Source organism: Mercenaria mercenaria, chromosome 2 (assembly GCF_021730395.1).
Source record: "Mercenaria mercenaria strain notata chromosome 2, MADL_Memer_1, whole genome shotgun sequence".
Lineage (NCBI taxonomy): Eukaryota > Metazoa > Mollusca > Bivalvia > Venerida > Veneridae > Mercenaria > Mercenaria mercenaria.
The window spans coordinates 92404562-92981277 of NC_069362.1; the positions used below are offsets into that span (position 1 = coordinate 92404562).

Consider the following 576716-nt stretch of genomic DNA (forward strand, 5'->3'; position numbering starts at 1 on the left):
TGTTGTTAAGCAGTCTACACTTAATCTATTGATGTTTACTGTTATCTTAGCTTCCAGAATGTCGGACACATTTCAACAGTGTGAGGGAGTTTGTAGCAAAGTAAAATTTCACTTGTTTAGTTTTAATTTATGAAATAATTCAATTATTATATTTGTATGCACATGTCCTTACAGTCATCGTATCAGCACTCCGTATTCTGTTATATCGTGTCTTTCCGTCAAAGCTTCTTTTAGTTGCGGACCTACTTTGTGATGCATGGCTCTATGGTTGTGTTTGGGGTGCTCTGTGATTTCGTGAAATCTACCCTTACCTTTTATCTTTTGTAAGAGAGAATACGTTTTGATTGGTCAGCTATGCTAGTAGTTAGAAACATGATGGAGCGAGCTCAATCCGGCCCCCCTGACCCCTTGACCCTATTCTATAAGTGGACTTTAATCTTACCCTAAACTTAAAATACTAACTTAGTACCCTTTATACCGTGAAAATTTTTTAAATCTTTAGTTAAACCGAATGAAACCTTTGGTTTAACCAAAAAAAGATTTAGTTTTTGGTCCGGACTGACCCTTGCCCCTATTCTAAAAATTTCCAATGTTGAAAAATTTTTAAAATTCACGATTTTAAACCAACTAAAAAATTTTAAACATATATAATATAAATGAGTTTACAAATAAAATATATTGTTTGAAAGAAAGAAGATTTACTGATAATATAAACCCCATTATATTATAACAAAAATGGGAGAAAAAATGATAAGCTACCTTTTCGTCTTGCGGAAAAAAACGAAATCAAAATTCTTTTTAAAAGTACTATCAAAGCAGGTAATTTAGATATTCACAAAGCAATGTTCCTTTATTACCTAAGAAAGGTTTAACACTTCCAGGATATAACTATTGTGGACCAGGAAACCCTTTAGATAATGGACCCCTGTCAACGAACTGGATGCAGTATGTATGGACCATGATTTTTGCTATGACTCAAGACTAAGTAAAAGTGAATGTGACAAAAAATGTTTTCCCAATTAAATAAAACTAAATCAAAAACATTTGGAAAAAAGGGAATTGCAAAACATTTAGTTGTAAAACCAGCTATCAAAAACGAAATACAAACTTGGGTTGGGACAAAAATCAAAAAAACGGGAAAGGGGGTAGAGTATACCCCGGAATCACTGCAGACCCGGAAAACTCTGAGCTACCGATGGAGCGATGAATTAGCAGAAGAATTACACAAACCAATTAAAGAAAATTTAGGAAACGAAGAGTGATAGTTAATGATATTGATGATACTTGGTCAGCTGATTTAGTTGATATGCAAGCTTTTTCAAAATATAATAAAGGAGTAAAGTACTTGTTAACCGTTATTGATATATTTAGTAAATATGCTTGGGTTATTCCATTAAAGAATAAATGGAGAATCTGTTACTGAAGCATTTGAAAAAATAATTTTAAAAGGACGATTACCGTAAATTTATGGGTAGACGAAGGAAAAGAATTTTATAAAAAAAAGTTTGAATCTTTTTTAAATAAAAATAAGTTTAAATTATGTACCATACATTTAATAAAGGAAAAGGCTGTAGTATAAAAAAGATTTAATAGAAGTTTAAAAAGAAAAATGTGGAAATATTTTACAGCAAATAATTACTTATACTTATTTAAATAATTTGCAGGTATGGTTGATAAATATAACAAAACAAAAACATTCTAGTATAAAAATGACCCCAAACCCGAGCTAGTAAAAACTTAAAAAAAGGTATGTTTACTTTAATTTATATGGTGATTTAAAGATCCCAAAGGGGTTAAAGCAAATTTAAATTTGGTGATCGAGTTCGTTTAAGCAAAACTTAAAAGACATTTTGAAAAAGGATATACACCAAACTGGACAGAGGAAATTTTTATAATTTATAAAATTAATAATACAATCCCAGAACATACTCTATTAAAGATTTTAAATAATGAAATAATTCAAGGTTCATTTTACGGACAAGAACTTTTACCTACTACACAAGAAGTTTTTAGATTGAAAAGTTATTAGACGAGACTATAAGAAAAAACAAGCTTTAGTAAAATGGAAGGGTTATAGCGAAAAATTTTAAATAGTTGGGTTCCGTTTAGCGATCTTGAACAAATTTAATTTAGAATAAAAAGTTTTAATTTATATAAATGAGCAATAAAAATCTAATTTCTAATAATAATGGAATAGAAACAATAGATAAATTTTAAATTATTCACTTAACTAAAACTAGTGCTGCTTACAGAAAAAGTTATAAATTTTGTGGGAGAGTATGTATTGGTTATATATTACAGCAGGTGTTTTGGTTGCTCAGCTGCATTAGCACTTGTTCCAACTATTCTATATTTGTAGCAGTTGCTGGTGCTGTTCCATCAGTAATTACCATATTTACTAACAAAATAAAACTTGACGAAAAGAATTTTTTTTTAAAATCACATCACCAAAAAATAAAACAACTTATAACAAAGCACGGATTGAAAAGTAAATAAAGAAGAAGAGAAAAAGTTATTCAGGATATTTTTACAATACTATTAGAAATGCAGGAAAGAAAAAAAATTATTCAACACCCTTGAAATGCATATAAAGGAATTTTAAAACTTAACGGATATAAAAGTAAAAAAGAAAAGAGGCTGTTTTAAAATTTTACGTGTTTTTTTTAAAGATTTTTTCTTATAAGTATATTATATATAGATGGTTAATAGAAGGTAGATAGAATGATTATGCCAAAATTATCTTGACTTTAGGAGAATAAATGAACCGATAAAAATTTTCATATAAGAAAGTTCTTAAAAGAAGAATGTTATTAAATCAAAACTTGATCAATAGTTAGCGATGAATATAAAAATATGTCTTGATAAATTTACAAAATGTTAGATCCTTATCTTTTAAAAAATAATTTATTTGAATGGAACTGTGGTTGTCTATTAACTGAAGAAGAAAATGATGAAAGATTATGTGATTGTCCCAGACCAATAATTATCGAAACAATCCAAAAAAAGTTATTGTAACGACTGTGATACAAATGAAGAAAAATATATAGAGAAACTTACAAAAGCATCTAAAGAATTTGGTATTAATGCGGTTAATAAAAATGTGTTGTGAAGGGAAAAACCCGAGTTAAAATGTGGGAATATTCAAAAGTTAATGGAAAAAGATATAAGTTTAAATTTTTTTAATTCTTCTTAAAGATAATTTAAAACTTTTTATTTTATTTTTTTTTTTTAATTTTTTTTTTTAATTATTTTTTTAATCCTTTTTTGCTTGAGATTTTTTTTCTAAATATAATATATAGATGGAATCGAGAGTCTTCAAAAACAATATTATAAGAAATTTGAAATTAAAATTACATATAGACAAGATCCAAGAATCAATTATATTTAACTATAAACGACTTTGAAATACTTAAATCTGAACTTAAAACTTTAAAAGGTATAAAAATAAACTTTGGGTTTTAAAAATAACTTTTGAAAAAAATGGATAAAACTGATACAATATATAAATCAGCTTATTTTCAATCAAAGGCTTTAGAAATATTTAACACAAATAAAATAAAAAAAACTTTACATCAAGCTTTTGATGAATAATAAATAGAATTGGTAATTGGATTTCTGAAGGAAGGGGCTGGAGAATAGAGTCAGTTGATGCTCATTATATAAATAGATATAAATATAGTCCATTGGCTGCTTCAAAGTTATTTAGAATTACCAAAAACCATTACAAAATTCAATGAAAGGATTAATAAATATAAAGAACGATGATAATGAAGTTTTAGATGGTGTCATTTAGCTTATAAATTTCCTGTAACAAAAAAAAAATTTGAAAGAGTTTAAAAATTATAAAAAACAATAAACGATCTTGATTATACTGGAATTAAATTTCCTGTTACATTAAATTCAAATACCTAAATAAAAGTTTAAATGAATATCATTTAATATTTTGGTTATGAAGAAAATTAGTTTTTATCCATTGTACATATCAAAATATCATACGAAGAACACTGTGACATGTTGCTAATTACTAATGATAAAATAAATGATAAAATAACTGATGATGACTGTAAACCCCAAGAAACTGTAGTCCAACTTATGTTTGGATAAAAGACTTTAATAGATTAATGTTTAACAAAACAAAACATGCAAATAAAAAAAAACTTCTGTAAAAGCTGTCTGCAACATTTTTCTCAAGAAAGAATATTAAATGAACATTTTCCCAAAATTGTTTAGCTATTAATGGTATCCAAGGTTGTAAAAATGCCAAAAGAGGGAAGTAAAGTACAATTTTAAAAAATTATCATAAAGGTTTTAGCGTACCTTTTGTAATTTATGCGGGACTTTGAATAAATAAAAAATTTTTAATGCTTTACCATCAACTAAATCTTCATTTACTGAACCATATCAAAATCATATAGATTGTGGTTATGGCTATAAAGTTGTTTGTTGTTATGAGATAAATATACTAAACCAACCGATTTATAGGGCCCAATGCAGTTTATAAGTTTATTGAAAAAATGCTTGAGGAAGAGGAATATTGAAAAGGGAAATATTTAGTGTTAACTTTAACAAAGAACTAAGATGTTTTAAAAAAGATGAAAGTGAATTTAAAAAAAAAATTTTTGTCATATCTGTGAAAAAGAATATATAGAAGGTGAAGTGCCAGTACGTGATCACTGTCATTTTAACAGGAAAATTCAGAGGAAGTGCTCACTCAGAATGTAATATTAATTTTAAACTAACACATAAAATTCCTGTTATTTTTCATAATTTAAGAGTTATGACGGTCTTTTTATTATGCAACAAATAGGAAATTCAAAAAAGAAATTAATGTTATTCCTAAAATATGGAAAGATATATGGCATTTTGATTTCTGACTTGGTCTTTATTGATTCATCCAGTTTATGTCTCAATCATTGGATAACCTAGAAAAAAATATTCCAGATTTTAATACTTATCTCAAGAATTTGATTGTGAAAGCATTAATTTTTAAAGACAAAAGGTGTTTATCCATATGATTACATGGATTCATTTAAAAAATTCAAAGAAAACAAAATTACCTCCTAAGAAGATTTTTATTCAATTTTAAATAAAAACAACATATCTGATAATGAATACGAACATGCAAAAAATGTTTGGAATAAATTTAAAATTAAAACAATGGGAGAATATCATGTATATTTAAAACTGACGTATTACTTTAGCTGATGTATTCGAAAATTTTGGGAAACTATGTTTGGAGTACTACAAATTAGATCCTTGTCATTATTTTAGTACCCCTGGTTTAGCTTGGGGGATGCAATGTAAAAAAGGGCGGGAAATTTAAAGTTAGATTTAATAACTGATATTATATGTATTTTTTATTGAAAAGGGACTGAGGGGAAAGGAATAAGTTATATTTCAAAAGATACAGAAAAGCAAACAATAAATATATGAAGGATTATAATTCAAAAAAAAGAAAGCAAATACATTATGTTACCTCGACCCCAATAACTTTACGGTTGGGCTATGTGTCAACCTTTACCCTCTGGAAAACTTTAAATTTATATCCGAAAAACAATTTAAGAAATTAATTGCAAAAGGTAAAACTAACTTTATAGTTGAATGTGATCTTGAATATCCAAAAGATTACATAAAACCCAAAATGATTATCCTTTAGCTCCTGAAAAATTAAAATACCGATCAATGGCTTCTGATTATAGTAAAAATATTAAAAAGAATTTGAAATGGAAAAAAGTAATGTAAAAAAATTAGTTCCAACTTTAATGAAAAGACAAAATTATGTATTTTCATTATAAAAATCTTGAACTATATACACATTAGGGTTAAAAGTAACAAAAATACATAAAATATTAACTTTTGACGAAAGTCCTTGGTTAAAAAAGTATATTGATTTTAATATCAAAAAAGATCTAAAGCAAAAATTCATTTGAAAAGGACTTTTTTAAGTTAATAAACCCAACTCTGTATTCGGTAAGCGATGGAGAATTTACGTAAGAGGGTAATTTTAAATTAACACATGATGAAAATATTTTTTTAAAAAATACATAGCCAAAACCTTCATTTGTTAGTTCAACGAGTTTAACTCTAACCTTTTTGGAATTCATAGAATAAAGAAAGTTTGTTATTAAAACAGACCTTGTTATGTTGGAATGTGCATTCTAGATTTATCAAAATATTTAATGTATGATTTTCATTATAATTACATTAAGGAAAAAGTACGAGAGTAATTGTAAATTATTGTTTATGCCCACTGATTCATTATGTTATGAAATAAAAACCAAAGATGCATATAAAGACTTTTATAAGGACAAAGATTTATTTGATAATAGTGATTACGATAAAACTCAAAATTTTATTTCGATAATAATAAAAAAGTAATTGGAAAATTTAAAGATGAAGCTGCCGGCATTCCCATTGTTGAATTTGTCGGATTAAGAAGTAAAATGTATTCATATTTATTAGAAAACAAAGTTAATGTAAAAAATGTAAAGGAATTAAAAAAATTGTTGTTAAGAAAACATAGTTCATAAAATTACAAAGATACTTTGTTTAATTCAACCCAAAGTAATCACACCTTTAAAGTTATTCGTTCTAATAAACACAATCTTTCCAGTTATGTTATAAAAAAACATCTTTATCATGTTTATGATAAAAAGATATATTCTTGATAATGGTATTGATACATTAGCTTATTCTTAAATTAATTAAAGTTTTTATTAAAGTTTTATTAAATATAGAACCATAAAAATTGTTAACTGAATTTCAAAAACGTTTAAAGAATTTAAATATAAATAACATCATTTATTTTAATTCATTTGCATTATTAATAGAAATAGATTCATTTTTTCTGTTATTTTTTACATGATAACTTTGAAGAATTACATTTTCTTTATTTTTTAATTGAAATTTAGCTTCTCCCTTATCTAATTTAATTGCATCAACAAGAATAATTAAAATGCAATTAAAATTAATTGTTACATTATTACCTTTTGAACTAAACCAGGACTAGCATTTACAGTTTTCCATTGAAATAATCCACCATCAGTATCTTGGGTATAAACTTGTTAAAAACAATGGAGGTTTTCTTATTAATTGTCTTTTATTTTATTTACTTTTTCATTTATTTATTGAATATTCCCATTATATTAATTTTTCAGTTAAATAAATGTCCTTTTTTATTAAAATAATTTTAATAGTTTGTTCTTTTTACTCTTTGATTATGATTTTAGTATTTTATACAATAAATCATAAAACGGTACTTTTTTTGTAACATTTTAATGAAAAATAAACAATAATATCCGCAAAGCATACTTGTTTTGTTTTGATTTTGAACATTGTTGTATTTACATTTGGTATATAATTAATTACTTTTTTTTGGTGGAGGAAGTCCAAATGGGTCGAAGTATATTTTACCAATATAACAAACCCAAATGTGTTCCAGGACCAATAGAGTCGTCCAAATTTATAATTCCAATTCAACCTTTTCTTTTAATTTTGGTAAATTATTTTTACTAATACACCCTTAAAGTTTTTAATTTTTAATTGTTTTACCCATTGTTCAATTTCAAAGTTAGAATAGGTTTGTTTATAAATTTTATTTTTTTTTTACTTTTGGAATTCGTCTGTAAGGTCTCCGTTGAGAATCAATCTGTAATCCTTTCCCACTTAACAAAGATGTAATAAAAGGTATTCCTAGACTAGCAGCCAACATACCTAAAAACCACCGTTTTGGTTTTTGTTTTTGTGTTATTTAATCATCCAGATCTCTAATTGCTTTCTTTGATTAGGTGAAAAGATATGGTGATATCATTTTTCTCTTATCATTAGCTACTGAATTCATACCATTTCCAAGTATTTACTAACACCAGTACTGGCCAGTCCAGAAAGGGCCCCAATGCCTAGAGGGGCTAATATTTTTGGAGCTATTTTTGCTGCCATTGGAAGAATTGTTTTTCCTAACAAACCAGCTAAAGCTCCCAAAAATCCACCATTTTGACCTTGACTGGAAAATTTGTTTTTTTGAAATTGTAAATTTTTAATCCCTTATTATTTGCAAACAGCTTTTTAATTTGATTAATTTGTGTTTTTTTTAATAGTAAAGGGAAGTTTCCACGTAATTGTTCATGTTTTAATCTAAAATTATATGGAGTTTTTTTGTTGTAGGTCGGGCTAAATTTTCTTTTGTCCATCTGTAAGGTTAAAATTTATATTCAAATATAATTTGATGAAATTATATACTTTATATTTATTTTAATTTATATTTATTTTATTTAAACAATAACAAGTTCATTTCCAATGTATTTATTTCAATGTTTCCTCATATAATACAATTGCGTAAATACGATATTTTGAGCGGGGAAGTGTATTAATTTGCTGTTTAATTTTAATTGCTTAGGATCTCTGTGTTACTTCCTTTTTATATTCCCAAGTTAAAATTTAACAAATCCGAACAAACTTTTAAAGTTTGATCTATTTTGCAGACTTCAGTGTCTTTTTATTTTGTTTATAAAAATAATTTTAAATTTCATCATCATATATTCTTGATATACTGGGGTATTCTGTTTCTGGATAAAAAACACCTTACCAATTTCAGACGACAGAACTCAAGTCAAGCATCACCTGCTGCATTAATTTAATGTACTAATAAATTTTGGATTATTTCTTGTTATTACTTTTACAGGTCGTTGTAAATAAACAAAACATGTTGTTTGGGTTTGTTACCAGCTGTTATTCTAAAAATGTTTAATTGTTGTGTATCAGTTGATTGCATCCTATTCCGAAGGTATGGACCATTGCTTTTTTAAATCTTTCAGTAGTTAATAGATAAACCCATAGAATTAATTTTAATGGTTACAATTACTCTACCCGGATCAGCAGCATTGCTCTAAAAATTAATTTATCATCATCTGTCAGTGCAGTGTTATTTGGATTTGACTTGGGGTAAATATTAGTTCTAAAACCCTGAAAAAATGGATATTATTTAATGGAATTTTAGCATTTACCTCTTTTTTTCTTGATTAAAAATCCTTTCTAATAGCAAACCCAGAATTATTATCAGCCGCAGCAGTTAGCGTGTATCTAAATAGATAAAATTCATTTGTTCCAAGTTGATTTTACATAATCTTCAGATAGTTCAACCAAACTCTTTTTCATTTATTACTTTGTATAAATTATTACAATCATAAACAATTTTTCCATTTTGTTTAACCACTAACTGATCAATTAATGAAGCCTGCATTTTAATTAGAGCGATTTGGGCTCCATCATACTCAGCACCATCAGCAAGTTATTTACTTTAAAACTTACTTCAAAATAACCATTAAAAACCCAAACAAAATATGAACTTCTATCATTAATTGTAAAGTGATATCCGTTTTTTTGTTGCTTAACATTATTTCCCAAGACAGATATTAAAGCTGTATCTAATTGAAAAGGAGTTAGTTCGTATCTTTCGCAATATTCTTTTGTTCTAAAATGTATATATTATATATTATTTTATTTTTTTTTTTTAGTTTTTATTTTAGTTTTTATTTTAGTTTTTATTTTTTATAAATTAATCTGTTATATACGTTTTTGTTGAGCTGAAAGTTCCAGCACGAGCTAAAGTCCCAGATCCTGACAATATTCTATTTATTCTCATATGAATATCCTCCTCATTATTATTATTTTTATTATTATTTTTATTATTATTTTTATTATTTTTATTATTATTTTTATTATTATTTTTATTATTCTTTTCTTGTAATTCCTTAGCAATTAAATTACCAACTGCCGGAGCAGGTTTTTTTTTAAGTTTTTCAACAATTTTAGCTGCAGCTAATTTCCAACTTCTGTTCCAACCTTTTTTGTTCCACTTTCAAGTGCTGCTTTTCCCGCTGTTTCCAGAGCTTTTTTTCCAGCTGTGCTAATTTAGGATTGAATTAATTTCGTTAAAGTGTCAAAGATACCTGTCCCGTGTATGATTTCTTTCCTGTGTGAGCATTTAACATAAATAAATATTCCTTTATTTTTGTCATAAACTTTCTTGTACATTATATTTAAAAATAAATTTTAATAAAAGTTTTAAAACTTTTGTTTTAATTAATTTCTTTTAAATTAATGTAAAATTGTTTCAAAACCCCATTAAAATTAATTATTCTACCAAATACATCTGTAATATATATTCTAATTGGGAAATTTATAATATATTTTATTAATTTCAGAATATCCAAACCTTTGTGGTTCTTTTGTAAATGGATAAGCTCTTGTTAAATCTGCAGTACTTAAAGCATAAATAATATCACTGAAATTACCACAACAAGTGAATTATCAATAAGATCACAATGAATGTAAATTGTATCCAAGAGTTAGTTATATTTGGTGTTTTAGTTCCCCATTCAGTTTTGTCTAATTTTTTTTTCTCAAATCCCAAAACAATGTATGAAAATTTGATATTTTCCCAAAACCAACTTAAAAAATTTTCTGTAATTGAAATCAAAATCTTAAAACTACTTAAATCAAATTCCAAATTATTGGAGCAATTTCTGATTTATCAGATTCATAAAACACCCTTATTTTTTAATGTTTCTCTAATATAATTATTAAATCTGTTGAAAATGTAAGAACCATTTGTAAATATAATTATCTTTCCCAAACCTTACCATTATGATAACGAATTCTTTTATTGTCATATTCATCATAATATTATTTCCCAAGAGTAGGTCATAGTGTTAATACTATCCAAACAAACAACGTAAGTTTTATTTTTATCTAAAATTAAAGAACGACTAAATTGATTGTAAAATCACTTGGAGTATTTCTTATTATCTTTAACTGTTTCAGAACTTTAATACTATTTTTGTTCCCTTTATATTTAATTAAAAACTTTAATTAAAATTTAAATTCAGAAAAAATAATTTTATATAACTTTTCATGTTGTTCTGGTAAAAGAGAATCATTTTTAATAGTTCATCAATTATTCTAATACCTTCATTTTTTTAGTTCTTCATTATTATTTCCAGCATTAATTGAACCACAAATTAACTCTAAGTCATTAAAACCCAATTTTTTGTTGGATTACATGGACAAACGTCATAACCTTGTCCCTAATTACTTTTTTAAATTTTATAGATCTTTTATTGATAGGTAATCCTTGACTTTTCTGTTATTCTTTAAATATTTTTATTGAATGATTTGAATGCTTTTTCTTATTGTTATATCTTTTATTAATTAATCAATTAAATCATCATCACTTTAGTGTTAATGACTTCTTTTTCCCGTTATTCTATCCTTAGCAATTAATTTGTTTTGACCATAAAGTTTATTTAAGTTAATAATTAAATTACCATATTGCCCATTTGGTGAAACTTTATATGGGTTTTTGATATCTTATTCCTTGTCCTCTTGTCTAAATGTAGGAGTTAAATTAAAAGTACTTATCAACCGTTTTTTGTACTTTTTGAGTTCATTTCGATCATGTTTTAATTCTTTTACTTCTTTTTGTATATTTGGATCTTTTGAATTTGATTTGCCGTTATTGAACCATTTAATTTTTTAAAATCTACAGTAACATTATTTACTGTAGCTTTAATATCGTCTTTATCTATTTTATTTAGATTAGATTCATCTGTAATAAAAAAGTCAAACATTTCAGACGGTTTTGTAATATCATATTCTTCTAAAACATTATCATCCAGAACAGCATCTAAATCTACTGTAGGTATTTTCCCTTTTCTTTCGGCCTTGTCCCAACCCAAATTTTAGGAAATTCTTCTGGTTCTTCAGTTATTCCCTCTTTTCTTTTCCAATAATCTTCTATTTTTTTAAGTTCATCTTGAGGAACCATCCAGTGGTTCATCTCCCCCAAACTATTGGTGTATAGGGAAGCCCGGGTTTTGGTGGTAATAATCGTATTGGTTCTTTTGGTTCTTGGGAAAAGCTGTGGTACACCCCGGTATGTTTGTATGTCTTTCATTTCTACCTAGTAATGCTAATTGTTGTTTTATTCCAGGTAATGCTTTTAACTGACTTGATTTAAATTTTTCTTTTTGGCTTTCTATTTTTTCAGTAATTGGTTTAAATTTCAGTTTACATATCCCCATTTGTAGCTTTTCTTATTTTTTCTCTCATTATTTCTTCTCTAAGATCTCTCATCTTTTGCCCGACTAATTTTTTCTTATTATCATTTCATTAAGTTTTGATTGATTTATATAATAATGTAAGATAATGTAAAATAATGTAAAAATAATGTAAGATAATGTAAGATATTGTTAAAATTAATGTAAAATAATGTAATATTATATAAATGGAAATTCCAAATTATGATACAAAAATGATAAATCAATAACTTTAAACAATTTTTATCTTTTATGCCAGATTCAATGTTTTTGAATGTTAATATGTGGATCTTCTGGATCTGGAAAAACAAATACATTAAGGGATATATTCGAAAACCTCTTATTATATTATGATAAATTATACTTGTATGCTAAAAACTTAGAAAAATCTAAATATCAGGATTTAATTAACAATTTAAAAACCCCAAAATTGCAAAAAAATTAAAGGTAGATAAATGAAATACTTGAATATTCAGCTGATCCCAACCAATTGAACCTTGTGAAAATCTTGAAACAGAAAAACAAAAAGTAGTAATATTTGATGATTTTGTATGTGAAGATAAAAAAGTTCAAAAAGAAATAACAAAAAAACTTTATTCAAGGACGTCACAAAACTGTTGTGTTATTTATTTAAGTCAGTCTTACTATAAAACACCAAAAGATATTCGAATTAAATGTTCACATTATATTTTATTTAAATATCCAGATAAAATTGGAAATAAAAGGATTTGTAATGAACAAAATATAGTCGTGATTTATTTGCTAATTTCAACAGATCAAAAATATGATTTCTTATATATTGACAAACCCAAAGGGAAATTTTTAAGAAAAAACTTTACTGGTAATATTTTAATTTGGGGTTTTAATGATGTAAAACAAATAAGTGAACCTGACAGTATAAGTAAAGTTAAATTTGATATTGATTAAGTGATTATGCTACTAAAAAACAATTCAAAAAGCTTAAAAGGAAACGGAATCGTATCTTCACAGAATTAGGAACTTGATAACACAATGAACAGAGCATTAGATATGGGGGGGTAATGAAAAAATCAACCTAGGAAATCCAGATAAAACCCCACGATGCAAATTCCAAGACGGTTTGTGTATAAAAAAAATTCAAAGTGTAATAGATGACTATAAATTGAAGATGTCAAAAGTATAAAACAAACCCCTAGAAGTAGAAGTAAAAGTATATTGAAGAATTAACAAAAGATTTTAAAAAGAATTCATTATAATTAATCAATTACAAAAGGTTAAAATTGAAGAAGAAAAAGAAAGCTATGGTTGATTCTATTAAAGAACTTGAAGAGAAATCTGATTTGACAGATGACCAAAAATAAAGAAGTATTTCGAGTTAAATTTAAAAAATTTTATTTTACTCAAGTTCAAGAATTAAAAGATAGTATGATTAAACATGAAGAACTAAAAGACAAGATTATTGAAGCTGAGAAAAAAATTACAAAATATGTATCAGTTAGAAATCAGAACAGAAATAAATAAACTAAATACTGAAATGGCAAAAGGGAATCAAGATTTATCGATACATTTTCAAATAAAATTTTCAGAATATAAATCTGAATTGGAAAAAAGGGAGTTCACAAAAAAGGGGATGATCATGATACAGCATTAGATAACCTTAAAAAAGAAATTAATTCTAAAATAGATGACTTTAAAAAACAAATTCGAAATTGGATTAGTATGTTGACAACCGTCACAATTTAAAATATGCAGAATTAAGTAATATTACAAAAAAATTACAAGAAGATATTAAAGGGAAATTTAATGATCAAATTAAAAAAATAACAAATGATTTGGACTCTGTTGTTTAAATATCAGCTAAACAAGAAGAAGCAATTAAGATAATTAATGATCAAATTAAAAAAAAATAAATGATTTGGACTCTGTAGTTAAAATATCAGATAAACAAGGAGAATCAAAACACTGCTAAAACCCAAGTAATTAATGCTAATACTAAAGCAATTTAAACCCCTAATGTTGAAGAATTACCCCTAATGCTGAAGAAATTACAAAAGTAAAAATGTTTTTCTTTAAAAAAAAGAAACACAATTTAGCTAGAACAAAAGGTGTTGTTGACAATTTATCTGCTTCTGAAGTTTCTACAACAAAACGAGTTGGTGATTTAGCTGAAATAATTCTTTTAAAATTAAAAAGAAAGACAGGAAATAGAAAAAAGGGTAGAGGAGTGAGACATGAAGCGTTTCTCTTTGAATACTATTATAATCATACTTTTGTTACATTTCAAATGAAAAAGTATTTTGACCGTCGTGGTGCCTGGATACATTCAACATATAAAATATGGCCGATCTGAATATTTAAATATATTTTTAAAATAAGACCTGGAATTATCTTAGATTATAAATATTTTATAAGATAAACCAACAATATAAAATAGATGTACAGATTGCTTTTGAGTGGGTGTGTTTATAGTCGGAAAAACCGGAACTTATATAATAGATATTAAGTTTTTTTTAAAGGGTGCGAGCTCTCCGGGTGAACCGTTTAAAAAAACCGACCCAAAAGCCAGTATCACATTTTTTTTAGGTGGCGGAATGATAGGCCTCAGGATGATGTTTTATTTAATATATTTATAATGTAAATATAACAGCTGAGGCAGCTGAGGACTTTTACACTGATAAGTTAATATCTATGTATAGAAAAAAATTAAAATTTATCTAAAACAAGGAACAATGTTTGTATTCACCCGTTTTGAGGATTCAGCATCTACAGAATTAACATTTATGCTTTTGATAGGTTGTTACATTGATTTACATATCGGATGAACCTATATCCTCTGGTTTGAAGCAGACTTTTGGATTAAAAGCTTAATTAAAGTTTTAATTACTATGTGTACCCCGATAATATACTTACTAAATTTAAAATAAGATCAAATACCTTACATTTTATTTATTAAATATCTGCCAAAGTTCTGCCAAAGATCGGCCATAGATTCGGCCAAGTAAAGCAAATGACAGTTTGCTGCCTTCGTGGCAGAAAAATGGCAGGCTTTTGATTGGTTGAATTTGGGGGTTTCCCGCATTATCATTTTTTAAAATGCAATTTATTTACCTTTGACAAATTTATATTAAATCAGCTGTAAAACGCAAATCGATCACAAGGAAGTTTAAACGAATTTTACTGCAAATGTAAACATATCGGTTAACTTTATGAATGAAAGTAAATATCAATAGAACGACACGGTTGTCGCTTTACATTGAGCTTACAAAAGATATTGATTTATAACTTGTTAAAGAAAAATGACACCCGGTTTGTCGTTAGGGTTTTGAGGGTACCAAGTTGTACGAGTGCAACCGAAGATGTAGGTCTGACTAGGTCAAAGACCCTGAAGGTTTCGGCTTCGCGAGTTAGTATTATAAGTTTAGGGTTGGGTTAATTACTTGGTTTAAAACCTGTGGATTTTAAATTGTCCGGCATTGACCAGTCCTGACCAAGGGTTAAAAGGTCAGGGGGGTCAGATTGAGCTCGCTCCATCATGTTTCTAACTACTTATGCTTTCTGCACGAATAACAACTAACATTTGCACGGCCCTCTGAACATCATTCTTGAACATCGATTCATAGTGACCTAGCTATGTTATAGCATTTGCATTCTTAGAACAGTACAAACATTTGGACAACTTACTTTATATTTACTTACTTTATATACATTTGTGTACTATTTATAGACGCATATAGTAAGCTATTTTATTTGCAATTTTTCAATTAGTAATAACCGCGAGACTGATTTGTAAAATCTACGTATTTCCAAGTTTGCTATTGTTGTATGACAATTCGTATTGTTTATGTTCTTGATTTACTGTTTTATGTTTTAGAGGATTCACAGAGAGGAGGAAGTTCAAAAAGACAGCTTTTTTTTGTTTGAGCTACATACACTTTGTATCCTGGTTTAAACAGTATTGATTGACATAATTGCAATTGTCACAATATTACAATCATCAATATTGAAGGTTGAGTAAGATAGAAACTCTCTTCCTACATATTTTGTATGTTGAAACTGGTGACCTTGATGTTGTTGGTTCAAAAATTCTGTTGAGATTTTTCATCTGACTGAAACATGATGGTAGGAAATCATCGCTTGACAAATTTGTACTTCAACAATTAGAAGTAGAAGACTTGAATGTTTGACAGGTTGGGAAAACCAAAAATGGATACACTGAATGGTTCTGATATGTTACTACTGTGAATGGAATACCGAGTCGTGTTTATGGTTTAGATGTTTTGCAGAAAAGAACGCACAGACACAAACAAACATATGGAGAAGTTTGGGATACCACATGAGAAATATGTAAATGGTTATGATTTTCATAATTAGTATGTGGTAGAAACAGGTATGCACCTTGTACCCTACTGACACTCATCACAGCAAATGGTTTTCTGCTTCTAGATCTTGGAAAAACTGCTCCATGGCCTATCCCCACATAAAGCCTCAGGTCCTGATGAACTATCCCCACGCATCCTAAAAGAACTCCACCATGAGATTGCTCCTGTACTTGCCCATACATACAGGTTATCTCTCGAATCTGGCCTAGTACCCAGTGATTGGAAAAAAGCCACTGTAGCCCCCGTATTTAAAAAAGGTCTCAAGTCTAAACCTAGTAACTATCGCCCAATTTCCCTAACTTGCATTGCTTCTAAACTCCTTGAACACATTGTTGTTTCCAATCTTATGACCTATTTTGACAAGCATAAGCTACTTAGCCAGTTTCAGCATGGCTTTAGATCAGGTCACAGTTGTGAGACTCAGCTCATTAATTTCACTCAGGAACTTTACAATAACACTGAACAGGGTCAACAAACAGATGTCATTGTCATGGACTTCTCCAAGGCGTTAGACAAGGTCGGTCACATAAGACTAATTTATAAACTACAAAGCCTTGGTGTCAACCCACAAATTACCAATTGGGTCAAATCTTTCCTGTCCAACCGTTTCCCAGAAAGTCGCTGTTGATGTCATTTTTCCAGTGAACTTCTGTACTGTCTGGAGTTCCCAGGGTCTGTTCTTGGGCCATGTCTCTTCCTGGTATATATCAATGACTTACCAGACTCAGTCAAATGTAACGCAAGATGTTTGCAGATGACACCATAATATACCTTACCATCAACTCCATTTCAGATAGTGTATCTCTGCAACAAGACCGCATTACTTAGAAACCTGGGAGAGACATGGTCATGGAGTTCAACCCGGACAAGTGTGAAGTCCTTAGAATCTTTAGAAAGAAAAATCCCGTGGTCTACCCCTACAAACTTCACAATATAGAGTTAAAAACTTGTGAGGCAGCTAAATACCTAGGCATAACCATTTCCAAAGATCTAAACTGGTCCAAACATATTGACAATATCACTTCCAAAGCAACTGCCACTCTTCGCTTCATACAACGGAATGTGAAAACTGACAATAAAAAGGTCAAAATTGCTGCCTATAACACCTATGTCCGCCCTCAACTTGAGTACTGTTCAAGCGTCTGGCATCCTTGGCAAAAAACTCTCACTAGCAAAGTCGAAAACGTCCAAAGGTCAGCTGCTAGGTACGTCATGTACGACTACAGTTACACCAGTAGTGTTACACAAATGCTGAAAACTTTAGAATGGAATACACTCCAATATAGAAGGTTACACAACTCATTAGTAATGTTTTATAAAATAAGGACCCAGACAGTTGCAGTTGATCAATCTCATCTTATTCCAACTAGAAACCTAAATTACTTAATCCCCATGTCTCACACTCAGTACTTTTCTAACTCCTACTTCCCAAGGACCATCCGTCTCTGGAACTCCCTACCAACTTATGTTAAATCTAGCCCCAGTCTCGGTATCTTTAGAGAGAGGCTGGCGGTGGTCAGTATGTAATTCTATTGCCTCTGCCCCATTTTAACTGTAGCATACTGTCTTTTTTAGCTTTTATTATTTTAACATTGTAACATATCATTTCTTTAACAACTGTTTCTCTGACAGCTCCGCCCAGTGATAGTCGGAAATCGACGGTTGGGTGAAAGATGTAGATGTAGATGTTGAAATGTCTTTGGGTCGAAATACCTTGCTTGCAAAGGAATACTTCTTTGTATTTTATTTGTTTCTTTCGTTAAATTACAAAAATAAAAATAAAATAGATTTTGGCCATAAAATTAACATTATTCTAGCACCCGTACACGGATTTGGTACGTAGCTAAACGGAAGCAATGTTCTCGCTGGTTCCCTAACCTGGAGGTACTGTACAGTAAACAAACATGGCAGCGAAGTTCAGACAAGTGGCAAATTTTTGTGCCAAAAAAGGGTCGCCATTCCCTGTAATGTTAAGTTCTAATCCTGCAGGTCATCAAATAAGATGCCTTAGTCAGAACTGCACTACTATACCTGGACCAATTCCAGCAGAACCGTTAAGAAAGAAGTTCAGCATTCCAAAAGTTTTGTTGTGCATCAGTGCAGGGGTTTACGTGGGACAGTATATTGCTAAATCATTTGCAGCTTTCCTTGAAGAGACTGAAATGTTTGTGCCAGAAGATGATGATGATTAAAGAAGTAAATTTATGTAAGAATTGAAACAGATTGCAAAGTGTTGTGATAATATAATGGCAGTGGCTAGGTAGCCGGTTCTATATGTATCGTCGCACCACGTAATTTTACGCACACCTATTTCGACGCCATTTTTGTTTTGACCTCGTTTTCGATTAACTTGGAATTTCCGATGACGTAGTTACACGGTGCTTTCACTGAAAATCTCACGGTTCATTTCACCGGTAAACAATGTGGAAAGTTCGGGATTTGAAGGTATTTATCAACTTTATTTTATCATGTGCATGATTTTTGATGTTTTTACTAATGCAATTTTTAATCTGTTTTAAAAACGTTATTGTGGATGCTTAGATAAAAAAATGACGGAATTTTTGTTGTACGTCTGCAGTCCGCTTCCGGTGCTGTCAAAGTCACATGACTGTCATGTGACATATGTACGTCGTACTATATTATGCACTATTTTGGAAGGTGTACGCCTTATATACCAATGCATTACTCTTATGCACTTCAAAAAATGATTTACTTGCTGCAAGTTTGGTATCATCATCATACTCATTACAAGAAAACATACCATCAATAATGTTTTAGTAACTGATGAATTTGATAATTTTCACTCAAAAGGTAGCCTGGATTTTGCATCATTTATGATTACACCTAGCTTAATTATATGTCTTTTCAGAAACCTAAAGTCAGCTATAGGGTTTACTCCCCAACTTCAATGTCTACTGCCTTATCAGAGGTAAAAGAGACAGGAGAGGCAATAAGAAAGGTGGCAAAGAAGTATGGAATTCCAGAGTCATCACTGCGGCACAAGCTCAGTGGGCGTGTGAATCCAGAGGCAGTCAGGTCTGGTCCTCCAGCACTTTTCACGCAAGAAGAAGAGGCTCGGCTTGCAGATCACCTTAAATTCACAGCTTCTGTTGGATATGGTTATAGCAGGTATTTTTTGTTACATATTTATCTAAATAATGAAATAATGCATGCATGATTTGGAACCCAATTAATAATATAATAATATCTAATAAATGATAATAATAATAACAATAATCAATATGTATGTAGTATTAGTAATTATTATGGTAGCTAATAGTGGCATCTTTTCTTGTTAGCTTACAAACTTCCTACCTCAATTTCAGATCTGAAGTTCTTGATATCGCAACAGAGTACGCCATTGCTCTTGGTCACAGAGATAAGAGCAACCCACTTAGTTTCCGTTGGTATGAGGGGTTCAAGTCACGCTGGCCTGACCTTAACCTGATTAAGCCCAGAGGTCTTGAAATACAGCGAGCCAAGGCTACCACTGTTGACTGTGTGAGGAACTACTACACAGAGCTGGGCAGAATACTTACCAAGTATGATCTTAATGACAAGCCCGAACGCATCTACAATGTGGATGAAAAAGGTCTCTCAACAACCCATAAGCCACCACAAGTAATTGCTGGAAGTGGAACAAAGCCACCAAGCATCACATCCAATTCTCGGGTCACAGTGACAGTCCTTGGTTGTGGTAATGCGTTGGGATACCAGGTACCACCTTTCTTTGTATTTCCTGGCACACGAATGAGACAGGAGCTTCTTGAAGGCAAGATGCTGGTGCTAATGGTTACTGTCTCAGAGTCTGGCTGGAGCAATAGTGAGGTCTTCCAGCATACATGGAAACACACTTGATGAAATACTTACCTGAACGTAATAATGATCTTCCGGTTCTGTTGCTCTTTGACGGACACAGGTCACATGTGAATTTGAATCTGATTGAATGGGCTAGGAATCAGCATATTATATTATATGTACTACCCGCACACACTAGCCATGTGCTCCAGCCAATGGATGTAGGATGCTTTGGTCCATATGAGAGAATTTTCAATGAATTATCACATAGGTATATGCGTGAACATTGTGGACAGTCCATCACAAAGTACAATATATGTTCTATTGGATGTGCAGCTTACACAAGTGCTCTGTCTGTTGCTAATCTTCAGTCTGCTTTCCAAAAATCTGGTGTATATCCCTTTAATCCAGATGCTGTTGATTGTTCTAACTTTAAAGTAGCAGAAGTGCAGGAGCAAGAAAATCTAGAAGATGCACTTCCTGTCATCAAGAGGAGCTAAATGACATGCCATGTGATGATACATCAGCTGCATTCTTCAGGTGTAAAAGAAAAACCACTAAAGACCAAAAAAGACAAACAAAAAAGAGAAGACTTGTGTCTTATATTGTTAGTGGGCAAGCAATTACTGAGGAAGTTATAATAGATAAAATCATAGAACACCAACAGGCAGTAAACCCCCGCAAAAAATCAGCACAGGCCCCTCTGCCTGGCCCATCTGGACTGAATCATGCAAAACGACCAACAAGACCGCCTCTAAGAAAAGCAAAATCCTGTCTCCTGCTGCATCATTATCATCAGATGATGATGAGGATGACAAGTGCTGTGTCTGTAACAAATTCAGTCCAGATGAAGTCAGGAAGAGTACATCTCTTATATTTGTGAAGTGGGTAAAGTGTGACCAAGTAGGCTGCGAACACTGGGTACATCTTAAGTTTTGTACTAAAATAAAGTTGTTAGGCGGGGTGACAAATTCCTCTGCAAGCACTGCAGCCCAGAAGAATGAAAAAAACAAACTCAGACAATGTGTAATAAAAAGAAGCAGAATGATTGTTTATGTTCTTTACCACTTATGTTCAGAAAGGTTTTAATGTTTTCAGATTTATTTATCATTTGGCCTAAATATTGATTATCTACTTGTATCTACTGTTGTTTCAAGTTTTATTGCACCATTCAAGATAGTAATGGTGTAGCACATCACTTACAGTGATTGCACAAATATCTAAGCCAATCAAATGCGTTGTAACAAATATAATATTAGATGCGTTGAAATAGGTGTGTGAGAAAAAAAATGGCTGACCACACTAGCTGTTGTTTACTTTTGATTTCTGACAGTCAGTTGTTTAAAATAAGATATTGATGGTATGCTTCAATACATAAAAGGTAACTGCACATGCAGTATCATAGAGAGTCACGTATGTCACAGAATGAAAAAGCGCTGCCATGTTGCCTGTTAAGTGCGTCGAAACTGGTGAGTCTAGGATACATAACGTATATGTACATGTAAGGTTAAGGTAGCCGGTTTTGATAAACTGTATTATAAAGGATCGTTATATTAGTTAAATAAATTACATTTCTTGTGATTTATTATTTATATTTTGTGACTTACTTGTTTATTTAGCCGTATTTAGGCACTTATATCATATCTGTCGATACTTTGTTATGTTATCATGTCGTTTTTGTCACTGGCGTGTTTAAATGGCGCGTTTATAAATTCTTAAAATATCTTTTAATGATTTTTTGTAGTTTGTTATATATTGAAAAACATTTTTGATAGATGATGTCAACTGACGGCGATTCTTTAGCTTAGGTCATTTGTTATTATCTTTCGTATCTAGAATATTATGCTGCCTTAGATAAAGAGCTCATATGTTCAAAAAAAACAATTAGAACCAATCAAGTTATTGACTAATAAACAAATTGGCGGAGAAATTTTGTAGTAGTTAATTAATTAAAGACGCACAATCATAGAGGTGCGAAAGTGATGATCACCTACAATTATCACTTAAACGGGCGCAGGAAGGATCAAACGCCAGTATGTTCAGTTGAGCCTCATCATTTAATGTACATTGATGCTCTTTGTTTTGCCCTTTATTACTGTTTGTTTTGTTTTGTTTTAAGAATGAATCACAGTATCTCATATATGTATCGAGTACGTTTTAACAAAACAAATTGAAAATGTCGCCCGATATGATATGAGCGCGTAAATACGAAATATACCGGTTAAACACAAATAATAAATAATGAATTACAAGAAATGTAATTCATTAAACTAATATTATGATTCTTTATAATACAGTTTATTAAATCCGGCTACCTTGACTTACATGTTCATATACGATATCTATATATAGAGCCGGCGACCTAGACCTTTAGTCTAGGTAGCCGGAACCGGCTACTTAGACTAAAGGTCTAGGTAGCCGGAACCGGCTACCTAGCCACTGCCTAATATAATAGCTAGTCTTTTATAAACTATTTGGCTCACCATTCTCGATATCGACATTATGGATAAAATCCTGTTTTCCGGTATTAACCACTAATAAACGCCCGTTCCCGTTTTCACGGTGAGGGGGTATCGGCCATTACGCTACATGGCGGTAGTGTTTAGATTATCCTTTTTTGAAGTTTTAAACAAAGAAAATGAATAAAAAAAGTATTGCAGATTATCATTAAACATTGTTGTAATTAAGATATAGCAAAAATATCTTCAAAGTTTATTTAATTTTTGAAATTTTATCTTTTATTCTAAACTGCCGCTTCCGTGGCTCAATACCGAAGGTGTGAAATTATTAGCATTTTTCAAGATAAACAGATTATTTTTGCAAAAAAATTTTGCCGAAGTCGTAGAATAGTATTTTCATTGTGAGAAAGTAAGATCTTTCATAAATTCTTATCTTCTGGCAAAAATAATCGCTAATATTGTACACGGTCTTTATATCGGTTAATCTCGCCAACCCCCCTGACCCTATGTACGGAAATACTGGAAAACGGGATTTATCAATAATGTCGATATGGTCAATTGTCAGGTCTAGGAAAATGGTATATTTACAAATTAGGCTAAATGTCTAGTCTATGTTATACTGCTTAACAATCGTTATCGATTATAACTAGTAGGCGCTTTGTCAGGGATAGCTGTTAAATATAATAAGAATACAGAGATTATGTGCATCTCAAAGATAAAGTAAAAGAACTATTTTACAGGTCAGGTTAAAAAGTAAAAGCAGGAAGTTGAATTAGAACTGATAGAAGGGTGGTAGCTGCCCAACAAATACTTCCAAGTTGGAACTAGCTTGCAAATACACGGGGCGACTGTTCCACAGACTTATGCTTCTGGGGAAAAAAGGAGTTTGCATGATAATTTATGTGTCTTTGAATATGGTATCAAGTAGTTCAAGTTTCTGGTAGGTCTAAGGTGACTGTTGTCAACAAAAACAAGGTGTTGTTGGATCTTGTATAACATTGTAACTGAGCTGATTATACGGCGTTGTTCTAGGGTTTGCCAGTTTAGTTCATTTATCATTTTGGAGACACTACTGTTGTAATTATAGTCAATATAGACTTATCTTGCTGCAGATCTTTGAACTTGCTCAATTTTATGTGTTAGGTATTTTTGCCATGGATGCCATATGGTGGAACAGTACTCTAACTGGGGTCTAACATAGGTTTTATATGCAACCTCTTTGACTCTTTTATTTGGGGTTTTGACATTCTGTTCAGGGTTCTCGGAAACGCCGAAATCGGCGTCCCTGTACGCATAATTGGTCCCGGTATACGCGTGTTTATTGCAGCTTGGGAGTCCCCGGACGCACGTTTCTGCAGTAAGACGCAATGAAAATTAATTGATTACGTAAACCTGCGAATACACAAGGTTTGACTCGAAAACAAAATATGTGGGCGGAGTTACTCGCTTGTCACCGATAGCCGCGTATAGCCAATCAGCGTTGCCCGTTTCCACTACACCGCGAGATAGCATGTGTATGATCAACTCGAATATACATGTGATTGTCGGCATGATTGCATAGGTGACAATTTCTAATTGTTTACGACGGATTACGTAGTATTTGAAGTAACTTCGATTGTTTTCTCACGTACTAATTACCAAGCAGTTTTCAAGATGTTTTTTTTTTTTTTTTAGAAAATGTGATAATTACGCTTAATTATGAATGTCCAAGTAATTTTAAGATGCTGTCGATGTCGGTCTTAGTAACGTGATTATTTTTTTGCAAAATCGCTGATGTTACTGAAGTAGCATTTATCAATATGTTGATCATAGACATACTGTGCATTCTTAATGTATTTTAGACCGAATGTTTTCACGTTATGCTCTTAATAAGCATTAAAATATAAGAATAATTGTTCATATATTTTCTTTTCAGTGTATGTTTATATACGTTTCCATTCTGAAATAAAAAGGTTAAGAAAAAGTTATCATGAGGCATTTTGTCCAACTTGATATTTTCACAAGGGGGATTTTGTCCACCTTGATAATTTCACAGGAGGATTTCGTCCAGGAAGACCAAAAACAGCAGGGATGTGGGGGGTGGGGGAGGTTGTCCAACATTAATTTTTGACTACATTTTACTTATTTTACCTTTACCTTTTTATCTCATCTTAACAATATTTCGGTGAAGAATTGTGATTACAAAATGTCTGTCGGTCTACATTTAATCTGACAGTACAAATTAGAGGCCTGTGTTTTGACGAAAAGTCTAGTCAGTAGTTGGGACTGCAACTTTTTCAGCTTTGGGAGTCCCAGGACTGCAACTTGAAATTGCTAGTGAAAACCCTGTCTGTTTGAGGAATCTTAGGGAATTTTTTGCTTTTATGTTATATGATTGGTCCATGATAGGTCTTTACTAATGGTTACGCCTAAATATTTGGCAGAATCAGCCGATTTTAACTCGATGTCATGCAGCTTATAAGGGAATATTACAGGGTTTCTTTTGCGACTGATTCTTAGGACTTCGCCAGGGCTCTCGCGAGTGGGCGACTTGAGCGAAATAGGCGCTCTAGAACTTCAAACTTCGCTCAAATCTAACCTCAAAGCGAAATGCAAGTCGCCCGATTTTCTTTGATTTCCGCACTCACTAATTAGTGCTACCCGGACTGTTGACAATTTGCACGGTGTCATATCGAGTGCCGAATACACAAACACACACCGGGAGCATAATTTAAGCTCCGCCTACTTCAGGTACTTGCGAGATTTTCCCGAGAAGTGTGAAAGCGAATCAAATTATCCGATACACCTCGTTGATTGTGTTCAGCCAATTAGCGTCGCGTTTACATCTTTGACACTTCGTTCTTAATTGTCAACATGTTTGAGTGCAAAAAGCAAAGTTTTTTTAAAGAATCTGCTGATTAACCATGCGATTAATTGGAATTTGGTACACAATTATTTGTTATCTATGATAAAAGAACGACATGTAATGTATAAACTATGTTTAAATTGACTTCCATCGATGAATTTATTTGAATATGTATTTCTAGATTACACAGTTTACTTTCAGTTTTATTCGAGTGAGATACTGACATTCCTCGGTGAATGACTCGGGTGTTAATAATAAACACTTCATACAAGATATAACCAAATTTCGGCGGGTTACATTTACAGAATCGGCTTGAATTTTGAAAACGACTTTTTTCAGAATTTTTTAACGAAACAATAACCACTGTATGGGAAATGATCCAACTAAGAAAATGAATGGTCACATCAATACTTTTTACCAAGAACATTACAGCCACCTTTCAAATCACTCAACATCATTGCAGTAGGAAAAGTCTTCCCACTTCTCCCTAAAGTCTCCTCACTTCTCCCTAAATCAGCTTGAGGGAGAAGTGACTTCTCCCAAAAAAATGGACCTAGCTAGACCCCTGTTCGCACTTACCTGGATTGAATTCCATGGACCAATCAGACTCCCAGGTTTTGAGACTGAAAAGGTCTTGCTGTAGGGCTTGGGCATCACTGTTTGATTTGACCGTAACATAGACTATTGTATCATCTGCGAACAGCCTCACCTTGCCTTTAACACTTTCAGGCAGATCATTATGTACGAGAAGAAGAGGCAAGGTCTGAGGACCGACCAAGGACGGATAGATTGTCTGAATTGTGACCTTCGACGACAACCTGCTGAGTGCGACCCTGAAAGAAGGACTTGGCCCAAAAAAATGATCTGCGGATTGACACCTAGTCTTTGTAACTTGTTGACTAGTTTGTGAAGATCTACCTTATCGAAAGCTTTGCTAAGTCCATGACTATGATATCTGTTTGTTGACCTTGTTCTAAGCTGTCACTGACTTCTTGGGGAAAAACTTACTAGCTGGGTTTCACAGCTGTGTTTTGACCCAAGGTTTTTTTCCGGCCGTTTTTACAGCCGTTATTCGGCTATATTCCCAATGCCAAAAAGTATGTATTTTTCCCAAACTCAGTGCAAAAATTCCCAATCTACATTCTGAAAAAAATTTCATCAAAATTGCACAAACATTGACCAAATTATGGACAATTTTGTAATGGAAGTATGTTAAAAGAGGTTGTACAATGTGAAACAAGTGTATGAGAAAGTGCTTAAACACATCTTTACTATATCCTATGGGACTAAATATTTCCCAATTCGAAATATTTATATACGCGTAAAAATTCCCTTTTTTGGGGGGTATAGGCTATGTTCCCAAATTAGCTAGAAAAAACCCTGCGACCTGAAACCATGTTGGCAAGGACTGAGAATGTTAAACTGATCATAGAAAGACATGATATTGGAAACAAGAATGTGTTCCATTAACTTAGAGGCAATACATTTGAGGGATATGGGGCGATAATTAGAGGGTTTACACTTAGGGCCTTTTTATATGCAGGGGCAATGACTGCATGCTTCCAGTCAATGGGGACAATACCAGTGTTGAGGGAGATTTGAATATGTAAGCAAGTACATGGGCTATTTCTAAGTACAGTTCCTTCAATAACCTAGGTGGCAGTTCATCTGGGCCAGAGGCTTTACTTGGATCCAGGCTTTTAAGGAGCTTTTCTACACCTTCCTGGGATATGTTGACCTTGGGCATGACTGGTTTATTTACAGGGGTTAGCAGTTGTTTGCATGACTGGGCGAGGCTTAGGGGCTGAGGCCTTGAGAAAACTGACTCAAATTGCCGATTGAGTATGTTTGCTTTTGCTGTCGGATTGACAAATGTTTGACCTTCACTTTTAAGAGGAGCAACACCACTATTTTCTGTCTTATATGATTTGACAAATGAGTAAAACTTTGTTTTGACCTGGTTTGGAGTCGGCAGTGAAGATTATGGTGTCTAAATACTGCCAGTAGCTATTCCTAATATCTTTTTGTATTTTTCCTTTTAAGCATTTATATTCTTTGACCAGTTTTTCAGAGTGGGAGTGGGAATTTGACCTTTGTATTTTTAGGGACAGTAACTCTAGAACCCATGATGGAATCCAGCCATAATAAAACAGTTTAATTTGTTTTTCTTTCTTTCAGGTTCGTTCATTGAAGTGATCTGCTATTTTGAAATTATACACCGTCCTGACACTGCCGTTGACTTTCCCAGCAGACCACATCAAAATGAATGCTGATGTACTTAAAAGATCCAAGGATTTAGTGTAGAACTTTATACCTGCTTAGCTTAACCAGTCTCTCTGTTACAATGTTTTACAAGTATGAAGAAAACTGTGCGGTACATGTATATCAAAACAAATTTATCAGTGCAGTGTACTTAAAAGCAGTGTAATTGGTTAAATACATATTGAACAAAATCTCATACCGTATTTTGGTGTGTATAGGTCGCACTTTTTCTACCCATTTTGCTGCCTGAAAAAGTTCCTGCGACCTATACATTGCCAGCAGTTTTTTTTCGGGCCAATTTTCTGACCGTAGCTCTCACAAAATTACGTGCATCTGTTACGAACGAACAAAATGGATAAAAAACATCAATATCGGCGGCTTTTCAACGAATAGGGGTTACTTTCAATAAAATATATCGTAAATAACCCATACAGACTATTAAAATTACGAATGACTTTAATTCAAAGATGTTTTTGCAGTCTGAATTACATTTGTTTCTACTTTCGTGTTACTGGACGCCATTGACATGTACTCCGGGTTGGATAAAATCCGGACAGATCCGTCCTCCATTCCAAACATTGTTTATACTAATTCTTAGCGTATTAAAAAACTTGAAAGATAATTTTTTACTTTTGATATTTAAATAAAAGAAAAAATCCAAACAGAGATATTTTGTTAATCTTTTTACTCAGAATCAAAAGAACGCGGTTAATTACACGACACGGAAAGGTGTTATAATTGCTGTGCAAACAATTCACACTTAAACTTGCATGACAACAGAATGTAAACGCAAACCGTCTGCTGCCAATTAGTGTCAAAAAGCCGCTTTTCTTTGATGTAGTCTGTTACCGATACTACTGTTGGTACGAAACGGTTGGGAACAAAAATAACACTGTCCGATTTCCACCAATCAGGTTCTGATAATAATTTAGTCCGCGGCATCAATATGGCCGCCGCCATATTGATTTACATATTAAATATTGCTGGGGAAAAATCCGAAATTTAACTGCGACTAATACGCTAGAAGTTAAATTTTCCGACCATTTCCAGAGCAAAAATTAGATGCGGACTATACATTACCGCGACCTATACACACCAAAATACGGTAATCAGAAAATAGTTCTGATATAAACACTGGATATAAAGATGTTTTGTTTTTTATCTAATTATTGTATGTTATTTAAAATTGTACTTTGTTTGTTTAAAACTGAAGCCAGATTTATAGATTTGTTTGTAAATTTGACAAGCAAACGTAGAGTTTATCATATTGTTTTTTTTAGCTCATCTGATTTTTTGAAAAAAAATGATGAGTTATTGTCATCACTTGAGCGGTTGTCGGCGTCGGCATCGGCGTCGGCGTCTGCGTCGGCGTTGCCTGGTTAAGTTTTATGTTTAGGTCAGCTTTTCTCCTAAACTATCAAAGCTATTGCTTTGAAACTTGGAATACTTGTTCACCATCATAAGCTGACCCTGTATAGCAAGAAACATAACTCCATCTTGCTTTTTGCAAGATTTATGGCCCCTTTTGTACTTAGAAAATATCAGATTTCTTGGTTAAGTTTTATGTTTAGGTCAACTTTTCTCCTAAACTATCAAAGCTATTGCTTTGAAACTTGGAATACTTGTTCACCATCATAAGCAGACCCTGTACGTCAAGAATCATAACTCCATCTTGCTTTTTGCAAGATTTATTGCCCCTTTTGGACTTAGAAAATCAGTTTTCTTGGTTAAGTTTTATGTTTAGGTCAGCTTTTATCCTAAACTATCAAAGCTATTGCTTTAAAACTTGCAACACTTGTTTACCATCATAAGTTGACCCTGTATAGCAAGAAACATAACTCCGTCCTGCTTTTTGCAAGATTTATGGCCCCTTTTTGACTTAGAAAATATCAGATTTCTTGGTTAAGTTTTATGTTTAGGTCAACTTTTTCTCTTAAACTATCAAAGCTATTGCTTTGAAACTTGCAACACTTGTTCACCATCATAAGCTGACCCTGTACAGCAAGCAACATAACTCCATCCTGCTTTTTGCAATAATTATTGCCCCTTTTGGACTTAGAAAATCATTTTCTTGGTTGAGTATTATGTTTAAGTCAACTTTTCTCATAAACTATTAAAGCTATTGCTTTAAAACTTGCAACAGTTTTTTTTTCACCATCATAAGTGGACACTGTACATCAAGAAACATAACTCTATCCTGCTTTTTGCAAGAATGATGGCCCTTTTTAGACTTAGAAAATCATGGGTAGGACAATATTTCTATTACACAAAAAAAATCAGATGAGCGTCAGCACCCGCAAGGCGGTGCTCTTGTTACTACATATTTTGGTGGGGGTACAAGTTTCTGTTAAATTTTTAGATTTGAGAAGGTGAAAAGATTTCAAGTAGGATTTAGTTAACTCTCTGCCTACAGATCAATGTTGCAGTTTATCAAATTCATCGTAAAATAAGGAATATGGTCATACACTGTCTTAGCATTGATAACTGATATGAATGTACTCCTTGTCACTATTTTCTAAACCTTTTCCTATTTACAACTTATACTATTTACCTCGTATGATAATTTAGTAAATAATTACTTTCTTCCTACTACCATGAACAACTAGCAATTTGATCAACATACTATGTGCTGTTATTACATCCAGTTATAGATCTGTCATTGGTTGTAATCAAGAAAAAAATTTATAAAAGGGCATTTTAAATTGAATTGTATTTGAAAATTTGATTTGTAAGCTTTGCAAGTACATGTAGTTGCTCATTTCCTCTATTTATTGTTAAAATTAATATTTATTGCAAATTTTAACCCTACTTGTATTGCTTTCATTTCGATGCATTTTTCGGATATATTTATGTTTTATACTTAGTTTTATTTCATACTTGTTTAGAATACAGACCTCCTCCTAGAAGAGCATTCTTAGTCATTTTTTTACTGTAGTGAATAAAAATAGAAGTTTTGCATATAATTATCAGAAAAATTGTATGGCATAGGCTGAATTTAGCAAAACTATCCAACTATCATTAAATTTTGAAATATAACTTGACTGTTATGGTGGTTATCAGCCCATTTAAAATATTCATGGGGATCATATAGTTATCACTTTGTCTGTCTGAGCATCCTTTTTGTCATTCTTGTACTGTTGCTTAGAAGAGGTGCACATATTGTCAGCACATTCCATTCAGATCATTTGTTGGAAAGTTACCACCCGTGAATGGTTATTTTTTATTTAAGGACTACTTCTATACTGATACCGGTAGTTGGATTTGAATGAAACCTATTGTATATATATTAGTTTTTATGGCTGAATTATTCTTCACCGGGTTATAGCCCTTTGGTTTTTAAATAAGTCTACAGAGAGATAATTGTCCAGACTTTTATCTCTTAAAATTACCATCAGGGTTTCAGTGAAACTGCATGGATGCATCAATAGCTTAAGGACTGTACAACTATTTTGAAATGTATCAAAAAGTAGAGCCGTTGTTGTCACCTTTTTGTCAGCATCATCATATACATCACAAAAGTTTTCATGGAGTCACATGATTGTGGAGGTGATGGTAAAGACATATTATTATTATACCAGATTTATATAGCGCCCTTTTCATGATCAATTTCACGTTCAAAGGCGCTTTATATAGTGGACTAGATTCTGTGTTGGATGGACAGACGGACCAAATGATCAGATTAAATCGAGATTTGGATATAAAACTGTATAGGCTTCGGCCAGAAGCAGTTTGTCACGAACAAAGGTAGTCGACTAATTTTTCACATGTATAGAATTACATAACTAGAAATCTACAAGCACAATGTTACTAAATGTTTTTCAAACTGGTGTGGCCAGCATTAGAGGCACAGTACTAAATACTAATTTAATTTTGATTAGTATAATATCGTACATTAACATACATGTGATCTCCCGCGCGGGAGGGCCAAAATCCCGATTTTTTCACCTTGCCTCCCGTCTCCCGACCAAAACCATATTTCTCCCGCTTTTAAAAAAAAATCAATAAAAAAAATAAATATTATGACTGGGTTGATAATTACCGAGGAGTGCCAAACATGTTTACACAGTAAATCAAAGTGTCACCGACTGCTGTGTATTATGTTTGACACACATGTAGCTGGAGGAAAGAGTTGTTTTTCACAGGTGAATTATTAATTGTTTGTTTTGATAAGGGATTATAGACAAGCAGGGCCTTTTCCACCTGTCTCACTGGGCCGAATATCTGCCAATTCTCAGTGCCAATTAAGCTCCATTTTTTACCCATCTGAAGCAAAAAACTCGCAGTCATAAGAAAATAATTCCCAACTGAAATGAATTTTGATTATTCAAAGAAAAATTTTGCTCGGTAATAAAATCACATAAATAATTGTTGGAAAAACCAACCCATTACTATTTTTAGAACAGGAGTGTTGTTTCCCCTTATGGAGTTACGCCATTTTCTTCCAATGTTTACCAAATTATTTACTACTTTGATAACATCAATCTGCATTATCTTGGTAAGAGTAAATACATGTTGATGCATTTCTGTTTTCTATTTTTCATGTCAAAATCGTCAGTATTTTTATACGAAAGTGGGTGGGGTAAGGAATTTACTTAATCTATGAGTTGTGTTCAGACCAATTTAGAGCTTCGTGTTTTTTAAGTCCTCGAGTAGGATAATGTAAATGCATGTTCACCTTCATTTCAGACCTAAATTGAGACTTTGTTTCTACAAATTTAATCTGTTAAGAAAATTTTAAGTTAGAACAAGTGGGAGCTTCTGTAAGATAGCATGCTCGACTTATCTCAGTGATTGACTCTGAATTAAAGGTTTTGCCAGTAAAAGGGGCAATTAAAGCTTTGCCAGTAAAAGGGGCATAATAGTCAATAGCTTTGAATATAACAGAGATATTAGACATTATATAAAACTGTAACAAAAAAATGAAGTAAAAGAAGTGGCATAACTGTCAAAATTCAAATCAAGAGTTATGAGGATTGTTCCTTCTGGTGTAGACTTATATACATTATTGTGTGGACAAAAATGTTGGATTTTGCCTCAAAGTTACGTGTCCGCGCGCTTAGTTTATGTCGATAAAAAACCTCCAGTTTTGAGACCCCAACTCCAGCTGAAAAATGGCAAACCTCCAGTTTTGGGATTCTGAACTTATCACATGTATGACATTAATATTAAAAAGAATACCCATGTAAGTATTCTCAAAACAGACTTAAGACAATAATTTCATTATGTAACTGCTATAGGTAGAACCACATATTCCCTATAAGATGCCGTGAATGATGAGCCTGATTCAAATATCTCGATGCTAGGAAAAATGTGCTTCAGTTTATACAGTACCGGGCTGCAGTTTCTATGTGCTCGATAAATATTGTTGCCAATTACAATGATTTTGTGTGTCAACATTACTTGGGCAACTTTTAGGCTGTTGTGGCCATTATGATTTCTGTTGCCAGATGCTATCACTGACCTGATGCTAAAATAATTTGTATTATAGAAGTGAAAAGATATGCATTAAGATCTAAGGGGTATTCCAATAAATATAATATGGCAAAGTTTTTAATTAGTTAAGTCCAATATTATTTACTTAAGGTACTGAAATGAAGTCTGATAAGTTTTCCATAGTTTATTTCATGATTTTTCACATTACAATTATTGCCTTTTGGTGAGATTTAATAATGATAATAAATATTGCACAATGGAATGTTAACAGTATTGTTCAAAACATTTTCACATCTTTTCTTCTCTCTAATACAGAGTACACAAGTCATCCTACATTGTAAAATATAATTCTTTTGCAAGGGATTTTTTTTTTTTTGCTATACAGTGAAACAATGCAATATCAATTATTAACTCCAATAATTCATTGGTCCGTAGCCCTCTTTGGTATATTTTGCTATGTTTCAATCGCTCAACAAGAGGACCATGATGGTCCTGAATCGCTCACCTCTTCCCACATGACCCAGTTTTGAGTATGACGTCGTTTTTTCTATTATTAGACATAGTGACCTAGTTTTTGAGCTCATGTGACCCAGTTTTGAACTTGTAGATTTTATCAAGATAAAAATTCTGACCAATTTTCATGAAGATCCATTGAAAAATATGGTCTCTAGAGAGGTCACAAGGTTTTTCTATTAATTGACCTATTGACCTAGTTTTCGAAGGTACGTGACCCTGTTTTGAACCTTACATAGATATCATCAAGGTGAACATTCTCACTAATTTTCATGAAGATCTCATGAAAAATATGGCCTCTAGAGAGGTCACAAGGTTTTTCTATTTTTATACCTACTGGCCTAGTTTTTGACCGCACGTGACCCAGTTTCCAAACTGACCTAGATATCATCAAGGTGAATATTCAGATCAATTTTCATGAAGATCCATTGAAAAATATGGCCTCTAGAGAGGTCAAAAGATTTTAATAATTTTAGACCTACTGACCTAGTTTTTGATAGCAGTTGACCCAGTTTCAAACTTGACCTAGATATCATCAAGATGAACATTCAGACCAACTTTCATACAGATCCCATGAAAAGTATGGCCTCTAGAGAGGTCACAAGGTTTTTTTATTATTTGACCTACTGACCTAGTTTTTTAAGGCACATGACCCAGTTTCAAACCTGACCTAGATATCATCAAGGTGAACATTCTGACCAATTTTTATGGAGATCCATTCACAAGTATGGCCTCTAGAGAGGTCACAAGGTTTTTCTATTTTTAGACCTACTGACCTAGTTTTTGACCGCACATGACCCTGTTTCGAACTTGACCTAGATATCATCAAGATGAACATTCAGACCAATTTTCATACAGATCCCATGAAAAATATGGCCTTTAGAGAGGTCACAAGGTTTTTCTATTATTTGACCTACTGACCTAGTTTTTGAAGGCACGTGACCCACTTTCGAACTTGACCTAGATATCATCAAGATGAACATTCTGACCAACTTTCATACAGATACCATGAAAAATATGGCCTCTAGAGAGGTCACAAGGTTTTTCTATTATTTGACCTACTGACCTAGTTTTTTAAGGCACATGACCCAGTTTCAAACTTGACCTAGATATCATCAAGGTGAACATTCTGACCAATTTTTATGGAGATCCATTCACAAGTATGGCCTCTAGAGAGGTCACAAGGTTTTTCTATTTTTAGACCTACTGACCTAGTTTTTGACCGCACATGACCCTGTTTCGAACTTGACCTAGATATCATCAAGATGAACATTCAGACCAATTTTCATACAGATCCCATGAAAAATATGGCCTTTAGAGAGGTCACAAGGTTTTTCTATTATTTGACCTACTGACCTAGTTTTTGATGGCACGTGACCCACTTTCGAACTTGACCTAGATATCATCAAGATGAACATTCTGACCAACTTTCATACAGATCCCATGAAAAATATGGCCTCTAGAGAGGTCACAAGGTTTTTTTATTATTTGACCTACTGACCTAGTTTTTTAAGGCACATGACCCAGTTTCAAACTTGACCTAGATATCATCAAGGTGAACATTCTGACCAATTTTTATGGAGATCCATTCACAAGTATGGCCTCTAGAGAGGTCACAAGGTTTTTCTATTTTTAGACCTACTGACCTAGTTTTTGACCGCACATGACCCTGTTTCGAACTTGACCTAGATTCATCAAGATGAACATTCAGACCAATTTTCATACAGATCCCATGAAAAATATGGCCTTTAGAGAGGTCACAAGGTTTTTCTATTATTTGACCTACTGACCTAGTTTTTGATGGCACGTGACCCACTTTCGAACTTGACCTAGATATCATCAAGATGAACATTCTGACCAACTTTCATACAGATCCCATGAAAAATATGGCCTCTAGAGAGGTCACAAGGTTTTTCTATTATTTGACCTACTGACCTAGTTTTTGATGGCACGTGACCCACTTTCAAACTTGACCTAGATATCATCAAGGTGAACATTCTGACCAATTTTCATGAAGATCTCATGAAATATATGGCCTCTAGAGAGGTCACAAGGTTTTTCTATTTTTAGCCCTACTGACCTAGTTTTTGACCGCACGTGACCCAGTTTCGAACTTGACCTAGATATCATCAAGATGAACATTCTGACCAACTTTCATACAGATACCATGAAAAATATGGCCTTTAGAGAGGTCACAAGGTTTTTCTATTATTTGACCTACTGACCTAGTTTTTGATGGAACGTGACCCAGTTTCGAACTTGACCTAGATATCATCAAGGTGAACATTCTGACCAATTTTCATGAAGATCTTGTGAAATATATGGCCTCTAGAGAGGTCACAAGGTTTTTCTATTTTTAGACCTACTGACCTAGTTTTTGATGGAACGTGACCCAGTTTCGAACTTGACCTAGATATCATCAAGGTGAACATTCTGACCAATTTTCATGAAGATCTTGTGAAATATATGGCCTCTAGAGAGGTCACAAGGTTTTTCTATTTTTAGACCTACTGACCTAGTTTTTGATGGCACGTGACCCAGTTTCCAACTTGACCTAGATATCATCAAGATGAACATTCTGACCAACTTTCATAAAGATCCCATGAAAAATGTGACCTCTAGAGTGGTCACAAGCAAAAGTTTACGGACGGACGGACGACGGACACCGCACGATCACAAAAGCTCACCTTGTCACTTTGTGACAGGTGAGCTAAAAACCTGGATAACTCTGCATTTTACTCATTTCCTTACAATCTTGAGCAAGTAATGGTTGACTGAATTTATTCAAATAGATACATGTGAAAAGGCTATTAATGTTATAGTCTTTCATATTTCACAACCCAGCCTTACATCACAAAAAGTCTACCTAACAAAGTAATTCTAATTTTACAAACAGCAGATTGTAGTCACATGAAAATATCTGATTTTAACGTACAATAAACTTTGGTAAATGTCAATTCAGTGTAAAAATTCTTTTAATTTACAAATATATAATCTGTGGATATCTCGAACTCAAAAAGCCAGCTACAAATTCTTAAATGCTAATTATAAGGGTTTGAAATTTCTTTGTCCTGGGAAAAAAAGACCAACAATTAACCTAAAAATCCCTGTCCTGATATCTTTTGATTTTATTCTGCAAATTAAGGTAGGCCATATCACTTTACAGTACTTCACTCAGTTATAAATGAAAAATAAAAATATGCTGGGTTACAGTTTTAATCGCCATTCAGAATTTCCCTATTCTCAAAATTATATTGTATTTTCACCCTGAAAAGGGAAGATCTACTGAGAAAAAAAACCCAAATGCATATATGTGGACTAAGTTGAACTGTAATGCAAATACAGAAGGCCATTAACATGCTATTTTTCATGCATTTTAGAGCAGACAATGTGGTACAGTGGTAACACTGACTACAGAACCATAGGATGCGAGTTCTTACTCTTACAACTAAAATGACTAATAATGGGACGAGTTCTGCGCATGGCATGGCATGGACATTTATATCTGGCATGAAAGGACCAGGTATAAGGTCTTCCATTTCTGTCACTGTACATCCTCCAACTAAAAGTTATTATCAGTCTTCTGGAGGAGTCACCATATAGGCTACTGGTAGCGACTATAGATAAGCTTACATTCACACACATAATGCATTTTGCATGTTGGAAAGACCAAACATTGATTAATCCAAACATTGATTAATGTATCAAGAATAGGGTGTGAATTAGTAAGATAACATACCAGCAATCATGTTCATTGCATAACCAGAAATTAACATAATTGTGCCTACCGGTATTAGCCTGATAGTTTCCAGCATAAGTTAATGATCAGAAGCAATTTATAATAATCTAACACTTATAGTGTATCTGTAAGAATGTAGACATGAGTGTGAGATTGAAAATGCTAAGCATATAATTCAATTTAATAGCATGAATGCATTTTAAACAGAACTTGGATTTACTCTGTCTTCCAGAAAAAAATTGTGTTGCACATACCTCAATAAGTATTTAACCTAGAGTAATCAAATATTACTTGATTGTTAATCAACATGACATCGTGAAGTTTTACGCCTGTGATTTCTTTTAGGATTTCACTTAATAAGACCAGAGTCATGACCCTTGACTTAGTCAAAATATGCATAAGTTCCTACAAATTTGTGTTGCATGTATGTTGCATCTTAAATAGTGTATAACCTACAGTGACCTGCAACTTTATAGGAATTAATTTAGCTTGTGAAGTTGTGCACCTGGGATTTTGTTTGAGATTTCTCTCAGCAAGACCAGAGTTATGGCCTCTGACTTAGCAGTGCCTAAAATTTCATGTTGCATGTACCTTAGACCTTCTATTTCACTTTCTGTTTCTTGCACATTAAATTTTTTTCCACTGGTAATATCATCCTCTTGACATAACTTTTCCAGTTTTAATTTCTTTTAACAATGAAAATAATATAGTGAGAGTAGATGGGGCACATCTAGTTTTATCTAAAATTGGTTTTCTTTTACGTCGGTAACAGTCTTATACTATCACTTCCTTTAGTCTCATAAAACGTTTGTTGATCTCTACTAATCCTAGAAAATTTTGTTCAAAAACAGAACAAAAATATCTGAATGAGAGAGAAGAATATTCTCTAAAATTAACAAAAGACATTACACTGACAAATAAATCCTTGATAAACAAGTAATCATGGCACATAATTTAAGCAGCTGATTTTTTTTTTTTTGCTACAGAAAATGAGTATTTCAATAAAGTGGGTTGCACATCAAATTTCAAGGAAGTCCCATCAAAGTTTAAGCAATTATGCCCCTTTCATTAAAAGAAATGGCCTTTGAACAATCCTTATATTTTCTTCAACTCTATTTTTGTATGATACACTAAACTGTCTATGAATTTAAAAATATACCATTAAATAAAATATAAACAATATGTACAGCATCTTAAACACACAAAAAACACTGTTGGATCGCAATGCTAGGTATTTTGGTGCTTTGATGATGGTTTTGCAACTTTAGCAGTCAACATTCGTTCTCTTTCTTGTTCTCGCTCCTGCTGGACAGCTTTCCTCAATTCTTCTTTCTGTTTCTCTTGCTGTAACTTGACAGCTCGCCGCTACGTAATAGAAAATAGTTTTCAATCAAACTACATTAATTTAAAACTAGTTCTAAAGAAATCTTCTGACCAGGGATATGTCAAATTTTGTAACAGCTGTAACAGCTTTCTACACTTTTCCAGTAAATCCTTATTATACAGATTAAAAATCCTGTACTTTATTACCCTGTCTGCATGCTTAAAGGCTCACAAAGCCTTTGATTAGAAAATGCTGCACACATGATATATGCAAGTAAAAAAAATAACAAGAAACGCGGCAATGCCAGGAAACCAGGTTTTCAACACTTTTCATAAGAATAAACAAGAGTGCCAGAATGTCACAATATACGCCCGTCACAGCAAATTTCTTTACTCTAGCACCTGTATTTGCAGATGTAATTTTAATTTTGTGGTTGTTTAGTAATCATTGTAATTCTTTTGTTTTTCTAAGTCCACAAAAAAACTCCTTACCAGGTAGAGATACCTTAAAATACACCTAAAATTAGAAAGTAACAACTATGTTGTACCACAGAAAAGTGGTCTTGGTTTTTCCCTATGGTCAATTATAAAAAAAGTAACAATATAAGTTATTTATAGTAACAACTAAGGGAAGTTAATCTTAAAAAAAAAAAAAAAAATTTTTTAAGTCCACACAGAAATCCTTTCCAGGTAGAGATTGGTCAAAATACACCTAAAAATTGGATGTAACATGCATGTTGTACTACAGAAAAGTGGTCTCGATTTTTCCCTACGTCTAGTAATGAAAAAGTTACAATATAAGCTATTTATAGTAACAACAAAGGGAAGTAATTCTAAAGAAGGGAACTGCGCAAGACACTTCGTCTCATGATGGTGTATAATTGTGCCAAGTTACATCAAAATCCCTCTATGCATGAAGAAGATATGCTCCGGACAAAGTTTTCATTCTTGTATCCTTTGACCTCTAAGTGTGACCTTGACCTTAGACCTAGGGACCTGGTTCTTGCGCATGACATTCCGTCTCATGATGGTGAACAATTGTGCCAACTTTCATCAAAATCCCTCCATGCATGTAGAAGATATGCTAACCCTAACCCTAACCTAACCCTAACCCTATTTCTAGTAACAATGACCTTGACCTTGATTCCAGAAACCCTAAATTCAATCCCAAGCTACAACTTTATATAAGTTTTCTATACACCAAGTTTCATCATGATAGCTCATTCCTAAGTTAAGTTATTGACCGGAAACCCTTTTTCTATTTTAAGTAACAGTGACCTTGACCTTGACCCCAAAATCAATCCCAGCCTTTGTCTTGATATAAGCTACATACATACCAAGTTTTATTCAAATATCTTTACCGAAACAAAAGTTATTGACCGGAAACCCTTTTTCTATTTTAAGTAACAGTGACCTTGACCTTGACCCCAGAAACCCCAAAATCAATCCCAGCCTTTGTCTTGATATAAGCTACATACATACCAAGTTTTATTCAAATATCTTTACCGAAACAAAAGTTATTGACCGGAAACACCAGTTTGAGGCCACCGCCGCCGCCCACCCGCCCGACCGACATCTACCCCAATCTAATAACTCAGGTTTTCGTTGAAAACCTGGTTAAAAACATTCATGTCTGTCTTGTCTTTCGTACAATTTTGCTCACAATTTTGTAAATGAATTGATCATGAAAGTTAATATTTCTGATTACCTCCCTTAGACAGATATATATGAATAAAATAGTAATGCTGGGAATCAGACAAAATTGAGTATGAATTAACCAGTAATCAGTATAACAAATGCCTGATAATTAGTTCATCATGGTGAAAGTCAGATCTATTAGTATTGTGCAAAGTATGATGAAAAAGCTAAACTTTTCAATTTTAGGCTATTTGTAACAGTCATTTTTGTAATTTTCAACATAATAACCGGAAATTGTCAATTGTCATAATTCTGTCTAATCAGAAACTATTTTAAATGCACACTTATAGTTAAGAGTGAAAATTTTTAGATTTAGCTTATTTTAGGGGCATTATTAGAATGTCAACATTCATCAACAGTAAAAAATTTCATTGAGAATCATGTCATGGCCCAACATATTTACCTGTTCATATAACAATACCATTTATTATAATAAGTAAATGATATAATTAGTTTAACTTAACTTAAAAGCATTGATTTTATGTGTTATTACATCAGTTGTTATGCTTAAAGACAGCATTTCAGATAAAATTAAACTGGCTACATGTAGACATACCTACTATAAAATTTTAATTTACCTTCAGTTTGGTAGATTTATCCATGAGACTATTCATTTCCCTCTTCAAATTCACCAGTTTACCATGATATGCTTTTGCTTCCTGCATCTACAAAAAGTCATACATTAATAAATATGTAATTTTGTTTTTGAATGAATAAAGAATAATACTTACAAATATTTACATTCACTATATATTTTGTATGGAAAGGAAAAAGTATTTATTTTCGTATAAACAAGGATGCATGCAAAATCTGACGCCATATACAAATAGCATGTACAAAATGGTGTCATTCAAAAGATTCTTTCAAAATTTGGCGCCAAAATTTCAAAAAGAATGGTGAATTATAGCTGAAACAAATTTTTTCTGACCAAGATCAAAATTGAATCGACACAACTGTATGATTTTTCACTGGATTTTACAGTATTTTCAGTAAAAACCATGAACAGTATTGTTATTGGAAGGCGAATGTTTAAAAGATCGATATCCTGACATATATTTTGATTTTCTGGTACTCACTGAAAGCAACCCACTTATTTTTGTAGCAAGTTGATTTGCAAGAAGTCCCAATGTAGTTTATCCATATAAATGCACAAAAAATAGCATCTGATTCTTATTTGAATTGGTGGTACAATTTATTTCTAGTTTGGCTTATTTCAGAAATTTAAGTAATATAATTTTGTGCTTTCAGTTTGTAGTGAAGAAAAGATCAATTGTGTGTATATGTATAAAATAAACAATATGATACACAAGCATTACTATAATATATTAAAATCATGTTCCTTATCATAACCAAGTCATGTTTTATTCACCCTGAAATTAGCATGGTGTAGAAGTTACAGAAAACACAAAACATACACAACTGTATGCCATTTTAGTTTGATTGTCTGAAAGTATATTGTAATGTTTTAAATATTTTTTTATCAGTATTATGATCATGAGGAGAATTTATGCGCGGATTAATGTTCACACGACAACTCGCATTAACAAAGAAAATTTAACCCTGGCAAAATGTCTTCTTTTAGTTTTACAGTATCTTCTATTCAACACACACTGACTTAAGTAAATGGTAAATTAACTTTAAACTTACTGTTTCAATTAACTGTTTCATTGAAGCAGACTCGGTAAACTTGGAGTTCTCTTGTTGTACAGTCTCTATGAGTACTTCTTGGTTATGTCTGAAATTTAAACTAAATTTATTTTAACTCGCATATTATACAACTGCATAACAAGAACACGCACATACTTTATAAGTGAATAATTGTAAAGTGGGTTTGTTTGGTACCCACCCTACTGAAAGGGCCAGCCATGTTGGATGACCAGACACTTACATATGTTGAACAGCATAACTTCCCAATTCCTATTTTTTTATGTCAGGCACAGGCAGGTAGGCAATCAGTACCCATTATTTAACTAGCTGTCAGCTCACCAATTTGTCTCTCTTCAGTAGTAAGACCAGCCTGTGACAGGGCTAAAACCTTCGTCCTCCCAAATGTGGGGTAGGTGCATATCCATTAGGCCTTCGCAGCTCTTTAAATAATTCTGCCATGCAAAATGTTTGCAAGATCTTACTTTGTGAGCAGTTTTTTTTTCTCAAAATCTTCATGTTGAAAAAAATTACCGGTAGTAGTAATTAATTTGATAACTGAATAGCTGTTTAGCAAAAGACAACATGTGAATTTTGATGTCGGGCATTAATATTTTTTGTTGTTGCATTACAGGCATGCAACAGTTGCGAATTATCAACTGTTTCAACGGTGAAAAACTTATCATGATGATCTTCTAAGTTCTGTGTTTTTCCCATATAGGCCTACAAAAAAAAGACAGTTTTTGACATTAACTTATTTGCAAAATTTTCCCATTTTTGGATAAGCAAACATTTTTATGTTTTGAAATTAGGCATATAAAGAAGTATATATGAATGTGCTAAAAAAAATGCTGTTTTATGTATAGCTAATTTCACCTGTTCTTGATAACTGCTTGTGTCTGGAGTTACTGCCCTTATACAATTACAGTTAATACCTATCGGTACCATAATTATTACAACTGTTGTTCTTATAGTGTCAATGCTTCATGTTCACACTGTGCTCAATCTCTTTTCATGTTGAACTTTTCATTTTACAGATACAATAAATCTGGGTTATGAGAAACACATTTCCAAAGTCCTAATAAGTGTGCATAAGAACTTATGATCTAGACCCAAATCTACAGATCTACATAAATGCTTACAAGACTTCATTGAGCGAGCCTTTTGCTTTCTGTAGATTTGGCAGGAACATTTCTAACACCCCATGTGTAAGTTTCTCGATAACAGCTGGGTCCACCTCCACCTCATCTGATTGCTCAAGTTCATCTAAAAAGAAAATGTTTAGATTTTGTACGTGTTAAATTATCACGAATTAAACTTTGGTGCAGTGGTGTAAGAATGTAAGATTCTTTCACTGGTTGTAGGTGCAGATGGGAATTTCCGGTCTTGAGGCCAACTGTTTAGGTGGTTACGAGGCTCCATCCGAGTAACTGGTTAAACAGTTACCCGAGAGCCGGATATTCCCATCTGCACCTACAGCCAGTGATAGAATCTTTTTCTTGCATACCATATTAAACAAAGCAGAGTTAAAAATAAATTCAAACAAATGATTTTCTTATAGCACTTTTTTCTGATAGTAGCGTATTAACAAAGCACGGGAACTTTACGTCCGTAAACAGGAAGTACGTCATGACGTTACAGAGACGAAAACAACGTAAGAGTTTCGGTTTTATTTTATCATCTGCAATGAAACGTTATGTTATTTCCATAAAATAACGTTTTTTGAATCGAGAAATATGTTATAAGGAACAAATAGGAACTATCAAGGTATTTAGTTTTTATCCCATTTTACGAAAAACATTATTATTACTACACACATCTTCTGTACTGAATTCACCAGAAATCCCCGTCTGGTATGCAAGAATACAATACTGGTACTGATGATAAACCCGAACAGAAAATTAGGTTTTTTGCCTGTAAATTTTTTATTTTTGCAAATTGTAATCAATGGTCGGTATCAAAATAAAGCTTAACCTTTGCTGAAAAACTTTACACAATTCAAATTTATATTTAGTAAGCAAACTCACACGAAGTGAGGCCCTGAAAGGGGTATGTAAAAAGGAGACTGTATGAGCGTTGACAGATGATAAATTCGAACACTTTGTCATTTACAAAATTTTCTTGGTATTATTATAAATAAACTTTCCCCAAAAAGCTGCAACAGTCATTCCTGATCAAGTAATGAAAAGCTACCAAATGTCAGGCCTTCATGTTTCGACAGTGAGCATGCGCAAAAAACACCCTCTTCCCCAGTAATTTTGGATAAATATTTTTTATACAAATTTATGTAAGTCATTTATTTATACAGAATATTTATCAATTTTATTTTGGTTTACATCAGTTGGTGTTTAAGTGGAAACTATGAGATGGTGTGTTCAATTTTATTAATAACCGATTGCAGTCGAATATTTCCAAGGTGGTCGACTTTATCATCTGTCCGGGTTTACCATCAGTACCAGTATCAGACTTCTTAACCACAGATTGTTAGTTCAAATACTCAGAAGAATTTGACTGCAGTTTACACCATACCTCACTTAGGTGTGAACACTTGATTTAAGGCTGTGATCAAGGTAGGTTAATATAATTATGTTGTATTTGTTTGTTTGTTTTGGGTTTAATGCTGTTTTTCAACAGTATTTCAGTTATGTATATAAACGGCAGGCAGTTAACCTAACCAGTGTTCTTGGATTCTGTACCAGTAAGTAACTGCCAACTTCCTCACATAAATTAGAGGTTGAGGACAAATGATTTCAGACATGTCTTTTATCAAATTGTCACAGAAAACATACGCCTCTACCAGGGCTTGAACTGGAGACCCACAATCTGTAGATCTGCGCTCTCCCTACTGAGCTAAGTGGCGGGCTATAATTATGTTGTAACATCTGTTTTTTCTGAAACACTGTAAAACATATCCTGGTAATAAATTACAATTTATAGAATTAATATATAATACCTGCAGTTACTGTACTGTTTTTAAAACTTCCTCAAAAGTCATAATATGATAATACTGAAGTTGCAATTACCTACATTATTTTTGTATGTTTTGGGTCTTACTAAGGACCCCATTTAATGCCTAGATCATGTAGTTTGATAATAAGATGATTTCTATGTCAGCAAATTCATCTGCAAATACAAGTTACTCATTCTTGAGTTCAAATCAAATCAGCTCAGATTGTTATTTTAAGCAGTACCTGCACTGTCCGCCCCTTTGTCCAAGGATGTGTCTGGTTTTGATCCAGGTGTTGCACTTTTATTCTCTGTATTTTTAGATTCATTTTGGATTTCCTGCCCATCTTCTGACTTGCTGCTCCCATCAGGCTGCTCTGTAGATCCAGTGTCTTTTGACTGATCCTCCATCTGAGTTAAAAATAAATACTCAAAATAAATAGCTCATTTGAAAAAATAAAGTTCTCATTTACTTTTCACCTGTCACAAGCTGTTAGATGTTACAATATTGTAAGTATTTTTTTTTTAATAAATTGAGTTAAATCATAAACCAATAATATATAACTAAAAACACTTTTATTCAAACACTAAGTGGAACCAGTAATTGTATTTAAAGTCTGCTTTAAATACATGTAACTACTAAGTTAAATAATTGTATATTCAAAACTGAATGTATTTTCATAAAAGCAAGTATCACTGCATGCTAGCAATAAATGAAATGCCTAGTCACTTATTAAGTAAAGAGTAAAGAAAGCATCTTCAATGATAAAGACATCTCATTTAGTTATCATGTGATTTGGAATGAATTCACTATAATTTTCTGTAAGAAATTCAGATCTGTTTTATTAAGGTTTCGATGGAGGCCTTGAGAAACAAAAATCAAACAACACCAAATCATAGAAAGAAAGAGTTGTTTGACATGAAAATTGAACAGCATGTAAAACATGTATATTACTTTACGAAACAAGTGTCAGTATACTGATATAAACATTGAATTCCGGAAAAAGGCTGCCTAAAGGGGCTCCACTTCCGGACAGTTAAATGCCTTTAAAAACTCACCATTTTCAAAGATCTGTTACACATGTTTGTTTTGATGCATTTGCAATAGAGTGCGAGTGGTGAAATTTCACGTAACAAGGTGGAACATAGTTTTCAGCAATTGTTTATCTTTTTTTTCTTTACAAATGGCATTCATTTTCAAAGGGAGACAACTTTTTCTCAAAGATTATTTAAAATAATCGGAAAAAGTTGTTTCCCTTTGAAAATGAATGCCATTTGTACTTAAAATAATCGGGAACAGTTGTCTCCCTTTGAAAATGAATGCCATATGTAAAGAAATAAAGATAAACAATTGCTGAAAACTGTGTTCCACCTTGTTATGCGAAATTTCACCACTCGCACGCTATTGCAAATGCATCAAAACGAACATGTGTAACTGTTCTTTGAAAATGGTGAGTTTTTAAAGGCGTTTAACTGCCCGGAAGTGGAGCCCCTTTAGGCAGCCCTTTTCCGGAATTCAATGTTTATATCAGTATACTGACACTTGTTTCGTAAAGTAATATACATGTTTTACATGCTGTTCAATTTTCATGTCAAACAACTCTTTCTTTCTATGATTTGGTGTTGTTTGATTTTTGTTTCTCAAGGCCTCCATCGAAACCTTAAACAGATTTTTGTTCAGTGTTAAATGAAAAACAACAATATCGTATGTTCACAGATCAGACATGTACAGATGACAGGTGACTGGATGTTAAAGTTTGCAATAATAGGCATCTGGTTAAAAAAAATTAAAATGTGTGACCTCTTGATGTTCATGTCTAAAGTAGTGTCACATAAACAATTAGTACAAATACATGGCTCCAGATAATTTTTCATGCAATTAGTTTTTCAGTTCTTGATTTTTTTCACAATTAGTTTTTTTCACTACCAAGTTTTAAATTCAATTAGTTTTATTTTAAAATTTTCAATTAGTTTTTCATCACACAAGTTTAACCTTTTAGTTTTTTTGTCAGAGGGAGCATATTTATCATTCATTTAATAACGTGCGTTTAACCAATAGTTCAACTTCATGGGGTACTACATGTACATGTATTTTATAAAGCAACAGATAAGCATTCTAAGTCTTAGATACTGTTCACTATGTTTTATGGGCTTTTTACGACCAGAATCGATGACATTTGTTACGACATCTGTCACTATTCCACATATGATTTTCTCAGTAGATTTTTTTTCCGTTCTTGTCACAAAATTAATCGTAGAAGGAAATGCGCTGTTAGTTTGTTTTTTTGCTCGATCTCACTTTCTTACTGCCAACGCCATATTCACAATTTCCTAGGAGGGGAGATCACTCTTGCATGCTAATAACAGCATGGTGTTCAGATTTTATCGTAATTTAACACCCTGACAAAATTTATCAGTGTAAACATAATGATCGTTAGATGGCTTCTTGTCGTTTTCGGCGATTTTAAGCGTTTTCGAAACGACTGAAATTGAAAATCAATTCGTTTTTGAACGGCAGGTTTTGGAATTCAATTTGTTTTTGATGAAAATCATTTTGTTTTTAAACGACTGAACGATGCTTATCTGGAGCCCTGCAAATAGTTTAGGTTAACATCTTTACATTCTATATTTTATAATATGGAAAGGAAAAAGTGTTTATTTTCGTATAAACAACATTGACGTAACAATATCAAGGATACAGCTCTTTCCATGAGATTGCTTGCACAATCTGACATCATTTACAAAAAATGAACGAAATGGCGCGCCATTAAAAAAATTCTTTAAAAATTTTACGCTAAAATTTCAAGAAGAGCATTAAATGACACCAAAAACTTTTTCTGACAATAAAGATCATTTGACAAAGATCAACATGACCATATGATTCTTCTCTGGAATTAATGCTAGCGCAATTCGTAGATTTGCAAGGAGTCCCACTGTGATTTATACCTGTATTAAAACACACAAAAATTATAGCATTTAATTTCTAAATAAAACTAAAAAGTTTACATTAACAATCATAACTATGTATTACTCGGTATGTATATATAAGATATCACAAGAACTCTGCATACTGGGGCATAATACCCATGTCTGCAGGCAGAATGGAACAGGACAGTCAAAATAACAACAAATTATATAGGCCTATTTGAGTTGAAACTAAACTGAAACAGGGACATAAATAGATTGAAAGTAAAAAAAAAAACCTGGGACAGAGTTGAGAGGAGTGGGATGTGGATGAGGGATACTGAGATGAAGTATCAAAAAACAGTGGTGGAGTAGGGGAGGTGTATATGAGTGTGGTGTACAAGTGGAAAGGGATGTTGTGCAAGATGATAGATGTCAGAGTGCATCAATACGAAGATAGATCAAGAAAATGAACTAAAAGTAAAAAAATATGGGGGCTTTTACAAAATGTCCTTGAAAAACTAATATTCAGAACCGAGAATTCTAAATATGGAAGCTTCAAACCTAACAAATATGCAGAAAATAAAAGCTTATCACCTCGTGACAGTAAACAATCCGGATATGTGTTTGTCCGAATTATGGCACTATTGTTTACTGGCCATGTTCATGAAGAGCAAAACGATGTCTGCAAAGAGACGTGTATCTTTTTGAATTGGTATTTCATCAAGAATACATAAATGCATACAAATATAATTTTATTCACTCTAAGAACCATTAAATCATAATAAAATTATTTTTGTTACCTCCTTGCTTGATCAGAGTGCAACTGACGCTTGAAGTAATGACAGCTGTCAATTTAAGCGCCTGGTGATTTCTTGTGACAGGTAAATGGATTTTCTGCCTTTCTTAACTTGGCATTGTTGGCAAGAAGTTTAAATGGTTATTTATAGTACTAATGGTAACTTTTCTAATGCTCTTTACACTATTGGACATGTTGAAGTTCAGGTTTTACTATATCCATTTCAGCCAATTAATTAAGAACTGGAGTGGGAAAGTAGCTAGAGTTGTTCTTCCATCACCTGTCACCTAATCACATTCCAATTCTGTCTGTCCTTAAAATATTTATTATGATACAGCAGTTCCTTCTAACATTAAACTCCAAACTACCAATAATGACATTAATCTCTTCTTCATTTCTAGTAATTTCGGGACAATGTGGTAACTTTTATGTGTCACTGTCCTGTCACATCCAAACTTATTCTGCATATTTCTGCTAGCCTTTCCCCATTGAAATCCATTGGGAATGTTTTGTGGTGTATGTAGGATGTATTTGTTATGATTACGTTTCCATGATCTCTGATAGTAGATTTATGTTGACATTGAAGCATGAAATCGCCCCACTGACCTTTTTTGAATGTATCGTAATTAATACACTTTGTTTCTGCAATTTAGTGTCATCGACGGTCCTCTATGTATTGAATCCGTGGTCTGGGTAGATATCCCCTGAGGCTCTGCCCCTGTTCACAGATTTAAAGTCTTGTATTTAATATTATCACTCATTTGATGTTTCGACATGAATATTAATCTAATTTAATGGAGCAAGTAAGTCTGACCAGTATTTTATGAAATTTTTGGATTTTCTAACAGTAAAATGCAGATCATATCTATATGGGTAAGGCTTAGAGGGATGGCAACTATGAAATGTCAGATCATAAAATAAGTCATCCCGATAAGCCAAATGAGTGAGGCTAGCTAGAGAAGAGCTTTTATCAAGCAATAAATCTAATTGTGTAAAAGAAGCATGGAAATCTAGTGTGCATAAATAATGATGATGTCTTGACATTTCTAAATGAGTGTTCAAATTCAAAATATTATCTGTAAGGTTATGGTGTCTGTTTTTTTGTTTTGTAAAGTATGTTTTAGTGCACGGAGGTATATAATAAAAGGGTAATTACAACAGCAGCTTGATCTGAGATGTATAGCTCTGATAGATTTTACCAGACAGGAACTTGTGCACCTCAGATCTGGCAAAATTTATTCAAGCCAAAGATAATATCTCGCATTTATATTTAGGATTCTAGAATATACACGAACAGTTTACAACCAGAAAACAAATTTTATGTGTTCTTGCTGGTCACCATACACAGAGATCTGAGAGTCAACTGACTTGATACTGATGATAAATCAGTGGTTATAATTTTTATTTCAGACATAAAGAATGGTTCGTATTCTAAAAACAGGAGAAATTGTGAGTGACAATGATCCTCGAGCTCAGCAAGCAAATGCCAGACCTAGACAGGTATACAATTAATTATGTGTGAGCTAATGATCTAGTGGTAATATGCTAGACTGTCTATCCAGAGGGCTTGGGTTTGAATACTGCTAAGCTTATTTAAATAAAAAAAACATGTGACAGGTTAGTTCAGCAATGTGAGATCAGATTATTATGCACCCCATTGAAGAAGAGGTGGGTATATTGTTAGCTCAACTATACGAAGTTTATGGAGAGCTATCCTACTCACCCCAGCATCGGCATCTTTCCACGTCCCCATCTTGGTTAAAGTTTTTTTACACCTTCTCTTTTTATGCCCCCGGCATCTACTGATGCGGAAGGCAAATAGTGATTGTCCTGTCCATTTGTCCGTCCGTCCGTATACGGTTAACCAAATGGGACCGTTTTGTCTAGCATCAATACCCCTTACTAGAATGACTTGATACTAATGCAGATGTAACCTGTGACCATTCCTTATCTTCAGACATCACCTGACCTCAGTTTGACCTTGACCTTGACCTCATTTTGGACTTAGGTTGCTTTATATGGGCCATCTCTTGGTTAACCAAGTGGGACTGTTTCGTCTAGCATCAATACCGCTTACAAGAATGAATTGATACTAATACAGATGTAACCTGTGACCATTCCGCATCTTCAAACATCACCTGACCTCAGTTTGACCTTGACCTTGACCTCGTTTTGGACTTAGGTTGCTTTGTATCGACAAGGATGCCACCGGGGGCATCCAGCGTTTATTGAACGCAGCTCCTTGTTTCTCCTTATCTCAGTAATTACTTGATGGCTTTGCTTTAAACTTAAAATAATTATTCCTCATCATCACCCACATCATATGGCACAAGAGCCATAACTCTCACACCAATATTTCATGAATTATCCCTCCTTTTTACTTAGAATTTCACTCTATCTCAGTTATTCCTTAATAGATTTGATTCAAACTGGAAGTAGTTGTTCCACATCATTTCCCACATCATACGACACAAGGACCAAAGCTCTGGTACCAATATTTTAACGAATTATCCCCCTTTTACTTAGAATTTCAGGTAAAAGTTTTGATGCACTTTCACTATATCTCAGTTATTACTAAATGGATTTGATTCAAACTTAAAATAGCTGTTCAACATCATCACTCACATCATATGACACAAGGGCCATAACTCTTGCACCAATATTTCATGAATTATCCCCCCTTTTTACTTAAAATTTCAGGTTGAAGTTTTGATACACTGTCACTCCATCTCAGTTATTACTTTATGGACTTGATTCAAACTTGAAATAGTTTTTTCACCTTATCACCCACATCATACAAGGTGCATACCTCTGGCACAATTTTTCATGAATTTTGCCCCCTTTTACTTAGAATTTAAGGTTAATTTTGATGCATTTTCGCTATATCTTAGTTATTACGAAATGCATTTGGTTCAAACTTGAATTAGTTGTTACACATCATCACCCACATCATATGACACAAGGTGCAAAACTCTTGCACCAGCATTTTATGAATTATGCCCCCTTTTTGCTTAGAATTAAACTCATTTAGTGTTTTGATACACTTTATCCTTACCTCTTTTATTACTTAATATTTTTGACGCAGACTCAAGCTATTATGCAATATCTTCATCCACGATTGGAGTCATTAAATACTCCAGTGACAGCTCCAGTTTCCTCAAATGTGCCCAGTTTCACTATCCATCATCGAAGTAGTCGAGCGCGCTGTCTCCTGTGACATCTCTTGTTTTGTTCATTGTTGGTCTGACACTGTCTGTTAGTCATTCAGTCTGTCAGTCAGTAGACCATTTGGTTTCTGAACATTAGCTTGAGAAAACTTAGTTCTGCAATAACATGATTGTCTGTGGTCAGTAGATCTACAGACCATAGAGTCGTGAGTTCGATCCCTCAGCAAGGCATAATTATGTACTATGTTATGATTTGATAAAAGACATTATGTCTGCTATCATTTGCCCTTTATTTCGGATTAATGTGGGGAAGCTGGTAGTTTTTTGCAGAGAACAGGTTTGTACAGAATCCAACGTCAAGTTTGTAAGAAGGGAATCAGCCATCTAACTTATGGCATTTCAATGTTGTAGTAAATGTTATTTTAGGCTAGCTTTTCCTTTAAACATGAATAAAGGGCAATAGGTCTGTTAAATAAATCATATCTTTGTATGAGCTATCATGTAACTCTAGTTGTATTCAGACATACTGTACATGTAATTTCTCCTCTTTTGGTTTGTTGACATTTTCAAAATATACAGCTGTATACTTCCATGCACTGTAAATTGCATTCTTTCCATGGAAGTTTTATTTTTTGCTGATATACACGGATAACGCCACATCAAAATTTAAATTATTCCTGAATATTAATCTGAATCGTGTCCTAAAACCTAAATACTCGCGTTTTGCAATTTCTTAACACTACAAATAAGACTGCAAACCATGAAGTCGATAAATAAAGCTGTTGCAGAAATTACCCAGATCTACAGTACATTGAATTTTTTTCAGAATATTGGCAGAATACAGCATGATCCAGATGAGATGGCTCGGCAGTATGAGGGTGGAGGTGGAGAGGGTGGTGGGCAACAAGCATCAGTGTTTGATGGACTTAATCAGAGACTTGTTGATTATGGATTTCCCCGTTTTAACGTTGGATCTCACACTGTAGAGCCAATTGTCACTGTGGGTTTCATACTTGCAGGGCTATTGTTAGGATTACCAGGACTACTTTTGGCAGCTGTTTTATTTTTTGTCTCCAAAATGAGCACCACAGGTGGTGGACTTGCTTCATTCTTTGGTGGAGGAAGGAAGGTCAAGGTGAATCAAGGCCAAGGTCGCCTCAGGGTGAAGGAAATAGACTTGGCAGATCTTGATGTTGCAGTCTTATTTTGTGCAATTTTTAATCAGACATTTTTCCAGGGATATTCAAAGATGCAGGACATCTATGTGTTCAGCTTTCACAACTTAATTGCATTATTCCAAGATGCCCTCAAAAACAAAATAACTGATTATGGAAAGTTGTGGTATAGAATTGCACAGCCACATGTCAGTATGAGGGAGTGTGATAAGAACTACTTTTAGCGTTGTACATTAAATCTGCTGTTACATTAATGTAATCATATACATCACTGAATATTTAGATAAAACAGGGCATTTATCTCAATCTTGATTTATTTTCATTCATATTTTGAAATCCAGCATCCATTCAGTCAATTAAGCTAAAAAGGTCTAGATCTGAGATCAGCCTAAGTTATGTATGGTGTGTGTGTGTGGGGGGGGATTGTGTTCACTTTATATTTTTATATGCCCATTTTGAGAAAAACACAACACAATATGGAATTGTATTGTACGTCGGTCAACATTTTCTGTTTCCTGACATAGAACAGCTTTACAGGATCACTTGAAGATGACTGTTTTTGGTTTTAGGTCCAGTAGGTCAAAGGTCCAGGTCACAGTGACTAAGAGACTGAAAAAGGTTTTTAACTCAATCATAAAATATAACAGGTGCAACTTTCAAACTTTACATAATGACTAAGTACCACTAAAGGAAGATCCCTATTATTATGGGGGTCAAAACAAATTGTTTTTTTAAAACCTCATAGTACAGGTGGTCAATCACATTGAAGCAACATTTTTATAGCTTTTGTCTCTTTTCGTATATACTACTAAAGATAACTTATACCCAAGATTTATTTAAGGAACAAAATAAGTAATTACGTATAGTTTAGTTAGATCCCTATTAGAAATGAATATTTTTTGGTTTTTATAAAATTTCATAATTACGCCCCCCCCCCCCCCCACACACACACACTCTCCCACTCCTTTAATATGAAAGTATTTAAAAAGCTGATTATTTCTTTGCATTTCAATATACTTGTAAATTATAGTTTTACATTTCTGTTTGATAGACATCGAGATAATTCAACAATGTGAATCAAAAGGCAAGTTTTAAACTGTGCATAGCTTCAGAATTAACTTATTTTCAGTCTGTTTTGGTTCAGCAACCAAATTACACAAATGGAGGTAATAATTATTTCACAAACTTGCTTTTCTAATGAATTTTGGCTAAATATACACTTGTTAATGGAATTGTTTGACAAATCTTGTATACATATCATTCTGTAGGCTAAGAAAGTTTCTCTGTTTTGTTGGGCAACAAGGATAGGAAAATAAAATTTGAAAAATACCTGCAGTGAAAATCTTACATGAATTAGGCTCGCGGAGAACATCAATAAGTGTAGGTGATCAGATGATAAAGTTAGAAAATAAATACATTACTTGACCAAAATCTGGTTACCCACCTTTAAAGGTTTTTTATGAAAAAAAAGCACATCTAATAGAGATCTTTCTCAGTGTATTGGACCCTTTGTCTAATAGAATAGTCAGTGGTATTAAAGCAGCATGTTATAACATCCTTCGTTTTTAGCTTAACTATTCAAAGAATAGGTAGAGCTATTGGACTCACCCATGCGTTGGCGTCTGCATCTATGCTGGCGTTCAGTTTGGTTAAGTTTTTGTATGTAAGCTGGTATCTCAGTAACCACGAATGAGAATGGATTGAAACTTCACAAACTTATTCACTGTGATAAACTGACTTACAGTGCACAGGTTCCATAACTCTATTTTGCTCTTTACAAAATTATGCCCCTTTTTCGCCTTAGAAATTTTTGGTTAAAGTTTTATATGTAAGCTGGTATCTCAGTACCCACTGATGGGAATGAATTGAAGCTTCACATACTTGTTCACTGTGATGATCTGACATGCAGTGCACAGGTTCCATAGCTCTACTTTGCATTTTTACAAAATTATGCCCCTTTTTCAACTTAGCAGTTTTTGGTTAAGTTTTTGTATGTAAGCTGGTATCTCAGTACCCACTAATGGGAATGGATTGAAACTTCACACACTAGTTCACTGCAATGATCTGACATGCAGTGCACAGGTTCCATAACTCTACTTTGCAAAATTATGCCCCTTCTTTGACTTAGCAGTTTTTGGTTAAGTTCAACAATTGTCCATTGTTATGAGCTGATATGTGTTTTACAGGTTCCATAACCCTGTTTTGCAATTTTACAAAATTATGCCCCTTTTTCGACTTTAATATTCATTCTATTGACAAGGCTGTTGAATAGTCGAGCGTTGCTGTCCTCCGACAGCTCTTGTTATATTTACTGTCAGAAAGGCCAACTACATTATGCTGGATTGGTATCAAGATAATTATTGTATTACCTCCCTTTAGAGTGGAAACATTAAAAAGCAATTTATTTGTCTTCATTTCAATAGAATTTCTTGTTACATGTACACATTTTCATTTTATAACTATTGGTATGATAGTCTGATTTTAAAGAAAACTTTGAAAACTTAGAATAATTTATTAATTTTCTGTCAGTCCTGGTTGCACAACTGAGATAGAAACGACGGGATGTGGTGGTAATTTCATGAATTTTTATTTCTATTGAATTGTTGCTATGTGTAAAGTAATCAACGCAAATCATTTACAAATGTACTACTATAATGTTCCTGTCTCAGTTTACCACCAACACCATTATCATCCATAAGAGGTTCGTCAAAATCCCGAGACCAAATTTGTAGAAAGGTTCAGTACCAAGGCTAGTTTCACATATCTTACGTATTTTCCAGTTGATTGATTTTTGATGGAGTTTTGGCCCCCTAAAGGACATTTTTAGCTTGACTATTTAAAGAATAGTTTGAGCTATTCTACTCACCATGATGTTGGCGTCGGCATCACACCTTGGTTATAGTTGTGCATGCAAGAACATATTATAGCTATTATTTAAAGGCATATACTTTGAAACTTATTTTTTTTTCTTTTTCTACGTCTATAACCAACCTCACTGGATCAAGGCCCATAATTCTGACATGCACTTTGGCCAAATTATGCCCACTTTGGGACGTAGATCCTGATTAAAGTTTTACATGCAAGTTACTATCTCAAAAACTAATGCAAATATTGAATTGAAACTTCATGTTTCTTCGGGTTTATAAAACTAGGTCATAGCATCAAGTCCCATAACTCTGACATGTATTTTGCAAAATTATGTCCCCTTTTGAACTTAAAAACTTATGGTTAAAGTTTTGCATGCAAATTACTATCTTCAGATTGAATGCAGATACTGGATTGAAACTCTATAGATATTTTAACATTTTGGGTAATATTCCTGCTTCTGGGACAACAATTCGAATAGTTGAGCATTGGCTGTCTTACGGACAGCTCTTGTTTATAAAGTTTGTCTGGACTACCTCTGCACTACTGACTGAATTTGATGATTTTGGTGGAGTTATGGGAATAAAAAAGCTCTATTTCACTATGTTTGCACTCTAGCACCATCATCTTATCATCAATAAAATCTTAAAAGATTTATAATAGGTCAGATTGGAATAGCAAGTATGAGCCCTTGATTGATTAAAAAATAAAAATGTCTTATTTCACTTTGTTTATAATTGAACACCTTTATTTCTTACCTAATTATAGTTGTTTACACATATACAAATATATACTTATGAGATTTTTTTTCAAATTTGAATATGGGCAAATCAGATTATTAGGTTGAGAGTTATAATTTTATGCCCTTGAATTATTAAAAAAATGTTTAAAGTTTGGTCTATTTTGTATTCATTTTCAATTGAATTGATATCATGCTGACATTTATAAAGTCACTGTCATCTCCAAGTACTGGAGTGGTCATACTATTGATTGATAAAGTCACTGCCATCTCCAAGTACTGGAGTGGTCAGACCATTGATTGATAAAGTCACTGTCATCTCCGAGTACTTGAGTGGTCAGACTATTGATTGATAAAAGTCACTGTCATCTCCGAGTACTTGAGTGGTCAACTGATTAAGTCACTGTCATCTCCGAGTACTTGAGTGGTCATACTATTGATTGATAAAGTCACTGCCATCTCCAAGTACTGGAGTGGTCAGACCATTGATTGATAAAGTCACTGTCATCTCCAAGTACTGGAGTGGTCAGACTATTGATTGATAAAAGTCACTGTCATCTCCGAGTACTTGAGTGGTCAACTGATAAAGTCACTGTCATCTCTGAGTACTGGACTGGTCAGTTGATAAAGTCACTGTCATCTCTGAGTACTGGAGTGGTCAATTGATAAAGTCACTGTCATCTTTGAGTACTGGAGTGATCAGACTATTGATTGATAAAAGTCACTGTCATCTCCGAGTACTGGAGTGGTCAGACTATTGATTGATAAAAGTCACTGTCATCTCCGAGTACTGGAGTGGTCAGACTATTGATTGATAAAGTCACTGTCATCTCCGAGTACTGGAGTGGTCAGACTATTGATTGATAAAGTCACTGTCATCTCCGAGTACTGGAGTGGTCAGACTATTGATTGATAAAAGTCACTGTCATCTCCGAGTACTGGAGTGGTCAATTGATAAAGTCACTGTCATCTCTGAGTACTGGAGTGGTCAGACTATTGATTGATAAAAGTCACTGTCATCTCTAAGTACTGGAGTGGTCAGACTATTGATTGATAAAGTCACTGTCATCTCCGAGTACTGGAGTGGTCAACTGATAAAGTCACTGTCATCTCCGAGTACTGGAGTGGTCAATTGATAAAGTCACTGTCATCTCTGAGTAATGGAGTGGTCAGACTATTGATTGATAAAAGTCACTGTCATCTCCGAGTACTGGAGTGGTCAACTGATAAAGTCACTGTCATCTCTGAGTACTGGACTGGTCAACTGATAAAGTCACTGTCATCTCCGAGTCCTGGAGTGGTCAGACTATTGATTGATAAAAGTCACTGTCATCTCCGAGTACTGGAGTGGTCAACTGATAAAGTCACTGTCATCTCTGAGTACTGGACTGGTCAACTGATAAAGTCACTGTCATCTCCGAGTCCTGGAGTGGTCAGACTATTGATTGATAAAGTCACTGTCATCTCCGAGTACTGGAGTGGTCAGACCATTGATTGATGAGTTATGTTCTCTTGATTAAGTAAACATTTATAGGCAGTTTAGCTCTTGTATTACTGTACTTTTGTACCAAACTCTGTATGTGAGTTCATGTGCCAGTGTACATAGCTTGAGTTGAGAGAAACCGCAATAAAGGGCTGCATGCAGTCATCTTTCATTTTTGCTTTTATTGATAAGTTATGATTTCTTACAATTTCCTATTTACTTTTAACTATCTCCCTTTCTATTTTCCCCCGAGAATTAAAATGTATCACAAACATTAAACTGCTTAACATTTATGTTTGTCTTCACCGTCTTTAATTGTGTTATGCCCAGATACTGGATATCTTTAATTTAAATGAAGGGTTATGGGGAGACATGTGCTTTTTCAAATTTGTTTTGGATTTACATTTAATCATGACAAGGTCCGTGTACAACAGGATATGATTACAATTTACAAGAATTTTAGATGATTATTTTCACGTGTAAAGAGGTACACGTTTGTATGTATATAAATAAAATAATTCTTGGAAGGTAGTTCAGTATTTTTATAATTCTCAAATACAGACATTTTACCAATTCAGACAATATTGTTCAAAGAAAAATGTTGAATACTTACAAATTTTGATCTGGTTGTGAAATTGTTAAACCATATAGTTACATACAACATTTAGGCTTTACTGATTTGTTTTAATCTATTATCATGAATGTCAAAGTTAAGACAAATTATTTGTCAAAGCCAGCTGATTTCCCCAAAAACTCTTTGTCCCCATATGAGTACACATCATAAAAATCCTCATCCCAAACAAAATCACAATCAATGAATCCACTTTAGAGTTTGAAATTTGACAATAATTAAAACTGCTGTAGGCTAGGCATTATGTGTGTCACACACTGAGAGGTCTGATGGCAATGAAAACAATAAGTTATGTGGAGTTGGCGACATTTGCAAGGAAAGCAAAAAAGAACATGGTGTACATCTAGTCACAGATTTCTCCAGTTAATACTATTAAATCAGTTGATTTAAGACCGATCTCACCAGTTTCTGTGTTTGTTTTGATTACCATTGCTCATGGCAAGAAATACACTATTTATTCTAAATCATAAGCTTTTCTGTTCAGGATAAGGTTCTGTACAAGACTGCTCTCTGATAAGACTTCTCGTGTTTTTCGTTACGTATTTTCTGCTAAATTTTTAATGGATTCTGCTGTGAGTTTAAAACAAGATTTGATACTTCTATGCGGCATGCTCTGGTATGCTCTGGTAAGTTCAACCTGGCCGAGGGCATTTAATGCACATTTCTTTCACAGTTCTATTTACGTAGGTGAGTAATGAACTAACCTTCTGGTTTTTCCGAATTCTGTACTATAATTGTAGTACATTTACCATCCTGGTTCTTTATGATACATTATTACTTGAAAAGTTAGAATGCGCACATTGTATTATGTACACATATACATGTATGAGTTTGATGGATACTCTTTGCACTATCAAGTCTCTATGTGGCTTAAATAAACTGTTCATTTTTTCATCAAAATATGTTTCTTCCTTTTCGGCTAACTGAGCTATATTAGCATTGGTGGGTGCTCCAGTGAAAATTGTCAATGGCCACTGCCAGAAAACCTTGAAAATCACTTGAAGATGTTCTACAGACTTAGGTCAGAGGCATCTTTATATCTCAAATAGAAAAAGAATAACAGCTGTGTATAATGTTCAACAAAATATTCCAAAGCCAAAAAGCATATTAAACTCTGATGCACTTCAAACAGCAATTGCTAATTTATAGGCATCATGACTACTGAAATATTAAAAATTCATACATCAAAACTTTTAAAATAAGACAATACTCCTAGTTCACTTCTTTTTTGTGTTTATCTCTATATATTGCACACTACATGGCTCTTTTTATATCCAGTGTGTTCAACTGCAAAGTTAGGACCCCTGGATTAATCTACATTTCAAAATTTGACAGAATAAGCTTAAAACGTAAGTAATTTTAACAGGAACTTCACCAAAGACATGTTACTCATCATATGATCTCAATCAGGTTATATGTACATCCATTACTATGAATTTTTAACATTACCAGTAAATTTATTACTTCCCTTTAGTTTGCATACAAATATGTTTTGTTTCTGTATCTCAGTTATATATCTGTAAATGAAAATTACATCTCTGTCAATATTTTGAAATGTGATTCTTACTGCATGACGGATATACATTTTGACAATTGTGCACTCTTGTTTAAATAACTTTTAATTAGGTTAAAATTTGACAATATTTAGAAATTAACACCATTTTATTAGACTGGCTTCAATCCTCATGCTTGCTCCGTCATTTTCATCATTACCAATGGAAGTAACTCTAGCAGGTTGTTTCTATATTTGCATTTATATTGGCATTTGCTCCGAACGTAAGCCTAATAATTATGTCTGAGAAGAAAAATGGCATAATTATACAAAATTTGAATAATCTCGGGATTTATGTTGCGCACCATTTTCATGGCGAATATGCTTTCCTGAAACAGAAATAAGAATGTGTCCTTTTATCCTCTTTGTTATAACAATTAAAAGTTTGAAATTTCGGAGCTTAATTGTGTACGGCTCTTTAAGGGCAGGTCCCTTTCTTAAAAGAAGTTTGACTTACAAGATTGCATAAAAAATACCAATAGAATTTCAGGATAGCAGTCACATGATTAAACTTAATTTGAATATATTAAATAACCTACTTATTAAAATTCATGTGCCCAGACCACATCATAGGAAGCCAGCATCCGTTGCCGAAAGATCTTATCATTTATGAGCTAATAGGCATTTACCATGTCTCCTCTTTAGACTGCTTTAAGAGTCTGTAACTACCTAGAAGGAGTGGTATATTGTTTTGCTGATGTCAGTCTGTCGGTTTCTGGATGATAACTGAAGAATGCTTGGGCCTAGGATCATGAAAGTTAATAGGGAGATTGGTCATGACTAGCAGATGACCCCTATTGAATTCAAGATCAGTAGGTCAAAGGTCAAGGTCACAGTGACTCGTAAAAGTTAAACCGCTTCCAGGATAACTTGAGAACGCCTAGGCCTAGGATCACTCAACTTCATAGGGAGGTTGATCATGCCCAGCAAATTACCCCTGTTGATTTTGAGATCAGTAGGTCAAAGGTCAAGGTCACAGGAGCCTTATATAGGTAATCCGTTTCTGGATGATATCTCTAGTACCCTTGGGCCTATGATGTTTAAATTTATCATGGAGGTTGGTCATCATCAGCAGATGACTTCTAATGATTTTCAGGTCACTGGGCCAAAGGTCAAGGTCCAAGGGGCCTTATATATATAAGAAATCTGTTTCTGGGTGATATCTCTAGTACAGTTGGGCCTAGGATTTTCAAATTTTACATGGAGGTTGGTCATCACTGGCCAGTTGACCCATATTTATTTTTAGGTCACTGGGCTAAAGGTCAAGGTCATAGCCACCTTATGTACGAAATGTATTATTCTCAGAGCTATCATTTTTCACAGGGTGATTGGTCTTCTTAAGTAGATGACCCATATTTATTTTTGGGGTCACTTGGTCAGAGGTCAAGGTCACAAGGTCCCAGTTGGTTAAATCCATTTCTGATTATTATCTTGAGAACTATTTGACTTCGAGCCTTCATATTTTATTGGATGTTAAGTCTCCTAATAATTTTCGGGTCATGAAGTCAAAGGTCAAGGTCAGTTAGGGTCAAATCCATTTTAAAGCAATATCTTACGATCTGTTTGGCCTACATACTTCAAATTTCTTGGATTGATTGGTCTCCTTTAGTACATGATCTAGCAATTTCAGGTCACTGGGTCAAAGGTCAAGGTCACTTAGCATCAAATCCTTATATATCAACCCAGTCTCCTTCAGAAGATGACCCATAATACTTTCTGGGTCACGGGGTCAAAAGTCAAGCTCACTTTGGGTAAAATCCATTTTTAACTGACCTGAGCACGAAGTACTCAAAGGTGAGCTTTATGATCGCCCTGTGTCCGTCGTCTGTTTGACTTTTAACACTCTAGAGGTCACAATGTTGGCCCAATCTTAATGAAACTAGGTCAGAATGTTACTCTCAATAAAATCTTTGACGAGTTCGATATTGAGTCATCTGGGGTCAAAAACCAGGTCACCAGCTCAAATCAAAGGAAAAGCTTGTTAACACTCTAGAGGCCACATTTCTGAAAATATCTATATGAAACTTGGTCAGAATTTAAACCTTGATGATCTTTAGGTAAAGTTCGAATAGGTCACCAGCTCAAATCAAAGGAAAAGTTTGTTAACACTCTAGAGGCCACATTTATGATAATATCCCTATGAAACTTGTTCAGAATGTTTGTCTTGGTGATCTTAAGGTAAAGTTCAAATCTGGGTCAGGTGGGATTAAAAACTAGGTCAACAGGTCAAATCAAAGGAAACACTCTAAAGGCCACATTTATGACTGTATCTTTGTGAGCCCCATGTGGTTCTGGGACGATCTGTGTATGAAAAGAATTGGAACCATTGCCTCACCCTTACATGATCGTAAGAGGCGACTAATAGGGTCTTAACACTTGGTTTTGCAGTATCTCTGTGATTCCAGCAGGTATGCAAATTTTAATTCCATACCTCATGTTTTTATTTCGATGTAAATGAGATATAGAATCAAAATTTGTAGTCCTGTTTGGCGCCATATAACCTATACTGTGTTGGTGCGCCGTAAAACCCAAATAAATACATAAGAATCTTCATGAAACTTAGTCAGAATGTTAACCTTGATGATCTATAGGTCAAGTTCGAATCTTGGTCATGTAGGGTCAAAAACTAGGTCACCAGGTAAAATCAAAGAAAAAGCCAGTTAACACTAGACGCCGCATTTATGACCATACCTTAATGAAGCTTGGTCAGAATGTTAATCTTGAAGATCTTTAGGTCATGTTTCAATCTGGGTCAGGTGGGGTCAAAAACTAGGTCACCAGGTCAAATCAAAGGTAAAGCTTGTTAACACTCTACAGACCTAATTTTAAGTTTGAAACACGTGGGAATTGATCAAAATGTTTGTCTTGATGACCTCTAGGTTAGATTCGAATCTAGGTCATGTGGACTTAAAAACTAGGTCACCAGGTCAAATCAAAGGTAAAGCTGGTTAACAATCTTGAGGTCAAATTTATGACTGTATCTTCATGAAACTTGGTCAGAATGTTAATCTTGATCTTTAGGTCAAGTTCGAATCTGGGTAATGTGGGGTCAAAAATTTGGTCACAAGGTCAAATTAAAGGAAACACTAGTTAACACTCTAGAGGCCACATTTATGACCCTATCTTAATGAAACTTGGTCAGAATGTTAATCTTGATAATCTTTAGGTCAATAGGTCAGATGGGCGATGCAGGGCCTTCATGGCCCTCTTGTTTAAGATACAGCCTTGAAATTTGGATGACATGTACAGTTTAGTAAACCGATCTTAAAACTGAATTTCAGTGACCATAAATTTGACCTACAGACCTACTTTCTTGTTTTTAGCTCACCTGAGCAATGCTCAGGTGAGTTTTTGTGATCGCTCGATGTCCGGGGTCCGTCGTCTGTCTGTCTGTCGTCTGTCAACATTTAGCTGGTGTATGCGATAGAGGCTGTATTTTTCAATTGATCTTTATAAAATTTGGTCAGAATGATTAACTTGATAAAATCTAGGCCGAGTTCGAAAATGTGTCATCTGGGGTCAAAAATTAGGTCACTGGGTCAGATCAAAGAAAAACCTTGTGTATGCGATAGAGGCTGTATTTTTCAGTAAGTCTTCATGAATTTTAGTCAGAATGATAACCTTGATGAAATCTAGGCCGAGTTCGAAAATGGGTCATCTGGGGTCAAAAACTAGGTCACTAGGTCAAATCAAAGAAAAACCTTGTGTATGTGTTAGAGGGTGTATTTTTCAATTAATCTTCATGAGTTTTGGTCAGAATGAATGCCTTGATAAAATATAGGTCAAGATCGAATATGGGTCATCTGGGGTCAAAAAGTAGGTAACTAGGTTAAATCAAAGGAAAACCTTGTGCATGCGATAGAGGCTGTATTTTTCAATTGATATATATGAAATTAAGTCAGAATGATAACCTTGATGAAATCTAGGCCGAGTTTGAAAGTGGGTCATCTGAGGTCAAAAAGTAGGTCACTAGGTCAAATCAAAGAAAAACCTTGTGTATGAGATAGAGGCTGTATTTTTCAATTGATATTCATGAAGTTAAGTCAGTATGATTGCCTTGATGAAATCTAGATAGAATTGGAATATGGGTCATCTAGGGTCAAAAAGTAGGTCACTAGGTTAAATCAAAGAAAAACCTCGTGTATGCGATAGAGGCTGTATTTTTCAACTGATCTTCATGAAATTTTGTCAGAATGATAGCCTTGATGAAATCTAGATAAAATTCTAATATGGGTCATCTGGGTTCAAAAACTAGGTCACTAGGTCAAATCAAGGAAAAAGCTTGTGTATGCAATAGGGGCTGCATTTTGGTCAGATTAGTTGCCTTGATGAAATCTAAGTCAAGTTCGAATATGGGTAATCTGGGATCAAAAACTAGGTCACTAGGTCAAATCAAAGAAAAACCTTGTGTATGCGATAGAGGCTGTATTTTTCAATTGATCTTCATGAAATTTGGTAAGAATGAAAGCCTTGATGAAATCTAGGTCAAGTTCGAATATGGGTCATCTGGGGTCAAAAACTAGGTCACTAGGTCAAATCAAAGAAAATACTTGTTTATACTCAAGATTTTTGCTCCAATTTTAATGATAATTGGTCAGAATATTTATTTCCACGAAATCACTAGGTCAAACATGTTTACACTGTTATGGTGTGTTATGGTGTGTTTCTCAGGTTAGCGACCTAGGGCCATCTTGGCCCTCTTGTTTAAGATACAGACTTGAAATTTGGATGACATGTACAATTTAGCACATCAATCTTAAAACTGACTTTCAGTGAGCATGAATATTACCTACTGACCTACTTTCTTGTTTTTTAAGATACAGCCTTGAAATTACGAAGACATGTACAGTTTTGCATACTGATCTTAAAACTGACTTTCAGTGACCTACTGACCTACTTTCTTAATATTTTAGCATCAGTTTGACATTTGAAAACATGTAGCTCATATTACTCAGATGAGCGATCCAGGGTCATCATGACCCTCTTGTTGATCAATATCTTAAAGGTCTGTTTGACCTACATACTTCAAATTTTATAGGACGGTTGGTTTCCTTTTTGTAATTGACCTCTAGCACTCTTGAATCTGGATCAAAGGTCAAGGTCATTTGATATATATGGCTTATCTGGCTACCGACTAGAATATCTTTTTTTTTAGGAAAAATAATTCTGTTATATATTCTGACTTCATCAGTCTTGGCTCTGATTATCCTGCGTTTTGAGAAGAAAAGGGACATAATTATACAAAATTTGAATAGCCTCAGGAGTTACCCCAGTGAACAAAACAAAGGGTCTCAACAGAGACTTATCTATGGCTATCAGGGGCCGTGGCATATGTGTTTTTCAAAAAGCTCTTGTTTATCGTAAAGTTAAAATAAGAATCTCTTGATAGACCTTAACCCTATTTGTTTGTTGGCTTTAAGCTAACATCCATGCAAGAGGACAGGTATTATGATGCAAAAATGACAGTATAATAAAAATGTCATCTTCCCTAGATTTCTTTCTCACAATTTGAACATTTCCTAACTTTAAAAATTTCAAAATGAAAGTCAAAATGACAATACAGGATTGAAATTCTTACTGAACAATATTCATAAATAAGAAGTAGATCTATCTTTAAAAAGATACTTGGCCGCATTTAGCAAGTGCACTTTACGCTACGAAACATGCATGCACTCTGCACTTTTACATAAGATCGAGTATTTATAAAGCGGAACAAAATGCAGTAGTTTTTAAAGTAAAGTGTTCATGTTTTTAAGTAGAACACATATTTTACATCATAATTATATTAATCATAATCTAGGAAACTTTAACAAAAATAAGATTAAAAGGAGGAGCCGAAAAGTATAGTGTCTGAATACAGACTAATACATTGGTCTGGCAATATCTGACAAAAACACTACATTGATACAGGTAAATCTAGATATTTCTTGCATACCAGACGGGGATTTCCGGTATTTTTACCGGTGCTGGAAAAATCCATCTTACACCCCGGGGTGTAAGATGACTCCCGTGCTTTAAATGACGTATTACGAACTACATATATGAAGAAGATTTATGTAGTTATTTATATTTTATTTCGAAAAACGGAATAAAATCCAATACCTTGACAGTTCCTCTTTGTTCCTGATAGTATATTTCTCGATTCAAAACACGTTATTTTATCAAAAATTCATAACGTTACGCTGGAACTGATAAAATAAAACCGGAACTAAACATTGTTATTTGTCTTTGAAACGCCATGACGTCTTTCCTGTTTACGGACGTTGATTTCCCGCGCTTTGTTAAAATACGCTACTATAAGAAATAGTTCTAAAAAGAAAGCCGTTCGACTGAATTTATTTTTATTATTATATCTTGATATCGGTATGCAAGAAAAAGATTCTGTCACTGGTTATAGGTGCAGATGGGAATATCCGGCTCTCGGGTAACTGTTTAGGCGGTAACTCGGTAGGAACCTCGTTACCGCCTAAACAGTTACTCTCGAGGCCGGAAATTCCCATCTGCACCTATAACCAGTGAAAGAATCTTATAGGCATGCCCAAGTCCTAAAAATGGAATACAGGTTTAATATTAAAAGAATTCATGTGAAATGTCTGGTTGCAAGAAACTTAGATAACATCTGCTTGAGATAAATAATAGAGTGCTTTACAAGTGATATCTTTTTCTGTGAATTCAAGGATAAAATTTATAACTGTTTTTCTTTTTATTTATTTATATAGCTTTTTTTTCAGAGAAAAGTTATTAAACTATACTCCCACTCAATTATTTATTTTGACACAATGCCCTAGTTTTTGGATGAGATGAACCATTAGTAAATTTGTGAAAATCTTTTTATTAGATTATTTATTTATAGATTGAATAAATTGAACTAGCTGTCGATTTTTTTATTGGGTTTAGGGCCACCCGACACAATTAAGGCTATATGGCAAATTTTCCTCTTTTCATATGGAAGAGGAATACCTTAAGAGACATTCCAGGCATTGTTTCAGGAAAGGGCGGGTACCTTTTGTAGAAACACCGACTCTCCGTAAGCCAGCTTGATGGCTTCTCGAATGAGTAATTTTTCTCCCAAGTGAGGATTCAAACACACATCGGTGAGGGGCAAGTGATTCGAAGTATAAGCAACCTTAACCGCCCGGCCACAGAGACCCCGAAAGTGGCTGTCAAAGTGTGGCAATAGGTATGTACTAATTAAGAGTTAGTAAGTCCAAGTAATTACTAAGTCCTAGTCGGGAGAAAATGAATCCTATTTAGAAAACTAGAATGAACGTCATGTTACCATGATGTATTTAGAGCGCCATATGTTAAAAGAGTCTGGTCGGTCTTCTCTAAGACAGGCTACAAATGGACTTGTGCCTCCCAGTCAGAAGCGTAAACGAAAGGGGTTGTGCGCAATTAACCGGCTTAAGCTCTCCAAGGCATCGTCCAACTGTATTTCTTTATGTTTTGTCTATTAATTTTACTTAGTTTATGTATTTTTGTTTAAATGCCTCTCGTATACTGTTTTATTACTTTTTATTTTTTTTTTGTTTTATTACACACTACTGTTTAAGGGAGCTCGTGTTCTTTGTGTTGCCGCCAATTCGCTGTGGAATATTACTTTGACCCTAGGCCAAACATGGCTCTGAGATGCTGGGGAACCATCAAACATTATAGTTAAATGCTACCGATTACTAAAGAAATTCTTGGACAACTTAATGTCATGATCGACCAGAAAGTAAAAGAATTATAATTTGTTTTCTTTTATAAAACATTCAGCCATTTGTTTCTGTGGTATTACTATTACGTTAAAATAATTAAAAGACCTTTAGCTAACAACATTTTAATCTAAAAAGAAATATGATATCTAGCGTGAATTTTCATTCATATTGAAAGAAATTATTTCATATCTCCTATATTTATCAAAAGCCGTTTATTAAAATGACGAATCTTAAAGGTGCGGCATTGATACATCACATTTATTTTTTCCTTTAAATGAGAATAAGTTTTCATTGAAAACTCGACAATTAGATCATTTGTATGTGTGAGTGCGTGGATTGAGTGCGTGCGTATGATGTTGTTGTTCTTCTCTGAGTAATAAACTGACAGAATTCTCGGTCACATTTTGGAACAAAATATGTTGACACTGTTCTCTTTATTAATAATACAGGCTTACATATATTTATAGGCTTTATAATAGGCTCTGTCAAATTTTCAAATCGTCAGATTTCATTATTCAATTTAGGTTCGCCATCTAAACATGAGGGGCTAGTTAACAAGAAAACTTTTTAGAGGTAAAACAGTACAGAAAAATCTGTAGAAAATATCAACACGTACTGGTATACCACTTAAGATGATAAAATACTGTGATGATATCAGTGATGGAGAGTTATGTTCATTATGATAACATGTAAAAAAGAAAATATTTCATGTAAAAAAAGAGAGTTGCATGTCAGGATTGTCTGTATACCCAGTGTATACATAATAACCGTTTCAGTCGGTTGTCATTAAAGGCACTGACCTCCAGATTTTGGCTAAAATGACTTCTTTAATTGAAGTTGGTCATATTATGAACATTAGAACATGGGTTTTCGTTTCTTAAATATCTTAAAGATGCCAGTCAAGAAAAACAAACAAACAAACCCGGGTCGGGAATTAAACTTGGGCCGCCGTGGCAATAAACTTTTTCCTGCGGTCCAGAGGATTACGTAGTTACTAGTTTTTAAAGGTAGAACGCGACACTTCGTGAACTTTCGAGTAGCATCTTGTAATTTGGCATGTGTAAAGTTGACCATATTTCAATCAAGGTGCAGTTTTTTTTATATCAGTGGAGCCAACCAGTTTTTGTACATGAGACGTCAAAGGTGACCTGTATACTTCCAATTCTGATTGGAATAGATAAAACAAATAATTCTTATGTGCTTCCATAACATGTAATCTGTTGGTAATTAAGTTGTAAACTCACAGATATCTAAAGATTTTCTCTTTTTTCTTGTCGTACGATTTGTAACCTATGTTTTTGGGTTGGAACCTTGACCTTCCGGCCGACAACGCGAGGTCGCTAGTCTATCCCACATCTCGACCAATTCTAAAGTAAATGCAATCATCTGTCAATCATCCGAATAAATGGTTGGGAGCACGCGCTTCTCGTGCAGGTTGATCACGCATTATTTGCTTTAAAAAGATACTATATTGAAGTCCCATATAATACGGCCTAAAACATATTTGCAAAACATTTGGCGTTTCCTAGTCACTGTTTGAAAGTATTACTGTTTTTATGACCAGGATTTATGTGAAATGTCGGATAAGACAGCCGCTACCTTGGTATACAAGTACATTATATTTTTAAGTGATTAAATGTTATATCCGTGTTTTCGTTTAGTATTTCAGAGCCTTCTTTTCTTATCATGACATGGTACCAAAATGGATAGCTCTTTTTAAATGAAATTCTGTTGTGTATTTTTGCTTTCTTAAACTGAACTTAATTTTGTTATATCATATAAAATGTTTTTATCATAACCATACCAACTAGGCCGATTATATTACTAGAAATAATGTCACCTTAAACCTTTTTAAAACTAATTCCAACATAACATTTATTGAATTTTATAATCTTTAGTTACATATGCAATACAGGAAAAAGGTCCTAAAATCCAAGCCAAACTTAGGTGATATTTAAGGGTAGCTTCCTTTAGATTTAAATTAAACAAAGTATTGCAAATTTAACTAAGATAAATTTAACAAAATATCATTTCTTTATTCACAGGCATGTATTACATATAAAGCAGTTCAAGAAGCACTATATAAATAATTTCCGTAACTGTTTATGAATTTCAAGCAAATATTGATGTTATCAAATACCCCACCAATTTGCAGTTTAACACATTATGAATATATATTTTTTATGTTATGAATTTCCTGTTTCTGTTTGGCGTTCAGCCCCTTTAACTCCAATGCCGACAAATTTGTTTTAGATATATACATGTATGTATGTATGTATGTATGTATGTATGTATAAATTTGGTTCTGTTTTACACCTACCACACCGCGGCCGTAGCTTACCATTACGCTGCATAGTATACCAGGATTGGAATAATACAGCATATGGTCCACAGTTACAGTCACGTTACTTTAGAATCTCAAAAATGTGCCAGGCTTTTTTCTGTTTCGTTTCTTTACATACTACTTATTCCATACAAGAAAATTTATGTTGGGATTAGTTATGTTGACCACCCTGAACGCCACCTTTCCACAAGTTCTGGGTGAAACTATTCTGATTAAGGTCTCACATGTCAAAATGCATGAGTAGGTATTATATAATACACTTTGTCTCACCTAGCTAAGTATGAAGCCTAAACATGGTTTCTAGTGTTCCGTTCAATGAATGTTGACTATTACACATTGAATAATACTTACATCCGTTCAAAGTATGATAACAAAAACACAAACCTTTTAAGATTTTAGTAAAGTGTTATTCTGGATGTCTTCCTTATTCGCCTGCATCGTTTGTATTTTTAAATAAAATCAACAATAATGAACTCATTTTAATATACAGTAAACAAAAACAACAGTAAAGACAATGATACCTGCCCTTTGAAGAACTTACCTTCAGCCGATCCTGTATAGTTATTACACAAGTTCTTTTCCAAATTTCTTCAATTGTTATCCCCGATTCGACTGTAGACTATAAGTATCGCTATGCTAAGAGCTGATTGCCACAAACACCCTGAATGGAACTTACGCTTATATCATTTTTGAAAAACGAATGGATCAACATTTTACGAAAAATAAAAATACCGTTGTAATATTACACATCCAGCCCTAATTTATGTGGCCACTCCACATACCAGCCTTCTTGATTACCACTGCCGTCAGAAAGTATACTATCAAAATAGTTGCGTCTGCATTTTTGCAACTCTAACATTTTTTAAAGGAAATGTAGTGCTTCTGCAATAGTTACAATACAATTATTAGTAGTTTCTCAAAAGACTTTTCCGTAAAAGACTTTCGTGTGTTTAATTTCAAACCAGTTTATGCGTTTGATTTTACATTTAATATTTTGACGTTTCCTGAAAACAACATAATTTCAAGCAGTCCTGTCCCTCACCCCTCGCACATAGACATAAAAAGTAAGTTGGACACAGTTTACACCCCTATCCCCACCCCCACCCATCCCCAACTCTAGCTTGCATGTCAACACAATGCTTCTGCTGACATGTTTGCAGTACATGCTATCGCCTGGCAAATCCTTATTTATTCAGTGATATCTATCCTAGGTCGAAATTACCTGTTTTATTGGTATTTCCGAATGGTATGTATTACATAATATTTCTAATTTTCTTCCTGGTTCATATTGTTAGAACATATTCACCCAATATATTAAGTTTAGAAACAACTAAGATTCGTATGACACTATAGTTAGCCCACAATTTGTCATCGGAAGCTAGGATGGGCACATAAATATCGTACTTTCATATACTTTACTTTAGTATAGTGGTTTTTACTTTCCCTCAAAGCAAAATCCAGTACATACTTAGTGAAGGAGATATCCGCATTAAATTTCTTGTTCATCGGAACCTGGCAAAAGATGTTCCATTGTCCACCAACAATCGTAAACCTATGGCGTTGTTTATCAAATTTGTTTGTTTCATGAAGCTTTCTTAAATTTGTTTCAAAGTTCTGCTGGATCTGTGCTGCATCTAAGTGCTGCTAAAATAAAAACAAACTTCTTATGACATCTAACGCTATACCTTTTATGAACCTTCCAAAAGTTTGTACAAAGCTTTTGTAATGAACACTAGTTGCTGTACTGGAAACGACCGGTTTGACGGACGTTCATATATTTTAGCAAAGGTATCATTGTGTGAACTATGTGTTCAAGTGAGTTCAATGCGCTTTAATACACAGATGTCATACAATGCTCTGAGACCTTCTTCCGGTATCACTCGTCCATCGTCAACCCTTGCACCATACGGTTTCGCTTGACTGCAATGTGTGGCTGACTGTCTAACAATCAATTTGAATAAAGTTACTTGTTAATGAATAAAATTAAGTAGGAGATAAATAATATACCATAGTTTCACCAGACGTTCATTTTTATCATGGCAGATTTCCGTAGTTTTTAATCCGTAAGGTAAACATACGTATTATATCATTTTTTGAGTAAATCATGGCAACTTTTATGACGACGAAGAATAAGAACCTTATTTGTATTGCTCGTTAAGACATTTAACTCCAACATTAAGTGTCGTTTTTGAGTCGGCTAAACGCTGAAAGCGTTTTGACGAGTCCTTGCTGTTCAGCGATTCTCTAAATGGACCAAATAACACAGTGAAGGGATGTAGTTCCATTAGATTTCTCAAACTTCAAACAGCTCACTGCATAAGTTGTGTCAATTCCCTTTGCTATGACCAATATACGATGTAATCTGTCATATTTATGACTTGTAATTGTGCAATACTCGAATGTAACTCATTAAGCATAAATGTGCATTTTATGAATTGCGCAGGCTTACAAAGCTTGCGTAACATCCAGCGAAAGACAAAAAATAGTTCCACAGGGCTCCAGATAAGATGCGTATTAGCGTAAATTACGTATAGAAATAATGCAAATACGCATGTCTAATATTTTCTAAGCGTATAAAAACGTATATAAAATTACAGAAATGCACACAATGCTTTTTTAAAAACAAAATCTGAATCGTCTGGATGCGTTAGGTAAACTAGCCGATCAGCCTAAATTCTCCCACATTGAACGTATACACGCATCGTATGATTTCTATAAACTTTGCGTGGGTTGAATTTTGCAGTTGGTAAACGGATAAATTATCGGAAGAAGAAGCTCTTACTGGTTTGTTTAGTTACTACAGATATTAAAAATGATTTTAATTCTTATTTTTCGAGAAATAAACAAATCGGCGAAACATTAAATTGTATTTTCTTGTAGTTTTTGAAATCGAAAGTAGATCGTCTATGTTTGGCTGCTTTCACGAAACGAAACAACTTTTTTATGAAAAGATTTAAATAAGAGGTAATTTAACCGTAAACTTCAATGTCAGATACTACCAATTGCTGCTAAATGTCTTCGTATCATCACAATTTGTAAAATATATTGTTGAAACTGGAGAAAAGTGTAATCGTATCCTGATATAATATTTTGGGTAAATATCGAGATGTGTTATGAAATTTTAAGAAAAAAAACTAAAAACAAACTGAAACTGGTAGACTATACTGTCAGTACATCAATCATTAGCCGACTCAGGCCCTTCAGGCCTTTGATTTTTAATTGTATTTCATACAAAATTTTACTGGATTTAAAGGTCATTTGTAACAAACATTAACATACAAACAAGTATCTTAACTGTTTAAGTTGCAAATTTTATGATCGATGTATCCCGTTTCGTAAAAAACGAGTATTATTATAATAATATTATAATAATGCCAAAGGTATAAAGGAAGCAGGTTTTAGATATCCAGATTTTACAAGAAAATCGCAATGATTAATATAGTACCCAAAACAAATGAATGAAAAATGAAGTATTAAAGTTTTGAAAGAAACTTAGTCTTCTTTAGGCTCCTTCAAGCACTTATTATAGTCAGCATAGATCTACTTAATCTCTTCTCTGTGTAACCAGGAAGGTCTAATACGTATCAGTTGTTCCAGGTGTAACGCCGTTTGTGTGACGTGAAGTTTCTTCGGGGAATATTTGCTCAAATCCAGGTTTTCGGCTATTTATCTATTTGGTTCAAGTCCACTTATTTGAGGGAAATAGCAAAATCCAGATTCTGTTTCTTCTTTTATTCAGTTTTCAACCACAATATAATATGGATGTCCACATAACAACAACAATTTCTAAAAAAAACACAACTACATTAATTAAAACTTTGTAATTTTCTAGTCGGATATCTCGACAAGAAACACATAAGTATTATGTCCTTATTGCATAGGTAAAATTCTTCTCTTCTGCTGTTATCATTGACTTTTATGAAATTCATGACAACAATAAAATTAACAAATGATATTGCAGGAAACCTACATGTCACCTAGCAACAAATCTCGCATACTTTATTTCTTTATTACAAAAGGAAACAAAATTAATGTCTGAAGTTTTTCACAAAATACATTACTATACAAATCCCGTGTTCGTCTTACAATATACCAATGAAATGTATGCCCTAGTTGTGATACTGACCTACGTAGTCGAGAGTGTCCTAGATTGTTCATAATAGTAATTATTTCGGAAATCTTCTGATCTGTTTTTAACTTTGAGATATCATGTAGCAGAAAACAGTAGACTGACAATATGTCTTTCTTCAAAAATCAATATGTTTTTACATACAATATTTTGAAATAAAAGAATAAAACAAGGTAAACAAATCACAGTCTCAGAAAAAAAAACTAACACGGTAATAATTTTAGGCTCTAAACTCGTCCCTCCTTCCCGTAAATATCACATTCTTGAAGATCGAGATAGGTTCAGGACTAGAAAACCAAACGAATGACGCACATGTACAAAATTGCTACTAAAACATATAAATATAACAAGAGAAAGCAGCGTGTCACTGAACGACCTACCGGCGTAAGAACGACAAACCCGCCTCATTCGACACAGATACAGGCACTGATTCAAACAAGCTGCAAACTATCTTTAAAACGATCTAAAACATATTCGCCAATTTACAGCGACGATGATATGGTACCAAAGTACAACCGACTCGTACTGTGTCAGCCGTCAAACATGAAATTCCCCTTCAATGACAGAAACATATAACAAATATGTATGTCTATTCTTGTGAATGAAAATAGTCTTTTGTTTGTTTTGGGTTTAGAGCAGGTTTAGCATAGCAACAGTATTTCAGTTATGTAACGGCATGCAGTTATCAACCAGTTTTCCTGGATTCTGTACCAGTACAAACCTCTTCTCCGCAAGTAACTACCAACTTCACCACATAAATCAGAGGTGAAGAACGAATGATTTCAGGCACAATATCTTTTATATCAAATTGTCATGGAGAACATAGATCTACGCCTCGTCCGGGGATCGAACTCGCGATCCGTAGAGCTGTGCTTTACCTACTGAGCTAAGCGAGCGGACCAGTTCCCTTTTCGTTTCAAATGTTTGACATTTTCAGGCTTGTTTCATCGTTGTCCTGTGTTTCATGACTATTAATTAAACTTTCACATAATGGTGTCTGCATTCCTGCGTCATTTAGTACTTTATGTCTCGTACTTCCAGTAGTTGAATTATTGTTCACTTTGACTTGCGCTTTAGCTGGCATAGGTTTTACTAACCCTGTTTTAGCAGTATTCTGTACTGATTCTGTACTGCTGGGTGTGCTCGGAGTATCTGACCTTGAGAACAGAAGTCTTCCTTGATCTGAATATATAGCACAAATATTAACTGCCTTACTGTAGAAACACATTTTTTTCCGCGTCTGCAACGTTCATTTAAACTGAGAAGTATACTGAACCTTTCTATGATTGATCAGCCCATGCGCTGAACTTCAAACAGTATGAAAAAAGTAGTTAAGAATCCCTAATAAAGACACAGGACGACAAGATGTTGTTGATTACAGGTAAACAGACACGCATTAAATATCCCCTATTGAATGTACGCACGTATTGAGTGTACTATATACTGACTGAAGGTTAGGGTTAGGTTAAAGCGGGTGATAAGTGATATTTAATCTAGCAAACCTATGAAGGACAATGTCCTTTAGAAAGATATATATATTCTTATTAATTGCATGTATGGATAAAAAATGAAATTATCATGAATTAAGAACAGATAGCAAGAGTACAAAACCATAAAACAATATTGTAATTGTTAAATATATATCTGTACAAACCATCGCAAAGGGATTTTCCAATAAAATTTACCTTCCTAGTTATTCTTAGTGCATACTCATATTAAACTGGACTTCCATATTTAAAAACAATAGAATTCTGCATACCATTCAATAAATATGCCTGAATGAATTTATTTCGAACAAAACTTTGAAGTTGAAGTTTGTTTGTTTTCAATATCATAACGGGATCATCTATGAATTGGTTACTTACCACAAGTTGCATATGAGGGTGGTGCATTCTCTGTTTCTCTTAACTCTGGTCTAGGTCTCTGTCCACATTGAGAACATATTTCTCTATTATCTAATGTAATTTCTTGTAAAAGTTGTCCTTCATCGGGGTCATAATTTCGGCCCTTATTTAAACCTGTTCTGTAACCAACTGGATAATCATATCTTCTACTTTTTTCCTTCGCAAGTTTTTTACGATGAATATAATATGCAACAAATGCTAGGAGCACAACAACCAATAATGTGGTGGAGACAGCGCTGTAAGACATTATCAAGTGTAGTGACGCTAAATTATCGTTTCCTGAAAAAGATCAAAATGTATTACTTTCATTTTCATTTTTTATTCCTCCAAACATAAAATGCTTTGTTTTATCTGGAAAATATTCGTACTTACAATTTTTCAAAAACAAATGTCAAAAATAAAATGTGTTACCGAACTATTTTTGTTCTTGGTGTTTACCTTGTGAGGCGGACGGCTGGTGAGATTGCGCCAGTGTTGTAGATGTTGGTTTCGTAGTCGTAGACACTGAAATATACAAGATTACAAGATAAAATTTACTAATTTATGATGATAAATTTTGATATCTTTTATTCAACAAAGACATAGTATAAACATGTATCCAGTCACAATATACAGTTAGCCTACGTACCTATTGCCATATTATCTGTCAACATATTAGGTCCCCTTTTAACCTTGTTTTCTGTAGTTGATTACTTTACCTCTCTCTTAACATGCATGTTTCAACATAGTCTTCTTTTTAATTGATATTCACAGGTTAGGCATTCAGGGATCGGTCGGTACATGCCACAGTAACAAAAGATATCTTATTTAAAGGTTTGACTGGCATATTAATGAATATACAAAATAAAATGAACCTATTAACACATGATTAAAAGAAAAAACGTTTACCATATAGTAAATAATTTATACAAACAAATGAATTAAATTAATAAGATGAATCATTCATTAAGTGAATGAAATAAAGAAGTAACTAAGTAAGTTAATAAGGACGTATATAAAGATTCAATAGATTTAACAGAAATTAGATAAAATACAATAAAAATAAGAACGATTAAGTATGTACTTACATTCATTGTGTTTCATACAAATATATCGGCATGCCAAAGGAACGTTTGTTTGTCGACAAATGGCCCTAGAACACGGGCTACAGCGCCTTTCATATTTATCCGAATTACAAAACTGAGTAGGAAATGTACATACATCCACATAACAGGGATATTGAAACTCCGGTACTTCTTCACTTAATGTCCGGCTTAGTAACAATGTTAAAATTACAATTTGTCCAACCATATTCTCTACTGTATTCGTGGTTTTAATTTATTATTTCACGTGGGGAAACCATATTGCACGTGTTCATGAAAATACACTGGAAAACCATAATCTATTTTTAAGCATTACGATGAGTAACTTAGCTATTTATAGTTTTTATATTTCCATTACACAGGTATTTTAGGTAAAACACGATTGCCATTCTAAGTTGATGGCTTCCCAGACCTAATAGTCACAAGCTCACATTCCTATACAGAGAATACTATTAGTATCAGAGTTTCTGACAAGCTCGGCTAATAGTTACCTCTCATCGCAGGGTACAGTAAATTTGAAACCAAGGGATGACTAAAACTGTATTTCGATTTCGAGGGTACTTTTGATAATGGAATGGTCCGTTTTAGGCACAGGAGCCCGTCCAGTCTTGGTGTCTATATGGGTGCCGCACCCTCAAAAAAAAAAAAAAAAAAAAAGAAAAAAAAAGATAAAAACCAGTTTTAATCCTAAAACGAAAAAAAAAAATTGAAAAAAGTTTTTTTTCTATATATACTCTTACATGGAAGAGTATATATAGGGAATTTTTTTCATTTTGTTTTTGTTTTATTGTTTTAGGATTAAAACAGAGTTTTTTAACTTTTTTCTCTTTTTTTTTTGAGGAGGCGGCACCCATATGGGCACCAAGACTGGACGGGCACCTGTGGTTTTAGGTAGTGTTATTCAGTATGATAAGCGGTTCTTGCCTAGATAAGGTAAGGTAAATCATGCTGATTTCCATAATCGGCAGACTGAACTCTCAAATTTAAAGTATTCACCAGGATCTCACCCCAACCACTGATTTTCACTGAACTGTATTTTTTAGTGCTCTTTAAAAATCCCTTACCATCAAAACATATTTGTAATAGCTAGCATATTGTCAGTTTAATGCATAAATTTTGTTATCATGGCAATTAAAAAAAACAATGTAAAGTCATTTTATATATTTTCTCAGAATTAACTCATAGAGACCGCAACTTGAAAATAGTTCAAAATGAATGTGGCAATATGGAACGCCGCAGCTGACATATGTCGGGACATTTCATGTTATAAGGTTATATTTTGGTCTTAACTTGTCAAAAAGTGTCTTATTATGGTCTTATTATGTTAACTAGTCATGTTATCTTCTCAAGCTGTGGTGTTAACCTGTCTAAACAGTGTCTTATTATGTTTAAAAGCTATGAGATTATGTCAAAGTGAGATGTTAACTTGTCTAAATAGTGTCTTATTATGTCAAAAAGCTACAAGTATGTTAATTTGTCAAAATATTATAAGCATGTCTATAGAGCGTGTTATTATTTCAAACAAGAGTGCCAGAATGTCACAATATACGCCCGTCACAGCAAATTTCTTTACTCTAGCACCTGTATTTGCAAATGGAATTTTAATTTTGTGGTTGTTTAGTAATCATTGTAAGTCATTTGTTTTTCTAAGTCCAAAAAAAACTCCTTACCAGGTAGAGATACCTTAAAATACACCTAAAATTTGAAAGTAACATCTATGTTGTACCACAGAAAAGTGGTCTTGTTTTTTCCCTACGGTCAATTACAAAAAAGTTACAATATAAGTTATTTATAGTAACAACTAAGAGAAGATAATCTTAAAAAAAAAAATCCCCAAAAAAATTGTAAGTCCACACAAAAATCTTTACCAGGTAGAGATTGGTCAAAATACACCTCATAATTGGATGTAGCATGCATGTTGTACTACAGAAAAGTGGTCTCGATTTTTCCCTACGACTAGTAATGGAAAGGTTACAATATAAGCTATTTATAGTAACAACAAAGGGAAGTAATTCTAAAGAAGGGAACTGCGCATGACACTTCGTCTCATGATGGTGTATAATTGTGCAAAGTTACATCAAAATCCCTCCATGCATGAAGAAGAAATGCTTCGGACAAAGTCATTCTTGTATCTGACCTTTGGCCTCTAAATGTGACCTTGACCTTTGACCTAGGGACCTGGTTCTTGCGCATGACACTCCGCCTCGTGGTGGTGAACATTTGTGCAAAGTTATATCAAAATCCCTCTATGCATGAAGAAGAAATGCTCCGGACAAGGTTTTCATTTTTGTATCCTTTGACCTCTAAGTGTGACCTTGACCTTAGACCTTAGACCTAGGGACCTGGTTCTTGCGTATGACACTCCGCCTCGTGGTGGTGAACATTTGTGCCAAGTTATATCAAAATCCCTCCATGCATGAAGAAGATATGCTCCGGACAAAGTTTTCTTTCTTGTATCCTTTGACCTCTAAGTGTGACCTTGACCTTAGACCTAGGGACCTGGTTTTTGCGCATGACACTCTGTCTCATGATGATGAACAATTGTGCCAACTTTCATCAAAATCCCTCCATGCATGAAGAAGATATGCTCCGGACAGTCATTCTTGAATTTGACCTTTGACCTCTAAGTGTGACCTTGACCTTAGACCTAGGGACCTGGTTTTTGCGCATGACACTCCGTCTCATGATGGTGAACAACTGTGCCAAGTTTCATCAAAATCCCTTCATGCATGTAGAAGATATGCTCCGGACAAAGTCTGTGGATGCCGCCCGCCCGCCAGGGGCGTTCCCATAATACGTCCCGTTTTTCAAACGGGCGTATAAAAAGCTAGACAAATGATACTTTTAACAAGATAACATAGCTTTGTGACATATTAAGACACTGTTTCGACAAGGTAACATCACACTTTGACATGATAACATTACAGTTATCATAATAAGATACTATTTGGACAAGTTAACATCACTCTTTGACATGATGACATAGCATGTTAACATAACAAGACACAGATTTTACAATTAACACAACACTTTGACAAGATAACATAGCATTTTAACATAATTGCACGATCGGAAGACAAGATCACATGGTATTTTGACATAATACCATAGCATTTAACATAATAAGGCATTGTTTTGACAAGTTAACACAACAGTTTGACAAGATAACATAGCTTTCTAACATGATAGCATGCTCCGTGGGCAAAATCGCATGGTAATTTAACAAGATAACATAGATTTTTAACATATTAACACGCCCTGTAGACAAGATCACACGATACTTCAACAAGATAGCATCGCTTTTTAACACAATAACACACTCTGCAAACAAGATCATACTTGCTAGTTAACATAACAAGACACTATTTGGACAAGTTCACATCACAACTTGACATGATAACATGGCTTTTCAACATAATACAAGTTACCACCACGCATTGACAAGATAGCATGGCTAGTTAATATAATAAAACACTGTTTCGACAAGTTAACAGCACAATTTTACATAATAACAGAACTTTTCAACATAATAAGACACTGCTTTGACATGTTAACATCATCCTCTTACATGATAACATGAAATGTCCCGACATAAGACAGTTGCGGCGTTCCATACAATGCTGCATATCGTTATGCTCTTTAGCTGAAAAGAGTCAGAAGAGTAAATGCGATATCCATATTGCTATATAATTTAGATTACTGCATATCAATATAAAGTTTGTATAAGTGAAAACTATGCGTTTTATTCTAACACTTGTAACAGTGTATCGTTTAATAAGTGAACCAAAACAAGAGGGCCATCAAGGACCTAGATCGCTCGCTTTGGTTATACCGCTTTGCTCGAACAATGATTCATAGGATACTAAGAGATAATATCAAACAAGATGATCTTTAAAGTTTCCACTACATACATACACAGGAAAGTGGTCGAACTCCCTGGTGGCCATGTTTTTTTTAACGAAACAGAATAATTTGTATAATCTTTGTAAAGGGTCACATAAAAATCATTTTCAAGTTAAACTTATTTAAATTCGGGCCAGCAGTTTCTGACACATTTTAAAGTTTTCCCTATATAGATATAAGTGACTATCTGGCGGCTATGTTTTTTTCAGGAATCAAAATATTTTCAACAATCTTGGTAGATGGTCACACAAGAACCATTTGTATGAAATTATTTTACAGTAGGGTAAGCAGAGTTCCATACAAGAAGATTTTAAAGTTTCCATTGTATACATATAGGGAAAAGTGACCACGCACCCCTGGCGGCAGTGTTTTTTGATGAATCGGCATAATTTGAACAATTTGGTAGAGGGTTACATTACGATCATTTGAATGAAATTATTTCAAAATCGGAACAGCGTTTGAAGATTTTTTTTTATCTTTAGCTTCGACAGCCACTATGTGCAGTTTGAATAATTTTGGAAGAAGACCATCCAAGGAACATACAGACAACGTTTCATCAACTTCCACTACATACTTTTTGAGGAGATGTCGTTTGAAGAAAAGTGTGGACGGACGGACGCAGGACGGTGCACTTAAGCTAAAGTGAGCTAAAAGCTGACAAGGACATCAATATTACAGGATAAAAGAGCTGAAAAAAGGTGTATGACTTTTCTTTTTCCGTATTATACACAGTTTTGCTTTTGTTCCTATATATTCCCTTCCAAAGAAAAAGCAAGACAAAGATCCAATTCTAGGAACGCGCATTCCTCAAATCGAAACCGTATGGATGTATGCATTTTAATATACACAAATAAATATACAAAGTGAAACATATATGGAACGGTCTGTTTCAAAAACATCATTGTGGAATTCAATGACTCACCATGTTGTTACATTCCGCATGTACTAGATGACCTTGTAGAAAGCACAAAAAAAGGAAATATAAGAGAAACATCGTTACAGGGCAGAAGACACAATGTCAGATGAAAGCATTCAGACGAAGTGGGCTTTTTGAGCTGCTTATCCACCACATGTACTGTCAGACACAATCAAAACAGAAAAGGGTAGTAGCCTAACACCGAATATGCGACGTGTCTCGTGTCTGTCATATGCTCTTTTGACAGATTCTTTTATAAAAAAATACAATAGTAAAATTGCAATGACCTAGAATCTTAGGAAGTTTGTAAATAGCATCGTCATAGATGTCAGGTTGTGATATACCTTGTCACAGAACATATTACTATGAACTACAATAGTATTTAACATATAGAGGAGCCTCCGTGGCCAAGTGGTTAAGGTCGCTGACTTCAAATCACTTGCCCCTCACAGATGTGGGTGCGAGCCACACTCGGGGCGTTGAATTCTACATGTGAGGAAGCCATCCAGCTGGCTTATGGAAAGTCGGTGGGTTCTACCCAGGTACCCGCTCGTGCTAAAATAATGCACGGAGGGGCAACCGGGGTCTTCCACCACCATCAAAGCTGGAAAGTCGCTATATGACCTATAATTGTGTCGGTGTGACGTTAAACCCAACAAAAAAACTTAACATATAGAATTATGATTATTTATTGAAGATTTATTGAATAACAAATACATGCAACGATAAACAAAATACCTATCATCAAATTGTAATAAATAACATATATTTTTCTTTCAAAATTGTATTTCCACGATTGGAATTTCCAAAAATATTTAAACTACAGCTCGTATATCTTGTTCGTCTGTGTGTACGCCTTTAAAGCTGGTAGAAATTATCTTGCACGCACGTTATAGTACAGGCTTTGATTGTATTCTCCACTACCTATACATTGACCGTATGTGTAATTAGGCATATGTCGTTTCTTTAACGCTTTGAAGTGTCCTCAGTCTGTGGTGTCTTTTCCATATATGTTGTTGGTATATACGGGTCTGTCTCATTCTCCCGAACATCTGATACTGGCGTTATATTTTTAAGTTTTTCTTCGCAGTAACTACTCTGCATATCTGTGGAGGAAAATCAAATTCAAATTCATTAACGTTTAAGAAATAAGGACATATAGTAAAGTACGCACCCGCCCATACAGCATGGTACTAATTTAAGCCAATTTATATTCATGTAGATCGTCTCATTTTATTTCGAAATGCTATTTTAGCTAAACATACATACTATTGTTTGTATGTAAGCGCTGATGGTTAATTTCGTATAGTTCTTTCGGCATATCGTGATATCTGGTACATCTATTAGGAAAACCCAGTCGTGAGACATTGTCTCCGTAGAATGCGCATAAGGAAGATTTTGGACTAATGAAAACAGTACTTACCTCTGGTTGTGTTGTTACCGTTGTTCAGACTTGTATTGTCTATCAGTGGAGTAGATGTTTCATCCGGAATTCTTAAATAAAAACAAACAAAGCCACGGAATTATTTTGTAAAAGTTTTATTGTAAATATGTGAATAATGTATTCATAAATATCTCCTTGATTAAAAATGACTAATGGTGATCATAAATGTCCCTTTGAATGCAATTGGGAACTGTTCCAATGTTTAATGTCTTCATTGATTTAACGTTTCATAACAGCTTATATATACATGTATTTATCATAAAGTTAAGCAGGAATTCCCCCGTTAAAGGTAATTCTATTTACAGCAATCTATTCTAGATATAGCACACGTGGTTTTCACATATTGCTTCTATTTATAACATTCCATTAAATCAATAAATAATAAATTGATAAACACATTTCGTTCAGAAAATACTCACTTTTTCTTTTTTAAATCTCTATATTTCCAGAAAACAACAACAAGTACAAGAATCAAAGAGACACACAGTACCGTTAATCCAATAGACACAAAGAACCATGCTGGATTGGAAACTAAAACGAAGAGAAAAGGAAAAAACAAACGTTTTTAAGACAGACGCAAATTGTGTATCAGAAATAAAATGAATTATTTTCATTGCTAAATATTTCTAGAGCATAACCTCAGTGCACTAAATATAACCTCAGTGCACTAAACATAACCTTAGTGCCAGTGCAATAAACATAACCTCAGTGCAATAAACATAATCTCAGTGCAATATTAAAACAATTTTAGGTATTTCCCCGCATTTTGTTGCTCTACTATAGTGTTTGTACAATAAAAAGCAATCATACCTTGACTGAGAAATGACTTCCTATCTGAAAAAGAGACGAATAACACAAATATAGTTGTCATAGGCTTATCCTTTTTGTTTTAAATACAGTTCTGTCATAGACTTGAGAAGATATCTGCATAATTATATATTTGAATATAGAATATCTAAATGGTTGAAATTGGTCTTTATAACATACGGAGTTGCAGTAATATTATTATACTCAAAATAGAATGAGCAACAAAAACAATCATGAATATGAAGATATTTTCGACTAATGTGGCACAAATAGTATCTATCATTCTTTTTTTTTTTACTTTTAAAATTATAAACCTTACCTGTCGAAGAACAGTTGTAGATACAACTTTGTGGGACCGTATCCTCTTTGCAAAGACTTTTATGACAAGGGATACATCTCCGTTCATATTTCCGCGATGAGCAATACTCTAACGGAAATGTACAAACTGAATCAAAGCAAGGAAACTGAAACTTATCTACATAGCAATCCGAAAGACACAGATCAACAAAATAAATAAGCAAGGCAACACACTGAACGGCATAACGTTTTACTTTGAATTGAATCAAAGGTAGCATATCAATATTAACCATTGTCATGCTTAATTTAATGTAAAGGTAGTAAATGTAACGTACCCGCGATAGGTTTTTATATCAGGTAAATATGGGTTTTTATATCGGGTAAAAATGGGATTCCATTTTCGAAAATAGTCTATAAATATACTCTTATTTATTGCAATTACAACATTATATATTGTCAACGTGCCATATAATACTATATTTCGTTGGTCGTACGATTACTGATGAAATACATTATCCGTATTACAGTATCGTTTATACACATGTGTCCCTTGATTTGTACCTCCCCAGCCGGTCTCTCACGAAGGATTCTCTAGCAAGAGTACTCGTGAAAACGTCTCTAGACACAAAACTATGTACTTTTAGAGGTGAGAAGAAGTATGTGTGTGTTCGGGTTTAGGTGGTTTATCTAAATGAGTAGTCGGTTTATATGAGCCTGGTGAAGAGGAATCTCTAGTCGGTGGTACGTCTGTCAACCTACTTTTGGCACACGAATCTGAAAAAAAACAACAACAGGAAAATGATGCAATTACTAGCATAACACTTTCATTTCGACCGAAGTACTTACACGATTTTATTATGGTGCGTTTTAGTAAATATTTTTGGGATTCCAACAATGCAGTGTATTTATAATTACCATTTTCTTGCGATGGGACTTTATTCTCGTCATTTTTCTGTTTGACTGATACTTTCTTCTCCTGCTTGAGCGAAGTGATGAGATTTTGCATCTCTTCACCTTTCTTTTCTTTTTTCGTCATCCTAAATGAAATTAATTAACACTTTGGCGCATTTTATGATATATCAACGCTGGTAAATATTATATAATACATATTTATCACATGTTTAACGTGAAATAAAACCATGTCATAAACTTTTTCGAGGTAACATTTTGACATTGGTCGAAAGAAATTACAAATTTCAACGTTACAGCAGAAAAAGCTAATGTGATTATATTAAAAACAACTCACGCTTTCTTTAGTTTGAAGATTTTCGCAATAAGACATGCCACTAATATGGAGAAAGCCACGCATAGTCCAACGACGACAAGCACAAATATATATTTACCTGAAAAATTAACGAACCTAAATTATGTCAATTCGTAAACATAGGTTTGTTATATTATACAAGTGACATATTAACTAAAATAAATAACCATGATATAAGATATATTTACTGTCTCTTTATCGTTAGGATGATATATGATTTACATACAGATATGTTAAAATAGAACAACTTTCATTATACCAAGGTCCCTTAAAATCAAAAGATGTCCCGAGATTATACTACATGTTATTGATCATGCGATTTCTGAATTTAATGAGTTACTCTCATTATCAGAATATGAAAATAAATACCCGATTTCTCGTAGGCAATCTCTGCACATGTGGTGTTTTCTTTCTGTCCTGAAAGAAAAAAAAAAGCTAAGCTTAACCATTTAATCCAATGTATTTATAAATCCACGATTATTCCAAAGTAGTATTTTTGCAACTGAAACGTTTAAACTTCCATTAAGAAAACAATTGGTACTCACCAATTAAGGAACAATTATAGAGACATTGAAGAGGCGGAGACTGAAGACTGCAAACACTGCGTAAGCAAGGGATACATCTGTGTTCGTGTGCTTTAGATGAGCAGTACTGTTGCGGCCAAGTACATATGTCATTGTCGTAACACTGAAACTGAAATGGCTTGAGTGAAGCTGACTGACCAGTCTCGAAGTAAAACAAACTCAACGGTATGAGGAGAGTCAGATCTCTTGGTGAAATTGTTGAATGAATTGAAGAAATCATTTTGTTTCCAGGTTTATACGACCAACACTTGCGGTGACACTGGCTCAATATGTTTATCTGCTGAGTTTATATAGACACGTTTGATGTATCACTACAGGGTTCCCAATTATCATATGGTGACTGCACCCATTCATATGGTGACTGCACCCATATGTATAAATGTTCATTCCTGGTCCAGTCTTAATGCCGCAACTGTGTAAAGGTAATTTTTAGAAATCATTATACCGATGTCAATATAGACCGAAAAACATGGTTGATCCCCAGTTATTTACTTTCAAAGTATTATCAGAGTATTTATAATGAAGCAACAAAATTTTCATATTTTAATGACCTGTGACAAAAGTTCTTCACATATTTATTGGAGATTGGTAAATATCTGACTATAGTTAGACCGCATGTTATTTCAGATCTGACCGTTTTATTGATAGACATAAAAACATAATGCACCCCTAAGTTTTTTAATAGAAAATCCTTACTAACAACTCTCAGGTAAATGACCTTTTTGGGAAGATCAGTTTTGAAGTAAACACCAGACTGAATAATTTGACATAATTTAAGTGTATTCACAATTTAATTCATTACAATTTGCGCAATGATTATTAAAACTATCGACATAATATTATTATGTATTTCTTATTCCGGACCTTAATAGTGGCTTTAAATTATGTTCTTATTTTTATCTATAGGAAGTCTGTGAAATGATACAATGTAAATGATAAACAAGAAATGTCTTTAAAAAGACAAACGGCGTAGAGGTAATAATGTTTGGCGCATGAAAAATTCAGAATTAAACAGAATGTACAGACAGAAAATATTTGGATATGCATATACGAACACATTATTCATTTGCAAATATTCCAACTAATCAGCAAATTTAAATGATCAAGAGGTATCCTTTCAGAGATAGAAGGTCAAAATGATTTGGCGTCCTGGGCTGATTCTGAAATAATTTCGCGTTGGGTCAGAATCCCCCATAAGTAACCCACTAGCACAATATGTCGACCAGCGTACAATTAGTTGGACTGAAAACTTCCAGGCTAAAGCAGCTGACATGAAAATAAACCCCTAGCTTTTAAATCACTACTGACCCCCATAACTTTAATTACTTGATTAAGTTCTCGGTTTAAAAAGAACTTAAAGCAAAAAATCAAACATTTGCAGATTGGAATACCTTCAATAAATGTTGAAATCGTTTTTATTTTGGTAAAGTAATAGGTAAATACTTACATAATATATGATGGAATAGTGATTTAATTTGCACATTGTTGTTGTTTGCATAGTCATTATTTTCATGAAATTAAAAGAAATTCAGCTGACCTACTGGCCTCCATTGGTGTTGTTATTGTTTTTGTCTGCACTTGCCAGAGCGAGGCTCAAGAACCCTGGTGTCAAATTATGTAGGGAATAACTCAGTTTCGTGAAATAATAACCAAGAATTGTTAAATTTTCTGCTTTATTTTCACGAAGAGCATGAATTTGCCGTATGTGCGAAACCGCGTACAGTCCTACACCGGGTACAATGACTATACAGGTACAACCAGCCACCACTCATTCATCCAAAGGGGTCCGGCACATGAGTGGATTAAGTTTAATGGCTTATATTTGAGTCCTAGGGCCATAATTATGTAAAACTCATACTAATATAACTACTCCCTAGACAAGGGTTTTTACCCCGCAGAAGCTATGTTTTCAACTACTTTCTTTACATGGCCAGGAAAAAAATATTATCAGCTATTTTCCCATTCAAACATTGCATTCAGTTATTCAAATGAATCAACTTTTAAAATCACCTCAACATAGCTTCTGCGGGGTAAAAACCCTTGTCTATGGAGTAGTTATATTAGTATGATTTTTTCCATAATTATGACTCTAGGATTCAAAAATAAGTCATTACACTTAATTCACTCATGTGCCGGACCCCTTTGTACGCAACGGGGGAAGAAGTTTACTTTCGATTTCTCTAGCGGTGATAAATTACTAAAAACTTTAGAATATATCATTTCAGTTAAGGGTAACAAAACTACTAAATATGTTCCATTTAATATGTGCCTTCTGATAATCAAAGTCATTTAAGACTTAATAAATGGTTTATCTTCTCAGCGCGCACCTGTTCCATGTCCCGATTACAACAGAATCTAGGTCAAAACCCATGTTATTCAGCTAACGCCGAAAAAAAGAAGTATTAATATTAGAAGACATTTTCTGTTCAAGGTTGTGCTGTCTAGACTTGTATGCCTGCGCTATGACTACAAAGCCCACACTTGGCTTTTAGGGAATGGATCTAGTGTCCATTAGGAGGTGGGGTACATTTTCTACAAGAAGAGAAAGTGATGACAAAATGATCCAAAAATAACTTGATTAAGCCATAATGATCTATATTTTGAAACAAAGTGAGATTGACCAATTTAGCATGGCAGTCACCCAATCTACAGCATACCTCCAATAAACGGGGGAAAATATGGGGCGTCGTTATACTATTTTCTAGGCATTTTTGATATCAAAAATTCGATTTCTTGATATCAATAATTATTTTTTGATATCAAGAAATCGAATTTCTGATATCAAGAAATACTTTCTTGATATCAAAAAATGAATTTCTTGATATGAAAAAAACCCATTTTTTGATATCAGGAATTCACTCTTTTGATATCAAGAAATGCTGTCTATTTTTGATATAAAAAAATCGATCTTTTTTTATATCAGGTAATGATTTTTTATATAAAAAAATCGATTTCTTGATATCAGGAATTCGATTTTTTTTATATAAAAAAATCGATTTTTTTTTATATCAGGAAATGATTTTTTTTATATTAAAAAATCGATTTCTTGATATCAGGAATTCGATTTCTTGATGTCAGAAAAACATTTCTTGATATAAAAAATTAGTTATATTTTTTGAGATCAGGAAATCGAATTCTTGATATCAAGAAATCATTTCTTGATATCTAGAAATACGGACTATTTTTTGATATCAAGAATTCGATTTCTGGATATCAAGAATTCGATTTCTTGATATCAAAAATTCGATTTCTTGATATATAAAAAATGGCCAGAATTTCTTGATATCAAAAATTCTCGCCTTTTAAAAAATAGACGTGCAATTAGGGATAACCCCTAATTAATTTATTCAGTGCGGGTTATGGAACGCCTAGACTGTCTTGACATACTGATTATCAGTTTGCCATGTGCTTTTTCCAATATATTCGGTACAAATCATAATCTTTCTTGTAGATAAAGCAGTTTGTTATGTACATTTACTAGTTTGTCCGGTACATTTCTTAGTTTTATGTTGTGCATTCACTAGTTTGTGCTGTACAATTAATAGTTCGTCATGTGCATTTTCCAATATATTCGGTAGAAATTATAATTTGTCTTGTAGACAAAACTGTTTGTTATGTACATTTACTAGTTTGTCCGGTACATTTATTAGTTTGTGATGTCCATACATTAGTTTGTGCTGTCCAATTAATAGTTCGTTATGTGCTTTTCCCAATATGTTCGGTACAAATCATAATTTGTTATGTAGATAAAACAGTTTGTTATGTACATTTACTAGTATGTCCGGTACATTTCTTAATATGTGTTGTGCATTCGCCAGTTTGTGCTGTCCAATTGATTGCTTAAAAATGTCCGATCTCATGTGAAATTACACAACGTGTACCCTTACAATTTTTGTCTTTACAAGTGGATTCTCATACATACAACAAATAGACTACTTATGTTAAATAAATTCTTTTCGGCAATTATCTATTTTTGGAAACTTTTGAAAAGATAATTGATACATATCTGTTTATTAAAACATAATACACTGCTTTATCTACAATACAAGTTATGATCTGTACCGAAAATATTGGGAAAAGTAACGAACTATTAATTGGACAGCACAAACTAGTAAGTGCACGACACAAACTAAGAAATGTACCGGACAAACTAGTTAATGTACATAACAAACTGTTTTATCTACACAACAAATTATGATTAGTACCGAACAAATTAAGAAAAGCACATGACGAACTATCTGTTGGACAGCAAAAACTAGCGAATTCACAACACAAACTAAGAAACGTACCGGAAAAACTAGTAAATGTACATAACAAATTGTTTAATCTACAAGACAAATTATGATTTGTACAGAATATATTGGAAAATGCTCATGACGAACTATCAATTGTACAGCACAAACTGGGGAATGCACAACACAAACTAAGAAATATACCGGACAAACTAGTAAATGTACATAACAAACTGTTTTATCTACAAGAAAGATTATAATTTGTACCGAATATATTGGGAAATGCACATGATGAAGTAATAATCAGTTAGTAATAGTAATTATACAATTCTATTTGATCCTGTTCAATCCATCTATATTTAGATCGGGAAATTCCTAATTTTTGATATAAAAAATAGGCTTGATTTTTTGATATCAAAAAACTTGATTTCTTGATATCAAGAAGTCGATTTTTTGATATCAGAAAATAATTTCTTGATATCAAGAAATAACACATATTTTTTTTATCAAAACTTCATTTCCTGATATCAAAAATTCTTTTTAAAAATGGACAGCCTTTTTTGATATCAGAAAATGAATTCCTGATATCAAAAAATCGAATTTTTGATATCAGAAAAAATCGATTTCTTGATATCAGGAAATGAATTCTTGATATCAAGAAATCGATTTTCTGATATCAAAAAATGTGACTGATTTTTTGATATCATGAAATGGAATTCTTGATATCAAGAAATCGAATTTTTGATATCAAGAAATGAATTTTTGATATTAAAAAATGCCTATAAAATAGTAAAACGCCCCATAGGAAAACACTCATCAATTTCTTTTTCAAAAAAAAAAAAATAAAAGAATTTATATGTAGTAATATGAAATTTTCTCGTACTTACGATCATAATTTTATGTTCTACTGATCAACCAGGGAGCGAGCTATAAACCAAACGTCCGTCACAAGTGAAATTAATGCTCTTATTTGTGATTGTTTAAGGAAGTTTCGTTTTCCGGATAAGTTTGTCCTGGCGTTCATTGCGTTCATTGTATTTGGAGAAAGAGATATGTGAATATGAGTACGTATTCCTAAATGTATCCGATGATCAAATTATCAGTCCTATAGACATGTCAATGCTATAGCAAAACGTGCGTAGACTTGTACAATTTTATATGTTCGCTTTACAAGCAACATGAAGAAGAATACAGGTTCCTTTGAGCATTATGATGTGACTGTGCTGACATACTTAGATGCCCTAGCATCTTTATATAAGATTGAAATGCATTACATTACATAAACTGCAGAGGTCATTTTAGTAATAATTTTAAGAACACTGGAGGAAATGCTTGTGCCAAGTGCGTCTTCGGCAGAATTTGAACCCTAAACCTACTGTTCAGTTGTTTGACTAGTTACGCCTCCGTGATTGCTCCTCCATGTGTTAAGAAGAATATTAATTTGTGTCTTTCAACATTCAATTTATTAAATTCGTTGAATAAATTCAATATGAAAAGACACTCATGTAATATCCTCTATGTAAGAAACAACACTGGAAGAAATTCCAGTCTGATAATAAATAGATAGATAAATAAATAATTTTAACATCAGAAATTGTAAAATAGTGGGATCCCTATCATTACCCGTTTCACTTTTCATGCCATGCGTTATTTACCATACACTATATAACCTCTGATTATTACATCAAAAAGAGGTTTAATATATAGTTTGTAAATCTTTATCTAAAACTTGGCACCAACTTTCTACATTAAAAAATCATTAATGACACAATTTGACCATTTCAGTAGTCGATAGCCTACTCCCTAAAATGAAATAAGTTGTTTTATCAACGTCATTTCTCACTAGTGGAAAAGTAGAAAGAACAAGCTGTGTGTTTGAAATATGGAGGAAATGCGCCCTATTGCCTATAACTGGTTAAAATATAGATGAACATTAATTAATTGTCTGTAACTTTTTTTTGAAATATAGAGAAACATTGCCTGTAATGTTTAAAATATAGAGGTCAATTGCCTGTAACTGTCTGAAATATAGAGGAACATTGTAGCTGTTTAAAATGTAGAGGAACATTGCTTGTAACTGTTTAAAATATCCTTAGGATGACGGGCCTATTTTTATGCAATCTCGCCAGGCATATATATTTTTTATGTTTTTGCTAATGGGAGTCAATTTTCAGCATTTTCTAACGATCTGAAATTACCTGGGCTTTAGCACGACATGTCAGCTTTTCATCTACGGAAACATATTTGAGCTCGGGATAAACACAAATCTCACAGGGGTTCGTAACCGAACAAGTGTACATAGAGATTTTAAATCGCTCAAAAGGTCTTTTTCAAATTATGCGCATGACTTTATCCTTTGTACTTATGAAACCAATACTTAATTAACCGAACTGTCTATATTTCAATCTGATATTCTTAAATAAAAACAAGCAAATCCATGTCGCGGACTTAGTTTTAACGAAAATATGTACATAATGTATTCATATATATCTCCTTGATTAAAAATGACTACAGCAAGATGGTCAACTTAAAGAATTACGAACTATTCCAAAGTTAATGTCTTCTCGTAACTACGGAATCCTGTTTCCGCCATCGACTTTTCGCCTAGACAGAAACGCGAAAACTTGAAATTAAGCATCTAATTTATACTTTTCGTGCTATAAATTTACCGCGAAAAGTCGAAATCTTGAAGTTTTTGACCCGACAATTGTCGTGCAAACGTCAACTTTTCGACCTAGAATCAAGCGCGAAAAGTAGAAATTAAGAGAGCTAATTTCAACTTCTCGTGCTAAGATATTTCCTCGAAAAGTTGAAAAGTCGAAGTTTGTAACGCGACAATTGTCGTGCAAATTTCAACTTATCGACTGAATTTGTAGGGCGAAAAGTATAAATTAAAGTCTTAACTTCTACTTTTCGTGCCGGTTCTTTGGCCGATAATTTCGCGATATTATCGCTTAAATTTCGACTTTTCGTTGTAGGACTAATTTGAGTGAGCATAACCCTACACCGGTAAGAGGTGTCTTGGTAAAAAACTGTATACTAATCACCGTTTTTTGGAAATGTCGTTGGAAATGACATTCGGCATTATTTTATGCAGAATCATACATACAGGGAAATATTGTACTTTTACACCTGGAAAAGAATGTCAGTATCAGGTAAGCTTCATAATATGAAATTAGGCGCTGCCTACTGACGGAAAACCTAGTCATACGGATTCTTTCTTCTTCTGCATAAAGTGTTCCTTCTGATATTTTTCAGTTTTGACTGTAAGCCTAGTGGTTTTTGCTCTTGTTATATTACATAAATATATTTTAAACTGTTCAGTATACCCCCTTCGGTACATACCTACACTCGGTGCCATGCGCCCTTTAACGATCATGCCTTTGCTCTCAGTTTGTTTCTCTAATACAAATTTCTGAATCCAGGAATGCACAGTTTCTTTTCAGTTCATTTCTTACAAATAGTTTTTAAAAAAGACCAAAATAAAAACACAAAACCGCTAATCGCTCTCAAGCAATAAACATCACAAACTGTATGTTATCTTTACATTTCTTTGACTATCAAATACTATATGATAGACCCACAGTATATTTCTGCTTCAACATAATTAATGGTCTCTAAAATGTGACTTATTATTTATCACACGATTAAATGTCTGTAAGTTCTAGATGAAGTCAGCTGCTGAAAGGACAAATGTACTTTGATACGGTCGCCAGGAAGGAAAGCAGCATTTTAAATATGATACGACGCACAACAATGGCATCATATGGACTTGTAATAGCTTAAATGTAAAGGCAAGTCATCTACGAACATATCCATATATGGTATAGGTAGGTACCTGGGGTGTAGAGACTCGAAGAAGGGTCAAAATCTAACATAGTGTCATTGTCAACTGAAATTCCGTACAAATTACAATAATAATAATAATTATAATAAAAATAGGACAGGTATCAGAAAATGACGAAACTTGTTATATGCGGTAGGACTAAGACTAAGCTGCCCTGACCCATGGAGCTCTGAGAATTGCTCCAATGGTGTCATTGGACTGAGTAAAGGTAGTGCTTGGGCTTTCAGGACTTCATTGACTGCTCTAACAAGTCAATATTTTGAGAATTTTACCTGAATTTGACCTATGACCTTGACCCCTAGTTGACCGGATACGAACCGGACGTGGCCACTTTTCTCTAGGTATTGGCTTGCCCTTTGCAACAAGGTATCATGTATTAAATCAAGACATCAGGTTATGAAGATATAGCTCCTCAACAAGGACCACCCCTGTATTTAATATATGAAGAAGATTATATTTTCACGAAAAATGATACATTTTGAGACGGTCCTCCGACGAAACCGTCGGTGGTAAAATTATACAAGTTACGTATCCGTTTAGACAATGTTAAAATTATATTTATAAAAGTAATACCATTTAAATATCTTGTGTTTGGAACATTCTACAATTTTTTGAAGTTAATGAAAAAAACGGACATTTTACGTACGGAAATACAGCTTTTATCCTAAATTACGTACAGACGGATGAACAGATGATGTCTTTTTTGTCACAAACATTCAGATTTTGTCATTTTCTTTCAAAACAATTTTTTATTTGCAGTTATTTACCCAAAATAAATCTGTTATAAGCACTTTTTCCTTATTTTTACTGATAATGTTTAAGCCAAAAATGGCAAACCCGACAGCGTGCCCATCGGGAAGAACATTGGTTTTAATATTCGATTTGACAATACTACTTCTTAAAAGAAATTTCAGTTTGATACCTTACTTTTACCGCTTTTAATGATAAATTGAAATTGATGAATTGTTTAAAAAAATGCCACAAAGATTAGGCGTTTTTTTTAGTGAACACCACTATTTATTCCAGTGAACACCAGTTGACGCACGACAATGCGATACGACATCGCGACAATGTCGTTTGTCGTATCGCATTTTCGCGCGTCGTATCATATTGTTGTGATGTTGTATTGCATTGTCGTGTTTTGTATTGCGATGTCGCATCGTGCTATTGACGACAATGCGACACGACATCGCGACAATGTCGTTTGAGAATGTACGGAAACGTTTATGGGCCTCGCAATGTCGTGTAAGATAACGCAAATATCGACATATTGTCGCGAGAAATCAACATATTATCATAACAAGTCGTTATATTTTATTGACATATTGCATCCATTTTTTCAATGTTTAATCATTTTTTCTCGAGATCCGCGTAAGCTGTAATGCTATCTCGACATATTATGTCGATATAAACCATCCATTTCTTGATTTTCTAACGCAAGTTCTCGACTTAACCCGACTATATGTATACAAAGTCACTTCAATGACAGTGAGCAGGGATGTAGGAAAGGTGTGTTTGGTTATGATTCAGTATGTATGCGTGGATCAGGGGACTCGTCAAGCAGATTATACGAATACACAATGAACATAAACATAAAATAAAAACGTGTAGTATCTCTAGACAAAAATGTGGATTCACAGTATAGGCAGTTTACGAGTATTTAAACACCAAATTTTCACTCAGCGGATCATTTGCCTTTCTGTAAAGAGACTCGGCAGAGCTGCTTGTAATAGCAAGACTAAAAATTTATTTCTGGTTTACTGCAATTTGTAAGTGGCTTAATGCTACTCGTTGACAGATAGTATGAAGCAGAGAATAACTGCATACACCGTTTGGTTTGTCTGTGAACAAATAACATATCACTAGCACATAACACATTTTTATCAACCTTTTCTGAGTGCATGTTCTTTCAAAAACAGCAACAACCAACAAATTAAACAGATAAAGAGAATTAGAAAAAATAAGTCTCACAGTAAAATATCCACAGTTTTACTTTCACAACAGACGTCCGTCAGGTGTTGTGAAAGTGAGACAATTCTTTGATTTTTTTTCTATTTTTATGGATTTCATAAATGAACACCAAGCCACTTTTATATTAAATAACAAAAATGTTTTCATAAAGTAGATCTAGTTAAACATGGATTTCGTAAATAAAAAGTAAATATTCAAATTTAAAAAAAAATACAATGATTATGTTTCATGAATGTATTTTATTAAAGAACGTTCGAAAAAAACAACACTTTCTTAAACTAAAAATATAGACAAGTTTTAATATTTTTATGAGTACATCTAGAATACAGTCGGATTTCTTTAAAAAGATGATTAAGGAAATAAATAAATAAAATTTTGAGTTTTTATTAAGTAGATTAAAAACTGCTTGGGTTTCCTAAATATCTGTTCATTGCTTTGGCGGACCAATGTGTTTATAACACTATCTGCTATCTATGTCATCTCACATGGATTAGGAACTTACATACTATAAGTGTTCAGCTTGTAATAGTGTATACTTTCCATCGATAATTTCTACATGCTTTATTCATGACAGGAAAATGGAACTTGTTTCTTTTTTGTGTACATTCATATATCTTTTGTGTGTTGTCAGAATTCAAAGGAATTATGGTAACGTTACTGTTGTTTTTAGGAACCGCTTTTTTAACACATCCCGCTCCCAGAAATTGCGAACTAAGTGCTGATTTATAGTTGTAAAAGTACAGTCTAACCTGCCCTACGGTCACTTTATATTGGCGGTAAGCCAGGCTTCTAGGAACAGGGTCAGTGCAACAATTCCCGAAATAATTTCAAAAATTGCGTTTATTCTACTGATTGAACTTCGAGCTAGTTGATTTGTCTTACTAGCATGGTATTGGAAATGTCCACCTAATATGAAAATACTTCGTACGGGCCTGGTAACCCAAATTCCATATTTCTAAAGAGAGCAATTACTATATATTACGAGAACTCACTTTAGTAAATCAAGAAAGGGTCGTTTCATATCGTCATTATGTGTCGAAATATTTTTATAGTTTACGCTGATCACGAGAAAAAGTGAATGCAATATGTCAATAAAATATATCGACTTGTTGTGATAATATGTTGATTTCTCGCGTTTGCGTTATCTAAAGCGACATTGCAAGGTCCATAAACGTTTCCGTAAGAATGTCATGTGTCGTATCGCATTGTCGTGCGTCGCTAAAATGCAGGACACGATGCGCTACAATGCGATACGAAGCGCGACAATGCGATACGACGGACAACAACGTGACGCGGTACTGCGACATATCGTGCCAAAATTGCCAACTAAACGCACGACACTGCGAAGCGACATCGCGACATTTTGACGAATGTCATATTGCATTGTCTCGCGTCGTATCTCATTGTTGTGTGTTATATCGCATTGTCGTGATGTGGTATCGCAATGTCGTGCATCGCCTTTGAGGGGCGAGGGACGACATTTCACATGGCACTAACAGGATTCCGTAGCTAACTGATAACAAACAAGACTCACACACCAAGCTTAAAAGCCCACATGTCCACCAGTCGTGCATGCCATGATATTTAATTAGTTTTAAAAGATAAATGCTGTCGGGTGCAAACAATTCAACACCATTGAATTATTTGAATAAAATTGATATCGAATTCATGAAAACAGTAGTACAGTAGTAGATATGAGGAATGCATTTTTTATATTAAGAAATAGTAATGTTTTATAGATCTATCTACTAGTATATAAAAAAGAAGAAAAGAAAGAAAACAATGTGCACAAAGTAAATGTACATTGTTTCATTTCAGAGACGTATAGATCATATATTTATATGTCTGTGATTGTTTCAATACCTTCATGTATTTTACAGATTCATAACACATGATTTAAAACTGTGATAATATATATTCCGAACTTATTATTTCTTAATTTAAACTTTTATTATTTTAACGCTTAGATTAGAAATGTAACACAAATAATTATTTGAAAAATCCTCTTATTTTTGTGACATATACATGCACATAAAATTACAAGTTAGGGAACTTCATTAGAATATTTACTTGAGTAATAACCTCAAATAAGGTGTGAATTACATAATACCATGAAAAGTAAGTTTGATGAACCGGCAGTATAAATTAAGTTTTATTTAATGTATTACAGTCTTAGAAGTCTTGAGAAAATCTTCGTAGCCTTGGTTTGAGAAGAAGGAGAACTTTGGTTGTGCCCAGAGTTCAGGCAGCATTAAGTATATACTTTAATCTGTTTTCTGTGTTTTGTTTAAAAAGATGATCTTGACATGCTTGAAGGCTTTGAAACCTATATAGCTAATGGCTACTTGTTGACTCTGCTATTTTTGAGCCGCAGTGAAATTGCCAGCTATTAATTATCCAATATGTGAAAACATCAGATTCTGGTCTTATCCTTAGGTGTACTATTTGTCTAAACAAAAAATTGATAGCCATTTTTTATACCACTTGTACCAAAGTACCAAATGCATAATAGTAACTTTCAACAAAGGATGGTAACCATTATCACATACTAGTCAGACAAAATTCACAAGAAATAGTCATGTGATTGCTAAATAATTACTCACAAACTAGTTCAGAAACACTTTTAGAGAAATGTGTGCCTGATGGAAATACCTTATTTTACAATAAACACACATCACAGAAAATGGGCAATTTTGAGCCTTGTCCAAGATCTGTCTGAAGTTGTGAAAGCTGACCATACCCATATTATACATGTATTTCTTTTTGTTCTTTACTTTTTTTATTCAAAACCAATTTATATTTTTCTTGTCATTGCATAATAATCTCTGTACATGTACAGATATGGTAAATGGACAGATATATTTTAGCCACTTAATGACTCAACTTGTAAACAAACATATAAAATGGACGCTTGCAGTGGTTTGGTTGATTACTGGATCTGTGCCACATGAGACTGGCCAAATAAGCACTGCTGGCTTGATGCATACTTGTAGGTACTTGTCTATGATTCATTATGGAAGTGCATATCAAGACTGATAACTCAACAGCAATTAGGAATGAGTACTAAGCTAATAGGTAGACCTTTTGCCTTCCCAACAATGTTAATGTTTATCATGGAACTTTTTCAGTCATCAAGAATAATGTATGTTGACTGTTTTAAACCTACCAAGTTTGAAGCAAGGATAAGTGAATTTAAATTGTTTTTATAATTTCTAGACGGAATCGAGTCGTGGTGGAGGCTAATGCGGCAAATGGGAATAGGCTACTGGATTTACTATTTCAAAGATCTGGATGACAATGGGGTATTGTCCACTGAAAGTCCAGTTCATGTGTGAATATTTTCTCAACCATAGGATAATGCACAAAGTGTATAAATAATTATTGACAAATATGCAGGTAAGAAACCTCAACAAGAAGATGTACAGATATTTTCGCAAATATTGTTAAAAGTAACTTATTTAAGCTCTACTTAGATGCTAGTGTGTGGGAGTTACTTATATAATAATAGTGTGAAGAATTTCCAATGAAATCGGATTTTCTCATTGTTTCTTGATTTCAAGGGCAGATAACTCAAAAGCAAGGATGGCGACCTATATTTTTTATTTCATTTTCTCTCTGTGTGGGAAATTTTTTCACACTATTACATGTATTATATAAGGATCTCCCAGACTTTTTTGTGTGTGTTTTTTTTTATAAATTTTTGTGTACACGTGTGTACTTTGTGACGTTACTTGGCAACGCCACATTTTCATTATGTCTGCCGTAACGATTTTACATGAAACGGTTGTTAGACGAAATACATATTAAAACGCATTTGATGTTTTTTATCATTTTTAGCTCGACTATCTAAGAAAAGAAGCTATCCTACTCGCCCCGGCGTCGGCGTGAGCGTTAGTGTGAGCGTCACACAAAGTTAAAGTTTGCGTACCACCCCAAATATTTTCAAAGTCCATTGAGATATTGCTTTCATATTTTGCATACTTGTTTTCCATCATGACCACATCTGTAAACAGGAGCAGACAACTCTATCAAGTATTTTGACTGAATTATGGCCCCTTTTCGACTTAGAATATGCTTATTGTAATGTGAAGTTTTACCCATAGCTTATATTATACTATCAAGCACTGAGAATAGTCGAGCGCGCTGTCAACTGACAGCTCTTGTTTATATATATACACACACATGTTCATAAATTTTTGAACTGATTGTATAAAATTAATACAATTAATGGTGTTTTAGCTCACCTGTCCACACAGTGACAAGGTAAGCCTTTGTGATCACATTTTGTCGTTCCTCCGTCCGTGTGTGCGTCCGTGCGTCAACAATCGATGTCTGCGCTCTAGTGGCCACAATGCTTCTTCAATTTTCACCAAACCTGGTCAGAAGTTGTGTCTGGATGATATCTAGGTCAAGTTCGAATATGGGTCAGATGGGGTAAAAAAAACTAGGTCACACGGTCACGAAGTACATTGAAAATTAGCTTTATAATGCTGTAGCGGCTACAATTTTGATTAGATTTTCAACAAACCTGGTCAGAAGTTGCTTCTAGGTGTGTTCTAGGTCTTTGTTTAAATATTTGCCATGTCTTGTCAAAAACTAGGTCATGGAGTCACTTAATATATTAAAAAAAGCCTTTAAACACTCTAGCAGCTACAATTTTCATTGGAATTTCACCAAACCTGCTCATAAATTGCTTCTAGATGATCTCTAGGTAAAGTTCGAATATGGGTCATGTTGGGTCTAAAACTAGGTCACAGGTTTACTATGTACATTATAAAATAGCCTGTGAACGCTCTAGCGGCTACAATTTTCGGTGGATTTTCACCAAACTTGGTTAAATGCGACATCTAGGTGATACGTAGATCGATCAAGTGTCAAAAAATCGGACACATGGTTACTTAGTACATTGAAAAAATGAAACAGTCTACTTAAACAGGTGCGCGACCTTAAGATCATCTATGATGACCCTCTTGTTTTGTTACCCATTTTTTTCAGGGAGTGTCTGAGGTTTTGTTTTACGAAGTTGCTTCAGAAAGAACTTGATGAATTGAGAGAACAGTGGAACTTGCATCGTGTTAGAACTTCGTCAAGTTTTGCTGGAAAGCCAAACCTGCTTTATCACCACCCAGAACGTTTTGGTTAGTTGTTCAGTTCCTTCGTTCCTACATGAACAGAATGAAACATAAAGAAGCAGTACTGTACATACTTAATTATAATTTAATTTAGCAGATTATTTTTACCATATCTCAACTTCACTGTCCAATAATCATAGTAATTATTGCTTTATTTTTTTAAGATCTAATAGGACATAGTTCATTACTTTTAATATATCGCTAGTTAAGTTGTCTTAGGGATAAATTTAGCCTGGAATATACATGTCTGATGATGGTGGACAATTGAACCAAGTTATGTCATAATTTATGACAGTCTAGACAAGTTCTGTTTAATGCAAAATTGACCTATAACCTCTATATGTGCATTTGAAGTATGGACCTAGGACTTAAGCAAGACACATGGTCTCATTTCGGTGAGCATTTGTGCCAAGTAATTGCAAAGTCCTTAATTGCGTAAGAGATACAGTTTTTACAAAGTGATCTGGGCACACACTGTTAGCAAGCTTTGAAGGTCTTTATATTGTGTCACTGTGCAACAAGTATTGATGGCAATTTTGCCACTCATTCAAGGTTGTTTTTTTTTATTTTAAGGTGCAAGAGACTACAAATTTCCAGTAGAGTTTGAGGATATTGATGCTCTAGAAAGATTCACTGTTAGACACCACAGTATAGTTGTCTTGATGAGTATGTTGAAGAATTTCAAATCCTTCTTGAAAGGAATGGAAAGGAAATGTCAAAACTGTCATGAAGCTATAACCCTTTATTTATGGTTAATACAACAAATCTAAAATGTAATCTTTGTCCTGCAAGCATGGCTTGAGTTTGAGGAGGATATGTAGCAAAGATCAAGAGCTAAGTAAAGCAAACTTTATAGCTCATGAAAAGAGCAACAACATTGTCATACATTTTAGATACTAGTTGCATAAATATTGGAAATGTAATTGCTAGAAATATACCAGATCACTTTTTTTTCTTTGGAAAATCAATGTAAATGCGGATTGCATTCACAGGCTCACTGCATGCCATCGCAAAGTTATGACAATTCCAACTTCAGTAATATCCAGGAAATTTTCTGTCTGACCAAAGTATAGTTACACAGTTTAAATGACCTAATAGCTAAACTAGTAACTAGCCTGAGAATGCAGTCGGACATAGATATTGCATAAAACCAATGGTGTGATATTGTTAAGTCAGAAATGTATGAGAAAATACTTTTATAACCATTTATATGTAATAACATTTTATCTTGTTCCAAATATAGAACGTTTAAACCTGGTGGAATGATAAATCGTCTGATCTGTGGCGAAATGTTCATACAGCAGAAAGAAATTGGTTAAATTGTTCTTCCAAATCTTGAAAAATGATTTTAAGCATGTATAATGTTAATGTTAAAGAACGATTTGATAGAGAGGTAACAACGTTCTATAAGGTTTTATTGGTATAAAACACAAAATAATATTTTATCTGATCTACATTGTGATAGTAACCAGTTTTGGAAAACAATGGGCAAAACAGGTATTGCAAATGAAAAAGTAAGACTATACCAATGCAGGTAGCTGATATTGTAACTGACAATGTTTTAGATACTGATAGTGTTTTAGAAGTAAAGAAAGCAGAACAGCGTCTGGTTTTGATATGTTACCAGAGAGGTTTTAAAGAATGATACTTCAATTTTTATTTTGCATAGTCTTTTCAATATATGTTTTAAAAACTGGTCAGGTTCTAGCACTCTGGTCAAAAACTATTATAAACCCAATACCAAAGTCATCTTCTAATGATCCTAGAAACCCTATGTCATATAGAGGTATATCATTGGTCTGTTCTATTAGATATACATACCTTGGTTTAACCTTAACTGAACATCTTGATTAAACATTACAGCCAAAATGGTCGCTCAGAGTGCTGGCCGTGCCCTGGGACTACTCATTGCCAAGTACAAAAGCTTTGTTGGGTTACCTTATGATGTTTATACAAAATTGTATTATTCAAATGTGGTACCAATTATACGCTATGGAGCCGCTGTTTGGGGTGCAAAAAGATTTTCCTGTATCAATGCAATACACCACAGGCTATGAGATTTTTCCTAGGCACCGGCAAATATACACACAATGCTGCTATACAAGGTGACATGGGTTGGCAACCATTATTGTTGAGCAATGGAAAAAATATATGTTATCACTGGAACTATTGTTTACATTAACATGATTATAGAATTAACAGTAAGATTTTTCAATGGTGTTTAAGAAAAGGTAATCATAGTGTATTCTAAAAAGTCACAAAGGTAAATAACGACATAGAATTCTGGTAATATCTTTGATAAACTTGTCACTACTGTCTACATGATGATGCACTGTAAAATGTTGCATGTAAAGTAGTCACAAGGCTTAAAATGAACATATCTGACCATGTTTCGTGAAACTCTGATTAAAATGTGCCTTTAAAATGGTTGCAAGGTTTTCCTCAGATTTGACATAGTGACCTAATTTTTGACCCAGTTGACCCATATATAAACTGGATCTACATATCATCAGAGAAACATTATGACCAAGATTCATGAAAATCCACTGAAAATTATAGCCTAATCCTACAGACACAGATTCAAACTTGACCTAGGTATCATTAAGCTAAAACATTCTGACAAAGTTTCATGAAGATCCATTGAAAAAACATAGCCTCTAGATTGGTCACAGTGTTTCGTATTTGGTTACGTAGGTATTGACCCCACTTGACCTAGATTCAAACTCGACCTAGATATCGATATAAACATTTTGACCTAATTACCCTTGAAAAATGTGGCATTTGCAGTGAGTGATCACAAGCAAAAGTTATATGCATGCATGGCCAACGGATAATCACAAAAGCTCAACCTGCCACTTTGCAACAGGTGAGCTTATACTAGGTAAGTACATGTAGGTCATGGTAAAGATTATTCAAGGTAATTACTGAAAAAATCATGCAGGTGTTCCGGATCTGTGATCTTGTTAAAAAACAAGAGCTGTCTGATGACAGCGCGCTCGACTATTCGAAGAATAGATTGAAGAATGGGGTCAAAATGTTTCCACAGATATTCAGACAAAAGAAATAAATAGATTAGACAAACATTGTTCCTGTATTTCTTTGATTTCGATAAGTTTTGCACTAAATGTCAATGTATGAACCAATTTCAAAGTCCAAAAAGGGCCATAATTCAGTCAAAATAGTTATGTACTCTTACCTACTGATGGAAATCATAATGATAAACAAGTGTTCAAAGTTTAAAAACCATATGTCAAATAGTTTTGACAAAACGTGGACTTGTATAAAAACAGAACCAATTTCAAAGTCCAAATAATGCCATAATTCAGCCAAAATAGATGACAGAGTTATGTACTCTTTCCTACAGATATAGACTATTATACTGAACAAGTGATAAAAGTTTCAAAGCCATATGTCAAACACTTCACAAAAATATGAACTGGTACGGAAAAATTAACCAAGACTTCTAAGTCAAAAGGGGCCATAATTCAGCAAAAATCCTTGATGGAGTTATGTACTATTGCCTATACCTGGATATGGTGATGGTAAACAGGTGTTGAAAGTTTCAAAGCTTTATCTCAAAAGACTTTGTCAAAATACAAACTGGTACGAAAAACTAAACCAAGAATTCTAAGTTGAAAGGGGCCATAATTCAGCCAAAATCCTTGATGGAGTTATGTGCTCTTGCCTATACCTGGATATGGTGATGGTAAACAGGTGTTGAAAGTTTCAAAGCTTTATCTCAAAAGACTTTGTCAAAATACAAACTGGTACGAAAAAACTAAACCAAGAATTCTAAGTTGAAAGGGCCATAAATTCAGCCAAAATCCTTGATGGAGTTATGTGCTCTTGCCCTATAACTGGCCATGGTGATAGTAAACAAGTGTTGAAAGTTTCAAAGCTTTATCTCAAAAGACTTTCTCAAAATGTGGACTGGTACGAAAAACTTAACCAAGGTGTGTGTCGCCGACGCCGTGGTGAGTAGGATAGCTCTACTTATTCTTCGAATAGTCGAGCTAAAAAGTGGGTCAGTTACACAAGAGTAAGACTATTCACGATGATTAACCCTCCTTTTTCATACTATGGCTGATGGCATAATTGTAGCTTTTTCATAGGCGACGTCGCTTATCAAATATTCATGCTTTTCACCTTGTAGCTGGAGACAATTGCTCCAAAGTGTTAAAAACATTAAAAGAAACACTGTCTTTTTTAGTTTTATTGCAAAGGATATCCTTATCCTTAAATGAATCAAAATTTTATGTAACATACTAGTCAAAAGTTCAAACGCCCATATGTACATAAGTATCAATATTTCATTTAATATTATACCAAATACACTGAAATTTGACATGAGTATCACATAACTATCCTGTAACAGAATAAAAAACAAACACTTATTAAATACCACAGTAGTCTGCGATAAAATGCATTAATTAATTGAAGGGGGCATTTTTAAAGTTTGCAGGATAGGTCAGAGGCGCGTAACGGTAACATGAACGGTCAGCGATACCAAAAGGACATCTTGCGTGCTGTGGTGGTACCTTACATCAACGCACATCCGGCGTACAATCTCATTTTCCAACAGGACAACGCACGTCCGCACGTGGCTCGTATAAATATGGCATACCTGCAGCAGAACGGCGTCAACATTCTTGATTGGCCTGCGTTATCTTCCGACATGTCGCCAATTGAGCACTTGTGGGACGCGCTCGAAAAGGCGATCCGCCAGCGTCACAGACAGCCTAGAAACCTACAGGAACTAAACCAATGCGATTATCCAGGAGTGGCGTAACATTCCAATTAACTGTGTGCGTCGTTTGATCGCATCAACGCGAAGAAGATGTTTAGCTGTGGTGAATGCTGCTGGTGGCCACACCCGCTATTGACTGATCCTGCGAACTTTAAAAATGCACCATTCAATCAATTAATACATTTTATTGTTATGTACTATGTTTTTCTGTTAAGTTCTTGTTTTTCATTCTGTTACAGGATAGTTATGTGTTACTCATGTCAAATTTCATTGTATTTGGTTTAATATTAAATAAAATATCGAAAATTATGTACATATGGGCGTTGGAACTTTTGACCAGTATATAATTATACTCGCCCTTCAGAGAGCATCAAAATCAAGAGCAACATTTAGTATGAAAATTATTTTTCCAAAATAGGCCTACACAACATTTATACTGAAATAAATGAGTAACCGACAGCTTAAGTATGAAACACTTAGGGCTGTTCCAGGAAAAAAGGCATGGAGTGTGTGTGTGTGGGGGGGGGGGGGGGGGGGGGAATGCCATTTAACAAGGCCGCCAGCGGGGCAATTACACCCGAAGGGTTTGAGAAGGATGGGAGTAAAATTTAAAGAAACTAACTGTTGAAGCCAAAGGACAGGAAGAACAAAAAGAAGAAATTCAAAAAAAAAAAATTCTAAGTCAACAGCAAAACTATAAGTCCACAAAAATCCTTACCAGGTATAGAATATGTCAAAATACACCTAAAATTTGGAGATACCATCAGAAAAGTGGTCTCGGTTTCTCCCTATGACCAATAATAGAATAGTTACACAATAAGCTATTTATAGTAACATAAAAGGGAAGTAATTCAACAAAAGGGTCATGATGACCCTGAATTGCTCACCTGAGTAATATGAGCCACATGTTTCAAATGGCAAACTGACTCTAAAATATTATAAAGTAGGTCACATTCATGGTCACATGAAAGTCAGTTTTAAGATTGGTGTGCAAAACTGTACATGTCATCCAAATTTCATGGCTGTAATCTTAAAAACAAGAAAGAAGTCAAGTCACAGTCAAGTGACTCCTAATTGCTTAGCGTCATCAGGTAATTATAATTAAACAGTCTAGGAAATATAATCTGATAATATTCGAAGTTATTTATTCCTATATAACTCATAATAACAAATGAACCCCAGGGCGGGCCTCTTTCCATCCGGGTCATAATTTGAACAACATTGTCACAGATCCACTAGGCAATGCTACACACCAAATATCAAAGGCCTTGAACTTACTTTCAGACACGAAGATTTTTAATTTTTTTCCTATATAAGTCTATGTAAAAATTGGGACCCCCCGGGGCGGGGCCTCTTTTCACCCCAGGGCATAATTTAACAATCTTGGTAGAGGAGCACAAGGCAATGCTTGATATCAAATATCAAAGGCCTAGGTCTTGCGGTATCAGACAAGAAGATTTTCCTATACAAGTCTAGTAAAACTTGGGACCCCCCGGGCGGGCCTCTATTCACCCCAGGGGCACAATTTGAACAATTTTCATAGAGGACCATTAGATAAAGTCACATATCAAATATCAAGACTGTATGCCTACCCCGGTAAATTAGTCCTACAACGAAAAGTCGAAATTTAAGCGATAATATCGTGAAATTATCGGCCAAAGAACCGGCACGAAAAGTAGAAGTTAAGACTTCAATTTATACTTTTCGCCCTACAAATTAAGTCGATAAGTTGAAATTTGCACGACAATTGTCGCGTTACAAACTTCGACTTTTCAACTTTTCGAGGAAATATCTTAGCACGAGAAGTTGAAATTAGCTCTCTTAATTTCTACTTTTCGCGCTTGATTCTAGGTCGAAAAGTTGACGTTTGCACGACAATTGTCGGGTCAAAAACTTCAAGATTTCGACTTTTCGCGGTAAATTTATAGCACGAAAAGTATAAATTAGATGCTTAATTTCAAGTTTTCGCGTTTCTGTCTAGGCGAAAAGTCGATGGCGGAAACAGGATTCCGTACGTAACAGCATAAATGCATGTACATTATATTTATCAAGATTATTCTATTTATAGTATGCTATTCTAGCTATAGCAAAGGCGGTTTTCACAAATTACTTCTATTTATAACAAGTAAGGTTTCCATTAAATTCAAATATATTTCCACAAAACAAGATCAAAGAGACACACAATATACCGTTAATCCAATACACACAAAGAACCATGTTGGATTGGAAACTATATAAAACGAACAGAAAAAAAGAAGACAAACGTTTTTTAAGAAAGATGCAAACTGTGTATCAGAAATAAGATCAGCTATCGGCATTGCTAAATAATGCTACAGCAAAACCTCAGTGCAATAAACATAACATTGAAGTGCAAAAACAAATTTAAGTATTTTCCAGCAGTATATTGCCTAATTAGTGTTTATATACTAACAAGCAATCATACCTTGACTTCCAATTTAAAAAGAAAGAGACAAATGATACAGATATACTAAGTTGTCATAGACTTATATCCTTTTCAAACATAATGCTTTCAATTATCAATGACATAAGATTTGAGAAGATATCCGCATATATAAAAAATATTACGTTAATATAGAATATCTAAAATGGGTGATTTTGTTTCATAACATAGAAGTTGCATTTTCTATAATGTACTCATGAAGATGAAGGAAACTGTTTCGACCAATGAAGCACAACTGTCAGTATCTGACGTTCAAGTTTTTTTAACGTTTAATATTATAACTTATCTTACTGTAAATACAACTTTGAGAGACTGTATTCCTTTGCAAAGACTTTTGCGACAAGGGATACTTCTCCGTACATAGTCCCGCGAGCAATAAAATCTGTAAGAAGATTCTTTGGAAGCACAGAGTGCAACCAAGCAAAATAATTGATTTCTGTTCATGAGAGGTAATGGGAAGTGCAACACCCCTCACGCCCACTAGCACCGGCTTAAGCGGAACTCTATTACAAAGATATTGAATGGACTCCATGATCCCAAAGGACCAGAAAATATAACAACACTGAATCCAAGTACTCAAATGGAAAGGTACAAACTAACTAAATCTAAGCAAGTTAGTATAATATAAAAGTTATGTTTATAATATTTGTTTATTATTTGTCAAAGCAGGAAACTGAAACTTATCAACGTAGCAGTCTGCAAGACACTGATCAACCGTTAAGAAATTTTTAAAGCAAGACAACATAAAGAATAGCATAAACATTTACTTTGAATTGAACCAAAGGTGATTTAGTGACATTACTTCAAATGATATGATGTATATAACAACATGACAGATAGTGAAAAACTATTTTTCCTTATTAACAATTATCAGAACAAAGTTATAAAATTTCTAGTTAAAGTATATATGTTAAGAAGAAGTTTGCTTTATGATAAGTAAATAAGAGATGCAATTGCAATTATTTATACACCCGTGCACCCCCCCCCCCCCCCGTTGGCTAAGAAGTGACCTATACTCATCAAAGATTCACCCTAGTGACCGTACTACTAGTATTTTGGCAAAGGAATAAATATTTCTCAAAATTTAGCCCCAGAGACGCATCAGAGGTCACCATTTCATACCTGTATATCACACTTTTCCGGGGGAGAGCCCCCTGACCCCCTGTCCTCATAACCCATCTGTCGCCTCAAAATTTAGACCCAGAGACGCACCAAAGGCCACCATTTTATACCTATATTTCAAAAATTTACATCCATCTATAAATACACTAAAGGACAACATTTTATACATGTATTTAAAAAAATCAAGGGAATGACCCCTGATACCCCTAGACTTGTGCCCCCCAGTCAAAAAAATCTGGAATCGGCCCTGCAATACATGTAATATGTTTTTATTCTTTTTTATCAGTGTTCAATTTATATGAACAGAACAGAACAAAAGTTTATTCAGTAATGTGTACATATAGTACCTCATTACATAATATACATTGACATACAAGATATGATCATGTGACAAAATTGTTGAAAATTTATAAATGGAGAACGGGTCTTAACGGGTCTTTTTACCCCAAGACATCCCAGAACCCCCAAAAAACTCACCATGACACCAAAAAAAAAACAACAACCACCATATCATCCAGCATCAAAATAATCACTTAATTTGATATTATGAGTGGGTAACTATATAACATGATAACTCAAGGGGAACAATCCAAAACCGCTTAACTGTAAATAAAGGTGTTGCAGTTATTTCCCTCTCAATTGGTGCGATTAAAGTAGTTGTTATTTAACAGACATACAAACCTAAAAATGTACACTGGGAGGTCCCGGGGCAAAAAGACCCACCGGATCGTAACGGTCTTAAGAATAAAGGTGATGATGTTATTAAGAAACACAAAAAGCGTTACAATGAAGACATCAGTGATTGCTATTCAATATTAATACGGTAACCTAAACTGTCTGGAGAACGAACTATGTAAAATTCACTATGACAAAAGATAACGAGTTGTTAGTACTGCTGATATTAATGTTTCCATGTAGGTATAATTGTCACTGCTTTTATACAATGTAGATGTAGGATGAGCACAATTAATAATTTCAATTGCCCGTAAACACTGGAAACAATCATATCAACACTACAATGAACATGTTGCCCGTTATTATCTAAGTAACATATTATTCCTTTTATCGCTTGCTAGTCTGATATATCTACATAAACCTAATTGAACAGATTTTTAGTACATAGCAATAGTTCGACAAATTTATGCATATTTGGTCTTTCATAGTAGTACTTTTGTATACATTTGCTAAGATATTCGTTATAAAAGTTACATTTCAAAATAAAATGAAACTCGTCCTCAATATCATGGACATTACAGAGTTGACAAATTCTTTGGTTTCTCTCCAATCTATCTCTACCATATCTTCCAGTTTCTATGCGCAAACTATGAGCAGATACCCTAATACGGGTTAAATATTGTCTAGTTTTTTTTACAAACATTTTTTTCTAGATAACTCTCCATACCAAATACAGGTTTAATATACATATACAAAGTATTTAACACACTGTTGTTTACAATATCAGAAAACCACTTTTGCTTAAAACAATATATAGCCCTTTCTTTAAATGTTAGTAAAAACACATTTGACTGATAAATAAGTGGGTTAATAAAAACTATTCCATACATCTGAAAAACCATATTCTTCAAGCAAAACATTTTACTTTGGAAACCCAATTTTAACACCTTTTTTACATTCATTTAAAACGTGTTCATACACTACTTTTTAGTAAAATATTGTTTGTATGCAACAATTTAAATCAGTACTTGATTATTTGAACATATCTATTTATGTACAAAGGGTATCTTCCTATATGTAGAATTGTATCGATCTCATTCATGTTCATAACTTACGTTGAATTTAGTAACAAGGTGACTTATAGGTCCGATGGGCCGGGTCTCTTTTGATGTATTTATATTATTTATTTGAAATTTATGGATACACAAGTCACTATCATAAACAATTTACTTACTTACTTATAATATCAGTTTAATATAAACCGGTGTCAGGTAAAACCGGGATTCTATGTTTGAATAGAATATAAAATTCCCCTACGTATAGCTTATTGATCATTTCTATTTATTGCATTTACAACATTATATATTGTCAACTTGCCATATCATACTATATTTGGTAGCTCGTACGATCAATGATGATTAACATTACAGAACAGTGTATACAAATCAGGCTATCCCCATGTGCCCCTTGATTTGTACCTCCCCGACCGGTCTCTCACGAAGGAATCCAAACATATCTCCCTAGCAAGAGTACTACATAACTCGTGAAAACGTCTAAGTACTTTTAGAGGTGAGAAGTAAGAGGTTTATCTAAATGAGTAGTCGGTTTATATGAGTCTGGTGAAGAAGAATCTGAAGTCGGTGGTACGTCTGTCAACTTTCTTTCGGCATACGAATCTGAAAAAACAAAACAAGAAGGTCATGATGACCCTATATCGCTCACCTGTTAAACTTGGCCTAGGAATCATCAAGATAAACATTTTGACCAAGTTTCATGAAGACAGGATCATTAACGTGGCCTCTACAGTGTTAACAAGCTTTTCCTTTAATTTGCATGTTGACCTAGTTTTTGACCCAACATGATCCAGTTTCGAACTTGGCCTAGGAATCATCAAGATAAACATTCTGATCAAGTTTCATGAAGATAGGATCATAAATGTGGCCTTAACAAGCTTTTCCTTTGACTTGACCTGGTGACCTAGTTTCTGACCCCACATCACCCAGTTTCGAACTTGGCCTAGAGATCATCAAGATAGACATTCTGTGCAAGTTTTTATCAAATCAATGCATTTAAACGAAACCTCTATATGGCTGAAAGAGTCAGAATAGAAAATTTTGCCCCTTTCAGGGCCAGTAACTCTAGAACCCATGATGCAATCCAGCCGCTTTTCGAAAGGGACCGAGATCTTATCATGACGAAGGGTGATCACAAAAGCTCACTACGTGACAGGTGAGCTAAAAACAGAAAATAACGCAATTTACAAAGGTAGCAGATTGATAATAATTTGGTTTATTTAATATATTTGGGATTCCAACTATACATTGTATCAAATTTAAATTTACCGTTATCATGTGATGGGACTTTTTTGATCTTCATTTTTCTTCTTGTCTGATACTTCCTTCTTCTGCTCGACACATGTGATGAAATTTTGCATCTCTTCGCTTTTCGTCATCCTGAAGGAAATTAATTATCACTTTGAACACATTTCTGAAATATCAAATAAATGTTAAATGTCCGTGTCCATGATTATTACATAATGCCTTTTTAATCACATTTTAGCGTTGTGGTGTGAAATAACATTTTGTCGTTCGTAATTATATTTGGCGGCAAATAGTTTTGCTACTCTAAATAATGAGAATGAGATATTTCACGTTGTCTAACTAGAGGAGGGGGATATCGACTGGGGGGATAGTCAGTAAATTTTCAGTGAACACCTATTCGAATAATAAATCGTACTGCCCAAACTGAATGATGGGCCAGTCCATTTTAGAAATTTAGCAGGGTTAAAGGTTAAATGAATAACTCACACTTTCTTCAGTTTGGAGATTTTTGCAACAAGATAGGCCACTGGTATGGAAAAAGCCACGCATAGTCCAACGACGACAAACACAATTGTATCTATATTGTAACCTGAACAGTAAAGGAATCTAAATTAGGTCAATCCGTAAACATAGATTTGTGATATTATACAAGTGACATATTTACTTACTAAAAACAAGGATAAATAACCATGAAAAGATATATTTACTTTGTCTCTTTATCATCAGAATGATAATTGATATACATGCTTACAACAACTTTCATTTAATATACCACTGTCCGTTAAAATCAAAAGCATATATTCCGGGATTATACTACATGTTATTGATCAATTAAACTAGTAACACTCCTTACTAAAATATGGACATAAATACCCGATTTCTCGTAAGCAATCTCTGTGGTATTTTCTTCCTGTCCTGAAAGAAACAAATGCTAAGGTTACATTTAATCCAGTGTATAAATCCATGTGAAACTGAATTATTCCAAAAAAGAAATGTTTGCCTTGATTAAACTTCCATTAAGAAAACATATGGTACTCACCAATTAAGGAACAATTATAGAGACATTGAAGAGGCGGCGACTGAAGACTGCAAACGCTGCGTAAGCAAGGGATACATCTTTGTTCATACGCTTTAGATGAGCAGTACTGTTGCGGCCAAGTACATATGTCATTGTCGTAACACTGAAACTGAAATGGCCTGAGTGAAGCTGACTGACCAGCCTCGAAGTAAAACAAACTCAACAGTATGTGGAGAGTCAGATCTCTTGGTGAAATTGTGGAAGAAATTGAAGAAATCATTTTGTTTCCAGGTTTATACGACCAACTGGCCCAATACGTTTATCTGCTGAGTTTATATACACATTTATATACATGTAGCGTTTGATATATCACTGCAGGGTTCCCAAATTATCATATGGTAACTGCACCCATATATATTAATGTTCATTCCTGGTCCAATTTTAATGCCACAACTGAAGTGTGTAAAGGTAATTTTTAGAAATCATTATTTAATACAGATGTCAATATAGACCGAAAAACATGGTTGATCCCCAGTTATTAACTTTCAAACTATTATCAGAGTATTTATAATGAAGCAACAAAATTTTCACATTTTAATGAACTGTGACTAAAATACTTCACATGTTTATTGGAGATTGGTATACATGTATATTTAACTATAGGTAGACCGGATGTGATTTCAGTATTAGCCGTTTTATTGATACACATAAAAGATCATCATGCACTCTTAAGACCCTTATTAACAACTAACAGGTAATAACTTTTGTGGGGAACATCAGTTTTGAAGTAAACATCAGACCTGGAACAATTGATACGTATTAGACCTTCCTGATCAGACTGAATAATTTGACACAAGTGTATTCACAATTTAATTCATTACACTTGGTTATTAAAACTATCGACATATGTATTTCTTATTCCGGACCTTTATAGTGACTTTGAATATGTTCTTATTTTTATCTTTCGGAAGTTTGTGAAATGATACAATGATAAAAGAATTATTGATATTAGAAGACATTTTCTGTCTTGAATTGTATGTCTTCGCTATGATCAAAAAGCCCACACTTGGCTTTTAGGGAATGGATCTAGTGCCCTCTAGGAGGTAGAGGTGGGTGCATTTCAGTCTACAAAAGAGAAAGTGATAACAAAAGACAGGAAACAAATAACCTTGATTAAGCCATAATGGTCTATATATATATTTTTTTTTTAGCAGAGTCACCTAGTCGACAGAATACTTCCAGTAAACGGATGAAAACACTCACCAATATCTCTTTCAAAAAGATGAATTTATACATGATATTATGAAATTGTCTCGTACTTACGATTATGATTTTATGTTCTATTGATCGACCAACGAACTTTGCATTTTGTTATAAACGTCGCAGTTCAGGCCATCGTCACAAGTGAAATTAATGCTCTATTTGTGATTGTTTAAGGAAGTTTCTTATAAACGTCGCAGTTCAGGCCATCGTCACAAGTGAAATTAATGCTCTATTTGTGATTGTTTAAGGAAGTTTCGTCTTCCAGATAAGTTTGCCCTGGCGTTCATTGCTGTTAAGTTCGCTTGTATTTGGAGAAAGAGCTGTGCTGACATACTTAAAAGCCCTAGCATCTTTATATAAGATTAAAATGCATTACATTAGATAAATTTCAGAGGTCTATTAGTAATAATTTTAAGAAATTGTGCCAAGTGCGTCTTCGGCAGAATTTGAACCCTCAACCTACGGTTCAGTTGTTAGACTATTTACGTGATTGCTCCTCCTTTTACTGTTTTAGTGCCGCTTATTCGCTTTTTAATCATTTCTTTAAAAGTTGAAACAATGTTAGAAAGATAAAGATAATCGTACATCATCATATGTAACCTTTATCACAATTACTTTTATCGCATGTTTGGCGTCGTGTAATAAAGCTCTGACGTTGACATCGTTTATTTATAGGAAACGTTGGTCGAATTTACTTTGACTATCATAGGTAAAGGAAGAAGAAATGTTGATGTTTCAACAGGAAAAGCTTACATGTGATAAAATGAATATTAATTTGTGTCTTCCAACATTGAATTTATTAAACTCGTTGAATAATTTCAATATGAAAAGACACTCATGTACTATCCTCTATGTAAGAAACAACACTGAAAGAAATTCCAGTTTGATAATAAATAAATAGATAAATAAATAAATAATTCTAACATCAGAAATCTCAGTATCATTACTGTAAAGTAGTGGGATCCCTATCTTTACCTGTTTCTTTTCATGCCATGCATTATTTACATTAGATTATATATCCCCCGATTATTACATCAAAAAGGGGTAATATATAGTTTGTAAATCTTTATCTACATTGTTTGGTAATTAAATTTGGCACCAATTTTCTACATTAAAATATCATTAATGACATGATTTGACCATTTTAGTAGTCGATAGCCTACTCCCTAGAACGAAATAAGTTATTTTATCAACGTCATTTCTCACTAGCAGAAAAGTAGAAAGATCAAGCTGTGTCATTGCATGTAACTGTTTGAAATATAGAGGAAATGCCTATTGCCTATAACTGGTTAAAATATAGATGAACGATAATTAATTGTCTGTTTCTTTTTTTTTTTGAAATATAGAGGAACATTGCCTGTAACTGTTTAAAATATAGAGGAACATTGCCTGTAACTGTTTAAAATATAGAGGAACATTGTAGCTGTTTAAAATATAGAGGAACATTGCTGTAACTGTTTAAAATATTAAAAGTAACCGTTTAAGAGATGATTAGACATTGCCATGATTGCCTGTTACTGACTACTTTGCACGTAAAATGTGTAGAATATTTAAGGCTGACATTTTCAAGTAAATATGTTAAAGTGAATTCGTTTGTTTCTAAAGCTAGTTTTACTTCGTTAAACTAAAGCTGAGTTCTATATCCCCGTCGATATTCAACAGACCGATCCCGAGGGCGTTGGAAGTGCGTATGGGTGTGCGTGTGTATATAAATTACAAGGAACGTTATCGCTACATGTGCGTAACTCCGTCTAAATAATATGATATCTGGAACAACTGATACGTATTAGACCTTCCTGATAATATATCTGAGATTTCAGCAGATTGTATCATCTTTAACATATTCCTAAGCCTATGATGATTCAATAGACTTTGTGGTATCAAACCTACGCGTAACCTCATCAAGTTTTCGCCAAAATGTCAAGAGCCCAACCGGTAAAGCCGATTAACGGTCAATCTGACTTAAGTACTTGATCTTCTAAACGAAGATCTGAGAACGACACATTCACATACGTCTTCTGTATATTTTGGATTTCCAGTATTGCTATTTTTATTTCAACCATTCAGACGACTTGTCGAATATCAAAGAGTAAGAAAATGTGCAGTCATTCAGGGCTCGACCCGGTAACCCCTCGCTTCAAAGAAGTGGCTACCGACTGAGCTAACCGATATCTGACACATTAAGACATAAGAATTGTTATATGACAAAGTCGGCTACAGGTAATTGCAAAATGTTGTAAGTTAAACTCTGATTGCTACGAAAGGAGTCTCAAACATATGAATAGGTCGTTCTCAGATCCTATGCGTAGCGTAATAGGAGATGTACTTTAGTCAGATTGGATTAACGGTTCACGTGGCAGGAATTTATTTATGTCCCTGCACGTGGTAAGCGGTAAAAGAAGTATCGCTAATTAGCGGTAGGTTAAATGACGAAATCCGCAAGTAACGGGGAAAGGGTGGTGGGGGAGTGGGGTAGGAATCCTTCCAATATAGAATTGAAAGAAGTATTGGTACATCAAAATTTATTGGTACGCTACTTCTTACGGACGTAACAGCGTAAAAATGCTTAAAATTCCAGTCCCAGTCCCACAATAAATACATACTACGCACACATCATCTATATCACAATACTCATATTTAGTTGCATTAAAATTATTTCCCCTTTTGCAGTTACGCCATTTTCTTCAAAAGTTTGCCAAATAGCATTGCTACGAAAAATCGGATTTATTTCATTGAAAATTGGATAAAAAAACTTACTAATTTATTTGATAACATCAATCTACATTATTTTGGTAAGTGTAAATACGTATTGATGCATGTCACTTTTCTGTTTTTCCTGTCCAAATTATCAGCATTTGTATACGAAAGTGGGTGGGGTAAGGATTTTACATTAGTTGTGTAGAATAATGTTAATGCACGTTAATCTCCACAGACCTTATTTAAGACTTTGTTACACTAGTCCAAACTTTAAAAATAACAGAGCTATTGGACATTATATAAAACTTAAACAAAATATTCATAGTGAAAAAGGGGCATAACTCTGTCAAAACTCAATCAGTTATGGGGATTGTTTCACCTGGTGTAGACTTTGATAGTAGATCTAAATAACTATTTTAAGTTTCAAGTCAAAAGCTTTAATAGTAACAAAGATATTTGACTGGAAAGTCAAGCTAAAAATGCCTCATTTTCATAGCAGTAAATATTCAAGTCACATATCTATGTCATAATTACGGTTTAAGGTTTTAAATGCATTGTTGTATATTACACATTTTCTAACAGCATTTTCACAAACATATATTATTTGATTACATACTGTATGCCAATGTTATTACCTTTTTTCACGAGTTCGCTTTGTTGTGCGTCTACAGGTGAAATTTTCTCCATCCCTGGTGAATTATTTTTAATGTAAATATAGGCTGTACATCCTATTTTAAGTGTTTTATTAGTCAATCAAGAGCCAAATCAAGACAAATATATTTCTTCGCTCCTCACTCGCTCCTGATTTTCTCAAAAACCAAAAGAAATATTTCAACTATTTTTTTTGCTTGCTGCCTCAAATTTTTCAAAAAATCCGATGAGCAACTTTTCAATTTTGTGTGGCCTCAGCAGACTAGCTCCTAGACTATGATATATCCTTTTTACATTTTTATGACTGAGGCCATACCAAATTGATATGTCGTTCGTCGGAACTACCGCATCAATAATTTCATTCCCGAGAAAAAAAATAAAAATTACCCGCCCGCACGTACATAAAAATCTCCGAAAAAAAAATTTTTTTTCGATTATGCGGTCCGGAATAATAACGGCAAAACAGGTTTTATCGCTGTTTTAATGCGTCAAAGTGATATTGATCGGATTTCATGCGTCATGTAGCTGATGATCCAAACTGAAAAAGTCAGGAATTATGGTGTTGTTCATCATTTGGGTTGGAGTTCTACTAGGGGCACAAATTTGTTCATGTGTCAAAGCCATCTAACTGTGTTTCAGAAGAAATGTTATTCCACACAATCCTGTGCCTGTTTTGTCTTAAATATTCCTCATCCTGTGCCATTAAATAGGCACGTCTTCAGATTAATGTAGAAAAATCAAAATTAAAAATAAGACACTCATTCCTTAGTAATTAAAATTACAAAATAAAAAAAATAAAGTGATTCAGTGAGTTTTGGCAAGAATTTATTTGCAAAATCATTCATGTAGTCTTTAAAACATATAGAAAAGCTATATACTGTGTTACCCACACTGTAAATGTTTCATTTCTGTGTTATTTCTAAAGAAATGTTAACTTTATATATAATCATAACCGCCTCCTCAAGGGTTCAAGCTGGGAAAAAAAAAATAAAAAAAGCCCGCTCGCTCCATGTAAAATCTACCCGCCTCTGAAAAAATCAAAATTGAGAAAAAAAAAATAAAATAAAAATTTCGCTCGCCCGCTCCTATTTTTTTTGAAAATTTTCCGAAGAACTATTGATCAATTTGGTATGGCCTGAATGTAGTGATCCTATGTCCAATATCATAATTTTAACATCATTCCTCTGTGAAAATCTCTAAAATAGACTGGCTTTTGTCTCTATGGAATTGAATTTGACAAAAAGGGGAACATGTAGAAATATATTTATTATCAGTCTAGTGGCTAGTCTATGGCCTCGGGTATTAAATTTATATATTTTAACCTCTACTAGCCTTGAAGGGCATCATTACACTGTGCATGGCTTGAACAGACTCAATCAAACCGAGTCTGCAATTTTCCTGTTTGCCTTGTTTTCGGTGCTTCCGAGGGATCTACTTTTCAGATTATATTTGAGTCCTATCTAGATAATTGTTTTACCATATATAAAAAATTTCTCTTCATTTATGAAAGAAAATGTTTTATAGGCAAAGTCTTTGCAATTTGGAAGACACTAAAAATAATGCTGATGTAACTCTTGTGATTCCACTTTTTATGCAACACTGTAGATGAAATATGCTGAAAACAAATAAACATACATGTTCTGTGTGCTTTTAGTTTAGTTTTGTCCTTGATACAATGGCAGTAAGTAGTTGTTTATATAGAGAATCCATCATTGGTCTTCCGTGAAGATCAGAAAATCCCAACCCTCGGGTGCACCGCTCAAGTCTTAAACGAGGCTGAGCCGAGTTTAAGACTTGAGCGGTGTGCCCGAGGGTTGGGTTTGCCGATCTTCACCGAACACCAATGATGGATTCTATTTCTCACTTACCACAACAGAAACAATAAAAACAAGCATAAAAATATGAAACTACTTAAAACGCGGGAAATTGGCGTCCGTAAGCAGAAGTGACGTCGTGATATTTCAGTGACGCACAATAACAAAGTTCCGCTTTAGTTTTATCGTTTGTAACGTAACGGTACGTTCTTATCATAAAGTAATGAATTTTGAATCGAGAAATACACTATAAGGAACAGAGAGAAAAGATAAAGGTACCTGATTTTTAATTATTTTACATAAATAATATGTATATTCAGTGCATGAAGGAGTCCGTCACAGGAGTGTGGGATAACTTATTTGAGATAAGATTTTCCAGCACTTCTAAAAATAGAGATTTTTCTGTCCGATAAGTGAGAATTTCATATCTCTGTTTTCCTGTCCTAGTCTAGTCATAACAGTGAACAACAAATAAATTTATTTTTACATGAATCATCTTGTTATTTACAGTTACAAAGTCTCTTGGGACATTTCCCTTTCCATTTCAGAAAAAAATATATTGATAGGCCCAAGATCAAAATAAAGAGATCGGTAAGTGCTATTCCCAGTATATCAGTCTGTAATCAAGGTATACAAATGAGAATATTTGTAAATTTTACGTTTTATGCTAATTGTCTCCCTTTGTTTGATTCACAAGTATTATTATACCACATTAATTTTATATTACATAATGCATAAAAAAACCAGAAAACAACCAAATTATGATTCATAAGAAACAAAAAGAAACCACCCTTTTACTTGAAAATAACAAAAAGTGAATACAAAAATACAGACATATACACATATTAAAAATTTAACTGACTTTAAGGATAAAATACTGTTCTTCACCTTGAAAAAAATGTATCAGTCAGTTTGCGAAGTGTTGTACAAAGAAGTGGGTTTTTTATGCCCCCAAAGGGAGGCATATAGTTGTTGAACCGTCTGTCCGTCTGTCAGTCTGTCGGTCTGTCAGTCTGTCAGTCTGTCCGCAATTTTCGTGTCCGGTCCATATCTTTGTCATCGATGGATGGATTTTCAAATAACTTGGCCTGAATGTGTACCACAGTAAGACGCCGTGTTGTGCGCAAGACCCAGGTCCGTAGCTCAAAGGTCAAGGTCACACTGAGACATTAAAGGATAGTGCATTGATGGGCGTGTCCGGTCCATATCTTTGTCATCGATGGATGGATTTTCAAATAACTTGGCATGAATGTGTACCACAGTAAGACAGCGTGTTGCGCGCAAGACCCAGGTCCGTAGCTCAAAGGTCAAGGTCACACTTAGACATTAAAGGGTAGTGCATTGATGGGCGTGTCCGGTCCATATCTTTGTCATCGATGGATGGATTTTCAAATAACTTGGCATTAATGTGTACCACAGTAAGACGACGAGTCGCACGCAAGACCCAGGTCCGTAGCTCAAAGGTCAAGGTCACACTTAGACGTTAAAAGATAGTGCATTGATGGGCGTGTCTGGTCCATATCTTTGTCATCCATGGATGGATTTTCAAATAACTTGGCATGAATGTGTACCACAGTAAGACGACGTGTCGCACGCAAGACCCAGGTCCGTATCTCAAAGGTCAAGGTCACACTTAGACATTAAAGGTCATTTTTCATGATAGTGCATTGATGGGTGTGTCCGGTCCATATCTTTGTCATTCATGCATGGATTTTAAAATAACTACGCATGAATGTGTGACACAGTAAGACGACGTGGCGCGCGCAAGACCCAGTTCGGTAGGTCAAAGGTCCTAAACTCTAACATCGGCCATAACTATATATTCATTCAAAGTGCCATCGGGGCCATGTGTCATCCTATGGAGACAGCTCTTGTTTTTAATAGCAGGCTATGTATCAACTTTCCTTATCTTGATGGGAAATTTTCCCTTTTAAGTTTAAAAAATGGGAAGAATTTCAAATATAAAAATTAAATGCTTAACTGACAGTTAGAACCATTCTGTTGACTTTTCAAGGCAAACATAATTGAATGCTGATAAATGTTTGAAAAAGAATACAGTAAAACAAATAAATTAGATGTGGGGTCAGTGTTTAGTAATGCTTCATTAATTATTCACTTTTGTTTTATTTAGCCAATATTTTCTTTAATTGTTTTTATTGATAGGGGATTATTACTGTGTCCACTTTGTACAGCACTTGCTCATAATGGACCTTTAGCATTGACTTTTTATAGCACTTGTTCATATTCGACCTTTGTCTTTGATTTTTGCCGAACCCACTTGTGATGAGCTCGATATAGTCGCCACTTTTGGCGGTTCGGTGTATGTGCGTCCATGTGTGTGTGCTTGCGTGTGTCAGATTTTGTCCAGACCATAACTTTGACATGCATGGACCAATCTTGTTCATATTTGGCATGAACGTTTACCTCAATGATAAGGCGTGTCGTGCGCAAACCCTGTGTTCCTATCTCAAAGGGCAAGGTCACAGTTGAAGGTCAAAGGTAAAATTGAAGTTTGTCCGAAGCATTTCTTCTTCATGCATGATGTGATTTTGATGTAACTTGGCATGAATGTTCACCATTATGAGACAGAGTGTCATGCACAAGAACCAGGTCCCTTGATCTAAGGTCAAGGTCACACTTGACAGCTGGCGGCTCGACATTCTGCCCGTGGGCATACTTGTTGTAGCATAGACCTTTGGCATGGACTTTTTTATAGCACTAGTTTATCATTGACCTTTGGGGTGGACTTTTTTTATAAAACTTGTTTATTATTGACCTTTACTAAATTAGTATAGACATTTTGGTAGCACTTGTTATCCTGCGGAGGGATATTGTTTTGGCATTGTCCATCCGGATGTTTGTGCATCTGTCCATCTGTGCATCCATCCGAAATTGAAAATGCTTTTAATTAAAAAAGTATTTAAGCTAAAACCACCAAACCTCACATAATTATTGATTAGCACATGACCTTTATCCACGCTTAATATTATTCCCCTTGACCTAGAAAAGGCCAAGTTATTTCCCTTTATTTGTTTGGAAAAAAAAAAATGAAAATGCTTATAATTCAATAAGTATTTCAGCTAGAATCAACAAACCTCACTTAGTTTTTAATTAGCACATGACATTTGCTCACACATAATATTATCCACTTTGATTTAGTGAAATCAGATTTTTTTCTGTATCTAAGTAACCTATTGATGGAACTTTATGAAACTTTACACAAATATAGATCTGTATAGGGCAGTGGTTTCAGTGCAATTTCATCAGGATCTCTTCATTAACCAGTTATTGCCATTTATCTCTCTTACAGTTCATAAATTCCCATATAACAAAGTAATCCATGAAGGGATCTTCATGAAATTTAATATAAATGTAGATCACTATAGGGCAGTGATGCGTGTGTATCTTTTATCAGAATCTCTCCATTAACTGCGGAGTTATTGCCCTATAAGTGTTTTAAAATTCATAAATTCCAAGAAGAAAAGCAATCCATTGATGGATCATCATGAAACTTATAGATCATTAAAGAGTTTTGTAAAAAAACATGAACCAACAAACAGTTGCACTGTCCTTTTGTTTATATATATATCTGGAAATTAAAACCCACTTCTTTCACAAAACAGCTTATTTGGCGGGGGATATAAGTTCACTGAATTTGCATGCTTATCATTGACGTTTGGCATGGACTCTTTTTAGCTCACCTGATATAGGTATAGGTGGAATCACTCCATTGTCCATAGTCCTGCATCAACATTTTTTACTTAAACATCTTCTCCACTGAAACTACTGGTTAGAATTACACCAAACTGGGTCAGTAGCATCCTGGCATAGACCTCTATTAAGTTTTTTTTTTTCAAATGATCCCCTTAGCCCCATTTAGGGGCCACCAGAGCTAAAACAGGAAAACCTTAAAACAAACTTCTTCTCGGGCAAGGCTGGATGGATTTTCATCAAGTTTGATCTGTAGCATCACTGTAAGGTTCTCTGCCAATTGTTCAAATGGGGGCTGTTGGCCTCTTTTAGGGGCAGCTTGAGCCAAAATTAGAAATATCTTGAAACAACTTCTTCTCTTGAACCGCTTGAAAGATTTTCATCAAACTTTCTAAATGGCATCATTATCGGGTCCTCTCCCAAGTTTTTTTCAAATGGGGGCAGTTGGCCCCTTTTAGGGGTCACTTGAGGCAAAATCAGAAATACCTTTAAACAACTTCTTCTCATGAACCACTTGAAGGATCTTCATTAAACTTGGTTTGTGGCATTAATATAAGGTCCTCTCCCTATATATAAGGTCCTCTCCCAAGTTTGTTCAAATTGTGGCACTTGGCCCCTTTTAGGGTCCACTAGAGCTAAAAATAGAAATGCATTCAAAAGGTTTCTACTCACGAACCACTTGATGGATCTTGGTCTGTAGCATCATTTTAAGGCTCTCTTCCAATTTTATACAAATAGGAACAGTCGGTCTCTTTTAGGGGCCACTACAACTAAAAATAGAAATGTTTTTGAAAGACTTATTCTCATGAACCTCTTGATGGATCTTCATCAAACTTGATTTGTAGCATTATTATAAGGCCCGTTACCAAAATTTTTCAGTTGAGGGCACTTGGCCCTTTTTGGAGGCTGCTAGATGTAAAACTAGAAATACTTTTAAACAATAATTATAATGTCCTGTCTCAAATTTGTTAAAATGGGGGCAGTTGACCTCTTGTAGCTGTTGCTAGAGCTAAAATTAAAAATACCTTTTAATGACAACTTCTCATGAACCACTCAGTGGATCTTCATCAAACCTGGTCTGTAGCATCAGTATAATGTCCTGTCATAAATTTGTTCAATTTGGAGTGATTGGCCCGTTTAAGGATCTGATGGTTAAGTTCCTCTTCAGGTGAGCAACTTGGGCCCATTTGGGCCTCTTATTTATAGTTGTTGTTCATCATTGACCTTTTGCATTTATCATAGTCCTTTAGTATGGACTTTTTTATAGCATTTGTCTATCATTAACCTTTGGCATGGACTTTTTAGACCACTTGCTCATCATTGACTTTTGGCATGGCCTTTTTTATAGCACAATCGTGTTTATCAGTGACCTTTAGTATGGACTTAAATAGCACTTATTTTTCATTGACCTTTGACATGGACCGTTTATAGCAATTGTTTGTCATTGACCTTTAGCGTGAACTTCTTTATAGCACTGATTTATCATTGACCTTTTGCATGGACTTTTTTTATAGCAAAATCGTGTTTATCAGTGACCTTTAGTATGGACTTGAATAGCACTTGTTTTTCATTGACCTTTGACATGGACCTTTTTATAGCAATTGTTTATCATTAACCTTTAGCGTGAACTTCTTTATAGCACTGATTTATCATTGACCTTTTGCATGGACTTTTTTGTACCACTTGTTTATCATTAAACCTTTAGCAAGGACTTTTTTTATAGCACATGTATAATCATTTACCTTTAGTATGGAGTTTTTTGTAGCATTTTTTTATCATTTACCTTTGACGTGGAATTTCTTTTAATAGCACTTGTTTATCATTGACCTTTAGCATGGACATTTTTGTAGCACTTGTTTATCATTGACCTTTGGCATGGATGTTTTTGTAGCACTTGTTTATCATTGACCTTTGGCATGGACATTTTTGTAGCACTTGTTTATCATTGACCTTTAGCATGAATGTTTTTGTAGCACTTGTTTATCATTGACCTTTGGCATGGACATTTTTGTAGCACTTGTTTATCATTGGTCTTTGGTTTGGATGTTTTTGTAGCACTTGTTTATCATTGACCTTTGGCATGGATGTTTTTGTAGCACTTGTTTATCATTGACCTTTGGCATGGACATTTTTGTAGCACTTGTTTATCATTGACCTTTAGCATGAATGTTTTTGTAGCACTTGTTTATCATTGACCTTTGGCATGGACATTTTTGTAGCACTTGTTTATCATTGGTCTTTGGTTTGGATGTTTTTGTAGCACTTGTTTATCATTGACCTTTGGCATTGATGTTTTTTGTAGCACTTGTTTATCATTGACCTTTAGCATGGCTGTTTTTGTAGCACTTGTTTATCATTGACCTTTGGCTCGAATGTTTTTGTAGCACTTGTTTATCATTGACCTTTAGCATGGCTGTTTTTGTAGCACTTGTTTATCATTGACCTTTGGCTCAAATGTTTTTATAGCACCTTTTTATCATTGACCTTCATTGTGGACTATTTCCTTCTGTCTCTCTAGGAGTATCAATGACAAAAGAAAATTAGGTTAGATTAGGAAAAAAAATTTAAACCAGAAGAAGCTCTTACCACAAGTGAGTTGAAATTTTCATGGAACTTTGGATTAGTTGCAGTTCAGTCTGGCCAGTTTGTGTTGAAACTTTGCTGTGGCAATAACAGCTTTTGACAATGTCTTCCAAACACAGCTTTTACATTTTTATGTTTGAGGCTTTTAGTTCTGTTACATTAAAGTACAATTCATAATTCGGTCAAGCGAACACACTGTTCTAGGCATTCCGAAAATATTCCAGGAACAGCATTTTGCACTTTAATATTCTAGACTGTTAGAATACAATCCAATAAGTGTTGCATAATTCGGTCAACTGAAGCCACTTGGTCTTTTAACTTTATTTTCTACTCTGTAAGACTTTGACATTTAGGAGCAGTTGTATGTCCTCCCAGATATCAGTTTTATTGTTTGGTAATGACTGTGTTACATATGTTTTGACATCAGTATTCCCATGTTCAAAGATTTGACAGATATACGAATTCTGTTTACAATTGTTCCTCTAGAAGTCAGAGAAAAACAGAATTAAAAACTGGGAATACAGGAAACAAAATACGTAAGAGCACAGAGCGATCCAAGTGAAAAAATAGCAGACTGGCTTTCATTGAGTTAGTTCATGGTAGTTAACCTTTAGCCTGCTCAGGTCACAAGTGATTATGCCGTTGCGACCAGTGCAGACCAAGATCGGTCTACACTGTTCGCTATTTGATCAGTAAATTTTCAGTGAACACCCATTCGAACACCTATTCGAACAATTAATGGTACTGCCCAAATTGATTGATGGGCCAGTCTATTTTAGAAATTCAGCAAGCAGAAGGTTTAATGAAATGTGAAACACACCTCACAACCCCTAAAACACATAATACAACTTGATGATTCAAAGGACCAGGAAGATATAATGCACCAGAATTCAGGTTTTATTCTGGCATGTAATTCCATGATCAACTTACTTCGCATGCATAATATGTAATGTTTGTCTGGGTATTTCAAAACTCCCAGTTTTTTAGTTGTTGTATAGTCATTGGTAAGACAATGCATTGTCTTTCAACAGCTTGTTGCAAATTGTTTCAGCTGTTCCAAAGCTGGCTGTTTGTAAAGATGGAAAGAATGCTTATTAACAAGAAATGAGCAGTATGGGCATAAGTAATGTTGCTTATTTAAAAAGGTTTGATGTCTGGAAAACAAGGTTTTTATTGGATTTCAACATCTCTTGCTAACTTGCATGAACTTGTTTCATAATGAGGTATATTAGATATAATTTCATTTCACTATAAAAAAAGGTGATGGTGGTGGATAGGTTTTTCATATCAGTACAATTTATGTCTTTCAAAATCAGCACAATTATCCAGTACAATTTCGTGCAAAAATGTAGATTCAAATTGTGAATTACAGTTTCAAATGTCAGATAGAATAGTGCCATTATTTACTTCACTGATTCACTTGTGTAGTTTTTCTTTTTGGCTGTAGGCATGATGCATTTGTAATTCACTCAAAAAAAAAAAAATGCAAGATTTTTAGTGTTATCTTGATCACTATACCTCATCTCTGTCTGTGCTCCTTTTCCTACTGAAACATGCAGACAGTAACGTCTGAAGGGAACAGTATAAATTGACTATAATAATTTATGCCATGAGGGAAAATGATACACAAAAAAATAATCTATTATGATGTTTAGACTGTTCCTCTTGCACTTAAATTTTAGTTATCACATTAGACATATTTTAATCATTTGAAGAGAATTAATGAAACTATAAACGCAGTGAGAGACAGTTTCCGCAAGACTATAACCCGTCTTCGTAATTATGATTTATGTCTCCCATTTTGCCCTTAATGTCATATTAAGATATTTAAAAGCAATGACTTCAATTCTCTGATATTGGTTACAATGACAGGAGTGTATCAGCAAAAAACATAAGCTACTGTAGTCCTCCAACTGTTGCCTTATAAAAGTTAATATATCTCCACATTGTGGTGAGACATATTGATTTATTGTCCATCTGTCTTCTCCGTCTGTCCTGTCACAAGTTTGTCTTGCAACTGCCGACACCATAGGAGATTACACCAAACTTCATAGATGATCAGTGGACCTTCATAGTTGTGTCATAAATCAGCATTTTCTAGTTGTGATTTTCGCAGAGTTGCTGGATTATAAATTTTATTTTGTCTCCCAAAAGGGGGGGAGAACTATGTTTGCCCTGTCACTCCTCAATCGTACGTCACCTTCATTTCCGAGCACACACTGGAGAACCATTTGACCTAGAACCTTCCAACTTCATAGGGTTGTAGGGTTGCTGGAGTATACGACCCCTATTGTTTTTGGGGTCACTCTGTCAAAGGTCAAGGTCAGAGGGGCCTGAACATTGAAAACCATTTCCGATCAATAACTAGAGAACCACTTGACCCAGAATGTTGAAACTTAATAGGATGATTGATCATGAACAGTAGATGACCCATATTGATTTTGGGGTCACTCTGTTAAAGGTCAAGGTCACAGGGGCCTGAACATTGAAAACCATTTTTGATCAATAACTAGAGAACCACTTTACCCAGAATGTTGAAACTTGATAGGATGATTGGTCATGAAGAGTAGATGACCCGAATTGTTTTTGGGGTCACTCCGTCAAAGGTCAAGGTCACAGGGGCCTGAACATTGAAAACCATTTCCGATCAATAACTAGAGAACCACTTGACCCAGAATGTTGAAACTTCATAGGATGATTGATCATGTAGAGTAGATGACCCCTATTGTTTTTGGGGTAACTCTGTCAAAGGTCAAGGTCACAGGGGCCTGAACATTGAAAACCATTTCCGATCAATAACTTTAGTACCACTTGACCCAGAATGTTGAAACTTTATAGGATGATTGTACATGCAAAGTAGATGACCCCTATTGATTTTGGAGTCACTCTGTTAAAGGTCAAGGTCACAGGGGCCTGAACATTGAAAACCATTTCCGGTCAGTAACTTGAGAACCACTCTACCCAGAATGTTGAAACTTCATAGGATGATTGTCTATGCAGAATAAATGACCCCTATTGTTTTTGGGGTCACTCCGTCAAAGGTCAAGGTCACAGGGGCCTGAACATTTCCGATCAATAACTTCAGAACCTCTTGATCCAGAATGTTGAAACTTCATACGATGATTGAACATGCAGAGTAGATGACCCCTATCGATTTTGGGGTCACTCTGTTAAAGGTCAAGGTCACAGGAGCCTGGACATGGAAAACAATTTCCGATCAATAACTTGAGAACCACTTGACCCAGAATGTTGAAACTTCATAGGATGATTGAACATGCAGAGTAGATGACTCCTATTGATTTTGGGGTCAGTCTATTAAAGGTCAAGGTCACAGGGGCCTGGTCATGTAAAATCATTTCTGGAAAATAACTTGAGAACCACTTGACCTACAATGTTGAAACTTAATAGGATGATTGGACATGCAGAGTAGATGACCCCTATTTATTTTGAGGTCACTTGATCAAAGGTCAAGGTCACAGGAGCCTGAACAGTGACTTGAGAACCACTAGGCCAATAGTGTTGAAATTAACGGGATGACTGGACATGCGAAGTAGATGATCCCTATTGCAGCAACCATCAGTGTCTCTTTGACTTTCACTCCTGACCCCTATTGACTTCTTGCCTATAGGACTTTGCATTGGGGGAGACATGCGCTTTTTTACAAAGGCAATTTCTAGTTGTTCCCCCCCGACAACAAAGTTGTAAGGGGGGGTATACTGGTTTCAGGTTGTCTGTCTGTCCGTCCGTCTGTCTGTCCGTAGACACAATCTTGTGCGCACCATCTCTCCTCATCCCCTTGACAGAATTTAATGAAACTTCACACAAGTGATCAGTAACAACAGTAGTTGTGCATGGGGCATGTTAGGTTCTTTCAGAAAAAAAACTTGCAGAGTTATGGGACTTTGTTTTTTGTTACTATACTATATACATAGACACAATCTTGTGCGCACCATCTCTCCTCATCCACTTGACACAATTTAATGAAACTTTACACAAGTGATCAGTAACAACAGTAGTTGTGCATGGGGCATGTTAGGTTCTTTCAGAAAAAAAATTTGCAGAGTTACAGGACTTTGTTTTTTGTTACTAAACTATATACATAGACACAATCTTGTGCGCAGCATCTCTCCTCATCCCCTTGACACAATTTAATGAAACTTCACACAAGTGATCAGTAACAACAGTAGTTGTGCATGGGGCATGTTAGGTTCTTTCAACGACAAAAATTGCAAAGTTATGGGACTTTGTTTCTTGTTAACATACTATGTACATACAGTCTGCATATGCAGTCTTGTGTGCGCCTAATCTTCTGAACCATTGCACACAATTTAATGAAACTTCACACAAGTAATCAGTGCCAACCCTAGTTTTGCATGGTGCATTTTATGTTCTTTTAGATAAATATTCTGCATAGTTATGGGACTTTGTTTTTTGTTACTAAACTGTATACATACAGTCTATATACATACAGTCCACATAATTATGCAGTCTTGTGTGCGTCAAATTGCAATGTACTGTGTCAGTGCATGCGGGGGGTACATTCATCACCTTTAGTGATAGCTCTAGTTATGTTTTGGCCTCTTCTCTCATATTATTAAGCAGATTTCCAATAAACCTCACAGGAGTGATCAGTGCCAAGTTTCATTATGCATTTTCCAGTTTGATGATTTTCAGTGGAGTTATGGCCCTGGATTTATCAAATTTTATGATATGTTTTGGCCTATTCTCTTTGATAAGGTGGTAGAATTCCACCAAACGGTACAGAGTTATCAGAAACAAGCTGCATTGTGCGTTTTGTTATCGCCCGACAAAGTCGGAGGGATATAGTTTTGGTGTTGTGTTGTCCGTCCTTCCGTACGTCCGTCCATCCGGAGCCATATCTAGGAAGTGGTTGGTAATATTTAATAAAACTTCATATACATGTTCACTACTATGAGGTTATGCGGCCCGTCAAGTTTCAGTCAGATTGCCCAAGTAACAATAGAGTTATGGCCCTTAGAAGTTTCTTGTGTTAACTATATAGGGTACTATGAATATGGCAATTCTGTTTCATAACTTGTGATGTATTTGACCTAGAACTATGAAACTTAAATTGAATTTAGATCCCCATAATGTGGTTGAGCATACACAATTTTGTCCGGATCTCTTTACTAATTTCAGAGTTATTGCCCTTTAATTGTTTAAAAATCCACAGATTTGTACATAACAAACCAACCAATTGGTAGAATTTCATTAGACTTCTTTCATTCTTTTCCATGAACATTTATTTTAAACATGTGAAGTTTTGTACCCACACCTGGTCACCCCCTTGCCTTGGTCACACCCCCTTCCCCTCCCCCTCCCCCCACACCAAAAAAAAAAACAACAAAAATTCATTCCTTATTCTAAATTTTTGAAACCTTCCATGAATATTTATCAACATGCAAAGTTGTACCGTTCCCTCACCTCGCTACTCCACCCAGTCATGCCCACCACCCCAATCATGCATCCCCACCCCCTCCCAACATTTTTTTTTTCATCTTTAATTTTCCATCAATATTTATAATCAACGTATGAAGTTTTGTACCCTCACCCGGTCACCCCTGCCATCCGCTCCCCCCCCCCAAAAAAAATATTTTTTTTCCATTCCTTTTTTGAAAAAATGTTCAAAACCTTCAACATCCATCCCCATCCCGCCACCAGCCATGTTTAAGATTTCTTACTTGTTTGTGCTCTTTTAAGGACATCTGTTCTTTTAAGGTCAAATGTTCATGTTAAATAGCAACACTTGGTGCCAAACTACTCGAAGACAATATTTCATTCTACTTACACTTCAAGCTCACATTTCAATAACTCAACTCCATTTAATTCTTAAAGCTAAGCTTATTACAGTAAACATATTCCATTCAAAATAATTTCATTAGTCAGGATCAACATAACATACATTTATTATGTACACTTAAAACATTCATTTTCAGTTAAATTGATATTGACTAAATTAAATGAAATTATTTGTTTCTTAGTAACAGCCTTAACTTTTTTTGCCAGATATATTTTTTTGCCATTACTCACCACAAACCCTTTCGGCATGGGATACCAATTCATCGAATTTGCTTGTTGTATTTTACCTTGTCTGAGCAACTGTTCTGATACTACCAAGAGGAATTACACCAAACTTCACAGATCATTGCCAAGTCTAGTTGTGCATATCGTATTAACAAAATCCATTAAACACCTAGTGTTGTTCTTGTGTGTCCACTTTTAAAACTGTCTTTGCTTAAAATGTATTAGTATAAACGAATGTAATTGTATGATCAGTGATGTATTTTGAAATTTATTTCACAGGTGTATGGCAAAGAGTGCCATGTGACTCTGGTCTTGTCCCAAGATGGCTTCATATTTTTCCTTGATTCAGCGCTGTTAAAGTTTGGTAAATTTGTCTCCTTTAACAGAAAAGTTAAAGAAAATAGAAAAAATGAAGGTACGTAATTAAAATGCTTTTATGAGAAATGACATTCATTACAACAGAACCTGTCCATTGACTATTTGCATTTCAAAGGTAAACATAATCAGATGACCTAACTGATGAATGCTTGAAAAGGATCAGTTAGATAAAAAATACTAGGATTAAAATCATTTAAGTATACAGTGTCATTTTATCCAGGAAGGTGTAGAAATTGCATCAGTATTTAGAAATAAATAATAAAATCTGTAAAAAGATCCTTTGGAAGCATGGAATGCAACCAAGCAGAATAATAGCAGACTCGGTTTGATTGAGTCTGTTCATGAGAGGTAATGAAATGTGCAACACCTCTCACGCCCCCTAGCACCGGCTTAAGCAGAACTCTATTACACATCTATTGAATGGACTCCATGATCCCAAAGGACCAGATAATATAACAACTCACCCCCACCCTCCAGTGAATCCAGTTAGAAATACCTGCATTAAAGGTTCACTTTTCAATATATTTTTTCTCTAGCTTTCTTTTTTAATAGCACTTAGATGTCAGTAAATATTTTTACAGTTTGCTTTGACTTCTACATTCTTCCATTGGACTTAAAAACAAAAAATATAATTTTAAGTAACTTCTGTTAATGCAATTCAATAAGTGTTACTTAATTCCGTCAAGTAAAAACACTGTCCTAGGCATTCTCAAATAAGGGCAGTAGGTCTTCTCTCTTTATTTCCTACTCTGCAAGACTGACATTTAAGAGCAGTATAATGTTTCCCTAGACAAAAGTTTTATGCTTTGCTAATGACTGTGTTTAACAAATGATCTTGACATGTTCAAGGAGAACTCTGTAAAACTAATATTACAATTGTTCTGCTAGAAGTCACAGATGAGAACAGTTCATTTGTCATAGAAAGTAGAACCAGAAAGTAGTTCCTCTAGAAGCATAGAACACAACTAAAATAATAAGAATATAATAACAGGTTCAGTGTTTCATTGAATTAATGAAGATAGCTATTGTGTGTTTTAATTGACCTGGTGGGCGGGGTTTCGCGACGGTCCACTGCATGTGCAGGATATCTAGTATATTCGGCAACCTGATTTCTTATTCAGTGGCCATCTACCTTACATTGTGACCAATGTAGCGTTGAATTTTAATTGTTGGTTACTGAAATATTACGGAATTAAATAATTATATTGCTCTACCTGTTTTACCCGTTTTTTGAGATTACCATTATTTGCATAAGTCAGAGATTAAGTCTACCCCGCCAGGTCGAATAAAACGCACAATACACCTCTCACGTGCACATACACCGGCTTCATGTACATCGATATGACTCCACGATTCCAAAGGAAAAAACTAACACTGAGTCTGTTTTGTTTTCTTCTGACAATTGAAGATAAAATGTTACCAGTTAGAAATATGGGGTAATATTAATTTTGTCTGCCCAAAATTGAGGCCCAGTCTGTTCATTTGGTTATTTATTGCGTAGAAGTAAGGCAATTGGCAAGACGGTGCTTGGCTTTCAACAGCAGTCAGTCGCTGCAAATTGTTGTAGCTGTTTTTATATTCTCCTCATTTTTCTTGCATGAAATGTTTACATCTGTTTTGCAGGATCTGGATACAAGTCAGAAGTGGAAGAGAAACCCATGAACATGGATACTCAGCCTCACAGTAGGTAAAATGTCTAGAATTAATAAGAGTTGTTGACAAAAAAGTAGTGTCAAAGCCATTTTCCTCTTACAAGGTGATCATATATTTTGTCTTCAAAATCTTAAATTTTGTCATTTTTAATAGTCAGCTTTTCCCACTTGCCTGCTATTCCCACTGTACCATTTTGGTCACACCTTATCTTATTTTCTTAATTATCGCACTGGACCTGGTCCCAAACCCTCATATGTTGCAGTTTACCCTTATTTGAACTGTTTGATGATAGTAACAGTGACCTTTACTCGGCTAAATTTGGTTTGGATGGACATACTGGGATGAACCTTGGGTGGTTAGGTAAATAATAGTAAGATCAAGGTCAGGACTGCATATGGACAAGCTGTGGTCATTAGGTCAAGGTCACTTTTACAAAAAATATAATAACTATATAAATCTCAATAGCTCTAGTTAGGATATAGAAAATTAAATAAAATTTAGGCTGCAGAAAGCTTATGTAACGTTTAGTACAATGTACTGGCATCCACACACAAATCTTGTCGGTGAAAAGCTAGCTCATCACCAAAGGTGATTTACTGCACTTATATACTGTCATTTAGCTCCAATGACAATCGACAGGTTTACAAATTTGCATATTAATGGAATTACTTCCCTTTATGCATTCAGTAAACGTTACATTACTTTCCCCTCCGAGAAATCTCGTCCCGATATTTTGGCCTAGGAAATACATGGGTAAGGCAACTCCAGTCAGGCCGTTGACTTCATGCCACCACTGCCACCATTTATAACGTTTAAGTGCCATGTACTGGCATCCACACACCAATCCCGTCGGTGAAAAGCTAGCTCATCACCAAAGGTGATTTACTGCGCTTATATACTGTCATTTAACTCCAATGACAATCGACAGGTTTACAAATTTGCATATTAATGGAATTACTTCCCTTTATGTATTCAGTAATCGTTACACTTATATCAAAGTTGGGATAACATAAAGGCACGTTGGGTCTGGGTCAGTCTTAACTGTAAAAAGCAATGTTTGCTCAATAATCAGTTAGAAAGCATTCAAATTTGTGTTAGTTATTGTTTGACACCAGTTTCACCTTTGGCAGTTCTGTAGTTTTCAATTGTGTTATGCCATTTGAAATATATCTTTAAGGTAATTCTGCACATTTAAACAAATAGTGTCTGTAGATTTACCCATTCTCCATCATATGGTTAAATGATATGTATTGGTCCATCACAATGTGATTAATTTTTCACAATTTAAAGTTGCTGCTTTTTTATGCCACTGCTTTTTATGCCCCCAAAGGTCGGCATATTAAAATCGCACTGTCCGTCCGTCAGTCGTCATTCTATTGTTTCAAACAATGAATTGACCACTTAATACCAAATTGTATGGGCATCCGTCCGTGTGTCTGTGTAAATTCTTGTCCAGGCTGTAACTCTGCCATCCATAAAGGGATTTTGAAAGAACTTGGCATAAATGTTAACCATAATGAGACAATGTGTCATGCGCAAGACCCAGAACCCTAGCTCCAAGGTCAAGGTCACACTTAGAAGTCAAAGGTTAACAAGGTCTGTTTCGTGTCTGGTTCATAACTCTGCCATTCATCAAGGGATTTTGAAATTACTTGGCATAAATGTTCCCCATAATGAGACAATATGTCATGCACAAGATCCAGACCCCTAGCTCTACAGTCAAGGTCACACTTAGGGGTTAATTGCTAACAAGGTCTGTTTCTTGTCTGATTAATAACTCTGCCATCGATGAAGGGATTTTAAAATTACTTGGCATAAATGTTCCCTATAATGAGATGATGTGTCATGCGCAAGACCCTGACCCCTAGCTCCAAGGTCAAGGTCACATTAGAAGTCAAAGTTTAACATGGTCTGTTTTTGTCTGATCCATAACTCTGCCATTTATCAAGGGATTTGAAAATTACTTGGCACAATTGTTCCCCATAATGAGTTAATTGATCATGTGCAATACCAAGGGGTCAAGGTCACCTTTGGAAATTTTTATTATTCAAAATTAAACACCTAACCTATTCTGGCATATTTTGTGCAGACAATTGTAGCATTCTTGGGCATGCTTTATTACTTTTTATGCCCCTGAATGGAGGCATATTAGTTTTCAACTGTCCGTCCGTTCGTTAGTTAGTTAGTTAGTTTGTCACAATGTTAACTTTTTGCATGAAGGCACTTTACTTGCGAACCACTGCACCCAGGACCTTCAAACTTCACATGCTGATAGTACTTATTGAGTACACCACCCCTACTGACTTTGGGGTCACCAGGTCAAAGGTCAAGGTCACAGGGGCCAACGTTAACTTTTTGCGTGAAGGCACTTTACTCGCGAACCACTTCACCAAGGACCTTCAATCTTCACATGCTGATAGGACTTATTGACTACACCACCCCTACTGACTTTGGGGTCACCAGGTCAAAGGTCAAGGTGCTGCAGGGGGCATTTGTCACCATTAGTGACAGCTCTTGTTTGAATTATTTTAAATCAGAACCTAACTATTGTCAAAACTGGTCTTTAGAAAGACAGTAGTGCAGACTGTTGAACAGTTACAACATGTGATATATTAGATTCCTGGCAACATTTATGCCAGACAGATGACATTATATTTAATCTGACATGCAGAACTACCTTACAATAGGTTTCAACATGTACTTTAAACACAAGCCATGAATTAAATACCCAAATGAAAATTACATATAAGTTTGATACCATATACTTTTTTCTCCTGTTAGCATTTTGTTTCTGATCAGCTGACTTGAAAACACTTGAGCTTTATACATGTAAAACTTGTTAGGAAAATAGCCTGTGATCAGTAGATGACCTCTGTAGCTTTTTTGGGGGGCCAGTAAGTCAAAGATCAAGGTCACAATGACCGCAAGACTGAAATTAATAACTCGCTGACCTACCGCTATTAACTATAATACTAGGATTGCTTGTTGTAGGTTTTTGACTTGCATTACTTTTGGATTCAGTAGGTCAAGACTCAAGGTCAAAAATCAAGGTCAAATTGATTGACCTTAGACTGAACATGGTTCCCAGGTAGTAACAAAAGAATTTTTTGCCATACTGACGTCAAACTGTCAGTGGTCAGTAGACAGCCTTTGTTGTTTTTTGGAATCAGTATGCTAAGGTCAAGTTTAAGGGGACCTTGAGAAGTCACTGTTCATACAGATTAATGGGACATATCTGTTGTAGTTATACAAAATATTTTGCAAGGTATCCAAAACAGAAGCCATACCTTCAAGTTTCTGTTCTCACCTTTGTTTAATGTGTGTCATTTCTGCACTTTAATTGCTGGTATGACCTGTCACAGTCTATTCTTTCTAATCTTCTCCATTGGTAGGTCTTCAGCTAGACTGTACTGGAAAGGAAATGAGTACAGGTCCTCATATAGGTTTGTCTGGTTCCTTTTTATTAGCTCACCTGTCACAAAGTGACAAGGTGAGCTTTTGTGATCGCGCGGTGTCCGTCGTCCATCCGTCAGTCAGTGTGTGCATGCGTTTATCCATCCGTAAACTTTTGCTTGTGACCACTCTAGAGGTCACATTTTTCATGGGATCTTTTTGAAAGTTGGGCAGAATGTTCATCTTGATGATATCTAGGTCAAGTTGGAAACTGGGTCACATGCCTTCAAAAACTATGTCAGTAGGTCTAAAAATGGAAAAACCTTGTGACCTCTCTAGAGGCCATGTATTTCACAAGATCTTCATGAAAATTGGTCAGAATGTTCATCTTGATGATATCTAGGTCAAGATCGAAACTGGGTCACATGCCGTCAAAAACTAGGTCTAAAAATAGAAAAACCTTGTGACCTCTCTAGAGGCCATATATTTCAAAAGATCTTCATGAAAATTGGTCAGAACGTTCAACTTGATGATATCTAGGTCAAGTTCGAAACTGTTTCACGTGCCATCAAAAACTAGGTCAGTAGGTCAAATAATAGAAAAACCTTGTGACCTTTCTCAAGGCCATATTTTTCATAGGATCTGTATGAAAGTTGGTCTGAATGTTTACCTTGATGATATCTAGGTCAAGTTTGAAACGTGGTCACGTGCGGTCAAAAATTAGGTCAGTAGGTCTAAAAATAGAAAAACCTTGTGACCTCTCTAGAGGCCATGTATTTCATGAGATCTTCATGAAAATTGGTCAGAATGTTCATCTTGATGATATCTAGGTCAAGTTCGAAAGTGGGTCACGTGCGGTCAAAAACTAGGTCAGTAGGTCAAATAATAGAAAAACCTTGTGACCTCTCTAGAGGCCATCATTTTCATGGGATCTGTATTAAAGTTGGTCTGAATGTTCATCTTGATGATATCTAGGTCAAGTTCGAAAGTGGGTCATGTGCCATCAAAAACTAGGTCAGTAGGTCTAATAATAGAAAAACCTTGTGACCTCTCTAGAGGCCATACTTGTGAATGGATCTCCATAAAAATTAGTCAGAATGTTCACCTTGATGATATCTAGGTCAAGTTTGAAACTTGGTCTCGTGCCTTCAAAAACTAGGTCAGTAGGTCAAATAATAGAAAAACGTTGTGACCTCTCTAAAGGCCATATTTTTCATGGGATCTGTATGAAAGTTGGTCTGAATGTTCATCTTGATGATATCTAGGTCAAGTTCGAAACTGGGTCACGTGCGGTCAAAAACTAGGTCAGTAGGTCTAAAAATAGAAAAACCTTGTGACCACTCTAGAGGTCACATTTTTCATGGGATCTTTATGAAAGTTGGTCTGAATGTTTATCTTGATGATATCTAGGTCAAGTTCGAAACTGGGTCACGTGCGGTCAAAAACTAGGTCAGTAGGTCTAAAAGTAGAAAAACCTTGCGACCTCTCTAGAGGCCATATACTTCATGAGATCTTCATGAAAATTGGTCAGAATGTTCATCTTGATGATATCTAGGTCAAGTTCGAAAGTGGGTCACGTGCGGTCAAAAACAAGGTCAGTAGGTCAAATAATAGAAAAACCTTGTGACCTCTCTAAAGGCCATATTTTTCAAGGGATCTGTATGAAAATTGGTCAGAATGTTCACCTTGATGATATCTAGGTCAATTTTGAAACAGGGTCACGTGCCGTCAAAAACTAGGTCAGTAGGTCTAAAAATAGAAAAACCTTGTGACCACTCTAGAGGTCACATTTTTCATGGGATCTTTATGAAAGTTGATCTGAATGTTTATTTTGATGATATCTAGGTCAAGTTCGAAACTGGGTTACGTGCTGTCAAAAACTAGGTCAGTAGGTCTAAAAGTAGAAAAACCTTGCGACCTCTCTAGAGGCCATATACTTCATGAGATCTTCATGAAAATTGGTCAGAATGTTCATCTTGATGATATCTAGGTCAAGTTCGAAAGTGGGTCACATGCAATCAAAAACTAGGTCAGTAGGTCAAATAATAGAAAAACCTTGTGACCTCTCTAGAGGCCATAATTTTCATGGGATCTGTATGAAAATTGGTCTAAATGTTCATCTTGATGATATCTAGGTCAAGTTCGAAACAGGGTCATGTGCGGTCAAAAACTAGGTCAGTAGGTCTAATAATAGAAAAACCTTGTGACCTCTCTAGAGGCCATACTTATAAATGGATCTCCATAAAAATTGGTCAGAATGTTCACCTTGATGATATCTAGGTCAAGTTTGAAACTTGGTCTCGTGCCTTCAAAAACTAGGTCAGTAGGTCAAATAATAGAAAAACGTTGTGACCTCTCTAAAGGCCATATTTTTCATGGGATCTGTATGAAAGTTGGTCTGAATGTTCATCTTGATGTTATCTAGGTCAAGTTTGAAACTGGGTCACGTGCGGTCAAAAACTAGGTCAGTAGGTCTAAAAATAGAAAAACCTTGTGACCACTCTAGAGGTCACATTTTTCATGGGATCTTTATGAAAGTTGGTCTGAATGTTTATTTTGATGATATCTAGGTCAAGTTCGAAAGTGGGTCACGTGCGGTCAAAAACTAGGTCAGTAGGTCAAATAATAGAAAAACCTTGTGACCTCTCTAGAGGCCATCATTTTCATGGGATCTGTATTAAAGTTGGTCTGAATGTTCATCTTGATGATATCTAGGTCAAGTTCGAAAGTGGGTCATGTGCCTTCAAAAACTAGGTCAGTAGGTCAGATAACAGAAAAACCTTGTGACCTCTCTAAAAACCATATTTTTCAAGGGATCTGTATGAAAATTGGTCTGAATGTTCACCTTGATGATATCTAGGTCAAGTTCGAAACAGGGTCATGTGCGGTCAAAAACTAGGTCTGTGGGTCTTAAAATAGAAAAACCTTGTGACCTCTAGAGGCCATACTTGTGAATGGATCTCCATAAAAATTGGTCAGAATGTTCACCTTAATGATATCTAGGTCAAGTTTGAAACTGGGTCACGTGCCCTGAAAAACTAGGTCAGTAGATCAAATAATAAAAAACCTTGTGACATCTCTAGAGGCCATACTTTTCATGAGATCTGTATGAAAGTTGGTCTGAATGTTCTTCTTGATGATATCTTGGTCAAGTTTGAAACTGGGTCAACTGCGGTCAAAAACTAGGTCAGTAGGTCTAAAATTAGAAAAATCTTTTGACCTCTCTAGAGGCCATATTTTTCAATGGATCTTCATGAAAATTGATCTGAATTTTCACCTTGATGATATCTAGATAAAGTTCAAAACAGAGTCACGTACCTTCGAAAACTAGGTCAATAGGTCTGATAATAAAAAGAACCTTGTGACCTCTCTAGAGACATATTTTTCAATGGATCTTCATGAAAATTGGTCGGAATTTTTATCTTGATAATATCTAAGTCAAGTTCAAAACTGGGTCACATGAGCTCAAAAACTAGGTCACTATGTCAAATAATAGAAAAAACGACGTCATACTCAAAACTGGGTCATGTGGGAAGAGGTGAGCGATTCAGAACCATCATGGTCCTCTCGTTATCTTGATAATATCTAGGTCAATTTCAAAACTGGGTCACATGAGCTCAAAAACTAGGTCACTATGTGAAATAATAGAAAAAAAGACGTCATACTCGAAACTGGGTCATGTGGGAAGAGGTGAGCGATTCAGGACCATCATGGTCCTCTTGTTGACAATATAACACTTCCTAGACCTTGCTCCTCAATACAGGTGTGCTGTTTGTAATTTTATAAAGATCTTTTATTTTCTTTTTGGTACAGTATTGCTCAGCTAGGGTCATTGAGTATGTAAGGCTGGCAATTTATGAGACAGCATTCCATTTGGGGACAGCTTAGTTGGTATAAGGTGTTATTTTCATGTGTTCTGGGCTTTTTCAGGGATGTTTCAGGTTAAGAAGTCAAAAATGTAAAAGATTGAAACAATTTCTGTACATATTCATTATAACATGACTTTTGTGTAGATTAAAATGTAATTGGAGTTGAGCTTTGTGTATTGTATATCTACAAACTTATTAGTAGAGTAATGTTCTGGGAGAATTTTTCAAAGGACAGCATTTTGACAGAAAGGTAAATATTTCGTGTTACCACAAAGGGAGTGCCACAGTTTGACAGAGATGTAAATATTTTCTAGAACTTGTCACTTAGCAGCATGTTACCACAAAGGTGAGCAGTGGTGAGGGTATCCACCACTCAACACAGAGGTTGAGGGTTTCAGCCCCAATAGGGTCATAACCACAGTTTCTCATATAACACCAGTACTGGCTTTTCCAGCAAACAGACTCTAGAGTGATTAAAAAAAGCTTCAAGCTTTCCTCACAATTTAGGTAAAATACATTAGTATTAAGTAAAAGTGAGAGAGGTGAAAACTTGCCACTTACCAATATTTTAACAAAATGAGAGGACTACACTAATTAAGTCTTGACAGTTGTGTACATATTTTCTAAGATATTCTCTTGCAAGCATGTTGACAGAAAAGTGGAAACACCGCTTTTACAAAGGTGTAATTATTTCCTAAAACTTGCTTCTCACAAACATTTTAACGAAAAGGAACACATTTTGACATAGGCGATAATATTGCCTTGTACTTGATAAATGGAAAAGGAGACCCAAACTTTCACATGTTTCCTGTAACTTGCCCTGTATAGACATGTTTACACAAAGGAAGCTCCACATTTTCGAAAAATGTGTAATTATTTCTTAGAACCTGCTCATTACAAACATGTTTACTAAAAGGGAGGGCCCCAGTTTGTACAGATGTGTAAATATTTTCTTCAACTTGCCCTTACAAAAAAGGGAGTAAGTTTATTAACAGAGATACAATTATTTTTGGAACTTACCCCTATTAAAAGGGAGGCTGCTGTAACATTTTCTAGAATTAGCCACTACTTAAAAGATGACAGAAATGTAAATATTTTCTAGCACTTGCTTCTTTTAAACATTTAACCAGAAAGAGAGGGCAAAACTTTGGCAGATTTGTAACATTTTCTAGTACCTGCTCCTCTTTACAAACAAAGGGGCCTCCATGTCCGAGTGGTTAAGGTCGTTGACTTCAAATCACTTGCCCCTCATTGATGTGGGTTCGAGCCTCACTCAGGGCGTTGAATTCTTCATGTGAGGAAGCCATCCAGCTGGCTTACGGAAGGTAGGTGGTTCTACCCAGGTGCCCGCTCATGATGAAATAATGCACGGAGGGGCACCTGGGATCTTCCTCCACCATTAAAGCTGGAAAAATCGCCATATGACCTATAACTGTGTCGGTGCAAACAAAAAAAATTTAAAAAAAAATTTACAACCATGTTACCAAAGAGTTGAAGACACCTATCCCTCACTCTTTTAACAGTATTGTAATTGTGTTATGCAACTAGAAAAGCATGGCAATTCACTTAATTTACAGTAAGACACAGTTTCTAACTATAAATGGAAGAGGTGTTTAGTCAGTTTTTTGTGGCCTGCTTAGAGATAAATGTATTTAGAAGTTAGAGTTAGAAGAAGTGATATGAATCTACATACAGTTTCGTTAATAGGAATTAAATATCCAGTGCATCATTTTGACCATCTTTGTTTTATGCAGAAGAATGCATTAACATTGAATTATAACAAATATAATTCCACTAGCATCATGGTAATTAAGCTTGAAACTATTAAGAAAGAAAACTTATGTACTGGTATAAACAAGGTAATTAACATGCTTTTATTTTTGAAATGCTGTGTCAAGGTTGAATATTAATTCTTGCACCACAGAAGCACATGGGTGGCTTACTTATTCCCCCTTTGTACTCTCTTTCAAATTGGGCATCAGGAAAAAAGTTTGGCAAATGTATTTAATTGTATGTATTGTTGGTATTAAGTTATGACCTGGCACTAATGAATATTCCATATGTTTCCATAAATTAGTTTTTGGTTTCCAAACCTATATAAAGCTATAACAATGATATACATTATCATGTCACATGTGCAGATACAGCTGTTTGGACATAGTCTCACAGATAAACAGAATTCAGATCTTTGAAGCAGGTCAACATGTTTGTACTCAAAATATACTCAAAAATAACTTGTATAAGATTATTATTCTTGAAATTGTACTCCTTTTTACCAAATTTTTAAGTAATATGCAAAAATATGGTTGATATAATGTTTGTAATAACAAGAAATAATAATAATTATTTAAAAGTGTCGAGTACATGATTTTGTTATTGTTATGATTTTTGCACCCCAGTTATGAATATTTAAAACATGGTGACTGTTCCAAAACAACAGAACTGTAATTAACAACTGTTACCAAATGGTAAAGTCATCCCCTGTGAAAACTATATTTTGTGCCAATTTTATTTATGCAAGAATAGGGAATACATGCATGTTTGTTTTGTGTATTAACATCTGCAGAAGCCCTTTGGATATCCTGAGGGCTTCCACAGATGTGTATTATCCCTATATAATTATCAAGGGTATAATTTGAAATCTTTAAAGCCATATTTTGATTACCTTGAACATGCTTCTTTCAAATATGTTTTTTTTTTTAAAACAAGAAGATAAGCATACGTATGTTATCATATTTTTCAGGTGATTTGTTACTACAGACCAGAGTACCTGCAATTTGGAGCAATTAGGCATGTATCCAGCATGCGATTGCTGTACAGGATGTGTTTGATGTTTATCCTATCCAACCAGTGTCTGTTCCATTCATCAGGCATGTTTGTTTGTTATCATACAACTCAATCTTTGCCCACCATTGTTTCCTTCTCATTGAAATTGCCTTGGAAACAACCCAAATAAAACAACAAAGAAAGTAAATGTTTGCTGTGTAATTTGAGTAGATAACTAGTATTTTATTTTTATTTTTTTTTTGAAAAATGAATTGTTTTACAATCAGTGTGTCTAGTTTATGATATAAGTTATGGTTTATCATTAGACTTTGGCACAGTATGTATGTCTGTCTGCAAACAGGGTTCAAATAATGATTAATGTATTTTGGAACAAGGTATATCTTGTTTTGCAGGGGTTGAACCTGAATAATTGTAGTGTGTGCTAATTTATCCTTTTCGTGGCTTGAGGAAGTAGATCAATCCATCAAGCACATGAATACTAGACTGGACAACAGGTTATAGGTTTGAATAGCGAAATGAAATCCGAGTGTGATTAACATAATGACTGACTGAAGACAAGATGTCTAGAGTCATCCTCCTACAGCTGTGATTCATTTCGGGAAGTTGTCAGTTGCTTTTGAAGAGATTCTGGTATCCGGGATATTGGTTAGGTTAACTGACCGCTATAAATAACCAAAAAATACTCAAAATGACATTAAATCTAATACATTTGAAAAAGAAACAAGTAACAGTTCCATTGAGCTTGGTAATGACCTTGCCAAGCTCAGTAGGCAATATATTAACCTGTTGTTTAAAAGTTCTAGCTGCAGTCACTTAATTGTGGATTATATAAACATATTTGTTTTATTACCATCAGCAGTATCATCATCAGTATCATGTAAAATACTGCAAAGAATTGATTGAGATGTTGTAAATAAAACAAGCCTCCACAGTGAAGTATTAAATTTGTATTATTGGAGAAAAAATTTGAGAAGTTCATTTTTAATGCAGGCCAAGGTTAAGTAAGGTCAAGAGGTGTCTGGCAAGCAAGATTTGTTCAAAAGTGTACTTTTGAAATACCACACCTTTTATATAAAGAAAAGCTGGATCAATAATTGTAGACTAAATGATCCTTTAGTTCTATAGTTTGAAGCAATTCCAGACAGAATTCATGAATGACTTTATGTCAACACCTTGACCACATCAGGAACTTTTGATTAAACATTTTTATACTGTTTCTCTTGTTCAGATGAATTATGTGAAAGTACTAAGCATCATACTAGACAGTTTCAGGTGAATTATGTGAAAGCACCTTGGAACTGAATGTTTGCGATATATTTTGTTTTTCATCTTTTTACAGAACAAGGATGCAGACATGTGTTATTGCAGATATACTTATTACTTAGAGATGTTAGTTGGATCTTCACAGGTAATCACTCCCATTATAAAATGTCAGTATGTGCTAGTTAACAAGATAGATGTAATCAAAAGCTTAATAATAATCAACAATTATGATCCATTGTCAGGCATGTTATTAGAAGGAGGAGGAGGCACAGAATTTTTCAGAAAAGAATATAATGCTTCTCTGAAAATTAGATCAACAATGTTCCTGATCAGGATGTGATAGCTAATTTCAGTAGTATATCCTAATCATGCAAAAAAATCAGTTTGCAGTTTGAACTGGGAACATACTGAGTACAAGGTTCAAGGTCAAGTGAGGTTAAGAAGTATGATATATTTTTTTTACCTGTATTTGACCCTTGAGCACTTAAAATTAATACACCCAATTGTCTTCCACTCCGAAAATGAAAGGGAAAATGCCTAAAATTGACAACATAAGTGTTTCTTCTTCCCCTTTGCTTAAGTACCGAGCAATTTTTCCCCAATAAACAGGCACATGCCCTTTCTCATCTTAGTAGAAAAAGCACCTGCTAGATCAAATCACAGAATGTTTCATAAAACCTTGTCAGTACATTTGTCTTCCTATGTTTAGGTCAAGTTTGAAACTGGATCATATTGCATGGATAAAAAGAAGGTTGGTCACTTGGTCAAAACATTGTACATGACCTGAATGAAACTTACCAGAATAAGAATATTTGTCTTTACAATATGAATGCAGTCAAGCCTGAAACTTGGATTTTTCAGGGTGCAAAAACTTGACCATAATGAAAGACATAGAAAAACCTTATTATCACTAGAGGCCAAAATTTGGTTTGCTGTAATCCCATTTTTAGCTTACCTGAGCAATGCTCAGGTGAGTTTTTCTGATTGCTCGATGTCCGGCGTCCGGCGTCTGGCATCTGTCGTCTGTCTGTCATCAGTCAACAATCAGCTTTGTATGCGATAGAGGCTGTATTTTTCAACTGATCTTCATGAATTTTTGTCAGAATGATTCCCTTGGTGAAATCTAGGCTGAGTTCGAAATTAGTCATCTGGGGTCAAAAACTAGGTCACTAGGTCAAATCAAGGAAAAACCTTGTGTAAGCGATAGAGGCTGTATTTTTCAATTGATCTTCATGAAATTTTGTCAGAATGCTTACCTTGATGAAATCTAGGCCAAGTACGAAAATGGGTCACCCAGGGTCAAAAACTAGGTCACTAGGTCAAATCAAGGAAAAACATTGTATATGCGATAGGGGCTGTATTTTTCATTTTATCTTCATGAATTTTGGTCAGAGTGATTACCTTGATAAAATCTAGGCCAAGTTCGAAAATGGGTTATCTGGGGTGAAAAAATAGGTCACTAGGTCAAATCAGAGAAAAACCTTGTGTATGCGATAGAGGCTGTATTTTTCAACTGACCTTCATGAAATTTGTCAGAATGATTACCTTGATGTAATCTAGGCCAAGTTCAAAAATGGGTCATCTGGAGTCAAAAACTAGGTCACTAGGTCAAATCAAAGAAAAACCTTGTGTAAAGGCTAAAGGCTGTATTTTTCAATTGATCTTAATGAATTTTAGTCAGAATGATTGCCTTGATAAAATCTAGGTCAAGTTTGAATATGGGTCATCCAGGATTAAAAACTAGGTCACTAGGTCAAATCAAATAAAAACCTTGTGTATGCAATAGGGGCAGCATTTTACACCGTATCTTCATGAAATTAAATCAGAATGTTTGTCTATATGAAATCTAGATGGAGTTTGAATATGGGTCATCTAGGAACAAAAACTAGGTCACCCGGTCAAATTAAAGAAAAACCTTGTGTATGCAATAGGGGCTGCATTTTACACTGGATATTCATAAAATTTAGTCAGAATGATTGCCTTGACGAAATCTAGGTCAAGTTAGAATATTGGTCATCGTTGATCAAAAACTAGGTCACTAGGTCAAATCAAGGAAAAACCTTGTGTATGCAATAGAAACTGTATTTTTCAATTGATCTTCATGAAATTTGGTCAAAATGCTAGCCTTGATGAAATTAAGGTCAAGTTTGAATATGGGTCATCTGGGGTCAAAAACTAGGTCGCTAGGATATATCAAAGAAAAACGTTTTGTATGCGATAGAGGCTGTATTTTTCAATCGAGGTTGATGAAATTTAGAATGATTGCCTTGATCAAATCTAGGTCAAATTCGAATGTAGGTCATCTTAGCTCAAAAACTAGGTCACTAGGTCAAATTGAAGAAAATGCTTGTTTACACTTAAGAGACTACATTTTTGATCCAATCTTAATAAAAACTGGTCAGAATATTTGTTTCCATGAAATCAATATGTCAAACATGTTTACTTTGTTATGGTGTATTTCTCAGATGAGCTACATAGGGCCAAAAAAATAATTTGGAATGATGGTCTTAAATGAAAGGAAAGTATGATTGATCTTTTCAATAAATATGTTTAATTTTCAAACGGTTTCAGATTCAGTTCATGATAATTACATGTTCATTTTTAAACTTTAACATTAAGTGTCAATGGAAGCTGATATACATCAATTTATTTTCCATATTTACATGTTAATTTCATACCAGGTGTGACATCATTTGTGACATCAATTTAATGTATGTCCTCACATTAAAAGTTCAATATTGTTGTTACTTTCATTTTTAGCTTACCTGTCACAAAGTGACAAGGTGAGCTTTTGTGATCGCGCGGTGTCCCTTGTCCGTCGTCCGTCCGTGCGTGCGTCCGTCCGTAAACTTTTGCTTGTGAACACTCTAGAGGTCACATTTTTCATGGGATCTTTATGAAAGTTGGTCAGAATGTTCATCTTGATGATATCTAGGTCAAGTTCGAAACTGGGTCACGTGCCTTCAAAAACTAGGTCAGTAGGTCTAAAAATAGAAAAACCTTGTGACCTCTCTAGAGGCCATATATTTCACAAGATCTTCATGAAAATTGGTCAGAATGTTCACCTTGATGATATCTAGGTCAAGTCTGAAACTGGGTCACATGCCATCAAAACCTAGGTCAATAGGTCTAAAAATAGAAAAACCTTGTGACCTCTCTAGAGGCCATATATTTCACAAGATCTTCATGAAAATTGGTCAGAACGTTCATCTTGATGATATCTAGGTCAAGTTTGAAACTGGGTCATATGCCTTCAAAAACTAGGTCAGTAGGTCAAATAATAGAAAAACATTGTGACCTCTCTAAAGGCCACATTTTTCGTGGGATCTGTATGAAAGTTGGTCTGAATGTTCATCTTGATGATATCTAGGTCAAGTTTGAAACTGGGTCACATGCCATCAAAAACTAGGTCAGTAGGTCTAAAAATAGAAAAACCTTGTGACCTCTCTAGAGGCCATATATTTCAAGAGATCTTCATGAAAATTGGTCAGAATGTTCACCTTGATGATATCTAGGTCAAGTTCGAAACTGGGTCACATGCCTTCAAAAACTAGGTCAGTAGGTCAATTAATAGAAAAACCTTGTGACCTCTCTAGAGGCCATATTTTTCATGGGATCTGTATGAAAGTTGGTCTGAATGTTCATCTTGATGATATCTAGGTCAGTTTAGAAATTGGGTCACATGCCATCAAAAACTAGGTCAGTAGGTCAAATAATAGAAAAACCTTGTGACCTCTCTAAAGGCCATATTTTTCATGGGATCTGTATGAAAGTTGGTCTGAATGTTCATCTTGATGATATCTAGGTCAAGTTCGAAACAGGGTCATGTGCGGTCAAAAACTAGGTCAGTAGGTCTAAAAATAGAAAAACCTTGTGACCTCTCTAGAGGCCATACTTATGAATGGATCTCCATAAAAATTGGTCAGAATGTTCACCTTGATGATATGTAGGTCAAGTTTGAAACTGGGTCACGTGCGGTCAAAAACTAGGTCAGTAGGTCAAATAATGAAAAAACCTTGTGACCTCTCTAGAGGCCATACTTGTCATGGGATCTGTATGAAAGTTGGTCTGAATGTTCATCTTGATGATATCTAGGTCAAGTTTGAAATTGGGTCAACTGCGGTCAAAAACTAGGCCAGTAGGTATAAAAATAGAAAAACCTTGTGACCTCTCTAGAGGCCATATTTTTCATGAGATCTTCATGAAAATTAGTGAGAATGTTCACCTTGATGATATCTAGATAAAATTCAAAACAGGGTCACGTATCTTCGAAAACTAGGTCAATAGGTCAAATAATAGAAAAACCTTGTGACCTCTCTAGAGACCATATTTTTCAATGGATCTTCTTGAAAATTGGTCAGAATTTTTATCTTGATAATATCTAGGTCAAGTTCAAAACTGGGTCACATGAGCTCAAAAACTAGGTCACTATGTCAAATAATAGAAAAAACGACGTCATACTCAAAACTGGGTCATGTGGGAAGAGGTGAGCGATTCAGGACCATCATGGTCCTCTTGTTACTTGGTCAGAAGAGAACAAAGTAAATGAGTATTAGCTATACATTGAGAAATATGCTGCCCCTAAAGTTGGGCATTATCTAGGCTGCAGAACCCTATATTTCTCTAAACAGACATGAAAACTTTATATTATTAAATCCTCGATAGCATTAAACATTTTTGTCATGTTTTACAGTTTCATGTAAATTATGTGAAAGTACTGAGTTTATCTGTAATTTATTTTATCTACGTAGTTTTCCTGTTTTTACAGAACAAGGATGAAAATGTGTGTTACTGCAGATATCAGAAATAGCTGGAGATTTCCACAGGTAATCAGTCAATTAGAAATGTTAGTTTGTACTAATGAATGAGAACAAATGCTTCAAAATAATTGGTACTGATGGGCTGTTCATCATGGCAGCCAATAATCAGGAATAAATGATCTGTGACCATGATTGTTGAAGAAGTTTTTCAAGATTGACAGATTCTGCATTCTAAAATACCCCCAAAATAAGCTAATTCTAGTAAAATTGCCCTTTGTAACTGTTTAAAATGTGCCTGTAAAATTATGTCTTTGTGAGAGAGAATTGTAACAAACTGACTATGCACTGTGTTCAAAATATTCAAATTTGATGGAATATATTATTGCCTAAAATCAAAAAGTATTTCATCATAATTTGGCCAGACCTTATGAAACTGATTTTCGTCATAATTAATCATTGATCATGCATGTGTTATACTGATCTATCCATGCAGAAATTTTTCACTGATTCCAAACAATAATTGGTGGTGATGATTTATTGCAGTCAAACATGTTACCGTCTTTTTAAGAAAGAGTTTTAAAATACATTTTATATTGCAAAAGCACTAAACCCCAACATTGGAAATAAGCGCTAAATAAAACTTTTCAAGTTTTATGCCCTGAATCATACTGTCTGTGAATTCATCCTTCCTTAAAAACTTTGCACCTAACTGGTTCTGGAGATGACAATTAAACATTACACAGATATTAAGCATGTTTAACATTGTATTCATACGCAAATGTTAAGCATGTTTAACTCTGTATTTACACACAAATGTTAAGCATGTTTAACATTGTATTTACAGACAAATGTTAAGCATGATTAACATTGTATTTACACACACATGTTAAGCATGTTAAACATTGTATTCACACACAAATGTTAAGCATGTTTAACATTGTATTCACACACAAATGTTGAGCATGTTTAACACTGTATTTACACACATATGTTAAGCATGTTTAACACTGTATTCACAGACAAATGTTGAGCATGATTTACATTGTAATTGCACACAAATGTTAAGCATGTTTAACACTGTATTCACAGACAAATGTTAAGCATGATTAACATTGTATTTACACACAAATGTTAAGCATGGTTAACACTGTATTGACAGACAAATGTTAAGCATGATTAACATTTTATTTACACACAAATGTTAAGCATGTTTAACATTGTATTCACAGACAAATGTTAAGCATGATTAGCATTGTATTTACACACAAATGTTAAGCATGTTTAAAATTGTATTCACACACAAATGTTAAATATGTTTAAACACTATTTACACACACATGTTAAGCACGTTTAACACTGTATTCACAAACCATTGTTAAGCATGATTAACATTGTATTTACACACAAATGTTAAGCATGTTTAACATTGTATTCACAGACAAATGTTAAGCATGATTAGCATTGTATTTACACACAAATGTTAAGCACGTTTAACATTGCATTTACACACAAATGTTAAATATGTTTAGACACTGTATTTACACACAAATGTTAAGCATGTTTAACATTGTATCCACACACACATATTAAGCATGTTTAACATTGTATCCATACAGAAATGTTAAGCATGTTTAGCATTGTATCCCATACACAAATGTTAAGCATGTTTAACATTGCATTCACATACAAATGTTAAGCATGTTTAACACTGTATTTACACAAACATGTTAAGCATGTTTAACTCTGTATTTACACACAAATGTTAAGCATGTTTAACATTGTATTCACACACAAATGTTAAGCATGTTTAACAATGTATTCACACACAAATGTTAAGCATGTTTAACACTGTATTCACACACAAATGTTTAGCATGTTTAACACTGTATCCACACACAAATGTTAAGCATGTTTAACATTATAACCATACACAGATGTGAGGCATGTTTAACATTGTATCCCATACACAGATGTTAAGCATGTTTAACATTGCATTCACATACAAATGTTAAGCATGTTCAACATTATATCCATACACAAATGTTAAGCATCCGCACAACAGTTAGGTTTGTACTACCAAGGTCACAGACAAAGACCCTATTCCAGTTGTTGGAATATTCATATTTTTTCTTGATCCAAGGCATTACTTATCTGATATTCTTTTAAACAAGGCAGTCTGTGAAAGACAGCTAAATCCCCCGCCACTGGTATGGATAGTGAAACGATAAACCTTTGACTTTGAGCTGTGACCTTGACCTTGAGCTGACATGGCTGACCCATGAATTCTGCACATCGTCTAGATGAGGTGATCATTTGACCCAAGTTTCATGAAAATCCTAAATGGGGTTTTAGGAGATACAGAGCTCAAACCTTTGACCTTGAGTTGTGACCTTGACCTTGAGTTGACATGACTGACTCATGAGTTCTTGATGAGTGATCATTTGATCCAAGTTTAATGTAAATCCTTCAAGGGGTTTAGCAGATACAGAATGGACACAAAATGGAAGGCTCAAACCTTTGACTCAAAGTTGTGACCTTGACCTTGAGCCAGCATTGCTGACTCATCAATTCTGCATATCGTCTTGATGAGGTGATCATTTGACCCAAGTTTGATGAAAATCCTTCAAGGGGTTTAGGAGATACAGAGCGGACACAAAATGGAAGGCTCAAACCTTTGACCTTGAGTTGTGACCTTGACCTGTAGCCGACATGGCTGACTCATGAGTTCTGCACATCGTCTTGATGAGGTGATCATTTAATCCAAGTTTCATAATTATCCTTCAAGAGTTTAAGAGATACAGAGCGGACACGAAATGGTAGGTTCAAACCTTTGACCTTGAGTTGTGACCTTCAACTGACATGGCTGACTCATGGGTTCTGCACATCGTCTTGATGAGGTGATCATTTGATGCATGATTATCCTTCAAGGGGTTTAAGAGATACAGAGGGGACACGAAATGGAAGGCTCAAACCTTTGACCTTGAGTTGTGACCTTGACCTTGAACCAACATGGCTGACACATGGGTTCTGCACATCGTCTTGATAAGGTGATCATTTGACCCAAGTTTCATGAAAATCCTTTAAGGGGTTTAGGAGATACAGAGCAGACACAAAACGTTACGGAAGGACAGAAGGACGGACAGGGACCATTCCTATAACCCCCCAACCACTTGTGGCGGGGGATTAAAAATACAGAATTTTTATCTTAATCAAGGTTCCCTGAACAACTACTGTAAATTTGTTTTTTATTTGTGAATTATGATCGATTTGGAATGATTTTACATCTGATGACAGGAAAGGACACATCTCATTTTATTTATGTCTGGTATATTGATTGGTTTTAATGATCTTGTACCGCTCCTTATAAATCTGGACTGAATACATGACTACTCTTATGCCTACAGTTTGAACACATCTTGGAACTACCATCCTTTCTTCATGTTTTGCAGAATCAGGTTCATAAGAAGTCAGTCAGTTAGAAAATTAATTTGAGCTACTGAACAAGGTAGACATGACCTCAAAATAATGAACAACTATAATGAGTATATTAAGAGTGAAGAAGCATGTGCAAGGTATTTCTGCTGGGAGTTTTTTTTTTCTAGTTTCACAATTTGAGTCTGAGAAATATTGGTGCCATGTTATGTTGCTGGAAACATAACAGATAAGATAAAAATATAATTTTATGCCATTGTGAGAAAGATCTTGATTACCAAATAAGGAATACAGGCAAAGCTTATATGAAGAATAAACAAGTGGGATAGATTTCACCAGAGCTGCAGATAAGCTTTTGGTGCAGTTGGGTATTTACCCATCACTTTTTGGCTGAATTGGGTATTGGAAATTTGAATTGGGTAAAAATGATATCATTACCCAGCCTTTTCAAAAGTAATTGGGTATTTGCTAAAACCAATTGGGTATTTTACCAATCTCACACAAATAACTTTCATTGTTGAACAGCAAAATATCCCATTAATTTGTTTGTTTGTGCTGCAACAATGTTTTTTTCTGCAACCTCTTTTACATTTTATCGGCGTAAAGAAATTGTTTACAAAGCGTCCAAATAACACAGATCAGCCGACTGAATGGTCCTGTAATTTTTCCGATAAATTGCAACCTGTTCTGCGGTAACATATAACCAGTCAGTCAAATCTAGTGTTAAAGTCTCGTACCCGTTCTAGTTATAAGGAAAATGCGATACGCAAGCGATTTTTTACGAATTGGGTATTAGGAATTTTACTTGCGTTTCAGTACGCACACTGTATGAATTCAATTGGGTTTTCTGCAATATTAATTGCGTAAATACGCAAATACACAGCTTATCTGGAGCTCTGTTTCACCAGACTTTTAACAAAAAAGGCAGAAAACTACAGTCGGCGAAAGATAATAAAAATGGCGCGAAAATGTCAGGCGAGTCTAAGACAGATAATTTAGGTTGGTCAGTTATCACGGTAATTTAGATAGGCATTCTTATGATACTTGTCAAATAAAAATTAATATTTAATTGAATGGCGAAATAGCTCAGGTTGCTAAGCTGTCGGTTTTCAAATGCAGTGCGAAAAATAGCACGAGATCGAAACTCGCAAGAGGTTTTTTTTCTGAGGAAATGTTTTATGTAGCCCTGCTTTATTTTTGTTTTATTTCAGTTTGATTCTTAGTTTGCCTTCTCTTTTCTTATTACATGTATTACCTTTTTATTTTTTTTCTATTTTCCTTTTTGTGGGCAGCGAAGCGTGATCACAGATTTACCATACCACAAATTTACAGTCAAAAAGCTTATCCGAAACCGAAGAACAAGTAGTTCCATGTCTTCCATAAATTTTACATAATTCAATTCTGTTTAACTTTCAGAAAGCTTCTGAGATTCAACTTTATAAAAAAATGCATTGCTTAAGAACATATTTGTCATAATCTATATTTTATAACAAAAACAACGCGTATGAAAATGAGCATGCTTGCTTTGATCACATGACCAAATTTAAACAATTCTTCATCATGTGACCAAAATAAACTATAAATAACCTGCACAAATAGCACAGTACTTCAGCACCATCCGTGTAGATCTATAATCTGTATTAAACCAAGTTGCGTCTTTTGTAAACGATCTAAACTCAGTTCCTTCTAGAAAAGTTAATCGAAATTTTATTATTACAACAACACCAAAAAGCTTGTTTTGGTCATATGATCAGAAAACATCTAACTAGCATGGCGTGGGTTGTATTTCGGATAAAATTGCACTTATGTATCCGTCGAACTTCGTAGCATAGAAATGGGTTTATGGAAAGATATATTGCATGAAATCACCGGAATAGGTGTTATCTTATTTATTTTTCATAGAGAAAGATACGATCCCTTCATTATATTTACGTAAATAATTTTTATTTGCACGACTTGGGAAATAACTGCATCCGTAATGGAGGGGGGCGAAAAATTCGTACCTGTTTCCAGAAAATACGAACATATACACTTCAGTTTGATTTAATATTACATTCCAGCTGGTGTTTGCGATTGACATAGCATTAAAGGGTATAATTAATTCGAAAGAAACATTATTTTTAACAAAATCGCCTTTTAATCGCCAGTAGATTTGCAGTGCTTTTGTCCCCAAATATTCACGTTCTGGCGTACGATTTCTTCTCTGGTAATTATACAATAGTGGGATTCGGAAGACTGCAATGAAATCATTTGAGACAATTCAAACTAAGTTTGAAAATTTTCAATTTTTAATATTTGCATTTTTAACAATAAAATTCGTAAAAAGATTCTTTGGAAGCATAGAATGCAACCAAGAAGAATTCGGTTTGATTGAGTCTGTTCATGAGAGGTAATGAAATGTTCAACACCTCTTACGCCCCCTAGCACCGGCTTAAGCAGAACTCTATTACACATATGTTGAATTGACTCCATGATCCCAAAGGACCAGAAAATATAACAACACTTAAACATGCATGTTGTCATGATTATGGGCCATATTATATTAATCTACAGCTGAAAAAATGACTAAATGCAACCCGAAGATCATGATGAGTGCTGATATTGGAGACGGTAGTAGTTGTTTTGGTTGTTTTAAAATTGAATGAAACATTTAATTTCATTGTAAATATTCTTTTATGGTTGCTTTTTGTTTAAGAACTATTCTGAAGTGTCTTTTACCTATGTAATTTATGTATAATATATTCATAGCTTGCTTTTACCAAGATGAGGTCTCATTTGAAAAAAATAAATACATAAAAAATCACCTGTCAGTGTCACATGGGCCTGAACATGGAAATCCGTTTCTGATCAGTAACTTGAGGACCACTTGACCCAGAATGTTGAAACTTCATAGGATGATTGGACATGTAGAGTAGATGGCCCCTATTGATTTTTTAATCACTTGATCAAAAGTTAAGGTCACAGGAACCAGAACTTTGAAAACAGTTTCCAACCAATAATTTTAGAATCATTTGACCAAGAACCTTCCATCACGATTATAGGAATTACAAAGTCGATGACCCAAAATGGTTCTGTGGTCACTTGACTTAAGGGAAAGGTCACAGGGGCATGAAGATGGAACAACTCTTTCTGGATCAATAACTTGAGAATCACTTGATCCAGAATGTTGAAACTTCATAGGATGATTGGACATGCAGAGCAGATGACCCCTGTTGATTTTGGACTCACTCGATCAAAGATCAAGGTCACAGGGGCCTGAACATGGAAAACGCTTTACTTGAGAACCACTTGACCCAGAACTTTGTAACTTCATAGGGTGATTGGATATGCCAAGTAGATGATCTCTATTGCAGCCAACTATCTTTCGCTCTTATCCTCAATTGACTTCCTGCCTATTATGACTATGCACTGGGGGACTAGGGAGATATGGGCATCTTCTAATTTGAAAATTAATTGCCCTCCTTAAAAGGAGGATGGGTATATTGTAAAAATTAATGTCTGATGATGGATGTTGGTCGGTCGGTAGACAAATCAGTGTCCAGATGATAACTGGAGAACGCTAGGGCCTAGGATTATGATATCGGGAAATTTGTCATGTCCAGCAAATGACCCCTATTGATTTTGAGTTCAGTAGGTCAAAGGTCAATATCACATTGACAATAGAACTTTTTTGCCAGAAAACTAGATTATGCTTTGGTCTAAGATCACATTTGATACAGAGGTCATTTCAGACTGGTAAATTACCCATGATTGTTGATTTAAGGTCAATACGTTAAATTTCCAGTGGGCAGTGGCCAAATTTTTTCTGTTCCTTGTCAGTTACTTCATGCAAGTGTTCTACAAGATTTTGTTAGCTCACCTGAGCACGAAGTGCTCGAAGGTGAGCTTTAGTGATCACCCTGTGTCCAGTGTCCGGCGTCCGGCGTCGTCCGTCGTCCGTCCGTTCGTCCGTCTTCAACAATTTGACTGTTAACACTCTAGAGGTCACATTTTTGGCCCAATCTTAATGAAACTTGGTCAGAATGTTACCCTCCATAAAATCTTGGACGAGTTCGATATTGGGTCATCTGGGGTCAAAAACTAGGTCACCAGGTCAAATCAAAGGAAAAGCTTGTTAACACTCTAGAGGTCACAATTTTGACCCAATCTTAATGAAACTTGGTCAGAATGTTACCCTCCATAAAGTCTTGGACGAGTTTGATATTGGGTCATCTGGGGTCAAAAACTAGGTCACCAGGTCAAATCAAAGGAAAAGCTTGTTAACACTCTAGAGGTCACATTTTTGGCCCAATCTTAATGAAACTTAGTCAGAATGTTACCCTTAATAAAATCTTGGACGAATTTGATATTGGGTCACCTGGGGTCAAAAACTAGGTCAACAGGTCAGATCAAAGGAAAAGCTTGTTAACACTCTAGAGGTCACAATTTTGGCCCAATCTTAATGAAACTTAGTCAGAATGTTATCCTTAAAAAAGTCTTGGACGAGTTTGATATTGGGTCATCTGGGATCAAAAACTAGGTCACCAGGTCAAATCAAAGGAAAAGCTTATTAACACTGTAGAGGCCGCATTTATGACTATATCTTCATGAAACTTGGTCAGAATGTTAATATTGATGATCTTAAGGTCCAGTTTGAATCTGGGTCATGTAGGATTAAAAACTAGGTCACCTGGTCAAATCAAAGGAAAAGCTAGTTAACACTGTAGAGGCCACATTTATGACCATATCTTAATGAAACTTGGTCAGAATGTTTAACTTGATGCTCTTTAGGTCAAGTTTAAATCTGGGTCAGCTGGGGTCAAAAACTAGGTCACTAGGCTAAATCAAAGGAAAAGTTTGTTAACACTCTAGAGGCCACATTTATGACTATATCTTCATGAAACTTAGTCAGAATATTAAACTTGATGATCTTTAGGTCCAGTTCGAATCTGGGTCATGTTGGGTCAGAAACTAGGTCATGGGGTCAAATCAAAAGAAAAGCTAGTTAACACTGAAGAGGCCACATTTATGAACATATCTTGATGAAACTTGGTCAGAATGTTAATCTTGATGATCTTTAGGTCAATAGGTCAGGTGAGCGATACAGGGCCGTCATGGCCCTCTTGTTTCATTCTATTGATTCTGTGTAACACAATTTTAACATGCTTTTATCGTTCTACCACTAATAGCAAAAAGGCTTGAAATCAGGTTTATGTGAAACTTCTAGGTCTCTTGTTTAAAAGATAAATAGTACTAAGCTTTCTTTGCATTAGTTTGACAAAAATGCTTTCAAGTTGTTAGTTAAACATGGGAAGCAACAGTGCAGGTAACTTAAACTAAGATTATCTGTTACCTTACAGACACAGAGGCGGTGGGGAGTGTGGCAAGTGTCGAAATGTTGTTCAGAACCAATATTATAGCTCTGGTAGGAGGTGGGAAAAATCCAAGATATGATGAAAAAGCTGGTAAGTTATTATATTATACCTTAGATTTATAAAGCACCTTTATACGATAAACATGTTCCTAGGCACTTTACTATGTACAAAGGCAGCCACTCAGAGTGCCAAATTCATCATTGTACAAGCATAGAGTGATCTGACCAGAGAGACAGCGTGAGAGAAAGCCCTCAGAATAGTGAGAGAGAGATAGTAATACTTATAAATTTGATAGGTTATTGCTGAAAATAGATGTCTAAGATAATCTGTGGTCAAGATCGGAAGTATTGAGATACTGCAAACTTACCTTTTTGTATTTTCAGTTACTATATGGGACGATCACAGAGGTGAACCTATAATAGATATAACATTTGCTCAACCAGTACAGGTTGTCAGAATTAAAAAAGACAGGTTAGTGTTAGGAGTGCGTGTCTTGTGATGTTCTGTTTGTTTGAAAAAATATTTAAACGTGGATATTAAAATACAAAATTCATTAACATTAAGCCTAATGTCGGCAAGTGGTTTTGCCTTTCCGACCAGTGTAGACCAAGATCAGCCTGTACATTTGTGCAGGCTGATCATGGTCTGCACTGTTCGCTATTCATCAGTAAATTTTCAGTGAACACCTCTTTAAATAATAAATGGTATTGCCCAAATTGAATGGTGGACCATACCTTAGAAATTTAGCTGGCTAAAGGTCAAGGAAACAAATTGGAACAAGTTAGACATGTTTATTTCTGTCAAATAGTTTTGCCTTTTAAACTTTTTAGCTCACCTGTCACAAAGTGACAAGGTGAGCTTTTGTGATCGCGCAGTGTCCGTCGTCCATCCGTGCGTCCGTAAACTTTTGCTTGTGACCACTCTAGAGGTCACATTTTTCATGGGATCTTTATGAAAGTTGGTCAGAATGTTCATCTTGATGATATCTAGGTCAAGGTCGAAACTGGGTCACGTGCCTTCAAAAACTAGGTCAGTAGGTCTAAAAATAGAAAAACCTTGTGACCTCTCTAGAGGCCATATATTTCACAAGATCTTCATGAAAATTGGTCAGAATGTTCACCTTGATGATATCTAGGTCAAGTTCGAAACTGGGTCATGTGCCATCAAAAACTAGGTCAGTAGGTCTAAAAATAGAAAAACCTTGTGACCTCTCTAGAGGCCATATATTTCAAAGATCTTCATGAAAATTGGTCAGAATGTTCATCTTGATGATATCTAGGTCAAGAACGAAACTGGGTCACGTGCCTTCAAAAACTAGGTCAGTAGGTCTAAAAATAGAAAAACCTTGTGACCTCTCTAGAGGCCATATATTTCACAAGATCTTCATGAAAATTGGTCAGAATGTTCATCTTGATGATATCTAGGTCAAGAATGAAACTGGGTCACGTGCCATCAAAAACTAGGTCAGTAGGTCAAATAATAGAAAAACCTTAAGACCTCTTTAAAGGCCACATTTTTCATGGGATCTGTATGAAAGTTGGTCTGAATGTTCATCTTGATGATATCTAGGTCAAGTTTGAAACTGGGTCACGTGCGATCAAAAACTAGGTCAGTAGGTCTAAAAATAGAAAAACCTTGTGACCTCTCTAGAGGCCATATATTTCATGAGATCTTCATGAAAATTGGTCAGAATGTTCACCTTGATGATATCTAGGTCAAGTTCGAAAGTGGGTCACGTGCCATCAAAAACTAGGTCAGTAGGTCAAATAATAGAAAAACCTCGTGACCTCTCTAGAGGCCATATTTTTCATGGGATCTGTATGAAAGTTGATCTGAATGTTCATCTTGATGATAGCTAGGTCAAGTTCGAAACAGGGTCATGTGCGGTCAAAAACTAGGTCAGTAGGTCTAAAAATAGAAAAACCTTGTGACCTCTCTAGAGGCCATACTTGTGAATGGATCTCCATAAAAATTGGTCAGAATGTTCACCTTGATGATATCTAGGTCAGATTTGAAACTGGGTCACGTGCCTTAAAAAACTAGGTCAGTAGATCAAATAATAAAAAATCCTTGTGACCTCTCTAGAGGCCATACTTTTCATGAGATCTTCATGAATATTAGTGAGAATGTTCACATTGATGATATCTAGGTAAAATTCAAAACAGGGTCACCTACCTTCGAAAACTAGGTCAATAGGTCAAATAATAGAAAAACCTTGTGACCTCTCTAGAGACCATATTTTTCAATGGATCTTCTTGAAAATTGGTCAGAATTTTTATCTTGATAATATCTAGGTCAAGTTCAAAACTGGGTCACATGAGCTCAAAAACTAGGTCACTATGTCAAATAATAGAAAAAACGACGTCATACTCAAAACTGGGTCATGTGGGAAGAGGTGAGTGATTCAGGACCATCATGGTCCTCTTGTTATAACTAGAATCCCCAAACATCATATAGTTATCAATAAGTTCATGACCTTTTGCTCACATTTACTGTTATTCCCCTTGTTTCAGTGAAAGCAGGGTGTTTTCCATTGATTTGTTAAAAAAAAATTCTTATAATTAAAAAAAGAAAAAAGATTTTGAGCAAAATTAACCAAACCTCACAAAATTTTCAATAAGCACATGAGCTTTGCTCATATATTATTTTATCCCCTTTGACAGAGCAGAGTAAAAGCAAATTTTTACCCCCTGAAAAGAAAGGTTGAAAACAATTCATTTCATTTCCAGCACGTCCGCTGTATCTGTTGCAGAATCGTAAGCTGTGTCCGTTTAAACCTTTAGAACTTGTCGAATGATCTTCCTAGAATCCTCAAATAATGAAATCGCTCATCAGAAGCTTTTACAATATTCGCCATTTCAAGCTATAGAATGGTATGTTAGTGTATAATGTGGGGGTACTGTACTTACATTCCATCGGTATAAATAGATGTTCACGAAAAACCTGTGTATGCTGTATTACAGTATTATTTTCAAAGCCAATGGAAAAAATGGTAATGTATCTGGGCTGAAAAAAAGTTTAAAAAAAAGTTTACTTCAACCCAGTATCGAACTCCGGACCTCGGATGTCATAACTATAGCGGCCTAACTCATTGCGCTAATACAGTACTTCTTTGATCGAGTCTCAGTTTGAGATACTAATCCATATCGTCTATTTGTGATTTACCTAAACTGGTAAATAATACAATCGACTGCGTTTGTTTACAAATATCAAATTATCGTTCGATTACTGTACAAGGGTCATATAATGCTTGTTTGGACGACATCACATTGTCATTAGAAACGTATGCATTTTACTGCATATTGTCTAAAGTGTATGTTGTTACATGGCTTTACAAAAATGTTTAATCCAAGCCTGAAGTTAAGGATTTTGTCTTTTCAGTGCTCTATAGCTTTATAAGTATGCAACATGGGATCAGTTAAAAGAAAATAAAAGGAAAGAGAAAACAGAACTGTAAATTTAAATTTTAAGTACATTGTTGTCCATGAAAATATATATAGTTAGACATGAGCATGCATTTCATACACAACTGCAAATTTCTAAACCACAGTTAATTTCGCATGTGTAAGTTTTCTGTTCACTGCCCTGTGTATCCAGTGCTGAAATGGAATGGTCTCTATGAACTGAGGTATTTCTACCTTAGGGCCCTGTATCCCTGATGCAGAAACCAGAAAACATATTGTTATCCAAAATGTACATTCCTTGGGATGCATAACTCTGCTGCCATGGTCTGTATTCTTAATGAGCAATCAACTGGATGTTTTGCTTGGACTCATTGTTTTGAACACATGAGTCCTGTGGTACTCATGATTTCAGTTGTAAAATACTGCTGCATTAGCAAAGAGTTAATTTCAATCAGTACTTGTTACTTACCATTTATGTTACTGATCAAAGTAGGTTATTTCCTGCAATTTATCAGAGAATGCATGGTGCATGCATAAAAGATAATTTGTTTATAAATCGTCTCCTCTCCAGAAAATTACCATCAGGAAATGCTTGTATTTTGCATGGACAATTTGTGATAAAGATCACTCTTGTTGAATATATTAACTGCCCTGGATCTATTGTCAAATAGCTGTTAGTTCTAATGACAGAAACAGGTCCCAAGATTTTAACAAAAGAGGCCCTAGGATTATACAGCTAACTTTTGAGACCAGTCTGGGAATGCAGCTTTGCAGTTGGTGAAATTCCAAACTGTACTCTGCTAATCAGGTTCTTCAGATGCTTTGAGATTGTTCTTCAAACTTGAGCTCTTGTTGGTAGATTCTGTCTAGAAACTGACCAATTACTGAACTAAAACCAGGGATAAAATTTTCTGTTTTTAGCTCACCAGAGCACAAAGTGCTCAAGGTGAGCTATTATGACCAGTCATTGTCCAGCGTCGTGCGGTGTGCGTCGTGCAGCAGTATTTGCCTTGATAACGCTCTAAAGGCCACATTTGTGACCCAATCTTTATGAAACTTGGTCAGAATGTTTGTCTTGATGATATCTAGGTCAAGTTCGAAACTGGGTCATATGGGGTCAAAAACTAGGTCACTAGGCCAGATCAAAGGAAAATCTTATTAACACTCTAGGGTTCACAGTTTGTTTGAAACTGAGAATTGGTCAGTCTTTGGGCCCCTTTAAAATCTTTTGTTTCATTAAAAGACCTTCTAATTTAAAAGGTAGCAGGGTACACTTCGAATTTTGGCCCCGTCAATATTTATTTTAATTAGAACTTCGTGATTTTGGATGTCTGTAAATTAAGGTGAGAGATAATAATTGTTAATTCTTTAGAAAAATTATACAGCCGACACATGTAAAATTCTGATGTCAGTTGTAAAACTAACTGCTGGCAGCTTTGTATGAATAATGAGACACCTTTTCGCGGAAAAATTCTAATCACGGAAGGGTTCATTGCTTGTTAATTGATACTCGGAAACATTTTCGCTATTTTGTGAAAAAAAAACGAGCTGGATGGGCCCCCATTCCATTTATATCCTGAAGTTCAGTAAGGACTATTAAATTGAGAAATGTAATAAAACTGGGCATTGTTCTTGCAGCGGGATCATTGCAGGCTGTTCAAAGAGTGCAAAATTGATGATTTTGGCATGCTATTTTTCATGGATGGTGTAAAACTTTCGTTTTGGTAACTTTCTTTATTCTTGTATGAGAATCCTGATCTTGCCATTAATTAAAAGCACAAAACGTGCACGCAATTTATAAAATGGCCACCCTGATTCTGCTCATAAGGGAAGTGCAATATTGCGACTCGCTACATGTAAGACTGTCCGTGCCCAAAATCTTCGAATCTAAGAGTATCCTGCTACCTTAACTTGCTGAATTTCCAATTGATACAATGATGCTTTTATTAAAGAAACTTTTTGTTTCAAACATGCAGAACTACCTTAATGAAAAGGACAAAAAGTGTCTGTTGCACATGAAGACATGATAAAGTCTGTTATAAAGATAATAAATTATTATTTTCATAAATTCAAAAGGCGAAAATGGATTTGAACTTTTCTGGTGAGAAAAAGCACCACAAATTCATGATCATGGAACTCCTTAGCACTTTTCAGTAACAAGGTAGTTAAATCTATTATAAACTAGGAAGTAAAGGTTTTATATTAATTTTATATCCAAGTGAAGCATTCTCTGTCGATGATGCAGCTAATTCTGTCAGTGCATTCTCTTGAGTTTCAGTCTAAAACCAATTGTAAAAGTTAAAGTATGATGTTTAAATAAATAGAGCACTTCATGAAGAGAAATTCCAGAAGTCTTGTTTTGTAAACCTCCCACTTTGTAGAATGTGTTTAGAGATGGTAAATATTTATATTCTTATGTAGGCTGATTAATATATTGGATTGTTTTGATATAAGGAAAATAAAGTGCACTCAAAATAGTAAGAGACTGGGAATAAAAAAAATGGAAGTTTGATGAAGCAATCAAGAAGAGGTATGCTTTAGGCAGAATGTGCTATATTAGGCAGAAGCTGTAGAACTATAAGATTTAAGGTACAAACTGCATGTTATAGGACGGTCACTGGAATTATGCTATAATTCATGAACTGCTACTTCTAGTATTTTATTCCAAGATTGGTACTATGTTTGTATTTTCCAAGATTTATTAAGCCTTTAAATTTGGGTCTGGTTTTAAATCAAATAATAAATTACAGCTTATTTAATATATTTCAGTCTTTCAGCTTTGGACTGGCATCAGTGGTTAAGAGTCATTTAAATATTTATGCCATAAAAAATCCTCTTTAATAGCACTTTCTGAAAAATTTTACAATATCTCTTGCCTCTGACTCTAACTCTATTGAGATGAGCCCAGAGACAAAAAGGTTTTATAAGAAAAAACTTTTAGTAATACATAGAATGCTTGATCTCAACTGTCTTTACAGACTTTGTAAGTCTAAACTGGCTTTGGAGAATTTCAAATGTCATGGGTACCACTGTCACACTTCAACCATAAGATTTCCAAGGAGAATTATAGGTGTGGTGTTACTATTTTATTCTTAAATTAACCGTATCTGAAAAAAAATGTGTTTAACATTTTGTTATATGGAGAATAATGCTTCAATTTAGAACTTGTTGCACAATTGAACATAATAACTGTGGTAATATAACATGCTGTTTAAATTAAGGTTTGATATTTCACAAGTGGAGAAAATTTCACATTTAATTTTTGTTCTGCTCTGTCTCAGAAAAGCAGCATCAAAAAAGCAGTTATCTATATAGGTCTGAGCTCAGTTAAATATATGGTTGTGGTTGGCTATGGACAGATTATATGTTTAACAAAATTAGAAAGGATTTTATTATCTTACATGGTAACATTTTATGTTTTACAAAAAAAAAAAGAAATACATTTTGTGAAAAAAGCCATCAGTTGTTACAATATTTAGAATTAAAGTATTTTTCAAAAAATCCTATTTCTTGACAGAAATTTATAATTTACAAAGCTCTTACATTGATATTGCTTTAGAGTATGTAAGACAAGATATGTATGTATCTAGAAAGTGTTCTGAAGATTTTGCATTTATTCGTCAATAAGTCTTAAATTTTTAATTGTTTATTTGAGACTAGGCTGATATTTATCGAGGGTTTCTATGGCTAAGAAAAGGAGACATGTATTTACTGTTGGCTTTTGGAATATGATAAATTCTAGACAAGACATTATTTTAGCATCACAGCTTGATTGTACAAGTTTTTATTGTGGAGATGACAGCAGGCAGTATAGATTTTAATCTGTCAGCAAGATATGCAAACATTAAATTGCATTGTCTCCAAGGTCTTGGATTTTTGCATTTTCTCAGAGGGTCTTGCACTGTTTCAAAATGGAAGTCTTCTAAAATGGCTTTGTAGACACAATTTTATAAAAATAATTTGATAACGAAATCTCTGTATGTGTGAAATCATCAGCATCATCATTATCTTTGACATCACTATCATGATTAATGCCACATCATTATCAGCAACAGAAGTACCTTCAACATTAGTCTATGTTCAGACCCTGTGTTTTGTTCACAGGAGATAACTCCTGAGGCTATTCAAATTTTGTATAATTATGTCTCTTTTCTTCTCAAAAACTAGATAATCAGAGCCAAGAAAGATTGGTCAAAATATCCAAATGTATAAGAAATTATTTTTAACCCTTAGCTTGCTGGCGGCAAGTGATTCTGCCTTTGCGACCAGTGCAGACCAAGATCAGCCTGCACATCCGTGCAGTCTGATCATGGTCTGCACTGTTCGCTATTCAGTCAGTAAATTTTTAGTAAACACCCCTTCAGATGATAAATGGTACTGCCCAAATTGGAAGATGGACCAGTTCATTATAGAAATTTAGCATGGTAAGGGTTAATTTTTTTTAAAAGATTATCTAGTCGGTAATTGGTTCAGCATCACTCTCATTAATATCTAGGCCAGAGTTTTTTTATCTTTCGTTTTACGGGAGATTTTTGAAAAATGTACAGGGGGAGGAGGGAATAAAAATAAAAATAAAAAGCTTGAAAGTGAGCATCTCGGAAAAAAATAAAAATGAAATAGAATTTTTTAAGATTTTTTTTTATTTTGATGAATTTTCGTTTCAAGTTTTGTTTACTTGTGTTTGTGTCCAGTATTTAATATTGTGATGTATTGTTATGTTTTAAGACTATAAAAGCCATTTATACAGGATGAACATTGAATAAAATTTTCATGCATGCTTGTGAATAAACTGCTTCAGGCACTGTAACTCACACTGGCAAGTCTTTAAAATTCAGAAAGCTTGTTTTACTTAATTTAAGTGGAAGACAAAAATTATTTTATCTGTTACAACTGCCACAGTAAATTTCAGTGACAGCAAGTAGAGACTAAACACGTCTGGTATAAAGTGGCTTAGTAGTGTAGTAGTTTTGGTGGTTTGGTTTGCTTGCATCTTCCGCTGTGTAACCTCTGCTTTTTATACATAATATTTACTTATTGTATCTTTCACCAATATCATCTTTAACGAGCTAACTTTACAGTTTATGCCAGCTCATAATATACTGGATTTTATCAGCAAAATAAAGTATTTAATAACTTTGAATAACAGTCACAGTGCAGAGGGCAAGATTTTTTTTCAGTGATGAAAAACGAAAGATAATCTAGCAAAAAGTAATCTGAAAATTTACTTCATTTAACTCTGTAATTTGCACCTTTTTATAAAACACTTAGTTCAAGTACTGAAGTTGCTTCTGTAATTTGCACCTTTTTATACTACACTAAGTCAAGTACTGAAGTTGCATCACTTTTTATTAAAATATTGTCTCCAATAAAAAGTATTCTTTATTATTCTTTATACACTTATGAATTCTATTGAAGTTACTAAAGAAATGGACCATCTGTCTGAGATTTTGCCAACACTACCAGCTGCTTTATGCCAGACAGTCCCAAGCCTGTGTAAAGTGTGAGGGGTCACCATTGAAATAGAAATGTAAAAAAAAATCTGCTGTTACAAACATTTATTTGTTCTGCAAACAACTAATGTTTTGAATAAAATTTAATGTCAAAGCACCTTTGATATTGTATTACCTTTCTATGGCAAACTTTAAGTTCATGGTTCATACAGGACTTGGCAAAAAAAATTCAAGGACTTTTCAAGGACTTTTTAAGGACTTTTTATGGATTTTCAAGGACTATTTTAATCGCTTTAAATCTTAAATTACAAAACCATTTAGGCTCTTCATAAGGCATTATGACAGAAGAAAAGTTACAGAACAGTTTTATTTTCCATAAGCTACAACAGCATATCTTAACCTTTATGAGATCTTCAATGGGATTACCTTTTATGAGCTATATTTGCCTGTATTCATACTTAGTACATGTTTGTTATAAGTCTTTCAAGCTCTCAAGACTAGTTTTCAATTTGTCCTCAAGGGACTTCACTTGTGGTTTTCGTGTGTGATTTCAACGCACTTTCTCCTATAGTTCCGACATCAATGAGTTTATCACATACACTTATGCTTGTCTGACTTAAACTCCTTTAACCACGATGAATAATCATCCTGTGTAAGCCATTTATTGGCGAAACTACATTTATTTTTTGGGCCACTCATTGTTGTTGTTGATAAGTCACGCTACAATGACCTTGCGCATAATATTTTAACGTTGTGAAAATCGCTATTCCGTATCTAACTTCCGTACCGAAACGGTGTTCAACTAGCGTTCCCTCCGTGGGTGTGCATGTATTTTTATTTTACACCGTTTTTTCGCTCGTTTTGACTTATTTATTATTTATTTTTGTATTTTTCCCCTACAATACGATTGCACCCTCGTTTTTAGCAAAATTTAAGGACTTTTCTACCTTTTTTTTCAAAATTCAAGTACTTTTTCCGGGGATTTTTGGAAGAAAAAAATCAAGGACTTTTCAAGGACATAGGATCAAATTCAAGGACTTTCAAGGACCTGTGCGAACCATGAAGTTGAATCTATTGAAAACAAAATGTGAGTAAGACAATCTTTAGACAATTTAATACTTTAAATACTGTCACTTTTATGAAAGGAGTATTATGTACAATAGTATTATTTCCCGAAAAATATATTTTTTGAAAGTGTCTAAAAAAATTTGGACACAATCATCGTCCATCCACCCGTGTAGAAAGAGAGAAAAAAAACGTTAAAGATTATCGGTAACTATTCAGTGATAAACTAAGTAATGTTGACCTTGTTTTCATGATCAATTTACACCCCCTCTAAGAGCTAAAAGAAGTGTGTCAGTATCTTGACATCTGAAGCGGAGATCAAAGCGGTATTTTTGCTCGAGATTGTCATGGCATTACGTCATGTTTTCGCGCCATGTGACATATCACTGTCTGATCGTACCGCATCGGTTCTTAAAATTGCTGAGAAATAGAAATCAATAAAAAATTTCTTCTTTAATTTGTTATCAAAAGCGAATGTGCTATATCCCGTATAAAAGGTAAATGTCTCAAACGATAGTTACTCTAGTGGATATCCTACCTCTGTGACCTATTTGCCCTCAAGGAATTTACATTATTGTTTGACAAGAAAAACTTTTAAATTGTTGGTAAAAAATACATGTACAAAGATTCATTTAAAACTTATTAAAAACCGCAGTGACATCACATTGTTTTATTTTAAATCGCATTTCTACTCACGTTCACGAGGTCACGTAACCTATTCTGCCGCACTAACAGAAATCTGTTTGCCAAAAATCGTCTTACTCCATGTATTGTAATCGCAGCCGCTGTTTCATTATTTAAGATTTTTTTATTCTGTTTTTTGTACTTTCTGGTCAAAAGTCTGAATTTTAAGCCCATAGTATTCATCATTTATTTACTTTTAGAAAGAAATAAGTAACTAAGATTGCGCTGTTTGAATTTTTACAAATGATTATATGAAAATTCGACCGTTTTTATAGAATATTGCCTACATTTCTGTCGATATCTTATTAAAATCATTATAGAATTCAAAAAGTATTATTTCTCAAGGGGTGTTGAAAACTTGATGCGAAAATATTAAAAAATGAATGCACTACGTACGGTTTTTGTGTACGTGCCGATGTAAATTAGATGTTACGATAGGTCACACGTGCTTGTGGAATGGAAAATTACCGGCATGACGTTTTGATATCTTTACGATTCGCGGGTAAATTCCAGTTAATCCAGGTGGCGACTGAACCATCTCAAAGTTTGTTGACGTTTTGTAGATGTAATTTCTGAATTTTGGTAAAGTAAGGACGTAAAAAAACCACTCGCCCGATCGGCCGTGTACACAGCGAGGTCCACTCGTCCTACTCAGACTTAACTCGCCAATGCGAGCAGGCGAGTGGAATTTTACACCCTGTTAATGCCGATAAATGTACGGCAAAACACGATATTTTGCACGCGTTAAACTCCCTTCCTGTGAAATTACGTCCAGGTGAAAATACACTAATTTTATTTTCTTTGGGGCTGTAAACAACCGACCGGCGGAAAAAATAAAATGAAACTCGGGAAAATGAATTTTAATTTTATTCCACTTTTAGGACCGGCGCTCCCGTAAAACGAAAAATAAAAAAACTCTGGCCTTATAGTTGTGTTTTTAGTTGTTGTTAGAAATATCAAACTTTTGTCGAGATGAAAGCCTTCAGTACCATATTGAATTGGACAGATCATTTCTGGTGCTTGACAGGCTGTTTTGGTAATGTCTTGTGAATTTAATACTGTAAATATGAATTACATATTGTGACAAAGTGTTATAAGTTTGATGTATTTAAAAACGCCCTGCTGAGATTGAAGTAGTTGTGTTTCTTCTTGCTAGTACTTAGCTGTTTTGAATATTTCCAGACCAGATGGTTTTCAGTAAATACAGATACAATAAAAACAAAAACATGAAAAACTATATTATTGAAATACTCAAGAAATATCATGTGGCAACTGAGCAGCATATTTATTTATACAGAATATTATTTTCTCTCCCATCTCCCAAAATTGATGTAAACAGATCTATAAATATTATTATTTTCAGTATCTCCTTCATATTCAAGGAGATCTTGTTTGTTGTTGGCATGTGTATGACTCACAAGTTTTTGGAACTTCCTGGAAATGTTTCCTCAATTATTTCCGAATTGTCTGCTATTTTTAGAAAGATTTCCTGTAGCTGTCAGACAGCATGAAAATGTCTTATTAAGTTAAAACCAAAACTGATTACCCTCAGTGGGTAGACTTTCTCATAAAACATCATTTCCAATAGGGTGTTAATTGTTTTGTATGTATGGTTTATAGTTGCTATTGACAGGTAAGGTCAATTGTATTAGACCCAAGTGGAGAAGAAAATGAGACCTTTGGCAAGAGGGAGTCTGGTTAGCTTGGCAAGGAGAGCAGAAGAATACTGATATAGTAATTGTGAGTTTGATATCTAAACTGGAGGAATATTCTCTGTGATGACTTGAAGTCATTATATCAAGTCATTACATCTTTAATTTCTAACATAGTGTTTGAGGAGTTGTAGGCTACTTACTGACCAGGTTCAAGTTTGTACCGGTATGGCTACAGGAACACTTCTTAGCATGCCATGCACCCTCCCTCAGCTCAAACAACAGTCCTGTCAGAGCATCAAGTCATTTTGTAATGATAGTTTTCTAGGTTGAAAATGGAACATTTGTGTAACTCTACCAAATTAGACAGTATGACAGAATTAAAAGTGCCTGTCTTTAACATGGTAAAATATAATAATATCTGTTACAGATCGGATAAGCAAAGTTATGTTTTTCAGTAATTTATTCAAAGGTATGGTATAATCCCTGCAAAATCCACTCCTAAGCTCTCAGTTAAATGTAGCTACTTAACTAAAATTGCACTATTACTTTTACACACTTGGAAACTGAAAATCTATTATAAGTTACTAGATGTAGGTTTTACGTTATTTATTTCCTAGTTCTGTCAGTTTCATGTGAAAAGTTCTTAGACTGGCAAGTGCTTGTTTTGGTTGTTCAGGGTAGGTACAGTAAAATAATGATGACTGGAAAGCAAAATGAAGTGTTCAGGGTTTTTTGCAAACCAAACATACGAAATACAACGAAAATGGCCCAAGCCCACATGAACTGCCGAAAGGAGCCTGGATACTTGGGCCATCTATGTGCTTTAGTGAACAGTGTTTCACAGTATCTTACTTGTCTAAAATTATACTGCAATTTTTACACACTTCAGAAACTTAATCTATTATAAACTAATAAAGGTAGGTTTTATATTATTTACTTTATAGCCTCGTCAGCAGTTTCTTGAAGAGTTTTATGAAGAGTGTTATGTGAAAAGTACTCTATGTAACAAGTGGTGTCAGTGGTGGAGCTAGTTCTGTCAGTGCATCCTCTAGAGTTTCCAATTCAAAACCAATTGTAAAATGAATCAATACCAGTGTTATTATGATGTTTAAATAAATAAAGCACTTCATCAAGAGAAATTCTAGCAGTCTTGTACTGTAAACCTCCCACTTAGCAGATGTATTTAGAGAAGAAAAATATTATAGTCTTACACAAGCTGTTTTATATATTGCATTGTGTGGAATTAAGGAATAGACTGTATTCTTGGAAGTTTGTTGAAGGAATCAGGTGAGATAAGGGAGAGTAGATGAGATGCTTTGCCATTTATTGTCTCTGTTCACAAATGGCAAACCTACAATTTTAGTATTTTTATATGTTTGCATCATCAAGCATTGAAATTTATACAGCATATTACTGGACAATGACAAATCGCTAACCCAATCTGAAAAAGCAAAATTCAGACATTTAATAAGATGTTGACCCATGGTTGTTGGAAGAAAAGGCGAACCTTACAAAAAATTGCAAGTTCAGCACTGTTCATATTTTGATAGTAAATTGCAGCTTGTACTTTTTGCATTAGTCTGAGAAAATTTTTATTTGCTTCAACTCTAATTTCATTTTTTTCTAAGTTTATCAATTTGAAGTTTACTGAGTTTACTTTTGAGTTTTCAGTAACTGGTGAAACTAAATCATACAAACAAATAAGATAAATCGGTTACTGATTCATGCAGAAATGATATCTAAAGAAATTTTGAAATTTCTATGAGCCATAGCATGTTATTTCTTGGAAATTCGGTAACCCAGTAGAGAAAAAGATAAAATAATGAAATTTTGATTGAGAAAAGAATTAATTTAAAATTAGATATGAGCTGCGCCATGAGAAAATCAACATAGTGGGTTTGCGGCCAGCATGGATCCAGACCAGCCTGTGCATCCGCGCAGTCTGGTCAGGATCCATGCTGTTAGCTAACAGTTTCTCCAATTCCAATAGGATTTAAAAGCGAACAGCATGGATCCTGACCAGACTGCGCGGATGCGCAGGCTGGTCTGGATCCATGCTGGTCGCAAACCCACTATGTTGGTTTTCTCATGGCGCGGCTCAGTTATTGTGAAATCATTTAATTTTGTTGGCATTCAATTTTCTGGTAACTTAATTCCTGCATACTTCTTGTGGACATATTTTTTTTGGATTTCAACTTTTATTTGTTCATTTATATTTAATTTAGCAGGGTGATGTAACTGTGAAATCAATGGAAAATTAAGTTCCTATGAAAATAGATACTGCTAAATTAAATGCTGTAAGGCAAAAGTACAATGTATATGGAAAATATTTGCTGTGTTTCATGAAAGATAACTGAATAAAGATACACATGCTTCTGTTGACATTAAACATTTGAACAGCCTAGCATTTTATTTCAGTATTTTATTCAGTATAGAATAAAAATCGTAAGAATTATGCATCTGGATTTCAGACTGAAATGTTACAGCTTGCATGTTTCTCTTGCAAGAAAATTGGACTGTAATTTCCTCAGTAATCAGGGGTTCCCTTCCTTAAAATTACCCAGATGAATTATAGGTGTGGTGTTACTGTTTTATTCTTAAATTACCCATATCTGGAATAAATGTGTTAACATTTGTTGCATGGGTGATAATACTACAATTTAGAACTTGTTGCACAATTGAACCAGTTAAATTCCATAAATAATTATAGTATTTTACAAGAGAATGATAAGATATTTCCACATGCAATGTGGCATTCTCAGCAAAATAGGTTGATTAGAATTACTGGGTAAAATTGAAGTAGCTAAAAGGCACAAGCTGTACCTTCACTAGGACTTCATACTGGTTATATGAACAGAATTCAAAAGGATGGAGCCAGTTTTCATTGTCATATGGCTAAGGTTACTGGCATTGAGTCAGTTGACCCTTACCACTGTAGGTTGAAAACTTTGTTTGGGTGTAGAATTATTTTATTTAAGGAAGTTACCTAGCTCGCTTTGGAAGGTAGGTGGTTTTGCCAAAGTGCCCTGTCATTTCTAAAATAATGCTTGGAGGGGTACCTTGAATCTTCCTCAACAGCAAATATGACCTATAATTGTGTCAATGTGACTTTAAGGTTTAGCTGTATATCACAAAACAACAGATTTTTTTAGCGAATGAACAGCATCTTGACACACAACTTATCTGTCCAATACATGTTTTATTGTTCTGTCCGACGGAGTTGGATACTTAAAATATTGTTAATGAGTTGTCCCCCTTTAAATAAAAATGCCATTTGTAAAGAAATAGATGTAAACAATTGTCAAAACAATGTTTTACCTAGTTATGTAAAGGTTAAACACTCGCACGATGTTGCAAATGAATCAAACGAAGACATGTAACAGCTTTTTAAAAATGGTGAGTTTTTAAAGGCGCTGGACTGTCCAGAAGTGTGGCCCCTTCTTGTAGTCCTTTTCCGGAATTCAATACATATATGAATGAGTTGACAATGGTTTTGTACAATAATATAAATGTTTTATATGCTGTTATATTTTCATGTAAAACACTGCTTTCTTTCTATGATTTGAAGACGTTCAAATTTTTTTCTCCGAAACATGGACCTATACCTTAAACTAAAACAAGTAGCATTATTATGCTAAAAAGAATCTTTTATAAATTTCCAAACAAGATGAGATATTAAGAGTTAAAAGGTTTTCGCGCACCTGGTGTTCTGTTTGAGAGTTGTCTCCCTTTAAAAAAGAATGCCATTTTGTAAAGAAATAAAAGTAGACAATTGTTTAAAATGATGTTCAACCTAAGCTATGTGAAGCTTAAGCTCTGGGACATCATTGCAAATGTATCAAAATGAAGACATGTAACAGTTCTTTAAATACTGGTACTGATGATAAACCCGGACAGATGATAAAGTCGACCACCTTGGAAATATTCGATTGCAATCGGTTATTTATAAAATTGAACACACCATCTAATAGTTTCCACTTACAACACCAACTGGTGTAAACAAAAACAAAATTGGTTAATATTCTGTATAAATAAATGACTTACATTTATTTGTATGAAAAATATTTATCCAAAATTACTGGGGAAGAGGGTGTTTTTTGCGCATGCTCACTGTCGAAACATGAAGGCCTGACATTTGGTAACTTTTCAGTACTTGATCAGGAATGACTGTTGCAGCTTTTTGGGGAAAGTTTCAATATAATAATACCAAGAAAATTTTGTAAATGACAAAGTGTTCGAATTTATCATCAGTCAACGTTCATACAGTCCCCATTTTACATACCCCTTTCAGGGCCTCACTTCGTGTGAGTTTGCTTACTAAATATAAATTTAAATTATGTTAAGTTTTCATCAAAGGTTAAGCTTTATTTTGATACTGACCATTGATTACAATTTGCCGAAATAAAAAAGTTACAGGTATAAAACCTCATTTTCTGTTCGGGTTTATCATCAGTACCAGTATGCCATTGGTGAATTTTTAAAGTTGTTGAATTGTCCAAAAGTGTGGCCTCTTCTTCATGCAGTCCCTTTCCGGAATGAGACAATGGTTTTTTTAGAATAATACAGATGTTTTATATGCTATTTAGTTTTCATTTTAAACAACTCTTTCCTTCTATGATTCGGCGATCCTTCTATGATTTGGCGATGTTCATTTTTTTTCTCCAAAACACCAACCTAACTCTTACCTAATATTGACCTTTCATAAACATTGTAAACAGTTTTAAAAAGTTTAAAAACTGATGATCACCTAAGGGCAATACCCTAGATATTGTTGACAATGTGCAAAAGGAAGAGAAAAATTTGTGAAAACAGACATTTGAATTTCCCTTGTGGTAGCATGCATCAGGTCAGATAATTGATAATAGTACATTGCCATTTTCAGTGTCTCACCAAATATTTCATTCAGGCTTTATTACATTTAATTTTTTTCTTTGTCCTTCATCAGGAAATAAAATCAAAAAGTTTAAATTTATTTCAAACATAAAGGGCTGCAACTACTAGACTACAAGGTTTAATGTGTAATTGTGTAATTGTAGTTGGCGTTTTGTCATTACTAGTTTTGTATTACAAGTGCTTTCTCTATCATATCCTATTTAAAATGTGATTTATTTCCGTAACTATTGTCAGAAATGAATTTTATTGCCAGAAATGAGAATTTTAGGTAGTGGTCACTGACCTTACACTTCAGGTGAACCAGAACTTCTAAGATAAAAACTGTAATGACTAATTTACAGCTTCAGTGATATCCATAATAACCAATATCGCAGTTGTTACTATGAATGATAAATCATATTGTAGCTTTATTATGAATTATAAGACATATTGCAGCTGATGCCATTAAATTTATACCATATTATTATTCAACAATGAAATATTGGACACAATATTAGGGAAATTATACAAGTCATATAAACAGATTGAGCTAATACCAGACTCAAATGAGCCAATATGAGAACATCAGGGCCAATACTGGATTCATGCATTTTGATTGGTTTTAGTGAGAGAGCCAATACAGAGACTTCCGTTAGAATTTTTATTGACGCCATTTTATTTTACATAAGAATATAATTTGTAAGTTTTCACATTTCGCTGTTTCGGTAGTGCATTTTCCAAAATTCTTATTGCATTCTAGCCAGTATTCAAAAGTTGATTAATAATATCATCATTAATCAAGTGATTTCTTACTAGCCTAGTTATTTGTCCTCGGGCAGTCGTATTGGCCAGCGGCCTTCAGCCTTGGGCCTATACGACAACCCTCGGATAAATAAGGCCAATATGAAATCACTTATCACTTGATTAATAACATTATATTACAGCTGTTAACATGAATTATATACCTTATTGTAGCTGTTAATATGACTAATAATCAGGCCTTGACACTAACTTTTTTCAGCGGTGTCCCAGAGGGCCACCTACCTGTAAGATTTGGTGTCCCTCACCAATATATGGGATTCCTCCTGTTTGAAAGGATGAAAATGTACTCAGTCAAAACTGCTAAATCTTAAATTGTATTCATTTCTTTTCTTGTTTAGAATTAGATTCAGCAACAGTCTATATGCTCTATTTGTAACAATTGATATAGGCCATTGCTGAATTAGCAGTTCTTGTAAGACGAAAGCAATATCGGTTTCAAATATTTTTGGTCGAATATTGTTACAATTAAGAAATCTTTGAGCGCAACTCTGTATTTAATGTGTCCCTCGCTAGAATTTGGGGTCCTCGGGATCCCAGGACACTGTTAGTGTCGAGGCCTGATAATCCATGTAGCAGTTGTTTCTATGAATTATAATCCATATTGCTGTTATTATTATGAATAATAATCCATATTGTACCTGTTACTTATCATAATCTATATTGCAGCTGTTACTTTAAATAATAAACCATTTTGTAGCTGTTATTATTCCCCTGGCATCTACTGATGCGGGAGGCATATAGTGATTGTCCTGTCCGTTTGTTCAGGCCTAAATTAAAATTAAGTTTGTTTGACCTTTACCGACCCAGTATTTTTACAGTGGGTAGGTAGGTAGGTAAATAATTTTATTATATTTTAGTTTTTTTTAATGTTTGTTGTCTCAGTAATAATAAAAATTAAAGTCTATTTATTAATACCTATTGCTTGTAGATAATCTTGGAAGATGCTCTGTTAAATGTATGCTTGTAATAAACCCCTAGCCCTATTCATGCACAAACAATATGGGCACAGACTTAATTTGCACATAAGGCAAAGTAGTATCTTTCATGTCTATACTTTTTCTTTATATATATATCAAAAATGTTTTCACTACATCTGCGCTTAAAAGTACAAAACGATATAGTCGGGAAAATATTTGGCATCTAAACACACTACTGAATTACAGCTTATTTTCAACAAGTGTTTGATGCTTAATTCAATAGCTTTTTATAAGTTTTAGAAGGTTTTTACAACGGTTATGGCAGTATGCAAGCAAAAGTGATGATTTTTTAGCTTTAAGCTACTTGCACGTATTGGTCATGTTACTAAGAACAGAAACAAGATTGGGTTTCCCCGACATCAGACATTTATTATGCCACTGTCCTGGCAAAAGAAGTATAAGATTTTTATACCTCTTTGTTCTGGCATTACAAAATTAAAATATTAAAACTATCTAGCTTGTCATATTTCAAAACATTTACGTTCGTGTCAAATTCTTGAAATTCGGAAACTGAGATTTTCTCACTTCAAACAAATGCATTTCAAAACGATCTCTGATTAAAGACATTTTAAAATCAACAATTAAGTCAGTTCATAATATATTTTGACAGATAATCAAATTTCCCACCACTCGCCTGTCAATTGCCGTAATACTGTCACTGTTATGAAAGCAGTATTATGTACAAGCAAATTTCAGATATAACACATAGTAGAAAAATAATAATCTCATGTACATTACGTTTCCTTTGTAATCAATCATATTTGTTCTTCTTAAATTTCATTTTCACAGCAGACATTTTTCTTTCAGGGTATTTTAGTAATCACCACCACCTAGTTGCTCTCCATAATAACTGCATCGATAATAAAAATAATCACAGTCTAGCCCTTACCGTATTTTCCAAAAATGTTAGGACTAGTTATTTTCACTTTCTCAACTTATTTCCCGAAAAATGATTATTTTGTAAAGTGTCCCAAAAATATGGACACAATAATCATAATCCACCCAATGTTGAAAGCGTAATAAAAAGCGTAAACGATTATCGGTAATTAATCTGTTGATAAACTTAGTCCTTGTCCTTGTTTTCATCATCAATTAACACCCGCCTCAAAGAGCTAAAAGAAGTGTGTAGGTATTACGGCATCTGAAGCGGAGATCAAAGCGTTACAGTTGCCCGAGATTGTCATGGAATTACGTCATGTTTTCGCGCCATATAACACATCACTGTTTGATCGTACCGCCTCGGTTCTTTGAATTAATCAATAAAAAAGTTTCTTCTTTAATTTCTTAAAGCGAATTCAATAGCCTGTATAAACTGACAGTAAATGTGTCAAACGATAATTGTGGATATCCTACCTCTGTGAGCTATTTTGCCGCACTAACATAAATCTGTTTGCCAAAAGTCGTTTTACGCCATGTATTTAAATTGCTGACGCTTTTTCATTATTTAAGATTTTTTCATTCTGTTTTTTTTTTTTTTGTTTTTTTTTTTTTTTGTACCTTCTGGTCAAAAGTCTGAACTTTATGCCCATAGAATTTATCATTTATTTACTCTTAGAAAGAAATAAGTAATTTTAAGACCGCACTGTTTGAAATTTTACAAAGAACTAAATTTAAATTTGACCGTTTTTATAGAATTTTGCCTACATTCCTGTCGATATCTTATTAAAATCGTTATAGAATTCAAACTATATTACTTCTTAAGCGTTGCTAAAAAAATATTGATGCGATAATAACAAAAAATGAATGCACTACGCGCGTTTTTTTTTTTTTTTTTGTGTATGTGTAAACAAAAGTAACGTCGAGTGATGGAAATTAGATATTACGATAGCTCGCACGTGCTCGTGGAATGGAAAAGTACCGGCAAGACGTTTTGGTTTCTTTACGTTTAGCGGGTAAATTAGATACTAGATTTGTAAAATTATGTCCTTTCGTCAGATTGCCTTCCGGTTATAAGCGGTTTGATTGTCGTCTGCATCCTATGGCCTTAGGCAACGTTATCGGCATAGTTGACACGTTTTCGGAATACACGAGATGATAAACAGTCCGCTTTATCGATTTCTACTAGCCGACCGCGGGTTGCTTTCTCACTTGCCATAATTATGTACGCATTTGTTAAATAAAATAATCGCCAGTTGCAAGCACCAAAATAAGTTTTTCCCTTTGATAAGAAAATAAAAATATTTTTTTTCTCTGGAATGCAATAAAATTATTTGAGTCGGGGCAATTTTTTCGGGTCGGTCGGTAAAGGTCAAACAAACTTAATTTTATTTTAAGCCTCATTCGTCTGTACGAGGTTAACCAAATGGGACCATTTCGTCTAGCATCAATACCCCTTACTAGAATGACTTGATACTAATGCAGATGTAACCTGTGACCATTCCTCATCCTCAGACATCACCTGACCTCAGTTTGACCTTGACCTTGACCACATTTTGGACTTAGGTTGCTTTATATGGGCCATCTCTTGGTTAACCAAATGGGACCGTTTCATCTAGCATCAATACCGCTTACAAGAATGAATTGATACTAATACAGATGTAACCTGTGATCATTCCTCATCTTCAAACATCACCTGACCTCAGTTTGACCTTGACCTTGACCTCATTTTGGACTTAGGTTGCTGGGCCATCTCTTGGTTAACCAAATGGGACTGTTTCGTCTAGCATCAATACTGCTTATAAGGATGAATTGATACTAATACAGATGTAACCTGTGACCATTCCTCATCTTCAAACATCACCTGACCTCAGTTTGACCTTGACCTCGTTTTGGACTTGGGTTGCTTTGTATCGACAAGGATGTCACCGGGGGCATCAAACGTTTATTGAACGCAGCTCCTTGTTATGAATTATAATCCATATTGTCATTGTTATTATCATTCACAGATTCCTTGTAAGGGTTCCAAAATTGCTCAGTTTTGTGTTGTTTGGTATTAATTTTAAACATTACTAATGCTTAGCCTATCAGAATTCATAATTAAGCACCAATGGCATTATATAACTATGCCTCCTTTTGAAGAAGTGCGGTATATTGCTTTGCACATGATTGTCATGTCATGCATTTGTCAGCTGGTAGAGCAAACGGTTTCCACCCAATAACTTGAGAACCACTTGATCCAGAACAACTCAAACTTGGTTGTGTGATTGGGCTTTGAAATAAATGACCATTACTGTTTTGGTGTCAATAGGTCAAAGATCAAGGTCACAGGGACCTGAACTTTGAAAACTGTTTCCACTCAATAACTTGAGAAGCACCTGACCCAGGACCTTCAAATTTGCTAGCATGATTGGGTTTGTAAAGTAGATGACCCTTTACTTTTTGGGGTCAAAAAGTCAAAGGTCACAGAAGCCTCAACATTGAAACAACAGTTTCCACTCAATAACTTTAGAACCACTTGACCCAGAACCTTCAAACTTCATAGCATGATTAGACTTATAAAGCAGATGACCTCTATTGTTTTTGGGGTCAGTAAATCAAAGGTCAATCTCACAGGGACCTGAACTTTGAAAACTATTTCTGCATGGTTATTTGAGGTTCACTTGACCTAGAAGTTTTAAACTTGATAGCATGGTTTGACTTATGAAGTAGATGAGCCCTATTGTTTTGGGAGTTAGTAAGTCAAAAGTCAAGGTCACAGTTTCCTGAACCTTGAAAACCATTTCCGCTCAATAACTTGAGACCCTCTTGATCCAGTATCTTCAAACTTTATGGCATGATTGGTCTTTGGAAGTAGATGTCCCTGATCTTTTAGGGGTTAGTAGGTCAAGGTCAAAGTGATCATGGGACTGAAAATTGGACAACCCGTTATGGGGGTACATTTTTGTTTTACAAACAGCTCTTGTTTCCTTGAGATCTCATATTCCTGATAATGCTCTATATTACTGTGATTCTGATATAACATGTCTGGATTTGAGGTTTTCAGTAGCACTTAAAAACACCTTTTTATAAGGTATTTTCAGCTAGCATAGTGGACACATGTAGATATTTTCCTCTTCATGGCATTTTCTTTTCAAAATTACACAGTTATTTCTGACTATATAGTTTTTTTTTACAACAGTCTTACTTGGATTCATTGTACTTTGAATGAATTGCAATACATATTGCAGTGAAGTAAAAGAAATAAAAATTTACTCTTAGATTTACCTCTTCCCTGCATTGTTTCAATGATTTAGATTATTTGGCACATCCAAGTTTGATTTGTAATCAGCACTAACTAGTTCTCTATAAGAATCTGCCAGGTTTCCCCACATGAATAAAGCTTAAATGTCATGACTGAATGATAAAAATGATATATGGTGCAGTTAGAGATTGGAAGTGTCTAAAGTTTTGCTGTTTAGATCAAATTTTCATATAATCCAGTTGCTATACTCTCAAAATCTAAATCTGTTTCTTTCAATATAGTAGCACAACATTGCCAGACACAGCAACAACAGTCGTTAATTAATTCCCTCAACCTATTCTTCTCAGTCCCTCAACTCTACATCACTGGTACCATCTTTATTAGTACCACCAGAGTCTCTAAGGTATGGCATCATTTGTTTATACTCATTTAACTTAATTGTGATTGAGAAACAAATTCTGTATCTTATATTAATCACTCTCAATGGTGTAAAGCTTTTCGCTCAACACATTCTTGTTAGTCCAATTTACTCGGCACATCTCCATCAGCTCCTTATGAAACACTTTCTCTTTAAGTCCTTTCCTTCATCACATCTTTATCAGTCACTTTCTACCAGTACAGCATTATTACTCTCCCATAGCACAGCCGCATTAGTTCCCTTCTTTCACTATCATTACTTACTCTATAAGGCTTCTCCCTCAGTATAGATTCCTCAACACATCTTTATGAACTCCTTCTCAACACTTCCTCTACAGGCCCTTTCCTTCAGCACATCTTCATCAGCACCACTACTTTTTAGCTCACCTGAGCATGAAGTGCTCAAAGGTGAGCTTAAGTGATCGCCCTGTGTCCGTCTTCGTCCGTCCGTCGTCAGTCGTCCGTCGTCAACAATTTGACTGTTAACACTCTAGAGGTCACAATTTTGGCCCAAACTTAATGAAACTTGGTCAGAATGTTACCCTCAATAAAATCTTGGACGAGTTTGATATTGGGTCATCTGGGGTCAAAAACTAGGTCAACAGGTCAAATCAAAGGAAAAGCTTGTTAACATTCTAGAGGTCACAATTTTGGCCCAATTTTAATGAAACTTGGTCAGAATGTTACTCTCAATAAAATCTTGGACGAAAACAATATTGGGTCATCTGGGATCAAAAACTAGGTCACCAGGTCAAATCGAAGGAAAGGCTTGTTAACACTCTAGAGGTCACATATTTGGCCCAATCTTAATGAAACATGGTGAGAATGTTAGTCTGAATAAAATCTTGGACGAGTTTGATATAGGGTCATTGGGGGTCAAAAACCAGGTCCCCAGGTCAAATCAAAGGAAAAGCTTGTTAACACTCTAGAGATCACAATTTGGGCCCGATCTTAATGAAACTTGGTAGGAATATTACCCTCGATAAAGTCTTGGACATACTGGGTCATCCAAGGTAAAAAAACTAGGTCAGCAGGTCAAATCAAAGGAAAAGCTTGTTAACACTTTAGAGGCCAGATTTATGACTGTATCTTCATGAAACTTTGTCAGAATGTTAATCTTGATGATCTCAAGGTCCAGTTTGAATCTGGGTCATGTAGGATCAAAAACTAGGTCACCAGGTCAAATTAAAGGAAAAGCTAGTTTACACTGAAGAGGCCACATTTATGACCTTATATTAATGAAACTTGGTCAGATTGTTAATCTTGATGATCTATAAGTCAAGTTGAAATCTGGGTGAGGTTGGATCAAAAACTAGGTCACTAGGTCAAATCAAAGGAAAAGCTTGTTAACACTCTAGAGGCCACATTTATGACTGTATCTTCATGAAACTTAGTCAGAATGTTAATCTTGGCGATCTTTAGGTCAAGTTTGAATCTGGGTCATGTCTGTTCAAAAACTAGGTCACTGGGTCAAATCAAAGGAAAAGCTATTTAAAACATTAGAGGCCACATTTATGACCTTATCTTAATGAAACTTGGACAGAATGTTAATCTCGTGGATCATTAGGTCAATAGGTCAGGTGAGCAATACAGGGCCTTCATGGCCCTCTTGTTCAATAAGGTTGTTCTCTTAAGTCAGTCTTATCAGTCCCTTTCCCTCTCTCCATCCTCATCAGCCCACTTCTCTACACTTCCTCTGTAGGCTCTTTACTTTAACATGTCATTATAAGTTACCTTCCCGTAACACATCTTTATCAGCCCCACTACTTTTTCTGTAAGTTCCTTTTTCATTCACAACCTTAACAGCCCCACTACTTCTTCTGTATGACTGATCCTCAATACAGTCTTCTCAGTCTCCTCCTACAGTTTATTACTGCATCCTATCAGCTCCCTTCTGACCACTTCCTCTTTTGGCTTTTCTTCTTCAGCACATTGTCAGTCACCTTCTGCTGAAACATTCAAGTAGTTGCAACATTTCCTATCAAGGCCATCTCCCAACACATTTTCATCATTCTCTGTACTTCATCTTTATGCCTCTTCCCCCAGCTTGTCCTCTCCTGTCACCTTCCATCAACAATATCTCACCAGCCCCTTCTTACTACTATACAGCATTATCTGCCCCCCCCCCCCCCCCTCTCTCTCTCAACATAGTTCCCTTCCTGCAACATGTCATCAGTAATCATACATCAAAAAAACTCAGCAATCCCCCTGTCTCAATAAGTGCTCCGTTAACACTATCTCACCATTCTGTTTTCACCAACACAGCCTCATTATTCCCACCACCTTGAAATACCACTATCAATCTTATTTATTCATATAGTCGGATTAATCCATGTTTTGCCACACATTAATCTTCTTCCCTCAACACTTCCTTGCACTCAGTACAGCCTAATCAATTTCCTTCCCTCAGCACTGTGCTGTCCTCCTACTCCAGGTCTGCTGATGCTATTTATACAGTACATTATCATTTCCCAGCCCTAGACAAAACTTCATCAATATTCTTCTCTAAAAGCCTTCCAGTCACATGGCCTCAACAGCACACTACCATCCACACATCTGTTCCCTTGCATCCACGACATCTCATCAGTCCCATCCATGCCTCATTATGTGGTACACAGGTATGAACAGGAGCCAGTGTAAAAAAGCACTAATTAGGAAATTCATTGTTTTCAGTACAAGCCACTAACTAGTTGTAAATGATGGCAGAAGCATGATTGGCAGAAAACAGTATTTTGTGAACCACTGATTGATTTGTGAACTGCTGATTGATACAGAGTGTTCAATTAGTGTCAAATTGTACAGCTTATTGGAATCAAACTGGCTGAAGACTGTTCTTATGCAAATTTTAAATGTCAAATATGCCCATGAAGCAACAATTTGCATTATGTTATTCAGAATATCATAGAATCTAATACTGAACTGTACTGGTTAGGTAAGTTTAGAACTTCCTTATGCAAATCATCTTTGATTCTCAATTCTCAGGAGACCTATTGTTTTTAGCTTGATTCTACTATGTATATGTAGATCTATCCTACTCATTCCAGCATTGGCATTTGTGTCCACACCTTGGTTAAAGTTTTGATGCACTTTTACTTTATCTCTGTTATTACTTAATGGTTTGCTTCAGACTTGAACTATTTATTCCTCATCATCACCCACATCATATGCCAAATGAATGAATATTTTATGAATTATCTATCCCCCCATTTTACTTAGAATTTCAGGTAAAAGTTTCGGTGTGCTTTCACTCTATCTCTGTTATTATTGAATGGATTTGACTCAAACTTAAACTATTTGTGCCACTTTGTCACCAACATCATATCACTCTGGCACCAATTTTTCATGAACTATGCACCCTTTTTACTTATAAATTCAGGTTAATTTTGTTGCATTTTCACTATGTCTCTGTTATAACAAAAGAGATTTGATTCAGACTTAAAGTAATTCTTCAACATCATCAGCCATGTTGTGTGACACAAGGGCCATGACTCTGGGCCCAATATTTCATGAATTATTCCCCCTACTTTCTTGATGCACTTTCCTTTTATCTCTGTTGTTACAATAGGATAAAATAGATGTTTTACATCATCACCTACATCATATGACACATGTTCCATAAATTTGACTCAGACTTAAACTGTTGTCCAATATCTTTATCTACATTGGGGTCATTAAACACTCCAGTGAGAGGTCCAGCTCCCTCAGTTGTGCCCTATTTCCCTATTGAGCATTGAATAGTCAAGCATGCTGTCTACAGCTCATATTGGTATAGTTGTCTTACTATTTAAAAAAGAAACACTTTTCAAGTATCTTGGTACATATCATTACTATGATGAGAGGACATGCCCAAGACGACCTTCAGCCATATATTCAAAGTCGAGGTTGTTCAATGAGATCAAAAGTCAGACAGTACCTTGAACAATTTTTGTATCACCTTGTTGTAGAACACTGAGTCTTCAGTAAAGTTGCTCATTGAGGTCAAATTTCATGTCCTTCCCATTATCATTTTTTTGTACTCTAGCAGTGTGCTGTTCACAATTTTCATCTATGATGGTTAAAATTCAAGGTAGCATAGTGAGGTAAAATGTCAAAAGACTGCATTTTGTGCCTGCTGTGCATCTTTTTACACCCTTGATGGATCTTTGGCTGACACAGGCATTTTACTTGTTCTAATGTGCAGAACATGTCAGTTCAAGATGCAGGCCATACATTGGAATCAATCTTTGAAACCTTTGAATTATTTTGGCTTGGCACAAATGTTACCAATGATCACACATTATGTACAGAGCAAATATTTTCATGATGGCTATTCAAGAAAAATGTTGTAGAGAGAAGTAAAAGGTCTTGTAGGTATGTGTTATGTGAATATGCAGTACATGATATACTATTATTATGATTCAGATCTAGGTAGGTATAGTGGACGCAACTTGACCCCGATGGTTGACCTTTGTATTATAATACATAATGAGGCAAAATCTGATATTGAAAAGGAGTGTTGAAAAAACAGGAGCTGCATGAGAAAATGGAAATACCAATTTGTGTAAATATAAATTAGTGTATTGAAAAGTTTTAACTGATCAAATTTAAGTATACACACTTTGACACTGCACTGTATATAAAATAATTCCATATAAATATACATGGCTACCATAAGCACCCTTTATTTCTACAATGAAATAATCGATATGAATAATCAGCCTTAGGTCAACCAACGCGGTCAAGTTGCGACTACTATATCATGGTATGGAATTTCAAAACCAGTACAATGTTCACCTTCACATAATGCAAATGATTTAAAATGCATAGATTAAAAAGAGAAAACCCAGCATAATATTTTTCATGAATTTTAAAGAATGCTAAAAATAGACCATGCTATGAAAAACATATATTTTTCCCAAAGTTTCCCTGAAAAGCATGCATTGTGGTAGGAGACTGTCCACTGTTTCAACAGCAGCTGCCTTTACTTGATATTGTCCTCCCAGAGATCTTTTACTTTTGTTTAAAAGTGATGGTCATCCTCCATTCAAATATACCAATGTGAAAGAAAGAAAAAGTTGTTTCGAACCTTTAAGGAATGAATTGTGGCTATATTATATAAGATACAATGGTGTGTTTTAGGTACTGGTAGAGGCTTTTGGCCTCCACTCACTTAAAATAGTTCAATTTATTTTATATCCAGATGGTTTCTACATAAGAACAATTTATACCTTAAATTAATGGTAGAAAGAATTTGCTGATGCAGAAAACCTTTATTGAATGAAATCTTATAAAGTCAGCGGGCTTATAGAAGTTGGCATATTTACCAAGCAGATGGTCTTTGTGGGAGCTATAAAATCTGAGGTTCACTGTCCTGGTGTACAGGTATTTATCATTGCATGAAAATTAATATAAATATTTATATGAATTATGAGGTTATTGGCACTAAATAATATTTGAGTAAAGTGAATGCTCTGAACCCTGTAGAGATGTAATGGTTTTTCATCAGGAAGCATGTGTACAGTGCCAAGTTCAGGAGTTATGTTCCTTTGAAATTTTTACATGGCTGTATATTGTGCAATAGGGCTGTAAGAATTGTATAGATAACTCCCAACCTTTTTTTTTAAGATGCCAGGCCCAAACAGAAAATACCACTTTCTCTGATTGCTCATGTTAATATTTGAGTTGATTTCAATGACAAGTTCATTTCTCATCATCAGTTATCTGAGTTTGAGAAAATTGCAAACCTTAAGGGATGATTTACTTTGTCAACTGTTAGTGTTAATGTATGGTCCATATTTTCAGACAGAACTGCTGTTGTCAAAAACTTAAATTCTGAGCACAAATATTGATACAACAGAACAGGCCTTCCATCACTTTAAATTTCATTTTGATGATGATGAAATCTTTGCTGGAATTTATCAAGTACCTTTTGAAAGAAGAAAAATTTTGTCTGAATGTCTTTCAAATGTCTAAATGCTTCATTTAGAATGGCGGTAAAAAGCATTCAAACAAGATTTATATTGGCAAACGATGAGATTCGCATCTGTAAAACTACTTTCTTTTGTTATATTTCCAGAAACGATCGTGTATAGCAATAACAATGTTGCAGAAAACTGCAGTCTCATCAGCCTATATTTGTTAACGCTCATTTTCCACAAAAGTGCACACAATATGCCACCCGCTGTGAAGGGTTTATTAGTCAGATGTCTTGGTAAATTGCAGCAAAAATTAGCTTTCATATGCTGTAAAATCAATCTTTTTTTTGGGGGGTTTTGGTCAAAACTACTACTTTGTCAAGGATTTTAAATATATATTAGACCAAAATTCATATCTGAACAATTACCTTATAGTATCTATGTATACATAAAATTAACCTGATTATGTGTCGAGATATGTGTAGAAACAGTACTGTGTGTTATGCGAAAAATAGTATACATATAGCACATGTACTGGTTGGGAACCATTTTCCGGACACATTTTAATATTTCGGCTCCATTATTCACTAAAAAAAGTATTTGACATAAATGAAGCCCACACTGCACAAACTTCAGCTCCTGCCGCATCGAATGTTGCAATCAGCATCACCTTGTGGCGTGAAATATGGGTTCCATGGGGCCTCAAATGGAGTCACTAAAAGAAGTTTTTTTCCCGTCAGGTAAACCAGTTTCCGGACAAATATTTTGATGGTGTTTTGCAGTCAATTTGATATCAAAATAAGTACTTAAACTATTTCTACACATTTCTTTATCATTCATCTCTTCAAAATTGCCTTAAACATATCCCGACTTTCAATAGCAGCTACGAAAGCAAACCGGGGTTGACTATAAAAAACTCAAATTTCGTCTAACATGAATTCTTGATAATTCCAATAAATATAGAATAAAATTAGTGCAAAAGTCGACAGCCCTGCATCTTGCGTAACTTTTACTGTGAAATTTAAAGTAGAAGATGTTATCAGCAGACAGTCGTTATGTAGTTTAATTATTTCTTCCCCACTTGATACCTCGGCCAGTGTGAACTACTGCGCATGCGCAATGCTATCTTCATGCCCCGTTGCGACAGAAAGTTGTTTTGTAAACGCAGATGAGTAATATCATCAAAACCCAAATATTATACAGCCTTATAATGTAGTGGTTTGTTGTAGACATGAAGAACAAACATCCTAATGATCTAGATGAAACAATTATATGAATAACAATGAAATTAAGCAGATATTACATGTGTCTGGAAACTGGTCCTGTCCAGAAACTGGTTCCCAACCAGTATAGCCAAGCATTGCATAAATGTGTACAAACACTAGAAACTGGAAGGTTCTTTTTATTTAAAATAACTGTTATACATGAATTTTAATTGTAATTGTTGCCCTGCAAACATAGTTTATATAATTATGTGGTGAAGATTAATTCATTTTATAAAGATTTCCTACATTTCAAGTAAATATCTAGAGAAAAACTATCTTGGTAAAAGATACAAACTGGATGTCTTAAAGTTTTAGAGAATAATTTAATTAAAGTGGGAATAATTCAGTCTTGAAGTCTGCAAAACTTGTCAATGAATATTGATTATTTTGTATAGTAGATTCAGGTTGCAAAGAAAAAGTTTAAGAAAACTAAAGTAGTGACAAATTTCAACAATCAGTGTACTAGTCTGGTGCAGAATGGTCTTAAAAATCCGTTGCCATAGATAAGCCATTGATAACTAATAAAAAAATGACCCCTTAGAAGGTGAAATGAAAAAAAAAAAGATTTTTATCTTAATTTTCAAGAGGTACCAAGTCTTCAGATGCATTCTGCAACACCTGTTAATTTTTAAAGTAAGTGTATATTATTCAAAGTAAACACCTGTTCAGTATTAGGGGTTTTAAATTTAAAAAAAGAGGTCAAAATGTATGATTTATTGAAGATGTGTGATACATTAAATTTGGATAATTTGAATAGTAATTTAGAATCTGCATGTTTCTAGAAAAACTATTTTTTGCCTCCCAAACAACTTGGTAATGCCATGCATTTACTAGCTGTTTTTCTGCTTACCAGATATTGCCTTTTTTTGCACTGGAAAATTAGGCTTTAAACCACCCAGTGTGAAAAGGAGATTCTTTGAAGAACAATTCTCTTCAAGCAGCTTAATTAATAAGGTAACCACATCTTTGTGTTTGGTAGAATACTCTTCATAATCTCCTTTCATCTGTTTTAGAATGGCTGTTGAAATAGCACGCTTCACATTTCAAAACCCACATCTTGTGGCCAAATATGAGTTGCTAATTAGTAAAAAAACAACAAGAAAACCGAAAGCGCTTGATCAACATTTCGTAAATGTTATAATGTTAATACCATCAAGTCATTCAACAAGTGCATGTGCCAGAATGTTTAAGATGCTTTTACACCAGAAAGCATAGCTTTCCAGCTGAACTTATCTAAGCTTTCCAGCCAAATTTGTCCAAGATTATAGCTTTCGAGCCAAATTTATCTTATGTCATAGCTTTTCAGATAATTATTTTTCAAGATTAAAAAGTTTTTCTACTTTAAACTTTTGTTGACAAAAAACAACAGTTACTGCAAGACTGTATTTTCGCATTTTTCAAAGACAAATGCCATCTATTTTAAAAGTTTCTGTCAATCTCAGTGTTGCATCTGACTGATGGTGCCATTTCTTATGGATGGAATTATGCTCTTGGCTACATGGCAGGTTTGGACTTTGCAAAGTTTTGAATCCAATCAGCCTGAAGACTGTGGGTCTTGAAGGGCTCTCTTAACAAAATATGTCAGATGATGGTTATAACAGTTAAGGCACTTTTAGTTACTTTTGTCCTGAGCTTCTCCTGTCTGCAGTTATTTTATTTCTATTTTCCAGGTAAAAGTTGAAACAAGATGATTGGATATTATACCCAGACAGTAAGCAGTAAGGTAGGGAAGTTGAAATTTGATTAGGAATTTGTTTGTCGTTTTGCAGATTTGGATCAAAATTTTTTCTACAATGTAGGATATGACGAAACCCTGATTTTCCAAAACTTCAGAATATACTTTGAAAATTTGGCATATGAAATGATAGGCCATGAGAAAGTATAATAAAAGTTACAGCTTTCAGATTTTACACAATAACTAAAGATCACTGAGGGAGACTCCTTTTTTTTGGGGGGGTGGGGGTGTCAGTGGTTCAAAGGTCAACGTAAGAAGGACCCAGATTTAGATTTCTTTTGTGGAGTAACTAGCATATGCTGGAAGAAAAATCACAGTAAGAATTCAACATGCTGTGGCTGAAATCAGTCCCCCTGGCAGTCTTATTGATTATAAAAAAGTATACTAAGAGAAATTTGTGAAATCCTGTATCATAAATATTTGCTCTTTGCCTTTTATATGGAAGTTTCCTTGTCCTTCACTCTGGAATAAATTTCATTTTTTCCCCTTAAAATTTTTCAGCAGAAACATAATAAAAATTTCAGGAAAGTATTTGCCATTAGCAAACAGAGTAGAAATTTAAATTTACATAAATGTTAAAATTTTCAGTGGTTTTTTGATTCATTGTCAGACTTTACCCAGAAAGCACAATAAAGTCTGAGAAATCAATGTTAGGTAATATTTATTGGTAATATTGGTTCACAAATTAATGTTACATAATGAAAACTGTTAATAAGAGCCTCTTGTAGTCCCTGCCTTGATAATTGAGTATGGAAGTATTGAAATACCATGCCTGTGTTTTATTAGCTCACCTGTCACAAAGTGACAAGGTGAGCTTTTGTGATCGCGCGGTGTCCGTCATCCGTCGTCCGTGCGTGCGTCCGTGCGTCCGTAAATTTTTGCTTGTGACCACTCTAGAGGTCACATTTTTCATGGGATCTTTATGAAAGTTGGTCAGAATGTTCATCTTGATGATATCTAGGTCAGGTTCGAAACTGGGTCACGTGCCTTCAAAAACTAGGTCAGTAGGTCTAAAAATAGAAAAACCTTGTGACCTCTCTAGAGGCCATATATTTCACAAGATCTTCATGAAAATTGGTCAGAACGTTCACCTTGATGATATCTAGGTCAGGTTCGAAACTGGGTCACGTGCCTTCAAAAACTAGGTCAGTAGGTCAAATAATAGAAAAACCTTGTGACCTCTCTAGAGGCCATATTTTTCATGGGATATGTATGAAAGTTGGTCTGAATGTTCAACTTGATGATATCTAGGTCAAGTTCGAAAGTGGGTCACATGCCATCAAAAACTAGGTCAGTAGGTCAAATAATAGAAAAACCTTGTGACCTCTCTAAAGGCCATATTTTTCATGGGATCTGTATGAAAGTTGGTCAGAATGTTCATCTTGATGATATCTAGGTCAGGTTCGAAATAGGGTCATGTGCGGTCAAAAACTAGGTCAGTAGGTCTAAAAATAGAAAAACCTTGTGACCTCTCTAGAGGCCATACTTGTGAATGGATCTCCATAAAAATTGGTCAGAATGTTTACCTTGATGATATCTAGGTCAAGTTCGAAACTGGATCACATGCGGTCAAAAACTAGGTCAGTAGGGCAAATAATAAAAAACCTTGTGACCTCTCTAGAGGCCATACTTTTCATGGGATCTGTATGAAAATTGGTCTGAATGTTCATCTTGATGATATCTAGGTCAAGTTTGAAACTGGGTCAACTGCGGTCAAAAACTAGGTCAGTAGGTCTAAAATTATTAAAATCTTTTAACCTCTCTAGAGGCCATATTTTTCAATGGATCTTCATGAAAATTGATCTGAATGTTCACCTTGATGATATCTAGGTCAGTTTCGAAACTGGGTCACGTGCGGTCAAAAACTAGGTAAGTAGGTATTGAAATAGAAAAACCTTGTGACCTCTCTGGAGGCCATATTTTTCATGAGATCTTCATGAAAATTAGTGAGAATGTTCACCTTGATGATATCTAGGTAAAGTTCAAAACAGGGTCACGTACCTTCGAAAACTAGGTCAATAGGTCAAATAATAGAAAAACCTTGTGACCTCTCTAGAGGCCATATTTTTCAATGAAAATTGGTCAGAATTTTATCTTGATAATATCTAGGTCAAGTTCAAAACTGGGTCACATGAGCTCAAAAACTAGGTAACTATGTCAAATAATAAAAAAAACGACGTCGTACTCAAAACTGGGTCATGTGGGAAGAGGTGAGCGATTCAGGACCATCATGGTCCTCTTGTGATGTATGTGACATTTCTCTTTTTTGGGGAAAAGTAATGCACAGATTGAGATAGGCAATACAGCTGAGAATCTAATGCAATATTGATTAACAAGAGACTCATCATCTATTTCTAGGACAGCGCTAGTTGTGGGTGTCTTGCTTATTCCAGACAAAATCTCCTCAACACTCTGAACATTCGGTATATGTGACAAAAACACAGAAATCATTGAATTTTACTTTAACTTCAGATGTGTCTTTTTTTGTAAAACATTTCAGTGCCTTTGAATAGAATTCCTTATTTTGTATATAAAATTTGAAGCAGTTACTCTTAAAAAACCAACAGTAATTACAGTCGAACTTCGATGGCTCGAACTCGAGGGTCCCGTGGAAATTAATTCGAGTTTTCCGTTGTTCGAGCCATCCAAATGGCGGCCATTTTGAATTTGGGAATTCGAGGGCATGATGTGTTACAAACCTTACATCGTAATATATTGTCATATTGTACCTAAATGTGAGTATGATACGATAACAAATAAAAAACGAACGCTGAAATATGCTTAATTATTTATTTTCAAACATGACATGATACGGAAAAAACACAAAATAAAACACTAATATAATAATAAGAATTTGGTGATGACAGCATCAAATAGAAAGACATGCATAACAAATCTTTTTGAATCATAGTCCAGTACAAATATTATCAAATTTATTGCTTTCCAGTAGCCGACTTAGCTATCCCCCCGTATCCGGGTCCTTTACTAAGTTGTTCAGCCATGCTTAAGCAGTATGAAGTTGACGTCGGATCTCCCGTTTTTATGCGAAAAAAAATAAAAACAGACGTATATGTACATTGCTCAATCATTTTAAATAATTTTATTCGCATAAATCAAAGGCCATTAAAGCGTTGCAGTGAACGAAAGTCACTTTGTTTAATTTGTTTGTCGTATACTGACGCTAATTACGTAAGCGTGTGAAAATTACGCACGCGCCGGTTAAAGGGGAAGCTTGGCGAATGTCAGGCAGAAGTGCGAAAAACTTTGTAAACACAAGCCATCCCGGCAAAAATTGTCTGTTCGACTGAATAGGTGTAATTATCACTGTAATTAAGCCGAGGGGACCACCAAATGAGTTCGAGAGTTCGAATTATCGAAGTACGAGTGATCCAAGGTAGAACTATATAGAATAAAGAAGGAATAAATTCGGGACCGGGCGAAGAGTTCGAGCGATCCCGGGTCTTCGAAAGATCCGAGTTCGAGCCATTGAAGTTCAACTGTACATGGGTTTCTGAGGTGAAACCAGTTACAAATAATATAAAAAATTCTTAAGTCTGCTTTTTTCAAACTTGATATGGAGCTTATTCTTAGCCAATAGTGGAAATTGGTTGAGGAGGAAATGTAGTTCTGATTGTGACCACTAGAAGACTGGCTGAAGATGACATTATGCATCTGATTTAGACCAGTAAAGTAAACTTTTTGAAGATGACATGTAGTTCAATGTAGTTCTGATTTTGATCACTAGAAGATTGGTTGAAGATGACATGTAGTTCTGATTGTGACCACTAGAAGATTGGTTGAAGATGACATGTAGTTCTGACTGTGACCACTAGAAGACTGGTTGAAGATGACATGTAGTTCTGATTGTGACCACTAGAAGACTGGTTGAAGATGACATGTCGTTCTGATTTTGACCACTAGAAGATTGGTTGAAGATGACATTATGCATCTGATTTAGACCAGTAAAGTAAACTTTTTGAAGATGACATGTAGTTCAATGTAGTTTTGATTTTGACTGCTAGAAGATTGGTTGAAAATGACATGAAGTTCTGATTTTAACCGCTAGAAGATTGATTGAAGATGACATGTCGTTCTGATTGTGACCACTAGAAGATTGGTTGAAGATGACATGTAGTTCTGATTGTGACCACTAGAAGATTGGTTGAAGATGACATGTCGTTCTGATTGTGACCACTAGAAGATTGGTTGAAGATGACATGTAGTTCTGATTGTGACCACTAGAAGATTGGTTGAAGATGACATGTCGTTCAGATTGTGACCACTAGAAGATTGGTTGAAGATGACATGTCGTTCTGATTGTGACCACTAGAAGATTGGTTGAAGATGACATGTCGTTCTGATTGTGACAAGATTGGTTGAAGATGACATTATACATCTGATTTAGACCAGTAAAGTAAACTATTTGGAGATGACATGTTCTTCTGATGGTAAATAATTGTTTTATTGGTTGAAGATGACATGTTCTTCTGATGGTAAAGATTTTTTTGACCCCTTGGAGAACTGATTTAACATGACATGTTCTTCTGATGGTAAAGATTTTTTTGACCCCTTGGAGAACTGATTTAACATGACATGTTCTTCTGATTGTAAAGCTTTGTTTGGACTGCTGGAATAAATTGGTGAACATGACACGATTGTTAAGATTTGTTTTGGACTAGTAGAGAAAATGGGTTGAACATGACATGTTCTTCTGATTGTAAAGACTTTGGACCGCTTGTGGAAACTTGTTGAAGGTGATACGTTCTTTTGATTGTAAAGATTTTTAGCTCACCTGTCACAAAGTGACAAGGTGAGCTTTTGTGATCGCGCGGTGTCCGTCGTCCATCCGTGCGTGCGTAAACTTTTCCTTGTGACATCAGAGATCACATTTTTCATGGGATCTTTATGAAAATGGGTCAGAATGTTCATCTTGGTAAATTCTAGGTCAAGTTCGAAACTGGGTCACGTGTCATCAAAAACTAGGTCAGTAGGTCTAAAAATAGAAAAACATTGTGACCTCTCTAGAGGCCATAATTTTCAATGGATCTTCAAGAAAATTGGTCAGAATGTTCATCTTGATGATATCTAGGTCAAGTTCGAAACTGGGTCACATGCGGTCAAAAACTAGGTCAGTCGGTCAAATAATAGAAAAACCTTGTGACCTCTCTAGAGGCCATATATTTCACAAAATCTTCATGAAAATTGGTCAGAATGTTCACCTTGATGATATCTAGATCAAGTTCGAAACTGGGTCATGTGCTGTCAAAAACTAGGTCAGTAGGTCTAAAAATAGAAAAACCTTGTGACCTTTCTAGAGGCCATATATTTCACAAGATCTTATGAAAATTGGTCAGAACGTTCACCTTGATGATATCTAGGTCAAGTTCGAAACTGGGTCACATGCCATCAAAAACTAGGTCAGTAGGTCAAATAATAGAAAAACCTTGTGACCTCTCTAAAGGCCATATTTTTCATGGGATCTGTATGAAAGTTGGTCTGAATGTTCATCTTGATGATATCTAGGTCAAGTTCGAAACTGGGTCACGTGCCATCAAAAACTAGGTCAGTAGGTCTAAATATAGAAAAACCTTGTGACCTCTCTAGAGGCCATATATTTCATGAAATCTTCATGAAAATTGATCAGAATGTTCACCTTGATGATATCTATGTCAAGTTCGAAAGTGGGTCACGTGCCTTCAAAAGCTAGGTCAGTAGGTCAAATAATAGAAAAACCTTGTGACCTCTCTAGAGGCCATATTTTCCATGGGATCTGTATGAAAGTTGGTCTTAATGTTCATCTTGATGATATCTAGGTCAAGTTCGAAAGTGGGTCACGTGCCTTCAAAAACTAGGTCAGTAGGTCAAATAATAGAAAAACCTTGTGACCTCTCTAAAGGCCATATTTTTCAATGGATCTTCATGAAAGTTGGTCTGAATTTTCATCTTGATGATATCTAGGTCAAGTTTGAAACAGGGTCATGTGTGGTCAAAAACTAGGTCAGTAGGTCTAAAAATAGAAAAACCTTTTGACCTCTCTAGAGGCCATACTAGTGAATGGATCTCCATAAAAATTGGCCAGAATGTTCATCTTGATGATATCTAGGTCAAGTTCGAAAGTGGGTCACCTGCCGTCAAAAAGTAGGTCAGTAGGTCAAATAATGAAAAAACGTTGTGACCTCTCTAGAGGCCATATTTTTCATGGGATCTGTATGAAGGTTGGTCTGTATGTTCATCTTGATGATAGGTCAAGTTTGAAACTGGGTCAGCTGCGATCAAAAACTAGGTCAGTAGGTCTTGAAATAGAAAAACCTTGTGACCTCTCTAGAGGCCATACCCTTGAATGGATCTTCATGAAAATTGGTCAGAATGTTCACCTTGATGATATCTAGGTCAAGTTTGAAACTGGGTCACATGCCTTAAAAAACTAGGTCAATAGGTCAAATAATAGAAAAACCTTGTGACCTCTCTAGAGACCATATTTTTCAATGGATCTTCATGAAAATTGGTCAGAATTTTTATCTTGATAATATCTAGGTCAAGCTCAAAACTGGGTCACATGAGCTCAAAAACTAGGTCACTATGTCAAATAATAGAAAAAACGACGTCATACTCAAAACTGGATCATGTGGGAAGAGGTGAGCGATTCAGGACCATCATGGTCCTCTTGTTTTTGGACAAGTGGAGAAAATTGGTTGTACATGAAATGTTCTTTTGATTGTGAAGATTTGTTTTGGACCACTTGTGGAAATTGGTTGAAAACATGTTTTGTGATTGTAAAGAATTGTTTTGGATTAGAGGAAATTAGTTGAAGATGACATGTTCTTATGATTGTAAAGATTTTTTGGACCACTTGTGGAAATTGGTTGAGCATGACAGTTCTTGTGATTGTAAAGAATTGTTTTGGACTAGAGGAAATTGGTTGAACATAATTGATCTTGTGATTGAAAAGAATTGTTTTGGACTAGAGGAAATTGGTTGAACATGATTGATCTTGTGATTGTAAAGAATTGTTTGGACCGCTAATGGAAAGTGATTGAAGGTGACATGTTCTTTTACTGTAAAAAATGTTTTGGACCACTAGAGAAAATTGGTTGAACATGACATGTTCTTCTGATTATAAAGAATTGTCTTAGATAGATAGATAGATTTATTTCGATAATTGAGCAAACATAACATAGTTACAATACATGCATATAATACAATTTATAATCACATATAAAAGTTGTCATTATGAAGTAATGTGTTATGAACTATGTCAGTCACATCAATATCAAGGATGACACAAGAAAGAGAAAAAAATCTCTTATTGTACCCCACGAGGGGTATACTGGTTTCAGGTTGTCTGTCTGTCTGTCTGTCTGTCCGTCTGTCTGTCTGTCCGTAAACGCAATCTTGTGCACACCATCTCTCCTTATCCCCTTGACAGAATTTAATGAAACTTCACACAAGTGATCAGTACCAACAGTTATTGTGCATGGGGCATGTTAGGTTCTTTTAGAAAAAAAAAATTGCAGAGTTATGGGACTTTGTTTTTTTGTTACTATACTATATACATAGACACAATCTTGTGCGCACCATCTCTCCTTATCCCCTTGACACAATTTAATGAAACTTCACACAAGTGATCAGTACCAACAGAAGTTGTGCATGGGGCATGTTAGGTTCTTTTAGAAAAAAAATTGCAGAGTTATGGGACTTTGTTTTTTTGTTACTATACTATATACATAGACACAATCTTGTGCGCACCATCTCTCCTTATCCCCTTGACACAATTTAATGAAACTTCACACAAGTGATCAGTAACAACAGTAGTTGTACATAGGGGATGTTAGGTTCTTTCAGCGACAAAAATTGCAGAGTTATGGGACTTTGTTTCTTGTTAACATACTATGTACATACAGTCTGCATATGCAATCTTGTGCGTGCCTAATCTACCAAACCCTTACACACAATTTAATGAAACTTCACACAAGTGATCAGTACCAACCCTAGTTGTGCATGGTGCATGTTACATTCTTTTAGATAAATATTCTGCATAATTATGGGACTTTGTTTTTTGTTACTATACTGTATACATACAGTCTATATACATACAGTCCACAAATTATGCAATCTTGTGTGCGTCAAATTGCAATGTACTGTGTCAGTGCATGCGGGGGGTACATTCATCACCTTTAGTAAAAGCTCTAGTTTCCATTGTGGTCCTTGGATCACTAGTTGAGCATTTGTATAATTATGTACCATATATGTCATCAACAACATGGTGAAAATGCTATATGATTTATGCCTGTCAGACTTTGTGTATGAGTAGTTAAGTAGGTTACCCAAGAATACAGTTACCAGGTTTGCATCTAATCTTTGGGATCTCAAATGATTGGTTGACCAGTTTTGCTTTTGTTTATAACTGTTTTTACTTATCTTTGAAAGTACTGTATCTGGCAAACATTGAATTCTTCATATGAGGAAGTCATCCAGCTGGCTTACGGAAGGTCGGTGGTTCTTCCTATGTGCCCGCTCGTGATGAAATAATGCATGGAGGGGCACCTGGGGTCTTCCTCCACCATCGAAGCTGGAAAGTCGCCATATGACATATAATTGTGTCGGTGCGATGTTAAACCAAAAAAAGAAAAAAGAAAATCAGTCTAATCTGTAAAGTTTACAACTTGTTAGATTGGCAGCAAGTTCCAGGAAGTGGTTTAATCTAGTCGAGACTAGATATAATATTCCTGTTTTATGAAGTGCAGAAAAATAAAACAGCTTCTGTTGATATACAGAGTTAAAATCTGGCAATTGTGAGTACTTGTGGTAATGATTAACTGTAATCAAGATTACAAATTGTTCCTTATTCTTTGCTTGTCTTGATAGGAAATTTAAATGTCGATATGTCTACCAATGGGTGACCTCGGACTAGTTTGTTTTGATTTATTTTGATATGTGATAGAAATAAATTATTATTTCAGTGTCTGATGTTTATTTGGTTGGGTTATTAAGACTTGCAATCAAAAGAAATTCACAGCTCCTTTTTAAAGGGAGGTAATGAATGAGAATTGATCAAACTTACTTTTCTTTCAGAAATACTTCTTGATTACATTTTGCTTGTTGAATAACTCAGAGAATGTAAGTCCACCTTGTTGGCTTAGTAGGCAGAGGATAATACTGTAAATCAAAAGTTGCAAGTTCAGTCGGCTGGCAAGGGGAATGATTTTCTTGACAATTGGGAAGTTGCAGTATACCTGTGGAGAAGTAGTCAGGACTGATACAGAATGAAGGAACTCTCATCAGATAGTGTGAGGCTCTTGCATTTAAAAAATGCCATTAAACCCAATTGAAAACAATGTAGGATCATGGAAATGTTTTCTGGATCAACAACAATTTTGTGTTAGAAATAAAAAGTAAAAGTAAGTAATTGTACCCCCCGACAACAAAGTTGTAAGGGGGGGTATACTGGTTTCAGGTTGTCTGTCTGTCTGTCTGTCCGTCTGGTCGTCTGTCCGTAGACGCAATCTTGTGCGCACCATCTCTCCTTATCCCCTTGACAGAATTTAATGAAACTTCACACAAGGGATCAGTGCCAACAGTAGTTGTGCATGGGGCATGTTAGGTTCTTTTAGAAAAAGAATTTGCAGAGTTATGGGACTTTGTTTTTTTGTAACTAGACTATATACATAGACACAATCTTGTGCGCACCATCTCTCCTCATTCCCAGGACACAATTTAATGAAACTTCACACAAGTGATCAGTACCAACAGAAGTTGTGCATGGGGCATGTTAGGTTCTTTTAGAAAAAAAATTTGCAGAGTTATGGAACTTTGTTTTTTTGTTACTATAATATATACATAGACACAATCTTGTGCGCACCATCTCTCCTCATCCCCTTGACAAAATTCAATGAAACATCACACAAGTGATCAGTAACAACAGTAGTTGTGCATGGGGCATGTTAGGTTCTTTCAGAAAAAAAAATTCCAGAGTTATGGGACTTTGTTTTTTTGTTACTATACTATAGACATAGACACAATCTTGTGCGCACCATCTCTCCTCATCCCCTTGACACAATTTAATGAAACTTCACACAACTGATCAGTAACAACAGTAGTTGTGCATGGGGCATGTTAGGTTCTTTCAGCGACAAAAATTGCAGAGTTATGGGACTTTGTTTCTTGTTAACATACTATGTACATACAGTCTTCATATGCAATCTTGTGTGTGCCTAATCTACCAAACCCTTGCACACAATTTAATGAAACTTCACACAAGTGATCAGTACCAACCCTAGTTGTGCATGGGGCATGTTACATTCTTTTAGATAAATATTCTGCATAGTTATGGGACTTTGTTTTTTGTTACTGTACTGAATACATACAGTCTATATACATACAGTCCACATAATAATGCAGTCTTGTGTGTGTCAAATTGCAATGTACTGTCTCAGTGCATGCGGGGGGTACATTCATCACCTTTAGTGATAGCTCTAGTTTTAAGTGTGTTATGCCTCCCTTCGAAGAAGTGGGTGTATATTGCTTTGCACCTGTCGGTCGCGCTGAGGTTGGTATTTCCGTCCGTCCATCTGTCGGTAGAATGGTCAAACTTGGTAATATGATTGAGCTAATAAAGTAGATGACCCAGTTAATTTTTAGGGTCAGAATGTCAAAGGGGCCTGAACCATGAAAAGGTTTCTGCCCAATAACTTGAAAACCCTTCAGACTTGATAGCATTGTTGGGCTTATACTTTTTACCTCACCTGAGCAATGCTCATGGTGAGCTATTGTGATCACGCTGTGTCCGTCGTCCGTCATGCGTGCATCTGTCCATGGTTAACAATTGTGTTTAAAAGACATCTGCTCAAAAACCACTGAATGGATTTTGATGAAACTTGGCATGGATGTTCCTTGGATGGTTCTCTAATAAAACTGTTCAAACGGATCCACTTGATTGCACGTAGGGGCCACCAGAGCTAAAAATAGAAAAATCTTCAAAAGACATCTTCTCCTAAACTGATGGTCCGATTTTGAAATAATTTCATACAAATGGTCCTTATATCACCCTCTACCAAGATTGTTCAAATTATACCAATTCGTCAAAAAACGTGGCCACCAGGGGACGTGGTCACTATTTCCTATATGTATATAGTGGAAATTTAAAAGATCTTGTGTGAAACTGCTGGCCCGATTTTAAAATAATTTTACACAAATAGTCCTTGTGTGACCCTCTACCAAGTTTGTTCATATTATTCCGATTTGTCAAAAAACATGGCCGCCAGAGGGCATGGTCACTTTTCCCTGTATGTATATAGTGGAAACTTTAAAGAAACTGCTAGCCCAATTTTAAAATAATTTTACACAAATGATCATTGTGTGACCCTCTACCAAGATTGTTCAAAATATATCGTCAAAAAACATGGCTGCCAGGGGGCGTGGTCCCTTTTCCTTTTATGTATATAGTAGAAACTTAGAAAATCTTCTTGTTTAAAACTGTTAGCCCAATTTTAAAATAATTTCACACAAATTGTCCTTGTGTGACCTTCTACAAATATTGTTCAGATTTTTCTGATTCATCAAAAACATGGCCGTCAGAGGGTGTGGTCACTTTTCATCAACAATTTCTTTAAACAACAGCTCTTCCAAAACCACTGAATGGACTTTGATGAAACTGTACACAAATAATCTCTTGGTAGCCCTCTTTCATTGATCAAATGATTCCGGTTTATTTAATAAATGGGTCTTTTGGTTAAAAAAAAGTTTTCAGCTATCAGACTTCAGAAATGCTTTTCTCTAGAGCTTTGATAATTGGCATGTGATATAAGGGTTTGACTCTCTACCATACTTGTCCAAATTATTGCCCTAAGGTAAAAAAAATGGCCACGCCCCTCTCTCTGATATGTACTTATTATAGGTTTATATATAAGAAACTTTGGAAATCTTCTATAGCTAGAGCCTTGATATTTGGTGTGTAATGTCTACCATAATTGTTCAAATTATTGCCCTAGGTTTGAAAATGTGTGTGACATGTATATGATATAGGCTAACATAAAAGAAACCTAACTATGTACTTTTACCAACACACTTGAAGCCTTGTACACAGGTGAGTGCTTTAGAGTCAGTGACCCTCTCTCTGGGGTTAGTAGGTCAAAGGTCAAGGACACAGGGGTCTGAACCTTGAAAAATGGTTTTGGCCCAATAACTTGAGAACCACTAGACCCAGAACCTTCAAACATGACAGCATGATTGGGCTTATGACGTAGAAAAACCCTGTTAAGGTCACAGGGGCCTAAACCTTGAAAACTATTTCAGCTCAATAACTTGGGATTACTCGACCTAGAACCTTTGAACTTGCTAGCATAATTTGGCACTCCTGTCAGTATGTCAGAGGCCAAGATCAAAGGGACCTGAGCCTTCAAAACGGATTCTGCTCAATAACTTGAGAACTACCCTACCTAGAAAGCTAAAACTTGAAATCATGATTTGGCTGATCAAGTACATGACCCCTATTGTTTTGGGTTGGATAGGTCAAAGATCACAGAGACCAGAACATTGAAAATGATTTCCCTTCAATAACTTGGAAACCACATGACCCAGAACCTTCAAACTTGCTAGCATGATTGGTTTTATGAAGTAGATGACCCCTATTGTTTTAAAAGGTCGGTTTGTCAAAGGTCATGGTCACTTCTAAAACTGTTTCCACTCAATAACTTGAGAACAATTTACCTCAGTATCTTCCAATTTGATAGCATGATTGGGCTTATGAAGTTAATGTATTGTTAACCTATTGTTTCGGTGGTTAGTAGGTCAAAGTTCAAAGTCATAGTGATCACGGGACTGAAAATGGGACAGCCCATCATGAGGGAGCATACATGTTTTATAAACAGCTCTTCTTTACTATAGTGTCACCCCCTACTGAAAGGGCCAGCCAAGATGGCTTATGAGACACCTACATATAAACAGTTCTTCTTTACTATATTGTCACCCCCTACTGAAAGGGCCAGCCAAGATGGCTTATGAGACACCTACATATAAACAGCTCTTCTTTACTATAGTGTCACCCCCTACTGAAAGGGCCAGCCAAGATGGCTTATGAGACACCTACATATAAACATCTCTTCTTTACTATAGTGTCACCCCCTACTGAAAGGGCCAGCCAACTTGGCTTATTAGACACCTACATATAAACAGCTCTTCTTTACTATAGTGTCATCCCCTACTGAAAGGGCCAGCCAACTTGGCTTATGAGACACCTACATACATTGAACAGCATTACTTCCCTATTCCTATTTTTAGTGCCAGGCAGGTAACCATTATTTAACTAACTGGCAGCTCTTCAACCAGCCTCGTTGCTCTCTGACAGGACTACCTTCATTGCAGGGCAGGTGCATTACCCTGTATCATCAGGAAAACTTGTTATTCTTCATGCATCCTGCATGTTTAGTTTGTCAAAAACAACAACAACAACAGTGAAACCTGTCAGACCTCTTATCATAACGGTGTTTCTGTTTGGATTATTAGTCAGCATCTTTCAGATATATAAGTTAATATAGCAGGTTTCTGGCTTGTAATAAAAACAGATTATGTTATCAAGTAAAGATAACTGGACATGAAAATTAGTGGTATCAGTAATTGACAACTCACTAGATACATGGAAGCAGGTGGTTAAAACTAGCAGCCTACATCCTCCAGTAGTATATATGAATGATTTAATCTGGTCTAGACCATGGTGCACTATTTATTTTCTTCCATAGTGCAAAAAAGTAGATTGCCAAGCTTCTGTTGTAGAAATCTGGCAAACTATGGTACTTGTGTTGAACTCCAGAGTAAGAAGTGTTTATCTGTAATCAAGATTACAAATGTTTCTTATTCCCTGCTGCTACAATAACAAGGTCTAAATAAATAAGACATTTAAAAGTAAATATGTTTACAGGAACTAGAGATTTCTTATGGGTATTTTATAGAAATACATAATTTATCATTGTGTCTGAAATCATTTGCTCTCCACCTCTGATTCTTGTTGAGAAGCTGAGAATGAGTTAGTATTGGTACAGAATCCAGAAAGGCAACTTTGTATCAAATTATACAGCTTTGGTCAAGGGCCATCTGTTCGAGCTCCAGCATCTGATTGTAAGTTTCTTGGCATGATCAACAAATGGCAAGGTTACATTTTGAGACTTTTCAATCATAGTGTTTATTTATTACATGAATTATTTCTTGGGAGAATTTTCTAGGAAAGAAGATGAAGAAGATATAATTATTATTCTTATGCCCAACTTCGATGAAGTGAGGTAATTATTTTTTTAGCTCAACTGTAACATAGTGACAAGGTGAGCTTTTGTGATTACCCGTCGTCCGTCCGTCTGTCCGTCAACAATTTCTTGTCTGCACGATAGTGGTTTCATTTATGATTTTATTTTAGCTATTTTGACCTTGTCTGCACAATAGCAGCTTCATTTATGATTTGATTTTAACCAAACTTGCACAAAACTTGTGTCACCATAAGATCTTGGTTCCTTTCTTGAACAGGCCAGATCCCATAATGGGTTCCAGAGTTATGGCCCCTGATAGGGCCGGAATTAGCTATTTTGACCTTGTCTGCACAATAGCAGCTTCATTTATCATGGTTCGCACAGGCCATGAAAAGTCCTTGAATTTGATGCCTACTCCTTAAAAACTACTTGAATTTTGTTACAGTCAGAAACTACTTGAAAACTACTTGAATTTAGGAAAAAACGTACAAAAGTTGGCAAATAGTCCTTAAATTCGTCGGCTGCAAAGTGAAAATGGACAAACATTATAAACAGACCAAAATAAACTAAAAATCAACGAAAAACAACAAACGTTACCGCCATTAGGGCCTGCCACGGAGTCGGCGATAGTACGGTATGGTACTGTACTTTACCGGTTTTATATGCGATGCGTTGAAGGTAAATTTTGTGTTACATTGTTTAATTTTGTCCTAAATTGGATTTAAATTGGTTATTTCATGTCTCAGCAACAGTGACATTGCGCCAATTTTAGTCCTTGAAAATGAAGGAAAACTACTTGAAAACTCCTTGAAAACTACTTGAATTTTTTTTGGGAAGGTCTGTATGAACCATGTTTATGATTTGAATTTAATCAAACTTACACACAACTCACCATAAGATCTTGGTTCCTTTCTTGAACCGGCCAGATCCCATAATGGGTTCCAGAGTTATGGCCCCTGAAAGAGCCAAAGTTAGCTATTTTGACCTTGTCTGCACAATAGCAGCTTCATTTATAATTTGATTTTAACCAAACTTGCACACAACTTGTATCACCATAAGATCTCGATTCCTTTTTATACTCCCGCAGGGATGTATTATGTTATCGCCTCGGTGTCTGTCTGTGTGTTGGTTAGCAATTTCCCTTCCGCTCTGTAACTCTTGAACCCCTTGATGGATTTCAGAGAAACCTGACACAAATGTTCACCTCATTGAAATGACATGCAGAGCGCATGTTTGGGATGGCTCACTTCAATGTCAAGGTCACACTAAGGGGTCAAAGGTCATATGACTTTGTTTTGTGTGAATATTGCTCTGCATTTGCGTTGCATTGCAGTGCTCTTGTTTTTATTTGGCAGATCCTTCTTTTGTTCGCTTACAATAATTTTGTTTTAATTACTTCCCTTTTATGTTACTATATATAGCTTATTTAGTAACCTTTTTATTATTGGCCGTAGGGAAAAACCGAGACCACTTTTCTATGGTACAACATGGATGGCACCTCCAAGTTTTAGGTGTATTTTGACATATCTGTACCTTGTAGGAATTTTTTCTTTTTGTTTTTGGTTAAAGCAATGGTACTCAGGTGAGCGATATAGGGCCATCATGGCCCTCTTGTTTGAATAGTTGGTTGGTCATTCTGTAGTTAGATCATTTGGTTTTTTGTCTATAAGTAGTAGTCAAATTCCTTGTGATCAATAGATGACTTCTATTGTATTGTGGGTCAGTAGGTCAAAGGCTAAGGTCACAATAGCCTTTGGACTTAATACGGTTTCCAAAGAATATTTTGGTCTACAATCATCAAATTCATAGAATGATTAACTATTGTCAGTAGATGACCATATTGTTTCGGGAGTTAATGGGTCAATGGTTAAGGTTGCATTGACCTGGAGACTGAAAATAGTTTTCACTCAGTTACTGAAGAATCCGTTGGCCAGTTGACTTCAAATTTTATAAGATGCTTGCCTGTAGTCAGGAGATTACCCCTAAAGTTTTGGGTCAGTATCTTAATGGTAAAGGTCACAGTGATGTGATTGAAAAATGTTTTTGATCATATATGATTTGCACCTGTTATGCTTAAAATTACAGTGTTTCTGCTTAATAAATAATCAGTATCTTCCATGTATTAATGGTTTTCAAAAAATGGTCTTGTATGTAAATAGTTAATAAAGCAGGTTTCTGGCTTGTAACTAGACTAGCCACTAGCTTGTAACAGAAGCAAACTGTTTTGGATGCTATGTTCTTGCTAGGTACAGTTGGCAGTGCAGCTGGCAACCTGGTTACTCCAGTAGTGTCAGATTCATGATCTAGTCTAGTTTAGACCATACTGTAATTTCTTTTTCTTCAAAAAAAGTGCAGGAAAACAAATTGCTTAAATTATATTATAGATTATGAGCAGTCTTTGAGGGTTCTTGTGTTGATCTATTAGATGTCTGTCTGTAATCAAGATCATTATTCCCCATGCTGGCACTGATATAAAATTCTTAATAGGAAATTTAAATGTCAGTATGTCAAAGATTTTCTTTTCCGGAAGTGACCAATAACGTTGTTACAGGATTTGTTGCTATTTTGCAATATAATACAGCAAACAAACAAAACATTGCATAAGTGGATGTTGTTTCATATTTCAAACATTATTGATGCATGATGACTTACTTTGCACAACAGGGAGTATAAGCTACATGTTATGTATACCCATGAATAATGAATACCCGTGTATAATGCACACCCCCACTTTGTGCCCAAAATCCTGGGGAAAAAATGTTTTTGGTCAATTTTGAGGTAGATTGAAAACGAAAGTAGGATTTACATTGCCACCGGTAATAGATTACCTCCTTGACGGAGAGAAGAATCAGTCTCACTGTACTATCGATTTTAGGTTTTCTTGAAAATAAAACCAAGAAGATAGAGCAACTGAGTCTAATTCCGACCCGGGGGCAGTATCGACCCCCCGTCTGTATATTTTGCTATTAATCATAATTTTAAGTATTATGAGACCTCTTCCGAGATAAACATTAATGACGTCATCGATGACGTAAAACGCGGCCATTTTGAATCTTTCTCGAGTGAACAAAGCGTACTTGTTTTACTGTTGTGTCAAATTGTACAAAGTTAACGGTTCCTATAAGGTAGGTCAGTTTTCTAATGATACTAGATATCGCGTAAACAGTTTTACATTTATAGTTTTGATGATTTGTTACCTGTATAATGTTTTAAAATATTGTTTAAACATGCATTCAAGGTCAAAACCGCATTTGGTATGTAGATATCACGGGGTCGATATTAACAGAATGATTTTATTGAAATCGTCTAATATCGACCCCTCTTTACAATAATTTCCTTTCTTTCAAATATTTGTTTTCTTTTTAGCTTTAAAATTAAACCTACTCGAAATAATATTAAACGAAGATAATCCAGATATAAACGTTCCTTTCCATCGGGGATTTGTTTTCCAAAGTAAGCAGTTTTGAAACAGTTTTAAATTGTCTGTTTTAAAAAGTTGACAGTAATATTTTCTTTACTTCCAGGATGTCGAGTCAGATAAATGCGAGGAAAAGGGTGAAGTACAATCCCCAATCGATGGCAGTGGCAATACAGATGGTCAGGAGCGGCCAAATGAGCAAAAGGGGAGCGGCAAAGGCTTATGGGGTACCGAAAAGCACCTTACTTGATAAGCTAACAGGTAGAACTCAGGAGATAGTTAGCCTAGGAAGAAAAACTGTACTGACGCCGGCCGAAGAGAAAGCTTTGGTATCATACGCCAATTTGATGTGTGAAATAGGGTATCCTATAACTCGAAAGGAACTAACATTTGAGGTTCAACGTATCCTTAACATTGATGGCAGGGACACGCCGTTTAAATGCAACCTTCCGGGAAAGGACTGGTTCTCGGGTTTTCAGAAGAGGCATCCAGAAATGACCTTTCGAAAACCTATGGCCTTGGGTCATGAACGAGCTGCGGTTACAATGGAGAAGATTAATAACTGGTATACTGGGGTATACGACTATCTTCAGACAAACTTTCCAGATACGTACAAGGACATGCTGAAAGATCCACGTCGGATCATTAATGCGGACGAAAGTGGATTTCCATTGAGTGTTAAACCGGGAAAGGTGTTAGCTCCCTCTGGTGCAAGACATGTATACAATGTTGTTTCCAATACCAAGTTACAAATTACGGTTATGGCCGGCTTCAATGCCTTCGGGGAATACTTGCCACCTATGATTCTGTTCCCTGGTGAACGAATCCGTGATGTAGGATTGGCAGGGTTCCCTGAAGCCATTTACACGACCACCCCAAATGGTTGGATGAATTCCTCAACATTTGTAGAGTTTCTTAAGCTTCTTGATAAGTTTATCTCAGATAAGGCTATTGCTCGCCCCGCCATTCTCTTTGTAGATGGCCATTCAACACATATGACTCTAGAGGCAGCCCAATTTTGCAAAGAAAATAGTATTATACTATACTGTCTTCTACCCAACGCTACTCATTTATTACAAGCAGCTGATATTGGTCTATTTTCACCAATGAAATCGGCCTGGCAGGCGTCCGTTAAAAGTTGGCAGATGGCAAATATAGGTGAGGCGGTAACAAAAAAACACTTCCCTGCCATTTTTAAAGAATCTTGGTATAAGGTCGCTACCTTTCAGAATGCAGCCAATGGCTTCCGTAGGGCGGGTCTCTTCCCATTCACACCTGCTGGTGTTGATACATCGAAACTTGGCCCATCGAAAATGGTCAGGACAGATATAAACTCACCTATCTTGACAGCCACAATGACTAATGTGTCCTCTTTTGACAAAGTTCCATCAGAAAATATTGTTTCCTCTACGTCCCAGATAACGCATGTCCCTTCCAACTTACCCAAATCTACTACCACTGCTACTGAACATGTGCCTCACCTGTATCAAAGTATACCTCCAGTAGATGTGCAGACACCTGTAAGTAGCCCATCTCAGTTAACTACTTCACCCTTAATTGCACGTAGCCCCCCGGTCATAACAGTTAGTGAAATACCGCCCATATTGGTCACAAATGTCGATACATCAATCAGTAATGCCACGTCTACTATCTCTTGCAACCAGACATACATACCACCGACAAGTTCGCTTCAAATCAAGTCCAGAGACCCTTCAAGTGTGTCTGTAGCATTCCAGTACTTAAGAGTACCCGAAATAAAACAAAAAAAGAAAACCCAGCAACTCCGCCACAGTTTACCTAAGGCTATTTCGGGAGATGAAGCAATAAAGATGTTAAGAGAGAGAGAAGAGAAAAAGAAAGAGGAACAAAGATTGAAAGAACAAAGAAAAATTGAGAGAAAGTTAAAAAAGGAGCAGAAAGAGCAAGAGAAGGAGAATCGTAAGCGTGAGAGAGAAGAAAGAAAGAGAAACAAGTCGAAACTAAAGAAACAAAAAACAAAATCCAAAGAGGTGTACTCAAGTTCAGATTCTGACACGTCCGATATTCCATACATGGACAATGACAGTGATGACTTCGAAGAAAGTTTCGTCGATGTTTGTCCGGTTTGTAAGAGTTTTAGGTCGGGCGAAGCAGAGGGGTGGTTGAATTGTGAATCGTGTGGCAGATGGTGGCATGTCGTATGTGCAGGGTATAACGAGGCGGAGGTTCATGACGAGGATTTTGTCTTTGTGTGTAATGGCTGCGAGTAATCTCTAGTGCTATTCTATAGAATAAAAAAAATTGACGTCCAGTTCGATTCATTATTTTCATTTGTATGCAGTCTTAGTATTATCTCAAACGACTAACATGTACTTTAATACTAGCGGATAGTAATCACACTGCTGAATGTTTGGTCGGTTTATTCAATAGAAATGAAAATAATTTTGACATATTTCAATTTAAAATAGAGATACTGCAATTCATTATGTTTATTCCTTAAGAGCCTTTACAGTTATTTACATTTGAAATACATAAAAACTGTTTTTATTTCGATCGTATAAATCATCAGTATTGAAAATAAAATACGTTTTTCACTGTTTTAACGTTTCTGATGTGTTGTTTTTTAAAAACTCTGAAGGGGGTCGATATTACTCGAAATGGGTCGATATTCACCGAGTAGCCGCATATTACAAACGCATGTGCCGGAATGTTAACATTGAAATAACTGCGCATTTCATTGGTTCGTCATGACCAATAAAAATTTCTGTATCATATTACGTGGGATTCAGTCACATGATGCTTTTCATTAGAATAACCTATTTGATATTCGCTTAAAGGGTCGATATTACCCGACTTTGCTCTAGCATTCTTTTTAAAATTTGAATATTTTTTATGAATAAATAGAAAGCAATTGTTTTCAGTATCTTGGAATGGCATCTTTCAAAATGACCTCAACTGATATCGAAAGGTGTGATCATCCTTTATTATGATCTGTAAAACTTCATAGAATAAAATGGCCATTAATTATCGATAATTAGTGTGACGTCTCATGTCGGTTCTGTTGTTCACAGTTTGATCTCGGTTAAAGATAATAGTCGATCTTTTATTAGTATTATAATACTTACGATTTTTCACAGTTTGATCTCGTCTGAGCTTACCACTGTACCTGATGCCTTTCTCTCCAGCCTCTTGATGCCTTTCTCTCCAGCCTCTTGATGCCTTTCTCTGTCTCTGCTTGTTGTTTCTGTCTTCATGCGCTTTCTTAATACCTGCATTGTATTAATACAGTGCTAAACAAGCCATTTTGTTTGTACAGAGATGTATGAGACTATTCAGTGATCAAGGTTTTTAGTTTGTTTATTTACAAAAAAAGAAGGTGGGAGGACAGGAAAGAAACTTTGATTTTGCTTTAATAGGGAAATTATCATGTGTGATTTACACCTATCAGACTGCTTTCTGTAGTGCCTCTGTTTGGGTTATTGGTCTGTATCTTACAGATTGTGCATGAGCAGTTAATAAAGCAGGTTTCTTAGAAACAAGTTATGTTATCAGGTAATGATAAAATGGAAATTTAGTGCAACCTACTCACTAAATACATGGAAGCAGGTGGTTTAAAGCTGGCAACCTGCTTCCTCCAGTAGTGTAAAATTAATGACTTAATCTTGTCTAGGCCACAATATAATTGAGTTATTTCCATGTTGCAGAAAATTATATTGTCTAATTATTACATTACAAACAGGATCTGTTTAAGAAATATTGTAAGCAGTTTGTGAGTACACTTTAAAAGAAACTTGAATTGAATCTATTAGATAGTCAATCTGTAATCAAGATTACAAAATTGCAATTTGTTTCCCCATACTGGTACAGTAATTGTAGGTCTTAATGATTGTAAAGTTAGTTGTTACTACTATGTAGGTATAGGAATTAAATTTCCTATCTCAAAGATTTTAGCTCACCTGAGCACAAAGTGCTCTGGGTGAGCTCTTTTGATCACTTACTGTCCAGCAGCTGTCTGTCGTCCGTCCATCTACACCAAAGTTGATGAAACTGAGGATGTTCCTTGAAAAGTCTCCTTCCAAATTTGTTTGTGCATAGGGCTGCCAAATGAGCTAGAAATAGAAAAACTTCATATTCGAAGAATAGGTAAAGATATTGCACTCGCCAACAAATAGGCGAGCGTAATAGCTCTACGTATTGTTATCTAGTGCTGTTTACAAACTAAAACTAGTTTGATTATTAATTTGAAACATCCGATTAGTGATCCGATACTTAATTTCCCCAAACTTTTCAACATTCTGCTGTGGAAAAATCAAGAAGTATCTTTAAAAAAGATACACGGCCGCATTAGCCAATGCACACTTGGAACTTTTATATATGATTGGGCATTTACAAAGCAAAACACAATGTTGTTTTTAAAGTAAAATTTTCATGTTTTTTATGTAGAACATATTTTACAGAACACATATTTTACATCATAATTATATTAATCATAATCTTGGAAACTTTGAAAAAAAAAACTAAAAAGGAGAGGCTGAAAAGTGGGGGACAAAATGACCAATTATTTGAATTCACTGCCAAGGAGATTTAGGTTTATGAGGTAAGGTATTTCCACAGGAGTCTTGCATCGGATTATACTGTCTAACATTACAGCTCAGAGCACCTACACACCTAGACTAGCCACTAGACTGATAATAATATATTTCTATATTTTTCCTTTTTGATGAATTTAATTTCATAGAGACAAACGCCAGTCTATTTTAGAGATTTTCACAGAGGAATGATGTTGAAATTATTATGATATTGGTCATAGAATATAGACTGGCTCAGTTCACTACATTTAATCATAAAAATGTAAAAAAAAGATATATCATAGTCTAGGAGCTAGTCTACTACACACCCCTTAAGAAAATATTATTTATTCCATTCGAAAACTTGTGGAATTTTTCATCAATCAGTCAAAATGTAGTTTTTAATCAGGTGTTAAATGACCTTCACCCCAGATATTTACAGGAATTAAAGGTGAATTCAGTACTGTCCTGTGGCCGGAGTATTAAACTTGACTAGTCTGCTAGTATAATTCTATATTTTTCCTGTTATATCATAATCAATCTGTAAACCTATATTTATTCTGACGTAAGTCCATCTAGAAAATATTATTTTTGTAGCCTCTTAGATCTTTGTTAAGTATATGTTAAGCCAGAATTATGTTATATGAATATTTGTACTGGTAAATCACAATTGATGGAATCTGATGAAGGGGATGGATAAAACAGAGAATAACAGGTTATAAATTTTCCAAAGAAATGTTGATCATAAATGTCTTATAGCTTAGCTCATAGATCTTTTGACCTAAATTTTCTGAAAAAGTACTGATAGATATCTGAAGAGATAGAAAAAATGGAAATAAAGTGAAATCAGGGATCAAAAAATTATAACTGCTTTAAAAAAGAACATCATGTTGATTTTTTTTTTGCTATTCACAAGAACAAATTCTTCATTTTCTTTAATTTTAAGACATTAACTTAATTTTTGGAGAGTTAATATAACTTGATATAATGGTTGTTGGTAATGAGAGGGAGACATTAAGTCACAAGAAACATTTAAAATTACTTTTATCTTGAAGAAATTTAGAATTATCTCCTTTTTTATACTATTTGTTTTGTATTTTTCAGCTTTTCAGACGATACCTTAATAAATCGTCTAACAAGAATTTAACATCACTTGAAACAATGAAAGTAAAAGTGAGAGAGATGAAAAGTAAAGCACCAGAATCATAACTCTTTTAGCTTGAACAATTTTTTAATTATCCCCTTTTATACTTTAAAGGTCAGGTGTTGCTATTAATTTTTAGCTCACCTGAGCACAAAGTGCTCAAGGTGAGGTATTGTGACCTGTCATTGTCCGTCATGCATCGTCCGCCGTGCGTTGTCCAGCATCCGTCAACATTTGCCTTTTGAACACTCTAAAGGCCACAGTTGTGACCCAATCTTTATGAAACTTGGTCAGAATGTTTGTCTTGGAGATCTCTAGGTCAACTTCGAAACTGGGTCATGTGGGGTCAAAAATTAGGTCAGTAGGTCAGATTAAAGGAAAGCTTGTGAACACTAAAGGTCACAGTGGTGACTCGATCTTTATTAAACTTAGTCAGAATGTTGTCTTGATGATCTCTAGGTCAGTTTTGAATCTGGGTCATGTGGGGTCAAAAACTAGGTCACCCTGTCATATCAAAGGAAAAGCTTTTGAACACTAGAGGCCACAGTTGTGACTCAATCTTTATGAAACTTGGTCAGAATAATTGATGATCTTTATCATAATGTCTTATCGAATCTGGGTCACATGGGGCCAAAAACTAGGTCACTAGGTCAAATCAGAGGAAAAGCTTGTATACACTCTAGAGGCCACTTTTTGCTCCAATCTTCCTGAAACTTTGTCAGAATGTTTGTTTTTATGGAATCTTGGACAAGCACAAATTTTGGTCATTTGGGGGTCAAAACTTAGGTCACTAGGTCAGATCAAAGAAAAAACTTGCTTACCCTCAAGAGGCCACATTTTTGGTCCAATCTTAATGAAAATTAGTTAGAATATTTATTTACTTCATGAAGTAACATGTTTACACTGTTATGGTATGTTTCTCATGTGAGCGACCTAGGACCATCTTGGTCTTCTTGTGCCATTAGCCTTCATTATAAAAACTGCCCCTGTTATTTATCCCAGAATCAAAGAGATAACTATTAAAATGTGATTCTTGCAATAACAAAACATTACAGACACCAAAAATTGTAATTCCTATCCAAAATCTTTACAATTTCTCTCCTATTTGTGCATAGAGGCCATGCCTACTGATACCTACCATTCAGAAGTGACAATTAAAGTTATGCATTCTGCCAAATACTTGCGAAATATTTCAAATCAAAGAAAACATGATATTGCTTGATTTTGACTATTGGTTGGGGCTTTCTACACTTTTTTCAACCAAACCAAAGAGAGCTATCAAATAATGTGTTGGATTGCAATTGGAGGAAGTGTAGGGCACAAGATCTGTTACAATCTGAAATGATTTTATAATTATCTCCCTCTTTGTACTTATTATACCTTCCTTCTCAGAAAGAGAGGTATATTGTTTTGCAGATGTCGGTCCGTCAGTCAGTTTGACCAATCGGTTTCCGGATGATAACTCAAGAACCCTTGGGCCTAGGATCATGAAAATTGATAGGGAGGTTGGTCATGACCAGCCTGCTGCAGATGACACCTATTATTTTGAGATCAGTAGGTCAGAGGTCAAGGCCACAGTGACCTGGAACAGTTAAATGGTTTCTGGGTTGAGAACGCTTGGGTCTAAGGTAATGAAACTTTAAAGGGAGGTTGATCATGACCAGCAGATGAATTGTATAGATTTTGGGATCAGTAGATTGAAGGTCAAGGTCACAGTGGCCAGTGGAACAGTTAAACCGTTTCCAAATGATAATTTGAGAATGTCTGGGCCTAGGATCACAAAACTTAATAGGGAGGTTGATCATGACCAGCAGGTGACCCCTTGATTTTGAGGTCAGTAAGTCAAAGGTCAAGGTCATATTGACCCAAAACAGTAGAACTTTTTTTGCCAAATAACTGGAGAATGCTTTAGTCTTAGATCACATTTGATACGGAGGTCACTTATGACTGCTAAATGACCCATAATTATTGATTTGAGGTCAGTACGTCAAACGTCCAGTGCACAGTGACCAAATAATTTTTGTTCCTTCTGCAGTTACTGAATGCATCAAGGGAGGCATTTCGTGTTCTACTACTAGCGCTGACTTTTCTATAGGGAGTTGAATAAAGTGGCCAGCGGGTTAATTGGTCAATTTAAAAAAGAAACTTTGAAAGAGAGCCAAGTTTTATGCACAATTCCAGCATAAGGCTTAGCAGGGGCATAGTAAGACACAGATAGTTTTAAGTGGGTCAGGTGCAGGCTTCCATGAAAAAAACTGATGCAAAATTTAAAGTGGCATTATGTGCATCTTACTGCATAGTGTGTTTTTGGCGAATGTTTTATAAAAGCAATTTCCGGTTGCTGTGCATTTAAATGTGTTAGATTAACAATAATGAGGCATATGTATTTGAAGTTGATGCTTTAGAAATAAAGAAATCAGACTAATAGAATAATAGTTCTTTTCTTCAGTCTTCTATGCAGTGATCTCCCTTAACTATAGGTAGAGATTTCTGAAGTAGAAGGGCAGCAACTCCTGCTTGCAGTTTGATTTTTTTTTTAAAAAAAGACTGCCCCAGTCAAAATAAGAAAAGTCATATTTGGAAACTTATTATTTCATACTAGTAACAGGAAGAGTTTGGTATATTGGGTTAAAAGCAATTTCCTCCACTCTTTTTACACACACATTTATTTCAGCTGGATTTTTACTTGAAAAATGCACATAATTCCACTTTAATTGATTGCCCCACTGTGCTGCAGAGTAGCTCAGACTTCAATAATATAGAATTTAAAATTTTGGTCACAAGCCTATAACTTTGTTTGTAATGTTGAACGCAGTGAGATGTGTAATAATTTAAATTGTAAAAAATTATGTTGTCTTAACTAGTGCGGAGCAGTTGACCTTATGCTGATCCACCCCAATTTGAAATATGTATAATCCTAATCTAATTATGAAAGGATTAATTCAAGTCTGATGTTGGGATTTTGTTCAGACTTGGGCACTAGGTCAGCTTTGAAGCTAGCAGAGTTTTGCTTTGGTACTTGTGATAAAAGAGTGCAAGTCTCAGTCAGTGTGGTAAAGGGAACATATAGTTTCTCAGTCAGTGTAGTAAAGGGAACATATAAAGGGAACATATAGTTTCTCAGTCAGTGTGGTAAAGGGAACATATAGTTGATTGGGAAATTTTTGCATCAGTTTATTCTTACGATTTTATCCTTTTCATGAATTTGCACCATATAATTAACTGGATATACTTCTGATTATAATGCAGTTTATCAGAGACAAGTGTTTTGAATTTTTGTATCTCTGTGAAAAATGAAATGAAATTGTTCAAAAATAAAACCCTTGTAAAATTACTGAATCTATTATATCAGGATTCATAACTGTGATGTATGGGTAGACAGAAGCAGAAGACACTTGAGATATACAGAAACAGGCTTCACCACTGGGCAAAATTATTTCTTTTGTTTAGGAGTACTCTTCAAACATGAAACACAGTATTCATAAATGAGCAACATTAATTTTATTTCTTTGGTGTAGGAGTGCTCTAAACATGAAACTTGGCATTGTGTTCAGCACTTTATTTTATTATATCGGTGAGTGTACTTTTAGAACATTTAAGTGTTTGTATTATTTTTATAGTGTTTAGAGTCACACCAATGCAGTTTAGGTCATTATGATGTTTTTCCAAATGCTTTTTATGGAGCAGGAAGATCGCCAGGTGACTCCCTCATTTTTCAAGCATGAGTGGGACCTTGGTAAAGCCACTGACTTTCCGTAAGCCAGCTGAATGGCTGCCTCGTGTGAAAAATTCTACATCCCAAGCAAGTTTTCGAACCCACCTGGCTTTACAATGTCCTGGGTGTCCTAGGACAATTTTTGAGATTTTATCTGATGTCCAAGCTTTATCCTCAATTTTCTTGGAAAAAACTTGGAGAAAAAAAATGGTCAGTTTGAAATTAATACATGTAATGTAAGACAACGTTTTTTGAGCTTTAAGTTTATGTAAAAATTAAGCATTGAAAAACCCAACTGTAACTTTGAGCTTGCTCTTACAGCTTCAAAGTATTCTTTTTCCATAATGTGCAGTTTTTTTACCAACGGAACCCCCTCAATGACCCCCCACCCCCCCCCCCCACCTGAATAAGGGAAACTAGAAGCTAAAAACTGTCTAGGCTAAAAACTAAGATTTTCATTACGTTCTGTAATAAGAGATTGGTTTATTTTTTAAACAAAAATTGTTTTATACAAATTTAGTAGTATTTTGAAGAAAGATCAAAAATCATAAATGTGATACTAATATTTTAAGATCAAGTATTATTTGTAATCATGATGGAGCTGTGTACAAAAAAAACTGACACAAGGTGTCACACTAGTTGCTGATAATTATGGGCGGCATTTGATCTTTAACATTTTGGAACAAAAGACAGTCATGCACTTCTTATGTGATTGGCTTAAATTGAGAAGCTCATGTCATTAAGATTGAAAGAAGATGTCACGCAGAGATACTGAAAAAGAATTGCTTTCTATAGAGATAGTACCTAAGTTTTTCAAATCATAGGTTTGAAGTTAAAAAGCTTTGAAATGAAGACAAATGTCCATATATTTCTCAAAAACAGAAATATAGACAATATTTTAACCAGAAGTGCGGACTTATGAGCATTTAATATTTTCATGTTAACGAAAATTTTGTGATCAAGGAAATGTAACTCTTCTTGAACATGGAGAGCATAAACATCAAAGGGACATAATATAGTCAATATTTTCTAATTGGGTGCATTTGATTTAACATTCAACTTCGATCTGGATTGCTAAATAATGATCCATGATACTGTGTGCTAAAAATTTAGAACATCTGGAACAGTCTATTAACAGCAAAACTATGCTTTAGCAGAATCTAAATAGTTAAGCTCTAACTGGGACTCGAACCCAGGACCTCTCACACCTAAGGCAGACACTCTACCACTTCCCTATAACAGCAGTAGCTAATAGCTATGCAGTTTAATTGCTGGATTACATTGCGTGAACTGGAACAATAATCGGTGGACTCCGGATTATCGGCGTACTCGCTTTGTTACCTAACGGCAATTTTTGTGTAAAGAAAAAATATAATCTAAAGCTGCCAACGTCATAATCGGTCAAATCTGCCCAAATTTCTCTGACGTGTTGTTCAGAGTATGAACTTACTAACTGGTAGTACCAGTGAAATATTACTTACACTGAATCTTTTATATGTGCCCTTTTTGCAGCTGTCGAACGGCAAAGACGGTGAGTTTTGTCCAAATATAAGTAATTATTTTACCAGTTTTGAGAGGATTTCAATTGATGAGAAATTACCGTTACAAACTAAATACCTTTCTGCTACACATGGAGTCATTAGCATTCACTGTCAATCAGTATTATGACTAAGATCGACTGTCATTCATTCATTTCAAAGTTTCATATAGACAGAGTCCGTTGTTTACATTTTTATCGTAACCGGTGCACTTGTAAAAATCACTTTAGTTTGAAAAATCAAAGTATGCAAAGAGCTATGGTACGGTCTCTACTTTCTAGTCATTCATAAAAATATTATAAAATTGATGCAAAAGAAACAATGAAGATAACAATATTTCATTGGATTTATGTTTAAGATAACAAAACTTTAAAGTCTAGTGAGATCATTTAGGCTGTCCATCATGGAGGTAATGTTTATTTCTGTTGTCAATGTAAACTCTACTTTCATTTTCAGTCTACCACAAAACTGACAAAAAAATTGGTACCAGGAATCTGCATGAAAATAGGGGGTGCATATTACAGACCAGTGTGCATTGTTCATAGGTATCTTTGGTAATACTGCCTTGATATTTAATGAAGAGTGCAATAGTCTTTGGACATTGGGGTCATCTTGTATGATGCAGTAAGCTTGGTTTTTAGCTCACCTGAGCACGAAGTGCTCAAGGTAAGCTTTTGTGATCTGTGTCTGCCGTCGTCCGTCGTCAACAATTTGACTGTTAACACTCTAGAGGTCACAATTTTGGCCCAACCTTAAAAAAACTTGGCCAGAATGTTACCATCAATAAAATCTTGGACGAGTTTGATATTGGGTAATCTGGATTCAAAAACTAGATCACCATGTCAAATCAAAGGAAAAGCTTGTTAACACTCTAGAGGTCACAATTTTGGTCCAATCTTAATTAAACTTGGTCAGAATGTTACTCTCAATAAAATCTTGGATGAGTTTGATATTGGGTCATCTGGGGTCAAACACTAGGTCACCTTGTCAAATCTAAGGAAAAGCTTGCTAACGCTCTAGAGGCCACATTTATGGCTGTACCATCATGAAACTTGGTCAGAATGTTAATCTTGATGATCTTTAGGTCAGATTTGAATCTGGGTCATGTTGGGTCAAAACTAGGTCACCAGGTCAAATCAAAGGAAAAGCTAGATAACACTCTAGAGGCCACATTTATGGCATATCTTAATGAAACTTGGTCAGAATGTTAATCTTGATGATATTTACGTCAGATTTGAATCTGGGTCATGTTGGGTCAAAAACTAGGTCACCAGGTCAAATCAAAGGAAAAGCTACGTAACACTCTAGAGGCCACATTTATGGCATATCTTAATGAAACTTGGTCAGAATGTTAATCTTGATGATATTTACGACAGATTTGAATCTAGGTCAAAAACTAGGTCACCAGGTCAAATCAAAGGAAAAGCTACATAACACTCTAAAGGCCACATTTATGGCCATATCTTAATGAAACTTGGTCAGAATGTTAATCTTGATGATCTTTACCTCAAATTTGAATCTGGGTCATGTTGGGTCAAAAACTAGGTCACCAGGTCAAATCAAAGGAAAAGCCTGTTAACACTCTAGAGGCTACATTTATGACTGTATCTTCATGAAACTTGGTCAGAATGTTAATCTTGAAGATCTTTAGGTCAAGTTTTAGTCTGGGTCAAGTGGGATCAAAAACTAGGTCACCAGGTCAAATCAAAGATAAAGCTTGTTAACACTCTAGAGACCTAATTTTAAGTTTGGAACTCATGGGGATTGATCACAACGTTTGTCTTGATGACCTCTAGGTCAGGTTTGAATCTGGGTCATGTGGGGTCAAAAACTAGGTTACCAGGTCAAATCAAAGGTAAAGCTTGTTAACAATCTAGAGGTCAAATTTATGACTGTATTTTCATGAAACTTGGTGAGAAAATTAATCTTGATGGTCTTTAGGCCAAATTGGAATCCGGGTCTTGTGGGGTAAAAAACTAGGTCACCAGGCAAAATCAAAGGAAAAGCTAGTGAACACTCTAGAGATCACATTTATGACCATATCTTTATGAAACTTGGTGAGAATGTTAATCTTAATGATCTTAAGGTTAAGTTCCAATCTGGGTCAGGTGGGGTCAAAAACTAGGTCACCAGGTCAAATCAAAAGTAAAGCTTGTTAACAATCTAGAAGCCACATTTATGACTATATCTTCATGAAACTTGGTCAGAATGTTAATCTTGATGATCTTTAGGCCAATATGTCAGGTGAGCAATACAGGGCCTTCATGGACCTCTTGTAGTAAGAATAAGGATGCATCTTTTCTGTATTTGATTTGAATCCAGCTTTTAGATTAATTACATGGAAATTTGAAAAAAAAAATAAACTAAAACATTGATTTAAACAAATTTGATATTGTTGTACAGGGTATTCTGTATTTTTCCATCAAGTAAAGAGACGTATTACAGGTACAGTTAGATCCTAGTTATATTTTTTTTTATCTTCCTTGCTATTGTTTTGCAGGTAATTAGAAATTAGAGTTATTTAAGGGCCATAACTCATAAGTCTGATTTGAGTTAAGTTTGTGTGGATAGCATAGTAAATAACTTTTTACATATATCTAATAGATTCATAAATAAATGAAACAAGGAACTTGCTGAATTTCTTCTATTTTGGCTTTTTATTTTCAACTAAAAAGCAAAAGAACTGACAAAAATTTAAAACATTGACATTAATCTTTAATACTTTATCTAAGATTGTGCAATGTCTTAATATTTTTGAAGGATTATCCTTGTGCAAATCAGACTTTACTTACATTAAGATTTAAGTATAATCCTCTTAATTTGAGAAGCTCTTCAGCAAATGTAAGGACACGTCTGAAATAGTTCCACAGATTGGGTAGGAATCTTTTACTGTGTAAACATTAGTATTAAAGGGGGACTACTTTACATGGATTTCATGGTTGTGTGAGTCTGTGAATTTCTCATCTGAAATTTGAAATCCACAAAGTCAAACCATTTTGGCTGAAACCATGTATTAGATTTATACAGTACTTTTAGATATAAGAATTTTTTGTTACTGTTTTAAATGTAGATACAGGTACACTATAGTAGTCGCAACTTGACCGCGATGGTTGACCTTAGGCCGATTATTCATATCGATTATTTCATTATAGAAATCAAGGGTGCTTAGGGTAGCCGTGTATATTTATATGGAATTAGTTTGTATACAGTGCAGTATCAAAGTATATATACTTACATTTGATCAGCTAAAACCTTCCAATACAATAATCTATATTTACTCAAATTCATATTTCCTTTTTCTCGTGCAGCTCGTGTTTTACCTATACTCCTTTTCAATAATAGGTTGTGCCTTATTATGTATTATAATGCAAAGGTCAACCATCGGGGTCAAGTTGCGTCCACTATACCTACTTGAAGATGTGACATGTGATCAGATAGAGTTATATATAACAGTAGCTTGATGTGCAATGTTGTGTTTTGTTCAAGTGGACTTAAATGCCAGGCCTGGATCCCACAAGGCATGTGAACTGAATGTGTCATTGTAGATCAAGCTTCTGTTTTAATGACCCTTTTATTATATACATATACCTATTTCCAGGGCTCCGGAAAATTTGAAAACTTAATAGGTCCGAAACGAAATCACAACATCGTCGCTACCCCACCAACCGTATTACAATATAAACATACTGTATTTGTAAAAGGTGATAAGAGTAAAGAAATTAGTATGTCATGAATTAACAATGATTTACCAGTCATCACAAGTTACCATACAATGAAAACAGTCATTCAGTGTTATATGTGAGCGTTACTTTGTTTAAATTTCAATATTTTTCCGAGAAAATATTTGCAAGATTAAAATTGCCGAGGCATTGTTTTCTTGGTACCGTGTTTACCTAACTAGTCTAAAAGCCAACGCACATGATTTCGGTATTGTATACATGGCAGATACTTTGTGCTATTTCCTCATTATTTGACAGATTTTTATAAAATACTATGTGTCAGTGTGATTTACTCAACATAGAGTCTCTGCCAAACAGCCTCAGTATTGTTAGGGTACTCTGCCACAGACAAAATGTGTAGGTTATGTGAACGCTGAGATCAAATTTTCCATGTGTAGGGTCATGTGTAGTCTGTGTTCAGACCCTATGTTTTGTTCACAGGAGATAACTCCTGAGGCTATTCAATTTTTGTATAATTATGTCCCTTTTCATCTCAAAACATACGTAGATAATCAGAGCCAAGACTGGTGAAGTCAGAATATAAAATTATAAAAGAATTACTGTTTTTTTAAAAAAAAAAAAAAAAAAGATTATCTAGTCGGTAGCCAGACTAGGTCACGTGGGTTGGCCGTCCTAATCATGGTACCGATCAATCTACGCAGATATTTTATTTCACTTGGTTGTTCTTCAGTAAGCAACCTCATTTTGTAAACTTAAGGTATACCATACATGTCATACGTCCCGGATTGTCCGGGATTGTCCCGGAAATCACATACTCGTCCCGGTGTCCCGGACAGTGTTGAAATGTCCCAGAAAATTAAAAATACAGAAAACAAAAATAACCTCCCAAAAAACTAGTTTTTTTGGTCTATAAATTGTTGAATTTTACATTAATAAAACACAATAAACAGTCCCCGGTGTCACATTGTTTATTCCTAATTATCCGATAATCAGTTTCATGCCCTCGGGCTGGACACATGTTGATTAAGCCAGCTCCGATCAACACTCATATTGAATGCGCCCTGCGATCTTTTGATGACCCAGATTAATTTACAGTCGGCTATTTTGATGACCCTGATTATGAATTGACAAAATTATGCAATCAATAACAGTTTTATGATCATTTAATATTAGGAACAATAGCCGAAAATCTCGTTGTTTTTAGCATGTAGGCGGTGAAGCTACATGTAGCCTTGATTGGAAGAAATGGCTGATAACGGTCAATTAAACGATAATTATTTTAAACGGTTGTAATCTTTCAAAATGTAGATTGATTGTCACACATATACTAAATTAAACTTTTGACTATTGAATGCATTTGCCGACCGATCCATGAAAATTGACCCAACCCGAAATATTTTATATCGATTTTATCTACAAGATTTATTTTATTCCTTTGAGGATTCCATTTTATTAATGATTAGATAAACGTTTAAGCATAAAAATGATACCAAATAAGCTGGATTCTAAATCACGATGACCAGGTTAATTCTTCTTATGTAGCAATCCTAATTCAGTTCACCTCGGGAACGCAACCAATTCACGTGCCGAACTATAGACGTGAATTACCTTATTTACCTCCCTTAGAAAGCTAGACGACATTTTCAGCAAATTATTCCTAAGCGAGGGAACAATGTTTATCTCCGGAAACTGCATGTAATTTTATGATATTTATGCATGAAACAGACGAATACTAATGTCACGGTGTATGTCCCGGACAAAGGGTAAAAATCCCGGAAATTTTAACTCAGAATCCCGGAAAGGTCCTGAAAAATTATGGCATGTATGGGTATACATTCTCAAAAAATATTTTATATTATTATCAAGAAGGTAGTGATAGATTTACGATAGCTTAAAGTGCTTAAGTTGTCAATAAAGTATATGTTTATTTAAGCCTTAAATCTTTAAATCTTGAATTTTAATTTAACTGACAAAATCGAGCCTCATCTTGATTTAATGGGTAAAGTAGGTGTATATGTATATTCAATATTTTAGTTGATATGCCTGGCTGCACACTACCCTTGCCAGATATTATCTTTTCAAGGTTGATCTTAACATATTTTTTCTAATGTTAATGATATTTGCAGATGAAGTGATAATTTAGTTTGTTTTGATATTGCTATTTTTAGAATACTTGTAATGGAAATATTTAACAGCTTAGTGCATATTTCGTAAGTATAAAATACATTTTGAAATGCTTTTTTTTATCAGTTTAGTTTCTGGAGTAGTAACATTTCAAAATCTGTGAGCCACTATCATTAACCGAAAACTGTAAAAAAAAATAATTTTGAAGTTGTTAAATTTTACAAGTTTTACCTGGAAGTAACTTACACTGTAGTAACATCAATGGAAGAATTTACTTTCTCCAAAATACAGAGTAACAAAAAACGAAATATTCCAGTCGTATATTGCAACCAAAGTGCTAGCTGATGAATGTGTACGAAAATGAAGGCTTACAAAAACAAATTATACCACAGAATTTCGAAACATCCTGCAGGCAATATAAATAGTGTCTTCCTTGTTGTTGTTTTTTCGTTGCAGCTTCTGCAGTCTCAATGTAGGTGTTAAACACCTGTAATTACACCTTAGTCTCGTTAATGCTAGATTCTTCTTATTATATGGATATATCTGTAAACACTTCAAAACTTTTAAATTGTAATGTAAATACAATGATAAATCCTAGTTTTTGCATATAAATACTGTTATTCAGAGTAAAAGAAGAGACATTTATTAGGATTTAACTGAATTAGTAGGTATGTTTTCTAGATACTTCATAATTATATCCTTACATTTATTTACCTTGCAACATTCACTTTAAAAGGCCAGTGTCCAGTTTTTAGTGGGTTTTTTTTCTGATGTAGGATTTGCAAGTACATTACTGAACTTGTACAGCTAAGTTGTGTAAAAATTATATTCTGAACTAGTACACTTTGTCACATAATGTTTATACATATAAAGTGCTTAAAAGTTTGTGTTGCATATATCTTAAACATATTTCACTTACCAGAGTCAAGAAACCATGTAGGAATAATGTAGGAATATTATCCAACATTATGAATTTGTGCACCTTTGTTTTTTTGGTTGTTTGCTTTATTTCATTTTGCAAGACCAGAGTAACGGCCCTTGACTTAGTCAGAAGATAAAAGTTTGTGTCCTATGTATATCAAAATATACTTGACCTTGAGTTATAAAACATTACAGGATTAATTATATTATATAGCATGTGAAGTTTGCATGTGCACCAGGTCCTGGTCTTCTCCTTGGTATGTTACTCAGCTAGGCCAGAGTTTTGCAAAAAAATCACAAAGTGCTTAAAAGTTTATGTTGCATATGTCTTAAAAATATTTCACCCGAGTCATGACACCATGTACAGTAACAGGAGTGGGGGGCACCTTCGGACTATTGACACGCATCTAGTTTAGATGGTAGGGAAGGGGGTGGGGGTAACATCACAACTGTCATGCTTGCGAGAGCCAGAAAATTACATTTTGTTTACAGATCATCTTTATCCACTGGGCAACATGTACTTTAAATATAGTGTAAATAAAAAGTTATATAATAGTGTCTAAGTTGTCTTAAAGCAGGTTGTTAACAGGTTTATGTTCCTTTAGGCTTTAATGTTTTCATGAAGAGAATGTTTTCATCATGGCTAGGCATGCTTTGATTGTTACACAAGAATAATTGGTTCTTGGAATATTAACCAAGAACTCTCTAGACTGTAAACATTGTGAGCCTTTGTAATGATCTAGCAGTAAATACCAAGGGTAAAGTGAGGGAAAGTCACATGGAGTATTCAGCTTCTTCCTTGTCAGTCAGGTTACTTATGGCTCTCCTGTGTAACACATGTTCTTCATTATAACAATATTGTCAATTATGCTGTGATGCATGTGAGGCATCGCATTTCTGCTTGATTCTTTTTGGTGGAAAGAATGATTGTTCTATGTGAAAAGTGTAAGGCCACGTGTAGTTTTACACTTCCATTAATTGAGCATAATAGTACTTTTCTTCAGTGGATGACATTTTGCTGCAGGATCCAGGATCTTCATTCTCCATTATGTGTTCTAAAATTTCACACACAAGAAGTTAAATGTGTGCAAATATTGTAAATGTAAACAAGAATGTTTACAATAGGATTTTTTCCTGCTTGTTGAATAGACCTAAGTGGCTTTTCCTATACATAAAGAGGACTTAAATTGTTGGTTTTTCACATTGAAGTCTTAATTGTTCATTTATGATAACAGGAGTGGAGTTATAAACATACTGATTGAGGTAGGTAAATAGTATTCTTTGTTAGTTTTAATTCATTGCATGTTTGTTATTTGTGTTTGACATAATGTTATATAACTGATAAGGTCGTGCATAATTATTGGTGTGGAAAATTAACAATAGATAATGTTTTGTGCAACTTGAATCTTTTCAAGTAAAATGCTTTGCTTAGTATGTATAACTTGCAATGCTAAATAAACTGGCAGGAAGCCACATGAAATTTGGATATCATATCTGTAAATGGACTATTGTGATAAATGTTTCTTATGATTGCTTACCACAAAAATGTCTGTATCGAAGTGCTACAAGGAGTACTTGTATTCTGTACATGAACACCCTCCCCCCCCACCCCCACTTCCCTCCCCCTAGTTTTGCTTTACTTTAAATAAATGATGAATACTTTGGCCTACAACTGTCAAACTTCATAGCATGATTGCAAGTGGCCCTTTTGTTTTGATATATTAGTAGGTCAAAAGTCATTGTCACGGTATACAAAGCCTCAAAGCGGTTCTTGCTGTGATACAGGCATGTTCCAAGAAAAAATACTGATCAAAGTGCAAACTCCGCCAAAATGTGATTAGGAAGCTCATGCCTAGTCAAATAGATCATCTCTACTTGCTGACTAAGGGAGCGAGATAAGTTAATTATATCTCTATTGATTAGGTGATCAACTGTCTGATTTTCACAAAGCTTTCTCCAAAAATAATCAGTTGCAGTTTCTCATATATCTCATATACGCCTACATCTTCAACCTGATGGAAGCATAAATCTATTTTTTAACAGAAACCAATTAAAAGACTCAATTCTGTAATGTTTCATCATCCCATGTTTGCTTAATATTTTGAGAATGGTTTGCAGTTTTTATGCTTGCACAGTGGGAAATTTTCTTTGATATGGTTGTATGGTTCAGATGTAATAGAAACATATTGTTTGCAGTTTTCTTTCCGCGCTGATTCATCTACTGTGGGGATACTGTTCTTTTAAGAGTCAGGCAATTAATGTTCTTGGTGAATCTCGCCATCAAGAATGTTGCAATAAACTGAGAATGATAATTCTTCATATTAATTAAGTTACTTGGTGTGAATTAGGTAATGCATTTTAATGAATAATATCAACTTTATAATTGTTTGAGTTTGAAACTTATTCACTTCTTTCAACAATACCGTAGATACCTGTGTATAATGCGCACCCATATATAATACCTCCTCCCCACCACTTATTTTTGCCCAAAATCCTGGGAAAAAATTATTTTGGCCAATTCTGAGGTTGATTGAAAATGAAAGTAGAAGTTTTGACAATGGCAGTAAATTACCTCAGTGGCAAAGAGCAGAATCAGTCTCGCTGTAGTATCTATTTTTGTTTTCTTGAAAGTAAAACCAATACGATATTATTACATTTGTTGTTTCTTTTAAGCTCACCTGTCACGTAGTGACAAGGTGAGCTTTTGTGATCACCCTTTGTCCGTTGTCCGTCTGTCCACAATTTTCTATTTTGGCCCTTCAAGCCACATAGAGGCTTCGTTTATGCTTTGATTTGATACAGACTTGCACAGAATGTTTATCTTGATGATCTCTAGGCCAAGTTCGAAACTTGGATTTGTGGGTTGAAAAACTAGGCCACCAGGTCAAATCAAAAGAAAAGCTTGTTAAAACCATAGAGGCCACATTTATGACCCTATCTTCATGAACCTTGGTCAGAATGTTAATCTTGATGATTCCTAGGCAAATTCAAAACTGGGTCATGTGGAGTCAAAATTTAGGTTACCATACAAATCAAAGGAAAAGTTTGTTAGCACTGTAGAGGCCACATTTTTGACCCTATCTTCATGAAACTTGGTCATAATGTTATCTTGATGATTCCTAGGCAAATTCGAAACTGGGTCATGTGGGGTCAAAATTTAGGTTACCATACAAATCAAAGGAAAAGTTCGTTAGCACTGTAGAGGCCACATTTTTGACCCTATCTTCATGAAACTTGGTCATAATGTTATCTTGATGATTCCTAGGCAAATTCGAAACTGGGTCATGTGGGGTCAAAATTTAGGTTACCATACAAATCAAAGGAAAAGTTTGTTAGCACTGTAGAGGCCACATTTTTGACCCTATCTTCATGAAACTTGGTCATAATGTTTATCTTGGTGATTCCAAGGACAGGTTTAACAGGTGAGTGATATAGGGTCATTATGACCCTCCTGTTTAAATTCAAATGTTTAATGAATAAATAGAAAGAGTAAATAGAATTGGATCAACCTCAATTGTTTTTCAATATCTCGGAATGGCATCTTTCAAAACGACACAAACTTCTCAATTCAAACCAATAAGAAGACGTATGATCATCTTTAGTTGTGGTCTGTTAAACTTTATAGATCAAACAGCAAATTATTATCAGCGATTAGCATGACGTCTTGTGCCAGTTTTGTTATCCCCCGCCGCTGAAATTGGGAGTGGGGTATTGAAATGGCGTTGTCCGTCTGTGCCTCTGTGCGTCCGTCCCTCCGTCCGCAGCCATTTCTCAGTAACTAGCAGGTAGAATTTCATAAAACTTTAAATAAACATGAACTAACATACTGCGATGATGCCCATCAATTTTTTTGTTTGGATTGGTCAATTTCCTTCAGAGTTATTGCCCTTGATTTAATGAACAATCCACGTCTGCAGCCATTTCTCAGTAACAAGCTGGTAGAATTTCATGAAATTTGAAATAAATATGACCCAACATACTTTGATGATGCCCGTCATTTCTTTTTTTTTTTAATTGGTCAATTTTCCTTAGAGTTATTGCCCTTTAATTGTTTAAAAATCCACAGATTTGTACATAACAAACAACCAATTGGTAGAATTCATTAAACTTCTTTCATTCTTTTCCATAAACATTTATTATAAACATGTGAAGTTGTGTACCCACACCTGGTCACCACCTTGCCTTGGTCATACCCACTCCCCCTCCCCCCCCCCCCCCCCCCCCCCAAAAAAAAAAGAAAAAAAAAATCCTTTTTTAAATTTTTTTTTTCAAACCTTCCATGAATATTCATCAAAATGCAAAGTTGTACTGTTCCCCCACCTCACTCCTCCACCCAGGCATGTCCACCACCCCGATCATGCATCCCCCACCCCCCACTCCATTTTTAGCACACCTGAGCACACAGTGCTCAAGGTGAGCTTTTGTGATCACCCTGTGTCCGTTGTCCGTCGGCGGTGGCGGCGGCAGCGGCAGCGTCAACAATTTGACTGTTAACACTCTAGAGGTCACAATTTTGGCCCAATCTTAATGAAACTTGGTCAGAATGTTACCCTCAATAAAATCTTGGACGAGCTCAATATTGGGTCATCTGGGTGAAAAACTAGGTCACCAGGTCAAATCAAAGGAAAAGCTTGTTAACACTCTAGAGGTCACAATTTTGGCCCAATCTTAATGAAAATTGGCCAGAATGTTACCATCAATAAAATCTTGGACGAGTTCGATATTGGGTCATCTGGGTTCAAAAACTAGGTCACCAGGTCAAATCAAAGGAAAAGCTTGTTAACACTCTAGAGGTCACATATTTGGCCCAATCTTAATGAAGCTTGGTCAGAATGTTACCCTCAATAAAATCTTGGACGAGTTTGATATTGGGTCATCCAGGATCAAAAACTAGGTCACCAGGTCAAATCAAAGGAAAAACTTGTTAACTTTGTAGAGGCCACATTTATGATTGTATCTTCATGAAACTTGGTCAGAATGTTAATCTTGATTATCTATAGGTCAAGTTCAAATCTGGGTCTGGTGGGATCAAAAACTAGGTCACTAGGTCATTTGAAATGAAAAGCTTGTTAACACTCTAGAGGCCACATTTATAATTATATCTTCATGAAACTTAGTCAGATTGTTAATCTTGACAATCTTTAGGTCAAGTTCAAATCTCGGTTATGTGGGGTCAAAAACTAGGTCACAGGGTCAAATCAAAGGAATAGCTATTTAACACTTTAGAGGCCACATTTATTACCATATCTTAATGAAACTTGGTCAGAATGTTAATCTTGATGATCTTTAGGGTCAATAGGTCAGGTGAGCGATACAAGGCCTTCATGGCCCTCTTGTTTTATTTTTTTTTTTTCATTTTTAATTTTCCATCAATATTTATAATCAACATGTGAAGATTTGTACCCTCACCCGGTCACCTCGCTGACCCCCTCCCCCCCCCAAAAAAAAACATTCATTTTCTGTTAAATTAATTTTGACTAATGAAATTATTTGCTTCTTAGTAACATCCTTAACTTTTTGCCGGATATATTTTTTTGCCATTCCTCACCACAAACCCTTTCGGAGGGGGATTCCAATTCATCGAATTTGCTTGTTGTTCACAGTTTGATCTCAGTTTAAGATAATATTTCTTCAATATACTATTATATTTATGTAAAATTAATTTTGCTTTAGGAAAAATTAACCACTCTTATCTGTTACGGAATGTAAGTAAATAACGACTTTATTTATAGTGGATGACATATTTGGCAGAGCCAATTTACAGTATGGTCCACTGTAAAAATATGTACAAGTACAATAAACATGATTATAAACAATAATAAGAGAAAATTTTACAGATCATGACAGCAACTGTTATGAGATATAATCCATAACTATACAACAAAAGCAATATGAACTGAAATAAAATTATGCAGCAATTGTGATTTTCACAAGGCCGATTTCGAGTTTGTATACAACGTTTTCTGACTGACTTTTCAGTGCGTAATATATTCCAAAGTAAGCATTTTTCCCAAGATTTTGATACAAGATCGGGGGTGCATAATATACATGCTAGTGTAATATATTCGAGTTTTTACGGTAACTAATTCTATTGAGTAATTCAGTGCCAAGTCAGCCATCTTGCAGTCTTGTTTAATTGTAAAGCACCCATGTACTTAACTACTAATTGTATAGGGTAACCTGCCTATAAACAGGGTTTGTTATTTGAAATAGGTGATCAAGGAAGATTTACATTTCATTTAATGAGGGATCATTGTCAGAACAATAGCTGTATTCACTCATATCAGATATCAAGTAATGAAATAGTGTTTTTAAATATATGCTGATGCTTAACTGACACACTATCCTCACTGATTAGTAAATTAAAATCCTGTATGATGATTTAATTATTTTCTCATAATGTTAGAGGTTAATGGACTGTGTTCAAGTTTTCCCATATTTAGAATCGATGCTTTTATCCAGTAAGTCCGGTTGCATACTCTAGAAAATGTCAGACTATTTCTTGGAAATAAATATTATGCAACTTTCCACTTAGTCTGAAAATGATTGCTGTGAAATAAGACAAGGAACAGAAAAAATATAAACATTTTCTGATGGATTATGTCATATTATTAATGGCTATGAACACCTATGAAAATAAATATTAGCCTCCCTGGATCTTTGGAAAATACCATCCCTGAAAGATCAATTTGGAAAGCTTTTAACTGAAAAAGGCCCCTATGAAGAAAATTGATTTCCAAAAAGATGCTACCAAATATGCCATGCTATAATATCATCATTCTTTACCTGAATGTCACTGGTTTTAATCCCAGAGAGAGAGAGAGAGAGAGCAAAACTTTACAGTTAGTCTCCAAAGTCCCTAACTTTGGTATGGGTACTCTTCTTAAGTTGAGGTAGCAGACAAAGTTGAGAACAAATTTAAGTTCCTTAAGAAATTTAAAAACACTAGGTAGGTAACTCGTTAAAATTCAAAAACTAAAAAGTGGTTTTTAACACATTTCTGCAAGCACAGCATAAAACAGTCATCAACAAGATGGAATGATAATTTGTCTGTGATTGTAAAGTCTTATCATTGAAAGTGAAAGCTTAAATGCAATTCTTATCATTTATCACATGCTATAGCTTTATGCTCTACCTGTAGACAGCTTTGCCTTAATGATTATTTATTAGGTAGAAGTAAATACTGTGAACAACAGTAATCAAGGAACATAGGAAGTTTTTAACTAGTCCATCTTTCAATTTGGGCAGTACCATTAATTGTTAAAAGGGGTGTTTTATAAAAAGAAAGTGACTGAATGGCAAACAGTGTAGATCTTGATCAGACTGCATGGATGTGCAGGCTGATCATGATCTACACAGGTCGCAAAGGCAGAATCAATCATGTCCAGCATGATAAGGGTTAACAATTATTTAGCTAGTAGAGACAAACAACCCAAATTGTCAGCCAGATACATACACAATACTATTTTCTAAGCAAATATGGTTCTTTAAGATTGTAACCTTTATTAGGCTGAAAGCAGGACCATCCAGATGCCACATTGATCCAGTCAGACACTAAGACAGTAATACAAGAGAGTGAAATAAAAAAAATTGGAAAGTCCACAGGTTGCTCAACACTACAAAAATGAAAATGTAGCACTGGCTCTGTCTGATTGAGCCTGTTCAAAGACAGTAGTGGAAATGCATGCAAACGTCCACACCCTCTAGCCCCGGGTTGAGCAGAACAAACTGGTTTATGGCAAGCCAACCTTTGACTTGACCTAATTTCTACCTGATGGACAATGCAGTGTAAGTAAAAGTCTGTAATGTAAGAAAGTCATGGGAAGGTTAATCAGGTTCTATTTGGAATAATGCTGGGAACTTGATAACAGCTTTTGGTGTGACAACAGAAATATTGACCTCCAAACCCCCAGGAGAGCAGAGTGACCTTTAATGTTTGCATATATAATCCATATTTGCTATGGGGAGATTTTATCTGTCAGTTTTTTTATCTGAATGATCAAGTGCATTGAACAGCAAATGAACATTGTGCTGTTGGGAAATAATGCAATCTTAGAATCTGTCAATTTCTTGGCTTGCCAGGGGACCATATATCACTGGGGTAGCTACCAGTTTCCAGACAGGATCAATGGTCAAAATGATCAGAAATAAAGCAGTTTGCTAAAATCCAGACAAGACAAGGTGAGAGAGAGCTGGTGAGTTAGAGTACCACTTTTGTACTCCACAAAGTTCTGTTAGATAGGCATCAGTTGTAGGTGATAAGGAGTTTGGAAATTTTAGTGTACAGCCGGTCTGTATCCTAGGTTCAATATCAAAATGATAATATTAGAATCAGTACTCTGAGAAAATCTGTAAAATAGTCTGGCAGTTGTCACTGTTACATAATAAATAATGATACAAAATAAGAGAAAAATCACAAAATCTGAAATTTTGAGACAAATTCTTTGTTATCAGCCTAGTAGTCTAGTGGCTAAGTCTAGTCCTGTTTCACCTTAGGTGTATAATGGTCACATTTATAGTCATTTGAACTCTCTCACAGTTGTTGTTGTCATGGTCAGTAATAATCAATGTTTTTATTTGTTTTAAAACCTTCCATCTATATATTGAGTATGAATGATAATTTATGTAAATGTTGTGGAAACTCTCTAATACAAATCCTTTAGTACAAATGTGTTTTTGATGAAGCCCCAACCTAATGCTAATACCTTTTCTTTTTAAGATTTTGCTAACTTCTTAGCTTTGTTCTGCTCTGTATGTATCACACTGATACATATCTCTTTGCTTTTGTATTTTGCTGAATAATCATGTTTGTATCCCGCCTGTATACAAACAGCCCTGATTGAATAACAGTTAATATGCTTAAATATAATTGAAAATCTATAGTAATGTTGACCTTATAGTACAACCACCCTGTTGTAATTATCAGTTAACAAGCAATCTCTGATCACATATCACAATGTAACTGTCAAAGTTACAACATCTACTGATCCTTATCTCATCCAATGTGATTGATATTGATTGATAGATCATCGATCGATTCTAACACGACTCTCTGCAGTATAGTGTGACAATAGGTTAGTAGCGACTTGGGGACAAATGCTGGATTTTACAATAATCACAATAACGCACTGATTTTCAGTATGGTTAATCGAACAGGGAATTTATGTTCATTTGCAAGAGTGATGCGACTGTAGATAAAGTACCGTGGATAGATATTTCAGTTATCATCACACTGCGTTGATTTTCTGCTTGTTTGAATAACAGATATATATATTTGTATATTACCATCCGTTTATTGGAATATTTAGTTCATAACGGCAGAAATAAATTGTGCATACTCAAACGAAGGATATAATATTGGATACGAAATAAAACGCCAAAGGAGGATTTTATTTTATACGTTTTTATTGTTCGCCAGCTGCTCTTACTGGAACAAGTGTGTAACTGTATAATGTTGATAAATTTGGATAGTGAAAAGGTAAAAAATGTTTTGTTTTGTAATTCAAATTTATTTTATTATCTTTACTAAGTGTTGCCTTTTAAAATTATGTCGGTTTGTTATATCACTGAATATAACCTTAAGGAATGCCACCAAATTTATGTCTTACTTGTCATTACCAGGTAGGAGACTTCCCCTGGATTGAGAGACAGTCTCTCGATCTAAACACTGTCTCTCGTTTGAAAGACAAAATGTCTTTCGATCGAAAGACAGTATTTAGCTTAAGTGTTGAAAAAACATGAAATCATTATCAAAACAATCATTTCATTACAGTCGCATTATTTATTCATTGAAACAACTTGTTATTGCAAGTAAACTTTACAAGAAACACATTGCCATAGAAGTTTGCTTAAGCATTATAATGCTTAAGCAAAATTCCCAAATAATATTGATTTTGAAAATTTGATAAAAGAGAGATAATTTTCTATATTTGAAATAAATTTGCGCATTCTAAAAAGAGAGTTTTAATTACTCTTTCATTGATTTTTATTGCTTAAGCTAATTTGAGTCTTTCGATCGAAAGACATTTTGTCTTTCAAACGAGAGACAATGTTTAGATCGAGAGACTGTCTCTCAATCCAGGGGAAGTCTCCGACCTGATTACTAGTACATGTAATTTTAAATCAGTATTTTGAAAACAAAAGTCCTCTAAAGCTGTAGTCGAATGGTAAAGTTTGAATTTAGCAGTACTTTTGTATCAACTTACTATATGTTATGGAAATTGCTTTAAAATATATTGAAAACTTCTTCCATTGTTGTACCCCCTGTTGGAAATTTTCCATAAATGAAAATATATTTCTTACAGATTTGAAAAAAGAAAGATGGTACGCATAAATCTTAAGCCCTTAATGAAAATTTGAAATGTACATGTAGAAATTCAAGACAAAATCCAAAACAAAATGTAACTTTTACAGTTTCCATAGTTAGATTGATAGATTTATTCGTGAATATATATGTCATGAATACAAATATTACAAATATCATATTATAAAAACCAACATAATAACAAAACATACATTCAATTATAAAATTATCACAGAAATAGCTATGTCTTATATCTCAGAATGATATTAAGAAAAAAAAATGGACTAGCTCTTTTATATAATAAATAAAATAAAATTTTGTGACATATATATCACAGGATAACCCATAAAGTATTTCTACTTATTTCCAATGGGGTGATGGACTGATGTTTTGTTACTGCCCTCTGCTTTTTAGATTTGCTCACTATTTTATGTGGAGTTGCTTCCTATTTTATTTGGAGTTGCTCCTTATATTATGTGGAGTTGCTTCATGTACTATGTAGAGTTGCTGCCTAAACTATGTGGAGTTGCTCCCTATACTATGTGGATTTTCTCCCTATACTGTGTGGAGTTATACTATGTAGAGTTGCTCACTATACTATGACATTGTGGAGTTGCTCCCTATACTTTGTGAAGTTGCTCCCTATACTATGTGAAGTTTCTCCATATACTATGTTGAGTTTCTCCCTTAACTATGTGGAATTGCTCCCTATATTACAATGTGAAGTTCTCCCTATACTATGTACAGTTGCTCCCTATACTATGTGAAGTTGCTCCCTATACTGTGTGAAGTTTCTCCCTATACTATGTGGAGTTTCTCCCTTTACTATGTGGAGTTGCTCCCTATACTATGTGGAGTTTCTCCCTATACTATGTACAGTTGCTCCCTGTACTATGTGAAGTTGCTCCCTATACTGTGTGAAGTTTCTCCCTTTACTATGTGGAGTTGCTCCCTATACTATGTGGATTTTCTCCCTATACTGTGTGGAGTTGTACTATGTAGAGTTGCTCACTATACTATGACATTGTGGAGTTGCTCCCTATACTATGTGAAGTTGCTCCCTATATTACAATGTGGAATTGCTCCCTTTACTATGTGGAGTTGCTTACTATACTATGTGAAGTTGCTCCCTATACTTTGTAGATTTTTTTCATATACTATGTGGAGTTTCTCCCTATACTATATGAAGTTGCTCCCTATACTAGTTGGAATTGCTCCCTATACTAGTGGAGTTGCTCTTTATTATATGTGGAGCTGCTTCATATACTATGTGGAATTGCTTACTGTACTATGTGAAGTTGCTCTCTATACTTTGTTGATTTTTTCATATACTATGTGGAGTTGCTCCCTATACTATATGATGTTGCTCCCTATACTATGTGGAGTTGCTTTTTTTCTATGTGGAGTTGCTCCCTATACTATGTGGAGTTTCTCCCTATACTATGTGGAGTTGCTCTTTATTCTATGTGGAGTTGCTCCCTACACTAGGTGGAGTTTCTCCTTATACCATGTGGAGTTGCTCTTTATTCTATGTGGAGTTGCTCCCTATACTATGTGGAGTTTCTCCCTATACTATGTGGAGTTGCTCTTTATTCTATGTGGAGTTGCTCCCTACACTAGGTGGAGTTTCTCCCTATACCATGTGGAGTTGCTCTTTATTCTATGTGGAGTTGCTCCCTATACTAGGTGGAATTGCTCCCTATACTATGTGGAGTTGCTTTTTATTCTATGTGGAGTTGCTCCCTATAGTATGTGGAGTTTCTCCCTATACTATGTGGAGTTGCTCTTTATTCTATGTGGAGTTGCTCCCTATACTATGTGGAGTTGCTCTTTATTCTATATGGAGTTGCTCCCTATGCTATGTGGAGTTACTCCCTATACTATATGGAGTTGCTCCCTTTACTATGTGGAGTTACTTCCTATACTATATGGAGTTACTCCATTTAATATGTGTAGTTGCTTCCTACTTTGTAAATTTGAGGATTTTCTTCATATACTTTGTAATTTTTCTCCCTATACTTTGAGGGTTTTCTTCCTATACTTTGTAAATTTTCTCACTATAATGTGTGGGGTTGCTTCCTATACTTTGTAAATTGTCTCACTATAATGTGTGGAGTTGCTTCCTATACTTTGTAAATTTTCTCACAATAATGTGTGGAGTTGCTTCCTATACTTTGTAAATTTTCTCACAATAATGTGTGGAGTTGCTTCCTATACTTTGTAAATTCTCTCACTATAATGTGTGGAGTTGCTTCCTATACTTTGTAAATTTTCTCACTATAATGTGTGGAATTGCTTCCTATACTTTGTAAATTCTCTCACTATAATGTGTGGAGTTGCTTCCTATACTTTGTAAATTTTCTCACTATAATGTGTGGAGTTGCTTCCCATACTTAGTGAATTTTCTCCCTATACTTTGTGGAGTTTGGTCCCTATACTTTGTAGTTTTGCTGTGTCTCCTTTGTGAAGAAGAACAGTATGACTTTGTGTGTTTTCTTTTGATCTGAGGAGAACATTTTCTTTAATTATGTAGAAAATTTTATCAATTTAAAAACATTTTTCATATTTTGGAAAAGTTCTATATAACCTTAGGATGCATGTTTCAGAGATTAAAGTGAGCAAATCTTTCTGGTAAATTATTCTGATTCAGAGGCCTATCCTCCAGAGGTGTTCATTTAGCTTGATTGGAATAATATAATGTATAATATACTTATAGCAGTAATTACACCTTACCCAACATGCCTATAAGTTACCAAAATTTGAATGTGAATCTGGAATATTTAAAAAATGTAGATATTGATAGAGAAAAAAGTATTTCTGTTAACAGGTACCCTGGTTTAATAGCATGAGGTATATATACATGTAGCAAACAAACAGAGAAATGAATATTCACCTTTGTAGAGAGGTGTTGCTTTTAACAGAGGTTCTATGATATAAATGTCTTGGAAGTTTGTTATGACAGATTTTGTTCAGGCTTTATCAAAATAATTATGTACATTGATAAAGTACCTTCCTGTTGCTACAAATCAGCTTTGCAGCAGCATTTTAGTTTGATAGTATTCAGATTATGTCAGAATTGAATTTTCTTCCTTTTGATTGATAGAATCAATATTGTAAAAAGTAGGTCACTGGGTGAAATTTAAGAAATATCTTTGAGGTCTGCTTTAGACAGATTTTGATCAGACTTTTTTTTCAGAAGATGTTCTTTGCTGAAAGCTAATTCTTTGTTTGATAATGTCTTTGTGTAGGTGGTGTAGGGAATATTATTGATCAAGTACTGCGGCTATAAGTATTTTTGAGTTGCTTGTTTGAAAAAGTATTAAATGTCAGTAAGATTGGTAACAGCTTGTCATCGGTAACAGATGCCCATCAGTTCATTGTATTTTACCGGCAACAAAATTACTGGTACTTGTATTTTTGTGGTGAGGGAGGCATGTGTGCTGTGTTTCCTGGCTTGATTGTAAAGAAAATCTAAGCTTATATGCTTTTGCAGCTTGTTTGACCACTTCCTTGTTGGATATCCTATACTGATAATCACTTCAGTTTTCATCTTTGTGACGCTGCATTTCAACTGGATTATTATTTTGTTCCCATGTCACATCACAGATGATTAAAGTATTTGAAGCATGAGGAAAGCTCCAGTGGTAATCCAAAACCTGGTGAGTCTGCAATTTAGTCATTGGTCATTTTTAGAACTAAGCACAAAATCAGCCAGTCAGATACTATATTTCTGAGATTGGTCTCCACTTTCAGTTTCAGTTATTAACTTTAAGCCAAGTTCTTTGACTTGTTTTTTACCCATTATACAGGGCAAGGGCCCTTCACCGTTTCTGCCATATGAGAAATATTGAAAGCTGCAAAGGCTTTTGAAATCTGGAACTCTAGAGTAGATATATTGACCAAATTACTCCTTCTTCTTGTTCTATGCAGATGAAGACGTGTCACTGAACCTGTGTCTGGTATCACCAGCATTGGAAATTGTAGTCTGATGAATCCTTTCAAATGCATAGAAGTTCCTGTCCTGAACATTGACTTGTTTGATCAAAATTTCTGCTTGATTACTGTAATTATTACATGTAGATTCATCTCACTATTTTCATCATTGATCTTCAAATAAAAAAAAAAATGGAAAACAAAAAGCTTTCTCTTTCAAGTGTTGGAATATTTTAATGGTATTGTAATACACAACACTGGTATTAAAATTTTATTACAATACAAATATATGCCATCCACAGTATGACTTGTATGTGAAAATATGGGATATGTTTTTGACCTAAGTACAACCTGGATGGCTATAATTAGTGTAAGGTGATTGAAACAATATGATTATGTGACTAAGATAGAGAAAACAGTCAGTTAACAGTTATTTTACTGTTTTGATTTATGAGTTGTAAGCTACATAACAGTTATTTTACTGTTTTGATTTATGAGTTGTAAGCTACTTTTTAAGAAAATCGAATTGAAAGGTAGAAATAACAGCAGTTTTTATGCCCTTGGGCATATTAACGATTGAACTGTCTGTCCTTTGTCCAACCATTTGTTTGGTATGAGGTATTACCATTTCGCCTACAGCTCACATTAAATTGAAGTTCAAGTTCATATAGTGAGATCAAAGGCCAAATAGACAATACTTCCTGCAGTCTGTTTCCTTTAACTCTTTGAATAACCTGTTAGGGTCGGCATTAAATCTCCTGCATTGAGCATATGCACCCATTGAATGTACGCTGTTTAATCTATGTTAAACCTAACCAGAACCTTTAATATGTGGGTACATCCAGTAGGGGCGATTTAATGTTGGCGAACCTTTTAGCCTAAATGTTAACCAAAATAAGACAAGATACAGATTGCAGTTTTTGGCCTTGGCAGTTAAAAGTCAAGGTCAAACCAAGAGATCAAAGGTAAGATAGGCAATCATTTTGCTCTGAAATCTGCTCTGTATATCTTTTGGATTTTCAAATAATTATAGGCACAAAATGTTAACAGTAATGAAACAACAGGTAGAGCATGTCAGTTCAAGGTGTCATCAACATCAGATGGCCAGTTCTTAATTTGTGTCTATATATTTCATATCTTTTTAACCAGTTGGATGTTAAGCCTAATGAGGCAATACAGAGGTAACTTCAGCCATGTTACTTCAAGGTCAAGGTTATCTGTATGGTATGACTGGATACTACATATCCCTTGCTCTTCCAGTTAACCTTTAGCCTACTGGTGGCAAGTAATCTTGCCTTTGTGACTAGTGCAGACCAAGAGCAGCCAGCACATCCATGCAGGCTAATTGTGGTCTGCACTGTTCGCCATTCAGTCAGTATCTTTTTGGAAAGCACCCCTTTTAACAGTTATGGTACTGTCCAAATTGTAAGATGGACAAGTTCATTATAGAAATTTAGCAGGGTAAAGGTTAAAAAATGTGATATGGAGAGATGTAGTCTCTAATTTTACTTATTTCAGTATTGAGCATCAAAAGTAAATGATTTTATACGCACAATCCCAAATTGATTTTGTTTAAATGTGTGGTCATAGAAACGGGAGTTTTTAATTGCATTTAAATTGTGATTTTCCAGAAACAAAATTAGAAAACAATCAAATTTTCTGTATTAGAAGGTTAGTGAGAGTTTTTAAATTGAACTGGAAATTTTGGTTCTTGGAAGTTGTTTGCAAGTTGTGGAAAAGAATAATTTAATATGTATCCAATATCAGTTTCATAAAAGTTTCCAAGGTAGGAGTATTTAGATATGTAGGAATGACAGAGTAGACCCCTTCCCCCCATTATATTATAAGCTACAGTTTTACCAGTAGAGAGGATATGAATTTGACCTCTGTATGAGACAAAAGCTCATGTAAGGAACTTGTTTGGTATGGAACAAGTCAGTATTGATATGGAATGTAGGAACACAGTCTGGGTTAACTGGAATTTGCAAACAAATTTGCAGGGTGAAAATATTAAGAAATAAATCAAATATTTTGTTTTATTATCTCTCGGAACTCCACAGAACAGAAAAGCTTCCTTTTCACAACAAATTATTATTTGCAAATAGGATCATAGGAAATACTGATTTTAAAACAGAAAGTTGTACAAGCTTGATTTATGTTGTAATTGCACGTTTGATCTTTAAAACTTGAATTTAAAGTTTGTCTTAACTGCATCTTCATCAATAGTTGTTCCTTTATTAACTTTTGCAAAATTTATTTGTTTAGTTTTTGTTGCGACATTTGAAAGAATTCTAAAAGTGAGAGGCAGGCAGGAGGTAGTCAGTGATTTGTTACCTAATAGTAAAGGTTAGTGGGGCACTACTTAAATTCACAGCTGATTTACTCATCTTTAGAGAATATCATTTGTTTTTTTTTTAGCTCACCTGTCACGTAGTGACAAGGTGAGCTTTTGTGATCGCCCTTCGTCCGTCCGTCGTCTGTTCACAATTTCTTCAGAACATGATAGAGACCACAGTTTGCAATCAATTTTAATCAAACTTACACACAATTTGTATTGGCATAATGTCTCAGTTCCTTTCGAAAACTGGCCAGATCCAATAATGGGTTCCAGAGTTATGGCCCCTTAAAGGGCCAGAATTTACTATTTTTGTCTTGTGAACACAATAGAGACCACATTTTGCAATCAACTTTAATCAAACTTGCACACAAGTTGTATTGGCATAATATCTCGGTTCTTTTTGAAAACTCGACAGATCCCGCCATGGGTTCCAGAGTTATGGCCCCTTAAAGGTCCAAAATTTGCTATTTTGACTTTTGCATAGATACAGACTTGCAGAATATCTCCAACAACAATGAATCTTGGATTCCATGATGAATCTGTCAGAACCAATCATAGGTTCCGGAGCTATTTTATATCTGATTACCTCCTCTGATTTTAATAAAAATGGATTTATATCAGTAAGTACTTATAGAACTCATTTGAAATTCCATTATAATTGTCATTAGTTGGACTGAGACAATCAGGGTAGATAACTATGATTTTATGTCAGATTACCTCCCTTTATTTCAAATTAAAATGTAACTAATGAAGATAGTGATAGGAAATTTCATTTATGCCATCAAATTGACTTGGACAATCAGTGGTGAATGTAACATATTGACTGAATTTATGACAAATTACCTCTCTTTATTTTTTTATGTAAATGAATATACCTAGCAGCTTCTAATGAGATTGGTTTGAAACATTATTTATGTATTCCATGGTAAGAAATAGTCATGTTAGATAACTCTTGATTGAGCGTTTATCGATATGAATACTTTTCTAATATATTGTTGTAAAAGGCTTGTGCTCTGTATCTTCTACATGCATATACAATTGCATGATTACCTCCCCTGATTTTAATAAAAATGGATTTATTTCAGTAAGTATTTATAGGACTCATTTGAAATTTCGTTATTGTCATTAGTTGGACTGAGACAATCAAGGTAGATAACTATGGACTGATTTAATGTCAAATCATCTCCCTTTGTTAGCCCACCATCATGAGATGGTGGGCTATTCAAATCACTCTGCGTCCGTGGTCCGTCGTCCTTCCGTCCGTCCGTCCGTCCTTCCGTTAACAATTTCTCGTTATCGCATCTCCTCAGAAACTACCAGGGGGATTTTGACCAAACTTTGTCAGAATGATGTATTGGTACCCTAGTTGTGTCCCCCTGAAAATCAGACTGGTTCAACAATTTTTGAATGAGTTATGGCCCTTTGTTTATTTCTATAATTTACATAGATTTATATAGGGAAAAACTTATTAAAATATTCTTGTCCAATACCACAGAGCCTAGGGCTTTGATATTTGGTATGAAGCATCATCTAGTGGTCCTCTACCAAGATGATTCAAATTTTTTCCCTTGGGTGTAATATGGCCATGCCCCGGGGGTCACATGGTTAATATAGACTTGTATAGGGAAAAACTTTGAAAAACCTCTTGTTCAAAACCACAGGGCCTAGGGCTTTGATATTTTGTTTGTGACATCATTTAGTGGTCTTCTGCTAAGATTGTTCAAATTATCCCCCTAGGGTCAAATATGACCCCGCCCCGGGGGTCGCATGGTTTACATAGACTTATATAGGGAAAAACTTTGAAAATTTTCTGGTCCAAACCACAAAGACTAGGGCTTTGGCATTTTTAATGTAGTGGTTCTCTACCAAGTTTGTTCAAATTATCCCCTTAGGGTCAAAAATGGCCCCGCCCTGGGGGTCACATGGTTCATATAGACTTGTATAGGGAAAAGCTTTTAAAATCTTCTTGTCAATAACCTACAACATTCAGATTTGGACCACATGTATGGTTTTGAGTGGCAAGATGAACCTTGACATGAGTTGACCTTGATTTTGACCTAGTGACCTACTTTCACATTTCTGTAGCTACAGCCTTCAAATTTGGACCACATGCATAGTTTTGTGCACTGAAAAAACTTTGACCTTGACATTGACCTAGTGACCTACTTTCACATTTTTGAAGGTACAGGCTTCAAATTTGGACCACATGCATAGTTTCATGTTCTGAAATGAAATTTGACCTTGATTTTGACCTAGTGACCTACTTTCACATTTCTCAAGCTATAGCCTTCAAATTTGGACCACATGCATAGTTTTGTATACCGAAACAAACATTGACCTTTACATTGACCTAGTGACCTACTTTCACATTTTTGAAGGTACAGGCTTCAAATTTGGACCACATGCATAGTTCTGTGTTCCGAAATAAAATTTGACCTTGATTTTGACCTAGTGACCTACTTTCACATTTCTCAAGCTACAGCCTTCAAATTTGGACAACTTGCATAGTTTTGTGTACCGAAATGAACTTTGACCTTAAGATTGACCTAGTAACCTACTTTCACATTTCTGTAGCTACAGGCTTCAAATTTAGACCACATGCATAGGATTGTGTAACGAAACAAACTTTGACCTTGACATTGACCTACTTTCACATTTTTGAAGGTACAGGCTTTAAATTTGGACCACATGCATAGATTTGTGTTCTGAAGTGTAATTTGACCTTGATTTTGACCTAGTGACCAACTTTCATTTCAAATTAAAATGGGTGTATCTCAGTAACCAATGAAGATACTGATTTGAAATGTCATTTATGCCATCAGATGGACTGGGACAATCAGGGTAGATAACTTTTGATTGAATTTATGACAAATTACTTCCCATTATTTTATGTTAATGAATATACCTCAGCAGCATCTAATGAGATTGGTTTTAAATGTTATTTAAGTCTTTCAGGGTAAGAAATAGTCATGCTTGTATAAATATGCAGCATTTAAGCCTAAGATCCTCAAACTTGATATGGAGGTTGGCCCTGACTAGTATGTGACCCATAGGTCAAAAGGGACTGTTACAAGAAAATATTTATCCTGATGATAATTAATGTGTATGCCAATGTGATCTACATCAAAACTTGATCGTATCTTTAAGAGCAATGATACTCAGGTGAGCGATATAGGGTCATCATGGCCCTCTTGTTTTTTTTTTGTTCTTAATGACTTTAATAAAAGTTCTGTTCGAAATTGAGGAAATTGACATAGAAAATATGAGGTTATGTAGTAAATCCTAATGTCTGTAGTTGGTGGTCTGTTATCTTAAGAGGGGCAGTGATTGGCTTTTGTCCACACTTCAACCCCTGCTTTTGGTTCTGATAAACACAAATTTTCCGATTTGCTCCAAAATACATCTTTAAACTGAAAAGGTGTGATTTACACAAAAATTTGCAAATAGGATCTATTTACGTCAGCCTTCTTTTGACTGCACTGTGCACCATAGCATTTACTGACCTTAATATCTAAACTAGAAGAACCAGGTGCCTAGGTCTAAGGTCAAGGTCACACTTGAAGAAAAATTATAAGAATTAAATTTTCTTGTTAGGTGTATGCAATGGGTATTCCTTGTCCTGTTCAAATTACTGAAAAAATGCATTTTGGCTCTAGTCTGTCATTTTTCTAGCTGCAATAAATAGTCTGTCACCTTTTGTGGTGAATTCTTTCACAAATGGTATCCATTATTCATAGCGACACCAAATTCTGAGAAAACTGAATTTCTGTCCACACCAAACAAATGTCTCAGCCCCACAAATATCCTTCTTTATTTCAATTTAAGGAATTGTGTGAAATATAGCTGAATTGAAGGAAGGCTAAGCTGAAGGCTTTCCACTTAGTACTGTGTACAGTATTAAGTACAACATTGTTATTTCAGTTGTTTGCTATGCAGGAAGTAATGTTTTTACACGCCTGTCTCTGAAAGAGAGGTGCGGGCGGGCCAGCGACAGTCAGCGTCTGAAAGTATGTCCGCTCTCTAAGTCGAACAGTTTTCATCTGATTTTCACCACACTTCCTGACAATGTTTGTGGGCATAATATCAGCCAAGTTTGATAAGCAGCAAAATCGCCCTAGGCACTCTTGGATTATGGCCCTTGAATTACTCGAAAAACTGCGAATTTAGCCTTGTCCACTCTCTAAGTCGAACAGTTTTCATCTGATCTTCACAAGACTTGCCTACAATGTTTGTGGGCATAATATCTCTGCCAAGTTTGATACTGTAAAATCATTTAATTTCATTGGCATAAAATTTTGTGGTTTTGGTCAAAACGGCAATTTCGTGGGGATATGCTATTGTGGATTTTAATTTTTGAACATAAAATGAATGGGAATTTTACTTCTACTTTGGGATTAAATTTCGTGGATTGACTCAACCACAAAATCCACGAAAATTAGTCCCCCACAAATATTACCACTGTGTAGTGGGAGACATATTGATTTACTCCTGTCTGTCTGTCACAAATCTTGTCCGCACTCTTTAGTCGAACATTTTTCATCTGATCTTCACCAAACTTAAACATAAAAATGTGTTTGCCAATAAGTCCTCGGCCAAGTTAATTAACTTACCAAATCGGCCCAGGCACTTCGGAATTATTGCCCTTGAAACATTTTTTTTTATAATCAAAGCACTGAAAGTCTGATTGGTGTCACAAATCTTGTCCGCTCTCTGAGTCGAACATTTCTCATCCGATCTTCGCCAAACTTGAACAAAATGCGTTTGCCAATACATCCTCGGCCAAGATTGATAACTAGCCAAATCGGCCCAGGCACTTCAGAATTATGGCCCTTGAAACATTGTTTTTGATAATCAAAGCACTGAAAATCTGAGTGGGTTGTATCAAAGCACTGAAAATCTGATTGGGTTGTTTTTGATAATCGAAGCACTAAAAGTCTGACTGGGAATTAAGAATTTATAGGGAGTAGGGTTTACGCTTGAACATTTCTCATCCGATCTTATACTACTATTCAGATGATTAGGCAGTTGTGGAAGACAAGTGCTTTTCTCAAAAGCAGCTCTAGTTTTGACAGGCATACAGTAAACCTTGCTTGTAACGATATTCAAGGGACCATAGAACTCACATCATTACCAGATATTGTTACACCCGAAGGTGAGAATATATTCAGAATTACGAAATAATATAAATACATTACAAAAGGAATGTCACGTGAATGTACACTTTGCATTTAATTTCAACGTAGTAGGAAAATGTATGTTCATTTGCATAAGGATATGTTAACCATTTAGCGTTCATAAACGTCAATACAATCTGTAAAAGTTTTCTCTTTCCACTAGGAGAATCCATTATTTTTCATGTATTGCATGAAACTACATGTACAATTTACTTTTAGTGTAAATATTTACTAAAAAATAGTTTTCGCTCAGCAAAAAAGAATTTAGCTGTAAATGTGTGGAAATTACTTTTAATCATTGAATTGTTAGTGCAATAATTTGTTCGATTACCCTTAATCGTCTGAGCACCGGTCATTGTCACAAATTGTGACACCATCTGGCAAACTATAATGATCTCATTAAATGGGAAAACAATGTATTGGGGACCTGAAAAGCACATTGTTACATACAAAATATGCGATATTGGTACATCCGGAGTCAAAGTAAAGAAAATATAGAAGGCCCGAGTTGGGACTGCAACTACAGCATCGTTACAAGCGGTATATCGGTACAAGTGATATCGTTACAAGTGGAGTTTACTGTATTTTGTGACAGTCTGGCACTCCTGTTTTTAGTTAGCGAAAACTTTCAGAGTATTATTCAATGTTCAAGGATGTTTCTTATCCCTGTACCATATGTCTGCTGTATGTTTATATTTGGGAACCATTGGTTGTGTACAGAGAATGGGGGAAAAGTAGATTTTCTTTCGATAATAAATTTACTATGTTCCAAGGGAATACTGTCCTCAGTCAAATAGGGTCAAAATTAAAATGTTTACTACTTTCCAGAATTGAAGCATCAGGTGTGAGAATACTGAACAACTACTGAGAAATGAAGAAGATAGCACTTCAAATGCTGACGGAGTGTTATCTCGGATTACATTTAGCTGAATTTAAGAAATAGAATAAGTGCTTTTTTACGAAATAGGACAGTGAACTTTCTGTTTTGAAAGAGTAAAATGTCAGTTCAGCAAGTTCTACATTTAGTTGTGTCCTATCAAATAGAATTACAAATGTAGTATTTTTTCTTTCCTGTGCTTATATTATTCATGTGCTTTCTTTCAGAATGCAATCAGTTTAAGATGAATTTCAAAAAAAAATCACGTTTACAGAAGTTTCATTAATTTTGAACAGTTTTGGTTTGAAACACTGCTAACGGTAATAAGTTTTAACTCTTTTAACTCGTACCCCATCAGTTGTTTACTGTTTGACATGACCTTTGTGTTGTTTTTAGATATACTCACTCTGTCTTGACAATTTATTTGAATAGTTAATTTCTTGAAATTATGTGTTGCAATTGCTCTGCTTCTTTTACACATATTTCATGAAAAGTAATTTAAGGGTTAGTTCAATGCTGCAGGAGTTTTCTTATTAAACATTGCAGCTAAGTTACATGAGTGCTGTGAGATTTATCCAGTTTTCTGGTGTGTGATAATTATTTCCACTGACATGTCTGTAGAGAATTCTGAAGCAGTCCTGCATGTCTCAGTTCTTCTGTCTGGTTTTTAACAGTTTTTCTTTTCTTTTCTCTTTTTGCCAAAATTACTCAAGTAGAGGCATGTTTTTTCCAAAATTGCAAATTTGTCAATGGTTCTACCCAGATGTCTGCCTGTCACTTAATTTTTCTACCAAAGTATCCGTCTGTTGGTGGTTATACCTATATGTCTGTGTTTCAGTTGTCTGTTGATTTTCTACCTAGATGTCTGCCTGTCTGATTTCTACCCAAATGTCTGCCTGTCAGTGGTTCTGCCACAGTGTCTTACTGTCAGTGGTTCTGCCAAAATGTCTTACTGTCAATGGTTCTGCCAAAATGTCTTACTGTCAGTGGTTCTGCCACAATGTCTTACTGTCAGTGGTTGTACTCAGATGTCTTTTTGTTTGTTTTCTACCCAGATGTAGCTGTCTATCAGTGGTTCTACCCAGATTTCTGTTGGTTTTCTACCCAGATATCTGCCTGTCAATGTCTGCCTGTCAGTAGTTCTACCAAGATGTCTGCCTGTCTGTCTATCAAAGATACCCCAGGGTTTTTTTCCTTCATAAATTGACTCCAGTCAACAGAGTCTGTCCCCAGGTGAAAAAAGGTATTTTTTTCTCCAAATGGAAGGCGAAAATTCCCCAAATTCACCTCTGTCAAATGTATACTCGTACTTCATGAAGTTTGCATGACTACTTCATGCAGGGATTTCATGAAGTTTTCATGAGGAAGAAATGAACTGCAAATGAGACAATTTCATCAACAACTCATGAAATATAGCTTCATGAATTATTCATGAACTATAAAATGCATGAAATCAAGCATGGGTTGTTTGCATGAAATCTTCTTGAAGACTTTATGCAAATATTCTCAGAAAAACTACTTCATGAAGTAACTTTGTTCTGAATTTCACTGTCTCATTTGCATTCCACTTCTTTGCCATGAACACTTCACGAATTATTTTCTGTTAACTTCATGATTTCACTTACAGTATCAATACATGCATTTGAGTTAGCTGCACATTGATGTCAAGATTCAGTTTGCTCGTTGATACAGGTATTGATCAGAGAAGTGATGACTGCCGCAAAAGTGACGAAATAGTAGCTTTGTGGGTTACAGTACCTATATTTATTTAGAATGCAACATATGATAACAATTGCATCATCATAAAACTATTGACATTAATTTATATCAAAATACAGATCAAAAAGCACCCATTCTTCATGTGATGAAGCCATCCAGCTGGCTTACAGAAGGTCCGTGGTTCTACCCAGGTGCCGGCTCGTGATGAAATAATGCACAGAGGGGCACCTGGGGTCTTCCTCCACCATCAAAGCTGGAAAGTTGCCATATGACCCTTTAATTGTGTTGGTGCAACATTAAACCCAACAGATAAATAAAAAGCACCCACTGCACTAAAGTATTCCTTTCTACAGCATTTCAATAAGAAGAAATACACACTGCAGCTGTATACAAATTTAATTATTTTAACAGCAAAGAAAGACCTACAATTTTTGCACCAAAACTAGTGCACTTTGAAAATTATACACATTGTGAAAATTAAAATCTTCACTTTCTGCATGAATAGTTCATGGGTATTTTAAGAATATTAAATTCATGAAATAGTCATGTTTTATTCTTTAAACATTTCATGAATATTTCAAGAATTTGGTGAATCCTTCAATAATTCTTCATATCTTCATGAAGTGGAACACACCTCCCATCATGAATAAAACTTCATGAAGTGAGCTTTAAGGTTTAGGAGTATTAATCACCAAAACACAGAAATATTTTATAAACGAATAACATCGTTACCAATATTTTACTTAACCATTACATGTTCTGCCGTACTGTCCCATACGGAAAATATTCTGAAAAGTTGTCCCCCTTTGAAAATGAATGCCATTTGTAAAGAAATAAAAATAAACAATTGCTGAAAACTGTGTTCCACTTAGTTATATGAAATTTCAACACTCGTATGTTATTGCAAATGAATCAAAACAAACATGTGTAACAGTTCTTTGAAAATGGTGAGTTTTTGAAGGCATTTGACTGCCCGGAAGTGGGGTGTAACAGTTCTTTGAAAATGGTGAGTTTTTGAAGGCATTTGACTGCCCGGAAGTGGGGCCCCTTTAGGCAGTCCTTTTTTCGGAATTCAATGTTTATATTTACTGACACTTGTTTTGTTGTTTTTGTAATAATAGCGTGTATATTACTCTACAAAACAAGTGTCAGTATACTGATATAAGCATTGAATTCCGAAAAAGGACTGTCTAAATAGGCCCCTCTTCCAGACAGTCAAGCGCCTTTAAAAACTCACCATTTTCAAGGAACTGTTACATATGTTTGTTTTGATGCATTTGTAATAGTGTGCGAGTGTTGCAATTTCACATAACTAGGTGGAACACAGTTTTCAGCAATTGTTAGCCCACCATCATCAGATGGTGGACTATTAAAATCACTCTGCGTCCGTGGTCCGTCCGTCCGTCCGTTAACAATTTCTCGTTATCGCATCTCCTCAGAAACTACTGGGGGGATTTTGACCAAACTTTGTCAGAATGATGTATTGGTACCCTAGTTGTGTCCCCCTGAAAATCAGACTGGTTCAACAATTTATGAGTGAGTTATGGCCCTTTGTTTATTTCTATAATTTATATAGATTTATATAGAGAAAAACTTTGAAAACCTTCTTGTCCAAAACCACAGAGCCTAGGGCTTTGATATTTGGTATGAAGCATCATCTAGTGGTCCTCTACCAAGATGATTCAAATTATTTCTCTTGGGTCAAATATGGCCGCGCCCTGGGGGTCACATGGTTTATATAGACTTATATAGGGAAAAACTTTGAATAACCTCTTGTCCGAAAACCACAGGGCCTAGGGCTTTGATATTTTGTATGTGACATCATCTAGTGGTCTTCATCTAAGGTTGTTCAAATTATACCCCTAGGGTCAAATATGGCCCTGCCCTGGGGGTCATATGGTTTACATAGACTTATATAGGGAAAAACTTTGAAAATCTTCTTGTCCAAACCACAAAGCCTAGGGTTTTGATACTTGTAATGTAGCATCATCTAGTGGTTCTCTACCAAGTTTTTTCAAATTATCCTCCTAGGGTTAAATATGGTCCCGCCCCGGGGGTCACATGGTTCATATAGACTTATATAGGGAAAAGCTTTTAAAATGTTCTTGTCAGTAACTACAACATTCAAACTTGGACCACATGTATATTTTTGAGTGGCAAGATGAATCTTGACATGAGTTGACCTTGATTTTGACATAGTGACCTACTTTCACATTTCTGTAGCTGCAGCCTTCAAATTTGGACCACATGCATAATTTTGTGCACTGGAAAAAACTTTGACCTTTATTTTGACCTAGTGACCTACTTTCACATTTTGGAAGGTACAGGCATCAAATTTGGACCATATGCATAGTTTCGTGTTTCAAAATGTAATTTGACATTGATTTTGACCTAGTGACCTACTTTCACTTTTTCCAAGACACCCTTCAAATTTTGGACCATGAAATTTTTGTGTACCAAAAAAAACTTTGACCTTGACATTGCCCTAGTGACCATTTCCACATTTTTAAAGGGGGGTACAGGCTTAAAATTTGGACCAATGATGTTTTGTTTTCTGAAATAAAATTTCCCCTTTTGATTTTGCCCTAGTGACCTATTTTTACATTTCTAAAGTTACACCCTTAAAATTTTGGGACCACTGATATTTTTTGTGTACTGAAATACCTTTGCCTTAAGATTGCCCTAGTGACCTACTTTCACTTTTTAGCTCCCTGAGCAATCTCGGTGTTTTTTTCTGATCGCCGATGCCCGGGCGTCCGTCGTCCTCTCTGCGTCTGTCAATTTGTTTGTGATGCAATAGGGCGTATTTTTAAATTAAATCTTCATTATTGGTCGAATGAAACCTTGAGAAATTAGGCCTTAAAAAAGGGGTCCTGGGTAAAAACTAGGTACTGGGTCAAATCAAAGAAAAACCCTTGTGTATGCGTAGAGGCTGTATTTTTAAATTAATTTCAAAAATTTTGGTCAGAATGTAACCTTGATAAAATTGGGCCCGGTTCGAAAAGGGTCATCCGGGTCAAAAACGGTCACTAGGCAAATCAAAAAAAACCTTGGAGCGATAGAGGCTGTATTTTTTCATTGTTTCTTCTGAATTTTGGGTCAGAAGATTGCCTGAAAAATCTAGTCAGGTTGGGAAAATGGTCTCTGGGCAAAACAAGGTCACTGGGTAAAATAAAAGAAAAACCTTGTGTTGCGAAGACCCTTTTTTTTTTTCAATTGACTTCATGAATATTGGTCCAAAATTGCCCTTGAAAAATCTAGTCGAGTTCGAAAAAGGGTTATTGGGTCAAAACTAGGTCACAGGCAAATCAAGGAAAAACCTTTGGTTCCCCTAGGGGCCCTTATTTTTCAATTGATCTTCGGGAATTTTAGCGGAAGTTACCTTGATGAAATTTAGACCAAGTTCGAAAGGGGTCAGGGGGTTAAAAAAACTAGGCACTGGGCCCAAATAAAAGAAAAAACCTTGGTTGCAATAGGGCGTATTTTTTAAAACTGATCTTCATGAAAATTTACCCGAAAAATTTCCTTGTAAAATCACCCCGAATTTCGAAAATGGGTCATCTGGGGTCAAGAACTAGGTCACTGGAAAAAATCGAAGAAAAAAAAATTTGTGGGGCAATAGGGGATGTATTTTTAAATTTTGATCTTCAAAAAAATTTGGTCAGAATGTTTTGCCTTGATGAAATCGGTCGAGTTAAATTTGGGGTTTCTGAGGTCAAAAACTGGGTCAAGGAAAAATTAAAGAAAAATCTTTGTATGCGATAAAAATGTTTTTTTTAAATTTTTGATTTTTATGAAATTTGGGGTCAGGTGATTGCCATAATGAAATATAGGTCGAATTTAATATGGGTCATTGAGGTCAAAAGCTAGGCCACTGGTCAAATCAAAGAAAAAATTGGTAAGTGATGAGGCGTTTTTTTCAATTGATTTCATGAATTTTGGTCAGAATGTTGCCTTGAAAAAACTAGGTGAGTTTGAAATGGGCATCAGGTCAAAACGCGTATCTAAGAAATGTTGTTTTATCGCAAGAGCCCAAATTTTTTTGGTCCAATTTTAAATTTGAAAAATTGGTCGAATTTTTGTTTCCTAAATCATAGGTAAACATTTTTACACTGTTTAGGGTGTTTTTTTTTGGGCCCCCCCGACCTAGGGCCATCTTGGCCCTCTTGTTAAGGACAGGCTTCAAATTTGGACCACTCCCTTTTTTGTACCCCGAAAAAAATTTGCCCTGGATTTTTGACCTAGTGACCGACTTTTACTTTTCCAAGCTACACCCTTCAAATTGGCCACTTGCAAGTTTTGTATACCCAAAAAACTTTGCCTTAAATTTGCCCCCTAGTGCCCTCCCTTTCACATTTCTGTAGCACAGGTTTCAAATTTGGGCCCCCACTGATAGTTTGTGTACCAAACAAACTTTGCCCCTTGACATTGACCTAGTGACCTATTTCACATTTTGAAGGTAAAGGTTTTCAAATTTGGACCACATGCAAGATTTGTTGTGTAGGAAATTGAAATTTATTGAGCTATCAAAAAGTCTTGAAATTGGAACACCAAAGGGCACATTGTGGGCCCCAAAAACACCTGTGATCTCCTTGTTTAATTTTTTTTTTCTTTCCAAATGGTTCATTTTAAAGGGGGGAAAACTTTTTCAGAATTTTTTCCCCAGTACCCCGGGCAGTACGGGCAAAAACTGTAATGGAGGTAAAATTTGGTAACGATTTTGTTCGTTATAAAAATATTTCTGTTTTTTTGGTGATTACCCAAAACCCCTAAAGAAATTATAAGAATATTAAAAACCCTTCTTAAAAGTATGAAAAAAATCTTACTTATGCATTTCATTTAACAGGGGCTTGACAAAAAAAAAATGATGGTTTTACGTTGTTTAAAAAAATTGTGTTGAAAACCTAATAAAACATTTGGGCTTTTTCAGACAATCCACACATTTTCCCAATGCAGCCAAATATACCCCTTTCAACCAAACAATTGGAGTGACACTAAAATGTTTTGTGGAAACAGGGGATTTTTTCAATAAGTCTTATGTTTAATACAATTTGTAATTTCCAGTGGTGTAAAATACCCGACCACCTAAGCCCTTGATTTATCACACCGCGTCCTGATTCCAAAAGCTTTTAGTAATTTGTACTACTGCATAGATTCTTTTTTTCCCCAAATCTGTAAATAAATATTTTTTATCCCATATTATAAATTTGGACATCCCCTATAATCTAAAAAAAAAACACACCCCTTTACCCGATGTCTGTCTGTAGTGCTCTGCCAGTTTTTGCAGCAAAGCCCCATATGACAGTTAGGACCCGAAATAAAGTGATTTCATGTTGAAATTTTCATAAAAAATTTGGCAAGCAGTTCCCAGCGAGAAAAAGATGTAAAATTTTTCAGGACCTTTTTTTGTACTCTTATGTGACAAATAAAGCAGAAATGCATTTTTTTGTTTTTTGATCATTTTAGTGCAGGCATATTATGTGTTTCACCAGACTTGCCACCTGAGTAAATCTTGATTAGTTGTACGGGTTTTAAAATCAAAAAAAGTTCCCTTGGATGAAAATTTTTGGTTTTTATTTTTTCAAGAATCTGTTTCAGTTAAGTGAGCGATCATTTTTTGACTTTTTTGAATTACATAAATTTTGGGGTTTGTAAGCAAATTTTCCTTTTTTTCCCATTGTAGTGTATTGACAGTAGTTTTAAATTTATCTTTTTGTTCACTGCAAGTATGGGTTTATAGGGGAATTTTCCGCTTTTGTTATAGGATGACCGGGGTCCCCCTCTGGCATTTTTTCCCAAGTAGGGGCTTGGTTAAGGTATATTTCTAAATATAGAAAAATGTTTTTCAGTTAATTTTGTTGTGACTATGTTGGTGTAAGAGTTAGTTTCAGCAGAAAAATATTCAGTTCCCTTTAAAGGGGTCAGTGTCACAGAAAAATTAAAAAAAAAACTTTTTTTGTTTAAAAACTTTAGTTAGGAATGGACAAAAATTTACACTAAACTTTTGGTACTCAGGGATCTTTAACAAGGACCCGGTTCAAGCATTTTTGGGTTTTCTTGGGGCACGGTCATTGTTACACTTTAAACAAATTAAAATGTTTTTTTTCTCAATAAATTCTGTTAGAAATAGGCACTTTTTCAAATAAGTTTGTTTTTGGGTTTTTTTCATGTCTTTCAGCAGTACTTCATGCGTTAGTAACATCTGGGAGTTTAAAGTACCAGTGTTCCTGGATTCTGTACCAGTACAAAAATGTTCTCCCCAATTTAATGCCAAATTTTTAAGAATTGAGGTGGGGGACAAAGATTTCAAATGTCAAGAGAAATACGCCCGCCAACATCAAACTCATGACCCCGGATCTTAATCTGTGCTTTCCCCAGGGCTAAGCGAGGGGGGGCTTTTTCAAAAAATTTTGGCTGTTTCATTAAATAACTGCAGGGAAGAATATTGGAAACGAAACTGACATCCATTTTGAAAATAAAAAGCTTCTTGAAGCGAGATGTTTTTAAGGGTGAAACATTATGCAGTTTTAGGGGGGAGGAAAGGGGGCCAAACCCGAATTTGCTTGTTGTAGAAGAATTAGTGAAGAAGAAAGGGAATAAAACCCCCAATGTTCTCGGTAATCCCTTGTATTTTAAGAATTTTCCTAAAAGTCTTTTTTCATTCTCTAAAATTTAAAAAACTTGGCTTAAATTTCTAACATGGCTATAAATGAAGTACTTTTATTGTTCAAGATATATTTTTAGTAAGTTTCCCTCCATAGTTCTTTTTAAAGAATTAAACTCATTATCTTGTGGTTTTTTTTTGTCCTACTACTTTTAAACACCTTGAAGAACACGCAAAAAAAAAAAAGTATTTTGGAAAGGGGGTCATTAGTTAAAATTTTCAGAAAAAAATAGTTATCTGTAATGATTGTCATCAAGAGAAAATTAAATTTCGTTTTTAAATCGTTTTTGTTTTTTATTTTAAAGATCAAAAGACTAGACCGGCTGCCTGGCCAATAGGGAAAAAAGGGGGATTAAAATTGCGGGGGTAAGTTCATCCCAAGCAAAATTTTATGTTCTCCGGATTTTTCTTTAAAGACATGGTGCTGAAATCATTCATCCTCCCCAACTCTGAATATTTGAGAAATTGGGAATATTGTGGGGAAAAATTTTAGTTAGTTCTGGTACAAAATCCAGGATTCGCCTGTATTTACCAAAATTTAAATGTTAAAATTTTTTTTGCTACCCCAAAAAGAAAAAACATACATTCGAAAAATGAAATTTTTTACATGTCTGCAGAACACTTGCATTTTGTGGGAGGGAAAAAGAATTTGTAAAAATTCATTAAATTTCCTGTTCTGGCGTTGTATCATTTAATAAATTTTTATTGTATGAAAATTGATTTCATTTAAAATAGAAATATTTTGTGCAAACTGGACTGCTGTACAAGTAAAATTTAGTATGGTCTTATGAGATTCATTTTTAGCTTGTAACAATGGAAATTGAATTTTTTAACTTTTTATAAAGCCCTTGTGGGAAAGTAATCATTTTGACAGGTCAACAGCACTCAGACGTGGATTAAACTTTTAGTTTTGGGCAACAACAGCACCCGCTGGGGGAAAAAAGAGAGAAAGAGAGAATAGCAAAAGCTTGCTTTAAAAGCATTTCTTTGAATGAGTTGCGATTTTAGGAACGTTTTTTCCTCTTTAATACTTGCTGGAACTGTGAGACTGACAAAATATAAATATATATGACAAAGACTTGTTTGTAGAAAATAAAACATTTAAACCTTTAAACCCCTGGGAAATTTTAACTGTTTCTCTTTTAATACAGTATTTTGCACTTTAGTTTTTAACCCCTGGTTATTCCCCTTTCTAAAATAGAAAATGAAATGCAGGTTTCTACAAAAAAGTTCGAATATTTTAGTGCGTGCAACCCTACATCAGAAACAATAATTAGACTGAATCTGCAGATTGATGAAATCAGCTCGTCTCAAGAAAAAATTATTACTTAAAAAGTGCCCCTTTATCTGAACGATCACACATTTTGTGTTTCGGAATTGTTGGAAAATTTCACCCGCTTTTTTAGTTTTGAAAAACAAATTTCAGAATCTGTTTAAATTAGAGATTTTTGTCACTCAGCCCTAGCGTACATTAACGTGCAAACAATTTTTGGTTTCTTTTAAGGGGCAAAAGCTCATGGAATCCTTAAATTGTCTTTTAAGTGCTAAGAGCAAAAAGGTGCCGGATTCTGTAATTGCACATTCAGTTTTTTTATTTAAGAATAAAAACAGTACCATATTTTAGTTTGGTATAAAATTTTAAAAAACTTTAAAAAACGCTTCCCCCAACTTTTTAAAACGTTTTTTTTTTGATTTTAGGAGAATAAGGGGATGGAAAACCTGACTGGTTGGAATCAAAGGGCACATGTTTTTTTTATTTTCAACATTTTCGGTACTGGTCAAGATTTACCCTTCTTAGAAAAGGTTGAAATGTTGTGAAAAGACTTGAGGTGTGGTCTACAGCTCTGTGAGAATCTACAAATTAATTTTTTATTGCCTTGCAGCAGTAATAAAAACGTTCTTATACTGTTACTGATCTAGACATTTCCCGATATTGTTTAGGTCAAAGAAGACATTTTTAATATTTTCTTTTAGATATCATAATGAATTACAAAATGGTAATAAAGTAGAAACAGATGCAGAGCTTTTCCTAATATAGCAACTGAAAATGACAAGACTGGCAAAAAAACATTGTTTATTTTGCAAATGAAAGATGTGCCTACTAACAAAAAATAGTCGCCATAGTAATAGTTTATATCTTCTGTGCTGTGAAATCAATTATTTTTGCTGGCATTTAGTGGGGACTTGAACCGGTGATTGATTAAAAAGCAGAATTTTATTTTTGTTCATTTGTGGATTAAAAACAAGAAAATCCATCTAAAGGAATGATGACATAAAGATGATTCCAAGCTGAAAAAAAGTTAGGAAATACATCTTATGTCATCATTCCTTTAGATTTAACTTCTCTTATTATTTTATAACAAGACGATTTAAAATGTAATTTTTATGCCCCAAGGGGAGATATAGTTGCCTTTGTCCTCTTTCCGTCCTACAGGCCCTCAGTCCAAACCGTCACACTTTTTCCGGGGGAGAACTGAAAAGTATTTATGCATTTGATTGAAATTCATATAATCATAAGGTCATTGAGACATCACTGTGAGTGCAAAAGTCAAGAATCAAACTCTACCTTTTTGTAGTTTTTTAATACCCCTTATCAAAAAAGGCTTTTCGGAGCATACTTGAAAAAGTTTAAAGGCCTTTCATTAAAATTCACAAAATGATGAGGCCCTTTATGGAAAGTGCAATGTCAAAAAACCATAACTTCTTTTTCCAAGTTTTTTAATTTCTCCCTTTTTTAACAAATCAGCTTTCCCCGGGTAAACTTGAAAAATATTTAAAGACATTTTATTTAAACTTCAATAATCTTTTAGGGCCCTTGAGCAAAAAAAAACATGTCAAAAATCATAACTCTACCCTTCAAGTTTTGAATTTTTCCCTTTTTTATACAAAATAAAAGCTTTTCCGAGCATTTCTTGAGAAGTATTAAGGCATTTTTTATTTAAACTTCACAAAATGTAGAGGCCATTGATGGGGAAGGCGTGTCAAAAAAAAAATAAACTACTTTACCAAGTTTTGAATTATCTCCCTTATTTTAAAAAATAAGGCTTGTCCAGAGTATCACTTGAAAAGTATTAATTGCATTTCATTAAAACTTCACAAAATAATAGAGGCCATTGATGGGAAGTGCAGTGTCAAAGAAAGAACCATAACTTTACCTAAACTAGTTTTTAGCTCGACTATACGAAGTATAAGGAGAGCTATCCTACTCGACCCAGTGTCGGCGTCTTTCCCGAGTCCCCACCTTGGTTAAAGTTTTTAGCTCGACTATACGAAGTATAAGGAGAGCTATCCTACTCGCCCCGGCGTCGGCGTCGGCGTCTTTCCGCGTCCCCACCTTGGTTAAAGTTTTGGTGCACTTTCTCTTTTTTCAACTTATCTCAGTAATTACTTGATGGATTTGATTCAAACTTGAAATACTTATTCCTCATCATCATCCACATCATCTGACATAAGGGCCATAACTCTGGCACCAATATTTCAAGAATTATCCCCCCTTTTCACTTAGATTTTCAGGTTAAAGTTTTGCTGCACTTTCACTCTATCTCTGTTATTACTGAATGGATTTGATTCAAACTTAAAATAGTTGTTCAACATCATCACCCACACCATATGACACAAGGTGCATAACTCTGGCACCATTTTTTCATGAATTATTCCCCCTTTTTACTTAGAATTTCAGGTTAAAGTTTTGGTGCACTTTCACTCTACCTCTGTTATTACTGAATGGATTTGATTCAAACTTAAAATAGTTGTTCAGCATCATCACCCACATCATATGACACAAGATGCATAACTCTGGCACCATTTTTTCATGAATTATTCCCCCTTTTTACTTAGAATTTCAGGTTAAAGTTTTGGTGCACTTTCACTCTGCCTCTGTTATTACTGAATGGATTTGATTCAAACTTAAAATAGTTGTTCAGGATCATCACTTACATCATATGACACAAGATGCATAACTCTGGCACAATTTTTCATGAATTATTCCCCTTTTTACTTAGAATTTCAGGTTAAAGTTTTATGCACTTTCACTCTATCTCTGTTATTACTGAATGGATCTGATTCAAACTTAAACAATTGTTCAACATCATTACCTTATCATATGACGCAAGGTGCATAACTCTGGGACCAATTTTTCATGAATTATTTCCCCTTTTTACTTAGTATTTTAGGTTAAAGTTTTGATGCACTTTCACTCTGTCTCTGTTATTACTGAATGGATTTGATTCAAACTTAAAATAGTTATTCAACATCATCACCCACACTATATGACACAAGGTGCATAACTCTGGCACCAATATTTAATGAATATGTCCCTTTTTGCTTAGGATATACTTATATAGTGTTTTGATACATTTTATCTTTACCTCTCTTATTACTTTAAGTTGATATTTTTGACATAGACTCGGGCTATTGTGCAATATCTTCATCCACAATTGGAGTCATTAAACACTCCAGTGACAGCTCTAGTTTCCTCAGATGTGCCCAGTTTCACTATCCAGCATCGAAATAGTCGAGCACGCTGTCTCCTGTGACAGCTCTTGTTTTACACTTTCTCTTTTTTCAACTTATCTCTGTAATTACTTGATGGATTTGATTCAAACTTGAAATACTTATTCCTTATCATCATCCACATCATCTGACAGAAGGGCCATAACTCTGGCACCATTTTTTCATAAATTATCCCCCCTTTTCACTTAGATTTTCAGGTTAAAGTTTTGATGCACTTTCACTCTATCTCTGTTATTACTGAATGGATTTGATTCAAACTTAAAATAGTTGTTCAACATCATCACCCACATCATATGACACAAGGTGCATAACTCTGGCACCATTTTTTCATGAATTATTCCCCTTTTTACTTAGAATTTCAGGTTAAAGTTTTATGCACTTTCACTCTGTCTCTGTTATTACTGAATGGATCTGATTCAAACTTAAACAATTGTTCAACTCATTACCCTTATCATATGACACAAGGTGCATAACTCTGGGACCAATTTTTCATGAATTATTTCCCCTTTTTACTAAGAATTATAGGTTAAAGTTTTGATGCACTTTCACTCTGTCTCTGTTATTACTGAATGGCTTTGATTCAAACTTAAAATAGTTGTTTAACATCATCACCCACACCATATGACGCAAGGTGCATAACTCTGGCACCAATTTTTCATTAATTATTCCCCCTTTTTACTTAGAATTTTAGGTTAAAGTTTTGATGCACTTTCACTCTGTCTCTGTTATTACTGAATGGATTTGATTCAAACTTAAAATAGTTGTTCAACATCATCACCCACACCATATGACACAAGGTGCATAACTCTGGCACCAATATTTAATGAATTATGCCCCTTTTTGCTTAGGATATACTTATATAGTGTTTTGATACATTTTATCTTTACCTCTCTTATTACTTTAAGTTGATATTTTTGACATAGACTCGGGCTATTGTGCAATATCTTCATCCACAATTGGAGTCATTAAACACTCCAGTGACAGCTCTAGTTTCCTCAGATGTGCCCAGTTTCACTATCCAGCATCGAAATAGTCGAGTGCGCTGTCTCCTGTGACAGCTCTTGTTTTAATTATCTCTCTTGATTCAATTTTCTTCTTTTTCTTATCATTATTTGTTTTTGGTTTCTAATACGTTATTCCCCATAATGGGACAAGCACATGCATCATGGAGCATCATTCGGTTTTACCAATTCCTTGTAAATCTTCTTATAATAAAATACATTTTAAATCTTGTTATAAAATAATAAGAGAAGTTAGATCCATAATTTAAAAATTACGGAATATTTGTTGAAAAGCTAGAATGTGTTCCATTTTCGAACTCCTATGATTGCAAGAAATAAACAACATAAAAAACAACAAGGAAATTGAACAGATTAATCTTGTCATCAGCTAAGATCATCTGGAACTGTCATGTCAGGATTAGCTGTAATTCCTACACTGTAATATGACATTTTTTTTTAATGTAAAGTTGGTAGAATATCTAATTATTATACTAGTTCGAATGCAACACTGATTTTAGGAAGAACGTTCGTGTGTAGGAATGTTGCTGTGTACTTGCATGAATCTTGTTAGTTGTGGTCACGAATCTGGGATCATTAACAATAAAATGCTATTTTTAATGCATTTAGGTGGGGGGTAAGAGACCACATTGGGACCTTTACATTTTTACAGCAAAATTACGTGGTTTTCTTTCCATGAGTATATGAAAATCAAAATAAAAGTCATCCGATATTGATCTCTGTAACAGCTAAATAGATGGACGAAATATAGCTTTACTTTATATGAAACAAGCTAACTTTAATAATGTTCAGTTGCTGTTTTAATTTGATGTTCCTCTGGAAGCATATCCCTTTAAATCATACAAGTTAGAGTTATGGAGTGCCTGCATTATACATGTTCTGGTTCCTCTATTTTCAGTGATGATGCCTGACAGAAACAAAGTCCTGATATAGATATGGAAGTGTTTGCACAAGTCCATATAAACCCAGGTAAACAACCATACAAATATTTATCTAAGCCATGAAAAGCGACCATGTACTTGGGTAAATTACCATTTTTTGTACATGCACACTTTAATTATAAGTTTTTAGCTCACCTGAGCTTTGTTCAGGGTGAGCTGTAACTATAGGTGGAGGGTCCAATGTCCACAACTTTTAACTTAACATCTTCTCTGCCAAAACTGTCGATTACACTAAACTTGGTCCTTAGCATCTTGCAAGACACTGTAGCTAAAGTGGATAAACTTGTAAACAACTTCTTCTCATGAAGTTCTTGATGGAACCTCGTCAACTTTCAGGTCAGTAGCACAATGATAAGGTCTTTGGAATTCTTATTGTCATGGCCCCTTTTAGGGGCAGCTACACCTTAAAATAGATATACTTTGAACAACTTCTTCATGTGAATCGCTTGACAGATCTTCATTAAACTCTGGTCTGCGGCATCATTATATGGTCCTTGCCCATATTTATTCAAATGAAAGCAGTGCCCCTGTGAAATAGGTTCATGAACTTCATGAATTTATTCATGAATTTGTAAGAATTCATGAATTATTTCATGAATTATCAAAAGAGTTCATGAACTACAAGGAAAAGTTCACTTACTTAAATTCATGAACTCTCAAGTTCAAGAATATTACTTTCATTTCATGAACTTGTAAATGTAGTTCATGAACATTTCAGAAAATCCTTTAAATAATTTAAGAAATTCATGAACTTGAAAATGAAATTCAGATAATGATTGAAATTGTGATTTAGGGACTACAGGGTTATGGTTTTCCCCTGTAAAAGATTTTCTAAACTAGTATTAAGTTCTTGAACATTCAAGAACTTCTGAAGAACTTAAAGAACTGTTCCTGAACCAGCATAACAGTTCTTAGACTGTGGTTCTAGAATAATGATTAAAATCCTTTTAAAATGTCACAAGTTTTCACGACCCTGAAATAGTTCATGAATAAAAATTCATGAAAAATCAAAATTTATGTTTCATGAATTTCAATATTCATGAAAATCAAAATTTATGTTTCATGAATTTCGATATTCATGAACTTATTCATGAACTTCTTCATGAATTAAAATTCATGAATAAATATTCATGAGAATCAAAATTTATGTTTCATGAATTTCAGTATTCATAAACTTGTTCATGTATTATTTTTAATACACGAACAAGTTCAAGAATATCGAAATTCATGAAACATAAATTTTGAGTCTCATGAACATTTATTCATGAACTATTTCATGAATTTGTTCATGAATAAATTCATGAAGTTCATGAACCTTTTTCACAGGGGTTTGTCCCTTTTGAGGCCACTGGAGCTAAACAGAAATACATTGTACCCTTAAATAACCTTTTGCTGTGAACCACTAGGTGGATCTTCATTAAACTTGGTCCATTGCATCCTTGAAAGTAAAATCTTCCCTCATATTTGTTCGATGGAGGGCACTTGACTTGTTTTATATTTTTATACTAAACACAAATGTTACTATTAATGATTTAGTTTGACATACATATACACAAGGGTCAGGTGAGCAACTAAGGGCCATTATGGCCTTCTTGTTTGTAAGGATGTGAGTTGCTTAATATTAGGATTGCTTGGTATAGGCATCATATGTGAACCTTCTGTTATGCCAGTGCTAAAAGAAAGCTAGCCTGACATCCTGGATGAATGATTATTTTCATTAACTACTGAAAACATTTTATGAATGAATTTAGATACTCTAAAATAACACATTTTCATCTGATGGCTGAATGAAGGAAAGGGCAATAATTAAGAAACAACCTACTAGAGGTACTAATACTGTTAATGAAGAAAACATATATAATGAACATAGGGACAGGAACCAGTCTAGTAGGAAACAGACTTGAGTGAATTTCCACTGTTTTCTACACATCAATGCTAAAATGAATAAGTTATGACTGTTTTATAAACATGTTTATTCCATATTTCTCCATCCTTGATGGAATAATCATCTGCAGAAATCCTATGGGGGGAACCTGTTTGTATGTTTTGGTTTGATGATTCAATTAGTAATAACAATTTCATTACTTACGTGTATCAGCTACAATCTCAACTTGTAATGTTGTCAAAAGCCCCATTGCTTTCATGTTTTTGACAGTTTTTTGTTTACTTGGTAAGCATCAGTAAAATTCTTCAAAATGTCATTTATTTGGCTCCACACTAACTGAATTTGTGCTGTGTGTATACCAAAAAGTTTTTAAACCAAGTCATCAAACCTCGCAGGATGTCATTTAGCATGGAAAGTTGTGCACCTGGTGTTTAAATGTGGATTTCAGACAGGCAGACCTGAGTGACGGCCCTTGACTTAGTCAAAAATATGCATAAGATGGGCAGAAAAGTTTGTTTTTATTGCATGTGTCTCAAAAAGTATTTAACATGGAATTACGAAATATTTCAGGAATATTATTTAGTATGTGAAGTTATGCACTCCGCTAGACCAGAGTTATGGCCCTTGACTTAGTCAAAATATTACATTAAAGTTTGTGTCACATGTCTAGGGTCGTGAAGCATAACAAGAACATTATTCAGCTTGTGAAGTTGTACACCTGGGGTTTTGTGTGTGATTTCTGTTGGTCAGACCAGAGTTATGGCCCTTGATATAGCCAAAAATATGCATAAATGGCATACAGATTTGTATCACATGTATCTCAAAAATAGAACAGACCAGACCAGAGTTCTTGTCTTTGACTTTAATTAGTGAAAAATGCACATGAAGTGCTCAAGAGTTTATGTTGCGAATGTCTTAAAAATCTTTTACCTAGAGTCATGAACCATGTAGGAATATTATTCAGCACGTGCATTAGTGAGTTTCATTTTGGATTTCACTCCGCCAGACCAGAGTTTTGGCCCTTGACTTAGTCAGAATATGCATTATGGGTATAAAGTTTGTGTCCCATGTTTCATAAACCATTACAGGATTGTTACATAGCTTGTGAAGTTGTGCACCCGGTGTTCTGTATGGGATTTACTCAGCCAGACAAGAGTTATTGTCCTTGACTAAATGAAAAATACACATAGAGTGCTTAAAAGTTTGTGTTGCATATATGTTAGAAATATTTTCATGTCCAGCGACAGGAAGAGAGGGGACCAGTATCCTATGGACACTCGTCTAGTTCTGTAATTTATTTAACATCATGATTAAGGATCCAAATAAGGCAATAGCCAGTGTTGATTGAGCATGTAAATGTGACACTTCAGACTATAATGAAATGAATAATTCTAAAATTGGCCATCATTTGTTTTTGTTTCTGTAATATTTTAGAATCTCAGAACTATTTTTGGATCATTTCATTATCTCATTATAAATATGGAAGCTTAATCAGCTGTCAAGTAGCAGGGTGATGCTAGTTAACTTTACCCTGCTAAATTTCTGAAATGGACTGATCAATCAGTTTCTGAAAAATTACTGACTGAATAGCGAACACTGCAGACCATGATTTAGGTCTTCACTGGTCGCAAAGGCAGAATCACTTGCTGTCAGCAGGCAAAAGGTTAAAGATTTTTTCTTATTTTCAAAAATAAAAGCAATGTTGTTTTTCCCCTGAAGAAAAAAAAAAGAAAAAATGTAGTACATCGTACAAATTAAAATGTGAAAAATCATACATTTAAAAATAAATTCTAGGAGTACCGGTAATAGTAAGGACACTTCTGTATCCCATAAACCCCTTGAAGGATTTTCATGAAACCCGGGTCAAATGATCACCTCATCAAGAGGATATGCAGAACCAGCGAGTCAGCCACGTTGGCTCAAGGTCAAGGTCACAACTCGGTGTCAAAGGTTTGGGCCTTCTTTTTCGTGTCCTCCCTGTATCTCCTAAACCCCTTGAAGGTTAATCATGAAATCTATGTCAAATGATCACCTCATCAAGACGATATGCAGAACTCATGAGTCAGCCATGTTGGCTCAAGGTCAAGGTCAAAACTGAGGTCAAAGGTTTGAGCCTTCCATTTTATGTCTGCTCTGTATCTCCTAAACCCCTTGAAGGATTTTATATGACTGTAGGGATAACGTATGTTTTTTCATGTTATAATGTCTGCAGAATCCCGGGGGATTGGTTGGTGCCCGAGCCCGTAGGGTGAGGGTACCAACGTATCCCGAGGGATTCTGAAGATGTTATAACACGAAAGTAACATGCACTAACGCTATTCTAGCATAAACCGCAAAAAAACGAATAAATGAATACATTATCCCTCAACGTCATTAAATTTCCATGAAATGCGCGGGAATATCCGAGTTGTTTTTAGCTCACCTGTCACAAAGTGACAAGGTGAGCTTTTGTGATCGCGCGGCATCCGTCGTCCATTGTCCGTCCGTCCGTGCGTGCGTGCGTGCGTGCGTCCGTAAACTTTTGCTTGTGACCACTCTAGAGGTCACATTTTTCATGGGATCTTTATGAAAGTTGGTCAGAATGTTCACCTTGATGATATCTAGGTCAAGTTTGAAACTGGGTCACGTGCCGTCAAAAACTAGGTCAGTAGGTCTAAAAATAGAAAAACCTTGTGACCTCTCTAGAAGCCATATATTTCACAAGATCTTCATGAAAATTGGTCAGAATGTTCACCTTGATGATATCTAGGTCAAGTTTGAAACTGGGTCATGTGGGGTCAAAAACTAGGTCATTAGGTCTAAAAATAGAAAAACCTTTTGACCTCTCTAGAGGCCATATTTCTCAATGGATCTTCATGAAAATTGGTCAGAATGTTCACCTTGATGATATCTAGGTCAAGTTCGAAACTGGGTCACATGGGGGTAAAAACTAGGTCAGTAGATCTAAAAATAGAAAAACCTTGTGACCTCTCTAGAGGCCATATTTTTCATGAGATCTTCATGAATTTTGGTCAGAATGTTCACCTTGACGATGTCTAGGTCAAGTTCGAAACTGGGTCATGTTGGATAAAAAACTAGGTCAGTAGGTCTAAAAATAGAAAAACCTTGTGACCTCTCTAGAGGCCATATTTCTCAATGGATCTTCATGAAAATTGGTCAGAATGTTCACCTTGATGATATCTAGGTCAAGTTCGAAACTGGGTCACATGCGGTCAAAAACTAGGTTAGTAGGTCTAAAAATCGAAAAACCTTGTGACCTCTCTAGAGGCCATATTTTTCAATGGATCTTCAGGAAAATTGGTCAGAATGTTTACCTTGATGATATCTAGATCAAGTTTGAAACTGGGTCACGTGGGGTTAAAAACTAGGTCAGTAGATCTAAAAATAGAAAAACCTTGTGACCTCTCTAGAGGCCATATTTTTCATGAGATCTTCATGAATTTTGGTCAGAATGTTCACCTTGATGATATCTAGGTCAGGTTCGAAACTGGGTAACGTGGGGTCAAAAACTAGGTCAGTAGGTCTAAAAATAGAAAAACCTTGTGACCTCTCTAGAGGCCATATTTCTCAATGGATCTTCATGAAAATTGGTCAGAATGTTCACCTTGATGATATCTAGGTCAAGTTCGAAACTGGGTCACATGCGGTCAAAAACTAGGTTAGTAGGTCTAAAAATCGAAAAACCTTGTGACCTCTCTAGAGGCCATATTTTTCAATGGATCTTCAGGAAAATTGGTCAGAATGTTCAGCTTGATGATATCTAGGTCAGGTTCGTAACTGGGTCATGTGCGGTCAAAAACTAGGTCAGTAGGTCGAAAAATACAAAAACCTTGTGACCTCTCTAGAGGCCATATTTTTCACGAGATCTTCATGAAAATTGGTGAGAATGTTCACCTTGATGATATCTAGGTCAAGTTTAAAAGTGGGTCACGTGCCTTCAAAAACTAGGTCATTACGTCAAATAATAGAAAAAGCTTGTGACCTGTCTAGAGGCCATATTTTTCAATGGATCTTCATGAAAATTGGTCAGAATTTTTTATCTTGATGATATCTAGGTCACATGTGCTCAAAAACTAGGTCACTATGTCAAATAATAGAAATAACATCGTCATACTCAGTTCAACACTTGGTCATGTGGGGATAGGTGAGCGATTCAGGACCATCATGGTCCTCTTGTTTTCACGTTGACGTCATTTCCATTTTAATTATCCGTTTTGGGGCTGTAATACGTTTACGCTCTGCCACGGAACGCGCATATATAAAAAGGTGTTATAACAGCACGTGAGCGTGAGAATCTCTCTGTTAACACACGTTTTCTCTTCTGTTAAAACACCCCCAAAAAGTGACAAGAACAGCAGTTTTATGCTAGAATTGTCTGTAATATTCCCCTTATCAAGACAATGTGCAGAATTCAAAATTCACCCCTGCGAGCTTAAGGTCAAGGTCACAACTCAAATGTTTAATGGTTCCTTGCAATACCATCAACCCTTTCACTATCCATAACAGTGGCCTTGTTGATGAATATTTTTGTTCAGAAATGGTCTCAGAATTGAGACAGTAGGAAAATTAAATGCCAGGCTTCATTAAAATTGTCTGTCAAAACAGTTTTTAGCTGGACAATTTGAAGAATAAAGACGCATTGGCATCCGCATTGGTTAAGTTTTTGTATGAAGTTCAGAACCCTTTTAATTACTTAAGATATTCAATTGAAACTTGCTGTACTTGCTTGAATATTACTCTGTTAAAATGTGTAACTCTACCTGCAGTATTTCCAGAGTTATGCTCCATTTTAAGTTAGAAATTTTGTTTTAAAGTTTTTCAAAGAGTATAATACCCTGTTTTAACCATAGCAGATACTACCTTTAAACTTCACATTTATCTTTCAGTAAATAACACAAGGTTAATATTGTCATCAAGTCCCATAACTGCTTTGTTGGTCTTGGAAAATCTAGGTTGAAGTTTAGCATACAGATTGCTCTCTCCAAAGTCAGTGCAGATATTGAATTGAAACTTTATATACAAGTTATTGAGGTGGATAAAACATGTCCCATAACTTATTGTATTTTGACAAAGGTTTGCCCCTTTTTGGGGTTAAAGTTTGCATGGAATTTTCTATATCCACAACTAATGCATATACTTGGTTGAAATTTCACACAGATGTTTGGTGTATCTGAAAATGATTGCATCACTAAGTCCCATAACTCTTGCATGAATTTGGACATTATGCCAATTCCTTGATAGAAAATCTATTTTGCTGACAAGCCTTCAAATAGTCAAGCTGTTGTTTTAAATTTACTATACCTGTAAGGAAACCCCAAACTCAGCAACCTTAATTTTGGACAAACTGTTGAGATGTCCTTATATACACTCAATGGTATGTTGAGGGTTTAGTTTTCCTAGAAGGTTGTGAAATATTTTGAGTACTTGTTTCTAAGAATATTATTATCTATAAGTAAGATGAGTGTTTGTTATCACAGTTTCTTCTTTGTTTTGTTGGTTTCCTGTAATATGACAAGTAGCCTGAATGTTGATAACACCAGGCTTAACACAAGTGATAAGATGTTACACACACTCTTTACAATGTCATCAGTATGATGTCACATACTTTACAATGCATAGAATAAGATGGTTTTCTCAAGTTGCATAAAGATTAAATTAGATGTTACACTCCTTACAACACCAGTTACACAGGAAGAAATCTGTTACACTCCTTACAGTTACATGTTAGCAAAAAAAAAAGTGTTTCACGTTCTACAGCAGTAGTAAGATAAGTGATAGAATATATCAAGATGCTGTTCAATATCATTTACCTGAGTGAGAAAATATAATTGTTAGGATGCAAGCTCTTTACTACAGCAGAAGAGACAAAATATCATTAGAAGACACTGCCATTCATACATTATACTACTTTCAACAGTGTCATTGCTCTGTGAAAGCAATGTGATAATAAGTCATACCTGTAACATACTGTAGATTATTGTAATCTTTTACCACTTTTACTAGAATGCTGTTCTGTGCATTTATGATATTAGTCTCCGCCCACCTTTTCAGACAGATGGAAAAACATAAGGTGTCTTTGCCTTCCTTCACTTGTTACAGTGAGTTATATTTCTAGCTATATTTGTTGCCAGACAGTTCATTAGTGTTCTTACAGACCAAGCCTATAATGAGGAGAAAAGTCTTATGGGGGCAAGGGACAGTAAATTTGAAAACTCCACAACTCTGCGCTGATACCAGTGCGAAAAAAATCATAAAAAATCCATTTTCGACACATTCAAGGCAATTGTTGAGCGAATGTCTCGCATAGACATAGCACTTCATTATGTGACATTTTCAGTCTGCCGATTCTGTTGCTTCTGTGACAAAAACGAGTAAAACGCAGGTTTCAGGACACTAAACTTTTAGACAAAAATGGCCCAAAATGCACTCCTTCCGCGACCTGTACCGTATTATCTGCAAATGACTGACCTAAAACACATGCATATTTTTAAAGCATGTGGCCAGACGAAAATAATGGTGGGAAGAAAAGTATCACATAACCGTTTACTTTTTCCGCAAATTTGAGCTGAAGCTGGATGGATGGAGGACCGTTTCCAATTCGTCTGACTTCCGTTACCTCAGGTAAAGTTTTAGACCCGGCCGTCTACATGGAGCTAGGAAAATCGATACATGCACATATTTATTTTACACAATAATCACTCGTACGCAGGAATCCTTAGTTCTATAAACATCATAAATAACCAGTTGAATATATATGCCTGTAAAGTACATATGTCTATTTTATTTAAAAAACGTACCCGGGCCAAATGCGAAACTGGCCCCTGCCACTTTAAGATTTTTCTTTTTATGACCAAAAGCGGATTTTACTGTTTCTGAACTTTAATACCTCTTTTACGAATAAAACCACACAAAAATAATTTTAGTAGCATGAAAAGATGTCTGTATGTGAGCGTCTAAACTAGCCCACCCCTCTCGCGCAAAATGAGCCAAAATTTACAATTTGTCGCTACGAGACAAATAATGTAAAATACGTCTGTTTTTATCATTTTCTGGCGTAATTCAACGTATTCCATCAGTAAAAATGAAATAAAGTCATATTCGCATCATTTTGTGAAAATAAAATGCCCCTACCCCCTATTTGCCTATTTCATGGGGTCCCCACCCTCCAAGCATCCCCCTGATTGATGGAAATCAGAGCTGATTGGCTAAATATGCGCTACGTGGGTTAAGAATAATGAAAACGGTGTTTTTACGGTGCTAAAACACTGTTAATGGTGGTAGAATTAAAAAAAATCGTCTGTGCAGATATTGACTTTCAAACCTTGATGTGTCCTCACCGTAACAGTTTTGAGCTGCTGTGCCGTCATTTAGCGTTTTAAGTCCGCAGAAAGTTTAAAATATCAATCTAGAGGTTCTAAACTACTTAAAACTGCGCAAAATCAAGAGATTTTTCGAAATTTAATTTTGGCCGAATTCACTTATGGGGGCAAGGGACAGTAAATTTGAAAACTCCACAACTCTGCGCTGATACCAGTGCGAAAAAAATCATAAAAAATCCATTTTCGACACATTCAAGGCAATTGTTGAGCGAATGTCTCGCATAGACATAGCACTTCATTATGTGACATTTTCAGTCTGCCGATTCTGTTGCTTCTGTGACAAAAACGAGTAAAACGCAGGTTTCAGGACACTAAACTTTTAGACAAAAATGGCCCAAAATGCACTCCTTCCGCGACCTGTACCGTATTATCTGCAAATGACTGACCTAAAACACATGCATATTTTTAAAGCATGTGGCCAGACGAAAATAATGGTGGGAAGAAAAGTATCACATAACCGTTTACTTTTTCCGCAAATTTGAGCTGAAGCTGGATGGATGGAGGACCGTTTCCAATTCGTCTGACTTCCGTTACCTCAGGTAAAGTTTTAGACCCGGCCGTCTACATGGAGCTAGGAAAATCGATACATGCACATATTTATTTTACACAATAATCACTCGTACGCAGGAATCCTTAGTTCTATAAACATCATAAATAACCAGTTGAATATATATGCCTGTAAAGTACATATGTCTATTTTATTTAAAAAACGTACCCGGGCCAAATGCGAAACTGGCCCCTGCCACTTTATGTTCAGACCCTATGTTTTGTTCACAGGAGATAACTCCTGAGGCTATTAAAATTGTGTATAATCATGTCCCTTTTCATCCAAGAAAGATTAAGGGAAATGATTGAAAAAAAAAGATTATATCTTGTTGGTAGTCTTGCAGCACAGAATCTTTTTAAAGTTGAGGAAAATTTTCTTTACCTAGATTTGGTAAACCATTTAATGGTATGTCTCTAACATAAGTGACTGAATTATTTCTCCGATAGTTAATGTATGACATTAACATAGTCCGGATTGATTCTGGTATGGCTGGACATTTCTTGCCAATATTAATAGATTTGTGGTCAGAACTTCTATTGATCATACATTTGCTACAAATGAAACAATTAGATTCAAGTGTAAATACTACAGGAAATTGTTCCTTTGTTATTATTCTATTATATTCTTGGCTCAGTATCTCTTGCTCCATGTAATAAGTGGAATGTGGCAATATCAGCCTCAGCAGAATGTTGCTGCATTGAACAAATTCTATCAGTGTGGTAAAAGACCAGTATTAATGGCTCCTGCTATGTTTTTTTTTTTCAATCAGACATGGCGTCAACCAGGAAATGACAGTTAATATAAATAGTTTGTAGACATTTATGAATTTATTAAAATTTTATGTGCTGAAGAGACAGTTTCGAAGCAAGTGAGAATTTTTAGATTTTGAGACATGTCAGGCATTGTGTTGTCTATTAAGCTAACAAGAAATCAGTATAGTATCTTCTAAAATTTGATCTAAATAAGTAGAGATGTCTTTGACCATCATTAAGTTTAATTTTGAGCTTGACGTTTTGAAATTTCTCCAACAGTGGAGGCTTTGTCGTCAGCCTTTTGTTGGTGTCTTTATCACAAAAATTTTACATGTAGACAGGTTTCATTAAACTATTAGGCTTATTGCTTTCAAATTTCACATACACATTGTTGCATCATGAGATGACCTTATGGGACAAGTGGCATAACTCTAGCTTTTATTTTTTCAAAGTTATGCCCCTTTTTAACTTAGAATTTCAGGTTAAAGTTTTGCATATTAGCAAGTTTCTCAAGAACTACTGGGCCAAAGGTTTTCAAACTTCACATGTGACTTCATAATCTTGAGGTGATTTCACCTGACAAGTTTCACAACTTTAGCTTTTATTATATCAAAAAAGCCCATTTCAAACTTAGAAATTTTTTGACCGTTTTGCATGTAAGCATGTTTCTCAGGAATTACTTGGCCAAATGTTTTCTGATTCTCCACACATCTTTGGCTTCATGGGTTGTTCTATAACTTTGCCTTACATTTTTGCAAAATATGCCCCTTTTTCAACTTTTGTTAAACCTAGTATTATGTCAAAGAGCTTCAAATAGTAAGTTTGCTGTAGTTTTTAAAGCTGCTAATTGCTTTAAAATTTTATGTCAGTTTTTTCGCATTATTTATTTTTCAATTAAATTGAAAGTCACTTAAAAATATTTATGTTAGTTATTGAAGTTATTTTTTGAAATAAGTGATTTTGAGGCAGTAATTATAATAAAAGACACTCTGTCCCACTTACAGAATTTCTATCACTAAAAACTTGATATTTTCATGTAAAATTTAATTTCCTATTTTTACTTCTTTATTCTGTAACATAGATCTATGCAAAGATCTCTGAATTCAGCTATGCCTATTGGGCCTCTGTAAAACGGCAGTGTCAGTACATTCTATAAGCAGTTTAGACAGAAAGGAAGCTGTGACTATCTGTAAAAGAGATGTTTTCAAAAATAACAAAACTGTTCTTTATAGTCTGTATTGTAGGTCAGTTTAAATTTTTCTTTGTTAGAATAAGAGAACAACTTTCAGCCATATTATATTTGTTAAAAGTTTGTTTTGTTTTTCAGTGAGAACATTGAGTTGATCATCCCCATAACCTTTCACCCAGAACCAGTTTTGCATTAAAACAAAAGTGGATCCAGTAGCGTACAGAGATCTCAAGGACACTGGCATAGAACATGCACTGGGCCTGATTTGGCGGTTATTTCAAATGGTTGTTATGGAAACAGGTTATGGATATCCTACTACTGGTCCCCCAAATGGCATTGCCAGTGGGGAACCGGACTTGCTGGAGAGTGGGCATCAGAAATATAACACGGAACCAGAGAGGAGGTCACAGGAATCGTTTGCAGAATTTGTTGCAAAAAGCAACCCTCCAGTCAGCAAAAGCAGTTTGGTTTCACGGCGTGCTGACAGACACTATTCAAAACGTATGAGAAGACGTTTAGTTTATAAAAATGGTGAAGTAAACATTACACAAGCAAATATTCGAAAACGGAGGAGACGATACCTCGCAGACATTTTTACCACATTAGTTGATATTCAGTGGAGATACAATTTGTTAGTTTTTACGTTAGCATTTATATTCAGCTGGCTTATTTTTGCACTAATATGGTGGCTCATTTGTTTTTCACACGGAGATTTAGACGAGGAAAATCTAGCAAATGAGCAATGGAAACCGTGTGTTGAGGAAATAAAGTCTTTCACTTCTGCAATTTTATTTTCCATAGAAACACAGCATACGATAGGCTATGGTTCTAGACATACTACTGAACAGTGTACAGAAGCAATTATTTTAATGATGATACAATCGTGTTTTGGCGTGATATGTCAAGCCATGATGACGGGAATAGTTTTTGCAAAGCTTTCACGGCCAAAAAAGCGTGCTGAGACACTAATGTTTAGCAAGAATGCTTGTATATGCAAACAAGATGGGGAAATGTGCTTATTGTTTCGTGTTGGTGACATGAGAAAATCACATATCGTAGAAGCTCATATACGAGGTGTAGTGATTAAGAAAAAAATAACGAAAGAAGGGGAAATTTTACCATTATATCAGTTTGATGTAGACTTGGGTTTTAATGAAGGTCAAGATAGATTATTTTTAGTCTGGCCTGTGATAATTGTTCATAAAATTACTGAAGACTCGCCATTTTGGGAAATGTCCCCAGAAGATTTGCACAAAGAACAGTTTGAATTTATCGTCATTCTGGAGGGTATTGTGGAGTCAACGGGTATGACAACTCAGGCACGAAGCTCATACCTTCCGGGTGAGATTCTCTGGGGTCACAGGTTTGAGCGCCTCGTGACATTCCAGAAAGAAAACGGACAATACCAGATAGACTATTCCCGCTTCAATAATACCATTCCAGTAGATACCCCTCAGTGTAGTGCTCGGGAATTGTCGGACATGTGCGGCAATATCACAGATATTGATCGCGACTCAAACAATGAAAATGACTCCATACACAATTCAGCAAAACCTTTTACGAACTCGTACATGTACAAACGGAATAATATTGCACAGACCGAGTTTGAGTATGACAATGACTTCGATTCCCTAGATAGTAATTACTTGCCAAACAATGAAGACTCCGAGACACTGCTATGACAGTAAGTATGACAAACGATGTGGTATTTGTAATGGTTACGGGTGGGAATTCTCTTAGATATAATGTTGTTGATGTGTTACTGAAATAACATTAAGAAAATTAATTACCAAAATCGATTGTTTTCGTCAACAACTTCAGGTTATAGGTATATTTTCTACCATAATGTTCGTATGTTTATGTCAAGTTTTTATACTCCGATAAATGAAATTTTATATATTTGCAAGATGTCTTAAGTTTTTCTTTTAAAGAGATTTTTAGAATGTAATTCATTAGTAAAATTCTTTCGAAGGGAAGATAGGATTAATATTCTTTGGCCTTTCTCTGCAGAGAAAAAATGAGCCTGAGCATAACTGTCATCCGTAGTAAGTCGGCAGCTGGAACTTCTGCCACAAATGTCTGCCCTGGATGGATCTGTAGAATAATATTTGATGAACATAGACACAGAAATGTGGTTTACTTGTGCAGTTTTGCATACTTTTAATAAGGATCAAGATTAAAAGTTTGAATAATTTACTAAATAGAGTAAACAAGAACTTGAGAGAAAAGTATACAATTGTCAGATCACATGCCACGGTTTCCTAGGAAAAAACTTTGCCTTAAATAGCATTCTTTTAAGTGACTTCATAATAGTACTAGCCAAATAAAAACATAATATACTACATACATAAAACTGGTTAATGCTAAAATCTGTTGAGATTCATTTTAAGCTGATAGGCAAAGATGAACCCTCTGAACTACATGAACAATAAACCTGGTTTTGCAGTAGGGAAAACCTTGTCTCACAGGCAGACATGTAAGACCTGTATAGACCTCTATTCAACCTGCTACAAAATTTACAGCAATATGCATTAAATCGCCATGATCAAATAAAGATTGATACAGGACAAAAGGAGCTAATGCACAAGTGTGGATAAAAGATGCAAATCAAAGTTGCCTTGCATTATAATGTAAAGATGATATTGATTTCAGCTGCGCCATGAGAAAACCAACATAGTGCATTTGCAATCCAGACCAGCCTGCGCATCCACACAGTCTGGTCAGGATCCATGCTGTTTGCTTTCAAGGCCCGTTGCAATTAGAAAAACCATTACTGGTCGCAAAAGCACTATGTTGGTTTTCTCATTTATTGTTTCAAAAGACAAACCATGGGGTGTAATTTCTTTTTCGGAATATTAATTAGATGTTTTAAAAGGAATCGCCTTCTTTAATTTCTTGTACAGAATATTAATTACTAATTTCTATCAGAAACTCCCATAATATATCTATACAGTTGAATATTGAGTCACATAGTGCAGACAACTTACAAGAGATATATATAAAGAGTGGAAACAAAAATGTACAGAACTTTAAATGTTTTACATTATCATAGGTTTCATCCCTGATAGAATATAACTATACATTTATTTATTTATTTATTTTGTTGGGTTTAACATCGCACCGTCACAATTTTAGGCCATATGGTGACTCCATGCATTATTTCATAACGAGCGAGCACCTGGGTAGAACCACTGACCTTCGTAAGCCAGCTGGATGGATTCATCACATGAAGAATTCAATGCCCCGAGTGAGGCTTGAACCCACATCGATGAGGGGCAAGTGATTTGAAGTCGGCGACCTTAACTACTCGGCCACGGAGGCCGCTATATAAACTATACATATCAGAAAGAAACCTACATCCTTTTTGTTACATTGGTTCAAAACTGATATGGCAGTATATAAAATCAAGGAAGCAGAAACAACATTATTGCTCTGAGGCAAGAGATTGTACATTGCCAAAAGATAAAAAAAAATGAAAATATCATCTTGGTAACTGTTTTTACAATGACTACCTGCAGCAATTTCATATGTAAGATACAGTCTACACACAAGGATGAAACTTTCTACTGGTCATACATACCAGTACATATTAAAGCCCTGCAGGAACGACTTATATAGAAAATAAACCACATATACTGGAAAGAAACCCACATATACATGCACTAAACATAATACCGTATAACTCCGTATTAACACCCCCCCTCTAATTAACGCCCCCCCCCCCCCCCCCCCCCCCCCCCCCCCACGTTTTTTGGGGAAAATAAAAAAATTTTACCTTCAAAAATTGGTCCTAGATCAAACACAATAATATCCAGATAATAACAATTCCATAACAATACAAATGAATTTCAAAAAAAAAAATACACTTTATTAACACAAACTTTTAAACACGTCAACAGGCATGGCACAAATAAATCTACTGTGTGTATCAAAGTACTGAATATGCCACGCTATAAACGCTACAGTATTGATCGAATTTAACTCGGATGATGTCACTCAGCGCGCGACTTTACACAGATTCCCAGTACGATTACGTATCGGGTTATGTCAGTGCATGAATTGGGATAAACAGGGGGGCGTTTATACGAGTTACTGACATTGTTCGGATCAAATTTTTCGTAAAATGCATCGCCCCCGGGGGCGTTTAAACGGGGTTATACGGTATTGCATATTGGTGATAAACATTTGCAAAACCTGCACATATCCACTAAGTAGCTAAATAGTGGAGATGTCTAATGCATTGGACAGTATATAGTTGTTTTACTGGAGTCAAACATATCCCTCTGTCCTTCCCTCAGTGGTATGTTCCTAACTGTCTGAAATATTTTTTATAAAATATACTCATCAAAGCAACTTGTAGAGCATACAGCATAGCTGAAGGTTACACTTCAAGGGCAAAGGTCAAACAGTTTAACTTCATACCTGCCCAGTATTGTCTAAACCACTAAGACTTTCATAAAACTGGCATCATTTGTATATCTTGTTAAGAAGACATGCAGAATATACAACACCAGTCACTAGGTCCAGTATCACATTTGTAGGCCAAAGGTCAAATAGCTGAAATTTGTGTCTGCTCCATATCTTCTGAACTGCTTGGAAGAATTTTATAAAACTGACAACATATATTTTAGCTCAAGATGATGTGCAGAATTCAGAACCCATATCACTATGTCCAAGGACAAGGTCACACTTAGAGGTCAGATAAATTAGCTCAAATTTGTATCTGACTGGAAGCATTCTCGTGAAACTAACATCAGTTATTAACCTGATCTTCAAGGTAAGATGCATAGTACACAACCCAGGTCACTAGGTTCAAGGTCAAGTTCTCACTTGAAGGTTAAACATATAGATTACTTTACTTCCCTTGCATAAAAAGCAGTGTCTGTTGCTAATAATTTGCCTTAAGGTAGCAGATGGCGGTTTTTTCTAGTACTTCGGACTTCCGAGCGATGTGGCCAAGTCAGACGGCTTCCGATATCTTATGAGATGCAGACCTGAAAATAAAAAGATACCGGTTTACATCTTGCTTGAAGAAGAAGATAAAATACATAGTAAACTTCATACAAAGCATAGATTTTTAAATCCACAAGCCACCTGAAAGATAATTTCAGCCGGCGAAAATACATGACATTTCAGCCCAAATTAGCAATATCTCCAACTGGCCTTAAAATGTTAGGGGAAATGATAGAGCCAAATGGCCACTTGCATTCTGTACTCAGTTTCAAGTATTACTTGCAGAGCTGGACAAAAATACCTGTCTACCGATTACTTTTTTCACTATTTTCAACTGTGTGAGGCCTATATGACATTTGACAGTTCACGAGACGCTCAATGCTGATAGTGGTATATATGCATTTCAAGCATTTATATGAAAATGATGACATCAAGCTTACATTCGTATCTGCCAGAATTTCTGCAACATACCATTCTTAAACTTGTTAATCACAAACTCACATCAACAAATATTTCAAACATCAAAACAGCCTTCACTTCAAGGTTTTATCTCTAATGACAGATTTTGACCCTGGCCAATTCGAATCTGTGGCTGGAAACTACCAACTGCTACCTTAAAGAGATTGCTCTAGTTGCCAGAAAGTCCCTCACATACATTTGTATTAGAATGTAGATATGATATCTTGTCCGTAAATATTTGTATAAGCACACACCTACATGTATTTTCACTTGATCGTTAAAGTGTCTAGTGCATTGCATATTGCAAATAAAAAATGAAAATTTCAATTGATGTACATTTGCATTAGCAGAATAAAACTCGGGTTGAATAAGTCATTGCAGTTTGCGTAGGTGGGGAAAAAAGAAATTTATCTAACAAGGTCACAAGTAACAATGGCTATAATTGATACACTTGCACTCAAAAAACTGCCATATCATTGATGGAATCATTAAAGGTTATTAAAATATTGATAAAACAATTATTCAGGTAGATATCTGACTGGAGATAAAACTTCGGAAATCTTCCAGGCATATAAATCATAGTGATTTGTACCCATTACCTTCTGTGAACTTGTTGTATGCAGTCTCCTTGGAATCAGTTTGAATTTCTTGTGGGTATCATACAAGCTTTAGCTTTTGTTTGTTAGAATTCCTGTTACAATTTTTTGTAATGATCATACTGATTTTGTTTTTTCTTTTCTCATCTATCTCTCAACCAGTTTGTAAAACTGTCAGAAGTTTATTCCGACTACTTCTACATAGCTGTTAGTTGAACGTAACTGAAAACCCATTCAAACTTTGTACAAAGGATCAGATACAAAAGCTAAATAGTTTATATTCATACTACTGCCAGGTTGATTGTTTTTGGCAAAGTTTCTGTGCCTTCATGTTTTTTTCAAGAAATAAGATTTATTCAAGCTGACTGGATTATCAGCCAATTCATACAGGCCTTTGCATTAATTGTCCTGACTCACTTCTCTGTATTGCTGGTTTGGAATTCAATGACATTATATACACTGAAAGCAACCCCACCTGTGTTATGTGTTTCATTATAAAATGTTCCGTATTTGATGTCTTAAAAGTACATTTCTATAATTATTAAAGTGAGTTACAGATAATTATCTCAGATCATTTTTCTCAGTAGATTACTTGGTCATGCCTTGAAACCATCCCTTGTCTGTGATTAATTTGCACTTTAGTATGATTTTGCTGTTTGTAGCCCCAAACTCCCACACACCTACTTCACCTGCATGTTGGGCTGGTTGAATGGTCTGTAAGTACAGATTGTGTAAAGTTATTTGCTCTTTATGTTTTTCTAGCCTTAAAACTCCTATATGTCCACGTCAATTGGTCTTTTTATAAGCACCTCTTTACTTGCATGTGTAAAGTTACTATCTCTATATATTGCCAAATTCAAGTCACCAAACTCTAGTGATAAGCAGGGAATATGAGCTAGCTCTTTATTCTGTGTAGTTCTTTGAGTAAAGTTAACAAGAAAAAATCAGCCACGACACAAGCACCCAGGTTTGATTCCCATGTGTCAGATTTAAAAGCCATGATACAAGTGCCAGATTGTGACTTTCCAAGAGATAAAGGTAGATAAAGGTCAGCAATGACAAAGCACACAGTTTGACTTTTTTATGTATATAGTAAAAGGGAGACAGAAGGGCAGCCTTGATACAAAAACCAAGGTTGACATCCATGTATGACAGACAGAAGGTCAACCATAACACAAGCACAAAAGAGACAAAAGGTCTCCTGTTGGCACAGGTAACAAAATGTGATGAACTGACAGAGTATACAACTTCTATGAATATTTTTTTCAACAAAATAGAGTCAAAAACCCTGTATATCATACTGAAATACTCAACATAGTCATGTCTATTAGTATAACAGGCACTTGAGTTCTAGCATGTACAACATCACATACAAATATCAGCATAGAGGTTTACTACATATATATTGTATGCTTACACAATCGTTTGATAGTATTTTAACCAGTACAGTTTTAATGAGAAATAAATATGCCTCTAACAAAACACCATATCTAACCATGATCTGATGTACTTTACAGAGGTCTGGTTTGTTCCAGATAGTGAGTTTCTATCAAAAAGCGATTATATTCCACCTCTGCATTTTACCAAGTTGTTTGCAAGTTTTATCTGGCAAGATGTAAAAACCATCATCATAAAATCGGCACCTTTGTTGATGTTTGAATCTCATCGTGATATTGCATCATCACTAATGTTTTGGTTGGTTTTTTTTTCACCCTTCAAGTTGTGTTTCTGTAATCACACAGACTGATAAGGTTTCAGATGAAGTTGATACGAAATTGATGTATGAAATGAAGTTAAGGTTATAAGATATTGCTGTCTACAGTGTTTATGAAATATTGCATTATGACAGTATTTTTTTAAAAAGGAAAAACATTTTAGTATTTTTATGAATTAAGAAATGATATATCCCAACAGTGATTTGTCGTTGTTTGGAGTTTACATGCAAAGGAATTATATGACAATGGCACAGCCCGATTGATATAATAATACGCATCTAAATGACAATGATTTAATTCATGAGCAAATCACTGTTTGAGATGTATTATTTTGATTCTAACAGGTTATCAAGGATTATTATGTACGTCCTTGACGATATCCATCAAATATGTGTGTCTGATTTCTGCTGATGTCTTTTCCATTCTTTGCTGTCTAATGCTATGATGTAATAATTGTGACATCAGAAAAATGAATTGTTGAATAATAACACAGTTTTGAGCCTTCTTTGTTTAATAGGAAAACAAATTGGGTGGTGTTAGAATAAGCCATCATTCTTGTTTCGAAGTTATATTTGGGATGTTTTTGTGGAAATACTTATATATTTATATTCATCCTCAAAAAAAGTATATATCCATTATGTTTAAAGGTCAAATACCAGCATATATTCAACAGCTTTTGGAGCCTCCACCACCAAGAAGTTAAGGTTAGAAACTGGCTACTTTTATGCTAGGTAATCATTCAACTGGTTTCTGGATGTTCAGTGGTTTTGACAAGTTCCCTTTGTCAGTATGGCCTGGAGAACAGTGAAGTTCTGGGGACTGAACTCCATACCCGTTCTATGCTAATAGAACAGAACTGATGAAATGGCAAACATTGACTGACAAAAAGCAATATCAATTATCAAGAGTATTCCTACTCCTTAATCGTTAAATGATTCAGTTTAGATATTACAGGGAATCTTGTTTTTCTGGACTCCAGTTCCTGATTGTTGCATGATGCAAAATGTTCAATCAATAATTAACAGCAACTACGTATCGGTTGAGAACTGGTTGAGATTATCTTAACCGTCTTTTGGGCTCATTCCAGACAGTCAATAAAAAACATCAGTCTGTTAAGAATTTGTTGGCCAATCACAAATACTGCTCTATATTGGCTGTGTTTTTAGTGTCAGATGAAACACAGCAGAATAATGTAATTGTCTCATTTTGTAAGATGTTAAATTGACTTACAGAGCTCTAAATGTCAGGATTCAGATATAATATGTCATCATCAGGAAGGAAACTGTAGAAATTCCATAAATAGTGCATCTAGAATCTTTTCTCCTTCATCTGATTCTAGACACACATGCCATAAACAGTAAAACCTTTTTACCAAATGCTTGTGCAGGAACAAAATGCCTGTACAAGTTTGTCAGAACTAAGTGCATCTAGATGTAAAATTATTTTCGTTTTCTCCACGCATGTTACTTATGCCATCTTTAAACGTCTCAAATGGTGAAAGCTATTCCTTCCTCCTTGAGCAACATTTTGTTGACAGGACTTACGTAGACTGCAAATTATGTGGTTTCCTTACACCTTGATTACACAGCAAAATGTTCCCTTTATGATCTTTCTTATAATCATCCTTTACCCTGCTAAATTTCTAAAATGGACTGGTCCACCATTCAATTTGGGCAGTACCATTTATTATTCAAAGGGGTTTTTACTGAAAATTTACTGTCTGCACTGGTCGCAAAGGCAGAATCACTTGCCGCCAGCAGGCTAAAGGTTAATTAAAAGCCAAAATTAATACTTTTTCTCAAATAACTATCTACATTTTTCCCATTGTTTTATTGAGGTATAACTTAAATACTGGTAATCATATTGAACTCCATTCTTTCAAGACATGTGGCCTTAAACAAAAACATATTCTACAGAAATTTGATTCCTGGCTATTATTTAAGCATTAAATACTGTTTATTTCCTGGGTGAATTGGTAGGACAAATACCCCCTGCTTAGAAAGATACAATCACACTTTTACACTTGTCAACAATTATTGTTGGGTGTATTCCAATAACCAATAACCATTATCATCAATATTATAAAGGTTTGCTAATATCAGTTGTTTCAACAACCAGGATGTTCCAACCATTTGTTATTGGGTGACATTTTAAAAGCTATCTTGTATCATAGCTAACTTTTATTGCGCCATCAGGACAAGCACTTTAAAGATAATTGTGCTGTTTCATAGTCTGGCTGTTTCTTTTACATGTTGTATAATTATGTTAATCCTGAAATTTATGATAAGCTTTTGTGCATCTCTAATGCAGAAACAGTTGATAGTGTAGCAGAAAAAAGAAAACCCAGTCTTGACTTCGGATAATTTAAAAAAAAGCAAAAATCTGAAAGTTAAATACAATAAACCAAAAAAGCGAGAAAATAGTCTGTGACAGTAAAAGCATACTAATTATTATATTTGAATAGTTCCTGAACCGAGGTAAATAAAACTTGAGTTTGGAGACCAGTCTTGAAACTCCAGAATCTGACTGGTTTTGAAATTGGCCAATAGTTCATTCTTAGACTGGACTCTCCATCGTTCATATGACTGAAAAACTGTTGAGAAAGACGTTAAACCGAACACACACTAGACTGGTCTCAGTTTTCAATATTCTGACCCTGGAACTGAATAAACAAAACACTTACAGACTAAACAGTCCACATATTTTCAAATATCTAAACATCTAATCTAATCATGTTGGCATACAGTCTTGGAAAATAAAAGCAAAGTTTCTTTCATCTGGACATCTTAACAAAATATTCTGGAAATGTGAAACTCTTAATGGAGAGCCATCTTGATGGGGAAAAGTAAGCCATAATTGATCTGCATCAGTAGCTTTTTAGCTCACCTGAGCACGAAGTGCTCAAAGGTGAGCTTTAGTGATCGCCCTGTGTCCGTCGTCCGTCGTCGTCCGTCCGTCCGTCCGTCGTCAACAATTTGACTGTTAACACTCTAGAGGTCACATTTTTGGCCCAATCTTAATGAAACTTGGTCAGAATGTTACCCTCAATAAAATCTTGGACGAGTTCGATATTGGGTCATCTGGGATCAAAAACTAGGTCATCAGGTCAAATCAAAGGAAAAGCTTGTTAACACTCTAGAGGTCACATTTTTGGCCCAATCTTAATGAAACTTGGTCAGAATGTTACCCTCAATAAAATCTTGGACGAGTTCGATATTGGGTCATCTGGGATCAAAAACTAGGTCATCAGGTCAAATCAAAGGAAAAGCTTGTTAACACTCTAGAGGTCACATTTTTGGCCCAATCTTAATGAAACTTGGTCAGAATGTTACCCTCAATAAAATCTTGGACGAGTTCGATATTGGGTCATCTGGGTTCAAAAACTAGGTCACCAGGTCAAATCAAAGGAAAAGCTTGTTAACACTCTAGAGGTCACAATTTTGGCCCAATCTTAATGAAACTTGACCAGAATGTTAATCTTGATGATCTTAAGGTCCAGTTTGAATCTGGGTCATGTAGGATCAAAAACTAGGTCACCAGGTCAAATCAAAGGAAAAGCTAGTTTACACTGTAGAGACCACATTTATGACCATATCATAATGAAACTTGGTCAGAATGTAAATCTTGATGATCTTAAGGTCAGTTGTAAATCTGGGTCAGGTGGGGTCAAAAACTAGGTCACTAGGTCAGATCAAAGGAAAAGCTTGTTAACACTGTAGAGGCCATATTTATGACTATATCTTCATGAAACTTAGTCAGAATGTTAAACTTGATGATCTTTAGGGCAGGTTTGAATCTGGGTCATGTCGGATCAAAAACTAGGTCACCAGGTCAAATCAAAGGAAAAGCTAGTTAACACTTTAGAGGCCACAGTTATGACCATATCTTAATGAAACTTTGTCAGAATATTAATCTTGATGATCTTTAGATCAAGTTTAAATCTGGGTCAGTTGGGGTCAAAAACTAGGTCACTAGGTCATATCAAAGGAAAACCTTGTTAACACTCTAGAGGCCACATTTATGACTGTATATTCATGAAACTTAGTCAGAATGTTAAACTTGATGATCTTTAGGTCAAGTTCGAATCTGGGTCATATCGGGTCAAAAACTAGGTCACGGGGTCATTTCAAAGGAATGGCTAGTTAACACTTTAGAGGCCACATTTATGACCATATCTTAATGAAACTTGGTCAGAATGTTAATCTTAATGATCTTTAGGTCTGTAGGTCAGGTGAGCGATACAGGGCCTTCATGGCCCTCTTGTTTAATTTTGAACTTTGGATAATTAGCAGAGTATCTAGGACAATGAATATAAAATATGATACTGTTTGGTGTCAGATAGCCTACAGAAATGGTCAATAGCTTTTCATAACTGGAAAAACTATTTATGATGGCACTTAATTGCTTCACAAATACTGTTACTGACTGAATAGAAAAAATAGTTTAGAAGTTGGCCTTTTTGTACAGAAAAGGTGGAAGATAATAGAAAGTCATACTATAGGTCAGAAAGTGGAGGCAGGCTTTTTATGGTGCATAATACGGCCATGCTTACAAGACACTAACAAGATTTTTTGCAAGATATATACTGCTACCAGTACTCTGAAGATACTAAAAAAGTGAATGAAATATGCTTATTAAAAGAATCATTGCCCTGTAAATAACAGTATGTTGCCATGTAATGAGAACATAATAGGAGTTAATATGATGAAAGAAAAGATACACTATAAAAGAAAGGTTTTTAGCTCACCTGAGCACGAAGTGCTCAAAGGTGAGCTTTTGTGATCGCCCTGTGTCCGTCAGTCGTCCGTCCGTCGTCGTCAACAATTTGACTGTTAACACTCGAGAGGTCACAATTTTGGCCCAATCTTAATGAAACTTGGTCAGAATGTTACTCTCAATAAAATCTTGGATGAGTTCCATATTGGGTCATCTGGGGTCAAAAACTAGGTCACCAGGTCAAATCAAAGGAAAAGCTTGTTAACAGTCTATAGGTCACAATTTTGGCCCAATCTTAATGAAACTTGATCAGAATGTTACCCTCAATAAAATCTTGGATGAGTTCGATATTGGGTCATCTGGGTTCAAAAACTAGGTCACCAGGTCAAATCAAATGAAAAGCTTGTTAACACTGTAGCGTCACAATTTTGGTTGGTCCAATCTTAATGAAACTTGGTCAGAATGTTACCCTCAATAAAATCTTGGACAAGTTTGAGATTGGGTCATCTGGGGTTAAAAACTAGGTCACAAGGTCAAATCAAAGGAAAAGCTTACTAACACTCTAGAGGTCACAATTTTGGCCCAATCTTAATGAATCTTGGTCAGAATATTACCCTCAATAAAATCTTGGACGAATTTGATATTGGGTCATCAGGGGTCAAAAACTAGGTCACCAGGTCAAATCAAAGGAAAAGCTTGTTAACACTGTAGAGGCCACATTTATGACTATATCTTCATGAAACATGGTCAGGATTTTAATCTTGATGATCTCAAGGTCCAATATGAATCTGGGTCATGTAGGATCAAAAACTAGGTCACCAGGTCAAATCAAAGGAAAAACTAGTTAACACTGTAGTGGCCACATTGTTGACCATATGTTAATGAAACTTGGTCAGAATGTTAATCTTGACGATCTATAGATCATGTTCAAATCTTGGTCAGGTGGGATAAAAAACTAGGTCACTAGGTCAAATCAAAGGAAAAGCTTGTTAACACTATAGAGGCGACATTTATGACTGTATCTTCATGAAACTTGGTCAGAATGTTAATCTTAATGATCTTTAGGTCAAATTCAAATCTGGGTCATGTGGGGTCAAAAACTAGGTCACTAGGTCAAATCAAAGGAAAAGCTTGTTAACACTGTAGAGGCCACATTTATGACTGTACCGTCATGAAACTTAGTCAGAAAGTTAATCTTGATGATCTTTAGGTCAAGAACGAATCTGGGTCATATGGTGTCAAAAACTAGGTCACCGGGTCAAATCAAAGGAAAAGCTAGTTAACACTTTAAAGGCCACATTTATGACCATATCTTAATGGAAATTGGTCAGAATGTTAATTTTGATGATCTTTAGGTCAATAGGTGAGTGATACAGGGCCTTCATGGCCCTCTTGTTTACTGTCAGACACTAAGCCCCTATTAACACAGATCTGGTTTAATGTAAAGCATACAATAGAATGGAGATTGTTGACTGACCATAAGTTTAGAGCAGACTTTGAAAGATGCTTCTAGCTGAAATAGGTAATATATGGAGAGCTATCTCGCCCATTCTTGTGAATGTCTTCACATCCAGATTTGAAACATTTTCATTTTATCACTGTTATCATATAATGGATTTGCTTCAAACTTAAATAGTTTTTCCTCATCATCAGCTATACACAAGGGCCATAACTCACACCAGTATTTCATGATTTATGCCCATTTTTTAGCTCACCTGAGCACAAAGTGCTAGGGATGAGCAATTGTGATTGCTCACCATCGGGCATCCATCCATCCACACTTTCCTATAGACAGCATCTCCTCTGAAATCATTTGATGGAAATTGATGAAACTTGGCCTGGATGTCCCTTGTGTAGTCCTCTTCCAAAGATGTTCAAATGGTTCCGCTCAGTTGCAAATAGGAGCCGCCAGGGCTAAAAATAGAAAAATCTTTAAACGACACGTCTTCGATTCTTAACGTCTGAGCCAATTTTAAAATAATTTCATACAAATGGTCCTTATGTAACCCTCTACCAAGATTGTACAAATTATCCTGATTTGTCAAAAAACATGGCCGCCAGGGGACATCACAGTCACTTTTTCCTATATGTTTATATTGGCAACCTTAAAAGTCTTCTTGTCTGAAAACCACAAGACCTAGGCCTTTGATATTTGGTATTTAGCATTGCCTTGTGGTCCTCTACCAAGACTTTTGCAATTATTACCCTGGGGTGAAAAGAGGCCTGGCCCCAGGTGTCCCAAGTTTTACATAGACTTATATAGTAAAAAAAAGAAAATCTTATCTGAAAGTTCAAGGCCTAGGCCTTTGATACTTGGTATGATGCATTGCCTAGTGGTTCTCTAACAAGACTGTTCAAATTATTCCCCTGGGGTGAAAAGAGGCCAAACCCTGGTTATATAGGAAAAAATACTTATTATCTGATCATATTTCCTAGACTGATTAATTATAATTACCTGATGACCCCAAGTAATTAGGGGTCACTTGACTGTGACCTTGACCTACTGACCTGCTTTCTTGTTTTTCAATTTGCAATTTGGATGACATATACAGTTTTGCACACCAATCTTGACACTGACTTTCAGTTACCATGAACGTGACCTACTGACCTAGTTTCTTAATATTTTAGCATCAGTTTGACATTTGAAACATGTAGCTCATATTACTCAGGTGAACGCTCCAGGATCATCATGACCCTCTTGTTTTACTTACAATTTCAGGTTTAAGTGTTGATGCATTTTCACTGCTTAAGGGTTAGGTACATATTTTGAACAAAAATTCAAACAACACAAAATCTTAGAAAAAAAATAGTTGTTTTACATGAAAAATGAACAGCATATAGAACATGTTCGTAGCTCTACATTACTGATATGTGCATTGAATTCTAGAAAAGGACTGCATATTTAAGGGGCTACACTTTTGGTCAGTTCAGCACCTTTGAAAACTCACCATTACATATCATTCCTTTTGAATAATGTCCCAGTGATGAACTTTTTAGGTTAAAAGTAGTTTTTAGCATGTGTTTACTACTATTTCTTAATGGCATTTATTTCAGTCATTATATTGGAAAGGTGTTGTTCATTAAGAAGAAAACTGAAAAAGTCTGGAAATAAGATACTTATGATTTTATTATGTATGCATGTTGCTCAAGGAAGATTTCAGTTGATGTTGCACAATTGTTAAAAATTGCTATGAACTGAAATCTTGAAATAGTATTTAATAATCATGCTGTTCTTTCTTCCATGTCACACATATTGTTCATGTTAGGCATGTTTGTATTTTACTTACATTTGAACAGTCTGTAAGTTTACATCTTGCAGTACCTATGCTCCTTGTACCTGCAGAACACTCATCAAGTCTGTTAACTTTACAGTTTGTTGTTTCTTCTGGTAACAAGTCGGGAATTATCGGTCATGTCAGACATGTTTGTCGTTTTAAATGAAACCAGTCAATTGGCATTTGCACTGTATCAGATAACCAGTCTGTTGCATCACCCCATACCTGAGCTTCTTGTATTGATCTAATCCATTTTGTAACACAGAAGTCTCTAGACTCAGATAGTTCAAATTGCAGACTGGCTAAATGTTGAAGCTGCATTTACCTTCTGGCATAAATTGAGTATATAACAGTGTCTTTTTATGCTCCCCCCTTCGAAGAAGGAGGGGTTTAATTCTTTTGCAGATGTTGGTTGGTCTGTCTGTCTGTCTGTCTGTCCGCAGACCATTCGGTTTCTGGATGATAACTCAAGAACACTTGGGCCTAGGATCATGAAAGCTGATAGGGAGGTTGGTCATAACCAGCAGATGACTCGTATTGATTTTGAGATCAGTAGGTCAAACTCACAGTGACCCGGAACAGTTAAACAGTTTCCAGACGATAACTTGAGAACGTTTGGGCCTAGGATCACGAAACTTCAAACTAAGGTTGGTCATGACCAGCAGGTGACCCCTATCGGTTTTTAGATCAGTAGGTCAAAGATCAAGGTCACATTGACAAGGAACAGTTAAACCGTTTCCGGACAATAACATGAGAACAGTTGAACCTAGGATCACGAAACTTGATAGGGAGGTTGATCAAGACTCGCAGATGACCCTATTGCTTTTTCAGATCAGTAGGTCAAAGGTCAAGGTCACAGTGACCTGGAACAGTTAAACCGTTTCCAGACAATAACTTGAGAACGCTTGGGCCTAGGATCACAAAACTTGATACGAAGGTTGATCATGACCAGCAGATGACCCCTATTGATTTTGAAATCAGTAGGTTAAAGGTCAAGGTCACAGTGACCTGGAACAGTTAAACCATTTCCAGACGATAACTTAAGAACGGTTGGGCCTAGGATCACTAAACTTGATACGAAGGTTGATCATGACCAGCAGATGACCCCAATTGATTTTGAAATCAGTAGGTTAAAGGTCAAGGTCACAGTTACCCAGAACAATTAAACCATTTCCGGATGATAAATTGAAAAATAAAACAGAATACTGAATGCATCAAGTGGGGCATTTTGTGTTCTACAAGCTGTTATTGGAATATTATACAATAGGACGCAATCAAATTATTTTGTTTCATCTATATTAAGAAAACAGTTTGTGCAGATGGTCACAATGACACGTAATTTTATATCAAACAGAAGACTTTTGACATTCCTTGAATAAACAAGCTAAGAATATTTTACTTCCTTATCATCTTTTCTGCCAGAAATTTATGAAAGCTTTATATTTTTATGTAGCAATATGGGTGCGATCTTAACTGGAAATCGTAGTGTAATAGCAATCATGCTGCAATGTCAGCATAAGCAGGCCACAAGATAAATCATAGTGTCACAGCAATGTCAATATATGCCACAAGATAAATCATAGTGTAACAGCAATGTCAATATAGTGTTCATGCAACATAGAAGTAAATCATAGTGTAACAGCAATGCCAACATATGCCACAGATAAATCATAGTGTAAAGCAATGCCAACATAAGCAACAAGATAAATCATAGTGTTACAGCAATGCCAACATATGCCACAAGATAAATCATAGTGTTACAGCAATGCCAACATATGCCACAAGATAAATCATAGTGTTACAGCAATGCCAACATATGCCACAAGATAAATCATAGTGTTACAGCAATGCCAACATAAGCACAAGATAAATCATAGTGTTACAGCAATGCCAACATAACAAAAAATCATGTGTCAGCAATGCAAATATGCACAGATAATCATAGTGTTACAGCATGCAAACATATGCCACAAGAAAATCATAGGTTACACATGCAACATATGCACAAGATAAATCATAGGTTACAATGCAACATAGCACAGATAAGTCATAGTGTTACAGCATGCAACATATGGTACAAGATAAATCATAGTGTTACAGCAATGCAAACATATGCCACAAGATAAATCATAGTGTTACAGCAGTGCAAACATATGCCACAAGATAAATCATAGTGTTACAGCAATGCCAACATAAGCCACAAGATAAATCAAAGTGGCACAGCAGTGCAAACATATGCCACAAAGGGAATCATAGTGTTACAGCAATGCCAACATATGGTACAAGATAAATCATAGTGTTACAGCAATGCCAACATAAGCCACAAGATAAATCATAGTGTTACAGCAATGCCAACACAAGCCACAAGATAAATCATAGTGTTACAGCAATGCCAACATAAGCCACAAGATAAATCATGGTGTTACAACAATGCCAACATATGTCACTAGATAAATCATAATGATATAGCAATGTCAGCATATAGTACAAGATAAATCATAGTGTTACAGCAATGAAAAGATATGCCACAAGATAAATCATACTGTTACAGCAATGCCAACATATGCCACAAGATAAATCATAGTGTTACAGCAATGCCAACATAAGCCACAAGATAAATCATAGTGTCACAGCAGTGCAAACATATGCCACAAAGGGAATCATAGTGTTACAGCAATGCCAACATATGGTACAAGATAAAACATAGTGTTACAGCAATGCCAACATAAGCCACAAGATAAATCATAGTGTTACAGCAATGCCAGCATAAGCCACAAGATAAATCATGGTGTTACATCAATGCCAACATAAGCCACAAGATAAATCATGGTGTTACAGCAATTCCAACATACGCCACTAGATAAATCATAATGATACAGCAATTTCAACATATGGTACAAGATAACTCATAGTGTTACAGCAATGAAAAGATATGCCACAAGATAAATCAGAGTGTTACAGCAATGCCAACATAAGCCACAAGATAAATCATAGTGTTACAGCAATGCCAACATAAGCCACAAGATGAATCATAGTGTTACAGCAATGCCAACATAAGCCACAAGATAAATCATGGTGTTACAGCAATGCCAACATAAGCCATAAGGTAAATCATGGTGTTACAGCAATGCCAACATATGCCACTAGATAAATCATAATGATACAGTAATGTCAACATATGGTACAAGATAACTCATAGTGTTACAGCAATGTCAACATAAGCCACAAAATAAATCATCTAGTGTTACAGCAATGCAAAGATATGCCACAAAGGGAATAGTAGTGTTACAGCAATGCCAACATATGCCACAAGATAAATCATAGTGTTACAGCAACGCAAACATATGCCACAAAGGGAATCATAGTGTTACAGCAATGTCAACATATGCCACAAAGGGAATCATAGTGTTACAGCAATGCCAATATATGCCACAAGATAAATCATAGTGTTACAGCAACGAAAACATATGCCACAAAGGGAATCATAGTGTTACAGCAATGCCAACATATGCCACAAAGGGAATCACAGTGTTACAGCAATGTCAAGATATGGTACAAGTTTGATAATTAGCAAGATTGCTGCATTTAATAAATAGTTATAGCCCTTGATTACTCATAATTGCCATACACATTTGAGTACTTATTACTTGAGCAATTTTTTTAAAACTTACTAAGAATGTGTATGAACACAAGATTATGTAAAGGTTTGGTTACATGTAGGGATGGGAACGAATACTGTAATCAATATTCAATTATTCGGTTTGCCATATTCGAATATATTCGGCATGTTTTACTGGAATTTTTAAATTCTTATTAAGTGATTGCCATATACACAATATATTCCAGTTTAAAACGCGAATCATCGTATGTTATAAAGTCTAAAATGTTTGTTTCGGGTAACCCGACCCTACCTAGTTAAACCCGCCGACCCTAGTGTTTTATTTCACGATTCTGTCAGTATAATCATGAACATATTTAACTATTTCAGACTTTTAGAAGAAACATTCAAATCGAATATAATTTAGACCGTCGCATCTTTATCTAAAAATAGTAGGTCGTCCAATTTAAGCTCGTGATGTATTACTGCTGCCATTTTGAAAATTTTTAATCGGTGTGTAAAAGCCGACAAACTAAGCGAAGGCAGACTTAAGCCTTCTTCAACAAAATCATATATGATTTCTTGATGTTATTATAAACTACTTCAAAATTTATTTCAAATACGGCTGTTTGCCCGGGCGCTGTGGATGGAAACCGATTCTGTGGACAGTATGAAATCTCTTACAAAATTTTGCAAAAATATCGCCAATATCTACAAGTTTGGTATTGTTTTCAAAAAAAAAAAAAAGAATTCTAAAACTTGTTACATATAACAGGTGCCAATAAAAATGAACAAAAGAAACAAGATATCACATGTACGCCTGGTGCAAACTGTTAACCCGTCACGATGACCCCTGTCAATTATGCATTGCAATTTTCTTGTTAATTGGATATCTTTATATATATATATATATATATATTATATATATATATATATATATATATATATATATATATTATATAACAAATGTTTTTTTTCTGAAAAAATAGCATGCTTATATTGCCCTAAATAAACTATACTTAATATACACTAATTTACGAGTATTCGAATTTGATTTTCATATTTGAATATTCTGCCGATTTTCAAATATTCAAATATCCGAATATTCGTTCCCATCCCTAGTTACATGAAATTGCTCCAATAGCAGTTATAATGGTCAATGACTTTGTCAGTATTGCTTTCTCACTTTGTAAACACCATAGAAGCCACATTTCCTCAGAAATCTTCATGAAACTTGCACAGATATAAAGCCAAGTTTGATAATGAGCAAGATTGCAGTAGTAATACAAGAATTATGGTCCTTGAATCAATCAAAACTGATACATTCAAATTGTAATCTAATGCATGCTGCTGTTCTTAGCAATCTTCAACAAACTTTAATATACTGTACGTAAAATAACCAGAAGAACTGGTACATATAACTGAGTGATTGCTTTAGAAATTACTGAGATATGGCCCTTTGTGGGTTCGAGCCTCACTCGGGGCGTTGAATTCTTCATGTGAGGAAGCTATTCAGCTGGCTTACTGAAGGTCCGTGGTTCTACTCAGGTGCCCGCTAAATATGATGAAATAATGCACGGAGGGGTACCTTGGGTCTTCCTCTACCATCAAAGCTGGAAAGTCGCCATATGACCTAAAATTGTGTCGGTGCGACATTAAACCCAACAAAAATATTAAAAAAAAATAAATTGTACTGAATTGCATCATTTCACATTTTTACTTGTGAGTAGGAAAATGTTTTGAACAATATCCTTTAACTTAAGCATTCAATCTATTATTTAGAACAAAAACCATCCAAAAATAATGTCTGACCCCATGCTAACTGCAACAATTTTTCTGTCTTTTATTACAGTTACAGTCTGGTTGCTCCAGTCATTATGGATTTAGAAGTGTCTGTAAATAGGAGAAGTCCTTGTATACTTACTGAATTTACATGGACCAATAGGTTATATCTAGCTTGTTGCAATATTGCTAGGTCAAATTATTAGTCCCCTACTGGTTGAAAACCAGTTTCGGGGACTATAGGAATGCGCTTTTCCGTCATTCCGTCATTCTGTCATTCTGTCATTCCGTCATTCTGTCATTCCGTCCGTCCGCAATTTCGTGTCCGGTCCATAACTCTTTTATCCATGAAGGGATTTTAATATTACTTGGCACAAATGTTCCCCATGATGAGACGACGTGTCATGCGCAAAACCTGGACCCCTGGCTTAAAGGTCAAGGTCACAATTGTAGGTCAAAGGTCAACAGGGCTTTTTTCCTGTCCGGTCCATAACTCTCCCATCCATAAAGGGATTTTAATATCACATGGCACAATTGTACGTCATAATAAGATGATGTGTCATGCACAACTTTCAGACCCCTAGCTCAAAGGTCAAGGTCACACTTAGCAGTCAAATGTTAACATGGCATGAACAGGGTCTGTTTCGTGTCCGGTCCATAACTCTTTCATCCATGAAGGGATTTTAATATTACTTGGCAAAAATGTTCCCCATGATGAGGCGATGTGTCGTGCGCAAAACCCGCACCCCTAGCTCAAAGGTCAAGGTCACAATTTGAGGTCAAAGGTCAACAGGGCTTTTTTCCTGTCCGGTCCATAACTCTCCCATCTATGAAGGGATTTTAATATCAGTTGGCATAATTGTACCTCATAATAAGACGATATGTCATGTACAACTTTCAGACCCCTAGCTCAAAGGTCAAGGTCACACTTAGCAGTCAAATGTTAACATGGCATGAACAGGGTCTGTTTCCTGTCCGGTCTATAACTCTGTCATCCATGAAGGGATTTTGATATTACTTGGCACAAATGTTCCCCATTATGAGGCAACATGTCATGCGCAAAACCCGGACCCCTAGCTCAAAGGTCAAGGTAACAATTGGAGGCCAAAGGTCAATAGGGGTTTTTTTCCTGTCCGGTCCAGAACTTTGTCATCCATCAAAGGATTACAATATTACTTGGCATAAATGTTTCCCATGATGAGACGACGTGTCATGCGCAACACCCAGAACCCTAGCTTAAAGGTCAAGGTCACACTTTGAAATCAAAGGTCAATAAGATTTTTTTCCTGTCCGGTCTATAACTTTGTCATGCAAAACAGGATTTAAATATCAGTTGGCACAAACATTTCCCTGGATGAGACAACATGTTGTGCGCAAAGCCCCGGCTCTAGGTCTAAGGTCAAGGTCATACTTAGAGGTCAAAGGTCAAATTCAAGAATGACTTTGTCTGGAGCATTTCTTCTTTATGCATTGAGGGATTGTAATGTAACTTGGCACAAATGTTCACCACCATGAGACGAAGTGTCGCACGCCAGAACCAGGTCCCTGGGTCTAAGGTCAAGGTCATACTTAGAGGTTAAAGGTCAAATTCAAGAATGAGTTTGTCCGGAGCATTTCTTCTTCATGCATGGAGGGATTTTGATGTAACTTGGTAGAAATGTTCACCACTATGAGGCACACTTTTTTTTAGAATTATGTCCCTTTGTTGTTACTATAAATAGATTATATTGTAACTTTTTTATTACTGGCCATAGGGAAAAATTGAGACCACTTTTCTGTGGTACAACATGCACAGTACATCCAAATAATAGGTGTATTTTGATCTATCTCTACCTGGTAAAGAGTTTCTTGTGGACTTAAATTTTATAGATTTTTTTTTTTTTTTTTTTTTTTTTAGGGTTTATTTCACTTTGTTGTTACAATAAGTAACTTTTATGATAATTTTTTGTATAATCGACCAAAAAAAAATCCAAATGAAAACAACTGTACGTTTTTATAGATGCAAATTTTAATCCAAGTGCTTTGTTATATTATATTGTATATATAGTACAATATTGTTTATACATCATTGACAGATATCAGTTCATTATGTTTTACTGCAGTAGAGAAAATAAGGTGCCTTCCAGTAGGGGACTTTGTATTGCATGGCAATACTTCATTCACTTGTTTTGCTTTATCATCAAGACATGAAATCAGACTTTCCAGCATATAATATTTATTAAGGTTGAAGGTCCAGGTATGCATAAATAAAAAATGATCATAACCAAGTCATATAATAAAGTATTGTTTTATATGAAAATTTAACAGTGAATAAAAGATGTGTAATATGCTACTTGACATATTGTGCCTAGAACTTGGGAAATTAAGACTCCAGGAAAGGGGTCGCACTCAAAGTTTTTAATACCATACTGTAGTCTTAAATATTTTTTCCAAGAGTCCACCACAGATTGCCATTTGTAATTAAATCTAAGGGAAACAACTATTGTAAAGTAAGGAATATAGTCACACATAAAAAGGAGAAAATAAAATCATAAAATGAACTTCTCACAATTGTAAGTATACAAATAGAGTATTACCAACAATTTACATGTCTAATACATGTTTTACTGTACTGTTCCTACTACTGGATACTTTAAATATTCTCAGAAAGTTGTTCCCCTTTAAAATAATCTCATTTGTAAAGGATATTAAACCTTATGTGAAATTTCAGCAAATGCATCAAGAATAAGATATGTTCTGTTTTTAGAGGTATTTGTTATGCAGAAGTGTGGGTTCGTGCAGTCTGCTCAGGTGCCCCGCCTGATATCAAATAATACATGGAGGGGTACCTGGGGTCTTCTTCCACCACCAAGCTAGAAAGTCACCATATGACCAATAATTGAGTTGATACCATGTTAAACCCAACAAAACTTATCAAAAAGTGTGGAAGAAAACACCTGTGCTTGAAATCAATTAAAAGGAAGGATGACATGTTTCAATTTAGATGTTGCAGTAAGAGGACCCTCTGAAAATAGCTTTTCCTTTAATTATTAAAACTGCAGCAAATCCTTGAAGACTAATTGGAAAAGTGAATTTGCCTTCAGCTTTTATAGATAACCAGTTTTACTTATGTAAGAGAAATTACTTTTTATTGATTTTTGTAAAATGTTTTAATATACATAGGTTAATCTGATAAATCTGCAATAACTACTGGTAAGCGTTTCAGTTAGCATCAGTTTGAACAAACCAAAAAAATACATGAAATTAGAATCTCAACTATAATTCAGTGTCATGGAAAATTCTTTGAATATAATTATGATTTTTATATTATATCTGTAATATATATGCTTTTGATATTTCACTTGAAAAGTCATGTCTTAGCCATAAGTTGTCCATTTGACATAGGTAATCATCTTAAGAAGTTTGTTTGTTATGACACCTAAGAGATTGTCAAGACAAAAAGTATGGTAAAAAGATGATAGTTCTGTAAGACATACTCTATACAGGGTTACTGGATTTTATATTCTCATTCTGAGTGTTAAGGGTCTTTGTGGCCGAGCGGTTAAGGGCCCTGACTTTGAATCACTTTCTCCTCACTGATCTGGGTTCCATCCTCACTCCGGGCCTTGAATTCTTCATGTGAGGAAGCCATCCAGCTAGCATGATGAAATAATGCGTGGAGGGGCACCTGCATGGGTCTTCCTCCAGCGTACATCAAAGCTGGAAATTTGCCATATCCTTAGAACAGCCGGCACGTATTTATGTAATCTCGCCAGGCATATATTTATGTCTCCCCCAGGAGACATACTGTTTTTGCCCTGTCCGTCCGTCCGTCTGTCCTTCCGTCCGTCCGTTCGTACATCACACTTCATTTCCGAGCAATAACTGGAGAACTATTTGACCTAGAACCTTCAAACTTTATAGGGTTGTAGGGCTGCTGGAGTAGACGACCCCTATTGTTTTTGAGGTCACTCTGTCAAAGGTCAAGGTCACAGGGGCCTGAACATTGAAAACCATTTCCGATCAATAACTAGAGAACCACTTGACCAGAATGTTGAAACTTCATACGATGATTGGTCATGAAGAGTAGAGACCCTATATTTTGGGTCACTCGTCAAAGGTCAAGGTCACAGGGGCCTGAACATTGAAAACCATTTCCGATCAATAACTAGAGAACCACTTGACCTAGAATGTTGAAACTTCATAGGATGATTGGTCATAAAGAGTAGATGACCCGTATTGATTTGGGGGTCACTCCATCAAAGGTCAAGGTCACAGGGGCCTGAACATGGAAAACCATTTCCGATCAATAACTAGAGAACCACTTGACCCAGAATGTTGAAACTTCATAGGATGATTGTACATGCAAAGTAGATGACCCCTATCGATTTTGGGGTCACTCCATTAAAGGTCAAGGTCACAGGGGCCTGAACATTGAAAACCATTTCCGGTCAGTAACTTGAGAACCACTTGACCCAGAATGATGAAACTTCATAGGATGATTAGTCATGCAGAGTAGATGACCCCTAACAAGTTTGGGGTCACTCTATTAAAGGTCAAGGCCACAGGGGCCTGAACATGGAAAACCATTTCCTATTAATAACTTGAGAACCTCTCGACCCAGAATGTTGAAACTTCATAGGATGATTGTTCATGCAGAGTAAATGACCCCTATTGTTTTTGGGGTCACTCCGTTAAAGGTCAAGGTCACAGGGGCCTGAACATTGATAACCAGTTCCGATCAATAACTTGAGAACCACTTGACCCAGAATGTTGAAACTTCATAGTATGATTCAACATGCAGAGTAGATGACCCCTATTGATTTTGGGGTCAGTCAATTAAAGGTCAAGGTCACAGTGGCAGGTTCATGTAAAATCATTTTTTGGAAATAACTTGAGAACCACTTTACCTACAATGTTGAAACTTAATAGGATGATTAGACATGCAGAGTAGATGACCCCTATTTATTTTGAGGTCACTTAATCAAAGGTCAAGGTCACAGGAGCCTTAACAGTGACTTGAGAACCACTAGGCCAGAGTGTTGAAATTTAGCGGGATGACTGGACATGCCAAGTAGATGATCCCTATTGCTGCCAACCATCAGTGTCTCTTTGACTTTCGCTCCTGACCCCTATTGACTTCTTGCCTATAGGACTTTGCATTGGGGGAGACATGCGCTTTTTTACAAAAGCATTTTCTAGTTTGTTTTTGACAACACAGAAAATGACGTCACTCAACCTTCAGCTATTTCCGGAAGTAAAGGAAATGAAAGTGGAAATGCTAAACTTGAAAACAAAAGCCGTATTTTGATTCGTCGGTAGTCAGGGGTCACCTCTTCTAAATGTTTTTTTGCTAATGGGGAGTCAATTTTCAGCATTTTCTAACGAATTGAAATTACCTGGGCTTTAGTACAGCATGTCAGCTTTTCATCTACGAAAAGATATTTGAGCTCGGGATAAACACAAATCCCACAGGGGTCCGTATTGGAGCAAGGGTACATTGATAATTTTGGAACTTCATCAAATCACTCAAAGGGTCCTTTTTGATGTTGTCTGAAAGTGTCAGTATATGCCTCAGATATAAGATATAACTGTATTTAAGAGCTGCAGACCTAGACATTTCAGAAATATTTTCAAAATGAATTTCGTATTATAAATGTTGATTCTACGGAAGTGTGAAAGGGCCATCAGACGCTAATACGTTTGATTACGTTATGGCTGCGGAAAGGATAATTATGACCTATAATTGTGTTGGTGCGACATTCAACCCTACATTCTTAGTGTTGGAATAATTTCATTAGATATTTATGAAAATGATGACTGTACACATGATACCACTTTAATATCTCTACAAATTGTTAAATTTTAAAATGAAATAGCTCCACAGACTCCAGAGATTTCAAAGTGGTAGATAAAATGTTTTTGGTTGTACCTTGTGGTCATGTGACTTACATCCGGAGATAAAGAAGAACTTAGACTTCTTTCACATCCAGCCCTCATCTGGTATCTGCTTTCTAAAGAATTGATCTGCAAGAAATGTGATACTGTTGCACTGGTTTCTGGATAAAACATCAAATTATAAACTGCACAAATTAGGTTTCAGACTGAATGATAAGCAAAATCTGTTTTCTGGAGAATTTCATATGTAAGACAATGCTTGTGTGCACTTTTTGTATGCTTAATAATTTACAAAAAAAAAACTGTTTTTATATAATATTTATTAACGTTGAATTTTACAGGAGGTCACTTCTTAAAGGGAAATGTTTTTGTGTAGTATTTTGACATTTTCAAACAAGAATTTTAAATTTTGGATTTATGTGTTTAACAACATTAACTTATCTGAATAATTGTACGACAAATATTTTTGTTGTTTCACATTTTTTAAACTACAATACAATACAATAAGTTCTATTTTGAGACAGCAAGACAACATTACAAAACATAAGTTCTGAAGAGATTTTAACCGACTATACAACAATTAATACAAATTTAACAGATTTATAGAAGTGCTACAAAAGAAAACATGTAAACTGTGTTTAATACAATTCTGTCATGCTGCAGATAATATTTTAGTAAATAGCACCAAATGTTACAAAACTTCTAATAAGGTATGGTCTGCCACAGTGATGAAGAATTCCTTGTGATAACAGACTATACATTTGATGATCTTTATTTAATATTTTTTCTCAAGAAATATAATGAAAATACAGCTTTTTTCCTTGTACACTTTGTTAACATGTTATTATTTTAATTTCAGATTATCGAATGAGAGTATTCAACGAAGGAAAGAGACATAACCCAGGCTGGAATATTTTTGCAAAGTGGAGGTGTGTTACTGCCCCTGGATCTCCAGCTGACGGCAATAATTCAAGTTAGCTCTACATATCATACAGAAATGTTCCTTGTTTTTGCATATTGTTCCAATTTGTAAACAGTCACAATATTATTTTTATTCATTGCATATTGCTGTGTAAAAGGTATGCTCATTGTCAGTTTATTTCTTAAGAATAATTTATGTGAGAAAAAGTTTTATATTTTCAAGTATATCATTTCTGTAAGCTTTTTTCTTAAAAATAGATGTACAAAAATAATAAGGGTGCTATTTTACTTCAAAAGGATGTATTAAGTATTTTGAAACATGACATCTGTACCCTAATTGTTACAAGCTACACTATTGTTGGGAGTGGGTGCCAGTACATTTACTCTTGTCTGTCTGGATGTCTGTCCGTTGTTACTCAGCATGTGAAGTTATGCACCTGGTATTTTGTTAAGACCAGAGTTATGGCCCTTGACTTAGTGAAAAATTTACATAAAGGGCTTTAAAGTTTGTGTGCTTTGTATCTCAAAAAGTATTTACCTAGAGTCATGAAACATCATAGGATTGTTATTCAGCACATGAAGTTGTGCACTTCAAGATTTGTTTGGGATGTCACTCAGAAAAAAAAAACAAGAAAGAAAGGTACTTGACTTGTAGTAAAGAAACTTTATAGCAATGGTGTTAAGCAAGTGAAGTTATACCTTTTTGTTGTATCCATACCCCCTAATGACTCACACCCCTACCCAAGGTAGTTCAAAAGTTTATTTAATCTTGCATTGTCAACAGTAGTGTGACAGGAAAGGGGGAATCTGGGTCTTATCTTTTAATATACAATTTTTATCTGTTTAAATGCATATAGGGCAGATGTAAAAGTATTGTTTATTTTTAATAGGGAAAAAAAATGTTACATTTTTCCTATTATAAGAATATTACTTTTCAGACAGCAAAAGTGTCTTTCAACATTTTGATAAAATCTTTAAGATCCATTGGAAGCATAGAACGCAACCAAGCAGAATAATAGCAGACGCAGTTTGCCCGAGTCTATGCATGAGAAGAAATGAAATGTGCAACACACAGCAGCACTAGCTCAAGTGGAACTCCGATACAGTGTAATTGAATGTAATATTGTGATTCCAATGGGCCAGAAAATATAACAACATCAAGTCTAAGTAAGCCATTATGCCACTATGGATATAGCACTATGCCACTATTTAGCCAGTATAGATCAATTTAGAGTGATTCAGTTGTTCAGAAAATGGCATAAACAAGTCAGTTTAAAAAGAAAGAGATATATAACATTAAATCGAAATATTTTCCAGGGTTCTGGGTATGTAGATGGCACATATACTTTGCTATACATGCAACTAATAGCATTATTAGTAGACATATAATATATAAACTTCTATGTACCTCAGTATTTTCTGTTGGTACGAGCCAAGAGTTTTTGCCAAAATTGTTGATGAATTGCGTACATTACTTTATGCATGTCTTTCAGAAGTTGTTGATTTGAAAAGATATTTTACATTTATACATGAATCCCTTTTGTGAATTACGAAGCATAACATTTTGAAGTTGAGGATATAAGTTTAAGTTTACATGTTACAAGTATGTGCATATTGATGTTCTACATTGGTTACGTTAATAATTCAAATAAACACCCCTGATACTCTTTCAATAAACAAATACGTTATTAAAATATAACATGGAAAAATTTCTTAAAGGAACAGTAATTTTTGTACATTGTATTAAAATACTACATAGAATTTGTGGAGGACTAATTATGTCTCCCCATGAGGAGAATAATATTGATGTCAGTCTGCCTTTCCATCTGTCTGTCAGTCACAAAAATTGGTCCCGACTACTCCTTTTAAACTTCTGGTAGAATTTCTACCAAACTTACAGAAATATGCAGTACTAAGGCTAGTTTAGCATTGGAGCATTTACTGGTTGAATAATTTTTGTTTGAGTTCTGGCCCCTTAAAGGGACTAGTCCACACATTTTAGGCGAAAAATATTTCATCTAAAAATCCATAAAAAGTGAGTACCCTGAAGACTAGTGGTTCAAACTTATTTATGTATTATTTTTGCTAAGATAAGCTTATAAATAACCAACAATATTGTGCACAAGGTGTTAAATTGTCGCAGCACATTTAAAATAATGCTTAAGATTAACATTTTACTTGCATTTTAACAAAGAGCTATAAAAATAAATAGATTGGCAACTTGAAAGGCATACAGAGCAAATCTCGCCAACCTCCCGTGACAAAAAAACGAGATTTCGTTTACCGGAAGTGGCGCTTTCTCCATGCGCCATTTTGTATGCGAAAGCAATTATGCATCAGTAAAATAATTATCACCGTATGACCACGCTTCTTTCGATGGCAAAAAAAAATGTGTACTTCGTGTCTTAAGACCATTTCAAATTAAACTAATTTTGTTTTAGAAACTAAAATGTATTTTAAATGTAGTTTTAAAGGTACAAATTGTAACTCCATGCTCGCCGATGTTTGTTTTTAGTAAGATAACGCCGAATCACGCTCTGACACGAGCTCACGCGAGATTACAGCCAGTTGCCATTCTGTGTATTTTATACTTCTTTGATTTTAACAAATGTTTAACTCTTATTTTCACCCACATCATTTTTCAGTATCATTTATACATCTATGCCAAACTTGGTGGAAAGGAATATGTTGAAAAATTTCACCTAATATATTGTGGGTGAGTAGACTATGCCCAGATACTGCATATCCATTCATCCGTTTAAATGATACAGTATGGGGAGACATGTGCCTCTTACAACAGCAATTTCTGGTTTCTATTGATTTTTGGGTGGCAATTCAGTCTATAAAATGAAATCCCAACTACTATAATTAATTTTCCATTTATTTTATCTTTTAATTTTGAAGTCCGTAAATTCAGGTTACTACAGCATAGCCATTCAGTTACAAGATCACCCATACAATCTGTTATACACTTGACCAAAATTAAAATCGTCCCAACATCATTCTTGTTCCACAGCCTTTTTAATACCTTTCAGTTGTTAGGTCTAAATTATATGTAGAGAAAGAGATATCCAAGAAGAATTTGAAGTTGACTGACCTGTTACATTGTTAAGAAACATTGTCTAACCTAGTGCAAAATATAGAAGTTAAAACCAAAATTATCAAGAATTAAAATTAGAATGTGTATCAATATCATAACTACATGTTAACTAAAACTGATCTGAAGAGGAGTTTGTGCTGACTTTTGGACTGAAGACGTTTATTTGAATAGATATTTTAAAGTTGTGTGTACAACTTGATACTTGTTTCAAGGAAGTAGAAAATTGATCCTAAGGTTATTTTTAAGTGTAGCTATTTATTAGTTAGAATATCGAGGGGTGAATGCGAAAGAGTTCTAAGTGCATATAAATAAAGAAGCACTTAGAACTCTTTCGCATTCACCCCTCGATATGTAGTAATGTCTTGCACAATTATTACCGTATAAGAGATTTTTACACGACTTCTTGTAAATATTGCTGGTCCATAGTCTTTGCTATTGACTGATCTGTAGTCAAAACTGTAAATTTTGTTGAGCTAAAGTCAGAACTTGAAGAAATAATATGAAAATTAATTTATGCTGCACTAACTGAATGGCTTGCAGGTCAATAGTCAGAACTACAGGCCATCGGACCTCGGGCAATAGATTTGACTATTGACTGCTAGGAAATTCAATAAATGTATAATCAGAAGGGTACTTTCAAGTGTCAACCACTTTTAAAACAGAGTTTCGATACCAGTCTCAAATTCCAGCATCTGACTGGTTATTTCTGACCACAGTCTCGAAACTGACCGCTTTTATTATCTGATATTGATGTGTTGTTTATGTCTTCCAGTCCCTTTGTGTTTGTAATGAAATATTTGAATGAAGTGTGCAGTTATTATGAATTTAAGGGATATACAAAGTGATATTGAACCAAAAAGTGCTAGACAGTTTCTTTTCCTAAAACAAGGGTCTGTTTTTCCATGTTTTTAAGTTTTTGTTTTATTTTGATAGATATAACGTGTATGATTTAAACATCGTTCACTATGCTTTATTATTTGCTGAAGTAATAAAAGGGAAAAAACGTTACCGTTGACATTATGACTAAATATGAAGTATTTATTTATCATGAAGAAATAGTTCATCTTGAAAATAGTCACAGAAGTCTAATGTTAGTAAAATGATCAATATATAGGATCAGATTGAAGTTAATATTAAAGAGTTAGATCAATTTCAATAAACTGATGATGTTTTTCAATATAATGCTATTTAAGGAATTTCCCTCCGTGGCAAAATTGAACAGAATAATTCCCAGTGGTTTTGTAACAGTTTACATTCTATAAATATTATTTTGAATCTTTTTTTTATGTCAAAGTTTCAGTAAAGCTTTTGATATTGAGATTCCTTTCATATCCCAATATAGTGTTTTATTTTATGCTTTTCAGTGAAATGAAATAGGTATTTTCACTGCTTTAAACAGTGAAAATATCATTATTTTTCACTGGTATGGAACTACACTTGAGTGCAAATGAATATGAATTATACATAATCATAAATTCATTGCAAAATATACTTCAGTAAAGATATAGATGTATACACATAAATACTTACAGGATCATAAAATATACGTTCCATCATAATAAAACGGAAACATCGTAGAACTATTTGACAGTTTTTCTACATAGATATCTTGACGTCATAAAATTACGACGTCATGATGCAATGCATGTGATGCTGCGCGGGTAAAATGGATATAACTTGTTTAAAACTATAGAAAATACATAAAATAAAAAGAAAATTTGTTTGTTTCAATGCAAGATTGAAATATATATTTACAAATATTTAATTATAGTCAGTTCACTAGGTGAAATATATCTCGATCTTACATTGAAACAAATAGTTTGCGTGATAGTCACATGTTTTCCAGAAGCATCTATGTGGACTGCATATCATGCATTTCTTGTTTAGCTTAAATATTGATTTCAGATACAAGGAGAAACAGATGACTGTGCAGAAAACTGTCTTAATGTACTCATTAATTTCCTTTGCAACTGCAAAATGTTTTCTTTGCATTCATACAAAGAAGTATAAAATACTTTTATTTTTATAGTTCTTTGATTCATAGTATAGATCTAAGTGAAAACTGTAATATTTGTTGAAAACAATAACGGCCAAAATTTTAATAATGAAAAAGGTCAACAAGAGAAAGTAGTGTTTTCTTTAAAGCTCTTGAATGGAAGTATTTGCATTTGTATTGGGCTATACGATATTACTATTTAAAGGTGCAGCCAAACAAGACGGGCACCTGTCTACATAGTTACTTCGACCATGAAAATAGCTTCACTATAAATATACACGAAGAGCATATGAATGTTACAAATTCAGCATACGTCAGTAAAAGTCAGCAAATATTAAAGTCAAAACATGTTTGATATATAAGAATAGGTTTGGATCTTTTTAAAAAATTCATTACATCTATCTCTTTTTGCAAAATATATACAGACTTTTATTGAAGAAACAATAAAATTTAATGCAATAAAAGTTTTATGTCAACATAGGAAATGTTGAAGGAGATGTTTGTATTGTTTGAAGTGGCTATTTATTAATGTCATATATATACAGTGACATGTGCATTTTAGTTGATATTACATAGCTGTAGATTTGGTAGCTTTTTGAGCTATCGGATATTTTTTTTCAGGAGTCCTTTTTTGCATTGTTTAGAATTTGTTAGTTATAACTGATACGGGACATACTGGAAATACTTGTCAGTACAGCTTATTTAGATTTGTATGCAACACAATAACAGAAATAAAATTAGAGCAGATATTGCCAAGCCTATAGAATATTTCAAATTAGTTTTACTTTGCATCCTGGTTCCCAAACCTATCACTTTCAGCTTATGTCATGACATTTAATTGTGTATTTGTTACCAGAGAATATTCAGATGTTTTGTTTGTCTTGCAAGAGGGACAATGTCTATGTTCTCTTTACATTTACTGTTATTTATGCATTTTACCTTTTGCCACTGTCTCATTGGCAACGTGTGTCATATTTTACTCTTTTTGCGTTACCTGATATTTATATATGTAACTGAATCTCATACCACTGTTAATATCATATTTTTGAAATAAATTTAATAAAAAGATATGATGAACTTGTTGTTTAATTGTTCCTTATATGTGGTGATGCAGTTTCTATTTTGATATTAGCTCACCTGAACCAGGACCAGGGTGAGCTATGCATACCTGCCATCCATTGTCTGTCTTCCATTGTTCAAAATTTGACTGCTGATACACTGAGGTTTTTGCCTAATCTTAAATGAACTTGATCAGAATGTATGCCTTTATATAACCAAGGTAAAGACCCAGTCTTGGGTCATAAACTAGGTTAAGAAGGTCAAGTTATAGAAAACCCTTTTTATACGCCCATCTCTGAAAGAGCGGGGCTTATTATGTGAATACCCGTGGCGGCGGATGGGCGGCGTCCAAAGTATATCTGCTCTCTAAGTTTAACAGTTTTCATCCGATCTTCACCAAACTTGCTGACAATGTTTGTGGGTATAATATCTCGGCCAAGTTCGATAACCAGCCAAATCGCCCAAGGCACTTGGATTATGCCCCTTGAATTAGGCCAAGTTTGATGACGGGCGTATTTTTTGACAGTCTGGCACTCTGGTTAACCCTTCAGATGCTGCTTTTTCTGTCTAAACTACTTGGAACAAGGCTGATCAGTTTTCTTTCTGAAATACAGGCGCACTTTGAAAGTGGGTGATCTTTGCAGTTGATCACAAACTAGGTGACTAGGTGAAATCATAGAAATACCTTGTTTACACTAGGGGCCATACTTCTGCCTGGTCATTATTAAACCTGTTTAGAATGCTTGTCTTTATAAAATTGTATCAAATTTTGCAACTTACTCATTGGGATCCAAAAACTAGGTTAGATACCAGAGAAAGCTTGTGGACTATCTTGTAAGATTGTGTGTCTTTACCAAGTCTGTTTCAAGTTTTAAAGACACTTCATGCTGCAGTTCCTTGTATGAGAGATGGGGCGAAAATTTCCCAATAATAGAATTTGTTCAAACCATATAGGAACACAGTTCCATGTTAGAAACAAAAAAATGCAAAAACAATCATGGGTCACATTGCTTGTTTAGGAGTTAATGTGCCCTTAAAACTGGATTTTTCTTCAAATTTGCATATTCAAAGGCAGATAACTCCTGAACAAGCATGGTGACCTTGGATATTTTTCCAAAATTCTGTTTCTAACATGACACTGTGTTCATATACAAAGTTTGAACAATTTCTATTATTGGGATTTTTTTTACCCAAAACTGCCACAAACGTCCTTAAGCATGGTTATCTTGGAGCAAATATAGATCTCTAGGACAGTCTATCCACAAACTTTAAAAACACACTAGTGATCAACTTGATTTAAATGAAATCTTGTTAGAATGTTTGTTTGCAGTCCAACTCGACCATGCGTTCAGGTTAAGCTTTTAGTACAGGTGGATGGTCTAGTGTCCATCATCCAGTGTCCACAATTTACATAGATATCTTCTCTGAAACAACTGGTTAGATTTACACCAAACTTGGTCTGCAGGATCCTAGAATAGTACGTTCAATTATTTTCAAATGGCTCAGCTTGACCTCTTTTAGGGGCTATTAGACTTCTTCTCGTAAACTACTTAATAGAACTTAATCAAACTTGGTCTGTAGCATCATGAAACGCTTGGCGGACTTTCACCAAATTTTGTAGAATCCTTATGAGGTCCTCTCCAAAATTTGTTCAGAGAGGGATGCCTGGTCCCTTTTGGGGCTACTAGGGCTAAAAATACAAAAGCCTTGAAACACATTCTCACGAACCACTTGATAAATCTTCATTGAAGTTGATCTGTTACACATCAATTTATATTGTCCTCAATTTTTTTCAAATGGGGACACCTGTGTTAGAGATAAAGATTGAAATACCTTTATATGGCTTAATGGATCTTTATCAAACTTGGTCTGAAGTATCACTGTAATATCCTTTCAAATTTTATATAAAAAAAAGCGTTAACGCTTGGCACCTTGATGGGGCTGCTAGAGTTAAGAACTTCTTCTCATGATCCACTTGAAGGATCTTCATCAAATTAGCCTGTAGCATCATTGTAAAGTCCTCTCCCAAATTTACTGTAATGCGAGCACTTGGTATATTTCAGAGGCCACTAGAGGTAAAAATAGAAATATATGTAAACATCTTTTCAAGAACTGCTCAATGGATCTTTAACAAATAATGTAGCATTGTTGTCATGCCATTGCCCAATTGCTCAAGTAGGTGCTTTAACCCTTTTTAGGGACCACTAGAGTTGAAAATAGAGAAACATTTAAAACATCTTCCTGTCTTCTTCAAAGTTGGTCTGTAGCATCATAGTAAGATCCTTTCAAAAGTTAGTTTCAATAGGGACACTTCGGCCACTACAGCTGAAAATAGAGATACCTTTAAACAACCTTTTCTCATAAACAACTTGATGGATCTTCATCAAACTTGGCCTGTTGCATAATTGTAAGGTTCCCTCCCAAATTTATTCCAGTGGGACCTCTTAGCTCCTAACTGGAGGTTAAAGAAGAAAGTCTGATAAATAATATCTTCCCAGAACAGCTTAATGGATCTGCATCAAACATCAGCTGTGGCATCATTATAAGGGCCTCTCCCAGTTTTTTTTCAGAGTGTGCACGATGAACCATTTAGAGTCGGCTGGAGTTAATAAACAGAAATATTCTTTAAATGTCTTCTTCACAGCCACGACCCTCTTGATATATCTTCATCAAACTTGGTCTGTTGCATCATTTTAAGGTCTCTCCAAATTTTGTTTTCCAATGGGAGACACTTGGCTAGAGCTAAAAAAATTTAAAAATCCACTTTAAATGACTTTTTTCTCACAAAACACTTGATAAATCTTAACCAGTCTTGGTCTGAAGCATGGTTATGTCTACTCTAACATCTGTTCGAATGGTTCTGCTTGCTTGGCTGCTTTCAGGGGCAACCACAGCCAAAAGTAGAAAGACCTAATGAAATGCATAATGTATGTTCACCAAACTTGCTCAGAAGCAAGGTCTTGAGTTCTCGGTCCCCTTCAGGTGAGCGATTTAGACCCATTTGTGTCTCTGTGAGGTTCTAGGACAACTGGCTTATGAAAAGAATTGGAACCGCTGATTTTTTTTTGCATGGTTTAGCTATATCTCTGTGATTACAGCAAGTATAAAGGTTTTTCCATAACCTTGAGATCACCCCTCTAAATTTCAGTTTGTTTAGTTCTTTCATTTAGAGCAAGCCTTTTATTTCAAATTGATACTTATTTTACATGGAATTGCACTCTGCATATTACTGAAGGTTCCATGTACACTGTTGTATGAACACATCAGTCTACAGATGTCTCTAAATTTTTTATGTATAAAATGTGGAGTTCTGCTAAACCCAGGGTTAGAAGGCATGGACGGTAGCATGAATTTTCACTATCGTCCTTGAACAGGGTCAATCAAACTGAGCTTGCAACATTTTCATTCAGCACTGGTTACTTGTTACTACTGTCAAATGGCAAGTAACTGCTAACAGTTAGAGACAAGCTGCTGCTAACATTTAAGTCAAGTAAAACTGCAGAATGACAAATTACCACTGCCAAATGAAAGGTGACATCCCTTACAGAAGCAAGCCTCTGTGGCGTACATGCTGCGTATATGCCGCGAACACAGTAGTTCGCCAGAGGAGTACATTTTACATACACCGCATGCCGCGTACATGCCGTGTACTATTTCAACGAGTACACAGCATGTACGCAGGAGGTCACTAGTACACTTCAAGTACGCAGCACAGACTCTGAAAATTTAAGGAGTACACTGCATGTACGCAGGAGGGACTTGTACAAGAAAATAGTACACTGCATGTACACCGCAGATACTTTGAAATTTGTGCAGTACACTTCATATACGCGGGAAAGACTTGTACAATTTCTTTTGGCATTTATACTTAGTTTTTTTTTTATAAGTTAAAGTCTGAAGTAAACTTCATATACGCGGGAGGGACTTCATGCAGAAAGGATTTGTACATATTTTTTTTTTTGAAGCAAGAACTTGATTTTTGAGTAACTTTTATCTTAATAGCATAGAATAGTTCAGATTACCGGTATTCTGAACAATAAAAATTTGCCAAACTATTTGCAATGTTCATTTGTGAAGCTTACATCTTAGTGATTTCTGAGCTGCACCTTGCATGCAGTGTAAAAATATATTCTTTTTCATTTTGAATTAATCCTGGAGCTTTCTAACTTGGATAATTGAAAAGCCTTATTTGAACTTCGTTGCATTACATTTTGTAATACATGAAATAATTACCAAGATAATGCCTCAACAGCGCCCGAATGAGAAGAATTAATAGCTCTCACTGTTATTTGAATACTCTTAAGCAAAACACCACTCTATCATGTTTTATAAAGGCTTTAATGCTCATTATGTTAACTCATTAAGGCCTCACCAAATTAAAAAAATGTTCATCGGATTTGCCACTCGTATATTTTCAGAACGTTTTTGGCTAATTGCGCTTGCCCCATTGGAAAAAATCAATCCAAAATTTTTTGGTGCGCTACTTTTTACGGACGTAAAAGTGTATAAATGCTTATATAATTCCAGTCCTAGATTGTTCTCAGATGGATTTTAATCAAAATAAATACATACTACGCACACATCGTCTATAATAAATCATAACACTTATATTTAGTTGCATTAAAGTTGTTTCCCCTTGATGCAGTTACGCCATTTTCTTCAAATGTTTACCAAATTACATGCTACAAAAATTGATTTATTTCATTGAAAAGTGGATGGAGAAAAGCATACTAATTTATTTGATAACATCAATCTACATTATTTTGGTAAGGGTAAATACTTATTGATGCATGTCACTTATCTTTTTTCTGTTTTTTTCTGTCCAAATGATCAGCATTTGCATACGAAAGTTGGTGGGGTAAGGAATTTACATTATCACAGCAGTTTCGCCACAAGAGTACACAGCATGTATGCAGCAGGAGTACACAGCATGTACGCCGCAGGACTCGGGCCAGGAGTACACAGCATGTACGCCGCAGGAGTACACAGCATGTACACCGCAGGAGTACACAGCATGTACGCCGCAGGGGTAGTACACCGCAGGCTCATTTGCATGTGAAAAGTGTATGTGCCGCGTACATGCTGCGTACTAATTCTCGCATACTAAATTCCTCCAGCGTACATCCTGTGTACTATGTAGTCCACAGCATGTACGCAGCAGGTAGTACGCGGCAGAGCTCATTTGCATGTCAAAAGTGTACTACAAACGTACTATCGGTGTATGTGCGGTGTATATCCTGCGTACTATTGATTTCAGTACACATCATGTACGCATCATATACGCTGTATGTACACAGCAAGAGTACGCAGCAGGCCTTTTTCTTCTGTAAGGGATACTATAAGGCACCACTGCCGGATGACAAGCAACCACTGCTGAATGCCAAGTTATCAGTACTAAATTACACTAAACAACTGACGAATGACAATGAATCAAATGTCATTTGGTACTGATTACTTGTTACCATTGCAGAATGACAAGTAACTACAGCCGAATGACATGACAAGCACCCGCTACTGACTTACGTGAAACAACTGCTGAATGGCAAGTAACAACTGTTCATGTATGAATATCATAATGTAATATGACTACACCCGAATACGGGGAGAGTATTAAGGTAAGGACTGAATTTGGAGCTGATGGTTAATCTCAGTTTCTAAACCAGACAATACATGTTTTCTGACTAGTACCTTAAATTTGAAATGACAAATTATCACTAAACAGTGTGTAGCAAGTTGAAGCTGTGGTCAATGTCAGTGTCGCTAGTATTAAAAACAAACTATTTTTGAAGAAGTGCATGCCCCCAGATAGCTTCATTTGAATGGAAGTGATAACTATATGTATTATTTTGGTAAATGTTTGGTCAAACATTTTATAACCTCTATGTTATGTTCTGGACAGGGAAAGAGCCACAGTGACCTTTGACCTCTTAAGTGTGATCTTTATCTCTGAGCTAGGGGTCTAGGTGTTGTGCATGACTAGTTGTCTCATTCTGGGAAACGTTTGTTCCAAAAATATTCATATTGATTCCTTGATGGGACTGCACAGGAGAAAATCTATTGAAATTTGACCTGGAAAAAACTACAGGCATTTGACCTCAAAGTGACCTTGACCTTTGAACAATGAGTCTGAGTGTTGCGTATGAAACGTTGTCTCATTATGGAATACATTTGTGCCGAGTAATAATAAAATCCCTTGATGGATGGCTGAGTTACAGAGAGGAAAAAAGCCATGTTAACATTTGACCTCAAAGTGTGACCTTGACCTTTGAGCAAGGGATTTGACTTAATGTTGGGCCATAATTCTAGTCAGACCAACAGAAACCCCAAAGAAAACCTAAGGTGCATAACTTCACATGCAGCATAATAATTCCTGTTATGTTTCATGACACTAGGTTAAATGTATTTCAAGATATTTTTCACTAAGACAAGGGCCATAACTCTGGTCTGGCTGAGAGAAATCCCAAAACAGAATATCAAGTGCACAACTTCACATGCTAAGTAACAGTCTCCTAAAGGTTTATGACTCTAAATCAAATACATTTTGCGATACATTTAACCCAAACTTCATGTCTTTTTATGCATTTTTTTTTTTTTACTTAATCAATGGCCATATTCTGGTCGGACCAAAAGAAATCCTGAACAAAACCTAAGTTGCATAACTTCACATGCTGAATAATAATTCCTATTATATTGAATGACCCTACGTTAAATGCGTTTTAAGATTTTGTTTCACTAATTCAAGGGCCATAACTCTGGTCTGGCTGAGAGAAATCCAAAAACAGAACATCGTGCACAACTTCACATGCTAAATAACAACCTCCTTATGGTTTATGACTAAATCAAATACTTTTGACCATACATGCAACACAAACTTTTATGCCCTTTTTGCATATATTTTACTTAATCAGGGGCCATAACTCTGGTGGGACCAAAAGAAATTTCGAACAGTACCCCAGGCGCACAACTTCATATGCTGAATAAATTTCTTGTTATGTTTCATAATCCTAGGTCAATGATACATGCGACACAAACTTTTCGGCCCTTTTTATACATGTTTTTGACCACTTAAAGGGCCATAATTCTGGCCTGGCTGTGCGAGTTCACAATTTAAACACCAGGTGCACAACTTCACATGCTGAATAACAATCCTGTGAGGTTTAATGACTCCGGGTCAAATATTTCTTGAGAAATGCACGACTCAAAGTCGAATGGACGGACGTACGGAATGATAAGGGCAACTCTTAAGTGCCCCCAAAACATTTGGGGAACACACATATATATCATGTTTTCTGTACTTTTTTCGGCTCATTTCGCTTGCCAACTTCCATATAGTCAGTATTTTAGTTGTCACATAACCAGATAGTCTGCATGCAAGTTAAAAATCCATCCCTGCGGGTTGGGTATTTACAATAATATGCTACATGCCGACTGTTACAGCAAGGGTATATTATTGACATTATCGATGGTTTTCCCAAAACAGTTTCATATCCACAAGACATATACTATGATTATTCGCCGTACTCTTACGTAACTAGACAACTTCCTCGCATGAAAGAATTAAACATCTCAGCGAATTAGGATTCCAAAACGTTGCGGGGCAAGTGAGTCAAAATCCGCGGCATCAACCACTCGGCCACGGAGGACCAGCCGGTAATCATGTCAGACGATTCAAACTTGCCACTACACAAAAAAGTTTATTCCAGAACCATTTGCTACCCTTGCATGTCAAACTAGACTATAACTAAAAAGTATTATTTACTTATGTTATTAGGAATGTGTTAATATTGCAATGGCGAAAAATGGCGATTTATAAAAACAAAAACCAAAAAACATGCATATGGTAATAGCAAATGGACCATTGAACCTTTTTGCGCAGGTGTATAGTCACAGCTATTGCTTTATCCATTTCAATATTGACATTACCTAAATAAATAATATTTTAATTATTATCTACTTACGAAATAATATATCTCACTAGTGATTTGTCGCTAAATAAATCATTGTTTGGAGTTCAGATGTGAAGGAATTATATATATACGCGTACATATAATAATACGCACCTGAACGACAAACAATGATCGATTTATTCAAGAGCAAATCACTAAATGAGATATATTATTTCGATTCTAACACGTTACCTAGGACTTTAAAGTACATCCTTGACGACGTTCATTAAATATTGTCCGTTTTCAATCGGTTTCTTTTCCAGCGCGCCGCTATGCCGTTTGACGCTATGATTTAATTGTGACGTCAGAACAGTGAATTGTTGTATAAAAATTAATAGGAAAATGAATCGGATCGTGTTAGAATTGTTCTTTACAACCAAATAACTTATGTTCGCTGACTTGTGATTTTTATGACGTTAACATGGTAGTAGCGGACCCCTCCTCCCGCACCTACCCCCATTCACCCTTTCACGGCTTGTAGTCACGCCCCTTCCAGAAATTCCTGGCTACACCTATGATCATAAACTTAATAAAAGTAATGACAATGTAGTCATTGATTTCATTAAAAATACTAGGGTATATCATGTGTTATTTCTATTCCATAAGCATGCATGACTTTGAAAAAAAATGTTCATAGATCTTCTCTATTTGAGAAAATTAATAAAGTCATTAATGTTGCTTTGATAATATCTGTCAAGGGTTTACATGAAATAATAATTTTTAAAAAAAAAATGCTCAACCCACGACAAATATTTTCTGTATATCTTGAAATATCTGTTCAAAACTAGCATACGTTTTTGACTTTTATAATGAGCGAAATAATATCAATGGGTTAAAGACCATACCTTATCTGAAAGTTAACGCGTCGTAAAAATATTCATATTGTCACAACACAATAGTATGTCAGCTTAGACACCAGAAGAAAGTCATTGTTAGCTATTTTGCTCATAAGATAATGTATTTCCTTTGGTTAAAATCGCACAAGTGGTTTTATCAAAGGCGTTGTTCAGTTAAGATTGACATAAAACCGTCTATTTCATTTGTATTTATTACCTGTTGTGAACGGATTTTAAGTGAATAACATAAAATTGTCAAATATTCAATAAAATGACTAAGAAGACCATGGTCATATTTCAGCCGGTCAGACACAAAACAAATGTCCACCGTTCGGCTACATTTTCGGTTACAAGTACATTTGCGAAAATTTCAAAGAATATAAAATGACATTACAAACAGTTGAAATGTACATAACAAATGTTGAATGAATAATAAACCTAATTAATGCAGTCATTAATTTTCCGCGCCAATTAATTATATTGTATATCTACATGTCCATTAACAAACTCGGTCATCTGTATAACATTTTCCTCCTGTGTTTCTTCCGAATTGCGTCTCGAGGCTTGAGACGCGCTTTCGTCACTCATATCAAAAGATCGCGTAGTTCTTGTAAAATCGTTGAAATTTAACTTGAAAGTACTTGCTTTCCGAGCAGCAGTCATCTGCTTAAAATGGCGGCTCCACTTCATCTCTGACGGCAGGTATGATGTACGAGCATGAACAAAACTGTCTGTGAACTCATCAACGCCTTCAACCACAACAAGAATCTCATAAGCACCCTTTTCAAAATCTTTCCGGTTGAAGTCCCAGAAAGGACTACTTTTGTCAATTAAATGTCTGAATACTTTTGGTCTGAAGAAAAGTCTCGAGCTTTCGTGGCATGGGTTGAATTCCATATCAAGTCGACATTTTCCTGATCCGTCCTCTCTATTCATGATACATAGTGCTGCCACTTTTGGATCTATCAGCTGAGATCGTTGCATGTTCAAGATTTGAATCTCGATGAAATAAATGCCATTGTCCTCGTACACACAAGCGACTTTACTGAATAAAACGGTGTGTGCTCTTCTTTTTGGAGACTGGAATTTGAACAGAATGACGCCAGTTATGGCTGTGAGAATCAAAACTCCTAATATTGATTGTATAACAACTAGTAAGATAGCAGTCGGACACTCATCTGTAACGTAGCGGGTGCCATAGCCAATTGTCGTCTGCGTTTCCATAGAAAACTGGAACATCTCCAGAAAGTTATGAACGTCTTCAACACATGGCTGACTTTCACCATCTGCCGGCAGAAAATCACCATTTGCTTCAGCAACTACGAAGTACAGCAAGGCAAAGGTAAACCAACTCAACAGAAAACATGTTAAGAATATTAAACAAATCCAGGCTGACTCCAGTTCTACTATGGAAATAAAAATATTTGGATAGAAAAATTTCTTTGAGCTAGGTTGGTTTGCAAGTTTCACAGTCGTGTTTCCGCTTTTTGTCACTATCCTCATATCGTCTGGTTCACTATTGGTTACAAAATCGAAAAAGTCTATAACCGACCTACGCCTAGCACGCATTTTATTTTCCATGAGTGCTATTGTGGTGTATGAAAAAGTATAATCACTATATATTCTTACGATTTTTCTTAATCCTTTATATCTCGTTGTCTTCTTCGTCCTTTTGATACCTGTTACATTAGCTGTAGAACATCCACCTTCAATGATATTCTAATCCTATGTCAAATTTTGAAATAATTGCTGAAATCCCTTCCCTCTTACGTACACAATCTCCTAAGCTCGTCTCGTTATCTTTTTCGTGAAGTGTTTTGTTAAATTCTTTTCCGCTGTTAAATTCTTTTCCGTTTGCTATAAGTTTCTTTTTTTCAATAAAACTTTCTTTCTTGTTCTTTTTGTCAGTTTAAGTAACTTTCTTACGTAAAAAATCATATAGATTTAATATCTACTTTTCTCACATTTACATTTTGTTAATCAAAATTGCAAACATGTATTATGACACGTGACAGAGATAATTAACTGCGCATTGCTAATTTTATACAAATTGTGGCGTATGTTATTAACAACAAGCCTCCCATTGGCGTTCTCTTATAAATCAGTATGTGTTTTCGTAGAAAGAGATCACAAAGTGCAATAAAAATCATAATTACAATATTTACATAACAACTACGTGACATTTGTAATAAAACGTATATGTTTCTGTCAGCCGTTTGGATTTTTTTTGTCCGAACCGTCGCGTCAAGCGAATGCAGAGTATTTTAAGATCTATTAATGTTTTGACAGATTGCACTTGCTAGTGTGCATACAAATGATTTAAAATCAAAACAACCTCGTTTGATGTTTACACTTATTGATATATCAAACTGTTCTCATTTTATAAGCGACAATGTAGATAAAGCTGTCATTGTTTACTTGTCTTTACTAATTTTCTATTTCGCAACAACAATAAACGAGACAGAGGATCACCTTGACGCACCGCCCGTCATGAAGTAAATGTCAACGTTTCATAAAGATATGATTCGGTGATACTGCTACTGTCAGTTTTAGAGAAAGAAAGATGGGATGGTCTCAGCTGAAGGTATGTCAATTTATCATATATTTAACGTGATACACACAGCTTCATACAAAGATAAATGTAATGTAATTTGAGTTCTTACCGAAAATGTATGGATGTATGTGCCTGCTATTACTGACGTACTTACTACTTGTTTACAATAAAGGAAATAAATCTAAAAAATGCTGAAGGAATTGCATACATGGAGGTTAGGTAGTCGGTGATAGGTTTAATAAAGATGGACGTGATAAAGACGGAGGGGCAGACACGTAGCTCGGTGAGAGAGAATAGCTGATGTGTTTTAGAATTAAATTAAACCTGCTGAATGTATATAATGGTGTGTTGAGTTCTAGACCATGAAACAATGTCGGCAAACAAAATAACTCTAGGTTAATTTTGCCGAATGACACTTTATGACTCACATTCCCGACTTCCAATCACGTTTTTAAAGTTTTTTTTTTATTTTTACATTACTATAGTACATGTATCGGTTATGTCTCGTTATTAATTAAACTTAACTTGCAAAGTTTTCCAGTCTTATATTGAAACTTTGATTATTTCAGAAGGATATTTTAAGGTTTTTGCCTTGGAACTGGAGAACCCTACGAAGAAAATCAGATATTGACGAGAGTAATGCTTCGAGAATCATCAACCGGGAAGGAAAGGTGAAAATCGTTCTAGATCAGCTTAGCTTCGGCAAACGACGTAGATACTGGCGCAATCCTCTGCCGAGTCTGCTCAGTCTGCAATGGCGATGGATTATGGTTATTTTTGCCTTCGGGTTTATTCTAACTTGGCTACTCTTTGCAATAGTTTACTACATGATTGCGAAGTTACACGGTGACTTTGAACCAAACGACAACCCTGACTTCGATCCCTGTATGAACAGTGTCAACTCTTTTACAGCAGCGTTCTTATTTTCATTGGAAACACAGCACACCATAGGTTATGGAAGTCGAAATCCTACTTCCGAATGCAGTGAAGCGGTTGTGACAGTTTACGTTCAGTTTATTATAGGTGTAGCCGTACAGTGTGTGACAGCCGGACTTGTTGTTGCTAAGTTACAGTTAGGAAAACGTACTTCGAAAGCCATAACGTTTAGCAAAAAGGCCATTGTAGGAAAATGTAACGATAATGTATGTTTAATGGTGAGAATCGGAAACGCTGGAGTTTCTGAACTTGTAAATGCAAGAGGGTTTGGGATACTAATGGAAAGGAAAAAAGTATCGGCTGGAGAGGAAATTCTCAATGAATCATTTTTGACATTTGTCTCGGAAAATGGTAGTGAAAATTTGAATCTGCTATGGCCAATGGTCATCCATTGCCAGGTTTTAGAAAATCAGGAGGAGTTTCTTAAAAAGATACAAAGCCCACAATGTGAGTTGATAGTAATAGTAGAAGGTATTCTTGCTTCAACAGGTCAAACTATGCAGCTGAGAATGTCATACCTGGCACATGAGATAGACATCGGTCAACAGTTTGTGGATATAAGTCCGGTCTTGATGAAAAACAAAACTGGAAATAAGTATCATCATCTTGTAGACTATAAAGATTTCGATGTAACAGAAGTTGATGAGCAATGGGATGAAAGTGTTTGGCTACACGATTTTTAAGTGTGTATATGTTGCTGTTAGTATCATATGCGGATAATTGAAACAGTATATGTTGCTAAATTATAACTGCTCGTGATTTGCTATTGCTTTCTGTAATTTTCGAGTTCTCATACCGAGGCTATGACTTCTGTCAAGTAATTTTGAAACAAACGAACTTAAGAAAAGTTGACTTTTGTCCTGTTTTCATAACAACAAAAATTACCTGGAATAGCAGCGCTGACAACGACGAAGATGATTTTTTTTTCTAATATCAATACTTCGTGAAAATATAAAATGAGTAAAAACAACGATCATAATGAGAGTTTGTTTTAAGAGTTTCAAATCTCCTGTAACTGCACCAGTTCCACGAGCGCACATGTATTTGAAAGTTTTGCAGACGTTATTTCAGCCCGACAGCCGACCACTAGAATACGATCGGTCTTTCTGGATCATAGCTAAAGGGTCCAAGCAGAATTATTTGAACAAATTTGGGATAGGGCCTTACAATGACGTTACAAACCAAGTTTGATGAAGATCCATCAAGCGGCTCATGAGAAGAAGTCGTTTAAATGTTGTTTTTATTTTAGCCCTGGATACTCTATACTCAATGTTGTATTGTTGGAGTTAGCCATAACAGTCTCATACCTACAAGGATTTGACCGATTTTATCCTACAATCTTGTGTTCAGTACAGTCATTCAAAATTCTATTTTTTTTCAAATAAAATCGACATTACCAATTGTATATAACTTGTCCTAAAACCAGAGATCTGGTCCCAATATCACGAAAAAACTTAAGTAGAAGAATCTAATTGCTTAGCTAAGTCTGTTATTTCAAATGCTTGTTTATGCCCTTTATGCATCTTCAATGTTGACTTTTTCATCTATATCAGAACCGTATATGATTATTTCAAAGATCAAAGCACAACAATTCTGACTTATATAGAAATAAGAAATGTATTTAAAGTGGAACTATATATATTTCTCATGTAAAAATCCAGCTGAAATAGATGTCTGTGTTTAAAGGATGGAGGAAATTATGGTTAACCCAGTATACCAAACTCTTCCTGTTACCAGTACGAAATAATAACTTTCCAAATATAACTTTTCTTATTTTGACTTTGGCAGTCTTTTTAAGAAAAGTCAAACAGCACGCAGGAGTTGCTTCCCTTCAACTTCTGAAGTAATGGAGATAATTGCGTAGAATATTGAAGAAAAGAGCTATTATTTTAGTATTCCGATTTCTTTATTTCTAAAGCATCAACTTCAAATACTTTTGCGGCTTTGTCGTTAATTTAACACATTTAATTGCAAAGCAACCGAAAACTGCTTTTATATAACATTCACCAAAAACACAATATGTGCTAAGATGCGCATGATGTCACATTAAGCAAATACTTAAGTTCGTTATATCGTGCTTAAATAGAAATGTCATATTTGCGTGACTGAAATAAGTACTGCAGACAAATACTACTAATCATAGTATGACTTAGCTAAAAACACATTGTTATAGAAAAAAATCACCTTTAAATAACAACAACTTAAACAGTAGCACAATTTTAAAATAACAGACTTAACTAAGTAATTACTTAAGTTTCTTCGAGAAATTGGGGTCAGTACATCAGAAATTATCCCTAAACAACCAGGTTTTCATAGACGGAAGAGCGTCAGGTCAGGGTTGAGATGGTCTCTGGCTTATCATTTTTCTAGGGAAAAAAACTTATCAGTCAAGAACAACAAACTGCCACCAGTCCTGGTTTAAAATCGAACTTACGAAGCTGTCCGAGACATACAGGTGTGTTTCAATAATTTTGAACATAAGCATTTGTTGCGAAAGTCTCTCTGTCATCCTCTAAGTGTATTTATTTGGGTTAATTTAATAAATCTTTGCTCTAAAATTTAACAAAATGGTTGAAAATAAAGACAATTAACAAAAGATATTAATATTGCACGGTGCTTTTGTATTCAAAATTGATTTTTTTTTTTTTTACCCAGCTATCGCAAATTTCAAAATTGCATAAAATACAAACATTATAGATATTCATCAGTATAATTGCGTATGGTATGGGTAACCTCCTACAGATTTTATAGAAGACAACAATCCTTGCCTAATACAGGGTAATCGAAATATCTACAACAGCCTTTGATACTTCTGTATCTTTTAAATATTCAGTAAAATAGGTCAGTGTTAGATGTTTTCACATGGTCCAAAATGTTGATAGATAAATATGTATTAAAAACGTGCCAATAGTAAATTATTGAACGCATCTGCTATGTCTGCTTCTTTTATAAGCAACGATCTATACTAGAAGCTCAGTCAGAGTTGTGGTCATCTGTCATTAGAATAACCTCAACAGGAGGTAACTGTGATTTGCGTTATTTAAAGTGGCTTTTATCTAAGTGTCGAAAAGTCAACTTCAAATACAGATTTCTATATTCGCTTTTGTTTGCAAAAATCCGGTTTGGGTTTTAGGTTTTGGTTTGGATAAAAAAATAATGATAAACTTAAACTGGTTTCTGTTAAAATGAGTTCTTGAACAAACAGGCGGTTTGTATGAACAAAATGACGAATCTAGAAAAACTGTAGTCTAAATAATGAGACCTCAGGTAGACCGATTTTACATTTTGATATTTTACGTTGTCTACCTAGAGGCGGATATCGACAAGTCAAAAAAATATTAACAATATTCAACTCTCGAGTACAATTATTTGGACTAGAAAAACTGGTGATTAGATTTATTCTAAATTGAGATAAATGACAGATTTTTTTATCTAAGAGCCAAACATTAAATAACATGTACTACTATTACTACTCCTCATGTGTCGACACTATTTAATTAACATATGTATATAGCAAGGCTAATTATGGCATAGACAGTTGAGTCTCTGCCTTTTGCACTCAACAACATAAGCCATTAGACCAATTGAGTGAATACAAATGTTTCTTTTTGTTAAGTTTAATGTCAGACTGACAGAATTATAGGTCATATATCAACTTTCAATGCATTACTTAAAAATCCACAAATGAAAGAATTCTACACCCTGAGCAAGGTTTCGAACACACAGCAGTGAAGGACAAATAATTTAAAATCAACAACCCTAGCCTAACTTTTTTTATTTCAATTTGCTGAAAATTAGAGATTAAGTGTTTTGTAACAGGGATAACTCCTAAACTGAAATCATTGCTGTTTCCTTGTTTTAGACACACTCAGCGAAGTTTGACAGTTGTGATGTAGTTAAGGTGATGTCACGTTTTGAATTTCCGGTGAATAACAAAAAAAAAAAAAAAAAAAAAAAAAAAAAAAAACAAACAATATTCAGTTCTTTCCAAAAACCGTTATGTTATGACCCAATCAAATAGTTTCCTTTGTCTACCAGAAAGGAACAGTTCTTATATCTTAATATTGAGATTTTGTACCTTTATAACAGACAGTAAACTAAAACAATAGACATTCATATGTGACTTCGGTGAGCTCAACAAAGCAATTTCAAGCACAAATATTAATGTGGAATGTAAAGTAAGTTACACGCTACAATATCCGACCAAGATACTTAAAAAGACAATGCATTTGCAGAATAGAGAGATAAAAATAATTTTGACAGCTCGTGAAAACTAATGTCAAATTTTGACAGGTATATGATGACTCGTGACCTAATTAATTTTTTTCTGTTATTTCTAACTTCCAGTTTGATTTTCATAAAATGGGTATTCTATATTGTAGCTTACAACTCATAAATTAAAACAATAAAAGAATATATTGTTACCTCACTGTCGTTTTGTCTATCCAAGTCACGTACGAATTCCTATTGTTTCAGTCATTTGTCACTAATTAGAGCAACTCGCAGTATTGCGATTATACAAAACACATCCCTTATTTTCACATAGATATTGAGGATTTATCTAATGAGCACATTTATTGGAAACACAATTTCAATACCTATTGTGCATTGTAATAATGTTAAACTATCTCAGCCGTAACGTGTCCTTAATGTGCAAAAATAGATGATGTTATACTACTCAAGGTTCAAGCAAAGCACATGTACTCTGACTCTGGTGCTGGACTGATTTAAGTAACCAGTTGCATTTTAGGCCAGCGAGTGTATCTTACCTCACAAAAACTTGTTTAAATAAATATTAATTATTAATTAAGATTCTTCAAAAAATGGTTGACATATTTAATCTCTAACATTTTTTTTGATGACACACTGTACATCCAAAATCTGGCAACAATGAGTTGGATGGCATCAAAGGACACCCCTGACTTGATCTAATAATATTTAATACTTTGAACTTTTATGTCACTGTATTAAGGGGGGCCAGAAACCATGGATATACATTATTAAACATAATTGATACTTATGTATATAATTATATGTATTTCGGTGAATTGAAATTTTTCTACACTACACGCAGCCACAGGGAAACACTGCAGCAATTACAAGGCAGAGACTGAAGCACTCATGAAGGCCGTCTCAATGATTGAAGACTCGGCAGAAGAAAGCTCCTCAGTCGTCTTTCTCACAGATGCACTGTCTGTCATGGAAGCTCTGATCAACAATAAAGCTCCGCAGCCAGCCAGGAGAATGCAGAGCCTGAGTATAACCTGCAAAGTAGCACTTCAGTGGATTCCATCCCATTGTGGACTTGCAGGCAATGAAGAGGCAGACAAACTGGCTAAGCTAGGAGCTCAGTAACAACCAACAGAACCTGTGAGTTACAAGGAGAAAGTCACCATCATCAAGGCACTAACGAGACAATGCATTATCAATTGAAACAAACTTGTGCAAACTTGTTTCCGAAGTTAGCATTGTAATAAATTGTACATTTGACAACAAGGATCAGCTCTTTTTACAGACTTAATAGTCATTTTATTTTTGTTGTTGATAACTGCTTTGTCTATATTGAAATGGCTATTTCATGGGACACGAATTTATGGAATTCAACTTTTGAAGATAAAAACGATGGTATTTATCGGCTTGTTAGAAATTAATTACACAGCTATGAAAATTAGTCCCCCACAAGTATTTACGACTTTGCAGTGTTTTTCGGCCATTTTTCTGCATAAGTTAACAGGTCATAGAGCTGTCAGTCAATTTATTTTCAATTAATATTTTGTCAGGGATAAAAAAGTGAAAATTTAGTTGGAAAATGAAATGTTCATTGATATGAATAGTTGTATGCATGAAATTAAGAAAAAATACTCATTTTGCTCTTAAAATTTAAAACTGCATCTTTTAGTCAGGCTAGAGAACTGCTTTGCATATGTATTTATATACTAATGATGTTTATGTGCATATAAAGTTATGTCAATGTACATAGGGCTTCTTGCTAGGACTTGAACCTAGAATTCTTACAAAAGTAAGTGTGTTTCTTTACACTACAAGAAGTGATCCCTTGCTTAGCAACAGAGACATTTATTTAAATACAAAATATTGCATATGTATATTATCCTTCAGAAACAGACACATTTACTATAAATTAAAACTATATTCTATAACAGTAATTGGATTTTGGACTGTTGGAACGAAATGAATGGAATATTTCGATGGTTAGAGAAACTGATGAAAACGATGTATGCCAATCAAAGCGAATGTTTTAGAAGTAATTATTGACAAATGAATTCGGCTGAGCATAAAGATTACCACGGGTTTTCACCAGAAATGAACAAATTCTTCATTTTTTTCTTTACCCGTTTCCATTTTGGTCCACACGGTCCGCCATCTTTTCTCGAACTGCAATAAATTTCGGATACAACAAACCGAACAAACCGCCTCCAGGGGCAGTTTGGTCGGTTTGACAAACCGGTTAGCGGTTTTTGAAAACAAATGACACAAACCTTTTCGAGATCAAAACCAGTTTTACAAAACAAATCGAAAGTTTGGCAAACCGGTTTGAAACCGAACTGAGTTTGTTACAAACAAAAGCGCCCATAGTGTTTCAATTTAACACTAATTTAGGAAGCCAGCACATTTCCAAACGGTTAATCATAACTTACAAAAAATCAAAAAAGTAGCCTTTTTGGAAGTACTGGGCACATTTACAATTTCTGAAAGATATAGATTGTCCATATTCAAAGTAACATCAACATTTAATAAATATGTTCTCCAAAAGAAATCGCGAGGCTTTACAAAACTGATCACAAGTCTAAAAAATGTGTTTCATCATGCAAAAAAAAGTTAGCATTTTCTCTTTAAGGTATTAGGTCACTAATAGTAATGTTTACTAAATGGCCTTTGCTTGGTATATTCTGAAAAGTAACCGTGTTTTGCACTATTTTGCAATTTTTAAACAACTTTTATCGTGCAGTTTTTTTATAAATTTTGTATAACTTATGGTACCTCCTCGAGCTCAAGTAGAGACAAATTTCAAAGTGATAGCCACTGTCCAAAACGTTTGCAGAGAACTCATTTTACCATCAATTTTAATAAAAGAAACATCAAACTATTGGTAAACAATTATAAAACACAAAATAAAAATGTCAATATGATTTTTTCTTTGGTGTCTCAAGTAAACGGATTTAATGAGATAGAGTTCATACTTCTACATTGAAAAAAATAGGTCGAATGCTGTGTTTCTGTTTTGAATTTTGCTTACTCCATTTAAAAATAACATGAGGGCAGACGTAAAACCTACCTAAATTTCTTTCACAATATATAATCTAAGAGTGACAGCAAAATAGAGAACTTTCACCGCATGTAACTCAATATTTTTAAACGGATGTATAACTCAACCCCTTCTGTTTAAGTGGTAAATTCACTTTGAACACCAAGAAATCGCTTATAAGATTCATTTTTTTTCCATTTTTAGCTCGACTATTCATAGAATAGTAGAGCTATTGGACTCGCCCATGCGTCGGCGTCCGCGTCCCGATTTGGTTAAGTTTTTGTATGTAAGCTGGTATCTCAGCAACCACTTGTGGGAATGGATTGAAACTTCACACACTTATTCACTGTGATAAACTGACTTACATTGCACAGGTTCCATAACTCTGTTTTGCTTTTTTTACAAAATTATGCCCCTTTTTTGACTTAGAATTTTTTGGTTAAGGTTTTGTATGTAAGCTGGTATCTCAGTAACCACTTGTGGGAATGGGTTGAAACTTCACACACTTATTTACTGTGATAAACTGACTTACATTGCACAGGTTCCATAACTCTATTTTGCTTTTTTACAAAATTATTCCCCTTTTTCAACTTAGATTTTTTTGGTTAAGGTTTTGTATGTAAGCTGGTATCTCAGTACTCACTAATGGGAATGGATTGAAACTTCAAACACTTGTTCACTGTCATGATCTGACATGCAAAAAGCAGGTCCCATAACTTTATTTTGCTTTTTTACAAAATTATGCCTCTTTTTCAACATAGATATTTTTGGTTAAGTTTTTGTATGTAAGCTGGTATCTCAGTATCCACTAATGGGAAAGGATTGAGACTTCACACACTAGTTCACTGTCATGATATGACATGCAGTGAAAAGGGTCAATAACTCAACTTCGCATTTTACAAAATTATGCCCCTTTTTCAACTTAGGAGTTTTGGGTTAAATTCTTATATGTAAGCTGGTATCTCAGTACCCACTAATGGGAATGGATTGAAACTTCATACACTTGTCCACTGTCATGAGCTGATAAGCACTATGCAGGTTCCATAACCCTATTTTACTTTTTTACTAAATTATGCCCCTTTTTCGACTTTCGTATTCATTCAAGCAACAAGGCTGTTGTAGTTGAGCGTTGCTGTCCTCCGACAGCTCTTGTTGTACAAGAAATCAATAATAAGTCTTGAAAGAAGTAAAAACTTACTAGGAAAAGGAAAATAAGGAAAAAAAAATTGGTCCCAGTAGGGCTTGAACCTACGCCCCCCTAAGAATTGCAGTAAAAGTAGGTTATGGTAAGAATTAAATACTCTTCAAAGAGGAGGTTCTCTATTAGTGATCTAATACCTTAAAATGTTTTAGGCATGAAGGGGGCAATTAGCCGGATATGCCTCCGTGGTCCACTCGAATGTAGTCCATATCAATATATAGTGCAATTTTCCCGCCTAGTAAAGGCCATTTTCATGCCAGATATAAGCTTTATTGATGCTTGATTGTAAAAAGGAATGTCCGCAGATGATTTTAAGCTACGTTATATGCTTCAAAAGTTGATTGGAAGCTGCCTTATAAAATGAAAGTGAAAGTAGGTATTTCCTGATGTCTACCTACGCAATATTAACGTTTTCATCACGTGTCTCAGTCACGTGACCATGGTTTCACTGCATTACTGCATTATGGTCAACCCCATATTTTTTGGGTATATTTTGATTGCCTAAAGACAGACCTTTTAGACAAGGGTAGTCTCGCAGGAAGTGAAAGGCTAGAAATCTTGATAAAAATATGTTGTAAGTTGTTAATTTAATATAGAAAATAATAGCGGAGGCATTTAATACCATCATACCTTTACCAATTGAAAAAGCTACCAGTTTTTCTTGAGATTATGTGGTAAATTAATATTAAGAGTAGAAAATCGTATGTGATGTTAATCAAACACTTGTAATGTTTATTTAAATGGTTCGGAATTCTGGATGGTCAAAAAAAACCCAAACAGATTAACATCAGAGATCTCATTGTACTTTAGAGCAATACCTCTGCACGTTGTCTTTTATTGCAGTTAGACAAAAGTCAAAAGATGAGATTTTTTAGTGCGTAACGTTGAATTAGTAAAGTGCAAATTAAATTGGGTTTTGTGAAATTTTGGAAACCGGTAAAGAGTGGGGAGCTTTAATTGATTATTATCTTTTCTGACTATGAAATTACTAACACTTTTTCCAGTCCCAAAGTATGAAAATTAAGTGGAAAACCCTTCGGTTATAGCGAACAGACATAATAAAAATTATTGAAAATCGGAAATAAACAGAATTGCTGATGACGTCGGAGTAATCTCGGCACTTTCACGTGCTTTCATGCACTTGAATAAAACAAATGATTTCATTTCTATGATCTTTAGTTTGTTAATTCAAGGATACGATAAAAAGAAAATATATAATATTTATCAAATACTATACGATAGTAGACTTGGGATTATAATATTGGTCATTATTAGTCTAGATAGTTTCGTAACGATGGAAATATCCTAATAAATGTGCTAATTACGCGTGATTAACAATGGCAAACAGTCCAGTTTACCTAATTTCCAATTGTAAAAATCATAGCAGGTGCTAAAATAGACAATAGCAAAATTATAGGTATAATTTACACTTTAATCTATATGTAAGACGCCTTGTCTAGTGTATGCAAAATAGAAAATTGAACATTTATTTTATATTACTATTGATGCCTATTCACATAAAATGCAGTTGAGCAAGGTAAGGGGAGTAACTGCAATATATCTTTTAGTCATAATGTAGCGCTCTGTAAAAACAAGATAGAAATAACCGACAAAAAATAAACAAAAACTACGGTCATTCTTACTGACGTACAATTTGACTTAGTTTAGGTTTATAGGCCGTGTTTCAACACTTTTTCAGTCACATACATGCAGGCAGTTTACCTTACCACCTCTCTAGAAAAGGACCGGTACTAGACTCGCAACATTCTCACATACAGATTTATGGTCGGCCCGGAGAGGTGAACACATAGCCCTTTTCAAATGTCAGTCAAATAGTTTTCGCTATACAAATTGTGTTCGTTATACAAACTTCGGTTACAAGGAATTAGTTCGCTATACGGATATAAGGAACCTCGGTTATAAGGAACAACCTTTAGAGGTCCCAAGCTGTTCCTTATAAGCGAGGTTTACTGTACATTAATCCACGCAGCAGCTGACAGGGTGTTGAATCGTTTACAAATAGATTCTGAGATATTGATGACATTGTATATAAAAAAGCAATACAATCAGCACGAACAAATTGGTGGAAAATAGAAAGAAAATGAAGCAAGACAGGTTCTGAGAATGTATATGATAAAAAGGTCATTAAACGGTTGGCGTGCCTTCTTGTTTTAGCGAAATACCAAGTTTCATAATGAAAGGGACTGGTGTCCAGATTTTAGCAAAAAACTGATTTCACTTTAAAATTGAAGTGTGGTCATCTTATGAACATTAGAACATGAGCTTTGTTTCTAAACTATCTTCAAAAATTTTAAAAATGCTGAATAAAAAAAAGCATATCTGTGTTGGGAATTGAACCCGGGTTGCCTCGGCAATAAAAACGCTTTACTACCATCTCAACCAATACACCACATGGGATTTCGCACTCAACTGCTTTATAGGCAAGGCAGTTTACCTTCTGCATCATTTACAATCGCTTTCTTATTTTGAATGGAAATAAAATTGGAAAAATTAGCAAAATGATCTAATTCTCATGTGTTTCCATAGCATATAACCTGTCAGTAACTAAACTTCAAAGTATAGCAATAATTTCCTGATATTTTAATTTTTTTCTTTTTTCTTTATTGTCATTTGATTTGTAGGTCAGTCTCTTTAAAGCCGATGACAATTATGTACTATGTGTGCCGTTATGACAAGAAAGCACAACCAAGCATATATCTTCATGTACCGCTCATCTCAATACTGATGAGCATCACGGCAGGTGGTGTTGTTGGTAATTTGGACAGATCAAGCTTACTTAACCACTTCTGAAAAAAAGTACATGCCATCCTTATTGCTACGTTTGAATGGAAATGGCAACTGATACATAATATCTGGGTAGATGTTTGGTCATTTTTTATACCTGTATGTTATGGACCGGACAAGAACAAATTCTATTGACGTTTGACCTAAGACCGTGACCTTGATCTGTGTTACGGGTCTGAGTGTTTGTGCAAGACAAGTTGTTTCATTCTAGGAACCATTGGTGCAAAAAATATTAAACTCCCTTGATGGATGACAAAGTTATTGCTTGTACAGGAATATAGCCCTATTGAAATTTTACCTCCGTATGTGGCATTGACCTTTGAGTTAGAGATGTCGTCTCATTATGGGGAACATTTGTATCAAGTAATATTAAAATCATTTGATGGAAGACAAAGGTATGGTCTGGACAGGAAAAAAAACATTTTGACGTTTGACCTTGATCTCTGGGCTTGTGGTCTGGGTGTTGTGCATGACACGTCATTTCATTATGGTAACATTTGTGCCATGTGGTATTAGAATCCCTACAAAGATGAAAGATATGGACCGGACAGAAAAAAAAATACTTCTGACGTTTGACCTCCAAGTTGACCATGGCCTCTGAGCTAGGAATCTGGGTACTTCGTCTCATTAAGGGAGATATTTTTGCCAAGTAATCTTAAAATTGCTTCAAGGATGACAGTGTGTTATGGACTGGACAGGAAAAAAACACTACTGACCTTAGACCTTCAAGTGTGAACTTGACCTTTAAGATGGGGTTCTGGGAGTGCCAAGTTATATTAGAATCCCTTGGAAGATGGTTGACTTGCAGACCGGACAGAAAAAAAAACATGTTTACCTTTGTGCCAAATGATATTAAAATTCCTTAGTTACAGACCGGACACGAACCCGTGACGAACGATCGAACAGACGGACAGACGGACGCTGCAGTTACTAAATGCCGCCACTGAGGGGGAGAGGGAATGATAAAAAACAGGTAAGTCTATTCAAAGTCACTGCTAAGAGCACCATTTCACCCGCCATACTGCGTTGCTGCTTGACGTTGACGAAACAACGCGTCGATGTTCCGGTCACCGAGACCATTATGATTATATGCCCTATGAGGTGCGGCTGCATTATGGATCCGTAAGGGCGACAAAATGGTCGTTTTCAACGTCTTTTTCATTATTTAAAGTAAGGTATATAATAAACAGTAAAACTATTTACAAAAAAGGTAATAATGCGCATTCGCCGACTAATAATAAGTGCAGTGCTTTTCACTAGACATCCTAAACAGATACATATGTAAATTAGCTATATATGAATATATATTACAGACATAAAAAGATTTAGATGCAAAACATTAACAAGAGGACCATGATGGTCCTGAATCACTCACCTCTTCCCACATGATCCAGTTTTGAGTATGACGTCGTTTTTTCTATTATTTGACATAGTGACCTAGTTTTTGAGCTCATGTGACCCAGTTTTGAACTTGACCTAGATATTATCAAGATAAAAATTCAGACCAATGTTCATGAAGATCCATTTAAAAATATGGTCTCTAGAGAGGTCACAAGGTTTTCCTATTATTTGACCTATTGACCTAGTTTTCAAGGCACGTGACCCAGTTTCAAACTTGACCTAGATATCATCAAGGTGAACATTCTGACCAATTTTCATGAAGATCCATTCAAGGGTATGGCCTCTAGAGAGGTCACAAGGTTTTTCTATTTCAAGACCTACTGACCTAGTTTTTGATCGCAGTTGACCCAGTTTCGAACTTGACCTGGATATCATCAAGATAAACATTCAGACCAACTTTCATACAGATCCCATGAAAAAATATGGCCTCTAGAGAGGTCACAACGGTTTTTCATTATTTGACCTACTGACCTACTTTTTAACGGCACGTGACCCACTTTCCAACTTGACCTAGATATCATCAAGATAAATATTTAGACCAACTTTCATACAGATCCCATGGAAAATATGGCCTCTAGAGAGGTCACAAGGTTTTTCTATTATTTGACCTACTGACCTAGTTTTTGACGGCACGTGACCCACTTTCGAACTTTTAGATATCATCAAGTTGAACACTCTGACCAACTTTCATGAAGATTTCTTGAAATATATGGCCTCTAGAGAGGTCACAAGGTTTTTCTATTTTTAGACCTACTGACCTAGTTTTTGACGGCACGTGACCCAGTTTCGAAGCTGACCTAGATATTATCAAGATAAACATTCAGACCAACTTTCATATAGATCCCTTGAAAAATAGGGCCTTTAGAAAGGTCACAAGGTTTTTCTATTATTTGACCTACTGACCTAGTTTTTGATGGCACGTGACCCAGTTTCAAACTTGACCTAGATATCATCAAGAAGAACGTTCTGACCAATTTTCATGAAGATCTTGTGAAATATGTGGCCTCTAGAAAGGTCTCAAGCTTTTTATCTATTTTTAGACCTACTGACCTAGTTTTTGACCGCACGTGACCCAGTTTCGAACCTGACCTAGACATCATCAAGGTGAACATTCTGACCAATTTTCACGAAGATCTTATGAAATATATGGCCTCTAGAGAGATCACAAGGTTTTTCTATTTTTAGACCTCCTGACCTATTTTTTGACGGCACGTGACCCAGTTTCAAACTTGTTCTAGATATCATCAAGATGAACATTCTGACCAATTTTCATGAAGATTTTATGAAACATATGGCCTCTAGAGAGGTCACAAGGTTTTTCTATTTTTAGATCTACTGACCTAGTTTTTGACTGCACGTGACCCAGTTTCAAACTTGACCTAGATATCGTCAAGATGAACATTCTGACCAATTTTCATGAAGATCCATTGAAAATTATGGCCTCTAGAGAGGTCACAAGGTTTTTCTATTTTTAGACCTACTGACCTAGTTTTTGACGGCACGTGACCTAGTTTCGAACTTGACCTAGAATTTACCAAGATGAACATTCTGACCCATTTTCATAAAGATCCCATGAAAAATGTGACCTCTAGAGAGGTCACAAGGAAAAGTTTATGCACGCACGGACGCACGGACGACGGACGACGGACACCACGCGATCACAAAAGCTCACCTTGTCACTTTGTGACAGGTGAGCTCAAAAAAGAAAAAAGTGGAAAACCACAGGTCGCCTAACACGACATAAATGAAAATGTTGCTGACTCGTTTTGATTGAGCTTGTTCGTCGATGGACGTCCTCTAAGTAATAGTTATAGTATGTGTGAGAGTGTGTTACCAGGATATATCAGAGCTAGGGGTACATCGAGGGTATTTTTCTCTGCACATATCGTCGAGGCCAGTAGGCCGAGACAGATATGTGAAGAGAAAAATAACGAGATGTACCCCTAGCTCTGATATATCCTGGTAACACACGAGCACTACATATTATAACTGTTTTATCGCATAGTTTATAATTAAAATTTATATATCATTTTCATTTAAAACTGTTTATTATTATTTTTACTATTTTGAATTCCTTTCTGCGCCTCGCTGACTGAAACACTAAAACTTCTGTTTTAGAAAATGTGTTCCCCAGATAAAAGTACCCAACACATTTCTGCATTGGTTTTAAATCTTTGCATTTCATTGGCCAGACATATTGTAAAACTTGTTGTTTTGTTTGTAAAAAAAATCAAAGAAAAAGAAACATTTGAGAAATCTCAGAATTTCATATATTTCATGTATTTCTGAATTTGGCAATAACTATCAAGTTTTTGAAATATTCTAGTTTATTTATTCTTTTACTTTATAAATGTAGGTGTTTGTGACAATTCTTTCTCTGTGAACTGTAAACTGGAGCTAAAATCATCTTTTCTTTGAAAGGAAAAAATTATACTCCCTTGATAGGACCTCAATAGAGAAAAAGTGTTCCGATATATATCGGAACAGTTTTACTGTGCTGATATATATCGGAACACTTTTTTCTTATGAAACTCCATAGGGATTTCCGTGTTGATATATATCGCAACAGTTTTGTAAGATATCAGCACAGTTTTGTAGTAATAATGTGTGTTACTATGTATAACATGCTGCAAAGATCAAAGGGAAATTGCCGCACTATGCGATAACCCCGGGTTGTTCAAAACATTTACGCATGTTACAAGTCAAAATTAATTGGTCTGTTTGTAAACAAAGTCCTATTAAGAAAACTGAGCTATAGTTATCATATATAAGCCTTTGGGACAAATTATAAAACAGTGTATTTTTATCTTAGGTTCTAAATCGTGCATGCACCAATTTCACCCTGAATGTATGGCAAATGAGGACGATACAGACGAACTTCCGTTTGAATGCAAATACAGTTAAATTAAACACAGATCCTAAAACAATTTGAACAGTTATAACACTGCACATTGCATCATATATAAGAATGTTTACCAAATCAACGTTTCGGACATTAATCATGTAGAAAGTTGTCGAGATGTTCTGCTATGTTTCTGCAAATTTAGGTTTAGATACAGATGCTCTGTAAATACGAGTTATATGTTTTGTTTTAACACCTACTTAGACTATTTTTTTTCAGGAGGGCGTAGTATAGGTTCAAGCCCCACTAGGACCAAGCTTTTTTTCTTCTAGTAAGTTAAACTGTTTTGCAAGACTTATTATGGATTTAATGTATAAAAACCGAAATATTTCATTTGGTAAGTCATTTCTTGCTGTTTAAAGTGAATTTTACCTCTAATACAGAAGGGTGCAGGGTTAGACATCTTTGAAAATACTGAGTTACATGCGGTAAAAGTTCTTTATTTTGCCTTTACTGTTTAGTTTACATATTGTGGAAGAAATATAGGTTTTACTTCTACCCCATGGTTATATTTGAATGTACAGAGCAAACTTTAAAACAGCCTCACAGGACTCTCCCATATTTTTTCAGTGTTGGAGCTAAATTTCTGTCCGATTAAATTCTTTTACTTGAGGCTCCCCAGAAAAAAAATGTTATCAACAGTTTTATTTTGTGTTTTCAAATGTGTCTCTTGAGGAAATATCATAAATTATACAAAATTTTGAAAATCGACACATTAAAGGTTGTTTAAAAATTGCAACACAGTGCGAAACAATGTTTACTTTAAGACTGTATCAAGTTAATGTAATTATTTAAACATTACTATTACTAGGGTCCACTACCTTAATACACTATAGCGACAATACCTATACTGTATGCGTATATAGTTCGGAATTATACACGTTAAAGCTGTTGGAATCACTTTATAAACTTAAAATGGCAATGTAAGTGGGTATTTCCGAACATTCAACATTATTGCTTAATTGTAGACTGCTTACTATAAAGTAGAAAAAAACTTGCGTTTCTAAAGAAGGATATACAGGGGCCGTCAGGTGTTAGTTCGCGCCAAAATGTTGTTATTTGTGCGAAAGCATAACTGGCCAATCAAAACGTTTTCTGTTCATATGCACGGGTGGACACGTGACTGGATACGATAAGACAAACACGGAGTACAGACCTGATACAACGAACTACGGAGTACTGGTACATACTTATAAATATTTCATAAAGTTAAATGAACAAATGAAACTTGACTTTGCTACATATGTGTATGAAGAAAATGAAAAAATCACACTTTTTATAATCTTTATTTGGTGTTTTTTAGAATTAGTTTAATAGAAAATCTACAGTGATTTACAAACGTATGCTATGTTTTAGAACCTAATGGTACGCCGTGAGAAACCAGCGGAAATTTTCGACGATTACCGGAGCTCATCGGTAAGGTCAAGGCCGTGACTCACGCTTACGTCCTTTCGCGCCCGTTCAAGGCTACGGTAAACAGTAAAAAGCAGTCCGCAACAGAGGAAAAAATCAAGATGGCTAATCCAAAGTGTTTCTTTGATGTATCAATTGGTGGAAAGCCAGCTGGTAGGATTGTCATGGAGGTATGCCTTGTACTTTACATGAAATATTCAATTCTTATGTTGTACATGCCGGCTTCCTTCATCATTTGCATTATTCGGACGCCATTTTAAATTATTCCGTACCAACATTTGTTGGGAAAACTGGTTTCTGACCAATAATTGAGCACGAAATCCTATGTTATGCTTTCTTAAGTGTTGTTTAACGAGTGTATAACCGGAAAAAGCAAATTACGTCTTAGAAGAAGGCCGGCACTTTTAAGCGCTAGCAAGACATTTCGATCCCAAGACATTTCAACCCCAAAAGACAATTCGACCCAAAGACATTTCAACACAAACTCCTTGGCCATTTCGACCCCATTCTATGATATGCATTATAGGTTAAAAGGTGTTAATTTATTTGTAAAGTGGTGTATTTATTTGTCCCTTTGTTAGAGCAGGAAGGTCTAATACGGGGAGTAGAAACTCCGTATAAATCAATACATTTATCTGTATTATGCTGTCGTCCATACCTGTAAATATCGACCAGTCGTTAGCGATCGATATTTTGTTTTCGCCACTATCGATTAGCGTGTAATTAGCATATTACCTCATGTTAATCATGGAGCTATAACACTTATTGTTCAAAGGGTTTACCAGTCACATGTTAAGTGGCGATAATTAGATGATCAGAGATTGATCTAAAGGGATTCTGAAGCAAAAACAGCATGCGACTGCATGTGGTGATATGCTTTATTATGAATTAACTCGAGCTCACTTCCCTGAAGAAATATTTTACCACGTAACTTCAAACCTTTATCAAGGTTCTTGTTGGATTTGAATTACAAAAAAGGAAAATAACAGAAAGCTGACACTTTTCTTAATCTTGTAGAGCCATAATTATAATTATTGTTTATAATGTCAGATTTCTACATACAGAAACAAACATTCTTCTTGAACGTAGGGAATGTTTCAAACGAAATTGTTGTTTAAACTCCAAAAATTAGTTTAATAAATTTAATCTTAAAACTGATGTGTGAAAAATACAATGTATTTAAATTAAAATAACAATATTTTTTTAAAAAGGCCGACAACGAAGTTACATTTAGTATTCCGAACTTTTAGATAAAACTGCAGAAAATCATCTAGGTTTAACACTCATTTAAATGGTGAAGAACAGAGCAATATCATAAACAAATATTTTAAGGCAACAGTTTACAGTTTTGACTTGCTATTTTCATTAAAATATGTCCTAATTTTTTTGTTCTAAATACTCTGAATCAACAAGGCAGATATCATGTAAAAAACGACATCTTTCTCTCTGGGTAAGACAAGTCTATATTTAGCCATTTCACAGGGCGAAAAGTAACATTAATGTAGATATTTTCCATTTAAAAACAGATGCAGGCAATAATTTAATGGCAGAACTTTTGTTTTCAACAAAAAATTCAACAAATGCTTTCCCAGATTTTCACTGAAAGGACGAGTTAAACTGTAAGGCGTAAGTGTTCGAGTAATAGCAGAATAACCTATGGCATACGCTTCGATTGGACAACAGCATAAGATAAGATAAATGCCGGTTTCCAGTCCCCGTATCAGTTGTTCCAGGTTAGAGATAATTATTAAACATGCAATAGAAAAAGGAAATTTCTTTTTAATTGTGATAAACAGGTCAGAGAGATGGCCTGTTTGCAACCGTCAATCATCTATGCAGTATCGAGTATGACTATAGGTAGTACACTGAGCCTACAGTACACTGACTAGAGGTTAGGGTTAGGTTTAACATAGGTATATGATACTGTACTACCACCAATAACATCAGTACCACATCAGTGTACGAAATTCAGATTTGAATCCAATAGCCCGTTCGGGCTACCAGATTAAAAAATTTTCAAGCCCGACACCAATTTCACTAGCCCGAACTTTAACACTTTAAAATACATAAATTTGCAACATATAACATTTTGTTTTACAGACATCTCTATGCATGTTTGAAGTAATAAAAAAGACATACAGTACATGTTTGCCATGTTTTTGAAAAAATTTAACTCGAAATACTCCAGTCCAGATCAGCATCGTCAGAGTCCAAAAGCATCGGACATGACACTCCTTGCCAAAACGAAATCTAAACTGTTATGCCAGATTTTTTAGGATCCGCACTTGCCAATTACTGCAACTCTGACTGTTGACAATTTGTAATATATGTAATACCGAGTGCTGAATACACATTACACACATGCTGATTGCATAATTTAAGCTCCACCTACTGCAGGTACTTGTGAGATTTTCGCGAGAAGTGTGAAAGCTAATCAAATTATCCGTTAGGCTAGAGGTGATTGTATTCAACCAATTAGCGCTGCGGTTACGTCTTTGACACTGTGTTTGATTGTCAACACGTAAGAGTGCAAAAACCAATAATTCCATAAGCGTTTCTCAGTCTGGAAAATCACGATGCAGTACTCGTTTAATTAGCATGTTTGTTTTTAAACAAAAACAAATGAGGAAAATTCGGTAGCCCAGTCGGGCTTGTACCTGTGGAAAATCGGTAGCCCGAGCTGAAATTTGGTAGCCACGGGCTGTCGGACTACCGTGAATTTCGAACACTGCCACATCTAGAGCTAACCGTTTGCAACAGGCTGGTGCATTTGAACCAGGCTAGTCCAACTGACCCATAAGACATGTATACATACAGGTCTAGGAAAGTGGTATATTTACAGATTAATTACTTTCAAATTTTAGGTGTATTTTAAGGTATCTCTACCTGGTAAGGAGTTTTAATGTGGATTTAGAAAAACAAAAGAATTACAATAATTACTAAACAACCACAAAATTCCATTTGCAAATACAGGTGCTAGAGTAAAGAAATTTGCTGTGATGGGTGTATAGGAGAGATCGTGTTTGTATACAAATCCCTTGTATTTTCTATTTTTAGAATCGATAAGAAAATATCGGGTGGGCAGACGCCGAGCGTCCATGTTTTTTTGTAAACAGTGATGTTTTTCTAACGGCTTAAACTTTCTTAAAACACAAATGATAGCCATATTTTTTTTTATCAGTGGAAAGGATATAAAACAAGCAATTTATCAATTACTTTTAATTATCATTTTGAAATAAAATGGATTTATTATGAACGCTTAACTTACAGTGTTTTTCTAAGAGTTTGGAGCATCGCTACGCTGCTATTAAAATCATATGTCATTTAAAATGGTTATTCATTTTAAAAAGATATTTAAATGAGATAATATGAAAATCGTAAGCATTTCAAAACTTTTTGAATTTTTAAAATCCATAAATGAGCGAAAAAGTTATTAAAAATTCCGATCCCATACACAAATGATGTAAAAACATTTGTTTTGCCAACCACCAGATAAACAGGTCATAATGCGTGACGTCACGGCGATCTCTCCTATATTGTGACATTCTGGCACTCTTGTTTATCATGCAACGTAAAAATCGACAACTTGAGTGATAACTATTCACATTATGTATTAATTGAGACCTTTTTCGAACACTTTAATAAAGTCACTTACCGAGATTTTTTTGTAAATTCTACTTTTCCAGTATTTCCAAACATAATTCAACTTTTACTTTTAACCCAGTATTATCCGAAACATTTGGTGACAAAATTGCATTAACATCTTGAAGTAAACACAGCAGCGATTTTTTTCCTTCTTTATAAAGTACCCCTAAAAGACCTTTTCCCAATTGAAAAATGCAATCTTTTTAGCTCACCTGTCACATAGTGACAGGGTGAGCTTTTGTGATCGTCTGTCGGACGGACACAATTTCTTGTGAACAAGATAGAGACCACATTTTGCAAGCAATTTTGATCAAACTTGTACAAAACTTTGCATGATATCTCAGTTCCTTTGGAAAACTGGCCTGATCCCATCATTGCTTCTAGAGTTATTGCCCCTTAAAGGGCCAGAATTTGCTATTTTTGTGCGTCAACAGTTTCTTGTCTGCACGATAGCAGCTTCATTTATGATTTGAATTTAACCAAACTTGCACACAACTTGTATCATCATAAGATCTTAGTTCCTTTCTTGAACTGGCCAGATTCCAGTACGGTTTCCAGAGTGATGGCCCCTGAAAGGGCCAGAATTAGCTATTTTGACATTGTCTGCACAATAGCAACTTCATTTATGATTTGAATTTCACCAAACTTGCACAAAACTTGTGTCACCATAAGATCTTGATTCTTTTGTTGAACTTACCAGATCCCTTAATAGGTTCCAGAGTTATGGCCCCTGAAAGGGCCAAAATTAGCTATTTTGACCTTGTCTGCACAATAGCAGCTTCATTTATGATTTGATTTTAACCAAACTTGCACACAACTTGTATCACCATAAGATCTTGGTTTTTTTATTCAACTGGCCAGATTCCATGATAGGTTCCAGAGTTATGGCCCCTGATAGGACCAGAATTAGCTATTTTGACCTTGTCTGCACAATAGCAGCTTCATTTATGATTTGAATTTAATCAAACTTGCACAAAACTTGTGTCACCATAAGGTCTTGGTTCCTTTCTTGAACCAGATTCCATTATGGATTCCAGAGGTTATGGCCCCTGAAAGGGCCAAAATTAGCTATTTTGACCTTGTCTGCACAATAGCAGCTTCATTTATGATTTGATTTTAACCAAAGTTGTATCACCATAAGATCTTGATTCAGTTTTATTCGCACAAAGGGACATATTATGTTATCTCCTTGGTGTCCGTCTGTCTGTATGTCTGTTGGTTAGCAATTTCCCTTCCGCTCTGTAACTCTTAAACCCCTTGAAGGATTTCAAAGAAACCTGACACAAAAGTTCACCTTATCGAAACAATGTGCAGAGCGCATGTTTCGGATGGCTCACTTCAAGGTCAAGGTCACTCTTAGGGGTCGAAGGTCATATGACTTTGTTTTGTGTGTATATTGCTCTGCATTTGCGTTGATTGCAGTGCTCTTGTTTTTATTTGGCAGATCCTTTTGTTCACTTTCGGTAATTACTTCCCTTTTATGTTACTATAAATAGCTTATTTAAGAAACTTCTTTATTATTGGCCATAGGGAAAAACTGAGACCACTTTCCTGTGGTACAACATGGATGGTACCTCCAATTTTTAGGTGTATTTTGACATATCTGTACCTTGTAAGATTTTTTTTTAATTTTGGTTAAATTCTTCCCTCAGGGTCCACGCTTCTAGGCGACGTTAGCGAAGTGGTCGCTTTTTAGCTCGACTATTCATAGAATAGTAGAGCTATTGGACTCGCCCATGCGTCGGCGTCCGCGTCCGGATTTGGTTAAGTTTTTGTATGTAAGCTGGTATCTCAGCAACCACTTGTGGGAATGGATTGAAACTTCACACACTTATTCACTGTGATAAACTGACTTACATTGCACAGGTTCCATAACTCTGTTTTGCTTTTTTACAAAATTATGCCCCTTTTTTGACTTAGAAATTTTTGGTTAAGGTTTTGTATGTAAGCTGGTATCTCAGTAACCACTTGTGGGAATGGATTGAAACTTCACACACTTATTTACTGTGATAAACTGACTTACATTGCACAGGTTCCATAACTCTATTTTGCTTTTTCACAAAATTATGCCCCTTTTTCGACTTAGAATTTTTTGGTTAAGGTTTTGTATGTAAGCTGGTATCTCAGTACTCACTAATGGGAATGGATTGAAACTTCACACACTTGTTCACTGTCATGATCTGACATGCACAAAGCAGGTCCCATAACTTTATTTTGCTTTTTTACAAAATTATGCCCCTTTTTCAACATAGAAATTTTTGGTTAAGTTTTTGTATGTACCGTATTTTCCCCAATTAAGGCCCCCCCTCTAATTAACGCCCCCCACCCGTTTTGGAGGGGAAAAAAAGTCAACAAGAACGAAAAAAAATCACCTACCTCATTTTTATAAGTCCACATAATAAGTAATTTACAGTAAGTATCCAATGTATTAAGAATTAAACACACTATTAAACAGTACATGTAACGTAAATCCAAAACGTTTATACTAAGTACGGTACGTATCCAATCATCAAATAGAAAAATAAACGGTAAATCCATTTTTGATTTGTTTTTGCACCACCCGCGCACAAGCTTCCTGTCGACTTTAAACAAATTTGCGACAAAGTGTTAACCTTTTCTTCGGCAGTTCTAATAACTTTTAATTTAAAAGCCGGCACATAAACAGCGTGTCAAACCACTGACATTGTGTATTGCAGTACCCGCATGTACTAAGGAAAATATTATCGGAGTACACAGCTGTTTGGGTATGATGACATAATGTGTAATGTCGCGAGCGTGTCACGGAATACATGAGGTACCGTATTTAAATGCATAATTTTAAGATAAACTGCATTAAATTAGATGCCAAATAATTACGTTTTGGGGGAATTAAACAACACAGAAACACTTTACAGTTGGTTTGAACGATGTTTTTAAGTTTTGTAAAAATTTTATTTTTTTATTTTTTTACCTCAAATGAACGCCCCCTCTTTGGAAAATGTAACGCCCCCGGGGGCGTCTATTCGGGAAAATACGGTAAGCTGGTATCTCAGTATCCACTAATGGGAAAGGATTGAAACTTCACACACTTGTTCACTGTCATGATATGACATGCAGTGCAAAGGGTCAATAACTCAACTTTGCATTTTACAAAATTATGCCCCTTTTTCAAGTTTTTGGGTTAAATTCTTATATGTAAGCTGGTATCTCAGTACCCGCTAATGGGAATGGATTGAAACTTCATACACTTGTCCACTGTCATGAGCTGATAAGCACTATGCCGGTTCCATAACCCTATTTTACTTTTTTACTAAATTATGCCCCTTTTTCGACCTTCTTATTCATTTAACAGTCTTCACGAAAAACTTTTCAAAGTACTAGCCAGCCGGACTACCAACATAGCAGAATTTACTAGCCCGAAAGGAATTTTGGTAGTCCGAACAGTAAATTATTAAAGGTGTATTTTTTATTTGTTTGGTGTCATTTTTAAACTCTGTGTGATATTGTTTGATATTGCTTATTGCATTTGTATCATACATATGCAAATATATGAACATAACTGCAAAACAAGGTTCTTTTCTTTTTATTTTGGTTCATTATACATTTTATTCACGAGAGAACATTTCAAGCATCGAGGTGACATAATCCTCACTCATGTCACACTCTGACTCATCTGAGGAATAACCATCATCAGCATCATATTTGTCAAATAGAAAGGCTGGATTCATCACCTGAAAAAAGCAAGACATTTCTCTTAAATATTTTTGTATTGATTTGGCAAAATAATATTTATAATAGTATTTAATTTTCAAACATTATTTATTAATTCATCACACTTATTTTCTAAATTATTTAATTGAAACAGTTTCAAACTGTACCTGGTACCCGCTCGTGATGAAATTATGCACGGAGGGACACCTGGGGTCTTCCTCCACCATTAAAGCTGGAAAGTCGCCATATGACCTAAAATTGTGTCGGTGCGACGTTAAACCCAACAAAATAAATAAATAAATAACAAACTGTACCTGTACTTCCTCCTGCTGACTTACCTCCTCCTGACTGAACTCCTGCTGACTGACCTCCTGCTGACTGAACTCCTTCTGACTGACCTCCTGCTGACTGACCTGCTGACTGACCTCCTGCTGACTGTCCTCCTGCTGACTGACCTCCTCCTGACTGACCTGCTGACTGTCCTCCTGAGTATCACTGGTTATCTGGCGATCCTTCTGAACTTCTGCCGCCAGATTCACAATGGTATCCACGACTGGAACAGGTTGCTGGGGAGTGGTAGTGGCAGCCCTCTCATACTGAAGTCGCCTTTTCCTGCCAGAGGGGGTCATCTGCGAAATCAATAAGTTTACAAAGTTATTATTTTAGATTAACATCTATCTAATTATATATAAAAGTGGTCAGATAAAAGAAAACTTACAAATGTATATTTAATCAAATACCATGGGTAAGTAATAACATTTCATGAATAAAACTCTTACCATCCAGTATTGGATTGCTGGATCTGGATTGAACTGTTCAATATCTGGAGATTCAAGGACAACTACCGTTAGGTCATTCAGGGTATCGTCATTAAGTCTCCCCCTTCTTTTGGTTTTGATGAGCTTCATTGCACTGAACGTGGTCTCATTTTTCACGGATGTTGGTGGTAATGAGCCCAAGAGATCCAGCACCCGGGTGACATTATTCAGTTTCTGACTTGCCAAACCCTTAAGAACTTTTTCAAATGTCAGAGTCCCACTTTGCAGCTCAGTAGCATACCTAAAATGAAGCAGCAAAATTCAACATTAAACTATGTTATCCATTCAAAGAGCATACAGGATCCCAAAATGCAAACTGAACAGCTCTCATGCTTAGTAATGTTTATTACCTCTTAAAAATTTAATTTTGCTGAAATGATAACCTGCATTTAAGAGGAATGCATGAAAAAGAAAAGATGCCTACCTCTTGTACACCAGAGATCGCAGAATCTGCCATTCGTCCATGTAATCCTCCATGGAGATATCCTTAGCCACATTCTGTAGCTGTGTTGAGAAATAGTTCACTAAGGTGAACACTTCTTTGTCCCCAAAATCTGAAATGAACAAAATTTAACTGTCGATGAGTAATACAACACTGTTTTCATGAATTGTTTTGAAGTCAGGTGAAAAGAAACTAGGTTATATAATGAACATACTGCCAGTGAACAGAAAACAATTGTGAATGTGAACTTTAAAAATCCTGTTTATTTTGCTGAAGTTTACCTTGTAATATTCTTCCGCAATTTAGAATAATGATACTTGTGTTTGTGTCTAGAAAATTATGGGAAGAAATAAAAAAAAAGTACAAGAATGAGAAAATAAACAGTAGAGCATGAAAATAAACAACAATTGTAAACATGGCTGTTTTGTTTTTTATTTTTGAATTTTGGACATGTTAATTTTTTTTAAAAAATCTGCTAAATTCAGCATTATTTGAAAGGAAATTAGGCCTTGAAGCCAAAATATAAACTTAAAAATTCAAATACTTTAAGATGACAGTGGAGGATGAGGATCGTAATTAGCTTTCTGTGGCCTAAACTAGAAAAGAAAATAAGAAATCAACATATAAAATCAAAACATCTAACAAAACATATCGACTTGAACCACAACTGTACTTCTTAAAACCTGAAATTTACTGCGATCCAGGAATGGGCCAGCTTTCAAATACTGAGATCTGTGTTGCTTAAATGATGGGTGAAGTTTCTGGATAGCGTTTATCGAGAGCTTCAGTGATGCTTTTGGTTAGTTTCGCATTTGATGGAGAGGAGGGGTTTCCTTTAAAGTGTACCTTTTCACACTGGAATTCCTTAGTCATGACAACTGAGGAGGCAGCTTCATCATCTCTACAAAGGCCGTAATGAAAATCATTGTTGAATGAAAATGAATTACATTGTGTAAATACCTAACCTATAATTTGTTTTGGATGTGGTGTCTAATGATATTAGAAATTATGCTAACCTGCCCATCATATTCAGCAGGACTGTCTTGGTTGCAGCCACTCGATTATAAGCATCAGCTAAGGAAAGTCCTGTAGTCTGCAGATACTTGGACAATTTCTGAAGATGCCGCACAACAGACTAAAAAAGAAAAAGCATATGCCACATTACTCTGAAAGTCTTTGCTTGGGATAATATAAAAGTCTTTAGAGGTCATACACTACCTTTCAGACCACTCACCAGTTTATCAAAATTCATGGAAAAGTTTACATCTCAGGCAAAAACAAATCTATACTTGTTGGAGACCAGTAGCAGCCAGTATGCCCTTGTCACTTTAGAAGTTAAAGGCATATGATTAGGACGGAACACAAGTTAACTATGTTTAAAATACCTTCAGTAGTAGGATGTAGATGATCACGTGTCAATCTGATGCCAATTTCGCCAGTCCCTCTGCCTTTGGATTGTTGTGAGATCCGGTCTCGAGCTGAGCTCGGATAGCCCTGTAGCCACCCAAAAAAGCGTTGATGGCTCGCTCCATATGAGGCAACCACCTCGTACCACCAATCCTCGTGGGCAGAACCTGTAGAGGAACAGATGGAGAAATTGTTTGAAATTAATTGAATGAAAACTCCATGTACACACAAATATTTAAACAAACACAAAAAGTACTTTTCATGTTCAAAAATGTGCATGATTTATTTGATTCTAGCAATCCCATAATTTTTACAGCTTTTTAAAAGAAGTTAACAGTTTTAAGAAAATATAACCTTTTTAATTGTTTGCATACTGGTATTTATACTTAATTCATTTATCTTTTGCACTGACCTGTTTGATCTCCATTGTGGTAAATGCATTCTTCAACTGTTTTTTCATCTTTGGACTTCTACGATACAAATAGTACAGCCCAATCAGCAGCGTCAAGGTTTTGTCGTACAGTTTGCTGGTTGATGATGTTTTGATGGCATCCTTGAAAGCCAGCTCAAGCCGGTGAGCAAGACAGTGGGTAATGATACAGTATGGCTGCTGCTCCCGTATCAGTGCAGCTAGTCCAGACTTGAGGCCTGAAATAAATATAATTGTCAACCAAAGATATTCACAAATATTTTGGGTGAATAATAATAATTGATTTTAATATAAAGTTAAACCCTGATCAAATTAGACATACAAACACGTTTTTTAGAAAAAAAAAATTTCTAATGCTTTGTTCTATGTCAGAGTCAGTGCATTACCACTTTATGTCATTTATTTGCTGAGATTGATTAAAAATGTGTTAATTTATATAAATTGTTGTTACATCATGATCTCTTTTTTACATGACTTCTATAACATGTATAATAAATGCTTTTTTTTACGTATGTGATACTTTTAAACTGTGATATTTCATGACTGTGATAAATAGATCTATTTAATTATACTCGACTTTTGGCAAAATCAAACAGCCAAGGCAGAAATCTGCCCGTTAAAACTGAAACAACATGGTAATTCAGTCGCACCTTGCATGTTGGAGGCTCCGTCAGCACAAAATCCCACAAGCCTCTTCTCAAAGACATCGGAAATTCCATATTCTTCGAATACTTTAAATATCAGGTTATGAATGTCTCTACTTGTTGCAGACTCAGCGCTTCCAATATACAGGAATGTATCCTGTATCTGCCCATGGATACAAGTTCTGACATAAATATTTTCCAAGTCCTCCCCGGTAAAGTCATTGGCTCCATCGATGGTAAAAGAAAAAAAAGGTGACTGGCGAAGTTTCTTCAGCACTTTTTGCCTAGTAACTTCGGCAATGGCTTTAGTGAAAGAGGCTGCTGCTTTGTCGTTTAAGTAACTCTTTCCCACATCTAAGCCCTTGACCTTGTCTAACCGGCAGATGGTGTTATAAAAATTAAAACTCTGGTGTGATTTAGCAAGGGCATGAGCTGTCCTAAACTTTATAATTAATTTTTGATACTCATTTTGCTTGAGTTTTAACAGGCAATTTGCTGCCTCACTCGTTTTGGAGTGGGTGGGGGCAGATTTTGCATGATGTTCACCAGCAGCCTTTTGTTGTCCACGGCTTTCCTGGTGAGCGTTTAGTGTTTCCACTTTGAAATTAGAACACCCGGTGGTAAAAACACACTCGTTTGATGTTTTAATACAAAAGGTGCAAAACATCTTGCCAGATTCAGAATTGTAAGTAAGCCACGGAAAACTTTTTTCCCAGGAAGGCTGGAAGCTCCGCGTTCTTTTTGATTCATACTTTTTTTTTTGCGGATATTTTTTCCTCTTCGGATAAATGCCGCTTATTGGCCTTTCCCGGGATGGCCCCGGGTGTATACATTAGTTGAAACATTTGTTTACAAATTTACCTTTCTATTTTCGTAAGGTAAAGGTCACGCTAGGTTAAACAGACTGGTTTTCCTTTTGCTTCTCGCTAAGGATAATTCAGCGAAAGGAACGCTTAACCAGTCTATTTCCGCCGGTGCGCGTAATATCTACACTCGTGAAATACGCACCGTAGAAAACTCACGCTATGGATTTTTTTGGTAATTTTATACGTATTCTCTCGATTTTTTTTTACTAGCCTCGCGGACTAGTCACCTAGAGACAAATACTAGTCCGATCTAGGTTTTTACTAGCCTCGGGCTTCGGACTAGTGCCAAATTCGAAGACTGATTTAAGCGACAAGGCTGTTAAATAGTCGAGCGTTGCTGTCCTCCGACAGCTCTTGTTTTCTGATGACTTTGCTCTGTTTGTACAGAAAAGCGAAAAAAAAGTCGCCCTAAAACCTGGCGCCTGAGGCAGTTATCATACATGTATATATCACATCTATCAGCTTCTAATCAGCTTGTAAAAACATTACATAATCAATTAGCGAAACTTATCCCGTTACGGGTTGTGAACTTCACCTGTCAACAAAGATACTCCACCTATCACCAAATATCGTTAGGATGATTTTAATTGGTCGAAAACTTTGGAAACACCAATCAAACGAGGCGAAACAAAATTGCCTTTAATTGATTTTGTGCATCACGGATAAAAATAGTGTGCATCACGTCAGGGGTCCTGAAATAAGCTGTCCGAGTTGTCCGATTCGTGGATTCCTCGGTCCGGACAAGCAGTTTTTAGAAGCTGGCTTGTCCGGGGACAAGTAAAATTTCCGTGGAAAACATTTTATAAAAACGGAACTAATCGGCGTCATCTGTGATCTCCGCATGCCTAAAGGCAGTATCTAATCTGTTTGTGATCATATATGACCCTTAAATTATCAAAACAAAAATGTATGCAGCCATTTATAGACACGTGGACTGGTTTACTACATTTAATGATCATTATTGGAAAATTAAACCGTGAGTTGAAAATGAGTGCCAGTCTGGGGATTCCCGTTATCTACTTTCATTTTTGATTTTCAGAAAATCCATTAGCTAGGTTACGCTATGTAAAAAAGTTTAGTAGCCAAAATTTGTGGCTTAATTTTTCGAGTCGATTGTTTTGACATTTATCAACTCTGACAGCTTATTTCAGGACCCCTGAAAGACCAGTGCAGTATTCAGTGAGGGTAGAAGTTCTAGGCATACTGAGATTATTTTTGTCAATGGCATGTGTTCAAGTGTTCTTAATTATTCTCTACTCACTAAACTTGCTAGTCATAACATATTTTCAAGTGGATGTTCTAGTCACTAAGCTTGCTAGTCATAACATATTTTCAAAAGGATGGTTCTAGTCATAACATAAAAACTTTATATAAGTTAAAATAGAAGTCAACAGAAGTGTATGTTTGTATTATTTGTTTATTCAGTAATGATAATGCTGATCCTTTCTTTTTTAAACTAAAAAGTACGGACAAGTTCTTCTTTGGTACGGACAAGTGGACTTGTGGGCCCAACTTGTCCGTGGACAAGTAGACTCTGAAAATATTTCCGGACCCCTGCACGTGTGAAAACAAACAACTAAAAACTGTCAAAAGTAGGGTAAATAAAAACAAAAACACAAGTATGTCGGCGCAAGAGTCAGTAGCTGATTATAGGATGATAGCCTATCGCAAATTGACCGATAGGGCCTAAAGAAAAGCTCTGAATAATAACCAGAGTTGTTCGTAATATATGGTTTTAATTGCGGCTGCCAGACGTAAATATCCGTGTTATACACAAATTAAATTGAAATTCAGACAACAGATATTTAATTTCAATCAATAAAAATCAATCACAATCAATTTTAGATAAGAACACATAGGCAGAGGTCGCGAAAGCCGTCGGACCGTCGGACATTTCCGGTAAATTTTGATCCGGTCCGGCATGATATATCAAGTTCACAAGACCGAGTGTCCGATAAAAATTGCAGGTCAATATGATAAAATAAGAAGGAAGTCCTCCACGATTTCGCGAAAGTTCGACTTTCATCATTAAATTGTAAAATTGAATCCCGAGAAATAATGTCAAACTATATTTTAGTAAGCGCTTGTTTCATTGGTACTTAAAATAGAAACAGTGGAAACCCCTCACGACGTCACGACAATTCTAAGAACGCGCGTTATCATTGGATGCTTACTAATCGTGGATGGTACTCGATTTATGTACGCGGGAACCAGACGGGAATTTCCAGAAATTCCGGCCGGAAATTCCGAGGTCATCTTTCTCTTTATGTCAACATCAACGTGACTCGGTGCAAACAATAGACTTGTGGGGTAAAAAACAGTGATGATATAGCAAATGAATATGAATAAAATCTGTATCCTTTGGAAGCAAAGAATGCAACCAAGAAGAATAACAACAGACTCGTTTTGACTGAGCCTGTTCGCGAGAGGTAATGAAATGTGCAACATCTCTCACGCAGACTCACGCCCCGTAGCAACGGCTTAAGCGGGACTCTAGATATATTACACATATGTAGAATTGACTCCATGGTCCCAAAGGACCAGAAAATATAACAACACTGAATCCAAGTACAGGGAGACTTTTTACAGCCTGAAAACTTAATGTCTGAAATCTGTTTCAATTGATATGTGGAAATAAACTTAAAGGTAATTTGTGTAATGCTGTCTATATAGACTATGTATAAATACCAGTTTTAAAGATCAGATATCAAATTTATTAAAAAGAATTCGGTCTGGTAAAATATTATCCGGTCCTGTAAAAAAATCATGTTTACCAGACCGACTGTCCTGTGAATTTTCAGGGTCTTTCGTGAACACTGCATAGGCTTTTATCTTTTTGTAAAAGTTTTTGAAAACGAAAGTAGGCTAGAATGTCTGCTCGCGGTGACAACTTGCCGGTATTTCATGGACATTTTTCTTAATTTTCTTCAATAAAAGGTATTGTCATTGTAGACTTTAATATCAGATACTGTCCAGTGCTGTTAAATTGTCTTTGCATCATCACAAATTGTCAAAGATATTCTTTAGACTGAAGAATTGGGCAATGCTTATGAAAGTGTATCAGTATCCGGACATAAAATTTTGGATATCCGGATTTTGACCAGAGGGGGTTTAAGACTGGTGTGCAGGGATAAGAATTGAAAAATTAATTTTCTATTGTTAGTTTTGACTAGTGGAAGGAAGATGAACCTGGCAAATCGCACTGTGTTATATGTAGACTGGCAAAATTTGATAATGCATATGCAAGGGGTCATGACGCATGAGCCGAACAACAAATCACACTACACACGCCTGTTATAATACTGATGGTGATTTAGTATTATTTATGAATGTGTCAAACTACTCCATAAATACATGCTCACTGTGTGTGTTTGTATTTTATACTTGGCATTTTGTACTTATAAGTAAAATATGTGTTGTTTTGAAATGTTAATTATTCCTTTGTGTTTTACCATCAAAACTGTAATATACGGTTTAATTAATGACTGTTTTGACCCGCAGCCTCACTTCTCCCTGTTCTGAGAAAACCTTCTCCCTATTTTCACTGAAGGGAGATGTCACTTCTCCAAATTTTTCTGTGCTAGCTTGAACCCTGTCCCTTTGTTGTTCCTGTCCTTTGGACTTAGATTTTTTTCTGAGGACTTAGATTTATTTTTAATTTCTTCCCTTTGTTGTTCCTGTCCTTTGGGCTTCATCAGTCAAAATTTTGCTCCTAACCTCCTCAGATGTAATCCTTAGGCATGAAACTACTGGTCTAATTTGAAAATAATTTTATTTGAAGTAACTTTAAGAAATTTTCAACTATATTTTCTCATAATTCTTTTGATTGATCTTGATTATGATTTTTTGACCTTCTTGTCCTTAAGTGCAATGATAACAGGTGAGCGATATAGGGCCATTTTGGCCCTCTTGTTTCCCAATTATCATCCAAAAATTCCCCAAATGACCAAATTAAGTCTGCATTTTGATGATTGCAGAAGGAAAACTTAGTTACATTGACATTCACCTTGATTTAACCATTCAGACAGTTTGTTTGATGATATTTACTTGGAATTAAAGGAGGAACAGAGCTCCAGATAAGCTTTTGGTGCAATTGGGTATTTACCCATCACTTTTTGTCTGAATTGGGTATTGGAAATTTGAATTGGGTAAAAATAATATCATTACCCAGCCTTTTCAGAAGTAATTGGGTATTTGCTAAAACCAATTGGGTATTTTACCAATCCCGCACTAACAATTGAGTTTTTTTTTGCTTACAGTATACATGGTATATATCATTAAACAGGATTGACTAAGTACCTAAGTACTTTAATGGCGCACTTCAATGTTTAATACAAATAAATGTATTTTAAATTGTAATGAATGTTTCATACTGTTGTTTTCTTTTACACTTTTAATACAGTCGGAGATCAGTTCATCCACAATATCCCAAACGATGTGGTCACCGCAATATGCATTCTCCCAAAAGATGTCATGCAGTATTGGTGACACTACATCGTCACAAACAGATAACTGTCATTGTTGAACAGCAAAATATCCCACTAATTTGTTTGTTTGTGCTGCAAACAATGTTTTTTTCTGCAACCTGTTTTACATTTTAGCGGTGTAAAATTGTTTACAAAGCGTCCAAATAACACCGATCACCCAGCTGAATGGTCCTGTGACTTTTCCGATAAATTGCAACCTGTTCTGTGGTAACCAGGGTTCGAATTTAAGCTCGCATACTCGCGAAATGCGAGTGCAAATTTCAAACTGCGAGGTGAGATTTCAGACACCAGCATTTTTTTGCGAGTGAAAATTTTTGGCTGAATAATGTGCATTTCTAACGGTCGTCTCGATCTTACACTGTTCTTTCTTTAACAGCTCGCAGTCATTGCAGCGCATTGTCATTTGCAGAACGAATTTCGGAGGACTCTTTCATCTTTTGTCGTAAACAGAAGTTTACACTCGATACATGTCCCGTGCGCATGTCTTTTCAACTGCTGACAAGTACCTGCGCCAATTTTGATAACGTTTACCGCATCCGGTGGGTTTTTTGGTAATCTATATTAAGTTACTATTTATATAGCGCAAATACGATTGGCTGGACTCGTCACGTGGATGTTTGTGTTCATGTTCTAATAAAGTGACAAGTCGCGGAAAATGCAAGTTGTTTTTTCATTTAGCAAGTTAAAAAAAATACCACTTGCGAAAAAATGCGAGTAGAAAATCTGGCTAAATTCGAACCCTGGTAACGTATAACCAGTCAGTCAAATCTAGCGTTAAAGTCTCGTACCCGTTCTAGTAATAAGGAAAATGTGATACGCAAGCGATTTTTTACGAATTGGGTATTAGGAATTTTACTTGCGTTTCAGTACGCACACTGTATGAATTCAATTGGGTTTTCTGCAATTTTGATTGCGTAAATACGCAAATACGCAGCTTATCTGGAGCTCTGGAGGAAGCATTCTAAATGAAGTTATAAATTAACCAAAAAAGTTCCCAATCTGAGTAAAACCCCCGCTGTTATTCCCAATTTATCCGGTACCAGACCTTTTCCCAAAAGGGCAAAAAAAAATCACTGCACAGGCACATGGCGGCTGAAGTTCAAAGGAAAGGTGCCGATCGGCATTTGGCCTTTGATGTAGGATGAAAGGAAGCTCTGTTTGACAACTAAATGTTGTGATGTACTATGTGATGTAATTTGACCTAATTCTACCTGGTATGTACAATTTGTGTATTAACTAATATACTGTTGATTTAAAAGGGCTTAGATAATTTATGGATTGCAGTTGAAGTGCTGTGAATTTCGTTTCTTCTACCTTACTTTAAGGAACTCAATCACAATTTTACATGCATACAAATACTTAAGATTGTGTTTAAAAGTGAAGCCTTTCAATTTTCACTAAACAGACACTAAAAAAAAAACAAGTGTGAGTTCAAGCTCGACAGCTGATCAAAGTCATCTTCGTCTACACAGACTGGATTCAAGGATGGAATTGGGGAGGCCTATGTCACTCCCTTGCCCCTAGTGGCCTGAGAAATGACCTTTAACTATTGACCAAAGTTTTAACCAAAAAAATGCACCAGAACCCACCATTTCACACTTGTATTTAAAAATTTCCTGGATCCTCGGTCTTCTATACCTACTATAATATGGTTTTTATAATTATGCATCCAACACTTCCTGTGTCCAGATTAATGATATTGGGTACTCAGAATTTAGAAAAAAGATGTAACAGTTGCCACCATTCCATTCCTAGCAAAGATGTAACAGAGGCCACCATTTTGTTCCCATCAAAAGATTTAGCAGAGACCACCATTTCATTCCTGTTACAAGATATAAAAGAGGCCACCATTTCATTTCTATCATTAAAAAAAGATGTAAAACAGGCCACTATTTCATTCATACCAGGGGAAGGACGGTGAACATTTTTAGCTCGACTATTCGAAGAATAAGTAGAGCTATCCTACTCACCACAGCGTCGGCGTCACACCCTGGTTAAGTTTTTCGTACCAGTCCACTTTTTGACAAAGTCTTTTAAAATAAAGCTTTGAAACTTTCAACACTTGTTTACCATCACCATGTCCAGTTGTAGGCAAGAGTACATAACTCTGTCAAGCATTTTGACTGAATTATGGCCCCTTTTGACTTAGAAATCTTGGTTAAGTTTTTCGTACCAGTTCATATTTCGACAAAGTTTTTTGAGATAAAGCTTTGAAACTTTCAACACTTGTTTACCATCACCATGTCCAGTTATGGGCAAGAGTATGTAACTCTGTCAAGCATTTTGACTGAATTATGGCCCCTTTTTTGACTTAGAAATCTTGGTTAAGTTTTTCGTACCAGTCCACATTTTGACAAAGTCTTTTAAGATAAAGCTTTGAAACTTTCAGCACTTGTTAACCATTACCATGTTCAGTTATAGGCAAGAGTACATAACTCCATCAAGGATTTTGGGTGAATTATGGCCCCTTTTGACTTAGAAATCTTGATTTAGTTTTTCGTACCAGTTCATATTTTGTGTAAAGTGTTTGACATATGGCTTTGAAACTTTTATCACTTGTTCATTATAATAGTCTCTATCAGTAGACAGGAGTACATAACTCTGTCATCTATTTTGGCTGAGTTATGGCCCTTTTTGGATTTGGAAATTGGTTTTCGTACATGTCCACGTTTTGTCAAAATTATTTGACGTATGGCTTTTAAACTTTAAACACTTGTTTATCATCATGATTTCCATCTGTAGGCAAGAGTACATAACTCGGACAACTATTTTGGCTGAATTATGGCCCTTTTTGAACTTTGAAATTTGTTCAGGTTTTCTTACAAGTCGGCGTTTTGTCAAAACTATATGACTGTGGCTGTGAAACTTTTAACACTAGTTTATCAACATGATTTCCATCTGTAGGTGAGAGTACATAACTCTGTCAACTATTTTGACTGAATTATGGCCCTTTTTGGACTTGGAAATTTGTTAAATTTTTCAAACAAGTCCATATTTTGCCTAACATATAACATAACATATTTGCCATCATGGTTACACATTGCCATTTAGTGCAAGACTAATCAAAATTCACAAGTACAGGAACATTTTTGTGTTTAATCCATTTTTTCTTTTTTGTGAAAATCTATGGTAATATTTTGACCCCATTCTTCAATCAATTTTTCGAAAAGTCGAGCGCGCTGTCATCCGACAGCTCTTGTTCAATACCTACCTCTTTCACCACCCCACCCCAACCACCACCAGGTTGAACAGCTTTGGAGGTCTGCAGTGAGGTCATTATAAACCTTCTGTCTCTACCTGTGTCCAGATTAATGATATTTGAATACTCAAAACTCATAACAGAGGCCACCCTTTCATTCCTATCAAAGATGTAACAGAGGTCACCATAGACTTACACAGTCTGTTGAGATTTAACATTTCCCATTTTTTAAATTTTTTTTTTAAATATATTTCAAATTATCTGTAGCTCCCTTTTACTGTGGCTTATCTCAACAAGTAGATGTTATGCATATTTACATGGTTAGAAAAGCACTCCCTACTTCTGATATTGCATATGAACTCTTATAGTTAGAGTATTAAAGGGAGGTTATACAAAACAATAGAGTCAATAAAACATTCTATCATATTCACGAATATTCAAACCTTTGACAAATTTTAAAGAAAGTTAATATCAAAAATAGGATTTAACAAGAAAGACTGCTGAGTAAAATGCTGTACTGTTCCTTCAACACATCACTAAGGACCTGATGGTTAGTGGTTTTTTAATCTAGGTCAGATAGATAGAGTGCCTTTATTCCTCTGGACAGAAGACTTTTCTCCTGCGACTTCATTAAAGACACAAGAGGTGACACAACAATGCAGCATATTTCAGGCAGAATTTTACTATCCCGTTGGTAGCTTTGCACAAATGGTGCAACTTCGAATGTTAAGATTTTCCGCTGCCAGTTGGGGAACAAAAAAATACATCCTTTCCAGATAAATAGCCTTCTACTACTTCTTTCTGATTTTCACGAATATTTGTATATCCTAGTTGTTGTAGTCCATATGCTATTGCTTCTTCCATATTACATACAAAATCTTCATGAAAAAGTTAAAATCACATCCCTTAAACCACTTTTAAATTTATCATTAAATAGGCTTAATTTTAGCTATGATCGAAAAACAATTCTGCACATATAAACTTTCAGATTGATATGATTTTCTGAAGTTGCCAACTACATGTACATGTCTATATATATTAGAATTATTGTTGGTCAGTTTTCAAGCCATATGTTACATTTTGTTACTTAGCACCCTGGTGCACAGCATGTCTTCACTTTGTATCTAAACAGAATCATAATTGATGTAATACATTGCACCATGCCGTTGACAGAGACCACTAAAGTCTAATTAACATGAATATGCAATCAGATATGAAATTACAGGGACTATAGATAACAAAATAATTTTTGTGATTTATAGCAGATATTAATTTATCCTCTAATATAAATTAATAAAAAGTCTTAGAAGGTATATTGAATAAATTGTTTTTAATTCATTCACAAAATGATTTGAAGGTATCTTGAAAAAATATTTCAAAATGTTTTTGTCTTTCAATTTCAAATCTCTTCCCTCATTTTTTCTTATCAAGGATTCAAACAACTCATAAACAGAATTAAATTGATACTATTTTGATAAATACATTTTCTATATATTTCAAATTTAAATTGTATTTTATATACACTTACTGGGATATTTTACAATTAGTGAAAATTGATCCCTCTCTGGCTTATTCACCAAGTCATAAAAGCAAAGCACCTGTTTACTGAACCCTTGGGGCAGTCGGCCAAAGGTTACATTACATCATGAACGTGTCTGCAATGATTTCTAATGAGATAGTGATTATCAGAGGGTATGAAATTTGTCCGGCTCAGGATCGCATTTGTCCAGTCGTTAGAGACAGAGGCTAGAGATATTGTAAATTTTATGAGAAAGTGGTATCAGAGAGGATTTTATGGCCAAGTGCTTTACAGGTAATGACTCTAACGACTGATGCCAGTCTAAGGTCACCATTTCATTCCTGTTAAAGATGTAACAGAGGCCACTATTTCATTCATCATGTTCATATATTTCTAACATTTCCAGGGGGAGGTAGGCGAACATTCTTCCTTACCTACCTCTCCCCACCCCCACCTCACCACCAACTGGTTGGACAGCTTTGGAGGTCGGCAGTGAGGTCATTATAAACCTTCTGTTTCTAACTGTGTCCAGATTAATGACATTTGAATACTCAAAACTTAGACCAAAAATGCATCAGAGATCATCATTTCATATACAAAGGGTCTGACAGCATCTGTAGTGAGAACAACGTTACTGTCCTGTAAAAGGTTTTAGGGAATGAGGGTTGGGAGTGTCGATATTGTTTGATGCATTCTTAGTCTATATATCCACAGTAGTGTCATTCAGTTTACAAAAATTTTGACTGATTATAAAATGTAAAATTTTGTTAAAAAATGTCTGCATGCAAGTCTTGCTCTGTGAAATTACTGGTAGAATGGTCAGCCATGCATGTTCTTACTCAAAAAAAAAAAAAAAAAAAAAAAAAAAAAAAAAATACCTACCTACCTACCCACCCACTCCTAAAAATCTGGGTAGGAGCACTACAATCAATTTTTAGCTCACCTGAGCACGAAGTGCTCAAAGGTGAGCTTTAGTGATCGCCCTGTGTCGGTCGTCAGTCGTCAACAATTTGACTGTTAACACTCTAGAGGTCACAATTTTGGACTAATCTTAATGAAACTTGGTCAGAATGTTACCATCAATAAAATCTTGGACGAGTTTGATATTGGGCCATCTGGGGTCAAAAACTAGGTCACCAGGTCAAATCAAAGGAAAAGCTTGTGAACACTCTAGAGGTCACATTTTTGGCCCAATCTTAATGAAACTTGGTCAGAATGTTACCCTTAATAAAATCTTGGACGAATTTGATATTGGGTCATCTGGGGTCAAAGACTAGGTCACCAGGTCAAATCAAAGGAAAAGCTTGTTAACACTCTAGAGGTCACAATTTTGGCCCAATCTTAATGAAACTTGATCAGACTGTTATCCTCAATAAAGTCTTGGACGAGTTTGATATTGGGTCATCTGGGGTCAAAAACTAGGTCACCAGGCCAAATAAAAGGAAAAGCTGAATGCTGTAGAGGCCGCATTTATGACTGTATCTTCATGAAACATGGTCAGAGAGCTAATGTTGATGATCTTAAGGTCCAGTTTGAATCTGGGTCATGTCAGGTCAAAAACTAGGTCACCAGGTCAAATTCAAGGAAAAGCTAGTTAACACTTAAGAGGCCACATTTATGACCATATCTTAATGAACCTTGGTCAGAATGTTAATCTTGATGATCTTTAGGCCAAGTTTAAATCTGGGTCAGGTGGGGTCAAAAACTAGGTCACTAGGTCAAATCAAAGGAAAAACTTGTTAACACTCTAGAGGCCACATTTATGATCATATCTTAATGAAACTTGGTCAAAATGTTAATCTTGATGATCTATAGCTCAAGTTCAAATCTGGGTTAGGTGGGATCAGAAACTAGGTCACCAGGTCAAATCTAAGGAAAAGCTTGTTAGCCCTGTAGAGGCCACATTTATGACTATATCTTCATGAAAGTTAGTCAGAATGTTAATCTTGATGATCTTTAGGACAAGTTCAAATCTTGGTCATGTCGATCAAAAACTAGGTCACCAGGTCAAATCAAAGAAAAAGCTAGTTAACAGAAACTTGGTCAGAATGTTAATCTTGATGCTCTTTAGGTCTTGTTTAAATCTGGGTCAGGTGGGATCAAAAACTAGGTCACTAGGTCATGTCAAAGGAAAAGCTTGTTAACACTCTAGAAGCCATATTTATGACTGTATCTTCATGAAACTTAAGTCAAAATGTTAAACTTGATGATCTTTAGGTCAAGCTTGAATCTGGGTCATGTTGGTTCAAAAACTAGGTCACGGGGTCAAATCAAAGGAATAGCTAGTTAACACTTTAGAGGCCACATTTATGACCATATCTTAATAAAACTTGGTCAGAATGTTAATCTTGATGATCTTTAGGTCAATAGGTCAAGTGAGCAATACAGGGCCTTCATGGCCCTCTTGTTTAATTTAGGCCTAAGGTGGATACTCCGCCCCAAAGTCTAGTCCGTTCCTGCACGGTAAGGGTTAATCACTGTGTCAAAAGCTGTTGGAGCAGGGGCGGCAAACTCAATTGTCCGTATTGCCCAGGTTGTCCCAAAGCTTGTACGGACAAGTACAATATAGCAATTGACAAAAACGGACAAGCAAGTCAAAATCAGATTTCGCCACCCCTGTGGAGATAGCATGCATTTGGAATATGCACCAACAAAGCTGTGTATTTGTAATAAAAAAATCTTTTCATTTGTATCTGCCAAAAGTTTAAATGAGGTTTTTTTTTGTTGTTTTTTTTTCAGTTGAGGGCAGATGTTGTGCCTAAAACAGCTGGTAAGTAATTATAATGAATTGATAATTATGCAGTATACTGGTTTCAAAACTGCTGGACTAACTTCAGTGTATATTCTCAAACTTAAATTTTGAAGTAGTTTTAAAGTCAAACTGTGTTACACATGCTTACAGATTTTATACACTTTTTAGCTCATCTGATTTTTTGAAAAAAAATGATGAGTTATTGTCATCACTTGAGCGGTTGTCGGCGTCGGCGTTGCCTGGTTAAGTTTTATGTTTAGGTCAGCTTTTCCCCTAAACTATAAAAGGGTTTTGTTTGGGGGAAATTGGAAAACTTTTTTCACCATATAAGCTGACCCTGTATAGCAAAAAACAAACTCCATTTGCTTTTTGCAAGTTTTTAACCCCCTTTTTGTATTAAAAAATATCGGGTTTTCCCTTGGGTTAATTTTTTATTTTTGGGTCAGTTTTTTCCCAAAACTATAAAATTTTTTGTTTTTGAAATTTGGGGAATACTTGTTCACCTTTCTTAAGCAGACCCTGTACATGAAGAAACAAAATCCATCTTGTTTTTTTAAAAGAATTTTTGCCCTTTTGGATTTAAAGAAAAACAGTTTTTTTGGGTTAAATTTTTTATGTTTAGGTCAGCTTTTATCTAAACTATCAAACCCTTTGCTTTAGAATTGAAACACTTTTTTCACCACCCATAACTGACCCTGTACAGCAAAAAAACTTAACCCCCACCCTCTTTCGCAAGATTTAGGCCCCCTTTTTTGGGACTTGAAAAATCAGTTTTTTTTTTTGGTTAAAATTTTTAATTTTTGGGGTAAACTTTTTCTCTTAAACTATCAAAGTTTTCCCTTTAAAATTGAAACCACTTGTTAAACCATCATAAGCTGCCCCTGTACAGCAACCCAACATAACCCCAAATCCTGCTTTTTGCAATAATTTTTCCCCCTTTTTGGACTTAGAAAATATTTTTTTGGGTTTGAGAAAAAATTTTTAAAGTAACTTTTCTCATAAATTCAAAGCTTTTTGTTTTAAAACTTGAAAAGGGGGTTTTTCACCACCCAAAAGGACACTGTACATCAAAAAACCCAAATCTTCCTGCTTTTTGCAAAATAGGCCCCTTTTTTAAGACTTAGAAAATATTTAGATTCCAAAAGTTTCTTTTTAATACAAAAAAAAATCAGATAGCCCGTCAGAAACCCCCCGGGTTTTGTTTCTTGTTAAAACTTTTATGGGGGTTTAAAAAAATTTGAATACCTAAGAAGATTTTTAACAGGGATTTTTATTTTAGCACTATTTTGCCGGGAAAATTTTTGATTTGAACATCTGAATGTAAAATAAATTTAGTTTTTTTATGGGGCAGGTCCCCCCCCATCTACAAAAAAAATTTAAATTTAAATTTTGGGTGCCCAAGGTGTTTCTTTTAAAATCGCCATTTAAACTCTTCCCTTTTAAAAATGAACAAATAAAAACTGTTTAACTTCATGCAAAAAGATATCCCACTGATCCACGGGACACACGGGTCGGACCCCAAAACCGTTTTTGACCCTCCAAACTTGGTATGTTTTTAAATAATCCCTAAAAAAATACTGCCAAAAGAATTGGCGGGGGCTGAGGAGGGGGGGGGCCCTGACCAAAAGGTTGTGCATGATCCATATCAAGAGCCGATAAAAATTCCAAATTTGATTTTAAATCCCTAAATTGTGGGGCTGCCCCAATTTTCAAATTTTTCAACCCCCCAATTAAATTTAAAATTTTTTTCGGACAGTTTTTCCTTTAGTTGCATGCAGCATGGGCACTTGAAAGCATTTTCCACTTCCTTTAAATTTTAAAAATTAACAAAAAAATTTTCGCTTATTCTCTTAAACCCAAAAGTTTTAAAGGGGGATGCCCAAACACAGCATGCCAGTCAAGCATTTAATGTTGTCACGTAATTTGATGTAGTTTGTATTATATTTACATATTTTTCTGTAGAAAAAAGTGAATTTACCAGATCAACTTAACATTCCCTTATCTACATTATAGTTCCATTGACTTTTGATATGTGAAGAAGTAAGATTTATTGAACACCCCTCATCATGGTGCTGTGATTTTCCCACATTGAAAGTTTTCTCTTTTCTATTGCAATTAGGCAAAATTTGTCGGTTTAGATTAGACCTGTGCACTTTATAAAAAGTTTTTTAAGTTTTTTTAAACACTGAATTTTGCTTTTGCCTTATATTTCTGCTTCCTTGTACTTAGCAAGACATGTACTATTGTTAACATTATTATTATGCCCCCCTTAAAGAAGGAGGGGTATATTGTTTTGCAGATGGCGGCCGGTATGTAGACCAATCCCTTTCCGGATGATAACCAAGAACGCTTTTGGCCCCAGGATCAAAAGTGATAGGAAGTTGGTCATCACCTGCGGGGACCCCAAATTTTATTTTTAGGTCAGTATGTTTAAAGTTCAAAAGGGCAAAAGTGCCCAGAAAGTTAAATGGGTTTCCCGGGTGATAATGAAAGAAAAGCTTGGGCCCAGGATCAGGGAAAAAAAAAATAGGGAGATTGATCATGACCAGAGGACCCCTAATTTATTTTGAGGTCATTTGGTTCAAAGTTCAAGGTCAGATTGGCCCGGGAAAAGTTAACGGTTTCTGGACGATAACTTGAGAAAACCCTTTGGGGGAAAGGGGCTGGGAAAAATGATAGAGAGGTTTTAACTGACCAGCAGATGACCCCCCATTGGGTTTGAGGGGCATTTGGTCCCAAAATTCAAGGCCCGATTAGCCGGGAAAAAGTTTAACGGTTTCTGGGCGATAAATTCAAAACGCTTGGGCCAAGGGAAAGACAGATGATAGAGGGTTCAAACATGACCCCCGGGTGACCCCTATTGAAATTTTAAAAGGTTTTTAAGGGCAAAGGGAAGGTTAAAAGTGACCCGGAACATTTTTAACCCCTTTTTCCCGACAATAAATTGAGAACGGGTTGGGGGCCCAGGATCATGGGAAAAATGATAGGGAGGTTGGTCATGACCTGTAGATGGCCCCGTTTGATTTTGAGGTCCCGTAGGAAAGGGGCAAGGGGCACATTGACCCGGAAAAAGTTAATCCCCTTTTGGATGTACCTTTAGAAACCCCTTGGGCCTAGGATCAAATAAATTAATAAGGAGGTTTTCCTGACCAGCCCTGGGCCCCTATTGATTTTGAGGGCAAAAGGGGCAAAGGTCAATGCACATTGAACCGAACAGTAGAATTTTTGTTTACAGTGGGGCAAATAATTCCTGTTCCATGTCAAAATTTTGAATTCATTAAGGGGGGTATTTGTGTTCGTGAGCTCTTGTTACATTTTGGGAAAAGAGTGTGATATTACTTATCCACCAGTTCTGTATACTTTAGAAATAAGCACTCTTGTGGGCAATGCATAGGTGGCACTTATTTTAAACACTATACATTCTGTAATAGCGTGGACAGATCAAAGATTTCTAATACTTGTGTGCTTGCTAAAATGTGAAGAGACCTCAGAAAATGGAGACCCCCTTTTCCGTTGTTGGAACCAGAAAAGTTTTTTTGGTTTAAGGGAAAGAGGGAATAAGTTTAAAGATTAATTTTTCTTTCCCAACTGGCCCCCCCGCCTTAGTGAAATATTAAAATTTTTCTCCTTGGTGACAATATTTTTCAAAAATCACTCTTAAAAAAAACAAATTCGGTGTTTTTAACCCAAATACAGAGATCCAGAAATTCCCTCGGGACGGGACATGAACCCGGAAAAATTGGGGATGCGGGCCGCCGTTTCTTAATCGGATGCAGTCCAACTGACCGGCATTTATCGTACCCAGAGAACAGCAACATCTCGGACAACATATCAAAATGGCGTCTCTAACATACGCCGGGGCAGAACCCGGGAAAGAAACGTGAATTAACGCCCGGTAGTCGTAGTGAAAAAAAAATTTTTTTTTCGAAAATTTAAAAAGGGGTTTACTGAACCCTTAACTAGAAATGGACTAAAATCCACCAAGGGTTTATTTGATGGAGGAAAGAAATATAAGCGGTGCACTGACATTTTTTTTTTAGTCCGGGATAAATTTTTTCCCGTCCCCGGTAGATTTTTTTTGGCATAGCTGGAAATGGGAAAGTTGGCCATTTTTTTTACTTTCCTGAAATTTTTGCATGTATTTTATAGCTTGCATTCCCTTACTTGAAGACCAGTAGCATAACTTTGGCTTCGCAACCCTGTGGGTTCACAACTCTGTGGGATAGGAAAAATGCCCTTTCAAAATTGTTAGGAGGAGATGCTGGATGGAATGGACATTCTTTATACATAAGTTATAAGGATCAAAAGATGTTACACTAAGCCATGTATAGAATATTACAAATACTACAAATGAAATCTTTAGTTTGTTCCATGCAAACACATTTTTCAGTAGTTTCGGACACTGTGTTAATAACAATATGATAACTAGCTGCTTTAAGTGTGTATTTATTGTGTGACTGCTTGTGTTTCTTTGCAATTTTCCTGGTATAGTAAACATGAATTTTATGCTTTGTTTCTTAACCATGTTAATTGGTGTAAATTTCTGGTAAGTGTGAAATGCCTAGACCTGAAGGAAAAATTTATTTGGAAAATTTGAGACTGTCCTCTGTTGGCTATTTGAGGTGTCTTACTGCAAAGCTGGATAAAGATGGGTAGAATTTGTTGTTGAGATTCCAGGCTTAGCCTAGGTATTTTTTTTTTGCGACTTTAGGAAATCACTACTCTTGATTTCAGTAGAATAATGTTATTTTGACATGTTTAATGCAAATGTTTAATGCTGCAACCAACAATCAATGTGGAACAGTCACAATTCAACCCAATTGGACTCAAAATATGATGGATGGGACAATTGAGGTCTGGGGTTTAATGTTGTTGTTTTTTTCTGAAGGAAGAAGTAATGAAAATACTGTAGATTTAAAACCGATTAATAATAATAAAAATAAAAGAAAACAGGACTATTGTATCACTTAATTAAAATGAGATCAGAGTATTGGTAAGAAGACAGTGATGTAAAAAAAACCGAAACATGTTTGCAGGGGTAAAATTTGCAACATTTCTACTACAAAAAGTACACGGGGTTCCCCTGTCGGCGAAAATGGCGCCAAATGCGAAAAAATAAAAATTCTGGCGTAAAAAATCTTCAATTGGCAATTTCATTGGCCCCTACAAGATAATCCGATCTGCTCTTCTGATCTTTCTCAATGAGCAATAAGGATTACCCGATATTTAAACCTACACGATGACAAAACACAACGGTCAATTTTCGATTTTTCACCTCGGGGCTAATTTAAAAATTCCCCCCAGTATAGAGCGTTTTTCCAATAAAAAGGATTACAGTCAACCTATTCGCCCAAAATTTTTCCCCCCTACTTTCACGAAAGCAAATGAAACAAAAATTAGCTGCGTGCTTCGTCTAATGCACCACCTTTTTTATGATGCAAAAAACGCGAGATAAATTTACAGGTTATGTTAATGACAATCCGATTGGCCGAAGTAATTGAGACCGAGAAGATGACAGAAATAATGACACGTCAAAGCGCGATCAAAAGATAACACATATTCTCCGACCGTAAATAGATAAATTTTGCACAAGCGTTATTAAATTAAATCTACGCGTTCGTAAATTTCAGTTGCGTTCGTATAATTTCAATCGGAGAATTTTTGAGATACAAATGAACTAAAGCAGTTCTTTTGGTTCTTTTACGTGCCCCACGTTAAGCATTGATACATGGGGGATAATTTTAAAAAGCTCAACCCCAGAGCTTCAAAACAAAGTGCTAATAATACCTGTAGGTGGTATTTTCGCTATACATTATTATCGCATAGTGCGGCAATTTTCCTTTGATCTTTGCAGCATGTTATAACATAGTAACACACATTATTACTATAAAACTGTGCTGATATCTTACAAAACTGTTGCGATATATATCAACACGGAAATCTCTATGGAGTTCCATAAGAGAAAAAGTGTTCCGATATATATCAGCACAGTAAAACTGTTCCGATATATATTGGAACACTTTTTCTCTTTGAGGTCCTATCAAGGGAGTAAAATTTTTTCTTTTCAAAGAAAGATGATTTTAGCTCCAATTTACATTTCACAGAGAAAGAATTGTCACAAAACACCTACATTTATAAAGTAAAAGAATAAATAAACTAGATTATTTCAAAACTTGATAGTCATTGCCAAATTCAGAAATACATGAAATATATGAAATTCTGAATTTCTCAATTTCTTTTCTTTGATTTTTTTTACAAACAAAACAACAAGTTTTACAATATGTCTGGCCAATGAAATGCAAAGATTTAAAACCAATGCAGAAATTTGTTGGGTACTTTTAATCTGGGAACACATTTTTAAAAACAGAAGTTTTAGTGTTTCAATCAGCGAGGCGCAGAAAGGGAATCAAAATAGTAAAAATAATAATAAACAAATTTAAATGAAAATAATATAAAATTTTAATGAAAAAACTATGCGTTTAAAACAGTTATAATAGTATGCTCGTGTTTTTCCAGGATATATCAGAGCTAGGGGTAATCTCTTTATTTTTCTCTTCACATATCTGTCTCGGTCTACCCCCTCACGATATGTGCAGAGAAAATACCCTCGATGTACCCCTAGCTCTGATATATCCTGGTAAACACTCTCACACATACTATAACTATTAGTATGTATGAAAGGAAAATAGAAATTTAGTTATATATATAAAATGAAACTTAAGCATTTTAAAAAAGCTTTGAAAAGTTAAAAATAATATAAAAACAACACTGTTTTTGATAATGACCAAAAATTAATTTTTGAAATAAAAAGTTAAAAGAAAAAGAGATAAATATTCATGTTTTAAAACATCTATTTAGTGAAAATGACCATTAAAGGGAGATAATTAAAAATTGCAAACTATATAAAGGGATAATTTTATAGATTGAGCAATTATTTTGTTTAGAAATGTTCTGAAAATGGTTGAGAAGATTAAAAGCTTTTTTTTGATTCAGTGTGATTTTAGGATAAATATTCTGTTTTAAAAAACATCTATTAGTGAAAATGACCCTAAAGGGGGGTTATTAAAAATGGCAAACTATATGAAGGGATAATTTTATAGAGGGAGCAATTACTTTTGTTTATTTTGTTCTTGAAAATGTTGAGAAGATTAAAAACTTTTTTGATTCAATGTGAATTAGGATAAAATTCATTTTTTAAAAAAACATCTATTTAGTGACAATGACCCTTAAACGGAGAAAATTTAAAAAAAGGAAAAACTAATAAAGGGATGATTTATAGATTGAGCAATTACTTTTGTTTAGAAAATGTTCTTGAAAATGGTTGAGAAGATTAAAAACTATTTTTGATTTAATGTGATATTTAATATGATAGACTGATTCGAGAGCAAATTGCATGGTTACTGTAAAGAACCAAATGAAAAAGAGATTGAAAAAGAAAATGGTATGTCGCCCATCACAGACTATTGGCTCCAAGTTGAGAGCCACTGGCGCAAACTTTTCCTGATTGGCGAATTTGTTGGCACAAAGTGAAATTGACCCAGAGGAAACCCTGAGCTAGTGCCCTTTTTGTTCACTAGCTAAAATGAAAAGCTACCAGCTAATGTTAAACAATAATATTTAATAACTTTATTAATATTTTGTTTCCCAAAACCTACTGATTATCTGTAAGTAGCCAGTCACACAAAAAAGAACTATTAGCTTAAAATAGCTAGTGCTATTTTTATCCACTTACAAGCTAAAGTCTAAGTCTTCCATGTTAACTTGATGCCAGCTGCAGTCATGCATTATATCTGAGTTTTGTTGAACAATGAAATATCATTTATAAACATAAATGATAACATTCCTTTCATGCAGAAAAATGAATATCTGCAGAACCAACTTTAGTAAAGCAGCCCGCCGGCTCAGCTCAGTAGGGAGAGTGTCGGTCTATGGATGGCTGGGTCGCGAGTTCGATCCCCGGGCGGGGCGTATGTTCTCCGTGACGATTTGATAAAAGACATCGTGTCTGAAATCATTCATCCTCCACCTCTGATAATTCATGTGGGGAAGTTGGCAGTTATTTGCGGAGAACAGGTTTGTACTGGTACAGAATCCAGGAACACTGGTTAGGTTAACTGCCCGCCGTTACATGACTGAAATACTGTTGAAAAACGGCGTTAAACCCAAAACCAACAAACAAACAAAAAACTTTATTAAAGCTTTGAAGACATTTGCTTGGTATATAATTGACTAGCTGAAATTAACTAGTACATTCCAAGCCCACTATCTATTCTCAAATTCCACTAGCATTTAGCTTGTATGCTTGTCTAAATTTGAAGCCTGGCTTGTATCATGCTTTCATCAATCTAACCTATATTTATGGTCAGATGTTAGAATTACAGGCAGTCGGGCCACCAGAAACACAACTATTTTTTTTTTTTAGGCCTAAAGACCATCCGTGGAAAATGAAAAAAATTGTCTTTGTAGACAGGTTGTTGCTTTATACAATTTGTTATTAAACCAAAACAAAAATAGCAGCTTTTTTCGAAGGAGGTCTTATACACTAAGAAGTGGTTTTTAGTACAGGTTTGACTGTATATTATTATACAGAAAGTTCTAAATATGTTTGGTTATTGAAATAAATATAAAATTGATATTTGAAGTCTTTGATTTTCTGAAATTTCCCTCCCAAACATGCTAAAGTCTGTCCTGCCAGACTGTTCGGTGGATTTCAGAACCACTAAACTGTGAAGCATCCTGGCATCCAAATAAGCTGCAGTTCGATTACAAACTTTACACTGGGCAATTTTGTACACCACTTTTCCAGTACTGACTGTGTATTCTGTTCCAGTAAAAAGAGGTAGGTGAAACTGGACCAACCAGTCCTCTTTATTTTAACCCATTTTATCCCTATTTGCCTCCCTTTGTGCATTTTTTGACATTTATCTTTGATCAATTCATTTCCTACTAAGATATATATATATATATGAAGATCTTCCCTTTTTTTTTTTTTGTAGAAAACTTCCGTGCATTGTGTACAGGCGAGAAAGGATTTGGCTTCAAAGGCAGCAGTTTCCATCGTGTGATTCCGGGCTTCATGTGCCAGGGTGGTGACTTTACTAATCATAATGGTACTGGTGGCAAGAGCATCTATGGAAATAAATTTGAGGATGAAAACTTCAATTTAAAACACACTGGAGCAGGTATAAAATTATGCAAAAAATGTTACTTGAAATTTGCTTTTGACTGCTGTCAAAGATCCTGGGGATGTTGCCAAAACATTGTAAGGTGTTACACACTTTTGGCAGCAGCAGTGCTGTAAAAGTAGTTATCAATGTAAACTTGCTATAAGGAGCACACAAGTCAAACAATTTGACTATGGTATAATACTTTGGAAATGGGTCTGGTTTGAAAAATGTTCTGCTCTTGAATAACATATACCATTATAAGATAAAATGTGAAAGCCAGATCAGAATAGTTGTAATTATGTCTCCCACCACACAGTGTTCGATAACTGGCCAAATCGTTCCAGGCACTTTGGCATTATGGCCCTTGAATTACCGAAAAATCCTCATTTTGCATGCACTTTAGTGCAGGCAAAATGTACCCTATACTACTAATTAAGGTACGTTTTGCCTGTATTAATTAGTAGTATAGGGTACGTTTTGCCTGCACGAAAGTGCATGCGAAATTATAGTATAGGGTACGTTTTAAGTAAACAGTATATAAAGACTGACTTCCTATTTAGATGATTAGGCAGTTGTGGGAGACATGCGCTTTTCTCAAAAGCATCTCTAGTTGTATTATTTCCAGTCAAGACTGGTATAGTTTAGTTTGTCCATTATGTGTCTACTCTTCTACACCTATAGACAGGATAATATTCATTTTGTTATGTGTGTCTGGACCACTTTTCTGAAACAGCTTATTTCAACCAAACTCTGTAGGGATGCTCAGAACCATGGCTAGTTTCTGCATTTTTTGCATTTTCAGATTGAAATGCATTTTTAGCTCACCTGAGCACGAAATGCTCATGGTAGGCTATTGTGATCATGCAGTTTTCATCGTGTGTCAAGTCTGCCTAGTTTCAGTTGTCAATAATTTCTTTAAACAACATTTTCTCTAAAACCACTGAATCGATGCAGTATATAGGTGAATAAAGCAAAAGTGTGATTTTTAGCTCGACTATTCATAGAATAGTAGAGCTATTGGACTCGCCCATGCGTCGGCATCCGCATCCCGATTTGGTTAAGTTTTTGTATGTAAGCTGGTATCTCAGCAACCACTTTTGGGAATGGATTGAAACTTCAAACACCTATTCACTGTGATAAACTGACTTACATTGCACAGGTTCCATAACTTTATTTTGCTTCTTAACAAAATCATGCCCCTTTTTTGACTTTGAAATTTTTGGTTAAGGTTTTGTATGTAAGCTGGTATCTCAGTAAACACTTGTGGGAATGGATTGAAACTTCACACACTTATTTACTGTGATAACTCTGTTGCTTTTTTTTTCTTCAAAATTATGCCCCTTTTTCGACTTAGAATTTTTTGGTTAAGGTTTTGTATGTAAGCTGGTATCTCAGTACTCACTAATTGGAATGGATTAAAACTTCACACACTTGTTCACTGTCATAATCTGACATGCACAAAGCAGGTCCCATAACTTTATTTTGCTTTTTTACAAAATTATTTCAACATAGAAATTTTTGGTTAGCTCGACTATTCATAGAATAGTAGAGCTATTGGACTCGCCCATGCATCCTTGTCCGTGTCCCGATTTGGTTAAGTTTTTATATGTAAGCTGGTATCTCAGCAACCACTTGGGGGAATGGATTGAAACTTCACACACTTATTCACTGTGATAAACTGACTTACATTGCACAGGTTCCATAACTCTTTTTTGCTTTTTAGCTCGACTATTCGAAGAATAAGTAGAGCTATCCTACTCACCACGGGGTCAGAGTCAGCGTCACACCTTGGTTAAGTTTTTCGTACCAGTCCACATTTTGACAAAGTCTTTTGAAATAAAGCTTTGAAACTTGCAACACTTGTTTACCATTACCATGTCCAGTTATAGGCAAGAGCACATAACTCCATCAACGATTTTGGCTGAATTATGGCCCCTTTTGACTTAGAAATCATGATTAAGTTTTTCGTACCAGTTCATATTTTGACAGTCTTTTGAGATAAAGCTTTGAAACTTTCAACACTTGTTTACCATCACCATGTCCAGTTATAGGCAAGAGTACATAACTCCATCAAAGATTTTGGCTGAATTATGGCCTCTTTTACTTAGAAATCTTGGTAAAGTTTTTCATACCAGTTCATATTTCACAAAGTCTTTTGAGATAAAGCTTTGAAACTTTCAACACTTGTTATCCATCACCATGTCCAGTGACAGCCAAGAGTACATAACTCCATCAAGGATTTTGGCTGAATATGGCCCCTTTTGACTTAGAAATCTTGGTTAAGTTTTTTCGTACCAGTTCATATTTTGTGTAAAGTGTTTGACATATGGCTTTGAAACTTTTATCACTTGTTCAGTATTATAGTCTCTATCTGTAGACAGGAGTACATAACTCTATCATCTATTTTGGCTGAATTATGTCCCTTTTTGGACTTGGAAATTGGTTCTGTTTTCGTACAAGTCCACGTTTTGTCAAAATTATTTGACATAATGGCTTTTAAACTTTGAACACTTGTTTATCATCTTGATTTCCATCTGTAGGCCAGAGTACATAATTCTGACAACTATTTTGGCTGAATTATGGCCCTTTTTGGACTTGGAAATCAGTAAAAGTTTTCGTACCATTCCATATTTTGTTTAAACGGTTTGACTTTGTAACTTTGAACACTTCATTACCATCACGGTCACACATTGCCATTTAGTACAAGACTTATCGAAATCCCCAAAACAAGAACATTGTTTGTCTAATCTATTTTTTTTTTCTTTTGTCTGAAAATCTGTGGTAATATTTTGACCCCATTCTTCAATCAGTTCTTCGAATAGTCGAGCGCGCTGTCATCCGACAGCTCTTGTTTACCAAATTACGCCCCTTTTTTGACTTAGAAATTTTTGGTTAAGGTTTTGTATGTATGCTGGTATCTCAGTAACCACTTGGTGGAATGGATTGAAACTTCACACACTTATTTACTTTGATAAACTGACTTACATTGCACAGGTTCCATAACTCTATTTTGCTTTTTTACAAAATTATGCCCCTTTTTCGACTAAGAATATTTTGGTTAAGGTTTTGTACGAAAGCTGGTATCTCCGTCCTCACTAATTGGAATGGATTGAAACTTCACACACTTGTTCACTGTCCATGATCTGAATGCACAAAGCAGTCCCATAACTTTTTTTTTGCTTTTTTAGCCCACCATCATCAGATGGTGGGCTATTAAAAAACACTCTGCGTCCGTGGGCCGTCCGTCCGTCTTCCGTCCGTCCTCCGTCCGTTCGTTAACAATTTCTCGTTATCGCATCTCCTCAGAAATACTGGGGGGATTTTGACCAGACTTTTCAGAATGAAGTATTTGGTACCCTAGTTGTTTTCCCCCTGAAAATCAGACTGGTTCAACAATTTATGAGTGAGTTATGGCCCTTTGTTTATTTCCATAATTTACATAGATTTATATAGGGAAAAACTTTGAAAATCTTCTTGTCCAAAACCACAGAGCCTAGGGCTTTGATATTTGGTATGAAGCATCATCTAGTGGTCCTCTACCTAGATGTTTTAAATTATTTCCTGGGGTCAAAAATGGCCCGCCCCGGGGGTCACATGGTTTTTATAGACTTATATAGGAAATACTTTGAAAACCTCTTGTCCAAAACCACAGGGCCTAGGGCTTTGATATTTTGTATGTGACTTCATCTAGTGGTCTTCAACTAAGATTTTTCAAATTATCCCCCCAGGGTCAAATATGGCCCCGCCCTGGGGGTCATTTTGGTTTACATAGATTATATAAAGGGGAAAAAATTTGAAAATCTTCTTGTTCCCAAAACCCCAAAGCCTAGGGCTTTGATATTTGTAATGTAGCATCATCTAGTGGTTCTCTACCAAGTTGTTCAAATTATCCCCCCAGGGTCAAATATGGCCCCGCCCCCGGGGGGCACAGGTTCATAAGACTTATATAGGGAAAAGCTTTTAAAATCTTCTTGTCAATAACTACAACATTCAAAAATTTGGAAACCACATGTATATTTTTGAGTGGGAAGTGAACCTTGACATGAGTTGACCTTGATTTTGATCTAGTGACCTACTTTCACATTTCTGTAGCTACAGCCTTCAAATTTGGACCCCATGCATATTTCGTGTTCCGAAATGAAATTTGACCTTGATTTTGACCTAAATGACTACTTTCACATTTCTCAAGCTACAGCCTTTTAAATTTGGACCACATGCATAGTTTTTTTGTACCGAAACAAACTTTGACCTTAACATTGACCTAGTGACCTACTTTCACATTTTTTAAGGTACAGGCTTCAAATTTGGACCACATGCATAGTTTCGTGTTCCGAAATGAAATTTGACCTTGATTTTGACCAAGTGACCTACTTTCACATTTCTCAAGCTACAGCCTTCAAATTTGGGACCCCCTTGCATAGTTTTGTGTACCGAAATGAACTTTGGGCCTTAAATGACCTAGTGACCTACTTTCAATTTTTTTGTAAACTACAGGCTCCAAATTTAGATCACATGCATAGGATTGGTACCGCAACAGACTTTGACCTGACATTGACCTAGGACCTACTTTCACATTTTTTAAGGTACAGGCTTCAAATTTGGACCACATGCATAGATTTGTGTTCTGAAGTGAAATTTGACCTGATTTTGACCTAGGACCTACTTTACATTTCTCAAACTACAGCCATCAAATTTGGACCACTTGCATAGTTTGTGTACCGAAATGAACTTTGACCTTAAGATTTACCTAGTGCCTACTTTCAAAATTTCTCAAACTACCCGCCTTCAAACTTGATGCACGTGCATAGTTTTGTGTACAAAAAAACTTTTCCTTGAATTGATCTAGGACCTACTTTCACATTCTCAAGCTACAGTTTTTCGAATTTGGACCACATGCACAGTGTTGTGTACGGAAATGAAAAATTGACCTTGAGGTAGTCAATAAGTCTTGAAATTTGGAACACTCAAAAATGGCACATTGGTGGGCGCCAAGATCACTCTGTGATCTCTTGTTACAAAATTATGCCCCTTTTTCAACATAGAAATTTTTGGTTAAGTTTTTGTATGTAAGCTGGTATCTCAATATCCACTAATGGGAAATGATTGAAACTTCATGCACTTGTTAACTGTTATGATATGACATGCAGTGCAAAGGGTCAATAACTCAACTTTGCATTTTACAAAATTATGCCCCTTTTTCAGCTTGGGAGTTTTGGGTTAAATTCTTATATGTAAGCTGGTATCTCAGTACCCACTAATGGGAATGGATTGAAACTTCACACACTTGTCTACTGTCATTAGCTGATAAGCACTATGCAGGTTCCATAACCCTGTTTTGCCTTTTTACTAAATTATGCCCCTTTTTCGACTAGTATTCATTCAATTGACAAGGCTGTTGAATAGTCGAGTGTTGCTCTCCTCCGACAGCTCTTGTTAGCCCACCATCATCTGATGGTGGGCTATTACAATCACTCTGCATCCGTGGTCTGTCCGTCCGTCATTCTGTCCGTCCGTCCGTCCTTCCGTTAACAATTTCTCGTTATCGCATCTCCTCAGAAACTACTGGGGGGATTTTGACCAAACTTTGTCAGAATGATGTATTGGTACCCTAGTTTTGTCCCCCTGAAAATCAGACTGGTTCAACAATTTATGAGTGAGTTATGGCCCTTTGTTTATTTCTATATTTTACATAGATTTATATAGGGAAAAGCTTTTAAAACCTTCTTGTCCAAAACCACAGAGCCTAGGGCTTTTATATTGGTTTGAAGCATCATCTAGTGGTCCTCCAAGATGATTCAAATTATTTCTCTAGGGTCAAATTTGGCCCCGCCCTGGGGGTCACATGTTTATATAGACTTATATAGGGAAAAACTTTGAATAACCTCTTGTTTAAAACCACAGGGCCTAGGGCTTTGATATTTTGTATTGACATCATCTAGTGGTCTCAACTGAGATTGTTCAAATTATACCCCTAGGGTCAAATATGGCCCCCCCTGGGGTCATATGGGTTTTCATAGACTTATATAAGGAAAAAACTTTGAAAATCTTCTGTCCCCAAAACCACAAAGCCTAGGGCTTTGATACTTGTAATGTAGCATCATCTAGGGTTCTCTACCAAGTTTGTTCAAATTAAACCCCCTAGGGTCAAAAATGGCCCCGCCCCGGTGGGTCACATGGTTCATATAGACTTATATAGGGAAAAGCTTTTAAAATTTTTTTGTCAATAACTACAACATTCAAATTTGGACCACATGTAATTTTGAGTGGCAATATGAACCTTGACATGAGTTGACCTTGATTTTGCCCTAGTGACCTACTTTCACATTTCTATAACTACAGCCTTCAAATTTGGACCGCATGTATATTTTTGAGTGGCAAGATGAACCTTGACATGACGACCTTGATTTTGACCTAGTGACCTCCTTTCACATTTCTGTAGCTACAGCCTTCAAATTTGGACCACATGCATAATTTTTTGCACTGGAAAAAACTTTGACCTTGATTTTGACCTAGTGACCTACAGGCGTCAAATTTGGACCATATGCCTAGTTCCGTGTTTCAAAATGAAATTTGACATTGATTTTCACCTAGTGACCTACTTTCACATTTCTCAAGCTACAGCCTTCAAATTTGGACCACATGCATAGTTTTATGTACCGAAAAAAACTTTGACCTTCACATTGACATAGTGACCTACTTTCACATTTTTGAAGGTACAGGCTTCAAATTTGGACCACATGCGTAGTTTTGTATTCCAAAATAAAATTTGACCCTTTATTTTGACCTAGTGACCACTTTTGCATTTCTCAAGCTACAGCCTCAAATTGGACCACATGCATAGTTTTGTGTACCGAAAAGAACTTTGACCTTTTCATTGACCTAGTGACCAAATTTCACATTTTTAAGGGACAGGCTTCAAATTTGGGCCACATGCATAGTTTTGTATTCTGAAATAAAATTTGACCTTGATTTTTACCTAGTACCAACTTTTACATTTCTCAAGTTTATAGCCTTCAAATTTGGACCACCTGCATAGTTTTGTGTACTGAAAGAATTTGACCTTTACATTGACCTAGTGACCTAAATTTTTTCATTTTTGAAGGTACAGGCTTCAAATTTTGGGCCACATGCATAGTTTTTGTATTCGAAATAGAATTTTATCTTGATTTTGACCTATGACCTACTTTTACATTTCTCAAGACAGCCTTCAGATTTAGACCACTTGCTTAGTTTTGTGTACCGAAATGAACTTTGACCTTAAGATTGACCTAGTGACCTACTTTCACATTTCTGTAGCTACAGGATTCAAATTTAGACCACATGCTATTTTTGTGTACCGAAACAAACTTTGACCTTGACATTGACCTAGTGACCTACCTTCACATTTCTCAAGCTACAGCTTTCGAATTTGGACCACATGCACAGTGTTGTGTATGGAAATGAAATTTGACCTTGAGCTAGTCAGTAAGTCTTGAAATTTGGAACACTCAAAAATGGCACATTGGTGGGCGCCAAGATCACTCTATGATCTCTTGTTTAAAATCTGACACCAGGATGTGTGGGTTAGTCGCTAAAAACTTGGTAGCCTGTTTGGGCTGAATGAAGTTGAAGACTCCTACTTCTTGGGGGGGGGGGGGGGGGGGGGGGGGGGGGGGAGGTGAAGTGAGTCAGTAGGTCAGGGTCACTGGACCTGAACCTTGAATAACACTTGACCCAATTTGCATGATTTCGGTTATGAAATTGATGATCCCCCTCCTTTTAGGGATCGGTAGGCCAAAGGTCAGGGTCATAGTGATCAAGGGACTGAAAATGGGACAACCTATCATTGGGGCATACATGTTTTCCAAACATCTCTTGTTTTTAAAAAAAGAACGATGGCATGATACAAAATTTGAAAATCTGGTTTTCTTGAGAGTTTCCATATTTCTTGTCAATTATATATCATTTTGACTTAATATTGTAATTGTTTTTATGGCCGTTTTGTCTCGTAATTCTCGTAATTTTTTGTGTGTTGTGAGCATTTTCATTTTGAATAACTCATGTCTAGTTATGTTAAAGTTGAGGTGATGGCATTACTAATATCTTGTCTCCTATGAGAGGCATACGTTTTATACAAACAGCTGCTGATAAGTTTAGTTTTATACAATTTCTGATGCAACTTGGTCATTTCCCATCAATTCACCTAAAAGTTCTGTTTAAATGAAGAAGTATGGGTAGACATGACTTGTGCTATTACTAAAAACAATCTCCAGTTGTTACGAAACATGAATGGAATGTTCCTTTGGTAAAAATGATATGAAAAAGCTGGCTTCCATTTATACCCATTCAAGGTCAAGGTCACAAATTGAAGGCCTTTGATTTCATGTCTGCTTCTTATTTCCAATGATTATCTTACCAGATAAATATATTAAAAGCCAAATTCCAATGTGCTTACCCAAGTTCAAGTAATAGAAAAGGCAGTGCTGTCCCTGCAACTAATTTGGATGGAATTCAATTTGTAGGTAGCTGGATTGCATATGGAGCCAGAGGGGAAAGTCACCATTGCTAAATACTGTGGTATTTCCTGTCAATATCAAGTTCATTGTGGTCAAACTGGTCTGGGGTTCCATTTTGAAAGTAGGAAATTTTAATAGTTTAAATTGTAAATAGAGCTACTTGTTCATAAATTAAAACTTTATATACCAACATTTCAGGTATTCTGTCAATGGCCAACGCTGGTCCAAACACAAATGGATCTCAGTTTTTCCTGTGTACAGCCGAAACATCATGGTAAGTACATTCAAAGGGCAACTGAATTGGTCAGCAAAAAAGGCCTAAATTGTTTAGCTGGAGAGCTGCCCTACTCGACACGGCGTTGGCGTCTTTCTGCGTCCACACTTTGGTAAAAATTTTGATGCACTTTATCTCTGTAATTACTTGATGGATTTGTTTCAAACTTAAAATAGTTTTTCCTCATAATACCCACATCATAATTATGGCACATGGGCCATAACTGTCGTACCAATATTTCATGAATTATCCTCCCCTTTTTAGCTCACCTGTCACAAAGTAACAAGGTGAGCTTTTGTGATGGCGCGGTGTCCGTCGTTCGTGCGTGCGTCCGTCTGTCAACTTTTGCTTGTGACCACTCTAGAGGTCACATTTTTCATGGGATCTTTATGAAAGTTGGTCAGAATGTTCATCTTGATGATATCTAGGTCAAGTTCAAAACTGGGTCACGTGCCGTCAAAAACTAGGTCAGTAGGTCTAAAAATAGAAAAACCTTGTGACCTCTCTAGAGGCCATATATTTCACAAGATCTTCATGAAACTTGGTCAGAATGTTCACTTTGATGATATCTAGGTCAAGTTCGAAACTGGGTCACTGACTTCAAAAACAGGTCAGTGGGTCTAAAAATAGAAAAACCTTGTGACCTCTCTAGGGCCATATATTTCACAAGATCTTCATGAAATTGGTCAAAGTTCACCTTGATAAATCTAGGTCAGATTCAAACTGGTCACGTGCCATCAAAAACTAGGTAAGTAGGTCAAATAATAGAAAAACCTAGTGACCTCTCTAAGGCCAATTTTTCAGGGGATCTGTATGAAAATTGGTCTGAATGTTCATCTTGATGATATCTAGGTCAAGTTCGAAACTAGGTCATGTGCGGTCAAAAACTAGTCAGTAGGTCTAAAAATAGAAAGCCCTTTGTGACCTCTCTAGAGGCCATAATTTATGAGATCTTCATGAAAATTGGTCAGAATTTTTCATTTTGAGGGAATATAGGTCAAGTTTGAAAAGTGGGTCACGTGCGGTCAAAAACTAGGTCAGTAGGTCAAATAATAAAAAAACCCTTTGTGACCCTCTAAAGGCCATATTTTCATGGGATCTGTATTAAATTGTCTGAATGTTCATCTTGATGATATCTATATCGGGTTTGAAAGTGGTCACTGCCGTCAAAAACTAGGTCAGTAGGTCCAATAATAGAAAACCTGTGACCTCCTAAAGGCCATATTTTTCAGGGGATCTGTATGAAAATTGGTCTGAATGTTCATCTTGATGATATCTAGGTCAAGTTCGAAACAGGGTCATGTGCGGTCAAAAACTAGGTCAGTAGGTCAAATAATAAAAAAACCGTGTGACCTCTCTAGAGGCCATACTTTTCATGGGATCTGTATGAAAGTTGGTCTGAATGTTCATCTTGATGATATCTAGGTCAAGTTTGAAACTGGGTCAACTGCGGTCAAAAGCTAGGTCAGTAGGTCTAAAATTATTAAAATCTTTTGACCTCTCTAGAGACCATATATTTCAGTGGATCTTCATGAAAATTGGTCAGAATTTTTATCTTGATAATATCTAGATCAAGTTCAAAACTGGGTCACATGAGCTCAAAAACTAGGTCACTATGTCAAATAATAGAAAAAAACGACGTCATACTCAAAACTGGGTCATGTGGGAAGAGGTCAGCGATTCAGGACCATCGTGGTCCTCTTGTTACTTAAAATTTCAAAGTTTTGATGCACTTTCACTCTGTCTCAATTATTATTGTAAATGGATTTGATTCAAACTTAAAATAGTTGTTCCACATCATCACCCACATGTGACACAAGGTCCATAACTCTTGCACCAGTATTTCATGAATTATGCCTCCTTTTACTTAGACTTTAAGGTTGATTTTGATGCATTTTCACTATATGTTATTACAGAGAGGATTTGATTCAAACTTAAAGTAGTTGTTCCACATCATCACTCACATCAAATGACAAAAGGGCAATAACTCGTGCACCAATATTTCATGAATTATTCCCCCTTTTTGCTTAGAATTTAAGGTTAGTTTCGCTGCAGTTTTACTTTTATTAGCCCACCTGTCACATAGTGACAAGGTGAGCTTTTGTGATCACCCTTCGTCCATCGTCCGTTGTGCTTCCGTCAACAATTTCTTGTCTGCACGATAGTGGTTTCATTTATGATTTTATTTTATCCAAACTTGCACACAACTTGTATCACCATTTAAAATCTCGGTTCCTTCTTGAAATAGCCAGATCCCATTATGTGTTCCAGATTATGGCCCCTGAAAGGGCCAAAATTACTATTTGACCTTTTCTGGCACAATAACAGCTTTATTTATGATTTGATTTTACCAAAAATGGCAACAAACTTTTATCACCATAAGATCTTTGGTTTCCCTTTTTTGAACTGGCCAGATTCCGTCATGGGTTCCAGAGTTATGGCCCCTGAAAGGGCCAGAATTAGCTATTTTGACCTTGTCTGCACAATAGCAGCTTCATTTATGATTTGATTTTAAAACCAAACTTGCACACAACTTTTATCACTATAAGATCTTGGTTCCTTTCTTTAATTGCTAGATTCCCTATGGGTTCCAGAGTTAGGTCCCTGAAGGGCCAGAATTAGCTATTTTGACCTTGTCTGCACAATAGCAGCTCATTTATGATTTTAATTTAATCAGACTTGCACAAAATTGTTTGCCATAATCTCAGTTCCTTTATTGAACCCCGGCCAGACCCATAATGGGTTCTAGAGTTATGGTCCCTGAAAGGGCCAGAATAAGCTATTTTGAACATGTCTGCACAATAGCAACTTTATTTATGATTTGATTTTAACCAAAATTGCACCCAACTGTATCACCACAAGATCTTTGGTTCCTTTCTTGAACTGTCCAGATTCCATCATGAGTTCCAAGTTATGGCCCCTGAAAGGTCAAAAATTGGCTATTTTGGGTTTTGCAGCCATATAAAAGACTTTATTTATGTTTTTTTTTTTTACAACTTTCCAAAATATCTTCAACAACAATAAATCTTGGATTCCATGACAAATCAGGTCCACTCGTAGGTTCCAGAGTAATTTTATATCTGATTACCTCCCCTGATTGAAGTCAAAATGGATTTATATCAGTAAGTACTTATAGGACTTACATGTATTTGAAACTTCATTATTATCATTAGTTGGACTGAGCCAATCGGGGTAGATAACTGTGGACTGATTTTATATCAAATTACCTCCCTTTATTTCAAATTAAAATTGGTATATCTCTGTAACTAATGAAGATACTGATCTGAAATTTCATTTATGTCAACAGATTTATTTGGCAGATCCTTCTTTTGTTCACGTACAACAATTTTCTTTTTATGTCGGTCTGTCAGTCTGTCCGCAATTTTCGTGTCCGGTCCATATCTTTGTCATCGATGGATGGATTTTCAAATAACTTGGCATGAATGTGTACCACAGTAAGACGACGTGTCACGGGCAAGACCCAGGTCCGTAGCTCAAAGGTCAAGGTCACACTTAGACGTTAAAGGTCATTTTTCATGATAGTGCATTCGTGTCCGGTCCATATCTTTGTCATCCATGGATGGATTTTCAAATAACTTGGCATGAATGTGTACCACAGTAAGACGACGTGTTGCGCGCAAGACCCAGGTCCGTAGCTCAAAGTTCAAGGTCACACTTAGACGTTAAAGGTCATATTTCATGATAGTGCATTGATGGGCGTGTCCGGTCCATATCTTTCATTCATGCATGGATTTTAAAATTATTGGGCATGAATGTGTACCACAGTAAGACGATGTGTCGCGCGCAAGACCCAGGTCCGTAGGTCAAAGGTGCTAAACTGTAACATCGGCCGTAACTATTCATTCAAAGTGCCATCGGGGGCATGTGTCATCCTATGGAGACAGCTCTTGTTAATTACTTCCCTTTTACGTTACTATAAATAGCTTATTTTTAGTAACTTTTTTATTATTGGCCGTAGGGAAAAACCGAGACCACTTTCCTGTGGTACAACATGGATGGTACCTCCAATTTTTAGGTGTATTTTGACATATCTGTACCTCGTAAGAATTTTTTTTTTCTTCTTGGTTAAATTTCTTTCCTTTGTTGTTCCTGGCCTTTGGACTTAGATATATTTTCTGAGGACCTTCTTGTCCTCAAGTGCAATGATAACAGGTGAGCGATATAGGGCCATCATGGCCCTCTTGTCTCAGTTATTATCCCCCGACGAAAGTCGGAGGGATATAGTTTTGGCGTTGTCCATCCGTCCGTCCTTCCGTCTGTCCGTCTTTCCGTCTGTCCGTAGCCATATCTAGGAAATGGTTGGGAATATTTATTTAAGGTTTAGGAGTATATCACCAAAACACAGAAATATTTTATAAACGAACAACATCGTTACCAATATTTTACCTGACCATTACATGTTCGCCGTACTGTCCCGTACTGAAAATATTCTGAAAAAGTTGTCCCCCCTTTGAAAATGAAAGCCATTGTAAAGAAATAAAAATAAACAATCGCTGAAAACTGTGTTCCACCTAGTTATGTGAAATTTCAACACTCGCACGCTATTACAAATGCCAAAACAAACATGTGTAACAGTTCCTTGAAAATGGTGAGTTTTAAAAGCGCTTGACTGTCTGGAAGTGGGCCTGTTTAAAAAAAAATTCTTTTTCGGAAATTTAATGCTTATATCAGTAAACTGACACTTGTTTTTTTAGAGTAATATAAGTAAAATACACGCTAAACATTACAAAAACAACAAAACAAGTTTCAGTATACTAATAAAACATTAATTCCCGAAAAAAAGACTGCCTAAATGGGACCCACTTCCAGGCATCAAACGCCTTCAAAAATTCACCATTTTCCCAAAAAACTGTTACACATTTAGTTTCGATTCATTTGCAATCGCATGCGAGTGTTGGAATTTCACATAATTAAGTGGAACACAGTTTTCAGCAATTGTTTATTTTTATTCTTTACAAATGGGATTCATTTTCAAAGGGGGACAAATTTTTTAGAATATTTTCAGTACGGAAAAGTACGGCAGAACATGAATGGTTAAGTAAATAATGGGAACGATGTTATTCGTTATAAAATATTTCTGTGTTTTTGGTGATATACTCCTAAACCTTAAAACTTCATATACATCCACTATGAGTCTTTGCGGCCGTCAAGTTTCAGTCAGATTGCCCAAGTAACACCAGAGTTACGGTCCTTAGAACTTTCTAGTGTTAACTATATAGGGTACTATAAATATGGCAATTTCTGCATCATAACTTTTGATATATTTGGCCTAGAACTATGAAACTTAAACAGAATTTAGATCACCATAATTTGGTTGTGTACACACAATTTCATTCGGATTTATGTGTAAATTAAGAGTTATTGCCCTTAAATTGTATAAAAATCCACATATTTGTACATAACAAACTTACCATTTGGTAGAATTTCATTAAATTTCTTTCATTCTTTTCCATGAACATTTATTGTAAACATGTGAAGTTGTGTACCCACACCTGGTCACCCCCTTACCTTGATCACACCCCCCCCACCCCACAAAAATAACCAAAAAAAAATCATTCCTTATTTTAGATTTTTTTCAAACAAACATGTTCACCACAGTGAGGTTATGGGGCCCATCAAGTTTCAGACAGATTGCCCAAGTAACACCAGAGTTATGGCCCTTAGAACTTTCTAGTGTTAACTATATAGGGTTCTATAGATATGGCAATTTCTGCATCATAACTTTTGATATATTTGACCTAGAACTATGAAACATTAACAGAATTTAGAGCACTATAATGTGGTTGTGCACAGACAATTTTGTACGGATTTATTTTGTAACTTCAGAGTTATTGCCCTTTAATTGTCTAAAAATCCACATATTTGTACATAACAAACTTACCATTTGGCAGAATTTCATTAGATTTCTTTCATTCTTTTCTATGAACATTTATTATAAACATGAGAAGTTGCGCACCCACATCTGGTCACCCACTTGCGTTGGTCACACAAGGAAAAACTTTAAAAATCTTCTTCTCAAGAACCAGAAGCCCTAGAGCTTAGATATTTGGTGTGAAGCATTGCCTCATGGACCTCTACCAATTTGTTCAAATCATGACCCCGGGGTCAAAATTGACCCCACCCCAGGGGTCACTTGATTTTACATAGGAAAATCTTAAAAAATCTTCTTCTCAAAAACCAGAAGCCCTAGAGCTTAGATATTTGAAATGTAGCATTGCCTAGTGGACCTCTACTAAAGTTGTTCAAATCATGACCCTGGGGTCAAAATTGACCCCGCCCCAGGGGTCACTTGATTTTACATAGGAAAATCTTCAAAAAATTTCTAAAAATAAACCAGAAGGCCTAGAGCTTAGATATTTGACATGTAGCATTGCCTAGTGGACCTCTACAAAGTTTGTTTAAATCATACCCCCAGGGTAAAAATTGACCCCACCCCAGGGGTCACTTGATTTTACATAGGCAAATCTTAAAAAATCTTCTCAAAAACCAAAAGCCCTAGAGCTTAGATATATGGTGTGAAGTATTGCCTAATGGACCTCTACCAAATTTGTTCAAATCATGACCCCGGGGTCAAAATTGACCCCGCCTCGGGTTACTTGATTGTACATAGGAAAATCTTAAAAAATCTTCTTCTCAAAAAGATAAGCCCTTGAGCTTTGATATTTGACATGTGGCTTTGGGCCTATTGGTCCTCTACTAAAGTTTTTTCAAATCTTTGCCCCCGGGGTCAAAATTGCCCCCGCCCCGGGGGTCACTGATTTTACATATAAAAAATCTGAAAAAAAATTCAAAAAATAAACCAAAAGGGCCCTAGAGCTTAGATATTTGACATGTAGCATTCCCTAGTGGACCTCTCTAAATTTATTCAAATCATGACCCCAGGGTCAAAATTGACCCCGCCCTGGGGGTCACCTTGATTTTACATTTGAAATCTTCAAAAACATTCTAAAAATAAACCAGAAGGCCTGAGTTTACATATTTCACATTAGCAGGCCTAGTGGACCTCTACAACATTTGTTCAAAAATGACCCCATGGTCAAAGTTGACCCTGCCCCGGGGGTCATTTGATTTTACATATGAAAATCTTAAAAAAATTTCTAAAAATAACCTGAAGGCCTGGATTTTTAGATATTTGACATGTAGCATTGCCTTGTAGACTTCTACAAAAAAGTTTCAAATCATGACCCCTGGGGTTAAATTGGCTCCACCCCATGGGGTTACTTGATTGTACATAGAAAAATCTTTAAAATTTTCTAAAAAAAACAAACAGAAGGCCTAGAGCTTAGATATTTGACATGTAGCATTGCCTAGTGGACCTCTACAAAATTTTTTCAAATCTTGACCCAGCCCCAGGGTTACTTGATTGTGCATAGGGAAATCTTCATGAATTTGCCAAAAATAAACCAGAAGGCCTAGATCTTGTTCAAGTAAGCAACTCTACTCAGGTGAGCGATATAGGGCCATCATGGCCCTCTTGTTTTTTTGTTTTTTTTAAATGTTCAAACCTTCAACAGTACATGTTAAGTTGTGACTGCACAAACCTTGCCCTCAGCCATGTTCAAGATATCTTACCTGTGTTCTCTCAAGGACATCATTCTGCTCTTTTAAATTCAAATGTACATGTTAAACAGCAACACTGGTGCCAAACCACTCAAAGACAACATTTCGTTCCAGTTAAACTTCAAGCTCACATTTCAATTAACTGCATTTAATTTTAAAAGCTAAGCTTATTACAGTAAGCATATCCCATTCAAAATAAATTCTTTAGTCAGGATCAAAGTATCATACATTTAAATTATGTACTCTTTAATTAAACATTTGTTTTCTGTTAAATTGATTTTGACTAATGAAATTATTTGCTTCTTATTAACATCCTTAACTTTTTGCCGGATATATCTTTTTGCCATTCCTCAGCACAAACCCTTTAGGCGGGGGATACCAATTCATCGAATTTGCTTGTTACTAAATGGATTTTATGATGGATTTAAAATAGTTGTTCCACAATATCACTCACATCATATGACAAAAGGACCATAACTCTTGCACCAGTATGTCATGAATTATGCCCCCTTTTACTTAGAAATTCAGTTTGTGTCATTTGTATCTCAAAAAGTATTTGACGTAGAGTCACAAAACAGGGGATTGTTATATAGCATGTGTAGTTGCCTGGTGTTCTGTTTGGGATTTCACTCAGCCAGATTGGAGTTACAGTCCTTGACTTAGTGAAAAATATGCATAAAGTGCTTGTGTTGCATATATCTTTAAAAAATTCTCCTAGAGTCATGGAATCTTGTAGGAATATTGTGTAGCATGTGAATTTGTGTACCTAAGTTTTTTAGCTCATCTGATTTTTTGAAAAATAAAAATGAGTATTGTCATCACATGATCGGTGTTGGCGTTGCCTGGTTAAGTTTTATATTTAGGTCAACTTTTCTCCTAAACTATCAACTATTGCTTTAAAACTTGCAACACTTGTTCACCATCAATAGCTGACTCTGTACAGCAAGAAACATAACTCCATCTTGCTTTTTGCAAGAATTATGGCCCATTTTGGACTTAGAAAATATCAGATTTCTTGGTTAAGTTTTATGTTTAGGTCAACTTTTCTCCTAAACTATCAAAGCTGTTGCTTTAAAACTTGCAACACTTGTTCACCATCAAAAGCTGACTCTGTACATCAAGAAACATAACTCCATCCTGCTGTTTGCAAGAATTGTGGCCCCTTTTCAGTGATTTTTTTCAGCTTTGGGGGAAGGGGGTTGGTGCCCTTTGGAGGGGGAAAAATACGACGTAAAACTAAGAAAAGGGGAATTTTCATTTGTGTTGAAATAAACTATAGTTTCAAGTTTATTGATAAATTCAGGGCCCATAAGAGCATGTGACATGACATATAACACAATGTAGCATATCAATTATACCAGATAACCAAATAAATGTTTCAAATGTGGAGGATAAGACATCCATTAGACTACCAAAATTTACAACAGACATTAGGTCCCTTCTTAAACAAGTCGATGAGTGGCTGTTTTTAGCTCAACTGTCACAAAGTGACAAGGTGAGCTTTTGTGATCGCGCGGCGTCCGTCGTCCGTTGTCCGTCCGTCCGTGCGTGCGTGCGTCCGTAAACTTTTGCTTGTGACCACTCTAGAGGTCACATTTTTCATGGGATCTTTATGAAAATTGGTCAGAATGTTCACCTTGATGATATCTAGGTCCAAGTTCGAAACTGGGTCACGTGCCATTAAAAACTAGGTCAGTAGGTCTAAAAATAGAAAAACCTTGTGACCTCTCTAGAGGCCATATATTTCACAAGTCTTCATGAAAATTGGTCAGATGTTCACCTTGATGATATCTAGGTAAATTCGAAAAATGGGTCACGTGGGGTGAAAAACTAGGTCAGTAGGTCTAAAAATAGAAAACCTTGTGACCTCTCTAGAGGCCATATTTTTCATGAGACTTCATGAATATTGGTCAAATGTTCACCTTGATGATATCTAGGTCAAAAATTCGAAACTGGGTCACGTGGGTCAAAAACAAGTCAGTAGGTCTAAAAATAGAAAAAACCTTGTGACCTCTCTAGAGGCCATATTTTTCATGAGATCTTCATGAAATTGGTCAGAATGTTCACCTTGATGATATCTAGGTCAAATTTGAAACTGGGTCACGTGGGGTCAAAAACTAGGTCATTAGGTCTAAAAATAGAAAAACCTTGTGACCTCTCTAGAGGCCATATTTCTCAAGGATCTTCATGAAATTGGTCGAATGTTCAGCTTGATGATTCTAGGTCAAGTTCGAAACTGGGTCACGTGGGGGGAAAAAATAGGTCAGTAGATCTAAAAATAGAAAAACCTTGTGACCTCTCTAGAGGCCATATTTTTCATGAGATCTTCATGAATAAATTGGTCAGAATGTTTACCTTGATGATATCCAGGTCAAGTTCGATCTGGGTCATGTGGGATCAAAACTAGGTCAGTAGGTCTAAAAATAGAAAAACCTTGTGACCTCTCTAGAGGCCATATTTCTCAATGGATCTTCATGAAATTGGACAGAATGTTCCCTTGTTGAATCTAGGTCAAGTTCGAAACTGGTCATGTGCGGTCAAAAACTAGGTCAGTAGGTCTAAAAATAGAAAATTCTTGTGACCTCTCTAGAGGCCATATTTTTCAATGGATCTTTATGAAAATTGGTCAGAATATTTACCTTGATGATATCTAGATCAAGTTCGAAACTGGGTCACGTGGGGTTAAAAACTAGGTCAGTAGATCTAAAAATAGAAAAACCTTTTGACCTCTCTAGAGGCCATATTTTTCATGAGATCTTCATGAATATTGGTCAGAAGGTTCATCTTGATGATATCTAGGTCAGGTTTGAAACTGGGTCACGTGGGGTCAAAAACTACGTCAGTAGGTCTAAAAATAGAAAAACCTTGTGACCTCTCTAGAGGCCTTATTTCTCTATGGATCTTCATGAAAATTGGTGAGACTGTTCAGCTTGATGATATCTAGGTCAGGTTCGTAACTGGGTCATGTGCCGTCAAAAACTAGGTCAGTAGGTCGAAAAATAGAAAAACGTTGTGACCTCTCTAGAGGCCATATTTTTCACGAGATCTTCATGAAAATTGGTGAGAATGTTCACCTTGATGATATCTAGGTCAAGTTTAAAAGTGGGTCACGTGCCTTCAAAAACTAGGTCATTAGGTCAAATAATAGAAAAACCTTGTGACCTCTCTAGAGGCCATATTTTTCAATGGATCTTCATGAAAATTGGTCAGAATTTTTTATCTTGATGATATCTATGTCACATGTGCTGAAAAACTAGGTCACTTTGTCAAATAATAGAAATAACGACGTCATACTCAGTTCAACACTGGGTCATGTGGGATAGGTGAGCGATTCAGGACCATCATGGTCCTCTTGTTTTTATTTCTGTCAAATTCTGACATTTGCAGTCACTGTTACATTTGACTTATCACAATAAAAACAAACTGTAAAAAACAATGTATGCGTTGGACTAGTCCCTTCCCAAAGCATAAAATCAAACCCTGACTGACTAAAAGATGGAAAACTCAACACTACCCGGCCAAACAAATAGAATGCAAATCATTTACAGACTAACATTCAACAGCGTTGTTGTGCAGAATAATACAGCACTTCGACGATTCTGATTTGTCAAGGGAAGTTACTCCAACTGGTGTCGATGTAAACAAAACACGAGATACCACGGTGAACTGTTTTCAATATGAAAATAAATAAAATAAACTAGAGGGGGGAATGGGGCCGAATTTCGCCGAATATTTTGGTGAAAAAAAAAACGCTGCTTTTGGACCTAGAAAATATCAGATTTCTTGGTAAAGTTTTGTGTTTAGGTCAACTTTACTCCTTAACTGTCAAAGCTATTGCTTTATAACATGGAGCAGTAATTTGTCATTAAAAGCTGACTCTGCAGAACAAGTGCCGTAACTCTACATTGCTTTTTAGCTTACCTCAGCACGAAGTGCTCAAAGGTGAGCTTTTGTGATCGCCCTGTGTCTGTCATCCGTCCGTCCGTCCGTCAAAAATTTGTTAACACTCTAGAGGTCACATTTTTGGCCCAATCTTAATGAAACTTGGTCAGAATGTTACCCTCAATAAAATCTTGGACGAGTTCGATATTGGGTCATCTGGGGTCAAAAACTAGGTCACCAGGTCAAATCAAAGGAAAAGCTTGTTAACACTCTTGAGGTCACAATTTTAGCCTAATCTTAATGAAACTTGGTCAGAATGTTACCCTCAATAAAATCTTGGATGAGTTTGATATTGGGTCATCTGGGGTCAAAAACTAGGTCACCAGGTCAAATCAAAGGAAAAGCTAGTTAACACTCTAAAGGTCACAATTTTGATCTTTAGGTCAAGTTCAAATCTGTGTCAGGTGGGGTCAAAAACTAGGTCACCAGGTCAAATCAAAGGAAAAGCTAGTTAGCACTCTCTAGAGGCCATATTCATGACCATATTTTATTGAAATTTGGTAAGTATGTTGATCTTGATCTTTAGGCCAAGTTAAAATCTGGGTCAGGTGGGTTTAAAAACTAGGTCACCAGGTCAAATCAAATTTAAAGCTTATTAACCCTCTAAGAGGTCACATTTATGATAATATTTATATGAAACTTGGTCAGAAATGTTTATCTTGTTGATCGTTATGTCAGGATCAAATTGAAGTTCGAATCTGGGTCAAGTGGGGTCAAAAACTAGGTCACCAGGCCAAATCAAAGGAAAAGCTGGTTAACACTCTAGAGGCCACATTTATGATTGTATCTTCATGAAACATGGTCAGAATGTTAACCTTGATGATCTTTAGGTCAGGTTTAAATCTGGGTCAGGTGGGGTCAAAAACTAGATCACCAGGTCAAATAAAAGGAAAAGCTAGTTAACACTCTAGAGGCCACATTTATGACCATATCTTAATGAAACTTGGCCAGAATGTTATTCTTGAAGATATTTAGGTCAAGGTTCAGTCTGGGACAGGTGGGGTCAAAAACTAGGTCACTAGGTCAAATCAAATGTAAAGCTTGTTAACACTCTAGAGACCTAATTATGTCTCCCACCACACAGTGGTGTGGGAGACATATTGATTTACTCCAGTCTGTCTGTCACAAAGCCTGGCCGCATTAGACCATTTCTCATCCGATTTTCACCAAACTTAAACAAAATGTGTTTGACCATAAGACCTCGGCCAAGTTTGATAACTAGCCAAATCAGTCCAGGCATATTGGAGTTATGGCCCTTGAATTACCAAACATTTGCCTTTTTACTCTTGTCCGCACTCTAAGTCGAACATTTCTCATCCGGTCTTCACCAAACTTAAACAAAACATGTTTGACCATGAGACCTCAGCTAGCTTCAATAACTAGCCAATTCTGTCCAGGCATTTTGGAGTTATGGCCCTTGAATTGCCCAAAAATCGGCCTTTTTGCTCTTATCTGCACTCCTAAGTTGAACATTTCTCATCCGATTTTGACCAATCTTGAACAAAATGCGTTTGACCATAAGACCTCAGCCAAATTTGATAACTAGCCAAATCCGCCCAGGCACTTTTGAATTATGGCCCTTGAATTACTGATTGGATCCACTCGTCCAGACCATCTAATTAGATCCACTCAGGTTAACCATCTAGAGAAACTAGACATTTTCATAGGGGCAGTTGTGGGAGACATGCGCTTTCCTCAAAAGCATCTCTAGTTTTAAGTTTGAAACTCCTGGGAATTGATCAGAATGTTTGTCTTGATGACCTCTAGGTCAGGTTTGAATCTGGGTCATGTTGATCAAAAACTAGGTCACCAGGTGAAATCAAAAGTAAATCTTGTTAACAATCTAGAGGTCAAATTTGTGACTGTATTTCCATGAAACTTGGTCAGAATGTTAATCTTGATGATCTTAAGGCCAGATTGGAATCTGGGTCATGTGGGGTCAAAAACTAGGTCACTGGGTCAAATCGAAGGAAAAGCTAGGGAACACTGTAGAGACCACATTTATGACCATAATCTTTATGAAACTTGGTCAGAATGTTAATCTTAATGATCTTAAGGTTAAGTTCCAATCAGGGTCAGGTGGGGTCAAAAACTAGGTCACTAGGTCAAATCAAAAGTAAAGCTTGTTAATCTAGAAGCCACATTTATGAAACTTGGTCAGACTGTTAATTTTGATGATCTTTAGGTCAAGTTCGAATCTTGGTCATGTGGGGTCAACAACTAGGTCACTAGGTCAAATTAAAGGAAAAAGTAGTTAACACTCTAGAGGCCACATTTATGACCATATCTTAATGAAACTTGGCCAGAATGTTAATCTTGATGATCTTTAGGTCAGTAGGTCAGGTGAGCGATACAGGGCCTTCATGGCCCTCTTTTTAGCCCACCATCATCAGATGGTGGGCTATTCAAATCACTCTGCGTCCGTGGTCCGTCGTCCTTCCGTCAGTCCTTCCGTCCGTTAACAATTTCTCGTTATCGCATCTCCTCAGAAACTACCAGGGGGATTTTGACCAAACTTTGTCAGAATGATGTATTGGTACCCTAGTTGTGTCCCCCTGCAATTCAGACTGGTTCAACAATTTTTTAGTGAGTTATGGCCCTTTGTTTATTTCTATAATTTACATAGATTTATATAGGGAAAAACTTTGAAAATCTTCTTGTCCAAAACCACAGAGCCTAGGGCTTTGACATTTGGTATGAAGCATCATCTAGTGGTCCTCTACCAAGATGATTCAAATTATTTCCCTGGGGTCTAATATGGCCCCGCCCCGGGGGTCACATGGTTTATATAGACTTATATAGGGAAAAACTTTGAAAAACCTCTTGTTCAAAACCACAGGGCCTAGGGCTTGGATATTTTGTATCTGACATCATCTAGTGGTCTTCTGCTAAGATTGTTCAAATTATCCCCCTAGGGTCAAATATGGCCCCGCCCCGGGAGTCACATGGTTTACATAGACTTGTATAGGGGAAAAACTTTGAAAATCTTCTTGTCCAAACCACAAAGCCTAGGGCTTTGGCATTTGTAATGTAGCATCATCTAGTAGTTCTCTACCAAGTTTGTTCAAATTATCCCCCTAGGGTCAAATATGGCCCCGCCCTGGGGGTCACATGGTTCATATAGACTTATATAGGGAAAAACTTTTAAAATCTTCTTGTCAATAACCTACAACATTCAAATTTGGACCACATGTATGGTTTTGAGTTGCAAGATGAACCTTGACATGAGTTTACCTTGATTTTGACCTGATGACCTACTTTCACATTTCTGTAGCTACAGCCTTCAAAGTTGGACCACATGCATAGTTTTGTGCACTGAAAAATACTTTGACCTTGACATTGACCTAGTGACCTACTTTCACATTTTTGAAGGTACAGGCTTCAAATTTGGACCACATGCATAGTTTTGTGTTCCGAAATGAAATTTGACCTTGATTTTGACCTAGTGACCTACTTTCACATTTCTCAAGCTACAGCCTTCAAAATTTGGACCACATGCATAGTTTTGTGTATCGAAATAAACTTTGACCTTTACATTGACCTAGTGACCTACTTTCAAATTTCTCAAACTACAGCCTTCAAACTTGATGCACATGCATAGTTTTGTGTATCGAAATAAACTTTGACCTTAAGATTGACCTAGTGACCTACTTTCAAATTTCTCAAACTACAGCCTTCAAACTTGATGCACATGCATAGTTTTGTGTACAAAGAATTTTGTCCTTGAAACTGATCTGGTGACCTACTTTCACATTTCTCAAGTTACAGCTTACGAATTTGGACCGCATGCACAGTGTTGTGTACGGAAATGAAATTTGACCTTGAGCTAGTCAGTAAGTCTTGAAATTTGGAACACTCAAAAATGGCACATTGGTGGGCGCCAAGATCACTCTGTGATCTCTTGTTTAAGATACAACCTTGAAATTTGGATGACATGTACAGTTAAGCACTTAGATCTTAAATTGACTTTCAGTGACCATGAATGTGACCTACTTACCTACTTTCTTTATATTTTAGCATTAGAATATGAAACATGTGGCTCATATTACTCAGGTGAGCGTTCCAGGGTCATCATGACCCTCTTGTTTGAGATACAGCCTTAAAATTTGAATGACATATACAGTTTCGCACACCGATCTTAAAACTGACTTTCAGTGACCATAAATTTGACCTACTGACCTACTTTCTTAATATTTTAGCATCAGTTTGACACTTGAAATTTGTAGCTCATATTACTCGGGTGAGCGATCAAGGGTCATCATGACCCTCTTGTTACATTGATATTACACCAATGTGACACCAACACAATGACTCTAGTAGCTCCTAGACCATACACCATACACACCAAAATGCAATAGCTTTAATTTGCAAACGCATTGTTTTATCTTACCACTTTCAGATTTTATATTTGATAATTATATCAAATGGCATGTATACAACACTTAAGACAGGCAGTTGCAATAGTAAAAAAAGTTTCCATCTTGATATCAGAACTTTTAACCTCCTTCATACTTATTTTGTGTTAGTTACCTTTACCTTGTCACAGAGAGCTATGTGTTAAGAGGCTTTGGATTGTCATGGCCCTATTTTTTATGCCCCCGAAGGGAGGCATATTAGTTTTCAACTGTCCCTCCGTTAGTTAGTTCGTTAGTCACAACGTTAACTTTTTGCATGAAGGCACTTCACTCTCGAACCACTGCACCCAGAACCTTCAAACTTCACATGCTGATAGTACTTATTGAGTACACCACCCTACTGACTTTGGGGTCACCAGGTCAGAGGTCAAGGTCACAGGGACAATGTTAACTTTTTGCATGTACTTATTGAGTACACCACCCCTACTGGCTTTCAGGTCACCAGGTCAAAGGTCAAGGTCACAGGGGCCAACGTTAACTTCTTGCATGAAGGCACTTTACTCGCGAACAACTGCACCCAGGACCTTCAAACTTCACATGCTGATAGTACTTATTGAGTACACCACCCCTACTGACTTTGGGGTCACCAGGTCAAAGATCAAGGTCACTGGGCCAACGTTAACGTTTTGCATGAAAGCACTTTACTCGCGAACCACTGCACCCAGGACCTTCAAACTTCACATGCTGATAGTACTTATTGAGTACACCACCCCTACTGACTTTGGGGTCACCAGGTCAAAGGTCAAGGTCCCAGGGGCCAACATTAACTTTTTGCATGAAGGCACTTTACATGCAAACCACTTCATTCAGGATCTTCAAACTTCACATGCTGATAGTACTTATTGAGTACATCACCCCTACTGACATTGGGTCACCAGGTCAAAGGTCAAGGTGCTGCAGGGGCATTTGTCACCATTAGTGACAGCTCTTGTTTTTTTTTTTTACAGGCTAGATGGCAAGCATGTTGTGTTTGGAAAAGTGACTGCCGGAATGGATGTAGTGACGAAGATTGAAGCAGTGGGAAGTAAACAAGGGGCAACTAGAGAGAAAGTTCTAATCTCTGACTGTGGAACACTGTAGAAGTTGTTACTGTATCCATCCTACAGTTATTTACAAAGAGATTAACTATTTTGATAATTTTGACTGAACAATATTAATAAGATTGACCAAGTTCTATATCATATCATGCTACTGGAAAAACTGATAACATTTTGCAGACTTTATTACTGTCTATTCTAATATACTGGCATATTCTGTTGATTTATTCACTGAAATAGCAAATATCAATATTGTGTTGTATAGATAAAAAATATTTATATTTCATGTATTCTGTTAAAACTTTAGTGTTTACAAAATTTGTTTAATCCAGACAATAATTCTTAACATGATACTTTTTTTTTAGCTTGGCCAAAATTTTTCCAGTAGAGCTATTGTTGTCACCCTTTCATCAGGTTCAGCATTTGCATCACAGAAGTTTTGCATGTAAGCCAATTTCGCAAAAACTACTACAAGGCCAAATGCTTTCAATTTTCACATGGTATTAACATCATGAGATGACCTCACAGGACAAGTAACATAACTCTAGCTTTTATTTTTTCAGACCTATGCCCCTTTAAATGTAGATATATATGACAGTTTTGCATATAAGCACATTTCGCTAAATTACAGATTTTTCACACTGGGTAAGCTCACATGACAAGTTTCAGTGTTGGTTAGTTTTTTAAAAACTGAAACAAAAGTGCGACATTCACTTTTTCTTGCTTTAATTGTCCCCAACCCTGGGTTGTTTTTTTTTGTATGCTTTTTCAAAATTTTGCTTAAGCTTTTGGGTGTTGGGTAGGACTTCAAATAGTCGAGTGTTCTGTTATTAGACAGCTGCAGCTGTTTTTAACCAGGTTTGAGTTATTAGATTGGGGTATGTCGTTGGTCGGGCGGATGGGCGGCGGCGTCAAACTGGTGTTTCCGGTCAATAACTTCTGTTTCGGTAAAGATATTTGAATAAAACTTGGTATGTATGTACCTTATATCAAGACAAAGGCTGGGATTGATTTTGGGGTTTCTGGCATGGTTCGCACAGGCCATGAAACGTCCTTGAATTTGATGCCTACTCCTTGAAGACTACTTGAATTTTGTAACAGTCAGAAACTACTTGAAAACTACTTGAATTTAGGAAAAAACGTACAAAAGATGGCAAATAGTCCTTAAATTCGTCTGGTGCGAAGTGAAAACGGACAAACATTATAAACGGACCAAAATAAACTAAAAAACGACGAAAAAACAACAACCATTACCGCCATTAGGGCCTGCCACGGAGTCGGCGATAGTACGGTACGGTACTGTACTTTACGGGTTTTATGCTCTTTTAAGTAATTTTCGCACTGTGTAATTTATCCGCGATGCATAAGGTCATTTTTCCAGGAAGAAAAACATGAGTTCTAAAATGTACAATTGTGTCTTTCGCAAAAGTGGCTTACTGATGACAATTATAAACATTGGCTACGGGAATTCAAAGGCGAAAAACGAAAATGCCTTTGTGTTTTTTGTGACAAGATAATCGACATCGCTGCTATGGGAGGAAGTGCATTAAAATCACATTCCAAAAGCGAAAAAAATAAAAACAGCTCTGCCATGAGAAGTTCGACTGAAACAATTGATGCTTTTTTCGCTCCTAAGCATGTAAGAGAGTCAACACAGGATAGAAATAATAACAACTTGACAATACCGCCCCCGCCCCCACCTACTGTGAAAATACATAAATCTTGTGTTACATTGTTTAATTTTGTCCTAAATTGGATTTAAATTGGTTGTTTCATGTCTCAGCAACAGTGACGTTGCGCCCATCTTAGTCCTTGAAAATGGAGGAAAACTACTTGAAAACTCCATGAAAACTACTTGAATTTTTTTTTGGGAAGGTCTTTATGAACCATGTCTGGGATCAAGGTCAAGGTCACTGTTACTTAAAATAGAAAAAGGGTTTCTGGTCAGTAACTTAACTTAGGAATGAGCTATCATGATGAAACTTGGTGTATAGAAAACTTATATAAAGTTGTAGCTTGGGATTGATTTTGGGGTTTCTGGGATCAAGGTCAAGGTCATTGTTACTAAAAATAGGGTTAGGGTTTAGGGTTAGGGTTGTTCTTTAGGGTTAGGGTTAGGGTTGTGCTTTAAAGTGGTGCACTGTGATTCAGTGTACTTTTTTATTCTTATGAAAAGTGTTGAAAACCTGGTTTCGTGGCATTGCCGCGTTTCTTGTTCTTTTTAATTTAAGTTATCTGGTATACACTAATATATGTGTTCTTTATATATATTTAGAAATTTTGCTTTAAAAAATGTACCCTTACTGAAAATAAAGTCTGAGTAATGTTGTATTGTTTGTTCCTTACTAGTGGTAGAGTGCAAGAGATTGTAGGTTTGTTCTGTGGCTGCATCCTACCAGAGACATAAAAAATGATATTAGTAGCTTCCTTACTTTGTGCTTTGCAATAAGAGGATAGTTTTGGACTGTTTAGTCAGATGTCGGTATGTGAGAGGGTAAGGTATCATTTGACATGTGTTAAGCATGATATTTCATTGATGCAGCACTGTAAAGTTGGGAATCTTGCTCTCAGCTACAAGACACTCGTCCACTGTATGACTGACAAACTGTTGAAAAATAACCCAAACAAACATAGCAGCTTGTATAGATGATGATAAAAAGTTGTCTGTCTGTCTTTAACTTAAGGTAGTTCTGCACGTTTGATAAACCGGAAGTGATGGCGTAAAGTCATTTATCCGGAAAACGTAGAATAAAGCCTGGATTTGGTGTACGTAAATGAAAATCATTTTATGAGTTAATGACAACCTGTTATTAAATTTATTAAAATGGCACTGTTACTTTATTTCTTAAGTGAAAATATTATATTTAAACATATGAGACGTTAAAAATTCAAAATGTCTTAAATTAGCATGAAATATTCCATTCACTTTAGTCATGGTCAGATATCTAAAAAAATTAGCACATGGACCTACTGTGAAGTCATTAAATTTCGTGGGCATGAAATTTCGTGGTTTTGGTCAAAACGGCATTTTCATGGGGATATGACTGTGGATTTCAACTTACGAACATAAAATGAATGGGAATTTTACTTCTTTGTTGGCATTAAATTTCGTGGATTGACTCAGTCACGAAATCCACAAATATTAGTCCTCCACGAATATTAATGATTTCACAGTATACATTTTATTTCACCACATTATAAGCCATATGTTTATCTACAGCTGTGAAAAGTTTCATCAAAATCTACATTGTGCGAAAATTCTATGCATGAAAATGTTTTGAAAGTTAAGATTTTCCCATAGACTCCCATTATGAAAAATTGCATAAGGTCCAAATTTTTCAAATCAGTCTAGCACAAAATCAAGCACACGACCCTATCCTTTTCGTGGGGGCATATAGATTTGGTCTTGTCCGTGTGAGCGTCCGTCCGAAGTTCGTGACGCGTCTAGCTCAAAAAGTATTTGATATAAATTGATTAAACGTTGCATGAGTCTTTATCATGATATGAACTTGAGCGCTTCCTATTTTTTGTCTGGCTCTGCCCCCTATTTTCAGAGTTATGGCCCCTGAAATAGTCAAAAACGCACATTTTCACCTTGTGACACGTCTAGCTCAAAAAGTGTTTGTTATAGATTCATGAAACCTTGCATGAGTCTTAATCATGATATGAACTTGCGCACCTTCTATTTTTTGTCTGGCTCGGCCCCCTATTGTCTGAGTTATGGCCCCTGAAATACCGTAGATACCCATGTATAATGCGCACCCCCAATCTTAGTCCAAAATCCTGGGGGGAAAAAACAAACATTTTTGGTCAATTTTGAGGTGGATGGAAAACGAAAGTAGAGTTTACATCAACACCGGTAATAAATTTTATCTCAGCAGCGGAGAGCAGCATCAGTCTCACGGTACTATCGATTTTTGTTTTCTCGAAAATAAAACCAGTAAATTATTGTTATATTTGTTGTTTTACCTTTTTTATTTCAATATTTTGAATAAATAAATAGCAGCTGATTCAATATTTCGGAATGGTATCTTTCAAAATGACATGAGCTTCTCAATTCAAACTGATAACAAAAGGTGTGATAGTCCTTTTGTCACGATCATAAAGCCAGTAATTACCGGCAATTAACGTGACACCTCGTGTCAATTATGTTGTTCATAGTTTGATCTCGGTTAAAGATAATTCTCGATCTTTAATAAGTATCATAATTTTTGTGATTTATAAACATTTCTTTCGTCAAAATACTTTTAAATTTATATGAAATTAATTTTGTTTGAAAGAAAAATAAACAATTCGATCTTTTAGGGAACGTAACGGCAATCTTAGATTTTAGCAGAGACAGTAAGCGCGGGGAGTAGTTTCCCTTTACCAAAATGGCGAACATCGGTAACAAACTTGTTTTGAAGTTGGAAAATTGTCTATATCTGTGTATTATGCGCAGTCACGATTCGGGGGTGGTCCCGGGGGTCAAAAAAACTGCGCATTATACATGGGTATCTACGGTAGTCAAAAATGCACATTTTCACCTTGTGACGCGCTTAGCTCAAAAAGTATTTGATAGAAATTGGTAAAACTTTGCATGAGTCTTTATCATGATATGAACTTTTGCACCTTCTATTTTTCGTCTGGCTCGGCCCCCTATTTTCTGAGTTATGGCCCCTGAAATAGTCAAAAATGCACATTTTCACCTTGTGACACGCCTGTATAGCTCAAAAAGTGTTTGATATAGATTCATGAAACCTTGCATGAGTCTTAATCATGATATGAACTTGCGCACCTCCTACTTTTATGTCTCCCCCAGGAGACATATTGTTTTTGCCCTGTCCGTCCGTCCATACGTCACACTTCATTTCCGAGCAATAACTGGAGAACCATTTGACCTAGAACCTTCAAACTTCATAGGGTTGTAGGGCTGCTGGAGTAGACGACCCCTATTGTTTTTGGGGTCACTCCATCAAAGGTCAAGGTCACAGGGGCCTGAACATTGAAAACCATTTCTGATCAATAACTAGAGAACCACTTGGCCCAGAATGTTGAAACTTCATAGGATGATTGTACATGCAAAGTAGATGACCCCTGTCGATTTTGGGGTCACTCCATTAAAGGTCAAGGTCACAGAGGCCTGAACATTGAAAACCATTTCCAGTCAGTAACTTGAAAACCACTTGACCCAGAATGTTGAAACTTAATAGGATGATTGGTCATAAAGAGTAGATGACCCCTAACGATTTTGGGGTCACTCTGTGAAAGGTCAAGGTCACAGGGGCCTGAACATTGAAAACCATTTCCGGTCAGTAACTTGAGAACCACTTGACCCAGAATGATGAAACTTCGTAGGATGATTGGTCATGCAGAGTAGATGAACCCTTACGATTTTAGGTCACTCTGTTAAAGGTCAAGGCCACAGGGGCCTGAACATGGAAAACCATTTCCAATCAATAACTTGAGAACCTCTCGACCCAGAATGTTGAAACTACATAGGATGATTGTTCATGCAGAGTAAATGACCCATATTGTTTTTGGGGTCACTCCGTTAAAGGTCAAGGTCACAGGGGCCTGAACATTGATAACCAGTTCCGATCAATAACTTGAGAACCACTTGACCATGAATGTTGAAACTTCGTAGGATGATTGAACATGCAGAGTAGATGACCCTTATTGATTTTGGGGTCAGTCTAGTAAAGGTCAAGGTCACAGTGGCCTGTTCATGTAAAATCATTTTTTGGAAATAACTTGAGAACCACTTGACCTACAATGTTGAAACTTAATAGGATGATTGGACATGCAGAGTAGATGACCCTTATTTATTTTGAGGTCACTTGATCAAAGGTCAAGGTCACAGGAGCCTGAACAGTGACTTGAGAAATTTAGCGAGATGACTGGACATGCCAAGTAGATGATCCCTATTGCAGCCAACCATCAGTGTCTCTTTGACTTTCGCTCCTGACCCCTATTGACTTCATGCCTGTAGGTCTTTGCATTGGGGGAGACATGTGCTTTTTTACAAAAGCATTTTCTAGTTCATTTTGGTCCACACCCTATTTTCAGAGTCATGGCCCCGGAAATAGTCAAAAATGCACATTTTCACCACGTGATGCACCTAGTTCATAAAGTATTTAATATAAATGATTGAAAACTTGCATAAGTCTTTATCATGATATAAACTTGCACACCTCATATTTTTTGGCTGGCTCCACCCCCTTTTTAAGTCGGCTAAAGGCTGAAAGCCTTTTGACGAGTCCTTGCTGTTCAGCGATTCTCTAAATGGACTGAATAACACGTGAAGGGATGTAGTTCCATTAAATTTCTCAAACTTCAAACAGTTCACTGCATGAATGAAGTTAAGTTGTGTCAATTCCCTTTGCTGTGACCAATATATGATGTAATCTGTCATATTTATGGCTTGTAATTGTGCAATACTCGAATGTAACTCATTAAGCATAAATGTGCATTTTAAGAATTGCACAGGCTTACAAAGCTTGGGTAACATCCAGCGAAAGACAAAAAATAGTTCCACAGGGCTCCAGATAAGATGCGTATTAGCGTAAATAACGTATAGAAATAATGCAAATACGCAGGTCTAATAATTTCTAAGCGTATAAAAACGTATATAAAATTACAGAAACGCACAAAATGCTTTTTTAAAAACAAAATCTGAATTGTCTGGATGCGTTAGGTAACATAGCCGATCAGCCTAAATTCTCCCACATTGAACGTAAACACGCATCGTATGATTTCTATAAACTTTGCGTGGGTTGAATTTTGCAGTCAGTAAACGGATAAATTATTGGAAGAAGAAGCTCTTACTGGTTGTTTTAGTTACTACTGATATTATAAATGATTTTAATTCTCATTTTTCTAGAAATAAACAAATCGGCGAAACATTAAATTATATTTTCTTGTAGTTTTTGAAATCAAAAGTAGATTATCTATGTTTGGCTGCTTTCATGAAACGAAACAACTTTTTTATGAAAAGATTTAAATAAGAGGTAATTTAACCGTAAACTTCAATGTCAGATACTGCCAATTGCTGCTAAATGTCTTCGTATCATCACAATTTGTAAAATATATTGTTGAAACTGGAGAAAAGTGTAATCGTATCCGGATATAATATTTTGGGTAAATATCAAGCTGTGTTATGAAATTTTAAGAAAAAAACTAAAAACAAACTGAAACTGGTAGACTATACTGTCAGTACATCAATCATTAGCCGACTCAGGCCCTTCAGGCCTTTGATTTAAAGTTATGGCCCCTGAAACAGTAAAAAAATGCACATTTTCACCTAATTATGTGTCTAGCTCAAAAAGTATTTGATGTAAATTTATGAAACTTGGTTTGGGTCTTTATCATGATGTATCCTTGCACACTTGGCATTCTTCCTGAGAATCTTAGCATTTATTACAAAGTTAAGGCCCTTGAAATAGCCAAAATAGTGGATTTTTTGACAGATATATTTTTTGGGGGGGGGGGGGGGGTGTCCTGCAGACACATTCTAGTTATTTGCTGAATTTTCTGATAGTAATACATTGAAATAACCAAAAATGATTTCACAATTTAATGTGAAGTTTATGATAGTTTTGTTGGTATCAGTTACAGGGTTTTAATTTCTAATTTAAAGTTGTCATCTACAAAGATTGACAACTCTTGCCTCGGGCTACGACTTATAAGCAGAGATATCTATCAGTTTACTTCCCTTGCAATTACACAATTGAGTGGAAAATGAAAACTGTTTTAGAGACAATATCATACTTTTTTGCACAACAAAAACATTTAGGATTTTTAGCTCATCTGATTTTTTGAAAAAAAATGATGAGTTATTGTCATCACTTGAGCGGTTGTCGGCGTCGGCGTCGGCGTTGCCTGGTTAAGTTTTATGTTTAGGTCAGCTTTTCTCCTAAACTATCAAAGCTATTGCTTTGAAACTTGGAATACTTGTTCACCATCATAAGCTGACCCTGTATAGCAAGAAACATAACTCCATCTTGCTTTTTGCAAGATTTATGGCCCCTTTTGTACTTAGAAAATATCAGATTTCTTGGTTAAGTTTTATGTTTAGGTCAACTTTTCTCCTAAACTATCAAAGCTATTGCTTTGAAACTTGGAATACTTGTTCACCATCATAAGCAGACCCTGTACATCAAGAAACATAACTCCATCTTGCTTTTTGCAAGATTTATTGCCCCTTTTGGACTTAGAAAATCAGTTTTCTTGGTTAAGTTTTATGTTTAGGTCAGCTTTTATCCAAAACTATCAAAGCTATTGCTTTAAAACTTGCAACACTTGTTCACCATCATAAGTTGACCCTGTACAGCAAGAAACATAACTCCATCCTGCTTTTTGCAAGATTTATGGCCCCTTTTGGACTTAGAAAATATCAGATTTCTTGGTTAAGTTTTATGTTTAGGTCAACTTTTTCTCTTAAACTATCAAAGCTATTGCTTTGAAACTTGCAACACTTGTTGACCATCATAAGCTGACCCTGTACAGCAAGCAACATAACTCCATCCTGCTTTTTGCAATAATTATTGCCCCTTTTGGACTTAGAAAAATCATTTTCTTGGTTGAGTATTATGTTTAAGTCAACTTTTCTCATAAACTATCAAAGCTATTGCTTTAAAACTTAAATAAGTGGACATTGAACATCAAGAAACATAACTCTATCCTGCTTTTTGCAAGAATGATGGCCCTTTTTAGACTTAGAAAATCATGGGTAGGACAATATTTCTATTACACAAAAAAAATCAGATGAGCGTCAGCACCCGCAAGGCGGTGCTCTTGTTTCATTTGTGTTTGATTTACCCCGCAAAACAGAATGACAACTCTTGCCTTGGGCTACGACTTATAAGCAGAGATATCTATTAGTTTACTTCCCTTGCAATTACACAATTGAGTGGAAAATGAAAACTGTTTTAGAGACAATATCATACTTTTTTGCACAACAAAAACATTTAGGATTTTTTCATTTGTGTTTGATTTACCCCGCAAAACATGGTTCCTATGATTCTGTCAACTTACATAATGGTAAAAAATTAACTTCTAACAAGCCAGTAATAAAATGAAGTACCAGTAAGTAAATAATAGTGCAGATAATACAGTTTTGCTTGTATCAAAATGTCACAATAGAAGCACTTTTGTAATACAGAACACCTGGTAGGATTAGTAAAGGTGCAATTATATTGATCTCTATTTACTATGCCTACATATATTAAACCTCACTAGATTGCTACTTTAGTGGAATGCACACTGTGGAACTATGCTTGCTAAGGCAATAAGAAGATAAATGACTATAAAATAATGTCCTCTTTAAAACCACTGTAGCTGGATATTTAACCAGGTTTTCATGAAAACCTGAGTTATTAGGTTGGAGTAAGTCGTTGGTCGGGGGCGGGCGGCGGCGGCATCAAACTGGTGTTTCCAGTCAATAACTTTTGTTTCGGTAAAGATATTTGAATAAAACTTGGTATGTATGTAGCTTATATCAAGACAAAGGCTGGGATTGATTTTGGGGTTTCTGGGATCAAGGTCAAGGTCACTGTTACTTAAAATAGAAAAGGGATTTCCGGTCAATAACTTTTGTTTCGGTAAAGATATTTGAATAAAACTTCGTATGTATGTAGCTTATATCAAGACAAAGGCTGGGATTGATTTTGGGGTTTCTGGGGTCAAGGTCAAGGTCACTGTTACTTAAAATAGAAAAAGGGTTTCCGGTCAATAACTTAACTTAGGAATGAGCTATCATGATGAAACTTGGTGTATAGAAAACTTATATAAAGTTGTAGCTTGGGATTGATTTTGGGGTTTCTGGGATCAAGGTCAAGATCATTGTTACTAAAAATAGGGTTAGGGTTTGGGTTAGCATATCTTCTACATGCATGGAGAGATTTTGATGAAAGTTGGCACAATTGTTCACCATCATGAGACGGAGTGTCATGCGTAAGAACCAGGTCCCTAGGTCTAAGGTCAAGGTCACACTTAGAGGTCAAAGGATACGAGAATGAAAACTTTGTCCGGAGCATATCTTCTTCATGCATAGAGGGATTTTGATGTAATTTGGCACAATTATACACAATCATGAGACGAAGTGTCTTGCGCAGTTCCCTTCTTTAGAATTACTTCCCTTTGTTGTTACTATAAATAGCTTATATTGTAACTTTTTCATTACTAGACGTAGGGAAAAATCGAGACCACTTTTCTGTAGTACAACATGCATGTTACATCCAATTTTTAGGTGTATTTTGACCAATCTCTACCTGGTAAGGATTTCTGTGTGGACTTAAAAAAAAGATTTTGTATTTTTTTTTTTTTTTTTTTTTTTTTTTTAACTTTCCTTAGTTGTTACTATAAATAACTTATATTGTAACTTTTTTTATAATTGACCGTAGGGAAAAACCAAGACCACTTTTCTGTGGTACAACATAGTTGTTACTTTCTAATTTTAGGTGTATTTTAAGGTATCTCTACCTGGTAAGGAGTTTTTTTGTGGACTTAGAAAAACAAAAGAATTACAATGATTACTAAACAACCACAAAATTAAAATTACATCTGCAAATACAGGTGCTAGAGTAAAAAAATTTGCTGTGACGGGCGTATATTGTGACATTCTGGCACTCTTGTTTATTCTTATGAAAAGTGTTGAAAACCTGGTTTCGTGGCATTGCCGCGTTTCTTGTTTTTAGCCCACCATCATCAGATGGTGGGCTATTAAATCACTCTGCGTCCGTGGTCCGTCCGTCCATCATTCCGTCCGTCCGTCCGTCCGTCCGTTAACAATTTCTCGTTATCGCATCTCCTCAGAAACTACTGGGGGGATTTTGACCAAACTTTGTCAGAATGATGTATTGGTACCCTAGTTGTGTCCCCCTGAAAATCAGACTGGTTCAACAATTTATGAGTGAGTTATGGCCCTTTGTTTATTTCTATATTTTACATAGATTTATATAGGGAAAAACTTTGAAAACCTTCTTATCCAAAACTACAGAGCCTAGGGCTTTGATATTTGGTTTGAAGCATCATCTAGTGGTCCTCTACCAAGATGATTCAAATTATTCCTCTGGGGTCAAATATGGCCCCGCCCTGGGGGTCACATAGTTTATAATGACTTATATAGGGAAAAACTTTGAATAACCCCTTGTCCAAAACCACAGGGCCTAGGGCTTGGATATTTTGTATGTGACGTCATCTAGTGGTCTTCAACTAAGATTGTTCATATTATACCCCTAGGGTCAAATATGGCCCCGCCCTGGGGGTCATATGGTTTACATAGACTTACATAAGGAAAAACTTTGAAAATCTTCTTGTCCAAACCACAAAGCCTAACGCTTTGATACTTGTAATGTAGCATCATCTAATGGTTCTCTACCAAGTTTGTTCAAATTATCGCCCTCGGGTCAAAAATGGCCCTGCCCCGGGGGTCACATGGTTCATATAGACTTATATAGGGAAAAGCTTTTAAAATGTTCTTGTCAATAACTACAACATTCAAATTTGGACCGCATGTATATTTTTGAGTGGCAAGATGAACCTTGACATGAGTTGACCTTGATTTTGACCTAGTGACCTACTTTCACATTTCTGTAGCTACAGCCTTCAAATTTGGACCACATGTATATTTTTGAGTGGCAAGATGAACCTTGACATGAGTTGACCTTGATTTTGATCTAGTGACCTACTTTCACATTTCTGTAGCTACAGCCTTCAAAGTTGGACCACATGCATAGTTTTGTGCACTGGAAAAAACTTTGACCTTGATTTTGACCTAGTGACCTACTTTCACATTTTTAGCCCACCATCATCAGATGGTGGGCTATTCAAATCACTCTGCGTCGGTGGTCCGGCGTCCTTCCGTCCATCCGTCCTTCCGTTAACAATTTCTCGTTATCGCATCTCCTCAGAAACTACCAGGGGGATTTTGACCAAACTTTGTCAGAATGATGTATTGGTACCCTAGTTGTGTCCCCCTGAAAATCAGACTGGTTCAACAATTTTTTAGTAAGTTATGGCCCTTTGTTTATTTCTATAATTTACATAGATTTATATAAGGAAAAACTTTGAAAACCTTCTTGGCCAAAACCACAGAGCCTAGGGCTTTGATATTTGGTATGAAGCATCATCTAGTGGTCTTCTACCAAGATGATTGAAATTATTTCCCTGGGGTCTAATATGGCCCCGCCCGGGCTCACATGGTTTATATAGACTTATATAGGGAAAAACTTTGAAAAACCTCTTGTCCAAAACCACAGGGCCTAGGGCGTTGATATTTTGTATGTGACATCATCTAGTGGTCTTCTACTAGGATTGTTCAAATTATCCCCCTAGGGTCAAATATGGCCCCGCCCCGGGGGTCACATGGTTTACATAGACTTATATAGGGAAAAACTTTGAAAATCTTCTTGTCCAAACCACAAAGCCTAGGGCTTTGATATTGTAATGTAGCATCGCCTGGTGGTTCTCTACCCAGTTTGTTAAAATTATCCCCCTAGGGTCAAATATGGCCCCACCCTGGGGCCACATGGTTCATATAGACTTATATAGGGAAAAGCTTTTAAAAACTTCTTGTCAATAACCTACAACATTCAAATTTGGACCACATGTATGGTTTTGAGTGGCAAGATGAACCTTGACATGAGTTGACCTTGATTTTGACCTTGTGACCTACTTTCACATTTCTGTAGCTACAACCTTCAAATTTAGACCACATGCATAGTTTGTGCACTGATATAAACTTTGACCTTGACATTGACCTAGTGACCTACTTTCACATTTTGAAGGTACAGGCTTCAAATTTGGACCACATGCATAATTTCGTGTTCCAAAATGAAATTTGACATTGATTTTGACCCAGTGACCTACTTTCACATTTCTCAAGCTACAGGCTTCAAATTTGGACCACATGCATGGTTTTATGTACCGAAACAAACTTTAACCTTTACATTGACCTAGTGACCTACTTTCACATTTTTGAAGGTACAGGCTTCAAATTTGGACCACATGCATAGTTCTGTATTCCAAAATAAAATTTGACCTTGATTTTGACCTAGTGACCTACTTTCACATTTCTCAAGCTACAGCCTTCAAATTTGGACCACTTGCATAGTTTTGTGTACCGAAATGAACTTTGACCTTAAGATTGACCTAGTGACCTACTTTCACATTTCTGTAGCTACAGGCTTCAAATTTAGACCACATGTATGGTTTTGTGTACCGAAACAAACTTTGACCTTTACCTTGACCTAGTGACCTACTTTCACATTTCTAGCTACAGCCTTCAAATTTGGACCACTTGCGTAGTTTTGTGTACCGAAATGAACTTTGACCTTAAGATTGACCTAGTGACCTACTTTCACATTTCTGTAGCTACAGGCTTCAAATTTAGACCACATGAATAGGATTGTGTACCAAAACAAACTTTGACCTTTACATTGATCTAGTGACCTACTTTCACATTTTTGAAGGTACAGGCTTCAATTTTGGACTACATGCATAGATTTGTTTCTGAAGTGAAATTTGACCTTGAATTTGTCTTAGTGACCTACTTTCACATTTCTCAAGCTACAGCCTTCAAATTTGGACCACTTGCATAGTTTTGTGTACCGAATTAAACTTTGACCTTAAGATTGATCTAGTGACCTACTTTCACATTTCTCAAGCTACAGCTTTAGAATTTGGACCACATGCACAGTGTTGTGTACGGAAATGAAATTTGACCTTGAGCTAGTCAGTAAGTCTTGAAATTTGGAACACTCAAAAATGGCACATTGGTGGGCGCCAAGATCACTCTGTGATCTCTTGTTGAAGGTACAGGCGTCAAATTTGGACCATATGCTTAGTTCCGTGTTTCAAAATGAAATTTGACATTGATTTTGACCTAGTGACCTACTTTCACATTTCTCAAGCTACAGCTTTCAAATTTGGACCACATGCATAGTTTTGTGTACCGAAAAAAACTTTGACCTTCACATTGACCTAGTGACCTACTTTCACATTTTTAAGGTAAGGCTTCAAATTTGGACCACATGCATAGTTTTGTATTCTGAAATAAAATTTGACCATGATTTTGACCTAGTGACCTACTTTTACATTTCTCAAGCTACAGCCTTCAAATTTGGACCACTTGCATAGTTTTGTGTACCGAAATGACCTTTGACCTTTCCATTGACCTAGTGACCTACTTTCACATTTTTAAGGTACAGGCTTCAAATTTGGACCACATGCATAGTTTTGTATTCCGAAATAAAATTTGACCTTGATTTTGACCTAGTGAGCTACTTTTGCATTTCTCAAGCTATAGCCTTCAAATTTGGACCACATGCATAGTTTTGTATACTGAAATGAATTTTGACCTTTACATTGACCTAGTGACCTACTTTCACATTTTTGAAGGTACAGGCTTCAAATTTGGACCATATGCATAGTTTTGTATTCCGAAATAGAATTTGACCTTGATTTTGACCTAGTGACCTTCTTTTACATTTCTCAAGCTACAGCCTTCAAATTTGGACCACTTGCATAGTTTTTTTGTACCGAAATGAACTTTGACCTTAAGATTGCCCTAGTGACCTACTTTCACATTTCTGTAGCTACAGGCTTCAAATTTAGACCACATGCATAGGATCGTGTATGGAAACAAACTTTGACCTAGACATTGACCTAGTGACCTACTTTCACATTTCTCAAGCTACAGCTTTCGAAGTTGGACCACATGCACAGTGTTGTATATGGAAATGAAATTTGACCTTGAGGTAGTCAGTAAGTCTTGAAATTTGGAACACTCAAAAATGGCACATTGGTGGGCGCCAAGATCACTCTGTGATCTCTTGTTACCTTGTGAACACGATAGAAGTGACATTTTATATTTGATTTTAACCACACTCACACACAACTTAAGTCAAAATAAGATCTCAGTTCCTTTCGAAAACCTGCTAGATTCCATCATGGGTTCTAGAGTTACTGCCACTGAACGGGGCAAAATTTTCTAGTTTGGCCCTTTCAGCCATACAGAAGTTTCATTTATGCTTTGATTTTATACATACTTGCACAGAATGATTATCTTAATGATTTCTAGGCCTGTATTGAAATTGGGTCATGTCGGGTCAAAAACTAGGTCATCAGGTCAAATCAAAGGAAAAGCTTGTTAACAACCTATAGGCCACATTTATAACCCTATCTTCATGAAACTAGGTCAGAATGTTTATCTTGATTATTTCTAGGCCAAGTTCGAAACTGGGTCTTACAAGAGTCAAAAACTAGGTCAACCAGTTTAATCAAAGGAATAGCTTGTTAACACTCTTGAGGCCACATTTATGACCCTATTTTCATGAAAGTTGGTGAGAATGTTTATCTTGATGATTCTTAGGCTAAGTGCGAAACTGCTTCATATGGGGTAAAAAAAACTAGGTATTCCGTTCAAATCAAAGGAATAGTTTGTTAACACTCTTGTTCATTTGATATACATGAAACTTGGTCAGAATGTTTCGCATGGATTTTTATCTAGGTCATGTAGGGTCAAAAACTAGGTCACCAGGTCAAATCGAAGAATAAGCTTGTTAACACTGAAGAGGCCAGGTTTATTGGTCCAATCTTAATGAAAATTTGTCAGAATATTTGTCTGCATGAAATCACTAGGTAAAACATGTACACTATTATTGTATGTTACTCAGGTGAGCGACCAAGATGGTCCTCTTGTTTTAAGTTTACTTCCTCCTCTGATCTGCAACTTTGGCATATATTGCGAGCATTGGAAAAATCAAATTACATTTGTATGGGGGGGGGGGTGGGTGGGGGGGATGGGACATATTATATGATGGCTTGTACATTTATCCATCTGTCCATCCATCATAATTTGTGTTGGGCGCATAACTTTATAACCATTAAGGTTAAATGGGACAGTTGCCTATATGTATATAGGGCAAATATTTTCCTACAGGCAGAATTTCTTTAAACTACGTATACTGACTGAGAATCGAGTTTAAAATGGGAATATGTATTAAAAATCATGTTTGATCATGAATTATCTGCCCTTGAAAGTCGATTTTTTCAGTATTTTCCGACTTTCATATATGGAGGGGCCCAGAGTGCATATTTATATATATATATATATATAGGTCAGCAGGCAGACTCTTGTTTTTAGTACCATTAGACTGCCCATATTTATGGGTACAATCTGCCCACATTTACGGGTTTTTACAGAATGAATCTGTAGATGAAACATATCGGCCCACTTCTACGGTATAGTAAGGATAATATTTATAGCTGTCACCCGGCAAATTGTATTTGCATATTCCAGTTGAGGGAGTTGTTAATATAGTTGTATACAGCATAATGATATTTACAGTTCTACTTTTCCCTGAAATAAACTTATTTCCTAAACATTGAATTGTTTACATTTCTGTTTGTTTTCAAATTGTCTTCCAGACGGTTGATATCACATAAACATTCAAGTGAACAAACTGGAGAGATATTGTTCTTTTACCACATGTTTGATGATTAATAAGATGTCATTGTCTATTTACAGAAAACTTCCGTGCATTATGTACAGGGGAGAAAGGATTTGGCTTTAAAGGCAGCAGTTTTCATCGTGTGATTCCAGGCTTCATGTGCCAGGGTGGTGACTTTACACGTGGCAATGGAACTGGTGGAAAGAGCATCTATGGAGAGAAATTTGCTGATGAAAACTTTACTCTCAAGCATACTGGATCAGGTATGGAGCTTGAAAAAAATGAGTGGTAATGACAGATGTCTTGTGAAATTTGCTTAAACAGTTTGTCATACTGAACCAGTCAGTTTCTCCATTGTAGTGGTAACTTATGCCCTACTTTGAGGAAGGGTGGAAGTATATATTGTTTTGCTTTTATAGGTCTATTCCTTGATAGACCATTATTTGGTTTCAGATGGCCAATGGCCAAACCTCACAGGTCAGTAGATAAACAGTTTTGTGTTTGGGATCAGTAGGTGAAAGGTCAGTTACATTGACCTTGAGACTAAATTTGATGGGATCATTGACTGGTCAGTAGATGTTCAGTAGGCCAAAGGTGAAGGTCAAAGTGACTGAATAAAGTTCAAGTACTGAAGGTTCACAAAACTAGAATTAACATTGCTGCTATTGTGCCCCTCCTTTTCAAGGAAAGAAAGGGGATATAGAAAGGGATTGCATCAATCTGTTACTGTGTGTCTAGACCATAACTGCCATCAATCAAGAAATTTGAAAATTGCTTGGTACAAAACCCTCATTTAAAACAACAACATATTGTTGGCAGGACTCGGGGGGGTGGGGGGGGTCTGTGCCTCCAAGTTTAAGGTCGTACTTTGAGTTTAATGTTAACAGGGTTTGTTTTGTGTCTGGACAATAACTCTGCCATCCATAAAGAGATTTTGAAATCGCTTTGCATAAATGTTCCCCATAAAAAGGTGAAATGTCGCACTTAGAGATCATAATTGGTCAAGAAAGTAACAATTCCCTGGTAGCTCAATAAACCGATTTTATTTGCTGCTTCATATAAAATACCACATTCTGTATACATTAGTTCTGTACAGTTTTAGCTCACCTGTGACATAGTGACAAGGTGAGCTTTTGTGATCACCCTTCGTCAGTCCGTCCATCCGTGTGTCAACAATTTCTTGTCTGCACGATAGCAGCTTCATTTATGATTTGAATTTAACCAAACTTGCACACAACTTGTATCACCATAAGATCTCGGTTCCTTTCTTGAACCTGCCAGATCCCATTATGGGTTCCAGAGTTATGGCCCCTGAAAGGGCCAAAATTAGCTATTTTGACCTTGTCTGCACAGTAGCAGCTTTGTTTATGATTTGAATTTTACCTAACTGGCACACAACTTGTATCACCATAAGATCTTGATTCCTTTCTTGAACTGGCCAGATTCCTTTATGCTTTCCCGAGTTATGGCCCCTGGAAGGGCCAAAATTTGCTATTTTGACGTTGTCTGCACAATAGCAGCTTCATTTATGATTTGAATTTAATCAAACTTGCACAAAACTTGTGTCACCATAAGATCTCGGTTCCTTTCTTGAACTGGCCAGATCCTGTAATGGGTTCCAGAGTTATGGCCCCTAAATGGGCCAAAATAGCTATTTTGACCTTGTCTGCACTATAGCAGTTTCATTTATGATTTGATTTTAACCAGACTTGCACACAACTTGTATCAACACAAGATCTTGGTTCCTTTCTTGAACTGGCCTGATTCCCTCATGGGTTCCAGAGTTATGGCCCCTTAAAGGTCCAAAATTGGCTATTTTGGCTTTTGCAGCCATATAGAGACTTCATTTATGATTTTATTTGATACAAACTTCCAAAATATCTTCAACAAAATAAATCTTGGATTCCATGACAGATCAGATCCAATCATAGGTTATTATGTCTCCCCCAGGAGACATATTGTTTTTGCCCTGTCCATCCATCCGTCCTTCCGTCTGTCCGTCCGTACGTCACACTTCATTTCCGAGCAATAACTGGAGAACCATTTGACCTAGAACCTTCAAACTTCATAGGGTTGTAGGGCTGCTGGAGTAGACGACCCCTATTGTTTTTGGGGTCACTCCGTCAAAGGTCAAGGTCACAGGGGCCCAAACATTGAAAACCATTTCCGATCAATAACTAGAGAACCACTTGACCCAGAATGTTGAAACTTCATAGGATGATTGGTCATAAAGAGTAGATGACCCCTATTGATTTTGGGGTCATTCTGTCAAAGGTCAAGGTCACAGGGGCCTGAACATGGAAAACCATTTCTGATCAATAACTATAGAACCGCTTGACCCAGAATGTTGAAACTTCATAGGATAATTGTACATGCAAAGCAGATGACCCCTATCGATTTTGGGGTCACTCCATTAAAGGTCAAGGCCACAGGGGCCTGAACATTGAAAACCATTTCCGGTCAGTAACTTGAGAACCACTTGACCCAGAATGTTGAAACTTTATAGGATGATTGGTCATGCAGAGTAGATGACCCCTATTGATTTTGGGGTTACTGTGTCGAAGGTCAAGGTCACAGGGGCCTGAACATGGAAAACCATTTCCGATCAATAACTAGAGAACCACTTGACCCAGAATGTTGAAACTTCATAGGATGATTGATCATGAAGAGTAGATGACCCCTGTTGATTTTGGGGTCACTCCGTCAAAGGTCAAGGTCACAGGGGCCCAAACATTGAAAACCATTTCCGATCAATAACTAGAGAACCACTTGACCCAGAATGTTGAAACTTCATAGGATGATTGGTCATAAAGAGTAGATGACCCCTATTGATTTTGGGGTCATTCTGTCTAAGGTCAAGGTCACAGGGGCCTGAACATCAGGCTGTCTAGCGTCCCTAAAATTCCTACTTTTTCCTATTTTTTTTCAATTTGGCTAAAATTCCTATTTTTTTTTAAAAATTAAAGGAAATTCCTAAAAAGGCCCTATTTTTAGCCCACCATCATCAGATGGTGGGCTATTAAAATCATTCTGCGTCCGTGGTCCGTCCGTCCGTCCGTTAACAATTTCTCGTTATCGCATCTCCTCAGAAACTACTGGGGGGATTTTGACCAAACTTTGTCAGAATGATGTATTGGTACCCTAGTTGTGTCCCCCTGAAAATCAGACTGGTTCAAGAATTTATGAGTGAGTTATGGCCCTTTGTTTATTTCTATATTTTACATAGATTTATATAGGGAAAAGCTTTGAAAACCTTCTTGTCCAAAACCACAGAGCCTAGGGCTTTGATATTTGGTTTGAAGCATCATCTAGTGGTCTTCTACCAAGATGATTCAAATTATTTCTCTAGGGTCAAATATGGCCCCGCCCTTGGGGTCACATGGTTTATATAGACTTATATAGGGAAAAACTTTAAATAACCTCTTGTCCAAAACCACAGGGCCTAGGGCTTTGATATTTTGTATGTGACATCATCTAGTGGTCTTCAACTAAGATTGTTCAAATTATACTACTAGGGTCAAATATGGCCCTGCCCTGGGGGTCATATGGTTTACATAGACTTATATAAGGAAAAACTTTGAAAATCTTCTTGTCCAAACCACAAAGCCTAGGGCTTTGATACTTGTAATGTAGCATCATCTAGTGGTTCTCTACCAAGTTTGTTCAAATTATCCCCCTAGGGTCAAAAATGGCCCCGCCCCGGTGGTCACATGGTTCATATAGACTTACGGTATATAGGGAAAAGCTTTTAAAATGTTCTTGTCAATAACTACAACATTGAAATTTGGACCACAGGTATATTTTTGAGTGGCAAGATGAACCTTGACATGAGTTGACCTTGATTTTGACCTAGTGACCTACTTTCACATTTCTGTAGCTACAGCCTTCAAATTTGGACCACATGTATATTTTTGAGTGGCAAGATGAACCTTGACATGAGTTGACCTTGATTTTGACCTAGTGACCTACTTTCACATTTCTGTAGCTACAGCCTTCAAAGTTGGACCACATGCATATTTTTGTGCACTGGAAAAAACTTTGACCTTGATTTTGACCTAGTGACCTACTTTCACATTTTTGAAGGTACAGGCGTCAAATTTGGACCATATGCATAGTTCCGTGTTTCAAAATGAAATTTGACATTGATTTTGACCTAGTGACCTACTTTCACATTTCTCAAGCTACAGCCTTCAAATTTGGACCACATGCATAATTTTATGTACCGAAAAAAACTTTGACCTTCACATTGACCTAGTTACCTACTTTCACATTTTTGAAGGTACAGGCTTCAAATTTGGAACACATGCATAGTTTTGTATTCCAAAATAAAATTTGACCTTGATTTTGACCTAGTGACCTACTTTTACATTTCTCAAGCTACAGCCTTCAAATTTGGACCACATGCATAGTTTTGTGTATTGAAATGAACTTTGACCTTTACATTGACCTAGTGACCTACTTTCACATTTTTAAGGTACAGGCTTCAAATTTGGACCACATGCATAGTTTTGTATTCTGAAATAAATTTGACCTTGATTTTGACCTAGTGACCCACTGTTACATTTCTCAAGCTATAGCCTTCAAATTTGGACCACATGCATAGTTTTGTGTACCGAAATGAACTTTGACCTTTACATTGACCTAGTGATCTATTTTCACATTTTTGAAGGTACAGGCTTCAAATTTGGACCACATGCATAGTTTTGTATTCCGAAATAGAATTTGATCTTGATTTTGACCTAGTGACCTACTTTTACATTTCTCAAGCTACAGCCTTCAGATTTGGACCACTTGCATAGTTTTGTGTACCGAAATGAACTTTGACCTTAAGATTGACCTAGTGACCTACTTTCACATTTCTGTAGCTACAGGATTCAAATTTAGACCACATGCATATTATTGTGTACCGAAACAAACTTTGACCTTGACATTGACGTAGTGACCTACTTTCACATTTCTCAAGCTACAGCTTTCGAATTTGGACCACATGCACAGTGTTGTGTATGGAAATGAAATTTGACCTTGAGCTAGTCAGTAAGTCTTGAAATTTGGAACACTCAAAAATGGCACATTGGTGGGCGCCAAGAGCACTCTGTGATCTCTTGTTTCACAAAGATTCCTAATTTTTTAACTTTTTTGCAGTGATCAAAAAGAGAAAATGTTTTAAATGTTGTTAGCTCACCTGAGCAATGCTCAGGTGAGTTTTTCTGATCGCTCAATGTCCGGCGTCCGTCGTCCGTCGTCTGTCGTCCGTCGTCTGTCAACATTTAGCTTGTGTATGCGATAGAGGCTGTATTTTTCAATTAATCTTCATGAATATTAGTCAGAATGATAACCTTGATGAAATCTAGGCCGAGTTCGAAAATGGGTCATCTCGGGTCAAAAACTAGGTCACTAGGTCAAATCAAAGAAAAACCTTGTGTATGCGATAGAGGCTGTATTTTTCATTTAATCTTCATGAATATTGGTCAGAATGATAACTTTGATGAAATCTAGGCCGAGTTCGAAAATGGGTCATCTCGGGTCAAAAACTAGGTCACTAGGTCAAATCAAAGAAAAACCTTGTGTATGCGATAGAGGCGGTATTTTTCAATTAATCTTCATGAATATTGGTCAGAATGATAACCTTGATGAAATCTAAGCCGAGTTCGAAAATGGGTCATCTGGGGTCAAAAACTAGGTCACTAGGTCAAATCAAAGAAAAACCTTGTGTATGCGATAGAGGCTGTATTTTTCAATTCTTCTTCATGAATATTGGTCAGAATGATAACCTTGATGAAATCTAGGCCGAGTTCGAAAATGGGTCATCTGGGGTCAAAAACTAGGTCACTAGGTCAAATCAAAGAAAAACCTTGTGTATGCGATAGAGGCGGTATTTTTCAATTGATCTTCATGAATTTTGGTCAGAATGATTACCTTGATGAAATCTAGGCCGAGTTCGAAAATGGGTCATCTTGGGTCAAAAACTAGGTCACTAGGTCATATCACGTAAAAACCTTGTGTATGCGATAGAGGCTGTATTTTTCAATTGATCTTCATGAATTTTGGTCAGAATGATTACCTTGATGAAATTTAGACCAAGTTCGAAAATAGGTCATCTGGGGTCAAAAACTAGGTCACTAGGTCAAATCAAAGAAAAACCTTGTGTATGCAGTAGAGGCTGTATTTTTCAACTGATCTTCATGAAATTTAGCCGGAATGATTACCTTGATAAAATCTAGGCCGTGTTCGAAAATGGGTCATCTCGGGTCAAAAACTAGGTCACTAGGTCAAATCGAAGAAAAACATTGTGTATGCAATAGAGGATGTATTTTTCAATTGATCTGTATGAAATTTGGTCAGAATGATTGTCTTGATGAAATCTAGGTCGATTTTGAATATGGGTTATCTGAGGTCAAAAACTAGGTCACTAGGTCAAATTAAAGAAAAATCTTGTGTATGCGATAGAGACTGTTTTTTTCAATTGATTTTTATGAAATTTGGTCAGGTTGATTGCCTTAATGAAATCTAGGTCGAATTTGAATATGGGTCATCTGAGGTCAAAACTAGGTCACTTGGTCAAATCAAAGAAAAAACTTCTGTATGTGATAGAGGCTGTATTTTCAGTTGATCTTCATGAATTTTGTCAGCACTTATTGAAATTTCATTATTGTATTAGTTGCACTGAGCCAATCAGGGCAGATAACTATGGACTGATTTTATGTCAAATTACCTTCCTTTATTTCAAATTAAAACGGGTATATCTCCGTAACTAATGAAGATACTGATCTGAAATTTCATTTATGTCAACAGATTTATTTGGCAGATCCATCTTTTGTTCACTTACAATAATTTTCTTTTTAATTACTTCCCTTTTTCGTTACTATAAATAGCTTATTTTTAGTAACTTTTTTATTATTGGCCGTAGGGAAAAACCGAGACCACTTTTTTGTGGTACAACATGGATGGTACCTCCAATTTTTAGGTGTATTTTGACATATCTATACCTTGTAAGAATTTTTTGTTCTTTTTGGTTAAATATCTTCCCTTTGTTGTTCCTGTCCTTTGGATTTAGATATTTTTTCTGAGGACCTTCTTGTCCTCAAGTACAATGATAACAGGTGAGCCATCATGGCCCTCTTGTCTTTCAACTAGTCGAGCGCTGTTTTTGATCGCTATTTAAGAGATCTGTAAAAATTAGTTCCTTCTTTTAACAGTTATCATTTCAGAGAAAATTGTTGTGATTCTAATCCATTTTACTGTAAAGAATCAACCTGGTGAATTAAATTCCATTGCAGGCTAGATGGCAAGCATGTTGTGTTTGGAAGTGTAGTAGAAGGAATGGATGTGGTTAAGAAAGTTGAAGCAGTGGGAAGTGAAAGTGGCAAAACTTCCACAAAAGTTGAAATCTCTGATTGTGGCCAACTCTAAGTGTAGTAACTGTTATTGTACACTCTTTTACATTGTGTTCTACAACTTCTTAAGTGCTATTTTCACTTGTAGAAATATGATCGACACTGAATGTTCTGTATACATTTGTATCGATGAATTACTACTTGTTGTCTTGTATGGTTATTATAAATGAACATTATGATCTTTATCACAAGGTGTACTCCAAATATAATGTAACTGTTAACCTATTACCAACTGAAGACATTTGTGTGCATTATTCCATCTATTCATGTACAAGTCTGTCATACTCTAAATTCTGACAGATTTTGACCAAACTCTGCTAGAATTATTATATAAAGTGTCACACAAGAGGACTTTATTGTTAGTATATAAACTGTTCATTCCATTCAGTACATGGCATATTTCTTTCTTTTGCTTGATGTATAGGCAAACATGCATAATGTATAAGCAAACATTTTTATATAATTAAAATACTCAGTTGAGATTTATTCTTCCATTTTTAAGCCCACCAAAATACTGTAAATCTGAATAACTGACATAGTAGCTATGTTCAATTAATATTGTATATGGATTGTTACATCTAAGCTTTTGATTATTCCAAAGTTTTTACGAGTTATTGTAATTGGTCGAGTTATTGTAATTTTATGAGTTATTGTAATTGGTCGAGGCAATTCTATGATCAGGTTATTATTTACTTAGCTGAAAAGGTAATGTGTGATCGTGCAATCTCTTCATTCTGATTTACTTCAAGTAAAATTCATCCACTTTGTTCCTGGATTAAACATTCTGTGTTAGAAATCTGAGAATAAAAATCTGAAGAAAAAATGTTGTTTTATACTTTCTGAATCCATAGCAAGTTCCAAACTAATTCATTTTTCCAAAGAATAGAGGTCAAGATTTCATTTCATTCTTCCACATTCAAATTGACCATGTAAAGCCTAATCTGAGAGAAGCTGGACTTTTTGAGGCAATTTCAGTACAAATTTTCTACACATGCTTGTACATGTATACTAATCTCTGTCTCTGTTCGAAGTATGAATAGAACGAAAGTGCTCCCTGCTAATGGGCCAGTGTCTTTCTTGTATTTGTAGGACATATTTTTGGATCACCATAGCAAGTGGCATCCACAAAAATTGTCACCTCCATATTCATCAGTTCTGTTTTCATAAAGTGTTTCTAAAATAATCTGTTTAGACTGGTAACCAGTTTTGTGACTCGTCCGTTTAGGTATCTTAGCGACTTGAGTTAGATAAATTGGGAAAATTGACATTGTCATTCAAACAGTCTTAAAAGGTCCTGAAATTTAATGCCTGTTTTAATGTCCTGAAAAAGGTAACAATATCCTGGAAAGTACTTTATTTTATTATGCTCCCCCCACCCCCTTCGAAGAAGGTGGGGGTATATTGTTTTGCAGATGTTGGTCGGTCTGTCCGTAGACCAATCCGTTTCTGGATGATAACTCGATAACGCTTGGGCCTAGGATCATGAAAGTTGATGGGGAGGTTGGTCATGACCAGCAGATGACCCCTTTGGATTTTGAGGTAAGTAGGTCAAGGACACAGTGACCTGGAACAGTTGAACACTTTCCGTTAACTGGAGAAGGCTTGGGCCTAGGATCATGAAAGTTGAAAGGGAGGTTTGTCATGACCAGCAGATGACCCCTATTGATTTTGAGGTCAGTAGGTTAAATGTCAAGGTCACAGTGACCTGGAACAGTTAAACAGTTTCAGGACAATCACTTGTGCTTAAGGAACATGAAAGTTGATAGGGAGGTTGGTCATGACCAGCAAATGACCCTTTTTGATTTTGAGGTCAGAAGGTCAAGGTCACAGTGACCCGGAACAATTAAACCATTTCCAGAAGATAACTTGAGAACCATTTGGCCTAGAATCAAGAAACTTTATAGGGAGGTTGATCATGATAGCAGATGACCCCTATTTAATCCCAGCGAACAAGTAAAATTCCCATTCATTTTATCATTTATGTTCAAAAGTTGAAATCCACGAATATGTATCCCCACGAAATTGCCATTTTGACCAAAACTACGAAATTAAATGATTTTACAGTATGTTCTTTGTCCCGTGTTCAAAGCAACCTCAGCTAATAGGCATATTTGTGAGCAGAATGTAATTGAAAAACAAACATTGGAAACCTTGGTGAGACTGTAGGAATACCACAGAAGAAGAAAGACATGTTGGAAACTTTTTGTACGGCAAGAATAATTAAAATGTAGAATCAACTATTTTATTATTTCTGGAAAACTGAAAAAAGTCAAAATTCAAGGGGAATTTCCTTTATTAGAAGTCCTGAATTTTTTTTCCTTGTTTGGTCTGTATGAACCCTGTTTAAACAGCTTGGACATTGTATACTACTCAAAATTTTATAAGGGCCACTTTTGTTAACACACAACAGTTTATGATATATTAAGTTTTGTTTGTATTGTTTATTTGATAAAATCGATTTATTAGTCATATGAGTTGAATTAATGAACTAGAACATGAGTGTAAAATTATCTAAGTGGGAAAACTTGAAAATTCGCAAGTAGGTGGAAGTTTGTAAGAGTGCTTTTTTCCAAATGCTGCATGGAATAAGTTTCAATATCTTGTATGGTGTCCATGAGCATTAATTACAGCCTGATAGCACCTGGGCATGCTGTGAATTAGCCGGTTGATCTTTAATTGTGGAATTCTGTTCCACTCCTCTTAAGGCAGCACGAAGTTCTGCGAGGGTGACCGGCTGCACAGGGGACAAGACATAGCCCTTTGAAGCATGTCCCAGACATGTTCAATAGGACTAAGGTCCGGGGATCTGGCAGGCCAGGGCAAGAGCTTGTCTCACGTGCAAGGACATGTATACTACTCAAAATTTGATAAGGGCCACTTTTGCTAACACAGTGAACAGTTTATGATATACTAAGTTTTGTTTGTATTGTTTATTTGATAAAATCGATTTATTAGTCATATGAGTTGTATTAATGACAGGGTTCCCACGGTCAGGGGAAAAAAGTTTTGTTTTTTTTCAAGGTCAGGGAAAAGTCAGGGAATTTTGTAATTGGTCAGGGAAATTCGGAAATTTAGCAATAGTCAGGGAAAAGTCAGGGAAATTTGGAACCAGAAGTCAAAAGCAGGAGAATAAAGTTGTGAAAAAGTAAAAAGAATGAAAATAAAAGGCAAAGGCAGTTTCTTTTCTTTTGGCTAAACCAAACATTTTTAGCTCGACTATTCATAGAATAGTAGAGCTATTGGACTCGCCCATGCGTCGGCGTCCGCATCTGCGTCCGCGTCCCGATTTGGTTAAGTTTTTGTATGTAAGCTGGTATCTCAGCAACCACTTGTGGGAATGGATTGAAACTTCACACACTTATTCACTGTGATAAACTGACTTACATTGCACAGGTTCCATAACTCTGTTTTGCTTTTTTACAAAATTATGCCCCTTTTTTGACTTAAAAATTTTTGGTTAAGGTTTTGTATGTAAGCTGGTATCTCAGTAACCACTTGTGGGAATGGATTGAAACTTCACACACTTATTTACTGTGATAAACTGACTTACATTGCACAGGTTCCATAACTCTATTTTGCTTTTTTACAAAATTATGCCCCTTTTTCGACTTAGAATTTTTTGGTTAAGGTTTTGTATGTAAGCTTGTATCTCAGTACTCACTAATGGGAATGGATTGAAACTTCACACACTTGTTCACTGTCATGATCTGACATGCACAAAGCAGGTCCCATAACTTTATTTTGCTTTTTTACAAAATTATGTCCCTTTTTCAGCATAGAAATTTTTGGTTAAGTTTTTGTATGTAAGCTGGTATCTCAGTATCCACTAATGGGAAAGGATTGAAACTTCACACACTAGTTCACTGTCATGATATGACATGCAGTGCAAAGGGTCAATAACTCAACTTTGCATTTTACAAAATTATGCCCCTTTTTGAACTTAGGAGTTTTTGGGTTAAATTCTTATATGTAAGCTGGTATCTCAGTACCCACTAATGGGAATGGATTGAAACTTCATACACTTGTCCACTGTCATGAGCTGATAAGCACTATGCAGGTTCCATAACCCTATTTTACTTTTTTACTAAATTATGCCCCTTTTTTGACTTTCTTATTCATTCAAGCGACAAGGCTGTTAAATAGTCGAGCGTTGCTGTCCTCCGACAGCTCTTGTTAGAAAATACAGTCCGTTAAATAAAATTATTTTTAACTTTTAACAGAACTAAGACTGTATGAACGCTGTGAACTGTGTAGTCCTGCATATATGCAAATTAATTTCATCATTTTACCATATAAGCCATAAAAAACTTTTCTGTTACATGTATTTATGTTTATATGGAAACTTTACATAAGAAAACTCATTACATACCATTCTTACATGTTTACCATTTTCTTTAGGCCTCACCAAATTAAAAAGTTGTTCATCGTATTTGCCGCTCGTATATTTTCAGAAACACAAAAAAATATTTTTTTTTGTTTTTGGCTTGCGCTCGCCCCATTGAAAAAAATCGATCCAAAATTTTTTGATGCGCTACTTTTTACGGACGTAAAAGTGTATAAATGCTTATAATTCCAGTCCCAGATTGTTCTCAAATGGATTTTAATCAAAATAATAAATACATACTACGCCACATCGTCTATAATAAATCATAACACTTATGTTTAGTTGCATTAAAGTTATTTCCCCGTTATGCAGTTACGCCATTTTCTTCAAATGTTTACCAAATTACATTCTCCAAAAATCGATTTATTTCATTGAAAACTGGATGAAGAAAAACATACTAATTTGTTTGATAACATCAATCTACATTATTTTGGTAAGGGTAAATACTTATTGATGCATGTCACATATCTGTTTTCTGTTTTTTCATGTCCAAATGATCAGCATTTGCATACAGTGCTTTAGGGTATAGCGGATTTTAGGGTATAGAGGATAGGTTGATAAATTTTATATTTAGACTTGAATTATTGTACCCCCCGACAACAAAGTTGTAAGGTGGGGTATACTGGTTTCAGGTTGTCTGTCTGTCCGTCTGTCCGTAGACGCAATCTTGTTCGCACCATCTCTCCTTATCCCCTTGACAGAATTTAATGAAACTTCACACAGGTGATCAGTACCAACAGTAGTTGTGCATGGGGCATGTTAGGTTCTTTTAGAAAAAAAATTTGCAGAGTTATGGGACTTTGTTTTTTTGTTACTTTTACTATATACATAGACACAATCTTGTGCGCACCATCTCTCCTCATCCCCTTTGACACAATTTAATGAAACTTCACACAAGTGATCAGTACCAACATTAATTGTGCATGGGGCATGTTAGGTTTCTTTAAGAAAAAAAATTTGCAGGAGTTACGGGACTTTGTTTTTTTTGTTACTAACTATATACATAAACAATCTTGTGCACACCATCCTCCTCACCCCCTTGACACAATTTAATGAAACTTCACACAAGTGATCAGTACCAACAGTATTTTGTGCATGGGCATGTTAGGTTCTTTTAGAAAAAAAATTTGCAGAGTTATGGGACTTTGTTTTTTGTTACTAGCTATATACATAGACACAAATCTTGTGCACACCACTCTCCTCATCCCCTTGACACAATTTAATGAAACTTCACACAAGTGATCAGTAACAACAGTAGTTGTGCATGGGGCATGTTAGTCTTTCAAAAAAAAAATTTTGCAGAGTTAGGGGACTTTGTTTTTTTTTTGTTACTATACTATAACATAGACACAATCTTGTGCGCACCATATCTCCCAATCCCCTTGACACAATTTAATAAAACTTCACACAAGTGTTTCAGTAACCAACCCTAGTTTTTGCATGGTGCATGTTACATTCTTTTAGATAAATATTCTGCATAGTTATGGGACTTTGTTTTTTGTTACTATACTGTATACATACATTCTATATACATACAGTCCACAAAATTTTATGCAATCTGGTGTGCATCAAATTGCAATGTACTGTGTCAGTGCATGCGGGGGGTACATTCATCACCTTTATGTAGCTCTATTTGTATAAATTTCATATCGTTTTTTTAAATGCATGCAAACAGACTTCTGACATACATTTTAAATATTTGCTTGTTGTGTTATTTTCATATGTCATCAAATATAAAATAAAGCTATCCCCTATAGACAAAATCAGTGCATATGTAAAAAACGTCAGTGAATGAAGTGTTTGTTTAGAAATTTAAAAGCTGAATGTTTTTGAAAAGAGAATTACATTATTATTCTGATTTATAGTAAAGAAGTCTTGGAAAGTTTGTTAAGATGTGGATTTTAAACTATGTTGTAAAAAATGACCAAAGCTATCCAGTACACCCTAAATCAGCTCATATGTAAACAATGGCGTGGAGAGAAACAAACACATGAATTTCTATGAAAAGCTGACTGTTTTTAGAAGAATAGATGTTTTCTGTCTGATATACTAAAAAAAAATATTATCGTCATTTCTTTGAATTGGAATGCAGGAAAAATTAGTTAGCTATCCGCTATACCCTAAAGCACTGTACGAAAGTTGGTGGGGAAAGGAATTTACATTACGAGTTGTTTTCAGAACAGTTTTGATTTTCAAATTTTCCAGTCATTTAGTAGACTAATGTTAATGCACGTTAATCTCCATTTCAGACTTTAATTGAGACTTTGTTTCAACAAATTTAATATGTTATGAAAGTTTAAAGTTAGAAAAAGAGCTGTACATAGGACATCATGCTCAACTTTTCTGAATCAGAGCTTTGCCAGTAAAAGGGGCATAATAGTCAGAAGCTATTAAAGTACAGAGCTATTGGTCATTATATAAACTTAATTAAAAATATTCTATGTTAAAAAGGGGCATAACTCTGTCTAGATTCAGAATTAAGAGTATTTTTCCCTCCGGGTGTAGACTTTGACAGTAAAGAACTGTTCTAAGTTTCAAATCAAAGCTTTAATAGATCTAGTAACACTACATAGATATTTGATGTATCCAAAAACTTTGTAAAGTAGCTAAGAATACTACATTTTCATAGCAGTAAATATTCAAAAAAAAAAACAAAGAAAAATATCAAAACAGGTAGTGCCACGCACCAAAAGCGCAGCCTCCTCAAAACGAACCCCCCAGCATGCAAACGCGTGCACCACACAAAACCCTCAAAGCTTACACATCAGGACAAAACGAACAACACACACACACACACACCCAAAGCCAACACATAAGGACAAGACGAACAATAACCCTCCACACACGCTCGCACAAAAAGGGTCAACACACAAGGCCCAAAACAAAAACAAAGGAACACAGTGGGGCACCGCCTTGGAACGTCAGTGGCAAAAACACCACTGGGGAGCTTAAACGGTTTATGGTGCGCACCCAACCTCACTCTTACCCCCACCATGTTCCAAAGGACAGGGACAGTGTAAATAAAAGTAATCCCCTCCAGGTGAATCTCTAACACACATAATGGAAACAAAAAGGCATGGCATGTAAAACACAGTCACATATGTATGTGATAAGTATGGTGTAAGGTTATGCATTGTTGTTTATTACATATTTTCTAACAGCATTTTCAAAAGCATGCATTATTTGATTACAGTGTACTGTATGACAATGTTATTAGCTTTTTTCCCCGAGTTCGCTTTTTTGTGCATCTGCATGTCAGATTTTCTCAACCCCTGGGGACTTACTTTTTAATTTAAAAGGGCTATACATTCTATTTAAGGTTTTTATTAGTCAGTCGAGAGACAAATGAAGACAAATATATTTCTTTGCTCTTCGCTCGCTCCTGAATTTCTCAAAAAAACAAAAAAAATATTTAAATTATTTTTTCGCTCGCCGCCTCAAATTTTTCAGAAAAAAATCCGATGAACAACTTATCAGTTTGGTGTGGCCTTACTCAAATTAATGCTTACAGATTGTAATGTGCAAAACATTGCTATTTTGATTAATTTTATATTTAAATAGACTAGTCTTTTGGTCAACTCTTTAGTAAAGATCAAAACTTGAGTTCAAGCGCTGAAGTGTTCATGGAATTTCAGTGTTTAATAAGTCTAAATGGTTATAATGGTTGAATAGTGGATTTTGTTAAAAGTGAAAGATTATTTTAATAGAATTCTTTGCAGCATCTTATTTTTACCCTGTAATATTTTAGAATTCAGCTAACAGAGAAAGACTGAAAGATTAACAGATGTAGACAAGATGCAAACAAATTGCATACTAATAGGGTGGATTTGGCATCTATGTCAATCTTTAATCATTATTTGTGGAATGCAAACTCAAATACTGAAGTTTAAATAAAAACAAACAACTTCTAAATATATTGCAACATACATTATGCTATTAAGTTGTCAAGTAGACTACCCCTGTTAATTATGTGAAAAATGCCATTTTCTTAAAAATACAATAATGTATAAAGGCAAATTTTCATAGAATGTACATTAAAATTTTGTCTTAACAGACACAGTAGAAAACTCCAAAACTTGATCATAGGTAGTCTTTTAGTGAATAGTATGGACCTTTATTTGTTCATTACATCACACTTAAAAAACTGGAACAAACTTTCTTTACACCCTTTAGTTATCAATATAATAAGAAACATGATAAGGGTTGGCTGATGGGGGGAATGGCGGCCACATTTATCAATAGATGACCAGGTAAGCGTCCCAGAACGCGAAAGTTTTGGTCAGGGAAAAGTCAGGGAATTTTATTTTCTCTTTTTTGTGGGAACCCTAAATGAACTAGAACATGAGTGTAAAGTTATCTTAGCTGAAAAACTTGAAAATTCGTAAGTAGGCGGAAGTTTGTAAAAGTGCTTTTTTTCCAAATGCTGCATGGAATAAGTTTCAATATCTTGTATGGTGTCCACGAGCATAAATTACAGCCTGATAGCGCCTGGGCATGTTGTGGAATTCTGTTCCACCCCTCTTTTAAGGCAGCACGAAGTTCTGCGAGGGTGACCGGCTGCACAGGGCGACAAGATATAGTCCTCTGAAGCTTGTCCCAGACATGTTCAATTGGACTGAGGTCCGGGGATCTGGCAGGCCAAGGCAAGAGCTTGTTTCACGTGCAAGGTATTGGTTAGTGAGGCTGGCAGTGTGTGGACGAGCATTATCCTGCTTTAGAATAAAATCTGGATCTACTGCACCTGCATATGGGCGTACATGTATGTCAAGAATCTCGCGACAATACTTTTCTGCTGTTAAGGTACCGTTATCAACAATATGGAGGTCAGTTTTGCCATTGACACTTATTCCTCCCCATACCATGACAGACCCTCCACCATATCGGTCGTGTTCAGAGATGCAAGCAGGTGCAAAACGTTCATTTGGTCTCCACACTCTGGCACATCTAGCTGCTACCTGTGAAGTCTAAACAAAATCTAGACTCGTCAGTAAACAAAACTGGGGTCCAATTGCAGGGTCTCCATTGCACATGGTCACGGGCCCAATGTAGGCGTTCTCTGACGTGGTTATTCGTCAAAGGAACACGAATGGCAAGACGTCTGGCATTCATACCAGCATCATGTAATCTATTCCTTATTGTCTGGGTAGATACCCGTACATTTGTTGCATTCTGCAAGCAGTTTTGTAAGGAAATAGCGTTCTGAAAATGATTGAGCCGGGCCTGAACAACAATATATCGGTCTTGTGCATGTGTTGTACACCTAGATTGGCCACCACCATGTAAATGTGCTACATTTCCTTCGATTTGGAAACAATTCCACATGCGTTGAACAACAATTCATCTCGTCAGGCATAAGCTGCCTACTTAGGTTTTGATTCATTATATTGAATGCTCACACAAACGCTGAATTGCAAAGTTTTAACAAGAACACAGAAATTCAGATATGTACACTCGGTATACATGTCAAAATCTTGATTCTGTACTTCATGTGTCGCCATACGTGTACCAACCATTAATTCCCTTATATGGCAATAAGGCCAACACTATAAACTTTATTTTGGCTTAAATTTACGTCCATGCACATCTAATTGATTATGCTATCATCGTAGAAGACAGTGTCCCTTTTCAAATTTTGAGTAGTATAATTTTGTTAAGGGTGATAAGAATAGTTTTCACATTGTCCATTCTATTTTGTGTATAGTCCTTATTTATACTTGATCACAATCTGGTTTGGTCTGTATTCAAGTGGAGTGCAAAAAGTATGTTTAGAGGTCCATCAGAATCTGTATTTTTGAAAAAGTTTCCGCAGATTCCAAAAATGTGCAGTCTGAAGACGAGAGATATAGTCTAGTTCAGTTATGTACTGGCAGTCAGTTGGTAAATGAAGACTCGTACACCAACTGGAGGTGCAAGTAGAACAACTAGCCATCGTCTTTGTCAGATTGTGTCCCCTTCAGAGTAATTTTTTTCTGGTATGCTTTTCCATTTAAGATTACAAAGGATAAGCATAAAAGTTAAACTGCATACACTGCAAACCAGTCCCCTATCCATATGGCTGCAGTCATTAAAACCTTAACAGATACCAGTAGGCGCAAAATCCAAGGTCCACAAGTCAAAATTATACTGATCCTGGACTACTATTCGTGAAACTATCTGCTTCTGCCACTCAAAAAAGGGAAACCACAAGAAATGTACGAAGGTCATTCATTTTTTTTCTCCACAATATTTTTAGCTCACCTGAGCCAAAGACTCATGGTGAGCTTTTGTGACCGGTCAATGTCCATCGTGCGGTGTCAGTCGTCCATCAACATTTTCTAAAAAAATCTTGAAAATCACTGGGCAGAATTACACCAAACTTCACAGGAATGATCCTTGGGTGGTCCCCTTTCAAAATTATTAAAAGAATTTCATTCCATGCAGAACTCTCGTTGCCATGGCAACTGAAAGGAAAAAACGTTAAAAATCTTCTTGTCCAAAACTGCAAGGCATAGAGCCTTGATATTTGGCAAGTGACATCATCTAATGGTCCTCTAAGATTGTTCAAACTGTGCCCCTGGGATGAAAAGAGGCCCCACCCTAGGGGTCCCAATTTTTACATAGACATATAGGAAAAAACTTTAAAAACCTTGTATGAAACTACAAGACCTAGGCCTTTGATATTTTTATGTAGCTTTGCCTTGTGGTCCTCTATGAAAATTGTTCAAATTGTGCCCCTGGGGTGAAGAGGCCCCACCCCGGGGGTCCCAAGTTTTACATCGACTTATATAGGAGAAAACTTTAAAAATCTTGTCTGAAACTAAAAGGCCTAGGATTTTGATATTTGGTATGTAGCATTGCCTATTGGACCTCTAACAGAATTGTTCAAATTATGCCCCTGGGGTAAAAAGAGGCCCCGCCCTGGGGGTCACTTGTTCTACGAGTTATGTAGGAAAAAATACTTCAAAAATTATCAGATCATATTTCCTAGACTGTTTAATTATATTTACCTGATGTACCCAAGTGATTACGGGTCACCTTACTGTGACCTTGACCTACTTTCTTGTTTTTTAAGATACAGCCTTGAAATTTGGATGACATGTTTGCATACCAGTTTTAAAACTGACTCAGTGACCATGAATTTGACCTACTGACCTACTTTCTAATATTTTAGCATCAGTTTGTCATTCCAAACATGCGACTCCTATTACTCAGGTGAGCGATTCAGGGTCATCATGACCCTCTTGTTCCAGTATTCCAAGCCATGAAACTAACTTGAAAAAAAAACAAGAGCTGTCTCCATAGGATGACACATGCCCCCGATGGCACTTTAAATGAATAGTTATGGCCGATGTTCGAGTTTAGGACCTTTGACCTACGGAGCTGGGTCTTGCGCGCGACACGTTGTCTTACGTTGTCACACATTTATGCGTAGTAATTTTAAAATCCATGCATGAATGACAAAGATATGGACCGGACACGCCCATCAGTCCACTTCATGAAAAAAGACCTTTAACATCTAAGTGTGACCTTTACCTTTGAGCTACAGACCGGTCTTGCGCATGACACGTCGTCTTACTGTGGTACACATTCATGCCAAGTTTTTGAAAATCCATCCATCGATGACAAAGATATGGATGGACACGCCCTCAATGCACTATCCCTTAATGGGCTAAGTGTGACCTTGACCTTTGAGATACGACCTGGGTCTTGCGCGCGACACGTCGTCTTACTGTGTACACATTCATGCCAAGTTATTTGAAAATCCATCCATCGATGACAAAGATATGGACTGGACATGCCCATAAATGGCCAAGATGCTTCCCGTCCCTCTAACACATCACCAAAGGAACTGCGCAGAAGTTTAGTGACTTTTTCATCGAGAAAATTGAGAAAATTAGGAATGATATTATTTCGCATAGCCAAACTGATCGTGATTTAGTAGACTTGGGATTGTCCAGAACACCAAGAAGTAGCAAACTGTCTTATTGATTTGGCTCCTACAACGATAGAAGAGGTAGGAAAAAAATTATACAAAAATCTCCAAACAAATCCGCGAACTTGACCCTTTACCCCAAAATGGCTTCTGAAGAAATGTCTCGATGAGCTCTTGCCGCTGATAACAAACATCATAAATACATCAAAGGAATTAGGTTATGTACCAAAAGAGTTTAAAAGTGCTAGGATAAGACCCCTGCTTAAGAAACCAGGTCTTTAACCAAACATTCTCAAAAACTACAGGCCTGTATCTAACCTCCCTTTCATTCAAAAAATCTTAGAAAAGGTAGTAGTATGCGCGTCTTGAGCGGCACTTGAGTGAAAATGAGCTACATGAGGGACTGCAGTCTGCTTACAGAAAGTTTCATTCAACTGAGTCGGCTTTTATAAAGGTACAAAAATGACATCCTCACATCTCTCGATCAAATTCTGTAACAGTCCTCGTGCTACTCGATCTTTCTGCGGCTTTCGACCCGATGATCACCAAAACACTGTTTAAAACCGGGTCGAACATCATTTTGGAGTCACACACAAAGCACTTGCATGGATGTCATCATTTTCTTAGTGACCGCTATCAAACTGTATGCGTTGATGGTGAGTTGTCGACGCCTACGTTGATGAAAAACAGTGTTTCCCCAGGGATCAGTGCTTGTCCAAAGAACTATATCATGTACACTAAACCCGTGGTGCCCATATGCAGACGTCATGGACTTCTTCATCATTTCTACCTGATGACTCTCAATTATACCTATCTTTTTAAACCGATAGAGGGTGTGGCCAGAAGTTTAAGCTTTGCGCCGCATTGAGAGCTGTCTGACTTGAAATTGTCTCGTGGATGAATTCCAACATGCTGAAGCTCAATGCTGACAAAACTGGGTAATGCTATTGACATCAAAGCGTAACTCCCAAATACATTGATGACGTTCTGTGAAGGTCGGTGATTCTGTGATAAAATCCACGAAACTGTGTTAGGAAATCTTGGACAGTATTTGACAGCGGTATAGATATGGAACAACAAGTCAACTCGGTGTGCCGGGCTGGATATGCACAACTTCGCAGAATAGGTCACATCAACGGTACTTTCCAGTGATGCCACAAAAACCCTTATAAACAGCTGGTTACTTCACGGTTAGACTACTGTAATGCCTTGTTAAGTGGTATACCAAAACAGCACTTAACAAGTTGCAACATGTCCAGAACACTGCAGCTCGCGTAATCCCCTAAGACGCCCCGTCGCAATCATATAACACCGGTTCTGAAGGAGCTTCACTGGTTGCCCGTGAAATACAGGGTTTCAGTACAAGGTTCTGACCCACACCTTAAAGGCGTTACACAATCATCCCCTGCCTATTTAGGGGATATGCAAGAAGTGTATAAACCGGTCAGGACCCTAAGATCGCAAGACAAACCCTGTCAAATGGTTATGCCAAAATCTAATACCTGATGTTGGCAATCGCAGCTTTTCGTGCACTGCTCCAAAGCTTTGGAACTCTCTTCCTGTCAAAATCAGGGAAGCTGACACGCTAGCTGCTTTCAAAAGCCCCGGCTCAAAACCCACTTTTTTGTACAATATTTTTTTTAACTGACCGATACATTTATTTTTTTTTATCTTGTTTTTTTAAATTATACTTGTTTTCATTCATGATTTTTGTTAATGTGGAATGCATTATCTTTGTATACGTATTTGTTTGTATTTTTGCAATTTATTCTGTAAAGCACTTTTGAACGTGTACAAGTGCATGAAAAGAGTGCTATATAAATGTGGTATAATAATAATAATAATAATAAATGCACTATCCCTTAATGTCTAAGTGTGACCTTGACCTTTGAGCTACAGACCTGGGTCTTGCGCGCGACACGTCGTCTTACTGTGGTACACATTCATGCCAAGTTATTTGAAAATCCATCCATTGATGACAAAGATATGGACCGGACACGAAAAATGCGGACAGACTGACAGACCGACGGTTCAAAAACTATATGCCTCCCTTCGGGGGCATAAAAATAAATTGGATACTGTCTATGCGCTATCCAGTGAAATCAAATGTGATTAGAACAACTGAATGCTCACTTGATTTACCAGTTTTAAGATAAACAATAGCTGTCTCCATAGGATGACACATGCCCCCGATGGCACTTTGAATGAATAGTTATGGCCAATGTTAGAGTTTAGGACCTTTGACCTACGGACCTGGGTCTTGCGCGCGACATGTCGTCTTACTGTGGTACACATCCATGCCCAATATTTTTAAAATCCAAGCATGAATGACAAAGATATGGACCGGACACGCCCATCAATGCACTATGTTGAAATATGACCTTTAACGTCTAAGTGTGACCTTGACCTTTGAGCTACGGACCTGGGTCTTGCGCACGACACGTCGTCTTACTGTGGTACACATTTATGCCAAGTTATTTGAAAATCCATCCATGGATGACAAAGATATGGACCGGACACGAATGCACTATCATGAAAAATGACCTTTAACGTCTAAGTGTGACCTTTACCTTTGAGCTATGGACCTGGGTCTTGCACGCGACACGTCGTCTTACTGTGGTACACATTCATGCCAAGTTATTTGAAAATCCATCCATGGATGACAAAGATATGGACCGGACACGCCCAACTATCATGAAAAATGACCTTTAACGTCTAAGTGTGACCTTGACCTTTGAGCTACGGACCTGGGTCTTTCGCGCGACACGTCGTCTTACTGTGGTACACATTCATGCCAAGTTATTTGAAAATCCATCCATCGATGACAAAGATATGGACCGGACACGAAAATTGCGGACAGACTGACAGACTGACAGACGGTTCAAAAACTATATGCCTCCCTTCGGGGGCATAAAAACAAAAACAACAGTAACTGAAAAGTTTCCTGACATTTATTTCAAATAATTTGTCTTCCATAGTAAAAGTTCAGTAAATGTGATTTAATCACAATTTCATTGATTCAATAAAGGACAATAAATCTTTCACAACATAAATAAGCACTGTCAAGCATACAATTACAATGGGGTAAAGATCCTCACTGTACTTCCAAAAAAAAAAAAACAACTGTACATTTGAACAATGTAAATCAGTAAGTAACACGAGTAAATGACAAGTAGAGTAACCCAAAAAGAAAACACTGAGAAACTTCGAACAAGTCAGTAATTTTTTCCGTCTGGTTCATGAAGCTGTTGTCATCTCTTAAAAGGAGTTAAAATTAAAAGGTGGAACATTTTCAGTTTGATTACTTTCAAAAGTATATAAATCTAGGGACAGTTGCATTACTTCCTTTCTCGGCAATTTTACAAAATTAACTATTACTGACTGACCTACATATATTTCTGGATTAACAATTAACATGATTACTGCCACCTTTATCTTCCACAGATAACTGACGAACAAAACACGCAGTATTAGACAAATGGCTTATAGTAGCAGTTCTGCTAGTTTGAAGAATAAGAAAGATTGTGTAACATCATTTTTCTGTAGAACATAGAATAAAAGTCTGGCATATCCAAATGTAATTCAAATCATGAATAATTTATTATTAATTTATTTATAATTAATAAAACTGAGTTTCTCTCTAAAGATTAAATATATGATAAGTTCAAACAGGAAAAAATTCCAATTTTGGTTTAAATCTGCATTTCCATAAGGACAAGTATCTGTAAAACCAAAGAACAAGCACACGGAGCTATATATGTCATTTAACTAAATGAAATACAATATGTAAATTGTAAAAATGTCTTGATCAAAATTTTACTTTTCCAATAGGTTATAGGTCTGAAAATCTGATTCTGGCCATGTTTTTCAGTCCTCCCTTCATTATTGGGCAGATTTGCTTAGTATATCTTGAGTTTTCGAACAAATTTTGCTTTAATCGGATTCTACATTGTAGAGGAAAGTTTAATTGAGCATGCAGAAACTTATGGTAAATGAACTAGCTAATAGCTGAAGGTGTTTTGCAGAAAGAGAAGAGATTTCAAACTAGTACTGACTTGTTCTCAAACTTCCCAAAATAAACCAGACATGACTAAAAGCAGATAGCTGTCAAAACTTTTAACATGAATGAGCTTTGCACATGAACTGGACATATAAATATCAGTTTTGGGCTTGCTGGTTTGTTTAGAGTACTTCCAAGAACCATTTACTGTCATCGTATTTAGTGAAAACAGTATTGAAAATAGTTATACTTCAACATTAAAAAATAATAAATGGCTATAGGGTTTTGACTGTCTTTTTTTTTTTAATAGGATATTATGACCATAGCCTGCAGAATGCTGAATGGTATATAAAGTAACATGAGGCGGATTTTACACAGACTTTACACTACAAACACAGCTGTACTATCCCAAGAAAAATTCACAACCTAGACATTGAGGTTTGACAGTGTTACAACATTCATAAAAAATAAATAATAAAAACAAAACAAAATGGTCCCCAAAAATGAATACTAACACAAGCACATGCAATCATGTTCTCCATATTTCAGTTTTTCTGCCTTTGGGACGTCTCCAGAATAATGTCAAAATCTAACTTTCAAAACTGAGGGTAAAATGTAAAAAATAAAACAACAGAATTGTTCATGAATTCACACATCATCCGGATTAATTTATCAAAGGCCAAGTCAAATACAAGATCTCATTTTGATATCACAGGATTTAGTGAGATTTCTCTATAGGAGATTTTCACATTTCCATTTCAAAACATTTTGACATTGCTCTGGTGGTGAGTCCCATTAACAAGTAAATATACACAAAATTAATTTCTTCATATGCACAGTCTTTCAAATAAATAACAAAAACGTTAAATATAGCGACAAAATGCTTTAAACTGATTCTTTCTGCCCTAAATAATGCGAAATTTTTTACTGATTTTTACAGATGTTGAAGGATCTTTTCTTTTCACATAAAACTGTAAAGACAATTCTTTGATGCAAAAATGTTACCAAAAAAGTATATTAATTTGTAAGTATGTATCTATTACTTAAAAGCCTGTAGAATCTTTGTTTCCATGAATGTACTGTACTAAAAGTCCAAATAATGAGTTGCCCTCTAGGAATTCCAGTTAACTGCAGTTATTTAGGTCAACAAGTTTTGCCAACCTGACTGCTTTTCCTAAATTCAAACATAATTTTTCTGCTTGCCAAACTGTAAAATCTCAATTTCTCAACCAGTCCAGTAATTTCTAAAACTTAACTACTAAATGTGTGTTTTTATTCACATGCTACTGTTACATCTAGTCTTTCAAAATATCGCGTCATCAAACATTTCTCTGAAAGCCCACTATGATGTTATATACACAGTATGTTGTAAATGTGTCCTGTATGCTGTATGTTACAAGTCCAGCTGTCATCTCAACGTGGATGAAGGAACCCATATTGGTTTGTCTTTTTCCGATGATAAAACATTTTTTATCTGCTGAGTCATCTCTGCCAGGTTTCCACCTTGAATGGTAGCTGCAAGTAAAATTGTTACAACAGAATAACAAGATGTTCTTAAGTCTGCAAGTTATGGGATCCCTTAATATGGACAATTTCAGAGGCTCGAAATAAATAATTACAAACTCTGAAAAGTAAGATACAGTGGAACACCTCTTCTTTTGATTTTTGTTATGTTTCTGTTGGGTTTGTCGCACGAACACAATTACAGGTCATATCGCAACTTTCCAGCTTTGATGGTGGAATATCCCAGATGCCCCTCTGTGCATTATTTCATCACGAGCGGACACCGGGGTAGAACCATCAACCTTCCATAAGCCAGCTGGACAGCTTGCCCACATGAATAATTCAACACTCCAAGTGAGGCTTGAACCCACATCGGTGAGGGGCAATTGATTCGTAGTCAGCGACCTTAACTACTCGGCCATGGAGGCCCCCCACTGTTCTTGAGCATAGGTTGCTAAAATAATTTGAAATGAATAAAATAGAAAAAAATCCTGGAACTATTTCATGAAAAAAAAGCAACCTTGTATTTCTTTAACAAAGAACAAATAATTGGTTCAGTTGGATTATACTTTAAGGACTGATAAAAATATAATTTCCCAAAAGAAGTAAAAGGACACAATACAGGTTTACCATGATCATTAAAATCAATAACAAGTTTGATTGAAAGCAATCGGAAGAAAATACCTACAGTAAGCATAAACTATACTATCTGTACTTTACAATGGCAATCATTGTTACTTTCATGAGAACTGTTCTTGCTAACAAGGCTACAAAAAGAGTACGAACCCGAGATAAGATGTCTGTAGTCCTGTTCAGCTTTCTGACAGTATTCAAACAGTTCCTTTGCAGACTTTAAACTCAACTTCTCTGGCAAAAATTGCACATCTTTAATTTCCCTGAAAGATCAAAACAGAATGATTTTATTTGGCTTTACTGCTCGCATTGAAATAAAAATATAAATTATGGAACCAAAACTTTTATAGCTATTGGAATTACAGAGACAGAGCAAAACAGTGTTCAGATTTTATCAGTTCCCTTTTACAGTTATGCAAGAGTTAGTCTTATGTAGTATGTAAGTTGTCTGAGAACTACATGAGACAGTTCAAAATTTAAACACTTGACCGGATGATCAAAATGTAAACAAAGGCATCCAACTTTGTTTGTGGGGGTAGAAAAATGCTAATAATTCTTACCAAGTCAATCAACAATTATCTAACTTGATTATGTAAAAAGGATGATGACTAGAAAGCATTGTGCAAAGTTTCAATCCAATATATCCAATGTGAAAATGTTACCGAGATACAGCTTAACAGTTGCATGCAGAACTTTTAATCAATTTTCTAAGTCAAAAAGGGGCTATAAATGGTAACATGTTATCTAGCCTAGTTATTTAAGTAGGTTTGGTGACTGGGAAGCAGTGTGGGAAATTTCAATTCAATCCTTACAGTTGTTACCTAGATACAGCTTGGAGTTTGTTGTATATAAACTTAATACAAAATGTTAACAGTAAACAAGAGGGCCATGATGGCCCTATATCGCTCACCTGTTATCATTGCACTTGAGGACAAGAAGGTCCTCAGAAAAAATATCTAAATCCAAAGGACAGGAACAACAAAGGGAAGAAATTTAACCAAAAAGAACAAAAAATCTTACAAGGTATAGATATGTCAAAATACACCTAAAAATTGGAGGTACCATCCATGTTGTACCACACAAAAGTGGTCTCGGTTTTTCCCTACGGCCAATAATAAAAAAGTTACTAAAAATAAGCTATTTATAGTATCGTAAAAGGGAAGTAATTAAAAAAAAATATTGTAAGTGAAGAAAAGAAGGATCTGCCAAATAAATCTGTTGACAAAAATGAAATTTCAGATCAGTATCTTCATTAGTTATGGAGATACACCCATTTTAATTTGAAATAAAGGGAGGTAATTTGACATAAAATCAGTCCATAGTTATCTACCCTGATTGCCTCAGTCAAACTAATAACAATAATGAAATTTCAAATAAGTCCTATAAGTACTTACTGATATAAATCCATTTTGATTACCATCAGGGGAGGTAATCAGATATAAAATAACTCTGGAACCTACGATTGGATCTGATTTGTCATGGAATCCAAGATTTATTGTTGTTGAAGATATTTTGAAAGTTTGTATCAAATAAAGCCATAAATGAAGTCCCTATATGGCTGCAAAAGCCAATTTTGGACCTTTAAGGGGCCATAACTCTGGAACCCATGATGGAATCTGGCCAGTTCAAGAAAGGAAGCAAGATCTTGTGGTGATACAAGTTGTGTGCAAGTTTGGTTAAAATCAAATCATAAATGAAGCTGCAATTGTGCAGACAAGGTCAAAATAGCTAATTTTGGCCCTTTCAGGGGCTATAACTCTGGAACCTATTATGGGATCTGGCCGGTTCAAGAAAGGAACCGAGATCTTATGGTGACACAAGTTTTATGCAAGTTTGATTAAATTCAAATCATGAATGAAGCTGCTATTGTGCAGACAAGGTCAGAATAGCTAATTCTGGCCCTTTCAGGGGCCATCACTCTGGAACCCATAATGGGATCTGGCCAGTTCAAGAAAGGAGCCAAGATCTTATGGTGATACAGGTTGTGTGCAAGTTTGATTAAAATAAAATCATAAATGAAGCTGCTATTGTGCAGACAAGGTCAAAATAGCTAATTTTGGCCCTTTCAGGGGCCATAACTCTGGAACCCATAATGGGACCTGGCCGGTTCAAGAACCGTGATCTTATGGTGATACAAGTTGTGTGTAAGTTTGGTTAAAATAAAATCATAAATGAAACCACTATCGTGCAGACAAGAAATTGTTGACGCACAGACTGACTACGAACGACGGACGACGAACGAAGGGTGATCACAAAACCTCACCCTGTCACTAAGTGACAGGTGAGCTAAAAAGGACCATAATTTACATTAAATTCAACCAATAGTTTACTTGGTTATATTAAAGGGTTTTATGACTAGGAAACCTTCAGTGATTTTTCAATTGTTATTGAGATATAACCTTGTCGGCAAGTATTTAACTGAGGCTGGATACTTGCTCTACCAGAAAGCTCTTATGATTGGAACAGTCAAGTTTTAAACAGAACTACAGAATAAACGTCTTACCGTAATTGTTTATAAGACTTGTGTCGAGCATATATGACAATAGGATAAATTTGTTGCCTCTGTAGTCGCTCTATAGCCAACGGATTTACATTCAACAAACAGTGGATATTCTGAAAAATATATATATAGTATTAATAAAAGTAATCAAAACAGCATTTCCCAGTATAAAAGGGACACTTCTAAAACTACTTTCATTCACATAAAATCTTATCGTGTCACAGATTAAGTGGACGAGTAGGAACTGCAGCTGCAGTCATTACACAGTAATGTAGGTATACAGCTTACCTAGCTTGTTCAATATTTTTAACTCGACTATGTTTACACACAAAGTCTTGTTCAGTATTTTTATCCTCACTATGTTTACACAAAAAGTTTATCTCCAACATAGTGTCTGATATTTTTCACTCTCACTATGTTCACACAAAAAGTGTTGTTCAATATTTTTATCCTCACTATGTTTACACAAAAGGTCTTGTTCAATATTTTTGTGTTCACATTGTTTACACAAAAAGTAATGTTCAACATTTTTATCTTCACTATACTTACTGTAAGTTACACAGAAAGTGTTGTTCAATATTTTTATTCTCATTAAGTTTACACAAAGTCTTGTTCTGTATTTCTACCCCAACTGCTGTATAATCAGTCACTTTTTTACTGATACTTGACAGAAACAAGTACTTAACTACGGGATAAAGCTATCTGAGCTGAACTACCAGGCTGATGGTAAAGTAAATCACCTTATCACAGATATCGGTTACAGATTTGAGTCGGATACAGAAGTAGCGCTCGTCCTGCTGCCAGTAATCTATAAACTGTCCGTCCTTCAATCCTTGCTCCATACAGTGGTGAGATGTCTGGATTACAGCTGGAAAACATAATCAGAAAACTGTACATGGTTACTTCTGTTGATGTGTCAAATAAATGTTTAAACAATCCATTTAACATAAAATGTAAAAATTTCGTACCAATTACTACTGATACAGATCATCAAAATTTCTTCTTATCCACTCAAACTGCACAAAATAATGTTCATTACCAGTATCTGATCTTCTAACAAAGGTAACACTTTAATAGTTTATTTTCTTGTCAGTAAAAATAGAAGCAGACATTATTTCATACTTACAGGGTTCACAATAGAAATATTTGTCTGGAGATTCTGAGGATAATTTCTGGATTAGAGCATCCGCCAGCGGAGCTATCAGTACCACAGGTCGAGTCTTTTTATCTGGAAAGAAAAAACGTCAGAAAAATACTCTTAAAACATAAGGCTTTTAAACTTATCTAAAATTCTCAATACTGTTAACTGTAACTGTTTTAGCTCAAACATTATATTTCAATCTAGTACAACTCTTTGTTTGACTTACATAGTACATGTAATATGATGCACACTTTTCAGAAATCAAAATTTAAAGGATTGTTTTTAGAAATCTATAATAATTTATGTGATACTTACATTCAAGTTTTTCTACGCTGAGGTATGTATACATGGAAAGATCTGAAAGAAAAAATAATTTCAGCATATTGGTTCAAAAAGCAAATATAAATACTGCATATATTTTACTGTGATGATTTTGTTTGTTTATCAGTTCACACCATTTTTGGACAGTATTTCAGTTATGTAATAGTGAGAATTTAACCTTCCCAGTGTCCCTGCATTCTGTACTAGTAATAACCTGTTCCCTGCAGATAACTGCTAACTTCTCCACATCATTATCAAAGGTGGAGGACACATGATATAAGACACAATGTCAGAAGTCTATTCTCCCTTGAATTTCTCAACGGATTTATACAACATGGGAAAATAATGTCTTGGAAACCTCGGGCAAACTTCACCCATGTCTGACTGTCATGTGGAAGCAAAATTCCTGAATTTCCACCAGTTTTATTCTTCTTTTTTGAATTCAGAGACTTTCCAGGAATTGAAACTTAAGCAAACAAAACAATTCAAGGATTTTTCCTGATTTCTGGTAATGCAGTCTAAAGAAATGACATAATGGCAAAAACATGTAATCATTAAAATGTTCATTAAGCATACCATCAAGGACTGGTAAGGAGTCACTGTTGAGAGAGACATCAGAGAAAGAATTAAACTCTCGACTATCCTTCGATCCCGTCCTCTGGTGTTTCTTGCTTCTACGGAAGAAACTTCTACGTGCCGAGCCAGATCCACGGCGAGCAGGTGTTTTGTATTCCTCAGAATCATGCACACTCAAATTATCTGATAAACTTCTGTGCAATGACAAGTTATCCTCTAATCTGCAATTCAATATTATCGTTTATATCCCCAAATATATATGTGGCAATAATGTCTATAGAAAGATGCAGAAATGGTAATGAAAGATTGACAGTGTATACGGTCACACTGTACAAGCAGGTCAAACTTGTACAACAATGCCAGTGTGGGATAGATACAGTAATGGAAAAAGAAGTAATTTCTATATACCTCAGCAATTCTTAACCAGCTGAGATACATGCAATCGCCTTTGTATGTGGATATAAAAACATCCCAGTGTTATAATTATTTACACTTGTTTACAATGCTCTGAAATTTTCTTAGAACCTTATTGGGCTATATTACATTCCTTTATAGCTTGCTGTTACTCAATTGATAAAGGTAAACTGTAAACATACAAAATGACAATCAACTAGATAGGGCTATATATGGTAATTTTATCTTTGTTAAAAATATATTAAATTTTCATCGAAAAGTGTTCCAATCAATGCAATTTCTCATGATATAAATGCTTTAAAATTTTCTTAACAATATATTACAGTAGTAAATAAACCAACAACAAAAAAAAATCTAAAAAATACATACTTTCAAAAACACATACCTGTCTTTACTTGGAATGGTTCCACCTTTAATCTTCTGTCCATCGTCACTAATGATCCAAGCATACCAGACACCTTTCTGTCCTTTATACACGGTATCCTCGATATGCAGGAGATCATCTTTGCGGAAACTCAGGTCTCCTTCCTTATCTTTCTCGGCATTGTGATCAACCATGGCCCGCACATAAATTGAGTCAACAACCTTCTTGTTTCGTACTTTGTTATATACTGAAAGAAAAATTGAAGGAAACATGTATATTCTACTTTAAAATCTGAATTTTTGCTTTTCCATTTCATACCCCCATACTACATTAGAACAAAATACACAAGACTTCCAAAACACTGAAATATCTGAGATAATATATCTGTTAATTTCACAGCGAAAAATATCAAATATACTTTTCACTTGTTAAGAACTACAAAATGGGAAATGGGTAAATATGGCTAAAATCCATTGAAAAAACATGACGTTTCTAAAGAACACCAGATCTTATGTATTGCATCTGATGTCCACTCAGTGAAAGATATTTTGACACACAAAAATCCTCTATATAAATAATTAACAATATATTAATGAAAACAATTTTACCAGTTTGCATAATATTACTAACACTGCCAAACCTAAAGTTAAAATTAGACACTATACATGATAACTTTTTAATACAATGCCATTGTATGTCTAACTTTATTTTTCATTCTCAATTTACGGACATTTTTTTTATCAAACTAAAGGCTTCTGTTCATAAAGGAATACCAGTACTAAGAAGAAACTTACAAGAGGGATGGTATCTAACTCTGAATCTCACAGATGAGCACGGCTCATTTAGGTGTCTGTATGCCTGCTCAGCAGTGGCTCGTGTAAAGTCTATTCCATTATACTGAAAACACAAACAAATATTTTGGTATACAGTGTTATCAAATTTATACTGAAGGAACAGAGAAAGTATGAACATCTTGTGACCACTCATAATCTTATAATATTCTCAATGAACCCCCTTTGATAAACAACACTATTAAAGAAACCTTTCAAAAACAACAAAAATGTCAAAAATACCAAACAAGACCAAAGCAAAGACAACAAATGAAATCTCTGACTCTAAAAGTAAATGCCATACCTCAAGAATCTGGTCCCCAGGATGAACCCCATTATGACCAGCAGCTGGGCTTCCCTCCTCAACATTGTGCACAAAGATTCCAGTAGCATTACCTCCAGCCAGTGAGATACCTAGACTTGCGCTTGGATTGGGTTTCTTAAATGAGATTTTCCGCTGGGCATCGTACTTTCCCATGGAACTACTGCAATTGCAAATAACATTAATCTGAAGTGACTTTCTCGCATATTTTTTGACATGGTGCAATGTAATTGTAAGAACTTTTTGGTTTCACTATATACTTGAATAAAAAATTAGCATAAGGATATGTAACCCTAGCATATACTAATAATACTCATACATGCCATATTTTCAGACGGTCAGTAAGGGAGATTTGCCTCAACAGGGCTTTTTTTAAGGGAGATTTGGGTAAAAATAAGGGAGACTTTTATACGCTCATTTTTACGCGCTAAATAGCCGTTTTCATGAAAAAATCATCAAGTTTTCTATATTGAATTGATGAGTGGAGCCAACAGTTGTGTATAGAATGCATGATTATTACTTACAGCACTTTAATTAATCCAAGGAAATTCAGAATTCCATGAAAGATTGAACCAGGAAATTGTTTTTGCTTTATGTGTTGATGCATCTGCATCTGGAGAGAGTGATCCTTTTGACATGTTTTAGCATACAATACTCAAAAGATTGCGGACATATCATGTCCAAACAGTCTTTTAAGGGCAGTCATTTCTTTTCAGAAATGAAGTTGTTAAAACAAAAATGAAAGTCGTTCTATACTGCTGGATTGTCCATATTTAGATTAAAACTACATGTATTTAAACTGGGAATTCTTCTCCCGTTAATTATTGCAACATGACAAATGGCAGTCTTTGGGCAGTATGAATTGCAATTTATTTCATATAATTCACTTATCCGAATTCATGTTTGTCCGAAATTCTGTGCAGTCTGACATTAACTCACCAATTTTTGTTAAATTGTGGTTGATTTTTTGCATGTTGTGCAAGTATTTAAATGGAGAAGCATGAACTCGGTGTTAGCACTAACCTGTCTCTCGATTAATATTGAGGTCAGCGAAAAGGAAAGTACACTTTAGCAGGTGGCGGTAAAATGACGTACTTTTAAGACTGGTATACATATTGTTTTAAAAACTACCGATCAGCAACTTTGATGTAATTCTTAATTTAGAATCAGTCTAAAATCTCGAATGCACAAGTTTACAATTGCCTACGGGTAAGATTAAATGGTCAATTGTTTGCAGATGGTGTCAGAAGGTGGAAAGATAATTAATGCCTCAGGCGTGTATTTCTCGATAAACAAGCTAGGGATTATAGACAACTATCAAAATTATGTTTGAAGAGTATTTCCGGGCTACTCGATATTGAATTTCAAGTATTTTTTAAAGGTCTACATTTGGGTCCGAGATACGATTTTTCGACAGAGAACATTTTTCTGAATTTATTTTTCTATGGGAGGTTTTCATGTCCCAGCGGGAGACCGGGAGATATACGGAAAATACGGGAGAAAAAGGCTCCCGGTGGGAGATATGGCATGTATGAATACTGTGAAATCATTAATATTCGTGGGGGACAAATTTTCGTCGATTTCGTGGTTGAGTCAATTCACGAAATTTAATCCCAACGAAGAAGTAAAATTCCAATTCATTTTATGTTCAAAAGTTGAACCACGAATTCATATCCCCATGAAACTGCCGTTTTGACCAAAACCACGAAATTAAATGATTTCACAGTATAGAACTTCACTGCAGATTTCTCACATAAAAAGATATGGCATTTATAATGCCTTGATTCAAACATTAACCTAAACTTTAGTTTGCTATGACTTTGGTAAAATATCTGAATTACTGAACAGAAAATCAGTCAATTCCTATGCAAATTAGTTCAGATTACCTCAATTTAAACACAAACAAGGCAGTCTGAAAGACAGCTAAATCCCCCGCCACTGCTATGGATAGTGAAAGGGTAAACCTTTGATTTTAGCTGTGACCTTGACCTTGAACTGACATGGCTGACTCATGAATTCTGCACAACGTCTTGATGAGGTGATCATTTGACCCAAGTTTCATGAAAATCCTTCAAGGGGTTTAGGAGATACAGATCTGAAACCTTTGACCTTCAGTTGTGACCTTGACCTTGAGTTGACATGGCTGACTCATGAGTTCTTGATGAGATGATCATATGACCCAAGTTTGATGAAAATCCTTCAAGGGGTTTAGGAGATACAGAGTGGACACAAAATGGAAGGCTCAAACCTTCGACCCTTAGTTGTGACCTTGACCTTGAGCTGGCATGGTTGACTCATAATTTCTGCACATTGTTTTGATGAGGTAATCATTTTACCCAAGTTTTATAAAATTCCTTCAAGGGGTTTAGGAGATACAGAGCGGACACGAAATGGAAGGCTCAAACCTTTGACCCTAAGTTGTGACCTTGACCTTGAGCCGGCATGACTGACTCATGGGTTCTGCACATCGTCTAGATGAGGTGATCATTAGACCCAAGTTTGATAAAATTCCTTCAAGGGGTTTAGGAGATATAGAGTGGACACAAAATGGAAGGCTCAAACCTTTGACCTAGAGTTGTGACCTTGACCGTGAGCCGACAAGGCTGACCCATGGGTTCTGCAAATCGTCTTGATGAGGTGATCATTTGACCCAAGTTTCATGAAAATCCTTCAAGGAGTTTAGAAGATATAGAGCGGACACAAAATGGAAGGCTCAAAACCTTTGACCCAAAGTTGTGACCTTGACCTTGAGCCGGCATGGCTGACTCATGGGTTCTGCACATCGTTTTGATGAGGTGATCATTTGACCCAAGCTTTATAAAATTCCTTCAAGGGGTTTATGAGATATAGAGCGGACACAAAATGGCAGGCTCAAACCTTTGACCTTGAGTTGTGACCTTGACTTTGAACCGACAAGGCTGACTCATGGGTTCTGCACATCGTCTTGATGAGGTGATCATTTGACCCAAGTTTCATGAAAATCCTTCAAGGGGTTTAGGAGATATGAACCGGACAAGATTTTGTTACGGACGGAAGGACGGACGGAAAGACGGAAGGACGGACGCAGACCATTCCTATAATCCCTCCCCCACGGCGGGGGATTAAAAATTCTCCACTGTGACAAGAGTCTCATCTGTTTAGCTATCAATATCCTAGCCAAAAAAATGCCATTTCCCTAAATCATGACGTTGTGGATCAAAAATTTTAACAAGAGGGCCATGATGGCCCTATATCGCTCACCTATTAGGTCCTCAGAAAATATATCTAAATCCAAAGGACAGGAACAACAAAGGGAAGAAATTTAACCAAAAAGAAAAACAAATCTTACAAGGTATAGATATGTCAAAATACACCTAAAAATTGGAGGTACCATCCATGTTGTACCACACAAAAGTGGTCTCGGTTTTTCCCTACGGCCAATAATAAAAAAAGTTACTAAAAATAAGCTATTTATAGTATCGTAAAAGGGAAGTAATTAAAAAAAAATATTGTAAGTGAAGAAAGGAAGGATCTGCCAAATAAATCTGTTGACATAAAGGAAATTTCAGATCAGTATCTTCATTAGTTACGGAGATATACCCATTTTAATTTGAAATAAAGGGAGGTAATATGACATAAAATCAGTCCATAGTTATCTACTATGATTGTCTCAGTCAAACTAATAACAATAATGAAATTTCAAATAAGTCCTATAAGTACTTACTGATATAAATCCATTTTGATTACAATCAGGGGAGGTAATCAGATATAAAATAACTCTGGAAGCTAAGATTGGATCTGATTTGTCATGGAATCCAAGATTTATTGTTGTTGAAGATATTTTGGAAGTTTGTATCAAATAAAACCATAAATGAAGTCTCTATATGGCTGCAAAAGCCAAAATAGCCAATTTTGGACCTTTCAGGTGCCATAACTGAAACCCATGATGGAATCTGGCCAGTTCAAGAAAGGAAGCAAGATCTTGTGGTGATACAAGTTGTGTGCAAGTTTGGTTAAAATCAAATCATAAATAAAGCTGCTTTTGTGCAGACAAGGTCAAAATAGCTAATTTTGGCCCTTTCAGGGGCCATAACTCTGTAACCCATTATGGGATTTGGCCGGTTCAAGAAAGCAATCGAGATCTTATGGTGACACAAGTTTTGTGCAAGTTTGATTAAATTCAAATCGTAAATGAAGCTGCTATTGCGCAGACAAGGTCAAAATAGCTAATTCTGGCCCTTTCAGGGGCCATAACTCTGGAACCCATAATGGAATCCCGCCAGTTCAATAAAGGAACCAAGATCTTATGGTGATACAAGTTGTGTGCAAGTTTGGTTAAAATAAAATCATAAATGAAGCTGCTTTTGTGCAAACAAGGTCAAATAGCTAATTTTGGCCCTTTCAGGGGCCATAACTCTGGAACCCATAATGAAATCTGGCCAGTTCAAGAAAGGAACCAAGATCTTATGGTGATACAACTTGTGTGCCAGTTTGGTAAAAATCAAATCATAAATAAAGCTGCTATTGCGCAGACAAGGTCAAAACAGCTAATTTTGGCCCTTTCAGGGGCCATAACTCTGTAACCCATAATGTGATCTGGCCAGTTCAAGAAAGGAACCGTGATCTTATGGTGATACAAGTTGTGTGCAAGTTTGGTTAAAATAAAATCATAAATGAAACCATTATCATGCAAACAAGAAATTGTTGACGCACGGACGCATGCACGGATGCACTGACGACGGACGAAGGGTGATCACAAAAGCTCACCTTGTCACTAAGTGACAGGTGAGCTAAAAATGAAAATAATTTTGCTGTTGGGATTTAATATCATTTTCATGAACAGGTAAAACCACTGAGAATACCAGAAACAGGGAGTAACAGTGAACTCTGCCTACCTATGACTGTGTACACGAGATGGAGATTTGGGTGTTTCCCTCTGTGAAATACCGTTATACACACGACTTTTGACTGATTTTGAATCTGGAGAATTCAGTGGTGAAGTGTTTGTCGAACTTTCTGCTGACGATCCACTGTCATTATCATTAAACTCTGAAAAAGTGATTATTTTTACAAGATATTTTGTTGTTTAAATCTAAGACATAGTTCAAGTATTAAAAACATCTGAGACAAAGTTGGTTCTTTTTACATTTTTTAAGGACTATTTTTCTTGAAACCAGGCCTTCACACACACATTTTAGACTATATGACATATTTTAAGGTCTGAATGGCAGAGAATAACCCAAAGTGTGCATCCTAGCATTGTTTCAAGCAAGCATTGGCACCTGTGTAGAACCACCAAACTCCTGCACTTCCATCCATAAAAATTCAAACCAGAGCGCTGCTGGGAAATCCACAGTAGTGATGGGCAAAAAGAAATGATACTAAATCAGTTGTCTTGACAATGACTCTAATTACATACTTACTTTCTGGATTGAACTGTACCAACATCGTAAGGTTGTTACCACATTGCTGTAATACCCGCGCAGCCAGGTCATATGTGGCATTTCTCATGTTGATTGCACATATCTGTAAACAACATTCCATTTATATCAAGTGAAAAAGCAATACTTGTACAGTTCCATATACAACAAAAAACAGAGACACTTGTTAAATACTGGTCAAGTTCTTAATTATTGTATTGCTGTTTATAAGACTGTTTTCAATGCTTTCAAATACTTTTCTTTTTAAAATTCTTAGTACTTTCTCAGTCACTGTTTCAGAAGAAATCTTTTCAAAAGCACTTGTTATAAATTTAGACATTTTGAACAAATGGTAACTTTTAACTGAAATAAGTTCCCAAGAGAGCTTTTCTGTTGTGCACATGAATCTGGCAATAGAATTACCTCCAGTAATTGGTCCCCAATGACAAGCCCTGCCTGGGCTGCTAGACTGTTCTCATTGACTGAGGAGACAAAGATGCCGCCACTAGGTCCCATTTCTATCTGGAATCCCACAAGTTTGGATGTTTTTTCTATACTGATCTTCCTCGTCTCACCTGGCTTCGGTCTGTTAACAAAATAACACGTTTACCCTGGATCTGCATTACCTCTTTTATCAAAACAGATCTTGAATGCTAAGAAATAATTTAACTTTTCCACATAAAAATTTGTAATTTTGGCTAAAACTGATATTTTGTGGCGATATGAATTTGTGGATGTCAACGATTGAAGATTTTATACGTTCGTTGCGATAAAAATTTCATGGATTGATAAAACCAAGAGAACCATGAAAATTAGTCACCCATAAGTAATTATGATTTCATGGTAGTCAATTTTATATGTACTGAGCATTATGTTCGTAAGTCTTTTTTCAGCAAATTTTCCGCGAGACTGAGCTAGAGTGGTCAGATTTGTTACTGCCTGGCACAGTTCCCATTTTAAAGCTGGCTAGATTCTCGACTTTGGCTTAGATGAGCATAAACCAAATTTCTAAGAAACTATGCAGAAAAGACAAATGAAAGCTGGGGAATCTCATAACCGGAGTTGACTGCATTGCTTAGACATCTAAGTTGATGTTTGGCAGATGGATAAGGGATATCTAAAGCTTTAACTTTACCACATTAAAAATATTCAAGAATAGAAGAATAATAATATCTGTCATGTGTTTACGAACTGGACAGAAATATCCGTCCCGAGACGGCAGCTGCGCATTGGACGGTAACGAGACCTGCTGAGTTACCGCCCATGCGCAGGTGGCTGAGGGGCAGATATTTTTATCAGATTCATTAACACATGACTGATATTTTTTCTTGCATATCGTTTACATAAAAGCTTTTTATTATGACAGATTATTATTCTTGCATACCGTATTTTAAAAAGAACAGAATAAATAAAGCAAATAGAAATAGCACACTTTCTTAGATGTACACAAAGCGCAGGAAATTAATGTCCCTAAACAGAAGTGATGTCATGTCGTTTTAGTGATGCACAGTAACAAAGCTTCACTTTGTTTGTAGCGTAACGTTAGGTTCTTGCTGTAAAATAACGTATTTTGAATAGAGAAATATACTTAAACGAATGGAGAGAAACTATTAAGGTACCTGATTTTTTTGCATTTTACATAAACGATATATAACCAGTGCTCGAATTGTCAGTCATTATGTCATTAACAGCACGAGTCATCTGACATGGGGGGTGCCAGATGGGTTTTGCCGGCATGGGTAAAATCACCAGTCCAGTGTGCAAGGAAGCATAAGTACCGGACTAGTCAATGAAAATGTCCAGAATGGCTTAACCGTTACCAGTACCTTATTTTTTTGCAATACATAGTCAAATACTGGTTTAAACCAGTAACATTACTAGCTACAAGCTGTGCTATTATATCTACAAGTTCTTCAACTTTCTACAAACAAATTTTACACTTACTTTTTCCTGTATGGAATGGGATCAGCATGAGGTGATATGGAAGGTAACATCTTTTGAATGCTGAGATCTGGGAATGGTGAACAAGGGCTGCTGCGGTCTGACACTGAAATATATAACATGTAAGTGAATTATCTCCCTTCCTACAACTACTTTATATTACTTAATTAATCCTATTTTTTCATATTCAGTATTATCTTTGAGAAAATCTTATGAATTTAACAGTTTTGTAATTCATTCACTAAATAGTCCTGAATTGTTGATACAGGACAAAAATAACACTTTGTAAGGGAATCTCTCAGGCAGGTATTTTTTTCCTACTGAAAAATAAATTACAGTATGATACTCTGTAACATGATTTAGTTTGAAGTATTTACCAGTATTATATACTTTGAAATATTTACTGATGGACTATTTTTTGCTGATCACCCACAAAATTGAATTCCAAAAACATATATAATTTGTGTTTATTTCATATTTTATTTTTGGAATCCACTAAATAATCCACAAACAATAAAGCCATTTTGGCTAAAACCACAAAATGTTGTGCGAAATTTTTCTGAATCTTAGTTTTATTATACTATATTTATCATCTAAAGTTTGGAATTAATTACAAAATAATGTTACTAACCAACTTCAACTGAGCCCGACGTATCATTGGTGGTCATACTTGGGGTTGATGGTATCCTGAACTTGTTATGATAACCTCTATTAAACATGTGAACCTCCGGGTCAATCCCCCGCCCGATGGGAGATGACCCTGGAAATCCTGTATTTGGGTACTGTTCGCTAGGTGTTGGAGTGAAGCTACTCTCCATGGTTGATAATTGAGAGGGACTTGGTGAGCTCCAGTCTGATGTACTGCCATGGTAGGGCGGCAAGTGATCTAGCTCTTGTATACTGTCTGGGAATGTAGCCCCGGGAAGTGGCGTACTGAATGGTGGCATGTGTACTGTCTTTGTGGCTAGATGGATGTTGTACGGCTTTGCTAAAACTGGCTGGGAGGGAATTGGTAATGGCTTCTCTCCTTGTAAACTGCAAGGAGTATTTAAAAACATTATACATATACTTCCTGTAAGAAATGACTTTATATTACATCTTAAAAGGAAAAAAACAGTGGCATAATAATAAAACAATTTGTTTATACTTAAAGTGAGTTTTCCAACATACATTTCCCACTAATTTATTATACATGAAAGTGAAAAACAGATAAAATCCCCTGGACAAAATCCCCTTGTACAATCTGACCAAGGCAGGCAAAAATTGCCCCCTGACCCTTAAGTTAGTGAATTTAAAACGGATCATTAGCACCTCGAGTAATAGTAATTTTTTAAATTGTCTCTTTAATTTTTATGTAACATAATCAAACTGAGTAGGTGGATTGTATTTGGGACAGTTTCTCTGCTTTATTCCACGGAAATGTCTAGATATGCTATCTTACCTGTGAGGCAATGAATTTGGAGTAGGATATGGTCTTCCGCCAGGTGGCAGGTCTGTTAAGCAAGGTGGTGGTGATGCTAATGGTTCTGGCGTGGTATTGTTAGAGCGACTACCAAACTGACTGTAATCCATTCTAGGCGGATTGTGACTAGTTGGTGACAAGTACATATTTGTATTTCTCGAGTCTCGGGTCTGTCCCGATAAAGGCCGCCTACGGCCTTGCATGTGGCTGTTTGACTTTAAATCCAGATTAAACTGTGCAGTGGCCACTTGGCTTGGTATATGTGGCATCCTTGGTGGATTTCTTGTATTGTTCACCTTCGCTGACCTGTGATTTTGATGGCCTTGTTGACCTTGAGAAGGCGTATGATTTTGAGAATGACTTTGAACTTGAGAATGCGAAAGGCTGTGACTTTGACTAAGAGAACTCTGGGAGTCCGAAGGTTCATGAATATTAAATGAGCGTCTTGGTATTGGTATGGGAGATTTAGGGAAGTACGAGCTAGTACTAGACGTACTGGGCTGTGGTGATAAGGATGGTGAGGGTGGATGAGAGCTGTAGGTAATTGTTGAATCAGAGTTCTGTGGTGTATGCCTCGCAGCCACAAATGAAGATGCATTTCTCTCTGGAGGCAGGGGTGGTACACGGGCCGTGGGGATATTTTCCCCAGAGTGGTTTATCACAGCATCAATGGTTGGGCGTTTGTGGTGGTTTTTCTGTATTTGTACCACAGTTCCATTATTGGCAGTGTTAGAAATTTTCATGCACTTCGGCCATGTGCCGGTGCCACTCATTTCCGGATCATATTCCCGGCTCCTACCACTACTTCTATTTGTGTTTGAGGACCCAGAATTGTCTCGTTGATGTGTTGGGAATGAGAATTCAGCAAGACCACCACTGTCTTCTATCATAGTTTGAGGTCTACTCAAGGTCAATGTGCCTTTATCGTTATCGCTCCTCTCCGAGCTTTTATGTCGTGGACGGAAAAATTTATTCACAGTTTCTAAAGCTTTATCATAAATATGTACACTATGTCTGCCTTTACCATCCAAATCTTTTTCTGAATGTTTTCTATCTTTGTGCCGTCTGGGAATACCCGGGCTATCCAGACTGTCCGTCTGGGACCCGCTACTTTTTATATTTTTCATGCTGCCCTTACTGCTCTCACTGGTTGATTCCCAGCGTTTTGAAGAGTCAGATTTAAGCGGTGAGCTAAGCAGCTGCTCCTGCATGCTAGCTACGATGGGAACTGGTGAGGAACCAGCCGAGCTGAGTGGTGTTGTCTGTCGCCAGACATCCAGCATAATGGTCTCTCCTCCACACTGATATAACACTTTCTGTAGGTCCTCAGGACTCATGTTCTCCACACTACGGCCATTCACCTTTAAGTACAGGATATCAATTAAGGTTTATATCAAAGTATTATTTCAATCCGTCAATAAAACATGATGAAAAGCTCTGTCATATTTACGACTTATTTTACCATTATTTCAGCCAAAAGTACCAAACAATACAAGATCATGAGTTTTTTATCTGAAATTTCTATATGAATTTTAATCATACAATCACTACCAATCACCTTGATTCTGAACCTGACAAATATGTTAACTCTCCGCATATATAAACTGATAATTTCCCAAAGGATTGGCTTCATTAATGCTGTCAGAACAAAGGTCAGTCTGTGGATTCATCTAACAATGCTTGAAATTGTAATAATCATAACTGACATTCAGGATTGATGTAAAACTGTTGTGTATGCATATAAATAAAGCACGCTGAAGTTCCATAAGGATTATTATGTTACAGAAACACATTATACCAGGTCATTCACCTCTCATCATAACACTTAGTATTTATTACCAAAGTATGGTTCTACTTACACTCATGATTCTATCTCCAACTGTAATAAGGCCCTCTTTAGCAGAGTATGAGCCAGGGTTTACCCTTGTCACATACAGCCCATTCTCCAGCTGAATTCCAATGTCTGAAAGCAGAAGAAACAATGTCTTACTATTTAGTACCACTAAACTTATACACACATATGCACTGAAACTCCTTTATAGAGTAACACTGCAACAATGCAGTGAAGACAGAAGTTTTGCTGTCGAAAGACTGTTTCTCATAAGAGATTTTACTGAGAAACTGGTTCTACGGTTATAATTTATTTATTTTGTTGGGTTTAACGTCGCACCGACACAATTATAGGTCATATGGCAACTTTCCAGCTTTGATGGTGGAGGAAGACCCCAGGTGCCCCTCCGTGCATTATTTCATCACGAGCGGGCACCTGGGTAAAACCACCGACCTTCCATAAGCCAGCTGGATGGCTTCCTCACATAAGAATTCAACGCCCCGAGTGAGGCTCAAACCCAAATCGATGAGGGGAAAGTGATTTGAAGTCAGCGACCTTAACCACTCGGCCATGGAGGCCCCTTCTAAGGTTATAAAACTGGGTTTGGAGACAATTCTTGAATTGAGGCTTAACATGGTCAATTTCAAATTTAGGCTAAAAAACAACCAATCATATGCTGGAATATATCATTGCTAATACTGCAATCAAGGATTTATTGTCCTCAAGTACACTTGGTATTATGTAACAACTCAAATACTAAGTATTCTTTTCACTATGGCCTAATATAAAATCAAATTATCAAATTATTTTTTAACTAGTCTCAATATCCATAAAATCATATTAAATCAGGTCTATTTTTTAACCCTAAATCCACTTTTATTGCAACAAAAATAACAGTTACATGGTACTTGTGTATCTGGTTTTCCTAAAATGTTGTCTTCAATTAATCATTTGTATTTTTTCTTCCTCAGAAAAAATCTCAATAATAACTAATATGTAATTAAACATCTACAGAACAATCTTCATGATGCTCAAAGTCCAATTTTCAATATTACCACAGATACCCAAAGTATGCTAAAGTTCACACAAATGTTAAATGTAAAACTGGCTTGGTCTGGTAAAAAAGCCTTTAAATTAAGACCAACTGAACAAAATTCTTTGAAATGGTTTATGTAAAGTTGTTTGCCTTAATTTGTTATATATACATTACTATTATCAGGTATATGCAACAATGAACTGTAAATGTTCAAGTTAAGCATTCTGTTCTGTTCTGTTCATTTTCCATGAGTTTTATTTATATGTATTCACTAACTGATTAGTTATAACTGATATTTTCCTTAAACAGAAATGAAATATTTCTGTTCAGAAAATTAAATACAAATCATAAGTATATGCAAGTACAACATGTGTTCTATACCTTTTCCTGGAGGAATACTGAACTGTATTGACTGCCAAGATCGGCTTGTGGATGGGGAAATTTTACGTCTTCTCAGTAACTGCTGTAACCACAAATAAACAGAACTTCTTTTAAACACTTTTAACATGCAATCAATACAAGCTGCATTAGGTCTAAAATCAGACACACAACTCAACAGTTAGCAACTACTTCCTATCTCTTACATGATGGACCTTCAAATTTATTTCCGAATCTTCTAAATGTGTGTCATTTACATGACATTGTGAATGTATCAGCATCTTTATCATATTCCTTATTCCTGACCACTTAAAACTAAATCAAGAACAAATCCCTTCTTAATTGCATTATATACTTTCAACAGATCCTCTCACAGATTTGAACACATCAGTAGTCTGCTGGCGGCAAGTAATTCTACCTTTGCGACCAGTGCAGACCAAGATCAGCCTGCACATGCATGCAGGCTGATCTCAGTCTGCACTGGTCGCTATTTAGTAAATTTTCATTGCACACCCCTTTAAATAATAAGTAGTACTGCCTAAATTTGATGATGGACCAGTCCATTTTAGAAATTTAGCAGGGTAAAGGTTAAGTGTCATGTGGCTGCTGTTAAAACTAACTCATCATTGGACTGAAATTACACGAACTGTGCTACCTTACAAAGGCTTGAAAATGCACAGCACATCAATGAACAAGAGGACCATGATGGTCCTGAATCGCTCACTTGTTCCCACATGACCCAGTTTTGAGTATGATGTCGTTTTTTCTATTATTTGACATAGTGACCTGGTTTTTGAGCTCATGTGACCCAGTTTTGAACTTGACCTAGATATTATCAAGATAAAAATTCTGACCAATTTTCATGAAGATCCATTGAAAAATATGGTCTCTAGAGAGGTCACAAGGTTTTTCTATTATTTGACCTATTGACCTAGTTTTCTAAGGTACGTGACCCTGTTTTGAACTTTACCTAGATATCATCAAGGTGAACATTCTCACTAATTTTCATGAAGATCTCATAAAAATATGACCTCTAGAGAGGTCACAAGGTTTTTCTATTTTTATACCTACTGGCCTAGTTTTTGACCGCACTTGACCCAGTTTCGAAACTGACCTAGATATCATCAAGGTGAACATTCAGATCAATTTTCATGAAGATCCATTGAAAAATATGGCCTCTAGAGAGGTCAAAAGATTTTTCTAATTTTAGACCTACTGACCTAGTTTTTGACCGCAGTTGACCCAGTTTAAAATCTGACCTAGATATCATCAAGATGAACATTCAGACCAACTTTCATACAGATCCCATGAAAAGTATGGCTTCTAGAGAGGTCACAAGGTTTTTTATTATTTGATCTACTGACCTAGTTTTTTAAGGCACGTGACCCAGTTTCAAACCTGACCTAGATATCATCAAGGTGAACATTCTGACTAATTTTCATTAAGATCTTGTGAAATATATGGCCTCTAGAGAGGTCACAAGGTTTTTCTATTTTTAGACCTACTGACCTAGTTTTTGATGGCACATGACCCAGTTTCAAACTTGACCTAGATATCATCAAGGTGAACATTCTGACCAATTTTCATGAAGATCCATTCAAGGGTATGGCCTCTAGAGAGGTCACAAGGTTTTTCTATTTTAAGACCTACTGACCTAGTTTTTGATCGCAGTTGACCCAGTTTCAAATTTGACCTATATATCATCAAGATAAACATTCAGACCAATTTTCATACAGATCCCATGAAAAATATGGCCTCTAGAGAGGTCACAACGTTTTTTCATTATTTGACCTACTGACTTACTTTTTGATGGCATGTGACCCACTTTCGAACTTGACCTAGATATCATCAACATGAACATTCTGACCAAGTTTTATGGAGATCCATTCACAAGTATGGCCTCTAGAGAGGTCACAAGGTTTTTCAATTTTTAGACCTACTGACCTAGTTTTTGACCGGACATGACCTTGTTTCAAACTTGACCTAGATATCATCAAGATGAACATTCAGACCAACTTTCATACAGATCCCATGAAAAATATGGCCTTTAGAGAGGTCACAAGGTTTTTCTATTATTTGACCTACTGACCTAGTTTTTTGACGGCACGTGACCCACTTTTGAATCTGACCTAGATATCATCAAGATGAACATTCAGACCAACTTTCATACAGATCCCATGAAAAAAATGGCCTCTAGAGAGGTCACAAGGTTTTTCTATTATTTGACCTACTGACCTAGTTTTTGACAGCACATGACCCAATTTCGAACCTGACCTAGATATCATCAAGGTGAACATTCTGACTAATTTTCATGAAGATCTTGTGAAATATATGGCCTCTAGAGAGGTCACAAGGTTTTTCTATTTTTAGACCTACTGACCTAGTTTTTGATGGCACGTGACCCAGTTTCGAACTTGACCTAGATATCATCAAGATGAACATTCTGACCAACTTTCATAAAGATCCCACAAAAAATGTGACCTCTAGAGGGGTCACATGCAAAAGTTTACGGACGGACGCACGCACGCACGACGGACGCCGCGCGATCACAAAAGCTCACCTTGTCACTTTGTGACAGGTGAGCTAGAAATAGTGATGTTCTAGATAAAACACTGACTTACCACTGTTGCAATTCCTGAGCGATTTCTTAACAGACCTATCGCATATCTTTTGTCTACACTGGTCACATCTTTATTGTTAATACGCAAAATCTGATCATTCATCCTGCAAAGCAAGAATGAAAATGATGCAATATGAAATAGAAGTGAATTTCTTTCTTCTTTTTACTACAAAAAGATATATAATATCGTAATATGAGAGTAACAAGAGATCACAGAGTGATCTTGGCGCCCACCAATGTGCCATTTTTGAGTGTTCCAAATTTCAAGACTTACTGACTAGCTCAAGGTCAAATTTCATTTCCATACACAACACAAATCTATGCAAGTGGTCCAAATTTGAAGGCTGTAGCTTGAGAAATGTAAAAGCAGGTCACTAGGTCAAAATCCAGGTCAAATTTTACTTCGGAATACAAAACTATGCATGTGGTCCAAATTTGAAGCCTGTACCTTCAAAATGTGAAAGTAGGTCACTAGGTCAGTGTAAAGGTCAAAGTTAGTTTTGGTACACAAAACTATGCATGTGGTCCAAATTTGAAGGCTGTAACTTGAGAAATGTAAAAGTAGGTCACTAGGTCAAAATCAAGGTCAAATTTTATTTCGGAATACAAAACTATGCATGTGGTCCAAATTTGAAGCCTGTACCTTAAAAATGTGAAAGTAGGTCACTAGGTCAATGTAAAGGTCAAAGGTCATTTCAGTACACAAAACTATGCAAGTGGTCCAAATTTGAAGGCTGTAGCTTCAAAAATGTGAAAGTAGGTCACTAGGTCATTGTCAAAGTCAAAGTTTTTTTCGGTACACAAAACAATGCACGTAGTCCAAATTTGAAGGCTGTAGCTTGAGAAATGTGAAAGTAGGTCACTAGGTCAAAATCAATGTCAAATTTCATTTTGAAACACGAAACTATGCATATGGTCCAAATTTGATGCCTGTACCTTCAGAAATGTGAAAGTAGGTCACTAGGTCAAAATAAAGGTCAAAGTTTTTTCCAGTGCACAAAATTATGCATGTGGTCCAAATTTGAAGGCTGTAGCTACAGAAATGTGAAAGTAGGTCACTAGGTCAAAATCAAGGTCAACTCATGTCAAGGTTCATCTTGCCACTCAAAAATATACATGTGGTCCAAGTTTGAATGTTGTAGTTACTGACAAGAACATTTCAAAAGCTTTTCCCTATATAAGTCTATATGAACCATGTGACCCCCGGGGCGGGGCCATATTTAACCCTAGGAGGGTAATTTGAACAAACTTGGTAGAGAACCACTAGATGATGCTACATTACAAGTATCAAAGCCCTAGGCTTTGTGGTTTGGACAGGAAGATTTTCAAAGTTTTTCCCTATATAAGTCTATGTAAACCATATGACCCCCAGGGCGGGGCCATATTTGACCCTAGGGGTATAATTTGAACAATCTTAGTTGAAGACCACTAGATGATGTCACATACAAAATATCAAAGCCCTAGGCCCTGTGGTTTTGGACAAGAGGTTATTCAAAGTTTTTCCCTATATAAGTCTATATAAACCATGTGACCCCCAGGGCGGGGCCATATTTGACCCCAGAGAAATAATTTGAATCATCTTGGTAGAGGACCACTAGATGATGCTTCATACCAAATATCAAAGCCCTAGGCTCTGTGGTTTTGGACAAGAAGGTTTTCAAAGTTTTTCCCTATATAAATCTATATAAATTATAGAAATAAACAAAGGGCCATAACTCACTCATAAATTGTTGAACCAGTCTGATTTTCAGGGGGACACAACTAGGGTACCAATACATCATTCTGACAAAGTTTGGTCAAAATCCCCCCAGTAGTTTCTGAGGAGATGCGATAACGAGAAATTGTTAACGGACGGACGGACGGACGGAATGACGGAGGGACGGACCACGGACGCAGAGTGATTTTAATAGCCCACCATCTGATGATGGTGGGCTAACAAAGCTGACAAGAACCTACTACTGTATATGCATAACAGCAACTTAATCAAAATATGTACAGAATTTCAGAAATCTAAATCAACTGTCACAAATAATGCGATTTTAGATATACAAGTAACTTGTCCTTAGAATGTTGTCCCTGACTAGATAGCAAAACAGCTAACACAATTCAAAATGATAATCATCTATAAACAATAATTGTAAGAATTAAAGTGGCAAAGAATATATCGTGTACTTACTTGAGTTTTCCCTCTGCTAGACTTCCTTTACTGACATGACTGACGAAGATGGAGTTGTCATTCGGATATTGTGGGTCATCTTTACCACCAACAAGGTCAAATCCAAGGTCATCCTTGTTCATACCAGTCTAAAATATATCATTTTTTCCAATGCTTGAAACACATTAGTAACTGAATGACCATAAGACAGACATGCTCAGTAGTTTTTATTTTACTTTTTGAATAACAAAATTAATGCTTAAAATGCTTAAAAGTGATTAATCAGACTTTTGTCAAGTAACAACTTTGTTTGAAAATTTAACAACTGATCATTTACACTTAGCTGTGTTCAATGAGTGCTGAATACAATTTAGATTTAACTGGAGGTATTTTTAAAATTTGATTTTTCAGGTTATACCACCAACGAATAATCTCGTGAGGGTGTTGCCTAAGTGAATTATTCTGGCCACGTATAACCCATTTTGAGTATATTAATCTAAGAACAAGAGGACCATGCTGGTCCTGAATCGCTCACCTCTTCCCACATGGCCCAGTTTTGAATATGACGTCGTTTTTTTTCTATTATCTGACATAGTGACCTGGTTTTTGAGCTCATGTGACACCGTTTTGAACTTGATCTAGATATTATCAAGATAAAAATTCTGACCAATTTTCATGAAAATCCATTGAAAAATATGGTCTCTAGAGAGGTCACAAGGTTTTTCTATTATCTGACCTATTAACCTAGTTTTCTAAGGTACGTGACCCTGTTTTGAACTTTACCTAGATATCATCAAGGTGAACATTCTCACTAATTTTCATGAAGATCTCATGAAAAATATGGCCTCTAGAGAGGTCACAAGGTTTTTCCATTTTTATACTTACTGGCCTAGTTTTTGACCGCACATGACCCAGTTTCGAATCTGACCGAGATATCATCAAGGTGAACATTCAGATCAATTTTCATGAAGATCCTTGAAAAATATGGCCTCTAGAGAGGTCAAAAGATTTTAATAATTTTAGACCTACTGACCTAGTTTTTGACTGCAGTTGACCCAGTTTCAAACCTGACCTAGATATCATCAAGATGAACATTCAGACCAACTTTCATACAGATCCCATGAAAAGTATGGCCTCTAGAGAGGTCACAAGGTTTTTTTATTATTTGACCTACTTGCCTAGTTTCTTAAGGCACATGACCCAGTTTCAAACTTGACCTAGATATCATCAAGGTGAACATTCTGACCAATTTTTATAAAGATCCATTCACAAGTATGGCCTCTAGAGAGGTCACAAGGTTTTTCAATTTTTAGACCTATTGACCTAGTTTTTGACCGCACATAACCCTGTTTCGACCTTGACCTAAATATCATCAAGATGAACATTCAGACCAATTTTCATACAGATCCCATGAAAAATATGGCCTTTAGAGAGGTCACAAGGTTTTTCTATTATTTGACCTACTGACCTAGTTTTTGAAGGCCCGTGACCCTCTTTCGAACTTGACCTAGATATCATCAAGATGAACATTCAGACCAACTTTCATACAGATCCCATGAAAAATTTGGCCTCTAGACAGGTCACAAGGTTTTTCTATCATTTGACCTACTGACCTAGTTTTTGATGGCACGTGACCCACTATCGAACTTGACCTAGATATCATCAAGGTGAACATTCTGACCAATTTTCATGAAGATCTTGTGAAAAATATGGCCTCTAGAGAGGTCACAAGGTTTTTCTATTTTTAGATCTACTGATCTAGTTTTTGATGGCACGTGACCCAGTTTCAAACTTGACCTAGATATCATCAAGGTGAACATTCTGACCAACTTTCATGAAGATCTTGTGAAATATATGGCCTCTAGAGAGGTCACAAGGTTTTTCTATTTTTAGACCTACTGACCTAGTTTTTGACCGCACGTGACCCACTTTCGAACCTGACCTAGATATCATCAAGGTGAACACTCTGACCAATTTTCATGAAAATCTCATGAAATATATGGCCTCTAGAGAGGTAACAAGGTTTTTCTATTTTTAGATCTACTGACCTAGTTTTTGACCGCACGTGACCCAGTTTCGAACTTGCTCTAAATATCATCAAGATGAACATTCAGACTTACTTTCATACAGATCCCATGAAAAATATGGCCTTTAGAGAGGTCACAAGGTTTTTCTATTATTTGACCTACTGACCTAGTTTTTGACGGCACGTGACCCACTTTCGAATTTGACCTAGATATCATCAAGGTGAACGTACTGACCAATTTTCATGAAGATCTTGTGAAAAATATGGCCTCTAGAGAGGTCACAAGGTTTTTCTATTTTTAGACCTACTGACCTAGTTTTTGAAGGCACGTGACCCAGTTTCAAACTTGACTTAGATATCATCAAGGTGAACATTCTGACCAATTTTCATGAAGATCTTGTGAAATATATGGCCTCTAGAGAGGTCACAAGGTTTTTCTATTTTTAGACCTACTGACCTAGTTTTTGAAGGCACGTGACCCAGTTTCGAACTTGACCTAGATATCATCAAGATGAACATTCTGACCAACTTTCATAAAGATCCCATGAAAAATGTGACCTCTAGAGTGGTCACAAGCAAAAGTTTACGGACGCACGCACGGACGGACGACAGACACCGTGCGATCACAAAAGCTCACCTTGTCACTTTGTGACAGGTGAGCTAAAAACACGACTTTGCTATACAGACTGTATTTCGATTCTAATATGCCTTTAATCTATAACAGAAGATAAAATATAGTTGCACTCTTTCTTGGTCACAACAAAAACATTGACGTCATCGCCTGTTAACATACATGTCATATGAGAGATTTTTAATATCTTTCATAGATGTGTAGGGTATGTTGTACATTATTCTTTTAATGTTTCATTTGTGCATAATTAATACAGATAAGCAAACTGGAATAATTCATTCTTGCAAAAATTCAGAATCAGATTTCTTTACATTAAATTTATTTATTTGGGTTTTACGGCACACCAACACAGTATAGGTTATATGGCCCCAAACAGGACTACAAATTTTGGTTTCACATCTCATTTACATTGAAATATTAACATGAGGTATGGAATCAAAATTTGCATACCTGCTGGAATCACAGAGTTACAGCAAAACCAAGTGTTAAGACCCTATTAGTCGCCTCTTACGATCATGCAAGGGTAAGGCAGTGGTTCCAATTCTTTTCATATATAGATCATCCCAGAACCACATGGGGCTCTTTACATTAAAAAACTTCAAAACATAAGGTAGAACTCTATAACATGGTATGTGGATATAAAAGAAATTCATTTCAGTTATGTACAAATTCATCTTTGGTCTCTGTTCTTTAGATTTTATAAGGTGTTTTAATAGTCACCACATCACTGCTCAGTTTATACAGTCTGTAATGTTGGAGGACCGTCTGGGTGTAACTAGGCAGAAAATGCACCTTCCACATGCTAACTCAATGACTTCTCACATAACAAGAGGACCATGATGGTCCTGAATCGCTCACCTGTTCCCACATGACCCAGTTTTGAGTATGACGTCGTTTTTTCTATTATTTGACATAGTGACCTAGTTTTTGAGCTCATGTGACCCAGTTTTGAATTTGACCTAGATATCATCAAGATAAAAATTCTGACCAATTTTCATGAAGATCCATTGAAAAATATGGTCTCTAGAGAGGTCACAAGGTTTTTCTATTATTTGACCTATTGACCTAGTTTTCAAAGGTACGTGACCCTGTTTTGAACTTGATCTAGATATCATCAAGGTGAACATTCTCACTAATTTTCATGAAGATCTCATGAAAAATATGGCCTCTAGAGAGGTCACAAGGTTTTTCTATTTTTATACCTACTGGCCTAGTTATTGACCGCATGTGACCCACTTTCGAAAATGACCTAGATACCATAAAAGTGAACATTCAGACCAATTTCCATGAAGATCTATTGAAAAATATGGCCTCTAGAGAGGTCAAAAGATTTTTCTAATTTTAGACCTACTGACCTAGTTTTTGAAGGCAGCTGACCCAGTTTCAAACTTGACCTATATATCATCAAGATGAACAGTCAGACCAACTTTCATACACATCCCATGAAAAATATGGCCTCTAGAGAGGTAACAAGGTTTTTTCATTATTTGACCCACTGACCTACTTTTTGATGGCACGTGACCCAGTTTCGAACTTGACCTAGATATCATCATGATGAACATTCTGACCAATTTTTATGAAGATCCATTCAAAAGTATGGCCTCTAAAGAGGTCACAAGGTTTTTCTATTTTTAGACCTACTGACCTAGTTTTTGACCACATGTGACACAGTTTCGAACTTGACCTTGATATCATCAAGATGAACATTCAGACCAACTTTCATACAGATCCCATGAAAAATATGGCCTTTAGAGAGGTCACAAGGTTTTTTCTATTATTTGACCTACTGACCTAGTTTTTGATGGCACGTAACCCAGTTTCGAACTTGACCTAGATATCATCAAGGTGAACATTCTGACCAATTTTCATGAAGATCTTGTGAAATACATAGCCTCTAGAGAGGTCACAAGGTTTTTCTATTTTTAGACCTACTGACCTAGTTTTTGACCGCACGTGACCCAGTTTCGAACTTGACCTAGATATCATCAAGGTGAACATTCTGACCAATTTTCATAAAGACCCCATGAAAAATGCGACCTCTAAAGTGGTCACAAGGTTTTTCTATTATTTGACCTACTGACCTAGTTTTTGATGGCACGAAACCCAGTTTCAAACTTGACCTAGATATCATCAAGGTGAACATTCTGACCAATTTTCATGAAGATCTTGTGAAATATATGGCCTCTAGAGAGGTCACAAGGCTTTTCTATTTTTAGACCTACTGACCTAGTTTTTTGATCGCGCGTGACCCAGTTTTGAACTTGACCTAGATATCATCAAGTTGAACATTATGACCAATTTTCATAAAGATCCCATGAAAAATGTGACCTCTAGAGTGGTCACAAGCAAAAGTTTACGCACGGACGCACGGACGGACGACGGACGCTGCGCGATCACAAAAGCTCACCTTGTCACTTTGTGACAGGTGAGCTAAAAACAATGACTTCTCACATGAAAACATTCAAACTCGACAGCTGAGCTCAGCTAAAAAACACTAAGTTAAGAGACAAGTGTCTCACACATCCACAAACGCATTAAGTTTTAGAGTTTCACTTACCAGTTCAACATCAACAGTCTCTGTCTCGAACTCCTGCAGATCTGCATCTATTGCCGAGTCTCGACTACGATTGTGACCAACTGAGTTAAGCTGACTTTTTCTAGACTCTTTATCATTCACCAATTCATACTTCTCCCTGAAATTAAAAAAATAATGTTTGTAGTCAAAGACATTGAAATGAGGTCATGTTTGATCCATCTTAGAGGCATGACATTGTGTTCTCTTTGATTATCTGTAGGAGAACAATATGTCTAAAGTCAACCATCTCACGCTTTGGTACAAATTAATACCAAGTTATCTTTAATAACTGCTATTAGATAACAGAAATACTGTCGTAAATGGTTTTAAACAAAAATCAAACTAGAAAACGAAGGCTGATGTAGGTACAACTTTTTTTTTCAAAATTCATGACCTATATAACTGCTTTACAATCTACAAAATTATTAATATGGAATTAACTTGTTTTTGAGATCTTCAAAATCACTGAATCGATCAAATATAAAATGAAGTGTTTTAAACTGTACAACCCTTCAATTTTAATTATTCACTTGCAATAAAAGTGTTATTATCAATAACTGAGAGATTAAACACTATATTGCTTTTCTTTATAACAGTACTAAATCTTGCAAATTAAGCATAAAGAAAATATCAATAATTAATTGTACAGTTGTTTACAGACCAAAAATACATAAAATTACGTCAAATTCATTGTTACAAAATTTTATGTTTCTTTAAATTACTTCCTTGTTACATCAAGTTTATAACACCTTGATAATGTACAAATGAGCCGTGCCATGGGAAAACCAACATAGTGGGTGTGCGACCAGCATGGATCCAGACCAGACTGCGCAGATGTCAGGATCCATGCTGTTCGCTAACAGTTTCTCCAATTCCAATAGGCTTTAAAAGCGAACAGCATGGAGCCTGACCAGACTGCGCGGATGCGCAGGCTGGTCTGGATCCATGCTGGTCACACACCCACTATGTTGGTTTTCCCATGGCACGGCTCAATTGTAAGTGAAGTGCATTAAAACTACCATATAACTAAGAACCTGACTTAATTATATGCAATGTGCTTTGATAGGAAAACAAAATCTGAGAAAAACACTTTCCTAGTATCGTTTTATACATGTAATAAAAAAATCAATTACTTCATCATGAAAAGAGCTTCAGCTTTCTCTTTGAAATGTAATTACCTTTTGATCTATAGGAAGCTATATTTTACTTCACTCAAAATAAATACATAACAACATAACAATATACTTTTACAAAAGACACTTCATTAAATATTCATCTTGTGCCAATAGATATGCAAATGAAGCAGATTCAATACAACCAATTACATTCAAACACTGTCAATGACTGTCAACAACAATTGTTTTAAGTATCTTAACTCATCTTTTTCTAAGTTTTATCTCCGTTTTATCTTAACCTATCACTAAATCAGTTAATGGCAGCTTTTATCATCAAGATAACATTATGTCATATTGAATGTATCAGCAATATTTAGTACATTTAAGTTGTTCATCTTAAAAAAATATAGGGTCCTAATTGAGATAATCCGGTTTATGAATGAAAAAACAATTGTGGTCCTTAGAGTACAATGCACAGGAGTAATTCATGCAAATTGCCCTCCGTTATCTGCTTCCGACAATAAACTCATTGATTCAAGCCCCTGCTTTACTACAACTGTTTTAAGTCTTTGTTTGTTTTTTCAATTGAAATAGAAATGCGTATAGTTGATATGATTTGAACTGCTTCTAAATGATGCTCACGATTCAAGTCTTGGTTGATTCAGTTTAAATACTCTAGAAATTAACTAGAAGATGCTTTTTTAAAAAAGCGCATGTCTCCCCCAGTGCATAGTCGTATAGGCAAGAAGTCAATAGGGGACAGGAGCGAAAGTCAAAGAGACACTGATGGTTGGCTTCAGTAGGGATCATCTACTTGGCATGTCCAATCATACCACTAAGTTTCAACATTTTGGGCCTGGTGGTTCTCAAGTTATGAACTGGAAATAGCTTTCCATGATGTTCAGGCCCGTGACCTTGACCTTTGATAGAGTGACCCCAAAATCAGTAGTGGTCGTCTGTCCTGCATGTCCAATCATCCTAATAAGTTTCAACATTCTGGGTCAAGTGGTTCTCAAGTTATTGATTGGAAAGAGTTTTCTACGTTCAGCCCTCTGTGGTCTTGACCTTCAATGGAGTGACCCCAAAGACATTCAGGGTCATCTACTCTGTAAGTCCTATCACCCTATGAAGTTTGAAGGTTCTAGAACAAATAGTTCTCAAGCTATTGACCGGAAATGGATTTCCATGTTCTGTCTGCTGTGACCTTGACCCTTAACAAAGTGACCCCAAAATCAATACGGGTCACCTACTCTGCATGTCTAATCATCCTATGAAGTTTCAACATTCTGGGTCAAGTGGTTCTCATCTTATTGATTGGAAAGAGTTTTCTATGTTCAGCCCCCTGTGACCTTGACCTTTGATGGAGTGACCCCAAAAACATTAGGGGTCATCTATTCTGTAAGTCCTATCACCCTATGAAGCTTGAAGGTTCTAGGTCAAATAGTTCTCAAATTATTAACCGAAAATGGATTTCCATGTTCTATCTGCTGTGACCTTGACCTTTAATAGAGTGACCACAAAATCATAAGGGGTCATCTACTCTGCATGTCCAATCATCCTATGAAGTTTCAACATTCTGGGTCAAGTGGTTCTCATCTTATTGATTGGAAAGAGTTTTCTATGTTCAGCCTCCTGTGACCTTGACCTTTGATGGAGTGACCCCAAAAACATTAGGGGTCATCTATTCTGTAAGTCCTATCACCCTATGAAGCTTGAAGGTTCTAGGTCAAATAGTTCTCAAATTATTGACCGAAAATGGATTTCCATGTTCTATCTGCTGTGACCTTGACCTTTAATAGAGTGACCACAAAATCATAAGGGGTCATCTACTCTGCATGTCCAATCATCCTATGAAGTTTCAACATTCTGGGTCAAGTGGTTCTCATGTTATTGATCGGAAATGGTTTTCTATGTTCTGGCCCCTGTGACCTTGACCTTCAACAAAGTGACCCCAAAAACAATAGGGGTCATTTACTCTGCATGATCAATCATCCTATGAAGTTTCAACATTCTGGGTCAAGTGGTTCTCAAGTTATTGATCGGAAATGGTTTTCCATGTTCAGGCCCCTGTGACCTTGACCTTTGATGGAGTGACCCCAAAAACAATAGCAGCCGTCTACTCCATAAGCCCTACCACCCTATGAAGTTTGAAGGTTCTAGGTCAAATGGCTCTCCAGTTATTGCCTAGAAATGAAGTGTGACGTACGGACGGACGGACAGGGCAAAAACAGTACGTCTCCCCCAGTAGTGGAGGAGACATAATTCACAATGCTAATTTTCTAACAGGAACTTAATAATACACATCAGACAGCTGTGATGGAAAGTGAAGCATTCCATCCCCTTGTCACATTTTAACATTCTGGAAATGAATTAGTCTGCAGTGATTAAACAGGCCCCCATGAAATAGCCAGGTCAAGTACTCTAGGTTTCAAATGCAACAAATAACAGGAACACCTAGTAACCTAGTGCCATCCCTTATAAAATTAAATCTGAAGAACAGTCTTAAAACACAACTTTGCGATTGGTCAATTAAAGACCGACCTGTGAATCAACCAATCAGCTGCTTAAGGTTTAGGAGTATATCACCAAAACACAGAAATATTTTATAAATGAACAGCATCGTTACCAATATTTTACCTGACTATTACATGTTCTGCTGTACTGTCCCGTACTTAAAATATTCTGAAACAGTTGTCCCCCTTTGAAAATGAATGCCATTTGTAAAGAAATAAAAATAAACAATTGCTGAAAACTGTCTTCCACCTAGTGATGTGAAATTTCAACACTCGCACGCTATTGCAAATGCATCAAAACGAATATGTGTAACAGTTCCTTTAGGCAGTCCTTTTCTGGAATTCAATGTTTATATCAGTATACTGACACTTGTTTTGTAGGGTAATATACACCCTATCATTACAAAATTTACAAAACAAGTGTCAGTATACCGATATAAACATTGAATTCTAGACTGCCAAAAGGGGCCCAACTTCCGGACAGTCAAACGCCTTTAAAAACTCACCATTTTCAAAGAACTGTTACACATGTTTGTTTTGATGCATTTGCAATAGCGTGCGAGTGTTGAAATTTCACATAACAAGGTGTAACACAGTTTTCAGCAATTGTTTATTTTTATTTCTTTACAAATGGCATTCATTTTCAAAGGGTGACAACTTTTTCAGAATATTTTAAGTACGGGACAGTACAGCAGAACATGTAATAGTCAGGTAAAATATTGGTAACGATGCTGTTCATTTATCAAATATTTCTGTGGTTTGGTGATATACTCCTAAACCTTAAGTTTATAGACTGGTCTCAGAACTTAACTCCACAAATTTGGACACAGGTCAAATATACTAGATCTAGAAATACAAATAATGCCAGGAGAAACATGTGAAAACACAAAATGTAACAATACAATAATGGATGTAAGAGCAATATGAAGCTCTTGTTAGAGGAAAAAAAACACTGGTGAAAGACAAGCATCTGTAACTGATAGTGTATTACATGTACTTGAAACACTTGTGCCCTACTTATTATAAGTACAAAGAACATCATCTCCAGCTTCTGTTTTAAGTGTTATCTCTACAATAAAGTCTGTTCATTGCATTATCTTCCACTAATCCCTATTGTTTTCTCACTTGTATCTGCTTATGATAAAAAAATCATATTGCAACAAAACTATTGTATGGCTGCTGCTGATTCTTAGAAAAACATTGCGTTTTTTGTTTAACCCAAGTACTACTTTCACAAGGAAATTAAGGAAGTGAATATCAATAGTTTGCCATACTGTTGCCTGTAAAGAAAAAAGAAGAAATCAAATTTAAAAATTTCTCAGTTGCATTGTTGCCTGTCATTGAAAATCAAACATCAAAATTTCTATATTCATGGAAAATCAAGGAATTGAACATCAAAAATTTCTATATTCTCATTGTTGCCTGATGGAAAATCAAGGAATTGAACATCAAAATTTCTCTATTTTCATAGTTGCCTGATGGAAAATAGAGAAACTGAACATCCAAAATTTCTATATTCTCATTGTTGCCTGATGGAAAATCAAGGAACTGAACATAAAAAAAATTCTCTATTTTCATCTAATTACCCATCACAGAAAATCAAGGAATTAAACACCAAGATTCTATATTTTCATTGTTGCCTGTCTCGAAAATCAAGAAATTGTACATTTTCGGTGTTGCCTGTCAAAGAAAATGAAGGAACTTACAAAAAGCTTAAACCTTACTTAGTCAATCAAGTCCATATACTAACAACAAACAAGAGCTGTCACTAATGGTGACAAATGCCCCCGCAGTGCCTTGACCTTTGACCTGGTGACCCCAAAGTCAGTAGGGGTGGTGTACTTAGTAAGTACTATCAGCATGTGAAGTTTGAAGGTCCTGGGTGAAGTGGTTCGCGAGTAAAGTGCCTTCATGCAAAAAGTTAACGCTGGCCCCTGTGACCTTGACCTTTGACCTTGTGACCCCAAAGTCAGTAGGGGTGGTGTACTCAATAAGTAAAATCAGCAAGTGAAGTTTGAAGTCCTGGGTGCAGTGGTTCGCGAGTAAAGTGCCTTCATGCAAAAAGTTAACATTGGCAGCTGTGACCTAGACCTTTGACCTGGTGACCCCAAAGTCAGTAGGGGTGGTGTACTCAATAAGTACTATCAGCATGTGAAGTTTGAAGGTCTTGGGTGCAGTGGTTCGCGAGTAAAGTACCTTTATGCAAAACGTTAACGTTGTGACGAACTAACAAACTAAGGAACGAACAGACGGACAGTTGAAAACTAATATGCCTCCCTTCGGGGGCATAAAAATACATACAGTTTGTTTCCCTTTGGGGAAACGACAAAACTGAGATAAATAAAGGACTGCACACCACTTGCAATAAAGCATCTACCTGGTATCCTAAATCAATCAAATCATCTTAATCAAATTTGACATAACTAGGTTTTACAACAGCCAAGAAAATAATTACACTATCAAAAACTTGTCTTGTTTTTGTTGTAAACTGCACAGAATATTATAACTGTCTGTTACAATCTAGTTACAATCTGTAGATAACAGAACACAAAATATGCTTTCATGATATCTGTAGAGTTACAGCTTCTATCAAATTTGCCGTTTTAATTAATTATTTTAAACTGAAAATAACATTTCTAATGGAATTCAGCGTCAATGGAGCTTAAAACGTAACTATTTCAAAAGATAAGTCAGATTACTAAAGAATTATTTTGGAAGAAAGCAGCTGCACTTCTCCAGGGACTGAATCATTATTTAAAATTATGCAGCACTAAATGAGAACTATCTCCCACACAGTTTCATTAAATCCAAGCAACAAAACAGTTTTCTTAAAATAATGCAAAGTACAGTTATACTGGATGTGAGATCATGACAGTGAACAAGTGTGTGAAGTTTCAATCCATTCCCATCCGTGGGTACTGGTTTATACTACAAGGGGCAATATACGCCTGACAGGTTAGGTTAGAGACAGACGGAGGTAAAATTTAAAGAAAAAGCAAAATTTAAATATTTCTATGGTGGGAGGGGAGGGGGGTGCAGGCGAGCAGGGTGTGTGTGTGGTGATGGTGACTGGGTACTAAAGGGCAAGAAACTAAATGTGAAATTTTTTTCTCTTCTTTTTTTTTTTTTGGGGGGGGGGGGGGGGGGGGGGGGGGGGGGCGGGATTGGGGAGGAGTGATTGTCAAGTGGATTGTTGCAGTCTGCACATTCTCATCACCACCTGCCTTTATTCCAAGTTTCAAGTCAGTACCTTTAATATTTTTCAAGTTATGCTCTGGACAAGAAATATGTCAGGCAGATTTAACCTTGCTATGACCTTGCCCTTTGACCTACTGTCCTGGTCCATGCACTCTGCATATTGTGTCATCACCACCTAACTTTATCCCAAGTTTGAAGTCAATACATTGAATGGTTATTTAATTATGCTTCAGACACGAAATATGACTGGCAGATTTGACCTTACTGTGACCATGACCTTTGACCTACCACTCTGGTTCATGCACTCTTCACATTGTCTCATCACAACTTGCCTATAATCCAAGTTTCAAGTCAATATCTTTAATATTTTTCAAGTTATACTACAGACACAAAATATGACAGACAGATTTGACCTTTGAGCTGGATCTGTGACCTTGACCTTTAACCTACAGACCCACTTCTCTGCACATTGTCTCATTGCCACCTACCTACATACCAAACTTGAAGTCAATACCTTACATGGTTATTTAGTCATGCTCCGGTCATGAAATATGATGGACAGTTTTAACATTTTAACTCAATTTGTGACCTTGATCTTTGACCTACAAATGCTGCGTACAAGCTCCTCCTGAAATGCATGACATTGCGTGTATGTAAACACTTCTCCCGCTTAATTACATTGGAAAAAGTATAAATGTAATAAAGTTTGTAGTGACACTTAGCAGCTGATCAAAGCAAATATTCAACAATGTCCTTAAATGAAATAACCTATGAGTAATTCCGTAACAAAAAAAGATATAATTGGACATTGCCCTTGTGCGATCCAATGATATCAACTGCACTTAGAATAACTAAATGGGCATGCAACTTGAATTACTAGTTTTACAATAACAAGAGGGCCATAATGGCCCTATATCACTAACCTGTTATCATTGCACTTAAGGACAAGAACGTAAAAAAAATCATAATCAAGATCAATCAAAAGAATTATGAGAAAATATAGTTGAAATTTTCTTCAAGTTACTTCAAATAAAATTATTTTCAAATCAGGCCAGTAGTTTCATACAAGAAGTTTTTTGTATAGTCATATGTGAAAATGAGCCCCTCCCTCAGGCGGCCACTTTTTCAATGAATCAAAATTATTTGAAGGAAGTTGGTAGAGGGTCACCAAAGAAACATTTGTGTAAAATTATTTTGAAAACAGACCAGCAGTTTCTGACAAAATGATCTTCAAAGTTCTATATAGGCATATAGGGAAAATAAGCAAAAACCCTTTGGGGGCCATGTTTTTCACTGAATCAAAATTATTTGAAGGAATATAGTAGAGGGCCACCCAAGGAACACTAGTCTTGTGTAAAATTGTTTTGAAATCAGCTTTCTATATAGCCATAAGTCCAAAGGACAGGAACAACAAAGATTAGAAATTTAATCAAAAAGAAAAAAAAAATCTTACAAGGTATAGATATGTCAAAATACACCCAAAATTGAAGGTACCATCCATGTTGTACCACAGAAAAGTGGTCTCAGTTTTTCCCTATGGCTAATAATAAACAAGAGGGCCATGAAGGCCCTGTATCGCTCACCTGACCTACTGACCTAAAGATCATCAAGATTAACATTCTGACCAAGTTTCATTAAGATATGGTCATAAATGTGGTCTCTAAAGTGTTAACCAGCTTTTCCTTTGATTTGACCTGGTGACCTAGTTTTTGACCCCACATGACCCAGATTCGAACTTTATCTAAAGATCATCAAGATTAATATTCTGACTAAGTTTCATGAAGATACAGTCATAAATGTGGCCTCTGTTAACAAGCTTTTCCTTTGATTTGACCTGGTGACCTAGTTTTTGATCCCACCTGACCCAGATTTGAACTTGGCCTAAAGATCATCAAGATCAACATTCTGAGTTAAGATATGGTCATAAATGTGGCCTCTACAGTGTTAACAAGCTTTTCCTTTGATTGACCTGGTGACCTAGTTTTTGATCCTTCATGACCCAGATTCAAACTGGACCTTGAGACCATCAAGATTTACATTCTGACTAAGATTCATGAAGATACAGTCATAAATGTGGCCTCTACAGTGTTAACAAGCTTTTCCTTTGATTTGACCTGGTGACCTAGTTTTTGAACCCAGATGACCCAATATCGAACTCGTCCAAGATTTTATTGAGGGTAACATTCTGACCAAGTTTCATTAAGATTGGGCCAAAATTGTGACCTCTAGAGTGTTAACAGTCAAATTGTTGACGACGGACGGACGATGGACGACGACGGAGGGACGACGACGGACACAGGGTGATCACAAAAGCTCACCTTTGAACACTTTGTGCTCAGGTGAGCTAAAAAGTTACTAAATAAGCTATTTATAGTAACATAAAAGGGAAGTAATTAAAAAAAAAATTATTGTAATTGAACAAAAGAAGGATCTGCCAAATAAAAACAAGAGCACTGCAATGCAACGCAAATGCAGAGCAATACACACATAAAACAAAGTCATATGACCTTTGACTCCTAAGTGTGACCTTGACCTTGAAGTGAGCCATCCGAAACATGCGCTCTGCACGTTGTTTCGATGAGGTGAACATTTGTGTCAGGTGTCTTTGAAATCCTTCAAGGGGTTCAAGAGTTACAGAGCGGAAGGGAAATTGCTAACCAACAGACAGACGGACACCGAGGCGTTAACATAATACGTCCCTTTGGGCGTATAAAAAGGAATTGAGCTCTTATGGTGATACAAGCTGTGTGCAAGTTTGGTTAAAATCAAATCATAAATGAAGCTGCTATTGTGCAGACAAGGTCAAAATAGCTAATTCTGGCCCTTTCAGGGGCCATAGCTCTGGAACCCATTATGGGATCTGGCCGGTTCAAGAAAGGAACTGAGATCTTATGGTGATTCAAGTTTTGTGCAAGTTTGATTAAATTCAAATCATAAATGAAGCTGCTATTGTGAAGACAAGATCAAAATAGCTAATTCTGGCCCTTTCAGGGGCCATAACTCTGGAACCCATAATGGAATCTGGCCAGTTCAAGAAAGGAACCAAGATCTTATGGTGATACAAGTTGTGTGCAAGTTTGGCTAAAATAAAATCATAAAACAAGCTGCTATTGTGCAGACAAGGTCAAAATAGCTAATTTTGGCCCTTTCAGGGGCCATAACTCTGGAACCCATAATGGGATCTGTCAGTTCAAGAAAGGAACCAAGATCTTATTGTGATACAAGTTGTGTGCAAGTTTGGTTAAAATAAAATCATAAATGAAACCACTATCGTGCAGACAAGAAATTGTTGACGCACGCACAATATTTAGCAAATTCTGTCTCTTTAAGGGGCAATAACTCTAGAACCCATGATGGGAACTGGCCAGTTTTCGAAAGGAACCAAGATATCATGCCAATACAAGTTTTGTACAAGTCTGATCAAAATTGCTTGCAAAATGTGGTCTCTATCATGTTCACAAAAAATTGTGGACGGACGAAGGTCGATCACAAAAGCTCACCCTGTCACTACATGACAGGTGAGCCAAAAATAGATTAAATACACATAATTAATCTATACTGATATGGACAAATGTACAAATGAGAATGGTAGGTTTGATGACATATTACACAAAATGCTTTAATATCCAACCAGTAGAAACTAAACCTTGATAAGAAATGACACCAGTAATGGGCAAGGCAAATTCCCCTGAAGTGAACTTAGCCCTAACTATTGCCTGTGACTGCGATCATTTAATAACTGGGTTAAGCTTCATCAGAACACCTGTAAAAGCTGAGACACGCACTGTACTGGACAGATGGACAAGCTAACTTACTGTGTAATTACTACATGTCACCTTTCTGGGATAAAAAAATGTTACAACTTCCTCACATACAACTGCAGTGAAGAAAAAACAAGAGGGTCATGAAGGCCCTGTATCGCTCACCTGAGTACCATTGCTCAAAATGATATGATCAAGTTTCGACATAGAGCACATAGGCATACACATTAAATATCATCATGATAAACATTTTCTTGTAACAGTCCCTTTAGACCTAGTCAGGGCCAATTTCCATACCAAGTTTGAGGGTCCTAGGCTCAAATGCTGCATTTTTGTACTAACATGACTATTCCTTGCCGTGGAAGACTTAATAACATTTAAAACCAATCTCATTAGATGCTGCTGAGATATATTCGTTTACATAAAATAAAGGTAGGTAATTTGTCATAAATTCAGTCAAAAGTTATCTACCCTGATTGTCCGAGTCCATCTGATGGCACAAATGACATTTCAAATCAGTATCTTCATTGGTTACTGAGATACATCCATTTTAATTTGAAACGAAGGGAGGTAATTTGACATAAAATCAGTCCATAGCTATCTACCCTGATTGCCTCTGTCCAACTAAAGACAATAATGAAATTTCAAATGAGTTCTATAAATATTTACCGAGATACATTCATTTTTATTAAAATCAGGGGAGGTAATCATGCATTGGTATATGCATGTAGAAGATACAGAGTACAAGCCTATACAACAATATTTTAGTAAAGTATTCATATCGATAAATGTTCAATCAAGAGTTATCTACTATGACTATTTCTTACGACGGAAGACATAAATAACGTTTCAAACCAATCTCATTAGAAGCTGTTAAGGTGTATTCATTTAGATAAAAAATAAAGCGAGGTAATTTGTCATAAATTCAGTCAATATGTATCTTCACTGACTGTCCAAGTCCATCTGTTGACATAAATGAAATTTCAGATCAGTATCTTCATCAGTTACGGAGATATACCCATTTTAATTTGAAATTAAGGGAGGTAATTTGACATAAAATCAGTCCATAGTTATCTACCCCGATTGTCTCAGTCCAACTAATGACAATAATGAAATTTCAAATAAGTCCTATAAGAACTTAGTGATACAAATCCATTAACTGGGCAATTTTGATTACAATCAGGGGAGGTAATCAGATATAAAATAACTCTGGAACCTACAACTGGATCTGATAGATTCGTCATGGAATCTAAGATTTATTGTTGCTAAAGATATTTTGGAAGTTTGTATCAACTCAAACCATAAATGAAGTCTCTATGTGGCTGCAAGAGCCATAATTGCAAATTTTGGACCTTTAAGGGGCCATAACTCTGGAACCCATGATGGAATCTGGCCAGTTCAAGAAAGGAACCAAGATCTTGTGGTGATACAAGTTGTGTGCAAGTTTGGTTAAAATCAAATCATAAATGAAGTTGCTATTGTGCAGACAAGGTCAAAATAGCTAATTCTGGCCCTTTCAGGGGCCATAACTCTGGAACCCACAATGGGATCTGGCCAGTTGTAGGAACCGAGATCTCATGGTGATACAAGTTGTGTGCAAGTTTGGTTAAAATAAAATCATAAATGAAACCACTATTGTGTAGACAAGAAATTGTTGACACAAGGACGTACGGACGGACTGACGACGGACGAATGGCAATCACAAAAGCTCACCTTGTCACTATGTGACAGGTGAGCTAAAAAAGACTTAACAAATTTTTAACTAAACAATTAGTGTCAGCCTTTATGTATACCATTTGCCATTACCATATTTCTGTTCTATGGTGAAAGAGCTTGGCTTTCATCAATGATATTAAAACAAACTTACTTGATCTCCTTAAGCTCTCTGAGTGACTCTTGTTTTTGTTTCTTCATTTCATCGTAGTCTCTCAGAGCCTGGGCAAGATCACTGACAGCACGGTCCCTGTCCCGCCTCAGATTGTCACAGAGGGTCCTCACGCTATCACGTTCCTGTACAATTTTGTCTCGTTCACTCATCGCCCAGTCTCTACGACTCTTAGCTATCTCTGCCTCATGCATTCCATCTGCCAGACAATTAAATCATTTCATTTGTTTGTACAACATAAATCAACATTAAAATGAAGATTGCTTTCACTTAGAAATGTAATGTTTCATTATTATGCATAACATGTGCATAAATATGGTAAATCAAAATTGTTCATTATAGTCTGAAAGTTTTAGTATATCAATTTTGATATCAATAAAAACTGAAGATATTGCTGCTGAAAGGAAAATTGCAATACTTTAAATATCGCTTCTGAAAAGACTATTGCAATACTAATGATAATGATGAAAGGACTATCGCAATACTATTGATAATGCTGAAAGGACTATTGCAATACTATTGAAAATGCTGATAAGACTATTGCAATACAATTGGTGTTGCTGTAAGGACTATTGCAATACTAATGATAATGCTGAAATGAGTATTGCAATACTATTGGTGTTGCTGAAAGGACTATTGCAATACAATGATAATGCTGAAAGGACTACTGCAATACTATTGGTGTTGCTGAAAGGACTATTGCAATACTAATGATAATGCTGAAAGGACTATTGCAATACTATTGGTGTTGCTGAAAGGACTATTGCAATATTACTGGTGTTGCTGAAAGGACTATTGCAATACTATTGGTGTGGCTGAAAGGACTATTGCAATACTAATGATAATGCTGATAGGACTATTGCAAAACTATTGGTGTTGCTGTAAGGACTTCTGCAATCCTACTGAGACTGCTGATAGGACTACTGCAATACTATTAGTATTGATACAGCTGAAAAGACTGATGTGAAACTGTAGGTATTGCTGCATACTACTGTGATACTATAAATGCAATATATATGGCATCTTCCAAATAACACAGCTGCTTTTAAGTACCAGCTAAAGAATTCTGCTTTGTTCATGGAGTCACATTATAAAAAGAAGGAAAAGGGGGATGGGATATCAAACTTTTTGTTTATGGAACCTGTACTATGAAATGGCTACAGTAACTGCCTAGAAAACTATCTGCCGAGTACATCCTTCAGATGCTTCTCGTTCTAAGATGCAGTTAACCCCACTATACCTGTATCTGAATGTTCCCTTTCATCGAAGACATTTAAATGTCATATTGATCCAGTAATTACAAGACTCTAGACTTACCTTTGACCCATCAGTAACAGCAATTAATAAGACAATAGCACAAAGTCTTCTGAGGTTAACCTCTAGAATCAGTGACCTAAGGCAGAGGCAAGAGCTGAACATTTGCCCACTTTAAAAGTTTACATTTTGCAGACATGCCAAAAAGGGAAAATATACTTTCAAGGAAACCATCTTTCTAGCCAACATTGCTGGGAAAGACAAGCTTGTCTGTGCAAAAGACCTCTTCTTTTAGCTAGCAAAATGATATACAAAACATGTGCATTTTCATACCACAATATCATGATATTACAAACTATATCCAGAATTATCATGTGCAATTTATAATTTACAATTGCAGTAACACTATGTGAGAAGTAAAATGATCTAACATGTCTGCCTGTGTATGACCTGGATTTCCGGACCGTTGGGACAGCGCTGATAAGACCCTTCATTACTGCTTGCTCTCTCACTCCTTACTGTCCCTTATGTTGTTAAGACTCAGGACTGTCTTACACAGGCAGGAATATAAGAACTTCATAATGCAAGTTTCTTGATGAACCTACCATATAATTCCTGTTGCAGCTTTTCCACTTGTTTTTTGAGTTGTTCTGTTTCTTTGTTCACCTGGTCCATGATTTCAGCCTTCTCTTTCTGAAACTGTTACATCAAATAATGAATAAAACATCTTTAAGTATTTAACTAAAGTCTAAGTGTTATATTCATTACAGTTTAAAGACAAAATAGATAGATATATGAGCCGTGCCATGAGAAAACCAACATAGTGGGTTGGCGACCAGCATGGATCCAGACCAGCCTGCGCATCCGCGCAGTCTGGTCAGGATCCATGCTGTTCGCTAACAGTTTCTCCAATTCCAATAGGCTTTAAAAGCGAACAGCATGGATCCTGACTAGACTGCGCGGATGCGCAGGCTGGTCTGGATCCATGCTGTTCGCAAACCCACTATGTTGGTTTTCTCATGGCACGGCTCATATATTGTTTAATATGCCCAACTAATGTCCTAATGCCTGTATTAAATACTGTTAAAGTTTGAATATATCATATATGACTAGAAACTCCTGACATGGTTTAATTGCCTAAAACAGGACAAAATTCACAAGCCTATTAAACAATCTGGGTCAGACATCAAATATTCTTGTAATGTTGGTTGGTATATAAATCAGCTTGTATCACAACTTGTAGTATAAACATCTCTTAAATTCACACCCCAAATGTTTTATTAGTAAAATATAAGAATAAAACGTAACCACACCACATTAGGCTGCAATGAACTACTTTTCCTGGTAATAAACATTTTAATATAACATGATGTTCAAAAAAGAATAGAATCACACAGTGACTGTATATTACAATAATGTTTCCTCTCAATGAATAGACCTTGCTAGCAAGAAACATGTGTGGAAAGTTTTCAATTAAACAACAGCTGCAACGCATTTGCTGCAAATGTTCTTTGCTTTTAATAAAATAGTTATTGTGATAGTGCAGTACTCAAAGTTCACAAACTAGACTGATTCAGAAGTAAATGCTGAAAGCAATGCAACAGCAGCATTTATAACTAAATATGATGAGATGACTTTTTTTAAAGGCTGTATACCTGTTTGTATTTAAATTTAATTACATTTACTGAGCAAACTTTTGAAGTTGAATGACTGTAGAACTGGGCGAGGGATAAATACCAAAAGTACTTTTTTAAGGTGCCATCAATTAAAGAAGATAATAATACCCCTGGAGAGTATTATATAAGCCATGCAGCTACCATAAACAGTCTCTGGTACCTGGACTCGGTGCTATTATTATTTCATGCAGTCAGCATGGTCAGTTCACTGTCATTCTATGACAAAGTTTTGTTAGCTAAGGGGCATAAGAGATGTTGCATATTTCATTACCTCTCATAGACGACTCAATCACACACAGCTTGCTGTTATGTTGCTTAATTGCCTTCTATGCTTCCTAAGGATTGTCTTACAAGATCTAATACTAGTATTCATTAGCATGGGTCTTTTTGAAACATGCAGAGTCATAAAACATGGCTCTGGAAGAAAAGTAAGGGTCATTCTATGCCATTCAAATATAAACTCTAATAATGCAAGGACTTGGAAGTAGGAAACTGTGTATCTAAATTGCAGTGATACTAAATGATTACGAATTGTTAACCACATAAAAGGCCAAACCTTGACCTTCTATACTGGGTGGACCTTTTGTGTAGAACATGAGATAAGCTGACACAAGATCAGGAAGTTTACCCTACACTTTAAATAGCATCCTCTAATTTATTTATCTGTGCAAAATATTCGCTTATCAGTTCATCTCTATACTTTACTCCAGTTAAAATAGGAATGCACAATTACATGTAGAAAAGCAATGTTTCTTTTCAGAACAAGCACTGAAAACTTAGTGCCTTTGAAACTTTTTTTTTGACACAACCAATAAAACCAACATTTCAGCAATAAGACCTTATTTTCAGATAATAAGCAACTAAATGAAATAAAACTTTTTTACTTCACCATTAGACACTATACTAACCTGTTCTCTTTCATATTTTTCTCGTAGAATTCGGTCCCTATCTTGCATGGCTTCTTGTCTTTCTTTACGTGCAATATCTCTCTGTTCAACAGAAGTTTCATAGCTCTTTTTATAATCCTCTCTCTGTTTCTCAATTGCACAATGTTTACTCATTAATTCATTACATTTTTCACTAAATTCATTCCTCTCTTTCACAGCTCTGTCTCGATCCTGCAGAGCAGATGATATTTCACGTTTTAAAGTTTCTGCTTCATCTTGTGCAATCTTTTTCTCCTTCAATAAAGCATCAATCTTTTTAGTATTATCTGCAAGAGTTTCCTGCAGTTGTTCAATGTCTTTATGAACCTGTTCCCTTTCCGACATAACCAGAGTATACTCGCGTAATATTGCGTCCCGATCTTTCTGAACAATTTCCAATTCTTTCTTTAGTCGTAATTGACTCGCAAGAGCTTGATTCATTTCTTTCATAACGTCATCTCTTTGCTGAGTAATTTTAATAATTTTCTCATTTAAATCATTACGTTCATGAAGCACTTGGTCCCAATTTCTTATTGCAGCCGTACACTGCTGCTTAAGACCATTTTTCTCATGAACGGCAGCGTCCCGTTCACTGCACACAGACAGATACTGTTTCTTTAGTTGCGCTATTTCCTCCTGTCCACTCTCATATTTAGTTACTAAAGCACTACGCTGGGTGACTAGATCTGAATAACTTTCCCTAAGTGAATCATAATCCTGTTTAATCCTATCATACATGTCTAAAGCATTTAGCACTTCACTAGAACCATTTTGACTTACTATATCTCGTTGACGTTTACGTAATTCTGCCATTTCCTGTTGATCTTCTTCTCTCAACTTTTTGAAGTTTTTCACTTCCTGTTCGAGTCTTTTATTTTCCGCTATTAAATCATGATTCTGTCCACGAATCTCATTCACTTCTTCTCGACTCTGCTGAAGCTGATTCAGAGTCGACACGTAGCTTTGACGATACGAATCTGATTCATTCATGACTGCTTCGTAACGTTTTGTATTGTCCGTCTGCTGCGATTTAAGGGCTTGCAATTCTGACATGGCTCTTTCACACTGTGATTTTAACCAATCATAATCCCTATTGTGTCCACTTTGCCTATTTTCACCATTCAGACCAAGTTTGTATCGTCCTGAGTGATGTTTATGTTTGGCCCCAGAACGATGTCCCTCGCTGAGAGAGTGGTCCAAATCTTGAAAGTCATCGTATTCATAGGAAGGTATGATGCGTGTATATGTCTTCAGATCCTGTGATCTTGCGTCACCTGAAGAAAAGGACATTAAACCTTTATAAAAGTCATGTGTTAACATAAATATCCTTAAATGTTCTTGTGTAGTATAAAATATTACAGTATGCCATTTCTGTAAATTCGTATGACCTTTTATAGAGCAGCTGTTAAATGCTGTAAATATGTAGAGTTAACTACCAGTTTTGCAAGTGTCATATCTATCATCGTTGGTCCTTTCTAATTAAAATCTTCTGAACTCTAATAAACCGGAATAATTATATACTGGCTCATACATATATAATATGTACTTCAAAAAGATTTATTTTCATCTTTCTAAAAATAGATTTTCCATGTGAAATGCATGATTCATATCATCCATGCATAAATCTACACATCTGGCTGCATGTTAAGGTCATAAAACATTTCAAACCAAGATAAAATTGCATTCTAGACATAAATATGACCCAGAAAAAAATGTGTCAAATGTGATTATATAAACTTCTAATTTCTTTATTTCTGAGATTTTTCTGTGCATTTAAGAAAACAAGACTTTAGTATAGAAATAAAATCACAATGACCTGAAATGAATCCATGACAATGACACAGATTTTTGTATAATATTGTTTCGTTTTGCGACAAGGTCACTATTTAGTTTCAACACTATCAAACACTCTGCAGCAGTGTCATTTTAAAAACCTAAATGATATTTCATTCAACTTTTAATGTTATTTATATATAATAATACAACCTACCTGCCGATATCATTTCCTCTCACATGATTTAAAACTGATAATAAACAAGCCTTAAATTTTGTATATTGACAATCTTTGTATATATTAATATCCAAACTTTATAATTCATTCTTTTTGTTTTTCTCTTGTTCTAATCCAAAATCTCTTCATTAAAATCATTAAACATGTATCTGCTGAGACAGATCGACAGCCGTCTACCTACGTTTTACAGGTTGAAGCAAAGTTCATGATACAAAAATAAAACTGTCAGTACCTAGAATCCTTCACATGATGCACTTGATTTATAAATGCACTTACCTAATCTAAATTATATGCGCAAAATCTTAACACAAAGACATTTCTTAAAATCCATGAACATTTTTTTTTGGTATTTTTTTATTCCCCATAAAAAGCTGGTCCATTTATAACACTGTAAGTACCTAGTCAACCTCTATCTCCTGCTTCTGCCATAATTTATCATCACAAGACACTGTATGAGGAAAGTAAACAAACCAGAAAAAAACTAGGTCTCTCCCCAGGTACTCTCTATATGTATACTTCCAACCTTTAAAATCGTGCCAGTAAAAATAGCTCTGTAACCTTATCAAATGAAAAGTGAGTTACTGTAAAATCATTTAATTCTATGGATTCTGTATCAGACATACAAACTTACAAAATGGACTTCCGCCCTACTTACAACACACACAATGCACCATGTGAACTATTCCACTTATTAATAAACTTTGATAATGTGGCAGTTCAGTCCAATAAGTTCAGGGGTGTTCAAAGATAATCCGTCATAGATCTATTGTAAAGCAAATATTGGATTTACCTGTATTGGAAAATAAACAGTGTCAATTGAATTTAGGTCAAATGCCACATTATCAAAGTTAATTTGTACCTCAAAACTAAGACTGATGTTTACCAAAATTAGGCCGTTACTGAACATACATTAAATACAAATAGCGCTGGTTGGGATAGGCGCTGCTGGAAATTAATATTATGGTACATGCAATGTTTCCCTGACTTAATAGACAATGTGTATTTAAGAAGTCTACAGTAAAACCATAGCCTGTTACCATGACAAACATTTTCAACTTCCAGTTCAAATGAAAATGCAATTCTGAGTAACTTGTACAATAAAAGTAGTGTAATACTGACTTGACACTTTCAAAACCTGTCCACATAACAAAATATTTAAACAAGAGTGAAATTTGCATCTGCGCAATATTTGCATTGGCACAAATATATAATATCAGAATTATATTATTGATGGATTGATCGAATAATTAAACTAATATCAATATTGTCGTAATAAGATTTCTTACAAGCAAGCCTTCAAATTATCATCATTTTTTCCCCAATTTTAAAAGGAATCTTAAATAACACACTGGCCATAGCTTTATCAGATCAAGTGGTTCCAACGTTGTTTGAGCGGTGAATTTTACGCCGATCAGATGGAGAAATATGGCCGATACTACAAATTTCCGGAATTGTAAGTATGAGTTAAAGGAATTTCTACCCGTTAGATAACGAATCAAATGAAACCGATGGGTGCACCTGGAGCGCAAATGTGTCTATATTTTAGCACATGTGTCTATTTAGCTGAGATTTGTGCCGTTTATTCAAACACTTCTGTACAGTCCGGCGGGGGAAGGAGATTTTTGACAGTTTTTGACAATATCGCCTCAAATTTAGTGTTTTTCGGGAGCAAATAACTGTTAAAACACTTTTTATGTAAAGGGCTACCTCTTAAAACAAAGCGTGTGTATTTTCATAGAATTTTTCAGGGTTGTTTCTGAACAATCGGCCGAAAACCTAATGCAACGCCGTTTCGAGTGGGTCGCTATGCAACGCAGTCAAGTGGATACTGTTCTGTGTCTTACTTGCGAAGTCTTATTATCCCCCCACCAAAGGTGAAGGGGATATTAGAAATGCTCTCCGTCCGTGCGTCCGTCTGTCCGTCCGTCCGTCCGTGCGTCCGCAACGATATTTGTCCGGAGCATAACTCCAAAAGTACTTGAGGGATTTTCTTCAAACTTCATACACTGATAGAACACATTGGGAGGAAGTGCAGTGTGCAAGAACAATAACTCTACCTTGCCTATTTTTTGAGTTATTCCCCTTTATCTTATTTTCTTAAAAAAATTTGTCCGGAGCATAACTCCAAAAGTACTGGAGGGATTTTCTTCAAACTTCATACACTGATAGAACACATTGGGAGGAAGTGCAGTGTGCAAGAACAATAACTCTACCTTGCCTATTTTTTGAGTTATTCCCCTTTATCATATTTTCTTAAAACATTTTGTCCGGAGCATAACCCCAAAAGTACTGGAGGGATTTTCTTCAAACTTCATACACTGATAGAACACATTGGGAGAAAGTGCAGTGTGCAAGAACAATAACTCTACCTTGCCTATTATTTGAGTTATTCCCCTTTATCATATTTTCTTAAAGAAATTTGTCCGGAGCATATCTTCTTCATGCACGGAGGGATTTTGATATATCTTGGCACAAATGTTTACCACCACGATGTGGAGTGTCATACGCAAGAACTAGGTCCCTAGGTCTAAGGTCAAGGTCACACTTAGAGGTCAAAGGATACAAGAATAAAAACCTTGTCCGGAGCATTTCTTCTTCATGCATTGAGGGATTTTGATATAACTTGGCACAAATGTTTACCACCACGAGACGGAGTGTCATGCGCAAGATCCAGGTCACTAGGCCTAAGGTCAAGGTCACACTTAGAGGCCAAAGGTCAGATACAAGAATGACTTTGTCCGAAGCATTTCTTCTTCATGCATGGAGGGATTTTGATGTAACTTGGCACAATTATACACCATCATGAGACGAAGTGTCATGCGCAGTTCCCTTCTTTAGAATTACTTCCCTTTGTTGTTACTTTAAATAGCTTTTATTGTAACTTTTTCATTACTAGTCGTAGGAAAATTCGAGACCACTTTTCTGTAGTACAACAAACATGCTAAATCCAATTTTGAGGTGTATTTTGACCAGTCTCTTCCTGATAAAGATTTTTGTGTGGACTTGCAATTTTTTTTTTTTTTTTTTTTTAAAGATTAACTTCCCTTAGTTGTTACTATAAATAACTTATATTGTAACATTTTTATAATTGACCCTGGGGAAAAAACAAGACCACTTTTCTGTGGTACAGCATAGATGTTACTCTCCAGTTTTAGGTGTATTTTATTAATTTCATTATATATAAGGTATCTCTACCTAGTAAGGAGTTTTTTTGTGGACTTTAAAAAACAAAAGACTTACAATAATTTAGCAGTAACCACCTCACTACTGACTTATTCTTTCTTCCACATCTTAAAACCCTGATGCGGACCACATCCTTTAATTATGATATGCCCGGTGGGGGGATTAGCCATGTCTGACATGGCTCTTGTTTGTCTTAAAAACAGTCATTATTTTCAAAGCCTAACAATGAATAAATTAATTTGGAGAGTTTTATATCATCATAATGATCCCGCCATTTCTAATATATTGTACTTTCACATTTTTATGCTCACTTAACATTTCACATATTTTTGCGGACATTGTCAAAAAACATCAACACATTTATAAACATTAAGCAAGGATGAACATCGAACAATATCATTAAGTAAATAATAGTATTAGTTCGTTAAAACAAGAACCAGTTCACGGATATTTTTCTCCTCCACGAATGGTACTGAACAGCATGCCGAAATCGGGTTGACTCTTTAAATCAGTATAGTTACAGTTGGTTACTTTTAATCCCTTACAACCAATACATTGTGATTTCATTACTGATTTGTTGTGCATTTAAGCTGTTCATACAAAATAAATAAAGTTTGGTCCATGATAAAAGTATTGATCAGTTGTTTGTATATATTTTCATTCATATTCCTGGTGAAACGTTCATTTATTTTCAGAGAGATAAATCACAGAGACCGTTAAAATTGGCCAGGGAAAAGGCAAGATTTTATTTGTCCTCCATAAAACAGAAACGATGTAATAAAACTCTATGGCCGCGCGTTTAAAAATGAAAATACAAATGAAATACAGACACCAATGAAACAAAAAGTTTTGTTGGAGACAGTAAAATAGTACAACTGTAACACGTCTTAGTATTGCTAGTCCGTTTATTTTCTTCATTGGTGTCTGTATTTCATTTGTACATTTATACATTGATACCACACCCATTAAATTCCGTTCACTTTAGCTGTGTCTATCCCTCGCTAACATTGCCTACTCGTATATACTAATACAAAAATGGTTGGAAGGAGGTCAGCGTACGCCGTTGAAATACGGTCCTATATTAAGAATCGTTGTATTCTTGGCATAGGGTGTAAAGACATTTTTGATGATATATGTTCTGTTTATGGGCATAATGAAATATCCTTTTCGACAGTTATTCGTTGGTTTAAGAAATTCAAATGTGGGTTAGTTTCAACAGAAGATGAACATGGTTGCTAGAGTGAAAGAAATAGTTGCTACTGATGCAAGATACTCCGCTAGGCAAATAGCTAGTATGATTGGCATCTCATAAGAGCAGCTCATACAATTCTGAAACGTAATTTGAAAATGAGGAAGATTCCCCATCTGTTGACAGATGAGCAGAAAAAAGGCCGCGTGCAATGCGCAAACTTGTTGCTTAAATAGTTTACACTGCACGATCTTTCGCAAATGTCGTCACTGGTGACGAGACATGAATTCACTTTTTCGAGCCCAAACGAAAGATCCAGAACAAAAAATATGGGCAACAAAGTCTGGCAAAAGACCATGCATTGCAAAGCGGACCATGAGTGTCAAGAAGGTAATGTATGCCATATTCTTCACAACTCTGGGTCCTGCCATTCAGGTTGCTGTTCCTAAAGGCAAATGCGTAAATTCGAAGTTTAACAAGACTAAAGTTTTCCGAAAACTGAAGAAATATTTCAAAACTCGAAGACCCGCAACTGGTTTGGCCAATGTCAGATTGCTACATGAAAATGCGTCATCGCACAAGGCGTCTATTGTACAAGACTTTCTGAAGCAGGAAAAGGTTGTTGTGCTCCCTTCATCACCCTCCTTATTCGCCTGACCTTGCCCTTTTGGCTTCTTTTTGTTTCTGGTCGAAACTTTGTGCAGCGCAAACACCTCGGTTCTGCAATATTCCAGTGTCTTCATAGTATACCTAGAAAATACTACGAGAAAGGCTTCAGGGATTGGATTAGAAGACTGAAATTTTGCAAATCTGTTGGAGGTGAATACTTCGAGGGGACCAAATAAAATTGTCATTGAAATCTATCAAGGATACATTTTTATGTGCTCAGATGCATTCATATTTGAACAATCCTCATAAAGAGTCAACCCGCTTTTGGCATGCTGTTCAGTATACCATTTGTGGAGGAGATAAATGTCCTTGAATTGGCTCTTGTTTTTACAAACTATTACTATCATTTACTTAATGATATTGTTCGATGTTCACCCTTGCTTTATGTTTTTGTGTTGATTTTTTGACAATGTCCGCAAAAATATGTTAAATGTTAAGCGAGCATAAAAATGTATTATAACCCTATATTTAGTACAAGATATTAGAAATGGCGGGATCATTATAATGATATAAAACTCACTAAATTTATTCATTGTTAGGCTTTAATGACTGTTTTTAAGACGGATAAGACTTTGCAAGTAAGACACAGAACAGTATCCACTTGATTGCGTTGCATAGCGACCCACTCGAAACGGCGTTGCATTAGGTTTTCGGCCGATTGTTCAGAAACAACCCTGAAAAATTCTATGAAAATACACACGCTTTGTTTTAAGAGGTAGGCCTTTACATAAAAAGTGTTTTAACAGTTACTTGCTCCCGATAAACACTATATTTGAGGCGATATTGTCAAAAACTGTCAAAAATCTCCTTCCCCCGCCGGACTGTACAGAAGTGTTTGAATAAACGGCACAAATCTCAGCTAAATAGACACATGTGCTAAAATATAGACACATTTGCGCTCCAGGTGCACCCATCGGTTTCATTTGATTCGTTATCTAACGGGTAGAAATTCCTTTAACTCATACTTACAATTCCGGAAATTTGTAGTATCGGCCATATTTCTCCATCTGATCGGCGTAAAATTCACCGCTCAAACAACGTTGGAACCACTTGATCTGATAAAGCTATGGCCAGTGTGAATAAAGTCAAAACATATTTCATTGTAGAATTTTCAATTTTCACTTTTTCCCTCTACAGAATTTCTTTTTTTTTTTTTTTACATAAAACAATCCCAAAATAAGTTTCCAACTAGTCTGCACACAATGCATTTTAATTCTGGTTGACATTAGAATTTGGCAGAAATGTAATTTGCACCATGTTAAACCCTATGAAAATTTTGCGCGTAGCGTTTTTGTTTGACGAAACTTTTGCTTTTGCAAAGGTGCAATTTTTGCACGGTTGCATATCTTGCACATGTGGACGGTACTTTAATGTGAACAGTGCTTTAGATGTCTACTGTATGAATAGGTTTTACCAGAAGAGGCAGCACATTATTTTACCAGAAGAGGCAGCACATTATTTCATCTCCTATTGGCAGAAAGCCTGCAAGTACCAGAGACTGAGCAGCTTAATACCGTTCAGAATGAAAGTAGTGCAGTATAGTGACAGGTGATGAACAGTAGAGGATAGAACATTATCACACCTGGTTAGACCTGTTCTTTATAGTTGTATGCCAAACAAGTTCACCCTCTCTTACACTCACACTGGGTAACTGACAACACATTTTATAACATCTTTCTTAAAAAAAAAATGTCTGAACTCCTATTTTAATACAGGATGGACAGAATCCGCACTGTACCAAAATAGTCATAATTGTCCATTTTTTTGTTTCTGTTTATTTCAAGAAAGGATGGAACACATCCTATTTGAAAGAAAGTGCTGCATGTCATGCTTTGTCAGAATAAATTATTTGTTTATAGTACATATTATTTATATATAAAACACCTTAGTATATGACCTGTAATAATGCACCCAGTGCACCATTTGTTGGTATAAGCTAATGCACTTATCAGTATCTTAGTAGTTTGTAAGAACAGAACAGAATAGAACAGAGTCTGTATTTGCAAACTGGTAATTCTTTTCCACAGTAAAAGCAAAGGTATAATAACATGAATTGCTGAATCTGACATAAAAATAACCAGTAATGCTAAAAGATCTGATAATAATTAAGATCATCTTCTGAATTGAATTTTTCACTTTATCAATGCCAAACAGTACATAATTATCAAATTGGCATCTCAATAAATTAATAAAATACCCTTCTTATCATATCAAAGCAATTTTCAAATGGCATTTGCCAACTGAGACTGTTGCAATTTATGGTATTAAATAATCTCAAACAGCCAAACTATTCTGCATTTATATGCAAGTTTCAAGATAATCTTTAATTTGAAACAAGAGGGCCAAGATGGCCCTAGGTCACTCACCTGAGTAACACACCATAACAGTGTAAACATGTTTGACCAAGTGACCCAGTTTTTGACACCAGATGACCCAGTTTCAAACTTGTCTGAGTATTCAAGGATATAAACATTCTGGCCAAGTTTCATGAAGACTGGAGCAAAAATGTGGACTCTAGAGTGTAAAAAAGATTTTTTTTCGATTTGGCCTAATGACCTAGTTTTTGACCCAACCTGACCCAATTTTTAACCTGAGATTTAATGGACAAATATTCTGACAAATTTTCATTAAGACTGGACCAAAAATGTGGCCTCTTGAGTGTAAACAAGCATTTTCTTTGAGCTAAAAATATGACTGTTCAGGTTTTTTTTCCTTCTATAATGGGGACCATTAATAGGCCCCTTCCCTCAGAAAATTTCTTTTAAATCATGCAGTTTTCCCCCAAAATTGACTTTACATCAGGTTTTTTGTTCCCCTTTGCCCAAATACTGAGCTTTTTTCCCCCTTAAATCAAAGGCCTGGGCCCCTTCCCCTCCTGGTAAAAAAACCCCTGCTGTTAAAATATAGTACAACATGAACATCATTTCTTCCTTGTTTGAAAGACTGTACAGTGAGAAGTCATTGAATTTAAGAAGTTACTTGTACGTATTTCAATAACAGTTACTAGTCTTGCTGAGGTGTCACTAATGGCAGTTTTAACTTTAGTATAAGCACAATCCCTTCTGTTTAATGTATGGTCCCTGCGATAACCAACCCAGGACATTAGCAAGCTGTTTTGTAACTTAAACAACATCATCTTCTATTTTTATACCTGTCAGAATCAATTTGACAGGTGTGGAAACTGTACTCACCTAACTTCTTTGTATTCCAAAATCCAATTATTTTAAACAGATTAGTTCTCAAGAAGCTGCATGAAAATCAAACCACTAATCACTACTATCATTAAACAATCTCACCAGACTTAATCAAAACCATCTATTATTCAAGTAACTGAAACTGGCGCCCACTAGACAATATTTTAAAAAATCTTTAATTGTCAAAGTCAAGTGTATTATTAATGAAATAAACATAATAGCCCAATATTTTTAAGGAATGAATTTCAACATTCCAAAGTAAACAGTTATGTATATTTGTGAAAAATTGTAAAGTTCGCATTTATAAGTAAACAATAACTGGAGTCCCATTCAAAACTGGGTTAAATCTCCGCAATCTTGGAGACAAACTAATGATAATATCCTGACATGCCCATTTTATGAATAGGTAATTTAGATAGTCATGTCTCCCATTGTGATAAAACTATTGTGATTGCTAATTTAGGCGATATACCTGCTCCATTTACCAATAAGAGTAAAATATTCATAAATCATTACAGAATGTATGATAATCATACAGACATAAGGTTTTCATTTATTTAGCAGAATCAGTACAGGTTGTTATATATATATATATATGTAACAGATACAATTCTGATGAACACAACTGCAAGGACCAAGTGCAAGCCACTACAAATGTTGTAAACTGAATTTTTGTTAAATGCTAGTTTAATTGGGCTGTGTATCTGCTTGACTGATCAATACGATATTCCTATCAATATAAAATTATTAATAACTGATTCTATATTAAGAAGTATGTTTTCATTGAGTTACACTTTTTCATATGATTTAACCCTTACCCTGCTAAATTTCTTTAATGAACTTGTCAATCATTCAGTTTGGACAGTACCATTAACTGTTAAAAGGGGTGAATACCAAAAAATACTGACTGAGTTGGGAACAGTGCAGATCATAATCAGACTGCATAGATGTACAGGCTGATCATGATCTACACTGGTTGCAAAGGCAGAATCAAATGTGTCCAGCATGGTAAGGGTTAAAGAATAGCATGATTGTATTCTCTGGGTGAGTAAAGAATTCCGAAAACTTGGGATTTTTATAATCATCAATTGTGCAGACGAAATATCACTATAAGCCTCTCTTCTGAATGACAGGTTTGCCAAACCATTATCAAATAGACTGCAAATACATATTAAAACCTGTCGCTAATAATTATTGTTTTATTTATTCTTTAACGAATCTGAAGTAAGTATTAATGGATACCGACAGAAATAAACAGAAATAACAAGGAGCTGCATTCAATTAACGCTTGATGCCCCCGGTGGCATCCTTGTCGATACAAAACAACCTAAGTCCAAAACGAGGTCAAGGTCAAGGTCAAACTAAGGTCAGGTGATGTCTGAAGATGAGGAATGGTCACAGGTTACATCTGCATTAGTATCAAGTCATTCCAGTAAGGGGTATTGATGCTAGACGAAACGGTCCCATTTGGTTAACCTTGTACGGACAGACAAACGCACACACAAACGGATGGACAGACAGGACAATCACTATATGCCTCTCGCATCAGTAGATGCCGGGGGCATAAAAACCGGTGTAAATGGTACTTTTCCATACGTAAATTAGGTCACACAAATGGTCATGCTCTCGGATCGGACAATTACAGGCGCAACGTTTTAATTTTCCTGGAAACTTGCAGTGTTACCAATGAAAAATGGATTTCTTTTAGTCACGTGCTTAATTTACATATGACACGCTTGTCGACGTATGCCGTTGAAGTTTGCAGTCAAAACACGATCTTGTGTATACTAAGAAACAAGGTTCAAACTTAATTACTTTTTGTTGATTCTAACTAAAATTACTATGTACATTTAGGTTCTTTCTATTTATTAGATAATATTTCGACCGATATGATTTATCAATCGAACCTACAATACCGGTATTCACTGGTACACACCCCTATAGTTTAGCATGCAACATTTTTCAAAATTTGCAGACAGCATGTAGTAGTTAATATGTAAGCACAAACAGCATAAAAAATATATGTAGCAAAAGTTTTTACATGTGTTTTTATCATGTGACATACTGTATACCATAAGGCGTTTATGTTTCTTCTATATCCAGTTTTATAACAGATACATTGTTTTTCTTTGGAATTGATTCAAATCACTTGCATTCAGTACAGAAGCATTAAATTATAAAGTGGAAAATAAATATACATCATTTCAGTGACTAACTTCTTTGTTCTCTGAACTATATAACAGATAAAGCAGAGTTTTTCAGTGTTCTTGCACTGCTACCAGGGAAACAATAAAGTACTATAAAACCACATATTTTTTGCATTGATATAACTTTACTTGAAATTAACAAAACTGGTTGGCATAGTAGAATTTCCACCAACTTTGGCCAACATGTTATTTTTAACAATAAAATAGCACTTTTGCAAGTATTTATTTTTGCGAAGACAGACAACAAGCGAAAATAAATCCCTCACAAAAACTTCTGATTTTAGAGTATGTTAAGAAGTAGGGGAAAAAATCCTATGATTATACTTTTGTAATATTCTCACAGCACTACAAAAGAGGTAATAAAGTATGTATAAATGTAAAATGGTACCAATGACAGACTGTAAAGGACTCCTTACATTAAAAATTCATTTGATACTATGACTTAGAATTAGTCCACTGTGGGCAATAGATTTAAAATGTCACAGTTTTCTGAGTAATGGAGGCAAATAAATTAACTAAATGACATTTGGGCCTAACATTTATCTTAGCAGCTGGAGATAAAGTAATAAGGCCAAACCACTGTGTTGTTTGCCGTGAAATAAGACAATTTAGACATAAGGAGCATAACTCTATGTTACCAGAGTAAATTTGTTCAATATCTGACAAAGATCTGCCTGCACATTCATGGTCTGCACTGTTTGCTATTTAGTCAGAAAATGTTTAGTGAACAGCCCTAATAATAAATGGTACTGCCCAACAGAATGATGGACCAGGCAATTTTAGAAATTTTGCTAGCTAAAGGTTGATAAAATTGTGGCCTTTAATGTGTTAACAATGTGAAATATGACAATTCTGAGTAATTCAAGGGCCATAACTCTGTTGACTAGAGCAATATTACCCATTATAACCTTGATGGAGAACTTGTGACCACTAAAATTCTGTGAAGATTGCATAAGAAATAAGGTATAAAATTTCTGTTAGCTGTCACAGTAGACAGCGTGCTCGACTATTTCGATGCTGGATAGTGAAACTGGGCACATCTGAGGAAGCTGGAGCTGTCACTGGAGTGTTTAATGACTCCAATGGTGGATGAAGATATTGCACAATAGCTTGAGTCTGTGTCAAAAATATTAAGTAATAAGAAGATAAAGATAAAGTGTATCAAAACACTAAATAAGTATAATTCTAAGCAAATATGGGGCATAATACATAAAATATTGGTGCAAAACTTATGCACCTTGTGTCATATGATATGGGTGATGATGTGGAACAACAACTTCAAGTTTGAATCAAACCCATTTAGTAATAAGAGAGATATAGCGAAATTGCATCAAAGTTAACCTTAAATTCTAAGTAAAAGGGGGAATAATTCATGAAATACTGGTGCCAGGGTTATGCATCTTGTGTTATATGATGTGGGTGATAAGGTGGAACAACTATTTTAAGTTTGAAGCAAATCCATTGATTAAGTAATTAGAGGTGCTTTTGAGAAAGCGCATGTCTCCCACGACTGCCTAATCATCTTAATAGTAAGTCTGTCTTTATATACTGTTTGCAGCCTATTGGTATCTGTTGGAGTTTTTTTTTTTTTTTTTGGGGGGGGGGGGGGGGGGGGGGGGGGGGTTTAACACCATTTTTCAACAGTATTTCAGTCATGTAACGGCGGGCAGTTAACCTAATCAGTGTTCCTGGATTCTATACCAGTACAAACCTGTTCTCCGCAAGTAACTGCCAACTTCCCCACATGAATTATCAGAGGTGGAGGACGAATGATTTCAGACACAATGTCTTTTATCAAATCATCACGGAGAACATACGCCCCGCCCGCGGATCGAACTCGCGACCCGCGATACGTAGACCAACGCTCTCCCTACTGAGCTTAGCGGGCGGGCCTGTTGGAGTTGGAGTTGGAGTAGGAGTAACCGGTCTACAACTCTGTATCGGTAATTATGTTCCAACGGCCTTAATTCCGAAGTGTCTGGTGTCTGGGCTGATTTGGCTAGGTATCAAACTTGGCTGAGGACTTATTGGCAAACAGATTTTGTACAAGTCTGGTGAAGATCGGATGAGAAATGTTCCACTTAAGAGTGCAGACAAGCTTTGTAACAGACAGGAGTAAATCAATATGTCTACCACACCACTGTGCGATGGGAGACATAATAACTGAGATAGAGTGAAAGTGCATCAAAACTTTAACCTGAAATTCTCAGTAAAAACTAAAAAGGGGAGATAATTCATGAAATATTCGTGCAAGAGTTATGGTTCTTGTGTCATATGATATGAGTGATGATGCTGAACAACTATTTTAAGTTTGAATCAAATCCATATGGTAACAACTGAGACAGAGTGAAAGTGCATCAAAACTTTAACCTGAAATTCTAAGTAAAAGTGGGGGATAATTCATGAAAAATTGGTGCCAGAGTTATGGACCTTGTGTCATATGATATGGGTGATGATGTGAAACATCTATTTTAAATTTGAATCAAATCCATATAGTAATAACTGAGATAGAGTGGAAGTGCACTAAAACTTTAACCTTAAATTCTAAGTAAAATGGGATAATTCATGAAATATTGGTGCAATAGTTATGGCCCTTATGCCAGATGATGTGAGTGATGATGAGGAATAATATTTTAAGTTTAAAGCAAATCCAACATGTAATTACAGAGATAAGGAGAAAAAAGAGAAAGTGTGAAAAAAACTTTAACAAAGGTGGGGACGCTCTCCATATACTTCGTATAGTCGAGCTAAAAATGCCACTGAACAATAAAAGAAGGACAGATGACGGGTGACTGAAGTAACTCATCCTTGTGCAAAATGCATAGTTTCATGACCTAAAAAGCTTCACATTTCTGTAATTTCTTGCAAACGTCAGTATACAGACCAAATATTGAACTGGATACTATTTCTAGGGGGTGTGGTACAACTGTCACTTTTTGTTGAAAAATGGTTTACAATACACACAAGCCAGACTATCTAAGTTTATTACAGGATTTGGGAAAACATAATCGATCTAAATGTAACATACATGTAAATAAAAGAGAACACTGACATTAGAAAACTGAATTTTGCCTAATATTATGCTTAAATGCAAGTTCAATCCTACATTCATTCTTAAATTTTTACTTTCTACAAGAAAAACGAGTTATAAAGCACACCTGGGAATTCATGACAGAAAAAAATGCCTTGACAATGTTAATGACTGTTGTCTTTTTATGACAAAGTCAGTTTTTATTACACTAACAGTACACTTAATGAATTTTCCAACAAAATTTATTTTGTTTTTAAAAAGTTCTAAATAAGGACAACAGAATTATGCTCGATTATTAAACTTATGATCATATTTACAAAATTGAAAGTCAAAAGGTTTGTGTTTGCTGACTATGATTCACATGCCCCTAAACTCTGTGGGTTCAAATCATGCCTTGGTCATCATGATGCCATCCTGAAATAATGGTCGGCATGACAAAATGGGGTTTTCCTCCACCAATTAACAGCTGGGATTTAGGTGCCGTATGTCCAGACTTGTATCAGTGGGAAAACAAACAAAACTGTGAACGATTTTTTTGTTAATATGCATGTGTGTGTGTTCAGTTTTAGCTCTCTTTTTAAACAATTTTTTCAGACCAATGCTGTACACCAAGCAAGGAAGCTACTAGTACTATTTTTCCTATCCTTTGTATCAAGTGGCCAAGCAGAAAATACATGACTTCTCTCACTCAAATTGGGCACTCTACCACTAGACTACCAAGGTGGCAATATGCAGATGAAACACAAGGCTCTTGACTCTGGAAAAAAAACTGGTTTTACCTCAAACATTAGAACAAAATACGTCATAATTTCTAGATTTGTTTTACAGTAAGCTTCTGTTACATGAGAGAAATATACTATGATAAAATCATAGAAAACTTCAGTTTTATGACAGAAGCTTTCACAAAGAGATGAGATGATATTTCAAAGAGATGAGTAAGGTTTTAATATCTGGTGATGTTATGATGTGATATTAGTGTGAGATATAGGATTGCAGTACACTTTCACACATGGATTAGGTTAAATTTACTCATCCGAGATAGTTTTCTTCGTCTGCGTTTTACTTATTTTATCAACTAACTGATAAATTACCTATTTTAACACCACCCGATACATTTTTCTTAAACAATGAAGGCTGAAAATTGTGGTTAATTTACAACCATACATTTTTCTGAGGTCACAATTACTACATCATAGTGTCAAACAGTGTTGGGGAGCTATGGAAAAGAAACCAACTGAAAAGTCAGGCAAATCAAAGATGTACTTAAAATCCTTGGTAAGGTGTTAGGATGGAAATAATATATCTCATTTAGTGATTTGCTCTTGTCAGAACAAAATCATTGTCGTTCAGATGCGTATTATCATTTCATTCAAGCTGCGCCCTCATGATATAATTCCTTTGCACCTGAACATCAAACAATGATTTAATGCAATGGCAAATCACAAAATGAGATCTATTATTTCGAATTTAACACCTTACCAAGGCTTTAAGAAAACATATCAAATATCTCTGTTGTCCTGAAATCTGACTGTTCTAGCTGCAAACTACAGCCTTTGTCTTGGTGCTTTGGTATTCTCCCCTTATAGTTCGATCCATCTTCTATATAGTCTGTTTTACCTGTACTAACTTTTATAAGTTCAAATAATTTAATCAAATAAATTTTTTATGTTTTAAAAACTTTATGGCAGTTTAAATAGCCTTTTTTTTTCTTTTTTTTTTTTGTATATTAGAAAGATTTGCAAAGAGATGAAAATTAATATAGAATATTAGTGAAGTTGCTCGTTGTTAAGTCTGTCACTAAATTAAACAAATTTTATAAACATCAAAGAAAACTAACCTCCCTTGCAATGCACAGTCTTCCTGTTCAACAGCAATATGTTTCTCCTCCCTCTATCCATACTTTCATTAAAAAAGATTTTTCAAAACCAGGCTCTGCTTCGAAAGCAATTTTCCCCTTATTTAGTCACTTTCACTTATCCGAAACTCTCAAGTTTCATTGACCGTCTAGTGTTACATTATATCTGAATGATGATCAGTGTAACCCCGCCTTTCTCCCATCATCTTAATCTCTGTATTTTTTTATGTTTTGGCTTGTTTACTTAAGGCTGTTGTGTATGTCCGGAACAAATATCTCCTAACTCTTGATAATTTAAAACATTAGGATACACTTTGAAAAACACAGGTTGCTTTCTATTGGCAGTAACATATTTTAGGTTATACAATGTGAATACAATCATTTTCGCTCTATACTTTTTAATAAAGTTGGGTCAAATTAAGTCCAAGTACTTTGCATTTGACAACCCTGGGTTTTGTTTTACAATTTTTAGTGATGTGGAGCATTACTGATATACTGGTATATATTACGATTTTGCATTAGAAAGATACATATTTTTGTGGTACATGATTTCTAAGCCCATACAAACAACAATATTCCTAATTCATGTATGCAAACAATGAAAATGCATGCATTAGAAAACGAAAATAAAATACTTTAAACTGCTCTGCATGACAGCTATTCTAAACTACTTGCATATTAAATGACCAATCTTGTCACAGTAACTGTTTTTGCCACATACGAAATTTATGATAATACACATCCCTATAATTCTGTTCTTCCAGAAAAACAAATACGGGTACACAGGTTTGCATAAGCCTAATAAAAGCAGCAAATCTGTTTAAAATGTCACCGGCAGAAATAGCATCCAGCTGACATTTTCAATTTCCCCTTGCAATGACTCCCAGTTGTTATAAAATTCCAGAGAAGTTATGTCAGCGCCTGCAATTTGCTTTAAATGTAGGAGGAAATAACATTGGCTATTACCATACCAGCAGGCAGACGCATCATTTTCAGAAGCCAAATTGCAACCAGCAATCAACTAATAACAGTTTTCTGAGAATAAGCGACAAGAAAACTCCAAGGACACAGCCAACACAGTGATACTAGATTACTTCATGAGAAATTTGTGATTATTATATTTTTTTTTATAAAAGACAAAACTTTGCTTTGTCACACTTATATATTCAAGCAGTCCAATTAAAAGAGTCTAACAATAAATTATATTCTGGCAACTTGCAGCAGATAAGTACAATACAATGATGAATTCATGAATGCCATTTACCACAATCATGAATATCATTTACCTCAATCATGAATATCATTTACCCCAATCATGAATGCTACTACAATCATGAACACCACTCACCACAATCATGAACTAGAGCTGCTTTGTCTCCCACAACTGCCTAATCATCTAAATAGTAAGTCAGTCTTTATATAATGTTTACTGAAGTTACTCACTACAAAATTTAATATACCTTTGAAGAGTAAAAAGGCTGATTTTGGGTAATTCAAGGGCCACAATTCTGAAGTGCCTGGGGCGATTTGTCTAGTTAATGAACTTGGCCGAGGAGTTATGGTCAAAAGCATTTGGTTCAAGTTTGGTGAAGATTGGATGAGAACTGTTCGACTTAGAGCGCGGACAAGAGTAACAAGGAGCTGCGTTCAATAAATGCTTGATGCCCCCGGTGGCAGTCCAAAACGAGGTCAAGTTCAAGGTCAAGGTCAAACTGAGGTCAGGTGATATCTGAAGATGAGGAATGGTCACAGGTTACATCTGCATTAGTATCAAGTCATTCTAGTTAGGGGTATTGATGCTAGACGAAACGGTCCCATTTGGTTAACCTCGTACAGACGGATGGACAGGACAATCACTATATGCCTCCTGCATCAACAGATGCCGGGGGCATAAAAAGGCCAATTTTCGGTAATTCAAGGGCCATTATTCTGTAGTGTCTAAGGCAATTTGGCTAGTGATCAAACTTGGCCGAAGACTTATTGGCAAACACATTTTGTTCAAGCTTGGTAAAGATCGGATGAGAACTGTTTGACTTAGAGCGCGGACAAGAGTAAAAAGGCCGATTTTCAGTAATTCAAGGGCCATTATTCTGAAGTGCCAAAGGCAATTTGGCTAGTAATCGATCTTGGCCCAGGAGTTATGGTCAATAACATTTGGTTCAAGTTTGGTAAAGATTTGATGAGAACTGTTCGACTCAGAGTTAAAAGACCGATTTTCGGTAATACAAGGGCCATAATTCCAAAGTGCCTAGACCGATTTGGCTAGTTATCGAACTTGGATGAGGACTTATGGTCAAACACATTTTGTTTAAGTTTGGTGAAGATCGGATGAGAAATCTTCCACTTAGCGTGCTGACAAGAGTAAAAAGGCCGATTTTCGGTAATTCAAGGGTCGTAATTCCGAAGTGCCTGGGCCGATTTGGCTAGTTATCGAACTTGGCCAAGGACTTATGGTCAAACAAATTTTGTTCAAGTTTGGTGAAGATGGGATGAGAAATGTTCGACTTAGAGCGCGAACAAGATTTGTGACAGACACACAGATGGACACACACACAGACAGGAGTAAATCAATATGTCTCCCACACCGTGAGATAATGAATGCCATTTATCACTATCATGAATGCTATAATTATCACAATCATATACAACACCTACCTTAATCATGAGAACACCCCTATCTACTACACTCCATCTTCCCACAGCCAATTAACTTTTTCCTCTGTTAACTGATCTTCTAAAAACTTTTCTAGGACATGTTTAGATTTTTTCAAATTCAGAAACTTAGGAATATTTCATTAATTTAAGTACTTCTTTACAGACTGACGTAAAAGACTTTTTGATCCCTGTTAACTTACCTGAGCTGTTAGATCTTCTTAGAACATCATCTTCTGAATCAGACGCTAATGACACTGGCCTTGCTTCTGAAAAAACAAAAAAACACCACATTCTTTAACGAAATGTGACATAAAAAAACCCAACAATATTATATATACATATAATGTATATGCCAGTAAAACTGGAAGAAACAAGCTGTGTTCAATAAACGCTTGATGCCCCCGGTGGCATCCTTGTCGATACAAAGCAACCTAAGTCCAAAACGAGGTCAAGGTCAAGGTCAAACTGAGGTCAGGTGATGTTTGAAGATGAGGAATGGTCAAAGGTTACATCTGTATTAGTATCAATTCATTCTTGTAAGCGGTATTGATGCTAGACGAAACGGTCCCATTTGGTTAACCAAGAAATGGCCTATATAAAGCAACCCAAGTCCAAAATGAGGTCAAAGTCTAGGTCAAACTAAGGTCAGGTGATGTCTGAAGATGAGGAATGGTCACAGGTTACATCTGCATTAGTATCAAGTCATTCTAGTAAGGGGTATTGATGCTAGACGAAATGGTCCCATTTGGTTAACCTTGTACAGATGGACGAATGAATGGATGGACAGGACAATCACTATATGCCTCCCGCATCAGTAGATGCTGGGGGCAAAAAAACAGTTTGCAGCCACCGTGACAACAAAACCAGCATACATTCACTTTTTTTAAACTTATCACTGAAATTCATACACTTCAATGAAATGTCTAGATGATGGGAGGTCTAGGATATAAGATGACAATCAGTCTGATTCTGTAATGCTAAGTCATGCATAATGTGGCATCTCCTGCTCATATAACATATTTCAACACAACAGTCTTTTTAGCATTTACCAAGCAATGACAATACCAATTTTAATGGTATATTTTGGTATTAATGGTATATTGTCAAATGACATGATAGCGGGTTTTCCTATATTGTATGTAGTAATTTAATAGCTCTAATGAACCGTTTTCAGCTAACATGGAAATCAGCATGGCTCCCTGGTTTCCAAGAAAAGTATAAACATTAGAAAAATAGATCAACATTAGACAAAACTATGCCAGTACCTCTTTCACCTCTGAAAACTAGGTATTACTGGTATACATTCATTACAGGAACTGCCAATATATAGTCAAGAGAAATTGGGCGGCTGTATAATTACAGTCTGTCAGACAAAATGAACAACTGGTATGCTGTCATTCTCAACACTGGTGAACTTCATCAAGGTGTGGTACCCACCTACAATTCCGGCAACATAGGTCACCTTTAGTCTGAAGTCTATATAATAATGTGTTACAAGTTTTGCTGCCTACTGAGACTGACGACATGTACAGTAAAACATATATTTACGATTTAAATTTTTTAACTTACTGCATGCTATTTATTCACTATTTTGTAATATCCTTATCCATTTTGTGATTACCTTACTTCATTTTAAAAGATAGTCAACTTAAATGATATTTATCATTTAATGTTTTTGTGATATCCTAAAATCATTTATATTAAAGAATAAAGATATCATAAAATATCACAAAACAAAACACTGAATAACTATAAATATACATGTTTATTATTTCAAATGGCAACATTGTTTTAATCTTTATTCATAATGATGCGACGGACCAGGTCTGATGAAGGATTCCATCCAAAAGAGTTTTAAAAGGTTTCTCTATTTCTAGCAGTCCTTAAAAGGGATGTCACCTGAAGAAGTGTCAGTGGACAGGATGGTTGGATGGATGCCAGACGGTGAACTAAAAAGCAACTGATTATCAGGCATGCCTTACCCTTGAATTCAATTTAGCGATATCCCAAATTCATTTTTGACATATGAAAACAAGCCAAATGATATATCATATCAATAAATCATTTCAAGGCTCATAATGCCTTTGTTTATAAAGTGGCTACCACATTATTTTTTTGTTATGAACATAAAATATGTCTATTTCTTCTTAAATCCTATTTTCGATAATTGTTTTCTCATATATTTGCCAAACGTTTGAATATCAATTAGAAAATATTATTGAATCCATTAATAGTTTATAATTACCTCCCATAATGGCTGTGATTGTGTAAATTCATGTGCAATATTGAAAGTAGTGACTTTCTAACCATGCATATATGCATACCATCTAAATGGCCAGCTACTTTATCTAATTAAAAGCCAAAACAAATTGGAATTTTAAGGATATCCCAAAATATATATGATTTTATGATATCCTTAACCCCTCATTCATACACAATACTATTATAATAAATCATTTTTACCTGTATATACTATCATTAAGTTGATTCAAGGATATCGTTAAATTCAATTACAGATATCATAAAATAAAACTTAGCCAAAATCTGAAGTCCAGTGATATCTATAAATGTTAGTAAAACAACACCCCATAGGAGGCCATGATTACTTTTATCAACAATATTTTTTTACCTTGTATCTAAACACTTGCAAACAGACGTTTCCTTGTACAATATAAAAATCTGGTAAGTAGATCTACCTTGTCAAAATAAGCCTTCACAATGCATACTGAATGTCAACTGATGACCTAGATATAAAATTTGTAACAAGGTCAAAATCAAATTGGAAAATTGGTTAAATATTTTGACTGACATCTATTATTAAATGTTTGGTTACATGCCCTCTTTGAAACTTAATTAACTTGACCCATATAAACCATATGATAAACCCGAGACAGTGACTACTTTCAGTCTATCCCATTAACAATCGGTCAATTTTACAACCTATCATGTAAGATCTGATCCAACACTACCTTCATGAAAATTCACAATTAAATCAGACTTTCCAAAACTGAAGATGAATTATCTTCTATCTTAACTAGACAGATTTTTGAAAGACTACATGTCCAACTAAACATCGGTCGATTTCTTAATCGGTTGACAGTCGTCCGCTACATGAACATAAATTGCCTAGTACAGCGTCATCGCATGAGCATCTACGATTTTTACTTTCTATCTCATAGTGACAAGGTGATATTATACACACTAAAATAATATTTTGCGATACTCCTAAATTTATCAGGTTATATTCCTACCAATTAAAAATTTCTTGGTTTTAAACAATTATTTTTTTGTTATAAAGTTTTTCTCAAATTAAACTGACCAGAATCCTATGATATTTATAATCGAATTTTAACCATTAATCGTTAATTTTAAAAAGTTTGAAGCATATTGACGAAATTCATTCACAAATTAATTATGAATAATTACAAAGCCCATGAATCAATTATTAAATCAAGTTCATACATGGATTTGCTAAATGACTATTTTGTTACCTTGAATAATCCCAATGAAAACAAAGGTGGATTTTATCAAGAATCTATGTCTGACCGAAAGTTCAACAGAATTGCATTGAAAATAAGCTACTCTATCCATGATCACAAAAAATGTTAAAATTGACGGAGCAATTAATTTCTTATGATTTTCATATATACGACTATCAGACAAGTGAGCTCCAACCATCTATAACAATCAAAAACTAAATATAAGAAAGATCATTGGACCAGGTGACACAAATAAAAAGCAGACTCGGTTTGACCAAGTCTGCTCATGTGAGGCAATGAATTTATATCCCAAGCACCAACTTCAGCAGACTTCTATTATAGTAAAATTGATTTTTTCTAGTGATAGCAAAGGACCAGAGAATATAACAACACTGAGTCTTAATACTATTAAGGTTTCACTTAAATGGTCTTCAGTCTGCAATAATTTTATATATATACAGTCTAACCTGTCTTAAGCAGCCAGCCAAGGGAAGCAGACAATTTGGCCGCTAAAGCCAGGTGACCCCTGATCGGAGGTGCAGCCAATATATGTATTTTTCAGACTTCTGGCCAGTTTAGCCTTTAGGCCCATTTTTGGGGGGTTTCCCATTATTATTTTACCAGGATACAATGACGTGCATTTGCCTTCGCAATATGAATGGTCTTCTTAGCAATCTAAAACTTCGGTGTGATTTTTTTACTACAAAAATTGTTACAATTTTCCAACTTCAAAACAAGTTTGTTTACAATTTTCGCCATTTTGGTAAGGGAAGCTACTCTCTGCACTTATTGTCTACGCTAAAATCTACGATTGCCGTTACGTTCGGTAAAAGATGGAGTGGTTTATATATTTTTTTTCAAACACCAATTAATTTCGTATAAATTTAATAGTATTTTGATGACGGAAGTATAAACAAGAGGACCATGATGGTCCTGAATCGCTCACCTCTTCCCACATGACCCAGTTTTGAGTATAACGTCGTTTTTTCTATTATTTGACATAGTGACCTAGTTTTTGAGCTCATGTGACCCAGTTCTGAACTTGACCTAGATATTATCAAGATAAAAATTCTGACCAATTTTCATGAAGATCCATTGAAAAATATGGTCTCTAGAGAGGTCGTAAGGTTTTTCTATTATTTGACCTATTGACCTAGTTTTCGAAGGTACGTGACCCTGTTTTGAACTTTACCTAGATATCATCAAGGTGAACATTCTCACTAATTTTCATGAAGATCTCATGAAAAATATGGCCTCTAGAGAGGTCACAAGGTTTTTCTATTTTTATACCTACTGGCCTAGTTTTTGACCGCACGTGACCCAGTTTCGAACTTGACCTAGATATCATCAAGGTGAACATTCAGATCAATTTTCATGAAGATCCACTGAAAAATATGACCTCTAGAGAGGTCAAAAGATTTTAATAATTTTAGACCTACCGACCTAGTTTTGGAACGCAGTTGACCCAGTTTCAAACTTGACCTAGATATCATCAAGATGAACATTCAGACCAATTTTCATACAGATCCCATGAAAAATATGGCCTTTAGAGAGGTCACAAGGTTTTTCTATTATTAGACCTACTGACCTAGTTTTTTATGGCACGTGACCCACTTTCGAACTTGACCTAGATATCATCAAGATGAACATTCAGACCAACTTTCATACAGATCCCATAAAAAATATGGCCTCTAGAGAGGTCACAAGGTTTTTCTATTATTTGACCTACTGACCTAGTTTTTGATGGCACGTGACCCACTTTCGAACTTGACCTAGATATCATCAAGATGAACATTCAGACCAACTTTCATACAGATCCCATAAAAAATATGGCCTCTAGAGAGGTCACAATGTTTTTCTATTATTTGACCTACTGACCTAGTTTTTGACCGCATGTGACCCAGTTTCAAACTTGGCCTAGATATCCTCAAGATGAACATTCTGACCAATTTTCATGAAGATCTCATGAAATATATGGCCTCTAGAGAGGTCACAAGGTTTTTCTATTATTTGACCTACTGACCTAGTTTTGAATGGCACGTGACCCAGTTTCGAACTTGACCTAGATATCATCAAGGTGAACGTTCTGACCAATTTTCATGAAGATCTTGTGAAATATATGGCCTCTAGAGAGGTCACAAGGTTTTTCTATTTTTAGACCTACTGACCTAGTTTTTGAAGGCACGTGACCCAGTTTCGAACTTGACCTAGATATCATCAAGCTGAACATTCTGACCAATTTTCATGAAGATCTTGTGAAATATATAGCCTCTAGAGAGGTCACAAGGTTTTTCTATTTTTAGACCTACTGACCTAGTTTTTGAAGGCACATGACCCAGTTTCGAACTTGACCTAGATATCATCAAGATGAACATTCTGACCAACTTTCATAAAGATCCCATGAAAAATGTGACCTCTAGAGTGGTCACAAGCAAAAGTTTACGGACGCACGGACGGACGGACGACGGACACCGCGCGATCACAAAAGCTCACCTTGTCACTTTGTGACAGGTGAGCTAAAAATCACAAATATTATACTACTAGTTAGTTATCGAGTATTATCTTTAACCGAGGTCAAACTGTGAACAACAAAATTGACCCGAGGTGACACGCTAATTGCCGATAATTACTGGCCATTTGATCATAACAAAAAGGGGATTACACCTTTGGTTATCAGTTTTAATTGAGAAGCTCATGTCATTTTGTCGTTCTTGTGGTGAAGTCATTGCCTAAAAATAATTGATTTTGGAAGAAAAATGGCCGCTGAAAGGTGTCAAATACGGCGGTCGGGAGGCAATTTTGGTGGCTGCTGGCCGCGGACGGCAGGTGGCCGCTGAATAAAGTGATAAAATAGAGGAAAATCCATCCGGAGCGTCATAAAATGGCCGCTGAACAGAGGTGACCGCTGATCCGAGGTGACCGTTAGTACAGGTTAGACTGTATAATTATGAACTTGGTAACAGTTTTATATGAGTTTTATGCAGTTTTTATATGAAATTATACACTTTTTGCTCTGACATGATCCTTAACAAGGGACAGACCAAAACAGCTATGAACCCAAATGCAGATTATTCACTGCAATTACATAATTATAATAACAAACTCTGCTTGAATCAGTAGTTTCATTAATTCTTTCTAAAGGAAAAACGGCAATTGGCAGGTCTTCTGACTTTGTACACTTTTCTCTACTCACAGTAAGCTATCATCTCACTCATATTTCTTTTGATAATGTTAACAGTGTTTTACACTGCTTTTCAATTTTAGGGGTCCAGCAGATGATTACAAATTTTTGGGGTCAACTTCAACAATGTTAACAATTTCTAGTTTTTCATCCATATAATGTCATTTGCAAACAGCAATTATACTGTTCGTGCAAACTTTTCTCTCCTGGTGACAAGATAATGCAGAAACTTTGAAAACATGTGCAGCTTTCAGTGAACACTGGTTACTAGAATTCTTAGCATACATGCAAATGCAGTCAATTTCATACTGTAACCATTTATACTTCTAGAGCCGAATAGATTGGAAGCAACACACATTTTGGTGCAGACCTTTAGCCTAGTGAGGATGAAGCTAATTGCAATAAGAGGCTGCAAATTCCGAGAATTTATTGTCCCAATCGTTAGCTTACTAAATTTAGCTTTGACATTTCTTACAACACGTTCAATTTATAACTATAACTTCCAAGTATTCCAAAGACAGCATTTAATCACTTAGAAGCATAACAAAACTATTATTGGCCGAAAACAAAAGCGCAATGCATTTACTGGTGATACCAGAAAATGCTTTTGTAAGAAAGCGCATGTCTCCCCTAATGCGTAGTCGTATAGGCAAGAAGTCAATAGGGGACAGGAGCGAAAGTCAAAGAGACACTGATGGTTGGCTGCAATAGGGATCCTCAACTTGGCATGTCCAGTCATCCCACTAAGTTTCAACATTCGGGCCTAGTGGTTCTTAAGTTACTATTGTAAGTAAGTACCGATTCGCGCTTAGGTATGAAGTAGTAAAGGTAGACTGCGTTCTAGGTAAATTAATTATCAGCTCCATATCGACGTCTCTTTATATGGTAAACCATTCAACAAAATGGTGCATCAACAAAAGATTACGTTTTTCTTGTCATCTGCACGGAGGAAAACCCTGTTGAAAGGTCCTCGACCGAAAATGTAAACATTCATATATCCCTATATCAGACATCCCAACTTTTTCTGAATGCCAAGTGGGAGTTTTTGCTTTCCAAAGCGGGAGATTGAGGTGTTCAAGTGGGAGATTTTATACCGCGGTAATTATATCCATAATAACGAAGCTTTTAACAAATCTGATGATAATATAAACTTATTTGCCCTTATAAAATCACTAGTCTTAAAAAAAATTCACTTGTCTATATCTTATTATTCATGCATTTTTAATGTTTTGGAACAATAATACATGAAGCCTTCTGTGCAAAATTAAATAGTTATGGCACTTAAGCACTATGTCAACCAGTATTTAAAACCCCTAGCTCAAATACTCTTATTGATCAAAATCCTGTTATCCAAAATTGAATGTCCGGATATTGTTACACTTTCATAGACATTTGCCTAAATCTCCAGTTAAAAGGATGTGTTTGACAAGTTGTGATGATGCAAAGACAGTTTAACAGCATTTAATAGTAAGTGATATTAATTAAAATTTACCATGACATTTCCTCTTATCAAAATGATTTAAGAGAAATGTTTTTTTAAACCTAGCAGGTTGACTCGGTGACCATCTACTTTCGATTTCAAAAAAGTTACAGAAAAAGGTAAAGCTAGTATAATTTTTAATCTAAATTGATTGAATTTAATTAGATATCTAATGTCCGGATTTTAATTTCAATTGTGACACATTAATCAACACCTGGCTTTGTTAAATCATGTAATAAACAATAATCAGCAAGGGTAGAATAAGGTGCGAAAATATCCGAAATTTGTCATCACTTCGAAATGAAATGCTGGCCATGTATCAAAGATTCAAAACAATCCTTTCGTATGGGGCTGCGAAAAATTTTGCAACACTACACTTAGGCAAAAATTCTTCACGAAACTTGTTGAAAGATCCCTCCGTCATGCAGATGTACTCAAAAGGTTGCAATTACTGTCTGATTTCTAAAAAGTGTAAAAAAGTAATTTGTTGATGTACTAGTATTTCTTTTTGTTCTTTAGTAATCTTTACAGTACATTGCAAGTTAATTTATGATAAACACACTGTTATTTTTTGGATTTTTATATATTTCAATACCATTTTATTCATTTTTTTTTTAAATTTAAAAAAATGACCCCTTGAAATTGAAAATGACCCCCAAAGTCAAACATGAAGGGGTCATAATGACCCCCTATCAAAATTTCCGAGGGAAAACCCTGCTATGAAGTTTCAACATTCTAGGTCAAGTGGTTCTCAAGCTATTGATCAGAAATGGTTTTCCATGCAGGCCCCTGTGAACTTGACCTTTAGCACAGTGACCCCAAAATCGATAGGGGTCATCTACTCTGCATGACCAATCATCCTATGAAGTTTCAACATTCTGGGTCAAGTGGTTCTCAAGTTATTGTTCGGAAATGGTTTTCCATGTTCAGGTCTCTGTGACCTTGACCTTTAACAGAGTGACCCTAAATTGATAGGGGTCATCTTCTCTGCATGACCAATCATCCTATGAAGTTTCAACATTCTGGGTCAAGTGGTTCTCAAGTTACTGACTGGAAAGTGTTTTCCATGTTCAGGCCCTTGTGACCTTAACCTTTAACAGAGTGACCCCAAAATCAATAGTGGTCATCTACTCTGCATGACCAATCATCCTATGAAAATTCAACATTTTGGGTCAAGTGGTTCTCAAGTTACTGACCGGAAACGGTTTTCCATGTTCAGGCCCCTGTGACCTTGACCTTTAATAGAGTGACCGCAAAATCAATAGGGGCCATCTACTTTGCATGACAAATCATCCTATGAAGTTTCAACATTCTGGGTCAAGTGGTTCTCAAGTTATTGATCGGAAATGGTTTTCAATGTTCAGGCCCCTGTGACCTTGACCTTTGATGGAGTGCCCCCAAAAACGATAGGGGTTGTCTACTCCAGCAGCCCTATCACCCTATACACCCTATGAAGTTCAATAGGTTCTAGGTCAAATGGTTCTCCAGTTATTTCTCGGAAATGAAGTGTGACTGATGGATGAAAACAGGGCAAAAACCATGTCTCCCCAAGTGTTTGGGGGGGGGGGGAGACATAAATATAAATATACTGCTAAAATTTGACACAGTAAAAACTCATTTATGGAACATTAAGAAGCTCCATCCATGGGGACAAAAGTGGAAAGGATTTCGTAAATGGATGCAGGATCCTGTGTCCGGTAAAACCCTGTATTATTTAATAACTTTACATTTTTTCTCTGATGGTTGCTGTACTGTCTCCCAAAACAGTCTCTTCAAGATAACCATGCAAGAACAGCTGAGGAACTTAACAACCAAGTCAGAAAGAAAATATTTCCCTTCTAGAAGTCTTCCCTGCAGTTTGATGCAGTTTCCTATACAGTGTGAAGCATTTCCTTTCGTAGATGGCTTCTCTACTGATGAAAGCACTCCCTGAGCTCAAAATTCTTTTAATACTAAAGAGAAGTATGCAAGGTCCACTGATATCAATGATTACTATCTACCTCGACAAAAACACTATCTCTTTAATTTAACTAAGATAAAAATCTCGATATTACTTACATGTAGAACAGAAAATAATCATTGGAGATCTTTTAAGAGTGTATCAGTCAACTGAAGGAAATGTAGCCCCAGGACATAATATGACATAATTAAACAATATTATAAATATGGAAGATTACACAAGTTGGTGCAAACTGCTCACTTTTACCTCTGCAGTGATCTCCCATTTCATGAAGCAGAATTTTTTCACCTTTTGATTTAAGATTTTAGTTATAATTATTGACATTGTTTTGAGTATATTTCAGACAAACAATTTAGGTAAATGTAGGCGATAAACAAGAGCACTGCCTTGCTGGTGCAGATGCTTATCTGATTTTTTTGTCTGTATAATAGAAATATTGTCCTACCCATGTGTTTTTATGATATTTTCTAAGTCCAAAAAGAGCCATAATTCTTGCAAAATGCAGGACTGAGTTATGTTTCTTGCTGTACATAATCAGCTTTTAATGGTGAACGAGTGTTGCAAGTTTTAAAGCAATAGCTTTGATAGTTTAGGAGAAAAGCTGACCTAAACACAAAACTTTACCAAGAAATCTGATTTTCTAAGTCCAAAAGGGGCCATAATTCTTGCAAAATGAGATGTAGAGTTACAGTACTTGCTGTGCAGAGTCAGCTTTTAATAGCAAATAACTGCTCCAAGTTTTAAAGCAACAGCTTTGACCGTTAAGGAGAAAAGTTGATCTAAACACAAAACTTCACCAAGAAATCTGATATTTTCTATGTCCAAAAGGGGCCATAATTCTTGCAAAAAGCAGAATGGAGTTATGTTTCTTGCTGTACAGAGTAAGCTATTGATGGTTAACAAATGTTGCAAGTTTTAAAGCAATAGCTTTGATAGTTTAGGAGAAAAGCTGACCTAAACATAAAACTTAACCAAGCAATGCAGACGCTGATCAAGTGATTGACAATATTATAAACTCATCTTATTTTTTCAAAAACTCAGAATGATGTGCTAAAAATTACAGAATACACAAGATACAGTAACACAAGATAAGGTTACCATTGGATACATTAAAACTGATTTTTAAGTTACCACTGGATACAGTAACACAAGTCAAAGTTACTATTAGATATAGTGACACCTGGTATAGTTATTTTTATTTATTTATTTGGGTTTTACCACGCACCAACACAGTATAGGTTATATGGTGCCAAACAGGACTACAAATTTTGGTTCCACATCTCATTTACATCGAAATAAAAACATGAGGTATGAAATCAAAATTTGCATACCTGCTGGAATCACAGAGTTACTGCAAAACCAAGTGTTAAGACCCTATTAGTCGCCTCTTACAATCATGCAAGGGTAAGGCAGTGGTTCCAATTCTTTTCATACACAGATCATCCCAGAACCACATGGGGCTGGTATAGTTAGATATACACATGGACAACTCCTCCGATCCAGACTGATTTTAGTCATTTTAAGCATGATATACACTACAGCCTTTTTTATTGTCACAAGAACCCACACAATCTCTTGATAAAGTCTTACAATAAGAACCCATTACAACATTACTGAACTGTTGACATTTTTAGTACTGTAAAACCCTGGTAAACTGAGTGGTAACAAATCCGAGAGATCATCATGGAAAGATCCTATATCCAAGACTTGGAAATTTCGAGAATTTGATCAAATGATGTTCAATGAAAAATTATAACAAGATACACATCGACAGGAATATCAGCCTAACTGAAAGACATTCACTCAAACCAGATACAAACAACAATTTTCTGTCACTAACAATGATGAAATTACAATTTTTCCACATGTCATTTTAGCAACTTCAATATTATTAAAGCATAATAACAGTTAATAACTGACAAAATGTAATGTAACGACCCTGTAATAACTGAAATATTTTGTACATAAGCGAAAAAAAACAACATTATTGCTATAACTTCCCTTCATTTTAACTATTGCCTGTGTGTAACATACATAAACAAGAGGAATAAATTCTTAATCGAGGAAACAGCCAAGGAAACAGCCAACATAAGTATAAAATTAAACTGACAAACCTTGAGAACTGCCATTATTCCCTCCATTATACGAAGGAAACAACCATCTTAGAAGCATCCTCGCAGGACAACCTAGATTAACTCAACTAGCTATATCATTCCTGGATCAAAACCTTCTCAAACACTGACTTATTTTACAGAAGCACTTCAGTGACCCAGATCTCCGTTTACCTACCACTTCTGCAAGCATCTGTTAAAATTGAGTACCACCAGCAAACATCAATTTGCTAATTCTTTCCAAGGTATTAACTGTAACATGTTATCCTTGTATTTCTTTTTGTTTCCTTCCGAAATTGTTTATACCAAATACTTTGTTCCCTGTTTGTTCTTACAGTTAGATAATTATGATTTATACTAACGTTTTGGATTTCTTTTAAGAATGATGTCAACCTTGTGCGACCCAAGAACCCTGAAAAAAGCATGACAGCATAAAATAAAAAGTCAAAAAGGGGCCGCTAATGAGATTGTTTTTCACAAAAAACATTATGCCTCCCACAATTTATCATGCAGAAATTCAAAAATGCCACAAAATAAGGGCCATAACTCCAGGGAAAGTCAGTGAACCGTAATATTCCAACTACATATACAACTAGGCTTGGCAGTACCACTTCTGTGAAGATTGGTGGAATTCCTAACAGTGATTTTGGAGAAGTAGCACAGATAAAAAAATATAACAATCAAGGGTCATGACTCCGCTAAAAATAATTTAATCAGAACATGACAGTAATAAGCACAACTATAATGCTTTATACTAATCACTTGTGATTTATTTATTTATTTATTTGGGTTTTATAGCGCACCAACGCAGTATAGGTTATATGGCGCCAAACAGGACTACAAATTTTGGTTTCACATCTTATTTACATTGAAATAAAAATATGAGGTATCAAAATTTGCAAACCTGCTCAGGAATCACAGAGTTACAGCAAAACCAAGTGTTAAGACCCTATTAGTCACCTCTTACGATCATGCAAGGGTTAGGCAGTGGTTCCGATTCTTTTCATACACAGATCGTCCCAGAACCATATGGGGCTAATCACTTGTGAGGTTTGATGAAATTCAGCCTAACTGTATACAGCAAGTAGAGTAAACACTGTAAGATATGACAAACCAAGGGCCATAATGCTGCTGAAAATCATAGAATCAGAGTATGCTGACAATATGTATAACTAGGCTTGACACTGATGATTCCTGTAATCTGCCCAATGGTGTAAGATTCGTTGCCAAAATATCATAAAATTTGGCAAATAATGGCCGGGTCATAGCTCCCATGACAAGAGCTGTCAGTAAAAAAACTGACAGCGTGCTCGACTATTCTCAGTGCTTAATAGTATAATATAAGCTATGAGTAAAACTTTAACATTACAATAAGCATATTCTAAGTCGAAAAGGGGCCATAATTCAGTCAAAATGCTTGATAGAGTTGCCTCCTCCTTTTTACAGACTGGGGTCATTATGGTAAACAGGTAAGCAAAATATGAAAGCAATACCTCAATGGACTTTGAAAATATTTGGGGTGGTATGCAAACTTTAACATTACAAAAAGCATATTCTAAGTCAAAAAGGGGCCATAATTCAGTCAAAATGCTTGATAGAGTTGCCTCCTCCTTTTTACAGACTGTGGTCATGATGGTAAACAAGCATGCAAAATATCAAAGCAATATCTCAATGGACTTTGAAAATATTTTGGGTGGTACGCAAACTTTAACATTACAATAAGCATATTCTAAGTCAAAATGCTTGATAAAGTTGTCTCCTCCTTTTTACAGACTGGGGTCATGATGGTAATATCAAAGCAATATCTCAATGGACTTTGAAAATATTTGGGGTGGTACGCAAACTTTAACATTACAATAAGCATATTCTAAGTCAAAATGCTTGACAGAGTTGCCTCCTCCTTTTTACAGACTGGGGTCATGATGGTAATATCAAAGCAATATCTCAATGGACTTTGAAAATATTTGGGGTGGTACGCAAACTTTAACATTTGTGTGACGCTAACGCTCACGCCAACGCGTGTAGGATAGCTCCCCTATTCTTTAATAGTCGAGCTAAACATCACTGAACTGGAACATGCCTGTAACTTGGCATAGAGCACTTGTGTATCTGCCCTATTATATAAGAGAAGAGGCCAAAACATCATATTATAATTTTATGTATCAAGAGTAATAACTTCCCTGAAAATCATCAAACCAGAAAATACTAACACATGGAACACAGTTAGATCAAACAAGAGCTGTCCGTAAGACAGCGCACTCCACTATTCGGGGATTTGACAGTAAAATATATATATGTCTGAATAAGAGACCTCTACTATAAGAGGAAGATACTCCAAGGGGCATAATTCCATCAAATACACAAATTAGAGTTATTACGATTGTTACAACAAATGCAGATGATGATGGTAAAGATATATTTTGAGTTTCAAGTCATTATCTTATATAGTACCAAAGTTATGTCCAGAAAACAAAGTTTTAAAAAAAAAAAATTATAAAAGGGGCATAATTTGGTCAAAAATTCAAATCAGAGTTATGGGGATTGTTACCACACATGCAGATGATAGTGATAAAGATACATTTTAAGTTTCAAGTCTTTATCTTATATTGCATTAAAGTAATACCGTATTTTCCCGAATTAAGGCCCCCCCCCCCCCCCTCTAATTAACGCCCCCCCACCCGTTTTGGAGCGGAAAAAAGGTCAAAAAGACTGAAAAAAAATCACCTACCTCATTTTTATAAGTCCACATAATAAGTAATTTACAGTAAGTATCCAATGTATTAAGAATTAAACACACTTTTAAACAGTACATGTACCGTAAATCAAAAACGTTTATTCTAAGTACGGTACGTATCCAATCATCAAATAGAAAATTAAACGGTAAATCCATTTTTGATTTGTTTTTGCACCACCCGCGCACAAGCTTCCTGTCGACTTTAAACAAATTTGCGGCAAAGTGTTAACTTTTTCTTCGGTAGTTTTAATAACTTTTAATTTAAAAGCCGGCACATAAGCAGCGTGTCAAACCACTGACATTGTGTATTGCTACCCGCATGTACTAAGGAAAATATTATCGGAGTACACAGCTGTTTGGGTATGATGACGTAATGTGTTATGTCGCGAGTGTGTCACGGAATACATGAGGTACCGTATTTAAATTCATAATTTTAAGACACACTGCATTAAATTGGATGCCATATAATTACGTTTTGGGGGAATTAAACAACACAGAAACACTTTACAGTTGGTTTGAACGATGTTTTTAAGTTTTGTAAAAATTTTAATTTTTTATTTTTTTTACCTCAAATGAACGCCCCCTCTTTGGAAAATGTAACGCCCCCGGGGGCGTTTATTCGGAAAAATACGGAAAATACAGAAAGCGAAGATTGCAAAAAAAGTTTATGTACAAAAGGTGCATAATTCTGTCAAAAATACAATTACAGTTATGGGGTATGTAACCACACATGCAGATGATGATTATAAACAAATGTTTTTAATTTCAAGTCATTATCTTTTAAAGTACCAAAGATATGTCTATTAATAAAGCTTTCGAAAAAATTTAACATGAAAATAATTCCAAGTATAACTCCTTTGTGACCTTGACCTTGGGTATAATGGGCCCAGCCCCTGCATATACTATGTTTGTATACTGGACAATGTTTACGAGAACTTACAGTAAGATATAAGCAAAAGTATTAAAGTTATGACAGAAAAACAAAGGTTGCCGAAAAAACTTTAACCTTAAAAATAACCTAAGTATAAAACCTTGGTGACCTTGACCTTGGATAAAATGGGCCCAGTCCCTGTACATACTTTGTTTGCATACTGGACAATGTTTATCTGAAGTTACAGTAAGATATAAGCAATAGTAACAAAGATATGACAGAAAAACAAAGGTTGCCAAAAAACTTTAACCTTAAAAATAACCTAAGTATAACAGCTTGGTGACCTTGACCTTGGGTATAATGGACCCAGTCCCTAAACATATTTTGTTTGCATACTGGACAATGTTTATGTGAAGTTACAGTAAGATATAAGCAATATTAACAAAGATATATGGCAGAAAAACAAAGGTTGCCGAAAAACTTTAACCTTAAAAATAACTTTTAGGTATAACAGCTTGGTGACCTTGACCTTGGGTATAATGGGCTCAGCCCCTACACATATATTGTTTGTATACTGGACAATGTTTATGTGAAGTTACAGTAAGATATAAGCAATAGTAAGAAAGATATGACAGAAAAACAAAGGTTGCCGAAAAACTTTAACCATGAAGGGTCACGCCGACGCCGAGGCGAGTAGTATAGCCCCCCTATTCTCCGAATAGTGGAGCTAAAAAGAGTGCATAACTAAACAAAACAAGAGGACCATGATGGTCCTGAATCGCTCACCTCTTCCCACATGACCCAGTTTTGAGTATGACGTCGTTTTTTCTATTATTTGACATAGTGACCTAGTTTTTAGCTCATATGACCCAGTTTTGAACTGACCTAGAAATTATCAAGATAAAAAAATTCTGACCAATTTTCATGAAGATCATTGAAAAATATGGTCTCTAGAGAGGTCACAAGGTTTTTCTATATTTGACTATTACCTAGTTTTCGAAGGTATGTGACCGTTTTGAACTTTACCTAGATATCATCAAGGTGAACATTCTCACTAATTTTCATGAAGATCTCATGAAAAATATGGCCTCTAGAGAGGTCACAAGGTTTTTCAATTTTTATACTACTGGCCTAGATTTTGACCGCACGGACCAGTTTCGAAACTGACCCAGATATCATCAAGGTGAAAAATTCAGATCAATTTCATGAAGATCCATTGAAAATATGGCCTCTAGAGAAGTCAAAAGATTTTAATAATTTTAGACTACTGACCTAGTTTTTGACCGCAGTTGACCAGTTTCAAACATGACCTAGATATCATCAAGATGAACATTTAGACCAACTTCATACAGATCCATGAAAAGTATGGCCCCTAGAGAGTCACAAGGTTTTTTTATTTTTTGACCTACTTACCTTTGTTTTATTAAGGCACGTGACCCAGTTTCAAATTTGACCCAGATATCATCAAGGTGAACATTCTGACCAATTTTTATGGAGACCATTCAAAGTATGGCCTCTAGAGAGGTCACAAGGTTTTTCTATTTTTAGACCTACTGACCTAGTTTTTGACCGCACATGACCCTGTTTCGAACTTGACCTAGATATCATCAAGATGAAATTCAGACCAATTTTCATACAGATCCATGAAAAATATGGCCTTTAGAGAGTTAGCAAGGTTTTTCTATATTTGACCTACTGACCTAGTTTTTGAAGCACGTGACCCAGTTCGACTTGACCTAGATTTCATCAAGATGAACATTCAGACCAATTTTCATACAGATCCCATAAAAAATATGGCCTCTAGAGAGGTCACAAGGTTTTTCTATTATTTGACCTACTGACCTAGTTTGATGGCAGTGACCCACTTTCAAACTTGACCTAGAAATCATCAAGATTAAGATTCTGACCAATTTTCATGAAGATCTCATGAATATAATGGCCTCTAGAGAGGTCACAAGGTTTTTCTATTTTTAAAACCTACTGACCTAGTTTTTTGACCGCACGTGACCAGTTTCGAACTTGACCTAGATAATATCAAGACGAACTTTCAGACCAACTTTCATACAGATCCCATGAAAAATATGGCCTTTAGAGAGGTCACAAGTTTTTTCTATTATTTGACCTACTGACTAGTTTTTGATGGCACTGACCAGTTTCGAACTGACCTAGATATCATCAAGGTGAACGTTCTGACCAATTTTCATGAAGATCTTATGAATATATGGCCTCTAGAGAGGTCACAAGGTTTTTTATTTTTAGACCTACTGACCTAGTTTTTGAAGGCACGTGACCAGTTTTCAAACTTGACCTAGATATATCAAGGCGAACAATCTGACCATTTTCATGTAATATCTTGTGTAATATATGGCCTCTAGAGAGGTCACAAGGTTTTTCTATTTTAGACCTACTGACCTAGTTTTTGAAGGCACGTGACCCAGTTTCGAACTTGACCTAGATATCATCAAGATAAACATTCTGACCAACTTTCATAAAGATCCCATGAAAAATGTGACCTCTAGAGTGGTCACAAGCAAAAGTTTACGGACGCACGCACGGACGCACGGACGCACTGACGCACGGACGGACGACGGACACCACGCGATCACAAAAGCTCACCTTGTCACTTTGTGACAGGTGAGCTAAAAACAACAACAAGAGCTGACACAGGAGACAGCCTGCTCGATATCTAAGGAAGCTGAAGCTATCAATGGGCCAATGTGAATGAAGATATTTGACAATAGTTTAAGTATTATGTCAAATGCATTTAATAATAACAAGAGTTAAATGTTAAGTGTATCAAAACATTAACTAAGTATAAAAGGGACATAATTCATGGAAACTTTCTGCAAGAGTAATGCATCATGTGTCACATCATGTGGCTAATAATTATAAATGTGGAACAACTACCTTAAAGTTGACTCCATTATGTAATAATTGAGATAGAGCAAAATTGCACAACAACTTGACCCTGAAGTTCTAAGTAAAAGGAAGCATTTATATATATAATTCATACCATATTTGTGCCAGAAATATGGACTTTTCGTCATATGATGATGTGAAACAACAACCATAAGTCTGAATCAAATCCGTATAGTAACAACAGAGACATGGTGAAAAAGCTTCAAATTTAAACTGAAATTCTAGGTAAAAACAGGGAATAATTAAAAATATTTTGCACCGAGTTAAGGACCTTGTGTCATATGATGAAAACAATGATGTGGATGAACTAAGAACTTAGTCTGAATCAAATTCATTTTGTAATAACAAAAATATAATGAAAGTACGCCAAAATTAACCTAAAATTCTAAGTGTTTTTTTTTTTTTGCTTTTGTTAGGTTTAATGTCACACTGACACAATTGGCATTTAGCCACTTTCCAGCTTCTGATGGTGGAGGCAGACCCCAGGTGCCCCAGCCTGCATTATTACATCATGGGCAGACTCCTGGGTAGAACCATCAACTCTACGTAAGCCAGCTGGATGGCCAAATGTGTAATCAACACAAAATAAAGTCTTTACTTACTTACTTACTTCAGACATCCCAACTCTCCCGATCCGATCGGGTTTCTCCCGATTTTGGTTGTAAAACCCGATCACCCCGATCAGAAGTCTCAATCTCCTGATTAAAAAAGCAACAACAAAACAACATAAACACACAAAAATTATGAAATAATCCGCTTCTTTGCGCCTATCTGATACTGTATCACTACTGACGAGTCTGTAAACAACAGCTTTCGGATATTTTCGCACCTTATTCTACCCGTGCTGATTATTGTTTATTACACGATTTAACAAAGCCAGGTGTTGATTAATGTGTCACAGTTGAAATTAAAATCCAGACATTAGATATATAATTAAATTCAATCAAATTTAAATTAGAAATTATACTGGCTTTACCTTTTTCTGTAACTTTTTGAAATCGAAAGTAGATGGTCGCCGAGTCAACCTGCTAGGTTTTAAAAAACATTTCTCTTAAAATCATTTTGAGAAGAGGAAATGTCATGGTAAATTTTAATATCACTTACTATTAAATGCTGTTAAACTGTCTTTGCATCATAACAATTTGTCAAACACATCCTTTTAACTGGAGATTTAGGCAAATCTACGAAAGTGTAACAATACCCGGACATTCAATTTTGGATAACAGGATTTTGATCAATAAAAGTATTTGAGCCAGGGGTTTTAAATACTGGTTGACAGGGATGAGAATCAAACAGTTAATTTTCTATTGCTTGAACTTTTATTCTTTTAGCTATATACATTTTGTTTTTACAGTTCTAACAGCTGTACTGTTTGTCATGTAAAATTCACCTGGGGAGTCTTCTTTCCAACAAAAGAAATAAAAGTGCAGGTTTAATTCTCAGTGGTGTTTTGAATTTAGACATAGTGCTTAAAGTGCCATAACTATTTAATTTTGCTCAAGAGGCTTCATGTATTATTGTTCCAAAACAATAAAAAATGCATGAATAATAAGATATAGACAAGTGAATTTTTTTAAGACTAGTGATTTTATAAGGGCAAATAAGTTTATATTATCATTAGATCTGTTAAAAGCTTCGTTATCATGAACATTATTACCGCGGTATAAAATCTCCCACTTGAACACCTCAATCTCCCACTTTGGAAGGCAAAAACTCCCACTTGGCATTCAGAAAAAGTTGGGATGTCTGTTACTTACTTACATCCTCACATGAATAAAATTCTATGTAAAAAGGGGGCATAATTCATGACATATTGGTGTAAGAGCTTATTATGGCCCTTGAGTTATATGATGTGGGTGATAATGTGGAACAATTATTTTAAGTTTGAATAAAATCTGTTTAGTAATAACAGAGATAGTGCGAAAGTACATTTAAACTTCAAATTTTAAGTAAGAAAGGGGAATAACTCATGAAATACTGGTGCCAAAGTTATGGCCTGGGTGTCAAAAGATGCCAAGAATTGCTAAGCTGAAAAAGGGGCATAATTTTGTAAAAAAAAAAAAAAAAAAAAAAAAAAAAAAAAAAAGCAAAATAGAGTTAGGGCACCTGTGCACTGCAAGTCACAGTGTTTAAGTGTGTGAAGTCCCACAACTGTTATATAATTACAGAGATACCAGCTGACACATAATGGGATGCTGACACCGATGCGAACAGTTGGGTAAGTGCAAAAGCTCAACCTATTTTTCGAACAGCACTAAACATCTGCGGGCTGCTGCTTTTGTTATGAATCTCTGTCTCACATTAAATGATTTTAGAAATCTACCAATCTAAAAAAATAAACCCCAAAATACTGTTATATTACAAAGCTGTAAGCTAGAGAAAAAAAACAGTTGCATCAAAATAAACAGTTCACATGATCTTTATTATCAACCTGGGGAGTTTTATAATGATACCATTAATATTGTTCAAAACAAAACTAGAGAAAGCTTCATTATCAGTTCCAGGGTGGAGCAGCTAGATTTCTCTCTGTAATACAAACATCTGCCTCAGTTTATCATTAAGAATAGGCTAAACATTACTATTAATCAGGTATATACTTTCTAATTCCCGCCTAAAAGCAAAATAATTGAATTACCTCATTTCCAATTTCCAAATAACTCTGGTTAGGACTGTCTTATCCAATGTCTAAAGATTTACCTCCCCTTATTTACTTAGCCTTGATACACATGTTATTTTGGGTACCACAAATGTCAAACGAACAGCAATATGTACTTAACCTTACTAGTTCCATTACTTTTGCTTTGTCTACTAAAAAAACAGCTGGGCAAAATACACCCTTTTAGGTAAGTTGGTGGGGCTTGGGAAGGGGGTGGGGAAGGAGGGGCTTTTGTGCAGGGGTGACAAAATACTTAGGCACAAGAAAGTAAAAGTAATTTTTTTGGTGAGGTTGTTTTATAAATTAGGGGGTAAAGAGAGAGTACAAAGGTGCTTCATGCGCTCAGCACATTGTCTCATCGTCACCTACCTGCATGCCAAGTGTGAAGTCAATACCTTGAACATTTTTTATGCTCAGGACAAAAAGACCTTTCTGCTCATTATGTGACCTTCACCTACAGCCTACTAAAAACTGTCTAATCGCCATCTACCTTTACGCCAGATTTAAAGTTTATACTTTGAATGGTTTTTAAGTTTTGCTCTGGACACAAACTATGAAAGACAAACAGACGAACAGACACACACACACAAACCATCATTTTTCCAAATCATGCATGTAAAAAAAACATTCCAGCAAAAAAATGGGAAAAAACATTTGCAACTTCTGTGTATCTTGAAATCATTGTACTTAGAAACAAACTTTTTTTAAATAAGATACGAAATCATGATATCAATTATTGACATAAATTATTTTGAGAAACATTCACTACCATTAAATAAACTATTTAAATTTTAATTCTCCAAAGCAGTAAATTTCTACTAAATTCAACAATCAGTTTTACTATTCAACTTCCTGGATTACTGAACCACTGAATGTCACTCGTAACAGTAACAGTAGGCAAGCTCCAGCTGGTTTATATGGGTATACTATAAATGCAACCTAACTTGCAACTGACATCTTCAGGTAATAAAGGAACAACTTCAGATGAACTTCAAGGAAGTGTCCTCTGCCATACTATCACAAACAGTATTAGCTTGGCTCAAATCCCAGTGTGCATGTTACCTACACATTAGGTCAGTGAAAAAAAACAACAAAACATTTGTGTAGTGTTTGAGAAAATTATTGAGACTGTCTGGCAGACCTTTTGTGCCGAGCAACGAACTCGCTTTCCTGTCTTCGATGCTTTTTTTATCATTTCAACACAAATATTACCTGAATTGAGCAATTTCTCTGCTTGTACGATACCAGTATGTCATGTTACCAGTATGTCATGTTACCAATATGTCATGTGGGTTGGCCGCCATGGTAACCCTTATCACAAGGATTCGCTAGTCAAACATTTAAATCTAGTGAATCTTAATAAGCCTAACAACATCCCTAAGTATTATGATGGAAGTACTGAAGAAATGCAGCTTTTGAATTTACATCTTGTAGAAAATGGCAGAAAATAATGGCAGAAAGGCCTGCTGCTCCATATTACAATAATCTAAGCTACAGTTACAGCTGTGAATCATCTAGATTGGTGACACATGCATTTTCAATTAATAAATTGTTATGATTCATTTTGCTTCACCATCAAATGTTACATATAGAGCCTGTAATTAAACAGCACAACAGCACAATCAAACAGAACAGGTATTAGTAGAATTTCAAGCAAAATAATAGTCCAAGGTGTGTAGAATACAGATCAAACACTGGCAGTTATTTTTTTGTTGTTGTTAAGACCGGTTTTTGATCTAGAGTTTACTTTTTATTATGTAATTCGACTCAGACATACTTACAAAATGTATTTCTTCTGTCCAAAATGTTTGCAGAGGAGCATGTATTGTTGATACAGCTCTTAAGTTCTATTCCATGACAAGACCTACTGACCCAAAAAACAGAGATCAACTGGCATTTACCTTGTTAAGTTTATAGAGAACAATATGAGCTGAAAAAATTCATGCCAGAATCAGGTGGCCAAAAATTCATCAAGTTTCAAAGTCCATAATGCCAATTAGAGTTACTTGTGCTACTGCCTGCCTGATGAGCTCATAAGATAGAACCCTGAGATTGCAACTTTTATTCCCTAGATGGTACCAGTTTTGAACATATGTAAGACAGTGTGCCTGTAGTCATATATGCTCCACCACAGTCATGTGGAAAAGCTGTCAGTTACTTGCAAAGATTAAGTTACACTGGTACAAAATGGAGGACCACTGCCAGGTCAGGGTAAATTACTGTCTATATGTATAACTGAAATACCCTTGAGAAATGGCTTGAAAATTACTTCTGCTGTCAGTTTAAACATTATATGCAAAAAGTTCAGAGGAGGAGGAAGTAAAATTTAAAGAAATTTCGTTTTGGTGTGTGGGTGTAGGCGGGGGGATGCAATGTGGCATTGGGTAGGGATTGTGGTGTTTTGTATTGTGGGGGAGGAGAGGGTTAACACATGTGTGTGTGGGGCGGGAGAGGGGAGTAATGTGGATTGTTGCCCTCCTCAAATCATCTCATCACCATCCACCTATATTCCAAGTTTGAAGTCAACACCTTAAACTGGCTTGAAGTTGTGCTCTGAACACAAATGACTGATTCAACATCTGAACTCAATCTGTGACCTTGACCTTTGACATATCAACCAAGTTTAACTGCATAACATCTTATCGCCATCTACCTATATACCAAGTTTGAAGTCTGATCAATACCTTGAATGATTATTAAGTTATTTGACTTTGCCTTAACCTTGACCTTTGACCTACCAACCTGGTTCATGAGCTATGCACAACGTCTCATCACCAAGTACTTATATGCCAAGATTGAAGTCAATACCTTGGTTCCTTGAATGGTTATCAAGTCATGCTTCAGACATACCTTACACGTGACAAACTGGTCCTCCACTTGTGAGCTTGACCTTTGACGTAACCTGGTTTATATGTTCTGCACATCTAGTCACCGCCACCTACCTAAATGGCACGTTTAAAGTCAATACTTTGAATGGTTATTCAGTTATGCTCAGGATATAAAATATGACAGACAGATGGACAGACAGATGCTCAATACTTTGAATGGTTATTCAGTTATGCTCAGGATATAAAATATGACAGATAGACGGACAGACAGATGCATGCGCCATAGTTTTCCCCTAAACCAGTGATTAAAACGGGGAAAAAAGGTTATTTTTTTTTATCTATTTATAAAGCTCAAGGATTTAATTAGTTTCTAAACTTTAAAAACATGCAGAGAGCAGATATTAAACCAGCTCTTTTTTATGCTATCATTGCAATTAAAGGTTTGCACAACCAGGTGATATGAATGACTACACCTGTATGACCCAGACTAGAGTACAATACAAGCTCACACTGTGTGGTCGATTTTACTGCAAAACAAAGTCATTATCAAATGTGAATTCAAGTAAATCTTTCTTGTTTTTTCAAGGGCAAAAATGTTAAAATCTGAGAAACAGGGCCAAAATACATCCTGGTAATTTCTAGTGCAGACTGTTCTCATACAAATATTGCATAAAAGAAAATTACTGACCTTAACTGATTTTATTGTACATTAGGTTAACAGTTTGTATGGTTTGATTGTAGCAGTTTAACCAATCTGAAATCAATTTACACAGTCATACATGTTTTCAATACAAAACATTGGTTTTAACCTCACCGAGGCCACAACTGTAACTTCTAACACAACCCCTTTTTTCTTGACCAAAGATGTTTTTTATTTTGTTTTGTTGGGTTTAAAGTCACATCGACACATTTATAGGTCAAACTTTTGATAGTGGATGAAGACCCCAGGTATCCCTGGGCATTATTTCATCATGGGCGGTCACCTGGGTAGAACCATCGACCTTCCGTAAGCCAGCTGGATGGCTTCCTCACATGAAAAATTCTACACCACATGCGAGGCTCAAACCCACATTGGTGAGGGGCAAGTGATTTGAAGTCAGCCATCTTAACCTCTCTGCCATTAGGCCCCCGTAGTTTTTCTAGGTTTTCAGTTTAATGATGGATCATACTAAGGTCAAGGTCATCCATATATAGGTCAGTTTGTAAGTCTTGCTACAAGGTTTGTTGAGTGTGTATATGAACTAAATTGGGTCATTAAGTTGGCTTAAGGACCAAAAATGATGTTTATTAAGGATTTAACTTTGAAGGTGAAGGTCATATGAGGGTCAAGGTCATTTATATATAGGATAGGAAAGATGCTGTGTCAAGTTTGAAAGTATTTGGCTTATCAGGTCTTGAGAAACCTGCTTACATACAAAACTTGTGTGACGGGGATGCTGTTAGATGAAAGAGTGACAACAAAAGCTATCGTATTTAAAAAATTTCAAATATATATATATAGTCAAGCTAACAAAAATACCAAACAACCTTTTTTTTTTTTTACTTTGTTCACAAACATAGCTTAATCTCTTTAGTGTATCTTATCCTGGGGGACTAAAAATGCTTAATCAACAAAAATTATTACAGATCCCTAAAAACCCTTCTAAACACTAAAGATTCCTTTTCAAGAATTAACCAATACATGTCTGCATTATAATTAAGCAAGCAGAGCCTCTGTAGCAGAGGCTGTTAATGAGTGAGTCATTACTGTGATGTGGAAGATTAAACACAATCAAAGACCAGACATCTCAGCTTCATTAAATAATTCAAGGCCTCCTGGTAATCTGGGATTGAAATGTATTGTTCTGACCAACTTTCATCAAGCATATATGGTTAAACATACCAAGCTTGTAAATCTAAATGTTTTTGACAATGTATAAAATCATCTCAGCAGTGAAATTCAAACTGACCTCAGCACCAGCACCTTGCAACAACAGATACAAACACTCTAAAAGTCTATCACATTTATAACCAGCACTATAATACAATTTTTTTTTGCTGAGGTTAGCGTCACGAAAACAGAATGGTCATACGGCGATTTTCCAGCACCTGATGGTGGAAGAAAATATCAAATGCCTTTTTCTGCATTATTTCAGACACAAACAGGCACCTGGGTAGAATCACTGACCTTCAATAAGCCAGCTGAATGACTGCCTCATATGAAACAATTCTACAAGCGAGGTTTTGAACCCGCAGCAGTGAAAGGCAAGTAACCTTAAGTAAGTAACCTTAACCACTCGGCCACAGAACAAAACAATATCAGTGAATTGGTGACAGAACTGAATCTTCCAAAGCAAACATCAAGTGTAGTTAAGGTAAGTTGTAAGAACTCAATAAAGAACGAAGTGAATACGGTAGTAATGAACAAATTTTGTGAAAATTAAAATACAACAAGACACTTGCAGATTTCCCATTTTTTTGTCAACTACAGGAAAGCTATGTTCAAAATAAGTATGAACTTCCTACCAGATACTAAAACCTTATACTGAATTTCACATAAACAGCTGATTACCTGATCAGCAAAACCTATCACCTACATGTACCTGCAAAATAAAGATTCAAATTAATTATAAAAATGAGTTTCCTTTCTATATAAATTAACAAAAAACAAAGAACAGCTATCTGTGTCAAGCAATAAAACCTGGCTTGTCAATGGATATACACTAAAAGTGGTTTATCTTCAATCAATCAAAGACCACAGCTTGTATGAATTTAACCATTCGCTGCACAGGCTTAACATGCAAGGGGGTCTCTGAGTCAGCGCGGAAAGAGTGCTATGCTGCCATTACCCACAACCCTACAACTGTATAATAATAGCTATTTCATGTTTTTGAGGTTTTATCTTAACTCTTATCACTTTGAAAAAAAAAAAACTCATGTCCTTTGCACGATATATTAAACATATCACTAAAATCTAGATGTCTTAATGGCTGGGAAAAAAATAAAACCATGGAAAACTAATGACATCAGGGTTATTCAAAGTTAATTTCTGAATTTATTTCTTTTCAAATGAAAGTGTTTTTGAAGCCAGTCTTCTGATAAGAAAAGAAAACACTGTTTGTATAGGCTGTATTCATAAATGTAAAACAAATGTGTTTACAAAATAAAGAGCAAACAGAATAATTAGTGTGTAACTATGATAAAATCTTCGTGGACAAACAAAGAACTACGAAAGAAAGACACACACTCGCTTTGTTCAAATATAATTCATGATCTTGAAAGACTGTAAAATCACAAAATTAAAACATTATACTTTATTACAGAAATATTGAAGCCAAAGTCTTATTTAAATTATACACGAATAGAAGTAATTCACAATATCCGAGTCTAAAAGTGATATTTAGTAAATATTTGAAATGTGTCCACTGAATAAAGTTGCCCCAAATGTAATAATTATATTGGAAAGACCGTCTTTTTATAAAAAGTTGTGATATTTAATTTTAACAAAGGGCCATAACTCAACTCCTTCAAAAAATGTTAGGTACATAAACTCATCACAAATAATCATCAGCAAAAGTTTAAACCTATTCAATGAATGAGAATCAGTCCTTATCTACACTGAACCAGAGGATTTACTTGTCTTGGACTAGAGGATTTATCGGCCATGAACCAGAGGATTTATAGGATTTCTTGGGACCCAAACTAGGGGATTATCGGTCTTGAACCAGATGATTTATCTGTCCCTATCCACATTGCAAACAACTACTTTGTAATGGTGCAATCAGCCTTACTTAATGCAAAAGTCTTCTTTGTATATTTATCTTGAAAATAAGTTCTTTTGAAACCTGCTTGTTATCTCAAAAAAGATTTAAAAGTCTCATCAAAGTTCTGTTTAAGGCATATTCAACGTACTGTGACTTCAGTTGTGTCAAAGAAAATCTGAAGTCCTCTGCAGTCAAATTCCAATAAATAAAAAATACGAAAACTGTGTTTCAAACTAAGTAGTACTCTCAAAGTGTATAATCAAATGTAAATGTCATGTTTAAATGTACACATATATGAGAACTACAGCAACACATTTACTGAAAAAATGCATCAAGCAAAAACCATCTTTTAACTAAAATTCCTGTTACCTCAAGGTAAAGTGCTAAGCACCTAAGACCAGAGCTCCAGATAAGCTGCGTATTTGCGTATTTACGCAATTAAAATTGCAGAAAAACCAATTGAATTCATACAGTGTGCGTACTGAAACGCAATTAAAATTCCTAATACCAAATTCATAAAAAATAGCTTGCGTATCGCATTTTCCTTATGACTAGAACGGGTACGAGACTTTAACGCTAGATTTGACTGACTGGTTATACGTTACTGCAGAACAGGTTGCAATTTATCGGAAAAATAACAGGACCATTCAGTCGGCTGATCGGTGTTATTTGGATGCTTTGTAAACAATTTTACGCCGATAAAATGTAAAGAGGCTGCAGGAAAAAACATTGTTGCAGCACAAACAAACAAATTAGTGGGATATTTTGCTGTTCAACAATGACAGTTATCTGTTTGTGACGATGTAGTGTCACCAATACTGGATGACATCTTTTGGGAGAATGCATATTGCGGTGACCACATCGTTCGGGATATTGTGGATGAACTGATCTCAGACTGCATTAAAAGTGAAAAAGAAAACAACAGTATGAAACATTCATTACAATTTTAAATACATTTTTGTATTAAACATTGAAGCGCGCCATTAAAATACTTAGTCAGTCCTGTTTAATGATATATACCATGTATACTGTAAGCAAAAAAATACTCAATTGTTAGTGCGAGATTGGTAAAATACCAAATTGGTTTTAGCAAATACCCAATTACTTCTGAAAAGGCTGGGTAATGATATTATTTTTACCTAATTCAAATTTCCAATACCCAATTCAGACAAAAAGTGATGGGTAAATACCCAATTGCACCAAAAGCTTATCTGGAGCTCTGTAAGACTGAGATTCAAACTTTTAACTGTGAAACTGTGTCTTTCTAATAAAATACACTACAGTAATCAACCAGCACATCATAAATTCCAACATTTTGGCAACACTACAATTCCGCATGTATTAAATGAATAGTCATAATCATAGTTACAAAGTTCTAACAAATCATACATTGTACAATGGTTCTGACCTTGTGACTTTCCAACAGCTTTGTCATATATCTTTTTATACCTAGTCATGCAAGTGTCCCATTCCCAACACCTCCCCCAAACACACACACACACAAGACACTGGGAGCATAACCTATTCTCTAAGATAATCTTCTTGCGAAGTTTAGTACCGATAACATTTTCCTCAGTTTTCAAAAATTAGTGTCATTCTAGATTTTACAAGAAATGGTGCAATAACCACTAGAAAAAACCTAATTCTGGTCACTTCCAATGCAGTCTATATATGAAACATAAATTATAAGCTCAAGAATATAACAAACAAGTAAAACTATTTACTTTGTTGTAGGTAATATATATTTATTTTGTGAGTAGATATTAAAGACTGTGCTGTTAGCTTATTACACAGAAAACCTGAAAAAAAGCATGGACATATATGGTTATTTAGCACAGTGCAGTCAGGCTCAATTTGTCCACCAAAGGTTATCCAGGGCATCCATAAAAGAACAGGAAAATGTGTAGCGCTAGATCTCTCCACCAAAAGTACTGTTTGGTTTGTGTATTTGTCTGTTGTCAGTAAATAATAGTACACATGTATGTGCATGAAACAAAATTATACTTTAAATTTGCCTGACACATTGTGCCTTCCAATAACTGCTATCTGATACCAGTGCGTATTGTAGAATGAAGTGCGCCTACTGACATGTAATAAGGATGTGACCTCATAAATGGTGAAGAATAATTTGATAAAATTAGCCAATGGGTGACTTTCTTTTGGTATGGCGAAATGCTCAAGGCATGACATATCATTTGTTGCACAAAACCATGCACAAGAGAATATTTGCTATTCGACAATATTTTTCTTTTCCCCATTAAACCATTGTGTTAACAATTGTGTCTGGAAAACTTCTAGGTACCTCGATTATGCCAATTTCTATAAGTTGTTTCTTGTGACTCTGTGGAAGAACCATCAGGGGAGGTAACTAGAGTCATGGACTGGGACTAGGAAAACTAGAACTACCACTTAGTAAGGTGATTGATACTTATCCTCTTCAATGTGATGATGATGTTGGAAAACTGTTTTAGTCAACCCATTTAGGAATTAATGAGATAGAGTGAAAGTGCATTACAACCCAGAATTTCTAAATATAAAAGGGACATAATTCATGTGCTATTTCTGCCAAAGTCATGGGCCTTGTATCACATAATGTTTGTGGTAACGTGGACCGCTATTTAAAGTTTGAATCTATTTACAGAGTTTCAACATCTCATTAATAATCATGAACAATCAGCACAAGGGAATTAAATGATTTACAAGGAAAGCTAAGGAAGTGGCTAAACTACTAAGGGGCTGCGTGGCAAACTGTTGCTAAATGTTACATATCAAGAAAGTTGTTATAAATGTTTATAATTATTTACCACTTGGCAATACAATTACATAAATATAAAAAATTTACATTATTTTGTAAATAATTTTGGCTTTTATTTAGCTGTCTATCTATCTAGGTTTACTTTAAAGTGTGAAACATACGAAGCAGGGGCGTTGGGACGATTTAGCATTGGAGCGGCCGGGGAGGGGGGTTCTCGGAGGGGGATACCCATCGGAAAATTTTGCTTATAGCTAGAGTAAATGGTGCAATCTGGCGACTTCTTGGACTGCTCAGTAGCTGTTTTTATGAATTGATTCCGTAATTTAAAACATTTAACATATAACACATTACACATAAGCATCCTGTCAGATCCCAAAAGCACAGGAGACCTAACATAATCGTATATTTTACAATGAATATTCACCTCATAATAGTGAATCCATGGAAATATGCTGAACCATTGAGGGTTGAATAAACAGAGTTAAGGGTTCTTTTTACCGAATGATCGCTTTGGAAATGCGAAACTGCGAGGCTGATTGGGCTTTTCCAATTTTATGTAGAAGCTGTAATACTTGTTTAATGTTATTAATGTTACTAGATCTGAAAAATCTATGAGGATTTTTCTACATTTGATGCTTTGATTTTAATCATTATGATTGGTTTCTTTGATATTTCAAACAATATGTTTAAGTGTCAAAAATATCTAATTGAAAAGACATCTAGAGATGCCAATTTACGTTTGTGTTTTACTTTGTCGGCAGAATTTGAGACACAACATTAATTGCAAGTGTCTATAATCTTTTCGGTAGTAAGCAATATATTACGATCAACTTTCATTAATTAATGTATCGCCTAAAATCCGAGTCTGCGGGCGTGAATATACAGCGACATTGGTCGTTGCGGATTATCGATTTTGTACAATACCTTGTCACCAAGGTGATCTAGCAAGGTGTCAGCGATATGACAAGATTCTGTGTACATATCAGTTGCCTATGCACTTCATCATAAATTGGCAAGGGAAGACCCCTGTATTTATTCTCAATTATATTTTCTAGCCTTTTCACAAATTTACGAGTTTGGCATTTCGCCGCTCCTGGAAACATTGGGGCAGCAGGTGCCGCCCCTGCTCCTACGCCCTTGCGAAGAGGCTTCAAAGATTTACATTTAAGTTCATATTTTAGTATGAACTACAAGACCTATTAAAAGCCATGGCCGTTTTCAAATTCTGGTACCCACATGTAATTGTAACAGGCCTTTTTTAATGCTGATTTTAGGGCTGAAATTCGGCCCCATTCCCCAATCTAAAAAGTATACTTTTTTCCCCACCTTGGCCAAAAATTCCCCATGCAAAAAAAAATGAAATTAGTTTTGATTTTCAGTCCTGATTTTAACAACTTTTCAGCAAATATATTCCTCCAAACAATGATTTCGCGACGTAAATTTCCCCTCCAAAAGGGACCTGGTACCCTTCCCCAAATTTACAAAAAAAGGGCTGTGTAACTAGGTTTGATGATGTATCTCTAAGTCTGAAACGTTAAGATTACTTGATTTCAAACAGAATTAGTGTTGAGGATTAATTTATTAACTCACCAAGTGAGATCTTCAGTGCGATGCAAAATGCCATGTGTACCGGTATGTAAAAAATACATGTAGCAGTATTCAATTTGATATCAACATTGACCGCATGCATACAGTCTCAGATGGCAGGCAGACATATGATAGACCCTCACTATGCTGGCAAGATATAATTTAGAATCCCATTTATTTCACAACAAACACATTAAAAAGACTTAAAAACATAGAACTAACATACCTGATCCAATGCCTTGGCTATTTCCAAGAAACATCACTGTCAATAAATGTGGATATGTTGGTTCAAGTGCATAACACAAGCTTTTAAATGCAAAATTGTCTTTCGTAGTTAATATGTCTAGAATTTTGTCAATCTTGTCTTTATTTGCGGTTTGTTTATTGATTTCGTCTACGTCCGCCTGCGTCAAAGTTTCAGCTCGTTCTAGAATCGGCAACAAACTGTCAGCGTCTATTACGGCCGAAAACTTCGACCTGTGCGCCTCCAACAATTCTTTAAATTTTTCGTCCATGGTTTTTGTTCAATTTATCATTACCAACTCATTGTCAATTGCTTTTAAAGTTCCAGAAGATACAAAATTGTTATGAAGGCGCTCGGTTGTTATCTTTACCACTGCGGCCATGTTGGATTGCAAATCAATAGACGAGTTCGATTTATTTTTGAGACAACTCTGGTGAGGTGACGAAATGAGCTGTGCTGTGGCATCAAATATATTGTTAAAGAGAAAAGGATGAAATTCGTTCTTCAGAGTAATATTTATTAAAAAATAAAACTTGAGCGTGGTTATTAAGCTCTGTCTAAAACTATGTATTTAGTGATTTTTTTACCCTGGTTTGGTCTAATCGAAATAGTCATAAGGTAAATAACTCTTTAAATTTTAATATGTAATGCCAAACAAGTTATTTTTCTTGTTTTGGCACAAAACCCTGTAACGCTCACCTGACTTATTTCTTACTCTAGCTTTCAGTAAAACAACCTTTCTCACAAAGATGACCACTGGCATAACTGGAGTGATATTTAGAAAAGTGACTTACTTTTTGCCTCAGGCCTCAGACAAAGAAGTATAAAATATATTATTTTTATAGCTCTTTGCCTCAGATAACTCAGTTTCGAATTTGACAAGCTTTGACAAAGTTTCATGAATTTAAACAAGATTAGTGTTAATCAGCTTTTTCTATGATTTAATATATAGATCTAGTGGATTAGCTTTTGGCCGTGATGTGCAGATAACTCAGTTTTGAACATGAATTAGATTAAATTCATTAAGACAAATATTCTGATAAAATTGAAATTGCGGCCTTTAGAGTGATAACAACGTTGACCCATTGACCTATTTTTCGAATTTTGATGACTCCGTTCCAAATCTTACCTAAATTTCATCAATACAAACATTTCGATAATGGTCCATGTAGCTAGATCAGGTAGACAATCTGCTCTCAGAGAGTAACAAAAAAAGGTTTTCTTTGATTTGACCTAGTGACCTACTTTTTGATCCCAAATAAAACTAGACCAGAATTCATAAAGACAAATATTTGTAAAAAAGCAAATTCAACTTTAGGATTTTTAAAACGGAACCTTATGAATTGTGCCCAGGACTGTAGGAAACTTGCATATGTTTCACTTGTCTGGTCAACACTTGAGTATGGGTCAATTATCTGGGATCCATACTACGTTAAGGATATCAACTCCCTGGAGAAAATTCAACGACACGCAGCAAGGTTCATTTTAAAAGACTATCACTCCAGAGAAGATGGGTGTGTTACTGACATGTTACAAAGACTCAACCTGGACAGCTTGCACGAAAGAAGACAGCAGGCAATACTAATTTTTATCTATAAAATCATCAGGGGTATGGTGCCGGCAATTAACAAGAAGTTAATTAACACCAGTACTTAATAAAAGACAAATACGTCCTAAAATTATAAGTGACAGCATCAGCTCTAACATCGTTGAAAAGTTCTGCTTTAACCACTCAAACTGTTTCAAAGTAAATAACGCCAACTCAAATCAATACAGACATTCTTTTTTTATTAAGGCAGTGCAGGACTGGAATAGACTGAAAGACAATATCGCATGCGCAGAAACAGTAGAGAGCTTTAAAACAGCTCTCACACAACGTTGCTGAACGACCCCACTCACCCCGACGCCTTATACCAGAAGTGGTCCTGCGTCGTATACCCTACAGATATTTTGACAAATATAACGGAAATCATTCTGTGCAGGATACATTAAGACCATGTAAAAACAATGGATCTAGAGTAATAATAATAAAGCATTTTTTTTTTTATAATTTGGCATCTGGCCTAGTTTCTGACCCCAGATTAATCAGATTTGAACTTGACCTAGATTTCATAAAGAAAAAACATTTACGCTAGGATTCGAAGAGACCAGGTAAAATATGAACTCTTGAGTGTAAACATTTTTTTCCTATAATTTGGCCTAGCTAGTGACGTAGGTTTTCACCCCAGATGCGGACACAGTTTCCAACTAGATCTATATACTTCATAAAGGCAGATATTTTGACCAAGATCCATAAAGACAAGGTAAAAACATGGCCTCTGGGGTGTTAACAATTAAGGATTTTCTATAATTTGACCTATTGACTTAGTTTTTAAACGAAGATGACCCATTTTCAAAATCATCCAGCCTGCTTTGAATGCTGGACTCGAATCAATTTCCATACATCTTTGAATTCCTTAGTCGTCCGGTTATAACTTTATACTATGTTGATGAATTTGCACAACCTCTCGTTATCTTGTAATTTTGTCTTTCAGGTTGTAACGATCGTCTGGGAATGGACCTGCAAAATATACCGATGCTGTATTCCAAGGATGTTTATGAATTTTGTTGGATTTAATTATTTCTCTTCTATTTTCTAGTTGTGATTTAGTTGTGATCTGTCAATCTATACATCTGCCAATAATATATTCTACAACTGCGTTCAACGCTGGAAATCAGTATGTCGCTCTAAGCATCTGTTTATGTTTTTGTTTGTCCAAGATGGACGAATTCTGTATGCTGCTTTTACAACTTCCCTTTGTAATGTTGCTAGTACAACAATTTGATAGCCTGTAAGTAGTAGTCCTTCAATAATGGATAAGTCATATTTCTTCATGTAGTATGGTAATATTTGTAATCTGCTGTCTCCAAAAAATGTTTTGTATTCATTCTCTCTACGTCATCTTTTACTTGTTACATCATTATTAGTTTTGCTAATACTACTGCATGTTCTGTATCCACTATTTGCTTTATAATTTTTTCGGTGTCATGTGTTTCTGTCCCCGGAAGTGGATGCCTTGAAAGATAATCTAATGTACTGCTTGAATCCTTGCCCTGTTTACTGGTGTAAACCTGCTGACAGTCCGTCGTGAAATTTTGCCTCTGCTGTGAATAGTATTTGTTTTTTTGGATCAAAGAACGAGTGCAATTGTCATGACATCGGTTATACTATCTTTCACCATCTGGATTGTTTATGTCTTCCATGTGAATGATATCTGCTCCTTAATAACCCGTATAGATGCTGTTAATTCAGCATATTTTGGATTGAACTTTAACTTACAACTCATACCAAGGATCTTCTTAGTGCTTTTTTCGATTCCGACACTCTGCTTTCTTTTACTGTTTGGACCTTCTCAGTTGCTGGTCCTTTGTGAATTTATATCTATAAAATTCAAATTATGTGATTCCAGATCGGCATTTCACACTGGTAAATGTAAAACCGAACGTACTTGTTCTTTGTAGGACCAGTAGCTTTATCAAATCAGTCTTGTGGCGGTTTTGCTCCATGGATAAGTCTGTTTGGTTTCATATTACCGCATGCAGTGCTGATGGTGACATTGGTTTAGACTGAGTTTTAGAGACCACCAATTCAAAAAAAAAAAAAAAAAAAAATACAGGGAACTTACTGGAAATAAGGTAAGCGTATACCTGGGAATAAGGTAATGTTTGTCCGTTCTGATTGGTCAGTCATGAAAACGAACCCATGAAGTGATTATTGTTTCGAATATTGATGTTTTTCACTGCATTTACAGTATTTTATGATACATTTTGACAAAATTTGCTACATTTTATGTGTACTGAACAAAGTTTTATCGTTACTTAAATAATGTACCGCTATTCATATGGGCTTTTTTCGTCCGATATTTTGTTGGAACTAGATAGTTCTTGAAAAAATCGTGATTAGATATACATGTTTCGATTTATGGAATGTTGTACACGCCATTATGTTATAATGGCAGTCTTTGGGGAAACAACTGGTGTTCTCTAACCTATAATGGACTGGTGATATCCCTGTTTAAAATTCATTTTTGAGAATAAGATACAATCGTAGAACTTACAAGTAAAGTCTGTAACTACTTGTGCTAATTTTCGGTTCTTTCCATTGACTTGTTAGGTAACGCAGGTCTATACTTGTTTGTATCTTGTGTGGCTTTAACTTTTCTGTACATCACTGAGTCTCGGTTGTTGCTCTGTCTTCTGAAAAGGCATTGAGTAAATACGTCTTTGGTTCTGTAGGTTTGCTTTTTATGTATTTATACACGTGCATTTTTGTGTTTTACATGCCATGCCTTTTTGCTTCCCTTACGTGTGTTAGAGATTCACCTCGAGGGGATTACTTTTATTTACACTGTCCCGTGTCTTTGGAACATGGTGGGGGTAAGAGTGAGATTGGGTGCGCACCATAAACCGGTTTAAGCTCCCCACTGGTGTTTTGCCACTGACCGTTCTAAGGCGGTGCCCCACTGTGTTCCTTGGTTTGTTCATTTTGTCCTCAGGTGTTGGCTGTGTGTGTGTGTGTGTGTGCGTGTATGTGTATGTGTGTGTGTTATTGGTGTGTGCACGGCTGCGTGCTGTGGGTTCCGTTTTGGGGAGGCTGTATTTTTGGTACGTGACATTCCCTTTTAGATATTTGTCTTTGTTTTTTTTTTTGTATTCAACTACGGACAGGAAATATAATGTGACAGGTTCACCATCTTTTATTCTGTCCAAAATGTCTTCTTGTAGCCATTTCGAGAGTGGGTCCTGTTCCTGGGCGTCTTGCTTCATCGAAAACTACTGTTAATTCTTTATTACTCTCCTTGTCTGTAATCTTGCTATTGCCCTTGAATACATCTTCATATTTCCCTATTAATTGGTTTAATTGCCTCTATGTACTGCGTTTTCTCGTAAGATACACATTTTATGTTCTTCTTCTTCTTCTTCTTTTATAGAAATGGCAAAAACATTATGGCTATGCTTGGAGGGTTAGAGAATGTAAACGACTGTCAGGTTTCCTAGGCTACTCAATCCATCTAGAGATTCCTAACAGTTGTGATAAAAAGGTGCAAAAACCTAACACTTTAAACCTTAATTCCCTTAACTGCGAATTATATATACACATAAACTGCTGTTGTGCAGATAGGTAGACGATGTATAGTAGGGTTAAAAACAGGATAAAAGCAAAATGATTTGTACGGGAATTATGGTGTAAACATCAATGTAGCCAGTGTTGACCATTTCAAAGCTGACTACATGAGATGGTAATGTGTTCCACTGAACAACTGTTCCAGGGAAAGATGAATTGTTATATTAATTATCAGCTGTAGTAGATGCTATCTGAAATGCCGGATGAATTTAGTGTCTAGACTGTCTTGTGTAAGGTGTAACGTATGGCTTTGGATCAACATCTACATGATAATAAACAATTTTGTGAAATAAAATTAGTCTGCTATATTGTCTTCTAAATTGCAACGTACTCCAATTTAAGTCTTTTATGATATTCGAGACTGTGCCCGGACTCTTGCTATAACTGTTTGTTACAAATCTTGAAGCTTGTCTTTGAATGTTTTTAGTTTATCTATATCAGTCTGATGGTAAGGATTCCATATACTAGAACAGTATTCTAAAGTTGGTATTAAAATAGTATATATATCTTCTTTCATTCTCAAGTCGTTTTGCATAGAATCGAGGTTACGGCGACTTTAATTGATCTGCAACATGTTTAGTTGAATTAAAGTCGTTTTTTTTACCCAGCAACGGCGGTGAGTTGATTCAAAGAACTATAAAATACATTAAGTACATTATTTTATAGCTCTTTGGTTGATTCTGTCTTTGATAACAACAAACTTCGCCTGCAAAAATTGCAGTTTTGACAAAATTTACTTTTACAAGCATAAAACAATGTACTTAGGTAGTGTTCTTCTTATCAAACTTGAAAAAAAAAAATACTTGTTTTCCAACTATGATTATTTGCACTGAGATTTTCCTATGAAATCTTCGTGTTTGCAGGTTTAAGATAACCCTGTTCTGAATTTGTTGTTGTGTCAATGGTTCATCGTGGTTTACCTGTGACCGTTATTTTACGTTAAATTGTACGGACAAAACGGTATTGATTAGTTTTAGTGCATTCCAAAATATCCCGGATGTTATTGTTTGGAAACTTTCGGACTACAACGTTGCACCTTACGTCAAAAAAGTTGTTTACGATTCCACGACCTTATTGTGTGATCATTTCTTAAACTCTCGATAAAATGCGATAAAAATGATGAATGAAGAAGATCAAGACGAATTATCTCTTGTGGAAGAGCGTCCATCAAGTAGTAATCTTGAGTTAGAGTACGATACAGACGCCAGTTCTGAATCGGATAGTTCTGACAAGGAGGTTGTCTCCCCATTGGCTGTTGGGTCTGCAAAACCGGTCAAAGGAGAAGCATTCTGTGACTGTTATAAAACAGGAAGGGAGAAAGAATGTATTTGTGGGGAAGATGATTCTTGTAAGCATTTTTTGTGAATTAAGATTATTGATTAATCTTGCTAGCTAGGCCTAGGGTACCGATGCTGAGGTTGTCCGCATGACGGTCATGCTGATTATTTTTGTTATTAGCACAGCAATCATGCATGGAAAGTCATGCCAATTGTTTTTGTTATCTATATGACTAAACATACTGCATGCTGTTTTCCCTGGCTTTTCAGATCCCCAGGGGTCGCACTAAACTGCTGAGGACTTAGCTGACGATATAGAATATATAGAAAACTGCTGACCACATAGGTAAAGAAGGATTATCGAAAACTGCTGACCATATGGATAAAGAAGGAAAATCGATCCACCTTGAAATTGCCTTTAGGGTTTTTTACAACAGAAAACAAGTGTGACTGAAAGTGTAATATTTTTTTTATTATATGAAGTGAAAGTAGCTTTAAATGACAACAAAAATGCAGTGTTTAAGATAATTTATTAATGAATTGGCTAGTGTTCTTAAATTAAAATATTTCATATTAAAAACACATAAAATTTCATACATATGGAACATATTTTATGTATATTCAAATAAAAAATGTGTACACATGTATATTCTATCAGAAAATATATATTAATCAATTTTGTATCATATCGACAGAAATAATTCAATATATCAACACAGATCTCTGTAATTATTACAATTTTTTTTGAATGTCAAGTATACTGGTAAATATTTACTCATATTTCTAAAAAGTAAACACGATAATTATTATGATATGGCAAACATATAAATTAAACTTCAGTATGGTTCATCATTCAAATTACTCATACGAATAAATAAGCAACACAGTAATTTATGAATAAATTTTATACAATAGACACAACATTATAGTAATGATCACTGAGTCTGTTTTTCATTCTGATGATCATGTGTTAAATGCAAACAGAACAAACAAATTCAACGTCGACATGTCATGTGATACAGTCATCAACTGTTGCCTCCATGCAGTGTTTGTGGTACCAACGTGAACGTGTCTTTTTCCAACGAACACTTAAAGTCTTTTTAGTTGTTGGGAATTCCGTCATTTTGTCATTTTCTAAGCATGAGACTAAATGTCTTCTTAGTTTATTGGTGTCAAATATGATATCAAAACACAGTTTTTGTATTATACACTATGAAAGCAAATAAACCAAGTCTAATGAATTGTCTTGTTTTTGAACTGATGGACCTATTATCTTAAAATGCTCTTCATTTTTGCCATTTTGACATTTAATATATACATTACCGGTCAGCATATAATTTACTCTATATTTAACTGGTCAGCACTTTCTAGCGATATAAGATATGTGAGAGATTGCCGACCACAAAGAAATAGAAAGAATCTGTCTGCACTTATAAGCGCACATTTAATATATACCTGACCAGTCAGCATATTTACTCTATATTTAATTGGTCAGCATTTTCTAACGATATCGCATTTGCGTGAAATTGCTGACCACATAGAAATAGAGTGAAATTGTCAGCAGAATTATTGTTTCAAACTTATACAGAAGTGGTCAGCAGTTTCAATACTTTACACTATAGTTAACTGGTCAGTACTTTCTAGCGATATCGCATTTGCGTGAAGTTGCTGACCACATAGAAATAGAGGGAAATGTTCTGCAGAATTTACTGTTTCAAATTTATACAGAAGCGGTCAGCAGTTTCAATATTTCACACTATATTGGTCAGCACTTTCTAGCGATAAATAGCTGTACACATAGAAATAGAGGGAAATGGTCAGCAGAATTATTGTTTCAAACTTAAACAAAAGCAGACACCAGTTTCAATATTTCACCCTATACTTAACTGGTCAGCATATTCTAGAGATAAATTGCTGTCACCACAAACAAATAGAGGGAAATGGTCAGCAGAATTACTGTTTCACAATTTTACAGAAGTGGTCAGCACTTTCTAGCAATAATATTTAACTGGTCAGCACTTTCTAGCGATAAATTGCTGACTACATAGAAATAGAGGGAAATCCCGGAAATGGTCAGCAGAATAACAGTTCTGTTTCACAATTATACAGAAGTGGTCAGCAGTTTCAGTATTTCTATTTTTATATTTAACTGGTCAGCACTTTCTATCGCTGTCGCATTTATACAGCATAGTTTGTTTGTATTTAACTTATGTTCTTTTCGCACATTGAATAAGATTACATTTTTATTAGCTCATCTGATTTTTTGGAAAAAAAAATGATGAGTTGTTGTCATCACTTGGTCGGCGTTGCCTGGTTAAGTTTTATGTTTAGGTCAGCTTTTCTCCTAAACTATCAAAGCTATTGCTTTGAAACTTGAAACACTTGTTAACCATCATAAGCTGACCCTATACAGCAAGAAGCATAACTCCATCCTGCTTTTTGCAAGATTTATGGCCCCTTTTGTACTTAGAAAATATCTGATTTCTTGGTTAAGTTTTATGTTTAGGTCAACTTTTCCATCCTGCTTTTTGCAAGAATTATTGCCCTTTTTGGACTTAGAAAATCAGTTTTCTTGGTTAAGTTTTATGTTTAGGTCAGCTTTTCTCCTAAACTATCAAAGCTATTGCTTTAAAACTTGCAACACTTGTTCACCATCATAAGGGGACGCTGTACAGCAAGAAACATAACTCCATCCTGCTTTTTGCAAGATTTATGGCCCCTTTTGGACTTAGAAAATATCAGATTTCTTGGTTAAGTTTTATGTTTAGGTCAACTTTTTCTCTTAAACTATCAAAGCTATTGCTTTGAAACTTGCAACACTTGTTCACCATCATAAGCTGACCCTGTACAGCAAGAAACATAACTCCATCCTGCTTTTTGCAATAATTATTGCACCTTTTGGACTTAACTTGTCTGCACGTTTTAGCAATTCGAGTATCAGATGTAATGCAGACCACAATCTAACTTCTTTTTTTTGGTCAGCTGTTTCTCTGCATTAGATACGATTTACACTTTATTTAACCGGTCATTTCTAATTCCATTTCAGTTTATTTACAACTCAGTATGCAAATATACACAAACATGAGTTCGGCATATATATATTTGAATCAAAATATACAGTTATAGTCAACATGATCAAAAGACAGCATTCATTATTTTGTATATGTATATATTTTCTAAGAATGCATCAATCCTGTATTACCTTTACCTTTTAACTTTATTGAATATCTGTGGATTACACAAGCAAGTGGTGGCCCCAGGCTAGTGTTGTTCTTAACACGTTTATTGGGGTTATCGCTAAGTGTGAACAACAAATATACAGGATGTCTCTCTCTGCAATTCTGCAGAGATTAAATGCGTTTCATAAGAAAAAACATTAGTATACGAATACTGCATCATTCAATACAATTATGTCCACCAAATGAATGCAATCAAAGACTTTGATGCAATTTAGTTTCTTCGATGAACAGTAAAGTCAGTTTTATTCTCTCATTATATACATGTAGGTAGAAAGAGGTTATGCCACTCAATATTAAAATACAATATTATTCACATTTTATATATTTCAAAATGTTCAGTATGCAAGCGATATGATTGCATTTATTTTTATTTTAATATTAGTTAAGAATAATTTATTATTTACACGCATTGTCCAAACTGAATTTCCTTTAAAGTTTAATTTTGTAAAATTGGATCACGCACTACAAATTATACGTTTATAATATAATCAAAATATAATTATTATTTTTTTCGCTTTAAATCAAAATATGAATTACCGCACAGATTAGTAAAAAATAATTTTACTATTAAAGCTGTTAATACTTGTATAAAATAAACTATTCTGCGTAAATAAAAAGACACATTTAAAAGACATTTATATCATTAGACAGTATCGATTTAATTATGTCTCCCCCAGTAGACATATTGTTTTTGCCCTGTCCGTCCGTCCGTACGTCACACTTCATTTCCGAGCAATAACTGGAGAACCATTTGACCTAGAACCTTCAAACTTCATAGGGTTGTAGGACTTTTGGAGTAGACGACCCCTATTATTTTTGGGGTCACTCCGTCAAAGGTCAAGGTCACAGGGGCCTGAACATTGAAAACCATTTCGATCAATAACTAGAGAACCACTTGACCCAGAATGTTGAAACTTCATAGGATGATTGGTCATGAAAAGTAGATGACCCCTATAGATTTTGGGGTCACTCAGTCAAAGGTCAAGGTCACAGGGGCCTGAACATTGAAAACCATTTCCAATCAATAACTAAAGAACCACTTGACCCAGAATGATGAAACTTCATAGGATGATTGATCATGCAGAGTAGATGACCCCTAACGATTTTAGGGTCACTCTGTTAAAGATCAAGGCCACAGGGGCCTGAACATGGAAAACCATTTCCAATCAATAACTTGAGAACCTCTCGACCCAGATTGAGAATGTTGAAACTTCATAGGATGATTGTTCATGCAGAGTAAATGATCCCTATTGTTTTTGGGGTCACTCGGTCAAAGGTCAAGGTCACAGGGGCCTGAACATTGATAACCAGTTCCGATCAATAACTTGAGAACCACTTGACCCAGAATGTTGAAACTTCATAGGGTGATTGAACATGCAGAGTAGATGACCCCTATTGATTTTGGGATCAGTCTATTAAAGGTCAAGGTCACAGTGGCCTGTTCATGTAAAATCATTTTTTGGAAATAACTTGAGAACCACTTGACCTACAATGTTGAAACTTAATAGGATGATTGGACATGCAGAGTAGATGACCCCTATTTATTTTGAGGTCACTTGATCAAAGGTTAAGGTCACAGGAGCCTGAACAGTGACTTGAGAACCACTAGGCCAAGAGTGTTGAAATTTAGCGGGATGACGGGACATGCCAAGTAGATGATCCCTATTGCAGCCAACCATCAGTGTCTCTTTGACTTTCGCTCCTGACCCCTATTGACTTCTTGCCTGTAGGACTTTGCATTGGGGGAGACATGCGCTTTTTTACAAAAGCTTTTTCTAGTTATCATTTTTTATCTATATGGTCAGCAGTTTCCGATACCCTTCTTTACCTATGTGGTCAGCAGTTTCCTATATATTCTATATCGTCAGCTAAGTCGTCAGCAGTTTAGTTTGATCTAATCCCCAGTGCCGATTATTTGACAATTCTTTACATGAACCATTTGGTAAGTTAACATCCAGCGCCTGTGTGCGATTACGATGCCTATAATTATTGTGTTGAATAACTTCTGTACTCTATACAATTAATGGAATTAAAACATTATATTAGAAGTAAGAAAGACAACTTCAGGTAAAATGATTAACTGATTAAGGTGTCGAGGTATAAGTTTTCTGTGCATTCTTTTGACTTATTTGTTCTGCAGTTGGCGAGTTAATTAATTATTTAATAAAAAGGTACAGAATAATATCATTTGTCATGGTGTTGTTTTAATATCTTATTAATGTCTATTGATTTATTGATTTAATATCTTAAACAATGAACATGATGCTAATACGATATGCCTTTCATCAAAAAATAGAAACACTACCGAAACATCAATCGTGTGGATAAGGTTATCAATCTGCATGACCATGATGCAAATAGAAAAAGATAATAGGCATGACTTTCATGCTGATAGACAGTTAGACACTTCTTTTATCTAGCTCAGCAGTATATATTCTATGCACCATTATTATACCCCCACAAAACGAAGTTTGTGGGGGGTGTATATAGGAGTGAGCTTGGCAGTCGGTCGGTCGGTCCGTCCATTGGTTTTCATGGTTTCCGGATGATAACTCATGAAAGGCTTGACCGATTTAAATAATTTTTGGTACACAGATGTAACATCAGAAAATACAGGTCAAGTTTGAATTTGGGGTCAGTAGGTCAAAGGTCAAGAACACAGTGACCCTGAACAGTTGAACGGTTTCCGGATGATAACTTGAGAACGCTTGGGCCTTGGATCATAAATTTTGGTACACAGGTGTAACATTATGAAAAACAGGTCAAGTTCAACTTTGAGGTCAGTAGGTCAAAGGTCAAGGTCACAGTGACTCGGAACAGATAAACGGTTTCCGGATGATAACTAAAGAACGCTTGGGTCTAGGATCATAAATTTTTGTACACAGGTGTAACATTATAAAATACAGGTCAAGTTCGACTTGAGGTTAGTAGGTCAAAGGTCAAGGTCACAATAACATGAAACGGTTTCCGGATGATAACTTGAGAACGCTTGGGCCTAGGTTCATGAAAATTGATAGGGAGGTTGATTATAACCAGCAGATGACCCCTAGTGATTTTGAGGTCAGTAGGTCACAGGTCAAGGTCACAGTGACCCGGAACATTTAAAAGGTTTTTGGACATTAACTTCAGAATGCTTGGTACTAGAATCACGAAACTTAATAGGGAGGTTAGTCATGACCAGCATATGACCTGTATTGATTTTTAGTTCCAAAGGTCAAAGGTCAGAGTGACCTGGAACATTAAAACCTTTTCCGGACAATAACTTAACGCTTGGGCCAAGGATCATGAAACTTCATAGGAGGTTGATAATGACCAGCAGATGACCTTATTGATTTTGAGGTCAGTAGGTCAAAGGTCAAGCAAGTTCAGCTTTGACATTGACTTAGTTCTGTGACAAGGCCATATTGTGGGGGTATAATTCGTCACTCCTGTGACAACTCTAGTTTAGGTTGTCTAGAGATGAAGCAGTCTTTGTGAATACTAAAACTGGTATTTCCATAGAAGATACTATAATCAGCTATCAAAAACAGATGATTATTTTCAAAGTCTGACAAATATTTACAAAATTTTCATAAAAACAAAAATCCTCCCTCCTGTAACCATTAGCATCCCTTGTACAGGTTGTCTAGAACTAGATCTGGTAACCAGAACTTCAGATGCTTGGTCTAGAAAAACGGTTACTGGTCCATTGGCCACTTCCCTTAAATTTGCTCATTCAGCATATTTATTTTCCATATTTTGGTTTGAAATGACCATTTGCCCAGCAGCCATGCCAGTAACTTCTTAAGGTGCAGCTGCTGTGTGAATAGTATATGTTCACAAAATGCGGCTGAGTTTATAAAATGAAAACACCAGGACAGAAACAAATAATCCTTTCTTTCCAAACATTCTTATCACCAAGTTATTACTTTCTATTTAGTGAAGTTGTTTATGTTTATTTTCTGATACCAAGTAAACTTATTATGTCTTCCCCAGGAGACATATTGTTTTTGCCCTGTCCGTCCGTCTGTCTGTCCGTCCGTATGTCACACTTCATTTCCGAGCAATAACTGGAGAACCATTTGACCTAGAACCTTCAGACTTCATAGGGTTGTAGGGCTGCTGGAGTAGACGACCCCTATTGTTTTTGGGGTCACTCCATCAAAGGTCAAGGTCACAGGGGCCTGAACATTGAAAACCATTTCCGATCATTAACTAGAGAACCACTTGACCCAGAATGTTGAAACTTCATAGGATGATTGGTCATGAAGAGTAGATGACCCCTATTGATTTTGTGGTCACTCCGTCAAAGGTCAAGGTCAAGGTCACAGGGGCCTGAACATTGAAAATCATTTCCGATCAATAACTAGAGAACCACTTGACCCAGAATGTTGAAACTTCATAGGATGATTGGTCATGAAGAGTAGATGACCCCTATTGATTTTGGGGTCACTCCGTCAAAGGTCAAGGTCACAGGGGCCTGAACATTGAAAACCATTTCCAATCAATAACTAGAGAACCACCTGACCCAGAATGTTGAAACTTGATGGGATGATTGGTCATAAAGAGTAGATGACCCTTATTGATTATGGGATCACTCCGTCAAAGGTCAAGGTCACAGGGGCCTGAACATTGAAAACCATTTCTGATCAATAACTAGAGAACCACTTGACCCAGAATGTTGAAACTTCATAGGATGATTGTACATGCAAAGTAGATGACCCCTATCGATTTTTGGGTCACTCCATTAAAGGTCAAGGTCACAGGGGCCTGAACATTGAAAACCATTTCCGGTCAGTAACTTGAGAACCACTTGACCCAGAATGTTGAAACTTAATAGGATGATTGATCATAAAGAGTAGATGACCCCTAACGATTTTGGGGTCACTCTGTGAAAGGTCAAGGTCACAGGGGCCCGAACATTGAAAACCATTTCCAATCAATAACTTGAGAACCTCTCGACCCAGAATGTTGAAACTTCATAGGATGATTGTTCATGCAGAGTAAATGATCCCTATTGTTTTTGGGGTCACTCCATTAAAGGTCAAGGTCACAGGGGCCTGAACATTGATAACCAGTTCCGATCAATAACTTGAGAACCACTTGACCCAGAATGTTGAAACTTCATAGGATGATTGAACATGCAGAGTAGATGACCCCTATTGATTTTTGGGTCAGTCTATTAAAGGTCAAGGTCACAGTGGCCTGTTCATGTAAAATCATTTTTTGGAAATAACTTGAGAACCACTTGACCTACAATGTTGAAACTTAATAGGATGATTGGACATGCAGAGTAGTTTATTTTGAGGTCACTTGATCAAAGGTCAAGGTCACAGGAGCCTGAACAGTGACTTGAGAACCACTAGGCCACGAGTGTTGAAATTTAGCGGGATGACTGGACATGCCAAGTAGATGATCCCTATTGCAGCCAACCATCAGTGTCTCTTTGACTTTCGCTCCTGACCCCTATTGACTTCTTGCCTATAGGACTTTGCATTGGGGGAGACATGTGCTTTTTTACAAAAGCATTTTCTAGTTTAGTAAATTTTTAATATGATGGCAAAACAATATTTTCCAGTATAAGGTTGTTGGGTAGGAAAGATTTTGTCATTCATTTGGATAATTGATTCAATGTCATACATTTTGAAATAAGTTTCAGCTTGATTCCTACACGTTGTACTTTCTACAATTAATTATATAACATCAGATTGCTGGGTTGGGGTTGGAGGACAGGGGCAACATTTTTTTGTATGGTCCATAATATTATAGCAAGTCTGAAGATCACACAGAGAAGACACAACTAGTTGAAAATCACCCTTATCCACATACACTGTGGGATATCCCCTTTCATAGTATGGAAGTATGTCTTCTTGCCATGCAGATAATCAGTGACACGGCTGCTCTGCAAATAGTATATCAAAGCCACAGCTGTCATATTTTATATAGACTAATACAGACATGGCAGCCTTGTCCCGAATATGAACGCAGCAGCCATGTATGTAGCGTCTGGCAATTATGTTAGTGTATGTATGTTTATTGTAATGAACTCAGAATGCTTTGACCTGTTGTTCTTAAACTTAGTGGCACATGGCTTTGGGATTATAATTCTTCACACAGCTGTGCTCTTGTTTTACCAGTGTTTTGGAGTTTGCTACTGTTTGTTTCCTAAAGTTACAACCAACAAAATATTCTGCTAGCCCTGGATTTTTTCTTAATCTCAAAATTTCATATATAAAGGGCTGGCTTTTAATAGATATAGTGACATTTTACTTTCACATGCAGACTGCATTTCATGGTGTCCATTTTGTGTTTCTCTGATTTTCAGAAGTGAGTTGGCAGTTTCATGAGCCCTATTCATCTGAATGTTTTGTAATTCACAGATTTTGAATGGAAATGGGATAATAATTCCAAGTCTGCAGCCAGCTTCTTAAAGCATGATCAGCGTGAAGTTGTGTTCCATGTGGATTATAGCTGTGGCACAGCAGCGGTACGAGGCAGTCAGCTCATGGGGGAGGATCAGTATTACTGGGAGGTCAAGATGACCACACCTGTGTATGGCACAGATATGGTACGCCTAGTTTTCCTCTCGGGGAGTTACTGTATGAAATAAGGATCTGGAAAACAATTTTGAAATTACAAAGGGAATAAAAGTCATTTTGTACATTATTTGTACTATTCATTATGTTACATTAGTTCAGAATGCTAAGATTTATGAGGGTATCAATAGAATTTCTGGTATCTTTTGCAATAAGCCATATACTAACTGTATAAAGAAGTCTTTAATATGATACAGTTGTTTTAGGCAATTGTCTGTCTAGAAAACTCACTTTTGTTTGCAAAACTGTTTATCCTTTAAAGTTTTAGCAATTCTTTAATAGATATATTTAAAAGTGATACAACAGCTATTATATTTCAAACAATTTATTGTGTTGCTTTCAGATGGTTGGTGTAGGTACAGTTGATTTAGATCTGAACAAATACCGTCACAAGTTTTGTAGTCTTGTTGGGCGAGACGGGGACAGCTGGGGATTGTCGTACACAGGTATGCTGCATCACAAAGGTCATAAACAGACGTATGCATCAAAGTTCGGGCAAGGAACCATTATTGGAGTTCATCTTGATATGTGGCATGGGACAGTCTCATTTTATAAAAATAGAAAACCTCTTGGTAAGTATTCAACAGTAACTCTACAGGAATGTGTAAACCCTTTGAAGTGTCTGTTTCGAGCTGTAATGTACTAGCACAATTTTCAAGTGTAGAAATAAGGATTTGTTTCTGCTAGGATATTGATAATACATACATTAAAAAAACTAATTGCTTGTAAAATATTTTTGTTTTCAGTGTTATAATTCTAGTGTTATACATGTATGGGAGAATATTATTATTTCAGAAGTTGTTGATGTTTAGATGGTGTTACTGGCTTATTTCTGTTTAAACAGAATAAAATTTTAATCTTTTAGTGACCACTAAAAGTTTTCACACTTGTAATTTCACTGTGATGTTTTGACATGCAGTGGGCGGTTCCAATGTTCTATTTTGCATTTGTAGCCCACTTGAGCATTTCTTGTGTTTATGTGATCACCTTGTGTATCTGCCAATGTCATCATGTATGTCATATAGTAGCTTCAGTTGATATTAAAAGAATATTACTTCCATATTTAGATATAATTTGGCATTTTAAGGAAACTTTTTTGTATATATTTTAATGTCTGGTTTCTTATACTTACATGTATTCTTTTACCAGTTATATTATAGTATCAATGTTGTTTCAATATTTAGGTATAGCATATAGAGGCTTGCAAGGGAAACAACTCTACCCAGTGGTGTCTTCTACAGCAGCTAGGAGTGGAATGAAAGTGATAAAATGTCGTTCATTTAAGACTTCACTACAGTTTATGTGTTGTCAAGTGTTAAGGACAGTGATACCTGCACATTTAGATGTACTCAAAGTGATAGACATGCCACCAGGCTTACGAGAGTTTCTAGAGAATAACATTAGCTGGCTATTACAGCCAAGCCCGTTTGAAACTCCAACCAAAAGTAGCACAGAAATGACCAGTTATGCTAGGGGTACAAAGAGAAGACATTCACAAGATGATTATGATGGTCCATCCACCAGTAAATGTGCAAGATAACCTTTTCATTGGAAGTAATTATATCAGTGTTGAAATTCTCATTGATGGGAGTGAAAAATAGATATATTCATTTTGAATTGCCAATAATCAGGAGCATTCCATTTCCTGGATAGTGATATTGCAGGCTCAGAGGCAAGGCAATTCAGCATAAAGCAAATTTATTTTAAAAGTATGTAGGGCTTACATACCAGTATTGAAAGTTTTTAGTCTTGGTATGTTTTAATCATAACAGAAAACTGTGTGATTAATTTGTGAAATTTTGTGTAAGAATAAAGAAGGCTGTTGTACTCAACCTGGCAAAAATTGCCATTGCTGTTGCCTTTGAAAAGTGTTACGGCACTGTTCTTATTTTATTAAATCATCTTCTTCACTTCTGTCCCTATTATCATCAATTCTCATGTGGGTTTGGACTTTGTAAGGAGCAAAAATATACTTATCGATTGGTTTAGACATAGAAACGCCAAACGTCAAGGTCACTGTCACAGTGTGGTCAAATATTTTGTAATGCTTTTAACTTTTACAGCTATGCTGTCTCTTTGACAGTAACGTCTTCATTACATGTACCTCCCTTAACATCAGCAAACTTCACCTGAGGATTTGTCTTGGTGGTACATAAAGAAGACTTGGATAAGTGATCCCAAATGTTATGGTCACTGGGTATAGTTTCTCCATCAAAATATGTTTTGTCATCCTTCTTTTATCACTTTCTAATGTTACCTCATACCAGCATAAAAAATTTCTAGAGGCCATATTTTTCTGTATGAAAGTTGGTCAGAATGTTCATCTTGATGATATCTAGGTCAAGTTTGAAACTGGGTCAATTGCAGTCAAAAACTAGGTCAGTAGGTCTAAAAATAGAAAAACCTTTCGACCTCTCTAGAGGCCCTATTTTTCAATGGATCTTCATGAAAATTGGTCTGAATGTTCACCTTGATGATATCTAGGTCAAGTTTGAAACTGGGTCACATGCGATCAAAAACTAGGTCAGTAGGTATAAAAATAGAAAAAAACCTTGTGACCTCTCTAGAGGCCATATTTTTCATGAGATCTTCATAAAAATTGGTGAGAATGTTCACCTTGATGATATCTAGGTCAGGTTCAAAACTGGGTCACATTCCTTCAAAAACTAGGTCATTAGGTCAGATAATAGAAAAACCTTGTGACCTCTCTAGAGGCCATATTTTTCAATGGATCTTCATGAAAATTGGTCAGAATTTTTATCTTGATGATATCTAGGTCAAGTTTAAAACTGGGTTACATGAGCTCCAAAACTAGGTCACTATGTCCAATAATAGAAAAAAAAACGATGTTATACTCAGTTTAAAACTGGGTCATGTGGGGACAGGTGAGCGATTCAGGACCATCATGGTCCTCTTGTTTAGCTCACCTAAACTAAAGGTTCAGAGTGGGCTGAAAGTATAAGTGGATGGTCAGTCTATCATTGTCAACAGTTTCACTTTAACATTTCCTCTAAAGCAACTGGTCAGAATTATAATGGACTTGGTCTGTTTCATCATTGCATGGGCTTTTCTGAAGTTTGTTCAGTTGTTCTACTTGACTGCATTTATTGTCAACTGCAGCTAAAACTAGACCTTTAAAGAATTCTTCATGAACTGCTTTATGGATCTTCAAATTTGCCAGTAGCATCCTTTGATAAACCTTTCCAGTTTGGTCAAATGGTTTCACTTGACTTTTGCCAGCACAGAATATATGAAATCTTAACAGTGCCTGCTCATAAATTGCTTGAAGGGTGCTCAGGAAATTTTTTAAAGGGAAGGTCATGTGATCGACAAATGCTATCATGGTTTCTTGTATTGTTAAACTGATTTTAGTTTTATGCAGGATGTTTCAGTGTTGGTTTAAGGATCGAATATTTGTCAAATATTAGTTGACTCTGATTGCTGTTTCATTTTGTTTGAATTGCTTTACCTGGCTTCCAGGAGAATGAATTTTGGTCCTCAAAAGTGATGAACTTAATATAAATGATACACTTGATGGATGTGAAAATTATCAAGATATTGAAAGTGTAGCAAGCTTGAACACCTTTACATTAAATTCCGGAGAAAAAATTGTGAAAATGGCAGTTGAGATTGTTAGAGAGTAATAATAATTGTATGTAATTATTAGCTCCACTATTCTGAGAATAGGCGGGGGGTGGGGGGGGGGGGGGGGGGCTATTCTACTCGTCCCGGCATTGGCGTGAGCTTTCTTGGTTAAAGTTTTTCGGCAACCTTTGTTTTTCTGTCATATCTTTGTTACTATTGCTTGTATCTGACTGTTAGTTCACATTAACATTGTCCAGCATACAAAGAAAGTATGTGCAGGGGCTAGGCCCTTTATACCCAAGATCAAGGTCACCAAGGTGTTATATATAGGTATTTTTAAGGTTAAAGTTTTTCGGCAGCCTTTGTTTTTCTGTCATATCTTTGTTACTATTGCTTATATCTTACTGTAAGTTCATATAAAAATTGTCCAGCATACAAACAAAGTATGTGCAGCGGCTGGGCCAATTATACCCAAGGTCAAGGTCACAAAATTATTATACTTGGAATTATTTTCATGTTAAATTTTTTTCAAAAGCTTTGTTTATAGACATACCTTCGGTACATTAAAAGATAATGACTTGAAATTAGAAATGTTTTTTTTTATAATCATCATCTGCATGTGTGGTTACAATCCCCATAACTCTTATTGTGTTTTTGACAGAATTATGCCCCTTTCATACTTAAAGTTTTTGGCTGTCTTCGCTTTCTGGATATTACTTCAGCACAATATTAGATAAAGACTTGAAACTTAAAATGTATCTTTATCATCATCATCTGTATGTGTGGTAACAATACCCATAACTCTGATTTGTATTTTTGACCAAATTATGCCCCTTTCATACTTAATTTTTTTGACAAATTTCGTTTTCTGGACATAACTTTGTTACTATATAAGATAATGACTTGAAACTCAATATATATATTTACCATCATCATCTGCATGTGTGGTAACAATGCCAATAACTCTTAAGTTGTGTTCTTGACAGAATTGTGCCCCTTGGTGTATCTTTTAAAGTAGAGGTCTCTTATTGAGACATATATTCATTTAACTGTAAAGTCGCCGAATAGTGGAACCCGCTGTCTTACGGACAGCTCTTGTTTTACTTTTTGCTTTAAAATGAGTCTCACTGTTGTTGCCAAGGGAGAGGTTTTAAATTAATTTTATTAATTGATAGTAGGATTTGAAAGAGGTTTGCCTAAATAGCAAATGTTAAACAAAAAAAACAAAGACACAGAGGAGGCTTTTGAAATGTTATACATGAATTGAATATTTGCTTGCATTTGTTGGTGCTTATTATACGTCCGAAGGGAGCGTATTATGTTACGACGCTGGTGTCCGTCTTCGTGTCCACTCTGTAACTCCTGAACTCCTTGAAGGATTTTGAAGAAACTTGACACTAATGTTCACCACATCAAGAGTTCAGAGTGCATGTTTTGGATGGCTCGCTTCAAGGTCAAGGTCACACTTGGGGTCAAAGATCATATGACTTTATTTTGTGTTCTCTCTGTAACTCTTGAAATGCTTGAAGGATTTTAAAGAAACTCGGCACAAATGCTCACCACATCGAAACATCATGCTGAGCGCATGTTTCGGATGGCTTGCTTCAAGGTCAAGGTCACAATTAATATATTGCTCTGCATTGTGGTGCTCTTGTTAACTGATTTTTCAATAATTGCAGATTATAGAGATAATTTATTCTTTTATAAACTTTTGATCATCTTGGCAGATACCTTACTTTCTTAATATAAGAGCTTATCTGACATTTATTGCCTTTCTTGTTGCCAGCTTTTTATTAGTTGAACTTCATTTTCTCAGCAGTTTCCATTTAATATTTCACCAACTTGATTTGAAGTATCCATTAATTTATCTTTGTCATGTTTCATGAAATGATTTTGCTCTTGTACACAAAAACTTTTATAACAGCTTAAAATGGTAACATTACAGTTCAGTATTGGGAATATGGTTTCACTTGATCAGACTGTCCATCAGAGCCTTAACCAGAATTTTAGCTTTTACTGAATTGAATTTTACAGTCAAAAACAAGCTTTTTTTTCAAAATTCTTTTCAAAATGCTTAAGTTAGTGACTTCAGGCCAATTTTACTCTTGATTTTTTTGTGCACTGCAGTTTCTTCACTGGATGGGACTTACAATTTGCCACCCAGTCCATCAGTCACACAAAGCATTAAAAGACCCTTGATAACCATAAAGATATTACTTTCATGAAACTTGGTATATGTATAGAACATGTGTATCTTTCTATTTTACTGCTATTTCAATAAAACAAAAAAAAATGTATAATGTGAATCCTGCGTATTGTGACTTCCATGTAGGATAATAACAATGCTTAAATATAATTTCAAGGAAAATGTATTCTCAATTACTGTGCTGCACTGTGCAGAAGAGTAGGGATATTGTTTTGTTCATATTGGTTGGTCTGTCTGTCTGTTCGTTGATCCATCTGTTTGAACAATTACTAGAGTCAATTGTTAGTATTTATAGTTATAACTGCCTATGGTTGGTAGATGGCCCCTATTGCTTTAGGACTCGGTATGTCACAGATCACAGGTAATAGTGACATTGGGGATGAAATGTCTGAAGACTGTGCATACAATGGTCAGATTTCATAGGATGGTTGCATAAGGTTACTAGATGACACCTATCATTTTGGGGTCAGCATGTCAAAGGTCAAGGTCACAGTGAAGATTTTTTTTGATAACTTCAGGTCTGTCAAACTCCTTAGTGGCATTGCCTGTGGTCAGTAAATGACCCATATTGATTAGAGGTGGGGTACATCAGAACAACAATAATGGTTTCTTATTGTTAGCAGGGGAATGCTTATTTATGTTTAGAAGATGCTGCAAGTTGTTTTTATGCCATTTGATGAAAGGTCAAGGTTACAGCATACTTGAGATTGAAAATTCCAGATAGGGGCAAGATAATAAGTACATTTAATCCTTAAGCTTACCTTCTTATTGAATTCATCCTGTGCAATAACATTACAATTGACCTCATTCAGAAGAAATGTTAATTCAAGGGACATGATTTCATCAATATCTTTTCTGTATGAGAGAATGTCACTTGTTAAAATATAGGGTAACACATTTCTTATTGTAATATTGGCTACTGTAAATGTCATGCATAGAATTCAAGTCCAATGACAGTTTTATTGTTTTTAACACATTTTATAAATTTATGTTTTTATAATTGAATGTGTTGCGAACTTGTTATGATATACACATCTGTTTTGAATGATTAAAGTTGAATTGAAAGGAAATGGACTTTGTCCTTTTATTGACTTTTTGCACTTTATCATGTTGTGTCAGACTAATATATGAAATTATAATTAAAAGCATTTATAGATTCAGCATAACTAAGGCTCATGTTCATTCTATTTGAATTTTTATTTTCCAAAAAATATCACCTTGGTCAATATTACATTATTTTGTTGAGTATCTGTTTTTAGCTCACCTATCACAAAGTGACAAGGTGAGCTTTTGTGATCGCGCAGTGTCCGTCGTCCGTCCATCCGTGCGTGCGTCCGTGCGTAAACTTTTGCTTGTGACCACTCTAGAGCAGGGTTGTTAATAATTACTTGCAAAAGTAATGCATTAAATTAGCATTACTTAGAAAGAATCGGCATTAAATTAGCATTAGCATTACTCATTTTTGTCAAAATAATGCATTAAATTAATTAGCATTACATAGGGTGCATTAGCATTAGCATTAGCATTACTTTTTGTGAATCATTGCATGTTATAATCGAATCACTATTTGTTTGTTGTTTGTTTTTCATTTAATCATTTTAGTTAAAGGTAAAAGTAAAGGTAAGCTTTATTTAACGTTGCATATAATTCCAACATATAACGTGAGCTACAAAGCTCTTGTGCGACAAACTAGGTATCCAGTAACAGATACTTACCTGTGCTTATTTAGTTGTTTATTTCATAGCAGCAATTTACACATGACAAGCATTTTACACATGACAATCATTTGTAATGAATCAAATCTACCAACTAGGGATTATATATAATTTGTATAAAATACTTGAAATGATCCAACAGCACCATAAAAAACCGCAGCATTTAAATTCTTTCAACAGTATTTTTGTATTTGTGTAACATGAAGAGCGTTTAGTCTGCTTTACAGTATTTACCTAGGTAATCTATAGTTAAATACATGTATGACTTTCTTATATTATATTTGAATTTTTCTTTTACCATTACCATTACTTTATAAAAAACACTTATGTTGAAAGTCCAGTACCTGTTTAATGACTCCCTAACAGACTACGGTATTTGACATGACATGTAAAAGCTATCTGCCTTAAGGTCTTTAACATCATTATCAGTGGCATACTGTTAACTGATAAAAAGGTGTTAAAAGATAACAATAGATTCTGTTTGATATTTTGGTTGACAAAACTAATTATGTCACACTTTAATTGTTATTATGAATTTGGGCTTTGGAGCTGTCCCAGATATAAATGTATAGTTCAATGCATTAATTTGAATTAGATACACTGTGACTGTTATTGAAAATTACATTGGTTACAAACAAATAGTGCTAGTGTTTTAAGTAAAATTGTATGTTCAAAAATGTTTCATAACTAGATAGCCCATAATTATATGATTTAAATTTTATTAGTATTTAGGCAGAATATTGTTCGTACCTGAACATTTATATTGTGATTATGTCCCAGGGGCGTCGGAATGTGTTTGATATTGGGGCCGCGAGGGGGGGGGGGGGGTAGGTACTCTTATCAGAATTAATAATGTATAACGCAATACAAAGAATGCATGTATGTTTTTTTTCTTTTGTGTTTAATGTATTGAACAATAATCATTCATGTTACATTCATTTCTTATTTTTGTTTGAAATATCATTTTTTTTAGTAAAAACAATTTATGTAATTAATTCCTTACATCTTAGCGGTGTGATAAATCTTAACACTTACCTCTTTCATTAAATAAAAATAATGAATTTACAAAAAATTGTTTTTGGGCAAATTATTGGGGCCGTGGTCGCGGCCCCTGCGGCCCCACTTCCGACGCCCCTGCTGTCCTTCAGATTGAGGTTTGTGGTATATCTTTGGATCTGATCTGGTTCACACCAAGTTAACTTGAACCTGGGATTTCCAGTGATACAGAAAATAATGCCTAAGTAATGCTAAGCATTAGCATTAGCATTACTAACTTTGGCATTAAATTAGCATTATTTTTTAATGCTAAAATTGTGGCATTAATCATTACTTGGCATTATTTGAAAAAAAAATGCATTATTAATGCATTAGCATTATTATTAGCATTACTACAACCCTGCTCTAGAGGTCACATTTTTCATTGGGTCTTTATGAAAATTGGTCAGAATGTCAAAAACTAGGTCAGTAGGTCTAAAAATAGAAAAACCTTGTGACCTCTCTTGAGGCCATACTTTTGAATGGATCTTCATAAAAATTGGTCAGAATGTTCATTTTGATGATATCTAGGTCAAGTTCGAAACTGGGTCACATGCCTTCAAAAAGTAGGTCAGTAGGTCAAATAATGAAAAAACCTTGTGACCTCTCTAGAGGCCATTTTTTTCATGGGATGTGTATGAAAATTGGTCTAAATGTTTATCTTGATGATATATAGGTCAAGTATGAAACTGGGTCAACTGAGATCAAAAACTAGGTCAGTAGGTCTTAAAATAGAAATACCTTGTGACCTCTCACGTACCATCAAAAACTAGGTCAGTAGGTCAAATTATAAAAAAACCTTGTGACCTCTCTAGAGGCCATACTTTTCATGGGATCTGTATGAAAATTGGTCTGAATGTTCATCTTGATGATATCTAGTTTGAAACTGGGTCAACTCCGGTCAAAAGCTAAGTCAGTAGGTCTAAAATTAGAAAACCCTTTTGACCTCTTTAGAGGCCATATTTTTCAATAGATCTTCATGAAAATTGGTCTGAATGTTCACCTTGATGATATCTAGGTTAGTTTTGAAACTGGGTCACATGCAGTCAAAAACTAGGTGAGTAGGTATGAAAATAGAAAAACCTTGTGACCTCTCTAGAGGCCATATTTTTCATGAGATCTTCATGAAAATTAGTGAGAATGTTCACCTTGATGATATCTAGGTCAAGTTCAAAACAGGGTCACGTACCTTCGAAAACTAGGTCAATAGGTCAAATAATAGAAAAACCTTGTGACCTCTCTAGAGGCCATATTTTTCAATGGATCTTCATAAAAATTGGTCAGAATTTTTATCTTGATGATATCTAGATCAAATTCAAAACTGGGTCACATGAGCTCAAAAACTAGGTCACTATGTCAAATAATAGAAAAAACGACGTCATACTCAAAACTGGGGCATGTGGGAAGAGGTGAGTGATTCAGGACCATCATGGTCCTCTTGTTATTAAATGGCTCAAGGGTCAAGAACTGTTGTGATGCACAGATTTAAGTAACATTTTTATATTTATACCATATATTAGGAAACAACATTTGACAGGCATGTACTACATTAAACATCAGTTTTTAAAGAACAACATTAATGTTAAACCCAATTGCTCTACAATCAAACCTGCAACCAGCCAAGGGAGCCACACAAACTGACTGTTTAATGCAGGTGGTTGCTTAAGTTGAAATTAGAACATAAAGCGAATTTTTGTAGTTAGTTGACTGACTGTTTAAGGCAAAGTGCATGCTTAATACAGGTGGCCAATAAGGCTAGTTCATTTTATAGCAATTTTTGTTTCTAAATATGGAGCATTTTATCATTTATAACTACAGGAAAGCTAATCATCTATAACTACAGGAAAGCTAATAAAATATTGAATAATACATTTATCTGTGTAAAAGGTAACTGTTTTGACAAACTGAAATTAGTTTAGTTGTAGATCATGAAATATATAAAGACGTTTTTGAGAATATTGCTCTCAAAATACTCAAAATATTCCTTTAAATATTTCTCTTAAAAGGTAGGCTATTAATAGGCAGTAGAAAGAAATATTAATCAAAGAAAATTGTCTAAATAAATTGTTAATAAATATATTGAACTTCTCTCAAATAACTCTTACATGGCTTGGCTTAATGCTTATTAATTTATGTGCTTTTTAGCTCACCTGTCACAAAGTGACAAGGTGAGCTTTTGTGATCGCGCAGCGTCCGTCGTCCGTGTGCGTGCGTAAACTTTTGCTTGTGACCACTCTAGAGGTCACATTTTTCATTGGATCTTTATGAAAATTGGTCAGAATGTTCCCCTTGATGATATCTAGGTCAAGTTCGAAACTGGGTCACGTGCAGTCAAAAACTAGGTCATTAGATCTAAAAATAGAAAAACCTTGTGACCTCTCTAGAGGCCATATATTTCACAAGATCTTCATGAAAATTGGTCAGAATGTTCACTTTGATGATATCTAGGTCAAGTTCGAAACTGGGTCACGTGCAGTCAAAAACTAGGTCATTAGGTCTAAAAATAGAAAAACCTTGTGACCTCTCTAGAGGCCATATTTCTCAATGGATCTTCATGAAAATTGGTCAGAATGTTCACCTTGATGATATCTAGATCAAGTTCGAAACTGGGTCACGTGGGGTTAAAAACTAGGTCAGTAGATCTAAAAATAGAAAAACCTTGTGACCTCTCTAGAGGCCATATTTTTCATGAGATCTTCATGAATATTGGTCAGAATGTTCACCTTGATGATATCTAGGTCAGATTCGAAACTGGGTCACCTGGGGTCAAAAACTAGGTCAGTAGATCTAAAAATAGAAAAACCTTGTGACCTCTCTAGAGGCCATATTTCTCAATGGATCTTCATGAAAATTGGTCAGAATGTTCACCTTGATGATATCTAGGTCAAGTTCGAAACTGGGTCACGTGGGGTTAAAAACTAGGTCAGTAGATCTAAAAAAAGAAAAACCTTGTGACCTCTCTAGAGGCCATATTTTTCATGAGATCTTCATGAATAATGGTCAGAATGTTCATCTTGATGATATCTAGGTCAAGTTCGAAACTGGGTCATGTGGGTCAAAAACTAGGTCAGTAGGTCTAAAAATAGAAAAACATTGTGACCTCTCTAGAGGCCATATTTCTAAATGGATCTTCATGAAAATTGGTCAGAATGTTCACCTTGATGATATCTAGGTCAACTTCGAAACTGGGTCACATGCGGTCAAAAACTAGGTCAGTAGGTCTTAAAATAGAAAAACCTTGTGACCTCTCTAGAGGCCATATTTTTCAATGGATCTTCATGAAAATTGGTCAGAATGTTAACCTTGATGATATCTAGGTCAAGTTCGAAACTGGGTCACATGGGGTCAAAAACTAGGTCAGTAGATCTAAAAATGGAAAAACCTTGAGACCTCTCTAGAGGCCATATTTGTCATGAGATCTTCATGAATATTAGTCAGAATGTTCACCTTGATGATATCTAGGTCAAGTTCGAAACTGGGTCACGTGGGGTCAAAAACTAGGTCAGTAGATCTAAAAATAGAAAAACCTTGTGACCTCTCTAGAGGCCATATTTCTCAATGGATCTTCATGAAAATTGGTGAGAATGTTCAGCTTGATGATATCTAGGTCATGTTCGAAACTGGGTCATGTGCGGTCAAAAACTAGGTCAGTAGGTTGAAAAATAGAAAAACCTTGTGACCTCTCTAGAGGCCATATTTTTCACGGGATCTTCATGAAAATTGGTGAGAATGTTCACCTTGACGATATCTAGGTCAAGTTTAAAAGTGGGTCACGTGCCTTCAAAAACTAGGTCATTAGGTCAAATAATAGAAAAACCTTGTGACCTCTCTAGAGGCCATATTTTTCAATGAATCTTCATGAAAATTGGTCAGAATTTTTTATCTTGATGATATCTAGGTCACATGTGCTCAAAAACTAGGTCTCTATGTCAAATAATAGAAATAACGACGTCATACTCAGTTCAACACTGGGTCATGTGGGGATAGGTGAGCGATTCAGGACCATCATGGTCCTCTTGTTAAATGATGTTTGGATGTTAACCTATAGCCTGCTGGTGGCAAGTGTTTATGCCTTTGCGACCAGTGCAGACCAAGACCAGCCTGCACTTTTGTCCTTGGAGAAGAGCATGTTCAAATTGTCTTCAGTTTTGTGTTAAAAAGTAGCCAGTACATTGAATAAGTAGTACCTAATAAAAAAGCAGAATGTTTTCATTGTTTCGACAAAACAATCTATCACTATAAATGCTCAACTGGGAGGCATAGTGATAGAAAGAGTGTCTTACCTGCAGATTGCTTGTTAAAGTCCTGTTAAAGTGGATTTTGACCATGGTCTCACAATTCAAGTTTAGTATGCAGGTTGAAATCCAGGTTGCAAATTATGAAATCTCTTCAAAATCAATTTTAAATAATACGTTTAAACTAACATTCCAGTATTTAATATTTCTTGTTTTCTTTCTTTAAGCCACATTAAAATTCTAGATTTTGAAGAAACTGCAAACTTATGCATTGGATTGTGACTGTGTCACATTTTCTAGTGACCCATTTTGTTGCCTGGATCCCTACAGAATCAGAGCAGTACATGCAAGGTCCCACAAAATTATCATTCCCTTGGAGTTGGAAATTTTACTTTCTTTTTGTTTCAAACAAAAGATACACAAGTTTCACATGCTTGTAACTGAAATTTCCTTTTATTTTCATTACTTAAACAAACTAGGTATCCAGTTTCAGTTCTTTTCAGGACGTTTTAAAGTCTTCAGCATTGTGTCCGAAAATTGCCTGCATAATTCCAGTCTTGTCCTGGGCAAAAATTTATATGACATTTAAAACTTGAAACATTTGAAATTTATGTTGTTGCTTATGACTCATCTGAGCACAAGGTGCTTGTGATATCTCCATGCTTGTGATATCTCAGTGCTTGTGACATCCCCATGCTTGTGATATCTCCATGCTTGTATCTCCATGCTTGTGATATCTCCATGCTTATGATATCTCAGTGCTTGAAATATCTCCATGCTTGTGATATCTCCATGTTAGTGATATCTCAGTGCTTGTGATATCCCCATGCTTGTGATATCTCCATGATTGTGATATCTCCATGCTTGTGATATCTCCGTGCTTGAGATATCTCCGTGCTTGTGATATCTCCGTGTTTCTGATATCTCCATGCTTGTGATATCTCCATGCTTGTGATATCTTCGTGCTTGAGATATCTCCATGCTTGTGATATCTCCATGCTTGTAATATGGGTCTGTAGTCCATTTGCAGCAATTTTACTGTTTCTAGAGGTTACAATTATGGGCTAATTATAAAGAAATTTGTTAATATGATGAAATTTCAAACAAGTCTGGTAATGGGTTATCTGGTGTCAAAATTAGGTCACTAGGTCAAATAATTGGTAAATAAGAGGAAACATTATGATCCTATTTTTGATTTTAGATATTACAACAGTGAACTTCATGAGAACATGAACTCAACTACTCCTAAAGTTTCTATCCTATGAAATGAGACTTTGTATTCGCTGTTAAGATGAAGAGGACAGGCATATATTATTAAGACTTTTATGTCCGATTATTTTATCTGGAGTTATGGCACTTTTTGACTTTGACAATTACAAGAGAACAGTATGTACTCAACTCATCCTACAGTTTCATGACTAATAAAGTGGACATGCACTTACTTTCGGGACTTCCTTATCTCTACATTCTGGACAGTGAGTTTCTAACCGATTGAAATGAAACTTGGTATGCGTCATCAACATAATTTGGACATGCACAATTTTTCTACATAATCCTTATGAAACCATATCAGAATGTTTAATAAAATGAATCTAGGTTATCATTTCACTTTCCGAGCCTTATTCCTACCGACCTAACCTCTAGTTTTTACACTATTTGCACAAAATTACATAAAATTACATGTGAACGTACTGTATAGCTCATTTTCTATATTTTACTTTTTTAACAAAATAACCTGTAATAATCTACTAAAATCAACCGTTTTTTGTTGGATCTTTATGAAAGTTGGTCAGAATGTTCATCTTGGTGATATCTAGGTCAAGTTCGAAACTGGGTCACGTGGCTTCAAAAAATAGGTCAGTAGGTCTAAAAATAGAAAAACCTTGTGACCTCTCTAAAGGCCATATATTTCATAAGATCTTCATGAAAATTGGTCAGAATGTTCACCTTGATGATATCTAGGTAAGTTTGAAACTGGGTCATGTGCCGTCAAAAACTAGGTCAGTAGGTCTAAAAATAGAAAAACCTTGTGACCTCTCTAGAGGCCATACATTTCACAAGATCTTCATGAAAATTGGTCAGAACGTTCGCCTTGATGATATCTAGGTCAAGTTCAAAACTGGGTCACGTGTGGTCAAAAACTAGGTCAGTAGGTCTAAAAATAGAAAAACCTTGTGACCTCTCTAGAGGCCATATATTTCATGAGATCTTCATGCAAATTGGTCAGAATGCTCATCTTGAAAATATCTAGGTCAAGTTCGAAAGTGGGTCACGTGCCTTCAAAAACTGGGTCACGTGTGGTCAAAAACTAGGTCAGTAGGACAAATAATAGAAAAACCTTGTGACCTCTCTAGAGGCCATATTTTTCATGGGATCTGTATGAAAGTTGGTCTGAATGTTCACCTTGATGATATCTAAGTCAAGTTCGAAAGTGGGTCACGTGCCATCAAAAACTAGGTCAGTAGGTCAAATAATAGAAAAACTTGTGACCTCTCTAAAGGCCATATTTTTCATGGGATCTGTATGAAAGTTGGTCTGAATGTTCATCTTGATGATATCTAGGTCAAGTTCGAAACAGGATCCTGTGCGGTCAAAAACTAGGTCAGTAGGTCTAAAAATAGAAAAACCTTGTGACCTCTCTAGAGGCCATATTTTTCATGGGATCTCCATAAAAATTGGTCAGAATGTTCATCTTGATGACTAGGTCAAGTTCGAAAGTGGGTCACGTGCCATCAAAAAGTAGGTCAGTAGGTCAAATAATGAAAAAACGTTCTGGGATCTGTATGAAAGTTGGTCTGAATGTTTATCTTGATGATATATAGGTCAAGTTTGAAACTGGGTCAACTGCGATCAAAAACTAGGTCAGTAGGTCTTGAAATAGAAAAACCTTGTGACCTCTCTAGAGGACATACCCTTGAATGGATCTTCATGAAAATTGGTCAGAATGTTCACCTTGATGATATCTAGGTCAAGTTTGAAACTGGGTCACATGCCTTAAAAAACTAGGTCAGTAGGTCAAATAATAAAAAAACCTTTTGACCTCTCTAGAGGCCATACTTTTCATTGGATCTGTATGAAAGTTGGTCTGAATGTTCATCTTGATGATATCTAGGTCAAATTTGACACTGGGTCAACTGCGGTCAAAAACTAGGTCAGTAGGTCTAAAATTAGAAAATTCTTTTGACGTCTCTTGAGGCCATATTTTTCAATGATCTTCATGAAAATTGATCTGAATGTTCACCTTGATGATATATAGGTCCGTTTCGAAACTGGGTCACGTGCGGTCAAAAATTAGACCAGTAGGTATAAAAATAGAAAAACCTTGTGACCTCTCTAGAGGCCATATTTTTCATGAGATCTTCATGAAAATTAGTGAGAATGTTCACCTTGATGATATCTAGGTCAAGTTCAAAACAGGGTCACGTACCTTCGAAACTAGGTAAATAGGTCAAATAATAGAAAAACCTTGTGACCTCTCTAGAGACCATATTTTTCAATAGATCTTCATGAAAATTGGTCAGAATTTTTATCTTGATAATATCTAGGTCAAGTTCAAAACTGGGCCACATGAGCTCAAAAACTAGGTCACTATGTCAAATAATAGAAAAAACGACGTCATTCTCAAATTGGGTCATGTGGGAAGAGGTGAGCGATTCAGGACCATCATGGACCTCTTGTTTAATTATGTACTTAAAAAAATCTACTGCTAATTAATCAAAATTTGAGTTGCTTCAGAAGTTAACTCGCCAAAACTAGCATGCTGAACGATTCTGTTGGTTTATTGCCTGAAAGGCAGAATGTTTTGGCTTATTACGACACTGCTTGGACACAAATGGTTGATGATACCTAGAGATATAATCTGATGTGATTATTTGAACATATCTATTCTTAAATAATTTATTTTATTTCAAGTTAAGCTAATATAGAAGTTATATTTTGTATGTGCCTTAATGCTATTCCAGGAAATGAATTTATACTTAATTAATAGTAACATGCGCCGTGCATTAGTCTTTTCCTGAGCGAATTCAATTTCCGTTAGCGTTCGCCAGATTTTATGTGTCATTGAATCGTGGATCATCGGTAATGTACGACTTTATATCAGGAATATTTACAGAGATTCCCGCGCAGTCTTCGTGAACATTGTCAATGTATGTTCAATCGTCTTGTTTGTCTTACGTGTGTGAATGAGAGATATAATTAGAGGTCTATTCTTTTTCATCTCTTTGCACTTTGCACCGCCATTAGAAATGTCTTTGTACTCTCACGAGTAAGACAGAGAATTTAGAAAGAAACTTAATTCAAATCAGTTTGAATTATTTAACTACATTTGTATTTACTCACCACACGCTGTGGCTTTTTTTATTACGGATAAAAAAGCAGAACGAATGCTTCAATCGGAATAGATTCCAATGTAAAGATTGCTACTATATATTTTTTACACAGTTTTACGAAAAACTTTGGATCAACGTTTAGCGTACATGCGAAACTCCCAACGACAAAAAATGTTTTGGTTCGAACTCATTTTCGGTTCGATCGGTGGGAAATAGGTCGGAACTAGTTTTGGTAAAATTAGATAAAAATATGTCCAAATGTTATACTTGAATATATATTATATATTTGAAGGGCGGATAGGCTGTTGTGATCAGTAACATGATAATTATAGGTTATTTTTTTTTGCATGCCCTTGGAATATGAAGTGTTTCAATAATTACTTGATCTCGATAAAGCCTATAAGCAAGTTATTTGATGATATATCTCAAACAAAAGGGACAAAAATCTCCTTCCCACGTTGGACTGTACTGAAGTTTTTGGATAAACGGCACACATACCTAGTTTAATTAATACATCGAGGGCTGAGCGCGAAACTATTGTATTTTGTTCTTTATTCATATACAGTTACAATAGTTTCGCGCTCAGCCCACGACATGTGCTTTGAGGGTCATTCATCAATTTCTCTTGATTCAGTGTGTAGAAGATAGAATTACAATGAATCATTCTTACAAAACCGGAAATAGTCAATCCACTCTTTCTGCGTAAAATTCACCGCTTAAACAACGTTGGAACCACTGGATGTGTTAAAGCTATGGCCAATATGATCTAAGTGACGGGAATGGAACTGTTTGTAAATTACTACTAATAACACTTAATTCCAGCTTAATTGATATATATTCACCAGTGACCAGTTAATAGACCACTGGAGATACAAATCAGCTAGTTCATCAAAATACAATGTTCGAGGGCGTAATTGGAAGAGTATCAAGAACAATGCCTGGGAAGAATTGGCCTGAAATTGTTAATAAGTACAAAATCTTAAATGGTTAATATACCTCTTTGTGTCACCCACTTCTTTAGTCTTTAAGTGGTGGGAGCATTTACTTTTACCCTTGTTCGTATTCGTTCGGATGCCCGTACGTCCGAATTGGTGACGTGCATATAATATCTCAAAAATATTTGACCTATTGATGTATGCGCGTTTGTCTGTTAGGCTCTTTACCATAATTGGTCACACTATTGATGTATATCAATATAATGCTTAGTAGTGATCTTAGCTTTTTTCATTTCGCCTTCCCATTAAGATATTCAAGCGCATGCACACGTGCAAATGCCTAAACGTATTGTATAATAATGATTAATCCTGATCGCTATCTTTGCGAATTTAAGACAAATTCAGCTATTTATTAACCCTTGTCATGCTAAATTTCTATAATGAACTTGTCCATCTTTCAATTTGGACAGTACCGTTAGCTGTTAAAAGGAGTGCTTACCAAAAAGATACTGACTGAATGGCAAATAGTGCAGACCATGGTCAGACTGCTGATATTGGTCTGCACTGGTCGCAAAGGCAGAATCACTTGCCGCCAGCAGGCTAAGGATTAAAAAAGTGATGCGAAATTCGTATTCAACGGTCCAATTTAATTTTTTTTCCACAAACGTGGAGTATTTTCACCTCACACAACCAAAAACGATCAATTATCTGGGAATAATCTCGGCAAGTTTCATGTATGTCCGTACTTCTACACCAACGATCCAGAGTGATCCGAGTATGAACACATATGATAAACTTTTCCGCACAGGGTCTATCACGCGGGGGTGTCAGAATACAGTATGCCGTTTACAACGAGGAAAGTTTGATGTAGAAATGTCAGTTCTGGCTGTTTGTTTCACTTTAAAGACTTGGAAGGTCGTGGAATTATATGTAGTATACACTGTTTAACCTACGTTTAATAAAGGCGATTTCTTATGCGCATCTGTATCACAGTGATAGTGTTTCTTCTTCACGGCCAGAGTTATGGTTCTTGACTTGGTAAAAATATGCTTATAAGTTTGTGTTGCACATATCTCAAAAAGTCTCTAATTTTGTGTCTTGAAACCTTACAGGATAAATAGTTGTGCACGGAAGATTTTATTAGGAATTTCACTCTGCAAGACTTGATGCCCAAAAATGTTCATGAAGGGTCTAACATTTTGTGTTGCACGTATCTTAAAAAGAGTTTGACATGGAGCCATGAAACTTTATAGGAATGTTGTTCATCATGTGAAGTTATACACGTGGGATTTTATTCAGTATTTACACCACCCCACCCTTCCCTCTCCTTCCCTCTCCACGTCCCCCAACCCCGCCTCGCACCCAAAACCTTTTCAATGTCTATTATCTTGTGTTTCTTGATGATGTTTCGCAGTATCCACCTCCCCCACACCCAACCTCGATGACTCACTCCCCCATTGACATACATCTAGTTCATACATGTTTATTAGTCCATATACTTTTCGGCTCCCTGCAGGTTAGATATATATATTTATTCCCCTTTGTTCAAATACGAAATTAACTATATTACCTAGATTTACAAACAGACCATGTTTAGAGTACAAATGTCTTGTTAATGTTGTCTTTATCAATAACTAAAATTACAAAAAATTGTCGACTCGCTAGTTACTGTATCTAAAACACAATGAAGCAGATACCTTATTTTCCTTATTTTCGGGTTGAGGAACGCGGACCAAACTAGGTAAAAGCACCCTTTTCATTGTACATCTTTTTTTTTATATTTCGAAAGTATGGCAATCTTTCAGGTTCTGAGTTGTCCAGTAATATATTGAGAATTTTTGGTGCACATTTTTGTTTAGGTCATTTTGTTTTTCGTTTAACCTTACAATCTGTTTCAGTAGTTTATTGTAATACAATAATGGAAAAGTTTTGACAATTTCACTGTCAAGATTCATATATAAAAATATATTTCACTGGTTAGGAACTACAGGCTTAAACGCTGAAAAAATATGAATCAATTTATTTATTTATCCGGGTTTTACGGCACACCAACACAGTACAGGTTATATGGCGCCAAACAGGACTACAAAGTTTGGTTCCACATCTCATTTACATCGAAATAAAAACATGAGGTATGGAATCAAAATTTGCATACCTGCTGGAATTACAGAGTTACAGGAAAACCAAGTGTTAAGACGCTATTAGTCGCCTCGTACGATCATGCAAGGGTAAGGCAGTGGTTCCAATTCTTTTCATACACAGATCGTCCCAGAACCACATGAATCAAAAATAATTGAAACTGATTTCAAAAGTACCCTTTAAAGACAAAGATGTAGAAAAATGCTTGCAAAAAATGTAAGGAAAATTCCTTTATAATAAAAAACACGAACATTGTGTTGTCAAAATTTGGTTTAAAGTCATGAAATAATACTCAAATACTGCTCGCGTGCCTAATGGCGTTATTTGTAGCCGAGATAGGTAGCGTCACAATGAAAAATGCACTCTGATTTCTTCAAGTTAAGGACATCTGCCAATGAACACATATTTGGCCCCTTTTTATCATTTTAGTCAAAATTTATGATTTAGCACCATACAATCAGACAAAACTCATTTTTTCTGCAATTCATTTGCATTAGGTAATAGAATGCGTATTTTCTTTTAATTTAATTCTGACCCTTCCCTTCATCAGCAAATGTGTGTCTAAAGTATGGCATTGGCAACATACTGAATTATTCAATGGGTGAAACTCGATGGTTCTTTGTATTTTCCACAGAATATTCCCAGGAAACTGGTGTCATGTCTATCAACTTTATGATATAATTTTCTCTTCCATTATGCGTAACCATTTAAATATTGTGCTATAGTTCACTAATATGATTACATTGATCACGCTAATGCATTACAGTCATTACAGTTTTGTGTGATACGTCATTTTTAGGTTGAAATCACAGGTTACTGCTGTGAAACATGACATATCATTACTTTTGAGACAATATTAATTGTGTTTTTATTCCTGATATTGCTTGACATTTATGGAGAAACTGATGTAGCTTTGGCAACAGATTACCGTCAAACCTGTGCCGGAAGACCACCTAGGACTGACAGGGACCATCTGGTTCCAAACGTACAGTAGGTCTATTTCCGATCGAAACATATCAATAAATCATTTACAGATATCTTAAAATATGCGTGATTTTATCATATGCTATTAAACCTCTTGTGTACTGTAACAAATCAGATCAACGAACTAAAGTTGTAGGATTTTATCATGATATCATTAAATCAATTTTGAAATAATAATTTTTGGATATCATTATTTCACTTTATAATCTCATGTACACGGCAACCTTAATTTAATCAGTTTGCATGTGTTTTTCGTGTTTTATCATCTGCAAAAGTAGGACGAGGGTACCAACGTATCCCGAGGGATTCTACAGATGTTATAACACGAAATGAAGATGCGCTATCGCTATTCTAGCAGCGAGACTAATGTTTGAATCAAAATTTAAGTTTCAAGAACTTGACCTTGAAGTTGGTCGTTTAGGAATATCGCATTTATATATACATGGCTGTTATGAATTGATGTCCATGAAAATCCTCCTATGTGACCGTCGGATAACAAAAATTATGAACTATTAAATGAAAAAAAAAGATAGCACTTCACCTCAGATTAACTTTATTTATGAAATCTACAATTCCCATATGTGATGCAAACGTATCAATGTGATAATAAAATAATTAATATTTCACACAAAAATATTC

At 35.4% G+C, this 576716-nt stretch overlaps 14 protein-coding genes and 3 long non-coding RNA genes across 44 annotated transcripts; 8 read left to right on the top strand and 9 right to left on the bottom strand.

Annotated features, from left to right (window-relative positions):
* Nucleotides 1–18735: 18735 nt before the first annotated feature.
* On the top strand, nt 18736–20311 carry LOC128549762 (uncharacterized). The gene is made up of 3 exons (XM_053527278.1): nt 18736–18898; nt 19323–19582; nt 19780–20311. Exons 1-3 carry the CDS (start codon nt 18875–18877, stop codon nt 20309–20311), a joined length of 816 nt encoding a protein of 271 aa, XP_053383253.1. The 5' UTR covers nt 18736–18874.
* A 13108-nt stretch (nt 20312–33419) lies between these two features.
* LOC123564580 (biogenesis of lysosome-related organelles complex 1 subunit 6-like) lies at nt 33420–48927 on the bottom strand. 2 transcript variants are annotated; one of them, XM_045358258.2, is made up of 6 exons: nt 48821–48927; nt 45359–45524; nt 43310–43433; nt 42171–42258; nt 41102–41188; nt 33420–38867 (listed from the first exon to the last, which is right to left on the bottom strand). In XM_045358258.2, exons 2-6 carry the CDS (start codon nt 45522–45524, stop codon nt 38730–38732), a joined length of 603 nt encoding a protein of 200 aa, XP_045214193.2. In that variant the 5' UTR covers nt 48821–48927; the 3' UTR covers nt 33420–38729. The 2 variants fall into 2 exon arrangements, with proteins under 2 accessions (XP_045214193.2, XP_045214194.2); XM_045358259.2 differs by lacking the exon at nt 48821–48927 and adding an exon at nt 48615–48727.
* Nucleotides 48792–58538, top strand: LOC123564581 (protein FAM241B-like). Of its 2 annotated transcripts, none has more exons than XM_045358260.2 (3): nt 48792–48901; nt 50227–50316; nt 52810–58538. In XM_045358260.2, exons 2-3 carry the CDS (start codon nt 50236–50238, stop codon nt 53380–53382), a joined length of 654 nt encoding a protein of 217 aa, XP_045214195.2. In that variant the 5' UTR covers nt 48792–48901; nt 50227–50235; the 3' UTR covers nt 53383–58538. The 2 variants fall into 2 exon arrangements, with proteins under 2 accessions (XP_045214195.2, XP_045214196.2); XM_045358261.2 differs by lacking the exon at nt 48792–48901 and adding an exon at nt 48902–48975.
* Nucleotides 58539–74189: 15651 nt separating this feature from the next.
* Nucleotides 74190–77832, bottom strand: LOC123564582 (uncharacterized). 2 transcript variants are annotated; one of them, XM_045358262.2, is made up of 4 exons: nt 77573–77832; nt 76944–77009; nt 76467–76784; nt 74190–75783 (listed from the first exon to the last, which is right to left on the bottom strand). In XM_045358262.2, exons 1-4 carry the CDS (start codon nt 77793–77795, stop codon nt 75518–75520), a joined length of 873 nt encoding a protein of 290 aa, XP_045214197.2. In that variant the 5' UTR covers nt 77796–77832; the 3' UTR covers nt 74190–75517. The 2 variants fall into 2 exon arrangements, with proteins under 2 accessions (XP_045214197.2, XP_053393196.1); XM_053537221.1 differs by lacking the exon at nt 77573–77832 and adding an exon at nt 77134–77202.
* Nucleotides 77833–83079: 5247 nt separating this feature from the next.
* Nucleotides 83080–87071, bottom strand: LOC123564583 (uncharacterized). 4 transcript variants are annotated; one of them, XM_053537226.1, is made up of 9 exons: nt 86764–87046; nt 86588–86635; nt 86201–86297; nt 85870–85991; nt 84977–85728; nt 84661–84684; nt 84270–84381; nt 83830–83900; nt 83080–83512 (listed from the first exon to the last, which is right to left on the bottom strand). In XM_053537226.1, exons 5-9 carry the CDS (start codon nt 85251–85253, stop codon nt 83373–83375), a joined length of 624 nt encoding a protein of 207 aa, XP_053393201.1. In that variant the 5' UTR covers nt 85254–85728; nt 85870–85991; nt 86201–86297; nt 86588–86635; nt 86764–87046; the 3' UTR covers nt 83080–83372. The 4 variants fall into 4 exon arrangements, with proteins under 4 accessions (XP_053393201.1, XP_053393202.1, XP_053393203.1 ...); XM_053537227.1 differs by lacking the exon at nt 85870–85991; XM_053537228.1 differs by lacking the exons at nt 85870–85991; nt 86201–86297.
* LOC128555282 (uncharacterized) lies at nt 85950–89306 on the top strand. Its single transcript, XR_008369942.1, has 3 exons — nt 85950–86042; nt 87034–87224; nt 89234–89306. It is a non-coding gene; the product is annotated as an uncharacterized LOC128555282 (long non-coding RNA).
* A 10326-nt stretch (nt 89307–99632) lies between these two features.
* LOC128555280 (uncharacterized) lies at nt 99633–102082 on the top strand. Its single transcript, XR_008369939.1, has 3 exons — nt 99633–99845; nt 100069–100183; nt 101848–102082. It is a non-coding gene; the product is annotated as an uncharacterized LOC128555280 (long non-coding RNA).
* Nucleotides 102083–112307: 10225 nt separating this feature from the next.
* Nucleotides 112308–114735, bottom strand: LOC128545911 (uncharacterized). 4 transcript variants are annotated; one of them, XM_053537229.1, is made up of 5 exons: nt 114350–114689; nt 114184–114225; nt 113797–113899; nt 113332–113476; nt 112308–112665 (listed from the first exon to the last, which is right to left on the bottom strand). In XM_053537229.1, exons 1-4 carry the CDS (start codon nt 114606–114608, stop codon nt 113362–113364), a joined length of 519 nt encoding a protein of 172 aa, XP_053393204.1. In that variant the 5' UTR covers nt 114609–114689; the 3' UTR covers nt 112308–112665; nt 113332–113361. The 4 variants fall into 4 exon arrangements, with proteins under 4 accessions (XP_053393204.1, XP_045214199.2, XP_053393205.1 ...); XM_045358264.2 differs by having other exon boundaries at nt 113332–113442; nt 114350–114677; XM_053537230.1 differs by lacking the exon at nt 114184–114225 and having other exon boundaries at nt 114350–114735.
* A 36510-nt stretch (nt 114736–151245) lies between these two features.
* On the top strand, nt 151246–310947 carry LOC123564584 (G protein-activated inward rectifier potassium channel 3-like). Of its 10 annotated transcripts, XM_053537216.1 has the most exons (7): nt 151246–151261; nt 159967–160071; nt 160365–160452; nt 192277–192329; nt 265097–265167; nt 277030–278575; nt 304722–310947. In XM_053537216.1, the coding sequence occupies exon 6, from the start codon at nt 277173–277175 to the stop codon at nt 278571–278573; it is 1401 nt and encodes a 466-aa protein (XP_053393191.1). In that variant the 5' UTR covers nt 151246–151261; nt 159967–160071; nt 160365–160452; nt 192277–192329; nt 265097–265167; nt 277030–277172; the 3' UTR covers nt 278574–278575; nt 304722–310947. The 10 variants fall into 10 exon arrangements, 9 of the variants coding, with proteins under 9 accessions (XP_053393191.1, XP_045214206.2, XP_045214202.2 ...); XR_008369938.1 differs by lacking the exons at nt 151246–151261; nt 159967–160071; nt 160365–160452; nt 192277–192329 and adding an exon at nt 228475–228922 and having other exon boundaries at nt 304722–304835; nt 305722–310947; XM_045358271.2 differs by lacking the exons at nt 151246–151261; nt 159967–160071; nt 160365–160452; nt 192277–192329 and adding an exon at nt 201412–201739.
* On the bottom strand, nt 213193–281025 carry LOC128555281 (uncharacterized). Of its 2 annotated transcripts, none has more exons than XR_008369940.1 (3): nt 280667–281025; nt 213968–214078; nt 213193–213238 (listed from the first exon to the last, which is right to left on the bottom strand). It is a non-coding gene; the product is annotated as an uncharacterized LOC128555281 (long non-coding RNA). The 2 variants fall into 2 exon arrangements; XR_008369941.1 differs by lacking the exon at nt 280667–281025 and adding an exon at nt 226985–227188.
* An 8967-nt stretch (nt 310948–319914) lies between the features above and the next one.
* On the bottom strand, nt 319915–321910 carry LOC123564585 (ATP-sensitive inward rectifier potassium channel 12-like). The gene has a single exon (XM_045358273.2). The coding sequence runs from the start codon at nt 321299–321301 to the stop codon at nt 320192–320194; it is 1110 nt and encodes a 369-aa protein (XP_045214208.2). The 5' UTR covers nt 321302–321910; the 3' UTR covers nt 319915–320191.
* A 104-nt stretch (nt 321911–322014) lies between these two features.
* Nucleotides 322015–324194, top strand: LOC123564586 (ATP-sensitive inward rectifier potassium channel 1-like). 3 transcript variants are annotated; one of them, XM_045358275.2, is made up of 2 exons: nt 322015–322304; nt 322844–324194. In XM_045358275.2, the coding sequence occupies exons 1-2, from the start codon at nt 322284–322286 to the stop codon at nt 323891–323893; spliced, it is 1071 nt and encodes a 356-aa protein (XP_045214210.2). In that variant the 5' UTR covers nt 322015–322283; the 3' UTR covers nt 323894–324194. The 3 variants fall into 3 exon arrangements, with proteins under 3 accessions (XP_045214210.2, XP_045214209.2, XP_053393194.1); XM_045358274.2 differs by lacking the exon at nt 322015–322304 and adding an exon at nt 322344–322557; XM_053537219.1 differs by lacking the exon at nt 322015–322304 and adding an exon at nt 322353–322488.
* Nucleotides 324195–340200: 16006 nt separating this feature from the next.
* Nucleotides 340201–423315, top strand: LOC123564587 (peptidyl-prolyl cis-trans isomerase-like). 2 transcript variants are annotated; one of them, XM_053537233.1, is made up of 5 exons: nt 340201–340366; nt 364083–364113; nt 373092–373277; nt 381956–382031; nt 398917–401333. In XM_053537233.1, the coding sequence occupies exons 1-5, from the start codon at nt 340298–340300 to the stop codon at nt 399047–399049; spliced, it is 495 nt and encodes a 164-aa protein (XP_053393208.1). In that variant the 5' UTR covers nt 340201–340297; the 3' UTR covers nt 399050–401333. The 2 variants fall into 2 exon arrangements, with proteins under 2 accessions (XP_053393208.1, XP_053393207.1); XM_053537232.1 differs by lacking the exon at nt 398917–401333 and adding an exon at nt 422717–423315 and having other exon boundaries at nt 340206–340366.
* On the bottom strand, nt 347388–349914 carry LOC128555279 (uncharacterized). Of its 3 annotated transcripts, XM_053537223.1 has the most exons (6): nt 349808–349914; nt 348774–348903; nt 348311–348590; nt 347930–348160; nt 347870–347899; nt 347388–347551 (listed from the first exon to the last, which is right to left on the bottom strand). In XM_053537223.1, exons 2-6 carry the CDS (start codon nt 348824–348826, stop codon nt 347426–347428), a joined length of 720 nt encoding a protein of 239 aa, XP_053393198.1. In that variant the 5' UTR covers nt 348827–348903; nt 349808–349914; the 3' UTR covers nt 347388–347425. The 3 variants fall into 3 exon arrangements, with proteins under 3 accessions (XP_053393198.1, XP_053393197.1, XP_053393199.1); XM_053537222.1 differs by having other exon boundaries at nt 347870–348160; XM_053537224.1 differs by having other exon boundaries at nt 347388–347698; nt 347846–348160.
* On the bottom strand, nt 350079–352438 carry LOC128555278 (E3 SUMO-protein ligase KIAA1586-like). The gene is made up of 3 exons (XM_053537220.1): nt 351279–352438; nt 350611–350846; nt 350079–350365 (listed from the first exon to the last, which is right to left on the bottom strand). Exons 1-3 carry the CDS (start codon nt 351937–351939, stop codon nt 350207–350209), a joined length of 1056 nt encoding a protein of 351 aa, XP_053393195.1. The 5' UTR covers nt 351940–352438; the 3' UTR covers nt 350079–350206.
* Nucleotides 423316–438062: 14747 nt separating the features above from the next.
* LOC123562372 (disks large homolog 5-like) lies at nt 438063–539044 on the bottom strand. 4 transcript variants are annotated; one of them, XM_053537211.1, is made up of 26 exons: nt 538640–539044; nt 506310–506375; nt 486098–487389; nt 484119–484212; nt 482242–482458; nt 469770–469905; nt 464577–464704; nt 462402–462504; nt 459784–459865; nt 458395–458498; nt 456515–457896; nt 455705–456108; nt 455077–455179; nt 453556–453718; nt 453136–453238; nt 452608–452761; nt 447716–447896; nt 447376–447478; nt 446603–446828; nt 445804–446024; nt 445222–445263; nt 444892–444993; nt 444506–444633; nt 443769–443878; nt 441419–441528; nt 438063–440644 (listed from the first exon to the last, which is right to left on the bottom strand). In XM_053537211.1, exons 1-26 carry the CDS (start codon nt 538926–538928, stop codon nt 440538–440540), a joined length of 6150 nt encoding a protein of 2049 aa, XP_053393186.1. In that variant the 5' UTR covers nt 538929–539044; the 3' UTR covers nt 438063–440537. The 4 variants fall into 4 exon arrangements, with proteins under 4 accessions (XP_053393186.1, XP_053393187.1, XP_053393188.1 ...); XM_053537212.1 differs by lacking the exon at nt 538640–539044 and adding an exon at nt 518324–518413; XM_053537213.1 differs by lacking the exons at nt 506310–506375; nt 538640–539044 and adding an exon at nt 503437–503704.
* A 5792-nt stretch (nt 539045–544836) lies between these two features.
* LOC123564588 (SPRY domain-containing SOCS box protein 3-like) lies at nt 544837–561773 on the top strand. Its single transcript, XM_045358278.2, has 4 exons — nt 544837–545169; nt 554697–554884; nt 555256–555484; nt 556097–561773. The coding sequence occupies exons 1-4, from the start codon at nt 544938–544940 to the stop codon at nt 556450–556452; spliced, it is 1005 nt and encodes a 334-aa protein (XP_045214213.1). The 5' UTR covers nt 544837–544937; the 3' UTR covers nt 556453–561773.
* The last annotated feature ends 14943 nt before the right edge of the window (nt 561774–576716 follow it).

Coding starts and splice junctions, on each gene's coding strand:
- LOC128549762 (XM_053527278.1), top strand. CDS start 18,875: ATGTGGAAAGTTCGGGATTTGAAG. Junction 18,899..19,322: donor GGAAAGTTCGGGATTTGAAG/GTATTTATCAAC, acceptor ATGTCTTTTCAG/AAACCTAAAGTCAGCTATAG. Junction 19,583..19,779: donor GTTGGATATGGTTATAGCAG/GTATTTTTTGTT, acceptor CCTCAATTTCAG/ATCTGAAGTTCTTGATATCG.
- LOC123564580 (XM_045358258.2), bottom strand. CDS start 45,524: ATGGAGGATCAGTCAAAAGACACTGGATCTACAGAGCAGCCTGATGGG. Junction 43,434..45,358: donor CAAAGGGGCGGACAGTGCAG/GTACTGCTTAAA, acceptor TTTTCTTTTTAG/ATGAACTTGAGCAATCAGAT. Junction 41,189..42,170: donor TGAAACAGTTAATTGAAACA/GTAAGTTTAAAG, acceptor GACTTTTTGTAG/ATGCAGGAAGCAAAAGCATA.
- LOC123564581 (XM_045358260.2), top strand. CDS start 50,236: ATGGTTCGTATTCTAAAAACAGGAGAAATTGTGAGTGACAATGATCCT. Junction 50,317..52,809: donor CAAATGCCAGACCTAGACAG/GTATACAATTAA, acceptor AATTTTTTTCAG/AATATTGGCAGAATACAGCA.
- LOC123564582 (XM_045358262.2), bottom strand. CDS start 77,795: ATGGTTGGACAAATTGTAATTTTAACATTGTTACTAAGCCGGACATTA. Junction 76,785..76,943: donor CCAGCCGTCCGCCTCACAAG/GTAAACACCAAG, acceptor GATCTTTTTCAG/GAAACGATAATTTAGCGTCA. Junction 75,784..76,466: donor ACCCTCATATGCAACTTGTG/GTAAGTAACCAA, acceptor CTATATATTCAG/ATCAAGGAAGACTTCTGTTC.
- LOC123564583 (XM_053537225.1), bottom strand. CDS start 87,022: ATGATTTCTTCAATTCATTCAACAATTTCACCAAGAGATCTGACTCTC. Junction 86,298..86,587: donor GATTGCCTACGAGAAATCGG/GTATTTATTTTC, acceptor TTAATTTTTCAG/GTAAATATATATTTGTGCTT. Junction 85,729..85,869: donor AGTCCCATCGCAAGAAAATG/GTAATTATAAAT, acceptor GTTTTTTTTCAG/ATTCGTGTGCCAAAAGTAGG.
- LOC128545911 (XM_053537229.1), bottom strand. CDS start 114,608: ATGATTTCTTCAATTTCTTCCACAATTTCACCAAGAGATCTGACTCTC. Junction 113,900..114,183: donor GATTGCTTACGAGAAATCGG/GTATTTATGTCC, acceptor TTTACTGTTCAG/GTTACAATATAGATACAATT. Junction 113,477..113,796: donor ATCTCCAAACTGAAGAAAGT/GTGAGTTATTCA, acceptor TTGATATTTCAG/AAATGTGTTCAAAGTGATAA.
- LOC123564584 (XM_053537216.1), top strand. CDS start 277,173: ATGGTTGTTATGGAAACAGGTTATGGATATCCTACTACTGGTCCCCCA.
- LOC123564585 (XM_045358273.2), bottom strand. CDS start 321,301: ATGGAAAATAAAATGCGTGCTAGGCGTAGGTCGGTTATAGACTTTTTC.
- LOC123564586 (XM_045358274.2), top strand. CDS start 322,519: ATGGACGTGATAAAGACGGAGGGGCAGACACGTAGCTCG. Junction 322,558..322,843: donor AGGGGCAGACACGTAGCTCG/GTGAGAGAGAAT, acceptor TGATTATTTCAG/AAGGATATTTTAAGGTTTTT.
- LOC123564587 (XM_053537233.1), top strand. CDS start 340,298: ATGGCTAATCCAAAGTGTTTCTTTGATGTATCAATTGGTGGAAAGCCA. Junction 373,278..381,955: donor TTTAAAACACACTGGAGCAG/GTATAAAATTAT, acceptor CCAACATTTCAG/GTATTCTGTCAATGGCCAAC. Junction 382,032..398,916: donor TGTACAGCCGAAACATCATG/GTAAGTACATTC, acceptor TTTTTTTTACAG/GCTAGATGGCAAGCATGTTG.
- LOC128555279 (XM_053537222.1), bottom strand. CDS start 348,826: ATGGAGGATTACATGGACGAATGGCAGATTCTGCGATCTCTGGTGTAC. Junction 348,591..348,773: donor CGATCTCTGGTGTACAAGAG/GTAGGCATCTTT, acceptor GCTTCATTTTAG/GTATGCTACTGAGCTGCAAA. Junction 347,552..347,869: donor AGGAGTTCAGTCAGGAGGAG/GTAAGTCAGCAG, acceptor TGCTTTTTTCAG/GTGATGAATCCAGCCTTTCT.
- LOC128555278 (XM_053537220.1), bottom strand. CDS start 351,939: ATGTTTTGCACCTTTTGTATTAAAACATCAAACGAGTGTGTTTTTACC. Junction 350,847..351,278: donor CGGAGCCTCCAACATGCAAG/GTGCGACTGAAT, acceptor TATTTATTTCAG/GCCTCAAGTCTGGACTAGCT. Junction 350,366..350,610: donor CCACAATGGAGATCAAACAG/GTCAGTGCAAAA, acceptor GTTCCTCTACAG/GTTCTGCCCACGAGGATTGG.
- LOC123562372 (XM_053537211.1), bottom strand. CDS start 538,928: ATGGACGAAAAATTTAAAGAATTGTTGGAGGCGCACAGGTCGAAGTTT. Junction 487,390..506,309: donor AAGAAGATCTAACAGCTCAG/GTAAGTTAACAG, acceptor CCTTTTCTTCAG/GTGACGCAAGATCACAGGAT. Junction 445,264..445,803: donor CTCCTTACCAGTCCTTGATG/GTATGCTTAATG, acceptor TTTTTCTTTCAG/ATCTTTCCATGTATACATAC.
- LOC123564588 (XM_045358278.2), top strand. CDS start 544,938: ATGATGAATGAAGAAGATCAAGACGAATTATCTCTTGTGGAAGAGCGT. Junction 545,170..554,696: donor TTGTGGGGAAGATGATTCTT/GTAAGCATTTTT, acceptor TGTAATTCACAG/ATTTTGAATGGAAATGGGAT. Junction 555,485..556,096: donor TAAAAATAGAAAACCTCTTG/GTAAGTATTCAA, acceptor TTCAATATTTAG/GTATAGCATATAGAGGCTTG.